The sequence below is a fragment of the Lissotriton vulgaris genome, chromosome 9, assembly GCF_964263255.1.
Source record: "Lissotriton vulgaris chromosome 9, aLisVul1.2, whole genome shotgun sequence".
Classification (NCBI taxonomy): domain Eukaryota; kingdom Metazoa; phylum Chordata; class Amphibia; order Caudata; family Salamandridae; genus Lissotriton; species Lissotriton vulgaris.
Genome location: NC_141697.1, coordinates 765,738,211 through 766,314,926, shown reverse-complemented (window position 1 = coordinate 766,314,926; position 576,716 = coordinate 765,738,211). Strand labels below are relative to the sequence as shown.

Sequence of the window (576,716 nt, the reverse complement as noted above, 5' to 3'; positions counted from 1 at the left end):
CAGCTGCCCGCACTCTCGTGGTGCAGCTGGGGAAGAAAGGAAAGCACTGGCACCAACCGTGTCTGGTGAGCCCCCTTCACTGGGACCCTTCTGGTGCCGCTCACGGCACTACCATGCTCCCCAAAAAGAAATCTGCACTGGCACCCACCATGCCTGGGGAGCACCGCTCACCAGGCTCCTCTTGGGACAATTGCTCGGGCCCCCTCTGGTGGTTTGTGTCCCGTGGCGGCCGTCTGGCCCACTCGCGGCCGGTCGGAGCTCCCAGCTCCCTCTGGCAACCTCCGGTGTGGCACCCGAAGTGCCCATCACAGGCCCCACTCACTGGGGTCTTCTTCACAAGGTTCCGTCTCCTTTAGGTTGGCGTGCGGGGCTCTCCTCGAGGCACGGGAGCCCCACCCACATTCAGGCAGAAGACGCCTGACGTCTGGATTTCGCTGCTCCTTCCTGCTTCCCGTCTGCAACCGCTGGGCTTCCTCTTTGAGGCCGAAGGAGGCCGAAATGGAGCCTGGGGAGCTCCATAGTTGCTGCAGGCCCTGCACACTGCCAGGCACGGGCTCCCTATTTCTGTTTTTGGAGCTACTATCGACCTGCACGAAAGTGCGGGGTGGGCTCCCGCCTTTAAATGTACAAATGCGGGGTAGGCTCCCGCTTCAAAGGAGCACAAAAATTCAGGGTAGGCACCCGCTTCGTAATGCAGGCACACGCATGCGGGGTAGGCTTCTGCTTCGCTCCTGGTCCACGAGGGAATCGAAAAAAATAACTTAGAGAGTAAGGGATTCTCCACTGGTGTGGAAGGGGGTACTCCTGGTCCCCTAGATCTAAATCTATATAAACAAAATGAGGAGTATCACCGATCGACCTTAAGAGGTCCTATTGGGAAAGGGGGGAAAGGGGAAAGCCCAAAAGAAAATTGTTCTTTTGTTAGAAGACCCCTCACTCACCAACCTGTTTGGTGACATGCTTCATCATCGGGGTCCCACCCGGACGGCCGAATGCCATCCGGGTGTGCTGCGACACCTGATTACAGTGGAGCGGGTAATTTGAGTGAATGCAGTGTGAAAAAGTGAGGTAAAAACTGCCCAAGTATAACTTCAAAGAAAAGCTTTATTCAGAAGCTACTTGACAGTATTAAAAACAGTATAGTGATACTTCCGTTGGTTAGGTTTACCGATAGTATCTATGTGAATGGTCTACATGTTTCAACCTGTAATGGAAAGTGCCAGGTTTTCGTCAGGACCAGGTGGTGGGAGACCTGGGCGGTATACACTCGCTAAGGTGTATCCAACCCTCGGTTCAAATTTCCTAACTGTGTACTTTCAGTTAGTTGTCCTTGATCCAAAATAATAGACAAGGAAAAAAAGGGAACTCGTATTTCGAGTGTATTCCGGCTTATGGGAGTCGGTGTCAGATAGCAGATCCTAGGCTTGATTGTTCCGCTCGATCCGCTGGGCTGTTCCGCCTATTTGCTGTCCACCGCTCTCCACGAGGGAATCCCAATGCCGGGGTTCCCTGGAAAATGCTCCCGCAGCACAGCACTGCCTGCCACATGAAACCTTGGGCATTCTTCGCACTGAGTGCGCTTCCCATGATGCTTAGGCCAAAATCATCAGGGGCACATCTGGGCACAAGCATGCCAGCATGTAGGGACCCCCAGGAAGCAGTAGCTGGGTCCCACGGTGATTCCTCCTGTTGCCCAGCAGTCCTTCGCCCCAGCACAGGTACCAGCAAGCAGCCTGACATGTGGTCACAGCTCTTATATTTATAATACATTTTTCCCTTTGTCCTGCCCTGGCAGAGGGCTTCGGGGAACCAGTGTGAACTGGTTCTGGGGGGTAGGGGAGTACTCTGTTTACAGTGCTCCTCTTCCCCTTTGTCAGGTGGGGGCTCGGTCATCAGACACACCACAGGGGGCTAGAGCCACCATTCACACAAGCATCTACAGACCTATTCAGGGTCAGGTGACTACTCCTCCCACTACTCCAAAATACAGATTTCCTATTCAGCCTAGCGCTGACTCACCCTGTCCTCCCTGGAGCCACACACACCTCACCAGCCTTTGTCACTCCCGAGCCATACATGAAATACACATCAGCAGGCAGATACATAGCACACATAAATGCCATCTTCTAAAAGTAGCATTTCTAAAATAGTGATAATAAATCTGTGCACACCATTGCGCAGCATTTATTATTACTATTCCAAATATACCAAACTTGCCACGTTGCTCATCTCGTATCAGGAATTACCAGTGAAACACTTATTGGGGAATCCCCAATGCATTCCTATGAGTGGGCAGTCTCACAGCAGTGAAAAACCAAAATGGCTGTTTGTCAGTACCAAGACATTTCACACACTTGAGGTACATGTCCTACCATTGATCTACAATGCACCCTGCCCATAGGGCTAGTTAGCGCCTACCTTAGGGGTGACTGACATGCAGTAAAAGGGGGGTCATAGACGTGGCACACACTTTAGGTGTCTCTGCAATGGCAGAGGCCTGAGACCAATTTTAAAGGCTACTTTGGTGGCTGGCGCAATCAGGGCTGCAAGCCCACCAGTAGCATTTAATTTACTGGCCCTGGGTATCTGAGATACCACATTACAAGGGACTGACAAATTAATTAAATATGCCAAACAGGTGTAGACCAATCATACCATGACTACCACAGAGAGCACTTGCACTTTACACTGGAAAGCAGTGCTAAAGTGCCTAGAGTACTGAAACCACCAACATGTTGTCAGAAAAAAGGCTAGGAGGATGGCAAAAACTTCAGGGATGGCCCTGCAAAAATGGCCAAGTCCAACAGTGCACTACTAAAGCTGGGGTACCAGGAGGAAGTAATAAAGGGGTAATGAAAGGGTAGTATCCAGAGGTCAGAAAAGGTGTCAGAGGTACAGAGGTGTAGGCATCCTGGTCCCACAGTGAGGGGTGGTCAAAAGCCACAGTTGTATGTTGGAACAACGAGTTCCACAACCACAACTTCCCTAACAACGAGGTTGCAACCACGATCTTGTCTAAACCACAACTTTTTTTCCAAGCATTCCTTTACCACGTTTTTCGTAGTAAAGGAATGCGTTTAAAAAAATTGCTTTACATCTAGTGCCCAGATCCCCCAACCCCTTAAAGACTAATTGCACCCACCCTAAATATAAACACGATTACCCACACACACCTGAGGCTAATCTGGTGCTAAATTCTACTTTCACCTCCTCGGATATCCCTCACTGCCCTTCCTTCCCTTCGGCGAGAGAGATCTGGGTACAGGACTTAGTTCTGAAGCCTCACTCACAGTTGTCTGGAACAAAGTAGATTTTGATGAACTTTGGCAATGAGAGAACAAAATAGTGATTAATCAAAGGAGCCCTGCTATAGTGCGTCTTTTTAACTTAGAACTCTGGATAACTGTGCTGTGCATTTCTTCGTGTTAATGGCACTCAGGAATATAAAGAGGCTAAGCGCTTTGCTCGGTTGCTCTGCCCTCCTACCAGGCACAGTGCGTTGCTGCTGAATTTCGAACAAAAACTAGCAGCTCAAAAAACAGTAACATGAAATTCTGCCATAATTTCTTTAGACGCATCCCGTTTCCGTGCACCAATAGAAAATTCCGCCTTCGCCTGCTCATTTGCCTTCGCCTGCTCATTTGTACATTCCCTGGGCTGTGCCCAGCTGATGAAAGGGACAATCTGTGAGGAGTGATAGGCGTGTTGGTGATGTCACGCTCCTAAGGAGAAACATGAAACCCGAACTTGCGCGCTGGTCAATTTCAATTCACATGATTGGAGAGTGTCTGCTCCCATGCTGCAAACCTGCGCTCGAGGAGGATGTGACACGTGCCTGCTTGGCCGATTAAACCAGGTGACCCTGCCAGCTCCGCAGGCATGGAGAGGGAGCCACACATGCGTAGAAGAGTGACGTGCCCTAGCAGCAGTCGTGGGGGGGGGGGGGGGGGGGGGTGGACAGGAATGGTGTTTCCAAGTTTGAAGAGTGCTCCATTGCAGTCAGGGAATCGTTGTTAAGAAGAGTCGTGGTTTAGGACTTTGTTGTTCAGGATTTGTCGTTGTTCGAACTTCATTGTTCAGGTAAGTCTTAATTACAACTTTGTTGTTTAGGATATTTCCCCAAAAGTCGCTGCTAAAGATTTCTGTCTAACCGTGACCAGGTGTTGTGCAGCCTGGCTCCCTCTGTAACTTTTTCCCTAGCATTTTCCTATCCTGCGATGACTGGAGCAAGCTTCCCTAAGGGTTTTTTGGCCTCATACCCCCAAAGGAGTGCCAGACATTTCTGGCCTAAGGATACTCCTAAAGGGTACACTACTGACATTCTGGGAAAACCTCCCTAACCATGCATATGCATGCACCAAACATGGCAAATCCTTACACCTGCAAAGCATCATATCACACTTCACAGCTTTGAGATGATGTAAGTGTTTTTATTTGCGGGAAATGGTCATCTGTGCTTCCTTCCCACCTATGGACTAGGGAGCTGCTGTTCTTCTCACACGTGTCCCTTCAAAGAGACAGGTGACACACTCACTCAATCACTCTGGAAACAAGTATTTTTTGACCTTCACCTTGCTGTTTTCCAAACATTCCACCTTCACCACAAATACAGGCAAGCCATTCCTCATTACTCATTTAGTAAGACAGAACCTGGGCATTTGAGGGTGTTCTAGGGCGTTTTACCAAAGGAAGGAAGGGGATGTTTAAAGCCACAGTGCCAGCCCAGTGCCATGATGTGCTTTGATGCTTCTTCCCTTCACCTGCTGCAGTTGGCATGACGCAGACCTGCTGAAGCAAAGGCCTGACTCTGCCCTTTTCTGCCTCATGAAGAAAACAACCTGTCTAGCTTCTTATTGCATCTAACAAAGGGAGTTTCACTTGCCTCAAACTTTACTCATCATTGCATTAGCCAGAGCTCATACTTGACCTTTATTCTTAACCAAGCTCACTGGCACCAAACCCCAGATTTGAGAAATTGTCTAACACCAAAATGATAAATCACCACCATCCAACCTATTTTACTATCAATGTAGCACATTCGTCGCATTCTTATGCTTAATTTTACCCCCAAGGCCACCTTTGTGCTCTACAATACACTGAATTTAAAGGACAAAGAATGAATACATTGATAAAGGAAGATAAGGCTTTGTCCCCATTGCACCTACTTGAGAAAAAGGGAGATTCATGGAAGGTCATAAGGGAAAAGATTTATAATTGTGGGGTACACATGACAAAAAGAGTGGCCAATTTTCTTCTCTGTTTTTCCAAGTGAAAATGTCCTTAGCAAATGAAAATAAAAGCACTGTTTGAAAATAAGATTTGTTGACAGGATAGGAACCTTTGGGCTGTGAAAGTTAGTGCCAACAGAGGTACAAGACATACCATTGTGCTATAGCTCCTTGGTAGTGCAAGCCAATGCAGTAGTATATATAAACAACATACAGGCACTGGTGGCAGTTGCACATGAAAAAGAAGACCATAGGAAAGGGAGGATTTGATAGGCTGCACACATGGAAACCAGTGTGGTACAATGGGTAAATTCCTGACTTCCATCCAGACAACGAGGATTCAAACCGTGGTTTCGGTGACTGATGGGGGCAGAGTGGAGGTAGAGTCAAAATATGCCTGCCTGTCCAATTGGTAAGTAAAACAAGGGGTGTGTGTGAGATTTAAAATGCACCATTTGGATAACGTGTAGTACAAAGAGCAGTGCAGAATGGTTATGTGTGATTTCATAGAAAAACAATTTAATGAAATACTGTTACTGCGAAACAAATTTCACCTAAACTTTTTAATGGAAATTTTCTGAATTCATTGCATTTACTATTTCATGGAAACAAATTCATAGAATTTCTTTTTGTTTGAAATTGTTTTGTGCATGCTTACTTTTTAAGGTTTAAATGTAATGGTTGCAAGCCTATACTTTCTGAAACATTTTTGCGGAGGTATTTATTACAGCTCTTTTCTTCAGGGGACCTCATTTCAGATTTATATCTTTTACATTGTCAAACAATTGCTTCAGATTATTTCAATTTGCAGACCCGTTATCCTCTAAACACAATCCTTCCTTATCCCTCACAACCTCTAAACACTATCCTTCCCTGCCCCTAAACACCCTGCACCGCGCCTAAACTTCACACATCCCTGAAAACTAAAAGCTCTTTCTACCTCTAAACTCCACCCATCACATAAACCTAAAAACCCATCACTACCACCCAATAAACATCAAAAGCTGTCCAGCTCTGCTCGGAGTCAGAAAACGTATAAAGACATGGATTTTTTCAAATTAACGTAACTTAAATCGCCCACAGCTGGTACTCAGGCACTTCCTCCGCTATGAGTGCCTAGACGCCCACGGGCATTCGTGCGCTATATAAATCTTTCTCACAATTCACAATTCACTACTCTTAAAGAACACCTATCCCTGATCCCGAAAATACGCCGATTCTTGAACCCTAAAATAAATCCCTTTCTAACCCTACACTCCAACCATCCCTGAATCCTAAAACCCCTCACTATCTTTAAACTCCAGACATGTTGTATCTTGGATATGGGCTTGAAAAAACACTCATTTTTTCATTGGTTCCTGTTGCTGTCCTTTAGAAATGCTGGCTTTTCATTGGTGAATCCTCTTAGTAGCCCCTCCTTTTGGAATTGTGAATCCTCCCATGAGGACCGGCGTCTCTTAAATGTTTTCTTTTTAACAAACTTTATTGCACACCCTTGAACGGTACACCGGCAATGTAACATATATCATGGCATGTACATTTTGTTTTTTGTTGAAACATTTCCATTACATTTATTCTCTCACAGAATGGTATACCATTGGTGTGGCTCACTGGTTAGAGGCGGCAGACCTGGAAGCAGAGAACGGCCCAGGGTTCAATTCCCGACGCGGCAGGGTTGTGGACCAGGGTCAACGGACTCGATAATTCTCGCCTCGGTGCCTAATCTAACCAGGGATCACACTCGGCAACTCTGGGCATTAAGCTTGCCTCATCTCTACAACGGCCCCCCACAGACGCAGGGGATGCCTGGTTTCACCTTGGAGATACCCGGAAGGGACCATCTCACAGGGAAAGCCAGGACGGGTTCCCCAGCGGTCTTCAGTGCCAGGACACCCCGAGATGGGGTAACAGTGCGCTTTACAAGTATCATCATTACATTACATTGAGTGCGATGCATGAATCCACAGGATATAGGTTGATCGTATGTCCGGTCAATATCACTTGACTGAATATCATGTAGGTATTGCCAATGACAGTTAGAAGTGATATGCAAATAAACTAGTACTATTCCCAGAACAACCCTGTGCGCACCCCCCCCCCTCCTGGTTCGCATCTCAATGTTGTGTCCTGTATTCCAGTCCTGTATCTCTATCTAGGATCTCCAGGTTCCTATTGTTGGTGCCGCAGTGTCTGGACGGCAGGAGAACCTCAAGCAGTTAATTAATTAGTTTGCGTTGCGTCTGACGAGGCCATTTGGGTGCACTATGGTGTTGGTGTGATCGGCCCGGTGTAAGATCTAAATGTCGAAACTCTTCGAGCATACGGTTCCAGTCTAATGAGATTGGGTGTTTTCTGAGTCCTCTCACCTCCTCACGTCTAATAGCCGCACTCTCAGCTCCACACCATCGCACCACCTCATCCTGCCATAATGTCAATGGAGGGCAGCGGGGATATTTCCATCTCATGCCAAGATGAGAGCTAAATTAAGAAAGCGCGACTGCACCTTAAGGGCGCTGGTTAATTTGCGCAGCCCTAGTAAACATTCAACAGTATTGTCATGAATCATTATTATTATTATTATTATTATTATTATTATGCTGTTTTATTAAGTGCTCAATTACTACCAGAGTATCCTGGCGCGAAGTATTGTCATGAATCATCAACTGTGTGACCTCCTCCAGTGCCCTTCGGATTTTCCCCCAGTAAATGCCAAGACGGGGGCAGACCCACAACATGTGGAGGAATCCTGCCTCCTCAGCCCCGCATTGAGGGCAACTATTCTGGGCCTCAGGGAACATACGCTGGATCCTCCTCGGGGTTAAGTATGATCTATGTAACACCATAGTTTGTATGAATTTCAGGCGGGCATTCCGGGACACCCTTTTGGGATGCTCCAAAATACTCGTCCATGCCTTATCCGTTATGGCCATGCCCGTGTCATCCACCCATTTAGCCCTGAAAGTAGTGAGTGTTATAGAGACCTGTGCACTAATGCCAACATACAGCCATTTCACTAAGTATCCTCCCCTGCCCATATAGTAAAGTAGGTGAACTAGTTCGTGTTGAGGCGGTTCAGTGCGCTGTGGTGCCCATGTCTCCTTGGTGTAATGTGCTACAGCAGCATATATTAAGTAATGACAATCTGTTGTACCTGTGGTCTGCACAAACATGTCATGGGTCATAAGGGTGCCGTCCCCAAAAAGCGATCCCACCTCTTCCACTCCCACCTCCTCCCTATCGCTCAGTCTAACCTGAGTCAGTCTCCCATCTGCTTGGCCCTCTTACATTCAGGTTATTTATAGTTAGAGAGATCTCTTTTTTTAGTTGGTCTGCCTCTTTGCTCGTTAACTGTTCTGTTTACTTGTGCAATGAAACTTCGGTTGCATCATTTGTTTTCTGTTGCTTTACCTCCCCCTGCCTCCTCCTCCCCCCCCCCAGGGTGCAAGTCGTAAAAAAAGAAGTGGGGGGATGCTGTCACCGGAAGTGACGTCACAACAGGAAGTGACGTCACGAACGGTGCCGAGCTCCTCGTCCCAGAGAGGCCAAAGGGTGAAGTCCAGCTGTTTGGCAGGGGGGACAGCGTCCCCTCGGTAAAATAAGTGGGGGGACACAATCCACCCGCGTGGTACCCCGACTCGAGCGCTGCCCCTCCCACAACACTGCTTCAGTTGCTTTGTGTATCTTAATCTCCCCCTGCGTTCCCCTCACCACAACACTGCTCACAAGCCCCACCACCCCTTCAAGGCCACTGCTGTTTTGCTTGTTTTTTGGGTTACTTTATGCATTATTTGCAAAGCAGTGCTCTTGTTTAATATTCCTTTGTGCCTTACATGAGCACCAGTGCTCCAGTTCCAAAGTGACAGCTCAGCGCACTAACATTTTCTAAAGAGGACATCTGGCGGCATTAGGTTTGCTCCTCGGCTCAATTGCTGAAAACCATGACTTCAACAAACATCTCTTACCCTCTCTTTCCTCTTCTTTACTTGATTTGTTCCCCATTGAAATGGAAACATAAAAGAAAGAAAAACCTTGACTGCAAATGTCATCTTTTTCTGACATTTATCTATTTCAAAGAGCAGTCTCAGAATGGAGAGAAAAAATGGTTAAAAATACGATAAGTGACTAGATTGGTTTTATTCACACCAAACACATTAGCACCACTTTAAAAAGTTTGCGAGTTAAGCGCTATTTTCATTTTCTCTTCTTTCTTTGAACAACAGTGTTTACTTCTGCTCTGCCGCTGCCCCTCCCCCTCTCTATTTCTTCCTCTTATTCCCTCTCTTTCTGTCTCTGTCTCACTCCTCCTCTCTTGCTAACAACTATGACTTCAACAATTGGCTTTTACTCTCTCTTTCCTCTCTTTTCCGTTATTTTTTCCCCTGTGAAATGGATCCAAAAAACAAAAACTAATTGGCAGCAAATGTCATCTTTTTAGACATTTTTCTATTCTTAAGTGCAGCCTTTGGATGGAGAGGAAAAAAAAGGTTCAAAATACAAAAAATAACAAATACACACTAAATAAGGCAAGACAGAGGGGTGCCAAAGTCGCCAGATTGGTTTTATTCACAACCACACACATTAAAACCACTTTACAGAGTTTGCCAGTGAAGCGCTACTTTTGTTTTCTTGTCTTTCTTTGAACAAAATAGTTTTTCTGGGTGGGGGAAGTTCACCATTCATGGAGTTACTACAATACCTTATTGATGCGTACAGTGGGAAACATTTAAGTTTGCTCCTTGTAACATCTATCAAAAACAGGGTTTTTAGAATGAGGGTGAAGGGCGCTCAGCTACTATCCACGCCTAGATCAGTCGAATTGTCACTAGTAGGTGTTGGTGCATATAAGCGAGGGGATAAGACCTATAACCCCTCAAGCGTTGGTTCAGAGAACATACGTGTATGACCATAGAAGCAGGATGCCTATTGCACACAACAAAAGAGTAATTTCTTCTCTTTAAGTAAGTCTATGTCTCAATGGACATTTGGACAACATTTGCTGCATCCAAATTTATAGTAAACTTGTCAATATGGGTAGTTTCTGTCGCAAGAGGGATAGAGAAGAAGGTAGAAATGGGCTCTATTTAAATGTTTTTCCATGGTTGGCATAGTTTAGGTACACGTGATGGAAGAGAGTGACTCTGTGTACCTTGAATCTGAAATTTTATTACATGGTGATCTGACCACAATTGAGTTCAAGATTTTGCACTTTCTCTGACAGCTGCACTTGTTTAATTGGATGTATTACGTTACAACGCATACTTTTACAACGCATACCTTTACAAAGCATTTTTTACAACGCAACATCCATTACAACGCATTCCATTACAACGCATGCCATTACAACGAAATTTTAAAAACTACCTTCACAACGCATTCCATTACATCGCATACTACCTTTACAACGCATACCATTAAAACACATAACATTACATTGCATGTAAGGTAAGTATTGGCTAGGGAATGGGTTAAAATTACTATTCTAACTCCATGGGGGTGCAATAGTAGGGTAAGTGTTGGATAGTGTAGGGGTAAAAATTACTATTCTAACTCCAGGGGGTGCAACAGTAGGGTAAGTGTTGGATAGTGTAGGGGTAAAAATTACTATTCTAACTCCAAGGGTGTGCAACAGTAGGGTAAGTGTTGGATAGTGTAGGGGTAAAAATTACTATTTTAACTCCAGGGGGTGCAATAGTAGGGTAAGTGTTGGATAGTGTAGGGGTAAAAAATACTATTCTAACTCCAGGGGGTGCAACAGTAGGGTAAGTGTTGGATAGTGTAGGGATAAAAATTACTATTCTAACTCCAGGGGGTGCAACAGTAGGGTAAGTGTTGGATAGTGTAAGGGTACTATGTGTTGTAATGCTATGCGTTGTAATGGTATGCGTTGTAATGACATGCGTTGTAGTGGTATGTGTTGTAGTGTCATGTGTTGTAATGGTTGCGTTGTAATGGCATGCCTTGTAATGGATGTTGAGTTGTAAAAGTTTTGTTGTAATGGTAGTGTGTTGTAAAAGTTGCGTTGTAAAGGTTGTATCCCGTTTAATTTGTTGTCCAAATGTCCACTGAGACATAGACTTACTTAAAAGAGAAGAAATTACTCTTTTGTTGTGTGCAATAGGCATCCTGCTTCTAAGTTTGCTCCTTGGCTCGTCTTTGGTCCAATCGCAATAAATCTAACTGACCGCATGGATTTATCTGCCTCACCACAGTGTAGGGCCCCCTTCTAAATATGATGAACCCAACCCTCCTCCCCTCACCACACACCACCCACTTCCCTACAGTGTTCACTCATGCTCTGCCTCCCCCTTTCTTCCCCTTCCTCTTATTCCCTCTTTCTGTCTCTGCGTTGCTCTTCTTCACTTGCTAAAAAACGCAACTTCAACAAACAGGTCTCACCCTCTCTTTCCTCTATTTGTTCCCCTGTGAAATGGATCCAAAAAACAGAAAGAAACACTTTGGCCGCAAATGTCTTCTTTTTCTGGCATTTTTCTATTCTAAAAAGAAGCCTTGGATAGAGAGGGAAAAAAGGTTCAACATATGAAACAAGAAAACGAAATATGGCAACACAGTTTGGTCACTAAATGGCCAGATGGGTTTTATTCACAACCACATACATTAGCGCCACTTTGAAGAGTTTGCCAGTGAAGGGCTACTTTTGCTTTCTCTTCTTTCTTCGAACAACATTGTTTTCCCTGGGTAGGGAAGAGCACCATTCCTGGAGGTACTTCAATACCTTGTTGATGCGTAAAGTGGAAAACATTTAATGTGATCCGTATCCAGGTTTTTCTTTATTTTAGTTTATAAAATGTGTACAGGGATGTGGGCTTTTTAAATCATACTGCTTACGTTTTGTAAGGATATAAGCAATGGACATTGAAACAGGTCCCTTCCGGCCCTGTCGTCATGTTCTTAACTTTCAGGCAAAAACACTCGATGATTTCTGAATAATAAGTATTTCACATGTTTTACTCAATCTTGCATTCCCTATGAGTGTTTGCTATTTCTCGGATGTCGTAACTTTTTTTTTCCAGCCAGCATATTACTCTTGTCTCCCCTCCCTCATAACTTATTTCAAATGTGCTGGTTCTCCTGTATCGCAAGGGCATACTAATGGCAATAGCGGGAACCATCCTGAATAACGACTCCGGAACAATGAGTTCCGGAGTCACGCAAGCCGAACAACGACTTGCCCGAACAACGACTCAGTCTTACCCACACATATGTGTGGTTAAGGCTGAGTCTGCCTAGTGTTCGGGCAGGGCGGAGTTCGGAGGAGCGTCGCAGAGGAACAGGTAAGAGGGGTTAATTTTCAGGGGGTGGGGAGGTTTAGGGTTAGATTTGAGGGGTTTGGGTTTAGTTTTTAGGGGTATGGGTGTTCATATTTATTTATAAGGTATGGGAATTAGTTTATAAGGTGTTGAGAACGATTTTAGGAGGTGGTGTTGATCGTGATTATTTTAAGGGAGCGGTAATTAGTTTTATGGGGGTAGAGTTTGTTTAATAAGAGGCGTGGGTGATCGTGTATGTTTTTAGGGTGCTGGATTTATAATTAGGGTGGGGGAATTAGGTATTCGGGTTTGTGGGTGATCGTGTTTAATTTTAGAGTGGGTGAATTTGTTTATAGAGGGCGGGCTTTGGGGTTAGTATGCAGGGGTTGGGGGTTAGTTTCTAGGGATGGGGTTAGTTTTTAGGGTGTGTAGATGAACGGGTTTGTTTTTAGGGTGTGTAGGTAATCGTGTTTAATTTTAGGGTGGGGGAATTAGTTTAGAGTGTAGGTGATTGTGTTTATTTTTAGGGTGAGGGAAATTCGTTTTTAAGGTTTGGGGGTTCGGGGTACTAGTTCGAAAGCATTTTTTTTTAAACACATTCCTTTACAACAAAAAATCGTGGTCAAGTAATTGGTGGTAAAAATAATTGTGGTGTAGATGAGGTTGATGTTGCAAGCTCGTTGTTAGGGAAGTCGTGGTTCGGGAAGTGGTAGTTCTAACATAAAACCATCAATAGCGCTATGCAAGTATCATCACTCCACTTCATACAAAAGTAAAAAGAAAATTATTTTCTATGCCAAGAGCTCTAATTTTCACAAATACGAAACCGATTGCATTTTGCATATGCTTGTTTATATGTCCATTCCACTTCAGACCAAAACACATGTGTAAAAGACATTGTCATGTACACCACCAATAGCTTTAACTCTCGCAAATGCAAGACCTATTGGTTTCTAAATGCTTCTTAGCTTTATATTTTGAATTTCGAGACATAAGCATCCCGGATGGTCCAATTTGGACCCCTCCCACCCCTTAATAGGGCCAGAGTGATGACATGTGTTTCTGCCTTGGCCCATTTTTGCAGATCACGTAGCCAATATCCAGAATTTGGGGATTTCCATGCCAAATCTAGGTGATGATTGAAAGGTACAAAAGCTAAATCCACAATCCTGCACAAATATTTAGCCGTCCATGCCTGGACATTTGGCCCAGCAAACATTTTTCTGGTGCAAGAGGTGTAGTACAATCCACTAGCTCCGAAACATTCTCAACTACCACTCCCCAAGTTCAGTAAATCACCGGGCAGTCCCACACCATGTGGTGGAAATCCTCCTTGGGATGACCACATCTGGGGCACTATAGAGCTGTGCTTGTGAACATGTGTTTTAATACCTGTCAACCCACAAGGTACCATTGTGCGACACACGATATTGACTCCCATCACACTGTCTCCCGGTGTGGAGCAAATATCATACGGTGGCAGGGAAAACAAGCTTCAAACCACATAAATAGTGTTCTTCCAGCTCGTTTTCCGAGGCTTTGAACTGCCTTCGTCCATAAAGGGGTGTGAAAACACCCAAGGACATCAGAACTAGCCTCAACAAGCTTTTGTTTTGTTTTTTGGGAGGAGTGGGCTTGGGTGTGGGGTGGGGTTTAAAAGTCCCTCATAAGTACTGCTCGGCGTGAGGCCCCACCCCCTTCAGGCCACGCCCCTTCCTCATCCGGTGAGATTATTCTTCAAGTTGGCAGGTATGTGTTTTATACATTTCAGAGTTAACAATGTCTGGTGTAGATAGCTGAATTGCATATAATCAAACCTAGGGTTCCTGGAGACCCTTATTACTTATTGTGCAATAATCTAACATTGTTTATTGGAAAAGTAAATTCCCAGATCCATTGCCTATTGATCTCTAATGCCAGGTCAATCATGTATTGTTGTGTATTAAGTACGTTTTGAAGAGCACTAATAGTCTTCCGGCTGCCACTGTATGCCAGGAACCCCTGCACTGGTGGCAACGTAATCGGTTCTGTTTTGCCCTTACCCCATTGTGAGTTTATGGCATGTTGCACTGCATTGTATGTTATGAACTGACCAACCGTAATCTGGATGTGTCAGATATATCTTGGAAGATTCGTATGGTTCCCTCTGAGTATAGGTCTCCAGTCTCCATCACCCCTGTTTCTGTCCAGGATTGAATATTGTGTCTCGGCCTAACATCTTTCATTTCAGCCAATGCCCATAGTGGAAGTAGCAGAGCATTGGGGTGGGAAATGTGGCATCCGACATGAGTGTATGCATTTGAACCAGCATTTTTTTGCCATATGCATGAGGTTAGTTTCCGTGGGTCAATGTCAAGCAAAGACAGACTCGGCTGTTCCTATGGGATAGAAGGTAGGAAAAGGTAAAAGTACGGTCACTAGCAGCGTGAAGGTAGTGCTCGGTGGAGGGCTACCCTGGGTATCCAATTGGTTGGTACTAATGGCCTCACACACCTTGCGAGTGTCATGCTTCATCATTGGCGTTTGCTCCTCGTTGGGCAGGCGGTGCAATGCCCAACGGGCTCACCTCGAAGAGGGGCTCTTTGGCGGAGATCTTTTTACCAACTGCCTAAGGGTGAAGTGCGGGTGAGGGGCCAGAAAGGAACGGATAGTGTAAATACGTGGGTTAAAATGTGGCACAAGGTACCGGAGATCAATTTATTCTGGTGGTCCCCTGCCACAAGTAAATACATAAGCATAATACAGGTCATATTTGGGGGGCCCCAAGTCCCCCTTCCATCAGTGGATGCCGTATTTTGCCTAAACAACACTACGTCCCCCATTCCCCCATATCAGTTTTGGTAAGAGGCTGTGCAACTCTTTAAAAAAGTCCTAGAAGGTAGCATTCAGAGTGCCAAAAAAGTATAGTAGGCCTGGCAGTATCTGCAATTTGGCTATCACCACACAGCCCAGTGGACACAGTGGCAGAGAAATCCAGAATGGGAGGTTAGTGCCACACTCAGAGACAGAGCGTGGTAAAAAAACAGCTGAGCCTCCTGCAACCAGACTGTAGATTCACACACATTGTTGTAGCATTCTGTTTCTCTCCTTTTAATTGTACCTAGACTGACAGGTCATGTCACACCAGTAGAATCTTACACTGTGAGGTCAACAAAGTCCCAATATGATGGTGGCCCGTTTGACTGGAGTGACAAAAGATTGATGCAGTCTGGAATGTTAGCTGCATTTGCTTGTGACAAGGCAAGTCCTTGGGCCCAGACCATGGACCATCCTGTCAAGGGCACAACATCTCCCCACGCCCAATGACTTTTGTAATTGTCCTGGAAGTAAGTTCACCTATTATTCACATCTACTGAAATGCTAATTAGTGGGTGGCAGAAGCTGGAGAGCAAAATGCAGATTTAGCTTGCAGGGACTTCAGTCAGGGAAAAGGTAACATCCTAAAAGTTACTTTTCTATAATATCTATAAGAATCAGACTTCCCCATTAAATTGGATTTTTAATAACAATTAAAAATAGTTGTTTAATTATTTTTATAGCTAGCCTCATTCCAGAGATATAGTATTAATATTTAGTATTGCATCCTGAAGCTTTCCTATGGAACAACCAACCATGATGCAGTGAAAACAGCTTTGATTGGCTAGTCACTGTAAGGCCATGTGGAACATTACATTTTTACATGTCTTTCTTTTAAATGCCATGCATACCACTATTATGGGCATTAAGGCCTACCTTAGGGGTAACTTTTTAGTATTTAAAAGAAAGGTGTTAGGTCATCAACAGGGTTCATTTGACAGGACGGGAAGAGTTAGCAGTTTAAAAACTGCTCTTTCAGGCTACAATGGTAGCCCTTGGGCCATTTTGTTGTGTCACTGCAGTGGGTAGCACAAAGTATGTTGCAGCCCACTGGTGACATTTAACTGGTGACACTTGGTACACTTTGTGCCATATACTAGGGAGGTATAAGTAAGTTAAATGTATATGCAAATTTTAGCATGTTTAAATTGGGAGCATAAGCATTTTACACTGGTTAGAAGGGGTAAAGTACACAGAGATGTATAGCCAGCAAACTATGGTGCAGCAAAAAGGCAAAAAATCAGGGTGTCCCAGCCGAAAGGGCAAATTTCCAACAAGGGTCAAACTCAAATTGCACCTCCGTTCCGGTCTACCATGAGCATTGACTGTCAATGGTGCTTTCTGCTTTTTGGAACTATTTCTACTTAAAACTTGAAAAGCTCATACCTTCTATTTCTCTTATTGAATGTTGGACATTTTTGTGTCATTTTTCAAATGAACTGTTTACTTTTTTTTTGACTGTTTTTGTACTATATAAATATTTTACACATTGCTCTAAGTCTGCCTGTTCGGTGTCTTAGCTACCAGGGGGTTGAGTTGAGGGTTCACCCTGACAAGGGTTGTGATTATTCCTTTAGGCGGGTTGTCACCCACTCCAAACAATCAATTTCCTACACTGTCCCTTTTCTTTTAGCTACAGGCACCCCATGGTGTACCTTAGCCATTTAGGAACAGATGTTTTCAGTGAAAAGTAGGGAAACTCTTCTTGTCAAATTAAAATGGGGATGTAAGAACCAATAAATCCCGTCTAATTTGACTACTAAATGACTGGAAGGATAAAATATCACAGGACCCCCATTATGGCAGAGCTCTTGGCTCCATGTGTGTTGACTCTCGGGAGATTCAGACTGTGTGATTGTATTGATACATCAACACTGGGGGATGTTTGAGGATCAAGCAATCTGAAATCCTTTGAGACGCTGATGAAGGAACATGGTCTTCACCAATCCCAATTTTTCTGTTACCTCCAGTAAAAACACACCTTGATGTTACATAAAGCAAAACTAACACCACTTGCTGAGTTTAGCCCATTGAAAGCAAAATTCACAATAGAACCAATCGGTAGTCAAGCAATATTTTGAGTGGACCATTTAGTGGTAGAAAATTCTCCAGAATACTTGAAACATTGAGAGCTCTCTGGACAAAAAGCTGGGAGATATGGAGGTGGATGTTTGGCTAAAGATGAAGGTGTCCTTTCGTGAATTGGTGATCTCATCATGCCTCTGCCTCATTCAGCGAAAGTAAATGCACAGGTACTATTACGCTCCAAGGGATTTGGTCAGGATAAGTAGATCCCACTCATCAAATTGCCATAGCATTAGAGCAGATGACTACAACTTTTTCCATGCTGTACAGAAATGCCCAAAGTGTTCTTGTTTCTGACAAGTGATAGGAAGCATTTTGTCACAGGTCTCGGGGCAACCAGTAGAACTTTCTCCAAAATTGGTCCTTTTGGGGATCATGGGAGAGGTGGATGGTACACAATACAAACTGAGGTTGTTGAGGATAGACTGCCTGGTTTCACAGAGGGACATTGGCTTGATGGGAGTGCTCCATCGGTGACAACACAATTGCATGAAATGGGTATAGTAAATCCAGGACACAAGATGTAGGTTCTTGGTAGGTTTATTCCAAAGGAACAGCTTAACAACCACAAGTAGGTGGAGAAGTCCTTACAGCATCCAGTCCACAGAAAACTGTCCTAGTTAAGTAAAAACATTCTACATGACACAGAATAATTCTAACTGACACCAGGTAATTCCAAATGACATCAAGTCATGGAATACCACACACCTCCCCCCCTTTAAAAAAAAAAAAATAAATAAATAAAAAAACCAAAATAAAACCCCAAGGAAAACAAGAAACTGAAATAAATACTAGTACATAGTTAAGTTCTAACATAATCCCTAAACTTTGAAGGAACACATTTTACACGCTTGCTACGTCTTAAAGAGATTTCTTCACATTCTACATTTGGGGATTGATTACCAATCACAACACAAGGGTCAGGTTGAACATCAGAGTGGGTCACAATATCAGAATTATTTACACATTTATTTTCCAAATTGTCATAAACTTCGTGTGTACCAGGAAATCCATTTGAATTATGGTCCGAAATGGACTTCTGTGAGGGTGTGATCTTTTGAGTAGAAGAAACAACAGAGGTCTTGCATAAGGAGATTCTTCTCAGATTCCATATTTTCCCTCCTTCCACTCTCACAGCTTTGCTAATAATCGCAATAACTTTGACTGGGTCAGACCATTTAGAAACTTTCTTGTGTAACAATCCACCCAATTTCACACAAACAAAATCACCAATTTTTATACTGCAAGAATTGTACTTCTTTTTGGCAGAATGTTGGAACATTCTTTCCTGGTATTTACCAATTTTATCTTTCAACTCTTTAAAATCTAACTCATAAGAGGAATTGCCTTTTAACCACCAGGGTAAAAGTCGAGAACCTGGTTTCCTACCACGTAACAATTCAAACGGAGACAAACCAGTCACCGAATTGGGAGACAAACGATAGGTCAACAAGGTCGCTTGAAGAGCTTTCTTCCACTTCAACCCACTTTTCACAGCCAACTGACAAGATTCCTTGATGACCCTGTTGAACCTCTCGACTTGACCATTGGCTTGTGGAAAATAATTCGAAGTTCTTTTATGTACAATACCACAATTGCTGAGGAACTCTTCAAATTCGTTACTAATAAATTGTGGGCCATTGTCCGAAATAAGCTCTTCCGGAAGACCTTCTCTTGCAAAAATTTCGTCAAGAAATTCAATGACATGCTCTGAAGAAGTTCTCTCAGCAATCTTCAGTTCAGGCCATTTAGAGAAATAGTCAATAAGGACCAAAGCAAATAGTTCTTTTCCAGACTGGTAACTGAAAGGTCCAATAATATCAATGGCTAATCTACGCCAAGGACCATTGGCATATTCAATGGGAGTAGTGTCAACAGACACACTCTTCACAGACTTATCACTTAGCGAACAAGGAGAACAATTCCTGACCCAACGGTCCACCATAGCATCGACGCCAGGCCACCAGTAATGTTCCCTAATTCTTTTTTTGGTAGTGGACATCCCCATGTGTCCTTCATGTGCCAATTTGCAAATTGTTTTCCTTAGCTTCAAAGGAGGAATGATTTTATCAGATCTAACAATAATGTCCTGAGACAACATTAGTTTGTCCCTAACTTTGTAGTATGATGACAAATCACCAGAAAGTTTCCTCTCCTCAGGCCAACCTTTAATCAAGAATTGCTTGATCTGGATCAAAACATCATCATTCCTCATAGCTTCTAACCAGTCTTTCTCAGAAAAGACCAAAGAACTCTCCTGACCTAATATCACATTAACATCTGCAAGTGAGTATGCAACATCGCAGTCGACACTTCTACCAACAGTTACACTTGCAGGGAAACGTGACATACAATCAGCATGAACATTCAAACGTCCTGGAACATACACAACCTCACAACGATATTCTTGTAATTTGGCCGCCAACCTCGCTAGACGGGCAGTAAGTACCCTTCCACCGCCAGCAGACAACACAGTGATCAATGGTTTATGATCAGTTCTCAAAGAGAAATTTGTTCCCCATAGAAATTGTCTAAAGTGCTGAGATGCCCAAGTACAAGCAAGTAATTCCCTCTCAATGGTTGAGTAATTTTTTTCAGCGTCACGTAAAGCTCTAGAGGCATACGACACAACAAACTCACCAGATTTGTCTTTTTGCATTAATACGGCACCTAAACCAACATTGCTAGCGTCAACATAGACGATGCACTCTTTACCTACTGAATATGGTTTCAAGAATGGAGCCTCAATCATTTTATGTTTCAGAGTTTCAAAAGACACTTGTTGTTCTTTGCCCCATTCGAATTTAGCATTTTTTTTAGTAAGATCCTTAAAGGATGTACAATGTCTGAATAGTTTTTTACATATTTACCATAAAATTCAGTTAAGCCTAAAAAAGAAAGCAATTGTCCTTTTGATATAGGTGCAGGCGCACTTACAATACTCTGAACATGGTTGATTTTAGGTTTAATACCGTTCTTTGAAATTTCGTGACCTAGATACTCAACTTTATCTTGTCTAAATTTGCACTTAGTAAATTTTAATGTAAGACCCTTGGATCTAACTTTCTCCAAGACAGAAACTAGATTTTCATCATGTTCAATGCTGTCTTTCCCAAAAATCAAAATGTCATCCTGGAACGCTATAGCCCCTTTACAATCAGTTAATAACTCTTTCATAAGACGCTGGAAAACGGAGGCTGCACTCGCTAAACCAAAAGGCATGCGCAGATATTGGAACATCCCTTCTGGAGTGACAAATGCAGTCAATTTCCTGGAGTCCTCATGTAACTCCACTTGGTGGTAGGCACTGGCCAAATCAATGGAAGAAAAAACAGTAGTGCCAGATAGTGCAGAAATAAGTTCATGTATGTTTGGTAAAGGATGTTTGTCTATCCATATCTCTTTGTTAAGGCTGCGAAGATCCGCACATAAGCGAAGTTCGCCTGAGCTTTTAAGAGAAATCACAATGGGCGAAACCCAAGGGGAGGATTCAATAGGTTCAATTATGTTCCTTTTGACTAAATCATCTAAGATTTCTTTCAATTTAGGTCTGTAGGCTAGAGGAACATTTCTTACTCTGTGTCTAACAGGCAAAGCGTTATCATTTAAGATAATTTTGTGTTTAAAGTCAGCATACTTTCCTAACTCATCGTTAAAAATTTCAGGAAACTTCTCAAGTACCATTTTAGTGAAACTACTGTTGGATACATCTAGAGTTAAGTTCACCATAGAATCAGTAATTGACTTCTGAAAACGAGGTTCATCAACATAAACTGGAGGATTAGCATTAGGATCTAATTTGATTCCCAAACCACGTTGATGAGGCCAACCAAGAATGGATACCCCTTTAGTAGATACATAAACTTTTCCCTCGATATCCCAATTCTTAAAGGATAGCTTAGCCCAAAAAAAATCTTCTAAAGCGATCTTTTGTCCTGTGTACCCACCAGGATAAATATCTGGACTTAATAATCCTCTTTGGTCCCACAATTGTTCAAAAACGTTCTTGCTAATAATGGTGTACCATGCACAAGAATCAACAAAGACTTCAACAGGTTTACCATCCATTAGAATTGTACAAGAAGGAAACTTTTATTGAACACATTCATCAACTGAAAGTATACAATTCAAACTATTGAGAACCTCTTCTTCCTCAGGAGAAATATAATTGATTTTTTGGCCAGACCTGCACACATTACCAAAATGCCCTTTTTTCTTGCACTTTATACAGATTTTGTCCCAAGCAGGACAACCTCTGTAATTTCCCACATAGTTGGGACTTCCACATCTATAGCAAAGTAAAGTACTTTTCTTAATAAAATTCCTATTACCATTGGGACTCTTAACATATTCCTTTTTGAAATTAGTTTTACTTGTGGAAACACTCGAAGTGGGTTGATTTTTAACAATGGCCACTTCTACCTCAGGGACATGTTTATTCTGAAGTTTTCCCCTAATTTCAGATACAAAAATTTCAGAATGTTCTATCCCTTTTGCTATATTTACTACTGCAGCTAATGTAGTTTCAGTACCCAACCAAAGTCTTTCTTGGATTTTTTTGCTTTTAGTTTTCATCATGATTTGATCCCTAAGGACTTGTTCATATGATATAGTCTCAAAAGCACAGGTGCAGGCAAGTGAACGTAATGCTGCAACGTAATCTTCAATTGTTTCGTCAGGTTTCTGCTCACGAGAATAAAATGTAAATCTTTCCATTACAGTGTTTATTCTTCTACCAAAACGAATCTTCATTTGTTTGGCAGCCTTATCAAAAACATCCATATCACCAGCATCTTCTAAAGGTGGTAAATTATCAAATTCTTTAATACCAGCACCCCAAGACAATGTCTCAAAAGAGCAAGTTTCCTTTTTGCAGAACAACCATCTTTTTCTAAGACCTCTACATATGCAATAAACATGGGGTACCAAAGATCCCATTCTATGGTAGGATCACCTGCAACTTGAAGAAAATGAGGAGGTGCAGCAATATTAGACATTCTGTAATAAAAGAGGTTAGTATTAAAACAATATAAATAAGTAAGTAAATATAAAATTAAATTGGTGTGCAAATCACCGTAGTATAGATTTGCTGAACTGAAGTGGTGTGCAAATCACCGTAGTATAGACTTGCTGAGATGAAGTTTCCCTTCTTTAACTTGTGGCAATGAAGTTTCCTCTCTTTAAATTGCCGTAGAAGTCTGCAGTGAAGCATATAAAATAAAAATAGTAAAATTGTAGGTTGTTATAAATAAATGTTTCCGTCATTGGTAAGACTCAGAGAAAACACGAAGATTGAGCTTCAAACTTTATTAAGATGGCCGCCTTGAACGTCTTATTGTGCGCGATGACGTGCGCAATGACGCAAGTATCCCAGAATGCAATGCTCCATGATCAGGCCGAATAGAAGTCGAACTGCGGGAGGCGGAAGGCTCGAGCAATGCCCCGTGAGCAGTTCAGGGAGAAACGAACTTCGGGAGGCTCGAGGTAAGCTCCTTTGAATGCAAACAAGTCAGGGAAAACTGCACACGATAAGCAAAACAAGTCCCGAATATGCAATTTGGGATCTACAATGCCTGATAAAAACACCGCTCGATGAGTGCGGTCGAAAGGTATGAATTTCGTGCAGGCGCAGGGTTTAAAATTAAAAGAGAACAAACTTACATTTGTCGAGAGAAATCAAACAGGTCCTTTTCGTAATGGTCAAAACTGCATTGTAGAGGAACTTCTCAGCGTTGAAGAAACAAGGTTTTCTTTTAATTAAAAGAAGAAAAAAAAATGAAGGTAATGTTTCATCCAACAGAAAAAGAAGTGAACGCTGTATCCTTCTGAAATTCCTATCCCCAATCGTCGCCAGTAATTATGTAGTAAATCCAGGACACAAGAAGTAGGTTCTTGGTAGGTTTATTCCAAAGGAACAGCTTAACAACCACAAGTAGGTGGAGAAGTCCTTACAGCATCCAGTCCACAGAAAACTGTCCTAGTTAAATAAAAACATTCTACATGACACAGAATAATTCTAAATGACACCAGGTAATTCCAAATGACATCAAGTCATGGAATACCACAATGGGCAGTTGTGCTTATGCTGAGAAATGAATTTACTTAGTGAGAGGGTGTTCAAATAGACATCAAAAATGGGGTGTCCTTGGCTGGAGCTTTTTGATCACGAATTTAAAACTTGACCTGCTCGACTTTCAACAACAATATCTCTATAAGGACGGGGGAGAACATGGTGGCCGGTGGTTAGCGGGTCGCGGAGGCTCCAGAAGGTCGGGCGGCTTTGCGGTGCTTAACGGTGGAATCAGATATTTAGTATTGAAACTGCTGGGGTTGGGCAATAAGAAGGATTCCTTGGAGCTGAGAGACAATTTTGGGGTTGGAAAGATAGTGATCATTGACTAAGGTGAGCAAGAGGTGTTTTCGAATACCAGGTCTCCCTAGTGAATTTAAGACATGGGATTTATATGATCTCTTTTTTTGTTTTTATATGACAGATAGATTTTTACACTGGGGACCTAGCGGTTTCAATACTAAATATCTGATTCTATGACAAATACTCTCTACTACGGACTCGAATTAGCAGGAGGTGAGATTAAGAGGTCTCTATTTCTGTTTGTTTTCTTTCATTATGGGGTCCTGTTAGCAATGTATACATATACACATTAGAAGGGAGACGCCATATTAGAATTGTGATGTTTCCAGGTATTCATGGATACAGGGATCAACACTGTGATGATATTTTAGGAATCATCCCTCTGTTCGAATATATGTTCCTGGCACTTTCTGTTTCTCCACACGATGTAATGAGCGTAGCTCAAATTGCGCAGGTTTATGACAAATGATGTTTCAGACTGTTCAGCAGGCAGAGTAGAGACTTTCCTTTTTTTCTGGTTGGAATTGATATCCTAGCTTTGGTGAATGTACCATCATTTAATTTGATTGTAATTATTTCTGAAGTGGATGTTCAGATTGTGATTATATGTTTTTTACTTTACAGCCCTGATGATGTCCCAGATGGGGACGAAACGCGTTGGCTGTTAATTGTATTATATTTGTGAGAAGTTGGCTGACATTGATGAATGATCTGAATAAAGAAAACGAACCACACATCATTTGACTGGAAGATTTCATTGGGACTAATTGTATGCATATAAGTTTGAAATATGAGCTAAATAATTTGTTATAAATACTATAACGCTCCTTCTGTATTTTGTGTATGTTTAGTGCTTAGGGGTTGGTGATGTTGAACCACTAAGAAGTTGAACGTGACCAGAGTAATATTCACAAGTTGTAGACTACGATTAGATAGCTTGCCAATGCACACAGCAGTGGACCCTCATCGTCAAGTCTAGATTATTTGTATACTATTGATGTGTGCGAATATTTCCTCTTTAGAGAAGGGCTCATCAAGTAACTCATGATGATGGTTTTCAAGCCATATTAGCTCGATGGTGTTGAAATATTGGTTAAAGGCTTCGTGCGAGGGGGTGGAGCCCGTAGTATATAGATGCATGTAGTACTCAATAAATCGCACCTGTATTTCCCATGGGGAAGTAGTTCGAGTGGGGACACCATCCTGAAGAGCCGTGATGAAGGATGCAGCACGAGGAGGATGGAGAAGGTTGGCGAGGGTTTTACCTGGTCGGTCGCCCTCGCCAAAACGGCGTGCCCGGGCCTCTCTGCCGGGGAATGAGAGCTCTCTGTTGGCCTCCTCAGCAAATTCCGAGTGTTTCTCGGGTGGGCGAGCAAGAGTGTCAGAGCTGGGGCAAAGAGCATGGGCAGAGTCCAGAGACTTAATTTCTGATTCTAACTTGTCAAGAGTGCTGCGTATGGAGCGTAAGACCCCGGACTGTTTAGAAATGCATTACCTGGGAATGACAACCTTAAATCCCTCCCAGAGTGTGGAGAGAGAGTCTACAGAGCCCACGTTCAGCTCAAAATAATTGGTGACTGCGGTCTGGACCTCATCACAGAAGACAGAATCTCGTAGCGCATTCGGGGGGAGCTGCCAGGAAAAGGCCTGCCGAGGGGAGTGAGGTAGTTGAAGATTAAGCTGTAATGGTGCTTGATCCGAGAGGGTACGGGCCATATGATCTACGGAGACAAGCCAGGAGAGGATATCAGGAGTGGTGATCCAAAAATCCAGACAGGACCAGCAGCCACGAGTTCCAGTGAGGCAAGTGCCCTCGCGGGCATCAGGACGCAAGTGGCTCCATGCATCGTAAAGGCATGGAGCGTGGGTGGGAGGCATAAGAGCTGGAACGGTCAAGAGTGCGGAGTGCGTCACATTCAAATCCCCCCCACCCCCTCAGAGGAGTGCGGCAGGGCCTAGGGACGAGATGAGGTGCCAGATGTGCGCAAAAAAATCTAGGTCATCAGTGTTAGGGCCGTATACTGCAGCAATCTTTAACGGTTGGACCTGCAGGGAGCCATGGAGAATAACGTAGCACCCCTCAGGTCAGTAAGTACCTGGATAGTTTGCCAAGGGAGTCCCCTGCAAATCAGAATGGACAACCTATAAGAATAGTTGGAGTAGAAAGAAGAGTGTGATTCTCCAGAGTGTCGGGAATGCAGTCTAGTAGCAGTTGTAGGTAGCAGGTGTTTTTTTTTGTAACAGACAGATGTCCACTTTATGCCGAAGAAGGTGGGCGTGGATGAGCCGGGCTTTATGGTGGTCATTTAGACCGCGGATATTCCAGGTCCAAAAATACAGTGTCTGTCAGGCTATGTTGGTTTGGGAAGAGAGGAGCGCAGTGCAGAGAATGCGGTCAGGAGCTTAGGATGGGGACGCATGGAGGTGCGATCCGACTGAAAGAAGTATGATCGGTGGAGCAATGTAGGGTGTGCAATGGGGCCAACAAGCACCAGCCTGGGTGGGTAGCTGGACATTAACGGGGGAGCAGTTGCCACAGGATGGATGGCAGCAAGTGGAGTTGTACCCAAGAGAGTGGCCTCAGAAAAGTGCGCCATGCAATGCACAGAGGCGGCGCGGTAAGCATGTGTGATGGTGATGTGATGCAAGCAAGATGTCAATAGAATATCCAAATATGTAAACAACATAGCCTCAGAAGGAGGCAGAACATCCCCAGGAACCCCCCACCTCCCACCCAAACAGAACCCCCACTCGCATTGACAAGCAACAACATAAGATCTGCAAATAAACAACAAAATGCATACAATCAAAGACAAAAGTGCCTCAAAAGGAGGACGAAAATACCCAATATCCACCCTCCTTCCGTCCACACCAACCCCCCAAACAGGTTGAGAAACCACCCACAGCCACCCTTGAAAACCACAACTTGGAAAGGGGGAATCAATAGCAAGAGTGGGAATCATTCAGCGGAAGCTTGGCGTCACTCAGCGTACACCCCTGCCGGAGAAGGCAGGGTGGCCAAGCCAGATGTAGAAGCAGACTTAAGGAGGCATCACAACATTAAAGAGGGACAGCTATGCCTGGCTCCCAGGTGTAGCAGAAGGCGGCGAACATTAAAAAAATTAAGGAAGCGTAAAGCGGAAGTGCCAGACAAGTGAACAAACAGTCATGGAGGGAGAGAAAGCAGCCAAGGGCAAGTAAGAAGATCGAGTCAGTCATTATCGCTGAGGTTAGCAGGGGGGACCGAAATGCCCGAGGGGGCCAATTGTCAAAAAATTGCAGGGAGTGGATCTCGGTTACCTTCGGTTACTTCTGAGTTTTGTACAGTGTGTCAATGTGATGTAAATGTTAATTCACAAGCACTTATCACTTCACGCACTTTCACCTTTTTGTGTGAGCACCAGGACTAGCTCCTAAAAAATGTGGAGGATACTCCGTTTATGATGTTAAAAAATGTGATGTCATTTGTACAACCTTGTGATCCTTCATACATTGTTTTATCCAGTCCTGCTGGGATTCACTTTCTGCTACTAACCTAGATGAAGGCTATACCTTAAATAATAGTAGCTCTGGCTACCCGAGAACCTAAGTGGCCTCCCCCAGGCCGCTGTTTTTTCAACTACATATATTACCCCTGGTCTCACTACTGGGGTACACTTGTTCACACTAATTAAAGTGGGCACCTTGTACCAGGCCACACGAACCTTTTGATGTATGAGGTCAAAGATAACCTTTAGAAAGCTATCCTAGTGGTAGCTGTGGAGAGCAGCCTTTAGGCTTAATCTTGAAGGAATGTAATCAGCTTGTTTTACCAGAGTATCATCTCCTGAGTGACTAAATGAGAACCACACAGTAGTTTTATAAAAATATGTATATTAATATAACACTCTCTACTAGTCTCTACACAAGATTAAGGCACAAATGACACAATACCAAATCAATAGAACATTCGTAAGTAGCTAAATACACAGCGGGCTCCAGGGGGAGACCCAAACATATACTAAAAAAATGGTATAACAATCACGACTTGACTAGACACAGCATCTGGAGTACATAGAATCGCTGGGATCCCCAGGAACCACCCAAGGCAGTGACACAGGGCGCCCACTGTGGATGGGTGCAGTGAGGAAACCCGACAGCGAGCTCTGTACAACTCAATGGGAAAGTCGCATTTGAAAAGTTACAGTTTAAGTACTGGTGAATCTCAAGACCCTTAGAAATCCCCGTCCGGAGGGACCGCGTCAACCAGACCGGAGGAGGCATCGCCATCGCCCACAGAAACACTATCCGCATCATGACCAACACGACAACACCCTCGCCACCACAGAGCACCTGCACTTCCAGATTCACACCAACCCCAAGACCACCCTCAGAGGAACCCTCATCTACAGACCCCCGGGACCACGCTCACACTTCAGCGAGGCCATCGCAGACTTCATCAGCCCATTCGCCCTCGCCTCCCACGACTACATCCTCCTAGGAGACCTCAATTTCCACCTGGAGAACGACCAGGACAACAACACCACCGCCCTACTAGACAACCTCGACAACCTCGGATTCAAGCAACTGGTCGACACCCCCACCCATTATGCCGGCCACACGCTCAACCCTGTCTTCTCCTCCAGCAACCACATCTCCTTCAGCCACACCACCGAGCTCCACTGGGCCGACCACAGCTGCGTTCACTTCAACTTCAGGAAAACAACGACCCACCACCGCCCTCAACAAACCCCCTGAAGATGCTGGAGCAAGATCACCACCGACCAGCTCACCACCTCCTTGCGCCTAAACCCTTCCACCAACACCACGGACCCCAACGAAGGAGCCCGCAACCTCACACAGTGGATCACCGACTGCGCCGACACCCTTGCTCCACTGAAAAACCCTCCCAGCAACCTCAACAGCAAGAAAGCCGCGTGGTTCACCAACGATCTCAAAGACTCCAAGAAATCCTGCCGTGACCTCGAGAAAGCCTGGCACCACAACCAGTCAACGGACAACATGACAGCCCTCAAGAATTGCACCCGCAAACACCACCAGCTGATCCGCACCACGAAAAGGTCATCCTTCAGAGAACGACTGGACAACAACACCCACAACAGCAAGAAACTCTTCAACGTTGTGAAAGAGCTCTCCAACCCCAACGCTAGCAACAACGATATCACGCCTTCTCAAGACCTCTGCAACTCTCTGGCCACCTTTTTTCACCGTAAGATCGTCGACATACACAACAGCTTCGGCGCTCAGAACACGTATCCCACCCCCGAACCTACAACCCCCACCACCAGGTGCGCCTGGACTCAGGTCAGCACAGAAGATACCACCCACACGAAGAACACCATCCACTCAGGCTCCCCAGCCAATCCCTGCCCACACCACATCTTCAACAAAGCCGACTCCATCATCGCACCCAAACTTCGGACATCATCAACAACTCCTTCATATCCGCCACCTTCCCGGAGAGCTGGAAGCACTCAGAGATCAGCGCCCTCCTGAAGAAACCTACCGCAGACCCCTCAGACCTCAATAACTTCTGCCCCCTCTCGCTCCTCCCCTTCCCTGCAAAAGTCATTGAGAAAACCATCAACAAACAGCTGACAGCCTTCCAGGAGACGAACGGCTCCCTCGACCCATCGCAGTCCGGATTCCGAGCTAACCACAGCACCGAGACTGCCCTCATCGCGGCCACCGACGACATCCGGACCCTGCTGGACAATGGAAAAGCTGCCTCCCTCATCCTGCTAGACCTTTCGGCTGCGTTCGACACAGTCTGCCACCGCACCCTGACAACCTCCTCTGCCACGCCGGGATCCAAGGAAAGGCCCTGGAATGGATCACCTCCTTCCTCTCCGACAGAACCCAAAGAGTCCATCTCCCGCCCTTCCTCGCAGAAGCCACCAAGATCATCTGCGGCGTACCTCAAGGCTCCTCGCTCAGCCCCACCCTCTTCAACATCTACATGAGCCCCCTCGCAGCCATTGCACGCAAGCACAACCTCAACATCATCTCCTACGCCGACGATACCCAACTGATCCTCTCCCTCACCAACGACACCAACTCCGCCAGAGCCAGCTTCCAGGACGGAATGAAAGACATCGCAAACTGGATGAAGCTCAGCCGCCTGAAACTGAACTCAGACAAGACGGAAGTCCTCATCCTCGGCCCATCCATCTCCGCCTGGGACGACTCCTGGTGGCCCCCTGCTCTGGGCCACCCAAGCCCACGGACCACGCACGCAACCTGGGCTACATCCTTGACTCCTCCCTCACGATGGCCAAGCAAGTTAACACCGTTACCTCCTCCTGCTTCAACACTCTCTGCATGCTCCGTAAGATTTTCCGCTGGATCCCCACTGGAACCAGGAAGGCCCTCGTCGCCAACCGTCTGGACTACGGGAACGCCCTCCACGCTGGGACCACCGCCAAACTACAGAAAAGACTCCAGCGCATCCAGAACGCCTCAGCACGATTCATCTTGGACATCGCCTGGCACAGCCACATCTCCGCCCACCTGAGGGACCTGCACTGACTCCCCGTAAGCAAAAGGATCACGTTCAGACTCCTCACCCACGCACACAAGGCTATCCACGACTTGGGCCCCGAATACCTCAACAACCGCCTCACGTTCTACACGCCAACCCGCCAGCTCCGCTCCGCTAGCCTCGCTCTCGCCACCATCCCACGGATCCGCAGAACCACCACCGGAGGAAGATCCTTCACCTACCTGGCGGCCAAGACGTGGAACACCCTCCCCACCCACCTACGACTCACCCAGGACCATCTTTCCTTCAGGAAGCAACTCAAGACCTGGCTTTTCGAGCAGTAGCAGCCTTGACCCCCCCCCCCCCACGCTGCGCCTTGAGACCCTAGCGGGTGATTAGGGCTCTTTACAAATACTCTTGATTGATTGATCCCTTAAGGGTAAGCCAAATAAACCACCTAAAACCCCACTTGGAGAAGTCTGAAGTCAACATACTCCTAGTGACAGATAATGGGGTGGAACAGGTGAGTGAACCTCTTCCTGACCTCTTGCCTGCACAGGAGCACTATGGGCCAGTAGGGGTGTTCTCTTTCCCCTATTCTGATCCCAGAGCAACAGAGTGACTGTCTCTAGTTGTTGGGGCAGTTCTCATTTCTATTTTCCCTCACCCCGGGGTTTACACATTTGTGTACCCAAGACATAGACACTGGAGACAGTCTGCCTGTCAAAAACAAAATTTACAGGCTGTTGGATAAAATGAGGGCCCGTATCAAGGAGGTAGTCTCCAACAAACCTGTGTTAGGGATGACTGAGGCCTCCAACATTCCCTCTTTCAGCCCATGGTGCTGGTCCCAAGGCTGCCCTTCAGAGCACTAATCCAGAACTCAGGGTCAGTGTGGACTATAGAGTATTCAATTCCATCACTAAGACTGGCATACACACTCCATACCCAAACCTGATGAGCTCATGGACAGGCTGGGCGCCACCAAGTTCCTCTGTAATTTTGATCTTACATCAGGGTACCGGCAGGTTGCTCTGACTGAGGGGGCAAAAGAGAAGTCTGCATTCTCGACCCCAGAGGGCCACTTCTAGTTCAGGGTGATGCCCTTTGGCTTAAAGAATTCCCCTGACACCTTCAGAGGATGGTAAACAAGGTCCAAGCTGAGAAGAAGGCAATCTTGGACACCTACCTAGACAACATAGCTTGTCTTCAGCTCCAGCTGGAAGGAACACCTGTACCACCTCCAGGAGGTGCTTCAGGCCCTGCAGTAGGCGGGTCTGACTATCAAGGCCAGTATGTGCCAGATAATGCAGAGTTTGGTGGTGTATCTGGGCCACATGGTGGGCTGGGGCAAGGTGCAGCCCCCTCCAGGCCAATATCAGGACTATCATGGCCTGGTAACCTCATAAAACACAGACTGAGGTGAGGGTCTTCCTGAGCCTCACATGATACTATTGGAGGTTTCTTAATGGAAATGGCGCCATTGTTGCCCCCTTAATACAGCGAGCGGACTTTTAATAAGCAGTCCAGAAAGGTGATCTGGACAGAGGCCAGCCAGGAAGCCTTTAACACCCTTAAGGAAGTCATGTGTACAGGTTCCTGACTTCTTTACAGAGTTTATGGTGCATACAGATGCTTAAGAGCAGGGCATAAAGGTTGTCGTAGCACAGTTAAATTAGTAGTACTGTTTTGTCTAAAACCTCCTAATTTAACTGCCTTTTGCTGGTTTTTGCTCTTTTTGTACCGGCCGGGACATTAAAATACCAGTGGTGCTAGTATAAAACCAGTCAAGTGGCAACCCTTCACACAATACGGGGCAATGGGTCACCTTCAGTCATCGGTTCTCTTACACTGTAAGTAAAGACATTTTGTTTGATCGCATGTACAAATCTGCCTAAAAAGACTTGGTAAAGTTGTGGACCAATACTTTGCCAAAGTATTTTTTCTTCCCATTCTTTACACATTTTAGTCATACTTTTGTGTTTAAACTATGTCTACTAGTTATAGTAATTTCAAGCCAATAGTGCCTTTTCTTCGGAAACTAGGAATTACATTTCCTTGTAATCTACATTAAAACTAAAAAGGGTTTTTATAACCTTCTGTTGTAGGAAGCACCCAGTTATATTAAAATGTTTTTTAATGGTTCATTTTTTTTGTACTGGCCAAGACATTAAAATATTGATGGTGCCAGTATTAAAATGATCTGCAATGGTTACTTATTTTTGTACATTTAAAAAAAAAATGTTGGCAGATTAATTTAGCGCAGACTTGACCCGAAGGTATTGGAGCGCTTTAAATGAGCACCAGTTACGTTACACAAGGACACATTCAGTTTTAGGTTGAGTCTAGAATAAGCGCACAAGTGCTGCTCTGGTGAAGATCCGCTGTAGTTCATTACGTGAGGGAAGCTCCGCCCATTCCCCCACCTATATTTTTCATTGGCTTGTGTATTTGTCCTTCCTAAATGCTGCATTCAGATTCGTTTATAGGCTTGTTAGTCCCTCCTTATTACGGCCATGTCGTCATTTGTATCCTCCCATGGCTACTGGCCCCTTTTCTTCGAGTGTTACACTGTACCTGTTATTTAGACTGTGAGCACTATTTTCTTCAAGGAGCTTCTCCTACTGCCTTCTTTACTCCCCCCTCCCTCTCGTTGTCCCTCCCCCCCCCCCGGCCCGCACTCCATGCCATATTATAGCCCATATGCTGTTCTAACGGGGCTTCAAAGCGCTGGTGAGTGAGCGGTATACTGCTCTGACGGTGCTTCAAGGTGCTGGTGAGGGAGCGGTATACTGCTCTGGCGGTGCTTCAAAGCGCTGGTGAGGGAGCGCTAAGCGTGGATGATGGGATTGGCATAGAAGTAAGCAGATGTGTGTAAATTCATGTTTAGCTTTTTATAGCCCCAAACAGGGCCGGCGCTAGGCATGGGCAGCATGGGCAGCCACCCAGGGCCTCGCGCTCACGTGAGAGGCAGGGGGCCCCCCTGCTCCACCAGGCCCCTTCCCCACACATTACAATACACATCGCGAGGTGGCATTCCTGGGGGTGCAGGGGTGGGGGGAGGGACAAACAGAGTGGGGAAGTCACAGCGGCAGGGCCATCAATTAGGGCTCAGAGTGTCAGGGGCGAGGCAACACCTCTCTTAAGTACCAGCCATTCCCTGTCTGCATTTTGTTGCTAGGTGACAGAAGGCCCCTTTGTTTCCAGGACCAGCCGGACACAGGTAAGGAGCAGTGGGTGAGGGGAGGAGGGAGCAGCCAGAGAAATTGGTGCTGGGGCAGAAAGGCCTTGTTACTGCTTCAGGCCCGGGGGAGGGGGCCCCCTTTCCCTGGGCCTCGAAGCACTAGAACAAGCTGCAAGGTCCAGGTGTGGGGCCCCCTTTCCCTGGGCCTCTAAGCACTATAGAAATCTGCAAGGTCAGGGTGTGGGGGCCCCCTTCCCAGCGCCTTGTAGCCACTACTCCCTCTTTCTTTTCCTTTCCTTTATTTGTTCCCCTGTGAAATGAATCCAAAAAAGAAAAACTTTTTTGCTGGAAAGGTCATCTTTTTTGTGACATTTCTCACTTCCAAAGTGCAGCCTTGGGAAAGAGAGAAATAAAAAATTCAAACGTAAAAAATAACTAAAGCAAGAGAGAGTGGGTCGAAAAGGGGCCAGATTGATTTTATTCACACCTAAATCACATTAGTGCCACTACAAAGAGTTTACCAGTGAAGCGCTACTTTTGTTTTCTTGTCTTTCTCTAAACAGCATTGTTTTCCCCAGGTGGGGAAGTGCACCATTTCTGGATGTACTGCAATACCTCCTTGATGGGCGGACTGGAAAATAAAGTGCATACCACTGCTCTGTATTCACAAATGTGGTCTTTTTAAACCATATTGCTTTTGTTTTGTAAGGATATATTCAATGGGCATTGAAGCAGGTCCGTTCCGGCCCTGTAGTCATGGCCTTAACTTTTCATGCAAAAGCACTCATTCATTTCTGAATAAGTGCTAAAGTGAGAGAGCGCAAAACTGAGAAAATGTATAAGTGCACCATATTTACTAGTTAGATGCATGAAATAGTTAAAAGCACGTAGAAGTGTTGAAAATACATAAGAATTACATATACTAATGAGTGTTTAATCAATGTAGAGTGCATATTATAGAGTGTGAAGCTAATGTAGTAATGTTTAGAAATGTTAGAGTGCTGTTAAGACTCCATGTTATGTGACTGCTGCAGAAGAAAATGTAATGCTGCTAAACGTAGAAATGCAGGCCTCATGGCAATGTATGAAGAACGAAAACATGCTTTTGCAGTTCACATTCAACGGATTATTACTCTCATTGCTATTTTAGAATATTATTGATCATGCGTTAGAAATCATGTTTGTAGAAGTGTTTTCATATAATCGGAGTGTATTAAATAGAATTGTTTTAGTTTTAAGAAATAAAGGTTCACAGAGTGCAGGCCTCTTGCAAAGTAATTTAGTAGGCCTGGAAAGATAAAGTTGCTTTTTTGATCTGCACGTGTTAGTTAGAATCGAGTCTCGTTAAAGCATAAATTGTCATTCTTGTTCAAAGTTTATGGCTTAACCCAGATAACTGGAGGGTGGAATTTGGGGCCCTTTTCATGGGTATCTGTTGCAGGTGTGAAGGGGTTCCAATCAAGAGAGTGATGAATAGAGCTCTGTCCGGGGAGACAGGCACAGGCCTGGAGGAGGTTCCAAGAATGTAATGGGGGGTACCGGCGAGCGGAGAAGAAGCCTGGGAAGCAAGGTGAACGCTAACAAGAGGCCCAGAGGAGTATCGGCATGGAAGAAACCAGAATCGAAACCACGTGAAGAGTGTACGTGAGGGGCGTCTCTGAGGGGCGTTTCGACAATGCTTATGATTTTGTATTAGGGACAGCACCCTGGGGTGGAGTTAGAGCAGATGGCCTGAGGACCCTTAGAGAGCGGATGGGTAGGCAGAGAGGGCACGACTTCAATGCACAGAATTACATCAGAGACTAAGGGAAAGTGAGTGAACTTCTTTGGAAGTCACCACTGCTGACACCTTTTTAGCTAAAGGGTTTTGTTAAGTAGGGATGTCACTTAGTCTAGAGTAGGGATACTCTAACCTGATTCTTTTCTTTCTGTAAATGACACTCAAATTACAACTTGTGTCTATTCTTGTGAACTTGCTGATCTTTGAGCTGGTCCTAGTAATATTCTTCTGTCGCTTAAGATCATTTAGAGAATTTATGTTCGTTTTGGTGCCAGTATACCTGATGAACCTTTTATTGAGATGTTTGTATATCCAGTTAACTTTGGCTTTATAATAAATCTTTAAAACTGATTTGTGGTAAGTGGTTCTTCAGAGTCGTGCCAATTATTGGTTTGATTAACCTGGTAGTAGATTGCTTTTTACTCTATGACAGGCAACAAAGATTCAGTCGACCTGATTGGGGATTTAGATCTAGAGTGATCAGATAAGAGATCAAAAATCCAGCCTTTCCAGTTAGTAGCAATATAGGATGGTTGCCTTCTTGAGGAAGGTGATCTAGACTAGGTTAAGATTACCCCCGAGGCCCCTAGAGATCGAGAGATGACCAGCAGAAGAATCACCTGCCGAAGAAGGTGCTGACGGTGCGAAAGAGAAAAGCAGCAGAGACGGTCGAGAGTGAGTATAAAGGGTCATGCGTTGTTAGATTGCGGTGCTTTGTGTTGTATTTGTGTTGTAATGTCATGCGGAGTTGAATGCCTGTAGTGTGACTGAGGCAGGGTTGTGAGCGCGCGCAACCTGGTGAAAATCTTAAGTTCAGAGAAGAGCTTAAGTGGTTCGGGTGTATCGGACATCCAGAGTAATTGTCTACCGTTGTGAAAGGGGGTCATGAGGTACCATTGATCGCTAGGAGGACCGTGATAGGGGGAATGCAAGAGTGAGTGTATGAGTAACGGACGCTGGTCGGAAGTTACTGTGTGTGAGTAACCTATCAGTTAAGACGATTGTCTGGACGTTTACGGGAAGACATTTCGTCAGTTGAGGTGACAATTACAGTTAGACTGTGGGCGTACAGTCAAGAAAAGTGATCGCTTGGTCGGAAGTAATCATTTTTCAGAGTATGAATGGGACACATGCATGACCGGGATACGAGCTGAGAAAGGAGGGGAACTGCTGCGAAGGGGAGACGAGTGACGTCAGAGAGAGCCGTGCTGTGATAGGCCGGTTGGTGTAAGACCGCGCTGGGATAGGCTGGTCGCCAAAGAGCCGCGCTGTGATAGGCCAGTTAGCAAAAACCGCGCTAGGATTGGTGGATTGTCATCAGGAAGTAAACAAACGCAGCGAAGTAGAAAATTGTAGATTTGATCATGAAGTGTTTTAGGCGCTTGAGAGCGATCTTTAAGAAAGAAAATAGAGAATCGGTGGACGGGGAAGAGGCCCCGCCGGAGGGTACACCAGCTCATTACATGGCTACGAATGTTGGGCTGCATACTATACTGTGGATTTCTGAGTGGAGTAAGATTACAGAGGGGAACGAGGAATTGACGTTTCCGAAATACGGAACGTTTAGATTAGACGCATTACACCAGTTAAAAGCAGTTATGACTGCAACGAGACCTCTGCCCAGACCAACACAGTTTGAAGCCCTTAATGCGTGGTTCAGGGCGGCGTACGACCGGAGCCTGACCAGGCGTCAAGAAAGAGTGAGATGATCGGTAAGAGCAGTGCAGGATGCCAAATGGGATGAGGAAGCTAAAAAGTGGAGAGTGCAGAGAATCGAAGTAGATAAACTATACCCAGTGATAGAAGTCACAGGAGAAAAGAAACCACCAGAGGAAGATGATGAGAGCGAGACAGAAGACAGTCTGATAAATAGGTTATTGATGGACAGACCACCTCTGTACAATAGAGACATGGAAGGTCCCGAGCTACAAAGGGGGGACGGGCTGGTACAGGAGAAAATAGACCACCTCCTATAGCAGATAGAGAATACGCCAAAGGTGAGGAGATATCTCAGCCTAGTCCAGTACAGAGGGTAGTCGGAAGGTTCGTGGTACAAAAGGTGCCAGAAATGGAGCATGCTAAGTCCTACCAATTGCCAGACGCTCTCCAAGTACCTGTTACTATAGGTCCTATAGTGTCGATTTAAGACCCAGAGAAAGCACGAGAAGAGGAACAGGCACGGTTGGACAGGGAGAGAACAGAAATGGAGAATAGGAACAACATGATTAATTCTCAAAGGCAGTTGTCAGGCCCAAGAGATTGGAGCACTCCATTAAATCAAACAGGGGATCCCATAATAGATCAGGGGGGTCAGAGAGGACCGATGGATCTAAGGGGACCACGGCCAAAGTCCTTTAAGGAATTGAGGGCTGACCTGAGAAGGTGGGATGCCAGCACGGGAACCCAGAGTAATAGGTCAGGAGCGGAAGCTGAATGGGGAAGTCGAGGTGACGGAACATTGTCTCACTGTGGGGCTAGCGAAAGCAGCCAGGAGTGCGACGGCAAAAGTCAAGAGAATAGAGGGGTTACGTATCATTCCCTTAATGGAGATGGACAGGACCAAGAGCATAGAAGTGCAGAATGTGGAAGGGTGTCTCGTCTCGTTCACAGCGAGGGAGACCGAAGGACACAAGAGTATCGTGATAGTTTTAAATGCACTCACCATGCACCTGGCGATAATAGACCACACTGGGATCGCGGGAACATGGGGAGTTGTGAAGGATCTTACCATGTGTTGAGCGATACTAGGCAGCAAGGGAATTGTGAAAGCAGGGAGGACGATGGTAGGTCCTATCATGCATGCAGGGAAAATGAGCAGAACAGACAAAGTGGGACTGTGGGAAATAGAGTATCATTTCATCACATGCCAAGAGGGGATGGAACTGCATGGGACCTCGAAAGATGGGAACATGGGAGGACTACCCATAATTCGCCTGAGCCCAGGCGAAGGGCTCGGAGCTGGGATGGGAGAGAGGTGAATGGACCCTCTAAGAATGACACACTAAGGGCTGAGATAAAGGCAAAAAGGTTAGACGTAACCAGTTTAAAATCAGATCTAGATGAAATAATAGATGGTACGCTACCTTTAGAGAGGATTGAAATGTACGAGCAAGATGAGGTACTGTTCATAGCAAAGGATTTCACTCGGAGAGCGAGAGCAGTACATGAGAAACTATCTGAATTAGCAGACAAGTACATGGTAGACTTTTCGAGAACAAAGGCATTACAGGGTAACCATAGGTTGCATTATTCAGACCAGGACCTCGAAGAGAGGAGAACAATCGGATTAAAAACACACATCAGAGAACTGATTACAGGGATAAGGACATGGAGGGATCTGGATAAGTGGGAAGAAAGGTGGTCCAAGAAAGGAACCGTTAGACGAAGCACAGTTGTGATGTCCCCAGAGGGAGGGCTACAGAGAATGGAAGCTTTCCCTTTGCGAGAAATAGCGAATGGGAGCTATGTGCATGTGCCATGGAGTAGGGGAGATTTAGCTGCATTTACCAACTCCTTTCCTAAATTGAGAGAGAACCCCGTGGAGTGGTATAAACAGGTAGAGAGGTTTGTGAAAATCTCTAAAGTACTGTGGATTGATTTGAACACCCTATTTGATATCGTAGTTCCAGGAGACTTATGGACTGCATGCAAGGTTAGTGTAGAATGGCCCACATCTGAGCCAGAGAGGGATGCTCTGACCAATGGACCGTCTGAAAAAGTCATGGAGAAGTACGAAAAGGTAATGACATGGCTGAAAGATAAGGTGCCACCGCAGGACATAGATTGGGTGAAGATAGACCGAACTAGACAGGAACCCAAGGAGACAGTCCATGAATATTATGAGAGATTGCTGAAAACATTCAAACAATACAGTGGATTAGATGTAATGGATCCCAAGGATATAGGACAGTTCGTGTCAAAGTTTGTGTTGGGATTGAGACCTGATATTTGCTTGATGATACAGCAACATTTAATTTGTTGCAAAATAAACCATTAGATGAAATTTTGAGATATGCAAGATACTGTAGTGATGAAATTGATTCCAAAGCAAAAAAACTTAAGGAGAAGCTGATGTTGGTTCAGATGCAGTCAGCTGGAAAGGGTGGACAACAACAACAGGGAACAGGGACCTTGGGAAGGAGGTCGAATAATCAGAATAGGGACAATAAGGAAAATCCTAGACCTAGAGTAGACCTGGCTACCTTGAAAAAGACGACAAAGTGTCACCAGTGTCACCAGGTGGGACATTGGAAACGCGAGTGTCCCTATAACCTTGAAAATGGAGAACTAGAAATAGAGGACGAGGAAACACAGAGTAGCATAGTAAAAGGGACAATAATACCCAAGGGAAAGGTGGTCAAAGGGGGGACCTCAGCTCCTCGAGCCCAGTTCCCTCAACCACCCAGAATAGCGACAGGGGGAAAGACCTATAGACAGATGCCACTTTTCGTAGGAGGAGAGGAGTGCTATTAAGTTGATCCGTTGACTGGACAGCGTGTGAGTAACATAGAGGACTGTACCCTCGGGGCAGTTCTAGAGGTGGACCAAAGGGGACCGTATGTAGAGGCTGAAGTAGCAGGGTGTCCTACGACCTTCTTGGTGGACACGGGAGCCACCCGATCCACTATAAGATCAGCAGCGGTTCCGGACCTGCCAATGTCAGGGGAAACCATTCAAGTGGTAGGAGTCGCAAACAGAAGAATAACTAGTCCTTTGACAGAACCAGTATTAGTGAAAATAGGGAAATACAGTAATGAGCACCAGTTTGTGGTCTGTGACTCCAGCCCTGTGTGTCTGTTGGGAAGAGACTTGTTGTGCAAACTGAATTGTACGATATATTGCACACCTCAGGGAGTGGAAGTACAGACTAACGATGATGATGCCGATTTTAAGGTTGCGAATTCAAGGGTGCGTGTGGAGTTGTATCCTACCTTGACAGTGGAAGAGCTTCCATGGGACCTAAGAGATACGGTGTCATCTGAAGTGTGGGATTTCACTGGGGAAGAGATAGGACTGATCAAAGGAGTGGAGCCAGTGAAAATCATGGTAAAACCAAATGTCGAATATCCAAGAACGCCACAATACAAACTGACCCCGGAGACGATTGCAGGGATAAAGCCTGTGATTGACTCCATGATTAAGCAGGGAATACTGAAAGAAATCGTGGGTAGTCCATGTAACTCCCCGATTATGGGTTTACAGAAACCTAGTGGGAAATTCAGAATAGTGCAGGACCTCCGAAAGATTAAGAACATAGTTGTTTCATGTTGTCCAGTGGTACCGAATCCATCAGTGATATTGTTTCAGATACCATTCCAAGCTGAGTGGTTCACAGTTATAGACCTTTGCCAGGCCTTCTTTTCAATCCCATTAGATGAAGAGAGCCAATTTCTTTTCGCTTTTAAGCTGGAAAATCGTGTATTAACATGGTGTCGTATCCCACAGGGGTAAACAGAAAGCCCATTGATTTTTAACCAGCTGCTGAAGAAGAATCTTGAAAGTCTAGTACTGCCACGGAACTCGGTTCTAGTCCAGTACATAGACGACCTGCTTGTTGCGCCAGAAACCGAGGAAGCTTGTAAGATAGACACCATCACCTTGTTGAATCACTTAGCTGAGAACGGACACAAGGTGTCACCGAGCAAGCTACAATACTGCTTGACGGAAGTACAGTACTTTGGTCACAGGATTGAAAAAGGAAAACGGAAAGTGTCGCCAGACAGGATAGAGGCGATCATGAAAATGAACTCGCCAACGACACAAAGAGAGGTCAGGATGTTTCTAGGAATGGTTGGGTATTGCCGACAGTGGATAGCTAACTTTTCACTGAAAGCAAAACCCTTACAAAAACTGACGCACAAGGAGGTGAGTGATCCGGTACCATGGGACAAGGATTGTTTGATGGCATTCCTGCAGCTGAGAGAGGACTTGTGTCGTGCTCCTGATCTGGGTATGCCGGATTATGAGAAACCATTCTTACTTTACTGCTGTGAAAGAGAAGGTTGTGCTTTATCGGTTTTGGCCCAAGTCCATCGAAGTGCCCGTAGACCAGTTGCATATTTCTCGGCTACTTTAGACCCAGTAGCCGCAGCGTTGCCCGGATGTCTCAAATCCATTGCTGCAACGGGTGTCAGCATTGAAAGGTGCGAAAGTATAGTCATGGGACACCAGTTAGTCGTGTATGTACCTCATTCTGTGGAACTGTTAATGACCAGGACCAAGACACAGCATCTGACAAATAACAGGCTCACGCGCTACGAGCAAGTCATTCTTGCCGCGGAGAACGTGACCCTTAAGAGATGCTCTGTTTTGAATCCTGCCACTTTGATGCCACTTCCAAATGATATAGAAGATGAAGAATGTGAAGATCACGATTGCCTTGATGTGACTGAACTATGTACCAAACCGAGACCAGATATTGTAGATGAGCCATTGACTGACCCTGATGAAATTTTCTTTGTTGACGGCTCATGTGTAAGAGACAATATCGGTCAGTTGAGAGCAGCTTATGCTGTTTGTACCATCACTGGAGTTGTGGAAGCCGCTTGCCTGGAAGGAGTACACTCCGCTCAGGTAGCTGAAATCATTGCATTGACCCGTGCCTGTATAGCAGGCAGCAGAATTCGAGTCACCATTTACACCGATAGCCAATACAGTTTCGGGGTAGTTCATGACTATGGGCAATTGTGGTCTCAAAGAGGTTACATGACTTCTTCAGGATCACCTATTCGAAATGGGGAATTTGTACGATTGTTGTTAGAAGCATTACAAGGTCCGGCAGCTATTGCCGTTGTTAAATGTTCAGCTCATACTAAAGGAACTGATTTTGTGTCTCAGGGAAACAGATACGCAGACGAAGTTGCACGCTATTGTGCAGAGCAAGGATACTCTTTTACAGAGGTAGAAGTAGGAGGGACACAGCAAAGGACAGAGTTGGCAATGATGTTGGAAACTGTAGACACCTGGGACAACTTAAAAGGCATACAAGAGAATGCAACCGATTTTGAGAAAAAGACATGGGAAACCGCTGGCTGTGTAAAAAAGTGAAATGGATTTTTGGGTTTCAGCAGATGGAAGGGCAGTGTTGCCAAATGAGTTAGTGAGTCCAATGGCGAGACAGATTCATGGCCCGGTACATCTAGGCAGAGATGCTATGCTTCGGGTATTCAGACAGACATGGTATAACCCCAAGTTTAGGGTAGCCGCAGAAGCAGTGTGTCAGCGATGTGTGACCTGCCAACATCTGAACGTAGGAAAAAGAACACCAGTCACGTTGAGTCATATAGGGAGGTCTGGGGGTCCGTTCAATCGGATGCAACTAGACTTCATTGAAATGCCAAGATGCAACCGCCTCCGATATGTTCTGGTGGTTGTCTGCATATTTTCCAGATGGGTCGAGGCTTACCCTACATGCAGGTGTGACACACTCACAGTAGCAAAGTTATTGCTTAGGGAGTTAATACCGCGCTTTGGGGTGCCGGCCTCTTTGGAATCAGATAGGGGAACACATTTCAACAGCGAAATTGTGAAGATGCTTTGCTCAGCATTGAATATCGATCAGAAACTGCACTGTAGCTACCGACCAGAAGCTTCAGGAATTGTGGAGCAGATCAATGGGACGATAAAGTCCTGAATTGCTAAAGTGTGCTCATCGACATCTCTGAGTTGGCCCGATGCACTGCCACTAGTACTTATGAGCATACGTAGCACACCAGACAGGAGGACCGGTCTCTCTCCTCATGAAGTGTTAATGGGGAGGGCTATGAGACTGCCATCAGTTCCAACAGCAGCTTTGTTGAATATCACAGATGATCTGATCCTGGATTATTGCAAGGGACTTTCTGACGCCATTCATTCTGTGTCTCTTCAGGTGCAGGCTGCTGAAATCCCATCATCTCAAGACCTGTGCCACGACCTGTGCCCTGGGGATTGGGTCGTGGTGAAGAAACACGTCAGAAAGGATTGCTTAGACGTGCGCTGGCGAGGGCCCTACCAAATCATCTTAACATCGAATACTGCTGTTAAAGTCGGAGGGCTGCCCAATTGGATACACGACTCCCATACGCGGAGAGTTCCAGCACCCCTGGAAGAAACAGCTCCTCTCTCGGATGAAAACCTAGCTGTGAACGAAGAATCCACAGAGGGGATCAGCCAAGCTGTGGGGGTGTCGGAGGAAGCTGGGAGCGTGTCGGATCAAGTGGAAGAAGGGCAAGACAACAGTGAAACTGACGTTGCCACAGAAGGAGAAAGTAGCTGTGAGTACGAAACAGATCTTGATCAAGCTGCAAGTGATCTGGAGTCGGGTGTGAGGACAAGAGGAAAGAGAGCAAGACGAGGAGAGACCAGGTGGCCTGAAAGAAGAAGGAGGCCGAGTCTAAAGTCAACTCCAGAGAGAACCCTTGCTCCCATATCCGAAGACTCAGACCTGGACGAAGGTGCACAGAGCTCAGAAGCGGAAGGTCCAAGGAGATCAAGGAGAGTGCGTGTACCCTGCAGAAGATACGCCACTCCTGAGTGGACCTACCTAGCAGCAGATGTCGTGTGCACAGAAATCCGGGAGGGTGAGGGAGGTGACAGTGATCAGCACTGACCTCATCATCAAAGTGGAAGTAGCGTTGTTGGTGCCCGGAGTTGAAGCTGAAGGGTTACTGACACTTACCATCCCCAATCCTCCTTACCTGAGCCGAATTAGAGAATTAGTTTTGAACAGAGTAGAATTTCCAACTTTTGGTACATCAGTATCAGCACTCGAGGAGACCATTCTTCGGCTAGAAATACTGGAATACGCTATTAGAGCCGCTGGAACCCGCACCATTGTAGACACTTAAAGACTTTGTAAATAAACAAGATTGAGAAGATGACCTAGCGCCAAGTGGAAGAAGAGAAAATTTAGGGACCTTTCCATTTAGTTGACGGAGAAGGGCTAGGGTTGTCTGTTGTTACGGTTCAAAAGACTGATTTCAAAAAGAGATTGCCAGCTTCCCGAGGTGTAGTTCAAGAAGGACTGATTGAAAAAAAAGTGACTGTAGAAGAAAATAAAGGGAAAGAACTTTGCTTTGAAAAAGAGACTAAAAGCTACACTGTCTGAGGAACATGGAGGCCGGTAATTCGAACCGCAAAGCAAAATGCATAATAGGTACACTTTTAGCAGGAGTTATATTTCTTATAGCTTTAGTAGTCACTGTATCATATATAGTGGGACATGAGAACGAGACGAAAGCTATAGGAGCAAAGGTTGTGGTAACATCAAAACCTACTACTGCTAGTAAAAAGGAGGACAATGCAATACAGGAGAAGGCTTTACTAGCAGCAGAAGCTCGTAGGTTACATGTAGACGAGTCACAGGGCAACTTTAAATCAAACGCTTATGCCAAACTACTGTATGAATACATTGACGCTATGGAGGCGAAGGATTGCTACGTGTGTATGCAATTGCCAGCCTCTGTAGACGAAGGTATTAGGTATCATCACCTTCCATTGACATATGGGATTACATGTAGTTTGTTGCTTAGTATATTTTATGGACGAGATAGTTACGTGAAACTACCAGACAATTGGTACGGTTCATGTTATTTGGCAATTGTCTTCCCCAAAATTTACCATGCCAAGGATTTAGAGATCATTGAGGGAAAAACTCAAGTCAGAGGGAAAAGGGATGTAGGCGATGCTGAGATAGTTGGAGATGTATTCGGCGCTATGTTCCTTCTTCTAGGATTGATACTAAATGATATTGATCTACTGGGAGGGTTTAAGGTATTCCAGAATTGGCCAGGCGCGCAACCAAGTAACCGCAAAGTATTGTACTGCTATGGGGTATCAGAATCCAGGCAAAAGGGCGGGCGGTAAATTCTGGAATACCTTAAACCCTCCCAGTAGATCAATAGCATATTGATTTCCAGTAAAGGCTGCCCCCGCCACTTTATTCTCCAAATAAATCTCACCTTTCCACCAAGCACATCGACTTAGAATCAACCAACAATATCTCTACACCGACATGGATAGAGATAAAATAGCGGCAGATTTGTTTGAAAATCTAGCCAAAGGTATGCCTGCTCACACTGCCACGGCGAATGCTGGTCCCCCCCGAGTGGAGGGCCTTAAGGATAAATTCAAGAAATTAGAAAGACTCAAGAAACAAGAGAACTCACGCTGGTGGGACTCCACGACTCTTAAACAATATATGCGTCTAAAACAAATACCGAGAGGCTTGCGCTCCAATACCTTCCCGACATACGATGATCTCGATCTAGACCTAGTAAAAAAATGGGAAGATTCTGTAACTAACAACTCTTTTGCCCTTATGGACATTCTGATAGAAAGTGCGGATCGCAAATCCAGTAAACTACTGGGGGAAATTGCGACACTAGAACAAGAAATAAAAGATCTTAACCTACCTGAACCCACTGTAAAAAATTACACCATTCTAGATGAGGTATTATTTAAACATCAGGAAGAGATAAAAAACAGGAAGGCTAGGCAAATTAAAAGAGATGACGCAGATTACCGTAATGGTCGAATTTTTACTTATGATCGCAAATACGACTCTCTAATTCGTCCTAATAACCCCAAAAAAGGTGGCAACATCTCATCTGCCCCTAGCTCTGTCTCATCCAGTAATGCATCCCTAAATTCTGCAGGTGTAAGCGAACCTGAACGAGAAAGGGGGGACTTGCAAGACACCAACAGTACCCCTTTTTTAGTGGAGCTAGAACGTATGCGCAAAGGGAACAAGACCCAACCCCAAAGGGATACAACATATCAAAGACCCATAGAGGCAGCAGGGGTGGCAAACGAAGATTACCGAAAAAAACTAAGGTCAGGAACAGCAAGGAAATAGGGAACGAACACAATGAAGTCCAAGTAGTTAACCTTTCCTCTTTTCCACTAACTCCCGATATGACCAACCTTCTTTCTAAAGGCCTTAATTTCAACCCCTACTCAACAGGAGACACATGCCAAACGAAAATAGACCTCTTTAAATTTGTACGGAGCCTCAAACTAAAAAAGTATTTTGCTGGAAAAACTACCAACACCAAAAATGTTAAAAACATTCCTGATGTTCTAACTGATAATGTGACAACAATAAAAGATATACAAGCCATTCACCTATTGTTATCCATTACTGAATGCGAAGACAGCCCCCTAAAGATGGGACAACTTTTAGAAGAACTGAACATAGACACAGATCTGGGGGTTGTTAGTGGTCTTAAAAGCAAATCCACTTGGGCACCGACACTACCAGGTGGTAACAACATTGACACTTTCTACAAACGAGTTCTTGATGACATCAACAGAATCAACACAAAAAACTCAATGAAACGTTTACTTTTAAAGACAATCTTACCAAAGGAGAGCGTCTTGCCCTCGTCACACTCACACAGACTTCCACCATTGTGATCCGCGAGGCGGACAAAGGAGGTAACATTGTGATCATGAATGCAGACGACTATAACAACGAAGTACTAAATCAATTAGCAGACACCTCTTGTTATGAACCGATCACACTTAACCCCATGGGTACTTTAACAACGACCATCAACAACCACCTACACAAATGGAAAGAAGATGGCCTCCTAAATGAAGATGAATACCTGTACCTTAAAGTACTCAAACCGACATACCCATGGCTATACACCCTTCCCAAAATCCACAAGGATCTCCCCTTCCCACCAGGCAGACCCATTGTCTCTGGTATAGGGGGTCCCACTGAGAGACTGGCAGAATATGTGGATGTATTTCTAGGCCCACTGGTCAAAAACCTACCCTCTTTCATACAGGACTCCAAACATATATTGAGTGTACTAAACGACCTGGAATGGCAACCGAACACTACCATAGTGACAATGGATGTGGTCGCCCTCTACACGAGCATCAATCCTGTCCTAGGTATAGAGGCAGTTACACAGGTTCTATCCAACAGACCGGCATCCCTGTGGGCCCATACCCAAATGTTAATATCTATGATGACCCTAATTCTTAACAATAACTTCTTTATTTTTCAAAAAAACTGGTATCGACAAAAACGCGGAGTAGCCATGGGCTCCAAGTTTTCGCCATCTTTCGCCAATCTGTTCATGGGTGCTTTCGAAACTGACCACATCTGGGGCACCAAAGGCATTAAATATACCGACTCCATACTGTTTTGGGGACGTTATATTGACGACTGCATCTTACTCTGGACGGGTTCAGATGAACTACTCCAAAGCTTCTTTGATCACCTTAACCACAACAACTGGGAACTGAACTTCACCATGAAGTCCAGCAAAACTAAAATGGAGTTTCTGGACTTGGAATTCTACGTCCTCGATAACAAACTACACAGTAGACTATACAGGAAGCCCACGTCGTGTAATGCTATTCTTCGAGCTGACAGTTATCATCCGCCACACCAGATTAGATCCATACCCTTTGGTGAATTTCTCAGAGCCAGGAGGAACTGCAGCAAGGAGAGTGACCTGGTAGATACCCTACAGGACATGGAACTGAGATTCGAAAGACGTGGATATCCTCAAACCATCCTGTCCACAGCCAAAAAGAGACTAACCAAAATTACAAGACCAGAGACACTAAAATGTAACAATTCTAACAAGGCGAAAGACTCTACAGTGAGGATGATTACTGAATTCAACAGTCTACACAAATCAATCCGCACTAGTATGACTAAACATTGGAGTCTGCTAAAAAATGATCCAGTACTAAAGGATATGATTCCTCCAACTCCTCAAATAACTTTCCGTAGAGGAAGAACTTTGAGGAATAGACTCAGCCCCACTGTTCCACGAACAGACATGACCCCGGACTGGCTGACACAACACAGTAAGGGGTTTTTCAAATGCGGCTTTTGTGTAATGTGTAAATGGGCTAAACACAAGACAACGAAATTCAATGGACCAAGTGGAGACACATATGATATCAGAGTAAACATCAACTGCACTACGAAATATGTAATATACATAATTGAATGTCAATGTGGGAAACAGTATGTGGGCAGTACAATAAGGTGCCTAAAGGACAGAATCTCTGAACACATGAGAGCAATACAAAAACAAGACCCTAAATATCCTGTTGCCCTACATATAGCCAAATGCCAACCTACCATTGAAGACTTCCGTATCTGTTTCTATGGCATTGAAACAGTACCCATCCACATAAGGGGTGGAAACCGGGAGCTGGCTCTAAGACACAAAGAAGCAACTTGGATTATGCGTCTTCGCAGTATAGAATTCGGTCTAAACTACGACCCTGAGATGCAATATTTCTTGGGTAACTAAACTGAGCATCACACTGTGACAAGATATCATATACACTTACAATGCTCCACACCCATCTCCACATTTCAGCAAGAGCAATAACAAATTCACAAATGCATACCTTCACCAACAGGCTTTAAACCTATACGCAAAGAGTATCACAATGCCATTTGAGAGTATGCCAATACAACAGAATTAATATGTTGACCACAAAAAAATGCAAACGTCTGTCTTTTTATTGTTTTTTTTATTGTTTCTTTGAACTGTGTGTCTATTTAATTGTATATTTCCACTTAATATTTTTGTTTACAATCATGTACTTTATTGTTATGTCGTCTGCCGATTTGACACACCAGATAAAATCAAGAGATACTCATTCATGGGACCAAGAATCAACGTAATTAACTTCTGTCTCACCGCCCCTTTCTGATTCTTGGTAGTCCTTATTAAGTGCAAACTTTTTCGGAACACCGACTTTTTGATAAATTAGTATTTCTTTTAAAACTCCACCACCAGTCTTCCCCTTACTCCACACAACGGAGTTTCATAGTATTTCTTCTAAATGTAGCCAAGCTTTAACTAGAAGTAAAATACACCGCCGGTCTAGTTCTTTAAGAGCGCAAAAACGGAACTACACCATAAAAGACGTCCCAACTTCCTGTCAGGTGACCGTCTTTGAAAAACGGCGCCGGGAACTACAGGAGGGGGAACACATCCAGTCAGGTAAATGATCTCGCGTTTCGAACCGATCAATTCTCTTTTCCGACAAGTACCAGAATAGAAAGGAGGAGGAATCCACTATACCCCTTTGTTTTTCTTTACTCCCTTCACAGGTGCATCCGCCTGTCTACCTTAATTTGAGCGCTACTGCTTCAATATCTTCTCCTCCCGGTTATGGTCTCCTTACCACTACATTAAGGTATGAGTATTGATCCATGGGTTTCTTTTAAAGAAACCACCCCCCGCCCCTGTTTTGGTGCGATATACATAACCGTCTCTGTTGTTTACCATATATGACACGCATTATATGTATACCCATAGGAACCATCATACTACGCGAGTAAAGTCCATCACCCATATTTCGCCCTTTCGGGCGTTGGCCACAACACCATTTCCGGTTCTTTCTTTCAAGAGGGTGAGTCCTGTAGTTCTGTTTCATTCATTGCCTGGTTAAATAACTCGGACTTGTCTCTACCCCCACAGTACAACCTGCATTCACAATGATACGGGTTATATTTACCGCTATAGCACGTAATACGTGTTTTGACACACACGAGATACTCTACAGTTGGTGTTCCGATCTGATGCACAGGTGTCGACTTACAGCACCTTTTTACAGATATCCTCCTTTTCCGTGTTGCACACACAGTGACCAGTGGCGTGCGGAATAATTATCGTCTCTACAGCAATTGTTGATACTACCCCTTGGCTCTACAACAATTCACTAATTGGAGCATGTTTTTGTCTTAAACATTACATGACGAGCGTTGGGGTTCTATTTAATTATTATTTTTTTGTCTAGAGAAAATTTAATATAACAAGTCGCTTCTATACCGGAAAGAATAATTTGAAACACATTAAATTCTCTAAATAGTACAATCTATCCAATAAATTAACACCCCCTTTCTTCTTTTATTAACCAGTGCTATCCACTTCTGCCTTGTTTACTGTAATTAGTTCCAAATCACTTTTACACTGCAAAATTTATCGTTATATTCAACAAAGCATATGTAATGTGTTGGACAGCATGGTTCATATGGACGTACCAAACAGTCACTACGAGTCACAATGGGGTGTGTACCCGATAACAAACACAGACACTTATGTTCAACTTCGCCACTTTTCATATCTTCTCGCACTGGTCAGTGTGTTTTTATATAAGAATTAATAATGCTCTAGATTGCTTAAGTGTGGTCTATATCCACGCAATCTGTAGACTCACTACAAAAACATTTTCACCTTTCACTCTCACCAAAGTCACCTGTATAACAAAATCCATGTCACTTTTTTGACACAATGTCACTCCATGGCATGCCAAGTTTTTCACCAAGGGTTCACCAACCACTTTTCACTTAATTCGTGTAGAACAGCGTTTTTTGTATCTATATCCAGCCCTGAAGATTCGCAGTCTGTTTCCCTGCGATGAAACACGTGTTGGCCAGTACAAGAGGAACAATAAACCGGTGTTTTATACCAAGAACTTTACTTCATTGAAATTCCTTTCTCAGCACTTTGCAATCTATTGACTTTGAAAACTTTCGATGTGCACATTTTACTTATGCTACTGAAACTCGAAGTCACCCAGACATTATTGTTGTTTATCCAGTGCAGGGGTTTTGTTGTTTTTGTTGATACTAAATGATGTCAAGATCAGGAGACTAGCAACAGTTGTAGATAGATTATCTGCCAGTACTGCTAGATCATTGATGCTGCTGGAGGGAGAGATGCAATCGATAAGGGCAATGGTTCTTCAAAACCGACTTGCTCTAGACGTTCTGTTAGCCAAAGAGGGCGGAGTCTGTAAGGCTTTGAAGGTCCAGGAATGCTGCACTTACATTCCAGACAATTCAAAACCTCTTGAGAAGTACATACGAAATATAACTGAGATACACCAAGAAATCGAGGACCTGTCAAAAGTAAATGTGTGGGAAAAAGTGGGTCACGGAATGGGTAAAGTTGGAGGTTGGTTCGCCAACCTAGGGAAGAGCTTTGTATGGTACATTGTAAAACCTATCATCATAATAGTGATCTGTGTGATCATATTGTGGGGACTAGTGAAGTTGTACAAATGGTACAGAGCAAATAGATTGCAAAGATCCATGAGAGAACAAGAGCAGAGACTAGCTGCGATGCAGGACAACCAGTACAGGAGTCTGAGGGCTCTAGAAATGATAAAGCGAGGGAGCCTTGCAACGAGCTCTGTATGACACAATTTACTGATGGTGTTGTAATAGTGATGACCCCTGAAGGTCATCAAAGGGGGGAACTGAGAGAGCGCAAAACTGAGAAAATGTATAAGTGCACCATATTTACTAGTTAGATGCATGAAATAGTTAAAAGCACGTAGAAGTGTTGAAAATACATAAGAATTACATATACTAATGAGTGTTTAATCAATGTAGAGTGCATATTATAGAGTGTGAAGCTAATGTAGTAATGTTTAGAAATGTTAGAGTGCTGTTAAGACTCCATGTTATGTGACTGCTGCAGAAGAAAATGTAATGCTGCTAAACGTAGAAATGCAGGCCTCATGGCAATGTATGAAGAACGAAAACATGCTTTTGCAGTTCACATTCAACGGATTATTACTCTCATTGCTATTTTAGAATATTATTGATCATGCGTTAGAAATCATGTTTGTAGAAGTGTTTTCATATAATCGGAGTGTATTAAATAGAATTGTTTTAGTTTTAAGAAATAAAGGTTCACAGAGTGCAGGCCTCTTGCAAAGTAATTTAGTAGGCCTGGAAAGATAAAGTTGCTTCTTTGATCTGCACGTGTTAGTTAGAATCGAGTCTCGTTAAAGCATAAATTGTCATTCTTGTTCAAAGTTTATGGCTTAACCCAGATAACTGGAGGGTGGAATTTGGGGCCCTATTCATGGGTATCTGTTGCAGGTGTGAGGGGGTTCCAATCAAGAGAGTGATGAATAGAGCTCTGTCCGGGGAGACAGGCACAGGCCTGGAGGAGGTTCCAAGAATGTAATGGGGGGTACCGGCGAGCGGAGAAGAAGCCTGGGAAGCAAGGTCAACGCTAACAAGAGGCCCAGAGGAGTATCGGCATGGAAGAAACCAGAATCGAAAACACGTGAAGAGTGTACGTGAGGGGCGTCTCTGAGGGGCGTTTCGACAATGCTTGTGATTTTGTATTAGGGACAGCACCCTGGGGTGGAGTTAGAGCAGATGGCCTGAGGACCCTTAGAGAGCGGATGGGTAGGCAGAGAGGGCACGACTTCAATGCACAGAATTACATCAGAGACTAAGGGAAAGTGAGTGAACTTCTTTGGAAGTCACCACTGCTGACACCTTTTTAGCTAAAGGGTTTTGTTAAGTAGGGATGTCACTTAGTCTAGAGTAGGGATAGTCTAACCTGATTCTTTTCTTTCTGTAAATGACACTCAAATTACAACTTGTGTCTATTCTTGTGAACTTGCTGATCTTTGAGCTGGTCCTAGTAATATTCTTCTGTCGCTTAAGATCATTTAGAGAATTTATGTTCGTTTTGGTGCCAGTATACCTGATGAACCTTTTATTGAGATGTTTGTATATCCAGTTAACTTTGGCTTTATAATAAATCTTTAAAACTGATTTGTGGTAAGTGGTTCTTCAGAGTCGTGCCAATTATTGGTTTGATTAACCTGGTAGTAGATTGCTTTTTACTCTATGACAGGCAACAAAGCTTCAGTCGACCTGATTGGGGATTTAGATCTAGAGTGATCAGATAAGAGATCAAAAATCCAGCCTTTCCAAAAGCGTCAAGGTAACCATGTTGTTCCTGCTTATATTTCACATGCTTTAATTAATCTTACATTCCTTATGAGTGTTTGCTTTTTCCAGAATGTTGTCACTTTTTTTTTTGGGCAGCATATTGCTCTTGTCTAGTGGGTAATTTGAAATGAGTCGCCTCTAGGTGTTAGTAGCGGGGCACAATTGGGTTGTAGTTGAAGGTAGTGCGAGTTTCTCTCAGTGGGGTAGTATGGTGTTCAGTTGAGAGAGGATGTGGCACTATGGTCAGAGCTGCCGAATTTGGAACTGGGGAGACAGGTTCAGCCTTCATGACCAGTCCACCAGACCAATCTCCCTGAGGGCGCACATTTCCATGCTAGACCTTGCAAGGACCCACACGACCGTAGAAGCCCTGGTGTCTTAGCACCAGCAGGTGAACCCTAGCAGTGGCAAGTGTTAACATTGAAGGCCTGTCCACCACAATCCCTATTGAAGCCCACCGCAAGTCTTTTGGGGAGGCCAACGAAGCAGCACACCCTAGAGCAACAGTGACTCTGTCATTGAGGTCACAGGACCCTTGAGCAGAGAGGCTCTAGGGCGGTGCAAACGGTGAGATCGCATTGAGCGCTGACTTTGGGTCATGTTTGCGAATATATTATCTTTCTAAAAGCACTTGCAAAACTCCTTCCTGGTCTCCAGGAATTTTCGGCAACAACAAAAATGTCATGAAACTCCGGTGATCAATAATATACATCTTTGTGAGACCTGCACCTAGCTTTTCCATCTAATGAGACAAATGTAATCCATTTAACAGTTTTAATATATATGGACTTATTTCATTTGTATATTTATCTTTTTGTCCATGTTACTGATATCCATGTTAGGTCTCTTCAGGGATGCCAAATAAGATCAATAGTCCAGCGATGTCACTTTCTATGATGTCACTTCTTGTGATGTTACCAAGGGCGGCTCCTTCACTAGGGCAGAGGAGCGACGCCCCACTACTTTCTTGCAAAAGCAGAAACGCAAAATGCTAAAATGTCCATTTTATGTTTCTGCTTCTAGCACTGCGAGAAAGCAGAAGTGTTTCGTTGGGGGCGGGCGGGTCTGTTTTAGGGCAGGAGAGGATTGCCTTGCCAACTGCTAAGGGCGCTGACTGTTCGGCCAATCCAGTCATGCGCACTCTGGCCTTCCTCTATGTAGGCTGCAATGCAGCCTACATGGGGAAAATGGCCTCCCCATAGGCGCCTGGCTGGTCGGCCTCCTGATCAATCACAACGCTGCCATTGCAGCACTATGATTGGCTTAGGGGAGGGGAGGGAGGCTGCCTGCTTCTTGTTCTCCACCCCCCCCCCCTTCCGAACTCCCGCGAGATCCTCCACCCGCGAGTCATGCCGGCTGCGACTGGAAGATATATGCAAATTAGAGGGGCCTCACATCTTCTCTTTCGCCCGGGGCCCCAGGAGTTCTAGGACCGGCCCTGGCTCCAAATATACTCTTGGGCCGCTTCACTGTACCAACGAGTACTAGTTAAAAGGCTATATGATGTGGCATATGTGTTGACGGTGTTACCCGAAGACTTCTTCGTAGCACTAAGGGGTAAATGGAGAAGACATATAGAAGACTGTGGTTTGGCATGTAGAATGGTGGCTGGCTGGCTGGCTTGGAGTTGGAAGTGATGGCAGGTAGGGTGCTGGTGTGAGGTGGACTCTGGGTTAAACAAACCCACTTTCACCAATCCAGTCGGTATACAAGATTAAACTTTTTAATGTTTATTTTTTTACGTGTTAACAAGTTCCTGGTGTATTGAAAAAGTTGTTTTGGTTCTGCTACCGAGTGTGCACTTTTGTCAAAAGGAGTACTATTTTAAATGCACATGTTCCTTGATAATATATGTCAAGTCTTAACGACTTAGTTTTCTGCTCAAGTTATTTGCCCGTGGTTATTTTCTTTTGGTGAGCCGTTTGATCTTAATGGTCTTTTTACTACTGCGTCGAAGGGCTGTGAAACAGTGATACCTGAAAAGAGTTTGGTGCTTAACACTAAACTTTCTTGAACAGAAGCATCATGCACTTGTCAATGCTTAGGAACACAGTGAGCATTATCTGTGTTGTAAGGATACTCTTGATCATTGACTACCTGTATATTTCTTGGCTTTGCCCAAGCCAGTTCGATGCTTGTTTTTCTATTTTTGCTTATGGGTATTGAATAGAACATAATAGATACCAAAGTTTAGTCTGTGCTGTATAATGTTTGTACTGGTTAGGAACATACAGTATACATAACTGGATACGGACAAACAAGATCATTCTAATGAGTTATCTTATTTTTACCAATTTTGTTTTTGACACGTTTGCTTGGAGGAGACTGTCTCCTCTAAGATATAGCCCTTTAAACATCTGATTTCTAACTGAGTGTTCTATTCTGCATTGTTGTTGGGGTAAATGTTAGTTTGAAAAAGGTCTCAACTGTACCCAGTGTATAATTGTTTGCAAAAATTCCCGATAATGGGCCTGAGCTCTGCTAAGAGCTGGGAAAACCTGCTGCCAATGTTGAGTGATCCAGAATAATTCATAGTCTTGAATTGCTACCAACCAGTTTGTGAACAGATTTAATAAGTATCCCAGTACAGAGTCTATTTTTGTCTGGTTTCTATGCCATAGTTTTTCCAACCTTTGTGCTCAATGAAACCTTTTTCAGTAGCTTTAGCGTCTCTGGCATAAACACTTACATTTTATTATTCCCATTTGTACAGTTCGGTGATAGCATAATGTCCTCTTGGAATATAGTGGTGTGCTCTCCAAAGAGGTTTGATAATCTAAACTACTCTTTGTTGGTAAAATTGAAAAGATTCGCACAGTCAGGGTCCTGTCAGCACACAGTCAGCTGTCATTGTCTCCAAACATCCATTCTCTGAAGAGAGGAATGCCCATTTGAACTCTTTAGAGTTGGTCAAATTCATCTCTACTGAAACATCCTAAATTAAAGTTATCTAAACTTGAATCTCACGGAACCTGATCCCTACTACTCAAACAAGCTCTCATTATTCATTGTTTAGTCAGTTTGTCTGTCTGTGAGGCCAGTGACATGATATTTATATAGGTTTAGAAATATCTGTCCACAAAAGCCTTACCACTGAGTTCGTCAATGTTCCACCAATTGACATTCCTCCTGTAATTTCAGAAAATGACTACATCGATTTTCACCAATTTTAAAACTTTTAGGATTTTCAGTTGATGCTTTCAGCAGTTCATTAGGTGGGGGTTAAGGCAATGCAGTGGGGGGCAGAAACAGCACTCCTGGAGTTTTGGAGTCTACTTTCTCTATTGGCAACAGCAATACAGCTTTCTTACTAGTGGTATTAAACTTTTCAAAGGCTTTTGACACAGTGGACCACCACACATTTCTACAGCATCTGTCCACAATGGTAAAACCTCTGAATGGTACAAGATGCTTACAGTGTCTCTTGATCATCTGACCCCAGCAGATCAAATTAGGAACTTTCACATTTAGCCCTATTGGGCTAGATTTTGGAGTCCCAGGGATTGTTTCTGGCTTCAGCCTTTTTCTGTCTATGCTGTTACTCCCTTCTCAATCTTTTCCAAGGGATACAGGTGTCAATCCAATCCCAAACCCCATCCCCATCCAGTTTATATAAAATTTGCCTCCGACTGTACGCAAATGGATAACTGGAACATTGACTAGTAGACTTTAGCCATGGGTGACTTGTAATTATAGCCAAGTTAACAGCTTGACACTCCCAAAAAGAGGGACCCCGGTGGAAGCCAGAAGCACCCTCAGACTCCCCTGAACTAGTGGCTCTAGTCGCCTGTAAACTGCTGGATCCAAAGAATTGCTGGCCATCGGGCCCCCTGTGGCAGGGCTCAAAAAATCATTACATTTTTCCTAGACCTGCAGGTCTTGCAACCTAAAAAGTGTACTCCACCTAACTGAAATGCACTTGACCTCAGTTACTGGAAGCGGAGCAAATGTGACAAGTTAACAAGATTTAAAGGCATTTTATTGCTCATTCACTTTGTGAGAAATAAAGATGCATTTAAATCTTGCTATCTTGTCACATTTCCTCTCCTTTCAGAGACAGAGGTCAAAAGTCAGTTTGTCTTCCTACTCGCCAGAAAGGGTGAGTAGGACCTACAAATAGCTCGCCTTAATTGAATCTGGCTCGCAAATGCGAGCGGGCGAGTGGATTTTTCAAGCCCTGTGTGGGATTGGCCAAATCCATGTCTTTCAGTGCTTTGTGGGAGTTGTAGTCATCCTGGTCCCGTAGTTTCAGGTTGCTACCTCACTCCCCTGGACCAGTGACGTTCCAGTACCTTCTTGCTGTGTTTACTGCTGCCAAAGGCTTTTGGTCACCAATCCGGTAACCGACCCCACACTCAACAGGGAACCTCATGCCACCATCAACCAACATCAGCTGCTGTGTATCTGTTGTGTGGTTTTGCATCCTGTTTTTTGCAGCACAGTGTAATCGGTAAAATCAGCACAACCGTGGCTCCCGTTCAGCGCCAAGGACCGCCAGGACAACTCTGCTCCCAGACTGCACGGGCTAGATAAAATTGATCTGACTGTCATGACCGATTCCTGGGGACCTCATGACCATAACCCTGTAAGGGTTCCTCGTAATTCGACCTGTAAGTGACCGAGTGTCAATAGTGGTTTATGCCATTGACTACAATATTATCTTTTTTATGTATTTTACTTCACTGATTTAATATTGCTACATAACTCTATAACTCTGGTTATATGTATGCTTCTCTGTTGATTTTGGTGTCTAAATAAAGATAAAAATACATTCAATTTTTATAATTTGGTGTTGGATTTCTCGAGCCGTTTCAATTACTTGTTGTCCATGTTGGTACCTCTGACCTACTTAAGGCCTGTTCCTCTCGTAAAGCCTGACTGCTTTGTCCCTCTACCAGGAAGGAGCTAGAATTTATTAGTGTGAATCCAAGGACCATCTTTGGGGCATTTTGATATTACGTGGTAAAGCTACCCAGCTACACCACATACTATTCCACATTCCTACAATTAGAATTCAGATTTTTGATATACATCAAAATCTTTTGCATCAAAATGTCAATTGAAACATGCTGTTTTAATTTATATAGTGCATTTTTATCCCGATGTTAAGAATTGTGTTATGTGTAAATAATTCTGGTGTACCCTAAAGGCTATCCTACCCTCAATAGCAAATAAGTGAAAGGGTAGATAATCCTTGTACCCGGGATCAAACAAGAGCAAAAACTTCCCCCTGTAAGGTACCTTATTGGTTTCAAAAGGACAGCAGGACTGTACCCACTCTCTTGACTGCGGAAATGCAAGATAGGAGACTTATTCAAATGGCAACAATATGACTCGGGGGTCCCTGAAATTGCTGGTTACCTGCTGCTGCTGGGCGGACTACGGGTCCCAGACCTCCCGGAACGGCCGCGCTCGGCCGCAACATCATCAGAGAGCGCATGGGGCGCTACAAATTGCCCTGCAGACTACCGCCTCGTGGGTCCCTGAAATTGCTGGTTACCTGCTGCTGCTAGGCGGACTACGGGTCCCAGACCTCCCGGAACGGCCGCGCTCGGCCGCAACATCATCAGAGAGCGCCAGGGGCGCTACAAATCGCCCTGCAGACTACCACCTCGTGGGTCCCTGAAATTGCTGGTTACCTGCTGCTGCTTGGCGGACTACGGGCCTCAGACCTCCCGGAACCGCGGCGCTCGGCCGCAACGTCATCAGAGAGCGCCAGGGGTGCTACAAATCGCCCTGTAGACTACCGCCACACGGGACGTGCACGCGTACCTGGACGAAGCCCGGACCAAGGGCGGGCCCATCTGCGCCCGTCCGCGCCAGACCGAGGCAGGGCTGAGCCACCTTATTGACCCCTTGCTATACAGGACATCCAGGTGACTTTGTTTATGGAATAGGTTTATACGTTTGAAGTTCCCCGAATGAGGCTCCAGATTTTTTTGGGTGTTACATTGCTGTTTGTATAAATATTATTGACACTTATGCCTCTGAGTAGTAATTATTCTAGTTATTAGACAGGGTGTTAGGTGGCTTTAATCAGGCCTCATTCTGGTAATATTTTGCGGAAATGTCAAAACGTAAATTAGAGAAGACACCAAAAAATAAGGTTAGTCATGGTCCTACCATCGATGAGTATTTGGTCAAGGCAGTGAGTGCAATTAATGTTGAAATCACTAGGGCAGAACGTCGTCTTTCTCTTGGGGCAGGCCATGGGCTTGAGAATACCCCGGCCCTGCAGGCAGATGTTATCCTGGTAAACTCACAACAACCTACCTCTACTTTACTGGGTAACCAAGAGACCTCCACTCATTCACAGGACGTACCTCTGTTAGGTGAACAACCCCAATCACCAAATCTTAGTGAGCCCCCAACACCGAAAAGAAGAAGAAACTGCAGGAAAGACCAGACTAAATCAGGGAACATAGGTAAATCTAGCAAAGGGCCCTTGACCCGCAATCAAAATAAGGCCCCTGAGAAAACTTGTGCCCCTAATGTTATGCCAGATGAATTAGTTAATTTTATTATTTTAACAATAACCCAAAAAATTGAATCTATGCTTAAACCTCAGGTTGATAAGCTAGATACTTTAAGTGCAGAGGTTATGAAGTTGGGTACCATTTTGAAAACTGCGAATGGCCCAACCAGGAATAATGGAACCGACCCCCAAGTAACTCAAATACAAATGTCGGATTTAGCCCCCAAACCAACCAGTGCCATGGCTAAACCAAATTTTTTAACTAGAGATGTCGAGGTAGTTGGGCATAGTAATCCTACTCCCTTAGCCCCTAGGGATAGGGATAACCTGATCGCCAGAGTGGGTTTACTGATAGACCCACAGAGTCATTCCTTACGACCTACCAGAGGGGGTTCGGCCGTAAACAAAAATCCACCCCAAGACCTGAGTAAATCTAAGGGTCTGATAGAGCAGGTAGAGATTAACTTACCGCCCGACTGCAGCCCATATGTGGCAGTTATGGTCAATGTACCCTCGCTCGGGGCGGAGCAAAATGAAAGCCATAGTACTCTGAAGAACAAGGTGATACATTGGTTACACCAACACTGTGATTTCCCTGTGGGCCACGCAGATCAAATTCTATTGACAAGAAGGGTGAAGTGGATAGGCCCCTCTAGAAAAACCCTGCAAGGGGACTGTATAATAATTAATTTTAAGAACCCATCCTGGGCACAAATGTCCCTTGAGAGAGATGCGTGCAGTTCTTATGTAGAACGATCAGCTTCGCTCTACCCCCTTGGTTATTTTTACAGACATCTAAGCAACTCTTTTTTAGGGGGCAGGAACCCTCAATTAAGTAGACCTATTCTACCAACTAACCCAGAAATTCATCCTGCCCTCCCAATATCTAACAGATTCCATGCCCTAAGTACTTTAGATTGTAACGACTGACTGGATTCAGCATGTCGAGAAGGGGGGGGAGCAGACCATAGGCCCTCTGATATGTCAGTCAGTCAGTCAAAAGTCTTTTTTTCGATTAATTAAAATCATAAAAGCAGCATCAAACATACATACATACAAGTTGCAAAAGAACATTTTAAAATGTAATGTACAAATTGATAGGTGTGCAAAGTTTTAACAGTTGTTCCTACATATATGCAATATTTACAGTTCATGATTTGTGCATATAACAAACTTTATAGCGCCACTAAAGAAGCTCCAGTTTAAAAAGATACTATATACAAATAAATAATTGTGCAAAGTTTTACAAATGTTCATATATATACACAATATTTACAATTCATGATTTGTGCAAATGTTAAACTCTGTAACACCTCTATAAAAAAACGACAATTTAAAACAGAAGTGCAACTATTGTATTATTATAATTTATAACTGAGTTCCCCCTTCTCCTCCTACTGTGCCTTGGAGCAAACAGGTGTTCACGCTTTTTCTATTAATCCTCACTGCTGCCACCAAGAAACTTGCTACACTAAAAATGGTGTGCACGCTACTCAGAAGTTGCAAGTGTAAGAGAGCTGGTCTTACTTGCAAAAAGCAAGCTTCTCGTAGTATGGGGAATAGAAATTTTTTACGAGCCATAGAAAACTTTTCGCAAAACATGATTAAATGAAGTGTATCTTGTGTGGAAAAGTTGTCACAGGAGCATGGTGCAGAATCTTCAGGTTTAGCCCAGTGCGGAAAAGAACCTAAGGTGAGGTGTATTAAATTAAACCTAAATCTTGTCAACAGAAAAAGGTGGAAAGGTTTCGTGACAATCTTTAAATGGGGTTCTATTGAGGGGGACGACTGTAAAAGATAAATACTTCTTGCACCCCTTTTTTTAAGCTCCTCTTCCTCCCTCTCTGCCTCCAACAAGGTTCTAAAATTGTGTTTGATCCAAACCACATCCTCTTTCTTAATTCCCTTTGGGGCTGTATATAATTCAGGTCGACCCAGTCTGACACACGCCGCTCTAACCTAAGCCAGCCATGGGATTCCCTCTGCCTTCTCCAAGGCTAAGCAATCTTTGAGGATAAGATGGTTAAGGGTGATTTCTTCATTAAGCCACGTATTTGCCCAGCAATTCAGGGGGGCTACTTTAGGATCTAAAAAATCTATTTTCCACAAGTTGGATTTTGCTGACAGAGGCGTATCCCCATATAGAAGCCCCATAAGATGCAATTGCACAGCATTTAGACCTATATATTTTTAGCATGGCCTCAATGGGTCTAGCTCCCAACCTTTTGGCAAAACTAAGAAGAGCTGATGTAGATCTTATGACAGCATTACTCTTCTGTTTCTGCTGGGGGAACCAATTACCCTTTTCATCAAATAAGACGCCTAGGTAGTTAAACACCGATACCCTGGAGAGATGTTTACCCAGGCATCTAAATGTGGTGACCTTGCTGATCTTCCTACGACTCCCCGCGATCATTACATGGGATTTGCTACTGTTAACTTTTAGGTCTAATGACTCCATAAAGGTGCCGAAGTTATCCAGCAGCCTCTGTAGGCCCACCCCTGTCCGGGCAATCAGCACAGCATCATCCGCGTACAGGAGAACCGGGATACCCGATCCCCCCGCATGCGGAATGTCCGCCCTGACCCCAGACAGGGATTTTTCCAATCCATTAATGTAGATTGTGAATAAAAGGGGTGCCAGAATACAGCCTTGTCTGACACCCCGCCTAGAGTTAAAATGGCTTGTGCACCTGCCCTCCTGCGTAACCCTAACTGCTGCTGTTAGATTCTGGTGGAGATCACTAAGGAAGTAAACCAAAGGTGCCTCTATCCCCATATCCAGCAGTATGTTCCATAGTTTGGAGCGGTTCACCAGATCGAATGCTGAAGATAAGTCCATGAACCCGAGGTATAAATAACCCTCTTTAGCTGTAGTATATTTATTAATCAGCAGATGTAAGTTCAGACATTGGTCCATGGTGCTTCTATGTTGCCTAAATCCATACTGGAGATTCGAGAGCACCCCCCTGTCAGACATGCAATCTCCCAATTTCTGCAAAATGACTCTGCCCATGATCTTAACGGCAGAGTCCAATAGGGAGATTGGTCTGTAACAGGCGGGGTCCCCTCTCCTCCCTTTTTTAAATATGGGTACAATTATTGAAGAGGCCCAAGAGAGGGGGAACCCACTAAAGATGCTGCATTAAATACATTAGTTAAAATCTTTGCCCAAAAAGTGGGGTACAATATATAAAGATCGGCGGGAACCCCGTCGGGGCCTGGTGCCTTATGTTTCGTTGTTTCTCGAATGGCCTTTTCTACATCCGCTACTTCAAATTTAACAGGTTGTATGGGGCGACCCAAAGTGAAGCCACCAGAAATTAACTCTTGGTGGTCCTTATCACTGTAGATACTCATAAAATGTTTGAGCCACGCATCATACGGGATTACACATTCTGTGTCTAAGTTGTCCTTTTCCGAGAAAAAGGACTGATTTATGGTAGCCCAGAACTTTCTGCTGTCCTTTAGCACATCAATTGACTGCAGGTTATCCCATGCCTCCTCTTTAATTTTGTTTTTACGTGTAGTGTTACACGTTTATATTCCTTACGAAAGAAGGAGACTAGGGCCCTGTCACTTGGAGTACACTTAAGGGCCTTTAGGAGAGCCCCATGTGCTTTAGAACACGTGAAGTCAAACCATCTGAATGCCTTCTTAGTGTTAGGCCTGCTCTCCTTATGTAAGTTTTTAGCTATTTGGTTACAAATTTTTGAGAAAGAAGTTATAATTTCTGTACCCGCAGCCTTCTCATCCAAACATGTACCAAAGTTAGACTCTACCTGTTTAGCTACATTTTCAAAGAAAGCCTCTGGAACTACAGCTTCCCACTTTATGCGTCTTCCTTGGTCTTTTGAAGACAAAGACCGTGGTGCAACCCTGCCTGGGTCAGTAGTGGCAGCCTTACACCTCAATTCAACTTCCAGTGCAAGCGGATTATGGTCGCTAAAAGTTGATATCATGACTTTATACGCCCGAGTTTTAGTCAAGACACATGGAGATACAAAGATGTAGTCAATCACAGACTCCGCACCTCGACCTATAAAGGTGGGAACTGCCTCTCCACCATCTTCCTTATCCGGTTCGGTTAAGTTTAGATTAGATAATAATTCCTCTAAGACGTCCCCCTGTTTAGTGTGTTCAAAATGGGGTAATCTCCCATTCATGGGTCCCACTCTATCTTCCCCATAGCAGTCCCACTGACAAGGGTGTAAATTAAAATCCCCCATAAATATTATCTCAAAATCAAAGGGGTTATTTAACTTATAGACTGACAGGCAGTGATCTAGCGCACTAAAGTGATCCTCTTGCGGGGAGTTTCCTATTGAATTATATAGATTAATTAGAAGGTAATGTTGATCAGAAATCCGCCATTCTATTATAAGGAAATTGTCTGACCCTCCCTTGAGGTTTTTAAAAGTACCTATTAGGTCTAGAGAAATAAGAAAAAGTAAACCCCCCTTAGGTCTCCCTGCGGAGACCCGCACCGCGGGGATGGAAAAGCTGCGGTAACCATCTAAGATGAAACTGGACTCTGCATCCCAGGTTTCCTGGAAAGCCAGGATATCGAACTGTTTTAAAAACTGTAGCCAAATGGCATCAGAACTTTTTGATCTAGTCCTCGCCACGTTTCAGCTTATCATTTTACATGTGGGCACCTGATTATGTGTTATTTGAGTTGCGTCACTTATCCCAATTCCAGGACCCATGAGTTCACCTCCCAGTCAATCATTAGAATCCATCTGTGAGAGAAGTGAGAAGCGATTATGCAGCTCTTTGTCATCCCTATGCGAAAGATGTACCAGGGAGTCTGATTGTGTAGATGTTACTGTGGGTCTAGATAGGGCAACAGTCTCCCCTCCCCTTGGAAGCCCTTGTGTGTAACTCCTCTGCGCACTCATCCTTGCCTGGTAAGATGTTGAAGATTTGTGAGTGGGGAGAGAGGTATAACGTGTGTAGTGCTTTTTTGGTTGTTGATGGTGATTGTGGACACCGACCGGGGGATAGAAAAACCCCAGGTCTAATCCCCTTATTATCGATATTCGAGCCGTCCCAAAATAACCTTTCAGCACTATGCCTGTTGCTAAAATTAACCACTACACAGTCTCCAGGGATTTTCTTAGGGCAATGCCCCACCCAGTGGGCCCTCCTTACCATGGTGAGAGCGCAAACAGCCTCCTCGCCACCTGTGCTAAACTGATGGGTGGGGCTTATGTACTGCAGCAGCAGGTATGGGGGGTGATAGCTCAGGAGAAACTACCTGAAGAGTTGGGGAATTTGTATGGGTAGGGACCGCTCCCTGGGTAGTGATCACGACATTTGGCTCCAAAGGTATCACCCAGCTGTTAACCGTCATGGACTCTTGTGAGGGATTGATTAATTCAATAGCGTTGAGACCCAGCTCTTTTTCAGCATTAGCAATCTCTTTGGACAAAACCCCCACGGCCGAGGTTAAGTAAGATATAATCGATTCCGACTTTCTAGGATGTTTAGCTTTAGTCCCCACATCCTCGTTGGCACATACCTTTTTTCGTTTGCCCATTGTAGATTTTTAGGAAATAGATGTTAGGGGGGTCACCCAACCCGACCTCCTTCGACCCCTGACGGCCACAGATGGCCCGCCCTCTGCCCGGGCTCAGCCCGGCGCTGCCCGCGCGTGTCCCGCGGGGCAGGAGAAGTTCCGCGATGTTATGGTGCCAGCCGGCGCAGCAGGAGCGTCACGGGAGCGCCGTGGGACCGGGGCTGCTGGGGGATGTAGTCCCTGGACCTGGATTGCCTCGATGTGCTGGCCGTTTCCCTCACGGCGGTTTCCCCTCGGGCACTGGCCGTTTCCCTCGCGGCAGGATGGCAGGCTGTGTTGGTGACAGGCAAGGTGTTGCGAGCTTTGGCGTCCCCTCCGCCCCGCTCGAAGCTCCGCGATGTTATGGCGCCAGCCGGCGCAGCAAGAGCGTCACAGGAGCGCCGTGGGACTGGGGCTGCTGGGGGATGTAGTCCCTGGCCCTAGATTGCCTCGATGTGCTGGCCGTTTCCCTCACGGCGGTTTCCCCTCGGGCACTGGCCGTTTCCATCATGGCTGGATGGCAGGCTGTGTTGGTGACAGAAAAGGTGTTGCGAGCTTCGGCGTCCCCTCTGCCCCGCTCGAAGCTCCGCGATGTTATGGTGCCAGCCGGCGCAGCAGGAGCGTCACGGGAGCGCCGTGGGACCGGGGCTGCTGGGGGATGTAGTCCTTGGCCCTGGATTGCCTCGATGTGCTGGCCGTTTCCCTCACAGCGGTTTCCCCTTGGGCACTGGCCGTTTCCCTCAACGCAGGATAGCAGGCTGTGTTGGTGACAGGAAAGGTGTTGCGAGCTTTGGCGTCCCCTCTGCCCCGCTCGAAGCTCCGCGATGTTATGGCGCCAGCCGGCGCAGCAGGAGCGTCACGGGAGCGCCGTGGGACCGGGGCTGCTGGGGGATGTAGTCCCTGGCCCTGGATTGCCTCGATGTGCTGGCCGTTTCCCTCACAGCGGTGTCCCCTCGGGCACTGGCCGTTTCCCTCACGGCAGGATGGCAGGCTGTGTTGGTGACAGGCAAGGTGTTGCGAGCTTTGGCGTCCCCTCCGCCCCGCTCGAAGCTCCGCGATGTTATGGCGCCAGCCGGCGCAGCAGGAGCGTCACCGGAGCGCCGTGGGACCGGGGCTGCTGGGGGATGTAGTCCCTGGCCCTGGATTGCCTTGATGTGCTGGCCGTTTCCCTCACGGCGGTTTCCCCTCGGGCACTGGCCGTTTCCTTCGCGGCAGGATGGCAGGCTGTGTTGGTGACAGGCAAGGTGTTGCGAGCTTTGGCGTCTCCTCCGCCCCGCTCGAAGCTCCGCGATGTTATGGCGCCAGCCGGCGCAGCAGGAGCGTCACGGGAGCGCCGTGGGACCGGGGCTGCTGGGGGATGTAGTCCCTGGCCCTGGATTGCCTCGATGTGCTGGCCGTTTCCCTCACGGCGGTTTCCCCTCGGGCACTGGCCATTTCCCTCGCGGCAGGATGGCAGGCTGTGTTGGTGACAGGCAAGGTGTTGCCAGCTTTGGCGTCTCCTCCGCCCCGCTCGAAGCTCCGCGATGTTATGGCGCCAGCCGGCGCAGCAGGAGCGTCACGGGAGCGCCGTGGGACCGGGGCTGCTGGGGGATGTAGTCCCTGGCCCTGGATTGCCTCGATGTGCTGGCCGTTTCCCTCACGGCGGTTTCCCCTCGGGCACTGGCCGTTTCCCTCATGGCAGGATGGCAGGCCGTGTCGGTGACAGGCAAGGTGTTGCGAGCTTTGGCGTCCCCTCTGCCCCGCTCGAAGCTCCGCGATGTTATGGTGCCAGCCGGCGCAGCAGGAGCGTCACTGGAGCGCCATGGGACCGGGGCTGCTGGGGGATGTAGTACCTGGCCCTGGATTGCCTCCATGTGCTGGCCGTTTCCCTCACAGCGGTTTCCCCTCGGGCACTGGCCGTTTCCCTCACGACAGGATGGCAGGCTGTGTTGGTGACAGGCAAGGTGTTGCAAGCTTTGGCGTCCCCTCCGCCCCGCTCGAAGCTCCGCGATGTTATGGCGCCAGCCGGCGCAGCAGGAGCGTCACGGGAGCGCCGTGGGACCGGGGCTGCTGGGGGATGTAGTCCCTGGCCCTGGATTTCCTCGATGTGCTGGCTGTTTCCCTCACGGCGGTTTCCCCTCGGGCACTGGCCGTTTCCCTCACGGCAGGATGGCAGGCTGTGTTGGTGACAGGCAAGGTGTTGCGAGCTTTGGCGTCCCTTCCGCCCCACTCGAAGCTCCGCGATGTTATGGCGCCAGCCGGCGCAGCAGGAGCGTCACGGGAGCGCCGTGGGACCAGAGCTGCTGGGGGAAGTAGTCCCTGGCCCTGGATTGCCTCGATGTGCTGGCCGTTTCCCTCATGGCGGTTTCCCCTCGGGCACTGGCCGTTTCCCTCACGGCAGGATGGCAGGCTGTGTTGGTGACAGGCAAGGTGTTGCGAGCTTTGGCGTCCCCTCTGCCCCGCTCGAAGCTCCGCGATGTTATGGCGCCAGCCGGCGCAGCAGGAGCGTCACGGGAGCGCCGTGGAACCTGGGCTGCTGGGGGATGTAGTCCCTGGCCCTGGATTGCCTCGATGTGCTGGCCGTTTCCCTCACAGCGGTTTCCCCTTGGGCACTGGCCGTTTCCCTCACGGCAGGATGGCAGGCTGTGTTGGTGACAGGCAAGGTGTTGCGAGCTTTGGCGTCCCTTCCGCCCCACTCGAAGCTCCGCGATGTTATGGCGCCAGCCGGCGCAGCAGGAGCGTCACGGGAGCGCCGTGGGACCGGGGCTGCTGGGGGATGTAGTCCCTGGCCCTGGATTGCCTCGATGTGCTGGCCGTTTCCCTCATGGCTGTTTCCCCTCGGGCACTGGCCGTTTCCCTCACGGCAGGATGGCAGGCTGTGTTGATGACAGGCAAGCTGTTGCGAGCTTTGGCGTCCCCTCTGCCCGGCTCCAAGCTCCGCGATGTTATGCCGCCAGCCGGCGCAGCAGGAGCGTCAAGGGAGTGCGTGGGACCGGGGCTGCTGGGGGATGTAGTCCCTGGCCCTGGATTGCCTCGATGTGCTGGCCGTTTCCCTCACGGCGGTTTCCCCTCGGGCACTGGCCATTTCCCTCGCGGCAGGATGGCAGGCTGTGTTGGTGACAGGCAAGGTGTTGCGAGCTTTGGCGTCCCCTCCGCCCCGCTCGAAGCTCCGCGATGTTATGGCGCCAGCCGGCGCAGCAGGAGCGTCACGGGAGCGCCGTGGGACCGGGGCTGCTGGGGGATGTAGTCCCTGGCCCTGGATTGCCTCGATGTGCTGGCCGTTTCCCTCACGGCGGTTTCCCCTCGGGCACTGGCCGTTTCCCTCACGGCAGGATGGCAGGCTGTGTTGGTGACAGGAAAGGTGTTGTGAGCTTTGGTGTCCCCTCTGCCCCGCTCGAAGCTCCGCGATGTTATGACGCCAGCCGGCGCAGCAGGAGCGTCACGGGAGCGCCGTGGGACCGGGGCTGCTGGGGGATGTAGTCCCTGGCCCTGGATTGCCTCGATGTGCTGGCCGTTTCCCTCACAGCGGTTTCCCCTCGGGCACTGGCCGTTTCCCTCACGGCAGGATGGCAGGCTGTGTTGGTGACAGGAAAGGTGTTGCGAGCTTTGGCGTCCCCTCTGCCCCGCTCGAAGCTCCGCGATGTTATGGCGCCAGCCGGCGCAGCAGGAGCGTCACAGGAGCGCCGTGGGACCGGGGCTGCTGGGGGATGTAGTCCCTGGCCCTGGATTGCCTCGATGTGCTGGCCGTTTCCCTCACAGCGGTGTCCCCTCGGGCACTGGCCGTTTCCCTCACGGCAGGATGGCAGGCTGTGTTGGTGACAGGCAAGGTGTTGCGAGCTTTGGCGTCCCCTCCGCCCCGCTCGAAGCTCCGCGATGTTATGGCGCCAGCCAGCGCAGCAGGAGCGTCACGGGAGCGCCGTGGGACCGGGGCTGCTGGGGGATGTAGTCCCCGGCCCTGGATTGCCTCGATGTGCTGGCCGTTTCCCTCACGGCGGTTTCCCCTCGGGCACTGGCCAGTTCCTTCGCGGCAGGATGGCAGGCTGTGTTGGTGACAGGCGAGGTGTTGCGAGCTTTGGCGTCTCCTCCGCCCCGCTCGAAGCTCAGCGATGTTATGGCGCCAGCCGGCGCAGCAGGAGCGTCACGGGAGCGCCGTGGGACCGGGGCTGCTGGGGGATGTAGTCCCTGGCCCTGGATTGCCTCGATGTGCTGGCCGTTTCCCTCATGGCGGTTTCCCCTCGGGCACTGGCCGTTTCCCTCACGGCAGGATGGCAGGCCGTGTCGGTGACAGGCAAGGTGTTGCGAGCTTTGGCTTCCCCTCTGCCCCGCTCGAAGCTCCGCGATGTTATGGCGCCAGCCGGCGCAGCAGGAGCGTCACGGGAGCGCCATGGGACCGGGGCTGCTGGGGGATGTCGTTCCTGGCCCTGGATTGCCTCCATGTGCTGGCCGTTTCCCTCACAGCGGTTTCCCCTCGGGCACTTGCCGTTTCCCTCACGGCAGGATGGCAGGCTGTGTTGGTGACAGGCAAGGTGTTGCAAGCTTTGGCGTCCCCTCCGCCCCGCTCGAAGCTCCGCGATGTTATGGCGCCAGCCGGCGCAGCAGGAGCGTCACGGGAGCGCCGTGGGACCGGGGCTGCTGGGGGATGTAGTCCCTGGCCCTGGATTGCCTCGATGTGCTGGCCGTTTCCCTCACGGCGGTTTACCCTCGGGCACTGGCCGTTTCCCTCACGGCAGGATGGCAGGCTGTGTTGGTGACAGGCAAGGTTTTGCGAGCTTTGGCGTCCCCTCCGCCCCGCTCGAAGCACCGCGATGTTATGGCGCCAGCCGGCGCAGCAGGAGCGTTACGGGAGCGTCACGGGAGCGCCGTGGGACCGGGGCTGCTGGGGGATGTAGTCCCTGGCCCTGGATTGCCTCGATGTGCGGGCCGTTTTCCTCACGGCGATTTCCCCTCGGGCACTGGCGGTTTCCCTCACGCCAGGATGGCAGGCTGTGTTGGTGACAGGCAAGGTGTTGCGAGCTTTGGCGTCCCTTCCGCCCCACTCGAAGCTCCGCGATGTTATGGTGCCAGCCGGCGCAGCAGGAGCGTCACGGGAGCGCCGTGGGACCAGGGCTGCTGGGGGAAGTAGTCCCTGGCCCTGGATTGCCTCGATGTGCTGGCCGTTTCCCTCATGGCGGTTTCCCCTCGGGCACTGGCCGTTTCCCTCACGGCAGGATGGCAGGCTGTGTTGGTGACAGGCAAGGTGTTGCGAGCTTTGGCGTCCCCTCTGCCACGCTCGAAGCTCCGCGATGTTATGGCGCCAGCCGGCGCAGCAGGAGCGTCGTGGAACCGGGGCTGCTGGGGGATGTAGTCCCTGGCCCTGGATTGCCTCGATGTGCTGGCCGTTTCCCTCACGGCGGTTTCCCCTTCGGCACTGGCCGTTTCCCTCACGGCAGGATGGCAGGCTGTTTTGGTGACAGGCAAGGTGTTGCGAGCTTTGGCGTCCCCTCCGCCCCGCTCAAAGCTCCGCGATGTTATGGCGCCAGCCGGCGCAGCAGGAGCGTCACGGGAGCGCCGTGGGACCGGGGCTGCTGGGGGATGTAGTCCCTGGCCCTGGATTGCCTCGATGTGCTGGCCGTTTTCCTCACGGCGGTTTCCCCTCGGGCACTGGCGGTTTCCCTCACGGCAGGATGGCAGGCTGTGTTGGTGACAGGCAAGGTGTTGCGAGCTTTGGCATCCCTTCCGCCCCACTCAAAGCTCTGCGATGTTATGGCGCCAGCCGGCGCAGCAGGAGCGTCACGGGAGCGCCGTGGGACCGGGGCTGCTGGGGGATGTAGTCCCTGGCCCTGGATTGCCTCGATGTGCTGGCCGTTTCCCTCACGGCGGTTTCCCCTCGGGCACTGGCCATTTCCCTCACGGCAGGATGGCAGGCTGTGTTGGTGACAGGCAAGGTGTTGCGAGCTTTGGCGTCGCCTCTGCCCCGCTCGAAGCTCCGCGATGTTATGGCGCCAGCCGGCACAGCAGGAGCGTCACGGGAGCGCCGTGGGACCGGGGCTGCTGGGGGATGTAGTCCCTGGTTCTGGATTACCTCGATGTGCTGGCCATTTCCCTCATGGCGGTTTCCCCTCGGGCACTGGCCGTTTCCCTCATGGCAGGATGGCAGGCTGTGTTGGTGCAAGCTTTGGCGTCCCCTCCGCCCCGCTCGAAGCTCCGCGATGTTATGGCGCCCTCTGATATGATTATTCCATCCAGGCAGCGGTATCCGAAAGTCCCCGATGTGCCCACAACAATATCTAGTAGGTCATCAAACATTAATGTAATGCAGGGAAATAAAGGAGAGATAATTATGGTAAGAAATGGGGCTAAGGAGGAAGGGAGTAATGGGCCGGGTTTAGTAGTACACCGTCCCTCCAGTGCACCATCATAAGATTATAGGGAGGTAGTTAGCAAAGGTATTACTAGTGATTTGCTGAGCACAGAAATTAACCCCACCCAAGACCATCAAGGGGGAGGCTATTCAATTGTTACATGTAACATCGCTGGTTTAGCGAATAAGACCAACTTGCTCGGATGGAAGGAATTTATTGGTTCACACGATATAGTGTGTCTACAAGAAACATGGAGTACTGTAGATGTCTATTTTGAGGGGTATACTGCTTATAATTTGCCAGCGATACCGTCCTCATCTGGTAGAGCTAAAGGGGGCCAGCTAATTCTATTGAAAAATAATCTCCCAGTGAAAATCAAGAAAAGTACTAACATAGGGCATCTTGCACAGTTACTTTGGTTACACCATAGGGTTGGCCGGGATGTATTACTGATTAACTTTTATAATAATATATTTAACTCCACCCGCCATAGCATTGTTATAGAATTAAGACAGGAATTAGGAAAAATGGTAGATATGGATTTATCTAACCTGAACATTGTTTGGCTGGGTGATTTTAACCTGTCTATTTGTCCATTGTCAATGACAAAAGTATGTGGGCTTCAAACTGATGATGGCAATGATTATTTACATTTCCCCCATATCACTTATGGCAACACCCTAAATGCAATTATGATAGAATTCGATCTGGATATCCTGCAATGTTCGAAAGATGAGAATGGGAAGGTGATCCTGACTTTTACAAGAAGGTCATCTGAGAGCAGTATAGACCATGTTATCGTCTCAGCTAATACTGTGAACCTATGTACCACCCCACAGATTGTTGAATTGTCCATGAGTGATCATAATCCGATCATAACGGGATTGTATTTATGGGGGAATAAGACTGCAGAATTGCGTATTGTTGTAAATAATATTGACCCGATACGTCCCAATGGTACTAGAATTAAATGGAAGGGAGCCAACTCAGCTGAATTATCCAAAAAAATTGTCCAGGCCTGTGGTAATGAAATAACAGATAATTTAATGGTAAGGACTGAACCAACTGAGATCATAGCCAACTTTACCACGATAAATGAACGTATATCTAAACTCTTTACTATGGCCACATCTAAGAAATTAAAACAGGTAAGGGGTTGGTTTGATCATTCCTGTACGGTCTCCCTGATTAATTTTAAATTAGCACTATCGAATAAACCAAGGGATAGTACAGTAGTTCATGGCCTTAGAATTGAATATAACTCCAACTTAAAATGACGAAAGATGGAATTACAACAGGAGGCGTGGGATAATCTCGCTCTTGCTGCGGCAACCTCTAATAACAAATTGTTCTGGGACACGTTGAACAGCAAATTACTTAAAAACGAAACAGCCCCAGAACTCATGGCCCATGTGAGCTGCGTAGAATGGGTGGATCATTTCTCTAGCATTTTTAACCCAAGTGAAATCCCACAGTTAGAATTACCTACCCTAAACAATTGGCCTATTATCCAGTTAGATATTACCCTGGATGAAGTATTGACTGGTATAAGTAACAGCAAGGGGGGGAAGCACCAGGTGCAGATGGTGTACCTACAGACGTATATAAATCTATACCAGAATTATGGGGGCCGATACTTACTAGGGTTTTTAACGCTGCAGTAACTGAGGGCTGTCCTGCTTCATGGGGGGAATCGGTCATTATCCCTATTTATAACAAGCATTTGCAATGCAATAGGTCTCGCATTAGGAAAGTGTGAGCTATTGGTATTGTAAATGACAATTTTTTAAAATGTGTTGTCTTTGAAAATATATAAATTAATAGCATTGTTATTCACAAAGCCAATAGCTTACACTTTCCTAATGCGAATCCTATTGGCTATGGCAATGCTTGTTGGTAGCAAGCAAGGAGAGTGCTGTTGTGGTGCTGAGTGATGAGGTGGTTGAGCTGAGTGATGTGGTGGTGTCCCAGAGTGATGTGGTGGTGTCCCAGAGTGATGTGGTGGTGTCCCCGAGTGATGTGGTGGCGTCCCCGAGTGATGTGGTGGCGTCCCCGAGTGATGTGGTGGTGTCCCCGAGTGATGTGGTGGTGTCCCCGAGTGATGTGGTTGTGTCCCTGAGTGGTGCCCCCGAGTGATGTGGTGGTGTCCCAGAGTGATGTGGTGGTGTCCCAGAGTGATGGGGTGGTGTCCCCGAGTGATGTGGTGGTGTCCCCGAGTGATGTGGTGGTGTTCCCGAGTGATGTGGTGGTGTTCCCGAGTGATGTGGTGGTGTTCCCGAGTGATGTGGTGGTGTCCCCGAGTGATGTGGTGGTGTCCCCGAGTGATGTGGTGGTGTCCCCGAGTGGTGCCCCCGAGTGGTGCCCCCGAGTGATGTGCTGGTGTCCCTGAGTGGTGCCCCCGAGTGATGTGGTGGTGTCTCCAAGTGATGTGGTGGTGTCCCTGAGTGATGCCCCCGAGTGATGTGGTGGTGTCCCCAAGTGATGTGGTGTGTCCCTGAGTTATGTGGTGATGTCCCTGAGTGATGTGGTGATGTCCCTGAGTGATGTGGTGATGTCCCTGAGGGGTGTGGTGTGTGAGGGTGAGGGTGAGGGTGAGTGAGGGTGAGAGGGTGAGGGGTGTGAGGTTGTGATGGTGTGTGAGGGTGGGTAAGGGTGTGATGGTGAGTGAGGGTGTGAGGGGGTGTGAGGGTGATGGTGGTGATGGTGTGTGAGGGTGAGTGAGGGTGTGTTGGGGGTGAGGGGGTGAGTGAGGGTGAGAGATTGAGGGGGGTGAGTGAGTGAGGGTGGGTGGGTGACGGGGTGAGTGAGAGGGTTGTGAGGGGGGAGGGTGAGTGAGGGTGTGTGAGGGTGGGTGAGTGTGTAAGGGAATGTAAGGGTGAGAGGGTGTGTGAGGGTGAGGAGGTGTGAGGGTCCAAAGTAAATGGTGGCAGGGCAGACATCATAAGAGAGAGAAGAGACTGAGGGGAGATGGAGGGGTGAGGAGAGAGGAGAGTGAAGAGAGAAGGGAGTGAGGAGAGAGGGGGAAGAGAGGGAGGGTAAAGCGGGATTGGAAAGTGGGGAGAGTGGGGAGAGTGAGGAGAGGGGAGATGGAGGAGAGGGGAGATGGAGGAGAGGGGAGATGGAGGAGAGGGGAGATGGAGGAGAGGGGAGATGGAGGAGAGGGGAGATGGAGGAGAGGGGAGATGGAGGAGAGAGGAGATGGAGGAGAGAGGAGATGGAGGAGAGGGGAGATGGAGGAGAGAGGAGATGGAGGAGAGGGGAGATGGAGGAGAGGGGAGATGGAGGAGAGGGGAGATGGAGGGGAGAAAGGGAAGAGCGAGGAGGGAGGGGGAGTGAGGAAAGAGGGGAGAGTGAGGAGAAAGGGGAGAGTGAGGAGAGAGGGGAGAGTGAGGAGAGAGGGGAAGGGGAGAGTGAGGAGAGAGGGGAGAGTAAGGAGAGAGTGAAGAGGGGAGGGGAGAGAGGGAGTAAAGACAACACAGACAACCAGATGGGCGGGAGTAAAGACAACATGGAAAATGCGAGGGGTAGAGGGGTAAAAACACAAACAGGAGGGTGCAGGAAGAAATTGAACGGGGACAATGGGAGGAGGGGGTCTGGAAAGGCAACACAAACTACCAAGGGGAGAGGGCCGTAGCAAAGTGAACACGGATAACGGGAAGGAGCAAAGAAAACGGGGACAGATAGCGCAACTGGAAAGTTACAATGCAAGCTGAGGCATGATGCAATTTAGCTGTGACCTGGAAGCATGTTAAAGGTCCAGCCAGGTGGCTCTTGTGTCACACTTGGCATGGAACCATTGCCAGCTGTTGAGGGGTGCATTCCTGCTCAGGCCGAGACCTAAAAATCCCCTTGAGGGTGAGAACAGAAATGGAGATCTCGACCCTCTTAAAGCACTAGGTGCAGGTAGTAAAAAGTGCAAGCAGCAGCTCTAAAATAAAAGAGCGGCAGTGAAAGCACAGCGAGGCCAAATAAGGGAGGGGCGGGGCTGCTTCATGCATCAGGGAGGAGATGATGGGGGGGGGGGCTATTCTTTCACTGAGCACAACTGTGCCTTGGCAGAGGTTTAAATGACGCTACTCGGGAGTAAACACAAACAAGAAATGCCAGTAACAGACGGAAAAACAGCGATGTAACTGTAAGCATCAGTGCGTTCAAAAGCAGAAAGATAAAAGCGCAGTTACAAATGGTCATATACGTATCTTCAAATACACACGCATACCTACACAATATTTTGTTCTGTCCAAAAAACAACATAAACGTGATATTGCAGAGGTGCTACTTTTATCAGACGCACTCGTATTACACAAAAATAGCGCTACGAGGTAACTTCGAGCGCTGTGAGGTAACCAGATGGGCGGGAGTAAAGACAACATGGAAAATGCGAGGGGTAGAGGGGTACTGGGGTAAAAACACAAACAGGAGGGTGCGTTAAGAAATTGAACGGGGACAACGGGCGGTGGGGGTATGGAAAGGCAACACAAACTACCAAGGGGAGAGCAGGGGCGGCTCTAGGTTCATGGTGGCCCTGGGCAGAGAGCGTAGGTAGGGGGCCCCAGAAGAGGGGGTCCGGGTGGGGCGGAGCGCGGAGGCCATTGAAGAAGGGGGGGCCATGGTGTTTGGAAGTTGTATAGAGCCAGAGGCCACCAAATCCCTGCCAGGGGCCCCCACACAAATATGTATCCATCCTCATAGGATTATTATATTAAGGATATATATTGATGTGGTGGCCCCTGGGATTTGGTGGCCCTGTGCAGGTGCACAGCTTGCACATGCCTAAGGCCGGCCCTGGGGAGAGGGCCGGAGCAAAGTGAACACGGATAACGGGAAGGAGCAAAGAAAACGGGGACAGATAGCGCAACTGGAAAGTTACAATGCAAGCTGAGGCATGATGCAATTTAGCTGTGACCTGGAAGCATGTTAAAGGTCCAGCCAGGTGGCTCTTGTGTCACACTTGGCATGGAACCATTGCCAGCTGTTGAGGGGTGCATTCCTGCTCAGGCCGAGACCTAAAAATCCCCTTGAGGGTGAGAACAGAAATGGAGAACCCGACCCTCTTAAAGCACTAGGTGCAGGTAGTAAAAAGTGCAAGCAGCAGCTCTAAAATAAAAGAGCGGAAGTGAAAGCACAGCGACTCAGCGAGGCCAAATAAGGGAGGGGCAGGGCTGCTTCATGGATAAGGGAGGAGATGGGGGGGTGTATTCTTTCACTGAGCACAACTGTGCCTTGGCTGAGGTTTAAATGACGCTACTCGGGAGTAAACACAAACAAGAAATGCCAGTAACAGACGGAAAATGTATGCAGCCACTGCCTAACTACCGCTTGCACTAACCTAACTACCGCTTGCACTAACAATTAAAACTAGGGAAAACTGTAACGAAAGGAACAACATTTTTGTTTGAGCAATGTTCGGGAATGCCTCAATTTAAGGAAAGGTGTCCCCAAACAATCAAGCGTAATGCACATGTCACGTTACACGTTTGCTCTTTATCACAATAGTCTAAGCAAAATCCCAGAGCCATGATGGCGCCACTACTACAATGGCGTAGGTAGAATTGCGCTGTCGAAATGGTTATCGCACGTTTGAAAGAAACAAAGTAAAAAAAACAACAGCCATTTGAAATCGAAGTTCCGTTTCTTTATCATACGGAAGGAGTCAACAACCCACAAGGTGGCAGCAGAGGCTTTTAACACACCGATGTGCTCAAAATTGCTAAGGAACGCGTCTCACTGTGATGAAAAATGGCGAGTTCATGTGAAAAAATGTGGTGTAAGGACGAGTGTGGAAATACAATGTGCAAACATGCCAGGTTCGTCCTAAAGGAAACAATGAGGTAGTGAATGAAAATAAACATCTAAAACGTGTTTTTGCTCAATATATGATCGCAAACGTGGCACATGCGAGTCTGAGCAATGTTCCACAGTGCGAGGTGCCAAGAGTGACTTAGTACCGATTCAGGTAATATATCGAAGATGTATAAAGGCAGTACTGGACCCACAGAGTGAGAAACACCAGGAGTTGAATCATGCTATCGGCGCTTACCTCAAAGTACAGTTGTTAAAGTGTACAGAAGTACGAAGTTGTGACCAGCTCTTTGTTGGTACCATTGGCGTGTTCTCGGTGGAAACGGAAGACGCGCAGCAATTAGTAAAAGAAAAGTCATGAAAGTAACAAGCTCTCGGCATTGCAGTTCAGTTCCGAAAACTAGGCCTGACACGCAAAAGGGATTTCCGGCCGGGAGAAAGGAGAGGCGTGACACGCACTGAAGGGGCGGAGAAACGGAGCGGGCTGCGGAGTCTGGTCTGACACGGAGGGACAGGACGAGAGGGGGGGCACTTTGACGGTGCCAGCCCCCCCCGTGATGGAAGCCCTGCTTGTGCCCGGTGAGCGGGGTTGGAAGTGTGTGTGTGCGGGTTTGTAAGACGGGGAAGGGGGGAGTTGGGTGCGCCGCTTGTATGTGCCTGCGTGTGTTGTGCCTGTCTGTGTGTGTGGGTGGGTGGGGTGAGGGGGCGGCAGCGTGTGTATGTGTGCGCGTGCATGCAGAGGGGTGGGGGATGGCTGTATCTGTGCCGTTAATGCGTGCGAGGGAAGCGAGTTAGTCTGCGCAAGCGCAGCTTAGAAAGCTCGCTCCCGAGGTGAAATCTGACAGAGTGAAAGCGCGCGTCTGATTGCTGTCCAGTCTCCTAAATACGGGCAGCATAAGTTGTCGAGCTGATGCATTCATGCTTCGCATGAATGCCACATCAGCTCGACCTAAAAAGGGAGAAAAAGCAGAAGCAAAAAATTACCGACCCATCTCCTTACTCGACTCCTCGGTTAAAATAATGAGTAGAGTCCAATTGATAGGACTGGAGGAGTGGGAATCGGATAATAAAATTTTGGCTCAATCCCAATATGGTTTTAGAAAAGGCTTAGGTACATTAGAACAGAGTATTAATCTGGTGCTTTTAATAGGGAAATATACAAAAGCCAAATAGGGCCAGCTTTTTTAATGTTTTGTAGATTTAAGCAGCGCATGTGATTTGGTGAATCATGGTGTTTTATGGCCTGTTTTACATAACATTGGTGCACCCAAACCAATTATTTATTTTTTAGCTAGGCTGTACGAAAATCTAACAAGTAAAGTTCGGTACAGCCACTTGGGAGAATGTACCCCCAATTTTAAAGTAAAACGTGGTATCCGCCAAGGTTGTGTGTTGGCCCCATTGCTTTTTACTTTATTTATTAACAAAGTGGATACTGCTCTTAAAATGATCCAGGAGGATTCCCCTTTAGTGGAAAACAAGGAGACACCAGTTCTGCTCTATGCAGACGATGCTGTGTTGTTATCGAGAACACCGGTGGGCCTCCAGAAGTTAATTGATGAGTTCGCCACCTTCATTAACAAGAGGATATTGTTGATAAATAAAAATAAAACATTCACAATGGTGTGCGGCCCAAAATATAAAAGCCTGAAACCATTCTCAATTGAAGGTAACAAAATATTAAACGTGGAGACCTTTTGTTATCTAGGTATCTCCCTCTCGTCAGATGGGGAATGGAACTATGAGGTCGATTATGATTGCGGTGATTCCGCATCCTCCGGGCCGGTGGAAGCCACCGCCGGCCCGGAGTATGCGGATTCACCGCTGCAGGCCTTCAAAACACCCACCGCCAGATTATGATGGCGGTGGGATCAGCTGCGGACGGCAGGTCCTTCCGCCGCTGACCCGCGGGGTGTTGGCCGCAATTTGGTGGCGGTGTCTGCAAGACACCGCCAGCCAAATTACGATGGGTTTTTAAACATGCTTTTCCGCGGCGGATTTTCCGCCGTGGAAAAGAATTTGGACATTAACTTCTGGGGGGCCCTTGCGGGCCCCCTGGGTGTCGGGGTTGGGGGGTGCACATGGGGGGGTACCTATGGTACCGCCCTGCATTTGCATGTACAAAGCGGCAGGCACCGCGCGGTGCCTGTCGCTTTGTGCATGCAAATGCAAAGCATGCATATTTAACCTTGCGGCGGGGGCTAAATATACAGGATGTGACCGCCAGGGTGGCGGTCACATCCTAATTCCAATGGAGAGAACGCCGCTGCCCCTGCGGACGGTCCCTCCACCTCGGGGTGGCGGACGGACGCAAGTCCATCCGCCATCCTAATCGACGTCTATGTGAGGTCACAGGTTCACGTTAAACTTAGAAAGAGCATATACAGTGTTTTTAAATTTGCCATTAATTTAGGGGACCGGTGGATTAGAGATATGATTGACATTTATAAAGCCAGATGCACTTTGGTCGCACTTTATGGGGCGGGGCTTTGGGGCCACCAACCTAGTGGAAATCTACTATCAGATGAGAATACTTTTTTAAAGAAGCTTTTATGCCTCCCAGCTTCAGCATCTACGGAACCTATACATAGTGAAGTTGGCCGTAATTATTTGATGGATCTAATTGCCATGAGACCATTGCAGTTATGGAGATCAACATGGTCTAAGGAAGAGACTATTTTTACAAAGGCCATTAAAAATGACTGCTTGAGGTTGGATAACGGAACAAGGATACCCTGGCTTAGCTATTTAATTAAATCCTATGGTGACATATTTGATAGATCGATTTTGGGAAACCTTAATGATTTACCATCACTGTCTAAACAGGTACTGAAAGGAACCTTCTTGGCCCATAGGACTGAAAAAATGAAGGAAATAGTTAGGAAACAGAAGACATACCAGTTTTACCATATGTACACTGATACGCTGGGTTTCCAAGGGTATCTTTCATTTGTTACTAGATCCTCCCACCGCTTTGTTTTAACTAGAATGAGGCTAGGCTTAGTGCACCATCTGGTCGCGTTTCCTATTATGAAAAAGCATTTGTCTTCCCCATGCCCCTGTTATGGGACCACAAAGCAGAGCACCATGCACTTTCTACTTTTATGTGATTTGTTTTTGCCTTTTAGAATTATGTTTCTTAAACCACTTTAAAAAAAATACTAGCAGCCTGCCCCGGCGTTGCCCAGGGCAGAAGGGGGCTGGGGGCAGCATTTTGGGCTTTTGTGCAGTCCCGGCCGGGCCCCCGCCCGCCCCGACATTGCCTATACCGGCCCCCGCCCGCCCCGACATTGCCTATACCACCCCCCGCCCGCCTGCCTCCCGCCTCTGCCTTACCTCAGCCGCGCTCCAGACTTCACCTCTGAGGTTCGGTAAGAATCGGAACGACGTTTTGGGCTTGTTCGTAGATGGATGAGTTTGGTATCTACGAACCGTAAATGGCGAGATTAGTAGATGTACGTGTTTTCGCTACACTACCTGGAAGGGTTCGTCTTATTTACGGGTTTTCCATCTGAACCTTCGGGTTCCATTTTAGATATGGCATCCATTTTGTTTCTTGCCCTCACGTAGCCGGCGAACGGACAATGTCCGCCTGATGACCCTGGGATTCCCAAGCTCTTGCAAAGGATGCATATTCCTTTGAGTGTGCCTTTATGACTAGGGGAATGACACGGTAGAAGCAGATGGCTCCGCTCGAGGCTCATCTTGCCGTGCCGGTCTATTGTTTCAGCCTTGCATATGTTAGGCTTGAATCTCTTGATCCTGTGATCACGCTTCCGATATTGCCCCCACACTCTTTTCAATCTGTTGTCTGTCTTTGTCTTCCTGCACCTGTTTCTGTCTGTTTACGACTAGAATGGAATGTGCCTAATGGTGGGATATTGTGCTTTTACAGTTGGGAACCGACATGTTACCGTAATTATGTTCCGGGCTTCTGAAAACATGAATGCGATCCTTTTGAAGTTTACGAGTTGTAACCTTTTGTTCGTTATGTTGTGCTATGGCGAAAATGTGTATAAAAGGAGCGATCCACTTTTGCAATTCGAAGCAGACTCTCTGAACCTACACTATGTTGTACTTCTAGTGATTTCTGTGTCCCTGCAGTAAATAAACGCTGATCTTTGATGCCGAAGGAAGTGTCCCGTGTCTCTGTAATTTGTACGCCGGAACAGGTATCCCACGAAGGTTTCAGGTGTTGTCCCCTGGCACCGCTGGGCCTTTAAATCAGCCCAGTTCTTCAGTTGGCGCCCAATGTGGGGCGACATCATGTGGTACCGGTCCAAAGCCTGACGATCGTGAGGAACTTCGTGTGAAATCTCCGAGGGAAGGTGCACCCCGCTTCATCGATCCTGTTGTCGAAATAAGTGGTCCGAAGATTTTTCCCGCGAAGATTCCCGCTTCCAGATGGCTGCGACGGACTGATGCCCTGACTGTCGACCTGTTTTGGCGCCTGGCGTAGTCCTTTGTACGGCGAGACAATAGACGGGCCTTCCTGGTGACGCCATTGTTCTTTCAGTTAAGTATTTGTGGGTCGCTCCCAGTTCTGAGGTTAGCTCTTTGGTTCCTTTTTTTGGGAACATTTGTTTCAAATTTGAAAACTTGGCATTTGCTTGACATTTGCTTCGTACTTTGAAAGTTGGTTGTTGTTGTTCAAATTTGGTTGATTGCATGGTTCCATTGCATTTTTTTTTTGATTCTTAGTTGTTGGGTTTTTCTTTGACAATTGCAATTGCCAAAAACCGAGGGTCTCGTATTTTTGCGAGGATATTGTAATTCGATAACCCTTGAAGTTTGAAACTCGGTTAGTGTGCATGATGCCTGGCCGTAGTATTTCGTTTGGTTTCCTTAGATGTTGCAGTACGGATTCCCGGTTGGAGGACTCGTGTCCGATACCTCCAGTTGGAACTCCGATTTATGAGCTCTATAGTCGACATGGAGTAGGCCCCATTGTATATAATGAATTTTGGATCCGTTATACGAGAAAAGATGGTGTCCTTAGTTGGCCACCCCATGGTAGCTTTGAAACTGAGATCTTAGATAATCTCGAAGCAAAATTGTTTAAAAAGAAAGCTAGGCCAGCAATGTTTGATTCCTTTCGGTTATGGCGCAAAGAGGCCAGACAGAAAGAAATCAAGCTGATTAAGAAAAATAAGAGAGAGGGTATCATTTCGATAATGCAAGGTGCAGAACAGCATCTGCGAGACGAGGCAGAGAAAAAGAGGGAAGTTTCTATCAGACAGCATAGCATGGCGGTGGATAAATGTTATCCGGTTTTACCGTCGAGTTCTGAAAAGAAGGGAGAAGAATCGAAAGAGGATCCTTTGTTATCTTATTTACTAAAGTCACCACCCCCTTATGTACAGGGTGCTATAGCCCCTATAGTTCCTCCTGTTCTTCCGCCTGTTGTTCCGGCAGCTGCTGGTCAGCCTGTAGTTGGTCCTGTTCCTCCGAATCCCCTTGTTCCTCAAGTGGGCCCTGCTCCTTTACCACCTCTTCTTCCTACTGCTCCTTTGCCCGTAACTTCTCAGTCTATTGTTACTACTACTCCTGTTATCTTGGCTACTCCCACTGCTCCTACGTTTAGTCCTAATATTGTTGCTCCTGTTCTTCTCTCCTCTTCTCCTTCTGTTTGTAAACGTATACCTAATTCTGTTGCTAATCTCTATTCTCCACTTTTCGGATCGTTATTCGAATCTGATGTCTCTGACATCTCTCAGAGACGAAGTCAAATGCCTGGTGTAAGGGAGAGTGAGACGTTAGTAACTATGGTGCGTAGGTGGATTAGACACCCTGCTAAGTACACTTCACGCATAGTTTTCGATACGTTCTCTCAGTTTAATGAGCCCACACAGAGATTCGTGTTTGAAGAGATGTGCAAATTATTGAGAGAAGAGTGGGATAATGATGAGTTAGATATCGTACCGCCCGATATGACTGAACTTCAGAGTCAGTTTTCGAACGGTATGATTGTAGGAGGTGATGTACGGCGTGCATTAGAGCGATTGTTGGCCTTTAGGTCTACAGTGCCTTCACGAGTGTCGTTTGATGACGACTCCGATGATCCGAAAACGAAATCTGGTCAGTATCCCATGCAAGAGGTTCCCCCAGTATGGATGCCAGGTGATGCTGCTGCCAATCCTGCAAATTTGCCACACTTCCAGAGAGTTTGGATACACCTCCCATGGAAGCGATCAGAAGTCTTGCAGGTGAAACAATCCTTGCCTGACCCACGGAAGAATCAGGCGGGTTATTACAAGGAGTCATCCCAATTAGTGGATGCTTCTATTATGAACCTTGCTGATATTGATATGTTGTTTGGTAATGTAGTACCGCAACCGATCTGGGCAAAGATTCGTAACGAGAATCATGCAGTTGAGTTAGGTGGCGATTGGGCTGCAATTGTAGCGGCCGATGGACAGCAAGTTGGTGGGGCCAAGCCTGAACAGTTAATTACGGATCTGCCCCAAAGAATCATTACGCTCATGCCAGCGATGAGGGTGAACTGGGATAAATTGCCTGCTTGTAAACAAAAGAAAGATGAGAGTGTCTCCGATTTCTTTACTAGGTTTGAGGAGGCATTTATTGATCATAGTGGTCAGGACATGAGCACTGAGGGAGGTCAGCGATTGTTTGTCGATAAGTTTGTGTTCAATCTGTTGCCTGAATTATGCAATAAATTGAAAAATTCTGAAACTGCTTGGGCTGTTTCAACCACAGCTCAAATATTAGCAACGGCTCAATATTATGAGAATAGGGAAAAAGAGGAGAATGATCGTGCAGAAAAGAAAACGAAGGAGCTAAAAACTAAGGTCTTGCTGCAGCAAGCGTATCCTCTGCGTTCGAATCAGAATGATTCGCAACAGCAGCATGTGCAGTATCGACCACAGGGACAGTCTTCTAGGATGCAGTCGCGCTCTGAATACTCTGCATCCAGATCTATGATTGGGAATAATCAGTGTGCATATTGTAAGGGTGAAGGCCATTATAAATTTCATTGCCCTGTTTTACGTGACCGAACGAATGGTGTTTCGGGTCGAGGAGGTCGTGGTGGTTATCAGCAGGTCTCTCGGGGTAGAGGTCGTGGCACCTCTCAAAATCGAAATGAGCGTTCTGCTCCTCAATCGAACGCGAACAATTGTTTTGATCAGCGAAATACATCGTCTGATAGATCTGCACAGTATCATGTGGATGACTATTATGTTGAGCATCAGATTGGTGCAGACAATGATTATTAGGACAGCCATAGACAAAGAGAGGGAGTAGTATCAGTTCCGGTTGATCAGAGAGGGCCTTACGTTGCAGTTGCCACATCGGGCGTAGTTGAGCCTTTTCTGTTGGACACTGGTGCAGCAAAAAGTTCCATCATGCATTCGAAACTCCCTGGCACACCTTTGTCTGGCTTAACAAACGTTTCTGTTGGATTCTCTGGCGCTCCGGTTAGCAATCCAGTTTCTAGCCCTTTGTCCCTTACGATTGGGACACGTGAGCTTGTGAGCTTGTGGGACACCCCCGCGCCGCACGGCCACCAGCTGCTGCGTGTGCCCCATTGCCTGCCCTCTGCCTCGCTGCCTGCCTCGTTGCCGGCTGCCGGCTGACTCGGCTGTTGTTTTTTTTGCCTTGTTTTGACTTTCATTTGTGCCTGTATTCTATTTCTGTGCCCGTGTTAGCGTCTTATTCTCCTTTTGCATTGTTATTGTTTTTTGTTGTCGTATCAGCGTTTTCCTTCCTGTTTGCCCGCCTACCTCGCCGCCCTCCGTCTTCCCTCCCCGCTCCCCGCTTCCCGCCACCACCGCAGACCCCGCCCCTTTTTTCCTTCTGTTCCCTCCCCGCTCCCGCCTCCCAGCTGCCCCGCCCACCCGCGCACTTGGCCTTATATGGCGACCGTGCGACGCAGGTGAGTGTGACCCACTTGTGGGACACCCCCGCGCCGCACGGCCACCAGCTGCTGCGTGTGCCCCATTGCCTGCCCTCTGCCTCACTGCCTGCCTCGTTGCCGGCTGCCGGCTGACTCCGCTGTTGTTGTTTTTGCCTTGTTTTGACTTTCATTTGTGCCTGTATTCTATTTCTGTGCCCGTGTTAGCGTCTTATTCTCCTTTTGCATTGTTATTGTTTTTTGTTGCCGTATCAGCGTTTTCCTTCCTGTTTGCCCGCCTACCTCGCCGCCCTCCGTCTTCCCTCCCCGCTCCCCGCATCCAGCCACCACCGCAGACCCCGCCCCTTTTTTCCTTCTGTTCCCTCCCCGCTCCCGCCTCCCAGCTGCCCCGCCCACCCGCGCACTTCGCCTTATATGGCGACCGTGCGAACGCGCAGCGGTCACGCGCAGCGGGCGCGCCGATTGTGCGCCGAAGGCGCGCCAAAGGTAAGCCCGTCTGCGCCCGTCCGCGACCGGATCGCGACCAGCGCCAGGACCCCTGGCTCACGAAGACCCCGACCTACCCGCCTGACGTACTCCGCCGCCACCCTCATCGCACTCAACACCGGCCGACTCCCAGAATGCCACCAAGCCACACCACAACGCACCCACGGACCCTTCAGCTGCCACGCCTGCAAATTCACCTGCATCCGGACCTGCCTCGCACCAGCACCCGCCAAGTCGAACACCACCAGCACCCACCTCAAGTGCATCCTGCTCAACACCCGCTCCGTCCACAGACACGCCATCGAACTCTGGAACCTCCTAGACGCCACAGCCCCAGACGTTGCCTTCCTCACAGAGACCTGGATGAACGCCTCTTCAGCTCCCGACATCGCCATCGCTATCCCAGAGGGCTACAAGATCGTCCGGAGGGACCGCAACGCCAACCAGATGGGAGGAGGCATCGCCATCATCCACAGGAACACCATCAGTCTCACGACCAGCACCGACAACACCCTGACCACCGCCGAACACCTGCATTTCCAGATCCACACCGACCCGAACACCACCCTCAGAGGCACCCTGATCTACCGACCCCCGGGACCACGCACACAATTCAGCGAGGACATCGCCGACTTCGTCAGCCCGCATGCCCTCCCCTCCGCCGACTACATCCTCCTGGGGGACCTCAACTTCCACCTGGAGAACAACAACGACCGCAACACCAGCACCCTGCTCGACAACCTCGCCAATCTTGGACTCAAGCAGCTGGTGTCCACCCCCACCCACCTCGCCGGACACACACTCGACGCAGTCTTCTCATCCTGCAAAGACATCGTCTTCAACCACGCCACCGGACTCCACTGGACGGACCACAGCTGCGTCCACTTCACCTTCAAGAGAACGACGACCCACCACCACCAGCAACAGGCCGCCCGCAGAAGCTGGAACATGATCACAGCAGACCAGCTCGCCACCTCCCTGAGCCAGCACCCTCCTGCCAGCTCAGCGAACCCCAGCCAGGCCGCCGACAACCTCACAAAGTGGATCAGCAACTGCGCGGACGAACTCGCCCCACTGAGGACCCCGCCCAGCAGACCCGGCAGCAAGAAAGCCCCGTGGTTCACCGACGAACTCAAGAGCTCCAAGAAGAACTGTCGAGCCCTCGAGAAAGTCTGGAGAAGGGAACCTACACCGGACAACAGGACCACCTTCAAGCTGGCCACCCGGAAGCACCACCAGCTAATCCGCGCCGCCAAGAAAACTGCATTCAAGGACCGGCTGGACAACAACGCACACAACTGCAAGGAACTCTTCAACATCGTGAAAGAGCTATCCAACCCCAGCGCAGGAAACAACGACATCACCCCATCGCAAGACCTCTGCAACTCCCTCGCTTCATACTTCCACAACAAGATCGCGGACATACACAACAGCTTCAACAACCAACCAACGCACACCAAGACCGAACAACCACCCCCCACCACCACCCTCCACGCCTGGACCCCGATCAGCACCGAAGACACCATCCGCACGATGAACTCCATCCACTCCGGATCACCGACCGACCCCTGCCCTCACCACGTCTTCAACAAGGCTGACGCTGTCATCGCACCCCACCTGCGAGACATCATCAGCACATCCTTCGACACCGCCACCTTCCCTGAGAGCTGGAAGCACGCCGAACTCAGCGCTCTACTCAAGAAACCCACAGCGGACCCCACCGAACTCAAGAATTACCGCCCCATCTCGCTCCTCCCGTTTCCAGCCAAAGTCATCGAGAAGACCGTCAACAAGCAGATGGCCGCCTTCCTCGAGTCGAATGGATCCCTCGACCCCTCACAGTCCGGCTTCCGAGCCAATCACAGCACCGAGACTGCCCTCATCGCCGCCACCGATGACATCCGAGCCCTGATGGACAACGGAGAAACAGCGGCCCTCATCCTCCTAGACCTCTCCGCGGCATTCGACACTGTCTGCCACCGCACCCTAGTACAGCGCCTCAGCAACGTCGGAATCCAGGACAAGGCACTGGAATGGGTCATCTCCTTCCTCGACGGAAGAACACAGAGAGTCCGCCTACCACCGTACAAGTCAGAAGCCACCGAAGTCATCTGCGGCGTCCCTCAAGGATCCTCTCTGAGCCCCACCCTCTTCAACGTCTACATGAGCCCCCTCGCGGCCATCGCACGCCAACGCAACCTCAACATAATCTCCTACGCCGACGACACCCAGCTGATCCTCTCCCTGACCAACGACCCCGCCACCGCCAGAGCCAACCTGCACGAAGGGATGAAAGAGGTAGCTGAGTGGATGACGACCAGCCGCCTGAAACTGAACTCGGACAAGACGGAGGTCCTCATCCTGGGCCCCTCACCCTCCGCCTGGGACAACTCCTGGTGGCCTCTCGCCCTGGGCACCGCACCCAGACCGACGGACCATGCACGCAACCTGGGCTTCATCCTGGACTCCTCCCTCTCCATGACCAGGCAAGTCAACAACGTTTCCTCGGCGTGCTTCAACATCCTATGCATGCTACGGAAGATCTTCTGGTGGATCCCCACCGAGACCAGGAAGACCGTCACCCAGGCCCTCGTCACTAGCCGACTGGACTACGGCAACGCCCTCTACGCCGGTACCACCGCCAAGCTCCAGAAGAGACTCCAGCGGATCCAGAACGCCTCAGCCAGACTCATCCTCGACATCCCACGAACCAGCCACATCTCCGGACACCTGAGAGACCTTCACTGGCTCCCCGTCAACAAAAGAATCACCTTCCGCCTCCTCACCCACGCACACAAAGCCCTACACGACCAAGGCCCGAGCTACCTCAACAGCCGAATCAACTTCTACGCTCCCAAACGCCACCTCCGATCAGCCAACCACGCCCTCGCCGCCGCCCCCCGCATCCGAAGAGCGACTACAGGAGGAAGGTCCTTCTCCTACCTGGCCGCCAAGACCTGGAACTCCCTCCCGACCGACCTGCGCCTGACCCAAGACCACCTCTCCTTCAGGAAGAAGCTGAAGACCTGGCTGTTCGAGCAGTAGCGGCACCCCCCCCCCACTCCCCCAGCGCCTTGAGACCCTACGGGTATGTAGTGCGCTTTATAAATGTCATTGATTGATTGATTGATTGAGCTAGAGGCTCCTTTGATTTTAACTACTGGTTGTGGTGAGAATCTCTTGGGTCTGGATTTGTTAAAGCGGTTATATGCGACTCTGTATTGCTCTCCTTCGGGAGTGGAGCTTACATTAGGCCAGAGAGTGATCTCTCCTATGTACTTGTCAACTGATAAGCTCCCACCGGAATTGAGTTCCCTTCCTGAGTCTTTATGGGCAACAGGTCCCAATGATGTGGGCCTACTGGATGTTAGACGGACCGGGAGGGTCGGCCGAGGACAAGGGGAGAGGTCTCCGGGGAGAGCCGTCTCCAGCGATCGTACAGACAAGTAACTTCCCCCCCACAGACGGACACCACACCAGGATAAGGTTCAACGATACTTTATCAGCAATTCTTTAGTTACGGTAGAATTATACAAGGAGGTCTGGACTCAGGGGTCCCCTCGATTCTGGTCTCTGGATTGGGAAAAGGGTAGCGGGACAGTCTTGTTACCAGTAGATGAAAATAGCTCTCAATCCTCGAGCTCGGCGTTCTAGATGATCGGGCCGCGGCGGAGCCAGCAGGTCCCGAGATGGATGAAGGAAGCGACGGTCCGCGGCGGAGCCAGCAGGTCCCGATGAAGATGGTGGTTACAAACGGTCCGCGGCCACGCCAGCAGGTCCCGACGACGATGATGATTACGAAGGTCTTGGCAGCGCCAACAGGCAGGACGATGGTTCGCAAGGCAGGGCTACGGCAGCGCCAGTAGTCCGTCAAGGATGAGTTCTTCACTGCGTCTCTCGACTCCAGGATACAACTCCCTTCCTGCTCTGGAGCTGCCCCAGTTATAGGGCTGATCCTCTTTGATGTCCGGACCCTCGCTCTTGGAGGTTGGGGGGTCCGGGATGAAGGGGTCCAGACACCCAGCAGGGGGGTGGAGCCAGCGCCCGGGAGATGGTGGGCGAGCGACACCTGGCGAGGGAGAGCCATCGACACCTCTTTCTCCCATTGACCCGCCAAGTAGTCCGCTCACCTCCTGGGTGGATGATGGTGCCGGGATGTCTGAGGCCTGGCCAGGCCCAGGGTTGGGGTCGATCGGGGGCCACGCGGCCTCGTGGCGGAGTGTCCAAGATGGCGCCCAGGCTGGGCGCGCGGGCCAGTGAGGGATCGGGCCCACGAGGTCGATATGTTCAGAGGCAAGGGTCCCGGAGGGGACGGAAAGCGTGAAGTGGTGGTGTGTGACACTTGAGGGGGGACATCTAGCCGCACGCAGCACATCAGCGCAGGGGCATCGGCTCTTGGCGCTGCATCACGCCGTGAGGGAAACGGCAGGAGCTTCGCACACCGGGAGACTCCCTCCCGCCTACAATCCCCAGCAGCCCCACCAACCTTGGGGGCGGCGCACCTGAGACGCCTCAGCAGAGCGCCCGGAGGCGCTACAAAAACACACAGCGCCCGTGAGCCCAGGGGGACATCTAGCCGCACGCAGCACATCAGCGCAGGGGCATCGGCTCTTGGCGCTGCATCACGCCGTGAGGGAAACGGCAGGAGCTTCGCACACCGGGAGACTCCCTCCCGCCTACAATCCCCAGCAGCCCCACCAACCTTGGGGGCGGCGCACCTGAGACGCCTCAGCAGAGCGCCCGGAGGCGCTACAAAAACACACAGCGCCCGTGAGCCCAGGGGGACATCTAGCCGCACGCAGCACATCAGCGCAGGGGCATCGGCTCTTGGCGCTGCATCACGCCGTGAGGGAAACGGCAGGAGCTTCGCACACCGGGAGACTCCCTCCCGCCTACAATCCCCAGCAGCCCCACCAACCTTGGGGGCGGCGCACCTGAGACGCCTCAGCAGAGCGCCCGGAGGCGCTACAAAAACACACAGCGCCCGTGAGCCCAGGGGGACATCTAGCCGCACGCAGCACATCAGCGCAGGGGCATCGGCTCTTGGCGCTGCATCACGCCGTGAGGGAAACGGCAGGAGCTTCGCACACCGGGAGACTCCCTCCCGCCTACAATCCCCAGCAGCCCCACCAACCTTGGGGGCGGCGCACCTGAGACGCCTCAGCAGAGCGCCCGGAGGCGCTACAAAAACACACAGCGCCCGTGAGCCCAGGGGGACATCTAGCCGCACGCAGCACATCAGCGCAGGGGCATCGGCTCTTGGCGCTGCATCACGCCGTGAGGGAAACGGCAGGAGCTTCGCACACCGGGAGACTCCCTCCCGCCTACAATCCCCAGCAGCCCCACCAACCTTGGGGGCGGCGCACCTGAGACGCCTCAGCAGAGCGCCCGGAGGCGCTACAAAAACACACAGCGCCCGTGAGCCCAGGGGGACATCTAGCCGCACGCAGCACATCAGCGCAGGGGCATCGGCTCTTGGCGCTGCATCACGCCGTGAGGGAAACGGCAGGAGCTTCGCACACCGGGAGACTCCCTCCCGCCTACAATCCCCAGCAGCCCCACCAACCTTGGGGGCGGCGCACCTGAGACGCCTCAGCAGAGCGCCTGGAGGCGCTACAAAAACACACAGCGCCCTCTCGCCCCGCGAGTCGCGCGCGGGAGAAGCCCGGGACAAGGGCGGGGCCGTCTGTGGCCGTCTAGGGACGAAGAGGGACGGGTCGGGTACCCCCCTAAAGCCTCCAACTGCAACATGGGTAAGCGCAAACTCCAAACATCACGCACTGGTGGGGCTGGCAAATCGAAGGTTCCCCGCAAGGCGCTGGGTTCATCTAGCATCTTGTCCTATCTTACGTCTGCTGTGGGGAAATTGAACCAGGAGATTGCGGCAACAGAACGTGAACTGGGGTTAGATACACCTTTATTGGTCAACCCGGTGCCCCCACTGTCGGGGAGACAAGCTATAAGTATAGAGCCCACTGTCCAGATTATTACCACCAAGGATCTGACTTTACTACCCCAACGTTCTGCAATGGCCCCTGATGATCTCAACACGGTGGGCACTGTTGATCTTCCAAGTTGTGCACAAGATGCTGCTACCACAGTTACTAAGCGTACTAAAAAGCGCGTAAAGAGAGCAAAAAGGTTTTTTACGCAGTCGGCTCCCACATTGCGCTATGCGCCTAGGAGACTTGAAAAAGGTATTAGAGACTTGATTGAAAAAGTGTTTACAGACAAAATCGAAAGTACCCTTGTACAGATTGCCAATGACATTGTAGAGACTTTGAAAGATTGTGTCTCGAAAATAGTGGGGAAATGTGATAGGTTAAGCACGTTGATATGTCATAAAGTACCTGATTGTGCAACATCGCCTCTCCCGGCCACGCTTGCCCCTATTGTTCAATATGACCCATCTATGGAAGGGATTGAGTCTGTTACCCTGCCTGTCCCAATTCCCCCCCCAATTCCCCCTGAGCCAATAAATCTAAAAACTACCATCAATTTGGCCGGGCATACTAACCCTTCGTTGTTGACCGTTGTGGGGGACAAGGTCAACACTGTAGTTGGGCAAGCCAATGTACATTCAAGTGAACAATTGCAGGGAGTAAGGAGATTGCGGGGGAAGCCCCGTACCAATCTACCACCTGAGGCAACCCCTTTTGTTGCCGTCCTTGTAAATATTCCACACTTGAACCCAGGGGAGGTGGAGTCTCAGTATACCCTATTAGCAAATATCAAAGCATGGTGTGATGAAAACTGTTCAGGGCCAAGGGATATATCCACCCACATCACTATGGGGAGACGAGTTGACTGGTTAGGGTACACGCCAAAAAATCTTCCTGGTGATTGTATTATTGTTAATTTTAACAGACCCCATGAGGCTGCCCGTTTATTCTGGGATGCAACGGATATAAAGGGTGGAAGGATACGAGCTGTTCCACTCGGTTATTTTTATCCACGGCCTATCATCCCCAACTTACCACCAGGCATTGAAAAGCAGCAAGGGACCATCAGAGGGGGTACTGTGCTGTCAGCCTGGGCATTGCAAACACCAAATTTTACTGCTAGTCATACTGTACCCACCAGATCCACCCATGGGGCTACTTTGGAATTAACAAATAGATTCACTGCTCTGTCTCACTTAGAGGCAAATGATTGACTCCCGGGTGATGCTGTCGATTTAGAACAGATTAATTGTATTACCACCATTGCTAGGGAAAATAGGGAGACTGTTAAAATGGCAAGCTGGAATATTGCAGGTCTCCGCTCTAAAAGAGACGATGCAATATGGCTGGAACAACTAAAGGGTTATGAGGTAGTAGCGCTTCAAGAAACCTGGGATAGGGAATGTAACTTCTGGCTGGACGGGTATTCTTCTTATTTTAAGGCTGCCCAGGGTTCCAGTTCAGGGAGAGATCGAGGCGGGCTTATGTTTCTGATCTCTGTTAAACACAGGGGAGTCGCGCAAATTGTAAGCACAACATCTCATAACATTTTGGCCTGCGAAATAACCTTACCTAATAAAGTTAAATTCCTTTACGTTAACTTTTATAATGCCCCTCATGGTACGCATTGTAATGTAAATATCTGCGATTTAGCAAATTTTTTAACCACTTATAAGGAGAGTCAAACTACTTTCGTCCATTTGATTTTGTTTGGAGATTTTAACATACATTTGTGTCAGCTAAACTGTCAATATAGGGTGTATGCAGATATGGATTGTCTCCCTCACTCTCACTTTGAACACTCTATAAAGGGGGCTGCACTAGAAGAATTGTTGGCAGATGTTGATCTATCTGAACCAGAGTTCATTGAAATCAATGACCGGGTAGCCACATTTAGTGCAAGGGACGCAAATACTATCATAGACTTTATATTTATATCAACAGGTTTGCTACAGAATGTAATTTTTTATAATGCTGTGCAAACAACTTTTAGTGACCATAACCTAGTGGTTATGGAATTATGTAATAAAAACCTAGCAATACTATCTGCAAATACCAGGACTGCTCCACGTATGGAGTTAGTTGCCAAAGACCAGGGGAGACGGGTTAAGTGGAGTAAAATTATCCCAGAAGAATTTTTCTCCAAACTCACCGAGGAGGTGGGAGATGAAATTAACATCTGTATGGACCCGCTTAGGTGCGGGGGCGATATCATTACTTCCTTTGAAACTATCTGCCAGCAAGTAGCGTCGGATTTAACGTCTAAGACGAAACCCAAGGAGCAAAAGCTGTATGGGTGGTTCGACAAAAAATGCTCAAAGGCTCATAAAGATCTACTGGCAGAATTAAAAAGGTCTCCCCGGGATAAACAAGCAGTGGCCAGACTACGGAAAAATTATAAATTCACAGTAGAATCCCGTAAGAAGGAGATCAAGGAAAATGCTAGGGTCTCGCTCTATGATAAGGCCACATTAAGGGATAGTACCAAATTTTGGGAAATTGTAAATACACCATTGTTTAGTGATAAGGATAACTCCCCGTTGGAATTGAACATATCTGAAAAGGAATGGCTGAACCATTTTGAAAAGATATATGGTAGCAACCTTCAGATAGAATCATTTGTACCAGTAGTAAGTGAACAATTAGTGTTACCTTTGAGATTCACCATTAAAGAAGTCCAAAAGGCTATAGAGGACACAACTGCTCATAAGGCCCCGGGCCCTGACGGGGTACCAGCAGACATGTACAAATCTAACTCCACTACATGGTCAATTGTCCTCGCAAATATCTTTAATATAGCGAGTATGGATAAAAGTAGATTGCCTAAAACCTGGTCTCGGTCTATAATAGTCCCAATTTTTAAGAAGGGCCAGAGAGGGGACGCAAGATGTTATAGGCCGATATCATTGTTGGACTCGTCCTTTAAAATACTAGGGAAGGTGATCCTAGCCAAGATCTCTACATGGGCAACCAACAATGACATTTTGTGCGATGCACAGTATGGTTTTAGATCTGGCAGAGGCACTGAAGATCAGTGCCTCAATTTACATCTTATAGTCAGCAAGTACACTGTGGCCCAAAAGGGATCAATCTATTTGGCATTTATGGACTTGTCCACAGCTTTTGACCTAGTCAATAGGTCAAGGCTGTGGACCATGCTGCTGGAAATGGGGTTAGACCAGGCATTGGTGTACTTCCTGGCTGACTTGCATAGAGATCTGACAGCGGCCATACGCATGTCGCAGGACGGGAAGTGTACGGCTGATTTTAAGTCCGGAAGGGGAGTACGCCAGGGCTGTATTTTGGCCCCAATGTTATTTTCATTATATATTAACTCTTTGGGTGCTAATCTGACTGCAACGTCTGTAGATGTTCCATGCATGGGGGGTACCCCATTGCCAGTCCTACTGTATGCTGACGATACAGTACTACTGGCGAGGACACCCATAGGCTTACAACGTCTTTTAAATTCCTTTGGGAATTTTATGCGAAATCTAGACCTTGTGATTAATGTAGAAAAATCGCATGTGATGTTCGTTGGGAAAGGTAGAAATAAGATCAAGACCCTCTCTTGCAATGACGCAGTAATATCAAAAGTAAAAATCTTTACATACCTGGGGGTAGTGTTTGATGATCTGGGTAGCTGGGTCCCCCAAGTTACCAATAAAAGAATGGCAGTTAAAAGATCATCGGCCGCTATCCTAGGCTTTGCGAAAAGATTGGGTGGGAAACCCCCAGAGGCAATCCTGGCGATATATAAAGCCAAAACAATAGCCATAGCCAGGTATGGGGCAGCAATCTGGGGCTACAAAGATTTAACTGTGTTACAGAGAGAGGAAAACAAATTTTTACGATCCCTTCTGGGCCTTCCCCAATCCACACCATCCTTTGCGGTTCACTCTGAGCTGGGAATGGGATATATCGCGGACATCCTAAATATGGCACCGCTTTTATTATGGATTAGAACTTGGCTTAACGCCAAACTTACACTGAATCATAAGATTCTTACTGATTGTCTGGGGCGGGACAAAGGGGCTGATATTAAATGGCTGGCCTACATTAAAAAATCTTCAGCAACTTTAGGTCGACCGGAACTATATTTAGACCCGAAAAACTTGAAAAAAGAAGACATCAACTGGGTAAAACTGAACTTTATTAAGATCAGAGAAATGGAGAGAGAATCGACTGAAATCTCTAAACCCACAGTAAGGTCACATTTTATGCTGATTACTTCAATATCAGTGCAACCATATCTGACCATTGTCACACGCCCATATCATCGCTGGTTACTGACCAAATTTAGATTTAATCAGGCACATTTTTTGCTGGGTATTTACGAGAAATGGTGTGCCCCAATGGATAATGTGCCATGTGAATGTGACAATTTCTCTGACCAGGATTTGATACATTTCGTATTCTTTTGCCCCTTCTTTTCGGAAGGAAGGGCAAAATATATTAAGCCCCTTCTAAGAGAAATGGGCTTTTTACAGTTAAAACCTGCATTGCTGTTTCTTCAATTAATGGAAAATCATCGGGTCATGTTCTGTGTAGCGAATTTTTTGATTGCATCAATTCGCGCTAGACGGAAGAGACTTCAGACGAGTATAGCTGAATGTGTGCCATATGCCTGATAGTATTATTAAATTTCCAGGTTCTGCCTAATTTTATATACGCTCTATAATGAATTGTGAAACATTGTTGATATTTGGTGTAAATCATGTGTGTTACACAACCCCTATGTATTGCTAATGAATTTTAAATGTACAGTTCTTAACAGCTCTGTATGATGTTTTTATGTATTTGCATAGTATACTTTTATGATTTTTATTTAATCGAATAAAGTATGTTTTGACTTGACTTGACACTTGAGGGACCGGGCTCGGGCCTGGTCGGGCAGAGGGGGAGCGGCCCTTCACGTGGCCTGTCCAACATGCGTCCCCCCCAGCTGAAGGCGGGGAGAGTCACCCATCCTCTTGGGGACTCTCCTCGTCGAGGCGGAAAAACCGGGACAGGCCATCTGCGTTGGCGTGGTCTGGCCCAGGCCGGTGTTCAACAGTGAAGTCCATCCCTTGTAGGGAGATGGACCAACGTAGTAGCTTTGGGTTTTCCCCCCGCATCTGCATCAGCCACTGCAGGGGTCGATGGTCGGTCTGCACCCGGAAGTGTGTGCCAAAGAGGTAGGGCCGGAGCTTTTTGAGGGCCCATACCACGGCGAAGGCCTCTCTCTCGATGGTGCTCCAGCGTTGTTCTCGAGGTAGGAGTCGCCTGCTGATGAAGGCCACTGGCTGGTCAAGGCCTTCGGTGTTCAATTGAGACAGGACCGCCCCAATGCCGTGGTCGGAGGCGTCCGTCTGTACGACGAATTCCCGGCTGTAGTCGGGGGCCTGGAGCACAGGGGCGGAGCACATGGCGGCCTTCAGTTGTTCGAAGGCTGTTTGACAATCTGGGGTCCAGTTGACCTTCTGGGGTTGATTTTTGGACGTGAGCTCCGTGAGGGGCCCCACTATGGTACCATAGTCTTTCACGAACCGTCTGTAATAGCCCGTGAGTCCCAAAAAGGCGCGGACCTCGGTCTGGGTGATGGGGGGCTGCCAGGACTGGATGGCGGCAATCTTAAGCTGCAGGGGGGCCACCAGGCCGCTTCCCACCTGGTGTCCGAGGTAGGTTACGGACCCCTGACCGATTTGGCATTTGCCGGCCTTGATCGTGAGGCCAGCTTGCTGAAGGGCCTGTAGCACCGCTCGGAGGTGGTGGAGGTGGTCGGACCAGTGGTGGCTGTACACAGCGATGTCGTCTAGGTAGGCGGCGCTGAATCCTTCGAGCCCGGCCAAGACCTGGTTGACTAGCCGCTGAAATGTTGCGGGGGCATTCTTCATGCCGAAGGGCATGACCTTGAAATGATAATGGCCATCAGGAGTGGAAAATGCAGAGCGTTCTTGGGCCCGGGGTGTGAGGCCGATCTGCCAGTAGCCCGCCGTCAGGTCGAAAATGCTGAGGTAGCGGGCAGCTCCCATGCGGTCGATTAGTTCATCTGCCCGGGGGATGGGGTGTGCGTCCGTCCTGGTGACCGCATTCAAGCCCCGGTAGTCGACGCAGAACCGGAGTTCCGGTGTGGTGCCGGGAGCGGCTGCTTTGGGGACCAGTACTACTGGGCTGGCCCAGGGGCTGTCTGAGGGCTCAATGACCCCGAGGGTGAGCATTTTGGTTACTTCTCCCTGGATGCAAGCCCGTACCCGATCTGGTACGCGGTAGGCCCGGTGGCGGATAGGGGGGCTGTCCCCCGTGTCCACATCGTGCACACACCAGGAAGTGACACCTGGGGTGAGGGAAAACAGGTCGGCGAACTGCAACAGAAGGTCCCGACATTCCTGGCGTTGGTCCAGGGTGAGGGCTCCCGAGAGTCGGACCCCATCCACGGAGCCATCTTTCTCCCCAGTCCGTAGGAGGTCAGGAAGGGGTTCGGAGTCTTCTTCGGCTCCATTGTCTGTGGCCATCAGGAGGCTGAGTTCTGAACGCACAAAGTGGGGTTTCAGCCTATTAGCGTGGAGGACTCGGAGGGGGTTCCGTGAAGATTCCATGTCGATGAGATAGGTGACAGGACCCTTACGTTCGACTACTTTGAAGGGCCCCGTCCACTTGTCTTGCAGGGCGCAGGGCTCGGTGGGGGACATGACCCATACCTGTTGTCCGGGTTCAAATTCGATGGAGGAGGCATTCTGGTCATACCACTTTTTCATGTCCTCTTGACTGGCCTCCAGGTTTGCTTTTGCCAGTTCTCTGAACCGTCGGGTCTGGTTGCGGAGGGTCAGGAGGTATTTGAAGACATCCGGGGGGTTCTTTAGAGGGGGCATTTCCCAGCCTTCCTTGACTAGACTGAGAGGCCCCCGTACGGGGTGTCCATACAACAACTCAAACGGGCTGAAGCCGAGGGACTTCTGGGGGACCTCTCGATATGCGAAGAGGAGGCACGGCAGCAGCACATCCCACTGGCGACGGAGGGGCTCTTCCAACCCCCCAATCATCCCTTTGAGCGTGCGGTTGAACCGCTCAACGAGTCCGTTTCCTTGAGGGTGATAGGGGGTCGTGAATCGGTAGGTGACCCCATACTGTTGCCAGAGGGACTTCATATATTTGGAAATAAAGTTTGTGCCCCTGTCGCTGACGACTTCTCTGGGGAAGCCCACACGGGAGAAGATCCCCATCAGGGCCCGACCGACCACCGGGGCTGTCACAGTTCGCAGGGGAATAGCCTCGGGGTAGCGGGTGGCGTGGTCCACTAGTACCAGGATGAACCGATGTCCTTGTTTTGTACGGGGGTCCAGGGGCCCCACAATGTCTATCCCGACCCTCTCGAACGGGGTGGTGACCACGGGAAATGGTTGCAGGGGGGCCTTTAGTTTGCGGCCGCTCTTTCCACTGGCTTGGCACGTGGGGCAAGATCGGCAATGCTGGAGAACATCATTCCTCATTTTGGGCCAGAAGAAGTGGGTTACTAGGCGGCTGTAGGTTTTATCCTGACCCAGGTGTCCCGCCAGGGGGACATCGTGGGCTAGGTTTAGCAAGAAGTCTCTAAAACGGAGGGGCACCACTAGCACTCGGCTGGCCCCCAACTCCGCGATCCTTTGTTCACTGTATAGCAGATCATTGTCCCAGTAGACCCAATGTGTTCCGGAGGTATCCCCTGCGCTCTGGGCGAGGGCTTGTTGGCGGAGTCCCTCGAGGGAGGGACAGGTCTTTTGCTCTTGGCGAAACTGTTCCTGTGTGGGTCCCCCCTCTTGATGCCACTGGTCGAGGCCAGCGAGGTCCGGAGGTTGAGCTGGTTCTGGGGGGACGGCACGGTCGGTGTCTTCGACTGGGGTGACCGGGGGAGGAGGTGCCGGCCATTCGGGTTCCTCTTGTCGGGGATTGGCACGGGCGGCCATGGACCGGGTGGTGACGCACGCCCAGTCCGGGACGCCCAACATCCCCAGGTGTTCTCTTCGTTCTACGGCTGCCCAGGGCGAGCTTTCAAGGTCATTTCCCAGGAGACAGTCTACGGGAGCATCATCTCGGACCGTTACTTTCAACATGCCGGAGACCCCTCCCCATTCGAAAGGGACGCAGGCCATCCGACACAGACTTTCTGAGTTATCGGCTGAACGGACAGGGCAGAGAATGTTTGGTATGAACTGTTCTGGGGTCACCAGGTGACAGCGGACGGCTGTTACACTGGCCCCGGTGTCACGGAGGGCTTCGGCCCGGCGTCCATTGATGCTCACCCATTGGCTGTACTTCCGGGTGTTAGCGGGTAGGGGGACCCGCGGGACCATGTCTTTCCCCCCTAAGCATGCTAAAGTCATGGCGGCTGGCTCCCATTCTTGATGCTCTTGTTCGTATTCTTCCTGCTCCTCGGAGATCTGTTCTTCCCCTAGGGCAGCAGCGGCCACTTGGCGGGGTCTTGGGCTCTGGTACTGCGGGCAATTTGGGTCGTTTGCATAGTGGCCGACTCGTTGGCATCGGTGACACGTGACATTGGCTCTGTATCCCGGTCACGCCGGGGTGCTGCCCCGGTTGGCCGGGGGGGTGGAGCTGGTAGCGGGGGCGACCGGAGCGTTGTCTCTTCCTCGCCCTTGGCCCCCTCCTCCTCCTCTGGGACGGTGCTGACCGTTGTTGTTCCGGTTCTGTTCATAGGATCCATTTCGGCCCACTCTGGTGATTTCCCACCGGTCAGCCTCGGCTGCGAGCTGCCGTGGATCAGTCAATTTGCTGTCGAGGAGGTGCTGCCGGAGCTCAATGAAGCAATTGTTTGATAGATGCTCCCACACCATGAGGTTGAAGAGTTGTTCGTACGTGGTGACATTGCTTCCTTTGATCCAGCCCTCGAAGGCTCGGCTAAAATAGTTCACGTAGTCCACCCAAGTTGTACCCGGGATGCGGGTGCAGTCTCGGAACCTCTGACGGTACATCTCGGGTGTGAGCCCATAGCGGGTGAGGAGGGCAGCTTTCATGTGGTCATAGGAGGTCATCTGATGGTCCGGGAGCTGTAGCAGGGCATCGCGGCCCTCATTGAGGAATCTCCCCCAGAGACCGGCTCCCCAATCGTTTCGATCGATCCGGTGGGCGGTCATAGCGATTTCGTAGGCCTTGAACCATTGCTGGATGTCGTCCTCTCGGAAGTATTCTCGGACGACATCCTTGGGGATGTGTACCTTTTTCTCTGTTGCCCCTGGGTCGCGGGGTTGCTCGGGCACCCCTAATTCTCTGTTCTGCTTGCGTAAGTCTATCTCCGCTAGTTTGCGCTCATGTTCGTACGCCAGCCTCTTTTCCTCGAGCTCCCTTTGTCTCTGTTTTTCCTCTCTTTCTTCTCGGAGACGCAGGTGCTCTAAGCTTATTTTTTGTTCGGCCAGTTTAAGTTCAACCTCCATTTTGAGCCGGGCCATTTCTAGTTCGTGTAGTCGTGTTTTCTCTCGTTCCTGGATCTCGTCTTGTGAGAGACCCGTTCTCTGCTCCTCGGGTGCCGTGGTGTTTTTTTCTACTGCTGCGATATTTTGGTCGGTGGTTTCCACGGCCCCGGTTTCTGCCCAGGACTCTAAGGCCTGCTTAAAATCGTCTTTGGTACTTAGACCGGTGGTAGCGATACCTAGTTCGATGCAGAATTGTTTTAGTTCACGATGGCTGTACTCGTTCAATTTCTCCATTTGAAATTTCTCGGTGGATCCGCTTTCTTTAGTTGTCATCGTGATTTCATCGTGGGGTGAGCTACTCTCTGTACGATTATGCGGTGATTCGGATCGCGCCGCTGCCACCAATGTTAGACGGACCGGGAGGGTCGGCCGAGGACAAGGGGAGAGGTCTCCGGGGAGAGCCGTCTCCAGCGATCGTACAGACAAGTAACTTCCCCCCCACAGACGGACACCACACCAGGATAAGGTTCAACGATACTTTATCAGCAATTCTTTAGTTACGGTAGAATTATACAAGGAGGTCTGGACTCAGGGGTCCCCTCGATTCTGGTCTCTGGATTGGGAAAAGGGTAGCAGGACAGTCTTGTTACCAGTAGATGAAAATAGCTCTCAATCCTCGAGCTCGGCGTTCTAGATGATCGGGCCGCGGCGGAGCCAGCAGGTCCCGAGATGGATGAAGGAAGCGACGGTCCGCGGCGGAGCCAGCAGGTCCCGATGAAGATGGTGGTTACAAACGGTCCGCGGCCACGCCAGCAGGTCCCGACGACGATGATGATTACGAAGGTCTTGGCAGCGCCAACAGGCAGGACGATGGTTCGCAAGGCAGGGCTACGGCAGCGCCAGTAGTCCGTCAAGGATGAGTTCTTCACTGCGTCTCTCGACTCCAGGATACAACTCCCTTCCTGCTCTGGAGCTGCCCCAGTTATAGGGCTGATCCTCTTTGATGTCCGGACCCTCGCTCTTGGAGGTTGGGGGGTCCGGGATGAAGGGGTCCAGACACCCAGCAGGGGGGTGGAGCCAGCGCCCGGGGAGATGGTGGGCGAGCGACACCTGGCGAGGGAGAGCCATCGACACCTCTTTCTCCCATTGACCCGCCAAGTAGTCCGCTCACCTCCTGGGTGGATGATGGTGCCGGGATGTCTGAGGCCTGGCCAGGCCCAGGGTTGGGGTCGATCGGGGGCCACGCGGCCTCGTGGCGGAGTGTCCAAGATGGCGCCCAGGCTGGGCGCGCGGGCCAGTGAGGGATCGGGCCCACGAGGTCGATATGTTCAGAGGCAAGGGTCCCGGAGGGGACGGAAAGCGTGAAGTGGTGGTGTGTGACACTTGAGGGACCGGGCTCGGGCCTGGTCGGGCAGAGGGGGAGCGGCCCTTCACGTGGCCTGTCCAACACTGGACATACCACCTTATGTAGTCCAATTAAAATCAAATGTGAGATTACCACGTATCCCCCAGTATCGTATCTCTCTCGATGGCGAGCGAGCGCTATTAGCGATCATTTATGACTTGATCGAAAAGGATGTTATTGAAGAAACTCGGGGAAATGTGTGTAATAGTCCGGTGCTACCAATTTTGAAACAAACTGACCCATCCAAGCCTCCTGTGTACCGTTTTGTGATTGATTTGAGAGAAGTGAATAAAATTGTGATTCCACAGTTTCAAGTGGTGCCTGACATTACGGCTTTGCTGACCCTGATTCCAGCCTCTGCCTCCTGGTTTTTGGTGATAGATCTAAAGAATGCTTTCTTTAGTATTCCGTTTGCTGAGGAAAGCAGAGATCTATTCGGCTTCTCATTAGGTGGTCACAGTTTTAGGTTTAAACGCGCACCACAGGGCTACTGCGAGAGTCCATCGATCTACAGTCAGGCCCTTAAGAGTCAACTTGATGCATTTGTGTTACCCGCTGGTGCGGCCTTGATTCAGTATGTCGATGATCTGTTAGTGGCTGCCGACACTGAGCAAATTTGTAAAACTGCCACGGTATCGTTGTTAAAGCATTTATGTGACTTACATCACAAGGTGTCACCTTCTAAGCTACAGTATTGTTGTCAAGAAGTAACCTATTTAGGTCACTTATTGTCAAAGGAGGGGAGAAGGTTGACCCCAGAAAGAATTGCAGCGATTGCTCGAATGACTGTGCCAACAACTCAGAGAGACGTACGTGCCTTTCTAGGTATCACGTCATACTGCAGACAATGGATTCCAAACTTCTCATTGTTAACGAAGCCATTTTTAGCCCTCACGTGCAAGGATGTTCCGACTCCTTTGCCATGGACTGAAGATTGTCAGAAAAGTTTTTCTGAATTGCGTGATGCGTTGTGTTCGGCTCCTGTGTTAGGTACTCCTGATTACAGTAAACCGTTTACACTATACGTTCACGAGAGAGAAGGTTGTGCGTTAAGTGTATTGACGCAACAATTTGGCGGTAAACAGCGTCCATGCGCATATTTTTCTTCGACTTTAGACCCCGTAGCTAGAGCATTGCCGAGTTGTCTAAGGGCGACAGCGGCAGCTGCGGTGTCCATTTCGACAGTCCGCAGGTCTGGTCATGGATAATATGCTTACAGTGATGGTTCCGCATGCAGTTGACACTCTCTTGAATCGAACGAAGACTCAACACTTGACGAGTGCAAGGTTGTCCGGCTATGAGTTGACACTTTTGGCAAGTCATATACAGATAAAACGTTGTAATATGTTGAATCCAGCGACATTGTTGCCGATTCATATGGAATTAGGTGATGTAGCACCACATGATTGTTACTTAAGAACTGAAGAAGAGACGAAGGGTCGTATTGACCTGAAAAACACTCCATTGGTAGATCCCGATGGTACTTTGTATGTTGATGGTTCATGCTTCAAGTTGCCGAATGGTGATGTGACGACTGCGTATGCTGTAGTGACGTTGAGTACGGTTGTGGAAACTGCGAGATTGAGTCAGAAATCGGCACAAGCGGCAGAGTTGATTGCTTTAACGAGAGCGTGTGTTTTGTCTAAAGGAAAGCGAGTGAATGTGTTTACCGACAGTCAATATGCGTTTGGCGTAGCGCATAGTTTTGGTCGATTGTGGAGAGAGAGAGGATTTATGACGTCTCATGGTATGAAGATTCAACACGGACAGCTTGTGAATGATCTTTTGGATGCACTTACATTGCCTAAGCAAGTGGCAATCATTAAATGCAGTGCACAACAGAAGGTTGTAGATGATGTTGGTCGTGGTAACGCGTTTGCAGATGAGATTGCTAAGGAAACGGCCAAGAATCTGACAAATCGAATGTATGTTACGAGTTCATTGAGATGGCCGGAGGAAACTGGTATGTGTGAGGACACCGTTGAGAGTGTGAAGGCGATTCAGAATGAGGCCACCGAAACTGGAAAGGCTAAGTGGAAAGAAAGCATGGGGAAGTTAGACATGAATGGATGTTGGGTTGATTTGTCAGAGTATCAGAGATGAATGTTACCGGATGCGTATGTGCTTGCCGTTGTTACTATGGCCCATGGCATGTCACATATTAGCGCGAAAGGTGTATGTAAATTGTTGTCTCCTGTATGGAAGAATGATGGGATTGCTAAGTGTGCTGAGAGAGTGGTCAAGAACTGTATGGTATGTTTGATGCATATTCCTGGCAAGGGCACCCCCACTCCATCTGGTCATTTTGCTCCTCCTACATGCCCCTTTGAAGTTATCCAATTGGACTTCATCCATATGGAGAGATGCAATAATTTGAAATATGTATTGGTTGTGGTTTGTGCGTTCTCCAGATGGATTGAGGCCTACCCTCTTAAGGATAATACTGCCCTGTCCACAGCAAAAGTTCTACTCAAAGAATATTTCCCAAGATATGGAATGCCACGGATCGTATGGTCGGATAATGGTAGTGAGTTTGTGGGAAGTGTGATGAAGAGTGTGTGTGCGGGTTTGGGTATTCGCCAAAAATTTCATAGCGCTAACCATCCTCAATCTGCAGGTTTGGTGGAAGGGTACAATGGTACTCTGAAACTGAAACTTGCCAAAATCCAAGCAACGACTTGGTTATCATGGCCTGATGCATTGCCTCTAGCTCTCCTGTCGACCAGGGCGACTGTGCACTCTCGAGTAGGGCTTAGCCCATATGAGATTGTGTTTGGCCGTCTTGCGAACATTTGGGGAGTTCCAAGGCCTAAGGAATTTAGCAGAATTGAACATCCATTGTTGATTGACTATCTTTACGATCCGACTGCTAAATTGAGTTTGATTCATCAACAGGTTTTTGAAGCTTTACCGGCACAAACAGAAGGACCTGGACATCGACTCCAACCTGGAGAGTGGGTGCTGGTCCGCAATTTTGGGAGAAAACGAAATCTTGAGCCAAGGTTCGTGGGACCCTACCAAGTCTTGTTGGCAACGAGGACTGCAGTTCAGTTGGACGGCAGGAAGCATTGGGTGCATGCCACCCACACGAAGAGAGTACTGCTTCCATTGCCAGCAAATAATTGGATAAGGAAAGGATTTGCCCCGACTGAAACCGACGTCATCCCAAAGTATGTGCCATTTAGTGATGCTCAACCTGTAGAGATCGATCCAGCTCAGCCAGATACGTCTGTTGAATCATCTGGAACTGTACCTTTGTCCTCAGCATTGGAGAATTCAAGTGCTGAACAGTCACCTGAACAATCGAACTCTGTTTTGCCACCTGAACCATTGTTTGAAGAACAAACTCGACCTGGAAAATGTTGATATTTCCTTTGATCGCGTGATTAAGGACAAATAAAAAATTCCTTTTCATTTTTGAATCTACATTACCCCCTTTCTGTTGCTATGAACATTGTAAATATTTGCATTTTTCCTGATCTTGAGTTCTTTCATTTTGTTTGACATATCACGTGTGTTCCTTTTCTGTGCAGCTAGGAGACTTATATGAAATTGAATGCTTAATTGATTAAACCTACCATCTGGGTTGGCCGTAGGGCCGTACGGGTACCTACTTGTGTTTGGCAGGTTTCTGACACTAGGTCGGTTACTTTTGTCGGTTTCTGGGAACTCCTGGGAATTGACAATTGCTACTCAGAATCAGGTGCGTCAAGAACGTTACGGACGGTCTTTAGAGGATGGAGTTCTCTAAGCTGTCAGAAACAGAGATGAGGTCGGCGCAAAGATCTAAGTTGCATAAGATTTTACAAACAAAGTGTTTTTTGTTTCAGATTTTCATGTTGTTCCTAACTGTGTCTATGTTATTGGTGGGTGGAGTGTATTTTGGGATTCAGTCACTGTTGCCTTCCACTTCACCTACTCCTCCTTCTCATGATCTGAATTCTGTTTTTGTTCCCACTATCCCTCCACATTCTTTTCATCCTCTGCCCCAACATGAACAGGTCAGACGCGCGGAATTCATGAACAATTCCTTTGTCCAACTTTTGCATCAGCATCAGTTGGTGATGAACACTACCAACTGTTGGGTGTGTGGGTTAATGCCACATACCATGGATAAGGGTATTCCGTATTTAGTTTTTCCCTATAGCTCCCGGGGTCAGCTCGGGCATTCCAAACCATGTTCCGTAGTGCACTAGATTCCTTCCCCCGTCGAGAGCCACGTTCCACAGACCCTGGTTCTGGCCCGTACCACAAGTCTTTGGCGATAGCGATTGCTGATCTGGATAGAGATATTTTTGATGCATCGCTTATTCCAGAGGAAGAGGTGTGAGCTTACAAGGATCTGATTGAGGCTGAGTACAGTACTTCAGTGGGTGATAGACAGCTTAAGAGCTCTTCTCCAATCTGGATCGTACCCCACCTTGGTCATTTTTGTCTGCAAGGTCTTGGTCGAAATCCGAGAGCTCAGCTTGGGAAGAGTGCTTGAACTGAGACTTACGTTTTACCGATGCTCTCTTCCCCTGTATTTCTGACTGCCAAGGGTACCTATTTTGTGTGCTATGATCGCGCTTATACGTGGTTGCCCCGTGACTTCTCGGGCACCTGTTATATCGCGAATCTCTTGCCACTGACTTTCACAGTTGCCTCAGACTATCACAAGACAAGAGTTGTGAGAGGCGTTATTAGCAAAGAGGACACTGCCGGTCAAGAAGCAGGAAACTTCTTTAAGGGTTTCCTACCGTTTTGGGGACCTATGGTCAATAGTAGGAACCTGAGACAGTTGACTCGTGTGGTAGAATCAACTGCTAATATAACTGCAAGTGCTCTTGGTAACCTGACAGCAGAGCTTCAAGCGGATAGACTGATGACATTACAGAACCGTATGGTTCTAGATGTTATTCTCGCAGATAGAGGTGGTGTGTGTAAGGTGATCCATTCGAGCTGTTGTATTTTCATACCTGATAATGCTCCAACTGTTTATCAAGCCATCTCGAAGTTGCATAAAATCTCTGAGTCCGTACACGTGGACGAAGGTGATTGGACGCTTCTAGGATGTTTTGGGGTCTGATGTCGACTTGGGGTTGGAAGATTCTGATGATTGTAGGGGTTGTTGTGACGTTTCTGTTCACGTGTTGTCTTTGTGTACAGTGTGGTCCTGCCTTATGTAACCTTTGTGCTACAACGTGTATAAGAAGGCCATCTGTTACCAGAGAGACATTGATGGATAGAATAATGTTCCAGCAACATCTAAACGATCTGATGAATATCGATATTGATTCTGATATCGACTAGTGCTTGCCTACATGAGGGCAAAAGGAGCGTCTGAGGTTCGGTAAGAATCGGAACGACGTTTTGGGCTTGTTCGTAGATGGATGAGTTTGGTATCTACGAACCGTAAATGACGAGATTAGTAGATGTACGTGTTTTCGCTACACTACCTGGAAGGGTTCGTCTTATTTACGGGTTTTCCATCTGAACCTTCGGGTTCCATTTTAGATATGGCATCCATTTTGTTTCTTGCCCTCACGTAGCCGGCGAACGGACAATGTCCGCCTGATGACCCTGGGATTCCCAAGCTCTTGCAAAGGATGCATATTCCTTTGAGTGTGCCTTTATGACTAGGGGAATGACACTGTAAAAGCAGATGGCTCCGCTCGAGGCTCATCTTGCCGTGCCGGTCTATTGTTTCAGCCTTGCATATGCTAGGCTTGAATCTCTTGATCCTGTGATCACGCTTCCGATATTGCCCCCACACTCTTTTCAATCTGTTGTCTGTCTTTGTCTTCCTGCACCTGTTTCTGTCCCTTCTCTTAGGTCGTTTACGACTAGAATGGAATGTGCCTAATGGTGGGATATTGTGCTTTTACAGTTGGGAACCGACATGTTACTGTAATTATGTTCCGGGCTTCTGAAAACATGAATGCGATCCTTTTGAAGTTTACTGTGGGAATCGAGTTGTAACCTTTTGTTTGATATGTTGTGCTATGGCGAAAATGTGTATAAAAGGAGCGATCCACTTTTGCAATTCGAAGCAGACTCTCTGAACGTACACTATGTGGTACTTCTAGCGATTTCTGTGTCCCTGCAGTAAATAAACGCTGATCTTTGACGCCGAAGGAAGTGTCCCGTGTCTCTGTAATTTGTACGCCGGAACAGGTATCCCACGAAGGTTTCAGGTGTTGTCCCCTGGCACCGCTGGGCCTTAAATTAGCCCAGTCCTTCACCGCTACTCCCGGGCCCCCGCCCGCCCCGACATTGCCCGGACCGCCTCCCGCCTTGCCTTACCTGAGCCGCCGCGCCACTCCTCGCCGCTCGTCGCCGCTCGTCACCGCTCCTCCCTGCATCGCCTGTCGTCATCACGCAGGTGTAGGTCGCGGTCAGCGCTACGTCGCGGCCAGCGCTAGTTTTAGGGGACTACTTTGTTTGTAAATTTAAATTTTTTAATTTACTTTTATTTTAATTTTAAGTTGCCTATGTCCATCTACACACCCTGAGGATTCCAACAATGTATTGGGTGTGTGGATTGGTGCTGTGGTTCCCGAGTTTACCTTGCCAAAAGGTTTCTGTTCTCTCTTTATACTAGTAGTATAGATGAGGCCAAGACCATAAAAGCTGCTATGTCCCTATTACTGGCTCTGGAAAAACCTGGGACCTATTTCTTTACTGCTACATTTATCCTCAGTTCAATTAAGGCCAGGAAGAGTATGGTGTTCTGATGTATTTTAATCTTCTATAATGTTAGACGTGGATAGGACGTTCTAAGCACTTTGCACTTGATATTGCTTGTATTACTTAGTTTTTATTACTGTAACCATATTGCACTAAAACTGGTCGTTTATTTCATTGGGATTGCGCCAGTTTTGCATTCGTTTTTAAGTGCTAATAGTGTAAATTTGTAATGGGTTTACTCCCCTCATAACGATAATGTTTATTGTCCCTAATAGCTGCTAAGTGTTAATTGTTTACATCAGGCCATATGTCAAACTTATGCACTTTTTTTGTCTGTTTTAATAATTGTACCTAGTAAGAGGGATACGGACCCTTAATTAACTGTTTTTAGCTTGTTAAGTATAATGTGTGTGCTTTTATGGTTGTATGTTTCAACCGAATAAAGCTAATTTTGCATTGAATTGACTCAGGGGTGATAAAAGCAATGTGGGATTTCAAAGAATGCTTCAATTCAAAGAACTCCAAGGCTTTTCACATCTGTCAATATGTTTAACAGTCAGACAGGATCACATATATACGCAGCATGTCAGTTTAATATTGATATATTGTAGGGCTCATGGCCAGGTTGTAGTTAGATAAGTGGGTCTAGACTTGAGGGGCTTCAAGTTAAGTGTATTTTCTGAAGAGATTTTTTTAATTGCCAAAGTACAAAGCTGATAGTAAGACCAAACAAGCATTTGCAATGCAATAGGTCTCGCATTTACGCGTAAATGAGCTATTAGCATAGTAGAAGACAATGCCTTTTATTTATGTTTTGGTTATAACGTAAATAAAAGGCATTGTCATTTACAATGTCAATAGCCTTTGCTTAAACTCGCGTAAATGCGAGACTTATTGCATTGCAAATGCTTGTTTTTAGGTTTCGCCTAGCGGAAGCTGCGCTCTGCGCAGCTTTTCCGCGCAGGCGAAATCCTGTTGAGTTCCATAGTGTGGCTTTCGTTCGGCCCGCGTCCTTGATTGGCTGGCTCCGTAAACGGAGCCTTGCCATTGGACGAGGGGCCTGTCCGTCAATGCCGGACCAGACACGGGGGCGTTCCCGACATTCTTTGGCTTTTGCCGACGTCACGGGACGCCGGGAACGCCCCCGTGTCTGGTCCGGCATTGCCGGCACCCGCCTTCCTGCTCCGGCCGTCGTCAGCGTCTCTCCTCCCCCTTTCCCGCCCCCTCCCGCTTGCTTCCTGATGCCTGCCTTCCTGCTCCGGCCTCTCCTCCCCCTTTCCCGCCCACTCCCGTTTCCCAGTGCCCGTCTTCTGCTCCGGGGCTCGGGGAGGCTCTTTCAATCCTGAAAATCTCTCCTCCCCCTTTCCCGCCCCCTCCCGCTTGCTTCCTGATGCCCGGCCTCTCCTCCCCCTTTCCCGCCCACTCCCGTTTCCCAGTGCCCGTCTTCTGCTCCGGGGCTCGGGGAGGCTCTTTCAATCCTGAAAATATCTCTCCTCCCCCTTTCCCGCCGTAGGAGGTACGAGAGCGGCGCAGACTGCCGGACGGTGGCTGCAGGCCCTTGGCAGCGGGAGGAGCCGGCGGACACCCCAGCCCCGGGGGACGTGCGGAGAGCCTGAGGCGTCAAGGACCTGCCTGCTGCCGTAAGTAACCGAGGATGCTCGGTGGCTCGTGCGCTGCCGTGGGGGGCCGGGGCAGGCAGCATGTCACAGCGTGGGGCGGTCACTTCAGGCGCATAGCTAGGGGAGGTACCCAAATAAATTATGAAGGCAACGGGCCAGTGCCGTCCGGGCCGCCGTTTGAAGAACAAGCGCTGCGCACGCAGCAGCACCGCACGTGACTTCCTTACTGCAGCGTCAGTGGGTGTTTGCATTGCCTTGCTCTCTCCGTGCCTGAAATTAGTTGTGTGAGGCCGGGCGCAATAAGCGCGCCTCTGCTCACACGCACGCAGGAAATATTTTCAAAAATGTGTCTCAGTGGCTGCTACTGGACTCACCCGACCCAACGAGTGCCAGTTATCAGTTTCCTAAAGATTAATGTGTGTTGGAGTGGAGCGCGGTGCTATTCGCACTGCCGGCTTGTATGGTGCGTGCTGCAAGCCTCTCCAAGGTGCTGCGGCGTCTGGACCGGAGTTGGATCTGTTGCTGTTCAGTCCGGGAGAGAAATTAAGAGGAGCTTGCAGCGCGCCTAATGAGTCCGGACCATAACTGCCGGAGTCGAGTTTGGGGCCTGCTGCCTCCTAAAAGCTTGTCTGCGGTACCGTGGCGTTCACTCTTGAGGCCTGAGTCTAGACACAGGTAACATACATCCTAATTATATTTAACGTTAAAGCATGAGCCATACGTGCCGAGTGCCTGTTAACTCTGCGTGAACATTTTGACATCAGCCCTTCTAAACAAGGCCTCGGGCTCTATACAACCTTTCTGAGTAGGGCTCGCACCTTGGTACGTCCACAGGGCGTGAGCCAAACCTCACTGGTGGTGCACTGTGTGCACGCCGGCATAGGCAGGGGAGGCAGCGTAATTTCAGCAATCAGGGGGTTTCCTGCAGCCCCCACCCCCAGAAAGTAATTTCTGTCTCCTGGGCGAGCCTTCCGTAATGAGTCCTAAGAAAACAGCTGCTCAACTCTTGTCAACTCGTGCTGCCATTAAGATTTTACATTAAGATTTTACTAAAATCCTGGAAACTCGGGCCCCCTGTGTGGTGCCTGGGAAGTGTGCAACAACCAGGCAAGTGCAGCCTATGAGTCATGGACACCCAGCAGAAGCACTATAACACGTGAGCATTCGTGCCAGCATTTCATTACAAAAAATTTTAAGACCAGCATAATGCAATAATACTATTTGACCCTCTAAATGCCAAATGAGCTGTAAGCCTCGTCAGTATACAAAAGACAGGGATAAATGAACCATGATGGACTTGTATCATTAATGCTGATAGGGACAACAACATCCATGTTGAGGCTCTACTTCCACTTGCTGGAATAACACGTGGGCAAGTTGTTTGGTTTTGAAAGTAAACGCAAAGTACCAAACCAGAGACTGCGAGGCAAAAGACCATGCAGAATATTGTACCTCTACCTTTAAAAAAAATGTTTCATGCTGCCTGGTGAAGAGATACAGTGGAAGATATGGAAGAATGTATTTGTGCACTATGCGCCTGTGTGTGGTACTGCTCTTTCTGTTGAACAGAAGAATGCCCTTCTTTTACATTGGCTAGGCCCAGAAGGGCAAGAGATCTTTTAATACTTGCCTACCCTGACAGCGGATCAAGCAGGGGAGTTGAATGATTTGGAGATATGTTTTAAAAAACATGATCTGCATTCTTTGCCCAAGACTTCAACGTTTCTCGAAAGATATTATTTTGGCGGGAGCATGCAGAGAAAAAGGGGAGAATGTTAAAGAGTAGATAACTGTTTTGAGAAAACTTGCTTCTATGTGTAATTTGGAGTGGAATTGAGATGAGCATTTGTGAGAGCTGTGTGGGCTGTGAGAGCTGTGTGGGCTGTGAGAGCTGTGTGGGCTGTGTGGGCTGTGTGGGCTGTGTGGGCTGTGAGGGATGTGAGGGATGTGAGAGCTGTGTGGGATGTGAGAGCTGTGTGGGATGTGAGAGCTGTGTGGGATGTGAGAGCTGTGTGGGATGTGAGAGCTGTGTGGGATGTGAGAGCTGTGTGGGCTGTGAGAGCTGTGTGGGCTGTGAGAGCTGTGTGGGCTGTGAGAGCTGTGTGGGCTGTGAGAGCTGTGTGGGCTGTGAGAGCTGTGTGGGCTGTGAGAGCTGTGTGGGCTGTGAGAGCTGTGTGGGCTGTGAGAGCTGTGTGGGCTGTGAGAGCTGTGTGGGCTGTGAGAGCTGTGTGGGCTGTGAGAGCTGTGTGGGCTGTGAGGGCTGTGAGAGCTGTGTGGGCTGTGAGAGCTGTGTGGGCTGTGAGAGCTGTGTGGGCTGTGAGAGCTGTGTGGGCTGTGAGAGCTGTGTGGGCTGTGAGAGCTGTGTGGGCTGTGAGAGCTGTGTGGGCTGTGAGAGCTGTGTGGGCTGTGTGGGCTGTGTGGGCTGTGAGAGCTGTGTGGGCTGTGAGAGCTGTGTGGGCTGTGAGAGCTGTGTGGGCTGTGAGAGCTGTGTGGGCTGTGAGGGCTGTGAGGGCTGTGAGAGCTGTGTGGGCTGAGAGCTGTGTGGGCTGTGAGAGCTGTTGGCAATGTAAATAACAATGCCATTTATTTATGAGTTAAAAAAAAAAAAGAAATGTCATGAGCAATGCCAATAACTCTAACTTTTCCAAAGGCGAAACCATTGCATTGTAAATGCTTGTTTTGCTAGGCACGGGGAGATTATGTGATTTGCCCAGAATCACACAAGATGATAAATCGACCCCAAGGCTCAAGCCTTGGTTTCCCAGTCACAAGGTCGGTTGTCTAGCCGTGACACCATATCTTCTCCACCATTTCTGTTGCAGTCAAAAGGCTGCTGCTTGTAGGCGGCAGTTTTGTTTTATTGGTGACACAGACTTGTAATAAAAAATAATGAAAACAATTAATTACCGCACTAGTCTGTTGGCTTTTCCAATTTTTGACTGTTTACATATTGTAAATATGTCTATTGAGTACCCAAATGCATTAAACCGAAGAAAACCAACAAGAAAGTTTGAAGCTTCGCCTTGTTCCAATTAGTAACTGCTTGCAAAAAACAAAAAATACACAGTGAAGCGCCATGCAGTATTGTCCGTTTAATAACATTTGTAGTCTTTCTTCTTTGGCACCACGGTTTTAGCGACTTCATAGAGAGAGCGTCTTTCTTCCTTTTCTTTCGCCCGGATGTAGTGGTCACTTCCGTAATGTCCGTTTTCTATTTCGTGTTTAGCGCATGCGTTCTTGTAGTCAACTTGATGTGGTGGCCTACTGGTTTGGATTATTGAAGCACGATTTGTAAACTGGGTTGCTGCCGACTCAATAAACCATGTCGTCGGACGGGCACCCAGGGAATGATCCGAAGGGCGCAGGGTCTTCCGTGGAAATGCAGCTAGCAGGATATGGCAACTGGAGTGGGGCAGAGCTGCAGACTAAGCTGGCGGAGCTAGGAGCCCCAAGCCACGGTGAGGAGGGAGCTGAAATAAGGTGGGAGGGTGCAGGTAGGGGATGTAAAGGTTGTGTGCATGAGGTGGTTAATGACAAGGGCATGCTAGGCTCGTGTGTGGGATTCATTGAAATTGAACATTGGAGTTTATGTCTCTGGGAGGAATGTCTGCCAGTCCTGTGACATACATGCTAATGGACCCGATTCAGGCGGGAGAATACCGATTTTTCAAGCTAAAAATGCCTTTATGTTAGCTGTCTCCCGCCTAAAATTGCATTTTCTACAATAGAAGTCAATGGGGAATTTTCATTCTCCCGATTTTTTACTTTAAATCTCCCACGTCCCTGACGTAAAATGTTGGCATGTATGCCTGTGATTAAAATTAGTGTTACTTAAGTGCTGCAGTCTGTAGGATTACGTTACAGAACTTTAGATCTTCAATGAAAGGTGGAATTTAGATGGACTTATTTCTGCTGTCTTAATAAGACAGTGCGGCCTGAAAAGTAAGAGCCTGTTACTCGTCACGGAGCAAACGAAATGGCCTATATGTCTACACCAGCAGAGCCTCTCACCTGTCAACCTGGCATAGGTATCATGAATACCAACCACCCTCTGTTCTGTCGGTCTCCTGGAAAAAGGGAACGTGGTATGAGAACATCAGACACAACTAGTGGAGTCTGCAAAGCGAGGGGAAGAACTGAATCACAACGTCCAGACAACCCACTACAAACCCAACATTCACAGGAGTTGGGTAGGAAACCCCTGTCCCTCTTTTACAGAACACCTCTGTAAGAATTTCTACCGCTTCTGAATTATGTACAAACCCCCCTCGTGTAGAATCTTTGAATGAATCACAGTTGTTTGACCCAGTTACATCTTTGCACCCCATTTGTAAACCTGTCTCAGCTAGACTGTTTTCATTTGTGGTCCTTTTGCAGTAACTCGAGTTGGGTATGCTTCTGGTACAACATAAATGATATCTAAAAGCTCTCCGTTACTTCTTGTGATAGAGCGCGCAGGTCACCCGGCTAGGATAATTTTACTAAATACTCACCTGGGCCCATAATTTTCATTTAAACCACGCAACATCACCATTTACCTTGGGTAACACACGCTCTACTATCAGTATATCTTTAGATTCTCTATACTACACTGATTCTCATATCTACAACCTAGCAAAGTAGATAGTAGGAACCTAATCAACTAGGATCAGGGAGTCTAGTCGAAATATTAGGTAGTCAAGAACATTTATAAACATTTGAGAAATATGAAATACCCACAGACTCTGGGTAAGTTCAAAACTTTATGTAAACATTTTCATCATCATATGTCATGAGCAGAAAATTAAATGTGATAAGGCTATCGATAACTAGCATCAAAAACAGTATATAGCTATGAATAAGACAGAGTATGCTTAGCATATAGAACTTTAAACTGAAGGATAGGTAAGAGCAAGGAACATGCTAAATTTAGATAACAACCTTTCGCATCCTGATTAAAGGAGGGTAAAGAAAGGGAACAGGCTATATTCAAAAAGTAAACTTTATTGAAATTCGAGATTTAATTTAGCTCAAATACTAAAGGGTAGGTAAGATTGGAACATACTATTCTATTCAGCTTATCTCCTAGAGGGAGGGTAAGATAAGGAACATATACTTAAGATAGAAACGACTTAGCATTTACTTAAGGTAGGTCAAATAGTGGAACATGCTAATAGACAAATAATGCATGGAAATCTCATTTATAAAGGGAGAGGGGTGGAAAATAGGAACATATGCAATTATGCTTTGCAATATTCGAGAATTAGAAATGCAAATATAGATGGGCAAATCACCCACACAGACTTTTATATTTACCTAGGATAGAGTGAAGACCAACCCTGGCCACGGGTCAGTTTGGAAAGACGGGAAAGAAACCCTCAAGGACTTAGGTGCCAGTAGGCGAGCAGGTCCAGCTCATGGACAGTCAGGACAGGATAACCCCAGAATTTGGATCAGGACCGGTTCACCAAAGGGTACGACCAACACCCGCAGCTTCGGTTGCAACGACTGTGCTACTCCCTCTCTGCAAGGAATCTGCCAATAACCCCGATTGGGGTCTCGTACCGCCCAGAAAAGTGCTTCGCCAGCACTTCTAAGTCTGCATAAACCCCGAATGGGTTTCTCGAACCTCCCAACAGAGTGCTTTGCAGCTCTCTGAGTTCAGTCACCTATTGAGTGCGTTGGGTCAGTGACAGGTCAGCTATTCGGACAAGTCGGACAATTTCTCTAGCGAAACCTACGCTAGTTATACTGTTTTTCGGGTGAGTGTACCATCCCTCAATGTTGCAAGTGTAAGGATCCCCAATTTTGATTGGACAAAGGAGGAGGTTAGGTCATCACGCTACCTACATTTTAGACTTTCCCAGGCTTCTTATTTACATCTTGTTCACGCCCATTGAATTTGGGTTCTCATGATGTCTTCATTTCGTATAATAATAAATGTTCTATTTACAAATACATTGTATTCGTTTTGAGTTCTTAAGTTTAGGTTCTCAGGAGCATCTTCACAGTCAATCTGCTCCTTGGTAACTTTTCAAAGGTCATCTGCTCTGGAGACTCGCGGATCTCGCGCAGACGCAGTATTGTTCAAAATGGGACACAGCATAATTCAACTGCCCAAAGTTTCGAAGTGTACATAAAATGAAAAATAAACAGTTTTAAAACATAGAAAAAATTATTTCACTGTATACCATGAACTACTATACTATTCCCATTACTTTATAATAACTAAAGCATTAAGTTTTAAGCAGAACAAACAGTTTAGCAAAAGCAGCAATGCAAGCTTTGAGCATGTGAGAACACAGAGCAGCCATATTACCTGTATTGCGCATGAGCAAACACTTTCCCACCAGAACTGCGAGTACGTCACGTCACATGGGTATGACCGACGCATGCGCAGTCTAAATTCCCTCGTAGCAGCAACCATTTTGAGATGCAAGCGTATTACGATTAATAAACACATAGGCAAGCGTCTCTGGGACAACCCGTATATTGGAAAATGTGCAAAATTAGTAAGACAAACGTGTTGGTTTATTTTATTAACATTATTTGAGGTACATGATACAAGCAAGTCGCTTAACGTTCAAATCCTTGCTCCATCACTTGGTCTGTCTTATTAAGTACATGGAAAAATCTTGTCCTTTGTAACTCGATGAGAAGAGTTGTGTTTGCTTTAGATCCACTAAGTAGGGCTTGGATCTTTCAGGGTCACTGAGGATAAGCCCTCTGCAGCTCCCACAGGGCTTCCCATGAAAATCAGATCCGCACCCTGATAAAACTGCCTTCTTAGCCTGTTAAAGATTGTTGGTTGGAGTAATACTTTTAGTTGACAATGCAGCGTAGTGTTTACATTTAAAGGTGTCTTTAGCACTTTCCAAAGTATGTATTTTGCATGGTATGCAGCATTTAGAATTGTACCGTATGTTCAACTGAGAGCCGATGGAGGACATTTAGTCCTGATGAAGTGTGTCTTTGCCTTAAAAATGGGACAACGTGGTGTGTCTGTGTTTGAACTGTATTCAGGTTTGACGTTTTTTGGTGTGCACATATAATGGATGCTGGCAACACTCCCTCTTGTTATAATTAAGTGTCTTTTTTTATATGTTAAGTACAAACAGAAACAATTTCCATAAAATGCACATGGTTGTCTAGCATCCAAGTCCTCCACTCTGTTGCTGCCCACTATCTTATGTTCTTACAATGTAGTAAACTATTAGATTTTTCTGGTAGATTGTGCCAAACTCCTAAACAGATCTACTAACCAAAATTGGGCTTTAATCGTACACTATTGGTTGCTTACTCTTGAGTGTATGTCTTCCTCTTATTTCGATGCCAGCAGTTCTATGCTGCATACACAAAAGCTGAGAGAGTGAACAAACTAGATTGAAATCGGTTTCTACAGGATAATGTTTCAGACTTTGTAGCGTTTCCTAACTCTACAACACCCTCCCACACACACATAAAAACAAGCATTTGCAATGCAATAGGTCTCGCATTTACTTGAGTTTGAGCTATTGGCATTGTAAAGAAACCGGTCCTAGGGTGCTTGTTCAGGGAGGACCTGGCCTGGCAGTTCAGACTGGACTGTTACCAAGGGGAGCAGGGTCAAGACTGATTTCCATATGGCTGGGTCCAACCTGGAATGGCATGGGGAGCAAAGAAACAACGGATATAGGCCCAGATCTCTGCCCTGGAGGTGCGTGTTTGACATTGTTCAGCATTCTGTCCATCAGTTGTTCTTTTTGCACATGTACAAACTGAAACATGCCACTAGACCTGTGCCCTGCAGGTCAAGTACCCCATGTGCAACTGTCATATGACATCAGATACGTGCCCTTCCACATGACACCAGACCTATGCCCTGCAGGAGATGTGCCTTTCTACAACTGCAACATAGCACCAGGTATGTAACCTACAGGGGATGGGGCATGTTGTAAAATTGCCTAGCAAGAGACCTGGGCTGTGCAGGAGACGTGTCCCTGTAGAACTACAACATGACATCAGACCTGTGCCCCTGTAAAACTGCCACGTGCCATCAGACCCGTGGAATACCAGAGACGGGCCCCGTCATGGAACCGCTGCCAGTTGTGCCTGGTGGCCCTTTGAAGCCTTTGCCCAGCATGTGCGCCAGACTTAGCACTTTATAACATAATGTTAGTAGCTCTGTATCTCCCCCCCCCCCCCCCCCCCTACATGAGCGCAAGGCCCCTTACCATCCAGATAAAAGTATAAGGGGAGTGGGCTTAGAAATGGCGTGCCAGTGTGCCCGGGGCACCATACAGCGAACCAACCACTCTCTGTAATTACAGCGGATTATGGCCGGTGCACACCGGTCCGTTAGGACAGTTCAGACCTGTCGCAGCTCAGGGGCAAGAGAGGGAGTGCCATTTCCTGCCCTCTACATGGTTGGAGCGTGCCGCCTGGCATTGGGTAATGTCAGTGGTATGTTTAGCGCTATAAAAACAGTAAATGTATTCATACATGAACAGATGTTATCAACAAAAATACCTGGAGTTGGTTTCGGGGGGGGGGTGGGGGCATGAGGAGACCATAGGTTTAAAGGTAACACTTTTTTACTGCCCCCACCACTTACACAAGCAGGAACAGGGAGCACCTGTCTGTTCGCTCTCTGCGCGCAGCTCTATAGCTGGGCCTTTACCTCATATACATCGGCCATCAATGCAGGGCAGGTTGTGCTTCATGGCAGGCGCGAGGATAGGGGGCAGGGTCGGTCTCTAATGCGGCTGTAGACCCGGCCGCATCCAGCGCTGCTGCCGTCCACAGTGCAGCCACCTCCAGGGAGCAGTGGCCAGGTCATGGGGTAGGCTCAGAGTCCGGCGGCTCTGCCCGTCACTGCCTCCTTCTGGCGAAGCGGCATCACGGGCCAGCGGGAGGACGGAATCTCCGCTCCGGGAGGCAGACATCCACTGGGAAGTGGGATCCACCCGGGAAGGAGGGATCTCGTTGGAGAGATCCTCCAAGAAAGGGCACAGCTCAAATATCGAGCAGGGAGCGAGTCTCTTACCGGAGGGACGTGTATTCCTCCGGGAAGAGAGATCTATCCGGGGAAGGGTGATCTAGCAGCGAAAAATGGATCAGCACGGCATCTGTGGAGATTGATCTACCGGGGAAGGAGGGGTATAAGGAGAGAGAAATGTATTGGGTGCATAACCTCTTGGGGGCAGGAATCACTAAGTCCAACAGCGAGGGAGGGAACTCTATGTAGGGAACGGAAGAGCGAGGGGCGGCATCACGTCCTGTGCGGGATACCTCCCTGCAGATCCCGGAGAGACCAGCCAGTCCGGGAGGAGGAGCCGATCCTCCGAGATCAGCAAATCCAGGCTCACATCCTTTCCCGCATAGCCTGGAAAGAGTACAGCCGGTCCAACCAGGGGAGAGTAGCAGATCCTGGGAAGAGAACACCCGATCACAGAGATCGGCTCTGACGCGGCGGGGATTCGTCAGCAGATCCAGACAGATAATTCTAGCAGAGGAAGGGGCACTATGTCCGGCCCGCGAGCGGTGATCTGCTCCCGGCAGAGACCAAAACATCTAGGCTGCGATCGCCTCTGCGGAGTTGATCCCGTGAGATCAGCTGATGTAGGCGGAGTCCTTTTTACAGACAGTGGAAGGTGTGGGCAGCTTTTCGTTGAGAGATTCAAATGACCCAGATAACAGCAGGTCTCGCCGGGTGGAGAGGGCTCGGATCTTGCGGAGGAGGGAGCGCTGCTCCCGGGAGGGCGATCCCAGCACAGCCTGGCTGCTACTGACCAGGGACCCCTAGCGGCACCAGCCGGGTCTACAGACTCCAGCGCCCTTAACTGCAGCAGCCCGCCCCCTGCCCGGCCCCATCCCGGTTCCGGGATCACATCTGTGGAGGGGAGATGGCAAGCACCAGCCCCCTGCCCGGGAAAAAATCTTTACAGAGGATAACAAAACAAGACGTCAGCGGTTCTTTCATGTAGTTGCTTCCCTGTGAAATGGATCCAAAAAGAGAACAATCCCACCAGTGGTGTGCGCGCCACACCGAGACATGTGCTTTCAATTACCGTGACCGTGTCTGGGCATGATAATTGAAACCACATGACGGCCGGTGCTCGTAACAGACACCAATAGGCCATGGGCGGAGCAATGCGCCCGCCTTTGGCAAATTGCGTGCTGTCTTTTATAAAAAGACGCACACAAAGGCCAATAGCGGGCCACAAAAGGAAAAGCACACGCACAAGTGTGTGCGATTCCTTGGTCAGCTTGTAATACCCCTTTTTTAGCTACTAAATGCCTCGTGCTGCGCGAGCATGGCTGCTCACTGCACCGCTAGGCGTGAGACCTAAAAAACATAACTCCATGCTCTAGTTCTCTATCTAAAATGATGTGAAATGAATAGGTCCATTTTGAGTTGTCTCCCACATGCTACACAGCTGTGCCCCCCCCCCTGCCTGGAGTGCCCATCGAAATGTACAGCTGGTATCCAGGTGTCAGCTAGTCTAGCTTATGCACACATGCTGTAATTGTGCTGGGTAAGTCAGTTCTAGGGCCTGTCCTGTGATCTGGGGGGTGAGGGGTGTTTGGTGCTTTAGGAGTGCCCTCATAGAGAGCAGTGGATTACTGTTGCTATACTGGGTATATATAGCACTTGATGCTGTGTCTTTTGAAAGATCAATAGTGTTGGAAGACCTTTTTATGTGTGTCGCTGGGAGTGAGGCCATTTGCGTAAAAGTACGCGTATGCCCCGGCGATTGGCTGGCATCATATATATCAAGTGTGTGCACATGTGTAGTGCTTATAAACTATGTTTATGAATTGTATGTGTGTGAGCCTGAGTAATTAAGGCCACTGTGGTCAACCCTGGCATGGCATAATTTAAGGTGGAGATTGAGGACTGTCCTCCCACATAGTGGAAGTGTATTCACTGCATTCCTATAGCTGCTGGGGGAGGATATGTTGTCACTGAAGTGAGAAGTTTGCAAAGAGGGCTACCTTTAGAAAAAGATGGGAGTCCTTTTGTTTGCAAAGAGCTGTTGATTATTCTTCATGAGTACTGCCATTTGGTGGATGGCAGGGGAGAGAGGTGGAATTATAGTCTCTATTGTGAGAGGTGAGGAAGTTTGTCTGTCCCTGATTACACTTTCAGTTGGTCTCATGACAGCCAGATGCAGAACTCTCGTACCTCTTTGGGCCTCTTTTGTTGGTGCTCCAGTTTGGAGACAATTCAAGTGTTACCTGTTTTGAGAAGCACCACTTTGCCCAAATGATGTGTCTGTAGAGCAATCTGAGGTGAAAACTTAAATAGAGGACCACTCCTAACCAGTTTCACAGTTTGAGACAATGGATTAATATCAATGGTCTAGCAGTTGTAAATAACAATGGGACCCGAACCACCCCACTTTGTTTCAGTCCCAAGTCGTATATGATGAGGAGTGCTTTGCAGAGAACTTAAAGGATTACTGTGCAACCAGGGCTGGAGTCTGCCAGATAGCCAGTCTATCAGAGCTGAGCCAATATCCTCGGCAGTCTGCACTTTATGCTGGAGGACCTGTGGATCAGCCTTAAAGTATCTAGACGCCTGTCTGTCTGCTGGGAGAAGGAACATGTCTGCATTGCCTTGCAGGAGGAGAGAAGCTCAGCATTTCCCTTGCAGCTGTGGGACATCCTGAGAAAGCTGACAGAAAGAGCGTGACCTAGGAAGGACCCTTGTGTCAAGTGACTCCTTCCCACATCCAACAGCCTCATCCAGTTTCTAGCAACTCCTGTTCATCGTAGGCACAGTCAGGGCTTCCACTACGTAGTTGTCATAACCGCAGCCAGGGCTGCTTCTGCATGATCATCGTGGACTCAGATGGGGGTGGCAACTAATGTGAAAATTGTAATTTAGGGCATGGCCTCATTTGCCTCTGGTCAGTCAAGTTGGGACTGCACCTGTCGTGACTATTGTTGGCCCGATCTGGGGTCACCAGGTTCATCGGAGACGGTTGTGGCCAGGTTGCACCTATGCAAGCACTGAAGCCTCAAAGGATCGATTCTGTGTGGGTTTGTAGACTGAATCAGCTTGCACCCGGTACCTTAGTACAGCCCAGTGAGCTTGTTGCTCCCCGCAGTCCACACAGTAGATGTGTGGGAGGGCCACTTGCGTCTACAAGGGACATTCAAGGATTTGAACATGCCATCTCAGTATTGCAAAGGGTATGTTCAATCCTGAGTGCATATTTGACAGTGAACAGATAAGGGCTACCTGTTATTCATGCTATATACTGATTTCCCAGGTAGCTACACTGGGTGATGACTAGCAGTTAGGGGTCTATGTAGGAAAGGGTTTGGAGAGAGTGTACTAGGACAAATTGCGTCGAGGAACCCTAGCATGTAGAATACACATTTTATGGCTTAGCATTGTAGTGCAACTGTGTAATGAAAAAGTACTCTTTCTTTATGTTCTGGGCTAGACAGTGGAGTTAAAGTGTCTGTTGGTTGATAGTTGAGAGCTGAGCTGGAGCACCCCACACTACCTCGAAGACAAACCTGTGGGTGCTCCCTTTGCTACTCTTGAGCGTCAAGTACAGAAGGGTGTATTTGTCCCAGTTTGCCTGGTCATTGGGACAAACTCCAGGACACCAGTGGCAAACGACCACAACTCCCTCTGGTAGTACTGAGTAATCCCTTTTTGCCCTCAACCAGCCCTTTTGTCGCCCGAGTGCTGCACCCCTGTACAGGACCAGGTGGTCCTTAAGATAGAAAATACTTCTACCATGAACTCACAAGTAATCTTAGTCATTGCTACAGATTGCAGTTGAGGCCGCGTCATTCTTTTTTGTTTTTTCTCTAAGGCCTGCAATTATGAGCAATTTTGAGAGGAAAGAAAGAGGTGAGGGGGTCCTGAACGTTGTCGGGTCAATGTCATCTGCTTTTTCACCTGAATACTTGTCCAGCTAAATGTCAGCTAATATATGTATACATTTCAAAGGGGTGAGAGTGTCCGAAATAATTTCAGTTATTTAGAGACCACAGCGGATGTGATATTCCCACCAAAATAATAATGCTGGAGGATGTTAACTATATGTTATGGGCTCCAAGGGTGTGTCTGTGAAGGGTTCTGAGTTGGCCTGGTCGGAATTTTGATTATGCCGGAGCAACTTGACTAATTTCGATAGTTCTGTGTTACTCTTTGTTGCAGATTTGCTTGTATTTGTTTGAATACTCCTGTTCTCGTAAGTAGGAGTAAATTGGGGTGGTAGTCCTGCAGCGAGAGCCCATTTAGCGTGCACAGGTGGCCCCTCGTTATTCATGTTCTGTTGCATTTAGCTCTATTTATTAGCGCAAAATGCACCCTCACAGCCATTTTGGATGCGAGGGTGGATTTTTGCATAAAAGATAATGCTAAACATAGAATTCCTCTTCCCGCATAACTCTGGTATAATTATTTGGTAATTCCGTGTGATTACGCTACACCGAATTACGTGAGTTATGCCCAGCCCTAGTTCTATAACCAGAAACAATGGTTCCTGTGGAAAAAAATTGTAAACAATATTCAGATGCATAACGGCTATACATCGGTGTAGGGAGGATGTCAAAAAGAGAAGTGAGACCATATACAACGTAATACTGGTAAGTATAGAATATTTATGTACATAAATCTTCAGTTATATTCAAAAATAGGTGCAAGGTGTACCCAAGTGAACATGGAACTTTTTAAAGCAGTGTGTGACATTTTGTGGCATAGAAAAAAAGTTTCCGTAATGACAAAGTCGACCATTGAATTTAGTACAAAAATAAAAACAGCCTTCTAATGTGGTAATAGAGACTGGCGAATGGTTCGCTTTCAGTATTGTCAACGGCGTTTCAACCCCATTAGCAGTAGAGGGTCTCTTCAGGACCTATCAATGCTGGTGCTTGTGAGAAAAAATGAGTGAAATGACAAAAGGGAAAACCAAAGGAGGTAACGGCATGGGAAGGATACTCGCATGGGAACCCAGCCGGGAACCCACTGAGGGAGAGAGCAGTTTGATATATTGGTATGTGCGTTGACCAGCATCTCAATTCCATATAACACAGCATCCATGTGGTAATTATATAAACACGAAAGAACATGACAATGCGCACTGAGGTTACGTGTTTCGAATGTGCAATAAAGATGATTGCGATATAATACAGAGACGCGTCAGGAAGGAGAGCTGCCGGAGTCAGTCTCCTCTTGAAACTTTTTTTCTATGCCACAAAATGTCACACACTGCTTTATAAGTTCCATGTTCACTTGGGGACACCGTTCACCTATTTTTGAATAGAACTGTGAAGATTTGTGTATACAAAAATGTTATACTTACCAGTATTACGTTGTATATGGTCTCACTTCTCTTTTTGACATCCTACCCCTATTTATAGCCATTGTGCATCTTGATATTGTTTATTGTTTACAATTTTTTCCACAGGAACCATTGTTTCTTGTAATAAATTATGTACCCTTTTTCCTTGTGAGTAGGGTGTCCCATGTTTCCCTTTGCACCAACCCTAGTTCTAGGCACTAGTAGAGCTTACGTATTTTAAAATATTTTTTGTACACAATATTCAGTTGATTTTTAGGTCTTGTGCAAAGATAGCTTTAGTAATACATTCAAATACACATCTAGAAGGGCTTTTGGTTGGTTCTCTTCATTATAAGTTTTTCCAGTGATTATGAGATCGGTATGTCATTAACATTTTGCTTCTGTCCATCCCTGCATACAGCATTGGATAGCGGACAGGCTACATCATCATTTGATTGTTAAACTTTGGGTGCCTAAATATTTCCTCATAAAGTGTACATCCCACTAAAAAGAAGGGCAGTTTAATTCCAGGGCCTTTTGGCTAACGCATTACTTTGTCATTGTGTTTTTTAGGTCTTGCCTAGGCAGCGCGCATTCGCTGCTCTAGGAGGGCCTTTAGCCACCGTTCTTCACTTTTCAAGCACTCGTGCTTGTGGCGGCATCCACCTTGCGGAAGCGAGCAGCGGCGCGGCCACGTTAATTACAAACATATGGCCGCTGCTCGCTCCCACAAGGTGAATGCCTCCACAAGTGCGAGTGCTGGAAAATTGAAGACAGTGAAGACAGCTTGTTTACGCAGTATAGCACTTCCACCTGTCACTGCCTCTCTTCCGTCGCTGCTTTGTAAGGTTTATTAAACCAGCGCGACAGCTGCACTTGCTATGCCGAATTGTGAACAATGGCAGCTGTGCGCTTTTCTTTTCTTTAGTGCTTGTTTGATTCTAATATTCTACCTCTTTCTGCTCTCCCATGTGCCCCCTTCGAGATCCTCCTCTCCTTCTGCATTCTGCCACCACCCTCCTACTCAATAGTCGTCCACCACCACCACGACATCCACAACCACCACCACCACATCCACAACCACCACCACCACCTCATCCACCACATCCACAACCACCACCACCACGTCCACCACCACCTCTACGTCGTCCACCACCACCTCTACGTCGTCCACCACCACCTCTACGTCGTCCACCACCACCTCTACGTCGTCCACCACCACCTCTACGTCGTCCACCACCACCTCTACGTCCTCCACCACCACCACCACGTCGTCCACCTCATCCCCCACCACCACCATCATGTCTTCCACCACCATCATGTCGTCCACCACCACGTCGTCCACCACCACCACCACCACCACGTCGTCCACCACCACCACCTCGTCCACCACCACCACCTCGTCCACCACCACGTCGTCCACCTCCACCACCACCACGTCCTCCACCACCACGTCCTCCACCACCACCTGTGATGGGTAAAGTGTCACTGGTGGTCTTGGGTAATAGGAGTGTCAACCCCGGCTGTACATGGGACATTTAAGGATGCATTGGGGACAGGAATAGGGGCTAGAAATATTAAACGAACCATGATGGCAAGGGGAACATACCAAAGCACTGACTCGTGTAGTCTTAAATCTTCAAAACGAATACCAAATGGTTTGCAATTTTGACAAAATAGTGGGCAAATGGTGCATTTTCAAGCAAATTTGAGAAAGCAGGAAGGTTAATAAAGCAATTGTGAATCAGTTCTAATAAAGACAGTGACTGGCAAAACTGTGTGTAAGCAAGGTTAGGTTTGTGCCTGAAACAAAATATAATCATGCACACATTGACACATGCCCCAGTGATTTACTGCACAAAAAGGGGGGGTGCAGGCACTGCCAACCCTTTCAACCATGCGCAAAGTCTGCCTGCTGCCTTGCTGAATATGAGTTATACAAAAATCCGTTCTGGAAGGGGGAATTGTGAGTGGTAAAACAATCATGCAACTTACCAGTCGGTCTCTGTGCATTGAACTCAGGTGGGACTGCTTTCCTCAGCGCAGCGCGACAAAAGGCAACAGAAAATAAGACGAGTCATATGTTTTTCCATTCAGCACTTTGAGGTAAAATTAACTGCATCTAAGCGATAAGGACAAATACATATGTCATAGAAATTGTAAATATCAAAATGTATGGGTACTCAAAGTACAAAAGTGAATTTTAGCAACACACCAGTAAACTGATCGAAATGCTCAGTCAAGAGTGCTTTTGTCTTTGCTATGTGCCGTTAAGATTTTATTTCTCATTCCCTACCTTTGTGGGTTAATCAAGTATATTTGTTAAGGCATTTCGTACTTTATTGTTTAATTATCTCGCAGTCAGGTAGATTATGTAGATGCTTTTATAGGAATAAAAATAAATACCTTTATACGGTTAAAATGTGATGGGGTGACAGTCTCATGTTACAACTACAGCTGTTTTAATGAACTTGTGGTTAGGTTGTTTGTACTCCTTTATTGAGGTAGTGTAGTGCTTGGGGAAAGTAATGTCTTCTAATCTTGTTTAAAACATCTGTAGCAGGAGTAACATATTAGATTAAAAACACACCAACCTCTTGGCTGGCTCAGTTGCTTCAGACTAAAAACATAACGACTGCAATCTCGTATAAAAATTAACTAGCAGCCCGTCCCGACGTTGTCCGGGTATGAATTACTGCCGGCCAGTAGTATATTGTTTTGTAGGATTTCGTTTTGATAGCATTTCTGTTAGACCTGGCACCTTGGCGTGAGTTCCCCTTCCACTTTTTGCTGGTGTGCCTCCGATGTTTTGCTGGTTTTCCGCTACTCAGGGCACTGCGCCACGGCTAACCCGTGCCGCAGTGCAAGTGCTCCCGATTGTAAACTGTACATGTGATTGATGTCCATGATTGGTTCATTGGATTTACTGTTAGTCCCTAGTAGAGTGCACTAGGAGTGCCAGGGCTTGTGAATGCCAATACTGCTAGTGGGCCTGCAGCGCTGGTTGCGCCACCCACAGAAGCAGCCGTAAGATGTGTCTAGGAACTGCCATCGCAGGACCTGCGTGCAGTCGCGTACTGTCACGCTGGCTGGGCAAGTGCACCCACTTGCCAGCCCCTGAACCTTCCCTTAACTTCATATTAGTCACCCCTATGGTAGGCCTGAGGGCAGGGTGCATTGTAAGTGTAAGGTAGGACAAGCCCTGATGTGTGTGGCCTGTCCTAGTAGTGAATTACAACCAAATTCGTATTTCACTATTGTAAGGCTACCTGCTTCCCTTAGGCCAGAATGGGCTGCTGGAATTGTTACACTCTATAATCCCAGCAGGCTCAGGGAGCATGGTAGAGAGTCATGTTTAGTATGCCTGAACTCAGAATAATAAAATATATATATATATATATATATATATATATATATATATATATATATATATATATTTTTTTTAAACCTTTATTTGGAGACAAGCAAGGACAAAGGAAGTGCATACACAATACATACAGTCTCATATGGCCATCACAATGGTACGTCAGATTCGAAAAAATGTGATGAAACAAGTACAGGGGAACATATCAGTCAATACATATAACCACATCGAAGTGTACTATGCATACAAGAAAGCAATGATCCAGTTTGCCCAGACAAGCTAGTAATACAATACATAATGGTCATCCTCTATGAGCGCTCGGAGAATAGAACAAAGGAGAACCAGATAGAAGGGCCAGGAGGAAAATAAAAATAAAACATAGAACAGAAAAACCTGACATGGGTATGACCTCCACCCCCACCCATCCACTTGCCATAGGAGGAGGCACAGCTCCCAAAATCTCGCAGTAAGAGGAAGCAGCCCAGCCTCTCCCCCGACACTCGAGGATCAACAGGTGTAAAGTGAAAACCCAGCCCACCATGCTACCATCAGCCAACCCCAACGCGGTCCTCATGTTCAGAGTCAGAATCCTGCACAGCTCTAGTTAGGAGATACACCTGGAGCGGACTCCAAAAGTCCTTCGGTCTGCACCTGACAGGCATCAATTCAGAGTAGATATTGTATTGGTCCTGACAGTATATGAGGTCAGTCAACCAATCCCGGAATCGCGGTACCCTGCCACGACCCCAGCAACAAGCAACCCTTCGTTTAGCCAACAGCAAGGCCACGTCAACAAATCTACGGTGAGAGGCAGGCACGTCCTTAGAATAACCCAGCAACATCACCAAGGGGTCCAATGCCACCCCATCCTCCGCCATAATCTGCAGGGCTTCATGGACCGTAGTCCAATATTCCAGCACCCTCGCACAATTCCAAGCCAAGTGCAGAAAGTCAGCGCCTTCTGCACGACACCTAGCACATCTGTCATCCTCCGCCAAATGAAACCGAAGTTTCCTCGCCGGGGTGTAATAGTACCTCTGAACAAATTTGTAATGGATCATTTTAAGCCGACAACTGGAAGAGACATTGGCTGTGAGTCCACAGCAGTACCTCCATTGCTCGTCGGTAATAGGGGCTCCCAATTCAGCGACCCACTGCTCGCGCACCCGATTGGCCGGGACCGAACGCTGTCTGCGAATAGCACCGTATAATTTCGACACCAGATGTCGCCCATCTGATACCAACAGCACGTGGAGGGGGAGGGTAACCTCCGGCTCCGAAGGGAAATCTGGTAACAAGGCACGCATGCCCTGCCGCAAGCGGACAAAGTAGAACAGCTCTAAAGGGGAGCAGGCAGTCACTCCGAAGAAATGAGCCTGCGTACGGAAGGTACCGTCATGAAACAAGTCACCCCACGAAAGGATACCGAGCCGCCTACACATTCGTTGGAACCCCGTTTCTAGCAGCAGAGACAGATCAGGGTGATAAGACAGAGGCAGGGCCGGCGAATAAAGAAAGGAGACGCCCAGCACTTGAGCCACCCGTTTCCAAGCATCCACCATGCACGTCACCGTCGTGCGAGGCGTTTCCACATCCGACACCTTGCCCAGTACCATCCCCTCAAGCGGGAGTGGGTGGGCAACCCAATGTTCAGCAGCAATTTGGGGCATAAACGGTGTGGGGCGTATCCAGTGGTAAGCGTAATGCATCTGAGCGCTAAGATAATAAAGCTCAAAGTCAGGGACATCGAAACCGCCATCAGAGTAGGGTAATGTAAGGGTAGCCCAAGCCACCCGCGGCTGCTTGCCCCCCCAGAACAATCGTATGAGCTCAGAACGAAGTCTGCGAAAAAAGTAAGCACCAGGATGGTACGGAAGGTTTTGAAAAAGGTACAGAAAGCGAGGCAGAACTACCATCTTGATAAGTGACGCTCTGCCGGCCATGGAGAGAGGCAAGGACATCCATCTAGTGACATTATCTGCAAGTTTACCAATAGCCACTCCATAATTAAGCCGAACCGTCTCTTCTCTATCCAAGGACACGACAATGCCAAGGTATCGCAGCTCCGACTCACACCATTCCAGAGGGTAATCAAGGGGAAACCTAGCAACAGCAGCAGTGAGGGGGAAAAGTTGGGACTTCCGCCAGTTAATATGGACACCGGAGACACCCCCAAAAGCGACCAATTCCCGCAGGAGCGAATTAAGGTTGTTCACAGGGTCTTTAACATAAAGTGTAACATCGCCAGCGTATAAAGAAATACCGACCTGCCGCTGAAGACAATTAAAAGCGCTCTGCTGGTGAAGCTGACGAATCCTGCAGGCCAGCGGCTCAATGGCAATGGCAAACAAGAGGGGCGTGAGGGGGCATCCCTGTCGGGTCCCCCTTGTGAGAGGGAACGAGGGGGACAGCACTCCATTCACCACCACCTTCGCCATCGGATCAGTATATAAGAGCTTGACCCATGAGATGAAGATTCGGGGGAAGCCCATCCTACAAAGAACATCAATAAGATAGCCCCACTCAACCGAGTCAAACGCCTTAGTGGCATCCAGAAAGATAGCGGCAACCGGGACATCAGGAGCAATGGTCGACACAAGCGAAAACAAGGTGCGAAGATTGTGGGAGGTAGCACGGCCGGGCACAAACCCCGACTGATCAGGTAGTACAATAACGGGCATGAGCTCGGCAAGTCTCATTGCCAAGACCTTCGCAAGAATTTTGACATCGCAGTTGAGCAATGAAAGGGGCCTATAGGAGCCCACATCCTCCGGATCCTTCCCCGGCTTGAGCAGTGACATAATGGCGACCTCCCGCATGGAGCACGGCAGCCGCCCCTCCTCCAGGGACTCCTCAAACACCTCGCGGAGAACAGGGGCCATGGTGTCCACATAACACTTATAAAATTCAGCAGGAAGGCCATCCAGCCCGGCGGCCTTTCCATTATTCAACGACATGATGGCATTCCTGACCTCCTCCACCTCCAGGGGTCTACCTAAGAACGCTCGATGATCATCCGATAGCCAGCAGAGCGCCAGCTCATCAAGAAATCCACCAAACCGTGTCTCACCAGTCTGCTGTGTCGTGTACAGGTGTGCGTAATGGTCAACAAAAGTACGCTGAATCTCCGCAGTGTCCCGACAGCGAGTGCCATCCGGCGTCACCAGCTCCAACACGTCTGACCCATGCCTCGGATGCCTAGTAAGGGCAGCGAGGACCTTACCGGGCCGCTCCCCCTCACAGTATCGCCTCGCCGTCCAGTACTTTCCCCTATGTCTAGCCTCTCTAGCAGCCTCCTCTTCATATTCGGAGAGTTTAGTACGGAACCGGACCAGAAGATCGGGATCCGAGTCAACCAGCATCCTGCGTTCTAAGTCTCGCAAGTCAGCTTCCAAGCCCTCGAGGGTCCGAACGATGAGCTTGAGGATGCCACAACTTTTAGAAATAGTGACTCCCCGGATCGTAACCTTGAACGCCTCCCATATAACCTCGACGCTTTCAACAGAGCCCTTGTTTCTAGGAAAGAACGCCTCCACCTCCTCGCCAAGCTCCTCCTTGAACACCGGGTCAAGCAACGCAGTCGGAAAAAGGCGCCAAGGCGGGCGCGGCCTACGCAGCCCGGGTACGGATAGAACAGCCTTCACCGGATCAGAATACGTACGAGCTAGATGTGTAGCCTCACGCAGGCCAGCCACCAACCCTCTAGACAAAAACACATAGTCCAGTCTCGCCCATGAACGAGCATGTGTAGTGTAATGAGTACCCTCCTTAACGGCAGGGTGGGAGTACCTCCAGCTGTCGATCAACCCCGCCTCCTCCACAATCCCACGCAGTACTTCCCTAGCTTGCACATTGTACTGAGGGCTCCCTTCCGATCTATCCGACTGGGCATAAAGCGCAAGATTGAAATCCCCCCCCCCCCCACACAATGTAAGTGGCATCAACAGCAAGCACATGACCCCACAATGTAACGAAAAAGGTTGGCGTATCGACATTAGGAGCATAGCAATTAACAAACAGTACTGTGTTCTGCCCAAGCCGCCCCCACAATAGCACATAGCGCCCCTCAGAGTCCCCCATAGAACCCTGCTCTTGAAATGCCAGCGACTTTTTAACAAGAATGACAACCCCCGAGCATAAGAAGAATAGGAGGCAAACACCCTGGCCACAGCCCATCTCCCACCAAAGCTGGGGGAAGGGGCGGGTCGCAGATGCGTCTCCTGGAGGAGGGCAACATGAATAGCATGCCTGTCCAGATACTGGATCACACTACGACATTTCCTGGCATCATTAAGTCCCCGTACATTCCATGACACAATCGAAATCTGATCTAGAACAGCAGTCGACATTAGCCAGTTTCCGGGCCCCACAGGACCCAGTAAGCAAAAACGGACCATCCAACTCCCAGCAACAGCCAGCGACAGGACCAATCCCTAGGGAGCAGTCGTCCACCCGCATACACTTCACACACACCCAAGCCATCTCCAACCCCAACACCCAGAACCCCAACACCCCCCCCCCCCCCCCAACTGAAGCATCCATGCAACAAGCACTCAGCAACCACTACGCGCATCACGCAGCCAATCCAGCCCAAGCGGCCCGCGCTTAGCCCACGTGTTCCTCGTGCAAAGCATTCTCCGCCACGCGGCTGCCAAAGATGGCGGCCATCTCTGCCGGGCTCAAGGCGGACGGGGGCAAGGGCCCCAGGATCAACTCCGCCGAGATGATAAATGGGCCAGCCTAGGTAGCAGGCACGGAGCCGCGCCTGTGCAGACATCCAATAGCAGCAGTCCAACCACTGAACCCCGAAGCCCGGGCGAGCAAGTGCAGTCAGCCCCATCCCCACCCACCCACCTGATGCCACCCCAACTATCAGGCCATGCGTACCGTCACCCCCCCCCCCGTTCCCCAACACACAACCAGTCAACCAAGAAAGGACTAGATTCCAAATCAAAGATACAAGTGGGGCACACCCTTCGGGGAACCTTCTAGCGGTGCACGATACCACTCCCTCACACCACGCCAGTGTCCGAGCCATCGGGTCTCAAACGGCCCCAGGCGCAGCGCGGGGGGGTGGGTGCCCAGAGCGCGACACCATATAGCACCATCCTGCTGTTCCACACCGACCCCAAAAATCAATACGTACACTCTCGCCTCAGACATGACATGACCCACGCACCAACAAAAGATAAAAGCGGATACCATTTAGGCCACCAAAGCGGACAAGGAAGTCAGTTGAAGTCAGCGTACAAGACAGACGTCCAGAGTGTTCCATCACCAGTAAAACAGAAACAAAGACCAAAGTCACCCCAAACAGGCGACCTCCTCCTCAGCCGCCGAATGTTCATCCTCGGGGTCTCGATCGCCTCCCCGATCTGCAGCTGCTCGTTCGCGCTGGAGGCGCTTTGCAAAATCCTCAGCATGCTGTGGGTTGGTAAAAAAATGTTGCTTAGCCTGGTGCGTCACTCTAAGTTTGGCAGGGTAAAGCAAGGCATAGTCCACTTGTAGTTCCCGAAGTTTCTTCTTCACCCCCAGAAACTTACGACGCTGGTCCTGCACCATCGGCGTGAAGTCGGGGTACATGGTGAAAGACACCCCATCGAAGGAGAGGGCCCGATTAGTGCGGGCAGCTCGGAGGGCAGCGTCCCGGTCACGGTAGTTCAAAAGGCGCGCGATGATGGGGCGCGGTGCGGCCCCAGGGGCCGGCCGAGGTCCCAGTGACCGATGCGCTCTCTCAACGATGAACTGGGACGAGAATGCTTCCGCCCCCAATGGCGCCCACCAGTAGTCTCTCGACATAAAGTTCCATTTTGCCCACATTTGTGGACTCCGGCACACCTACAATGCGAACGTTATTGCGCCTACTCCTCGCCTCCAACTCCTCATTCTTAGCGGCAATAACACGTAATATATTGTCCATTCTCGCCAGTTGGGTGGTATGGGTGGCCGCCGTGTCGTCGTGGTCCGAAATGCGCTGTTCCGCCGTTGTCAGGCGCTCCTCATGCACGTCCAGCTTCTGGACGACCGCATCCATGCGCGACGATATCTTGTCCACCTTGTCCACTATCGTGGCAAACCCCTGCCTCATCTCCTGCATCATCTGGGTAAAGTCCGGAGGTGGTGGCTGCGGCACATTATCAGCGACAGGCGCGGGGGGAGACCTCGAAGTCCCAGCATCTTGGAGCAACCGCGTACCCCTCCTAGCTCCTCCAGAGTCAAAGGACAACTTGGATTGCTTAGCGTCCGGCTTCCCCATGATGGTGTGCTAGTAGCACAGCAGGGGACCGGGGCAAGTAAGAAGTAGGATGCAGGCCGGTCACAGGGCCCGGACAGCAGCCAAGATCGTGGGGGCACGAGCAGGCCAGCGCGCCCCGCCACTCCCAACGACGACAAAAAATGGCCGTCCCCGCACCCAGGCCCGAGAAGCTAACTCTCAGGTAGCCAGAAGGAGATCCGCTATGCCTCCGTGAGCAATGGTATCTGGGCAGGTAGATGTAGGAGCCAAGAGATCAGTCAGATAGCAAAGAAGTAGCAACCCGCCTGCCTAGCCAGCGAGCAGGCCCGGTGGAGAGGGGCAGAGCAGGGCCTACACCCCACGTGCAGAGCCACGGGCTGGCATGAATGATGACGCCGGGCCGAGGGCCACCAGACCTCCAGAGCGCAAGTCGGGGAAACTTGAAACCCTCGTAACTTCGGCCAGCAACCTCCGATCGGCACAGGAGTTGGACCGTGGGTGGTCAGTCGATATCCCAGTCGATCTATAGGGTCAGATCAGGGCGCATCGATGGTAATCAGGATCCCTAGACGGATAATAGCTCCGGGCAGCAGGAGCCTCACGACAGTGCGGCCATTCTGCAGTGCGCCCTCTAGCGCCCCCCGAATAATAAAATATTTCTTTTAGTAAAGTTTATTTTAATATCCTGTGTTTGCAAATGCTACTTTTAGAAAGATAGCATTTGCTTGCCTAACCATTTCAGCCCGCCTCTGCTGGTATGTGTATCTGACTGTCTGGGATGTGTGAGTGACAGGACTGGGGGATGACAGGTGGTGAATGCGAAGATTACACCTTAGTGGGAGGTAGGAGTGGCTCTTGACTCTGAATCTAGCAGTGCTCTGCCACCACAATGCTGACTCCACCCTCCTGGGGAGCGACTGATGACTCAGCCGACACCTGGCCCAGGAAGGGCGCTGCCCCATCAACAAGGTACTTCTGGCTGCCCCTGTCCACACAATGCTGGCTCCACCTCCTGTGGGGCGTCTGATGTGCCTGCCCCTCACACTGAAAGCAGAAGCCGGATTGCACCCAACAAAGTACTCAGAGACTGAAAGTGGCTATGCAAAGGCCCCCATGGCCTGCCAGAACAAAAGAAACTGGGTATAAAAGTAGGAGCCCTGCTCCTTGTAAATTAGATCCTGTTTGTGCTACAGAAGAAACTCTGCCCGAAGAGAAGGACCTGGAAGGACAAGGAGTGCTGTCTCTGGCCTGTGTCTGGTGCCTTGCTGCAGAAGGAGAGGAAAGAAAAGACTACAAGAAGACTTTTGCTTTGAGAAACTTTGTGCCAAACTTTGCTGAGAGATCTCCAAGGGCTTGCCTGTGAACTTGCCCCCTGACCGGCGCCCCAGGAACAGTGGGCGCTACCCCCTGACAGAGGAACCACTGCGAGACGCTGTCTCCCCTCTGCAAGCCTCTCCGGGAAAAGCGGAGCGCGCTGTGACCATCGCGCTCTGTAGCAACGCTCTGGGAGCTGCCCTCTCTCTAAACAAAGTGACTGCCGCCTGCCTGGCCCAGAAGCATCGTAAAGATCAGCCCAGCTGATCCGAGCCCAGTGACTGACCCCGAGCTGCAGCTCGCAACGTGAAGAGAAGGGGCGCCCGGTGCCTGCTTGCCCTTCGTGTCGTGTGCCCCTGAACGCGCCGCCGCTGTCCGAGAAACAGCTGTTGCGTGGGGTGCCTGAACGTCGCCTGGAGTAATAGAGGCCTGCGCCGAGGAGCGCTGTCCCCTAAGTGTGCCCTCCTGATCAGGAACCCCGAGGCGCTGGCCCCGTGCAACCCGGCCCGCACAGCAACGTCGACCCACGAGCCAGAGCCGAGCCGCCGCTCGCTCCAAGCCAGACGGAAGACAACGCGACGCGGACTGCCGCAGTGACCTGCGCCTCACCAAGTCTCCCCCAAGGTACTGTGTGCTTTGTCCTCCCGGTGCGAGCGTCCTGCGACCTGAGCTCGCACCGCGCTGCCTGTTCCTCAACGCGAGCCGCCTCTGAAACCGAGGCTCGCACTGCTCCTGGTCCTCGAGGCCCACGCGGGAAGCGTGAGCTTTGGCCGGCCGGGCCCGATCTCCTCTCTGAAGCGAGCGGAAACAGCGGAACGCGCATTGAGGCGCTACGAGACACTGAACCTTGTTGAACCTGGGCAGACGGCCCGAAAGATTGCTTAATTGCTAGAAAGAACTGTGGCAACTTGAAACTAAGTGAACTGGAACCGCTATTGAAAGTTTGACAACTGTATTTGCGAACCTGCTTGAAATTTATATAAAGATATATATTTTTACAAAATACAGTTTGGTGTCATTGTGCGGTGGGTTGGTTGTGATGGTGTAATATTGCAAATGTTTAACCCTATGTGCCCCAGAGATTAGCCTAAGACTGCTTAAGCCACACTACCTAGAGGGTAAGCAGAGGTTGTCTTGAAGGTAACCCTCAGCCCTGACGAGGAAGAGAGAGTCCCTGCTTGTCGCCAGTGCCGCACTGCGCCAACTAGAGACTCCCCCTTCCTACAATTTCTTATCTGTGACAGGCCTGTGAAACGCTCCGATTCACAGTGCACTGCTGATGCACTTAAGTGTGCGCGTTCAGTAGTGTGTGAACTCGAGTTTCCCTACTTTATTTTTCCTTGCAATATTATATAGCACGAACTCGACAACATGGCATTAGCACAATTTACATTACAGAAGAACACATTCATTTGTGGTAGGTACGGGGACACAACGCGATTTGCCTAGAATCACAGGATGTTGAGCTGATGCCGAGATTCGAAAGTAGCTTCCCAGCTCTAAAGTTCGCAATTCTAGAACTTGTGGCGGGAGGTGTGTCAAAGTGTATGTCGGTGCTGGCAATCAATGAGAGAGACCTGTGCATATGGGTGGTGAAAAAATATGAGTATGTGCTGGAGATGTGGGCCGCCGTGCCACCAATGTACTTACCGGGGGAGGGTAAACACCCATTATTCCGCAACTTTCTTTCCGCATACCATCACTCCGCATACTTTCATTACGAAAGTACCATGACTCCGCAATGCCATTATAACGCATGGCATTACATTTTATATCCTTTTACCACGCATACATTTACAACAAAATTCGTTGTAAATGCATGAATGGTAAAAGCATGTTTTTAAAAAAAAATGTTTGGATAAGGTAAGTATGGGTATAGGGGTATATGTTTTGGGGTACTGAGTTATATGTTTTGGGGTGTTTGGGTATTTTAATGGTTCAGATATAGTTTTGGGTTATGGGGTACAGGGGTAGTTTTAGGGTTTAGGGATAGGTATGGGTTTTGGGGTACAGGAGTATTTTTAGGTCTCGACCTCTGCCAATGCGCTTGCGCATTGCAGATGTCGAGACATATAGAGGCGGAACAGGAAAGCCGACCAAGAGGGCTTTGGCAGGCGGATTACGCTAAGTGCACGTGCCCGTGCATGCGCTTGCCGTTTGCTCCACGAGCCGCCTGCATCATCGCATCGGACCCACCACAGCAATGCTCTCGAGCTTCAGATTTCAAAGGCATGCTCTCCCCGGCCCCCCTCTGCGCAATGCCAGAGCTTCCCCCTCTTTAGGTTACTACGTTACTATTGGAGGAAAACAAAAATTTTACTTTACAGCACATTAAGAATTACTAATGTTTTGCTTTTTATGCAATTGTATATTGCGGAATGTAAACCCTTATGTATTGCAGCGTTGTTCATAGCCACTTGTGGGTGTTCTTTTTCGTGAGGCAGCGCTATACTTCAGACAGGCTCCCTGTACATGTTGAATTCGGCAACTTTTTCTTCATGCTACAACTTTGCCCCTATAAAATAAAATACTTTATTGTTGAAACTGTAAATCCTTAGCTTTTTACATTTATTTGTGCAATGCAACCATTCAACAAAGTCAATAGTTATGGCTGATTGTATGTGTCATTTGACTTTTCTTATAAATGCTTGTTTGTTTTTCCCCCAAAAAATCCTACACTTGCTGCTAATTAGGCACGTAACGCCGTTTGGCTGCAAAGGATTCAGCCCAGCCCCGCTTTCCACTCGCCCTAAACATTATTAGCACTACGCTTTACTTAACCAGCTTTAAGTGAGCTGGGTCCAAGCGGGTGCTGCAACAGGTGCTAATAATGCTTTCTGTTGTTTTGAACGTTACTGTAGGGAGAAAACAAAATCTTTACTGTACAGCAGAATACAATTTTAATGTATTTTGCATTTTATGCAAATATATGTAGCGGAATGTCAGTTCTAATGTTTTGCACCGTTGTACATTGTCACTCGTTGGTATTGCCGTCTTTTGAGCACGCTGTCTCAGAACTGTAATGTTTGCCTTGGCATTTTTTGGGTTATTAGAACACTGTAGCGGAGGACTTTTACCGCAAACACATTAATAATAAATATGAAAGTTATAACACTGTAAAAATGACTCCTGCTACAGTCTTGTAAATATACAAAATGCCGGGGCAGAAATGACAGTTTACAGCTACTGACCCTCACACCCCCTCACCCTCACACACCCTCATACCCCCTCACACACACCCTCACCCAACCTCTCACCCTCAGATCCCCTCACCCTCATATCCACTCACCCTCACATCCTCTCATTTTCTCATCCTCCCATCCCCTCACCCTCCCTCACACCCCTCACCCTCACACCACCTCACCCTCACACCACCTCACCCCCACAACCCCTCACCCTCACACACCCTCTCACCCTTTCCCACCCCCTCACTCTCACCCACCCCTCACTCTCACCCACCCCTCACTCTCACCTACCCCCTAACTCTCACCTACCCCCTCACTCTCACCCGTCCCCCTCACTCTCACCCACCCCCTCACTCTCACCCACCCCCTCACTCTCACCCACCCCCTCACTCTCACCCACCCCCTCATCCTCACACCCGCTAATACTCACACCCGCTCATCTTCACACCCCCTCATCCTCACCCTCACACCCCCTCATCCTCACCCACCCCCTCACACCCCCTCCCACCCCCACACCCCCTCTCACCCTTACCCACCCTCTCACCCTTACCCACCCTCTCACCATTACCCACCCCTTCACACACACCCTCACACACACCCTCACCCTCACACACACCCTCACCCACACCCTCACAAACACCGTCACCCTCACTCTCCCTCACTCACCCTCACCCACCCTCTCACCCTTACACACCCTTACCCACCCTCACACTCTCACTTACCCTCACACACACCCTCACCCCCTCACTCACCCTCATCCTCACACCCCCTCATCCTCACACCCCCTCATCCTCACCCTCACTTACCCTCTCACCCTCACTTACCCTCTCACCCTCACACACCCCTCACCCTCACATCCCATCCCCTCACCCACCCCACCCTCACACCCCCCACCCTCACACCACCTCACCCCCACCCTCACACCACCTCACCCCCACCTCACACCCCCTCACCCTCACACCCCCCACCCCTCACCCTCACACCCCCTCATCCTCACACACCCTCATCCCACCCTCACTCCCCCTCTCCTCACCGTCACACACCCTCATCCTCACCACTCTACCACTCTACCGCCCTCACTCTACCGCCCTCACTCTGCCACTCTACCGCCATCACTCTACCACTCTACCGCCCTCACTCTACCGCCCTCACTCTGCCACTCTACCGCCCTCACTCTGCCACTCTACCGCCCTCACTCTGCCACTCTACCGCCCTCACTCTGCCACTCTACCGCCCTCGCTCACTCTACCGCCCTCGCTCACTCTATCGCCCTCGCTCTCTCCATCGCCCTCGCTCTCTCCATCGCCCTCGCTCTCTCCATCGCCCTCGCTCTCTCCATCGCCCTCGCTCTCTCCATCGCCCTCGCTCTCTCCATCGCCCTCGCTCTCTCCATCGCCCTCGCTCTCTCCATCGCCCTCGCTCTCTCCATCGCCCTCCCTCTCTCATCGCCCTCCCTCTCTCATCGCCCTCCCTCTCTCCATCGCCCTCCCTCTCTCCATCGCCCTCCCTCTCTCCATCGCCCTCCCTCTCTCCATCGCCCTCCCTCTCTCCATCGCCCTCCCTCTCTCCATCGCCCTCCCTCTCTCCATCGCCCTCCCTCTCTCCATCGCCCTCCCTCTCTCCATCGCCCTCCCTCTCTCCATCGCCCTCCCTCTCTCCATCGCCCTCCCTCTCTCCATCGCCCTCCCTCTCTCCATCGCCCTCCCTCTCTCCATCGCCCTCCCTCTCTCCATCGCCCTCCCTCTCTCCATCGCCCTCCCTCTCTCCATCGCCCTCGCTCTCTCCATCGCCCTCGCTCTCTCCCTCTCTCCATCGCCCTCGCTCTCTCCCTCTCTCCATCGCCCTCGCTCTCTCCCTCTCTCCATCGCCCTCGCTCTCTCCCTCTCTCCATCGCCCTCGCTCTCTCCCTCTCTCCATCGCCCTCGCTCTCTCCCTCTCTCCATCGCCCTCGCTCTCTCCCTCTCTCCATCGCCCTCGCTCTCTCCCTCTCTCCATCGCCCTCGCTCTCTCCCTCTCTCCATCGCCCTCGCTCTCTCCCTCTCTCCATCGCCCTCGCTCTCTCCCTCTCTCCATCGCCCTCGCTCTCTCCCTCTCTCCATCGCCCTCGCTCTCTCCCTCTCTCCATCGCCCTCGCTCTCTCCCTCTCTCCATCGCCCTCGCTCTCTCCCTCTCTCCATCGCCCTCGCTCTCTCCCTCTCTCCATCGCCCTCCCTCTCTCCCTCTCTCCATCGCCCTCCCTCTCTCCCTCTCTCCATCGCCCTCCCTCTCTCCCTCTCTCCATCGCCCTCGCTCTCTCCCTCTCTCCATCGCCCTCGCTCTCTCCCTCTCTCCATCGCCCTCGCTCTCTCCCTCTCTCCATCGCCCTCGCTCTCTCTCTCGCTCTCTCCCTCTCTCCATCGCCCGCCCTCCCTCTCTCCCTCTCTCCATCGCCCTCGCTCTCTCCCTCTCTCCATCGCCCTCGCTCTCTCCCTCTCTCCATCGCCCTCGCTCTCTCCCTCTCTCCATCGCCCTCGCTCTCTCCATCGCCCTCGCTCTCTCCATCGCCCTCGCTCTCTCCATCGCCCTCGCTCTCTCCCTCTCTCCATCGCCCTCGCTCTCTCCCTCTCTCCATCGCCCTCGCTCTCTCCCTCTCTCCATCGCCCTCGCTCTCTCCCTCTCTCCATCGCCCTCGCTCTCTCCCTCTACCCATCGCCCTCGCTCTCTCCCTCTACCCATCGCCCTCGCTCTCTCCCTCTACCCATCGCCCTCGCTCTCTCCCTCTACCCATCGCCCTCGCTCTCTCCCTCTACCCATCGCCCTCGCTCTCTCCCTCTACCCATCGCCCTCGCTCTCTCCCTCTACCCATCGCCCTCGCTCTCTCCCTCTCTCCATCGCCCTCGCTCTCTCCCTCTCTCCATCGCCCTCGCTCTCTCCCTCTACCCATCGCCCTCGCTCTCTCCCTCTACCCATCGCCCTCGCTCTCTCCCTCTACCCATCGCCCTCGCTCTCTCCCTCTACCCATCGCCCTCGCTCTCTCCCTCTACCCATCGCCCTCTCTCTCTTCCACCCACCCCCTTCTCTAACTCCCTGTTCTCTTCTCTTCTCCTGTGCTAATCTGTTGTTCTCTTCCACCCCACCTCCTTCTTTAACTCCCTGTTCACTTCTTCTGTGCTGATCTGTTCCTCTCTTCCACCCACCCCCTTCTCTAACTCCCTGTTCTCTTTTGCTGTGCTGATCTGCTGCTCTTCCACCCCACCACCTTCTTTAACTCACTGTTCTCTTCTCCTGTGCTGATCTGCTGCTCGCTTCCACCCGCCTCCTTCTTTAACTCCCTGCGCTGTTCTCTAATGCTAATCTGCTGCTCTTTTCCACCCGCAATCTTCTCCAACTCCCTGTTCTCTTCTCCCTTGCTAATCTGCTGTTCCCTTCCACCACCTCCTTCTCTAACTCCCTGTTCTCTTCTCCTGTGCTGATCTGCTGCTCTCTTCCACATACATCCTTCTGTCCCCGCACACACACACATACATACATACAACCACGCACACACACATACAAAAACACAACCCCCCACACAAACACACCACTCAACCACACAAACACAACCACTCAACCACACAAACACAACCACTCAACCACACAAACACAACCACTCAACCACACACACTCAACCACTCAACCACACAAACACAACCACTCAACCACACACACTCAACCACACACACTCAGCCACACACACTCAGCCACACACACTCAGCCACACACACTCAGCCACACACACTCAGCCACACACACTCAGCCACACACACTCAGCCACACACACTCAGCCACACACACTCAGCCACACACACACTCAGCCACACACACACTCAGCCACACACACACTCAGCCACATACACACTCAGCCACATACACACTCAGCCACACACACACTCAGCCACACACACACTCAGCCACACACACTCAGCCACACACACACTCAGCCACACACACACTCAGCCACACACACACTCAGCCACACACACACTCAGCCACACACACACTCAGCCACACACACACTCAGCCACACACACACTCAGCCACACACACACTCAGCCACACACACACTCAGCCACACACACACTCAGCCACACACACACTCAGCCACACACACACTCAGCCACACACACACTCAGCCACACACACACTCAGCCACACACACACTCAACCACACACACTCAACCACACACACTCAACCACACACACTCAACCACACACACTCAACCACACACACTCAACCACACACACTCAACCACACACACTCAACCACACACACTCAACCACACACACTCAACCACACACACACTCAACCACACACACACTCAACCACACACACACACACACACATACATACAACACCCAACCACAAACACATACAGCCACACATACAGCCACACATACAGCCACACATACAGCCACACATACAGCCACACACAACCTCACACAACCTCACACAACCACACAACCAACACCACACCCAACCACACGTACAACCACACACAATCACACACACATACAACCACACACACATACAACCACGCACACACACATACAACCACATACATACAACCACACACACACAACCACACACACACATACACACCTACAACCACACACACAACCACACACACACACAACCACATACATACATCTATCGCCCTCACTCTATCTGCCTCACTCTATCTGCCTCACTCTATCTATCTATCGCCCTCACTCTATCTATCTATCGCCCTCACTCTATCTATCTATCGCCCTCACTCTATCTATCTATCGCCCTCACTCTATCTATCTATCGCCCTCACTCTATCTATCTATCGCCCTCACTCTATCTATCTATCGCCCTCACTCTATCTATCTATCGCCCTCACTCTATCTATCTATCGCCCTCACTCTATCTATCTATCGCCCTCACTCTATCTATCGCCCTCACTCTCTTTATGGCACCACCACAGCATCACTCAGGGGCACCACAGCATCACTATGCGCTACCACAGCATCACCGAACGCCACAGCATCACTCGTCGCCACCACAGTATCAATCTGTGCAACCATTCAAGAACAACTGGTTCAAATATGTTCTCTCAATGTTTCAAGCTTTATTACAAATGTCACAAAAAGATGTTAATATTTCACTTTTGTTCTTGGATTTTCGTCACAATAAAATACACTGACCATAATCTTCACAAAAGTTATTTACAAAAGTTTAAGCTATTGCCATTATAAATTACAATAACTTTTATTTAAGTATTCATTATTTAAAAAAAATTAAAATCTATTGGTATTTGTAATATCAATACATCTAAGTCACGTAAATACAAAACATGTTGCATTACAAATGCTATAGGTGTCACATTTGCAAAAGTTAAAAGTATTGGCATTGTAAATGACAAAGCTATTAATTTCGCTATTTTCAAAACCAACAACTAAATAAAAAATGTGTCATTTACAAGACCAATAGCTCAAACCTTCCTAATGCGACACTTATTGCATTGCAAATGCTTGTTCGGGTTCAGGGCTAGGTTTGGGTTTTGGGGTATAGGGGTATTTTTAGGGTTCAGGGCTAGGTTTTGGGTTTGGGGTACAGGGGTATTTTTAGGGTTCAGGGCTAGGTTTGGGTTTTGGAGTACAGGGGTATTTTTAGGGTTTAGGGATAGGTAGGGGTTTTGGGGTACAGGGTATATTTATAGGGTTAAGATGGGTTAGTGTTTAAGGGTGTTGGGGTATTTTAAGGAGTAAGGGTGGGTTATGATTATGGGGTGCAGGGGTATTTAAAGGGAGCAGGGTGGGATTAGCACACTATGAGACCTGGCATGAAGGGCGGAACTTACCACATGCCCCCAGCGTTTGTCACGCCCACAGCACAAAGCAGACACGCCCACAAGGGACTACTTTGCTGGCACAGTTCTTTTACCATTTAAATGTATATGGTGGGCGTCTGCATAGCCTATGTCCTTCTGCTGCAACTGCCCTTTCCAACGCTGTATTGGGTGTTGTGATTGGTGCTGTGGTTCCTGAGATTACCCGCCTCAAAGGTTTGGGCTCTCTTTATTATATTCGTATATAGATGACTTTCCAGGCTACCACAAGACATCAATCACAAGCCTGAAGCCTTCCTCAGTAGGGTGGGCTGCAGCCTGCTGGGAACTCCCCCCCGCATTGGCGACCTCTCACGCGTCATCCACAAGAGATTTATTTCACTTCATCGCTGGGGTTTCCGGAAAGACACCAGGCCTGGGCCTGAGGGGCAAACCTGCTACGACTTCTGTACACATTCGGGTAACGGGTGGGGGCACATATGTGCAAGGCCGGGCTGGAAAAACAGCGGCATAAACGTAATTCTGCATCTCTATTAATCATGCTAATTTGGCGAGTTAATACATCAGCATTTATTAACTGAGGTATCTCTGATTTAACTTGCTTAATTTAGATTTGTTGTGAATAGTGCGACCAGATGACTCTGTGCCGGCTTGTGAAGGCGGGGAGAATGTAAAACAGCACACAAAGAAAAGAATGAACACAATAAGAAATATTATAAAAAAAGTGGGGCACATAAAGGAGGTTTTAGATGAATGCACTATAAAATAAAAAAGCAACAGGGGCACCATACGGATAAACAGGTTTTTCCGGAATAAATAATTCTGAGAAGAAAAGAAAACTTGAAAGACCCAGCCATCGAGAACAGTCCGCTGCGCCCTGGGCAGGTGGCCCATTCAAGGAGAGCCACAGAGTAGTTTGAAGGGCTGGAGGAGGAGAAATCTGACTAGGCGGGGGTTCACTTCGCGTTGGGAGGAGAGATGGGAACAAAGGCGAGAAAGTGATGGAAAACGAAAGATAGATGAAGGATTTGCACAGAATCACACGACTGCAAATAATATTGTAACTAAACAGGAACGATCGCCTGGGGCCTAAACAGAGTTTTAGAATGTCGGAGATTTACCTGGGGAGCAGAGGCGGCTTCGTGGTCACGGTGTCGCAAAGGGAACAAGGCCGCAAGCTCGGCTCACGCTCGCCTAACGCTTCTCAACCACACATACTCAGCCACACACACACTCAGCCACACACACACACTCAGCCACACACACACTCAGCCACACACACACTCAGCCACACACACACTCAGCCACACACACACTCAGCCACACACACACACTCAGCCACACACACACACTCAGCCACACACACACACTCAGCCACACACACACTCAGCCACACACACACTCAGCCACACACACACACTCAACCACACACACTCAACCACATACATACAACACCCAACCACAGACAGCCACACATACAACCACACACAACCACAACCACACCCAACCAAACGTACAACCACACGTACAACCACACACAACCACACACAACCATGCACACACACATACAACCACATACATACAACCCCACACACAACACTTACAACCACACACACACACACATACAACCACACACACAACCACACACACACTCAACCATATACATCTATCTATCGCCCTCACTCTATCTATCTATCGCCCTCACCCTATCACCCTCACTCTATCTATCACCCTCACTCTATCTATCGCCCTCACTTTATCTATCTATCGCCCTCACTCTATCTATCGCCCTCACTCTATCTATCGTCCTCGCTCTATCTATCTCCCTCGCTCTCACTCTATCTATCTATCGCCCTCACTCTACCTATCGCCCTCACTCTATCTATCGTCCTCGCTCTATCTATCTATCGCCCTCACTCTATCTATCTATCGCCCTCACTCTATCTATCTATCGCCCTCACTCTATCTATCTATCTATCGCCCTCACTCTATCTATCTATCGCCCTCACTCTATCTATCTATCGCCCTCACTCTATCTATCTATCGCCCTCACTCTATCTATCTATCGCCCTCACTCTATCGCCCTCACTCTATCGCCCTCACTCTATCGCCCTCACTCTATCGCCCTCACTCTATCGCCCTCACTCTATCGCCCTCACTCTATCGCCCTCACTCTATCGCCCTCACTCTATCGCCCTCACTCTATCGCCCTCACTCTATCGCCCTCACTCTATCGCCCTCACTCTATCGCCCTCACTCTATCGCCCTCACTCTATCGCCCTCACTCTATCGCCCTCACTCTATCGCCCTCACTCTATCGCCCTCACTCTATCGCCCTCACTCTATCGCCCTCACTCTATCGCCCTCACTCTATCGCCCTTCTCTTTCCTACGCCGTACTGCGTCACTGAATGCAAGAGCATTCGCCCTAATCTGGCCGCAGACATAATCCTCACGCGACACACCCACAGATGGGAGGCGACACAGTACTCTGTCGCGACACGCACTTTGGAAAGCTCCGACTTATAAGGTCCCAAAGGCGAGCCCTATTGGCTATGCCAATGTTTGTTTGTTTTCTGTTGCTTAATGGGTTGAGCCCTTCATTCTATCTGGGTAGTGCCATGATAGTTTACTGCATGTGCCCTCGCCACTGTGGTGTCTAAAACAGATAGGGTGAAACAGTCATCAGCCTTGCCTTACATTTCACCAGTACAGTTGTCAGATTAGCTCTTTCAGGCCACCAAATTCTGTATATTTGAACAATATAAATCCTTGTGAACTTTCCTATTGCTGAAAGAAATGTTTTCAACAATAGCTCCATAATTTGTGCAAGTATATATTTAAGTGTGCATTTTGTACAGTGCTCTGTGGTACTTCTTGGCTATTAGAGAGCCGTGTGCACTTTTGAAATGAAATTCCAAGATTGTGGAGTAGCAGGGGTGCTGTCGCTTATTCACCACTCCTGTCAGGCCGTCATGAATTGCCTGTTGGATCTCTTCAGAAGTTCTGTGGCACAATAGGATTTTAATCAAAATCAAGCCCAGGCATTTTGAACTATTTGTCTCCTGTCACTTGAAACTGCTTTCTTGGTAAAATTGGTTCCTTGTTTTCTGTCTGTGAGCCACATTATTGAGTTTCTGACCCTTTGCTTTTCAGAACTCGACAGTCTTCCATTAGGACAAATATGATTTTTCTGCAGATCGATCACTACACCAGCATTGTGTGCTTACGTTTTTTAAAACCAGATTAGAAACCAAGAAGTTTGTTCTTATGACCACTTCTTAGTCCAAGATAGCTAGTAATGGTGCAAGCATTGCCAGATTGTCTGTGTACAATCCACCAAAGCCAATACACTTTTTCTTCTCCTGAAATGTGCCCATATGAGAAATATGTAGAGTAACAACAACATAGACTAGCCTGAACATCCTGTCAGCACTTCATTTTTTAGACTTTTTCACAAGGTAGTGCAAACTTTGACATTAATGTCTTTGATAATCTGTTAGCTTAATTGATCTGCAGCCTGATGCCTTGCCTTTTAGACCTGGCTTGTCTGAATTACCTCATGTCATACTTTTTTCAATACAGTACAATAAAATAATTCGAGAGAGTCTGCTTTGGGTCAGTTTACTTAAGCTGTTGGCTTCGTGTTTTTTGTTGTTCTTGCTACGTATAGATTAAAGTTTTAAAGAGACCTCTTGTCATTAATAATTAAGGCTCCCTGTCTTCCGTTTTAAATGATTTTTACAGATAAATACAGACAGAAAACCATTTATTTTCTTGTCTGTATTTATTTTTTAATATGGATAAAAACGGAAATTTGCTGATTTTGAGTAATTCTAAATACACTTTGCCATGACTGCCAGGCCAATACTGACTGGATTGATAGGTAACGGGTTTAAAAAAGAAAGGAATTTTGGTGAAGATGCTTACTAAACACAGCAGATATGCACAAAGTTGATCCTGAAATGTGCATATTTTCATATAAGTGCATTGAGTTATCTTCTGTGGGTGCACACAGCAATGAAACCTGGCAGGCATTCAAACATGAATGCATATTTATTGGTGAAATAAATGTGGAACTATACCAGTTTCAGCTTTACTTTTTTCACAAAACCCATAAAAAATATGGATAAATAAATATAAAGTTGACAAAAAATAAATATGGATAGTTACAGACGGAAATGACAAAAAATAAATACCATAAAACCGGGAGCCCTATTAATAATTTATAAAGTGCAATAGGAAGTATAATGAAGTTCAGCCTTTGGGCCTTATGTATTTTCTAAAGTTTTCCATTATGTGGATGGGTGGTGCTTCAGGCTCAGCTCATGCTAGAGCACCATCTTACATAAAACCAAGCACTCTGCCTCCAGGATTGTTAAGGCCTGCCATAGGAGTGACTTATAGGTGTATATGTGTCTAGATATAAGGTTAGATATTGGTATACTATATCTAAAGCAAAGGGTGATTACACCACCTTGCCCCAGCTGAGTGATCAGCCAGTTGTGTCAATTTGGGTGTCCAGCCAAGGGTGGCATAATACATGCTGCAGCCCCTGGTAGGTCTTGGATGCACCTATGCCCTGGGTACCTATAGTACACTGTACAGGGGCTCATAAGGTGACCCAGTATCCAATTGGAGATGTACCTAGGGTCCATGGAGTCCATTTTAAAGAGAGAGCTGATAGCCTGGGGCCCTGATAAGCAGGATCCCAGGCCAACTAAGTCGAAATCCAGCTAAACACTAGGCAAAAAATCTGGGGTAACCATAGTCAGGTATTCACCTTCCTACACATTTGACTTGAAGTTGAGGTTTAGTCTTGTATCTGTATCGGACCTCCCAGGGAAGGTCGTTTTTCAAAGAGATACTTGGGTGGTACTCTGGTGTAGTGCCTTTAAGATTAAATAGAGATTCTTATAGCTATATCTTACCTCAACTGGGTGATAGTTTAATGAGGAAAGGACTGGTAAGATAGTCGTATTTGCAGCAGTGTGATACAAACCTTGTTGCAGCATACATACCGCTTTTCGTGATTCAAAGCTTTTCTTTGAAAGTCTAATATGGAGATCATTTCCATACTAGAGGCCCTAAAGAATTGCACGCAGATTTTGTCATTTGGTGTTTGGAAAGGTTTCATTTACAAAGAAGTCCGAGTTGAAAGAAAGCTCAACTGTCAGATTCCAGAAGATGGAATTTAAGGTTGAGTTGTCACCTCACCCCCCTCCCCAATAACTCTGCGAGGTTCTCCTTTGCTCCTCAATTCCCAGTCATTGCATGCATCTTAGACTGCTTTTCAGCCTCCATCTACACTTGCTTTCCCATCCAAATGCTCCTCTTTCCTATCCCTACACACTGGAGGCAGCTCTGCATATGATTTACAAACATGCCTTGCACAAATACAGATAAAGCAACTATAAAACTGTTTAAGATACAGACAGGTACTTTGTATATACAAGTGACTAGTAATATAAAGAAAGTGATAAGTGAAGGTGGCGGAGTCCAAAATGGCGGAGTGAGGACTCTGCTTGCGGCGGATCAGGAGCTCTCTCCCTCTACTCAGCGGTATCGGCGATGCTAGCAGATTGCTAAAAAAAACCTCCTAAAAGCACAGAAATGGGGGCTAGACCGCGACTCTACCGATAATTTCACTGATAGCTTCACTCAGCGTGACCAAGCGGAGAAGAAAGCATACGAAGGCATAAGTGTCAAACTTGACCCGACTTTACCCGACTGAACATCATTGCTGCAAATGCTCAATTAAAACTACTCACCCGTGGTAGTTATCTAACGCTGTACAACGGATCTCCACGGATACCTGACCGGATACCTGACCAATGCTGTGGCGTTCGACAAGGATTTGACGAGCGGTGAAGGTCTGGCTCGAGGGACGGCTCACTCGCTCAGGGTTTGACGTGTTAGGTCTGGTCAGACCACGATCTGCAACAGTAACGCCGGACGGCATGACACCCAAACACCCTCCGCGTACTACGCGAAACACCAAGACTTCAGCCAGAGCTGCAGCGGCGGCAGCGGCTGCTGTACCCGTTTCTGCACCGTCAGCAGCAGTCTCAACGTCAGCGCCTGCCCCAGCTCCATCGGTCACAGAGACTCCAGCAGTTAAGGCGCCGGGGGAGCTGAGAAACCGGCAATAAACGCAGAAGTAGAAGCAGAAGCGGCATCAGTCCAAGGAGGAATGGACAATCCCAATAAGATTGTTACTTTGAAGGGGAGCGACAGGAAGGTGGCAGGTAAGACAATACTGCGCCCTCCTATGCTGAACTGTGGGACAATTCCCAAAAAAACGGCGCTAAAGGGCGCAGACATTATTGAAAGTGCTAAAGCTTGGACAGCCTCAGGGGAAGATGGAACATCAGTTAATAATCATGGTGATGATCCTGCTCAATTAGCTAACTCCCCTACCCTGATTGAAGGCAGTGAGACTGAGGAGATAATAGAATTGGAAAGCCCTGAGATAACAGTAGGGGTAGAGGCGGCGAATGGGGTGGCAAATGAGAGATCCCAATCACTTAACATTGCTAAATAGTTATCAGTTGCTACTTCCGACTGTACCCCCAAAACCGCAGCTATCTTTTTAAGGATGGAAGCTTCAATGGACAATGGCAAAAGTGCATTGGAAGAAACTAATAGTCTTACCATGAGACCAGCGGGTAATCGTGGTTCAGAACAAACTTTGGACCCTAATGAGGAACATCTCTCTTCTGAGGACTGTGATTATGACACAGAGGAGGAACTGGATAAATCTACAGATAAGACCTTGAACAAGTTACCTCCACGGAAACGCAGAGGTAAAGCCAAGACAATTCACAAGAAGAGAGGTAGAGCTATATCCAATCTGGCTAATGGAGCAATCCCCTTAATCACAAAAAAACGATTGTTGATAAAAGTCCGCTAAGAAAGTGGATTGAGGCTAAGGGGTTAGTCAAGAATATGACTCTAAGGCTTTCTGGGGGCAGCCCTACAGACAATGAAATACAGCAAATTCCAGAAATAGGGACTTACCCGATGACGCAAATTCCCAACCTTATCCCTAATGAACAGGCTATAGGGGAAAAAGATCTTCTATTAATTGCCTCCTCGTCTGATCCACCAACATCAGCAGATATGGATACTGAACTAAATAAATCTAACGCTGAAAGTATGAAGACAAAATCAATGGAAGAGACCAAGCTGGGCAATGCTGACCACCCCCAACTAGACACTATTCTAAAACTTCTGGTAAATCAGAAGGCAGAATCGGAGGCACACTATCAGCAGTTAAAAAGTGACAATATAAGACTGCAAACCTCAATAACCGATATAGCCTCCATATTAAAGGGGGTTACACATGAAATAATAGAGCTCCAACAGCGTACAGTTTTGGTGGAAGAAAGAACACAACGGGTCGATGCCACTGTGGAGCGCCATGACACAGAACTAACTCAACTCCAGGGGAAGGTAGAGGACCTGGAAAATCGTCTAAGAAGATCCAACCTTAAAATCTATGGAATCCCGGAAGGGGCAGAGGGGTCCGACCCTAGGGCCTTTTTGGTGAGACTGATGCCCCGTGCATTTCCGGATCTCTCAGACTGGGACTGGGACTCCCAAGTGCAAAGAGCACATCGACTTCCACTCGGTCAAAAACGCCAGAATAGCAAATTTCCACGTCCGCTCTTGATTCATTTCGGCAACTTTTTGCTACGACAAGCGGTGTGGCAAAAAGCTAAACCTAACACTCCTATAACTATCGATAATTTTACTATTTTCTTTCGCTCAGATCTTAGTAAAGTTACGATGGATAAAAGATGGGAAATGCGCAAGTTAATTGATCCAATTAATAAATTGGGAGGTCTAGCATACTTGCAAGAACCTGCCCGACTTAAAGTGATTATGAAAGGGCGCACAAACTTCTTTAGTGAAGTACGGGAAGCACAGGCATTTCTAACTAGTGTCAATAAGAGCAAATAGTTAAAGAGCGAAAAAGAAAGAGAGGGGGCTTATATTTTTTTTTCTATGTATGATGGAAATACAGACGTAATAGTCATATATAGCTAGCGGCGAAAGGAGAAAAAGACTAAAAGTAAATGAAGAGGATATGTAATCCTCTCGATACAAGATAAATCAATACTATTAGTAGACACAAACGCACAAAGGGTGGAGGGGCCCTTGGTTCTTAGCCGCAAGCGCTGCCTTATCAACGGCAGCAGTAGGTAAGGGGGGAGGGGGAGGGAAGGCCTTCGCAGTTGGGGGAGGGAATGGGTGAGGTGGGTGGCAGGAGGGAGGGTTGGGAGAAAAGGGGGAATTATTTTTTTTCAACCTGTTAAAAAGACTCGATGAGAGATTTATGTTTGTTAAATACTTCTTTTTTTATCTGGGCATGTACAAAATTATGTCGATATTAGACATCACTCAACACACTAAAGATGCAGAATATTAGATGTTTGGCATGGATTGTCTCAGGGTTAAACAATAAGCGTAAGAGGCACCTAGTCGCTGGAGAACTAAGTTTATACAATCCTCACTTAGTATTTTTGACAGAAACTCATATTATAGACAGAGATAAGAAGCTGTTGAATCAACTGGGCTTCGAGCTGATTATTAGTTCGGCAGTTGCTTCTCCTAGAAGAGGGGTGGCTATATTAAAAAACAAAAGGTTCAAGACAGAAATAACTAAAACCCAAGCTGATAAATGGGGGAGGTGGGCAATCACTCAACTCTGCTATAACAATGTGAAGTTCGTAGCATGTGTTGTATATGGGCCTAATAAAGAAGATCCTAGAGTATTTGAACAACCAAGTATAGCTTTACTAGACTGGGAGGGAGAAGTTATAATTATGGGTGATTTTAATTGTATTATGAATTGTCAAACGGATACAACACGCCCAGGCAATTATAAGCGAATGCCCAAAACTAGAACATCTATCTCAGACCTATGTAAGTTACATAATGTTAGAGATGTTTGGAGCTCGCTATATCCAAATACTCCAGGCTATACATATTTCTCTGCTCCTCACAAGTTATGCTCACGTTTAGACAGGGCTTTTATATCTGACTCGTTGATGAGATCCACAACAATGGTCATATACCCACGCATAACATCTGATCACAACCCCATTATGATTGAATTTACCACCTCTCTGAATCGCAATCCTCCTAGAGCTTTTACATTTCCCAGGAACCTAATGTCAAATACGATTTTTATTTCACAACTGAAACAACATATTACAGAATTTCTGATCTTTAATAGAAACACTGCCTCATGCCCTATAGTATGGGATACATGTAAAGCCAGTATCAGAGGGTTTACACAAACTTTTGTCTTAAAACAGAATCAAGAAAGACACAAACATAATTTAACCCTGACTTCTGATATTGCCGCTGAGGAGACAAAACTTGTAAATGCTCTAAAAGATAATCTACACACTCTGGTTATTAGTACAAACCGTAGTCAGTTACAATGTAAAACCAAAGAAATTCTTTTTAAAAAAAAAAAGGAGTGCACAGATTCACAAATATAAATTTTCACAATATGAGGGTGGTGACAAAATTGGGAAAATTTTAGCATTTAAAGTCGCAGAAGATAGAGCAGAATCTACGATTTCACAAATTTTGGGGGTCGATAATAAGAGATACAATCAGACAAAGTATATTAAACAACAATTCGCCAAATATTATGAAATCTTGTATACACCGGAGAATACGCCTAGTGATAATATAATTGATAATTATCTAAAAGCAAACCCAACGAATAAAATAACAATCCATGAAGCAGAAGATCTGGCTTTAGAAATAACTAGTCAAGAACTTAAAGAAGCTATAAAATCACTGCCATTAGGAAAAGCCGCTGGGGAGGATACCATCCTTTTGGAAGTTTATAGAGCCTGCTTGGACGAGTTAACACCCTTTCTTCTAGAAGTAATCACTTATACTGGCAGAACAGGGTCCGCTCCCCACTCCTGGAACAAAGCGAAAATTGTTTTTTTTCACAAAAAGGGTAAACCTAAAGAGGAGATGGGTTCATATAGACCTATCTCCTTGATTAATGCCGATGCAAAGATTTTTGCGAGAAGACTTGCACCACTAATGCCCAAAATTGTAAGCACGCAACAACACGGGTTTGTAATGGGAGGGACACATCAGCCCATGTCAACACGGCAATAACAGCCTTTGACATAGCAGAGGTAGAGTCTACTCCCCTTGCTATGATAATGCTTGATGCCAAAAAGGCATTTGATCGGGTGGGGTGGGACTATCTATGGCACATAATGGGATCTATGGGGTTTGGTGGAAATTTTTTAAATGGGATTCGGGCACTATGACAACCCATCTGCATACACTAGTTATGGTGGTCTCACGTCAAATTATTTTTCAATCAGGAGGGGCACACGTCAAGGGTGTCCCCTATCACCTTTATTATTTGCCCTTTCACTGGAATCGTTTTTAAAAGCTCTGGATAATCAGCCAGGAATAATACCCTTTAAAACCAGTTGGCAAAGTTTAAAAATTACCGCATATGCGGATGACATCGCTATTTATTCGACCGAAGCAACTGACTCATTAAGAGCTATCAATTTAGAAGCATCCAAATTTGGCATTGTATCCGGCTACAAATTAAATGCTCATAAAACTCAAATAATAGCTAATTTTGTTCCCCCTCAACCAATGCCTGAAATCTGCAAGACTGCGACCTATCTTGGAGTAAAAATCACCTCAAACATTAAAGAACTCAATACTATCAATTATAATAATCTAATGAAAACTACCATCTCAAACTTAAAAAAATGGCATTGACTTCCATTAAATCTAATTGGAAGAATAAATTTGATAAAAATGAAAATTATGCCTAAATACTTATATTTATTTAGATCAATCCCTTTAGCACAGAATAGGCTTTTTTTAAACAATTAGATAGGGTCTTCTGTAACTTTATTTGGGGATATAAGAAGGCTAGGAGGTCGCTAAAGATGTTAAAAAATGAAATAGAATCTGGCGGTCTTAATTTTCCCGACATGAAATTATATTTTTGGGCCTCTTTTGTAAGACGTATAAGATCGTTACTAGTCACAGAGGACTTACTTTTCTATCATCACCTATTATTAAAGGGAGATTCCAAACAATTTTTACTTCGTATTACAGATCCCAACTACTATAAAAGAGTTAAATTTAAGACCGCACGGGATATAGTAAAAATATGGAAGGACATACTTATCTACTGTAAAACCACCATATTTCATTCCCAATTAACTTTATGGGACAACCCTGGACTCCCTAGCATTTTTAGCGATGGGGAATCTCGAAGGTGGCAACTGAAAGGAATCACGGTACTGGGTGACTTATATAATTCACAAGGCATAATGGATTTTCGCACCTTAAAACAGCTACATGGATTGTCCGATACGTACAAGTTTAAATACATGCAAATATACGACTTCCTTGTGCGGAAGAATAGAATACTTTGTCCAGCGGGGGTATTTGGGACATCTTAAATTCTAAGAAAGAGAAATCAATAATTAGCTCGGCATACAAATTCTTTATAGGTTTAAGAACTAACGATAACGAAATATTAGCTAATAAATGGAATTTAAAATTGGGAATTAATATATCAGGAAAACAATTAAGCAAATCTTACACTAATATTCATCATCATGTAAGATCGTCCAGCTTACGATTACAGCAATATAGAACTATATACATGTTATACTATACCCCAGAAAATTTTTCTAAATGGACCTCAAATAACATCATGGGAGAGAAAACCAAATGCCCGAAATGTGACGAATACGCGGCAGATCTCGTTCACATGCTGTTTTCATGTCCAAAACTTGGGAAATTTTGGGAAGAAGTGGGGAAAATTTTAGCTGTAAAAAATATTTTCAGTTCACCAATAACAGCCCCTATGGTAATATTAGGTCCACATCTGACAAATCAATCACACCTCGTACTGCTATCGATTCTATTTTCCTGTGCCAAATTAACTTTAGCTAGGGCCTGGATCAATCCTGACCCACCCAACGCTCTGGAATGGTGGTATTTGGTCAATGAAATCAAAACTATGGAATATACGTTAGCAGAACCTAGGGGTGTCAGATCGCTGCAGAAATATGAGAGAATTTGGGGGAACTTAGAAATGAATTGACATTTACATCTGACTCTTTTTTTTCTATTTTTTTCCTTTTATTTATTTCTTTTTTTTCTGATTTCTTTTTTTTAGCTCAGTAATGTTATTTTATAACGTGAAATACGATTATTTTATTGTTTCTGTTTGATTATGCATTTACTTGATGAGCTTGATGAACATACATAATATTTAAATGCTTTGTAATTGTGTACCAGGTGAAAATAAAATAAAAATATTTAAAAAAATAAAAATAAAAATACAAGTGACTAGTAATATGTGTAGCTAAAATAACTGGTTCCTTATTTCCCGAAGTTGCAGGCATAGGATAATCGGTGACTATCGCCAGCATTGGCAGTACTGTTTAGGACATAGAAATTAAGAAAAGTTATTAGAATTTCAAAAGTGCATATGCAGTTAACTACATATTGAAGCCACAATTCTCTTTAATCTGGCATGCTCGAAACAATATAGCTGTTGAATATTTTGCTAATGTTATTTTCCACTTTCTGCAAAGGAGTTGTTCAAGGGCATTTTGATTTATTCATATTTCTTTCATATTTCGCGATAGAAGAGTTGATGGTGGACAACTCTGAAACCTAGTGTCTACCTCAGGTGGCCTCTTTTAATAGGCTACGACAGAGCAGCCTGCACCTGGAAGGCACCAATTGCAGCTTTTGAAAACTTCGAGAGCATGCAAATGGGAATCCCACATTTGCTTGTTTACTCTTGTCCTTAGTAAGTGCAGGATATTAAAATGAAAATTAGCCTTACTTAGCGTGCAATGTGAACAAGCATTGCCTAAGCACCTAGGTTCTGCTTGCATTTTCGGGTATAAGCTATACCTATTAGGTCTGTCAGGGCTTGTTTAAGAAAGTAAGCTTTGCCAATTTTTGCGTCTTGTTTGCTCTTTCTTGGGCGATGTGTTCATCAAAACTGGTATTTGTTTGGATGGTTAGTTTGTCCCATTTCTGTACTATTTTTTCAGGCGGTCTTTTTGCTAGATTGAAAATGTGAAATGCCATTTAGTTTGTAATTAAAAGCAGTTGTATTCTTTAATTTGATTTACTTTGCCAACAAGACATTTAAATTATTAATTTATGGCTTTCTTGTTTAGGAAAGTGCATGTTGTTTGGATGCCTTGCACTCACTTGCACATTGAAGTACATTTATTTGACTTTGCTGTCATTATTACATGCTTTGATGTAAAGGCATCCACACACATTGGCTTTTTAAACAATTTTATTGGAAGTATTGAACCTTTGTTTGAAAAGTATCTACATTGAATTTAACCATCTTCCACTCAAGCATCATCTTATTACTGTGACTGCTTTGATTGTATAGCTTAACTCTTGCACAGTCTTTAGTAAAGGGGCCCTGTATAATTAAATAAGGGAAAAAACAATATTTATTTTGTGAAGTAAAAATAATCAGATGAACACAACTTAAATGTTGTGAGGTGAAAAATACCAACCCAGATGTTTTACAGTTGTGCATTCTTGACACATTGAGTATGTTGTATTTCAAAATCTATAAGCCGGTTTAAATGAGGAGAGGCAGATATTACCAGTATTGGCATTTTGCAGTCCTTTCCTTATTCAAGTATTCAGTTCTTCAAACAAACCAATTGATGACCAACATCTCTTACATGCAGAGTGTCTTCCCTGTCCTCTTGATCGTGCTATTCATCCTCCCCTACCACCATTTTGTCTAACCTGTAGTCCAACCACTTTTTCTTACCTAGCGTGGCCTGTACATGTCAAAGTATGAGTCGAAAAACACCTTCACAAAAAGGACTACAAACCTTTACATATAGTGCTAACTTAAGTGATTAGTAGAAACAATTTGCAGACAAAATGGTTAAAATACTGTCTTTTTCTATTGGTAGCTGTTTACCACTAATAATGTTACATTAATAGACGTTAGCCGATAAATCAAACATACTGTTATCTACACCTAGGCTTTTGAAGATGATGTTTTCTTACTTAATTCCAAGAGCAACTTTTGAAAAGTTTGAATACTCACTTTCAGGTGCCAGACGTTACAGAATCTCAATATATTACTTTCAATGGCATGTACCTAATCTTGTCTACATGCAGCAACTCTGGTTTTGATCAGATCATAGTTTAACAAAACACATCTTTTGTTTTGACATGAATGCTGAGCCCAATGATATTCCTCACGTGCTGCTGGTTCAAATACTGACCCCCCCCCCCCCCCAGGTCACAGAGGCAGATCTATGATGTAGCCTATTTATGTTTCATAGCTCTCTTTACCCAGTTATTCATACTACCCCTTGCTTACTTGACATTCCCCTTTTTTGTTGCAGGAACCAGAGACGAGCTGATTGAGAGGCTCCGAAGCTACACGTTGCAGGTATGTTTCATAACCCTGCAAACTTGAAATTCACCTTTTGAATGAGTTGGATGCATGTTGATGATTCTTGTGTCGATGTGTGGACATTCTCTGCGTCTCAATTATAACTAAAAGAAGTGTTTATGTCTGAAAGACATGCACCAGCCATGTTTATTACTTAAAAAAAACTTACTGCTTCTTTAACACTGTCTGTTGAATATCTAGAGAGCACTGTGGGTGGGAGAAACGCAGAGTATTCACTGTGACCAGAAAGAATTGTGCAGTATTATGAAGTAATAAATGCACTAGGGTTACCCAATGTTGCCCCAGGAAATTAGGTTAAATACAATAATATGTTCCAGAAGGAATTTATTTGTATATACTTACAATTATGTTGGTATAAGAATCTGACTGATGTTGAACTAAACAAAGAGAAATAATGAAGCGTACCATCCGCAAATCTAAAAAAAGACAACATTTTAATCCAAAATAATCACGCATTACATTAAATGCTCTATACATAGGTCTTCAACTGTTAACACATTTTTATCGTTTTTGGAAAGGATTAGTCATTTCAAACCTTTTGTTCACTGCAATAAATTATCGGACGACTAATTAATTGATCTGTCGGAGGATTGTGTAGTTTATCTCAGTTTATTCCTTTTTGGTCCGGACGATGGTCCTGTTGCATTAGGAGACTGAAACCTCAACATTGATCCTCTCTAACATCAATCAATCCACCTCCATTTACCTACCAATAAGGATTGAACTTTCTATGGAAGAATTGCTTGACATGTTAAGAGGATACACCGCTCCCCATTGGCGTTTAGTGATACGTAAATTGACTCACCTGTTCAATGTGGTCCTGTATGAGTTTGGAAAACATTGTACTATGGATCCTACTGGATCAATTGTTAGAGCAAACTGAGATGTGCCACTTAAGGGCAGATCTATATCCATGTCTTCAGTTTGTAGGCAAACGTGAAGTTCGTAACCAGGCTGTTGGAAGAAAGAAACTCAAAGGGGCCATGGAAGGCACCCTAAAGCCAGTAAACGTCGAAGAGCTAAAAGAGTAGCTGTCTTAGAAATCCGGAGTACCTGGCTAAGTTGATCATTCCACCGAGAATTAACCCCTTTCTTTTGGAAGAAATCCAAAGCGGGCACCTAGAACTGAGATCACACTGTTCTCTGTCAAGGTGAGATCCTTGAAGTTGACATAGAGAGCTCATTTGGCGCAGAACAAAGTGAAGCATTATACTCCCAGCACTTCTTGGACGATCAGATATTGGACCTTTCCAAAGCTTTAGATGTCAAAGCAATTTAAACTATCTTAAATGACTTTCAGGGTGTATTGCTTCATCTGTAGTCTCAAAGTACTCTCTGGTGTATTCACAATCAAAATCTAAGATTCCTACATTCGTTATTTGTAGGAAAGCTCCCCTTTTGGACATGGCCACCTCTGCTTTTTGCCTTGTATTCAATGCATTTTTGACAAAGTGCACTGGGTTCCTGCTTTCCAGGTCCCTTGTGCCAGTTCTTTCCCTAAAACTACAGTTGTTCCTCCAATTGGCATTACCTTTGGCGCCCCTGTAAGTCCCTAGTAAATGTTATCCGAGGTACTTTGGCATGGGTACTAAAGAGTCCCTGAGGGCTGCAGCATGTATTGTGCCACCCTAAGGGACTCCTCCCCTATCTCATGCAGACTGCCTTTGCAGGCTGCGTGTCTTGGTGCAAAGAAAAGTGAAAACACGACATAGCACTGGGTGCTATGCCTGTAGACACTGCCTGCAGTATAGGTAAGACACCGCTACATGAGGCCTTACAGCCCTTAGGCAGGGTGCATTATAATGCGCTTGAACATATCTGCGGGAGCAGATATGCCCCATGGATGTCTACGTTAATTATATGTGACCAGGGAAGCCATTTTAAGTGCATGTGCAGGACACTGGTAAAAAAACAAGTTCCTCAGCTCCGTGATGGCTTCACTGAAAGCAATGATGTTTGGAATCAAACATCTTGTATTAATAAACCCACATTGATTCCATTGATGGATTTATTAATACGTGCTCCCAGAGGGCACCTTAGAGGTGCCACCTGAAAACTTACCAACTACTGTTGTGCTGGCTGACTGGTTCTGACTAGCCTGCCACTACAGATGAGTTTCCAACTCCCATGGGCGAGAGCCCCCGCTCTGAGGAGGTTGGGAGCAAAGCCAGCCCCGGCATAGGGTGTTTGACACCCTCAAGTAGAATGACCCGTAAATTAGTTGTCAGTTGTGTTCACCCTCAGGCTAGTTTCACCACTTAGGCGGGCTACTTGATGTCGATACGAAAATTAAAAGTCTGCCATCTTAGTGATGGCAGAATTAGGGACTCTGGGGCAGGTTTATGCCCATTTCCCACTGGAAGTGGTCATATAGGGGGCATAGTGACCCATGGGGAGTAGCCCATTGGCTACTACCTTACACTCTCCTAATGCTCTATTTTTTAGGGAAGCCCCCGGCACCAGGAAATCCGATCCTGCCGACCTGAAAGAAGGACACTGTAGAGCCACACAAGCAAGCACAGAGGACCATTACTGACTTTGCGCTAACCCTGCCAGCCTGTCGACTAACCCCGACAGTTGCGCCAAAGACGAGTCGTCCTGCATATGCTGTCACAAAAAGCTTGGGAGAACTGCCAGCTTTTTACCCAAGACCCAGTAACACCTGTGGAGTAGTGGAGATGCTCTACTGTGTCCTGCAGGCCCCCTAGAAGAACTGCAAGGACTCCAGAATGTGCCTCCTAGCCCAAGTCGAAATGGGCCAATACTGCTAGCATGGTCCCCAGACCCTCCAGTGAGTTTGCCAACAGTGGACTCTCCGACTCAGCCTCTTTGTGCCGGCCCCCTCACCGCAAGTGTCTCTGCCCCTGAAAATCTGACGCCTAAGGGCACACTTGCTCCTGGCAGCCCCTGCCTTAGGAGAAGGGACCCAGAGGTGTCCTTGCGTACCTGAGCATCGTGGTCCCCCACCTCCTTGTTTGTTCAGCCAGGCTGGTCCCCCAGTTCCAGTTTACCGCCTCTTTGTGGTCTGACCAATCCCCATAGACTTACTCGGGGCACCGACAATGAAAATCACCTCTCTACCCACCCACCCCAGTGCTGCCCTAGGTGTCCTTTGGTGCTGCCTTGGACCCTATCCCTTACTCATTTTCAGTTCAGAAGATTGGTCCTGTAAGTCGCTGTAAAGTACTTGTATGCAGTACATGTATGCAGTACATGTTTTTCCTCTATAGGATAACATTACCTCTCTAGAAATTATACTATCTCCTCCAAAAACTGTAAATATTTAGAACTCGAAATGCAATTACCTGATTTTGATGATCTTGGTGCCTACAGTTATATAAAGATCTGTGTTATTTTTATAAATTGGTGTGGATTTCCTTATTGAATCATATGTATCATTTATTGGCTGTGTGCATGAAAGAGATGTAACACTCCTGTCTGATCAACCCAAGGCTACTCGACCACACTACCCCCTAAAAAAGCACTTTGGAATTGTTAGAGCAATCCCCTGTCCACTTATAAGGGATACCTGGACTCTTTGCATAGTATACCTCGTTTTGCTATAGTATATAAAGAGCCAGTTTCTTACATTATTATACTGTGTTCAGCAGCCTGAAATTCTTCTATAATTAGTGCTAAATATTGACTCATTTGAAACCGCTAACTCCCTATTTGTCTCTCTTTTAGGTCTCAATTAAAGCATTGCGTTAGCAATGCTTGTTTTGTCGAGATATCTAGTAAGCGATCCGAAAAGTCTGCCAAGGGCGGATTAGCCACAGTTAATGTGAGAAAGGCGCGTGCACAAACCAGCCACGTCATAAACCACCATTTGTCTGTGCCTCTTCACACTTCGATTCAGAAAAGGGGGTGGTGATGAACAGAGTGTCTGAATTAAGCAGACCACTCTTACCCAGTCCAAAGATCAGGGCTTGATCCATCACCGTTATTTATCTCACTGCACCATCCCAGCTCAGAACCTGGCTATATGCAAATCAGTCTGTCCCTGGCCCAGTGCATCATGGGAACAGGGCAGACTAAACTACCAAGCCAATTCTTCACCAGAAAGGAGACAAGCTACCGGGGACCGGTTTCTGGCTTTTCAGCCGTCTTCGGCCCGGCTTGCTTGAATCCTGATGGAGCAGTGAGAAAGGGACTCATGTCTGAGTATACCCTGCCACACCTATAGTGGCCAAAAACGATTCAGAAAAGGGGGTGGTGATGAACAGTGTGTCTGAATTAAGCAGACCACTCTTACCCAGTCCAAAGATCAGGGCTTGATCCATCACCGTTATTTATCTCACTGCACCATCCCAGCACAGAACCTGGCTATATGCAAATCAGTCTGTCCCTGGCCCAGTGCATCATGGGAACAGGGCAGACTAAACTACCAAGCCAATTCTTCACCAGAAAGGAGACAAGCTACGGGGACCGGTTTCTGGCATTTCAGCCGACGACGGCTGAAATGCCAGAAACCGGTCCCCGGAAGCATGTTTCCTTCCCAGTATAAGAATTGGCTTGGTAGTTTGGTTTGCCCTGTTCCCATCATGCACTGGGACAGGAACAGACTAATTTGCATGTAGCCAGGTTCTGAGCTGGGATGGTGCAGTGAGCTAAAATACGGTGATGGATCAAGCCCTGATCTTTGGACTGGGTAAGAGTGGTCTGCTTAATTCAGACACTCTGTTCATCACCACCCCCTTTTCTGAATCATTTTGTCCACCATAAGCGTGGAAGGGTATACTCAGATGTGAGTCCCTTGCTCATTGCACCATCAGGAATCAAGCATGCCGGGCCGACGACGGCTGAAATGCCAGAAACCGGTCCCCGGAAGCTTGTTTCCTTCCCAGTATAAGAATTGGCTTGGTAGTTTGGTTTGCCCTGTTCCCATCATGCACTGGGACAGGAACAGACTAATTTGCATGTAGCCAGGTTCTGAGCTGGGATGGTGCAGTGAGCTAAAAAACGGTGATGGTCAAGCCCTGATCTTTGGACTGGGTAAGAGTGGTCTGCTTAATTCAGACACTCTGTTCATCACCACCCCCTTTTCTGAATCATCTTCACACTTCGAGGGCTGCCACTCCCCCGCATCTGTCTTCAAAGGAATGCGCTCCGCACTCCTGCCTCCCCCACAGCAATGCCGAGAGCTTGCTTGTCTGCCCCCATACTCCCCATCTTCGTTTCTTTTTTCCCTTATTTTAACATTTAGCACTTGCCCCTGCTTCGTGTTCCTTGTTTTTCCCGTGGCAAGCACAAGCAGCCCCAACAGCGCGTTCGAATGCTCCACACTTGGCTCCCACCACACACCCGCATTGCACCACCCCCGCAGCTTCATGGGGGCTTTTGGGGTGTTACGGCACCGCAGGGCATCAAAGTCCATGGCCCACTATATCACCACTCTGCAGTTTGCAGCCGGGAATCGGCTCCACCTCCTCACCTCTCCGCACCGGATGTCTGCAGCTTAGCGCCAGCAGCCTTGCCTCTCGGGCCGTAGCTTAACTCCCAGCCATTGTAGATGGGGCCCCAGTCCTGCCACAATGATGTTCGCAGTGGTGCCTTCTCCTTCAGGCACAGCAGGGCACTCAGGAAGCACGGAAAGGGACTCTGCGGACACACAGCAGGGCTCATTGTAGAATAATCACCGGATAAACTGGGCAAAGAGCATAGCTCACTTAGAGCACTCCCGCCATGATGGCTGCTCAAGCCGCGACCCCCAACCTCCCTCATATTAAATTGTATTCATGTGTAGTGTTATTTAACCTACAGGATTTGGGGATTATGCACTATGGTTTTCCTTTATATGATGGTATTGTATTCATGTGTACTGTTCTTTGATACACAGGATTGGGTTATTATGTGCTACTGTTTTCCTATGTGATGTTTTTCCTTACAAGGTTTTTCCCCAAAATCTGATTTAACGCCCCGGCGGCCGGATGAGCTGAGGGCTCAGTCAGTTTTCAGGACTCTGTTGGTTTCGGGGATGTTGTTAATCTCCTGAGTTTTATTTTTGACATTTTGCTACGATGGAGGTGCTCCAATTCACGATTTCTTTTCATTAATTCATCCTGTACCACAAGAGAGAAAAATGTAAGCGAAGCACTATGTAATGTGAAGAAGGGGACAACTTAATCACAAATGTCACTCTGGAAGCCTTGCTTCGCACGTCCCCCATTACCACCTCTGGGGACACTGATTTACACATACCAGCTTTCCCACCTCAGGAAACAAGCTCAGCGCACATTCAACTCATAAAGCACTGTCTGACACGTACCCCTACCACCACCTCTGACTCTACCAATCTACCGCCATCACTCTACCGCCCTCACTCTACCAATCTACCGCCCTCAATCTACCACTCTACTGCCCTCACTCTACCTCCCTCACTCTACCACTCTACTGCCCTCACTCTACCGCCCTCACTCTACCACTCTACCGCCCTCACTCTACCACTCTCACTCTACCGCCCTCACTCTACCACTCTACCGCCCTCACTCTACCACTCTACCGCCCTCACTCTACCACTCTACCGCCCTCACTCTACCGCCCTCACTCTACCACCCTCACTCTACCACTCTCACTCTACCACCCTCACTCTACCACCCTCACTCTCCCTTCCTCACTCTCCCTCCCTCACTCTCCCTTCCTCACTCTCCCTCCCTCACTCTACCTCCCTCACTCTACCTCCCTCACTCTACCTCCCTCACTCTACCTCCCTCACTCTACCTCCCTCACTCTACCTCCCTCACTCTACCTCCCTCACTCTACCTCCCTCACTCTACCTCCCTCACTCTACCACCCTGACTCTACCACTCTACTGCCCTCACTCTACCGCCCTCACTCTACCACTCTACTGCCCTCACTCTACCGCCCTCACTCTACCACTCTACCGCCCTCACTCTACCGCCCTCACTCGACCTCTCTACCGCCCTCACTCGACCTCTCTACCGCCCTCACTCGACCTCTCTACCGCCCTCACTCGACCTCTCTACCGCCCTCACTCGACCTCTCTACCGCCCTCACTCTACCACTCTACCGCCCTCAATCTACCACTCTACCGCCCTCACTCTACCTCTCTACCGCCCTCACTCTACCACCCTCATTCTACCACTCTACCGCCCTCACTATACCGCCCTCACTCTACCGCTCTACCGCCCTCACTCTACCGCCCTTGCTCTACCACTCTACCGCCCTTGCTCTACCACTCTACCGACCTCACTCTACCACCCTCCCTCTACCGCCCTCACTCTACCACTCTACTGCCCTCACTCTACCACTCTACCGCCCTCACTGTACCGCCCTCACTGTACCACTCTACCGCCCTCACTCTACCGCCCTCACTCTACCGCCCTCACTCTACCGCCCTCACTCTACCGCCCTCACTCTACCACTCTACCACCCTCACTCTACCACTCTACCACCCTCACTCTACCACTCTACCACCCTCACTCTACCACTCTACTGCCCTCAGTCTTTGGAGTCGCATTGTATAGTGCCTCCTCCTTTAGTTGGTAATGTTCAGGGGCATCAGCTTCTTTGTTGGATTGTTGTCCGCCCCCCCCCCCCCCCACACAAACCAAAATCTAGTTAAAATTTGTACCGAGCTAGCTCAATGGTAGGCACCTAATTACACGTAACACCAGGCCTCCCCGACTCCCATTTCTGTTGTCCCCGACTCCCATTTCTGTTGTCAGAGAACAATCTTCATGAATCAGTGATCCTGCCTCATCATATTTGAAGAACTTTAACATCTGTTCTCACTTCGATGCCTTCTGTTGTGTCCACTGCCCCATCGCATGGCTCGTCTCCAGTGCCCTTTTCTACGAGAATGATAGGTCAGCAATGGAAAGGCTGCCCTTCCAATACTGCCCCCAGTGCCACTCGTAAGTTCACCAGGACCTACCACCATCAAGTCTGCAATCTCTCTCTCTCCAGGAGTACGATGAAACCCCATGCCAGGACTGCATCTCCTTATGGTCGAAGAAGAATGATTCAAGCGAATGTGGATCTTCAAATAATTCTGAGGATAGACTGAGATGACTCCCCAAACATCTGCAGGAAACATGACGTTAAATAGGAGGAATATGTCAGCCCTCCTGAGACCCAGCTGGTGCAATCCTCTAAATCTGAGGGGGAGCAGCTTCAAGATCCTGAGATGCAACAACCTGAAATACTTTGCCCTCGAGTGTGGTCTCTCACAGCTGCCTAGTGACCCTAGTGGACAGGCAGGGCACCGCCCCTCTGGGAGTCACACGTCAAGCTCAGAGATTCGGCAACAGCTTACCGGTCCATCACTGGCTTCTGGCCATAGTCTGCACCGACAGAAGCTTTCGGATCCAACACTGCTCCCGTTGGAGGCTGCAAGGGCCACGCATACGATGCGACCTTCCTCAGAGCTGACTGGTGTCTTGACTCCCACATTGAAGTGGACACTGCAACTGACCTCAGTGCCTATACCCGTGTCAACATCAAAGCTAACCGCTGCACTGAGGCACCAATGTCAAAGACACATAGATGCCTAAAGCGCTATCCACTACTTGCTCCGACAACTCTGAGCAGTCTGTTCTCCAGCGACTGCAGGAGAATTTGATGCCTGCCAAAAGTGGCTGTTCATCCATCCATACACCGGCAAAATTTCTCTCAAGCTGCTACCTGAGGCACAGGAGACAATGCCAAGTGAGAGGAAGTTGTCTTTTGAAGAGCAATGTGCCCTGGAGCCCACACTTACTCCATGAAGCAAAAGACATAGGTACTCGGGCACTTGCCACCGCCTCCTCATCTTCCCTCACTGCCACTATCATAAGTACCATCTTCTCAAGCTTCGCTGCGGGGGCACAACACTCCTCTTATTCTGAGGGTAGCCCAGTGTATCCAGAGGAACCCTACGATACTCTTATGATTCTGAACCCAGGGACAACTAGGATGTTGATTTTCCCCCCTCCCCCGCGCGATACAGACCCTGACCTCAACCCAGCGAAACCTTCCCCATGAGATGACACTACCATGTACCATACGGTTATCGAAAGGGTGGACACTTTTCATTAAGTGGATATCCTAGGAAGACAACATCTTCCCGGTTGAAATGTTTTCAAAGACTCCACGCACCAGTTCCTCCCAGTGCTGAAAGGTACGCTCACGATAGCACCCGAAACCTTTAGAGGGCTGGTCATGGCTTGAGTCATCACACAGAGTCAACAACAAGTCCAAACCCTCACCTAATGATCCACCTGCATTTGCAACCATGTTCCGCTGGACTCCCTCATGGTCCACATGGTGTGAAATGCACCAATGTACAAGGTACAGGTGACTCCCCACCTCCTGACAAGGACAGATAAAAGATCTCTGCATCAGGCAAGAGGGTGTCAGCACAAGTACCACACAATGGTGCTTTGCCAACTCTGTTGGTGTACTCTCCTGGTATGACCGGGCACACTGGGATGAAATGGAGGCACTCCTCCAGCACCACCCTGAGTAATATAGAAAACTAGGGCAAGAACTGGATACTGAAGCAATATCATTTCAAATACAACTATCCACTGTGCTCTTGAGGGGGCCGACACTGCTGTCAGGTGGGTTTATACTAGCATCTGGGTTAGTCATCACACCTGGCTTTGTGTCTCTGGCTTTAAGCCAGAAGTACAATAACATGTACTGAACCTGGCATTCAGGTAGACCATATGTTTGAAAAGCTTGAAAAAAGTACATGGATATGCCAAGGCTATGGGTGCAATTCAATCAGCCATTCCTCGGGGGTCCTTTTGCAGGTCACAGTACAGGGGAGATAGTAAGACCACTTCCCCAGACGCTGGCGTCCTACCTGAGGTAGCAACAACAACTCTGCAGCAGTCAAACAGAGTGGTGTTATAGAGGAGGTTCCAGAGACAACAACTCTAGAGGGAGGTCCAAAAAAGGGTCAGCTAAAGGAGGTAACTCCTCAAAGCAGGGACTCCCTTCCCCCTTTCCCCTCCCACTCGATCACACTACACCTATCTGAGGAAGCCTACAGGGGTTTCTAAAGTGTTGCGTAGATAGCACCTTCAAACAATGGGACGCTCTATCATACAACACGGTTACTGCCTGGAGCTCACTGCTACCCCACCAATCATCTCACCCCATACACACCCCCTCCCTGCAGAACACCAGCGCCTCCTTCAGGAAGAGGTACTGGATCTTATCCTCAGTGGGACAATAGAACTAGTACCGATGTAAAACCTTGACAGGGGTGTTCAATTCTGGTACTTTCTCATCCCCAATAATAACAGGTCTCTAAGGCCAATAATCGCCCTAAGGCCCCACAACAGGTAGGTCCTCTCAGAACATTTCCACATGGTCACTCTGGAGCATGGAAACTTCATGATGACTCTCGATCTTAAGGACGCCACCTTTTACATACCCATTCATCCTTTCCATCGTCACTACTTATGCCTCGAGGTAATTGGTCCACTTTACCAATTCAAAGTTTTGCCATTTGGGGTCACCATTTCCCCCAGAGTGTTCACAGAAAGCATCTCCATGGTAGCTGCCCATCTCAGAAGAATTGGCATTCACATATTTCCTTACTTAGGCGATTGGCTGATCAAGAGTGCAAGTGAACAGCAGTGCCTCACTCACACCCAGACCACCACAATCTGGCCTTCACCATAAATACCGTCCAGTCCAATCTTTAGCCCCTTAAGATTCAGCTCTTTCTGGGGGCCATGCACAGTATAGTCACAGGGCAAGGCTTACCCCAGTCAGGCAAGAATGCAAGCATTTGCGTAGTTGCTGCCTCTTTTCCAGCCAAATCGTCAGTTGACAGTCAGAACAGTTATGCACCTTCTTGGAATAATGGCCTCATGCAAATCTATAGCCCTAATCCACACCAGGCTTCAAATGCATTCACTCCAACAATGTCTGTCAAAATATTGGTCACAAGTGGAGGGTCGTTGGGAGGATCTAGTGTTGATACGGACTTGATGAAAAGCAGCGAGACTCCCAAGACTTTCGTTGCCGCTTGGTGCAAACCACCTCTAATTCACTCTAAGATTAGTGATCAAAATAACGAGGCAGGCGCTGGAAGTTGGAAGGCGAAGAACAAGTTTATTGCTCTAGAGGAGAGTACATCACTTTGGACACCGGGGCTATCGTCAGGAGGTGCTCTAACTGCATCTCTGTGGCATGGCCTTTTATACTATTTTCTGTCTGTTTATTACATGGTAAAACATTCCTGACATCACTTTATTGCATATTCAAAGGAGGTTATGAAAGGGGGCTTGTCTGTGCATGGAGGATGTAAGGACAAGTGGGTTTGGCGCGGGAAGTGACTCCGGGGCACTGTCATGCTGACATGGTTTTATGACCCCAGTATGTGTGCTCGGGCTTAATCCGAGCGCAGGGGATGATGGCGGGGTCAGGGTGACACACAGGTGACCAGCAGTGTATGAAATGGCCGTGATGTCCAAAATGGTTGCTGCTTACGCGCACGCAAAGGCCTATGTTACACAAGATGGCGCCGGCAATGTTCATATTTATCGTCTTATATTCAACATTCGCCCCTTTGAACATATAGGGGCCAGGTTGTCAGTTTGCGTCAATGTCCATAATGTCCTGTACCTCTCTGTCATACATTGCTTTCATGTTTTCGCATCGAGTGTCCAAAGTCTTCGAGCGTAGAGAATGCAAACAAAGAGAACACAGGGGCGGCATACAAAGTATCCCCAGACAACAGCTACATATTACTAAGATCGGAACCAAGAGGACCATCCATATCTTCCAACCCCATTCCTCTAATATGCCCCAAAACCAATTTCCCAGTGCACAAGTCTCTGGTTCTTGGTGGATCTCCGATGCCAGCATGTGCAGATGTTCAATTGCCTTGTAGACTGATGGCGAGCTGTCAGGGACGAAAGTGCAGCAGCTGGCACCGATGATGCGGCATGCTCCTCCACGGTCTGCTAGTACCACGTCTAGAACAAGACGGTTCTACAAAGCTACCAAGCGGACTGCCTGAAGTTCGGCTGTGTTGTTGGTGAGGATGCCAGCTCTGACGTTCAAGGCTGTTTCTACTGCTAGCGATAGGTGTCGGATGGCTCGGCTGTTTGCCATTGGGCCCCATAGCGGGACGAGTCCTTTTGCTGCATAAAGGAACTGTGATGCGGCGGAGTCTGCTTGTTCTGTGTCTTTGGACCGCCTTTCTCTGTGATGGATTGCAGATGCTGTGTAGGTTGGTGGCAGAACAAAGGCAATGTAGCAAGTGCCCCCCCCCCCCCTCAGCCTTTTGGGAGCCAGGTGTAGGCTTTGGTACCACAGATAAAGCACATCTTGGGTGATGCAACAAATGAAGGGGGGTCGGCAGTGTTCAGAGTCCTCGTTATCTGGCAAGAGCTGTGACCTACGATCTTAGTCCCGTGGCTTTTCTATGCAGACGAGGCCTGAGGCATTCACCACAGATAGGGCCACTGTTAGAGTTGTGGCAGTTCGTTACTTCAGATAGGAAAAGGTGGGTCTGGCTGGGTTGTGGTACACCTGCATTTCAATTCTTTCTTTGGCTGGGATGTTCATAGAAAAGGTTGCATTCGAAGTCAGAGGCCAGAAGGGAGCAGAGGTTCTCCCAGTCTTGTTCAACCAGAACTCATTGTAAAACTGTTTGATGGTCCCATCAAACGTGGCATTGTCTTTGTAGCTCTCTTGCAGGAGCATTAACCAGGCAAGGCAGGATCCATGAACAGAGAAGGGTGAAGGGATGTAAAGAATGGAATGTTCAGTGGCATGAGGTAGCAACCCACAGATCCAACAGTTGGTGGCATTTGCGGCAAGATTGTGTTGGTGCAACAATTGTACAAAAGAATTGTTCCAGAACTCTTTGCGCTGTTATCGGAGGCGCGGTGACCGTGACACCAGATAGTGTTCTTTCTTGGTGGTAGGTTGCATGGTGGGTGACATTGTCCTGTAAGCGGGAGCATTTTCTTCAAGGTACCAGATGGCAACAATCAGCAAGAGGCCAAGTCAAGTCAAGTCAAAATTTATATAGCGCACTACATACCCGGAGGGTCTCAAGGCGCTTGAGGAAGGGGGGGGGGAGTTTACTTATCGAATATCCAGGTTTTGAGCTGTTTTCTGAAGGCAAGGTGGTTTTGAGTGAGGCGGAGGTGGATGGGAAGGGAATTCCAGGTTTTGGCCGCTAAGTAGGAGAAGGATCTTCCCCCCCCCCCCCCAAGGTGGCTTTGAGGATGCGCAGGACGGCGGCGAGGGCTTGGTTGGACGAATGCAGCTGGCGGGTGGGGGTGTAAAAGGAAAGGCGCGTGTTGAGGCATTCCGGTCCTAGTTCGTAGAGTGCTTTGTGTGCGTGGGTGAGGAAGACGGAACGTTATCCTTTTGTTGACGGGAAGCCAGTGCAGGTCTTTCAGGTGACCGGAGATGTGGTCTTTGCGAGGGATGTCTAGTATGAGTCTGGCTGAAGCATTTTGGATGCGTTGGAGTTTTTTTGCAGTTTTGCGGTGATACCGGCGTAGAGGGTGTTTCCGTAGTCCAGACGGCTTCTAATCAGTGCGTGGGTGACCGCTTTTCTTGTTTCAGTGGGGATCCAGCCGAAAGTTTTTTTGAGCATACGTAGGATGTTGAAGCATGAAGATGAGACGGCGTTGACTTGTCTTGCCATCGAGAGTGAAGAGTCTAGGACAGAGGTATTCAAACTTTTCCAGGTTGAGCCCCCCCAGCTGAATTCCCCCAGATGTTGGGCGCCCCCACCACCCGACCGAAACCTCAGGAATCCGGCACACCACATGATCGACTGCAACGCGCACACCACGGGCCATATCCGGCAAACAATGCTCAACACAACAAGAGTGCCTAGCAAACTGCAGGCCTGTGAGTGGGTGTGGCGAAACGTCAGAGGCGTACCACACAGCTCAAAACACAATCCTCCAAGGCAAAGGAAGTCATCACAACCCTCCCCATCCATCATGTACACCTTGTCATCCACCAACTCCCCCACCATTCATTCCTTCCCTCCATCTGTGCCCCATCCACATCCAAACCCCTTCAACCACTTGCAAACTCATCCACCATCCATCCCTCCATCCACCAACTCACTCATCCGTCCCTCCATCCACCAACTCACCCATCCTTCCCTCCATCCACCCCTCACCCATCCATCCATCATCCATCCATCCCTTCACCCAATCCATCCCCTCACCAATCCATCCACTCTTCCACCCATCCATCCAACCACTCACCCCTTCACCCAAGCTTTCCTCCCACTCATCCATCCACTCCTCCATTCATTCATCCATCCACTCCTCCATTCATCCATTCATCCACTCCTCCATTCATCCATTCATCCACTCCTCCATTCATCCATCCACTCTTCCACCCATCCACGCACTCACTCATCCATCCAACCACCCACCCTCTCACCCATCCAGCCATCCCCCCACCCACTCATCCATCCACCCAGTCACTCATCCGTCCACCCACTCAACCCCCACTCATCCATCCACCCACCCATCCATCCCTCCCGCTCTCCACCCTCCCCCCACTCATGCATGCACTCTCTGACCCATCCATCTCCATGCTCCTCTCCTCACCCATCTATGCACACCTGCCCATCCACTCTGCCAATCATTCATCCATGTCCTCACTCATCCATCCATCCATCCTCCCCCTCTCTCTCCATTCCCCCCTCACCCAGCCACCCATCCCCCCACTCATCCATCCACTCATCCACTCATGAATCCATCCATTGACCTCTCACCCACCCCTTCACTCCTCCATCCATCCCCGTCCATCCACCCTCCTCAATCACCCATCCTTCCCCACATCCACCCCTTCACTCATCCATCCATTCACCCCTTCACCCATCAATACATCACTACATCCATCCATCACCTCTCATCCATCCACCCACCGACTCGTCCACCATCCACCCCTCCCCATCGATCCATCCACCATTTCACTGATCCATCCACCATTTCACTGATCCATCCATCCCTCCACCCATCCATCTACCCTTCCAACCATACACACATCCATCCACCCCTCCACTCATGCATGCATCCATCCTCTCTCCCACCATCCATCCACCCCTTCACCTATCCATCCATCCCCTCACTCATCCATCCACCCCCCACCCATACATCCACCATGTCACCCACACATCCCCCATTCCACCCATCACTCCACCCATACATCTATTCACCCACATGGCAACATAACGGACGTCTGGTGGCCGGCTCCACCCGACATCCTTCGCTCTCCCTCTAGCTGCCTCTGTCTCCCTCGCTCTCCTTGTGTCTCCCTCGCTATGCCTCCCTCACTCTCCCTCTGTCTCCCTCGCTCTCCCTCTGTCTCCCTCGCTCTCCCTCTGTCTCCCTCGCTCTCCCTCTGTCTCCCTCGCTCTCCCTCTGTCTCCCTCGCTCTCCCTCTGTCTCCCTCGCTCTCTCTCTCTCTCCCTCGCTCTCTCTCACTCTCTCCCTCGCTCTGCCTCCCTCGCTTTCCCTCTGTCTGCCTGTCTCCCTCCCTCGCTCTCCCTCTGTCTCCCTCGCTCTCCCTGTCTCCCTCGCTCTCCCTGTCTCCCTCGCTCTCCCTCTGTCTCCCTCGCTCTCTATCTCTGTCTCCCTCGCTTTCCCTCGCTCTCTCTCTCACTCTGCCTCCCTCGCTCTCCCTCTGTCTGCCTGTCTCCCTCCCTCGCTCTCTCTCTGTCTGCCTGTCTCCCTCCCTCGCTCTCCCTCTGTCTGCATGTCTCCCTCCCTCACTCTCCCTCGCTCTCCCTGTCTGCCTCAGTCTCCCCCGCTCTCCCTCGCGCTGCCTCCCTCGCTCTCGCTCTGTCAGCCTCTGTATCCCTCCCTCGCTCCCCCTCTGTCTGCCTGTCTCCCTCCCTCGCTCTCCCTCTGTCTGTCTGTCTCTGTCTCCTTCCTCCCTCCCTCTCCCTCTTCATCTCACCATGCCTGTGTGTGCCCGGGCTGACACAGCTTCTGGGCACACACACACACTCAGCCAGGCAGCCGCACCCGAGCACTTCACACCTCTTTAAGAGACCATTCGCATGCTCATGAGCTTTGTTCAGCTCTTAGGCCCCTGCAGCCCCACTCTGACGGAAATCGCCCGGCCTCACAGAGAGTCTCTGCATCGTGCTGCACAAAGGGAAGATCGGAGTGGAGCACGCGCCCCCCCCTGGGATGGTGCCGTGCCACCCCAGGGGGGGGCGCCCCACAGTTTGAAGAACCCTGGTCTAGGATGATGCCCAGGTTCCGTGCGTGATCCGTCGGTATGGGGGCTTTTCCTAGGGCCGTTGGCCACCAAGAGTCGTCCCAGGCGGAAGGGGATGCACCTAAGATGAGGACTTCCGTTTTGTCCGAGTTTAGTTTCAGACGGCTGTGCTTCATCCACTCGGCTACTTCTTTCATTCCTTCATGTAGGTTGGTTTTGGCGGTGATTGGGTCTTTGGTGAGTGAGAGGATCAGCTGGGTGTCATCAGCGTAGGAGATGATGTTGAGGTTGTGTTGACGTGCGATGGTTGCGAGGGGGCTCATGTAGACATTGAAGAGGGTGGGGCTGAGTGATGACCCTTGCGGGACGCCGCAGATGACTTCGGAGGCCTCTGATTTAAAAGGGGGGAGGCGGACTCTCTGAGTTCTTCCGGCGAGGAACGAGATGATCCAGTCCAATGCTTTTTCTTGAATTCCGATGTTTCTGAGGCGTTGTATCAGGGTGCTATGGCAGACTGTGTCGAAGGCTGCGGAGAGGTCAAGGCGGATGAGGGCTACTGTGTCTCCGTTGTCTAGTAGTGTGCGATTGTCGTCTGTTGCTGCGATAAGGGCGGTCTCGGTGCTGTGTTTGGCTCGGAAGCCAGACTGCGAGGAGTCAAGTGATTTGTTGGTTTCGAGGAAGGCGGCGAGTTGATTGTTGACGGCCTTCTCAATGACAGGCAGGTGAGAGATGCTGCCACAAGAGTTATCTTTGCACTGTGCAGTTTGGCAAGTTTGGAGTTGTCGAGGTGGTTCTTCGGTCGTCCGGGATCTTACATCACCTTCAAGAGACTCGACGAATGGCAGAACCACATACTTTCGTCTAGCGTATCTCTCAGTAGACTTGTAGTGTTAGCTACCGATCTGAGACTTTTGATTCAGTTAGTGGCCTGCTTGTCGGAGCACTCTCCTTTCGTCGATCTTACATTTTACCCCTCCTTGGAGGGTACCATGGGGTCAGGAAACTCTACCAATTCAAGTGTCTCTGTTTGTGGATAGCAACTCCAGGTGGGTCGGTCTTTGGTCAGGAGCTCTTCTTGGCTGTTCACTTCTCCGGGGGCCGTCAGTGTTGGAGGTCTCTTCTTACAATGGTGCGCATGCACCCAGTTCTACTTTCCTTCCACTCGAAGGGCAGTTCGGGTGCTAATCAGGACCTGCCAGGGGCCCGTCCACCTGGGTTCTAGACTCTTCCACCTCTGGAAATTTCGAGTCAGCACGAAGTCCCCAGGCTGGATATCATGTCCTGGGCCCCTGGACACGTCTGGAATGGCATGCAGCACCTGTTGGTGGATAAGAGTTAGTTCGTTTGTCAATTTGTACAAGTAATCAGACATTAGTATGTCCGGGACATCATGGATGGAAGTTGGCTTTGGTGCCGCCCAAATGTTCATAGGCCTGCCAAAGACCACTTCATAGGGGGTTAGTCTGTGTTTTGTTGGGGTAGTGCGCATTGATAGCAATGCCAGTGGGAGAGCGTCTGGCCATTTCAACCCAGTTGTGGCGACTATTTTTGCTAGCTTCAGTTTTAGTGTGGCGTTGTGTGTCTCTACCAGTCCCGCTGATTTGGGGTGGAAAACAGCGTGGAAACTTTGCTTTACCTCCAAACCCCTTCAATATGTTTTGTATAACTTCTGCTACGAAGTGGGGGCCATTGTCGCTCCATAAAATTCTACAAAGGCCATATCGGGGGAAGAATTCTTTTAGTAACACCTTCGCTGTGGCTAAGGCGGTGTTGTCACAGGTGGGGTAGGCCTCCACCCATTTACTAAAAGCGCACATGATCACCAGTACGTATTTAAGACCGCGGCACCTTTCTAGCTAGATGTAGTCCATTTGGAGGACTTCAAAGGGATGGTCGGGGACTCCAAACCCTCCCCGCGGTACTACGGTCCCTTTCCCTGGGTTGTGTTGCAGACATACTAGGCATTGTTGTACTAGGCATTTTGCTGATTCTGTTATCTTGCTGTTATGCCATACCCTGGTAATCATTTCGCCATGGGGGCAGATACTATGTGTGCGGGTAAATGTGCCATGGTCAATATAGGGATCAGATAGGCATTTGGCAGCAGCCATTTGTCCCCGTCTTTAGTTCTCCAGCATCCTTCCTCATCTTTCAGTCCCACCCGAGACCATTCAGGCAGTTCGTCCTGTGTGCCTGTTGTTTGTATGTCCCTTACAGTCGTTCTAGCATCAGTCCATTGTTCTGCTTGTGACCTGGTCTCGTACATCCTTGTTGTGGTCCTTTCCTGGGCAGTGGTTCGGGCAGTAATGTCAGCTAGTGCATTTCCCAGGCCAATGAGGCTGGTCACTTTCTTATGAGCCTGGCACTTAATTACTGCTAGCTGCTTGGGGAGGAGGACTGCTTCCGTTAATGCTGAGACTAGATCTCCATGTGGGATAGGTGTGCCGTGTGATGTCAGGAACCCTCTTTCCCTCCAAAGGAGCTCAAAATGATGAAGCACCCCAAAGGCATACTGGCTATCAGTGTGTATGTTGATTGTCGTGCCAGCCGCTAAAATACACACTGCTGTAAGGTCAATGAGCTCAGCTGCTGGGGCGGATCGCTGAGCAATGCGGGCTGTCTCTAGGATGGTTCGGGCTGTGGTTACGGCATATGCTGCTGAGGTGGTGCCATCGGGAAGTTTGAGGCACGAGCCGTCTACCCATAGTTCCCCGTCTGGTTCTGGGAAGGCAGTGTCTCGGAGACCTACTCTACTCTTTGTCTGTTCATCAGTGAGGGTTATGCAATCGTGTAGTGGAGTCACACCAGGGTCGGTCTCGGGTAGAGGTAACAATGTTGCAGGATTGAGAGTGGTGCATCGCTTCAGGGTGATGTGTGGTGCTAGGAAGGTTAACTCGTAGCCTGTCAGTCGTGCGCTAGTCAGGTGTTGGGTCTTGGTCTGGTTCAGTAGTGTGTCGACTGCATGGGGTACTAACACTGTGATGGGGTTGGAGAGCACTATTCCCTCACTCTGGCGTATGCATGCTGGCAGCGCTCTAGCTACTGGGTCGAGGGTGCTCGACAAAATCTATATGAGCGGGATCTTAGAGTGAATCCGAAGAGATAGCGACTGTCTTGGTGAATGGGTATGGAGAAAAAGGCATTCTTAATGTCGATAACGGTGAAAGTGGTAGCAGTTGAAGGAATCAGGGTTAGGATGGTGGTGATGTCAGAAACTACTGGATACTGTGGTACTACTATTTTGTTTACCTCCTGCAGGTCGATGATGAAGCGGTAGGCCTTTCCATCTCCCTCTCCCTGTCTCTTTATGATTGGTAGAATGGGGCTATTACAAACATTGCTTACTACCTCTTCCACCACTCCTGCCCCTACGAGTGACTGTATGATTTTGGTCAAGGCTTTCTCGCTCTCTGGCGATATCTTGTACTGGGGTATTTTCGGTAACGTTGCGTCTGGCTGTATAGTCACGTGCACTGGGTTGATCATCATTCGTCCTACATCAGAATCAGATCTAGACCACAAATGTGAGGGTAAAGTGTCTAGTAGGGACGTGTCTGCCTCGGAAATGGGGTACATGTGTTGGGATGGATTATCTCTTGAGTGTTGGTGATTGTCATATAAGATGACTCGTACTCCGTCCGGCGAACATCTGATAGTCGCACACAAGTGTTTCAGTAGATCAAGACCCATATTGGGGTCTGGGGTGTTGGAGGAGAGAAGGAACATCATGTCGATAGCATAGTTTTCAAGATTGAAGGTGATCGGTCGGGACAAAGAGTTGGTGGAGGGCGTACCGTCAAATCCTTTTGAGGTTATATATGAGCCAGACAAGGGTGCCTGTGGAATCAGTCGTTTGGATAGTGCACTACGTGTTGCTCCTGTGTCTACCGAAAATGGCGAGACTGTGCCCAGGACCTTTGCAGTGACATTAGGGCCATGCTGGTCCACATAGAGCTTGACTGGATCCCTCCCTTGCCCCTGGCTATCCTATGCAAAGTCATACATATTGTCATAATCTGTCTGTTGGCACTGGTTCTCTCTAGGGCGGTCAAATGCGTTCACTCTTCCTGGCCTTCCTTTGCTAGCTTCATTCGCATACCCTCTTCCATGCCCTCTTCCTCCCTGTTCATGTGGTATTTCTCTCATCCCTCTGCCTCTACCTGCTCCTAATAAGGCTGGGCACTGAGATTTCCAGTGTCCGTATTCCTTGCAGAATGCACATTGGTCTTGTCCTAAGTCCTGACGTCGTACATATGGTGTTACTGAGTCATTTCTAGAGGGCTGCACTCTAGGAACATTTTGTTGGTATCCTCCTTTATACGGTTCCCGTCCTATATTCACCCCTTGGAGTTGGGCTATCATTACTCTTTCCTTCAAATCTTTCCTTTTCTTTTCTGTGGCTCTGTCATTCTCGTTTTTCTGATGCTCATAATACTGGGCCATTTGGAGAATTGCCGCTGGCTTAGAGGCTGCCCAACTACTTTCGCTAGTCTGTAATTTCTGGGATATCTCCGGTAGTAATCCTTCGACGTAATTCTGCACGAATAAGTGGTGTCCCGTCGCAGTGGACATGCCCTGTCCACTGCAGTCGGAGAACACTGTTTCGAATCTCGAGAAATACTCGGAGACATCCTCCTGTGGTTTCTGGCGGCACGCTGTCACTATGGACCTGTCTATCTTTTTCTCTGGTATCAATGTTTTCACTTTCTGCACTATTTTATCGGGGAGGCCCAATATAGCTTTAACTGGTTTTTGGCCAGGATTCCGCTGCTTGTCTAATGTGTCGAGTTGTTCCCAGGTATGACCGAACAATTCTGTGTGGTTTATCTTTCTGATCTGCTTCCACACATCGGCTGGCAAACATAACCCGAAGAACAAGTCAATGTCGGCAAGTGTCATTATCGTCGACTCCAAAGCGGTACTTAGTTTGGTGTAAAAGGCAGTGGGATTCTTCCGTAAATCTGGAAGAGATTTACGGAATGTCAGGATGTCCTGCCTGTCCCATGGCAGATACACCCAATTATACACTACCCTTCCTTTAGCGTCCTTGTGATTTATGTCATCATGAGTCCCTTGTCCTCTAGGGGGGACCCAATATGGGGCAGCCTCTTTTATCGGCATCATGTTATCTAGCTTCTCTATTGGGGGAGTCGCTGGCTTCGATGCTCTGTCTGCATCTATCCGTCCTTGTTCTACGAGGTGGCGGAATACTTCTAACGTGGACAAGAAGAGTTCTTCTACCTCGCTGTAGTTCTCGTCTCCTATGTCGACTTTTCTATAAAGAGCCATTAGCCTCCCTGGTCCTACATCCTGATATTTCTCTTCATAGGCAGTAAGTGTGTAGTAGCAGAAGCGCACAATGAAGAACAGTCTGTGGCTTGTGTCATAAGAATTGCATATGTCAGTCACATACTCTTCTGTTTCTCTCCTATTCACAACGGTTTTGACTATCTTATCATTGTTTGTCCGCTCGTGTGTACTTAATCGCGGAGCCCGGGGTAACCCTTTTTCTATTGGTCCTATTATCACTAATGTGCTCGTTGATGAGGCACTTGGTGTAAGTGGCTCGATTGGAGTGGAAACGATTGTGGCGTCTCCGCTGGTACCTTGCTGTTCTTGTTGCTGTACTACGGAATGATTAGGGGCATAAGGAGGTGGCATGTAGTAATCGGGGGACCCTGTAAGAGGTCATGGATTAGTCTTTGTTTAGCCGTTAACTCTGGGTACAGAGTTGAAGGCGTTCTAACGGGGCACTGGCCCGATATTTTCGCTTCTTGTTCACTTTTATCGCTCTCTCTTTCTTTGATATCATCTTCTAACTTTTTATAGTTCTGGTTAGCAGACTTTTGTGTTTCCTTATCCTGCCTGGCTTCATCTCTTTTCTTTAGTTGCATTGATTCTTTTCGCCATAGGTGGAAGTTGTCGAGCATGGATGCGTAGTTTTCTTTTTAAAGAGAGCTATTTCTAGATTTCTATTTTAGCGAGATCAAAAGATCCCGTCAGTGGCCACTGATTTACCCGGTCCTTTCTAATATATTTGTGCCATAGTTTGCTATAAGCAACAATGGCTACTCCATATTTGACATACATGTCCTTGTTAGGGGTGCCCTCCGGCGGTGCTGGATGACTGACCTCTAACTAACGGTCCGGTCCAAAACAATCAAACAATTTTGAGAAGACAGGCATGATGTACAAGCGGTCAAAATAAATATCGCAATAGGTCGTGGACAAAGGTCTGCACTACCTGTCCTTCGCTGCCTGCAAAGAGGGAATATTCCTATTTCACGCTTGTTTGCAAGCAGGGAATACCTCAATTACTACCAATAACTTCAAAGAACGGAATACTAGTATTCGAGTGAACAATTTCAATACAATCAAACAATTATTCTCTGTCATGTATCACGACCTTACCCGGACCGTTACGGACAGTTTCTTTGTCTTCCCCTTCCAGCGCCCGTTTGTCCTCACTCCAAAGATGCAGCGTTCCCGCAAGGTCCCAGTCAGGACCGTAGGTCACTCGAGAGAGGTCCGTTCGGAAGTTCGGATGATCGGCCGCCAGACAAGGGTCTCTTACAGGCAGGTGCACTTTCCCGATCGTTGCAGACGTTCACTCCGTTGTTAGGACCTCTCTATCGGACCCACGTGTCGCTGATGGCCCCCACGTTGGTGCGCCAATTGATGAAAAGCAGCGAGACTCCCAAGACTTTCGTTGCCGCTTGGTGCAAACCACCTCTAATTCACTCTAAGAATAGTGATCAAAATAATGAGGCAGGCGCTGGAAGTTGGAAGGCGAAGAACAAGTTTATTGCTCTAGAGGAGAGTACATCACTTTGGACACCGGGGCTATCGTCAGGAGGTGCTCTAACTGAATCTCTGTGGCATGGCCTTTTATACTATTTTCTGTCTGTTTATTACATGGTAAAACATTCCTGACATCACTTTATTGCATATTCAAACATACTTGGAATCCTCGCCTTAAGCTAGTTCCCACACAGACCTTGCTGCAATCGCCCCCACCCAGATGTAACAGATGATCGCTATCTCTCAGCTGGACATTCCAACAGGATCTAAAAGTATGTGGTATCGGTCAGATCTAAGGGTTTGGGTTATTGATTAAGTCAGGCTCCTTTGTTGGTGAAACAAGCCCTGCCATGTGTAGGCAATAAACAATGTCCACAGGGGTCAGTTAGTGCCTGGGACCGGACTGAGTGGCCAGGTGCAGGGAAGGAGGTTATAAAAGGGGGCTTGCCTGTGCATGGAGGATGCAAGGACAAGTGGGTTTGGCGCGGGAAGTGACTCCGGGGCACTGTCATGCTGACATGGGTTTATGACCCAGTATGTGTGCTCGGGCTTAATCAGAGCGCGGGGGATGAAGGCGGGGTCAGGGTGACACACAGGTGACCAGCAGTGATGTTGCCGCTTACGCGCACGCAAAGGCCTATGTTACACAAGATGGCGCCGGCAATGTTCATATTTATCGTCCTATATTCAACAGACTAGCACCCATCGCAGTCTGCAGTTGTGGAACGGCGACAACCTGTTGTAGGACCAGCCTTTCATACACCTGGTTCCACAGATGACCATCACCACAGACTCCTCACTCGTAGGGTGAGGAGGGGCGTTATTCAGTTGCTGATTGTTCACCACAATAATTATGTCTCCATCAATCACCTCAAGGTCCTGGCCATCCAGCTAGCTTTCATTGCCTTTTATTATGATTTTAGGACACAATTGTCTTGATAATTACAGACAACCTGATTTATCCCAAAAGAAAGGCAGAACACATTCTCCACAGCTGTCCGCATTTGCACACTGCATTTGGTGTTGGGCGTTTCACCACTGGCTGCACCTACTGGCGGAGTATCTTCTTGGAGTGGACAACCTTTTTGCAGACCTACTCAGCAGGATGCATCAACAAGTGGGAATGCCACTCACAAATCCTACTTCCACCATTCTGGTTTCCCAGAGATTGACCTCTTTGCCATTGATCCAGGTTCCCACTGTCTACAGGCAATGCTGTATTCAGGGATTTTTTCGTATGCTTTCCCTCCTCTCCCACGTCCGTACATGGTTCAGAATCTTCAGCAAATGCTCCTCGCTCTTAATCTGCTGACGCTCACGTGAGCCAGGCGACCTCATGCTTACCAAGTGGCAAGAATTCTAACATGACACATGTTGCAGTACCAAAGTCACTAAAAGTTTCGCCTAGCCAACTCACAAGGAGATGTTTCACATCTACAGTAGTTATGCTGAACACGTGGTAGACAAGGGTATTTTCAGACTCTAGTTTTTTAGGTCTCGGCCTAGTGTACACTGCTCAGCAGTGTCGCGCAGCCGAGATTGAATGTTTTCCTAGAGTGGGTCTTGAACCCGCCCCTCTTCTGTATTGGATGGCTTCCTAAACGGAGGCCAGCCATTGGAGGAGAGGGGTGTCACTCCGTTGAAGCCCTGTCTTTTTGGGATAGAGGGGTGTGTTTTGGCTGTTCTTTCTCTCCCTGACGGCATCGGGAGAGAGCACGCACCTCATCAGGCTGCCTGCACGCTCAAGTCAGCTCTCTGATTGGTGTTCCTTATTAACCAATCAGAGGGCCTACTGGCGCGTGCAGGCAGTGTGAGTGGACTCTGCCTTGCTTTTCTTGTTACGTAAAGCAGACTCTGCCTCGCTTTTCTTGTTACTTAATGAGGAACTCGTGAACGGCGTGTTGATCGCTAGCATGTCTTCCTGTGACCAGTGCCGCTCCCTTCTCTCCATATGTCCTGTTTATTAACTTTCCTAACTTGGGCGTGGCTTGTGACTCCTCGGAACTGTGCCCTCTACGTATTCTCTGATTCCCGAGTGAATTGGATTCCAACTTCTGGAGTGTTTTTGGACAATGTGACTCAGGCGTGTCCCCCATTGGGGGAAGAGACGTGTATGTTATCGATCACATATACGATATGACATGTAGTCTCGTGCTTGGTTCTGGCCTTTTCCCCTTTTAAATCTCCCCTTCGTGCCGTCCGCATTTAAGCTCCTCCCCCTGTTGGGCGGCTCCAGATAATTTCGGACCCCGCGGGACCTTTAAAAAGCACCCGTTTTGTCTCGTGAGTTGTTGAGAAGCCGAATAGTTATTGTCTGGCCGCTGGCTCCGTTGTGCCTACCCAGGAAGATGCAGGTAAATGAAGCTGAATTGGGCTTCTGGCTGTGAGCGCTCCCGTATCGAATATAGGATTATGCGCAAATCTTTTTTCCTAAACCCCCCCCCCCCCCTCCCCCCTCCCAACTCCTCTTTTGTCTCCCCCCCACCCTGTTCCTGACCCTTCCGTCAATTCCTTCCTTTCCTATTGCCTTCCCCCCCCCCTCCCCCCTCCCCTACCTGCATCGCCTCTATAAATCAGCCCCAGGGCGTGGCCTGAGTGACAGTTCGTTTTATGCTTTATATGGGCGTGGCGGCCCGGCGCGATTAACAAACTGCTGAAGTGCAGCTATATGCATTCGCTTGCGCCTTTCGACCTTTCCTGTATAGGTACGCTAAATAACTTTAAACCCTCACTTTAGTGAGCCCTGGGTCGTTTGTGAAACCGGAGTTTTTTACTCACGGTAACCCCCGGTAAAAGGGCAAATACCCGCCCTTTGCCTGACCTTAGACATGCCCAGTGTGTCTGTCGTATAACCGGCATGGTGCTGACATCCGTGCCTTATTCCCGGTCGTATATTTCTTATTTACCCTTTACTTATAAATAGTTATTAAAATGGGGGCCGTTTTGTGTTATATTCCAGAATTGATTTCCTTCTCCTGGGATAGGGCTGAAAGCATACTCTTCTTCCGGACTCACGAGTTTACCATATCCTCCTCGAGATCGCCTATCTTTCCAGTGCCCCGTTACCAGCCCATCATCTAGGTATGTGCCTGTTCTCATTTACAATAGCCTGTCTGCTAAAAGATCATACGAGGAAATTAGGATACCCCTGTGTGTACCTGATGTGTTTATCCTTTCTCAGATCTGTACCCAGAAAGGTGTTGAGGCCTGTTTCCTAACCTTGTACTTAACCCATCTGGAAGAACGTCCCGAACAGAGAAAACCTCTAGAAAAAACACTTGAATAACACTGCCTACTACGATCTGGTGAGTCATTAGGGATATCCTCATAGGCTTGTAATGTCGGAAAATAAGGGAAATAATCTCTCTAGATATGTGCATTTTTGGTTCTTCCTCGCTTTCCCTATCTGACAGCCTTTTATAACCTTGGCCTTTCAGTTTATTTATTTTCCACTGACGTTGAGATTGACACCCGAGCACATTTTACACCTTCCTCTGTTCTGGATACTCAGGTAGGTAACCTGCTGCTTTTCTATTTCCTCCTTCCGTCCGCATTAGTGGTTGTTAGGCCCTGTTATAAGCACCCCCAGCCCTTTTGGTCAAAGTAGGGTCTAATTTAGACCTTTGGAATTTCAATTTGAAATGTCTGCGACTCCTAAATAGATTTGATACTACTTTTTGGGTTTTCTCTAAAATTGAAGTTATGAATAATTTGGCACCTTTTTGCTGCCCCCTCGTTGCTTGTTCTTGCTCTCCTGCCCCTGCCCCCTTGTTGCTTGTTGTGCCTCTGTGCCCTGCTTGTGATCCGGTCTTTGTGCCCCCCTCGTTGCTTGTGCTTGCTGCCCCCTCGTTGCTTGTGCTTGCTGCCCCCTCGTTGCTTGTGCTTGCTCTCCTGCCCCCTCGTTGCTTGTTGTGCCTCTGTGCCCTGCTTGTGATCCGGCTTTTGTGCCTCTGTGCCCTGCTTGTGAACCGGCTTTTGTGCCTCTGTGCGCCCCTGCCCCTCGTTGCTTGTGCTTGCTGCCCCCTCGTTGCTTGTTGTGCCTCTGTGCCCTGCTTGTCATCCGGATTTTGTGCCTCTGTGCCCTGCTTGTGATCCGGTTTTTGTGCCTCTGTGCGCCCCTGCCCCTCGTTGCTTGTGCTTGCTGCCCCCTCGTTGCTTGTTGTGCCTCTGTGCCCTGCTTGTCATCCGGATTTTGTGCCTCTGTGCCCTACTTGTGATCCGGTTTTTGTGCCTCTGTGCCCCCCTGCCCCCTCGTTGCTAGTGCTTGCTGCCCCCTCGTTGCTTGTGCCTACTCTCCTGCCCCCTCGTTGCTTGTTGTGCCTCTGTGCCCTGCTTGTGATCCGGTTGTTGTGCCTCTGTGCCCTGCTTGTGATCCGGTTGTTGTGCCTCTGTGCCCTGCTTGTGATCCGGTTGTTGTGCCTCTGTGCCCTGCTTGTGATCTGGTTTTTGTGCCTCTGTGCCCTGCTTTTGATCCAGTTTTTGTGCCTCTGTGCCCCCCTGCCCCCTCTTTGCTTGTTGCCCCCTCGTTGCTTGTGCTTGCTGCCCTCTCGTTTCTTGTGCTTGCTCTCCTGCCCCCTCGTTGCTTGTTGTGCCTCTGTGCCCTGCTTGTGATCTGGTTTTTGTGCCTCTGTGCCCTCCTTGTGATCTGGTTTTTGTGCCTCTGTGCCCTCCTTGTGATCCGGTTTTTGTGCCTCTCTGCCCCCTGCCCCCTCGTTGCTTGTGCTTGCTGCACCCTCGTTGCTTGTGCTTGTTCTCCTTCCCCCTCGTTGCTTGTTGTGCCTCTGTGCCCTGCTTGTGATCCGGGTTTTGTGCGTCTGTGCCCTGCTTGTGATCCAGTTTTCGTGCCTCTGTGCCCTGCTTGTGACTCTGTGCCCTGCTTGTGATCCGGTTTTTCGTGCCTCTGTTCCCTAGGGCGTTACTGGGCAGAGAGCTGTGTGTGTGGCTCTGTCTGTCTGTGGCTCTGTCTGTCTGTGTGTGTGTGGCTCTGTCTGTGTGTGTGTGTGGCTCTGTCTGTGTGTGTGTGTGGCTCTGTCTGTGTGTGTGTGGCTCGGTCTGTGTGTGTGTGGCTCTGTCTGTGTGTGTGTGGCTCTGTCTGTGTGGCTCTGTCTGTGTGTGTGTGTGTGTGTGTGTGTGGCTCTGTCTGTGTGTGTGTGGCTCTGTCTGTGTGTGTGTGGCTCTGTCTGTGTGTGTGTGGCTCTGTCTGTGTGTGTGTGTGGTTCTGTCTGTGTGTGTGTGGTTCTGTCTGTGGTCTGTGTGTGTGTGGCTCTGTCTGTGTGTGTGTGGTTCTGTCTGTGTGTGTGTGGTTCTGTCTGTGTGTGTGTGGCGCTGTCTGTGTGTGTGTGGCGCTGTCTGTGTGGCTCTGTCTGTGTGTGTGTGGCTCTGTCTGTGTGTGTGTGTGGCTCTGTCTGTGTGTGTGTGTGGCTCTGTCTGTGTGTGTGTGTGGCTCTGTCTGTGTGTGTGTGTGTGTGGCTCTGTGTGTGTGTGTGTGTGTGGCTCTGTGTGTGTGTGGCTCTGTCTGTGTGTGTGTGTGGCTCTGTGTGGCTCTGTCTGTGTGTGTGTGTGGCTCTGTCTGTGTGTGGCTCTGTGTGTGTGTGTGTGTGTGTGTGGCTCTGTCTGTGTGTGTGTGTGGCTCTGTCTGTGTGTGTGTGTGGCTCTGTCTGTGTGTGTGGCTCTGTCTGTGTGTGTGGCTCTGTCTGTGTGTGTGGCTCTGTCTGTGTGTGTGGCTCTGTCTGTGTGTGTGGCTCTGTCTGTGTGTGTGGCTCTGTCTGTGTGTGTGTGGCTCTGTCTGTGTGTGTGTGTGGCTCTGTCTGTGTGTGTGTGTGGCTCTGTCTGTGTGTGTGTGTGGCTCTGTCTGTGTGTGTGTGTGGCTCTGTCTGTGTGTGTGTGGCTCTGTCTGTGTGTGTGTGGCTCTGTCTCTGTGTGTGTGGCTCTGTCTGTGTGTGGCTCTGTCTGTGTGTGGCTCTGTCTGTGTGTGGCTCTGTCTGTGTGTGTGTGTGTGGCTCTGTCTGTGTGTGTGTGTGTGGCTCTGTCTGTGTGTGTGTGTGGCTCTGTCTGTGTGTGTGTGTGGCTCTGTCTGTGTGTGTGTGGCTCTGTCTCTGTGTGTGTGTGTGTGGCTCTGTCTCTGTGTGTGTGTGTGGCTCTGTCTCTGTGTGTGTGTGTGGCTCTGTCTGTGTGTGTGTGGCTCTGTCTGTGTGTGTGTGTGGCTCTGTGTGTGTGGCTCTGTCTGTGTGTGTGTGTGGCTCTGTCTGTGTGTGTGTGTGGCTCTGTCTGTGTGTGTGTGTGGCTCTGTCTGTGTGTGTGTGTGGCTCTGTCTGTGTGTGTGTGTGTGTGGCTCTGTCTGTCTGTGTGTGTGGCTCTGTCTGTGTGTGTGGCTCTGTCTGTGTGTGTGGCTCTGTCTGTGTGTGTGGCTCTGTGTCTGTGGCTCTGTGTGTGTGGCTCTGTGTGTGTGTGACTCTGTGTGTGGCTCTGTGTGTGTGTGTGGCTCTGTGTGTGTGTGGCTCTGTGTGTGTGTGGCTCTGTGTGTGTGTGGCTCTGTGTGTGTGTGGCTCTGTGTGTGTGTGTCTCTGTGTGTGTGGCTCTGTGTGACTGTGTGTGTGTGTGACTGTGTGTGTGTGTGTGTGCGTGTGGTTCTGTGTGGCTCTGTGTGGGTGCAAATGCAATAGGTCTTGCATTTGCAAGCGATTAAGCTATTGGCATTGTAAATAACAATGCCATTTATTTATGTTTTAAAAACAAAAATAATGTCATGAGCAATGCCAATAGCTCTAACTTTAACAAGGACGAGACCATTGCATTGTAAATACTTGTTTGTTATGTTCACAACCGCAATCAAGTTTTCCTGTAAAAATCTAAAAATGCAATAGAGTGTACTTCTTTTCACATCAGCATAAATATGCGACCAACAATCCTCACATTTCTTGACTCTTGGCATCATCACTTAAGCACAAATTCTATAAACGGTCGCCACATGGATAATATAGCATTCACGGCATCAAGGACTGAGAATCACCAGCTAAATGAAACAGTTGGGATTACTCTTTCATTGATGCCACACAAAGCACAAAATGATAAATATTTGGGTTTTAGTTCCCGCGCATAATGAAACAGTGCACCAGAAAGGACTATAAAGTCAATAGCATTTTTCATTAACTCTGAAGACTGTAAAGATGCTTTCGGCATGCCATCTTGCAAATGGCAAGGATTTTTTACAGGGAAGCACTTCAGCTCAGGTATTGATTTTGACAGGTCATCACATAACTTTTTCATATACACAGCTGAATTACTGCAAATACAAACAATATCACGCCAATCTTTGTTGAACTTGGTAAGGACGATTAGCAGCACTGCGTTCCATGTTTTACAAACATCTGCTGTCATGTTTTCCCAACAATCCCAGATGCTTGGTGACAGCACTCTTTTCACATATACCTGTCACTACACCTTGCATTGAATGTTTAAAGTCTAGGGTGTTTGGCAATTCACCTATTATCAATAATGACTTGCTTGAAAAGGGGCAGATGTATCAATGATCAATAATGACTCGCTAGAAAATGGAGCTGATGTAAGAATGTACCCATTCTTTGTCTATGGGTAAATGTGATGGTACATATTGGGAAATATTCATCGGAAACCAGCCATTTTACCTATCAATAAAAGAATCAAATGTATTTCCTGATTCTCTACAGTTTATAAAATAATTAAATAAGATCTAAAACATGCTTCTAAACCCTGCATCATTAGACCAAAGACCACAAAACTGAAAAAAACAAAAGAAGAAACAATATTCTAGTGACACCCCTAAACAGCAAAACTCGAGCAAAATGTTAGCTCAGTCTTTCTTACTGCTGCCTTATGTAACAAAGGTACATTGTATTGACCCCTTCAAGAAGAAATAAAAATGACTCTTTCACTCTTCTTCTTTGAAAGGCATTACATTTGTGGCTGTGAAGGTGTTTTGTTAGTGTTTATATGTTTACACTGGTGAGGGCTATTTTCCTTTCGGTGGCGTTTTATCAGCTATTATAGGTTTAAACCTAAAACCGCACAGCTAACTGTTCTGTACACCACTTCACTCTAGGCCACTTTACTCCACTCTACTCTAGCACCCAGCTCCACTCCACAATGCTCTACGCAACTCCCTCTAGGCCACTCCATTCCATTCCATTCTATGATACGCTACTCCATTGTATGCCACTCCACTCTGCTACACTAGGGCACTCCACCATAACACTGCCATTCCAATCGATGCCACTCGACTCTACAACACTACGCCACTCTACTCTGACAATATACTCTGCTCTACGCCATTCTACTCTACAACACTCTACTCAACTCAAATACTGTACTTCACTCCACTCTACACCCTTCCACTCTACAACATGTTACTCACTCTGTGACACTCCAACACGGTACACTACTCCATGACACTTCTCTCCACTCCACTTTGCTGTACACCACTCCATAACACTTCACTCTAATCTACTCCACTCTACCCCACTAACCTTTAGCCATGCTAAACAGCAACCACTGAACAACATTGCTAAAATATATTGGCAAATCCAATAGCTCTTGTGTAGGTGAGACCTAGTTGCTTTGCCAATACTTGTTTTTTCTCATGTGGTGAAAACTGATCAGTGAGAACATGCATGGATTCTGAGCCTCTATTTATCCTGTTTCAAAATCCTATTCAATAGACATGTAACTCAATTGTTTTTTTTTGTCGTTTTTTCTTTGCAGACTGGAATCATGTTGAACAGACCGGTGATGAGGGGTGATGATAATGACAAATCTCACCCCTCGCGACTCGGAATGGGCAATCCCCCACCAATGCCTGGACCACCAGGAAACCAGATGCCCCCACCACCACCACGCCCACCAGGAATGGGAAACCCACCACCACCTCCTGGGATGGGAAACCCCCCACTTCCACCTGGACAAGACAATTCCATGCCACCACGTCCCCCAGGATTGGGCAACCCACCGCAGATGCCTCCGCCACCTCGCCCACCAGGAATGGGCAATCCCCCTTTGCCACCAGGTCAAGGCACCCAGTTACCACCACCGCCTCCTCGTCCTGGAATGGGAAATCCACCACCACCACCTGGTCAGGGCAACCAGTTGCCCCCGCCACCTCGTCCTGGAATGGGCAATCCCCCGCCACCTCCAAGTCAGGCTAATCAACTGCCTCCTCGTCCTGGAATGGGAAATCCACCACCCCCACCTGGGCAGTCTGTTCAATTGCCTCCGCCGCCTCGTCCTGGAATGGGTAACCCTCCTCTGCCCCCTGGGCAAGGAAGTCAGCTACCCCCTCCACCACGCCCTCCTGGAATGGGGAATCCACCTCCACCTCCCGGACAAGGAAATCAGCTACCCCCTCCGCCCCGTCCTCCTGGAATGGGGAATCCACCCCCCCCTCCTCGTCCAGGAATGGGAAACCCCCCGCCGCCTCCTGGCCAAGGCAGCCAGATGCCTCCGCCTCCTCGAATGGGAAATCCACCACCACAGATGCCACCGCCACCACCTCGTCCAGGAATGGGTAATCCACCTCAGATGCCACCACCACCACGAATGGGCAATCCACCTCAGATGCCTCCACCACCTCCTCGTCCTGGAATGCCGACTCCACCGCAGCCTCCTGGGCCAGGCAACCAGATGCCCCCACGACTTGGAATGGGCAATCCTCCACAGCAGCCACCACGCCCTGGACAGGTAAAAGTGAAAACAAGTATATTACTTGGCCCCCTTATATAACTTATACCTTTAAGGCTGTGCATGTAACTTTAATCCAGATTTGAGTTAGCAATATAAAATAATAACACAATCCTTTTCCTACTGTCTGCTTGCAGCTCAAAGTTAAGCAGATTGGCATACGTTCATTCAGGCTGAAAGATAGTGTCTCAACACTGGTACGGTGTACAACTTCCATTTGCTGCTTTAAACTTTGTGACCAAACCAAGAATGGATTTATATTAGTGGTTACCAGCTTTGTTCAGTGAACTACCTGCTAAATCAATTTACTGAAATTTGGATATGCACACATGCTTATATTCTTTTTGTGCACTTGAATTGTGCTCCTAATATTTATCCTTTTGAAGCCCTTAATTGGGGTCATTGTGCCCATCATACTTTGCAGAACATGACCCTCTTTTTGTCTTTGCCATAGCATCCTCTTGCATTAATACCACTGCAAGAAAATACATGTATTTGTGCTTGTGTGCTTTCCACTTGAGGAAAACAGCACATTCCATAATATTTCTAAATTAGGCACCACTTCGCCCCTCCATTCTACTGTTGGAATCCCACATGTGTATCTCCACAATGACTTTAACTGCCTTTTGCTACTTTGCTTTTGATGATTAACATATCACTAAGATTGGACCACTGATCTTAAATTGCAGTGTCCCCTGCTGTCGATCCCTAGGCACTATTTTAGGGCCCCTATATTGTAGCCTGTGGCATCCTTTGTTTTTTTGTTCTGTGGTACCACATACATTTTTGCCAGTCAACCTTAGTCCGTACTAAATAAGATTCTATTCTGACTTTTTCTGGGAGGCGAACTAGTTCTTTTTAGGGTGCTAAACCCAGGAGAGTCTTCTGTTTAAGGCAAGTCAGTTTCAGTTTGTTTATTTATTTCGAAGGTTAAAAACCATCATGAAAATACATCACAGTAAAAAACATGATCACAAACTTTCTTAGCAACATATCATTAAAAAAGGAAGGAAAAGGGGCATCACTTTTTAGAGAGAAAGGTTTTTGCGAGTAGTAGGACCAAAGTGCAGATGAGGTACAAAAAGCCCCGCATCACATAATAGATAACTCCATTGCCTACCAGTTTCAACAGCCCATAGTGTTTCTCAGTTTAAAAGCAATTTTAAGAAAAGTTATAATAGCACATAGGGTTCGCATTTCAGTGGCTCTCTGTAGAAACAATAAAGCAGATTTGGCATGGGTGATTTTTGAGTCTTTTAAAACCCCTACTAGAAATCTTTGGCGAGGTGTTTTAAAAAAAGGACACAATAATACAAAATGAAGGGTGTCCTGCGGAGACCTATTGTCGCAGCCGCAGGCACCCTTCTGCTCAACTGTTGCAGCAAACCCTGATGGATGAGCTAAATTGTGGTGCAACAAGTTGAGCCTAAAAAGAGTCATTAAAAACCTCTCATGCTGACTATGCAATAAAAAGAGGTAAGGTTCCATGCCAATTTGATTCGAGACTAGCGAGTGAGCGACTACGGAGGATTTGATAGAGTCAAGCTCCCTCCTCCTGTCACCAAATTTGTCCAGCAATTGCCCTTGTACCGAGTGACTGGTATATATGTCCACCAGGGATGGGTCAAAAAATAATCTTTGTTCATCTATTTCCCCTAGGGTATCTTTAATATATTTCAGCCAGGGGATTTGGAGGCATTTTTCTTTCGTCAAACAATCCTGGATAATCTGTCTGGATAGTTCCGCGTTGGGGTTAAGCCAAATTTTGATCCAGGCCAGTATGGGTCTCAGTTTAATCAAGTCTGAAATATATGATATTCCCAGCTCATTGTGTGTTACTGCAGCGGAGGTACTCAGCGGAAGTTTTAGCAGTTTTTAAAAAAAATTCTCCTCCTCACTTTGGATTAATTGAGCATCTCTGAAACCCCAGACTTCTGATCCGTAAATTGTTTTTGAGGTACTGACTGATCTGTACAGAGTCAACACCTGCTCAGGGGACCACCTTCCCATTCGGCGAGCAAAGTTTGAAATGGCTCCATTTGCTGAGACAATTCTCCTCGCCCTCTCCTCTACCAACGGGGCCAACTTCAGTTTCTCATCGAATAGGAGACCCAGATATGGGAATGTTTTGACACTGTCCAGAACATGAGCCCCTAGTTTAAATACAAATTTCTTCTGAGGTTTTTTCCCCACTGTCATGATAAAGGATTTTGTCATATTTACAGATAGGTCCTATTTCCGCATAAAATCTGCGAAACCCTTGATTAGAAGTTGCAGTCCGACCGCCGTCCGGGCTAGGAGGACGGCGTCATCAGCATACAAAAGTACTGGCAGATGACGTGAGCCCACCTTTGGACAGTCAGTTCCTAGTGCTATTAGGTCTCACTTCAGGCCGTTTATGTAGAGGGAAAACAAAAAAGGTGCCAGGATACACCCCTGCCTTACCCCACCCGAGCACAGGAAGGGATCGGTACTCATCCTCCCCCCCCCCCCCGCGCTGTAGCGGACCTTGGCAGTGGTGTTCCAGTGGAGTTCCCTCAAGATGTTGATGAGATCCGGGTCGATTCCCAGGTTGAACATGATCGACCATAGTTTGGCTCTATTGACATTGTCAAACGCCGCTGCTAAGTCCATGAACCCCATATACATGGTACCTTCAGACGCTTTAGTGTACTTGGCAGTGAGCAGGTACAGGTTGAGGCACTGATCGGTGGTTGATCTCCCCGTTCTGAACCCATACTGGGTGTCCACCAGAATGTTATGGGTGTCAGTCCAGTCCAGTAGGCGGTTAAGGAGTGCCCTCCCCAGTACCTTGGCAGAGACATCGATGAGCGAGATTGGTCTATAACACTGCGGGCTGTCCCTACAGCCTTTCTTGTAAATTGGGACAATCACCGCAGTGGACCATGATCTCGGCAGACCCGTTTTGATAGCTGCATTCAGAACTCTCATTACCATTGGGGCCCAAAGGTCCGTGGTACTCAGAAAAAGATCCGGGGGGGTTCCATCTGGGCCCGGGGCTTTGTTTCGTGTTAACCCTAGTATTGCCTTTAGAACTTCATCCAAGGATAATTCGAGTTTTTCCGCCCTTGGCCCCCTCCATATTCCGTCACCAATGTCTACATCCTGCTGATTGTACAGCGATTTGAAATGGGCAATCCATTGTTCCGGCAGAATGTTTGAGCTAATGACTGGGGAGCTTGAATCGTGAAAACATGGTTTATTTATGATTTTCCATAACTGGGTATAGTCCTTGTTTTCGCCGGCCTCCCGTAAGTCTGCCCAGGTTTCTTTTTGAAGGGTGCTTTTCTGATCTTGATCTGGTTTTTATAGTTCTGTCTACAACGGGTGATTTCATTTTTGTCCCTTGGTATCATTTTCAGGCTCTGTTTTAAAGTCATTTTGAAGCAAAGTCAACTGGTGCAGAAATTTAAAGCAAGGGGAGAACTGCCCGAATGTCTGCAACATTTTGAGTGCAACTAGCATCTTGTCAATGAGCTTAGTATTAAATGCCATTAACCTGCACCACCTGAAGATGGAAAATGTCCTGACTGATATTTGTAAGGCAGGTTTGTGAGCACTTGAATTGGCAACCATTGATGCTCCAAAATAAGCTGCAGAAAAGAGGGCAAACTAGCTGCAAAACACATTCCACAATTGACCTGGGCTCCGATATGTACTAGGCTGGTCTGTAACTATGCACTAAGACAATTGCCACAGTGGTGGCAATTAAATAAAACTCACCTTACCATGCATGGGCTGTATCTTTGAGGGAATTTTGGTAGACATCCAGGAAGCATGGAGTAATTTAATGTAATCAGTGCAAGTACTAGCGCCCAACAGATGCACAAGCAAAGTTATTTTGATATGATATCTTAGTTCCCGAGCTCACTTCTACACATACCAGTCTCTGTTTGTAAATGTGGCTCTCTTCATTCCCTATAGCTGGTCGGTATAGGAGTAACAGCAGATTTTCTCTTCCATGTGTTTTCTAGTTTCCGGTTTGCTTTTGCCTAACTGTAAGTCCTGCGTTTCTTACCCTCTCTGTTCCCCATATTTAGTGTCTGCTATTATGTTCTCTTTTTTCAGATGCCAAGCATGCCTATGCCTCCTCCACCGATGAGCCGGCCCCCAATGCCTGCCCCTCCACCTCCACCGCTAGGTATGGCGATGAGTTTCCAAATGCGTCAGCCACCCCCGGGTATTGGCCCTCCGCCTCTCCGCATGCCATCTGTTGATCAAACTGGGATCTCCGAGGAGGACAGAATGAAGATGGCACAGCAACAGTCTGCAATGTTGATGCAGCAACAACAACAACAACAACAGCAGCAGCAGCAGCAGCAGCAACAACAACAACAGCAGCAGCAGCAGCAGCAGCAGCAACAGCAGCAGCAGCAGCAACAGGAGGAGCGAGCAAAGCAGGTGTGTGTACTTGTGGGAAATGAAAGTTTGGCAGAATAATGTTTGGGTCTGTGTTAAATGAGTTGTTTTGGTAGGCCAGTGGTCATGCGCCGCTATCCTGTGTGGGTACTGTTGCTTACTACAGGTGTCCCTCAGCCACTCTACTATTGCTCTTCATTTGAGTGACCAAGGTACTCCTTTTTGGAACTCCATTCCTATTATGGAAGTGAGGTCAAGAAGTCCAAGGTTAATTCAAGTGCTGGGGGGGGGGGGGCTCTGGGGAGTCTTTTAATTATAAACGCGGATACAATATGTCACAGTAGACCACACTCATTGACCTCAATTTCCAGTTAGTACTTCAGTTTAGAAGAAGAGACTTTATTTAACGAGCAAATAAGTTTTGTTAAAAAGGATGACTACTACAACTTAGCAGGTGTTGGCACATTCTGTGGTCAAGGCATGATCCTAAACGTTGTTTATAGCACCTTTAGCGGAGTAGTGAATTTCTGTCAAGTGTCTAGATGGCAAATACTCTCCTGTGGGTCTTTATAGGGATCGGTGTGAGACACTTTGGAAGTGCTTGGATCCTTGCATTTTACCAATGTAAAGCTACCTCAACTCAGTTGCTGGACGGCCCTTGGCTAATACCATGTCTGGATTATAAAGTTACCAAAACAATACTGCAGGGCTTGACTGGGCTGTGTCATCCCAATCTTGCAAAACCCCAACTCGCAACCCATCAACAGTGCTCCACCCAGTAAATTGCCTGTTGCTCCTTGAGGGTATCAGTTACTGACCTCTTGTTCAGTCACTGGTGTCTGGATAGGGACAGAATCCACAAAGTAATTTACTATTGTCCAGTTATCAGTTATGGGCAACTGAACCTATAATTATTGGATTACCTGTGTCTTTGAAGGTAATGGCTGTGGTCAGGAGGCATTGGTGCAACCTCATCTAAACATCTGTGTGTTTTAGGTCTAGTTATGAACCACTACTTCATCTAGTGAAGTCTCTGGACCCATAAAGGCTAGGACAACGGTTAAAACGGTTTAAAAATAGGCTTGTGAATCATGGTCCTTCTGAGGCAGGAAAAGGAAGATACTTGATGAGTCGTATATTGTGCTGGCTAATGCTTTTCACTATTTAAAGGTGAAGGAGCATCTTCATGACCCAGATGATGGTCTTAATTCCTGCTTCTTCCTATGCAGCTGGGCTTTGGCGATCTCATTGTTCCTGGGCAGACTTGGCCCTTCTAATTGAACTTTTGTTGGTCGCTCAGTGAAAATACCCTTGTGTAGATATTTCTGGACATCAGGTCACGCACTAGGCAGATACAGTTCAGTTTTTTACCCACATGTAAATCCTCCTCCTCTTTAAGGCCATATCAGCAAGGTGATTATACAGACTTTGCTGGCTTTGGTCCAGCCTGGATGGCAATCCAACAATGCATAGTTTTGGGCAGGGGACATGATTGGATGCTGCACGATTCAGTAAATCTCTCGACTGTACCTACACAGTGCCCACGGATCGAGTCACTGGGACGCCTTAGCTGGAGCATAGTCGCCATGTATACTTCTTTAAACCTCACCTGGCTGGCTTTATGCCTGTCTCCTGTTCACCTCTGCCTCAATGCCACCTTTACAACATGAGTCGCTTGCGGCCTACCTACTGAGCCTGGTCTTCAGCTTTTGCCAGGAGTGCTACCAAGCTTCCTCTGCGTTATTGAGCACTAGAACACAATAGATCTTTGGTGTTGAGAGGAGTCTCACTGGCCAGCTGTCTGACTGTCCCGCTTCTAATTACTGCTGGCTTACTCGGTGGCCCGCTGAGGGTTCCTATCATAGACTCGGAGCTGCACACTACCCAGCTACATCCATGGGACACCTGGAGCTCAGCCTGAGGAAGGCAGAAGCGGGTGGAAGTAGAAAATGAGTGGCATACATACACTGGCTTTAGACGAAAAGATGGACTGCCCACCCAAAACCTTGGGAACGTGGTTAAGCACTCTCACCTCCAGCTGACTGCCTACACCTTCAATGTCACTGGAGGCCCCTAATACTGACTTTTAACTTTCGGGTTTAGGGTGGGAGTTTGACTGTCTTTCGGCACTCAGACTTTCCTGACTTAGATTTATTTGCTTGCAGTCCCCTTTTTTAGACATCTTGGTGGGGCGTCATGTGCTGGGTCTGCTCTTTCCTTCCCCCAAATTCCACTCCATGTCTGTTTGGTAGGGGAGCAAGGTGGGCCTTTTCCAGTGCTCCCAGCCTCTGAGTGAGCTCACTGAAGCACTGACTTGCAGCACCAACATATTCATGCAGAGCTGCTCTGGTCATCTGCAGCCTACTCGGATTGCGGTGATCTCCCTACCCACTGTCACTGTTGTCTTACCTCTCGTACAATCAAACACAGGGGTGTATTATTTTTTTATTTTATTTAACATTTATACCCCGCGCTGTTACCCGAGGGTGTCCTGGCGCTAAATGAAAACTCCTAAAGATTCAGGCCAAAATAAGATTACTGTGTAAACAGCCAAGTTGTAATGCCTCTCCTGAAAGCCATCAAATCTGTCCTGTTCCTCAAGGCAAGGGGCAGGGCATGCCAGGCCTTCGCTGCCCCCAACACAGAGCTCCTGCAATCCCCCGATTTCCCCCCCCCCCACCCCCCTCCCCACGAGCTTTCTTTATGCAAGGGACTTTGACCAACCGCAGCCCAGATGACCGTAGTTGTCTGGGAGGGTTGTACCATTGGAAATACAGGCAGGCAGGCCCCAGACCTTGCAGGGCCTTAAAGACCAAACACAAGGCCTTAAAAGAGATCAGTTTCCGCACTGGCAACCAGTGTAATTTTGTGATTTTGGACGAGATGGAGTCGTACTTCGGTATGCCCGTCAGAAGTCTAGCTGCAGCATTTTGCAACACCTGCATTTTATTGAGAAGACCCTGTTGGGCATTCAAAAGCAGGCTGTTGCAGTAATCTAGACGAGGCAACACTAAAGCAGTAATAACTGTTTTTTTTACTGCTCTCAGGGAGGAAAGGGAGTATCTTCCGAATCATTTTAAGTATAAAATATACTGAAGAAGCTACGGTGTTGACCTGGGGCCTGAAGATAAGTTGATTGTCTATTATTGCATCTACCACCCCTTCCATCTGGCTCCATACAGGCAAGACTTTCCCTGCACTTACAACCTGCGTATGACATGGGGCAGAACCCATGCAACACTGCAAACCTAGTTGTAATCCTACAGGTCATCACATAAACCAGAACTGTACTGAAGAATAAAGACAACACTATTGCTTCAGAACTTGGCCTTGTTCGTGAACACAGAAACCTTGTTACAAGAACTACAATCCCAAAACAGATGACATTGAATGACAAGTGTCCAACCTCCAGGAGAGTATCTACCTTCTGGAAGGTGTGTGTAGGAGGGATGCTGCCACTGCAATAATATCTGTATTGTTGATCTCCTCGACGTTTCTGAGGGCTGACCCCTTCCATAGTTAAAAATTGTACATGTTTTTTGTAAATTGATAACCTTTGAGATTCACTTGATGGTTTGCTTTTCTTATCACAGATGTAAGAGCAAACCTGTAACAACTATAGCAAATTAAACATTGCTGGCCTGTTAAAAAATGATATTGCTATAAGTGAAACATATCAAGGAAAGGTCAGAGGTTGATGACGGAAGCAAATCTCACACCTCTGCTATTTATAAAATTGACTTGTGTTTGGAAATATGATAAAATCATGTTGCAGATGCCAAAACGTTAGGGTTCTTTTGGTGTATGAAGTCATTGTAATATGTTGGCTGTGAGGCCCTAAACAGTGTGTTCGAGGCATGTGTGCTCTAGATAAACATGCTTTGCATACTCCTGCCATCTAGTGTTGGGTTCAGATGTTTGCAAGTTGTTTTTTTCGGAAGAAGTCTTTTCCAGTCACAAGGTAAAACGACTCCTCCTTTCAGTGATAGTGCACATGAGCATCGACTCCATTGTTAGATTGTTTTCTTTCCCCCATCTGGTTCGGACGTGGTTTGCGTCGCTCTGGTTCGAGACCGTTCTTAAGGATCCCTCGGTGCACAACCCACTGTACCTACAATGGTATTGTTTCTTACGCATCCTTTTATTTCCGTGTGTTAAAGAAATAAGAAAACTCACATTTTCAATCGAAGACGTCGTTGGCGGCCTTCGGGCCTAGCCATTTCGGTCCACTTCCTCTCGTCACAATCCTACAGTATTCTGCCATTGCAACGGACTCCGTTTCAATTCGGTCCTCTGTGTCACTCCAATTATGTGCACATCGACCTGCATAAAGTCTGCAATTTGTGCCTCTCATCGGAGCACAAAGAAGAAGATTGCGATGCTTGCCAATAGTTACGATCAAAAAAGACTTTCCTGGACCGTCGAGCTCTATGTAGGCACATGCAGCGGCAGAACATCGACTACACACAGGATATCTTTGAGGAAGATACCGAACAGTAGGAAATAGAAGCGTCGGCAGCAGAAGAGGAGGAGACCTTCTCTATCCAGGAATCTGATTTGGAACCAGAGATTGAGTCCAAAGACATTCCTGCGGAACAGGATGCCATGAGTAACAAAGCCCCTTTGCCCACTGAAATAATTTCCACCAAACAAAAGGCTTCTGTGCCACCACTGCCTTTGGTACAGGGTCGACACCGAGAAACTGCTTCTAACGCCCCGCCTTCGGGCTCCGCACCGAAACAACATATCAAGCCTTTTGGCTCAGGCTTGAGTCGATATAAAACATCCTCGGAACCTAAACCTTCGGCTCGAACGGATACGAAAGACCGGTCCAGCTCGGCACCTAAATCGAAAGATACCCTTCAAAAATCCCGGAACCTATCCTGGAAATTTATGAAGGAAAAGCTGGACCCTAAACAAAAGCAAATGTACATTAATCCAGACACTGGACATGTTTTGGCCAAGGATGCAATACCTTCCAAAAGAATGTCCAATAAGATGCAAGCTACAAAATTCCCCCAACAAAGGACATAGGTCTTGTAGCTATCTACCTTATCCCTTAGTCCCCTCCACCACTTGCACTATTACCAGGCCCAGACCCATACTCCTTTAATATCGCGTCACAGGACTCTCCACATACACAACCTGATATAGATGAGGGGGGTGACAATAGTCCACCGCCAATAGATCCATGGAATGATTACAATATTGATCAACCTATGGATAGGGACCCTTATTTATACCCTGCGAAACCATCACCTCTTGATGACAACACAGCATACCAGGAGTTAATCTTAAGCAACATGCATGAAGTTACACTATACAAGGAATCCTCGGAATATGATTTTCTATTTGAAACATTAGGTTCTACACATAGGACAACTCAAAGTTTACCCATGATTTAAGGCATGCCAATTATTTTTTATAAAGACCCTGTATGTGCCCGTATATTAACACCTATGGTAGATAATAAATATAAGCCTCCATCATCTGATCCAATTTTTATTAAGGGGCAGTTGCTTTTAGATTCCCTAGTGGTATCCAATGCTCAAAAGAGAGTACATTCTCAAACTACAGCAGATTCACCTCTGCCAGACAAAAAGTCTAAGTTCATTGATGCATCAGGCAAAAGAAAAGCTGCACAATCCGCCAGCCATTGGCGCATTGGCAACACACAAGGGCTGTTGGGAGATATTACAGAGCCCACTGGGACGAAATGGAGGAGCTACTCCAACAAATACCTGAAAAGTATAAAAAGAGAGCACAGGAACTAGTGCAAGAGAGAAAATAATATCTATTTCCTCCATTAAATGTGCTCTAGACGCTGCTGACACTGCAGCAAGGGGAATTAACAACAGCATTCTCATTAGATGACATGCATAGCTCAGGATATCTGGGTTTAAACCAGAGGTTTAACAGTCTATTTTAAATGTTCCATTTGACAAAGAACACCCTTTTGGTCCTCAAGGGAATGTATCACTTGAGAAAATGAAAAAAGATACTGACGTGGCAAAATCAAAGGGAGCACTTCAGTCACCATCCAATAGAGGTTCTTTTCGCCACTCATTCTATAGAGGAGAATACAAAACTGTTCCCTCGCATTCAAATGTATCCTCAAACCTACAGCCCTCTTCATCCAGGGGTTTCTATATAGGAGGTTATAGAGGGAACAATTTCAAAGGCAGAGGAAAGGGCATACCAACACGCACATCTCCATCTCTATTGGAAGGTAGGATCCTTCTGCATTGTACGCCCACTTTTTGCCTAGTGTCGCTGTGTTTTTCAGACTAGTCTGACTGAGTTTCTGCCAATCAGGACCCCAGTCTCTGTGCTTCTTCCCTAAATTGTACATTGCGAGTACTTGGGTACCCTCCAGATTGGCTACTAGTGTACCCTGAGAAGTCCCTAGTATAGGGTGAGCGAGATTCAGGCGCTCTGCACTAATGAGCCCTCCACTGTTTTTCACCACAACAGAATATTTCTGAGAACCCGTTGTTCCTTCTTCCCGAAGCTGGTGTCAGGTTTTCATTTTAACCAAACCATCTCACTGCCTACCTTTTTTCCTTATCCCGCTACTCCAGCTTAGAGGTCCCTTCATTCTCTAGACCTAAAAAGGGTCTTAAAATTTTATTTAGACAAGCCTAAGGCTATTAGGAAATCTGATTATATGTTTGTAAACTATGATTCCATCAGAATAGGTTTTACAGCCTCTTAGCGATCCATCTCCAGATGGATAGTGTCATGTATCAAGCTGGATTACCAGTTATCCTCTTTTTGACTCCCAAGTCTCATTCCACTAGAGGGAAGGCAGCGATAGTGGCTTTTCTACATAATGTACCTATTGCTGAAATCTGCAAGGCAGCCAATTAGAAATCAGTGCATACGTTCAAGAGACACTATTGTCTTGACTCGGATACCAGAGCAGATACTCAAGTAGGCCAGGCCTCCTTGAGAAACTTATTTCAATACTGAAATCAGCTTCTATACTTTTGCCTGCAAGGGGAGGTTAGGCTTGCTATTCGATTCAGTGCTGGTGACTATTGATGAGGATCCCCTGGAAGAGAAGGATAAGTTACTTACCTGTAATCCCGGTTCTCTACCAGGGGCAACCCACCCACCTCCCCATGCAAATAAGGCATTTTTTTTTTTTTTAAATTGAGATGGTATAATAACAGGTCATAGGACCACTCGGCAGTATCAAAGCACAAACAAGGCATCTGCAGGTTTACATATTACATCGCAGCACATTAAAATATTAGACAGGAGAGCATCCATGTCATTAACATTTTCCTAGTTCAACTGAGGGGGAGGATACAAATATCGTCTCTGGATACATTCCACTTTGCCCATTTGGGATCCCACTTTGTCCAATAAACAAAGTTGTGGGGATAGTGTGATAGCTTTCCCACCCACTCTCACCAGCTCTGATACAATTTTCCCCCAGTACAGTTGTAGCTGCAAGCACTCCCAGATTATATTAAAGAAAGTACCTTCGGAAGTGCAACCCCTAAGGCAACTAGAGTCATTTTGACAGCCCATCCTAACCAGTGTGTGTGCGGCGAGATAACATATATGTAACATTTTGAGCTGTACCAGTCGTAGACGCATAGAGATGTCAACCACCCGGGGCTAGGAGATGGCTTCCTGACATTCATCGTCCTCTAGGTAACCAAGTTCTGTTTCCCACTGTTAGTGAAGTCGGGTTAACGGATCAGGCTGATTCTTCAGAAGTTTACGGTAGGTGAGTGAAATCGCTTTACTTGTCCGGGGGTCAGTCAAAAGTCTCTCCTCCAGTGGGGAGGCCTAAGGCAGAGTCTCCCCCTTAGGGAAGGGACCACAGAGGGGATTGCGTGTTGGATCTGAAGGTAACGGTAAATTTCGGACTCGGGCAGTTGACCTTCTTTTAGAAGATCTGTGAACGAGACCATAGCGTTGCGTTTCCATAGGTCCCCCGCCGAGGAAAGTCCTATGAGGTCCCATTTATCAAATCCCAGACACCTGCTCAGTACGCCAAGTTGTTCGGATTCTCACAGGGGGTGTGCAGCGTGATTTTATTGTGCCAGCCCATTTTCTTGGTTACAATATGCCAGGTTGTCACCATATGCGCGGTGGGGCCTGTGAGGTGCAATCTCTTGGGACTGGAATAGAGTGCGCGCTGGTGACCTCCCGTGGACAAAACCTATCTATCCGTGCGTAATGCCGGCTCCAGCAGAGGGGCAAAAACCCATTGGTTTACTACAGCAAGCTGAGAGGCCCAGTAATACTGTTGCAGGTCGGGCAACGCAATCCCCCCATCGTACAATCCTTTGGTGAGCTTGCATGTCGCTATACGTGGGCACTTCCCGTCCCATAGGAGGTTTCTAACCTCGCTCTTGACACGAACAAAGTAGGCATCAGCAACTCAGTGGGGAGTGTTATGCAGTATATACAATAAGCGAGGGAGAACTAGCATCCCCAATAAGGCATTTCTTAAGTCAAATATTTGTGCCCTGACCCTCTGGTCTCCACAAAGAACAATTGACCTGACCCTCTGGTCTCCACAAAGAACAACTGACCTTACTGTCAGCCCTGAGGCATGATGGAAAGCTGGGGGGTCATGGCTCTCATAAAGGCATGGTGCCAGTTTATGCTAACCATTCCTTTCATTTTCTATGTTATTTAATTTACAATGCAGCCTACGGGCTTACAATACCTGCTGTTTTGCAGATTAACTTTTTTCTGGTCATTAGAGTTCACGTGATTCTTGTCCTCCTGCTTGCCTTTTTTCTCTCCGATCTATAGTTGCAAAAGCAGAAGTTTCAGAACATTGATTGGCCTTTGATTTATGTTGGGAGACTGCTTTGGTTTGTGAAAAATTATATATGTATATACATATAGAGCTGTATACATATGTTTTTATATAGAATCATTTTATAGATTCCGGGGTCCCCGCATGTGGGCGGGAATCCTCAATGTTTAACTTAGATGAGGATACCCCTGAAAGAGAACCAGGATTACAGGTAAGTAACTTTTACTCCAGTATTGGATCTTTCATAGATTCACATGCCTGAATCTTTCCCCGTCGTCGAGACGGGAGTCTCCGGTATATAAAAAAGCAGTGCTTAGTAGTATAGCAAACTGAAAAGAGGCCTAGGCCCATTTCCCTTTTGCAACCCATAGCCTTTGTTATGTAAAAAAGGCCCAAACTTTTCCCTGAACCAATCAGAGCTCCTCACCCTCTAGAACACTCCTGAGAGAACCTTCTGCCCCTCAGATTTTTCTACCGCACGTTGTGCTAGGGAGTCTCCTTTGAGCTCTGCTCAAACTCTGTGTTTTTTAACTTCTTTAAAGAACTTTGTTCTTAGGAATTCTTCTGGATTCTGTTCTACTATGGATTATCTTCAAATACATTCTTTAAGGAATGTCTGGAAAGGAGAAGAAAGGATCATTTAGAGCCTGTACAACTTGTTCCAAGAGGTTGCACTACACCGATGAACCTCACACTGACTAAATTTGCTGTCTATACCCGCAGGCCACAGACCGCAAGATATATCGCATTTTTTCAAGTAAGTTCTGAGAGGTCGTGGAGGGCGCCTTTTAATAGGGTGTCAAACGCTAAGGCCAGAAAGGAGGTTTTCCCCAGTGACCGTGATGAGGCGGCGTCCTCAAAATGTAGGAGATCTCCTAAGAGATAAAAATCTCCTCAAACTCATTCCTCAGGGGAACGTCCTGAGAAGGCCCTCAAAAAGACCACTCATGGGTCTTATGGGCGCAGTCCTTCAAAATCTCCTCACTCTGTGGAAAAGGAGAAGAAAGGACATGCTTTTGGGGTAAGATCATGTTAAAAAGACGACTTCTGAGCCGTCAAAATCACTTCCTCTGGTCAAAGAACCCTTCATGAAGCAGTCTTTTATACCTCTGAGGTAAAGACTAAGGCAGCCTCTCCGTCAACGGCGGCATAGTCTATGACGGCGGTCGTCTACGACGGTGGTCGTCTACGATAGTCGTCGACGACAGTGGTCGTCTACGATGGCTGTCTACGATGGCCGTCGACGACGGTGGTCGTCTACGAGGGTCGTCGACGACAGTGGTCGTCTACGACGGTGTCATCTACAATGGCCGTCGACGACGGTGGTCGTCTACGATGGTCGTCGACGACGGTGGTCGTCTACGATGGTCGTCGGCGATGGTGGTCGTCGACGATGGCTGTCTATGATGGTCGTCTACGACGGCGGTCGTCTACGATGGCCGTCGACGACGGTGGTCGTCTACGATGGCCGTCGACGACGGTGGTCGTCTACGATGGCCGTCGACGACGGTGGTCGTCTACGAGGGTCGTCGACGACGGTGGTCGTCTACGAGGGTCGTCGACGACGGTGGTCGTCTACGATGGCTGTCTACGATGGCCGTCGACGACGGTGGTCGTCTACGATGGCTGTCTACGATGGCTGTCTACGATGGCCGTCGACGACGGTGGTCGTCTACGACGGGGGTCGTCTACGACGGTGGTCGTCTACGAGGGTCGTCGACGACGGTGGTCGTCTACGATGGCTGTCTACGATGGCCGTCGACGACGGTGGTCGTCTACGAGACAGCAGCGACGACGACTATGTCGAGGACGAGGTCACCAGCAACGGTGACTATGTCGTCGACGACGGATAGCTCTTTATACCTGGTGTCGACGATGACAATCTCCTCAACGGGCTCGTCGAGGAAAATTCCAAGATTAGAAATCATCAGCAACTGCTTCAAGAGCAGGATTCATAGGAAAAGAACCTTTTGGAATACGCTATTAGTCCCTCACAATTACATGTGAAGTATGAGAAGAAGGACTGTGAGGAGTGATATGGGGAGTACCACAGCAACAGCACTATCGCCATGAGTGCCAGGAAGGAATGGTTGGAATGCCATGCTTCATGATGATAGATCTGCAGTTTATGCTGGCAGACTATGGAAAGAGGTTTCCGCCGGCACCAGCTGCTCAGGAAATCCCATCCCTACAACTCCAGTTAGAAACAGGGCGCCACAACAAGAAGGTAGGCTGGCAACTCCTCGAATAATACACCACCAGAATCCGGTCACCACAGATGAGGATGACCAGGAAGAGGGAGAAATAACAGATCCCAACAAAAAATGGGATGATTGCTTGAATCCATCTCCCGCATCTCCCTCACCAGGACGGGTGGATTCTCCGCAGATTCCATAATATAATGGAAACAGCTGCGAGAGATTCTAGCTTCCTATGTCGACAATACGAACGGATTGCTTCTTATACGATTTCATGTAGCCATTCAAAACCATCCAAAATCTCATTTCGTGTATTAGCAAGTGGCGCAACAGGAATCTAAGAATCCCTCTGCACCTATATCAACACCTCCGAACAGGGAGGGGAGATGCTTGGACAACGCAAGACAGAGATTCTCATCCATGTCTGTTCTCTTAGTCAAAGCAGATAATGCCCTTGCTATTCTGGGCAGTTAATACAAGCATATATGGTGCAATATGGCGCCTAACCTGGATCTCTTCCTAGAGAACATTAGACATGAGGCGAGCGACGGTGCTAACGAGTCAGACGTGGTTAAGGTCGACTGCCTTAAGACCAGAAGTCCAAAATTAGGATCCTGAATCTCCTTTTCGATGGAGAAGGTTTATTGGGAAACAGGTGGATGAGGCATTTCAAGGTATCAAAGGGAATACCAATACCCTGGGTACACTATGATACCATTAGGTGCCTTTCCGAGGCGACTGGAAAGGAGGCCAATCATCCTACAAAGGGAGTTATCAACAAGGGAAGATAACCCCTGTTATTCCTCATCATCACAACCATATTGTCAACAATAGGAGTTACAACAAACAAGGAACTATACAAAGTCTGCTCCTAGAGGACTAGGAGTTCATCAGAAAAAAAAAGAAAAAAAAATTGGTTAAAGACAATGACAACCTCCAGGATCTGGCTGCATGTTGCTTTTCCTCTCCATGAGTTTCATGGGTGGGAGAGTTGCTTCCCATCTATATTGTGGACAGAAGATAGCAGACAGATGGGCTTCAATATACTAAAATTCACACACTCTTCAGTTTTCTTCAATTCCCTCCTTCCAACACTGCAGACAAGTCAAGAGACTAAAAACATCTAACTCAGATGCGCTTGGAGATTCGGACAATGCTCCGAAAGGGAGCAATAGAACCGGTGCCGATCTTCCAAAAACAAAAAGGTTTTTTACTACTGTGTTTCTTCCCAGTTCGGAAGAATGCCCTGCAATAGCGCCCTATTCTAGGCCCGAGAGTTCTGAATACTTACCATAAAAAGCAATTTTTTCTAAAGTCTGTCCCTAGACATTCGGCTACTCTTAAACCCAAGGGATCATATTACCACTCTAGGCTTACAGGATGCTTATTTTTCACATCCCCTTCATCCTTCCTTTAAACTGTATATTCGATTGGCAGTAGCCGGAGGACCATTAATCTTTATATAGTGTCTGACTCCAGCGACGTTTCTGGGGGCAATATTGGACACGGAATGCAACAAAGCGTTTCCCTCCGAGGAAAGACAACTGAGGATTGTGTCCCTCTTCCAAGAGTTGGTAAAAAGAAAGTCTCTTTCAGTCCGCAGGTACAAATCCTTGCTGGGCACGATGTCCTCTTGTATTCCCCTGGTACCTTGCTACAGGCTAAGGATGAGACTATGGCAGAAACAGATCGATCTTCAATGGCATCAGGAGGAGGGATCCTTCGACGATGCAATACGGGTGGCACTAGTGAGGATACAGGCAGCAAAGTGGTGGACACAAAAAGCTAATGTGTCTCAAGGACTGACGTTTCTGGCAAGAGCGGCTCCGCTAGTGGTAACGACGGATGCGTCGTTAGAAAGATGGGGAGTTTTCCTTCAGGACCTTCAAGTCAGCGGTCGTTGGAAGGCACAGGAGCTGCAGTTACACATAAATCTGCTGGAGCTCAGAATGATCCGCTTGGCATTACTGGCTTTTCTGGCAAGGATAAGAGGTTCGCCGGTGTTGGTAAGAACAGACAACACTACGGCAATACATTATGTGAACATGCAAGGGGGAACGAGATCTCTCTCCCGATCTCAGGAAGCCCAGGAGATATGGGAATGGGCTCTTCAGCAAGGAATATCATTGGCAGCAGACCACCTCCCGGGGGATCAAAACGTCAAGGTGGATACTCTCAGCAGGCTAACATTGTCCTGCCACGAATGGGAGCTAGACCAGGGGATCCTGGACAGCGTCTTTCGAAGATGGGGAACACCGATAGTAGACCTCTTCGCTACAAGGGAAAACAGAAAATGCCAGTACTTCGCAAGCTGGCTTCCCCAGAAGGGATCTTGAGGGAATGCCTTTTCCATGGCATGGTCCGGCATCTTGGCCTATGGTTTTCCTCCAATTCCTCTTCCCACCCACGTACTGGTGAAGATCAAGAAAGAGCCGTGCAGGCTGATCCTAGTAGCACCGTGGTGGCCCGGACAACACTGGTTCACGGAACTGCTGCTGTCAGAGGACCGTCAAATTCGGTTGCGCCTTATTCCATCGCTTCTAACAAGGTCCAAGGGGCAAGTGCTCCATCCGGACCCAAAATCTTTGCGATTAGCAGCCTTTCTCCTGAACACTATGAGTTTAGCCATCTGAACATATCACACAAATGTAGGGAGATCCTGTCCAAGGCCAGAGCGGAGAGTACGAACAAAACCTACAGGATGATATGAAAGAGGTTTTGTCAGTGGTGTAAAAGACATGATGTTCATAATCTTACTGCTGCACCTCATCAAATTATACCTTACATTCTGCTGTTAGCAAAGTCACGATTAGCACACGCCTCCATCAAGGGGCATTTGGCTGCGTTATCCCGCTACAGGAGGTCATCATCAGGCCCATCTTTATGGTCCTCAAGGACTATCAAACAATTTATGAAGGGGATATTTAGAGTCTTTCCTTCAGTAAAGCCTCCCCACCACCATTATGGAATCTGAGTGTTATACTTTCTCAATTGATGAAACCACCGTTTGAGCCGATACACAGGGCAGACCTGAAGTTCTTGTCCTGGAAAGTTGCTCTTATCAGTGCATTGACTTCAGCGAGAAGAGTAGGTGAACTACAAGCGCTCACGATTCAGGAGCCTTTCTTACAGTTTCAGGAGGATAGAATGATTCTCAGGACAAACCCGAAGTTCATTCCGAAGGTGCCAACTGATTTTCATTTGAACGAACCATTGGTGTTGAAACGTTTCTTTCCTCATCCATCGACAGTGGCAGAACGAGTATTGCACTCGCTGGACGTTTAGAGATGTATGAAATTTAACTTGAAAGAAACTAAGGCGTTCCGCAAGTCTTCCCAGTTATTCGTCGCCTTCAGCGCACCCAGGAAAGGTTTCCCTCTGTCAAAGAGGGGAATTGCCAGATGGATTTCCAGTGAGATTGTCTACTGTCATCACGATGCTGGAAAGCCTTTAAATGCACGAGTCCGTGCCCATTCCACGAGGGCGGTGGCCACATCCACTGCGCTGTTTGGAGGAGTGCCAATCCAGGATATCTGCCAAGCAGCAACCTGGGCATCTACGCACACCGTCACCAGGCGCTACTGCTTGGAGGCAGCCGCAGAATCGGATGCGGCAGTGGGAGAGGCGGTACTGCGGAATACCATCCAGTAACGGTGAGCCTTTCTTACATCCCTCCATCCATAATCTCTTGTTTACAAAGTCACATTTTATATAAGTATGTATATGTGTATATGAGATTATGCCTCATTTTCTAATGGTATTGCATGATTATGTAATGTATCAGGAAAATGTGCTTTGTTTTTTCACTGCTCGCTATTCTGATTCAGGCATGTGAATCTATGAAAGATCCAATACTGGAGTAAGATAACAAGTTACTTACCTGTAACTTTAGTTCTCCAGTATTGGTATCTTTCATAGATTCACATGCACCCACCCTCCTCCCCTGAGAGGCTCACCTCGGATTTAGCACAAGAAGTGTGTTATATGCACAAGTGCGCGAAAAATCTGAGGGGCAGAAGGTTCTCTCAGGAGTGTTCTAGAGGGTGAGGAGCTCTGATTGGTTCAGGGAAAAGTTTGGGCCTTTTTTACATAACAAAGGCTATGGGTTGCAAAAGGGAAATGGGCCTAGGCCTCTTTTCAGTTTGCTATACTACTAAGCACTGCTTTTTTATATACCGGAGACTCCCGTCTCGACGACGGGGAAAGATTCAGGCATGTGAATCTATGAAAGATACCAATACTGGAGAACTAAAGTTACAGGTAAGTAACTTGTTATCATCCTTACCCTTCAACCAGTGCTTCCTCTTTTACATCAAGGCGACTTTATCAACACTAGACTTAAAGGATGCATACTTTCATATTCCTATCCACCCAGCACATCACAAATATCTCAGATTTGTGATAGCAGGAAACCACTATCAATTCAAAGTAGTTCCATTCGGAGTGACTACTGCACCCAGAGTATTCACAAAATGTCTAGCAGTAGTAGCAGCTCATCTAAGAATACCACAAATTCATGTCTTCCCATATCTGGACGATTGGCTCATCAAAGCCAACACACAGAGAAAGTGTTTACAACACACCCAAGCAGCCATAAACCTTCTCCATCAATTGGGATTTACAGTCAATGCACAAAAGTTCCATCTTCACCCCTCACAACTGCAAACCTATCTGGGAGCAACGCTAAAAATTCACACAGCTTTTTCTTTCCCCAATGCAGCCAGGAATCAAAACTTTCAACCTTTTATTACAACAGTTTCAAACCAACCAGTACCTAACAGGGAAGACTTTCATGCAGCTGTTAGGAATGATGGCATCATACATTACAATAGTGCCTCATGCAAGATTACACATGCGTTCTCTACAGGAATGTTTAGCACGTCAGTGGAATCCATCACAGAGTCAATTAACAGATCTAGTGTTGGCAGACAGCCACACTCCTCTCTCTCTGCAGTAATGGAGCACACAAAACGAAAAGGGTGGCCATTCTTCGACCCTGTTCAACAAGTCTTACTAACAGCGGCCGCATCTCTTACAGGCTGGGATGCCCATCTGCAAAATCTTAACAATTCAAGGTTTGTGGGATACCAAACAGAGGCTCCACATAGGTTACTGAGAGCTTCTAGCAAATCAACTAGCACTAAAAGCCTTCCAGTCTTACCTGGAAGTGAAAGTTGTCTTAGTCCGTACAGACAATATGACCGCTATGTACTATGTACAAAAACAGGGGGGACACACTCTCTACAGTTGTCTCGCCTCTCTCAGACCATTTGGCATTGATTAATACCTCCAGAAAATTACTCTTCTAGCAAAACACCTTCCAGGAATGCACAACCAGTTTGCGGATCTCCTCCGCAGGATGAGACAACAAAATCACAAATGGGAACTACATCCCCATGTTCTCCTTCCGTACTTCCAAAAATGGGGATTTTCACAGATGTCTTCGCCAAAGCAGAGAACTCAAAATGACCAAACTTTGCCTCCTGATTCCCACACAATCTATTCACAGGCAATGTCCTATTGATGAACTGGTCAGGGATACTTGCTAACCTTTTTCGCATCTCCCTGTTGCTGGTTTGGAAACTCAGACAGACACCACTCACACTAATTCTAGTGGCGCCCATATGGGCTTTTCAGCCATGGTTCACCACACTACTAGAACTGTCAGTAGTGCCACACTAAAAACTGCACCTCACTTCCAACCTTCTCACTCAGAGCCGTGGAGAAATCAGACATCCAAACCCAAAGGAGCTCAACCTAGCGATATGGCACCTGAAGACCTAGAGTTTGGATATTTAAACCTACCACTAGATTGCATGACAATTCTGAAAGAAGCAAGAAAGCCTACCACTAGAGAATGCTATACAGTAAAGTGGCAATGGTTTCTACTATATAAAAAAAATAACAATTTATCCGTTTGATGCATCTATAAAAAATATTATTTGGTATCTTTTGCATCTACAGCGAGTTGGCTTACCTTTTACCATCTATTCGATTACATCTTGCAGTGGTAACTGCTTATCTACAAAACAGACAACATTTGTTCCAATTCAAACTTTCAATAATTTAAGCTTTTATGGAAGGCCTTAAAAGACTATTGCCACCCAGGGACCACCTGCACCTATCTGGAAACTTAGCCTTGTTCTCACAAGGCGTATGGGTCCACCAGTTGAACTATTACATAATTGTCCATTACAGTTTCTCTCATGGTAGGTTGCCTTTCTATTTGCCATCACTTCACTGAGAAGTGTTGGTGAGTTACCAACATTAACCTTAGAAGAACCCTTCTTTCAGCTTCATGAAGATAGTGTGGGTCTCAGCGCAAACCCTAACTTCCTTCCAAAAGTAGTTTCTGCTTTTCATATTAACCTATCAGTTGAGTTACCTGCATTCCTCCCTCATCCTGATCCAGTAAAAGAAAGGGCTCTTTATACTCTAGTTGTTAAAAGAGCATTGTTATACTAGATTGATAGGACAAAAGATTTCCACAAAAACATTTTTGTTGCATTCGCTCCACCTCGTAAAGGAAATCCCATCTATAAATCTGGTATTCCTAGGTGGAAAAAATCTACTTGTTACTGTAATGCACTTGACCTCTGTGAGCTAATGTGACAAGTTATCAGGGTTTAAAGGCATTTTTATTGCTCATTCACTTTTTGAGCAATAAAGATGCTTTTAAATCTTGCTATCTTGTCACATTTGCTCTGCTTTCAGAGACCGAGATCTAAAGTCAGTTTGACTTCCTACTCACCAGAATGGGCAAGTAGGACCTTTGAATAGCTTGCCCTAATTAAATCTGGCTAGCAAATGTGAGCTGGCGAGTGGATTTTTCAAGCCCTGAAATGTATTCAAACTTGCTATGCTAAATCTAAAAGAACTTTAACTATACCTTCTTGAGCAGACTACGCTAACAAAATAAGAGCATGTATGGCCTTTTTAGATAACATTCCCATAGCTGACTTATGTATGGCAGCTACATGGTCTACGCCACACACATTTACCAAACATTATTGTGTGGATGTCTTAGCACGTCAACCAGGACAATCAGTGCTAAAAACACTTTTTCAAACAACTGCAACACCCACTGGTTAGCCACCGCTTTTGGAGAATACTGCTATACAATATATGCAAAGCCTGTGTATCTACCGCACACGCCTCGAACAAACTGTTACTTACCCTGTAAGCATCTGTTCTTGGCATGCAGAGTTGTAGATTCACATGCACTCTCCCTCCTCCCTGGACACCTATGGTTGTTGCAGTTCTTATGATTTACATTACATTACATACACATTGACATCTCTGTACTATACTCACTTACTCCATTCTCAATCTCTTGCGGGAAAACAATGTAACAACAGGGTCGATGCCCATGCGCACTATCACCGAATGGAGGAGTCACCGTACCTTGTGACTGGAAAAGACTTCTTCGAAGAATAACAACTTGCAAACAGCCGGGTCCAACCCTAGATGGCTGGAGTATGCAAAGCATGTGAATCTACAGCTTTACATGCCAAGAACACATGCTTACAGATAAGTAACATAATCCTTATCTCATAATTTCCACTGTACTGTGGTAAGAGCATGGAATTTCACCATGTTGTTGTCGTAATAAATGTGTGAATGTCCATAAATGAATGCAGTTGCTCTAAATAATGTGGTATTGAGCTAAATTTATTTTCATTGCCATGACCTGTTGACAAATATGTTTAATTGTGTCTTCGCCATAAAACAAAGTTAATAAATTTCCTAGTTCAGTTGCATACTTCACCTTGTCCAACACCACTCTGCTAAGCCAGTTTTAACTCGCACTTCGATTACTTGGTACAGCGTGTGTTAATAATTGGGTGGAAGGTTTTTTGATATCACAATAAATTTCTTGAAGTGACATTGTTGATTGAGCATTGTAAAACGGTGGCTGTGTGGATGAATGATAGTTGGTGTATTGCTTTTTAATGGTGGAGTTGCAGGTACATGATCGTAGGTGTGAGAGGGTATGATGGTGTGTGTTTGAATGAATGAAGTTAGTTGTTATGGTGTATAATTGTATCTCTAGGTGTGGAAATGTGCCTTTTAATGAGCACACCGGTGCAGGAGTCACCCTTCTCTGTCCACTGGTCCGTAGACCAACAAAATAGAGATTGGACTGAAGCTGGAATTCAAATAACAAGTTTATTAATCACTCATTAGTGAGACCACGTCCACACAACACCCTCAAGTGTTCCAGGAGGTAGTACATTGAATACACAGACCATGATGCTTATGTACAGAGTTTGTTGCAGATTAAGCATGTAGTTACAAATAGAAGTTAGAAGCATACGCAGGAATACCTACCGACAAACATGGGCAGATGGGAGATCACTTAGCAAAGTAGGAGGGGGAACAGTACTGCTCACAGCATCACAAAATATCTGACAGTTACATCTTTAACCAGGTGCATTTCAGTAGCTACAGGCCTTATCACAGCATGCACATTGCTTTTAGCCGAGTCAGGAAGTCACCTAAAATAGATAGCACAGGCAGGAAAAGGTGAGCAGCAGAGGTCGGGAGAATTGCGAAGGAAAGTAAATGAACACCACCACCAAAATGGCTGCTGCTTATGCCAAATACAATATTACACGTTTTCCACATAGGGTTGAACTGTGTCATGTATAAGGAGCACTGGCAAAGACTACTGCATAATTTGGGGAGGCAGACTTAAATTGTGGACCCTGCCCACATACCAGAGGAGATGTCTGTGGTATTGAACTAGATGATGATAATGACCAATTCAATTTGTTATATATATATTCTGGATCAGGGCTTTGCTAATAATTTATGCCTATTCCCAATTCCTTTTAGTAGCACTTTTAATGGCCGTGGCCTGTCTTCAGTCATAGACCACATACTAGCATCAAATAGATACGCCAACAGAATACACTATTTTAAAGTACATCCCGTTGCTTTTAATTACCATTATCCTATTAGCGTTCTCTTAGCTCTTCCTGCCAAGGTGCTAACTAGTAAAACATTGGGTTCGAGGCATGTGGGCTGCTGAATTCATATCTGTGCATAGATCGCCGCCTAGTGTTGGGTCCGGATGATTGCACATTGTTGTCCTGGAAGAGTCTTCGAAGTATCATGAGATAGGTGGCTCCTCCCCTGGACTACAGTGCGCATGGGCATTGACTCCATCCTCAGATTGTTTTTTTCCGCCATTGGGTTCGGATGTCTTTAATTCCCTCTTGTCGGAATCGATAGAAAAACTTTCTTAAGACCTAAAGGTCTTTAGGATATACGTCGGTATTGTCTTGCGTTCGGCTTTACTTCTTCTAGCTCTGCTCCGAGCCGACTTATCGACCATCCATCATGGACCGAATTCCATTCAAGAGATGTCCGGTCTGTAACTCGAAGTACCCCCACATCGACGTCCATCCGGTGTGCAACAAGTGCCTGTCGCCGGGCCACGATGAGGCCAAGTGTATGGCCTGTTCACGCTTCACGTCCAAGAAGACACTCAGGCTCCGACGTGCTGCGCGCCTGGAGGCCCAGCAATCTGTTTCGGTGCCTGCGGACATTTTCGATGCTGGGGATGTCGAGGAAGAATATATCCAGGACTTTTCGGAATCAAACCCCGCGTCGGACGTCGAAGAAGACTACGACGCTGATGCTGAGGTGTTCGAAAGCGAGGAAGTCGTCGAGGAGGTAGGAGACGACGACGGTGCCCTCGGGGCCATGGAGGATAGCTCGGACGAGGAGCTCCCTCAGACTGACTCTGGGGCCGTGCCTATCTATAAGGCCCAGGTCGAGGGATCGCCTTCGGGCCTTACCCAAGACCTTGATATGGGTTCCACGGACCCGCCTTCGGGCCCGGCCACGGACATTGTTACAGAGCCGCACCCGGTCAAAACGAAACCGAAAGTGAAACCTACGGTCTCGCCGCCAGATACTGCACAGGTACAAGTATCGAAACCGAAAGTGCGCATCGCATTGGTTGGATCGAAAAGTTCTGAGGCCTCGGCGCCGAAGATGGCTGTCGAGCCCAAAGGCCAAGTCAAGGGGCCGAGACAAAGTCTGCCGCGCCAAAGACTAAGGTGAAGGTGGTCGATACTGGCGCGTCGGCGCCGAGGACGGTCGGCGCCGGCAGGGGCCTTGTCGACCCAAAAAAGGCTGTCGACGACCCGAAGAAAACTCTCGGCGACCCGAAGAAGCGGCACGATGACCCGAAGGTCCTCTCTACCCCGCGTCCTCACAACAAAGACAAGGGTGCTGCGACCCGAGAGTCGACTCCGAAGATGGCCTCAAAGGACTCGACTCAGAAAGTGGCCTCCAGGGACTCCGCTGAACCGGCGCGTCCATCCGCCGCATTCACCAAAAAGGTCACAGACTCCCTGCAACGCATTAGGGACGGCACCGCGGGGGTCGAGCCGACGGACACTCCGCCTGCGCAGCCTTTGGAAAAACCGGCTAAGGCGTCCACGCCGATCCTCTTTACCTTGCCGCCTAAGATGGCGCCGAAGGCGTTCGCTCCTAGGCCAGGAGCCAGCGTGCCCAAGAAGGTTTCCTCGGCGCCGAAGGCGTTGTCGGTCGTCCACGGCCCGCGGCCTCGACACCCTTCGGAGGATGAGCGTCAAGAACACTTCATCAACGCCGAAACGGGCAGGCTTTCCCTTCTGAAGCGGAAAATCACCCCAGAACCCCAGCTGGAGTCTTACAAGATCCCTCTAAAGAGGAAAATGGACTCTGCTTGCTCTCCTGCCTTGGTGGAACACCTTGCACCACAAACTCATGATGTGTCGCCCACTTACTCCGATGTGGACGCTGGGGAGTGTGATCAGGAGGATGAATACACTTATCCAGTCTATGCAGACCCTGAGGATACAAATGAGCCCTGGGCAGCTGGTGGTGACCCTGGGGATCCTCATTCAGGACAAGACCCTCAACTCTTTTCTGCTAAAACTTCACCTACTGAAGACTCTGCTGCTTTCAATGCCCTCATTGAACGGGCTGCTAACAATCACAATGTCCAGCTGCATGCTGAGCCTGTGGATGTCGATTTCCTCTTTGACACTTTTTCAGCATCGGAAAAGACTGTGAAAACTCTGCCTATGCTCAAAGGTGTTTTAAAGCATGCTGCTGAGGTCTTTAAGGAACCTACCAGGGCGAGGGTGATAAACCCTAGGATCGACAAAAAATACAAGGCGGCACCTACTGATCCTACCTACATTAAAGAACAGTTGCCTCTGGACTCCCTTGTCGTCTCGAATGCCCGGGAGAGGGCCAATTCTCAGACTACGGGTGATGCTCCTCCCCCAGACAAAGAATCCAAGGTCTTTGAGGCTTCGGGGAAGAGGGTAGCAGCACAGGCAGCCAACATATGGGGCATCTCTAACACACAAGCGCTCCTAGCGCGTTATGACAGGGCGCACTACAATACACTAGAGACCCTGTTGCAACACCTGCCTGATCAATACAAAGAAGGGGCTGAGATGCTAATTCAAGAGGGGAAGCTAATCTCCAACGCTTCCATTAAATGCGTTCTGGACGCAGCCGATACCGCTGCCAGAGCCATAAACACCAGTGTTATGCTTCGGAGACATGCCTGGCTGAGAATCTCTGGATTTAAGCCAGACATCCAAACCACTATCCTGAACCAAACGGTTAACCCAGATCACCTGTTTGGACCAGAGGTTGACACCACCCTAGAAAAAATGAAAAAGCGCACTGACACTGCAAAATCCATGGGTGCCTTGCAGTCCCAGCAGTTTCGGGGTGGGTCCTTTCGTCGCTCCAACACTAGAGGCGTCTCAAGGGGTCAGCTTTCCCAATCCACGCAATACTACAAGGGCAACACCCAGACTACTTATGCCAACAAGAGTCGAGGTGGATATCGCGGCAACAGCGCCAAGGGCAGAGGACGTGGCAACAACAGCTCCAGGTCCTCTACCACCAGCAAACAGTGACGCCTTGTCACTGCCCCCCGACCATACAACACCGGTCGTGGGGAGACTCCAGCAGTTCCTGCCCGTCTTGAAGTCCATCACCACGGACAGGTGGGTCAGAAAACCTATCCAATACGGTTATTGTCTGGAGTTAACGTCCACTCCACCCAACATGCCCCCAAGACACCGTCCTATGTCGGACGAGCACTTGCACTTATTGCAGCAGGAGGTCGCAGTCATGCTGCAAAAAGGGGCAATAGAGCTCGTGCCTATGCAAGAAAGAGGCACAGGGGTCTACTCCCTGTACTTCCTGATACCAAAGAAGGACGGGTCCCTCAGACCCATCCTGGACCTCAGGCCACTCAACTTCTACATCCTGTCGGAGCACTTCCATATGCTGACCCTGCAGCAAGTGCTCCCGTTGCTCAGGCAGGGGGATTTTCTCGCAACTTTAGACTTAAAGGATGCGTACTTTCACATTCCACTGCAGCCTTCACACAGGAAATACCTCCGGTTCACCATGCAAAACCAGCACTACCAATTCAAGGTTTTGCCTTTCGGTGTCACCACGGCACCCAGGGTGTTCGCGAAGTGCCTGGCGACAGTGGCGGAACATCTCAGGAGACAAAACATCCACTTCTACCCCTATTTGGACGACTGGCTCATCCAAGCGAAGTCAGCCCAGCAGTGTGCCGCCCACATGTCCTACACCATTCACCTCCTGCACAATCTGGGATTCTCACTGAATTACCCAAAATCCCACCTCCAGCCCGCCCACATACGGCAGTATCTGGGTGCGACTATAAACACTCTGGCGGCCACAGCACAGCCAAATTCAGTGAGGGTCAGCAACATTCAATCGCTGATACAGAAATTCAGACCTCAACACTCGCTTCCAGCAAGAGTGTTCATGCAGTTGATAGGCATGATGGCCTCCTGCATCTCCATAGTCCCGCACGCGAGGCTACATATGCGCCCGCTTCAGGAGTGCTTGGCACGTCAGTGGACTCAGGCTCACGGGCAGTTGAAAGACCTAGTGTTGGTAAGCGGTCGGGCATACAACTCTCTGCATTGGTGGAATCCACAAAACCTTTGCAAGGGCCGACCATTCCAGGAGCCTGTGCCACAGATTATCCTGACGACGGACGCTTCTCTCCAGGGTTGGGGAGCGCATGTACTCCATTACACTGTGCAGGGCCTATGGACGCAACAGCAGAGGAAGATGCACATCAACGTTCTAGAACTGATGGCGATCTTCATGTCACTAAAAGCCTTCAAAGTACATCTGTGCAACAAGGTCGTGTTGATCCGGACGGACAACATGACAGCAATGTACTACATTCAAAAACGGGGAGGGACACACTCTCCGCAGTTGTCTCATCTGGCTCAGAGCATGTGGAAGTGGGCCATTCAGAGGAACATCTTCCTCATGGCAGAGCACCTCCCGGGCAGGGACAATCAGATGGCGGAACTGCTCAGCAGGCACAGCCACCAAATGCACAAGTGGGAGATACATCCATCAGTTCTCCACCCGTACTTCCGAAGGTGGGGTCATCCAGAGATCGACCTCTTCGCCACAAAGGAGAACGCAAAATGCCAAAGCTTGTCCGCCAGGTTCCCACACCCACAGTCGCAGGGCAATGCAATATGGATGAACTGGTCAGGCAAAGTTGCGTACGCTTTTCCACCAGCACCTCTGATACCGCTGGTGGCACGCAAGCTCAGGCAGCACTCGATGACTCTCATCCTGGTTGCTCCAACGTGGGCTCGCCAACCATGGTACACCACGTTTCTGGAACTGTCCGTGGTACCGCATCAGAGGCTACGTCTCACACCCAGCCTTCTGACGCAGAGCCATGGCGACATTCAGCATCCAGATCTGCAACAGCTCAACCTGGCGATCTGGCTCCTGAAGTCCTAGAGTTTGGCTACCTGCACTTGCCTTCCGACTGTATGAACATCATTCGGGAGGCAAGGAAGCCCACCACCAGAGCATGCTATGCGGCGAAATGGAAGCGGTTTGTCATTTATTGTGCAGGCCACAATATTAACCTGCTAGATGCTTCTATTCAGAATATCATCTGTTACCTTTTCCATCTGTACAAATGTAATCTGGCCTATGCTTCCATTTGCATACGTCTATCTGCGATGGCCGCTTATCTCCAGAATAGGCAGCACCTATCCCTTTTCAGGGTACCTGCCATTAAGGCTTTTCTGGAAGGACTCAAACGGGTCATTCCTCCGCGGACTCCACCGGCTCCGGAGTGGAACCTCAATGTGGTCCTCACCCGGCTGATGGGTCCTCCCTTTGAGCCACTGCATTCCTGTGAAATTCAGTTCTTGACGTGGAAAGTGGCTTTCCTCATAGCGATTACATCTCTACGCAGAGTTAGTGAATTGCAAGCCCTAACTATCCAAGAGCCATTTATTCAAATTCATTCTAACAGGGTGGTGCTTCGCACTAACCCTAAGTTTCTACCCAAAGTTGTGTCTCAATTCCATATCAACCAAACTATTGAATTACCGGTTTTCTTCCAAAATCCTGAGTCATTGGCGGAGAGAATGCTCCACACCCTTGACGTCAAAAGGGCCCTAATGTATTACATCGATAGGACCAAGGATTTTAGGAAGACTAAGCAACTCTTTGTCGCCTTTGCTCCGCACCACAAAGGCAACCCTATTTCCAAGGCTGGTATTGCTAGGTGGATCGTTAAATGTATCCAAATCTGCTATCTGAAAGCTAAACGTACTCTCACCATTCCACCAAGGGCCCACTCCACCAGGAAGTTGGGGGCCTCTATGGCATTCCTTGGAAACATTCCTTTGGAAGACCTATGTAGAGCAGCCACATGGTCTACCACGCACACATTTACAAAGCATTATTGTGTTGATGTGCACTCCAAACAGCAGGCAGCTGTAGGGCAGTCTGTTCTCAAAACACTTTTTCAAACTGCTGCAGCTGGCACAGGCGGCCGCCGCTAATGGAGGGACTGCTATGTATTCTATGCACAGATATGAATTCAGCAGCCCACATGCCTCGAACCGAATATGCCACTTACCAGTATGCATCTGTTCTTGGCATGTAGGGCTGCTGACATTCATATCGCCCGGCCTCCTCCCCGGCGCCTGTAGCAGCTGCAGAATTCACATATACTTCTAGCATGGTCATCATTCACTGAGTTTCACTCCATCTTGGCCACAATGGCTAAAAACAATCTGAGGATGGAGTCAATGCCCATGCGCACTGTAGTTCAGGGGAGGAGCCACTTATCTCGTGATACTTCGAAGATTCTTCCAGGACAACAATGTGCAATCATCCGGACCCAACACTAGGCGGCGATCTATGCACAGATATGAATGTCAGCAGCCCTACATGCCAAGAACAGATGTATACTGGTAAGTAGCATATTCGCTACCCACCCAGCGGAAGATATTGTTATTAATAGACAAAATGGCTATACAGTCAAATGGGCAGGCGTCCACACATCACAATTATGTAAGCACCTCTTAACAATCTGTAAAGACGACTTCATGGTCTGCCTCGACGAAACTGCTAACAAGTCTGACGTTCTTAGCTCCGTCATAAACATTTCTCAGTCTATACAAAATAGATTACGGGTAAAAAGCAAAAAACGGGCAGATAAGAGGAGTGGCAGGTTTGCCTCCAAATGTCCAAAAGCTCACGCAGCCTTGATAACTGCCTTACATAAACCCCATAAAGACCGAGGAGTAATAAAAAGGGCTAGATTAGCGTACAAGATGTCCCTTAAGGAACGTTAGTCGGCCATAAAGCTAGAATTATGGCAAAATCTAAAACTAGCTTCAGATTTGAAAGGCATGAAAGGATTTTGGAAGGCCCCCTTTCTTGTCTTGGGTAATACGCCCAGCATTGAAATAACAATAGCGGGGGATAAATGGGTGACTCACTGCTCTGGTTTTTATAACAATCTGGTGGATCCCCAAAACGAAGAGGTCTTAATCGTAAACTCCTCAAATTATCTTCGGATTGAGATTGATTTTGATGCCAGGAGGTGATTTTAGCCATAAATGCGAGTACGGGCGGTAAAGCCGCGGGCCCAGATAGCATACCAGTGGATCTATTTAAATCAAGTACAGCGCTCTGGGGACCCCTGTTAGCTTTGGTCTTAAAGGCCTGCTGGACGGAGGCCTTACTCTTCCCTGTTTATAAGAAAGGCAATCGTGACGACCCGTCCTGTTATAGACCGATATCACTACTGGAATCTTTTGCAAAGGTGGCCGGGCGTGTTGTCTTAAGTCGCCTCCAGGTGGAGGAAAAGGGCATAATTTCAGAACTACAGTATGGTTTCCACCAAGGTCTGGGCACCGTCGAACAGAACCTGAATCTCCTGCTGGGAAAATATCTACAGGCCAACAGGTGGAGTTTATTTTTGTGTTATGTTGATTTGAGTTCAGCCTTTGATTGTGTCAACCACCAGAAGCTATGAAGTATTTTAGAGACCATGGGGTTGATTCACCCATCATAAATTTTTTAAAACAGTCCTACCTATATGCCAGGGCCCAGGTGCACTATGGAAGAGGCGGCAAACTCAGCCACAACTTCCCTGTAAAGAAGGGGGTGCGGCAGGGGTGTGCGTGCTAGCATCCTCCTGCTCACCCTTTATATTAACAGCCTGGGAGTAAAATGGAGTAGTGACTGTTAGGATCTACTTTGTATTGATAGACGAGCAATTGGAGCATTGTTATATGCGGACAATGCGGTCTTACTGGCTCCTACCCCCATAGGCCTACAAAAAGTTATCTCTAGCTTTTTTGCCTATATGTTAAATCTTGACCTCCATGTAAACATAAACAAAACATTTACAATGAAATGCTGTAAGCCTAGTTTCAAGTGTCGAGATTTCTTCATTAATAATTGGGAACTCTAATTCACTAATCACTTTTCATACTTGGGCATTGTATTTGAAAGAAGGGGTCTATGGGCTAAAGCTATAGAAATCTAGAAAATGATTATTTTGTAAAGCAACTGGTGCATTGATTCACTTTGCTAGAAAGCTAGGAAAGCACTCAATCGCTGATTTACTAACAATCTACGAATCTAAATGTATACCGATTGCTATGTATGGAGCGGGCATCTGATGTTTGCTAACGTTGAGTGCCTGCGGCTAGTAGAAAATAGGTTTTTAAGATCTCTCCGAGCGGTCCCAAACAGCACAGCCACATTCATATGCCACGCTGAGCTGGGTCTGTCTTATCTGTCCGATCAGATTAAAATGCAGCCTATCCTGCTGCAGCATAAGGTTTGGACCGGTACTTCTACTAGCTTGAACAGGGACTTGATCAACGATTGCCTGTCTCTTGATGGGGCAGACCATATTCCTTGGTTGACCTACATTAAAAATGTCCTACAGGATCTAGGACACCCCAAGTACTTTGCCAATCCTGACAGTTTGAATAATGTCACTGGGAACAAATTAACATCATTATGTTTAGTTCATTTGGAGTCTATTAATCTAGTTACTAATATTGTGAAATTGTCAGCAAGAGCACATCAACTACCCCTGACTCAATCAGGAACGCAACCGTACTTACTAGATATCATAGGCGCCTATGACAGGCTGTTACTGACCCGCTTACGTCTTGGAATTTTTCACATCAGGGTCACTTTTCTAAATCCTACGGTCTCGCTCCCTATGTTTATGTCCGTGCAACAATCTCTCTGCTCATCGACAATTCATGTTATGTTTTTTTTTTACAAATTCTATTCTACGCTTAGGACAAAATGGATTTTAACTATTTTAAAGTTGTACGGCCTGAGACAATGTCGACCTGCCTTTATGAAGTTGCAATATCTGAATGATGCAACCATGCCAAAAGCTGAAAGGAGTGGTTAGATACCGGACGTCAATGGATGGTCCTCCTCTCTTTTAAATTGTCTGAGCTCTTTTTATTCTTTTTACTCAAATTATCTTGATGTAATGTATGTTCTTTTAATATGTATTGTGCTTTTATGGTTTAATATTTTTTAAATCTAATAAAGTGTATTCTGATCTGAATACACAGACCATGGTGCTTATATACAGAGTTTGTTGCAGAGTAAGAATGTAGTTACAAATAGTAGGTACAAGAATGCACAGGAATAACTACCGACGAACATGGGCAGATGGAAGATCACTTAGTCAGCAAAGTGGGTGGGGGAACAGAACTGCTTACAGCAGCACAAAATATCTGACAGTTACATCTTTATCCAGGTGCATTTCAGCAACTACAGGCCTTTTCTCAGCATGTACATTGCTTTTAGCTGAGTCAGGAAGTCAACTAAAATAGATAGCACAAATAGGAAAGGACGGGAGAATTACGAAGGAAAGGAAATAAACACCACAACCAAAATGGCTGCTGCTTATGACAAATAAAATATTACACGTTTTCCAAAGATGGCCTTTTTGGCATAAGCTAAGACATTTTCTTATGCTTCTAAAGGGTTACGATAAATGTCATATATATCAATTAACATTATGTTACTGATTTCTTGATCTATTGCTAAACCGGCATTTACATTCTTAGCATTTTGTTTAGTCGGTATACACGAGGTGCAAGTAGAAACACAAAGGGAACAAAGCATCGGGCCGCATTGGATACATAGGCAGCAAGGGACAAGAATAGCAACAAATATACATAGAGCTGACAGTAATTTCCAGCCCCATACAGTAAACATATTCCATAGCCATCTAGTCAAAGTCCATGTCCCTGAATCCTGGCGGATTTCAGTGGCTATTTTGTGCATCTTGGAAATTGCATCAAAAACAGAAGGGGCGTGGGCAGGGATGTAAATGCAACAGCTACTCCTTATGATGCGACATGCTCCACCACGGTCAGTCAGGATGACCTCGAGGATCATTCTATTTTGGAGCATCACAATTCACGCAATTTGTGGTTCTTCTGTGATATTTCCGAGCGCCATTGCTGTCTGATTGGTTACAGCCTCTACAACACGTGTCCATTGTCGGATTTTCCTGCTGTTTAAGGCCGCTCCAACAAAGAAGAATAGTCCCAAGTTAGTCAATATACTGCTGCAGTGCTGTATCAGTTTGATCCACCTCATCTTTATTTATTGTCCTCTTGAATCGGCTCATAGAAATGTCATCATACAGTTTATAGTCTTTATGGTAGGATGCAGGTGCCAAAACACAGGTGGAAGCAAAAAGGACACGTAGCAGCTACCTGACCACCCAGTAAGTAGGTGATAATTACTTTACTTCCACAAATGAAAAAGGTATTATGTGAGGACAAAAAGCTGCTATTGTTCATTCCAGTAAAATTCAACACTAAAGTACAGTCACTTTTCCCACAGGTAAACTTCCAATACTGCTCACACAGAGATCCGCTAGAGCTCTAGTGACCGCAATAACAGGAGGCCCATTTTCCTTGGTTGTTCGAGTGTTAGGGAAAACATAGCGCGCTGAGGAATTTCCTCGACGATACTCCTCCATTTCCCATACAGTTCCATTAGCTTGAGGATCTCCTTCCTTATCAGGATAACAAACCCTATTTAATTGAACGTTTAGTCCTCCTATCAGCTTAAGTAATGTTAGCAACTTCAGAAGCCCACAACAATGCAAACCAGGCTCTGCAGGAGCCATTATGTGAAAATGGCACAGGAATAAAAGGCGTTCCTCCCTTTTTAGGTCTCGCCAGAGCAGCGAGACTTATTGTAAGGGGGCTTTTAAAAGCTCACCACACGCTCGTGCGTGTGTGGCCTATTGCTTGCGGTTACCCGCACGGGCGCCATATGTTTTGAATTATCGTGCCCAGACACCGGCACGATAATTCAAAACATATGGCCTGGTGCTCGCTCTCGCATAGGCTTGTTTTAATTAGCAACGGGGAGCGCACAGGCTGCCATTTGTTCCGGATCAGGTTTCAGCTTTCACGTCTTACAGCGCACGTGCGCACACCACTCGCATGCTTGTTTTTGTTGGTGACGTCTTTCTTTGTTACAGTCCCTATGAAGTGATCACACAGGCCCTCTTTACTGCTTGTTGGATTAACAATTCTGGTCCCCCTAATAAAGTGCAACAAGAGGCGTGGGCTGTAGGAGCTGTGAGCAGGATTATCTGTGAGCGCTGCCCATGGGCAGCGATGCAGTACTGCTTTGAGTGTGCTAGCACAAGTAATGGCTCTCCCACATCAGACGAGGCGGGTGTCTTAGGGCTGGAAACTGAGGCACCAGAGACTGAGATAAGATGTGCCTGATATGCAATTTAAAATGAGGACAGCACCACAGAATGGTCCACGGGTGAAAGTTCATGTGTGCACCCTTCAAGGGACAGGCGATTGTAACAGAAGACACTTTAGTCTGGACAACAGCTTACAGGCGTAGGCTGAGGGGCATGTAGAGCGCGTTGGGGTTGCCCGTACTGGGAAGCACCTTGTGCTGCAGTTGTTGATATATGTTGTTGCTTTACTGTTTGTGGGTGTCAGCGCCAGCATATAAATGAAAGCGACCACGTTCTGTTGTGCGTAGTTTTCCTTTACAGGAGGGTGGGGTGGGTAGGCAGAAGACTGTTGCACACACACGACGTACTCACATGTGCGGGGATTCGTTTCAGAGGATCTCTCCGGGTTGAGAAGAGCGCTTTCTTAACAAGCTCAAAGTAGGGCCAGATAAATGCATGCCTGTTTATTTCTATGGTAGCCAGGTAAACGTCTAGTAACCTGAACACTGGCTGTGTACTTGCTAGAAATGGAAAAATAGAAGTGCAGGTACTCTGAACCAGAGTACCTGCTTGTTTCTGAGAAGTGGCTGTACTCTCCAATTAAAAGTATTCCATTTATTTTGAGAAGTGCCGGGTACTCTACCCCTCAAAATAAAAAAGTGTCGGTACCCATTACCCGACTGTACCGGCCCATTTAAAGCACTGGCTGTATTCCATAATACAACAGCGGTGGGTAAGGAAGATGTAAAAGCGAATGCGCATATAAGCAGCGCATGGGGGTTGGGGGTGTCCCTAGATTCACATTCCGCTGGCGGTATGCATCTGGCGGAGTGAATGTGCGTCGGGAGAGCCGAGGGTGGTGCTGGTGCTGGAAGAGCTGCGAAGGCTATGTTAAAATAGGGTTTGCATTTGTGTCCTTTTTGGGGCATCCTGGGTGCAGTGACTGCTTCGGGCCCGCTCCTGGTATGAAAGGGGGGGGGGGAACGGGCTGGTTAGGGGTGCTGGATGCCAGTTCCTTGGGTTTTCGTGCGCTTGGTTGCTGCTGTGTATGACAAGGTTGGGGGGGGGGAAATTTGGTTGTGATGGAGGAAGCCCAGTGCTAATGTGGGACGACAATGGATACTTCCGGAAAAATGCATATTGCATCTGGTTTATAAGGTGCACATTTCGTTTGTAGGTTGACGTGATCGTTAATTGCTTTCATGCTGCTGTGGCGATCGATGGTTTAGGGTGAAGGGAAATGTAAACCAGGAAACGATTAAACTTCATAAGGTGCAAAAACTGGGATATTCGAGAAAATGTATTTGAGTGAAAAAATTGCACACACGTTATTTTCGAAAGCACTTGGTTGAAACCTGAGATCAGTGTATGCAGGATGCACAAATAATTGAATAAATACAATACTTAATCACCCAACCGAGTTTACCTACATCAGAAGTATGAATGATGAACGGGCCCCACTAAGTGCCTTCTCTGTTACCAGCAAGTGCCACATGAATCTGGACGGCAGGCTATTAACCCAATGAGCAGTGTTACTAGTAGCAGCCCTACAAGAAAACATTACTCTAATCACACTTAGTGAAATGATGCCAATAGATTCTGAGTTGGATGTTTTTAATGTGTTACACACAAAGTACAGTGAGAATTGGACAACTTCTGCCCCTCCCAGCACATTTGCACCCTCGCCCAAGGCCATGCGAGTCCCTGATGCAGACTTCAAATATCTTTTACTGTCATTGCTGCAAAGCCCTGACACAGCCACATATTTAAGAAGGTTGGGCTGGATGGGGCAGCTGCTGCAATGTTCCCTCCAGTAACGTTTTCAGTGTACACTCATTTTTAAGTGACAGTGCACGTAGAAAAGCTGAATCACCAGGGAGAAATAAAAAAATTATGTGAAAAGCTTGTGCTTCTAAGAGAGATGAAGGTCTGAGGCACAGATCCCATGTTGTCCGAGGTCAGTTACATCAAGTTTTGTTTTCCGCTTTGCGTTCTGGTGCTTGTGGTTTTTCCATTGTTATCCTTTTGTTTCATTTGGTTGCAGCATGAGCTTGGCTTGTTGCCCCTTGCCATTACATGGAGCAATAATAACATTTATTATTGCTGTGGGCTGCCAATTTTACAATGCAAAAGGCAAAAAAAAATTAGGTTTTCACACCTTGTGTGAGGCCATGAGAACTCTGTATATCTGGAATCTGCCATAGTAGGCATTTAAGAACTAAGTTATTTTTAACGTGGGATACAGCATGTATTCCTGAATCAGATTGCATGACCCAGTGTGTAGCAATTGTATAGCTCTTCAGTTCCTAGCGGCCTAGCACCCAGGCTAATGTACTGCATGCCTAATCACTTCTAGGGTACCAAGGCGAGACCTATTGGCTATGCCAATGCTTGTTCTGATGAGCTGGCATCATTCCACATATCCAGCCGTTGGTAAAATTTGTTGCATTGTGTGTATGGTGCAACAGTTGAATGAAAGTGTTATTGAGGTAGGACATTCTGTGCTTCTGCTCATGATAAGGAAGAGTGAAGTAATGGTGTTCAGTGGGGACAGGAGTAGCAGCAGTCAGTAGATTTCGGACTGGGGCTACCTCTTCTACAATCCATGTTATGGCAGCAACAATAACAGTCAAAGTGAATCCAGTTACAATCATTGTTCTTTTGCTACAAACTCTTGCAGCAGTTGGTTTCTTCTCCTTAGAAAAATTAATTTTGTTGATAAACAACAAAACAGATGGTGCCCTAAGGTCCTGTGCAGATGTTGATTTCTTCACTGAGGTTGAGACGAACAGTCACTAAAAGGCTGCCCCCCCTTTGTAGTCCGGCTTTAACCAACCAGGACAGTGGCTTAAACAGTCTTTTTCAGCAACAAACTTTCTTTCTTCCTTGGTCGCAGCTGATATCGGGATGTACCAGGAATCGTGTGGTCCGGGAAGACTTCCTCAGATCCTTCAGGTGACACAGCTTTTCCTTTCTCTGTGACCAGAATGTCGCTTTGATCTGCCAACGTAGCTGGGCTCACTAGGTCTTGCAACACCTTCCGGCAGTTTGTTGCATGGACCCAGTTCTTCCGGTTCGTCACTCGAACTGCAGTCCTGGTAGCCAGCAGCATTTGCTCAGGGCCTCACCATCTCAGTGCTAGGGAGCTGGCTCTCAGAAAGGACTATATAACCACAAAGTCACCAGGGTGCAAGCAGTGGACCTCACCTTGCCACCTGTCTGGAAGAGTCTCCCGAACCTGTTGATAAATAGAAGACTGTCAGTCAACTGAGACAAAAAATAATTAATCAATACATAAGGTACATCATGTATAGGGCGTGGCTTAGGAATCCCCCAAATATTCATTGGACTTCCAAAAACCACCTCATACGGTGTGAGGCCAGATCGTGTATGTGGTATCGATCTAATGGATAACAATGCTAAAGGCATTGCCATTTCAAAAATCTGGAAGCCTGTATTTTAGACAATTTCAATTTGAGGGTAGAGTTGTAACGTTCCGCTAGTCCTGCTGATTGTGGGTGAAAAGCAGCATGAAACTTTTGCTTAATTCCCAACCCTTTTTTTTAACAACAGAATGGAGGAGTGCCCCCTTAGGTTCTTCTGCAAAGCAAAATTCTGCAGTAGGAAACGGTGAGCCCAACCATTTAAAGGGTACGGATAGCCCTTTTAGAAGACCCCTCACTCACCAACCTAGTTGGTGACATGCTTCATCATCGGGGTCCCACCCCAAAGGCCGAGTGCCAACAGGATGTGCTTCAACACCTGATTACAGTGGAGCGGGATATTTCTTTTTTATATGTGCAGTGCTAAAAATACAGTGAGTGATATTAAAAAGGGGTCAACGCTACTCACTCGTGGACTTTATTCCTGAGTGGTTGAACTCCCTATAAAAACAAGTGATACACCTATGTCTAATTAAGTAGGCTTCGGTGTTTGGAGAAGTGTAGTGTGTTAAAATAGAGACGTGTGTTATGTGTTTAAAATGCAGGTCTACATGTTTCAACCATCTTGCAATTGTGGGTTTTCGTCAGGACCAAAATGACCTGGGTGGTGCACACACGCTAAGGCATGCCCTGCCCTTGATCAATGAATAATCCGGTACCACAAACTTGTGGACCAATTAAAATTGTAGAGTGATCTTCTCCCGTGTCTGGGATGAAAAAAACCTGTAAAGGGGAAAAGGGTTGGGATCACGAAGACATTTAGACAAACAATTGTTGTACATAAAACAGATGGAGCGTGCTGCGTCATGCTCACGATCACGAAGACATTTAGACAAACAATTGATGTACATAAAACAGAGCGTGCTGCGTCATGCTCATAGTGGCTGCACACGGATGACAGTGTCTAGATCAGCAGTGCTTGTTGAAAAAAACGGTGGATGTGTCATATCCAGACCTATAGGTGCTAATATTGATAAGTTGTTGTACTAGAGCCTTTCATAAAAACACCGGGGTCTCGCGTCATGGGTGGCGAAAGGAGTTCTAACAGCGGCAATTTGAGCGAACGAATGCCGTCTGAACGCTAGCTCTCTCCCGATTACCACTATGTCACCACAAACTTGCTACTGTGAAGAACGCCTCGAGGGTGGTAATAGAGTGGTCGGTCAAGGGGAATGCAATCCGAAAAGACGCTTACACAGAGCTCGGTAATTGCCTGCTCCATGGGCGTCTGATTTCCAAGAGCGGAAGGCTCACGTAACCTAGTGGGCGAAAATAATTAGAATCAAGAAATCCGAGCCGTCGCGTACATGTTTCTGCGTGGATCTGCTCAGGGGGCCCCTGTTGCCCAAAGACTTACTTGTGGCTTCTTCCCTGAGGTATAATAACCTACTTGGAACACATCTCGGAGCACCAGTGGTGGTAACCGACTCGCCGCGCGGTTGCTGCTAAATATACAAAATCTCTCTACTTCCTGGTGTGGGTGTGGCCAGGATCACATGTCGGCCCATCGGCCAATAGAGAGCGAGGTCATCAAAGGCTCAAACAAAAGTGTTGCCCTGGTTACCGGGGTTCTGTCAGCCTTCAATAAAGCATTCCAGTGAAAAAGTATCGCATGTTTGTCTGGTCAGAGCATGCAGATTGAAGTTAGCAGGAAAAAAGGAGCCAGTAGGCAACCTTAGTCCGCTACGTAACATTGGACGAGCGGTTGATCAAAAAAAGGAGGGGGGGGGGTGAAAGAACGGGCGGAGGGAGAAAAAGGAACAGGTTCATGATGATATCTTTCGTAGCGTATGCCTCCACCCATTTACTAAAGGCACAAACCACTACCAGAACATACTTTAGGTTGTTACAGCACCCAAACTGGATGTAGTCCATTTGCAGGACCTCAAAAGGTGCAGTAGGTATTGCAAACCCTCCTGTTGGAGTTTATGCTCCCTTTCCAGGATTATACTGGAGACAGATCAGACAAGACTGGGCTATTTTCTTAGTTGTACCGACAATCTCTGGATGATCCCAAACATGCTTAAGTTGCTTTGCTATTGAGGATGCTCCATCATGTGCCAGCCCATGTGCCATATGAATCATAGGGTGTAAATAGGCTGTGGGCAACTTCCATTTTGTCATTTCTTTATTCCTCCAACAGCCCTCATCATCCAATGGTCTCTCCTTGAACTATTGGTCTAATTCATCGACAGAGGCAGATTGTTGCATGTCCAGCACTTCTTGCCTAGCATCATGCCAGCGTTCAGCCTGTGCTTTAACTACATACATAGATGTGGTACTTCGCTGCTTTGCGGTCTCCAGAGCTGTGTAATCTACAAAGGCATTGCCTGCTCCTATTTTATCGGTCACTTTCATATGTGCGCTACATTTAACAATTGCCACTGTTTTAGGATAGGTGAAGGCAGTAAGGAGATTATGTACTAATTTCCCATGCACTATTTGTGTCCCATGTGAAGTGAGAAAGCCTCTTTCTTTCCAAAGCTGGCCGAAGCTAGGTACCATGCCAAAGGCGTATTGGCTATCAGTGTAAATGTTAACAAGCAAATCTGTATTAAGCTCACATGCTCTTGTCAGTGCTATCAACTCGGCTGCTTGAGCTGACTTCTGTGGGATACGAGCTGTCTCGACTACTGTCCGAAGAGTTGTAATTGCTTGAGCAGCAGATGTAGTACCATCAGGCAATTTCAGGCAAGATCCATCGACCCACAATTCTCCATCAACACTAGAAAGCGGTGTATCTTTTAGGTGAACACAACCCTTTGTTTGTTCTTCAGTAAGGGATATACAGTAATGTAACTCTTGTGACTGAGACTGAGTAGCTGGAAGTGGCAATAATGTAGCAGGATTCAGAGTCAAACATCTTTTTAACGTGATATGAGGGGCCAAAAGTGCCAATTTATATCCTGTCAAACGGGCGCTAGTCAGATTGTGTTTTAGTTTGATTTTGCAAGGCATCGACTTAATGAGGTACTAACACAAACCATCTATGTGACAAGACTATCTCTTCACTCTGACGTATATAATCACAGCAGCTGCTGCCACCGCTCGAAAACAACCAGGCAGCGTGCTTGGAACTGGATCAAGGACAGCTGAAAAATATGCACAAGGACGTTATTTATCACAACCTTCCCTCTCGTGTACATAGAGTGTAAAAGTCTTAGTGTAGTCTGGAGTTCCTACTACTGGCATAGAACAAAGAGATTGACGTAGCTGTTGATAGGCATTCTGGCATTCAGTAATTCATGGGAGGCATGGGAGTGTCTTTAGTCAAAAGGGCCAACAAGGGTTTAATAATGTACTAAAAGCTAGGGATCCACTGCCTACAGAAAGAAGTAGGTCCAATCAGTGCACAGACATCCTTTTGAGTAGGGGGCACAGGAGTGTCTAAAATGGTCTGAATGCAATCTGGTGTGAGTGCCCGTCCCTCCTTAGACAGGAGGTGACCTAAATAGGTAACCTGCTGTCTACAAAATTGCAACTTCTTCCGAGAGACTTTGTGATGATGAGAGGTAATAAATGATAATAAAGACAGTGTTCCTTCTTTACACTGTTTAGGAGTATCGGCAGCCAACAGGATGTCATCCACATATTGAACAAGCATTTGCAATGCAATAGGTCTCGCATTAAGAAAGTTTGAGCTATTGGTATTGTAAATGACACATTTTTTATTTATGTGTTGGTTTTGCAAATAGCGAAATGAATAGCTTTGTCATTTAGAATGCCAATAGTTTTAACTTTCGCAAATGTGACACCTATAGCATTTGTAATGCAATATGTGTTGTATTTACATGACTTAGATGTATTAATATTACAATTAACAATGGCTTTTATTTTTTTAAATAATTAATACTTAAATAAAAGTTATTGTAATTTATAATGGCAATAGCTTAAACTTTTGTGAATAACTTTTGGGAAGATTATGTTCAGTGTATTTTATTGTGATGAAAATCCAAGAACAGAAGTGAAATTTTAACATGTGTGATGCTGTGGCGTTAAGTGGGGCTGAGTGATGCTGTGGCCTTCAGTGGTGCTGAGTGATGCTGTGGAGTTCAGTGATGTTGAGTGGTGCTGTGGCATTGAGTGGTGCTGAGTGATGCTGTGGCATTGAGTGATGCTGTGGCATTGAGTGCTGCTGTGGCGTTGAGTGATGCTGTGGCGTTGAGTGATGCTGTGGCGTTGAGTGATGCTGTGGCGTTGAGTGATGCTGTGGCGTTGAGGGGTGCTGTGGCGTTGAGGGGTGCTGTGGCATTGAGGGGTGCTGTGGCATTCAGTGGTGCTGAGTGATGCTGTGGCATTGAGTGATGCTGTGGCGTTGAGGGTTGCTGTTGCATTGAGGGTTGCTGTTGCATTGAGGGGTGCTGTTGCATTGAGGGGTGCTGTTGCATTGAGGGGTACTGTTGCATTGAGGGGTGCTGTTGCATTGAGGGGTGCTGTTGCATTGAGGGGTGCTGTTGCATTGAGGGGTGCTGTTGCATTGAGGGGTGCTGTTGCATTGAGGGGTGCTGTTGCATTGAGGGGTGCTGTTGCATTGAGGGGTGCTGTGGCATTCAGTGGCGGTGTAGCATTCAGTGGCGTTGTGGCATTCAGTGGCGTTGTGGCATTCAGTGGTGCTGAGTGATGCTGTGGCGCTGAGTGATGCTGTGGCGCTGAGTGATGCTGTGGCGCTGAGCGATGCTGTGGCGCTGAGCGATGCTGTGGCGCTGAGCGATGCTGTGGCGCTGAGCGACGCTGTGGCGCTGAGCGACGCTGTGGCGCTGAGTGACGCTGTGGCGCTGAGTGACGCTGTGTCGCTGAGTGACGCTGTGTCGCTGAGTGACGCTGTGTCGCTGAGTGACGCTGTGTCGCTGAGTGACGCTGTGTCGCTGAGTGACGCTGTGTCGCTGAGTGACGCTGTGTCGCTGAGTGACGCTGTGTCGCTGAGTGATGCTGTGTCGCTGAGTGATGCTGTGTCGCTGAGTGATGCTGTGTCGCTGAGTGACGCTGTGTCGCTGAGTGACGCTGTGTCGCTGAGTGACGCTGTGTCGCTGAGTGACGCTGTGGCGCTGAGTGACGCTGTGGCGCTGAGTGACGCTGTGGCGCTGAGTGACGCTGTGGCGCTGAGTGACGCTGTGGCGCTGAGGGGCGCTGTGGCGCTGAGGGGTGCTGTGGCGCTCAGGGGTGCAATGCAGTAGGTCTCGCAATTATGCGGGTTTGAGCTATTGCATTGTAAATGACAATGCCTTTTATTTATGCTTTTGTTTGTAAAACATAAATAAAAGGCATTGGCATTTACAATGGCAATAGCTTAAACTTGTGTAAATGTGAGACCTAAGATCTGCAACAGCTAACAATTTTGTCATCCCTAAAATAAAACTTTCACGCATGGGTGGCAAATCCTTTGCCTTCCTTGGACCCTCACTGTGGAATGCCATGCCACAGGCTTTGCGCTCTGAGGTGAACTACATGAAATTCAGAAAAGCCTTGAAAACCTGGCTATTCAACATCTAAGTCAGTTGTCCTGTCAGCTATTACTGAATCACAGCGCCGGGAAACCCTTTGTTGGGTAGCTGTTGCGCTATATAAGCTAAATAAATAAATAAAAATAAATTGCATTGCAAATGCTTGTTTGAAGAAGGTTTTGCCTTGTGTGGCCGTATTGTAGGAGTGCTAACAGCTGTGGGGACTATGGGCAGTCACGGGAAGCACGAGGTGAGGAGAACCTGGCAGGGAAGGGTGGTTTAAATTTACAGATGTAGCAGTGCGGCGAGGTGCTCTTGGATGCCGCTCAAACACAAACAAATCTTTGTAAAAAGCTGGCTCCACTAAACAAGCAATGCGTGCAACTAAATAAATAATTAAAAGCGGTCACCATGCTAAATATAAAACGTGTCAAATAATCAAAAGAAGACTAGCTATGAATGGGGTTGGTATGATATTTATGTTATAAAAATCATGGTGACTCAGTTAAGTTTTGTCGATTGGGGGTGGCACCTGTTTGGTGTCTTTAGAAAGCCCTCACCCACCAACCTAGTTGGTGGCATGCTTCATCATCGGGCCCACCCAGTGACACCTAGCGTGTCCCGGGTGTGCTACGACGCCTGGTTACAGCGGAGCAGGTATGTCACTGTGTGTGCGGTGAAAGGTGGTGAGATAGTGAGTTTAAAACGGCTTGGTGGGGGTCCCAGTCCTCGAGAAACTTTATTAATTGGGCCTCCGTCAGCGGTTAAAAATAAGGCTGTTGGACGTTGGGGGCGAGTTACGACCTCCCACGTCCTTTAGAGTGTCAACATGTTTCAGCCAGTGCCTTATCAATATGCTGGCTTTCTTCAGGACTAAAATAAGGGTGTGAATTAAAATTTAGCGCCGGCCTTGGACCTGTTGTGCCTCCTTCGCAAAACCGGTTTTGCGAAGGAGGCACAACAGGTCCAAGGCCGGCGCTGACCAGAAATCCTGGTCAACCCCTTGCCACCTCAACAAACCTTGACGCGGAAACACCTTAAAACTAGCGTGATCTTGAGAAGGGAATCCCCCCCTCTCACAGTTAGATACACTTTAGGGCGTGTAGACACATAGTCCACACTACACACCCACTAGTTTTTAAATTTTAATTCACACCCTTATTTTAGTCCTGAAGAAAGCCAGCATATTGATAAGGCACTGGCTGAAACATGTTGACACTCTAAAGGACGTGGGAGGTCGTAACTCGCCCCCAACGTCCAACAGCCTTATTTTTAACCGCTGACGGAGGCCCAATTAATAAAGTTTCTCGAGGACTGGGACCCCCGCCAAGCCGTTTTAAACTCACTATCTCACCACCTTTCACCGCACACACAGTGACATACCTGCTCCGCTGTAACCAGGCGTCGTAGCACACCCGGGACACGCTAGGTGTTACTGGGTGGGCCCGATGATGAAGCATGCCACCAACTAGGTTGGTGGGTGAGGGCTTTCTAAAGACACCAAACAGGTGCCACCCCCAATCGACAAAACTTAACTGAGTCACCATGATTTTTATAATATAAATATCATACCAACCCCATTCATAGCTAGTCTCCTTTTGATTATTTGACATATAAACTGGGGATCTGGACTAGCTTTCTGGTCCTCTCTCTCCCTCTTGATACACGCAAATATAAAACATGCCCAACTAAATAAATAATTAAAAGCGGGCAGAAGTGAAAGGGGAGAAGAACCTGGAGGGAAGGGGGGGGGGGGGTTAGAATTTACAGATGCAGCAGTGCAGAGAGGGGATCTTGGCTGGCTCCAGAACAAAAGTGGAGTGAGAAACTGTGACGGAATGGGGCAGAGAGGAGGGATAGGAAAGGTTAGGGGGGCGGGGAAGCTGACGAGGAGGTGGGGGGAGGGGCAGCGAGGCACTTGGGAGAGCGATGTGCTTTGAGGCATGACGGCCTGAAGGAAGTCGATACATTGTGGAAAGAGGTTCAGGGGGAGAGTGTACAAGAGCTAACATCTGGCTCTGCCAGTGGAAAACTTCCTGCCGGCCTAATTCTAAATGAGGCGGGCAGAGGGTATGCCATCGCAATTGGAATGGAGTACCTCTGGAGCGCTCTGACACCTTCGGGTAATGTTCGCACTATATAAAATCGCATTAAATAAATACCCTGTTCGCAAGACTCTTAATCCAGCCCCAGCAGTGAAATTATGTAACTCGCAATTTGAGTCAAAAGGAAAAGCAAGCTGTAGAGTGAGAAATATTCATCTAACAGTTGTAGAGTTAATGTACGGGCACCGGGTGTACTGCGAGAGCACCCACACACGGCGCCATGCACGCCGGTGGAACTGTGTGCGCCGCCACCAACTCTGGATCACCAGGGCCGCCTCGTTCTTCTTGTGAGACTGGCAGTGAGGCTGCGGCGAGCTGGGAGAGACGTGGAGAGAGCACTGGGGTGAGGGTGAAGGGAGAGGAAGGCAAGAGAGAGGGGGACAGCGTGGAACAGAGAGAAGAGAACGGGGGAGACAAAGCGGAAAAAGAACGAGAAGGAAAAAAGAGTGATTTAGCAATAAAATGAAACAAACAAAAAACACAGGTAAGAGAAGCAAAAGGGAGAGACACCGCGAGAAACAAATGGCGAAAGGCAGATGAGAGTCCCAAGTTAGAGGGGAAAGTGTTGGTAGGAAGGGAAATATGGAAAACATGGAAAGGCAAAGATGGAGAAATGAAGGGCAGAAGTTACAGGGGCAGGAGAAAGAAAGGTAAAATATATAATGAGGTGATGCGATACAGGCAAGAGGTAACCGTAAGAGCGAAACAAGAGGTAACCATAAGAGCGAAACAAGTCGGATGGAGGTTGGGGGCGGTGGAGCAGGGGAGTGAGCCAGTGGGAGGGAACGAGCATATAGGGTGTGAGTGAGGCCAAGCGTGCGCTGGCGATATGTCGCGCTTCAAGAGCCTGGTGGTGTGCGAGGCTTACTTGCAAGTCGGATGGAGGGTGGGGGGGCAGGGGAGCGAGCGAGGGGGAGGGAACGACCATATGGGGTGTGAGTGAGGCCAAGCGCGCGCTGGGGAAGCGTCACGCTTCAATAGATCACATGCATTGGGAGGAATCCGCTTGTTCAAGAGTGTTGTTTCCCCTACAATATGTCAGAGCTATAAATAGCTCGACCTAATAAGAGCACTCCCTTTCGGCACAAGAAAAGAATCAAGCTGCCTTTCCAATGCCTGACTCAAAAAACTAGGACTCTCTGTAACAAGGGTTGTGGAGCTCTACAGAATCTGTATGATCTATTATTCAAAGTGAAGCTGAACAAATAACGGCTATCAGGATGAATAGGTATTGAAAAAAATGTATTTTTCAAATCAATGACACTAAATGTAGTGGCAGTAGGAGGAAACATAGTAAGAAATGGTGTGATGTCAGAGACTACCGGGTATTGTGGCACCACAATTTTGTTAAGCTCTCGTAAATCAATAATGAATCTGTACATTTTTGTATCAGTGTCTCTTTTCGAAATAGGAAGGATAGGGCTATTACAAATGTTATAAGGGACTTCTTCCACAACCCCCACCTTGCTCAAATCCTGAACAATGTGCGTGACTGCTTCTTCACCTTCCCAAGATATTTTATATTGGGGCAGTCGAGTCAATGACGCACCTTCCTTCACTTGAATATGTACTGGTGGGATAACCATTTATCCCACATCGGTATCTGATTTAGCCCACAAAGTACTAGGTAACGATGCCAGAGCAATATCTTCTTTAATGAGACAAGACCTCTCAACCATTGGATAGTTATCATTTAAGATAACACGCGCACCATCTGGGGAACAACGTATTGTAGCACGAAAATATTTGAGCATATCAATACCCACAATATTATCCAGCGTGTTAGGGGAAATCAAAAATTGACATTCTGCAGTGAATTTATCAAGACTAAATGCAAGTGGCTGTGACAGTGGGCTAAATGTAGGTGTCCCATCGAATCCTATCGATGTTATCATTGCGCCAGACAGGTGAGTCCTAGGAACCAATTTTTATAAACGGAGCACTATGAGCATCTCCTGTATCAACCAGAAACTAATCAGTAGAGCCCAAGTCATTTGAATCAACATAAGGACATTTCTGATCTACTGGAACCACAACCGGTTCCTTACCACATTTTAGGCATTCCTATGCATAATCAGAATCACCAAGACCATCAGCCGAATAATCTGACATTTGATATTGATTCCGTCTATCAAAAGTATTAGAATAAGTTGTCCTTGTTCAACTGCCTCAAACCTGGGATGATTTCCTATTCCTCCTGAATTCCCTGGGCGTCCTCTCATGCTTCCTCTACCCGTTGATACTGCTGACCTCGCAAAAGGGGGCACTCAGAACGCCAATGTCCAATCTCTTTAAAATAAGCACGCTCATCAGAAGACAAAGTTCCTCGAGGAAAGGAGGTACACCAGGGGTATATACTGCATGGCCGCCTCTACCACTACCTCTAAATGGTGGACCATATACTTGAGTCAACATAACTTTTGTCTTTAAATCCTTAACCTTCTTATCCTCTTTGCCTTTTGCTTCCAATTCCTGACGCTCATAATACTGGGCCATAGTCAAAAGGGATACTCTCGCTGACCTGGAGGTGACTAGCTATTTCTGGAAACATGTTGGCGACAAATTTGTCAACAAACAAAAGCTTACCCGTGTCATCGGTCAGTGACTACCCACTAAAATCATGGAATGTCTCTTCACATCGTGTAAAGAAATCAGAAACGCTTTCTGTTTACAAGACGTCAACGTTGTCCAATCTATTTTCTTAAGGGGTATGAGAGTTTTTAACTTCGTCACAATAGCTGAGGGAAGATCTGATATCATGTGTTGTGGTTTCTGAGCAGGTTCCCTAGCCGCATCTATTTCTTCTAAATGCACCCAAGTATCACCATATGCTACATTATCTTCTATTGCCCAAATTGTTCTCCACATATCAGGGGCCAAAATAAGTCCAAAAAACATATCAATATCTGGCAAGGTCATAGTGCAGGAGCTAATGGCTCCTTCCACTTCTTCATAGAAAACTGCTGGATTTTTCCATGGATCGGGCAAAGCCGCCTTAAGAACCATAATGTCTGCTCTACTCCAAGGAGTATAGACCCAATTGTAGCCGAAATATCCCTTTGCATCATCTGAATCTTTATCAGCACTTGTTCACGCACCCTTCGGTGGAACATACAAAGGCGCATATTTGCGCAATGGTTTCATAGTAACAACAGTATCTCTGGGGTCATTGGCTGTTCACAAAACTACTTCTTTTTGGGCTGGGGTCTGAACTGTTTGCGCAAGTTTAACTTTACTAACTGATTTTTGCTCCACTTTTAAATGTAGTGTAGCATCTCGTAATTTAACTACTCGCCTAATTAGATTAGTTATATTTGAAAAAAGGAACGTTCCATCACTTAATTGTTTCTAATCAGAATTGATATCAGTGGGCTCTAAGTTTTTAGAAACTTTTCTAAAACCAAGGATTCCCGCCCAGGTGAACTTCTCTGCAAAATATAACCGTTCTAAATCCTTCCACTGCTGAACCATTGCTACAAGGTGTAGAGCAGAAGTAGTCCCACAAGCTTCTTTGCGAGCGGTAGATCTAATAGCAGCCTTTTCATCAGTAGCCAAAGTAGAGCGAGTCTGCTGCTCCTCTTGCTTATCTATGTCTTTGTAATCTGAAGAAAAATGTTCTTCTTCAGAAAGATCATTCTCAGGAGCAGAGGGAAACTTATACAGGAGCGGGGGTCGATCTAACAAGATGGAATCATCCTGAGGTTTAATAAGTATGGGATAAATGGTGCGCCTAATAGAGTATTGGCCAGTTACCTCTAAACGACGCACCCTTTCCTCTTATTCATTTGTTGCCTTCTTCTCTTTATTTTTTAATTCCAATGCTTTTTGATATATTGTTTTACGCTGTTCTTTTTCTGCTTTAGCTTATTCTTTCCTCACTCTCTCTTGCACTTTTTTCTCCCACATTCGTACACAATCAAACATATCTTGTCGACTTTTTCTTTTAAACAAACACTGTTCCACACATTGAATCTTTTTAAAGTCAAATGACCCGTTTACTGGCCATTGGTGATCGGGATCCTTTTTCGTATATTTGTTCCGCAGTGTACTATACATTATGGAAGAAATACTGTATTTAATGTACACATTCCTATTAGGTTTCCCCTCTGGGGGAGCCAGCTTACTCTGTGTAAATCCATTTTTTAGGTCGAGCCTTTACCATTCCGCAGGAATGGGAAATGGGGAGAATTCAAGTCGGCTATTTTCTCTTCAAACCAAAGGGCTTTCAGCCCGCGGTTTTCATGCAGTGCCCGTCAACATGCACGCGCATCGCATGCAAGCCCAGCCCAGTCCTCCCTCATTCACGCCCACCCACCAGGCTCTCCCGCCCCCATCAGGCTTCTCTCCCAATCCGCATGCAAGCCCAGCCCAGTCCTCCCCTCATTCACGCCCACCCACCAGGCTCTCCCGCCCCCATCAGGCTTCTCTCCCAATCCGCATGCAAGCCCAGCCCAGTCCTCCCCTCATTCACGCCCACCCACCAGGCTCTCCCGCCCCCATCAGGCTTCTCTCCCAATCCGCCTGCCTCCCCTCGCGCATTCACGCCTCCCACCAGGCTTTCCCGCCCCCATCCGGCGTTTCATTTTTTTTTTGTTTGTTTCTGGTGCACGTCGCGTTTCTCCTGTCCGAGTGCTCGTTTTGGCTTCCCAGGTCCCAGTTTATTGATCGCCTGTTTTTCCGTTTATCCTGCCCCCTTATCAGTTATTGTGCAGTGCAGCGTCCTGGGAGCTTGTTTGTCTGATCCCCGCTGCGTGCGCGCTGCCCCCCCCCACCCCGGGGACCGGCTCGCCAATGGTTAAGGTCGGCCGTGGCTCCACGTCACGTGTATGAATCGCCATATATGTGCAACTATGCAATACCTTCTCCCATGCTATGCAGTGTGTTTGTCAAATTCACACTATACAATGATGGCAAACTATTTTTTGGGGGGGCGATTTTTACTGTACACAGAATAAAACCACCTTTCTTTTTTCCCTTGTGGGACTAAATCCTGGTGGATACATGTTCCGTTATGTGATATTTGCCATCCCCACCTCCCTCACGCCCTGATTTGCAATGCTGCCTCGTCTTGCAGCAGTTTCACTGCATGCAGTGTTCGCCCCGCTTCCACCGCCTGGCTGGCTACTCGCTGGCTCCCTCTCCCTCCATTCATGGTTTTTCATGCATGGCAAAAATCAATCGTGTTTATCAACATCGTGAAAGGCGTCTGCTTTCGTTTTGCACGCGCGCCCTTTTCTCGCGTGCACCTGGGTCAGAAAAGGACGGCATGCTTCTTCTGTCGATTGCTTTGGAGGGGTGGGCTGTGCGCTGCAGCCCCCCACCCCCTTGTTTTGCAGCGCACATGCCGCCATTTGCAGCAAACGGTTCGGGTTGGCCCGACAGATGGTCGTGTCCGTTGTGGTGGTGGTTCAGTCCCCATGTTCCGTTTTCTACTCCCATGTTGGGATCTATAGACGAGCATTTTCTGTACGCATCTGCAGAATACGCGACTGAGGTCCACGAAAATGCTAGGAAGTGCCACGCTGTATCTCAGCGCTCAGCGTTGGTATCTCCTTTTCAAAAGGAACAAGGCAACGCGGGCAGAATATTCAAGTAGAATTTCAGCCTCTCGTTAGTTGTGCTTTTATCGTTTGGCTCTCTGTGGCCGCTTCTTAGTCGTCTGGAGCAGAAATGCCAGTCTGTGTCCCAATTAGGTCCTGGGTTTAAATGGTATTGTATCATTGTGGTGTTTTTTTTAGAGGGGAGGCTCACCCTCACTCACCCTCACCCACTCACCCTCACTCACCCTCACTCACCCTCAACCCCTCACTCACCCTCACTCACCCTCACTCACCCTCACTCGCCCTCACTCACCCTCACTCACCCTACTCACCCTCACTCATCCTCACTCATCCTCACTCACCCTCAACCCCTCACCCGCCCTCAACCCCTCACCCTAACTCACACTCACTCCTCACTCACCCTCACTCACCCTCACTCATCCTCACCCACCCTCAACGCCTCACCCTCACCCACCCTCAACACCTCACCCAAACTCACACTCACCCTCACTCACCCTCACGCTCACTCACTCTCACTCACCCTCAACCCCTCAATCACCCTCAACACCTCACTCACCCTCAACACCTCACTCACCCTCAACACCTCACTCACCCTCAACTCCACAGTCACCCTCACACGCACTCACCCTCAACTCCTCACCCTCACACTCACACACTCACACCCCCTCACTCACACACACTCAATGACAATAACTCACACTCAGACTCACACACCCTCACGCTCACACACCCTCACCATCACCCCCCATCACCCTCACACCCCCTCACTCACACTCAATGACAATACCTCACACTCACCCTCACTCACCCTCAACGCCTCCACCTCAACTCCTCACCCGCACTCACCCTCAACACCTCAATCACCCTCAACACCTCACCCTCAACACCTCACCATCACTCACCCTCAACACCTCACTCACCCTCAACTCCTCACTCACCCTCACTCTCACTCATCCTTACTCACCCTCAACACCTCACCCTCATCTACGCAACGCCACTCATCTACTAAAAGACACTCAACTACGCAACGCCACTCAACTACGCAACGCCACTCAACTACGCAACGCCACTCAACTACGCAATGCCACTCAACTATGCAATGCCACTCAACTATGCAACGCCACTCAACTATGCAACGCCACTCAACTATGCAACGCCACTCAACTATGCAACGCCACTCAACTATGCAACGCCACTCAACTATGCAACGCCACTCAACTATGCAACGCCACTCAACTACGCAACGCCACTCAACTACGCAACGACACTCAACTACGCAACGACACTCAACTACGCAACGACACTCAACTACGCAACACCACTCACACATGCAACGCCACTAAACAACGCAACGACACTCAACTACGCAACGACACTCAACTACGCAACGACACTCAACTACGCAACGACACTCAACTACGCAACAACACTCAACTACGCAACGACACTCACACATGCAACGCCACTCACACATGCAACACCACTCACACATGCAACGCCACTAAACAACGCAACACCACTCAACTACGCAACGCCACTCAACTACGCACACATGCAACGCCACTGCCACATGCAACGCCACTCACACTGCCAACGCCACTCACACTGCCAACGCCACTCACACTGCCAACGCCACTCACACAGGCAACGCCACTCACACAGGCAACACAAATCACACAGCCAACGCCTCACACACACGCAACACCTCTCACACACGCAATGCCACTCACACACGCAATGCCACTCACACACGCAACGCCACTCACACACGCAACGCCACTCACACACGCAACGCCACTCACACACGCAACGCCACTCACACACGCAACGCCACTCACACACGCAACGCCACTCACACACGCAACGCCACTCACACACACAACGCCACTCACACACACAACGCCACTCACACACACAACGCCACTCACACACACAACGCCACTCACACACACAAGAACAACACTCACGTTGCCAATAGATCGCGCAGTACAACAGGTGGAACTATTACAATGGCAAATAACAATGCCTTTCACTGTTATCATTTAGAATACATAAAGGGCTTTGTCATTTACACAACCAATAGCTCAAACTTTCCTACTGCGAGACCTATTGGCAACGCCAGTGCTTGTTTACCTCCAAGACAGCAACACAGCCTACGGAGTGTGCTGGAAATAGGCATGCTACCAAGTTTTTGTAAAATATTACTTTTCCAAAATATTCAAAAGTAAAGAAAAATCTCCACATTACCTGCCTTTATCTTTTGCAAAAAATAAATCAAACAAACAAAACCAGAATCTTGGCCAAGCAAATCAAGAGTGCCGCTTCAGCGACCTTACCAAACAGAAGTCTCCAACTTTCGACTTCCAATCTCTTGGTCGACCTAATGGTCACTGCAAAAAATTATGCCAAAGGATACCACAGTCAGGACCGGCCCTACCTAGAGGGTCAAATCTAAAAAAAAATGGAAAAGTCACTTCCGTCTGCAAAGACAAGTGTCTCCTCATGCAGGACGTCTCCTCTGTAATATTCTACTCTTCGGTCAAGACCACTCCTTTGGACGGCCGCGTCTCCGATGAGGACCCACATGTCGGGCGCCAACTGCGGAAATTTACCTTTTGATGAGCACACCGGTGCAGGGATCACCCTTTCCTACCCACGGATCCGTAGACCACCAGCACTGATTACTCATGAGTGGGACCATGTCCATTCAACACCGTCAGGTGTTCTAGGAGGTAGTGCATTGAATACACAGCCCATGGTGCTTATATACAGAGTTTGTTGCAGAGTAAGCATGTAGTTACAAATAGAAGGTACAAGCATACATAGGAATAACTACAGACAAACACGGGCAGATGAGAGATCACTTAGTCAACAAAGTGGGAGGGGGAACCGAACTGCTCACATCAGCACAAAATATGACAGTTACATCTATACCCAGGTGCATTCCAGCAGCTATGGGCCCACGTACATTGCTTTTAGCTGAGTCAGGAAGTCAACTAAAATAGGTAGCACAGGCAGGAAAAGACAAGCAGCAAAGGACGGGAGAATTACAAAGGAAAGGAAATGAACACCGCAACCAAAATGGCTGCTGCTTAGGCCAAATAAAAAATTACGCGTTTTCCACATAGGGTTGAGCTTTGTCCGGTATTACTTGAGTAAGCTCGCGATGCGGTGTTTAGAATACCTTCATTTATTATATCTGTAAGTGTATAAAAGGATGTGGGATTGCATAACTGACTTTTGCCACACTGTATAGAATTGATAAATGGTGGCTTTGCTGGTATATGTCAGTAGTGTTGGCATATCATTGTTTACATGTAACACACACTGGTGAATGGCAGTTTTGTTATGGTTAGCTGATAGTTTTCATTGAAAAGGTGATTTTATATTTTCTTAATAACTTTTGTTGTGTTTGAATCTTTCCAACAAAAGTTAATTTGGCTTGCGTTCTTGCAGATATCCTTATTGGGGAGGGATATGCCATTTTAACAGTATAAAGAGCCAGCTTCCTACACAAATGCCTTTACAGCATGAGGTTTTGGAACCCTGACCTTCTCACTCTGGTTGGGAATCCCAAATGGATCCCTCCTCATCACTGATTAAATAATTTGTTTCCTTGATTCACGGCTCGGCTGTTCACAAACAAGGCCTTGCGTCAACCAATCCTGTGGTGAGTACTCTTGGATCCTTGCTCCCTCTCGGGTTTGTGGACCTGGAACCCGAGACAGGGCCAATCCGGGGTTCAAGAGTCTTGTCTATGATATCCCCATTAGGAGTTTACAAAAATATTTTGTATGAATTTTAAAAATAATTTTTAAAAAGGCCATGTGCGGTGGGTTGGAGCAGCGACTTGGCCATAGAACTCTGTGCCTCCCTTCAAATTTCCGCCCGACTCCAATCACTGGCGGTCTTGAGTACTGGGTCTGGCCACAGGCATTGCATTTGGGGTGCAAGTTATGTATAGAATGGCTGTTCTGCGATGTTAAAAAAATGGATTCCCTGTTAACTGTGGAAGGCATTGAAACCCCAATTCATAAACCTGTTGCAGATGGAAGTGGATACACAAGATATCTAGTAAATATTTGGAATGCACCTTGAAAGTTACCTTTAGTTACACAGAGGATCAGTCATCATCTTCCTTGCTTCAGGTTTCAATGCACAGCATTCTGAAATCAGTTTTTTCTTTTTTGGGCTGCATGAAGTGAATCTCACTGCTGAGGTTTCTTGGCTGGCAGGTCTCCTTGGGAATAGGGACTTTCATGCACTTTATGGTTTGTGGATAGTATCCTTCATTGAAGCGATTTTTCTCTACTTCTTTAAACTGCTGTCTTTGACCTATCTCTAAAATATTGTAACAGGAGCGGCAGCAGCAGGAGATGGCAAAAATGAACGCTGCGACATCCCGACCTTCAGATGTAGGATCCAGGCCCACGGTGTCCATGTCCTCACGAGGTAAGCTGGCTGCATGGTAGGGATTCTGCTCTGTCATGTAGGCCCCTGCCAGTTAATAAAAAATGTTCCTCGAAGAGAACAGGAAGAGGTTTGGAGTTGTTTTCTGTGGGGGCGGCACAAAATATGAGTGGTTCATAGGATATCCACTGCTTTGGTGAAGTGGGGTGTGCTAAATATTCAAACATGGCTTGGATTGGCTCATGTGGTCCTCGTGTGAATGACCAGGGCCAGGGGGTATGGTTTTCTTGTTGTCTACAGTTAATTTGAGAACCCCTAATTTGTGATGTTTTTTCCCTCATTCTTTTGTTTGCAGTTAGTGTTTCTTCTAGTGTTCCTTCGACTGGAACAACCATTACAACTTCAGTCAGCAGACCACGTGGTGCCCCACCTCCTCCGGGAGAAGATAGCCGTGAGGTAAGGACATAGTCTAACTTCCCTATAAGGCTAATTATACAGAGCCTTGCTATTTCATCTGGGGCGAGTAACCACTAAAAGAAACCAAGCTCAATCTGGTGGATTGGCGAAGCTCAGAAAGCTGCAGTACAGGTGAACGAAGAACCTCTAAATCCTAGTCATAAATGATATTGGATTGAAGTATTGCCATTTCTTGTGGAATCCTGAGGAATAAAATCTTAGGTCTTTCAAAGCTCCTCCGTATCCAACTTTTCCAGGAGTGAGCGCGCCCCTAGAGTGCTGCAATGTTTCCAGTTCAAACACAGCAACCCCCATGCACAAAGGTAAATTTGGTCATAAACTAATGTTGATGTTAAATCTATCTTTTTACGCCTGCCTGGAATTTGCTTAGGGATTCCTGGCAGACCTAAGCAGATACACTACTGCGGATTTTTCCTTCACAAGTCTGCAGAAATGATCAGTTCTAAATTCCACTCAAGGGATGGGCGGGCCGTGGACATATTAAGTCATGTTTTGCCCTGAAGTTTTGGAGCGTTCAAAAATATCTACATTTTTAGGCATTTCCACTCCTATCTGACCTATACTCACACTGAATATGGTCTGAGGTTTACCTCCCTTACATGATGGGAAGAGGAACTGTTTCCCCCCTCATTTGTAGGGCTGTAGAGAAAGTGCTTTCTTCACAGAGAAAAATGTTTTCTCCACAGAGAAGGGGGAAAAAAGTGCATTTGCGCAAGAGGCTGTGCAAATTTTCTGCTATGGCGAACTCTGCCACGAGGGTGGAATAGGAGCCTTCACAAAACGCCTCATGATTTTCCATGAAGTAAGCCTGGAAATCTGCTCCTGATGCAGTTTTCTAGTCTTCATTATGGGGATGTTTGTGAATAGAAAAAAACTACAGAAAAGTATGCTTTGTCAGAGGCACAGAGTGTGTGTGTGTATGTAATAGCACCCAGTTTGTCTTAAGGTGAAGCTTTAAAGTAGTGAATTACAATGTTAGTTTCAGTAAATAGCAACTACAGACGAAATCAGAGCAATTTCACATCAATCTGTGGTAGTGTCATAATGAACAATTCAGGTGTTTTTCTATTTCTTTCAGGGTTGTTCACCTTAGACAGAAATTCCTTTCTTCTAGCTGACTTAAGATGACAGTACCATCTCATTCCGTGTATGTTTTTTCTTAGTCTGAAGAAGCTGCATCTGGTCCCAAAATCCCCCAGGTCCTTGAAAAGATATTACAGCTGAAAGAGAGCCGACAGGAAGAAGATGAGTATGCTGCAGGTAAAGCTTTGTGTCTTCGGCTACCTAGTATAATTTTGTATATGGACAATAAGGAGCGTGAGACAAAAAAGTGTCTGAAATGATTCGTAAATGTTACTTTTGCTTTCACTTGGGGCATTTCTTGTTGTTCTTCTGTCTGCTCATGGAAGATAGAGTGAACTATTGTATTCTGTGTTCTCTGCCTTGTGGTTATGAATGGGTAGTGAGGTTTCTACTGGCGAGTGTTTTCACATTCTGATAATTAGTGTAGTATCAGTTCAGTTCATTAAACGTTATTTGATTTTTGATAAAAGTTTACTTCTCATCGAGCAGCAGCAATATATAAAAAAAGCAAACATCAGTAAAAATACATTGAATAAAAGTTTAGACAAAACTTACATCATTACATGAGAACAAATCATTCAAAATGAGATAAGTACTAACATTATCTTAGAAGAGCTAGTTCCTAAAATTCAGATACTTAATAGCTTACAGATCGAACACCAGGAGGAAAATGAGATACAAAAAAACATAATTTGGGTGTTGCTAGCAGCTATAAAAAAAGAAATGCAGGTCTAATTTTTCTGAACTGTTCAGCGATCAGAAGAGGCCTGATATTCTTCTGTCGAAGATTAGAACATTTCTGGCAAACAAGTAATACTTGAATGGTGTCACAAATCGAGATGTTGTCACCGTCGCAAACTGTCGAATTAGATGGTTAATACCAACACCCTTTGGAAGCCAGAGTTGGTGGAAAATGTCCAACTTGAACAGTGTCAGGAAACTATGTCTATCGGGCATGTTCAGAAGGGTTAGGGCTCTATCCCACTGACAGATTTGACCAGGACATACTTGCGCATGTTCTGCTTTGATAAAACATAATCTCCAATTCTGCAGTCACCTCTTGGGAGAAAGCCTGTTTGACCCATGCAAGATCACTTTATACTGTGTTCTTGGGTTTGGTAAATAGACCTTTGGATTTGGACTACATCATCTAAAAGCAAACAATCCAGAAGTATGAGCCTGTTGAAATGTAAATCCTCCTTGTGCTATACTAATCACCACATTAAAAGCGGACTAGCACGAACAAAATCTGGAAAAAAAATCATTTTAGTGAAATTTCCTTGACTAACAGCCAGTAAGTTTGTCTAAAACTTATTTTCTACCACCTGGACAGGGTCAATATTGACATACCCCCAGATTTCATTACCAAAGGTTGCCATTGGGACGCATTTAGCCATGTATACATCTAATAGACATTTGAGGAGCTTGTGCCTAATGCTTCTGGCAAAATCGTATAACCCCAAGATGGCTGTTTGTAGAGTCCCTCCATTTTTCTTAAGTAGATGTTTCCAACTGAGACCCGATTTGAGTAACAGACCGAGATGTGAGAAATGTTCCACTTTGGGTAAAACCTGACCCTGTGCTGATAAATTATAAGATTTGGTGTTCTTGGGACTTACCTAGAAATTGTGATTTCTCAAATTTGTGGCTCAGTCTAAGTTGTTCATAAAGTCGGTAAATGTGTCTAAAAGTCATTGGAGGCTCATAGCTGTACAAGCAATTAAAACTGCATCGTCTGCATATAAAAGTACTGAAATAGCTCTTTCATCAACTTTAGGGACATCGGAACCAGTTTCAATGAGCACCTAGCTAGCCGATTTATGACATTGATAAATAAAAAAGGGGCCAATCTGCAGCCCTGTTGGATGCCTTTTTAAGGTTCAAAGGAATGGGAGCATTCCATATCCTGTCCATATCAAACCACTCCTAGTGTAGTATCATCCCAATGTCTGAGCCAGGAAAGTGTTGCTGTTACTTTTGGTGGAGATTGTTAGGTATGCATTGTCTAAACCTAAGAAAAGGAACTTGAATAAGAGGCTTGTTATGAGACCCAACTGTGTTCAGTCATCATGCCAGCCTGCAGCCTCCAACATAACCTCGACTTGGATTAACGAAACCAGAAAATTGGAACCCCACTAGTGCCTTCACACCAGACAGCAGGACATGGCCTAAAAGCCTCTAGCAGAGTCTTACAGTATCTGCATCCTATAGAAATCTATGTGCAGAGGGTTATCCAGTGATACTACAACTCATGGAAGGTCGCAGTACTTTTTCACAGTGCTTTGTGTCATAATTGTATTGCCTTCTCACAGAAGATGTATTAATCTGATTTCTGAAAAAGAGCCATTTTGTGCGAAGTTTGTTGTGCTGGTATACGATATGTGTTGCATTTATAGTGAATAGTTTACTGTGGTAGCTTTCATGTAGTTGAAACTGTTGGGCAATGGTGCAGTGCAATATTTCTATTGTAGGATAATAGGTGGTCTTGCTTGAGGTCTGTTCAGCCTCACTTGTGATTTCCAATGTTTCTATGCATCACATCTATTTGGGCAGTGTATAGAGGGAATACTATATTGAGCCACATTTCAGGTATGTGTGACCAGCTAATGTCTCATGAGCCACATCTTTCAGCAGTGCTCTTTCAATTCTGTATGGTGTAGGACTGCTTCCCAGTTACATTGCTGAAACCTGCACTGTGCCTCTTGCATATGATTGCAGTTCAAGCCTCTTTGATTTCTGGAAGTGGGTCTACTTTTAAATGCAATCACATTCCAAGTCTTGTTCCATGCCAAGCCACGAAGCCCAGCTGCTGGCTTGGTTTCCTAGTAAACTTCATATGAACCATTCTGTTTATTATTTTTTATATACCATGTATTAACATCAAGATAGACTGTGACATGCTTGTTTACATTCTGATGAGAAGAAAGAAAATAAGAGGAGGGAGCTTCGATTACCACCATGATTAAGATCTAAATAATGTTTCTAAGGCACTGGCATTTCTGAAGAAAAGGTTTTTTCCCCATTGAGGGTGGCAAGTGGCACTGTGTCTGATTGACCATAGTATCATTTAAGGAACAAAAGACAAAGTATTACATATTTTAAATGACTGACCAGATAACTGTTGGTAATTTTCACACACCAGTTTCGGTGCTGCTGCTCTCTGGCAGTGGGGATGCAATCTCTGGGCACCCATCTATGTGCTGCTGCTGTGTAGATTCATGGTTAGTGCGTAGATGGTTTTCGGCATAAGTTTTGCTGCCTTAGTTTTTGTAGTGCAGGATGTACCTGATGTTGGAGAAGCCATGTCAAAGAGATTTTTAAAAGAGCGCAAAAGAAATACTGTGTGTTCGAGGCATATGGGCTGCAGATCACACACTAGTGCATAGATCGCCATCTGGAGGGGGGCCCGGATGATTTCACTTTGTTGTTGTCCTGGAAGAGTCTTTCTATGGTAGATGAAGACTCCTCTGGAGCATAGTGTGCATGGGCATCGACTCCATCTTCAGATTGTTTTGTTCCGCCATCGGGCTCGATGTGTTTGTCGCTCGGTCCCGTTACCGATCTCCTTTCGATGCCCATTCTTTCATTTCTACCGTCGGTATAGTCTTCGATCGCGCTTTCCTTCATACTCGCTTCGAAGAATCCTGCACTTCTCGATTCCGGCGATCGTCTGGGCCGTTAGGCCCAACTCCGCCATTGGGCCTCTGGCTCATGGAAAGAACACCCTTCAAGAAGTGCCCTCAGTGTGGACACAAATTTCCCCAAAATTGATCTACATGAGGTGTGCAATCTGTGCTTGTCCCCAGAGCACGAGAGCCAAGATTGCCAGGCCTGCACTTCGTTCCGATCCAAGAAAACTATCAAGGACCGTCGAGCTCGAAGAGTCATGGCGCGATCCTCTTCATCAACACCAGATCTCATCATAGACAAAACTCCAATCGGTCTAGATTCGGAAGAACAACAGCAGGAAGACGTCGTTGTTTCCGAAGCAGAGGATTTAGCTTCCGTAGCCGAAGAACAAGTAGACGATGACGATCTCATTCCAGCTGGTCAACAGGTCGCGAGTATAATCGTCGACCCTGCTCACACCCCCATACCGGGCCAGGCTTCGGTTCCACCTCCACCTTCAGGTCCAGGTGCACACCGATCACAAACTTTCGACTCCCCGACTTCGGGTTTGGCAATGAAAACTACCAAGAAGGCTCTAGACGACTCGGGCTTGAGTCAGCCTGTCGGTCCCGAGAAACAAAAAGTCCTTAAACTAAAACTAACTCCGGCACCAAAGCAAACCTCGGTACCCAAATCGGTCGAGCCGAAAAAAAGCTCTGCACGAAACCAATTTCCACACCGAAAACTATCGAACCGAAAACCACTCCGGTACCGAAACCGATCCAACCAAAGGCCACTTCGGCCCCTAAACATACTTCGGCACCTAAAGTCGCCAACCCGAAACACAGTTCGGAACCAATAACTCCAAATCCGAAAACATCCGATCCGAACAAAAAATATGAGCCGAAGAAATCTTATGAACACAAGTCTTCGGAACTGAAACCAAAATCTGCTCCAAAGACTGTAAAATATGCTGCTAAACCTTCTAAACATCTCGGCCCCAAACAAGACAAGTCTGTGCCGAAAAAGGATGCTTCTACAGAAGAGCTTTTCCATCCAGATCCAAAAAAAAAAGACTCTTCTTATTCATCCAAAGACTGGACATGTCATTACTGTGCCTGCTAAAAGAAAACAGGACCCTCCCCCCACACCTCAAGTACCTCTCAAAAAGCATGCACAAACTTCTCTATCAGGGTACCTTTACCACTTCCACAGGTACCAGACTTTCACATTTCCCCTGCACATTCACCATTCATCTCATACAGCCCTGCACCAGCAGATGATAATGAGGATGATTACTCAGGGGGGATAGAAGATGAGCAACCCCTAGATGACCCAGATAATATTCTTAGGCCATCAAATGATCAAAAGATTCAAAATGAATACGGTCCAGAACCTGCTTTAACTCTTGGTATGAAATTACTGAAAGACTTCAAGCCGGTCTCGACTATATTATTAGCCAACATAAAGGGAGAAGCAGCATCTGTGGCGATCCGCCAGAAGTTGAAGGAAACAGATATAACAGATCAGCCAATTGAGCTTGCCAAAATCATAGAAAAGTGCTATGAAGAATTAGGTAGAGACAGCTTGGGTGGGAAACCAGTAAAGCCCCAACTGCTCGAAAATCCTGAAAAATTATTTATTAAAAATAATTTAAACACTCCTAAAAAGAGCTGGGATGGAAATAAACAATCCACTCCCAAGGAAAAAGTTTTCCAGTCCAGAGGAAGGTCTCCTCGACGGAGGGAAAGAACTCCGACTCGAGAACACCAGTCTCCCCAGAGGGAGCCCTCTGAGAAAAGATACAACCTTAGAAATAGGGATAATTTGAAAAAACCTTATAGATATTAAAGTATTGATACACGTCCCTCTCAATCTTTTTCGCAGAAATCGGAAAGAGGACGGTCAGACCCAGGAGAGCACACCAAGTCCAAAGACAAGGAACCTGCTCAGAGTAAAAAATCTCAATTTCCAAAAAAGAAGGTAGCCAGTATTAGAGTAATCAACCATGCCGAGAATACTGAGGACACAGTTGAAAAACGGGGAGTGGGCACAGACAATGTTAGACAGTGCAGCAGAAATCAGTATAGCCCGCAAGATCTTGAGTCATCTGGAGACAGTGATAATTAAACAACAGGGGGTGGTGATGAACAGAGTTTCTGAATTAAGCAGAATACTCTCACCCAGTAAAGAGATCAGGGCTTGATCCAACACCGTTTTTTAGCTCACTGCACCATCCCAGCTCAGAACCTGGCTATATGCAAATTAGTCTGTCCCTGGCCCAGTGCATCATGGGAACAGGGCAGACCAAACTACCAAGCCAATTCTTTCACTGGGAAGGAAACAAGCTTCCGGGGACCGGTTTCTGGCATTACAGCCGTCTTCGGCCCGGCTTGCTTGAATCCTGATGGTGCAATGAGCAAGGGACTCACGTCTGAGTATACCCTTCCACGCTTATGGTGGACAAAATAATTAAACAGGGGGTGGTGATGGACAGAGTTTCTGAATTAAGCAGAATACTCTCACCCAGTCAAGAGATCAGGGCTTGATCCAACACCGTTTTTTAGCTCACTGCACCATCCCAGCTCAGAACCTGGCTATATGCAAATTAGTCTGTCCCTGGCCCAGTGCATCATGGGAACAGGGCAGACCAAACTACCAAGCCAATTCTTTCACTGGGAAGGAAACAAGCTTCCGGGGACCGGTTTCTGGCATTACAGCCGTCTTCGGCCCGGCTTGCTTGAATCCTGATGGTGCAATGAGCAAGGGACTCACGTCTGAGTATACCCTTCCACGCTTATGGTGGACAAAATAATTAAACAACAGGGGGTGGTGATGGACAGAGTTTCTGAATTAAGCAGAATACTCTCACCCAGTCAAGAGATCAGGGCTTGATCCAACACCGTTTTTTAGCTCACTGCACCATCCCAGCTCAGAACCTGGCTATATGCAAATTAGTCTGTCCCTGGCCCAGTGCATCATGGGAACAGGGCAGACCAAACTACCAAGCCAATTCTTTCACTGGGAAGGAAACAAGCTTCCGGGGACCGGTTTCTGGCATTACAGCCGTCTTCGGCCCGGCTTGCTTGAATCCTGATGGTGCAATGAGCAAGGGACTCACGTCTGAGTATACCCTTCCACGCTTATGGTGGACAAAATAATTAGAGGGGTCCGACTCCAGCCCTGGCGGAGTATGCACCAGCACTCGTACAGTTTTGCAGCGTGAATCTTTCTGGATTCACTATGCTGTGCATTATCCGCGGTCTAGTGGTTGGGTCCAGAATCGTAGACTTTTGTTTGTTTTTTTTTTTTTTTCCGTAGCCCAGGTGGGCGTCGACGTCCCACCTTTTGGGGCCTTCCTGTGACGTCCGCATGCTTCCTGCGGAAGCTCCCACCCTTGGGCGCCATCTTCAGATTCTTTTTTCCGCCGTTGGGTCTGGATTGTTCCCGAGAGGGCTCCAGAGATTAGGAGAGAAGAAGCAAGATTCGAGTTTTTAGAGAGAAAAACATTGGAGAAGACGAAGGAAGTCTACACCATCGAAAGGACGACGAAGAAAGAAAAGATTTCAACACAATTCGACGTCCAGAGGAGAATGCGCAATCAGGGGGCCCCCTGAACGCAAGATATGGACAACACACCATTCAAATTCTGCCGCAACTGCCATCATAAGTACGCGCAGAAGGACCAACACCCAGTCTGTAACCTCTGCCTGCCGGTCGGCCATGTAAGCAAGGACTGCAACGCCTGCTCCGCATTCACGCCGAAGACTCTTCGAGTGAGAGAGAGGCAAAGAATAGCAAACTACACCATGCAGGGCAAGGGCCAACCACCATCCCTTCGAGACCTGGGACTCTCGACCGACGAGGATTACGCCGCCGAAGAAGACATCGGCTACACGGTCGCAGAGACCGATAATAAGAAGACTACTGAAAAGGTAGGAGACTCGACGCCCCAAAAAGGCCCGAAAGACTCTAGACAGTCTTCCCAAGACTCTCGAAAAAACGAGGGCAAGACCCAGAAAGCGCTGACGCCGAGAACTTCGGCGTTCGCAGCAACATCCAGGCCCAGCGGATCCTCACAGAACGACTCCCTGGCGCCGAGGGACGGCGACCAACCAAAGTCGTCGAAAAGCGTCCAAGAAAAGGAGCGCTCTACTCCGAAAACATCTTCGAAGTCGAAGACGCAAGACCAGTCTCTACGCTGAAAACAGCCTCACCGCCGAAACCAGTCTCGACGCCGAAAACCATCTCGACGCCATCTAGCGCGCCAAAGAGAGCAGCACAACCACTCGACGCCGACCAGGCGGCGGAGTTGGAAAGAAAGAAGAGGAGACTCTAAGCAGAGATGGAGAACATCCTGCAACGAAAGAAAGATTTTGAAGAAAAAATTAAATCTTACACAATTCCTTTGAGGCCCAAGTCACAGGTAGTACATTTGGTTGAGGAAGAAGAGGAAGAATTCGAGGTAGAACCAGCGTCGGAGAGCTTAGAAGATCTGGCATATCAGGAAGATGATACCCCCTATTACGAAGAGGAGGGAGATGACGACCAGAGGGTGTACCAAGAATCAACATACTCAGATACACAGGAGGTAGAGTGGCAGGACATCGAAGCTGAGAGTCCAGAAGAGGGAGTGGACACATATCCAGCGAAGCCCTCGCCGCCGGACGGCATTGGACTGTACAATGAATGCATCAGGAACGCAACAACAGCGTTCAGAGTCAAGCTCGAGGAGGAGGTGCAGAAAGGGGATTTCCTAGTAGAAACACTACTCCCAATGCACACTAGGAGCCAGTACCTACCAAGGCTTGAAAGCATCAAAGGGCAAGGAAGAGAGGCATTCAAGGAGCCTGCTACTTGTAAACCCGTCACGCCAAGGACGGAGAAAAAATACAAGCACTCCTCAAAGGACCCACCCTACATACAGGGGACAGTCGCTGCTGACTCCATCATCACTGCAACAGCAAGAAGGGCCAATTTGCCAACTACTTCAGGTCCACCCCCTGACAAAGAGAGCAGAAGGATGGACCTAACAGGAAGAAAAATCGAAAGGAGTGCACTACGCACTGACGCATGGCTAATTCCAACGCACTGCTCAACATACACCATTACCAAATCATGGAGGAACTGGGGCAGTTGGTGAAACACCTCCCTCAGGAATACCAACAAAGGGCTTCACACCTGGTAGAGGAGGGGAAGAACTTGGCAAACTATTGCCTAAAAACAGCACTGGACGGGGCAGACACGGCCAGCAGGCTTATGATGCTGGGCATCACAGAAAGAAGACCAGCCTGGCTCAGAATATCAGGCTTTAAACCGGAGGTGCAACACAACAGCCTGAACACTCTGTTCAACGGTGAAACGTTGTTCGGAGCACCAGTGGACAACAAGTTCTCACAGCTCAAAAAGGATAATGACACCGCAAGATCCATGGGGGCCTTGCAATTCAGGGGAGCGAAGAGAGGGACCCCGTCACGGAGACCACACAGGAGAGGGGGAAACCAACCGGGAACGTCACATCAGTCCCTTCCAACATTCCCACCAAAGCGACACCCATACGCAACAAGGCCAGCAAAAACAGCAGTGGCAATACCAACATAGGGGCCAGTCCTTTCGCGGGAGGGCGAGTGGACGTGGAAACAACAGGAGGGGTGGACAGCAAACCACCTCCAAGTGACTCAGCCACATTGAGAGTGCACACCCTACAAAAAACTCCAAGGGTGGAGCACAAAAACAAAAAACAGGAGTGTCCGCACCGAAAGACCACGAGCACGTAACACCTGTGGGAGGAAGATTTAAAGGTTTTCTCTAGGAGTGGTGAAAGATTACAACAGACAAATGGATCATCAACACAATACAGTACGGGTACTGCATTGAGTTAGAAAAGACACCACCAAGCAGAAAACCAAAGAAAAGAGCACTAGCAAAGAAGGAACTAGAGCTTCTTCAGAGGGAGGCAGAGGAGCTCCTACTAAAGGAGGCTATCGAGCCTGTACCTCCCATGGAAAGGCACAAGGGGGTGTACTCTACGTACTTCCTAGTACCCAAGGTAGACGAAACAATGAGACCCATCCTGGACCTAAGGTTCCTCAACAAATTCATAAAGACACAAAAATTCAGAATGACATCCCTGCAAGAAGTACTTCCACAGATACAAACAGGGGACTTCATGGTCACCATAGACCTAAAAGATGCCTACCCGCACATCCCAATGAACAGACGGCACAAACATCTGCTACGTTTTGCAATCCACTCAGATCACTATCAATTCACAGCATTGGCCTTCGGACTAAAATCAGCACCGAGGGTATTCACAAAGTGTCTGGCAGCAGTCGCAGCGCACTTAAGGAGGGAAGGGATACACGTATACCCTTACCTAGACAACTGGCTAATAAAGGCAAAGTTATACAACACGTGCAAACAGCACGCTCAAATAGTGACAGACACACTGATGGCCCTGAGTTTCTCCATCCACTGGAAGAAATCCTCGATAAACCCAGAACAGGTCAAGATATTTCTGGGGGCAAAAATCAACACCGTGCAGGGGAAGGTGTTCCCCAGCGAGACGAGAACAATGGCGCTGTTGAAGGAGGCGCGCCTCTACCAGAAGGGACAAGTTCTGACAGTGAGGACGGTGAGCAAAATGATGGGCATGATGGCCTCATGCATCCACATAGTACCAAATGTACGACTACACATGAGACCACTCCAGGAGTGGCTGCAGGACCAATGGTCACAAGCGACAGGGTGTTGGGAGGACCTAGTGGTTGTAACGCACGCAGTGCACGAGGAGATATCATGGTGGAACAAAGGAAACATAACAAAGGGGAAGCTTCTAACACCACCAACACCAACAGTGACCATCACCACAGACGCATCCCAAAAGGGATGGGGAGCAAACATGGAAAAACTCTGAGTGAGGGGCCTGTGGACACAAGCGGATGCGGTCAAGCACATCAATTACCTAGAACTAAAGACCGTTCTCCTAGCTATGAAAGCCTTCCAGACGAAGTTTTACAATCAAACAGTGCTGATCCAGTCGGACAACACAACAGCGATGTTCTACTTAAACAAACAGGGAGGAACACAATCACCCCATCTGTCAGAGCTAGCGCAGGAAATTGGAAATGGGCAATACCACTGAAAATAGATCTACTGGCGATACATCTGCCAGGAAAAGACAACGTGGAAGCGGACTGGCTCAGCAGACAGACATCGGCCTCACACGAATGGGAGCTGAATGCACAAGAAACAAAGAAACTGTTCGACAAGTGGGGAACACAGTCAATAGACCTGTTTGCAACACACCAGAATGCAAAATGCCAACATTTCGCATCGAGACAACCAGGGGAAGGGTCCCTGGGGAATGCCCTATGGATAAGCTGGTCAAAGACATTTGCCTACGCTTTTCTGCCGATTCCCCTGATACACAAGGTACTCAGCAAGTGCAGGGCAAGCAACATGACCCTGATACTGGTCGCACCCCAGTGGGCCAAGCAGACATGGTACTCACAGATTATGGAAATGACACAGAGTGCACCACACAAATTTGGGAGAAGAAAAGACCTACTCTCCATGTAAAACGGAGAGGTGTTGCATCACGAGCCAGAAAGTCTCAGCCTACCAGCCTGGCTCCTGAGGACATAGTTTGCACACCTAAAGCTACCAGAGAGCACCCTGAGGGTACTTCGAGAGGCAAGAAGACCAAGCACACGTAAGTGCTATGTGGCCAAATGGAAGAGGTTCACATTATGGTGCAGAAAGGAGGGACTGCACAACAAAATAACAAGAGACTCTACAGTGCTTAAGTACCTCACGCACCTGCTCGAGACCAACCTGAGCTCATCATCGCTAAGGGTACACCTAGCAGCCATTGTCGCCTACACTAGAGGAGAAACAGGCAAAAGCTTCTTTACTTCTTTGATTGTAAAATGATTCTTGGAAGGTGCAAAAAGGATCGCACCACCTAAAAGGTTGCCAGCACCTGCATGGAACCTCAATATAGTGCTGACAGAACTCATGAGGGCACCTTTTGAACCAATGCATAAAGCCTCACTACAGATGCTAACGTTAAAAACAGCATTCCTAGTGGCAATTACCTCGCTGCGCAGAGTAAGCGAGCTGCAGGCATTAACGCTACAGGAACCCTACATACAAATTCACAACGATAGGGTGTTAATGTTAATGTTAAATGAATTTGTAACGCGCACGGCTGCCCCAGCCAAAGGGCGTCCGGCGCTTGCCGTAAGAGGTGTAACGGTGGTGAGAGTTGGTTCTGTCACAGTGAGGCAGTTGTACATTAACAGAAGAGATCGGTTTGATCGCTTTCCTAAAAGGTAGAAGGGTGGTGATGAGAACGGACTCACACTTTATGCCAAAGGTGGTGTCCAAGTTCCACATCAACCAGACAATTCAAATACCACGTTTTTTCCAGAAACCAACAACAAAAGCAGATAGGGCACTGCACACCCTGGACGCGAGACGGGCAGTCATGCATTACATAGAGAGAACTAAAGATCCCAGAAAAACAAAACAGTTTTTTGTATCTTTTGCTGAAAGTTTCATGGGCAAAGCTGTTACTAAAGGGACAATTGCACGATGGATCGCGCAAGCTATACAATTCTGCCACAAACAAGCTGAACAAGAACTAACAGAGGGGCCACGGGCCCATTCAACAAGGAAAAAGGGAGCTACTATAGCCTTTTTGGCAAACACTCCCATTCAGGACATATGCCTGGCGGCAACATGGGCTTCTGTGCACACGTTTACAAAACACTACTGTGTGGACATACAAATGAACAAGGAAGCACAAGTGGGACAGAAGGTGCTTCTGCACATATTCAAGAACCCATGCTCATCTTCCACCCGCCCGCCACAATAACAACAACCCGCTACAAAGTCTATGCACAGCATAGTGAATCCAGAAAGATTCACGCTGCAAAACGAATAGTTTCTTACCTGTCGGTGTAGTTTTGCAGCTTGAAGATCTTTCTGGATTCACTAGCGAACCCACCCACCTCCGCCAGAAAGATGAGGCTGGAGAAAGTAGGAGGTAAACAAAAAAAAATAAAAAATGGACTTTAAGGGAACTTTAAGGGAAAGAGCGGTAAAAGAAAAAGATATAAACATTGCCATACAATTCGGAAACAGAACACAAACGGGAAAAGAAAAAAGAATCCGAAGATGGTGCCCAAGGGTGGGAGCTTCCACAGGAAGCATGCCGACGTCACAGGAAGGACACCAAAAGGTGGGACGTTGACGCCCACCTGGGCTACGAAAAAAAAAAAAAAAAAAGACTACGATTCTGGACCCAACCACTAGACCGCGGAATGATGCACAGCATAGTGAATCCAGAAAGATCTTCAAACTGCAAAACTACACCGACGGGTAAGAAACTATTTGTTTCGTCCGTCCATTTAAATACCTCCTCTGGGGTATCAAAGAAGTGGGTGCGTGATTGGAACACCATTCGCAGGCGAGCCGGGAACAACCAGGCATAGTCTGGGAATACCAGGATGCGGTGATTGTCGTACAGCAGTGGTTCCTTGGCCTGAGTCTGCTGCAATATAGCGTCACGGTCGTGGTAGTTCAAGAGTTTTGCGATCACTGACCTTGGGCGGGCTCCCACCGGGGGCTTCTGAAAGAGTGCCCTGTGGGCCTGTTCCACAACGAAGCAGCGGGACATGGAGTCGGGGGAGCTATTTTCCAGCCATTGCGTGAGGAAGTGCTCCATATTGCCATTCTCGCAGCCCTCTGGAAAGCCAACAAAGCGCAGGTTGTTCTGCCTGGCTCGCCCCTCCGCATCCTCAACCCGAAGTGCAAGGCCCTTCTGAATGTTTTCCATATTCGCCACCTTCTGCTTCAGGGCTGTGACATCGTGCTCCACGCCTGAGATGCTGGTCTCCGTCTCGGTGATTCGGGCCACTGCAGTCCACAGATCCTGTCGCAGTAGCATGAGGTCCGAGCCCACCGCGCCAATCTTGGCATCCAGCATGTCCCTCAATTGAGTGATTGCTGCCATCAAAGCCGCGTTGTCCGGCCCAGCCTCCTGCTGGCCCCCGGCTGCGCCCGCTGCCGTTCCTGGGCGGTTACATTTATCAATATTCCCATGCTTGATGGTGCCGCTGCTGCCCTTACCTCTCGTCATGGCCACTTGTCACAGACGCTCCACAGACTCTAATCAGGCCGGACCAGCCGCCACCACGGGGCTGATTGAGCACTGACCAACTGGGAAAAGGCACCCCCGATCCGGGGCCCGGGCACCACCAACGCTGGGCCCCGCGTCCACCCTAGAGTCCGCCGAGCACAGTCACAGGTGCTGTCCCCCGGGCTCCCTCACGGCCCGACAGACCGTCGAATCAGGTGCTGCCAAGGGGAGGAACAGCAGTCGCCCCTCCCGCGGCCCGAACCTGCCGCTGATCTAACGCTGTATCCCAGGTAAAAACAAGCAGGGGGCTCCATCCTCGTTGTGCAGAGGGGCCCCTGCCGCCACAACCGGCGTTCGAACACAATGCCACAACCGGGTCTCCACTGCTCCCGGGGGTCCGCCGCTCGCACAGCACCCAAGAATTCAGATATGTGGCCGCGGGGCCCCGCACCAGCCCCTCTCAGCTTAACTCACCCTCACCAGGTTCGTGGCAACCGTAAGTGCATCACACAGTAGCCGCCGGGCCCAGTAGCCTCTGTCATCGTGCCACAGGATCTCTGGGGTATCCCAGACCCGGTCCTCAAGATCAGCCGCAGCCCGCTGTCCCGATACTTTGCTGGGGGGGTGGGGGGGGTGGAAGGAAGGCGTCTGCCACAGAAAATGGCCCCAGGCCCACTGCAGAGCACCCCCCCCCCGTGGGCTCACCGTCCATATCAATTGCAATGCCGATCCGTGGACACAGGCCCAGGCCGAAGGGGGTGGGGGTGGGGGTGGAATGCCGCAGAGGGCCACCTAATTGACTGTGCCCCAACCGGCCTCCGCGGTACAAAAGGGGGTGGTGATGGACGGAGCATCTAAACCAATCAAACACTCACACCCAGTCAACAGATCTGGGTTTAATCCACCACCGTTCTTTAGCCTACTCTGCCACCCCAGTTCAGACATGGCTATATGCAAATCAGTCTGACCCTGTGCCTCATGGGAACAGTCCAGCCCGAACTGCCAAGCCATGCCTTCCCTGGACCGGAAACAAGCTTCCTAGGACCGGTTTCTGGCATTACAGCCGTCTTCAGCCAGGCTTGCTTGAATCCAGTGGCAAACTCTCCTCACCGCGCCAGCACGGCCCGGACTACCTCTGTCTGTTCCAGTATTATCTTAAATAAATACACCATACATGGACATCTTTCTGTTCTCACACAACTCCATCATTTTCCCTAATGGCGAAAAACAATCTGAAGATGGGAGTCGATGCCCATGCGCACTATGCTCCAGAGCAGTCTTCATCTACCATACAACAACAACAAAGTGTAATCATCCAGGCCCACCACCAGATGGCGATCTATGCACTAGTGTGTGAATCTGCAGCCCTACATGCCAAGAACTGATGCATACTGGTAAGTAGCACTTTCCTTCCATTTTGAGTGCTAAGAGCCTCCACTATGAGGAGCGTATTGTCCGCTCTGGCAGCAATTCTAAAGTGATTTTAGGTCTCGCCTAGGCAGCGTGCCATGCGCTGCTCTAGGAGATGACCTTTAGAAATTGGTAAGCTCTTTTCAAGCACTCATGCTTATGCTGGCATCCACCTTGCAGGAGCGAGCAGCGGTGCACGCGGCCACGCTAATTGAAAACAGATGACCCGCACGCTGCTGCTCGCTCCTGCAAGGTGGATGCCAGCACAAACACGAGTGCTTGAAAAAAGCTGTTTGCATTTGCCTGCTCGCGTTCGCTTTAACTTTCACTTCCACAGTCAACTTTTTTTTATTTTTGCACCATGGAAAATCGCCAGCAATCAGTTTATATGCACTTTCTGCAAAATAGCATGTCACTGTGCACAATGCTATACTGCCCTCTCTTGACAGGATGAACTAAAAGCAGTTGAGACCTTTTATTTTCAGCACAAGAAATTAATAACAAATAAAGGCTGCAAAACTCTTTCATGTTCTGGAAATCTATACTTTATTTGTCAGGATTAGATATTTGCTTGCACTTGGTGAAAAAGGGAAAGGAACAGATTAACGCTTTGATGTTAATACGGGTTTGAATCCTAGTACAAATGTTATTATTTTCAACCAACTTCGACGTTACTTTGATCAAAGATTTCATGTCTGCGGGGATATTTCAAATGAGCCTTGGAATTCCTGTTGCTTGGGCACAGAAGAAAGCGAGGCACAGCAGTTTGACCTTGTGAGTTCATTGTTTGGTGAAACAGAGCTTTTGAACCACTCCCTCTTCCCAAAGCAGAGGAACCTTATAAGTGTTTAGCCATGCACAGTTGATGTTGTTGCACCAAGGATATTGTGCTGCATAACTTAATACTTATAAGGTCCCAAAAGTGTGACCTATTGGCCTTGCCAATGCTTGTTTTGAGTGTTAAGAGCTTTCTAACTCCAAAAGCCTTTGAGTGGTGTAAAAAATTGGCAGGTTTCTTCGCCGGTGAAGTCCAAACCACTCAGGCTAATCTTGGGGGTGGTGATAAACAGGATCTTGAGGTTGACTCTTCTCTTACTAGGAATTTGGCTTTTAAGTCATCTCCCGGAAAGACTCTTTAGCTGAATTTAAATCAGGCTTCCCTATCGATCCTTCAGTCCCTACCCCCCCAATAGACTGTTTAATTTATCTTTAGCTTCAGCCAAGGTGCCCATTGGCTGGAAACAGGCTATGATTATCCCATTTGCTTAAAAAATCTGCACCTGCAAATTATAGAACCATTTCCTTACTCCCAGCTTATGCTAAGGTCTTCGAGAAGCAGGTGACCGGCCGCTATGGTGATTTGTTGAGCTTAATGGGCTCCTCCACCCAGCTCATTCGGGCTTTAGGGCCCTGCACAGCACTGAAACTGCGCTGACTGAGGTATCTGAAGCCATCAGGGGCACATTGGATAATGGGTCAGGGCTGCTTAGGTTTTATTGGGTTTGTCAGAGGTGCTCGACACAATGCCACATGCCCTGCTATTAAATGGTCTACGAGAGATTGGGGAGGACGGCTTAGCCTGGAACTGAATTAAATCTTACCTGCAAGATACAATCCAACAAATTTGGATCCCTCCCTTCTCGGCTGCCCCTCAAAACTTGGATACTGGTGTTCCCCAGGGCTCGGTATTGAGCCCCTTGCTGTTTAATATTGATATGTCTCCGTTAATTCAGAGAGCAGACAAATTCAAGGCAAAAGTCATCTTGTATGCAGATAATAAGGGGAATGAAGCAAATTGAACACATGTGAAATCCTGCTTCACCACAGCTTGCCACTGGCTAGCTAAGATCCACTTGAAATGTAATGAGGACAAGACTGAGAATATTATCTTTGGGAATTTCCCTCCACAGTTCTGGCTCTCTTTGGCCAGACGATTCACAGTCTCCCACGGCTCAGGGTGGACCAGTAAAAAACTTGGGGATATGGTTTGAGATAAGTTGTCCTTTGGTCCTCAAATCAAAAGACTGACAGGAACATGCCTTGATATTCCGAAAGCTCTAAAGAAGTTCCTGAAACTTCTGTCTGTGCATGTTTGGAGAACAGTCATCCAAGCCATGGTTGCATCATGCATTGACTATGGCAATGTGTTATATGACGGCTTGCCTGGATATCTCTTCAACAGACTCCAGGTGATCCAGAATGTGGCAGCCCGGTTGCTACTCAACCTCCCAAAGAGGGCTAATGTCAAGCTACATCTCCGTGATCTCCACTGGTTGCCTGTAAAAAAAAAGAGTGAAGTTTAAGACCCTAGTGCTGTTAAATTCCGCCTTATATGGCAAAGGGCATTCCTATTTGAGATCTAGATTCAGGTTCTACACTCTGTCTAGGCAACTGTGATCCGTGAATAAGCTGCTGGCGGTAGATCACTGACCTGGCTGGGTGCGGTGGCCTGGAATCAGCTCCCGATTGACTTACGAGCTGTAAGTGATCCAGGTCTATTTGTAAGGAAGCTAAAACATGGATCTTTCAGTAAACTGTGCCTTCTCCTGCCTAACCGTTCAGTAGGGTATGCACCAGGACACTTCTTGGAGTAACTGTGTGCACTATAAGTGCTGTTAATATTAATAATTATAAAGTGGCTTGGGGAAGGGAGTTGTCCAGGTGAGTTGTGCTTGGTAAAACAAAAATGTGTATCATTACTGGAGCCATTCAAATCATTTCAGCAAGTTCCACATTTTGCCAAAGTTTTACTGTATGCCCATGAGGATTTGGCTGTGCCTGAGATAAAGTTGTCTTAGAAGGTTACATTTTACAATTATCAGAGTTGAAGAGAGGGGAACATATGTTAAAAAGTGAAGAAAAGGAGGAAGAATCTTGTCACACTGCAGGGTTGCCCCCAGGTATTTCAAATATTTTCTTCTTTCCTATACCTTACCAGACACCACAGTTGCTTGATTTTCTCCATAAAAGTATTAATTTGGTTAAGTGAAAGTTATATTTCCTACTTAGCAAAACAGAGGAGCCCTGAACATAATTTGGGCCTCCTTACTAAAGGAAAATACCCCCTTCTTTATAGGGCTCACCTGCTGATGCGCTTGCGCATAGCTGGCGAAGCTCTATAGTGGCTTATCCAGAGTTTAACCACTAGCGATTCCACTGGCGATTCCATGCAGTGCATGTGCTTTTTAACTCATTGCGCAAGCGTAATGAGTTAAAATGCGCGTGCACAGCATCAAATCGCCAGCTTGGTGCCGCCAGCCCAGCCATTCTCCTCCCCTAATTGCCCCCTGCTGCATCAAAGGCTTTTTCACGGCCGGCCGGCCGTGCTTTCAGTTTCACGGCCGCCAGGCCGTGTCTCCTTTCTACGCATTTCTCTGATGGCACTTCCTCAAACATAAAACATTTGTTAGAAGCTCTTCACTTCATACGTTCCCCAACCGTATGTACCTTATTACCAGTAGGCATGTGGTGACTTTAAAGTGCGTGAGCTTGCAGGAGAAATATGGTATTACCTCTCGTTACTATTGCAGGCAGGATAATGTGTCAACATACTTTATCAGCACTGCGCCCCTTTTACAAGCGCCGTGTTGGTTTCACATTCATTGCTGCGTATCCTATCTGGTCTCCCTTCCTCTCCCCCAATTAGTCATCAGGCTCCAGCACAGCCCTCCCTCTCCACCCGCCTGACTCCTCAGCTCTGCTGTGAGACAGTCGAGGCTGGAGCCCCAGGACGGTTCCCTTTCCTGAATGTCGCGCTGGTTTTGCTTTCGTTGTCTTGCCTTTACCCCCGCTCCTCCACCCAACTCTCTTCTCTCCCTCCCTTCTCTCCTCCCTCCCCCTCCTTTCACTCCTCCCTCCCCCTCCTTTCCAAACAGTGAGTGAACTCCACTGTTTTCGTCGGAGTAGACCAACGTGGACAGAAGCTTGTTTATCAGCACTGCGCCCCTTTTACAAGCGCCGCGTTGGTTTCACATTTATTGCTGCGTATCTTATCTGGTCTCCCTTCCTCTCCCCCAATTAGTCATCAGGCTCCAGCACAGCCCTCCCTCTCAACCCGCCTGACGACTCAGCTCTGCTGTGAGACAGTCGAGGCTGGAGCCCCAGGACGGTGCCCTTTCATGAATGTCGCGCTGGATTTGCTTTCGTTGTCTTGCCTTTACCCCCACTTCTCCACCCAACTCACTTCTCTCCCTCCCTTCTCTCCTCCCTCCCCCTCCTTTCACTCCTCCCTCCCCCTCCTTTCCAAATAGGGAGTGAACTCCACTGTTTTCGTCGGAGTAGACCAAAGTGGACACAAGCTTGTTTTAATAGGCATTGGGAGAAAGGGAGACTCGAAGTGGTCCGCATCAATACGGTAGGGACCAAAGATAATGACGGTGAATGCTGACCTTCGCTTCAGCATTATAATTTAGCTTCCCCCATCCTGCTTCGCATTACCGGCCCTCCCCACCCTCGGAGCACAAACGGAGCCTTTCTTAATCAAGTGTCAGCGCTTCCTTATTCGTCCTCCATTCCCTGGTCTGCCCGACCCTCCCTGACTCCCTACACCCCTCCTACACAGGTCCAGCGGGCACCTACAAGGTACGAGCTCCGCAGACTTCACAGACTTGCACGCAGAAGACAGTATTATACTGGCCTGGGTTCTCATCAAGTATTTTACCAGAAAAGTCCCAGCAATGGCTCCGTTTTCCACCCTACTAGTCTCCTCTGTGCACAACCCTCACTCACCCTCAAACACCCTCACTCACCCTCAAACACCCTCACTCACCCTCACACCCTCACTCACCCTCACACCCCCTCTCACCCTTACACCGCCTCTCACCCCCCTCACCCTCACACCCCCTCTCACCCACCCCCTCTCACCCTCACACACCCCCTCTCACCCTCACACACCCCCTCACCCTCACACACCCTTGCACCCCTGACCCTCTCCCACCCTCTCACCTTCACTTACCCCCACCCACCCTCTCACCCTCACTTACCCCCACCCACCCTCTCACCCCCACTTACCCCCTCACACCCGCTCTTACCCCCTCACACCCGCTCTTACCCCCTCACACCCGCTCTTACCCCCTCACACCCGCTCTTATCCCCTCACACCCGCTCTTACCCCCTCACACCCGCTCTTACCCCCTCACACCCGCTCTTACCCCCTCACACCCGCTCTTACCCCCTCACACCCGCTCTTACCCCCTCACACCCGCTCACCCTCACACCCGCTCACCCTCACACACCCTCACCCTCACACACCCTCACCCTCACACACCCTCACACTCGCACACCCTCACACACCCTCACACTCGCACACCCTCACACACCCTCACACTCACACACCCCCTCACCCTCACACACACCCTCACCCTCCCTCTCACCCCCTCACCCTCACCCTCCCTCTCACCCCCTCACCCTCACACACCCTCTCACTCCCTCACACACCCTCTCACCCCCTCACCCTCACACACCCTCTCACCCCCTCACCCACCCTCTCACCCCCTCACCCTCACACACCCTCTCACCCCTCACCCACCCTCACTCACCCTCACCCCCACTCACACACCCCACTCTCACACACCCTCACCCCCCCTCAACCTCACCCCCCTCATCCTCACATACCCTAACCCTCACACCCCACACCCCCTCACCCTCCCTAACCCTCCCTCACCCTTACCCTCACACCCCCCACATACACCCTCGCTCACCCTCTCACCCTCACACACTCACCCCCTCAGCACCACCACATTATCACTCAGCACCACCACATTATCACTCAGCACCACCACATTATCACTCAGCACCACCACATTATCATTCAGCACCACCACATTATCATTCAGCACCACTCAGCACCCTCGCACACCCCCTTACCCACCCTCGCACCTCTGACCCTCACCCACCCTTTCACCCTCACTTACCCCCACCCACCCTCTCACCCTCACTTACCCCCACCCACCCTCTCACCCTCACTTACCCTCACCTACCCTCTCACCCTCACTTACCCGCTCACCCTCACTTACCCGCTCACCCTCACTTACCCGCTCACCCTCACTCACCCGCTCACCCTCACTCACCCGCTCACCCTCACTCACCCGCTCACCCTCACTCACCCGCTCACCCGCTCACCCTCACTCACCCGCTCACCCTCACTCACCCGCTCACCCTCACTCGCCCGCTCACCCTCACTCACCCTCACTCACCCGCTCACCCTCACTCACCCGCTCACCCTCACTCACCCGCTCACCCTCACTTACCCGCTCACCCTCACTTACCCGCTCACCCTCACTTACCCGCTCACCCTCACTTACCCGCTCACCCTCACTTACCCGCTCACCCTCACTTACCCGCTCACCCTCACTTACCCGCTCACCCTCACTTACCCGCTCACCCTCACTTACCCGCTCATCCTCACTTACCCGCTCACCCTCACTTACCCGCTCACCCTCACTTACCCGCTCACCCTCACTTACCCGCTCACCCTCACTTACCCGCTCACCCTCACTTACCCGCTCACCCTCACTTACCCGCTCACCCTCACTTACCCGCTCACCCTCACTTACCCGCTCACCCTCACTTACCCGCTCACCCTCACTTACCCGCTCACCCTCACTTACCCGCTCACCCTCACTTACCCGCTCACCCTCACTTACCCGCTCACCCTCACTTACCCGCTCACCCTCACTTACCCGCTCACCCTCACTTACCCGCTCACCCTCAGACACCCGCTCACCCTCAGACACCCGCTCACCCTCAGACACCCGCTCACCCTCAGACACCCGCTCACCCTCAGACACCCGCTCACCCTCAGACACCCGCTCACCCTCAGACACCCGCTCACCCTCAGACACCCGCTCACCCTCAGACACCCGCTCACCCTCAGACACCCGCTCACCCTCAGACACCCGCTCACCCTCAGACACCCGCACCACCACACCATCACTCGGCGCAACCACACCATCACTCGGCGCAACCACACCATCACTCGGCGCAACCACACCATCACTCGGCGCAACCACACCATCACTCGGCGCAACCACACCATCACTCGGCGCAACCACACCATCACTCGGCGCAACCACACCATCACTCGGCGCAACCACACCATCACTCGGCGCAACCACACCATCACTCGGCGCAACCACACCATCACTCGGCGCAACCACACCATCACTCGGCGCAACCACACCATCACTCGGCGCAACCACACCATCACTCGGCGCAACCACACCATCACTCGGCGCAACCACACCATCACTCGGCGCAACCACACCATCACTCGGCGCAACCACACCATCACTCGGCGCAACCACACCATCACTCGGCGCAACCACACCATCACTCGGCGCAACCACACCATCACTCGGCGCAACCACACCATCACTCGGCGCAACCACACCATCACTCGGCGCAACCACACCATCACTCGGCGCAACCACACCATCACTCGGCGCAACCACACCATCACTCGGCGCAACCACACCATCACTCGGCGCAACCACAGCATCACTCGGCGCAACCACAGCATCACTCGGCGCAACCACAGCATCACTCGGCGCAACCACAGCATCACTCGGCGCAACCACAGCATCACTCGGCGCAACCACACCACCACTCGGCGCAACCACACCACCACTCGGCGCAACCACACCACCACTCGGCGCAACCACACCACCACTCGGCGCAACCACAGCATCACTCGGCGCAACCACAGCATCACTCGGCGCAACCACAGCATCACTCGGCGCAACCACAGCATCACTCGGCGCAACCACAGCATCACACGGCGCAACCACAGCATCACTCGGCGCAACCACAGCATCACTCGGCGCAACCACAGCATCACTCGGCGCAACCACAGCATCACTCGGCGCAACCACAGCATCACTCGGCGCAACCACAGCATCACTCGGCGCAACCACAGCATCACTCGGCGCAACCACAGCATCACTCGGCGCAACCACAGCATCACTCGGCGCAACCACAGCATCACTCGGCGCAACCACAGCATCACTCGGCGCAACCACAGCATCACTCGGCGCAACCACAGCATCACTCGGCGCAACCACAGCATCACTCGGCGCAACCACAGCATCACTCGGCGCAACCACAGCATCACTCGGCGCAACCACAGCATCACTCGGCGCAACCACAGCATCACTCGGCGCAACCACAGCATCACTCGGCGCAACCACAGCATCACTCGGCGCAACCACAGCATCACTCGGCGCAACCACAGCATCACTCGGCGCAACCACAGCATCACTCGGCGCAACCACAGCATCACTCGGCGCAACCACAGCATCACTCGGCGCAACCACAGCATCACTCGGCGCAACCACAGCATCACTCGGCGCAACCACAGCATCACTCGGCGCAACCACAGCATCACTCGGCGCAACCACAGCATCACTCGGCGCAACCACAGCATCACTCGGCGCAACCACAGCATCACTCGGCGCAACCACAGCATCACTCGGCGCAACCACAGCATCACTCGGCGCAACCACAGCATCACTCAGCACCACCACAGTATCACTGGTTCAAATCTGTTCTCTCAATGTTTCAAGCTTTATTACAAATCACAAAAAGATGTTAATATTTCACTTCTGTTCTTGGATTTTCGTCACAATAAAAAACACTGAACATAATCTTCACAAAAGTTATTTACAAAAGTTTAAGCTATTGCCATTACAAATTAAATACATTATTTAAGTATTAATTATTTTAAAAAAATTAAAAGCCATTGTTATTTGTAATATCAATACATCTAATTCACGTAAATACAAAACATGTTGCATTACAAATGCTATAGGTGTCACATTTGCAAAAGTTATAACTATTGGCATCGTAAATGACAAAGCTATTAATTTAGCTATTTTAAAAAATAACGCATAAAAAAAATCATTTATAATACCAATAGCTCAAACTTTCCTAATGCGAGCCCTATTGCATTTCTAATGCTTGTTGTTTTTTTCTGCTGTTAATATTACTAGTCTTTTGAGAATTAAATTATGGTTTAAAGTAAGTCTGCTTTACTCGTATCTGATACTAAATGTAGTAAGAAAGTGAGGACAATAAACTGTCTGCCTCTGATGTTTTCTTTCCTGCTTATTGACCACCTTGAATAGAACTATGGCACACATTAGAAGACTATAAGGTTTAATACCCTTACAGAAGCAGCAGAATTTACCAAGCAGGATTATTCAGTGTTTTTCTTTTAGTCAATTTTTTGGGTGACTCTGCAAGATCCAAAGAAAGTAAAAGGAGACGTGCCTTATCTTGTTTCACTAACCCAAATATTCCCTGGACCATTTGCAGAGCACAGTTTATTTGACAAAGATGACGAGTGTAGATACAAGAACCTTCACTAGCCAGAGATGTGTCTAATTTATAATCGAAATAGTCATGTACAGAAAATCAAACTAAGTCAAATGAGAGCATAATTGTTTTTCACAGGATGAAGCTCAAAGCTGTATGTTTTTGGAGAGAGGAGAACATGCATCATGAACATTTTTGGTCACTTTTATTTTTAAAACATTCTGGGATCGGATACCCTGTGAGTAGCGTGCCTTTGGGTTAATGAGGATGAATGTGGAGATTTTGCAAGCCCATTTTAAAATGCGGGAGATTAAAGGGTAGTGCTTAATATAGCATTGACATTTTTGCAAGTCTCTACTTTTAATTTATTAAACCTGTTGTATTTTGTGCAATTATTGCTGTGTGTTCTGCTTCTTCTCAAGTACTTTACTCATGTATTGTTGAAATGGTTTTGTGTGTGCAACATGTCAGTTAGGTTTAACAGCAATTTAGAATGGAAGCTGATTGCTATCCTTCAGCATTATAATTGGATTTGAACTCTACACTTTAATATTTTGCTGCTTACCGTGAACTTGTTTGCCTTGTCTACCAATACGTTTCTGTTGTTTGTGTGTGTCAGTAACCTTGGCCTTGACTTTCTTCCAGAGGCAGAAGAAAAAGAACCTGCAGAGACTCCAGCTACTCCAGTTTCTGATCCTGAAGATGATGGTTCAGTGATGACTAAAAAAGAGGTAATGGAGCAATGCTTACCCCCATTCTATTTCTGTACATGCCTAACACTCAGCTGTGAGAGGAGTGTTTCCAGTTTCAGCTCGCCCTTTCATTCTTCCCATAATAACTATGAACTTGTACAATTGTCCCTTCTATTAATAATATATAATACTGTATTTTGGCCATAGGCCATAAAAGGTTTCACAGTAAAGGAAAATAACAATATTTTCACATCCAGCTTTTCATCAACATGATTGGTTTCTGCTCATTACATAGAGCATAAATGACAATTCTTTGTTTTTCAATCCATAGTATTCGGACAAAAAAAGAAATTACAGTCCAAGAGTTTATCTTTTGGTCTTGTGTTGAAGAAAGGCTATACTTTGCAAAATACTTGTTTAGTTGTTTGCTTTAGTCAAAACCTGTAAAGTGCACATATATTTTTTTATAGATATATGAATCTATTGAAACTAATACAAAGATAATATATAGTATTTACATTAAAACAGACATCTTTCGCAATGGAGTGCTTAGTGAGAAAAATGTGTTATTTAGTGCAACGTCCGTTTCAACCCCATCTTGCTCAGTGCAAATCCTACGTTCTATTATTTACAGTACTGTGAAACTGAAAATTGATGTTTTCAGTAAAAAGGTTGGATGTAGTGGAAACCGTGTTTTTGTATAGCTTTTTTTTTGTTAAATACCCAGGTTTTAGGTCTCGCCTGAGCCAGCGCGCATGCCCTGCTCTGCGAGGCTTCTAGTGAGTACTTTGAACTTGGACCACACGCTTTTTTTGGGCTCACACGCTATTGGCCTTTGCGTGCGTCTTTCTAAGAAAGACAGCACGCAATTGGCCAAAGGAGGTTGCATCTCCCACCTTCCTCCCCTGGCCTAGGGAGCTCGGGAGCGAGAAGCAGCGTGGCCAGGTGCCAGCTGCATACCTTGCAATCCTTTAGCAGCCACGTGGCCGCGCTGGTTCTTCTCTCTCAATACAAATAGAAAGAAGACAGATTGCTAAGACTCGTGTCTTTGGTAACCACGCAATGGCCTCTCAGTGAGGAACCTTTCGCTTCCACACCCTGGAGATTATTCTTTAGTGCCAGCTCGCAGTATTCTCAAATATTACAGATTCACGCGGCCGGCTGAGTGCCAAGTGCCTTGTTGGTGCCATTAAACAAATACTGAGGGAGATGCCGGGACTGTTAATTTAAGACACCAACTGGACTGGCTGCGGCTTCGTGCCCCGTATGTCAGATTGGGGGTTCAATCAATCAATCATTTGTAAAGCGCACTACATACCCGCAAGGGTCTCAAGGCGCTAGGGGGGGGGGGGCGCTACTGATCGAACAGCCAGGTCTTGAGTATCCTCCTGAAGGTCAGAAGGTCTTCAGCCTGTCGTAGGCTCAGTGGGAGGGTGTTCCTTGTTTTGGTGGCGAGGTGGGAGAAGGATCTCCCACCGGTGGTGGTTCTTCGGATGAGCGGCACGGTGGCGAGTGAGAGGTCGGCGGAGCATAGCTGGCGGTTGGGGATGTAGAAGGAGAGCCGTCTGTTGAGGTAGGCTGGGCCGGTCTTGTGGGTGAGGAGCTTGAAGGATATCCTCTTGTTGACGGGGAGCCAGTGTAGGTTTCTCAGGTGGGGGGGTGATGTGGCCGTGGCGTGGTACGTTGAGGATCAGTTGTGCCGAGGCGTTCGAGGCATGTGGGCTGCTGAATTCATATCTGTGCATAGATCGCCGCCTAGTGTTGGGTCCAGATGATCGCACATTGTTGTCCTGGAAGAGTCTTCGAAGTATCACGAGATAGGTGGCTCCTCCCCTGGACTACAGTGCGCATGGGCATCGACTCCACCCCCAGATGGTTTTTTTCCGCCATTGGGTTCGGATGCATATTGGTTCACTCAAGTTCGGAATCGATAAAAAACTTTCTCTTTGGTCAAAAGGCCTTTAGTTTATCGTCGGTATTGTCTTGCGATCGGTGCCCAGTTCTGTTCCAGCTCAGTTCCCGAGCCGGACATCCAGAGGAGCCGCGTGGCTTTTCAGCACTGAAGGCCCGGTCGACGCCAGAGGCCTTATCGACGAACCATCATGGAACGGAGCCCGTTCAAAAGATGTCCTGTGTGCAACTCGAAATATCCTCACATCGACGTCCACCCGGTGTGCAACAAGTGCCTGTCGCCGGATCACGATGAAGCCAGTTGTATGGCTTGTTCCCGTTTCCGATCCAAAAAGACGATTCGGCTACGACGCGCAGCGCGCAAGGGAGCCCAGCAGACGGCACCTGACCCGGTGAACATCTTCAATGCTGAGGAAGATGAGGGAGCAGAGCGGGAGGTTCGAGAGAACCTGTCTGATCCCGCATCGGAGATAGACTCCAGCTACGACGCAGATATTGAGATGGTCGATACTGAAGACGTCGTCGAAGAGGTAGGAGACGACGATGGGGCCTTTGGGGCCATGGAAGATAGCTCAAGCGAGGAGCTAGGCCAACAACCTGATACTGGGGCCAAGACACTTCATAAGGCTCAGGTCGAGGGATCGCCACATGGCCTTACCCAAGATCTTCCACTGGGTTCTACAGCCCCGCCTTCGGGCCCGGCTTCGGACACTTCTAAGGAGCCGCCAGTTGGCAAATCGAAAACGAAAGAGAAAGCTTCGGTGTCTACGCAACCCAAAGCACTAGAGGCGAAATCGAAACCGAGTGCGTGTTGCTTTGGTCGGCTCGAAGTCCTCTGAACTATCGGCACCGACGAAGCATAAAGGTGTTATCGACCCGGCGCGGTCGCTAAAGGGCGTCGAGCCGAAGACTGGCACTCCGAAAGCACTGGTCAAGGACGTCGACCCGAAAAAATCGGTGCCAAAGACCGTCGACACCGACAAAGGACTCGGAGCTCAGAAGGTTCTCGATCTTGCGCGTCGACCAGACAAGGCTAAAAGTGGTACAACCCTAGAGTCCACGCCTGGCGGTGGCTCGAAGGACTCCGTCGAGCCAAAGCGACTGTCCGCCTCCTTCTCTAGGCAGGTGGCGGACTCGCTGAAGCGAATTAAGGAGAAGGCTTCGGGTGTCGGACCGAAGGATACCCCACCTCCAAAGCCTGCCAGTAAACCTCAAAAGATGTCGGCGCCCATCCAGTTCACGCTGCCGCCGAAAGTGGTACCGAAGGCCTTCGCCCCTAAGATGGCTGTCGAAGCGCCCAAGAAGGTGTCCACGGGGCCAAAGCCCACAACTGTGGTACCGGCCACAAAGCATCGACAACCCTCGCTTGAAGAGCAACAGGAACAATTCATCGATGCCGACACAGGCAGACTTTCTATTTATAAATGAAAGATCGCCCCGGAACAGCCTATGGAGTCATATAAAATCCCATTGAAAAAGAAAAAGGATTCTACTACAACACCCATTCTTGTAGAACCTATATCTCCACTTGACCAAGATGTCTCGCCCACTTACTCGGATGTGGAGACAGGGGAAGGTGACGTTGAGGAGTACAGCTATCCTCTGGACACTGATCCAGACGATCATAATGAACCCTGGGCGGACGCTGCTGACCCAGGCGATCCACACTCTGCCCCAGACACTCATGTGTATGCTGTAAAAACATCGCCTACTGAAGTCTCAGCGGCGTTTAATGCGCTTATTGAAAGGGCAGCCAAAAATCATGATGTCCAGCTCCATGCGGACCCTATTGAAGTGGATTTTCTGTTTGACACCTTTTCCACCTCAGAGAGGACTGTCAAGACCCTGCCTATGCTGAAGGGTGTCTTGAAACATGCTGGAGAGATATTTAAGGAGCCTACAAGGGCCAGGGTGATAAACCCCAGAATTGAAAAAAGTACAAACCGGCGCCTGGGGACCCTACCTACATCAAGGGACAGTTGCCGTTGGACACTCTGGTTGTTTCTAATGCCCGGAAGAGGGCTAACTCACAAACAACGGGTGATGCTCCTCCCCCTGATAAAGAATCTAAAGTGCTAGAAGCATCGGGGAAAAGGGTGGCAGCTCAAGCGGCCAATATCTGGCGCATTTCAAACACTCAGGCACTCTTAGCCAGTATGACAGGGCCCATTTCGATACACTTGAGACCCTGTTACAACACTTGCCAGATGAGTATAAGGAGGCAGCAGAGATGCTCTTACAGGAAGGGAAGCTCATATCAAATGCTTCTATCAAATGTGCACTGGACGCAGCAGACACCGCGGCCAGGGCCGTTAACACAAGTGTCATGTTGAGGCGACATGCCTGGCTCAGAATCTCCGGGTTCAAGCCAGAGATACAAACCACCATACTAAATCAGCCGGTAAACCCTGATCATTTATTCGGCCCAGAGGTGGACACCACCTTGGAAAAAATCAAGAAGGATACTGAGACTGCAAAGTCTATGGGGGCTCTCCAGTCGCAGCAGTTCAGGGGTGGTTCTTTTCGTCGCTCAAGCAATAGAGGTGTTTCCAGAGGCCAGCTGTCCCAGCAAACACAGTACAATAAAAGTGGCACGCAAACCACATACACCAAACAAAGTAGAGGTGGCTATCGTGGAAACAGCGCCAAGGGCAGAGGTCGTGGAAACAATAGCTCCAGGTCCTCCGCCACTAACAAACAGTGATGCCTTGTCACTGCCCCCCGACCATACAACACCGGTCGGGGGGAGACTCCAACAGTTCCTGCCGGTCTGGAAGTCCATCACCACAGACAGGTGGGTCACAAAGCTTATCCAGTACGGTTATTGTCTGGAGTTAACATCCACTCCACCCAACATACCCCCAAGACACCGTCCTATGTCCACAGAGCATTTGCACTTATTGCAGCATGAGGTACTCGTCATGCTGCAAATAGGAGCAATCGAGCTTGTGCCAGTGGAAGAAAGAGGCACAAGAGTGTACTCACTGTACTTCTTGATCCAAAAAAAGGACGGGTCCCTCAGACCCATACTGGACCTCAGACCCCTAAACCAGTACATTCTTTCAGAACACTTTCACATGCTAACATTGCAGCAGATTCTACCGTTGCTCAGTCAGGGAGATTTCCTCGCAACATTAGATCTGAAGGATGCATACTTTCATATTCCGCTACACCCGTCACACAGAAAATACCTCAGATTCACCATTCAGAATCAGCATTACCAATTCAAGGCCCTCCCTTTCGGAGTGATGACGGCACCCAGGGTGTTTACAAAGTGCCTGGCGACAGTGGCTGCACACCTACGGAGACAGAACATTAACGTCTATCCTTATCTGGACGACTGGCTTATCCAAGCAAAGTCAGCCCAGCAGTGTGCCACCCACATGTCCCACACCATTCACCTTCTTCACGATCTGGGATTCTCACTGAATTACCCAAAGTCCCACCTTCAGCCCGCCCACGTACGGCAGTATCTGGGCGCGACAATAGACACTCTGGCAGCCAAAGCACAGCCAAATTCAGTGAGGATCAACAGCATTCAATTGCTAATACAAAAATTCAGGCCGCAACACTCGCTTCCGGCACAAGTGTTCATGCAGTTGATAGGCATGATGGCCTCCTGCATCTTCATAGTCCCGCACACGAGACTACATATGCGTCCGCTTCAGGAGTGCTTAGCACGTCAGTGGAATCAGGCTCACGGACAGTTGAAAGACCTAGTGTTGGTAACCGGTCGTGCATACAACTCTCTGCATTGGTGGAATCCACAAAACCTTTGCAAGGGATGACCGTTCCAGGAGCCTGTGCCACAGATCATTCTGACAATGGACGCATCTCTCCAGGGTTGGGGAGCTCATGTACTCCACTACACAGTGCAGGGACTATGGACAACACAGCAAAAGAGGATGCACATCAACCTTCTAGAGCTGATGGCTATCTTCATGGCAATGAAAGCATTCAAGGTACATCTGTGCAACAAGGTCGTGTTGATCCGGACGGACAACATGACAGCCATGTACTACATTCAGAAACAGGGAGGAACACACTCTCCACAGTTGTCTCATCTGGCTCAGAGCATGTGGAAATGGGCCATTCAGAGTAACATCTTCCTCATGGCGGAACACCTCCCAGGCAAGGACAATCAGATGGCGGACCTGCTCAGCAGGTACAGCTACAAAATGCACGAGTGGGAGATACATCCATCAGTACTCCACCCGTACTTCCAGCGGTGGGGTCATCCAGACATAGACCTGTTCGCCACAAAGGAGAACGCCAAATGCCGAAGCTTTGCCGCCAGGTTCCCACACCCACAGTCGCAGGGCAATGTGATATGGATGAAGTGGTCAGGCAGATTTGCGTACGCTTTTCCCCCAGCACCTCTAATACCGCTGGTGGCACGCAAGCTGAAGCAACACTCGATGACGCTCGTCCTGGTTGCTCCAACGTGGGCACGCCAACCATGGTACACCACGTTTCTAGAACTATCCGTGGTACCGCATCAAAGGCTGCACCTCGCACCCAGGCTTTTGACGCAGAGCCATGGCGACATTCAGCACCCAGATCCGCAACAGCTCAACCTGGCGATCTGGCTCCTGAGGTCTTAGAATTTGGCTACCTCAATTTGCCTCCAGACTGTATGGATTTCATAAGGGAGGCAAGAAAGCCCACCACCAGAGCATGCTATGCGGCGAAATGGAAGCGGTTCGTAATTTATTGTGCTGACCACAACATCAACCCGCTAGACGCGTCTACTCACAACATCATTTGTTATCTGTTACATCTATACAAATGCAATCTGGCCTATGCTTCCATTCGTATACATTTGTCCGCAATAGCAGCTTATCTACAAAACAGGCAGCATCTCTCACTTTTCAGAGTGCCTGCCATTAAAGCTTTTCTGGAAGGACTCAAACGAGTCATTCCTCCCCGTACCCCGCCAGCTCCTGAATGGAACCTAAATGTGGTCCTCACCAGACTGATGGGTCCAACTTTTGAGCCTCTACATTCCTGCGAGATTCAGTTCTTGACGTGGAAAGTGGCTTTCCTGATAGCGATTACATCACTGAGACGCGTTAGTGAACTCCAGGCACTAACTATCCAAGAGCCATTCATACAAATTCACTCCAACAGGGTGGTGCTTCGCACTAACCCTAAAGTTCGAGGCATGTGGGCTGCTGAATTCATATCTGTGCATAGATCGCCGCCTAGTGTTAGGTCCGGATGATTGCACATTGTTGTCCTGGAAGAGTCTTCGAAGTATCACGAGATAGGTGGCTCCTCCCCTGGACTACAGTGCGCATGGGCATCGCCTCCATCCCCAGATTGTTTTTTTCCGCCATTGGGTTCGGATGTGTTTCGGTTCCCTCTGTCGGAATCGATAGTTGTTTAACTTTCCTAACTTGAGACCAAAAGGTCTTTAGGACTTGCGTCGGTATTGTCCATCGTTCGGGTTTGTTACTTCATCAGCTCCGAACTCTTGCTGCCCCTCCGCGTGCTGTCGGCGCGGACGGGCCTACACGACGCTCCAGACTACTACCATGGAACGAACTCCGTTTAAGAGGTGCCCGGTGTGCACCTCAAAGTATTCACACCTCGACGTGCACCCAGTGTGCAACAAATGTCTGTCGCCGGACCATGACGAGGCCAGGTGTATGGCCTGCTCAAAGTTCCGGTGCAAGAAGACTCTCAAGCTTCGTCGGGCCGCTAGACTCCAGGCCCACTTATCAGCGCCCCCGCCGGACAACATCTTCGAGGAAGACGTTGGTGACGACACCTTCTTACAAGTTTCGGACTCCAGCCCAGCGTCGGAAGATGAAAACTACGACGCGGGGGACGAGGAGTTTGATGAAGTCGTCGGAGAGGTAGGGGACGACGACGGGGCCATTGCCACCGTGGGCGATAGCTCAGAGGAGGAGCACCCTCAGACTGACTCCGGGGTCAATCCCCATGATACGGCCCAGGTCGAGGGATCGCCTTCGGGCCTTACCCAAGACCTTACTACTCGTCCCACGGCTCCGCCTACGGGCCCGGCCACGGACATTGGTGATGCGCCACTCCCGGTAAAGAAACTGAAAGTGAAACCACCGGGGTCCACACCAACGGTATCGAAACCGAAAGTGAAAGTCTCACTGTCGGGACTTGAGGCTCCAAAAAAGCCCAAAATGGCCGCCAACATCAAGAGCCACGCCAAGATGGCCGACCCGAAGACCCTGGTGTCGAAGGCGAAGACGACCGACGCGGCCGCGTCGGCGCCGAAGATGGTCGAGGTCGACGACCCGAAAAGACCCTCGAAGAAGCGTCAAGACGACCCCAAGGCTCTGGCTGCGCCGATTCCGGCCGTCAAGGGCAAGGGTGGTGACGTGTCGGCTCCGAAGACCGTGCCTTTACTCGCCGACCCGACTCCGGCCTCGAGGGAATCGCTCGAGCCGGTCCAGCCCTCACCGTCCTTAACCAAGAAGGTCACGGAGTCCCTTCAACGAATTCGGAAGGACGCAGCGGCCCCGGAACCAAAGAGTGTGGTGCCGAAGCCTGCACAGCAGACGGCCAAGGCGCAGACGCCAATCCGCTTCATGCTGCAGAAGACGCCGAAGGCATTCGCTCCAAGGCATGGGGACGGGGTGCCCTTGAAGCTGGTGTCGACGCCTAAAGCGTCATTGGTAGTGTCGAAGCTTAGGCTACAGCCACTCGCAGAAGAGGAGCGTCGAGAGGTTGTCATCGACGCCGACACAGGCAAACTCTCTCTCCTTAAGAGGAAAATCACCACGGAGCCGGTGTTGGAACATTTTCGTATTCCACTCAAAAGGAAGTTGGACTCTGCGGGTACTTCTGCCCCTATGGAGCCTGCATCTCCACAAAATCTAGAACTCTCACCGACTCATTCTAACACTGGGGAAGGTGACGGAGATGAGGAGGACGAGTACAATTATCCAGCGTACTCGGATCCGGAGGAGGTCAACGAACCTTGGTCTGCTGAAGGCGACCCTGTGGACCCTCAGTCGGGTCACGAACCGCAGCTTTTTGCAGCAAAAACTTCTCCAACAGAGGACTCTGCAGCCTTCAACGCTCTAATTGAGAGGGCTGCAGCAAATCATGATGTCGAACTCCATGCGGACCCTGTGGATGTCGATTTTCTGTTTGACACTTTCTCAGTGGCTGAAAAGTCGGTCAAAACATTGCCTATGCTCAAGGGAGTGCTGAAGCACGCGCCAGAGGTTTTCAAGGAGCCCATTCGGGCGCGAGTCATCAATCCTCGTATTGACAAGAAATACAAGGCAGCGCCCACTGATCCAACGTACATCAAGGGACACTTGCCACTGGATTCGTTGGTGGTATCCAACGCACGCAAGCGGGCGAACTCGCAGACCACGGGTGATGCTCCTCCCCCAGACAAAGAATCAAAGATCTTTGAAGCCTCAGGCAAACGTATTGCTGCGCAGGCAGCTAATATTTGGCGCATTTCAAACACGCAGGCCCTACTTGCACGCTACGATAGGGCGCACTATGACACCCTTGAAACACTTCTGCAACACTTACCTGATCAGTACAAAGAGGCAGCTGAAATGTTGATTCAGGAGGGGAAGCTCATCACCAATGCTTCCATTAAGTGTGCATTGGATGTGGCTGATACCGCCTCCAGGGCTGTAAACACTAGCGTGTTACTGCGTAGGCATGCCTGGCTTAGAATATCAGGCTTCAAACCAGACATACAGACAACCATCTTAAATCAAACAGTTAATCCAGACCACCTGTTTGGCCCTGAAGTGGACGCAACCCTTGAAAAAATGAAGAAAGATACGGACACTGCTAAGTCTATGGGGGCCCTCCAGTCACAGCAGTTTCGGGGTGGTTCTTTTCGCCGCTCCAATAACAGAGGCACCTCAAGGGGTCAGGCATCGCAATCCACGCAGTATTACAAAAGCAACACCCAGACCTCATACACCAACAAGGGTAGAGGTGGTTACAGGGGCAACAACGTCAAAGGCAGGGGACGTGGAAACAACAGCTCCAGGTCCTCCACCACCAACAAACAGTGACGCCTTGTCACTGCCCCCCGACCACACAACACCGGTCGGGGGGAGACTCCAGCAGTTCCTGCCCGCGTGGAAATCCATCACCACGGACAGGTGGGTCAAATCTCTTATTCAGTACGGTTACTGTCTGGAACTCACGTCCACACCACCAAACATACCTCCAAGAAGCCGTCCTATGTCCGGCGAGCACTTGCTCTTGTTGCAGCAGGAGGTCAAAGTCATGCTGCAAAAAGGAGCGATAGAGCTCGTGCCACTGCAAGAAAGGGGAACAGGAGTCTACTCTCTGTACTTTCTAATCCCCAAAAAGGACAGATCCCTCAGGCCCATCCTGGACCTCAGGCCCCTCAACCGGTACATTCTGTCGGAGCATTTCCATATGCTCACGTTGCAGCAGGTTCTCCCTCTGCTTCAGCAAGGGGACTTCCTGGCTACGCTAGATCTCAAGGATGCATACTTTCACATTCCCCTGCATCCTTCACACAGGAAGTACCTCAGGTTCACAATCCAAGACCAGCACTATCAGTTCAGAGTTCTGCCTTTCGGAGTCACCACAGCGCCAAGAGTTTTTACAAAGTGCCTGGCGACTGTGGCGGCGCATCTACGGCGCCAGAACGTCCACGTCTATCCGTATCTGGACGACTGGCTCATTCAGGCACGTTCGGAACAGCAGTGCGCAAACCACGTGTCCCGCACCATTCATCTCCTGCACGATCTGGGATTTTCACTGAATTACCCAAAATCACATCTCCAACCCGCCCATGTACGGCAGTATCTGGGCGCGACAATAGACACTCTGGCAGCCACTGCGCAGCCAAACTCAGTGAGAATCGCCAGTATCCAGACGCTGATCCAACGATTCAGACCACAGCACTCGCTTCCAGCGAGGGTGTTCATGCAGTTGATAGGCATGATGGCCTCCTGCATCTCCATCGTCCCGCACTCGAGGTTACATATGCGTCCGCTCCAGGAGTGCCTAGCACGTCAGTGGACTCAGGCTCATGGGCAACTAACAGACCTAGTGTTGGTGAGCGGTCGGGCGTACAACTCTCTGCATTGGTGGAATCCACAAAACCTTTGCAAGGGCCGACCGTTTCAAGAGCCAGTGCCACAGATTATCCTGACAATGGACGCCTCTCTCCAGGGTTGGGGAGCGCATGTACTCCACTACACAGTGCAGGGACTATGGACACCACAGCAGAAGAAGATGCACATCAATGTGTTGGAACTGATGTCAATCTTCATGGCCTTAAAGGCGTTCAAAGTACATCTGTGCAACAAGGTCGTGTTGATCCGGACGGACAACATGACGGCCATGTACTACATTCAGAAGCAGGGAGGAACACACTCTCCGCAGCTGTCTCATCTGGCTCAGAGCATGTGGAAGTGGGCCATTCAGAGGAACATCTTCCTCATGGCGGAGCACCTCCCAGGCAAGGACAATCAGATGGCGGACCTGCTCAGCAGGCACAGCCACCAAATGCACGAGTGGGAGATACATCCATCAGTACTCCAACCGTACTTCCAAAAGTGGGGTCATCCAGAGATAGACCTGTTCGCCACAAGGGAGAACGCAAAATGCCAAGGCTTCGCCGCCAGGTTCCCACACCCGCAATCGCAGGGCAATGCGATGTGGATGAACTGGTCAGGCAGATTTGCGTACGCTTTTCCCCCAGCACCTCTGATTCCGCTGGTGGCACGCAAGCTCAGGCAACACTCGATGACTCTCATCCTGGTTGCTCCAACGTGGGCTCGCCAACCATGGTACACCACGTTTCTGGAACTTTCCGTGGTACCGCATCAAAGGCTTCATCTCACTCCCAGCCTTCTGACGCAGAGCCATGGCGACATTCAGCACCCAGATCCGCAACAGCTCAACCTGGCGATCTGGCTCCTGAAGTCCTAGAGTTTGGCTACCTCAATCTTCCCCCCGATTGCATGGACATCATTCGGGAGGCAAGGAAGCCCACTACTAGAGCATGTTATGCGGCTAAATGGAAGCGGTTCGTCATTTATTGTGCAAACCACAACATTGACCCGCTGGATGCTTCCATTCAGAACATCATTTGTTACCTGTTCCATCTATACCAATGCAATTTAGCGTATTCTTCCATCCGCATTCACCTGTCTGCAATGGCTGCATACCTCCAGAATAGGCAGCACCTATCACTTTTCAAGGTTCCTGCTATCAAGGCTTTTCTGGAAGGGCTCAAAAGGGTCATTCCACCACGGACGCCACCAGCTCCAGAATGGAACCTCAATGTGGTTCTTACAAGGCTGATGGGTCCTCCTTTTGAGCCACTGCACTCTTGTGAGCTTCAGTTTCTAACTTGGAAGGTGGCTTTCTTAGTAGCAATTACATCGCTACGGAGGGTTAGTGAGTTGCAGGCACTCGCCATCCAAGAGCCTTTTTTCCAAGTGCATGCCAACAGGGTGGTGCTCCGCACTAACCCTACATTTTTGCCCAAGGTGGTATCTCAATTCCACTTAAACCAGACAATTGAGTTGCCAGTCACTCTTGACGTTAAAAGAGCCTTAATGTACTACGTTGACAGGACAAAGGATTTTCGAAAGACCAAGCAACTTTTCGTTGCATTTGCCTCACACCACAAGGGTAACGCTATTTCCAAAGCTGGTATTGCTAGGTGGATCGTGAAATGCATTCAGATCTGTTACGCTAAAGCTAAACGCACTCTCACAATTCCACCAAGAGCCCACTCCACCAGAAAGTTGGGGGCCTCTATGGCCTTCCTTGGGAACATTCCCTTGGAAGATATTTGTAGAGCAGCCACATGGTCTACCACACATACTTTTACTAAACATTACTGTGTAGACGTACACTCTAAACAGCAGGCAGCTGTTGGACAGGCTGTTCTCAAAACACTTTTTCAAACTGCTGCAGCTGGCACGGGCGGCCGCCAATGAGGGGAGCACTGCTATGTATTCTATGCACAGATATAAATTCAGCAGCCCACATGCCTCGAACTGCAAATGCTACTTACCAGTATGCATCTGTTCTTGGCATGTAGGGCTGCTGACATTCATATCGCCCGCCCTCCTCCCCGGCGCCTGTAGCAGCTGCAGTATTTCTTATATACGCGCATATCATGGTCATCACTCACATAGTTCACTCCATCTCTGCCAATGGCTAAAAACAATCTGGGGATGGAGGCGATCCCCATGCGCACTGTAGTCCAGGGGAGGAGCCACCTATCTCGTGATACTTCGAAGACTCTTCCAGGACAACAATGTGCAATCATCCGGACCCAACACTAGGCGGCGATCTATGCACAGATATGAATGTCAGCAGCCCTACATGCCAAGAACAGATGCATACTGGTAAGTAGCATTTGCACTACAATAGACACTTCCAAAGCTCTTGCATACCCCAATCTAGCCAGGATAGCCAGTATGCAAACCCTCATCGCAAAATTCCAACCCCAACACTCTCTACCAGCCCGAGTGTTTATGCAGCTTAGCACATCAGTGGAACCAGGCTCAAGGTCAGCTTTCAGATCTGGTGTTGGTGCACAGGTTCACAAATCGCTCTCTGTAGTGGTGGAACACACAAAACCTTTCCAAAGGGCGGCCGTTCCTAGACCAAGTTCCACAAATAGTGCTAATAGCAGACGCATCATTCAACGGCTAGGGAGCCCATCTCCTAAACCACACAATTCAAGGCAGCTGGACCACTCAACAAAAAGTGTTCCATATCAATCACCTAGAATTACTGGCAATTTTTCTAGCATTAGAATCATTCCAACTACATTTCATCAACAAAACTGTCATTGTCCGCACAGACAATATGACAGCAATGTGTTATATACAAAAACAAGGAGGGACACATTCTTTGCAACTCACTCTACTAGCACAAAGCATATGGAGATGGGCCATTTCACAAAACATATTTCTTTTGGCAGAACATCTTCCAGGAGTACACAATCAGATTGCGGATCTCCTAAGTCGTCAGATACAGCAGATACATGAATGGGAACTTCATCCTCCAGTTCTTCAACCATTTTCTAAGATTTGGGGCCACCCAGACATAGATCTGTTTGCCGCAAAATGCCCAACCTTCGCCACCAGGTTTCCACATCCGTTTTCCAAGGGCACTGCGATATGGATGAACTGGTCAGGCATATTTGCGTACGCTTTTCTGTCACTCCCACTCATTCCGCTAGTAGTACGCAAGCTCAAACAACAGTCTCTCAAAATGATCCTAGTTGCTCCAACGTGGGCCCGGCAACCAGGGTTCACAACACTTTTGGAACGCTCAATAGTTCCACACCAAAAACTACTGCTCTCCCCAAACCTGCTTACGCAGAACCATGGAGAGATACAGCATCCAGATCCAAACCAACTGAATCTAGCAATCTGGCTCCTGAAGTCCCAGAGTTCGGTTACCTCAACCTCTCACCAGACTGTATGAACATTATTGAAGAAGCCAGACGCCCTACTACTAGAGCTTGCTATGCAGCCAAATGGAAAAGATTTGTCATTTACTGCAATAACAACAACATTGACCCACTAGATGTTTCAGTTCAGAACATTATTGGTTACTTGCTGCATCTACAAAGATGTAATCTAGCATACACATCTATACGATTAGATCTTGCTGCCCTTGCCGCTTACCTGCGAAACAGACAACATTTGTCATTGTTTAGGGTACCTGCTATCAAACAGTTCATGGAAGGCCTTAAAAGATTAATTCTTTCCACAAGACCACCCTCTCCGGTGTGGAATTTAAACATTGTCCTTACTAGGCTCCTTGGTCCTCCATTTGAACCCCAACACAAATGCGAACTGCAATTCCTTACATGGAAAGTTGCTTTCCTTGTCACAATCACCTCTCTCAGGAGAGTAAGTGAGATCCAGGCTTTAACCATACAAGAACCATTCTTACAAATACTTCGTAACAAGGTGGTTCTCAGAACAAATCCAAAATTCCTTCCCAAAGTAATCTCTGCTTTTCAACTTAATCAATCTGTAGAGCTACCCATTTTCCCCAAACCCAGATTCCGTAGCAGAGAGAGCTCTTCACACACTTGATGTTGAAAGGGCTATACTTTATTACATCGACAGAACTAAACAGTTTAGAAAGACAAACCAACTGTTTGTAGCTTTCTCTCCACCTCCGAGGTGCTCCAGGCGAGGTCGCCTCTCCGCTTGAGCGTGCTTCAGGCTGAGTCGCCCCCACTTCCGCTGCTCCTGCCCGCTGATGCCAGTACTCTGCCCTGCTGACTGCTGCGCACTTCCTGCTACCTCCTCAGTTTTTCGCCGCGGTTTGCCTTCTGCTGCGTGCCTGGTTTCCCCTTTGTTTTTCGCCTGCTGTATTTTTCACTTGTTTCCCCTCGTATTTTACACTTGTTTCCCCTTGTATTTTTGACTTGTCTCCCCTCGTAATTTTCACTTGTTACCACTTGTATTTTCCACTTGTCTCCCCTCGTATTTTTCACTTGTTTCCACTTGTATTCTCCACTTGTTTCCCCCTTTGCCTTCTGTACCTCTCTGCCCCCCTTCTGCTGCCCTCCCCCACCTGTGTTCTCCCTCCAACCGCCGGACGACCCAGCCGCCGCTGAGCCACCCTCGGTCCTCCTTCCCGCCACTGCCCTCCGGCGTCTCCGCCCCCCTCCTGCCCATTGGCCGCCCCGCTCCCGTCACCCAGCTGACCCGCCCTCCCGGCTCCTCACTTATGACGCCCCCAGAGCGACCGCGCAGCGGGAGCGCCAACTGAGCGCCGAAGGTGCGCCAAAGGTAAGCCCGTCTGCGCCCGTCCGGGCCTGGCCCGCGCCCAGTGCCAGGACCCCTGGCCCCCGCAGACACCAGCCCTCCCTCCGGACCTACGACGCCACCCAACTCCACGCACTCAACGCCGGAAGAATCCCGGGCTGCTATCGAGCCACCCCGAGTCGCACCCACGGACCCTTCTGCTGCCACTCCTGCAAGTTCACCTGCAGCCGGACCTGCACCACACCAGCACCGACCAAGCCGAACTCCAGCAGCAACCACCTCAAGTGCATCCTGCTCAACACCTGCTCCGTCCACAGACACGCCGTCGAGCTCTAGAACCTGCTCGACACCACAGCCCCAGACGTCGCCTTCCTCACGGAAACCTGGATGAACGCCTCCTCAGCGCCCGACATCGCCATCGCCATCCCGGACGGCTACAAGATCATCCGGAGGGACCGCGTCAACCAGACAGGTGGAGGCATCGCCATCATCCACAGGAACTCAGTCCGCGTCACGACCAACATCGACGACACCCTCGCACCCGCCGAACACCTGCACTTCCAGATCCACATCAACCCCAAGACGACCCTCAGAGGCACCCTCATCTACAGACCCCCGGGACCACGCACACAATTCAGCGAAGACATCGCCAACTTCATCAGCCCACACGCCCTCCCCTCCGCCGACTACATCCTCCTCGGGGACCTCAACTTCCACCTGGAGAACAACTGCGACCGCCACACCACCACCCTGCTGGACAACCTCGCTAACCTCGGACTCAAGCAACTGGTGACCACCCCCACCCACTACGCCGGACACAGACTCGACCCCGTCTTCTCATCCAGCAAGGACATCACCTTCAGCCATGCCACCGGACTCCACTGGACCGACCACGGCTGCGTCCACTTCAGCTTCAGAAGGACCACGATCCACCACCACCAGCAACAGGTTGCACGCAGAAGCTGGAACAAGATCACAGCCGACCAGCTCGCGACTTCCCTGAGCAAGAACCCACCCACCAGCGCAATGAACCCCAGCCAAGCGGCCAACAACCTCACGAAGTGGATCAGCGACTGCGCAGACGACCTCGCCCCTCCGAAGACCCCGCCCAGCAGACCCGGCAGCAAGAAAGCCCCTTGGTTTACCGACGAACTCAAGAGCTCCAAGAAGAACTGCAGAGCCCTCGAGAAAGCCTGGCGCAGAGACACAACACCGGACAACATGACTGCCCTCAAGCTCGCCACCCGGAAACACCACCAACTGATCCACACCACCAAGAAAACAGCATTCAAGGATCGACTGGACAACAACGCACACAACAGCAAGGAACTCTTCAACATCGTCAAAGAGCTCTCCAACCCCAACGCAGGAAACGACTTCACCCCCTCGCAAGACCTCTGCAACTCCCTCGCCTCCTACTTCCACAACAAGATCGCGGATATACACAACAGCTTCAGCACACAACCGACGCACACCACGACCGAACCTCCGCCCCCCACCACCACCCTCCACGCCTGGACCCCGATCAGCACCGAAGACACCGTCCGCACGATGAACTCCATCCACTCCGGATCTCCGACCGACCCCTGCCCACACCACGTCTTCAACAAGGCAGACGCGGTCATCGCACCCCACCTACGGGACATCATCAACACCTCCTTCGACACCGCCACCTTCCCGGAGAGCTGGAAGCACGCCGAACTCAGCGCTCTACTAAAGAAGCCATCGGCCGACCCCACCGACCTCAAGAACTACCGCCCCATCTCGCTGCTCCCGTTTCCTGCAAAAGTCATCGAGAAGACCGTCAACAAACAGCTGGCCGCCTTCCTCGAGACGAACGGATCCCTCGACCTCTCGCAGTCTGGCTTCAGGGCCAACCACAGCACCGAGACCGCCCTGATCGCAGCAACCGATGACATCCGAGCCCTGCTCGACAACGGAGAAACAGCAGCCCTCATCCTCCTGGACCTCTCCGCGGCCTTCAACTCTGTCTGCCACCGTACCCTAGTACAGCGCCTCAGCAACGTCGGAATCCAGGAGAAGGCACTGGAGTGGATCATCTCCTTCCTCGCCGGAAGAACACAGAGAGTCCGCCTCACCCCGTTCAGATCAGAAGCCACCGAAGGCATCTGCGGCGTTCCTCAAGGATCCTCGCTCAGCCCAGCCCTCTTCAACGTCTACATGAGCCCCCTCGCTGCCATCGCACACCAGCACAACCTCGACATCATCTCCTACGCCGACGACACCCAGCTGATCCTCTCCCTCACCAACGACCCAGCCACCGCCAGAGCCAACCTACACGACGGGATGAAAGAGGTAGCCGATTGGATGAAGAACAGCCGCCTGAAACTGAACTCGGACAAAACGGAAGTCCTCATCCTGGGCTCCTCGCCCTCCGCCTGGGACGACTCCTGGTGGCCCCCCGCCCTGGGCACCGCACCCAAACCGACTGATCACGCACGCAACCTGGGCTTCATCCTGGACTCCTCCCTCTCCATGACCAGACAAGTCAACGCCGTCTCTTCGTCGTGCTTCAACATCCTGCGCATACTACGGAAGATCTTCCAGTGGATCCCCACCCAGACCATGAAGACGGTCACCCAGGCCCTTGTCACCAGCCGGCAGGACTACGGCAACTCCCTCTACGCCGGAACCACCGCCAAAACCCAGAAGAGACTCCAGCGGATCCAGAACGCCTCAGCACGACTCATCCTGGACATCCCCCGTCGCAACCACATCTCCGGACACCTGAGAGACCTGCACTGGCTCCCGGTCAACAAGAGAATCACCTTCCGTCTCCTCACCCACCCACACAAATCCCTACACAACCAAGGCCCAGGATACTTCAACAGCCGCCTTAACTTCTACGCTCCCAAACGCCAGCTTCGATCGACCGGCCTCGCCCTCGCCGCCGTCCCCCGCATCCGAAGAGCCACCGCAGGGGGAAGGTCCTTCTCCTACCTTGCCGCCAAGACTTGGAACTCCCTCCCGACCCACCTCCGCCTGACCCAGGACCACCTCGCCTTCAGGAAGCAGCTCAAGACCTGGCTGTTCGAGCAGTAGCGGTCCCCCCCCTCCCCTAGCGCCTTGAAACCCTCCGGGTGAGTAGTGCGCTTTACAAATGCTCTGATTGATTGATTGATTGACCTCATAAAGGAAACCCCATCTCCAAAAGCTAGAATTGCCAGGTGGATAGTCAATTGCATTCAAATATGCTACCAAATCTAAATCTGTTCCAGTGTTATCTTACTTAGATACACTCACATGGACATCTTTTCTCTTTCTACCAAACTCCATCATTTCCCATCATGGCGAAAAACAATCTAAGGATAGAGTCGATGCCCATGTGCACTATCGTCCTATAAATACTTCTTTCAAGACAACAACAAACTGCAATCATTCGAGCCTAACACCAGATGGCGATCTATGCAAAAGTATAATATTCTGCAGCTCTACATGCCAAGAACAGATGCATACTGGTAAGTAGCATTTTTCTTTAGTTATTTTATTTCTAGAACCAAGCAAGCCTGGCGCAGGTAAGCAATAAATACTTTACAGTAGTAAATGCTGATTGTAATACAGTTCAATTGTAAATGTTCTATGGTTTGTCTTACAGTATTTAAATGCAATCACTTGTAAATGCAGTACAGACTTATATGGGATTTTCAATAAAATAGCAGGTAAGTTACTTTTAGATTACTTTTCTTACTCAGTGCTGTATGCCGGCATGCAGCACTGGGACATTCCCTGTAAACAGGTGGGTAAAAGTTTTGTTAAATCGTACAATTTTGAAGAATTTCTTTAGGTTTCACAACATAAGTGTCAATGTTATCCTATGGAGAAAAATATGGTTATCTTTTTTTAGGTACGTATTCAGTAGTGGGAGTTGAGGTTCTGGGAGTAGACTCAGGGATCTCTCAGGATGAACTCTCGTTACACCCTAAGCTGCACTAGGGCAGCCAGTACAGAGTGTTGCGGCCCAATGTTATCCAATGGGGGATAGGGGGCCTCCGGTTGGTGGCTGCTGACGAGCAGGCCACTTAGTTGTGGGAGCCAAGCTCCTGGTGTTAGGCTCCGGGCAAAGGGGAATCCGGTTTAGCACCCAAAGTGCACCAGCATAGTGCCCTGTTTCAATGGGGCTTTTCGGTTTCGTTTTTTAGCTGCAGGTTCGGTCCAGGAAGACTTCCGAGAGGAACCAACAGCTGGCCATGTAAGTTGGAGGACTCGGGGACGTAGGTGCACCTCGGGTACTTTTCTCCAGGGTGGGCGGCTGGATGCAGGGGTGTCTTTTGAGGTCGGATTTCACCTTACCGGGCAACTTGCGGTTGAGGTGGGTCTCCATGCAGAGGCTGCAGGTGACGTCTGGGAGTCCTGGAGGGGTCAACCCATGGTGGACTCTGACTTTGGAGTGCTGGGGGACCTCGCTGGGACCGGTGGGCCTCTCAAACTCGGGCCCTAGGCTGTGGGTGTAGTGGTAGTTCCAGGCTTCGGGTTTCTTTGTCCTCAGCAGGCTCAGAGTCTGTTTTCTGAGTTTCTTTTGAACAGGGCTGCTGTTGCAGATGGGCCGGTACGGCAGGGACCAAGTCAGTTGTTCTCTGCAGTCTCCTCTGCTGGGCATCTTCTTGCGTCCTTTTTCTTCTTAGGTTCTGGGAATCTGCCTTCTTGATTCAGGGCTGTCCCTAAATACTGTATTTAGGGAGCGTTTTAGGGGTCAGTAGCCAATGGGCTACTGACCTTAGGGTGACTACACCCTTGGCGTGCTCACCCCACTAGGGGGAGTGAGCACAATCCCAAATCCTGATTGGGGAGTGCCTGCCATCTGCAAGATGGCAGGCACTGAAGAGAGGGCTTCACCTCGCCTCCCCACCTGAGGGGTGGAGTTGGCAGAGGTGGGCACACCTTCTGGCTGGCTAGTTTTTCCCGCCTGTCTTTCCACCGAAAAGGAGTGGAGACAGGAAGAAGTCTTGCTCCTGATAGCAGGAGAGGCTGGGGGTCGCATTACTAAGGCTGCCAGGCCTTTGAAGCTCCCCTGCCACAGATGGTTCTTCCTGGCCTGTGAACACCTCCGCCCAGGAAAGGCTTTGTTTCTGGGCTCAGGGAGCGAAGGCTCCCACTCTAGGGGTCTAGAAACATGTCTCGTGGTGGTAGGCTGGTGTGCACCAGTCAGGGAACCTACCAGAGGCTGGTCATTTTTGAGGGGGCATTTTTAAGATGCCCTCTCTGTGCATTTCGCATTAAATCCCACACTGGCATCCGTGTGGATTTAATGGGCTGAGAAGTTTGATACCAAACTTTAGTTTTCAGTGTAGCCCTTATGGTGCTGTGGAGTTCGTAATGCCAAGCTCCCAGCACCATATACTCCTAATGGCAGAACGGCACTTACACGGTCTAAGAATTGACTTAGACACCATAGGGGTACAGTGCTCATGCTCCTGTACCCTCACCATTGGCATAGGGCTCCCAGCTAGATGGCTAACTGATCCATGACAGGGCAGTGGGTTGTAGGCATGGCACACAGGGATGTGTGCCATGTCGACTCTTCACTTTGTTATGCACCAAAAGACCCAGCCTGCCAAGGCAGTGTGTGTAAAGGTACAGGGCCTCTAAGGGTGGTACAATAAGTGCTGAAGCCCTTAGAGGCCTTCCCATGTCACAGTACCATGACCTGTGGCCAGAGAGTGCCAATTGGGTTTACAAGGTACAGTTTTGGGCAAAGAACACAGGCCCTGGGAACTGATTGTCAGGGACCCAGGGCACATCAAGTCAAAGTGCATCAGTAGTCTGGCAAAAAGTGGGGAGGTTACTGCAACAGAACCACACTTTCCTACACCTTATTTTGTACATGTACCCAAGAAATACATTACTTATTTTAGTTCAAACAGAACACCAACTGTAGCGTGCCACCTAGCCCTCACTGTACATGCTATGACAAAACATTGAGGTTTAAAAAAAAAAGATTTAGTAGGAAGATTTTCTGCTTGTTCTGACATAGAACATAGGCCTGGCTCGCAATGAACCTGGGCTACAGATGAAATTGCAGACTGGTTTGAGCTTGACTGAATTGGATCTATTAACTATATGCTGTCAGAAGCTGCAGGGGCTGCATGGATGCCAGCCCCCCAAAAGGCTTTAAGAATTGGCCTAGTAATTACTTTGAGGTTGTTGTAGTACAATCCAGTGCTTGCCCCTGCTTAAAATTCTAATAACTGACATACACGCTTATTAGTTGGAGCTAATTATTATTGCTTTGCTCTTTCCGGCATCTATTAGTTTGTCACTTTCTTACGGCTAAAAAGTCGCAAATGCCGGATTTTTGCAATGCTAATTACCATATTATAAATATTCTAATAATCTAGTAAGCCATCATGCTGGTAATCTATCTACCAAGTCGCCCACAGATAAAGGTTTAGATACATTGTGAACCAACCTTCGATGGAGCATCACTGGCATTTGCCAGGGGTACAGGGAAATTTGCTAGGAAAATATTATATAGTATTGTACTGCAAGTTAATCTCTCATGTACTTTCCCACATTTAACGTGCCCTCAACAGAAAAACAGGAGACGCAGAAACCGCAAGAAGAAAAAGAAGGTTGCAGTCAAGAAAGAGCCTGCCAAAGCTAATGTCCCTACAAAGAAGGACACGTCACATGACATGGACACTGTTGTTGAGATTGAGTATGTAACAGAGGAGCCGGAAATCTATGATCCCAACTTCATCTTCTTCAAGCGTATCTTTGATGCTTTCAAGGTAAGATTGTGGTTTTTCAACAAACGTCATCTAGGTATGCCTACTGATAGTATTTTGTGTAGTATCAAATGCATAAAAAGGTTCTGATATAAAGAACACGTGTAGCTCAATGCTGTATTTGAAATATATCAAAAGGTTTTATTCTCTTCATCCAAGGGTTACAATTGTACTCACCCAGCAATCTCCTCCACTGACACATGATTATGATGTAGTAGCCGGACTATTGTTTATAGCCCATCTGAGCCCTCATGATCTAGGATTTTAAAAGCGATGCTATCAGTAACAATGAACCATCATTACCAATAACTGTGAAAAAAAACTAAAAGATGAGACTGCGGTGTTGGTCACATGAATGGAAGCTGCTAAAACTGGATTGCTTATCCTTTGAGCTTTCGCTGAAATGTTGTACAGTTCTTAAATGTCTACATTTAACTTCAAAATTGAACCTTCAGCTTTTAGACTCTTTCCCTGTAATGCTCATGTAGAGCTGTTGAAGTGAGGGAAAGACAGGTTGAGGCTTTCTCTGCAGCTTAGGTTTTCCCACTATGTCCATAAAATGGAGCCCAATCTGTTTAACAAGTTAAAGCTGAATCTTATATCCAAAAAAAGAATTAAAATGCAGACAAGACAAAAAACTATTTCTAGTAAAGTAAAATCATACCATAATCTTTGATTGACATTTTCATTTGGCATCACAAAGGTCTTTGTTTCCAGACCACTACCAGATAATTTATTTTGTTTTTATTTGAGTATTTTGTATTGGTTCACATCACCAGATCAATTTATGGTATTTAACAGCAGTTTCACAGAACTTTGTTTTATCTGTCATTTCACACATATCATTCTTCTGCCTATAGCTCACTGATGATGTAAAGAAGGAAAAGGAGAAGGAGCCAGAGGCCGACAAGGTGGAAGCAGTGGTCCCAAAGAAACGGTTCGAGGAGGAGCATAGGGACAGTGATAACTATGACAGTGATGATGACGATGTAAGTGGTGGACTCTGGCAGCTTGTTGAGGCATCTTTGCTGTCAGCTAATGCAAAATGAAGTATCTGCGCATATTCATGCCCCTCAGTGTCTTAACAGGCATTACTTCCAATTTTATATTTATCTTTCATTTTTAGATATCTCTCTGAACAATTCACCATGCCAAACCTTTTCTGTAATGCAAACAGAGATATAGTAGCATACGTGTCTTGTAGAATCATGTCTGCATTGAGATACTCTGTACTCCTAATTACTGTAACTGATATGCAGCTCATGTGACCGCTAGGACACACACAAGTTATACCTCTGACAAAACACATTTTTTCATCTTATGTTCTTCATGTAGTCCAAAGTTGCTGCCTTAGTGACAGCAAATTGCGGTGTTGACAGTTTTCACCATTCTGAGATTTGAAAACCTGGTCTGTTAAGACAAGACCATTGTTTACTAACTAGAGTAAATGATTAAAATACACATAGATGTACTTCTCTCAAAATTAGCACACACACTTCAAAATGTCATATTGACATGAAAGAGAAGAGATGGGACCGTGAAAAACACACCTCAACCCTGCTGTCATATTTCTGTGTAACCTACATTCCACTAATTATATACTATAACTACCCTGCAAGGGATCACCCCCAGAGTTCTAACCTTAGCATAATTACCAGAAGTCAAGCTAGACTTCTGAAACACCAAGTTTTTACTGTTCTTGAAATGAGACATGCTCTTCTGCTTTGAACTTTTTCAAAGTCAATATGGAACTATAGTAAACCTCATACAACTGTAGCTTCTAAAAATGGGTGTCTCCTACATTTCAAATTATGATTCTGTGAGAATGGAGCTCACTCCAACTCAGAGATCAGCTCACTTAAGGACAGTGAGATCTGATATCAGGCAATCGTTTCTCCTTTATTGTTTTTCAACTCAACAACAATACCAAGGAAACACATTTGATGCTTCACACAATCTTTTTTACCGTGCATATGTATTCCCAAACATTTGTGAGCTAACATTGGTCTTTTACTGTCTTTAGACCGTAGAGCAAGCTTGTTCAAATGTTGCAGCCAGTGTTGTGATAATGATGAGGATAGGAGCACAATCTTCCTGAATATAATCCGTCTACATTTATTCCATCCAAGTTTGCTTCCTAAAGTAGTCTTGGGCTATCATGTTAACTGGTCCATATTACTCCCAACCAAGCTTTTTTTTTAGATTTCCACTCCCAACGTACTCTCTTCATTTATTAAATAAGACTTCTAAATTGTTATCTAGACAAACCAAAATAAATTAAACAAGGGTTATGGGAGCAGACTGCTTAACCTCCCATCACAGTTCATCTCTTAGCATTATGGTAAATGCAGTTCACTTTAAACACTTACTTGAGTTTTTACTGGAGTGTTTCACCGTAGTTGGTGCTGGTTAGTTCTGCCACTCCACTTGTGTTTGAAAAGTCTCCCCTAATCCCTAGGTTTTCTTCTAGGGGTAGTGTGGTCAAGCAGCATTAGGCTTGTCAGAGAGGAGTGTTAGACAGTTGCAAATACACACAATAGTCAATAAATGATGCACACTATTCAATAAGGAGATCCAAGGCAATTTATAAAGATAACACGTATCTTAAGATCTATTCAGGGACCAGAATCAGTACGATCAGGTAAGTACATTTCAAGATAGAAATTTTTTCAGTTTTCAAAAGTGGGCAAAGTGCATTTTTCAGAGGCGGCAATGTTATCCTATGGAGAAGAAACAAATACTGCATATAAGTTGTTTACAGCGACTTGCTAGACCAATCTCCTTAACTTATGGTGAGTATTGGGCAAGGTACAAGACAGCACCAACAGGTCACCTCATGCAGCACTGAGGCGAACGAGTGCAGAGGAGCAATACAGTGTTGGGTGCTGCATTAAAGTCACTGGCGATCGGCCTGGTTAGAAAGAGGCTGCAGGTTTGTACTGAAAGGGCTAGTCTGTCTGAACCAGCTGGAGAGCTCCAGTCTCACGATGCCTGGGAGGATGGGGAAACTTTTGGTCTCTTCTTCTTGGTCTGGGGCAGCCAGGTACAGAGGTGTCCTTAGGCATCGGGTTTTCGTCACCTGATACACTCACGGTTGAGGGTGCCTGCACAAAGAGAGGAGGCAGGTGGAGTCGGGAAGTCCACAGGCCAAGTGCAGAGTGTGAGAAGTTGGCCTGATATGTGATGTCTACTATTCTAGTGGGCACCCTGTATCTGTCCAAACAACCCTTATGGTGCCCCTTATGGTCACCTTATGAGCCCCTGTACACTGTACAGGGGCTCATAAGGTGACCCAATGTCCAATTGGTAATGTACCTAAAGTACATGGTATTGGATTTAGAGAGAGCACAGCTGGGCTGTGGGTCTGATTAGCAGGCCCACAGCCACATTAAGTCGAAGACCAGTAAAGCAAAAAGTGGGGTGACCATAGGAAAGCAGACCCTACTCTCCTACCCCCCCCCCCCCACCCCCCCCCAAAACGCAGGGACATTAGACTAACCTTGACCAGTTGTGTTTGTGTCCTCATGTTCTAAGTGGAAATATCTGGAGACATCTGGAAACATCTGCATTACCATGGTCAGTCCCATGCCTATGTTCCACTGTAAAGTCCATCATCTGTAGGGAAATGGACCACCTGAGCAGTTTGGGATTTTCACCCTTCATCTGATTTAGCCACAAGAGGGGCTTATGGTCGGTCTGAATCTTGAAGTGAGTGCCAAACAAGTATGGCCTCAGCTTCTTCAGGTCCCAAACCACAGCAAAGGCCTCCCTCTCAATGGCTGACCAACATTTCTCTCTAGGGGACAGCCTTCTGCTAATAAAAGCAATGGGCTGGTCTTGGCCATCTACATTCAGTTGTGAAAGTACAGCTCCCACCCCCAACTCAGAAGCATCTGTCTGGACAATAAACTCTTTGGAGTAGTCGGGACTCTTCAGAATAGGTGCAGAGCACATGGCCTTCTTCGGGTCATCAAATGCCCTTTGACAGCTTACTGTCCACTGAACTTTCTTTGGCATCTTCTTTGAAGTCAAGTCATTAAGTGGTGTCACATTGGACCCATAATTCTTCACAAACTTTCTGTAGTAACCAGACAGGCCCAAGAAAGCTCTGACCTATGTCTGGGTGGTTGGAGGAGCCCAGTCCTTGATGGTCTGGATCTTACTCTCCATTGGTTGAACCTGACCCCCACCTACAAGGTGGCCCAGGTACACAACCTTACTCTGCCATATCTGGCACTTGGTGGCCTTGATAGTGAGGCCTGCCTTCTGCAGGGCCTCCAAAACTTTCTTCAGGTGGATCAGGTGATCCTCCCAGGTGGAGCTGAAGACAGCAATATCATCAAGATTAGCTGCACTAAAGTCATCAAAGCCAGAGAGAACTTGGTTCACCTACCTTTGGAAAGTGGCAGGTGCATTCTTCAAGCCAAAGGGATCACCACAAATTGGTAATGACCTCCTGAGGTTGAAAAAGCAGTTTTGGCTTTTGCATCATCAGCTAGCCTGATCTGCCAGTAGCCTGCTGTCGGGTCAAATGTGCTCAAAAACTTGGCAGAAGCCAATCTGTCTATGAGCTCATCTGTCCTGGGAATTGGATGGGCATCTGTCCTAGTGACCACATTGAGACCTCTATAGTCCACACGAAACCTCATCTCTCTCTTACCATCTTGGGTGTGAGGTTTTGGCACAAGGACTACAGGACTGGCCCACGGGCTCTCTGAGGGCTCAATAACTCCCAGTTCCAACATTGTCTGTACCTCAGTCTTTATGCAGTCTCTGACATGGTCAGGTTGCCTGTAGATTTTACTCTTCACAGGCAGACTGTCACCAGTGTCCACCTATTTCTCAACAATTGTGTGGGGTCCAGACCATTTGTCTTGGAGTGCTGCTGGGGCCACTGGCTCCAGCACCCACACCTTCTGTCCTGGCTGGTACACAGTCAGCACAGCCTTTTGGTCATGCCAAGCTTTTTGGAGTTCTTGGCTAGCCTCAAGGTTTTTAGAAGCCTTCTTCATATACTCAGCCATCCTGGAGCGGAGACCAAGTACATAGTCCACTATGACTTATTTAGGCTTTTTGAGAGGTAACTCCCATCCTTCCTTCACCAGACATAGGGATCCCCTTACAGAATGCCCAAACAGAAGTTCAAAAGGGCTGTAGCCAACCCCCTTTTGTGGGACCTCTCTGTAAGCAAATAGAAGGCAGGGTAGAAGGATGTCCCATCTTCGCCTAAGCTTTTCAGGTAAACCCTTGATCATACCCTTTAAGGTCTTGTTGAATCTTTCAACAAGTCCATTGCACTGTGGATTGTAGGGTGTAGTAAATTTGTAATTTACACCACACTCCTTCCACATTGCAGTCAAGTACCCAGACATAAAGTTTGCACCTCTATCTGAGACAACCTCATTCGGAAAGCCCACTCTTGAGAAAACTCCCAGGAGGGCTCTTGCCACAACAGGAGCTGTTGTGGTCCTTAGGGGAATAGCTTCTGGATACTGGTGGCATGATACACTACCACCAGTATAAATCTATGCCCAGAGGCTGTTTGGGGATCTATTGGTCCATTAATGTCAATCCCTACTCTTTCAAAGGGTACCCCCACCACAGGCAGTGGTATGAGGGGGGCCTTTGTTGTGCCACCTGATTTGCCACTGGCTTGGCAGGTCACACAGGAGCGACACAACTCCTTGGTATCTTCTGACATATGGGGCCAGTGAAAGTGAGGGACAAGCCTGTCCCAAGTCTTATTCTGGCCCAGGTGTCCTGCTCAGGGAATATCATGGGCTAAGGTAAGAAGGAAACCCCTAAATGCCACAGGTATGACCAACCTCCTGGAAGCACCAGGCTTGGGGTCTCTAGCCTCTGAATAAAGGAGTCCTTCATCCCAATAAACTGTGGGTACCTGTAGCATTCCCAGCAGCCTCAGAAGCAGCTTGCTGTCTGATGGGTTCAAGAGAGGAACAGTCTAACTGTGCCTGCCTCAAGTCTGCCCTTGAAGGTCCCCCTGTCCCAAGAAACTCAACCTGTTCAGGTTCAAGCTCTTCTAAGACAGTTCCTTCAGGGGTCTCAAAATCAGCTTCCTGAGAAGGCTGATCCTCACTTGCAGGCAGGGGAGGAAGGCACTGTCTTAACCCCACTGCTCTTTCTCTTGGGTGGCACTTGGTCCATAGTTTCAGGATCCAAGGCTGTTCAGTTTGGCACTTTTTGGCCTGTGACCTGGTCACAGCAAGGACATGTGCTGATATGCCTAACATATCTGCATGAGTCCTATACTCCACTTCTGATCATACTGAGGATTCAAGATCATTGGCCAACAGACATTCAACTGGGAGGTCTGCACTTACCACAACTATTTTGAGGCCAGTTACCCCTCCCCAGGAGAAATTAACAACTGCCAAACTATGTGTAGTAGTGACATTGCTAGCATTGGTCACCAGGTAATTATAACCCAGTACAATCTGTCCAGGGTCCACAAATTCAGGTGTCACCATAGTGATACTGGCACATGTGTCCCTGTATGCTTGAGCCACTTTGTCATTGATCAAAGGCGTTTGTCTGTATTTGCCCAAGGTACTGGGACTCACAGTAGAGGAAATAACCATGTCCCCATTACAGACCAGAATAGCCTGAGTTGGAATCCTGACTAGGCCAGAATCCATCTCGGTACTCAGGGTTAACCCTACTATAGCCTTGGGTTGAGTACTACCACTGCCAGCTGAACTAGGGGTGCAGATGCCTTAGGGGCAACAGCGGTAGGGGCTGTGCCTTTCTTGGTGCACTCACTGAACCAGTGAGCGGCAGATTTACAATACTTACACCAAGGTTTCTTTGGACCTTCTTTCTTCTTAGAATTTTGGGACCCCCCTTCATTAGCTTTTTGGGGGCCTGTTGAAGACTTCTGGTCTTTTGGTTTCTGATCCCCACCGTTTTGATCTGCCTTTTTCTGATCACCACCTGGGTTCTGGGTTCTCTGCTTAACCCTGGTTCTGACCCATCTGTCTGCCTTCTTTCCCAATTCTTTGGGAGAGGTCAGATCTGAGTCAACCAGGTGTTGGTGCAATAACTGGTTCTGACAATTGTTAAGTATTTGCTCTCTCATTATCAAATTATACAATCCTGTATAGTCCTTAACTTTACTTCCCAATAACCAGCCTTCCAGAGCCTTAGTGGCACAATCAACAAAATCAGTCCAGTCCTGAATCTGTGCCTTCTGGGTATCTCTGAACATCAACCTGTACTATTCAGTGGTTAGGCCAAACGCATCAATCAGAGCACTCTTCAGGACAGTGTAATTGTTAGCATCATCATCACTAACTGTGAGGAGCTTATCTCTACCTTTTTCTGAAAAGGAGAGCCACAAGATTGCTGCCCACTGACTTTGGGGTACCTGCTGTACTTTGCAGGCCCTCTCCAAAGCAGTTATCCATTTGTGGATGTCATCCCCAACTTTATAGGGGGGCACAATCTTACTCAGGTGTCTATTGTCATAGGACCTGTCTTTATCCTTAGGGATATTGCTGCCACCAGTGGAATCTAATCCACTTATCTTTTTCTCTCTTGCAAGAGCAAGCTTCTCCTTGGCCAATGCAACTTCAAGTTCTTGCCTCTCAATCCTCAGATTAGCCTCTCTCATTCTGGCCTGATGTTCTCTCTTCTGAGGGGAAGTCATTTTCCTCTGAGCAGAGGCATTAGAGCCATTAGAAGCATTAGAGTGGATGGAGTCTCCGGAGTGGGATCTATCCCTCCTATACCTCTGGTTAAGTCTACTGATAGGCCTGTATGGGGCTAGCCCATCTCCAGCCCCATGTAGGCTTAGGTTAACCTGGCTAAGTCTCCTAACTTGGACCTGGCTGTCTACCTCATCCCCAGAATCTTCCCTAACCTCATCCTCATCATCTTTTATGACTGGAGGGTCAGTGGCATCATCTGCCGAGGGTAGGACCTAATCTGCATTCCCTGTAGGGCCTGTACTAGAGGCCTTAAGAAACTCAGATTCTTCTAGGAGTTCTATCAGGTGCTGAAGGGTAGGGTTAGAACCCTGTTTCAACTTCCTTGTGGTACACAAGTGTCTCAGCTCTCTGAAGTTGAGTATATCCAATCTGGAGGGTGCCCTTGGAGGGTCACCTCCCTTAGGTAGAGACACACTAGGTTCACCTGTGGCAGACATAATCTAGTGAGGTGTGGTGTGTGCACCTACCTACACTAAGTATTTCCTACTAAACCTCTCTAGGAGTTGTAGTCACGGTGTGCTAGGCCCTTTGGTCTACAACAACTAAGTTCAGTAGAACTTAAGTATTTTAAGTCTTGTTATATGTACCTATAGGTACCTAATGTGATCTTTCAAAGGATATCTCAAAGATTACAATTGGTAAAACAACAGCAAGCTCTCATCCCAACCGCTGCACACCAATGTGAGAATTTGGCCTGATATGTGATGTCCTTTATTAGGGCTCGCCTGTTGTGCGCAGCACAGCTGGCAAGCTCTATAGGGGCTTATCCAGTCTTTATCCACACCACCACTGGCTGGCGATTCCTTGCAGTGCATGAAGCGCGTGCACAATGCCACCAGCCGCCTGCCTGCCTGCCTCGCATTCCCACATCAAAGGCAGCCCTCCCAGCGCATTTCTCACCCCCTAATTATTCACGGCCGGAGGCCGTATCTACTTTTAAAACGTGCACACCCCTCACCCCCCAGTCACTTCATCCGCGCCCACTTCACACGCGCTCTGCAGGTCATAAACAGGACCATCTGCTCCACTCCCAGCACTGCATGACCATCTTCAAAGCAAGCTTGTAACACGAGCTGCCCTCAGACGTTCCAAGACACACACTTTTAATGCTTCTGAGGTCGATAACATGAGCCCCGTTGCATTGACACACACTGCCCTCACACACACAAGTTACTGTCACACACACACCCTCAACCCCTCACCCTCACTCACCCTCACCCTCACTCACCCTCAACACCTCACCCTCACTCACCCTCAACCCCTCGCCCTCAACCCCTCACTCACCCTCACTCTCACTCATCCTCACTCACCCTCAACCCCTCACCCTCACTCACCCTCAACCCCTCACCCTCACTCACCCTCAACCCCTCACCCTCAACCCCTCACCCTCAACCCCTCACCCTCACTCACCCTCGACCCCTCCCCCTCGACCCCTCCCCCTCAACCCCTCACCCTCCCTCACTCACCCTCACTCACCCTCACCCTCACTCACCCTCACTCACCCTCACCCTCACTCACCCTCAACCCCTCACCCTCAACCCCTCACCCTCAACCCCTCACCCTCACCCTCACTCACCCTCACTCACCCTCACCCTCACTCACCCTCAACCCCTCACCCTCAACCCCTCAACCCCTCACCCCCTCAACCCCTCACCCTCAACCCCTCACCCTCACCCTCACTCACCCTCACCCACCCTCACCCTCACTCACCCTCAACCCCTCACCCTCACTCACCCTCAACCCCTCACCCTCAACCCCTCACCCTCACCCTCACCCTCACTCACCCTCAACCCCTCACCCTCACTCACCCTCAACCCCTCAACCCCTCACCCTCAACCCCTCACCCTCAACCCCTCACCCTCAACCCCTCACTCACCCTCACTCTCACTCACCCTCAACCCCTCACCCTCACTCACCCTCACTCACCCTCACTCACCCTCACCCCCTCACCCTCACTCACCCTCACTCACCCTCACTCACCCTCAACCCCTCACCCTCACTCACCCTCAACCCCTCACCCTCACTCACCCTCACTCACCCTCACCCTCACTCACCCTCAACCCCTCACCCTCACTCACCCTCAACCCCTCACCCTCACTCACCCTCAACCCCTCACCCACCCTCAACCCCTCACCTTCACTCACCCTCAACCCCTCACCCTCACTCACCCTCAACCCCTTACCCTCCCTCACCCTCAACCCCTCACCCTCACTCACCCTCAACCCCTCACCCTCAACCCCTCTCCCTCACTCACCATCAACCACTCACCCTCAACCCCTCACCCTCACTCACCCTCACCCACCCTCACTCACCCTCACTCACCCTCAACCCCCCCCCACTCACCCTCACTCACCCCCACTCACCCTCACTCACCCTCACCCTCACTCACCTTAAACCCCTCACCCTCACTCACCCTCACCCTCACTCACCTTAAACCCCTCACCCTCACTCACCCTCAACCCCTCACTCATCCTCACTCACCCTCAACCCCTCACCCTCACTCACCCTCACCCACCCTCAACCCCTCACCCTCACTCACCCTCAAACCCTCACCCTCACTCACCCTCACTCACCCTCAACTCCTCACCCTCACTCACCCTCACTCACCCTCACCCACCCTCAACACCTCATCCTCACTCACCCTCACCCTCACTCCCCCTCAACCACTCACACTCACTCACCCTCACTCACCCTCAACCCCTCACCCTCAATCCCTCACCCTCACCCTCACCCTCACTCACCCTCAACCCCTCACCCTCAACCCCTCACCCTCAACCCCTCACTCATCCTCACTCACCCTCAACCCCTCACCCTCACTCACCCTCAACCCCTCACCCCCTCACCCTCACCCTCACCCTCACCCTCACCCCCTCACCCTCAACCCCTCACCCTCACCCTCACTCACCCTCACTCACCCTCACCCTCACTCACCCTCAACCCCTCACCCTCAACCCCTCAACCCCTCACCCTCAACCCCTCACCCTCACCCTCACTCACCCTCACCCTCACTCACCCTCACCCTCACTCACCCTCAACCCCTCACTCACCCTCAACCCCTCACCCTCAACCCCTCACCCTCACCCTCACCCTCACTCACCCTCAACCCCTCACCCTCACTCACCCTCAACCCCTCACCCTCACTCACCCTCAACCCCTCACCCTCAACCCCTCACCCTCAACCCCTTACCCTCAACCCCTCACTCACCCTCACTCTCACTCACCCTCAACCTCAACCCCTCACCCTCACTCACCCTCACTCACCCTCACTCACCCTCACCCCCTCACCCTCACTCACCCTCACTCACCCTCACCCTCACTCACCCTCACTCACCCTCAACCCCTCACCCTCACTCACCCTCAACCCCTCACCCTCACTCACCCTCACTCACCCTCACCCTCACTCACCCTCAACCCCTCACCCTCACTCACCCTCAACCCCTCACCCTCACTCACCCTCAACCCCTCACCCACCCTCAACCCCTCACCCTCACTCACCCTCAACCCCTCACCCTCACTCACCCTCAACCCCTTACCCTCCCTCACCCTCAACCCCTCACCCTCACTCACCCTCAACCCCTCACCCTCAACCCCTCTCCCTCACTCACCATCAACCACTCACCCTCAACCCCTCACCCTCACTCACCCTCACCCACCCACCCTCACTCACCCTCAACCCCCCCCCCCCCTCACTCACCCTCACTCACCCTCACCCTCACTCACCTTAAACCCCTCACCCTCACTCACCCTCACTCACCCTCACCCACCTTAAACCCCTCACCCTCACTCACCCTCAACCCCTCACTCATCCTCACTCACCCTCAACCCCTCACCCTCACTCACCCTCAACCCCTCACCCTCACTCACCCTCACCCACCCTCAACCCCTCACCCTCACTCACCCTCAAACCCTCACCCTCACTCACCCTCACTCACCCTCAACTCCTCACCCTCACTCACCCTCACTCACCCTCACCCACCCTCAACACCTCATCCTCACTCACCCTCACCCTCACTCCCCCTCAACCACTCACACTCACTCACCCTCACTCACCCTCAACCCCTCACCCTCAATCCCTCACCCTCCCTCACCCTCCCTCACCCTCAACCCCTCACCCTCAACCCCTCACTCATCCTCACTCAACCTCAACCCCTCACCCTCACTCACCCTCAACCCCTCACCCCCTCACCCCCTCACCCTCACCCCCTCACCCTCACCCCCTCACCCTCAACCCCTCACCCTCACCCTCACTCACCCTCACTCACCCTCACCCTCACTCACCCTCAACCCCTCACCCTCAACCCCTCAACCCCTCACCCTCAACCCCTCACCCTCACTCACCCTCACCCTCACTCACCCTCACCCTCACTCACCCTCAACCCCTCACCCTCACTCACCCTCAACCCCTCCCCCTCACCCTCACCCTCACCCTCACCCTCACCCTCACTCACCTTCAACCCCTCACCCTCACTCACCCTCAACCCCTCAACCCCTCACCCTCAACCCCTCAACCCCTCACCCTCAACCCCTCACCCTCAACCCCTCACCCTCAACCCCTCACTCACCCTCACTCTCACTCACCCTCAACCCCTCACCCTCACTCACCCTCACTCACCCTCACCCCCTCACCCTCACTCACCCTTACTCACCCTCACCCTCACTCACCCTCAACCCCTCACCCTCACTCACCCTCAACCCCTCACCCTCACTCACCCTCACTCACCCTCACCCTCACTCACCCTCAACCCCTCACCCTCACTCACCCTCAACCCCTCACCCTCACTCACCCTCAACCCCTCACCCACCCTCAACCCCTCACCCTCACTCACCCTCAACCCCTCACCCTCACTCACCCTCAACCCCTTACCCTCCCTCACCCTCAACCCCTCACCCTCACTCACCCTCAACCCCTCACCCTCAACCCCTCTCCCTCACTCACCATCAACCACTCACCCTCAACCCCTCACCCTCACTCACCCTCACCCACCCTCACTCACCCTCACTCACCCTCAACCCCCCCCCCCTCACTCACCCTCACTCACCCTCACCCTCACTCACCTTAAACCCCTCACCCTCACTCACCCTCACCCTCACTCACCTTAAACCCCTCACCCTCACTCACCCTCAACCCCTCACTCATCCTCACTCACCCTCAACCCCTCACCCTCACTCACCCTCACCCACCCTCAACCCCTCACCCTCACTCACCCTCAAACCCTCACCCTCACTCACCCTCACTCACCCTCAACTCCTCACCCTCACTCACCCTCACTCACCCTCACCCACCCTCAACACCTCATCCTCACTCACCCTCACCCTCACTCCCCCTCAACCACTCACACTCACTCACCCTCACTCACCCTCAACCCCTCACCCTCAATCCCTCACCCTCACCCTCACTCACCCTCACTCACCCTCAACCCCTCACCCTCAACCCCTCACTCATCCTCACTCACCCTCAACCCCTCACCCTCACTCACCCTCAACCCCTCACCCCCTCACCCTCACCCCCTCACCCTCACCCCCTCACCCTCTACCCTCACTCACCCTCACCCCCTCACCCTCCACCCTCACTCACCCTCAACCCCTCACCCTCACTCTCCCTCACCCTCACTCATCCTCAACACCTCACTCACCCTCAACACCTCACCCTCAACCTCAACCCCTCACCCTCACTCACCCTCACTCACCCTCACTCACCCTCACCCTCCCTCACCCTCACTCACCCTCAACCCCTCACCCTCACTCACCCTCAACCCCTCACCCTCACTCACCCTCACTCACCCTCACTCACCCTCAACCCCTCACCCTCACTCACCCTCAACCCCTCACCCTCACTCACCCTCACTCACCCTCAACCCCTCACCCTCACTCACCCTCACTCACCCTCAACCCCTCACCCTCACTCACCCTCACCCTCCCTCAACCACTCACCCTCAACCACTCACCCTCAACCACTCACCCTCAACCACTCACCCTCAACCACTCACCCTCAACCACTCACCCTCAACCACTCACCCTCAACCACTCACCCTCAACCACTCACCCTCACTCACCCTCACCCACCCTTACCCACCCTCACTCACCCTCACCCTCACCCTCACTCACCCTCACTCACCCTCAACCCCTCACCCTCACTCACACTCAACCCCTCACCCTCACTCACCCTCACTCACCCTCAACCCCTCACCCTCACTCACCCTCAACCCTCACACAGTGCAATAGGTCTCAGACCATTTCAGTTACAGCTTTAAGAAATGTTTATGGCTTTTTTTATTTGTAATTCTTTAGCATTGGCTACAGGAAACAAAAATGCTAAACATTTACAAAAAAAACCCATAAACAATTCTAAAAGCACTAACTCTAATGGTGCGAGACCTATTGCATTTCCAATGCTTGTTCTAGTGGGCACCCTGTATCAGTCCAAACAACCCTTATGGTGATGGTTGTAAAGTCAACCTTCTAGACCAGCTATCCTAGTGGTAGCATGGACAAAGCAGTTTTAGGCTAAACTCAAGAGGGCATGTGAAGCCAGCTGTTTTTCCATATGTAACCCCTATAATACCAAATGAAAGGACACCACACAGGTTATATATAAAATATATATGTATTTATTTCTAACACAACCCCTCTGAACTCTTTATGAGGTCAGAGGCACAACCACATAACAAGATACTTAATTATCATACAATAAGTTGCACAATATACAGTAGCACCCTAGGGGCATGTCAAACCATATACTAAAATAGTGGTATAAGAACCACGTCGCGAACAAAGGAAAGGCCTAGGGCCTAGGGAATCGCTGGGGCTACACTGTACTACCAAAGGATAGGAAGTAGGAGCCCCACGGGAGGGGTGTGCAGTGTCATTTACACACACACGCGAGTTACCATAGAGTTAGAATGGGAACAAAAGAAATGAAAACTAGTTCTTTTAGGACACTTCCGGATGGACTAGGAGAAAGCCACTGAAAACTATGACACTAGGATAGTTAATACCCACAGGAGCACCGGAGTACCCGCATTACCTAACCCACAGGAAGCGGGTGCATAAGTGTCAAAGTGTGTCGGATTTTGTCGCTGAATCCTATGGAGCCTTGAAGAAAGATGCTGCAGGCGACTAGGAGAGAAGTGTCCGATTGGATCCAAGGGCGGATCGAGGATGAAGAGTACCTGAAAGCAGAGGGGACAGAATCTGGGTCACTAGCCAGTGACCAGGAAGGAACCAGGCAATGTCGTGGAGCAATCGGGTGATGTCGTGAAGCTTGTATCTGCAGCCACGTGGACCAGGAGGTGTCGACGACGACCTGTAGCTGTGCACGGACTGTCCCACGAAGTATCTCTCTGTCGGCGGTGTCTGCTTCCGGATTGGAGTCAACTAGCCTTGGCTAAGGCAGCCCACGCAGGAATCGAAGATGGCTTCTGGATCAGACCAGCAAGGTCTGATGGGCTTCTCCTTTTCAGGGAAGCAAGGGCCAGCCTGGAGCTACCAGGCCAGCGGTGGAAATTCAAAGATTCGTCGTCTCAGAGGCCCCTAGCCAACGGGCAAGTGACCGGACAGACGCGTCGAGCAGGAAAATGCAAAAGGGCCCCACGCGGCACTCGTGGAGTGTGGAGGGCTGGTCTTTGGTGCAGATGATGCTCGGGCTGGGCTTCTCAGTCCCCAATGCACAACTTCGAGAGTGCCTCAGAAGTTGCACAGAAAGCAATTCGCAGGCTTTCCAAGATCGGCGTTCCCACGTCTCTCTTCGCCTCCACGTGTCTCAGCTTTGCTGTGGATCGGGCTGAAGGAAGTCTGGAAGTCCGGGTCTTGTCAGGCTCTGTGCTCGGGCGCCGGCGGGAGCGTTGACAAAGCAAACCGTTGATCGCTTGATGGTGCCTGCTTGTGCAGGGTGGTCACTCCTTGACCACAAGGGAGATTCTTCAGTCTTCTATCTTCAAGTAGAACGTCGAAGGTCCAGAGTTTTGTTTCAAGTTTCAGTCAGGATAAATCTAAAGTCTCCTGACTCAGCTCCTGCCTATATACTAATCTAAGGGGCTGGATTACCTGCTAGGTCCCTCCTATGGGTGGGACCAGGGAAGGGGATGGGTACACCCATTTCCCTTTGTCCAGTTTCGCGCCAGAGCTGGGGCTGGAGTTCCCCAGCAACTGGGTTTGAACCGGGCTATGCATGGGACACTTTGTGTGCCCCAGGCAGTGTCTCATTTCATTCCGCCCTCCCGTCCCCAATATACTATGGCCTGTCTGGGTGGTGCTAGCACCTCCCAAGACAGGAAATCTATTGTCCAAGCCTCCCTTGCTGGAAGGACTCCCAGCAGCAGGAGGTCAGACTTGTGTCTGTGGCAGCAGCATCCATTTTGTGATGCTGAGGCTCTGGTTAACTTTAACTGGGATTAGTAGGAACAACATGTCTTCTCCCTCTAGAAGGGTGAAATGCTACCCCGAGCAGGATCTCTGGAAACTGCAGACGGGCCGGTAGGGCTGGGGCCAGGTAGGTTCTTCTCTGCAGTCTCCTCTGCTGGGCGTCTTCTTTCGTCCTACATAAGTTGTGGGAATCTGTCTTCTGGGTTCAGGGCTGCCAAATAAATACTGTATTTATGGGGCATTTTAGGGGTCTCTAGGTCCCTTAGGGTGACTACACCCTTGGTGTGCTCACCCCACATGGGAGAGTGGGCGCAATCCCTAATCCTGATGAACGAGGTTCTCGTCTCTGTGTGGGGGGGGGGTAGTCTGCACTAGACCAGTAAGCCAGCTCACTAGAGGGCTGGTTGTTTGCAGGGGGTACCTCTGAGGTAACCTCTGGATACATGTATTAATAAATCCACCATTGAAATTAGTGTGGGTTTATGTATATGAGGTGTTTGATGCCACCATATGTTTCAGTAGAGCCATTATGTAGCTGGTGTACGAATCTTGCTCTGTATATGGTATACTACTAGGTGGTTATACAGTGCCCAGTGTCTAAAGATTACCTAAAAGTGTACAGGGTTCAATATAAAACCCAAAGGGCTCTATTACTGCTAGTGTAAACGAGCAGCCTTAGGTCTGACTCAGAGTAGTGGAAGACATTTATTGCACACACATGACCAATAATGGACACACAACTCAAAAAGAAAATCCACACCAATTTTACAAAAATAAACTTTGTTTGAGTTTTATTTTAAGACCAAGATTTTCGCAGTAAGATAAGTACATTTTTTCAGATATCTCCTCACATAAAATATGATGCACCCTGCCTTAGGGCCCAAAGGCCTGCTGTAGGGGTGACTTACATATATTCAATGCAGTGACTTCAGCATCAGACACAGTGGTGTCATGTCATGTTTTCAATCAGGATTTGCACTTTGTCGCACAGCCTGCAATCGCAGTCTGTGTGTAATTTGTATGTGGGTCCTTTATGGTGGCATAATATATGCTGCAGCCCTTAGGGACCCTCTTGAACACCTATGCCCTAGGTACCTGTGTTATTGTTTACTAGGGACTTACAGGGGTGCTAAAGTCCTTAGTCAGTTGTAGAACAATTAGACTTCACCTTGTTTTAAGGAAGGAGTGCTGGCACTGAAGTCTGGTTAGCAGGCCTCTGTGCACGGTCAGAATTGAAAATCAGCCCCTAATTGCTAAAAAGGGGCAAAAAGTAGGGGACAACTCCAACAAAAGCCCACTTTCCTACAGTGGGGAAGCCCTGTCTAAAATGATCTCCTTCAAGACTCCTTTGCACACTGAAGTACTACCCTCCCAGTATACCGCACCCCTTGTTCACTACTCTTGTAGTGGCTATCTTGAAATTCGTATGGGCAGGGGAAAAAATGTGAATCGCATACCAAAAATGCGTTCTGTCATCATCAGAAGGCAGCTTAGTAGAGGAAAATTGTTTTTTGTTACTGTTGTCCTCTCACTTCTTGCCTGGAATTTGATGCAACTTTGACTGGAGTGCACTGGGTTTCTGCTAACCAGACACCTATGCCAGTGTTCTTTTCCCCAAAATAATGTAACTAGTCAGTTGATCCCTAGTTGGCCAGGCCTTTAGCATCTCTGTAAGTCTCTAGTAGGTGGTACCACTGGTGCTTAGGGCATAGGTCTTAAAAGGGTCCCCAAGAGCTACAGTGTAGGAAGCTGGCTCTTTATAGGATATATCAAAACAAGATATATTGAGTCAAGAGTCTAGGGGTTCCCTTGATAGTGCACAGAGGATTGCTATGGCAATTCCTAGGTGCTCTTGTAGGGGGTAGTGTGGTCGAGCAGCCCTGAGCTAGGCACAGAGGAGTGCAAGCCTGCACCTGGCTGCCCATGTGCTGCTAGTGGTGTATGTTTGGTGCTGCTTTGGGGTCCTGTGCTTGCTCTAACCCCTCTAAAGCTTGGCCCCTGCAACCAGTTTACTCCGAGCATCCCCTGGCCCCATTGAAACCCATTGGGCCCAGATCCGAATTTGACCTCTGCACCTGGCTGACCTGTACCGCTGGTGGTTCAGACTTGGTGTTTACCTAAACCTTCCCCGTTGCTGATCTTAACCCCTGTAGACAGGAAATGTAAGTTTGGTACTTTTTTTAATTTATTTTTTATCTATAAACTTTAGTGTAGCGCAAACTCGAACCTAAAAGGGTATAGGGGCGCTTTATAAATAGTTGAATAAGTAGTAAATAGATAACCAAAAAACATAAACACTGACACAGCAAATCAAGAGTGGGACAGTGAGTTATAAACCAGGACTCAGATGATGTATGCAAGCCCTGGTTGGTGTACCTCGTCATATCGGTATCCAGAGAATGAGTTAGTTGGTTCATGGTAGAGATTTGTCCATTAAATGCAGTTTGACTTCTTTTTTGAATTAAGTCATTGAAGGTATCAGTCTGATTTCAGGGGACAAGGAGTTCCAGATTCTAGGGGCCAATCCAGAGAAGGCTTGGTTGCAGGTTTTCTTTTTCCGAAATGTTTGAGGTTTCAACAGTAAGGTGCTGAGGTTTCAACAGTAAGGTGCTGGGGCTTCTAGATGATCTACCAACGCCGGACTGTTCCAGTTTGTCTGCTAGGTACATTGGTGTGTTGAAGTGTAGGGCTTTGTGGGTCATGCTAGCAATTTTCATCTGAGTACTTCCCTCATAAGGGATCCAGTTTAGTGCCTTCAGATCTGGAGTGATGCGATTGTACCTTTTCGATCCTGTGGTGAGCCTTGCAGCAGAGTTAAGGGATGGCCTTAGTGAAGCCAACTTGGATCTCGGCAGACCAAATAGAGTAGCACTCCCATCTAATCTGGGGATGACTAGAGTTTATACCGCTGATTTAAGGTCGTTGGAGTGGAAGAAGTGTTCTATTGTTCTTGGAATGCTCATTTGGATGTTTGTTCCTCTGGTGGCTGAGCTGATGTGTTCCTGCATGTTGAGATACTTGTCAAGTGTAATTCCTAGTGATCTTGTGGAAGCTATAATGTGTGAAAGTCAGTTGAAGGCTGTTGAATGTTTCATCCAATCTTTGATGTCGAGGGATCATTTTGGTGGTGCAATTAAGAGAATTATTTTTTTTCGAGATGAGTTTAAGGTGGTTTCTGGTTAGCCAGTTTTGGGGTTTTTGCAGTGTTGTGTTGAGTTGACGGATAGCCTCAGGGTAGGAGATTTTAAGGTATAGTTGGGTGTCATTTGCATACATATGGTATTGTTCGTTGGAAATTTTCAGACTTTCGGTTAGCGTCTCCATGAGCAGGTTAAAGAGAGTGAGGTGATACTTAAGGTACTTACCCGTAAAACTGCATTGTTTTGCGGAGATCTTTGTCTTTAAATAAAACTAAAACAAAGGTTATTTTTATAAAATTGCTGTCGATTTCCTTTTTGAGTCGATTGTCCGTTATTGGTCACTATGTGGGCAATACATGTCTTAGATTCCTCTGTGTTATGCCTAAGACTGCTCACCCACACTAGAACTAATAGACCACTTTGGATTTGGATTGAGCCCTGTACCCTTCTGGGTTATCTCTGGACTTTGTGCACGGCGTAACCACTTAGTGGTATACCATATACAGTGCCAGCTTCCTACATACGGCCAAAACATGCGCCCCAATAGAATGTTACTTACCTTGTAAGCATCTATTCCCAGGATGCTAATGGCGGAAGTGCAAACCTCTCTACTGAAAAACTCCGCCTTATCAGACCTTTACCTGCATGTGTTCATCTTTACTGCTCCTATCCTAAGCTCACCGATGAGTCCAAAAACAATCTAACAAAGGAGCCAATTGTGAGAAGTTAGCCTGGCAAATGATCTCCACTATTCTAGTGGGCACCTTGCACCAGTCTAAACAACCCTTATTGAAATGGTTGTAAAGTCAACCTTATAGACAAGCTATCCTAGTGGTAGCGTGGACCAGCAGTCTTAGACTAAAACCTCAGAGAGCTTGTGGAGCAAGCTGTTTTACCAATTGTAATCCCTTGAGTAACAAATAAAAGGACACTACACAAGGTATATATCAAATATATATGTATTTATTTCTAACACAACCCCTCTGAACTCTTTATGAGGTCAGAGATCGAAATACATCACAAGTTACTCATTAAGCATACTATAAGTTGCACAAATACAGTTCTGCCCTGGGGGCCTCATAAACCATATACTAAGTAAGTGGTATAAGAACCACTTCAGGAATAGGCCTAGGGAATCGCTGGGGCTACACTAGTCAACCAAAGGTTAGGAAGTAGGAGACCCACGGGAGACGCGTGCAGTGTCTAAACACAGTCGCGAGTTACTATTGACTTATAATGGAGAACGTAGAAGTTACAAAGTTCCGGATGGACTACGGTAAAACTCCTTTAAACTAGGACACTTCGAGAGTCAACACCCACGGGAGCACCGGAGTACTCAAGTTACCTCACCCAGGGAAGCCGGGTGCATAGGTGTCTTTTTCGTGTCGGGTTTTGTCGATGTTTTCCATGGAGATCTACAAAGAAGTGCTGCAGGTGACCAGAGGAAAAATTTCAGGGTGGATCCAAGGGTGGATCGGAGACTAGAAGAACCTGAAAGCAGAGGGGACAGAGTCTGGGTCACTAGCCAGTGACCAGGAAGGAACCAGGCGATGTCGAGGGATTTCAGGTGAAGATGCAAAGCTTATCTCTGCAGCCACGAGGACCAGGAGGCGTCGACGACGACCAGGAGCTGGATTCGAGCTGTCCCACAAAGGATCTAGTTGACTGCAGTGTCGGCGGTATCCAGATTGGACCCAACAAGCCTTGGCAACCGCAACCCACGCAGGAAGTGAAGATTGGCTTCAAGTCAGACTAGCAAGGTCTGGGGAGCTTCTCCTTTGCAGGGAAGCTGGAGCAAGCCTGGAGCAACCAGGCCAGCAGTGTAAATTCAAAGGTTCATCTTCAGAGGGCTTACTAGCCAACGGGCAAGCAACCGGGAAGACTCGTCAAGCTGAAATGCAGGAGCAGGCCCCACGCGGCACTCGTGGAGTGTGGAGGGCTGAGCTTTGGTGCAAATGGTGCTCGGGGCTTGGGCTTCTGAAACCTCAATGCACAACTTCAAGGGTGCCTCGGTCGTTGTGCTGTTAGCAAAATGCAGGGTGTCCGGTCCCACGTCTCTCGTGTCCGCCACAGTTCTCAGCTTTGATGTGGATCAGAGTCTGAGAAGTCTGGAAGTCCAGTTCCTGAGTAGCTGAGTCTTCGGGTTCCGGCAGGAGCGTCGACAAAGCAAACTGGCAAGTTACTGGTGGTGCCTGTTTGCACAGGGTGGTCACTCCTTGACCACAAGGGAGATGTCTTCAGTCTTCTAGTCGATATAGAACGTTGAAGGCCAAAGAGTTTGTGTCAAAGTTTCTTCCAGGATTAATCTAAAGTCTCTAGACACAGCTCCTATCTTTATACTGATTTTAGGGGCTGGATTACCTTCTAGGTCCCTCCTATGGGTGGACCCTGAGAAGGGGGTGGTTACACCAATTTCCCTTTTTCCATTTTCGCGCCAGAGTGGGGCTGGAGTGCCCCAGCAACTGGTTTGAACCGGGAGATGCATGGAGCACCTTGTGTGCCCCAGGCAGTGTCTGAAAAAGCATCTTTCCATTCAACCCACCCTGCCCCAATACACTACAGGCTGTCTGGAGGGGTGCTAGCACCTCCCCTGACAGGAAACCTATTGTCCAGGCCTCCCTTGCCGGAGTTTCGTGCAGCAGCAGGAGGTCAGACTCATGTCTGTGGCAGCAGCATCAATTTTGTGATGCTGATGCTCTATTTAACTTTAACCGGGTAAAGCAGTAACTACATGTCTTCTCCCTCTAGAAGGGTGGAATGCTACCCCCCGCCGCCAGAACTGGCGCGGGGGTAGAATTCCAAAGTGTTTGCCACCTTACACAACCTGTTTTGATAAAGCCAAACCAAAGTTAGCATTAACCACGAGGATTATAATGCACGTAAGAGTATATGATATGGCTATATCATAGAACAGCTATAAGGAGATGGTTCTGAAAGCTGCAGAGGGGCTCAGCTCATGCTAGGGCACCTTCTCACATAAAACCAAGCACTATGCCTCCAGGGTTGTTAATGCCTGCCATAGGAGAGACTTATAGGCTACTATGTGTCTATATATAAGGTAGATATAGATATATTATATCTAAGTAAGGGGTGATTACACCACCTTACCCAAGCTGAGTGATCAGCCTGTGGTGTCAGTTTAGATGGCCAGCCAGGGGTGGCATAATACATGCTGCAGCCCCTGGTAGGCCTTGGATGCACCTTTGCCCTGGGTACCTATGGTACACTATACAGGGGCTCACAAAGGTGACCTAGTATCCAATCTGGTATGTACCTAAAGTACATGGAGTCCATTTTATAGGGAGAGCAGATAGCCTGGGGCCTTGAATAGCAGGATCCCAGGCCAACTAAGTCGAAAACCAGCAAAACACTAGGCAAAAAGTTGGGGTAACCACATAATCAGATATCCACCTTTTTACACCAATGTTCAAAGCAGACTATAGGAGAAGTCACCAAACCTCTTGACTCAAAAGACTTCTTCGAAGAAAAACAAATTGCAAACGTCTGAGCCCTACTCTAGATGGCAGGATTATGCTAAGCATAAGAATCTGCGGTACTGCACACTACGAATAGTTGCTTACAGGGTAAGTCACCTATTCCATAAGGCTCATTATCAGTATCCCTTTCCCACTGTATTACAGTTCTCATAAGTATATTTAAGTATACACAGCTCAGTATTCTGCTCTCCATTTGGAAAATACCCCCCCTTACTCCCTCAAACCTCCCTTTTAGCCATGTGCTCAATAGAAAAATGTAGTGAGTGTTATAAGAGCTTTGTTTCTCAAGATACACTCACCTACATCCTGTAGTACTTTAAGAATTCCGCTTCCATGAATTGCAGTTCCTTCTAAACTCTATGTTCGAGGCATATGAGCTCCAGATCACACACTGTGCATAGATCGCCATCTGGTGTTGGGCCCGGATGTTTGCACTTTGTTGTTGTCCTGGAAAAGTCTTTGGAAGTCACTAGATAGGTGACTCCTTCTTTGGACCATAGTGCGCATGGGCATCAGCTCCATCTTCAGATTTTTTTTCCGCCATCTGGCTTGGATGTGTTTCTTCCGCTCCAGTTCGGAACCGTCACTGATTCTACTTTCGACGCGCAATCCTTCACCCGTTCGACGGTATTGTTCTCAATCACGATCCCCAGTTGCGCATCTCTCCAACTTTCAAGTCCTCAATTCCGGTCTTCGACGAGGGCCTACGGGCCTACTTGGGCCTTCGTATCTGGCTCATGGAAAGGACTCCATTCAAGAAGTGTCCTCAATGTAGGTCGAAGTTTCTCCACACCGATCTGCATGAGGTGTGTAACCTCTGTCTTTCACAGGAGCATGAAGCCAGGTACTGTGTAGCTTGTGCCTCTTTCAGCTCCAAGAAGACCATTCGAGATCGTCGAGCTCGTCGAAAAATAACTCGCTCCTTGACTTCCATCCCGACGACATCTTCCAGGAGGGTGTCTATGTACCGGAACAGGAGAGAGTCGAACAAATCCTCGGCAGCGAATCCGAAGCGGAAAAATTTGACGTCGAAGAAATCACTCCTGGGCAGCGGGTCGTAAGTAAAGACGTCTACCTCCTCCATGCACCATCAAAAAAGGTTTCAGTCACACCTTCACCTTAGGGCCAGGTGCACACCGAGAGACTCCTTCCCATGCTCCGCCCTCGGGCCCGGCAAAGAAGCCTAATAAGCCTTCATGCGACTCTGGCTCGAGTCAGTCTGCTGTCGGTACCGAAACAAAATGTTCGAGGCATATGGGCTGCAGATGGTACATTATGAATAGATCGCCATCTGGTGTTGGGCTCGGATGATTGCACTTTGTTTTTCTCTTGGAGAGTCTTTTGTATCTTGGTGACTCCTCCTTTGGTTGGTAGTGCGCATGGGCATCGGCTCCATCCTTAGATTGTTTTTTTCCGCCATCGGGTTCGGATGAGGATTGAGACGCTCCAGACCGACTTCCGAAAGAAGTAACTTATCGGCGCGTATTCCCGTTCCAATTCAACGGTATTGTTATCGTACGCGTGTCATTTCCATTCCGGCGCGTTTCGACTTCAACATCGAAGAAAAAACTTTGATCTACGTCGACGAACAGGAGGCCTTTCTCGACGCAGTCAAGCCCGGGGTCCATGGAAAGGACTCCATTCAAGAAATGTCCAACGTGTGGTGCTAAGTTCCCACACAAGGACCTACACGAGGTGTGCAACCTCTGCCTATCTCCTGAACACGAGTCCAGGGACTGCGAAGCCTGCGCAGCATTCTCCTCCAAGTCGACGATTAGAAATCGTCGAGCTCGAAGACACGAGGTTTCCAGAATGCAGTCGGAGGCGATCCCGGAGCTGTTCGGAGACGAGCAACTTGAGGAAGAAGAAGATCATGAGGATCAATCGGGGTCGGAAGGGGACGAGTCGGATGTCGAAGAACTCCACGTGCAACAAACCGTGAGTGACGACGTCCCCTTACCAAAAAACCGACCCCGTGTGGTAACGACCCCGCCTTCGAGCCCGGTCAAACCGCAGAAAAAAGTTTCCGACGCCCCGCCTTCGGGCCCGGCAACGAAACCGAAAATGAAACCGAAACACTCGACATCCCACCATGTCGGATCCGAGAAACGGTCGACATCGACTTCGACACCGAAGCTTCATGCAAGGGAAAGCTCGGCATCGAAACATTCCATGTCGAAACAGAAACATGATTCGACATCGAAGACTCACTCGACACCGAAGAAGTCGGAATCGAGTAAACACTCGGTGCCGAAAACACCGAACATTGACGACCGAAGACAAAAGCACCTTTCGGAACCAAAGCCTTCGGTGCCGATACAGGAGCAGCAGACAGATCCTAAACAAAAGATTTTGTTTATAGATCCACAAACTGGCAAAGTAGTGACGAAGAAGAGGAAGAATGAACAGATAGAAGACAAATCTCTTCCTTCAAAAAAGAGAACACTGGGGACAAATACAACTCCTCCTACTTCTCCTCGACCTAAAGTCACACCCTCTTCTCCTATTCCTCACACTATGCCAAATATTCCTGCACCTTCTACACCAAAACCATCTACACCTCAGTCTGATGTAGACAGTGAGTCAGGGGAGGGAGAACCTCAAGGGGATGATGAAACTATCCCAGATGAGGATGACCCATGGGAAAATTATAACGTAGAGTCAGATGATGACAACGACCCACAGTTATATCCCTCAAAGCCTTCACCACCTGATGATAACACAGGGTTTGTACAGCTCATTAATAGGGCAGCAAAATATCATAAAGTAGATATACATACAGAACCTCAAATAGAGGACTTCTTATTAGAGACGCTACCTAATGCACAAAGAACATCAGGTACTCTTCCTATGCTAAATGGTCTTCTCAGTCACACAGAAGAAATATTCAAAGACCCAGTGAGGGCTAGGGTGTTAAACCCAAGAATTGATAAAAAATATAAACCGGCTCCAAGGGATCCAATATTTATCAAAGGGCAGGTACCTCTGGACTCGCTTGTAGTTTCAAACGCTCGTAAAAGAGCAAACTCATTATCTACAGGAGAGGCTCCCCCACCTGATAAGGAGTCAAAATTAATAGATGCATCAGGCAAGAGAGTAGCATCACAAGCGGCAAATAGCTGGCGTATAGCCAATACACAGGCACTACTTGCACGTTATGACAGGGCACATTATGATGAATTAGAAAAACTCATCATACATCTCCCCAAGGAACATCAAAAAAGGGCAGATCAGTTGATACAGGAAGGAAAGATAATAACTAATACTTCCATTAAGTGCGCCCTAGACGCAGCAGACACTGCAGCAAGATCCATCAACACCAGTGTCATGTTAAGGAGACATGCATGGCTTAGAATCTCAGGGTTCAAACAGGAGGTACAAACATCTTTATTGAACCAACCCTTTGATCAGAAAACACTTTTTGGCTCAAGCACAGATGAGACCTTAGAAAAAATGAAAAAAGATACAGAAACGGCTAAGTCAATGGGAGCATTGCAACAGCCAACACAAAGAGGTTCCTTTCGTAGATCCACCTATAGAGGAGGCTCAAAAAATACAGGAACAAATCAGCAATCCACCTCTTTCACACCTACATCACCCAGAGGTAATTCAAGAGGTAGTTACAGGGGTAACAACAACAAGGGTAGAGGCCGCGGAAATAATAACAACCGCAACGCCTCAACCCCAAAACAGTGACTTCATAGAACTCCCCCAGACCACATAACACCGGTCGGGGGACGTCTATCACAGTTCCTACCTGTCTGGGAAAACATCACATCAGACAAGTGGGTGAGACAGATTATCCAACATGGTTATTGCCTAGAACTCACAGCTACCCCACCAAACATCCCCCCCAAACAGCGTCCAATGAGTCAAGATCATCTGACATTGTTAAAGGAAGAAGTACTAGCACTGCTACAAAAGCATGCAATAGAGAAGGTTCCAAAACATCAACAAGGGACAGGAGTATACTCTCTATACTTCCTAATCCCCAAAAAAGATGGGTCCCTAAGACCAATCTTAGACCTAAGACCTCTCAATGCATACATAAATTCGGAACATTTCCACATGGTCACGCTCCAGCAGGTACTTCCTTTACTGAAGAAAGGGGACTTTCTTTCTACACTGGATCTAAAAGACGCTTACTTTCATATCCCAATTCACAAAGCCCACAGAAAATACCTAAGGTTTGTAGTGGAAGGACAACATTACCAATTCAAAGTCCTTCCGTTCGGGGTCACAACGGCACCAAGAGTGTTCACAAAATGCCTAGCTGTGGTGGCAGCAAACCTAAGGAGTCAACAAATACATGTCTTCCCATACTTGGACGATTGGTTAATAAAGGCCAAGTCACAAGAGGAATGTCTTCACAACACACAGAAGACAATTCAATTGCTGCACCACCTAGGGTTTACGGTGAACTACAAAAAATCACACCTGCAACCAAACAAAATTCAGCAATACCTGGGGGCTACTATAGACACAGAAAGAGCAATAGCATACCCCAATCCGATCAGGATACAAACAATGGTCGGGTTAATACAAAGATTTCAACCACAACACTCACTACCAGCACGAGTGTTTATGCAACTGTTGGGCATGATGTCCTCCTGCATACTGCTAATACCACATGCCAGACTACAAATGCGTCCACTACAGGAGTGTCTAGCGACACAGTGGAATCAGGCTCAAGGTCAGATTACAGATCTGGTGTTGGTAAACGACCGTACGCATCGCTCTCTGAAGTGGTGGAACACAACAAACATTTCCAAGGGACGGTCGTTCCTAGAACCGATTCCACAAGTGATAATAACGGCGGACGCATCGCTCTCCGGATGGGGAGCGCATATGGACAAATACACAGTGCAGGGGAAGTGGAGTGTGCAGCAAAAGAAACTGCACATCAACTACCTGGAACTATTAGCGGTATTTCTAGCACTAAAAGCTTTCCAAATGCAAATAACAAACAAGGCAGTCCTGATCAGAACAGACAACATGACTGCAATGTATTATATTCAAAAACAGGGGGGGACACACTCTCTCCAACTATCCAAACTAGCACAGGACATTTGGAGATGGGCCATTCCTCAAAAGATCTATCTGTTAGCAGAACACCTACCAGGAATTCAAAATCAGATAGCAGACATCCTAAGCAGACAGTCAGAACAAGTACACGAATGGGAGCTGCACAACCAAATACTGCAGCCATTCTTCCAAAGATGGGGGCAACCAGAGATAGATCTGTTTGCCAATCATCAGAACGCAAAATGCCAAAACTTCGCATCCAGGTACCCACACCAACGGTCCCAGGGCAATGCACTATGGATAAATTGGTCCAACAGATTTGCTTACGCTTTCCCCCCTCTCCCACTAATCCCGTTAGTGGTTCGGAAGCTGCAGCAGCACTCAATGACAATGATACTAGTGGCACCCACATGGGCAAGACAGCCGTGGTTCACCACGCTACTACAACTCTCACAGGTGCCACTTCAAAAGCTAAGATTATTACCCATGCATCTTACACAGAACCATGGAGAAATAATGCACCCAGATCCCAAACAATTGAACCTAGCGATCTGGCTCCTGAGGTCATAGAGTTTGGATATTTAGATTTACCACCAGAATGCATGGAAATCATTAAACAAGCAAGACGTCCTACCACCAGAGCATGCTATGCAGCAAAGTGGAAGAGGTTTGCTATACACTGTAACAGTAAGCACATCAACCCTCTAGACGCATCCACTAAACAGATCATTTGCTATTTACTACACTTGCAGCAATGTTACTTAGCATACACCTCTATCAGAGTTCATCTCGCAGCTATAGCAGCGTACCTACAAAACAGGCAACATCTTTCCCTGTTTAAAGTACCAGCAATTAAAGCTTTCATGGAGGGACTCAAAAGAGTCATTCCACCAAGACGACCACCTTCCCCAGTCTGGAATCTCAACATAGTACTTACCAGACTAATGGGGCCACCATTTGAACCTATGCATAGGTGTGAAATACAATGGAAGGTGGCCTTCCTCATAGCTATCACGTCACTTAGGAGAGTAAGTGAGTTGCAGGCCTTTACAATTCAAGAACCATTCATGCAGTTACACCAAAATAAAGTGGTTCTTAGAACAAACCCAAAATTCCTACCAAAGGTAATTTCAGCATTCCACATCAATCAGTCAGTGGAATTACCGGTTTTCTTTCCAAAACCACAAACTGTAGCGGAAAGGGCCCTACATACATTAGATGTCAGAAGGGCAATATTGTACTATATAGAAAGAACACAAACTTTCAGAAAGACAAAACAGCTATTTGTTGCGTTTTCTCCTACACATAAGGGCAATCCCATCTCTAAAGCGGGCATTGCCAGATGGATTGTTAAATGTATTCAAATATGCTACTTAAAAGCAAAGAGAACATTAACTGTTCCTCCTAGAGCTCACTCTACACGTAAACTAGGAGCATCTATGGCATTTTTGGGAAACATTCCACTAGATGACATATGCAAAGCAGCTACCTGGGTTACGCCGCACACCTTCACAAAGCACTATTGTGTAGATGTGCACACAACACAACAAGCTAGAGTGGGACAAGCTGTATTAAAGACTTTATTTCAAACAGTTGCAACAGACACGGGCGACCACCGCTAGGGAGAGAACTGCTGTATAGTCTATTCATAATGTACCATCTGCAGCCCATATGCCTCGAACGGAATATGCTACTTACCAGTATGCATCGGTTCTTGGCATGGAGGGCTGCAGAGTGGTACATGCCCTCCCAGCCTCCCCGGAAACCTGTGTCTGTTCCAACATTATCTTAATTAGATACACTTACATGGGCATTCCTATCTGTATTCTATCATACTACTCCATCTAACCCTACTATGGCAAAACAATCTAAGGATGGAGCCGATGCCCATGCGCACTACCAACCAAAGGAGGAGTCACCAAGATACAAAAGACTCTCCAAGAGAAAAACAAAGTGCAATCATCCGAGCCCAACACCAGATGGCGATCTATTCATAATGTACCACTCTGCAGCCCTCTATGCCAAGAACAGATGCATACTGGTAAGTAACATATTCCTACCGGCACTGAAAAAGAAACCGCCCTCCTCCGTGCCGATCGCTGCTTCCACATCCAATCACTTGGCACCCAAACCTACAAGTGCCAACCCATCAACTCCGAAAAAACTATCTGAGCCGAGCAAAAGCTGCTCCCTAAGACTTCCGATTCCCATCCTTCGGAGCCGAAAAAACCCTCGGTACCGAAGGAACAACCAGCTCAACAAACAGCCATAGAGGCTGTAAAACTGCACAATTCCAAATTAAAACACCAAAAAACTGTTCTGGAATCGGTGCCCCATAAGTTTACTGAGCTGAAAAATGCGGTGCTGAAAGATCAGCTCACACCAGAAGAGCTCTTCACACCGGATCCTACACAAAAGACTATTGTAAAGGACCCTAAAACTGGTCAGCTCACCCTTAGCTCAAGAAAAAGGCGCTTGGATAAGCCTGCACCGGCTCCACCACCTAAAAAGAGAGACATTGCTACATCTCCCCTCAGGGTCCCTTCTCCACCACCTCCTCCACCTTTTCCTCCACCTTCTCCCACACCTCCCCCACCACATCATTCTCCTACACCATCTCCACCAGGGAATGATGATGACACATCTTATGAGGGAGAAGGGTGCACATGAGGAACCACAAAGGGATCATAGTCTGCCTTCTTCCCTGATCCCTGGGATGATTACAATACACCCAATGTCCCTAATGTTCCACAGGTGGACATATACCCCTCTAGGCCTTCCCCTCTAGAGGACACAACAGGTTTTAATCAGCTACTTCATAGAGCTGCCCAATACCACGGGGTTATCTTACACACAGACCCTGTAGAAGAGGACTTCCTCGTGGACACCTTTGACAATTCCAAAGGTCCACTTCTATTTACCAATGCTAAAAGGGGTCATCAAGCATGCACCTGAAGTGTTTAAAGAACCTGTGAGGGCTAGAGTTATGAACCCCAGGATCAATAAGAAGTATAAAGCTGGTCCTGGAGACCCAGCCTGTATAAAAGTCCCAGTACCTTTTAGACTCACTAGTAGTGTCTAATGCTAGGAAAAAGCCCAACTCCAAACATCAGGGGACGCTCCACTCCCTAATAAAGAGTCCAAACTTTTAGACGCCTCCGGAATGAGAACAGCGTCACAAGTCGCCTAATGTCACTGGAGCATTTATCACTGCTAAAACAGGAGGTCTGCTCCCTTCTGCAAAAGCATACAATAGAACTGGTACCCCAGCATCAGGAGTAAAGCACAGGGCTTTACTCCCTGTACTACCTCATTCCAAAAAAGGACGCCGCTCTAAGACCCATCCTATACCTCCAAATACTAAACCTGTACATACAGTCGGACCACTTTTACATGGTCATGCTTCAACAGGTTCTTCCTCTGCTTGCACAAGGCAACTTCCTTGCCACTCTAGATCTCAAGGACGCCTACTTCCATATCCCCATTCACATTTTTACAGAAATTATCTCAGGTTTGTAGTGGACGGTCAGCATTTCCAGTTCAAGGTACTCCCATTCTGAGTCACCGCATCACCCAGAGTCTGCACCAAGTGTCTAGCAGTAGTTGCAGCTCATCTAAGAAGGTAGCATATTCATGTCTACCCCTACCTAGACGACTGGCTCATAAAAGCCAAATCATACAGCCAGTGCGTACAACACACTCATGCTACAATCGAACTGCTTCACAACTTGGCGTTTACCATAAACTAACCTAAGTCTCACCTGCCACCGTCCCACATACAGCAATACCTAGGGGCAACAATAAATACCTCAAAGGCACTTGCTTATCCCAGTCCTGCCAGGAAATCAAGCATACAAAACCTCGTCACAAAATTTCAACTGCAAAACTCTCTCCCAGCTAGAGTGTTCATGCAACTAATAGGGATGATGGCCTCTTGCATATTCTTAGTCCCTCACGCAAGACTCCAGATGCGTCCCCTACAGGAATGTTTGGCACGTCAGTGGAACCAGGCTCAAGGTCCACCTGACAGATCTGGTGTTGGTGGACGGTCGCACGCATCACTCTCTGCATGTGGTGGAACACCAAAAACCTTTCCAAAGGGCAACCGTTCGTCGAGCCAGTTCCACAGATAGTACTAACAGCAGACGCATCGCTCTCCAGCTGGGGGGCTCATCTGTTACATCATACCATACAGGACACGTGGACACCCCAACAAAGGTTGCTCCACATATATCACCTAGAGCTGCTAGCCATCTTCCTAGCATTAAAGTCCTTCCAGAAACACATTCTGGGCAAAGCTGTCCTAATCCGCACAGACAATATGACAGCAATGTACTACATGCGACAACAAGGTGGGACACACTCTCTGCAACTCTCCCACTTAGCACAGAGCATATGGAGCTGGGTCATTCCTCAAAACATTTTTCTCCTAGCCCAACACGTTCCACAAGTCCAAAACAACATAGCAGATCTGATAAGTTGTCATACACAACAGACTCACGAGTGGGAACTGCAGCCGCAAGTTCTTCAACTATTTTTCAAGCTGTGGGGCACCCACAGATAGATCTCTTTGCAACCAATGAAAACACCAAATGCCCAAACTTCGCCGCCAGGTATCCATACCCATTGCCCAAAGGCAATGCGATATGGATGAATTAGTCAGGCAGATTTGCGTACGCTTTTGCGCCTCTCTCACTCATTCCACTAGTGGTGCTCAAACTGCAGCAACAGTCACTGACTCTCATCCTAGTTGCTCTAACATGGGCCAGACAACCATGGTACACCACATTACTGGAACGGTCTGTAGTCCTGCACCAAAAACTACACCTCTCCCCACTCCTCTTAACTCAGAGCCATTGAGAGATCCGACATCCAGATCCAGCGCAGCTCAACCTAGCGATCTGGCTCCTGAAGTCTTAGAGTTTGGTTACCTTAACCTTCCTCCTGATTGCATGAATATTATCAGAGAAGCTAGTCGCCCCACCACTAGAGCTTGTTATGCAGCCAAGTGGAAAAGATTTGTTATATACTGTAACCATAAAAATATCAATCCTTTAGATGTGTCAATTCAACACATCATAGGTTACCTGCTACATCTACAAATGTCTAATCTAGCATACACATCTATCAGGTTACACCTTGCTGCCATAGCAGCATACTTACAACACAGACAACATTTGTCACTATTCAGAGTACCTGCCATCAAAGCCTTTATAGAAGGACTCAAAAGAATAATTCCACCCAGAGTACCACCCTCACCTGTGTGGAATTTAAATATTGTCCTCACAAGACTCATGGGTCCTCCATTCGAACCCCATCACAAATGTGAATTGTGGTTTCTCACATGGAAAGTCGCTTTCCTAGTAGCCATTACCTCTCTTAGAAGAGTCAGTGAGCTTCAAGCACTTACTATTCAAGAACCATTTTTACAACTCCATTATAATAAAGTGGTTCTCAGAACAAACCCAAAATTCCTTCCAAAAGTCATTTCTCCTTTTCATCTCAACCAGTCTGTAGAGTTGCCAATATTTTTCTCGCAACCACAAACAGTCGCAGAAAGAGCTCTTCATACGCTAGACGTTAAAAGAGCACTCCTTTATTATATTGACAGAACAAACCCTTTTCGCAAAACTCAACAACTTTTTAGGTTTCGACTGGGGAACGGAGCGCAAGCTCCGCCCCCAGAGAAATCTCTAGTGTTCAGTAGGGACTCTTGGAATACGCCCTCTGTCCCATTGGCTAGCTCCATAAATGGAGGCTAGCCATTGGAACAGAGAGGCGTCCGTCATGGCCGGACCAGATTCGGGGGCGTTCCCGAGAATTTTTGGCTTTTGGCTACGTCATGCTACGTCCGCCAAAAGCCGGGAACGCCCCCGAATCTGGTCCGGTCGGGCCGTGCTTGCTGCTGTCCTGCCTTCCTCCGTGTCCCTCCTCCCGCCGTCCCCCCTCCCGCTCTCCCCCCTCCCGCTCTCCCCCCTCCCGCTCTCCGTGTGGTCCTGCCTTCCTCCGTGTCCGCCGTCCCCCCTCCCCACCTCCGTGTGCCCGTCTCCCCTCCCGCTTCGATTATTGGGACTCTCTGCAAAAATAATTTTTAGATTTTTATTTTGTTTCTCATTGAGTCGGAAGACGCTCTTTAAGAAGCCGCTTTAGATCCGATGTTTACAGCCCGGATATTAACACAACATAGTGTCTAAAGGTAAAACATGCGGATATTAACACAACGTAGTGTCTAAAGTTAATGATTGTAACTCACCTTTAAAGGACAACAATTGTGCTAAGAAATCTGATTTACAGCGACAGTAGACGCCCTGACTGGCGCGTTAAATAGGCGCCATGTTCACACTGGAACTACTTCTAAACCACGTTCACTTTCCTTTAGAAATGCATTTTTTCTTCACTTTCTTGCCAATCATAAGAATTTGTGTTTTTTCCCGCCTGATTTCCATTCTAGTTCCTACAGAAAACATGTTCAAGTTTGCAAGAAGCCTCTGCAATCCAGCGCAGTTTTACTGAGCACCAGAGGGTTCTCGGCGTCACAGGCCAGATGCGGTCTCACCACCCACCTTTGGGGAACGACCCTTCTTTACTATAACAATTCGATGGGTTAGTAACCTGTATACGAATGAGTTGAAGAAAAGTATCCAAGGAAAACCTGCACGAGGAAAACAAGTCTCAGGTGAATCTGGAAACTCCGCAAAATACTTTAAAGAAATGACGCTCGCCAGCCCCCCTAAACTACACAACCCCCGGCTGGGGTCCTGCTTCCTCCTCTCTCACTCTCCTTTTAATGCCCCCCCTCGGACGTGTGCAGTGTCAAACGTGGCCTGAGGAAGTAAAGCTGATAAATCCTATCTCTCGGTGCCTCTGTTTCCCTACAGGCACAACGTGGAAGCGCTTAGAATCAGGCGAACTCCGGACTCGCAGCGCTACACAAGGGAAAGGTTCCGAAGGATGCCTGGCCCCACACACAACGCCTCGGGCCACGCGTGTGACAAAGGACAGTGTTTGAGCCGTGTTACAGTAAGAGCACAGTGAAGGAACCCAGCGGGGCACCCCCTCTCCCCCCCACTGCACCCCTCCTTTACTAGAAACCGCATAAATGGAAATTAAAAATTCATTTCATGCATTTACTAATTTATTTTATGACAATGTCTGGAGTCGGACAGAATTACTGGCTGTAGTAAAATTACTTCATTATTTAGTTTCCGCATAAAAGGAAGAACCCACAGGGTTCTATTCAGCAAAGGAAGACAGTTTAAATAGCAAAAGAAAAAATGAAATACGCCCTGTTCCCATATCTCAACTCACGCTTGGCGTAGGTTTCCAATGGAGGCGCGTGTGAAGGGCACACTCACGCACACACACGTGCACATACATGCACACAAACACATACATACACAGGCAGCAACACACATAAACGTACTCAAACATTTGCACGTACACGCACACCAAGACGCCAGCCATACATACACATATAAACATGTATGCACACCAACATACACAAACACATATGCATACACGCCATCATGGATCTACCGGTATACACAAACACATATGTACACATCCGTGCAGACAATCCCACTAACACACACATACTTGCGCACCAACACACTCCTGCTAAGATAAAATGAAGACAAGAATGATTTATCCTTACCAAGTGACCAACTCGTTCATTCAAAGGAAAGAAACGTATACTCGCATCTAACCCTGACTGTCCACACATACACATATAAACATGTATGCACACCGACACACACATGCATACACAAATATTCATATATTGTGAAGAGAACTTCGGCAGAAGGTGTGGCGTACCGGGACACGGCCTGAGCAGAGGCTGAACATTGTGCTGGCCAGCCGAGGTTCCTGTGGCGAGGCCATGTGCGGAGCGGCGAATGCACGGCCAGGAGTGTCGCAGCCCCAGCACTGTGGGCCGTCATAAGTGGAGCTGGGCCCAGCAGCGGCCAATGAAAGCTACTTGATCGTCGGCAGACCCTTCTTTAAGGCACCGGCTCCGTCCGCGGCACATACAGCATCTGCCACAGCCCTCCGCCCCTTGAAGCTTGTGGCGGAGGCCCATTCTCCACTACTCGGGGCGGTAGTCTGGCCGTGGTGCGGCAGGCTCACAGTGCCAGCCCGTCTGCAGAGGCTGTGCCCGGGGCCTCCCCCTCCAGATCTGTGGTGTTGCTTGGGACCGGATTTTACCATTGGAGTGAAACGGACCCTTAACCTCCTATGGCCCACTTCGCCTACATCCTTGGACCACCGCTCCAACCCTGGAGTGCCCAAGTGGGTGCCTGATGCCTCCTTGATGTGACGAGCTGAGGAACTACTATGGCACCAAGTGGGGGGAAGGGAGAGACTGTCAAGCCATGCAGTCTTAGGTCTTGTTTCCTCGCATGGTTACTCCTGATTTTTACATCCTTCCCTAAACTACTCCCTCCTCCACCATCCTGCTTCCACCATTCTGACCAGATGTGAAAGAAAGGCTACTCACAGAACACATTTTGTCTGTCTAGTGGTATATAAACATTTTGCGGGGCGGGGGGGGGCTGGCTTCGAGCCGCCTGGTCCTAGACTGGAGGATGTGGCAGGATCCCTCCCGATCCTGTGTCACAGAGGGCTCCCAGCCTCCGCCATGTCACCTGCTGCGCCCCGCCTCACTTTCACCCGCCTCCCCCCTCCCCTCCCCCTTCGCTCACTCTCGCCATGCCTGGCACAAGTAACTAACTGCCTCCGTGCTATCCCCCCACCAAACCCCACTTCACGGATTTCACATGTCAGTTTGCACTCAAAGCTCTCGAAACTGCCTTTCAGATATGAATCCCTGCCCCCCCCCCCCCCCAAAAAAAAAACAAGTCACCGCCTTTCACATGTGACCGTGACTCCCTGCCTTCCACTTTTCTCCAAAACTCTCGACACTGCCCCTCATATGTGCACACCCCCCCCCTTCCTCTCCACATACAAACCCCTGAAACTCCTGTCAGTGCCTGGCACGTGTGCCCCCTTTCCCTCCACCCTATCCTCCGTTCATTGCCTTCCGTTGTGATTCCCTCCACTCACCTATAAAGCGCGTGACTCCCTTCCCTGCCCCCCCCCCCTCGCCTCAAACCTATCGCCACACCTGGCATATGTGACTCCTTTCCCTCTACTTCCCTCAAACCTATCACCACACCTGGCATATGTGACTCCCGCCCTCGTCTCGCCTCAAACCTATCATATGTGTCTCCCTTCACTCACCCAAAATCTCCAAAATTGTCTGTTGTGAATTTTATGATGGACGTTCTGTATGCGAACAAAGACCCGGAATGAGGGAGAGTTCCTGATTATGAGTGTGTGTATATATATATTCATGTCAATAGTGATATTTTACTTTAAGTAGTATAGAATGTAAATCTTGACACGGTATGAGTCCACTTTATAGTATCCATGTTTAAAAGATGTTAAAGTTCACACTTTACTACAATTGTGGAAACTCTTAACAAAGGTGAGTAAATAAGTCCTTACATTAGACATCACATTTAAAAAAGAAATCCTGTTCAGGACCCTCGTTCACGGAGTTCTTATGGCCGACAATATCCCTCCGCAAATGATAACTGACCAACAGGTGCCGGCGGCAAGAACTTCCAAGTTCATTAAAGTTGAATGTAACTCCCACATTGAGTGCAAATAGTTGTTTTTACTATGAGTAGAGTGTGAATTCAGGTTTCTTTTGAGGTCTCGGTTTTCGAACCTATTGCTATCAGTGCACATAGAGAGGAATTGGGTCTGCTCTTTTAAAACATTTGCTTTCTTCAACCAGCCTCCTTCAGCCATTGGTTTGAGATTTTGTCAATCACGTCTTGGCTCAGCCAGTGAACAGTGGTGTAACTTAAATGAATGTGAAGCTGGGGGAGCCCCCTCCCAGAGTCTCCCATATTCCATAGATATTCATTGTCCTTGTGGACAATAGGGACCTTCTGGCGGGTTTGGGGGCCACTGAAGAGTTGAGGGGGAGGTGGAGGTGGGAGACCCCCCTGCACCGCAAGGGGCCTTCTTTAGGTCCCTGCCAGTAAAGTATTTGTTTCCCCCCCTTATGCTATTGGCTATTCGAGTATATGGGACTACTTTACAGCGATAACCCTTTCGGCCGTTCCTGCTGGCTCTACCCTGTCTGTCTCCCTTTAATGTGCTAAGTTTGCTTGCATTAACACATTAAACCCAGACCTGTTGGTTTTCCAGTGTTTGTTTGATTTTTGCTGTGCTGCTCTCCCCTCCCTCCCCCCAGCTTATCTAAATTACAGATGTAAGCAACTGTGGCACACTGGCATCTACATAGTCGCCAATGGTTAAAAAATGCCTTGTGACAGTCAAGCTTACGATAAGACACCTTGCCACCGGCGCCATCTTTAGCGTATTCACTTTACCTCCAGGAATGTCGCAGCTCTCCCATTGTGGATTCAGTCTCGCATAGGTGCGTCTTGTCAGTTGAACCATGTCCTGCATTTGCCTGAGTCTTGCAGTTTGCTCAAGTGTGTGAACTGATAGGTTTTAGGGCTTGTTGGGGCTGAGGTTTTTTAGCCTTGGGTTCGATGCAGATCTGTCTCACCTGTAAGGCCTTTGTGAGGTTGGCAGGATCAAGGAGGCGTCTTGGGAGCATATCTAGTGACCGCGTTTCAAAGGTACATGGTTCTCTTCAGGCATTCAGCGGTGAGGCAGAGGATATTTATTTGATTTTAGCCATCATGGGGGAATGAGTGTCGCTGTTGAGGGTATGTTTGAAACAAATTAAGAAGTTTTGTACGGCGGTCGTGCCAGCTCCTACCTCACTCGTAAAGCCTGGAATGTGCTTTTATGGATATGGCGCTATCCGAATAAAGTTTTTAAGTAGGTAAAGGCTGGAATGACCTGTCCATGTGCATCAGAGCCGTCTCCTCAGCTCTTGAATTCCACAAGAAACTGAAGCCCTGGCTTTTCACTTAGCCCCGCACCAGGACGCACTCCCACGTGTTGTGCGCTATACAAATACACATAACATATCATATAAACTGTTTCTGTTCTGGCCCGCCGCCCTCTTCACTCTCTCTAATAAACCCATTTCCACCTGCTGGAGTCGTTTGGCGAGGGGCGTCATTGAGTATTCTCCCGCTGAACTCTGCCATTTTTTGTGAAAAGAAGTAACAAAGAATTATAATGAATTGTCGTTGTCTTGTCCCATTGTTTTGTTGGTTTCACTTTTTCCTGTGAATGTTTCCGTCTTGGCCCTGGGGCATCTACAGCTCATTTCCTTGGCTAGCTGTCAGCGTAGTTATGTAATTTGGGCTCTTTGGAGCCAGCTTGGCTATTATTTAGATTTTCTAAAGTGAAAGGTTTTCATTTAATCCATAGACTGGCATAGAGAGTAGTTACATAACACATTGGCTGCAGTAGAAGGCATTCGTGCCATTCGTTGGCGTGAGTAGAGGGTATTCACATCATTAATATGCCGGGGTGTTTATGTAACGCACTGGCCGCCGTAGAAGGTATTCATGTAATACAATGACGGGAGTATAGGGCAAACACGCTGGCTGGAGTGAAAGGTATTTATGTAATACATTCATTGGCATTCACTAATTGTGTACAGGATAGTCACGTAACCCATTGGCTGGAGTAATCCATAGGTTGCAATAGAAGGTATTCATGTGATACATTAGTTAGAGTGTAGGGTAGTCACGTAATCCATCTGGACATTAATCAGTCTGCCCTTGACTGTGATATCTTGTTCCGGGCAGTCATGGATGGCTGTCCTGAGCAGTAGATGTGAGAGCTGTGAGAGCTGTGTGGGCTGTGAGAGCTGTGTGGGCTGTGAGCTGTGTGGGCTGTGAGAGCTGTGTGGGCTGTGTGGGCTGTGTGGGCTGTGTGGGCTGTGTGGGCTGTGTGGGCTGTGAGAGCTGTGTGGGCTGTGAGAGCTGTGTGGGCTGTGAGAGCTGTGTGGGCTGTGAGAGCTGTTGGCAATGTAAATAACAATGCCATTTATTTATAAGTAAAAAAAAAAAAAAGAAATGTCATGAGCAATGCCAATAGCTCTAACTTTTCCAAAGGCGAAACCATTGCATTGTAAATGCTTGTTGTATCCTTCTCACACCACATACAGGCAATCCTATATCAAAAACTGGAATTGCAAGGTGGATTGTCAAATGTATACAAATCAAAAAGCAAAACGTACAGTTCGAGGCATGTGGGCTGCTGAATTCATATCTGTGCATAGATCGCCGCCTAGTGTTTGGTCCGGATGATTGCATATTGTTGTCCTGGAAGAGTCTTTGAAGTATCACGAGATAGGTGGCTCCTCCCTTGGACTACAGTGCGCAAGGGCATCCTCAGATTGTTTTTTTCCGCCATTGGGTTCGGATGTACTTTCCAACACTCCAACACTCCAACTTCGGAATTATCGAACTCTTCTCTAAAGGCCAAAAGGCCTACCGATCCGTCGGTATTGTTCAGCGCTTGGTACTGATATACTTTCTAAACATCTATTGCACTTCGGTCGTCGAATCGGGCCGTGAGGCCTTCTCGACACCACGTGGACCAGCCGTCGATGGAACGAAGTCCATTCAAACACTGCCCGCAGTGCAACTCGAAGTTCCCGCACACAGATAAGCATCCCGTGTGCAACAAATGCCTATCTCCAGATCACAAAGAAGATAGTTGCCTGGCCTGTGCCCAGTTCCGGTTCAAAAAGACTATCCGGATTCTACGGGCGGCGAGGCAAGAAATGCAGCGGTCGGTACCAGAGTCCGATAATATCTTCGACGATAAGGAAGAACTAGCTAGCGCCGAAGAATCGGATCAAGATGAAGACCAGTACTCGGAGCACGACTCCGATGATTACCTTGAGGAGGCGGACCAAATCGTCGATCTCGAGGAATACGATCAAGACATCTTAGCTGTTGAAGACTACTCCGATGATGACGAGGCATCGCCAGCAGGCCTTAGCCAAGATCAACATTCTAGTTCTACAGCCCCGCCATACCGCAGAACATATTCACAGAGCTCTCTGAGACACGCCATACGGCACCGGTTCCATTGAAACCGAAACTAGTCGACAACACCGTCTTCGGACCAAAGGTCGTCGAAAGAGAAGTAATTAAACCAAAGGTCATCGAGCCGAAGGCCGTTGCTCCAACACGGCCTTCGAAGCCAAAGACCGTCGAGTCGACACCGAAGAATAAAGCTGTCGAGTTGAGCTCGAAGCCTAAAGCCATCGAGTCAACATCGCAGCCAAAAAACGTCGATTCGACGCCAAAGCAAAGGCACATCGAATCGAACCCAAACACAAAGCACGTCGAATCCGGCAAGGTAGCATCAAATGTCGACAAGGGGATAAAAACAATCGGTGAAAGTAAAAGGCCTACGCCCAAAACTAACGTCGAACCGAAAGTAAAATCAAGGGTGGAACAGAATAAATTGGTCGAGCCGAAGCACCTCGAGCCAAAAAAGGGCATCGAGCCAAAACCTCAAACACCCAAAACACCTAAAGACACTGTCGAACCGACCAAACCGCTCGGTCCGAAAAAGGTGGTGAAGCCAGCCAAAGACGTTCAACCGACAAAATCTGTCAACAAACATCAAAAACCTATCCAACCACAAAAAACGGTCGAACCCGCTAAACATATCGACCCGAAAACAAGCAAACCAAAGGCTACTGCAACAAGGCCAAAAACTGTGGAGGACGAGCTTATTCACCCAGACCCCGCCACAGAAGACCAGTCAAAACTGTATATTAACCCAAAAACTGGTAAAGTGACTGTTTACACAAAAAAGAAAAGGCCTCTGCCAATAGAAGACTTTCCTAGAATACCACTCAAAAAGAAGAGACTGTGCTACCTCTCCAATACTTTTTGAACCTATCAATCCAGCTATGCCTACAACCCCATATACCCCATCATCACCGGACTACAACCCAGATGAAGATCAGGATGCAGATGTGGGGTTTGGTTATCCACAAAACCCAACTGGAGACCCCAACCTACAGCCATGGGGTGCAGGAGGAGAACCAGACAATGAAGGGACTCTGCCCATTACAGAACCTGAAGTTTACCCAACTAAGCCATCACCCACAGAAGATACTGTGGCCTTTAATTCTTTACTTGATAGAGCAGCTACCTACCATAATGTAGATATGCACTCTGATGCTATTGAAGAAGACTTTCTCTTTGATACACTAACAACATCTGAGAGACATGTAAAAACACTCCCCATGTTGAAGGGCGTCTTTAAACACGCACATGATAATTTTAAGGACTTCTAGGGCACGGGTCATAAACCCTAGAATTGAAAAGAAATATAGGGCTGCACCTATAGATCCTACGTACATCAAGGGACAGCTACCCCTAGACACCCTAGTGGTATCCAACGCACGTAAAGGGGCTAATTCCCAAACTACCGGAGAGGCTGCTCCTCTGGACAAAGAGTCAAAAATCTTTGAGGCATCAGGCAAAAGAGTAGCAGCTCAAGCAGCGAACTCATGGAGAATTGCCAATACACAGGCCTTGCTGGCCAGATATGACAGGGCACACTACGACAGCTTAGAAGAAATTCTCCAACACTTACATGATCCTTACAAACAGCAGGCAGATGAAATTATACAGGAGGGGAAGCTCATCAACAATGCCTCAATTAAATGTGCCGGAGACGCGGCGGATACAGCGGCTAGATCTATCAATACAAGCGTGCTGCTAAGGCGACACGCATGGCTCCGCATATCAGGCTTTAAGAATGAAGTTCAATCCACAATTCTTAATCAGCCCATCAACCCAGACTTTTTATTTAGTCCAGCAGTTGACTCAATTCTGGACAAAATGAAAAAGGATGCGGAAACAGCAAATTCCATGGGAGCTCTCTAGTCCCAACAACACCGGGGCTCCTTTCGTCGCTCCAATTATAGAGGAGAAGCGCGAAGTAATACATCACAGCAATCCTCCAGCTACAAAAGTAACACGAACTCCACATACAGCAAAAACACAAACAGGGGTGGATACAGAGGCAATAACACCAAAGGAAGGGGTCGTGGAGGAAATGCAAATAGATCCTCCACTAACTCCATGATTTTAGTAGGATTGGACATAGAAAGTCTGTATACGAGCCTGCCACAAAAGAAAACCCTGGAAACTTTGGAGAATCTCTTATTCGAACAAGAGAGGGATTATAAGACACCACGACATTTCGTTTTAGAATGTTGCAATTTGGCATTGACAGAGAATTTCTTCGAGTATGAGAACACAATGTATAAGCAACGCCATGGTACTTCCATGGGAAGTACCTTTGCTCCCAGTGTGGCCGGACTCTATGTCAGCAACTTTGAAAAGCAAATCGTACATGCGCATGAAAACCCTTACCAACACCAGATTTATTTCTGGAGACGTTATATTGACGATATTCTTTTAATTTGGAAGGGTGACAATCAAAGCTTGATCAAATTCCATACATGGTTAAACATGCAAGACGAATGGCTAAAATGTACCTATGTTGCAGACAAGAAAAGTATAGACTTTCTAGACATTACAATATTGGTTGAGGATAACCATTTACACACTAAAACATTCTTCAAACCGACGGCAAAGAATAGTCTTCTGTCATTCAACAGTTATCATCCGCGCCCACTAAGGGAAAATCTGCCCTACAGTCAGTTTTTACGACTGCGGAGGATCTGCAGCAAAATAAGACTATCAAAGCCAAGCCACTGATCTGTGCACAAAACTTGCAGCACGTGATTATCCACAGAGAACCATCAGGAAATGCAAAAAAAGAGAGAGAAACCAGAACCGAGAGAATCTCCTCGAAGAGACAGTAAGATCTGAAGGAGAAAATCTCCTTACATGTGTCACCACATACAGCCCAGTGGCAAACCAAGTTAAGAAAATTATAAATAAACATTGGCGAATTCTGACCTCTGCGAAGATCACCTGGCCCAAACCCCGTTTCGCCAACAGATGAACAAGGAACCTGAGAGATCAACTGGTCCACACGAGACCCAAACCGCAGGCCCCTTTAAGTCAGACTACCCTTTGGGACTTACCACCAATAATGGGGCACTTCCCCTGCGGGACCTGTTCAGTATGTCCATTAACAAAACCAATTAAAGAATTGGAACTTTTGCCAAATTTCAAATGGACTATACGCAGCCATACGAACTGCAACACAAGTCATGTGATCTACATGATCACATGTCCTTGTAGCATGAACTACATAGGAATGACGTGCCGCAAAGGATCTGCGAGCATCGCAGCAACGTCAAATGTAGAAAAACGACAACGAAAATGGCCACACATTACTTGGAAAAAAACCACACAGTGGATGACATACAGTGGTTAATTCTTGAGACACTGCAGATTAAAGATCATAATGCAGAACGTATCCTTTTCAAAAAGGAACAGAGATGGGTGCATCGATTGGGCACAGATGTACAAGGACTGAATGATAACGTGCCTTGGGCCAGCATGAACCGATAGAGATCACCAATACCCATAACCAGAGCAAGTATGAATAACCAACATCGCACAAGCATACTAACAGTTTCCCTTTGAAAACATTTGTAGTAACATAAAAGATACCTCATACAGACGAGAAACAACATCACTGTAGTTCCACACAGAAGTAACATCACTTCCGCCAGACCAATCTCCAAGAATCATTATAAAATATGAAAGAAATGGTTTAGTTTATCCCCATAATCTCTCTTATAGTTACACGACCCCCAGCAAATTGAGTCGCACAAAATTCCAATAATTAAAACAGGGACAAGAAAAAACAAAGTCCCTAAACTCAACCGATAGCAAATACGGTATATACGTCAAGTGTAAAAATATACAATTTTTCTCCACGAACGAACAGAAAATAATGACTGCACTTAGAAATACAGACAATTATTTGCGTAAAATACCAGGATAATTACATAAGCTTTTCGATTACGATAGTCTTTCCTTTTTTCCAACATAAAATAACTACGTAAGTCTGTCTTCAACTCCTATCAATACCCTAGGAAGTAATAAAAGTATCGCTCTGCTTAGAGACCCTACCGGGTCCCATTCGGCAGAGTCAGCACAAGTAGCGCATGACGGACCTATAGGTAAAGACAAGCGGAAAGGACTCCCTTCTCGAGATAAGTACCACATTGGTTTTATTTTATTCTTTATCGACCTCCTCTTCTATTTGTAAATAGAGGCCGTCAAAGTGACTCCTTGGGCACCCGAGGAAACACGTATTGATACGTGAGGAGGTAGGTGTAATCTTATTGGCCGTTTGACAAACGAGCACAGCGTTTATTTTTAAACTTACTAAGCGGCGCGCTCCCATAAGCATGGCCATCGGTAATTTATAATATCTAAGCCCCATTCCACTTTCAGTCGAGGGTCCCCCCCCTTTTTTATAAACCGCGAGGGCACTTAAAAGAAAGTCATGTACAACGCGCTCTTATTGACATAAGATAGGCTCCTGATTATTTAACAGGTTTTAATTTTACCTGTAGTTGTGGGCTGGCCTCCAGATAGCGCCAATGCGCCAAACAGTAGGCGTTTGCCTTAGAACTTTAAAATGCTGTATAAACATGAGTCCAAATAACTACCGCATCAACTGTTTACCATTTTGCGCGCCACATTGCCGCATAAAGTATGATAATAGGTACTATTCTGCCAGGAGTCATGGGCTGGATGCCACATAGCGCTAGAAAGTATGCGTCTGTTATAAATGCAGAGTGAACACGAGTACAAATAATCTGTTACTTTGTTATTTGATTCCACACTGCAGCATAAGGGAAAATGGGTAAGGCGTGAACATCGAGATCTCAGAGAATCAATGTATGATATTTGAAAATTACAAATGGTCAACTAATATAGAAAATAAATAATCCACACATTTTAGTTGACATTTTAGTTGATGTTTGCTAGGTAAGAGTAAGTGGTTACCTGAAGTAGGAGTGGTGGCAAGCTAGTTTTGGCAAATTGTGTAATGTTTTTAGCCATTCACATATGGAATGTATTCACACAACGATAAGACGTCCCTTTGACCTTTCCCCAAGGTAACACCTCTGTTTTTTATAGGCATTAAAAGAGTGACTCCGAATAAGAAGGGATAAAGTTATCTTCTTCATACACGTACACCCTGGTCCTGAAGAAAGCCCATTGATCATTTGACGAAAGGGCTGAAACATGTCGACCTTTTTAATATCACGAAGACAGGTAGCGTAGAGAATCCTAATATTCTCAGTGCGCATACCAATAAGTTTTCCAACACTTCTAACCCGAATCCAGACTAATAAATACGTCTTCTGGATTTCGAGTTATTTTAAAATCACCACTCCCACTTATCAGTGGACACTACTGCACAACCTTGGATTAAAACCTCCTGGTGGAGGCTGCATATATAAAAAAAACCCTATGATTATGCAGATACCCGAGTGCCCTAGCGGAGAATCAAGATATACCGCTACCTCACGTTGAACAACTCGAGTGCATGAGGGTTCTTTTACCAAGGGATGCAACGAATACCAAATAATCCGGTTTCAGCAGGACAAGTGATCCACCCCCTTCTTGATAATCAACGTTAACCCAAGGAAATTGGATGGATCAAAGATTTTCCTTCTCCTTACATTGATCACAAACATTGTTTTAACCAGACTTTTGGGACCACCTTTTGAACCACTACACTCATGCGAACTACAATTTCTTACTTGGAAGGTGGCTTTCCTTATTGCCATTACTTCACTTCGAAGAGTTAGCGAGCTTCAAGCCCTAACTATTCAAGAACCATTCATTCAAGTACATGCAAATAGAGTAGTTCTCAGAACAAACCCTAAATTCATGCCAAAGGTGGGATCCCATTTTCATATAAATCAAACAATAGAATTGCCAGTGTTCTTTCAAAACGCACAAACAGTAGCTGAAAGGGCCTTGCATACTCTAGATGTCAAAAGAGCTCTGCTACACTATATAGATAGAACCAAGGCATTTCGAAAGACAAAACAGTTGTTTGGTGCTTTCTCACTGCAACACAAAGGCACCCTATTTCAAAATCAGGTATAGTCAGATGGATCGCTAAGTGCATCCAGATATGTTATTTAAAGGCAAAACGCACCTTAACAGTTCCCCCTAGGGCGCATTCCACGCGCAAGCTAGGGGCATCCATGGCTTTCCTGGGTAATATTCCTTTACACGAAATTTGTACAGCAGACACATGGACAACAACACATACATTTATAAAACACTATTGTGTAGATGTATATTCAAAACAGCAAGCTGCTGTAGAACAGGCTGTTCTCAAAAGTCTTTTTCAGACTGCTGCAGCTGACACAGGTAGCCACCGCTAAGGGAGATACTGCTATACATTCTATGCACAGATATGAATTCAGCAGCCCACATGCCTCGAACGGAATATGCTATTTACCAGTATGCATCTGTTCTTGGCATGTAGGGCTGCTGACATTCATATCGCCCACCCACCTCCCCGGTGCCTGTCGCAGCTGCAGCATTCACTCTTTGCATGGACATCTCTTACTGTACTATACTCCATCTCTGCCACAATGGCGAAAAACAATCTGAGGATTGAGAGGATGCCCCAGCGCACTGTAGTCCAAGGGAGAAGCCACCTATCTCCTGATACTTCGAAGACTCTTCCAGGACAACAATATGCAATCATCCGGACACAACACTAGGCGGCGATCTATGCACAGATATGAATGTCAGCAGCCCTACATGCCAAGAACAGATGCATACTGCTAAGTAGCATATTCCTTAACTATTCCCTCTAAAGCCCACTCTACTAGGAAAATAGGGGCTTCAATGGCTTTCTCAGGGAACATTCCCTCAGATGGCATCTGCAAAGCAACTACATGGTCTACACCGCACACATTCACAAAACTCTATTGTGTAGATGTTCAGGCAAAGCAACAAGCTAGTGTGGGCCAGGCTGTACTCAAAACACTGTTTCAAACAACTGAAACAGATAATGGTGGTTGCCGCTAGGGTGAAGTACTGCAATACAATCTATGCACAGTGTGTTATTTGCAGCTCATATGCCTCGAACGGAAAATACTACTTACCAGTATGTATCTGTTCTTGGCATGTAGAGCTGCAGATTCACACATGCCCACCTGCCTCCCCGGCTACCGTTATCTGTTCCAGTTTTATCTTCTTCAGATACAACATACATAGGCATCTTTTCTATTTCTCACAAAACTCTATCATTTCCCTCAATGGCGATGCCCATTGCGCACTATGGTCCAAAGGAGGAGTCGCCTATCTTGTGACTACCAAAGAATTTTCCAGGACAGCAACAAAGTGCAGACATAGATGGCGATCTATGCACAGTGCGTTCCCTAGCAGTGCATCCAGATGCTCTTGGCGATGCCTTGGCCAACATTCCTCAGTGGTTTCTCCCATGATCCCAAAAGAACTTTCCTAATCATTGTTCAACTAATTTCCCTATATTGGCAACCCTTTTTTTTCTTTACCTTCCCAAGTATTATCCATATAACTTTGTAATTTTGCAGAGTGAATCTTTCTGGATTCACTATGCTGTGCATTATTCCGCGGCCTTGTGGATGGGTCCGGATTCGTAGTCTTATCTTTGTTTTTTTTTTTCTTTTCGTAGCCCAGGTGGGCGTCGACGTCCCACCTTTGGTGTATTTCCGGTGACGTCGGCACGCTTCCTGCGGAAGCTCCCACTCCTGGGCGCCATCTTCAGATTCTTTTTTCCGCGGTTGGGTCTGGATCGTTCCCGAAAGAAAAGAGATTGAGAAGACTACAGGAGACTACATCATCGAAGAGGACGACGAAGGAGAAGAAGAACTTCAAGAACTTCGACGTCCATCGGAGAATGCAAGCTCAGGGGGCCCCCTGAACGCCTGAGATGGACAACACTCATTTCAAATTCTGCCGTAACTGCCACCACAAGTACGCGCAGAAGGACCAGCACCCAGTCTGCAACCTTTCCCTCCTGGTCGACCACGAGAGCGAGGACTGCAACGCCTGCTCCGCCTTCACGCCGGAGACTCTTCGAGTGAGAAAGAGGCAGAGGATAGCCAACCTCCACCATGCAGGGCAAGGGACAGCCACCGTCCCTTCGAGACCTGGGGCTATCATCGGAAGAGGAGGACAACGTCGCTGCCGAAGACGGCTACACGGTCGTAGAGACCGATATTACGAAGACTCCAAAGAAGGTAGGAGACTCTACAGCCCCTAAGGCACAGAGAGACCCAGAGTCTCGAAAAATTGAGGGCAAAACCTCGAAAGCGCCGACACCGAAAACTTTGGCGTCTGCGGCTACACCAAGGCACAGGGGATCCTCTAGAAGGACTCCCAGGCGCCGAAAGCTGGAGAACAGCAGAAGACGTCGAAAATGGCCCCCGAAAAGGAGCATTTGACGCCGAGGGAAAGGGACCCGAAGGGCGCTTCAGCATCGACGAAGGACCCGAGAGCCAGCTCGGCACCGAAACCTTCGACGACGAAAGTCGGCTCGGCGCCGAAAAGAGCAGCCGATCCATTTGGCGCAGACCACGTGGACGAAATGGAGAAAAAGAAAAGACGCCTCGAGGCCGAGATGGAAAACATCCTGCAGCGGAAAAAAAGATTTCGACACCAGGTTGAAGGAATACACAATCCCGACGAAACCTAGGGTACAGGTGGTCGAGGAAACGGAGGAGGAGGACTACGACGTCGAAGGACAGTCTGGGAGCGTCGAGACCTTCGACGACAAAGAAGACGAGGAGGCCTCCTACTACGAGGATGAAGGAGATGACGACCGCAGGACACTCCTCGGGTCTGTATCCTCGGAGACTCAGGAAGTAGACTGGCAGGACGTCGACACCAAAAGTCCAGAGGAAGCCGTCGACACGTATCCCTCGCCGCCAGATGACATCGGAGTCTACAACACAGTCATCAGGAATGCGGCTGCAGTTTTCAAGGTAAAACTCGACGAAGAAAAGCAGAAAGCAGTATTCCTTTTCGGGACACTGCTCCCTACACAAACAAGGAGCCAGTTCCTGCCCATGCTCGACAGTGTCATGGCACAGGGAAAAGAGGCTTTCAAGGAACCAGCTACATGCAAAGCGTTCACTCCCAGGACGGAGAAAAAGTATAAACATTCCTCCAAGGACCCACCCTACATTCAGGGATCGGTCTCAGCAGACTCCATCATCGCAGCCACAGCAAGAAAGAGGGCCAATGTGCCTACCACTTCTGGGCCACCTCCAGACAAAGAAAGCAAGAGGATGGACCTGGTGGGGAGAAGAATTTAACAGAATGCCGCAATGCACTGGCGCATGGCAAATTCCAATGCACTGCTCAACTGGCACCAATACCAGGTCCTGGAAGAGCTGGGCCAGTTAATAAAGAACATGCCACAGGAATTCAAGCAAAGAGCTGAAAACCTTGTTGAAGAGGGGAAGAATGTAGCCAATTCTTGCCTCAAGACTGCCCTGGACGGAGCAGACCCCTCCAGCAGGCTCATGATAATGGGCATCACGGAGAGAAGACAGGCCTGGCTCAGGATTTCGGGCTTCAAGCCAGAAGTACAGCACAGCATCCTCAACACACCGTTCAACACAAACGCTGTTCGGGGCCCCAGTTGACGAGAAACTCAGCCAACTGAAAAAGGATAACGAGACTGCAAGATCCATGGGGGCATTACAGTTCAGAGGTACTAAAAAGGGCACCCCGTCACGAAGACCTAACGGGAGGGGAGGAAACCAGCCAGGGACATCACACCAGGTGTTCCAGCAAGCCCACCAAGCAGACGCTCAGACACAGCAGGGGCAGCAAAAACAGTCCTGGCAGTACCAACCAAGAGGCCAGTCCTTTCGCGGGAGAGGGAATGTACGTGGGCAAAATAAGAGAGGGGGACAGCAGCCCGCCTCTAAGTTACTTAATAAAACTCAATGTGCCCACCCGAGCAAAAACGCCCAGGGTGGAGCAGAAACACATCGGACAGGAGTTACACGAACTAGAAACCTCCGTAGTTACACAAACTAGACACCTCCGTACATGTAAGACCAGTGGGAGGATGACTGAAACACTTCTTCAGGGAGTGGAAGAGTATAACATCAGGCAAATGGGTACTCCACATCTTACAGTACGGATACTGCATAGAGTTGAAGGGAAAGCCAATGGACAGGAAGCCAAAAAGAAGGCCACTAGCGAGGAAAGACCTAGAGCTCCTTCGCTAGGAAGAAAAGGAGCTCCTGCAAAAACAAGCCATAGAGCCAGTACCTTACAGGGAAAGGAGCAAGGGCGTATACTCGTCATACTTCCTGGTACCAAAGGTGGACGAAACTATGAGACCCATCTTGGACCTAAGATTCTTAAACAAGTTCGTAAGAACGCAGAGATTCAAGATGACCTCCCTACTAGAGGTACTTCCTCAATTGCAAGGCGGGGACTTCATGGTCACCATAGACCTAAAAGATGCCTACCTGCACATCCCAATGAACAGGGGCCACAAACACCTCCTCAGGTTAATCATCGGGAAGACCACTACCAGTTCACAACCCTGGCGTTCGGCCTCAAATCGGCACCAAGGGTTTTTACAAAATGCCTCGCAACAGTCGCAGCACACCTACGAAGGGAAGGGATACACGTGTACCCTTACCAGAACGACTGGCTGATCAAAGCAAGCTCATACAAAACGTGCAAACAGCACGCACAAAGAGTGACCAGCACACTGATGAACCTAGGATTCTCCATCCATTGGGGAAAATCCTCTCTGGTACCAGAACAAATACAAATCTTCCTGGGAGCACAGATCGACACCTTACAGAGCAAGGTGTTCCCCAGTGAGAAGAGAAGGATAGCGCTCGTGAGGGAGACGCAGCTCTACCAGAAGGGGCAAGCTGGGACAGTGAGGACAGCGAGCAAAATCATGGGCATGATGGCATCATGCATACACCTAGTGCCAAACGTACGGCTCCACATGAGACCTTTACAGGAATGGCTACAGGAGCAATGGTCACAAGCTACAGGTCGTTGGGAGGATCCAGTGGTTGTAACGCACGCAGTGCAGAAAGAGATGGCATGGTGGAACATGGGGAACATAACAAAGGGGAAGCCTCTGACGCAACCAACTCCAACAGTGACCATTACCACAGACGCGTCCCAGAGGGGATGGGGCGCTCACATGGAGAAACTCAAAGTAAGAGGCCTGTGGACACCAGCAGATGCGTTCAGACACATCAATTACCTGGAGTTGAAGACAGTTTTCCTAGCCATAAAGACCTTCCAAACAAAACTGTACAACCAGAGAGTGTTGATCCAGACAGACAACACAACAGCGATGTTTTACATCAACAAGCAGGGGGGGGGACACAATCAGCTCCACGTTCGAAACTAGCGCAGGAAATATGGAGATGGGCCATCCCACGCAAAATAGACCTGCTAGCCATACATCTACCAGGAAAGGACAATGTAGAAGCAGACTGGCTCAGCAGACAGACATCAGCATCACACGAGTGGGAACTCAATGCACAAGAGACGAGAAGGCTTTTCGACAGGTGGGGGACACCGTCGGTAGACCTATTTGCAACACGTCAGAGTGCAAAATGCCAACACTTCGCATCCAGACAGCCCGGGGAGGACTCCCTGGGGAATGCCCTATGGATAGACTGGTCCATGACATTTGCCTACGCTTTTACCCCGATACCGATGATACACAAGGTACTCAGCAAGTGCAGAGCGAGCAACATTACCCTGATACTGGTGGCACCACAGTGGGCCAGGCAGACATGGTACTCTCAGATCATGGAGATGACAGAGTGCACCCCACAGATTCAGGAGAAGAAATGACCTACTCTCCATGCAAAACGGAGAAGTGCTGCACCCAGAGCCAGAGAGCCTGAGCCTCGTAGCCTGGCTCTTGAGGACATAGAGTTTGCACATTTGAAACTGCCAGAAAGCACCCTCAGGGTACTTCGGGAGGCACGAAGACCCAGCACACGTGCTACGTAGCGAAATGGAAGAGATTTACACTGTGGTGCAGGAGGGGAAAGTTACACAATAAGATGAAAAAGGACTCAAAAGTGCTAAACTACCTCACGCACCTGCTCGACAAAAATCTGAGCTCATCCTCACTGAGGGTTCACTTGGCAGCGATAGTCGCTTACACGAGAGGAGAAACGTGCAAGAGTTTCTTCACATCACAGGTCGTTAAGAGATTCCTGGAGGGAGCAAAGAGGATGGCACCGCCAAAGAGGGTGCCACCACCTGCAGGGAACCTTAACCGTGTCCTAACGGAACTCATGAAGGGACCTTTCGAACCGATTCACAAGGCCTCCCTAGAAGTGCTGACCATGAAAACAGCTTTCCTGGTAGCAATCACTTCATTGCGCAGTGTGAGCGAACTGCAGGCACTAACACTACAGGAACCCTACATACAGATACACAGCGATAGGGTGGTGATGAGAACGGACCCACTCTTCATGCCAAAAGTGGTGTCTAGGTTCCATTTGAATCAAACTATACAGATACCGAGTTTCTTCCAAAAACCGGCAACAAGAGCTGAAAGGGCATTGCACACTCTGGACGCCAGACGTGCAGTCATGCACTACATCGAAAGAACGAAGGGACACAGGAAAACAAAGCAGTTCTTTTTGTCCTTCGCTAACAGTTTCATGGGGAAACCAGTAACGAAAGGAACAATTGCGCGATGGATCACCCAAACAATACAGTTCTGCCACAAGCAGGCAGGGCAGGAACTAACAGAGGGGACACGTGCCCACTCTACCAGGAAAAAAGGAGCTACAATAGCTTTCCTAGCTTACACACCAATTCAGGACATATGCCTGGCGGCAACATGGGCTTCTGTGCACACGTTCACGAAGCACTACTGTGTGGATATACAGATGAACAAGGAAGCACAAGTCGGACAAAGGGTGCTTCAACACATATTCAATAACCAACGCTCATCTTCCACCCAGCCGCCACAAACATGAGAAACCGCTACAAAGTCTATGCACAGCATAGTGAATCCAGAAAGATTCAAGCTGCAAAACGAATAGTTTCTTACCTGTCGGTGTAATTTTGCAGCTTGATGATCTTTCTGGATTCACTAGCGAACCCACCCACCTCCGCCAGAAAGATGAGGCTGGAGAGATAAGGTGGTTGAAACAAAGACAATACTTGGAAAAGAAGCCTTAAATGTTAAAGCGGTGAAAAAACTTTAGTTGAACATTGCCATAACTTCGGTAACCAGACGAACACGAGAAAAAAGAATCCGAAGATGGCGCCCAGGAGTGGGAGCTTCCACAGGAAGCGTGCCGATGTCACCGGAAATACACCAAAGGTGGGACGTCGACGCCCACCTGGGCTACGAAAAAAACACACAAAAAAACAAAGAAAAGACTACGAATCCGGACCCAACCACAAGACCTCGGAATAATGCACAGCATAGTGAATACAGAAAGATCATCAAGCTGCAAAACTACACCGACAGGTAAGAAACTATTTGTTTCTTTATTTTGGCATGAATTACTTTATCCGCTGTTTAAGGTTTCTAATGCCTCTGTCGTAGTGCAAACCTCTAAAGTTCTTTGCAGCATGGTTGCCATTGTACACATTAAAAAAAATAATAGATGTTATGACATTTCAGAATGAATGACTGAAAATAATTAATAAAACTCTGCCATGCCTTACAGTCCTAAAAACATGAAACAGTACAACCAGGTAAAACTATTCCCATCCCCATTATACCATCCTACATTCAAAGCAGAGTACACGTGTCCCACCTGTACTGAACCTTAAGACCAAATCTTAGATTTCCATGCAATTAAATATTTAAAAAGTAATATATTTCTAGAGTAGAACTGCCATATGTTCACAGTGTTCCTAAATGGTGAACATAGCAATGAAGAATTCAGAAATATTACCATCTTGTGCTCTTCTAGCTCCTGCTTTCACAACACACCAAATAAATATAATTTTTTTATGTTTTGGGGCACGAAAGAAGAAATTGTTTGGCGGGCAGGGGTTAAGGTTTGCATACGGATTCATTTGTTTATGTGGTATTTTTTATAATGGATTTTGTGATATGCCTTCTCGGAAAGCTTGTGGTATAACGGCATTAATTGGTATGAAGTGTACACTTTTCCCTGCTAAAATGCTTTCAATAGGGACTAATTGTGATTAAACTATTGGACTTCTGTTGTCTTCAATATGTGCTTTGGTCTCCTTTCTTGTCCATAGTACAAGAAGCCAGACATTCCCAAACTTTCCAAGAAAAAGATGCGTCGAATGAACCGTTTCACAGTGGCTGAGCTGAAGCAGGTGAGTAGTGGTACAAGAGACTGGGAATAGGTCTACTGGGAAGTTTTATAGCTTTAGTAGTAGTAGTACAGTAGTGTTTTCAAAACCTTTTCCACTGGTCATGTATCTTGTTGCCATTGCACAAAACAAATGGCCTGAACCTTTTTTCCAGTCATCTCCTATATTCCTTAAATATAGGCGAGCAGCACAGTTCACTTATCTGGACAGGACTGTGGATGTAGATTGGTATCAAGTTATGCAAGTCTTGGGGTTCTAAATAAAACCTCTGTAATGCAGTTTCTGTAACCCTGATGATTTATTTCTACATGCTTTAGGCTTAGTTACTCCTTAAGCCACACTGCTAATACAAACTCTGGTCGTGGTATGTGGGTGTTCGAGGCATGTGGGCTGCTGAATTCATATCTTGTGCTTAGATCGCCGCCTAGTGTTGGGTCCGGATGATTGCACCTTGTTGTCCTGGAAGAGTCTTCGAAGTATCACGAGATAGGTGACTCCTCCCCTGGACCACAGTGCGCATGGGCATCTTCTCCATCCTCAGATTGTTTTTTTCCGCCATTGGGTTCGGATGTATTCCTCTACTCCAACTTCGGAACCAAAACTAAACTACTTTAAAAGGCCAAAAGGCCTTCGACTTCGACAGTATTGTTCTCGTTCGGTACTTCTTGACCAAACTTTCCATCTTGATCCGGTCGTCGACGCGGGCCGTTGGGCCTTTCGACGCCAAGTGGGCCTGCTGTCGATGGAAAGGAGCCCGTTCAAAAGGTGCCCACAATGCCACTCCAAATTCCTGCATACTGACAAACATACAGTATGCAACAAGTGCTTATCATCGGAGCACAACAAAGAAAATTACCCAGCGTGTGCCCAATTCCGTTCGAAGAAGACCATCCGGATTTGACGGGCTGCTAGGCAAGAGATGCAGCGGCCGGCACCGGAGAACATCTTCAATGATGAACACGACCTCCCAGAAGCGGCGGATTCAGATCTAGAAATGGTCACCGTTGAGGACCAGTCGGACTCTGATGACCAGATCCTGCCAGGGCAAACAGTGAGTACACAGCCCCCAACACCACTTATCCCGAAACCGAAGGCTCAGGTTGAAATATCGCCTAAAGGCCTTAGCCGAGATCGACAAGCTCCTTCAGAAGCCCCGCCTTCCAGCTCGGCTCCGAAGCCCTAAACAAAGCCTTCCGATAGCCCAGGACCAAGTGACATTCTCCCCAAGAAGGTTGTTGAACCCAAGTGGGTTGTCGAACCGAAGGTCGTCGAACCGAAGTAGGCCGTCGGGCCAAAGGTCGTCGAACCGAAAAAGGTCGTCGAGCCAAAGGTCGTCGAGCCGAAGAAGGTGGTCAAACCAAAGAAGGTCACCCAACCCAAAAAGGTTTTCGAGTCAAAAGCTATTGAGCAGAAGAAGAGCCTCGAACCAAAGCGGGTCATCGATCCAAAAAGAACACCCGACCCAAAAAAGTCTGTTGATCCTAAAAAGAGTGGATCAATAAAAGCAGGATCACAACACAAAGCTGGTCGTACCGGAAAAAGTCATCGGGTCGACCAAAAACGTTGAGCCTAAAAAAGCAGTGGAGCATAAAAAACGTATCGAACCAAAAGCTCCGGTCGATCCGAAACAGGTCGTCGACCCAAACAAAGCCGCCGAACCGAAAAAGACTGCTAAACCAACAAAAGACGTCAAACCAAAAAAGGTTACCGACCCCAAAGCGACAGTCGAGCCGAAAAAGACTCCACAACCAAAGGCCCTCGAGCCAAAAGGTCACAAACAAGTCAGTAAGCCAAAAACATCGGCACCAAAGCCACGGACAGTGGAAGAAGAACTCTTCCATCCTGATCCAGAATCAGAGGAACAATCTAAACTGAATATAAACCCTGAAAGTGGCAAAGTTACAGTTTATTACCATAAAATGAGACCATTGGACACGGACACTCCTTCCCCTGTTCCTCCGAAGAAAAACGACTTCAGGACATCTCCCTCTAGGCCTTTTACTCCTCCTCCTCCTTTCTATCCTAATATGCCTTTTGAGCCCTACTCTCCTACACATTCAGACTATAATGATGAGCATAACAGGGGGGAAGATCCTCATGATGATTTTAATGAACCAGAGGATCCACATGCACAGGATGACACATGGGAGGATCAGAATGGTCCATATAACACACCAACCCATCCCTGACACCTCCCCATACCCTACAAAGCTGTTGCCTACCGACGACACCATTGTTTTTAACCAACTGCTAGATAGGGCAGCAAAATACCACAAGGTCGACATGCACACTGTTTGACACTTTTCCTACCTCTGAGAAAAATGTCAGGACACTTCCTATGCTGCAAGGGGTACTAAAACACGCGCCAGACATATTTAAAGATGCAGCCGGGGCACGGGTACTCAATCCCAGGATTGAAAAGAAATATAAGGCGGCCCCTACAGACCCTACTTACATTAAATGCCAGTTGCCTTTAGACTCACTGGTAGTAGCAAACGCTCGCAGACCATCTAACACCAGTCGGAGGCAGAGTCAAACAATTCCTACCAGTCTGGAACGTAATTACCACAAACAGGTGGGTGAGACAAATTATCCAGTATGGTTATTGCCTGGAACTCACTTCTACTCCACCCAACATACCACCCAAACACCGTCCTATGTCCAAAGAACACATCACCCTGTTACAACAAGAGGTGACATCCATGCTAGAAAAGGGGGCCATAGAGCCAGTCCCTTTTCAACACCAAGGGACAGGAGTATACTCACTATACTTCATTATTCCCAAAAAGGACCGGTCCCTCAGACCAGTATTGGACCTCAGACCTCTGAACCAATACATACTCTCAGAGCACTTCCATATGATCACTCTACAACAAGTACTCCCGTTACTCCAGCAAGGCGACTTCCTAGCAACATTAGACCTCAAGGACGCATATTTTCACATACTTATACATCCAGCTCACAGGAAATACCTCAGATTCACAATAGAAGGTCAACATTATCAGTTCAAGGTTCTCCCCTTCAGGGTAACCACAGCCCCAAAAGTGTTCACAAAATGTTTAGCGGTAGTAGCTGCACACCTCAGAAAGCAACACATCCACGTGTTTCCATACCTGGACGATTGGCTCATGAAAGCAAACTTGTACGCGCAGTGTGCAAGCCATACGTCTCAGACACTGCAGCTGCTACACAGCCTGGGTTTTTCCATAAACTACCCAAAATCACATCTACAGCCCTCCCACATACAGCAATATCTGGGGGCTACAATAGATACCTCCGTAGCAAAGGCATATCCAAAGCCAGCCAGGATAGCCAACATGCAGACTGTCATGCAAAAATTTCAGCCACAACACTCCTTGCCAGCTCGAGTGTTCATGCAGCTCATAGGCATGATGGCCTCCTGCATATTCATTGTCCCTCATGCCCGACTTCAAATGCTCCCACTGCAAGAATGCCTAGCACAGCAGTGGAACCAAGCTCCGGGACAACTAAAGGACCTAGTGTTGGTAGACAGTCGCGCTTACAACTCTCTGCAGTGGTGGAACCCACAAAACCTTTCCAAGGGGCGACTGTTCCAAGAGCCAGTTCCACAAGTAGTACTAACAGCGGACGCATCACTGATAGGTTGGGGAGCCCACTTACTTCAATACACAGTCCAAGGGCTCTAGACAATCAAACAAAAGAAACTGCATATCAACCAACTAGAGTTGCTAGCAATATTTCTAGCACTGAAAGCATTCCAGAAATACTTGTACAACAAGGCTGTGTTAATCCGGACGGACAACATGACAGCCATGTACTAAATCCAGAAACAAGGAGGGACACTCTCCACAGCTGTCCAACTTAGCGAAGAGCATATGGAGGTGGACAATTCCTAGAAACATTTTTCTCCTAGCAGAACACCTGCCAGGGAAAGACAATCAAGTAGCCGATCTATTAAGCAGACACAGCAAACAGCTACACGAATGGAAGATTCACCCTTAAGTTCTCCAACCATTCTTCCAAAAATGGGGGCATCCATAGATAGATCTGTTTGCCACAAACGAAAACTCAAAATGCCAGTACTTTGCCGCCAGGTTCCCACATCCGTTGTCACAGGGCAATGCGATATGGATGAACTGGTCAGGCAGATTTGCGTACGCTTTTCCACCAGCTACACTGATTCCGCAGGTGGCATGCAAACTACGTCAGCAGTCACTCACAATGATCCTGGTTGCTCCCACATGGGCAAGACAGCCATGGTGCACACCGTTCCTGGAATTTCATTAGTTCCCCACCAAAGGCTGCGCCTCTCGCCCCATCTTTTAACTCAGAACCATGGAGAAATCAGGCACCCAGATCCCGATCAGATGAAACTAGCGATCTGGTTCCTGAGGTCTTAGAGTTCGGATACCTTAACTTACCTCCTGATTGCATGAACATCATCAAGGCAGCAAGACGGCTAACTACCAGAGCCTGCTATGCAGCTATATGGAAAAGATTTCTAATGTATTGCAACAATAACCAAATCAATCCATTAGATGCTTCCATCCAAAACATTATCTGTTACCTCTTGCATCTTCAAAGATGCAATCTAGCATACTCTTCTATAAGGCTACATCTTGCTGCTATAGCAGCATATCTCCAGAACAGGCAACACCTTTCCCTGTTTAAGGTACCACCAATCAAGGCTTTTATGGAAGGTCTTAAAAGGATAATCCCTCCAAAGCACCCACCTTCACCAGTCTGGAACTTAAATGTGGTACTTACCAGACTTATGGGACCTCCTTTCGAACCACTCCACTCATGTGAATTGCAATTTCTAACATGGAAGGTGGCATTCTTGATTGCCATTACCTCCCTCAGGCGAGTGAGTGAGCTTCACGCACTAACTATTCAAGAACCCTTCATGCAAATACATGCAAATAAGGTAGTACTTAGGACCAACCCTAAGTTAATGCCAAAAGTCATATCCACTTTCCATATCAATCAATCAATAGAATTGCCAGTTTTCTTCCAAAAACCACAGTCAGTAGCTGAAAGAGCCCTACACACACTAGATGTAAGGAAAACTCTGCTATATTATGTTGACAAGACTAAATCATTAAGGAAAACAAAGCAACTGTTTGTTGCTTTTTCACCACAACATAAAGGTAATCCCATCTCAAAATCAGGAATAGCCAGATGGATAGTTAAATGCATTCAAATATGCTATCAAAAAGCTAAACGCACTCTAACAGTTACCCCCAAAAGCACACTCTACACGTAAAATGGGGGCATCCATGGCTTTCCTAGGGAATATTCCCCTAGAAGACATATGTATGACAGTTCCATGGTCTACTATACACACTTTCACTAAACACTATTGTGTAGATGTGCAATCAAAGCAGCAAGCTGCTGTAGGTCAGGCTGTCCTTAAAACTCTTCTTTAGACTGCTGCAGCTGGTACAGGTGACCACCGCTAGATGAAATACTGCTATACAGTCTATGCACAAGATATGAATTCAGCAGCCCACATGCCTTGAACGGAATATGCTACTTACCAGTATGCATTTGTTCTTGGCATGTAGGGCTGCTGACATTCATATTGCCCACCCTCCTCCCCGGTGCCTGTTGCAGCTGCAGGATTCTCTTTTGCATGGCCATCTCTTATTTTACTATACTCCATCTTTGCCACAATGGCGAAAAACAATCTGAGGATGGAGAAGATGCCCATGCGCACTGTAGTCCAGAGGAGGAGTCACTTATCTCGTGATACTTCGAAGACTCTTCCAGGACAACAAGGTGCAATCATCTGGACCCAACACTAGGCGGCGATCTATGCACAAGATATGAATGTCAGCAGCCCTACATGCCAAGAACAGATGCATACTGGTAAGTAGCATATTCCTTATTCTACAGTTGCAATATTGCTGGGAGGGTCATAAAAAGAGCTAACCTTCAGGCTTCACTAGTGTTAACCCCTTCGGTGCTCATGACGGAACCGTTCCATCATGAGTCCATAGGTTCTTTAGAACCTTCAGCACCGCAGCGCAATTCGCGCTGCACTGAAGAGGTTAAAATCCACTTGCACAGAAGAGCTATCTCTAATTTTACACCAACCTGCAGGCCGATGTCTTGACAGCAGAGCTGTGTCCTTTTATACATCGACCTTACAGATTTTTAACTGATGCAATCTTACATAGTGATGATGTCCTGCGAGTTTTTTTGTTTTTTTGGTTCTTGGCATTAGAAAAATGAAATGTACACATTAATGTAAGCAACAGAAGGTATCTTTAGTTTCATTCTTGAACTAGTGCATCTGTTTATTTCCATTCAGCTGTTTCTGAATGTGCTTTGCTTCTGTTTATTTCTTCCCAGTTGGTGGCCCGGCCAGATGTGGTGGAGATGCATGATGTGACGGCGCAAGACCCCAAGCTGCTAGTTCATCTGAAAGCAGCTCGGAATTCAGTCCCTGTGCCCCGACACTGGTGCTTCAAGCGCAAGTATCTTCAGGGCAAGAGGGGTATTGAGAAGCCACCCTTTGAGCTGCCAGAGTTCATTCGACGTACTGGAATCCAGGAAATGAGGGAAGCACTGCAGGAAAAGGTACACTCAAAATAGACAACAGTTTAATGAAAGATAAAAGAGAGTATTGGAAAAGTACTGCCTGTGAAATGAATTATAGGGCATTAGATACCTGTTTTATGAGAATGTTACCCGGAGGAGATTAGGAAAGGGCTGCAAGCCACACTGCTTTCTGCAGGGTATCTAGCCATGGCATATTACCACCAATAAAATGTACAGGACACTCACACCAAAGGGAAATGTACAAAAACCTTCCCTCCCGTCATCTGAGGCCCTCCCTCAAAGCAATTGAAGAGCACAGCACCCGTTGGCCACAACCTTCCAGTACAAGCCCCATCCCAAGCTGAAAGAGCCATAGATGAGGTGTGTATTAAAGAACAGGTCTACCAAGAGGAATGAGAATCCCTGTGGAATAGTCGCAAAAAAATGCTCACAAACCTTAGTAATGAGGTAGAGAAAATTCTTGGATTTCAATCCAAAATGTACGAAGCGGAGCATGGGGTGACATGGAACTCTCACAAGTGGAGGGTGTAGTCAGGCAATTGGAGTAAATATTACAATTGAAAAAGACAGTGTGAAAACTTTCAAATTGTGGAGACGTGCATCAATCCCCATAGATCAGGAAATGCAACTTATTGAGAACTTACGAAAATCAGAACTTGAGGAAACTAATATTATAGCTTTGCCAGATATGGAATGGGAATGTTAGCTTTAGGAGTCAGTTAAGAACTTACTCCATCAGGAATAACTAGATGGAGTACCTAAGACTGAAAAAAGTAACAAGATTGCCCAGTGGGTGCACAGTGAATGGAGGTACAATTGTGGCTGTAATTCAGGAACTAGGTGGATTTTTAATGTCAACTGCAAGGAATCTATATGTTTGGTGTGTAACATTGCCAAGAAGCTCCAAGTACCTTTAGATTTTCTATGTAGAACATAGTTCTGCAAATACTGTTCTGCATACCGTTTTTCATTTCTAAAAGTAAAATGCAGATTTAACATTAAAGTTCCTTGGTTCTGTCTACGGTGTTACTCTGTAGTCAGAGTTTCTAAGCTATTCCAGCCCCTGGAGTATGCATTAACTTTTCTCTTCAAGAATTCTACTTTAATCTTCTCTACAATGTCTACTACATAGAGATCTCTCTTCGGACACTGCGAGTCTTGTGGAAAATTGCGACTTCACTCTGAGAACCCACACAAAAAGTGTATCCAATGCCTACATCCTGACCATCAGGTGAGAGATTGTGAAATATGCAGGACTTTTCCTCAAAAGACCTTAAGGGACAGAAAGCATGACTACTTCTGTGGCTACAGAAGCTCAAGATGAAGGATGACCCATTATCTGATGTGGAGATTGATTCCTCTCTCAAAACTGTTGCCTCTAAGAAAAAGGCTAGTGAGGCGGAGATGACCTCTCCTAAGGCTAAGGTGCTGAAGAAACACCACTTTTCTAAGTGTGAAGACCAGCCTTCCTCATCTAAAGGGACTCCCGCTCTCCCTAAGGTTCACTCGTCACCTTCTACGCCTCCAAGATCTAAGTCTCAGGCGTCAAAATCTCTGTCTGATAGGACTTTACCACAGCAAACTGGGACACCTCGTCGACGAAGTCCTCCGTTGTCAAAACTACGACTGCTACCTTCTCTTCGCCTAAACCTGCTATGGTGATGTCCACGTCTTCTCCGTCGACTCTGGTCTCAGTTTCTCTCTCTTTGTCGAAGATGAAAAAGAAGAAACTTTCGTCGATGGGTGCTTCTAAGTCTTCGGGATCCTCCAAAGATCTATTGGTTCAGTCGACGCCTGCTTTGTCGACGGTTGCTTCGTCGACGACAGTGAAACTTCTGCAAATGGAGGAACAAGTATGTCTTCCATCGACTGCTGCAGATTCATCAGCGGAATCTCTCGTATCACCTCCAGGTTTAATGCCTCTAGTGCCTTTGAAGCCTTAAGCAGCTCTCTTGCCGCCTTCAGAACCAAGGAAGGTTTCTTTACTTCAACGCAAACATTCTTTAATGGACCTATTGCAATACAAGCTTCTCCTAATCTTCCAGTGCAACTGTTTGATTATGGGGCGGATGAGGAGGATTCAGAAAAGGATGATGGGTTTTGAGCTGCTCATAGTCCTTCAGAGCTCCTCATTAAGTGCCAGGACATAGATGATGAACAAGAGTATGACTATTATCATAGCCAAATATTCATTTACAGTCTGAAAATCTGCCCGCACAGATGTTTTTGTCACTCATTTCCAACTTACAACTTATGCTGGATGACTACTACCGCCGTTTTCCTCCTTCGGAGCCATCTTCTTCCATCCCTCGGACGCCTATTCCTCCGCCTTCATCAATCATTGGGCCACCCCCTCCTGCTTCTCCGGTGGCATCGACGGCTCAAAATATAGAGGACACACAAATAACTGATGAGGACAGAGAAGGTGAGTTAGATGATAGATCCTTACTTACTGAGTGGGACAATTATCAAATCCAGACTCTGTTGCTTACCACTCCTACTCCTGTTGACTCTCCACTTGTGGATATAGGTGGATTTTATGTCCTCCTGTACAGAGCTTCCAAGAGATTTCATCTCCCTATGGTCTCAAAGGATGATTTTTGTTTTTTTATACGATTTTAAAAGTCAGCCACAGAAATAGGTTCGGGCTATTCCTATAATTGATTTTATCTGGCAGGAGGGTTTGAAAGTCATGAAGACCCCTGCTTCCATTCCTGCAGCTCTGCCGTGCTTGGATAAAAAGTACAAGGCACCAGACAATTCCCCAACCTGTTTAATTGGTCAACCAAAGCCGGATTCAGTCATTTCTCAGGCGGCTCAATGTCGTGCCTTGAATCCTTTCCTCTCCTTTGATGGCTCCTCCTGATCGAGAGGGCAGATGCGTTGATGCCATTGGGAATTTTGTGTTCGAGGCATGTGGGCTGCTGAATTCATATCTGTGCATAGACCGCCACCTAGTGTTGGGTCCGGATGATTGCACATTGTTGTCCTGGAAGAGTCTTCGAAGTATCACGAGATAGGTGGCTCCTCCCCTGGACTACAGTGCGCATGGGCATCGCCTCCATCCCCAGATTGTTTTTTTCCGCCATTGGGTTCGGATGTGTTTCGGTTCCCTCTGTCGGAACCGATAGTTGTTCAACTTCTACTCGAGACCAAAAGGTCTTTAGGCTGGGCGTCGGTATAGTTGCGTACGGGTTTCTTTCTGACTCTCAGCTCCTATCTCTTGCTGCCCTTCCACGTGCCTTCGGCGCGGACGGGCCTACACTACAACTTTTGCTATGGAGCGGACTCCATTCAAAAAGTGTCCGCTGTGTCATTCCAAATATTCGCACCTCGACGTGCACCCTGTGTGCAATACCTGCTTGTCGCCGGATCACCGCGAAGACACCTGCATGGCGTGTTCGAAGTTCCGAAGCAAGAAGACTTTAAAGATTCGCCGGGCCAATCGGCTCCAGGCTCAATTGTCGGCTTCGGCACCCCCACCAGATGACATTTTCCAGGAATCTGTCGAGGGAGAAGACGACGTGCGGGAGTCGGACTCTGGCCCCGCGTCCGAAGAGGAAAACTACGACGCGGGTGACGCGGACCTTGACGAAGTCTCCGACGAGGTAGGGGACGACGATCAGGCGTGTGCCACGATGGGAGATAGCTCAGAGGACGAGCATCCCCAGTCGGACTCAGGGGCTATTCCCCTTCATACGGCCCAGGTCGAGGGATCGCCTTCGGGCCTTACCCAAGATCTGCCTATCAGTCCTACGTCCCCGCCTCCGGGCCCGGTCACGGACATTTCTAAGCCATCTCTTCTGTTGAAGAAAACAAAAGTGAAACCAACTGGTCACGCACCCTCGGATGCGAAACTGAAACTAAAAGTTGCGTTGGTGAAGAAGGTTCTGGAGGCGTCAACTTCCAAGAAATCCAAAATGGCCGACTCCAAGAGCCACGCCAAGATGGCCGACCCGAAGCCCTCGGGGTCGACGCCAAAGGCGAAGGTCTCCGACGCGACCGCGTCGGCACCGAAAGGGGTCGGAGACCCGAAGACTGTTTCGAAGAAGCGTCAGGGTGACGACGCGCCTAGGCATGGGGCGTCGGCCCCGAAGAAGAAGCCTACCGGCGATCAGGCTCTCGAAGACGAGGGGTCGCTCGAGCAGGTGAAACCCTCGGCAACCCTTACAAAGAAAGTGGAGGAATCCTTACAGCGGATCCGAAAGACCACGGTGGTTCCCACTCAGGACACTGTAGTGCCTACGCTCACGCCTAAGCCTACTAAAGAGAAAACGCCTATTCGTTTCGTCCTTCCACCCAAGTCGGCGCCGAAGGCCTTCGCGCCGAAACAGGGCGGACATTCAGGGGAGGTGTTAACGCCGAAAGCTGCCTTGGTGGTATCGAAGCTTCGGCTCCAGCCGCTTGCGGTAGAAGAGCGTCGTGAGGTCATTATCGACGCCAACACTGGGAAACTGTCGCTCCTCAAACGAAAGATCACGTCGGAGCCGGCGTTGGAACCTTTTAAAATCCCGCTCAAGAATAAACGGTACTCTGCGGACTCTTCGGCTCTGGTGGAACCTGTGTCCCCACAGGCCTTGGAACACTCGCCGTCGCATTCCCCCGCGGCCGATGCGGACGAGGAAGATGCCGAGTACACCTATCCTGCGTACTCGGATCCGGAGGAGGAGCATGTGCCCAGATGACCCGCAGTCGGGTCAGGACACTCAACTTTTCACCGCCAAGACGTCCCCGACAGAGGACTCGGCGGCCTTCAATGCTTTAATTGAGAGAGCCGCGGCGAACCACGACGTCGAACTGCACTCAGACCCCGTGGATGCGGACTTCTTATTCGACACCTTCTCGGTAGCCGAAAAACAAGTCAAAACGCTACCGATGCTTAAGGGGGTGCTTAAGCATGCACCGGAGGTTTCAGAGAGCCCACCCGGGCGCGGGTGGTCAACCCTCGCATCGACAGGAAATATAAGGCGGCACCCACGGATCCCACCTATATCAAGGGACACTTTCCATTGGACTCCCTGGTTGTTTCCAACGCTCGGAAAAGGGCGAATTCTCAAACTACTGGTGACGCTCCTCCCCCAGACAAAGAGTCCAAGATCTTTGAGGCCTCGGGCAAACGTATTGCTGCACAGGCAGCTAACATCTGGAGAATATCTAACACCCAAGCCCTGCTTGCACGTTATGATAGGGCCCACTATGACACATTAGAGGCCATTCTGCAACACTTGCCTGACCAATACAAGGAGGCAGGAGAGATGCTCATTCAGGAGGGTAAACTCATTTCAAATGCATCCATCAAATGTGCTCTAGACGTGGCGGATACAGCCTCTAGAGCCATCAATACAAGTGTGTTACTTAGACGTCATGCCTGGCTTCGTATTTCGGGGTTCAAGCCCGACATCCAAACCACTATTTTAGGGCAAACAGTTAACCCTGACCATCTGTTTGGACCTGAGGTGGATGCCTCTCTAGAAAAAATGAAAAAGGATACCGAAACTGCAAAGTCGATGGGGGCTTTACAAAGTCAGCAGTTTCGGGGTGGTTCCTTTCGCCGTTCAAATTCAAAAGGCACCTCCCGGGGACAGGCATCCCAGTCCGCACAATACTACAAGGGTAACACCCAGCCCTCGTATAACAACAAGGGTAGAGGCGGTTACAGAGGCAATAATACCAAAGGCAGGGGACGTGGAAACAATGGCTCCAGGTCCACCACCACCAACAAGCAGTGACGTCTTGTCACTGCCCCCCAACCATGCAACACCGGTTGGGGGGAGACTTCAGCAGTTCCTGCCGGCGTGGAAGAACATCACCACGGACAGGTGGGTGAGGTCCCTTATCCAGTACGGGTACTGTCTAGAGCTTACTTCCATTCCACCAGACATACCCCCAAGAAGCCGTCCTATGTCAGGCGAGCATTTGACCTTATTGCAGCAGGAAGTTCTAGTTATGCTGCAAAAAGGGGCAATAGAGCTCGTTCCATTGCGAGAGCGGGGAACAGGGGTTTACTCCCTCTATTTCCTGATTCCCAAGAAGGACGGATCCCTCAGGCCTATCCTGGACCTCAGGCCCCTAAACTGGTACATACTCTCGGAGCACTTCCATATGCTCACGTTGCAGCAAGTGCTTCCCCTGCTTCAGCAGGGGGATTTTCTGGCTACACTGGATCTGAAAGATGCCTATTTTCATATCCCCCTACATCCTTCCCACAGGAGGTATCTCAGATTCACGCTCTTAGACCAGCATTACCAGTTCAAGGTCCTGCCGTTCGGGGTCACCACGGCACCAAGGGTATTTACGAAGTGCCTAGCGACTGTGGCGGCGCATCTCCGTCGCCAAAACGTCCACGTCTATCCTTACCTAGACGACTGGCTCATTCAGGCAAGGACGGAACAACAGTGCGCAGACCATGTGTCACGCACCATTCATCTCCTGCACGATCTGGGCTTCTCACTGAACTACCCCAAGTCCCATCTCCAGCCCGCCCACGTGCGACAGTATCTGGGCGCGACGATCAACACTCTGGCGGCCACTGCGCAGCCAAATTCAGTGAGAATCGCCAGTATCCAGGCGCTGATCCAACGGTTCAGACCCCAACACTCGCTTCCAGCGAAGGTGTTCATGCAGTTGATAGGCATGATGGCCTCCTGCATCTCCATTGTCCCGCACGCGAGACTACATATGCGTCCGCTTCAGGAGTGCTTAGCACGTCAGTGGACTCAGGCTCATGGGCAACTGACAGACCTAGTGTTGGTGAGCGGTCGGGCATACAACTCTCTGCATTGGTGGAATCCACAAAACCTTTGCAAAGGCCGACCATTCCAAGAGCCTGTCCCACAGATTATCCTGACGACGGACGCCTCTCTCCAGGGATGGGGAGCGCATGTACTCCATTACACTGTGCAGGGACTATGGACACTACAGCAGAGGAAGATGCACATCAATGTGTTGGAACTGATGGCAATCTTCATGGCCTTAAAGGCGTTCAAAGTACATCTGTGCAACAAGGTCGTGTTGATCCGGACGGACAACATGACGGCCATGTACTACATCCAGAAACAGGGAGGCACACACTCTCCACAGCTGTCTCATCTGGCTCAGAGCATGTGGAAGTGGGCCATTCAGAGGAACATCTTCCTCATGGCAGAGCACCTCCCGGGCAAGGACAATCAGATGGCAGACCTCCTCAGCAGGCACAGCCATCAGATGCACGAGTGGGAGATACATCCATCGGTACTCCAACCGTACTTCCAAATGTGGGGTCATCCAGAGATAGACCTGTTCGCCACAAAGGAGAACGCAAAATGCCAAAGCTTCGCCGCCAGGTTCCCACACCCCCAATCACAGGGCAATGCGATGTGGATGAACTGGTCAGGCAGATTTGCGTACGCTTTTCCCCCAGCACCTCTGATACCGCTGGTGGCACGCAAGCTCAGGCAACACTCGATGACGCTCATCCTGGTTGCTCCAACGTGGGCTCGCCAACCATGGTACACCACGTTTCTGGAACTCTCCGTGGTACCGCATCAAAGGCTTCATCTCACTCCCAGCCTTCTGACGCAGAGCCATGGCGACATTCAGCACCCAGATCCGCAACAGCTCAACCTGGCGATCTGGCTCCTGAAGTCCTAGAGTTTGGCTACCTCAATCTTCCTCCCGATTGCATGGACATCATTCGGGAGGCAAGGAAGCCCACTACTAGAGCTTGTTATGCGGCTAAATGGAAGAGGTTTGTCATCTACTGTGTGAACCACGACATTGACCCGCTAGATGCTTCCATTCAAAACATCATCTGTTACCTTTTTCACCTGTATCGATGTAATCTAGCGTACTCTTCCATCCGCATTCACCTGTCTGCTATGGCAGCATACCTCCAGAATAGGCAGCACCTGTCACTCTTTAAGGTCCCTGCTATCAAGGCCTTTCTGGAAGGACTCAAAAGGGTCATTCCACCAAGGACTCCACCAGCTCCGGAATGGAACCTCAACGTGGTTCTTACAAGGCTGATGGGTCCTCCTTTTGAGCCACTGCACTCTTGTGAGCTTCAGTTTCTGACTTGGAAGGTGGCTTTCTTAGTAGCAATTACATCGCTACGGAGGGTTAGTGAGTTGCAGGCACTCACCATCCAAGAACCATTTTTCCAAGTACATGCTAACAGGGTGGTGCTCCGCACTAACCCTAAATTCTTACCCAAAGTGGTCTCACAATTCCACATAAACCAAACAATTGAATTGCCGGTGTTTTTCCAAAACCCAGAGACGCTGGCGGAGCGCATGCTCCACACCCTTGATGTGAAAAGGGCCTTGATGTACTATGTGGACAGGACTAAAGATTTCCGCAAAACCAAACAGCTTTTTGTTGCTTTTGCCACACAACACAAGGGAAACGCTATCTCCAAAGCGGGGATTGCTAGATGGATAGTAAAGTGCATTCAGATCTGCTACGCTAAAGCTAAGCGCACTCTCACTATCCCACCGAGGGCCCACTCCACTAGGAAGTTAGGGGCCTCTATGGCTTTCCTAGGTAACATTCCCTTAGAAGATATCTGTAGAGCAGCCACATGGTCTACCACACATACTTTCACTAAGCACTACTGTGTAGACGTGCATTCCAAACAGCAGGCAGCTGTTGGTCAGGCTGTTCTAAAAACGCTTTTTCAGACTGCTGCAGCTGGCACGGGCGGCCGCCGTTAATGGAGGGACTGCTATGTATTCTATGCACAGATATGAATTCAGCAGCCCACATGCCTCGAACTGCAAATGCTACTTACCAGTATGCATCTGTTCTTGGCATGTAGGGCTGCTGACATTCATATCGCCCACCCTCCTCCCCGGCGCCTGTAGCAGCTGCAGTATTTATTCATACAAACACATATGCTCATAGCATGGTCATCACTCACATTCTTCACTCCATCTCTGCCAATGGCTAAAAACAATCTGGGGATGGAGGCGATGCCCATGAGCACTGTAGTCCAGGGGAGGAGCCACCTATCTCGTGATACTTCGAAGACTCTTCCAGGACAACAATGTGCAATCATCCGGACCCAACACTAGGTGGCGGTCTATGCACAGATATGAATGTCAGCAGCCCTACATGCCAAGAACAGATGCATACTGGTAAGTAGCATTTGCATTCCACCATGAAAGCAACTACTGTCCGGGCGGCTAATTCCCTTGCCATTCTAGGTCGCTATGAAAGGCAAATGTGGTCGGACATTTCTCCTTTTATCAACATGTTGGCTGAAGACTCTTAAAACCAAAGCTTTAAAGATTCTCCAGGAGGGTGAGAGGATCTCTGGCGAGATAATTGATTGTACAGTGGACGTCTCTTCCATGGTTTTTCGCCAACTGGCAGGAGCAGCAGTCCTCCGAAGGCAGGGCTGGTCAAGAGTTACTTCCTTTCTCCAAGAAGTGCAAACAAAGATTATCAATATGCCTTTTGACGGCGAATCACTTTTTGGGCAGCACATGGAGGACACCCTCCAAGCAATTAAAAAAGATACTGACGCCGCACGTGCTCTTCACACTTTACAATTTAAGAAACAGCCTTTTTGTGGCGCGAGGGGTCGTGGTTCCTCCTTTTCCTTTCGAGGGGGCTACAATCAGAACAGACTGTACCAATCTTATCAGGGACAACAACGTTAGCCTTCCTCATAGCAACAGCAGAGGTATCGTCAACCACCAGCTGCCTCTTATAAACAGTACAGAGGAAAATCTTTCTACAGAGGCAGAGATTCCTCAAAAAGCAGTGACAGCCGCTACCTGCCGACCACTCTTCTCAGCAACTCAGCCAAAGTTGGAGGGCAAATCTCCCATTTCTTCTCAAATTGGTCTGCCATCACTACAGATCGATGGGTTTTGGACATAGTGTCCAGAGGACACACCCTAGAATTTCTAAAATTTCTCAGAATTCTCCTCCCAGAGGTCCTCCTCCTGCTCACCTGAAAGAACTCGAATGCCAAATCAATCAAGCTACAAAAAGGAGCGATTGAAGTGGTTCCAAACTTACAATGGGGTGCAGGTTTCCATTCAAGATTCTTCCCCATCAAGAAAAAATTGGGGGATTGCCGCCCCATCATGGACCTTTATTCCTCAACAAATTCCTCATAAAGCAATCATTTCGGATGTTGTCTCTCCAAGAAGTATTTCAATTTCTAACTCAAGGAGATTACATGACAACACTGGATCTTCATATGATATTTTCATGTCCCGCCCTACCCAGACACAGAGAATTCCTGTGCTTAAGAGTGGCTGGCAGAGACTTCCAATTCAAAGTCCTTTCCTTTGGCCTCAGCTCTGCACCCGAGTATTCACCAAGGTTTTGGCACCGGTGGCGGTACACCTTTGTCAAGCGGGCGTCCAAATATTTGCCTACCTCGACGTCTGCCTTATAAAGTTGCAGTCGTTTCCAGTTGCAATGAGACACACTTAGAAATGCTGGTCTCTGTTTCAGTCACTGGGCCTGTCCATAAATCTGGAAAAGTCACACTTCACCCCCTCTCATGTTCAGACTTTCTTGGAAGCCATGATAAATACTCAGACGGCAAAGGTGTATGTTCGAGGCATGTGGGCTGCTGAATTTATATCTGTGCATAGATCGCCGCCTAGTGTTGGATGATTGCACATTGTTGTCCTGGAAGAGTCTTCGAAGTATCACGAGATAGATAGCTCCTCCTCTGGACTACAGTGCGCATGGGCATCCTCTCCATCCTCAGATTGTTTTTTTCTGCCATTGGGTTCGGATGTACTTTTGTTACTCTGAGTTCGGAAATATATATTTGTAACTTTCGAAAGGCCAAAAGGCCTTCGGGGCGTCGGTATTGTATCTTCGATCGGTACCTACAACTTATTCCTGTTCTTTCTACTCAGGACGTCGAATCGGGCCGCGTGGCCTTCTCGACACCAGGGCCAATCGTCGATGGAACGAAGTCCTTTCAAGCGATGCCCCAATTGTAACTCTAAATACCCACACATTGATAAATACCCAGTCTGTAATAAGTGTTTATCCTGAACACAACGAAGCCGACTGCTTAGCCTGTGCTCAATTTAGTTAAAAAAAGGCTCTTCGGGTTCGACATGCGGCGCGACTGACGATGCAGAAGTCAGCTCCCGAGACAGAGAATATCTTTGAAGACGACGAAGAGGTCGTCGACCCTGAGGACTCGGATCAACAGTCAGAGCAGGGGTCTGACCACGATTCCAACTACAGCGTCGATGACTAGGAAGACTAGGAATACATCATCGAGGTAGGGGACGACGAACCAGGCATAGGGGCCGTCGAGGACACTGGTCCGACCGTACGTACGGAGCCCAATATATTCGCAGGTTCAGATCCATAGGCTCAGGTCGAGGCATCGCCAGAAGGCCTTAGCCAAGATCAGCACGACGATTCAATAGCCCCGCAGTTAAGCTCGGCTACGAATATATTACAAGAGCCATCGGTACGACATTTCCAAAATCTGGAGAAATCAAAACCGAAAGTGATCGCTACCAAACAGAAACCAAAACTGATCGACATTCCATTCTTCGGTCCGAAAATTACGGATCCGTCGAAGCCGACCAAGCAAAAACAAGTCGTCGACCCATCGAGGCGCTTGCAAAGGTTGTCGAGGCCACTACTCCCACGTTCGCGATTAAGCGGAAGGTAGTTGACCCGACGACATCGACGTCGACGCCTGGCAACACTAAACAAAATATATGAAATTGGTACCTTGGTTCTCGGTATATATTCTGAATTGGAATAAGGAATAAAGAAAAAGTATTCCCTATTTAGTATTTATATTACTATGGTCACACTTTATCTATTTCTACCTTTTACAATCTCCTGTCTCATCATGAACCATAACTACGCCTTGGAATATTACTGAATGATTCTTTATTTCATCAAATAAAAAGATTTTTGAATATTTTTTGTTTTCAATTTAAACACATTTGTATATACAAGTAATTTTTACATATATACAATAACAGCCCTTCATTTCCAAACTAGGATGTCACCATGAAAAAATAAACCAGACATTCCTATCGAGATCAAACAGACTAGTGTGAGGAAAACAAGATGGTACAAATTATTTAAACCAAATGTTTTTTTCAATCCCTCAGCAAATTATTTAAATTAATCAAAAGTGTTTTTTATATATCTGTTGTCTCTTTACAGTCGTTTTTGACTGTAAAGAGACAACAGATACATAAAAAACACTTTTGATTAATTTAAATAATTTGCTGAGGGATTGAAAAAAACATTTGGTTTAAATAATTTGTACCATCTTGTTTTCCTCACACTAGTCTGTTTGATCTCGATAGGAATGTCTGGTTTATTTTTTCATGGTGACATCCTAGTTTGGAAATGAAGGGCTGTTATTGTATATATGTAAAAATTACTTGTATATACAAATGTGTTTAAATTGAAAACAAAAAATATTCAAAAATCTTTTTATTTGATGAAATAAAGAATCATTAAGTAATATTCCAAGGCGTAGTTATGGTTCATGATGAGACAGGAGATTGTAAAAGGTAGAAATAGATAAAGTGTGACCATAGTAATATAAATACTAAATAGGGAATACTTTTTCTTTATTCCTTATTCCAATTCAGAATATATACCGAGAACCAAGGTACCAATTTCATATATTTAGTCTTCTTTACCCAGGTACCGTTTGGTCTAATGGGTTTCCCCTGCAATTCATAGTGGCAACACTAAACAAGCATTTACAATGCAATGGTTTTGCCTTTGTTAAAGTTAGAGCTATTGGCATTGCTCTTGACATTATTTTTATTTATGTATTTTTTAACAAATAAATGGCATTGTCATTTACAATGCCAATAGCTTAATCTCTGACTTACTGTGCATCTCGAACGTTGAGGGCACAGTGACCTCTGACCCACTGTAGGTATGGCAGCGACTTTAGTCACGGTGTGCACGTGCCATCTTAAAAAGTCACTCGAGGACGTAGCTGGCGGAGGGACGAATTGAAACGTGTCTGTATGACAACCCTCTTGCACACGTATGACACCGCTACCTGCACCAAGCCTATGGGTATCGGCATTTTTACTCGCGCCGTTTCCGCATGTCATTTTTCCCCCTCATAAAGTCTTCCGGAGAAAAAACAGGAGTACAAAAATTAATTGGCTTGAAAACGCTTCATTTATTGTCTTTGCCTTCAAGAATATACACTCATCTACAAGATGAGACAGAGAGAATAGGAAACAGGGTGTTAAGGAAAAAAACAAAACGTCTAGCAGTTTAATTTTCCACTTAATATGTAGTGCCGAACAGCAGTGCCTAGAAGTATGTGCCATCTGGGGGAGCAGTGTGAGAGGCCATTTACCCTACGCTTTCCTCTTCTCCCAGGCATCTTGGCTGGCTCTTCCCTATTGAGTGCAGCGGAAGCAGTTCATTGGATGAATGGCGGAGGACTGACAAAGGACACCGAGCAACCCCCATCTCCCCTCTCCCTCCCCCACAGGCACATAGACCAGCTCCGCGACTCCTCCCACAGACTATATGCCACAGTCGACTGGTCCAATAACACGTTATTTAGAGCAAGTGCACTAAAGATGCATTTCCACGTATTCGTTACTACAATACAAAGCTCAAATTCCATGGTATTCCCCACAGTACAGCGAAAATGAATGAGAAAAATGCTCCCAGTAGTCACAAAGCCGTAAACGAAAACACTTGCACCCTGGTGTGATTAAATACAATTTATAAAACAAATGCACATAAAAATACAAAGTCACAAACCTTATCAGGAGAGAGTTATGTACTGTTTTTTTTACCAATGCTGAAGGAGGGGAGGGATGTGACATCACAACCAACTTGAGGCTCAGTGGCGTAACATTAGGACCTGCTGCCCCGGGGTGAGGTGGGGTCCTTGAGCCCAAGGGGCCCTCTCCGGTATTATGCATGGCCCGGACCCGAGAGCTCCTGACTGGGTCTGGAGTGGGGGGTCCTTCATGTGCTTTAAAGGGAGCCCCTTCAAGATTCGTTACGTCACTGCTGAGGCTTAGCATCTCAAGAATCATGGATGAGTCTTCCCACACTCAACAATGATAATGAATGTCATATTACACGCTGCACCCTAGATAGATAGACACACTCACACACACGCACACATTCACACACTGAGTGCAATATACTATTAATTACATCAGCATTTAATGTATAGATGTACCTTGTTTCCACTCACTGGAAAGTGTTTGATTTTGCTAATTTTGGTTAAAGCAAGTGCGACTCCAAGTAAATGAAAGAGTTGCTCTGTTGAAAAACATCTTGTAATACAACCGCTTCTTAATTGGAGACCCCCAGAACCAAACACTCGGGACGAATACCAAATGACGCCGCTCCCCCCGCCCCCATCACTGAGGCACTGCTGACAGTGAGTGCGCTGGTTCACATGCACGCTGCTATCTCCGCACCACCCCCTTACCACTCCAAAAGAAAGATGCCAAGTCCGCATAAGTGGGCTTGACTTCTTCCATCAAAAGCAAAAAGAAGTCTAGGCTCAACAGTCACACTGCCAGAGGAAGAGAAAGTACCGGCAGCCTTGGAAAAACAAGTCACTGCGACAAACCACTGCTGTCATCCGGTTAAACAATTCAGAACGCAACACCAACCACTAAAGTAACTGCAATAGCTCCCTGAAATCACTGTCCTGGTTGAAAACGGAAAACAATATGACTGTGAAAGAAGGAGCTTAAGAACAAGCAAGCACTGCTCTCGTCATCAGTGCTGACACTCGGAGGAAAACATAAGAAACAGCAAACAAGCTGCCAGCAGCACAGACAGCGGTGGGAACGCGGAGCTCTGCGGGGTTTTTAAATCCCAGCAGCAGAGCAACCAGCCAGCCGGAGAGAGCACGGGCAGCAGCCAGCACAGGGCATGTGAAGAGGCCCCGAACCAGGGACTGTCTGGGGGGACGCGCCCTGAATTCCCGAAAATTCCTCCTAGTGACACAATGAAAACCCAGTGTCCCTCCCCGCCGCACCCCCTGACTGGCCCGTGTGCCCCGACTAATGACAACGTCCCAGAGATCAGACAAAGAACAACCTCCCCTCCAAACACAGCCAGCGCAGTGCCCATCCTTTTTTGGGATGCTTGCACTACTTCTATTTACAAAACGCCACATCTTCATCTCTTGAAAAAGCAGCTGCCGCTAACGGGACTGCTCCTCATACCCAGGATGGCACTGACCTCGCGGAGCACAGAAGTATCTCCCCGTCCACCCTTGGCTGGGAGTCAGCAGCAGCCTTGGTCTTTCCCCGGGGCTCCTCCTTCGCTCGGGAGCCTCGGGACAGACGCAGGCTGCTTCCTGCTCTCCACTCCTCCTCCGGATGACGTGGCGGAGGCTCGGCCGGCTGGGCCAATCCCAGCGCGGCCCTGGCTGGAGGGAACGCGGAGATCTGCGGGGTTTTTAAATCCCAGCAGCAGAGCAACCAGCCAGCCGGAGAGAGCACGGGCAGCAGCCAGCACAGGGCATGTGAAGAGGCCCCGAACCAGGGACTGTCTGGGGGGACGTGCCCTGAATTCCCGAAAATTCCTCCTAGTGACACAATGAAAACCCAGCGTCCCTCCCCGCCGCACCCCCTGACTGGCCTGTGTGCCCCGACTAATGACAACGTCCCAGAGATCAGACAAAGAACAACCTCCCCTCCAAACACAGCCAGCGCAGTGCCCATCCTTTTTTGGGCTGCTTGCACTACTTGTATTTACAAAACGCCACATCTTCATCTCTTGAAAAGGCAGCTGCCGCTAACGGGACTGCCCCTCGTACCCAGGGTGGCACTGACCTCGCGGAGCACAGAAGTATCTCCCCGTCCACCCTTGGCTGGGAGTCAGCAGCAGCCTTGGTCTTTCCCCGGGGCTCCTCCTTCGCTCGGGAGCCTCGGGACAGGCGCAGGCTGCTTCCTGCTCTCCACTCCTTCTCCGGATGACATGGCGGAGGCTCGGCCGGCTGGGCCAATCCTAGCGCAGCCCTGGCTGGAGGCACACGGCTGCTTCCTTCGGGCCGGATCTCGCTGCGCGCAGCATCTCCGGTCTCCCTTACAACACGGGAGACCGGCAAGGCAGGAAATGGCTTCCCCAAGGAAGGGGGAAGCGGAAACCACGTCCTCCCGGCCCCGCCCACAACCAGGCGGCGGGCCGGACATCTTCTTCCGGTGTTTCCAATGCCGGCCCAGATTCGGGGGCGTTCCCGAGAACTGGCTTTCGGCTGACGTCGCCAAAAGCCAAAAATTCTCGGGAACGCCCCCGAATCTGGTCCTGCATTGACGGACAAACGTGTCTTCCAATGGCTAGCCTCCATTTATGGAGCTAGCCAATGAAAGACGGGGGCGGATTCCCAGCCCCCATACTATACTCATTAGGTTTTTCCTAGCACATGCGTACTTCGTACGCATTGGCTAGGCAAAACCTAAAAAGGACTCTAACGGACAACGGTTATCGTTCCGAAGTTACGCGTCGAACAACCGAAGCAAGTGCACACAAAGACACTTAAGCCAAAATAGAGTCTCGAGTCGAAGAACTCGGTCGAACCAAGGGACCAAAGCATCGCTATGAAGCAACATGCTCCAAAGTGGCCACCGGGCCACAGAATGGTTATCGAACAACCAAAACCTCTCGGACCGATAAAATTCGGACTCCCTCTGCATATCAAGCCAAGGGCGGTTGAAAAAGATAGCGGATTCGAACCGACCCAGCCAAAGAGGCCGAGATTGGGGGAAAGAGCTACAGTAGCAGAGGAACAGGATCCCTCAGCTGAAGAGCAGTCTAAACTGTATGTTGACCCCGACACTGGGAAGGTAACCCTGTCGAAAAGGAAGATCAGGCCTGAAACTAACGTTGAGTCCTACAAAATACCTCTAAAGAGGAAAAGAGACACTTCAACATCTCCAGTGCTCTTTGAAACTATCACACCATATGTGCAGGAAACATATATGTACTCGCCCACACGCACAGATGACTATGGGGAGTATGAGGACAAAGACCAATACAATTATCCAACGGATACTGACCAGGACACACAAACTCAGCCATGGACTGACCCTGTGGATCCTGGAGATTCTCAAACAATTCCTGATAACACTGCATACCCTGTAAAAACATCGCCTACAGAGGATACAGCTGCCTTTAACGCACTGATGGAAAGGGCAGCATATAATCACCATGTGGAGATGCACGCAGATCCCATTTATGAAGACTTCCTCTTTGACACTTTTAGCACCTCTGGAAAAAACGTCAAAACATTGCCAATGCTGAAAGGGGTGCTTAAACATGCAGTGGACATATTTAAAGACACCACCAGGGCACGGGTCATTAACCCTAGGATAGAGAGAAAATGTAGACCAGCCCCGGATGACCCTACATACATTAAGGGACAACTGCCTTTGGACTCTCTAGTTGTCTCCAATGCACGTAAACATGCTAATTCTCAAACATCTGGCGAAGCTCCACCTCCAGACAAAGAGTCCAAAATTCTGGAGGCATCAGGAAAAAGGGTGGCTGCTCAAGCAGCTAACATCTGGAGAATTGCAAACATGCAAGCCCTGTTAGCTAGGTATGACAGGGCGCACTACGACACACTGGAACAAATCTTTCAATACCTACCTGACCTTTATAAGGAACAGGCAGAATTCCTGATACAGGAGGGCAAGCTCGTATCTAATGCATCCATAAAATGTGCCTTAGATGCAGCAGACACAGCAGCCAGGGCTATCAACACCAGCGTTATGCTTAGACGACATGCGTGGCTACGCATCTCCGGGTTTAAAAATGAAGTTCAAACCACTTTACTTAATCAACCCGTTAACCCTGACTATTTATTTGGTCTTGATGTGGACACCATACTGGACAAAATGAAAAAGGACACAGACAGCCAAGTCTATGGGTGCCCTGCAGTCACAGCAATATAGAGGCGGTTCCTTTCGTCGCTCCGGCAACAGAGGAGTTCTTAGAGGAGCCTCAACACAGCAAACCTCTTATAATAAAAGCAACACGCAAAACACCTACAACAAGAACAGTAGAGGTGGAAACCGTGGCAATAGCACCAAGGGTAGAGGACGAGGAAATAACAGCTCCAGGTCCTCCACCAACACCAAACAGTGACTTCTTGTCACTGCCCCCAGACCATGTAACACCGGTCGGGGGAAGACTACAGCAGTTCCTGCCAGTCTGGGAAACTATAACTACAGACAGGTGGGTGAGGCAAATTATACAGTACGGATATTGCCTAGAGTTAATGTCCACACCGCCCAACATACCCCCAAGACAACGTCCTATGTCCGCAGAACACCTACACTTATTGCATGCTACAACAAGCATTGGAAATGCAATAGGTCTCTCATTAGGAAAGTTTGAGCGATTGGTATTGTAAATGACACTTTTATTTATGTGTTGGTTTTGAAAATAGCAAAATTAATAGCTTTGTCAGTTACAATGTCAATAGTTTTAACTTTCGCAAATGTGACACCTATAGCATTTGTAATGCAATGTGTGTTGTATTTACGTGACTTAGATGTATTGATATTACAAATAACAATGGCTTTTAATTTTGTAAATAATTAATACTTAAATAAAAGTGATTGTAATTTATAATGTCAATAGCTTAAACGTTTGTAAATATCTTTTGTGAAGATTATGTTCAGTGTATTTTATTGTGACGAAAATCCAAGAACATTGCATTTGCACCTACACACACACACAGAGCTACACACACACACACACACACACACACACACACACACACACATATAGATGTGGTGGTGGTGGATTTGGGGGATATGGTGGTGGTGGATGTGGTGGTGGATGCGGTGGTGGTGGATGTGGTGGTGGATGCGGTGGTGGTGGATGTGGTGGTGGTGGATGTGGTGGTGGAGGATGTGGTGGTGGTGGATGTGGTGGTGGTGGATGCGGTGGTTTTGGATGCGGTGGTGGTGGTGGTGGAGGTGGATGGATGCGGTGGTGGTGGATGTGTTGGTGGATGTGGTGGTGGTGGATGTGTTGGTGGATGTGGTGGTGGTGGATGTGGTGGTGGTGGATGTGGTGGTGGTGGATGTGGTGGTGGTGGATGTGGTGGTGGTGGATGTGGTGGTGGTGGTGGATGCGGTGGATGTGTTGGATGTGGTGGTGGTGGATGTGTTGGATGTGGTGGTGGTGGATGTGTTGGATGTGGTGGTGGTGGATGTGTTGGATGTGGTGGTGGTGGATGTGTTGGATGTGGTGGTGGTGGATGTGTTGGATGTGGTGGTGGTGGATGTGTTAGATGTGGTGGTGGTGGATGTGGTGATAGTGGTGGTGGTGGATGCGGTGGTGGTGGATGCGGTGGATGTGGTGGTGGATGTGGCGGTGGATGTCATGGTGGATGTGGTGGTGATGGTGGATGTGGTGGTGATAATGGATGTGGTGGTGGATGCGGTGGGGGTGGATGCAGTGGTGGTGGTGGATGGGGTGGTGGATGTAGTGGTGGTGGGTGTGGTGGATGTGGTGGTGGTGGTGGGTGTGGTTAAAGTGTTGGTGGATGTGGTGGTGGATGTGGTGGTGTATGTTGTGTTGGTGGATGCGGTGGTGGATGTGGTGGTGGTGGATGCGGTGGTGGTGGAAGTGTTAGATGTGGTGGTGGTGGATGTGGTGAAAGTGGTGGTGGATGTGGTGTTGGATGTAGCGATAGATGTCATGGTGGATGTGGAGGTGATGGTGGATGTGGTGGTGATGGTGGATGTGGTGGTGCATGCGGTGGATGTGGTGGTGGTGGATGCAGTGGTGGTGGTGGAGGATGGGGTGGTGGATGTAGTGGATGTGGTGGTGGTGGGTGTGGTTAAAGTGTTGGTGGATGTGGTGGTGGTGTATGTGGTGGTGGTGGATGCGGTGGTGGATGTGGTGTTGGTGGATGCGGTGGTGGAAGTGGTGGTGGATGTGTTGGATGTGGTGGTGGATGTAGTGGTGTATGTGGTGGTGGTGGATGTGGTGGTGGTGGATGTGGTGGTGGTGGATGTGGTGGTGGTGGTGGATGTGGTGTTGGATGCGGTGGTGGATGCGGTGGTGGATGCGGTGGTGGATGCGGTGGTGGATGCGGTGGTGGATGCGGTGGTGGATGCGGTGGTGGATGCGGTGGTGGATGCAGTGGTGGATGCAGTGGTGGATGCGGTGGTGGATGCGGTGGTGGATGCGGTGGTGGTGGATGTGGATGTGGTGGTGGATGCAGTGGATGTGGATGTGGATGTGGATGTGGATGTGGATGTGGTGGATGTGGATGTGGCGGTGGATGTCATGGTGGATGTGGAGGTGATGGTGGAGGATGTGGTGGTGATGGTGGATGTGGTGGTGGATGCTGTGGATGTGGTGGTGGTGAATGCGGTGGTGGTGGTGGATGCAGTGGTGGTGGTGGATGGGGTGGTGGATGTAGTGGTGGTGGGTGTGGTGGTGGATGTGGTGGTGGATGTGGCGGTGGATGTCATGGTGGATGTGGAGGTGATGGTGGATGCGGTGGATGTGGTGGTGGTGGATGGGGTGGTAGTGGATGGGGTGGTGGATGTAGTGGTGGTGGATGTGGCGGTGGATGTCATGGTGGATGTGGAGGTGATGGTGGATGTGGTGGTGGATGCGGTGGTGGTGGTGGTGGATGCGGTGGTGGTGGATGCGGTGGTGGTGGTGGATGTAGTGGTGGTGGGTGTGCTGGATGTGGTGGTGGTGGTGGGTGTGGTGGATGTGGTGGTGGTGGGTGTGGTGGATATGGTGGTGGTGGTGGGTGTGGTTAAAGTGTTGGTGGATGTGGTGGTGGATGCGGTGGTGGATGTGGTGGTGGTGGTGGATGTGGTGTTGGTGGATGCGGTGGTGGTGGTGGATGGGGTGGTGGATGGGGTGGTGGGTGTGGTGGATGTGGTAGTGGTGGGTGTGGTGGATGTGGTGATGGATGTGGATGTGGTGGTGGCGGTGGATGTGGTGAAAGTGGTGGTGGATGTGGTGTTGGATGTGGCGGTGGATGTCATGGTGGATGTGGAGGTGATGGTGGATGTGGAGGTGATGGTGGATGTGGAGGTGATGGTGGATGTGGTGGTGCATGCGGTGGATGTGGTGGTGGATGCAGTGGTGGATGCAGTGGTGGATGGGGTGGTGGATGTAGTGGTGGTGGGTGTGGTGGATGTGGTGGTGGTGGGTGTGGTGGTGGTGGATGTGGTGTTGGTGTATGTGGTGGTGGATGTGTTGGATGTGGTGGTGGATGTGTTGGATGTGGTGGTGTATGTGGTGGTGGTGGGTGTGGTGGTGTATGTGGTAATGGTGGTGGGTGTGGTGGTGGATGTGGTAATGGTGGTGGGTGTGGTGGTGGATGTGGTGGTGGTGGTGGATGTGGTGGTGGTGGTGGATGTGGTGTTGGTGGATGCGGTGGTGGTGGTGGATGCGGTGGTGGATGCGGTGGTGGTGGTGGATGCGGTGGTGGTGGATGCGGTGGTGGTGGTGGATGTGGTGTTGATGGATGCGGTGGTGGATGGGGTGGTGGTGTTGATGGATGCGGTGGTGGATGGGGTGGTGGTGAATGGGGTGGTAGATGTAGTGGTGGTGGGTGTGGTGGATGTGGTGGTGGTGGTGGATGTGGTGGTGGTGGTGGGTGTGGTGGATGTGGTGGTGGATGTGATGGTGGATGTGGTGGTGGATGTGGCGTGGTGGATGTGGCGGTGGTGGATGTGGCGGTGGTGGATGTGGTGGTGGTGGATGTGGTGGTGGTGGATGTGGATGTGGTGGTGGATGTGGATGTGTTGGATGTGGTGGTGGTGGATGTGGTGGTGGTGGATGTGGTGGTGGATGTGGTGGTGGTGGATGTGGTGGTGGATGTGGTGTGGTGGTGGTGGATGTGGATGTGGTGGTGGATGTCATGGTGGATGTGATGGTGGAGGATGTGGTGGTGATGGTGGAGGATGTGGTGGTGGTGGTGGAGGATGTGGTGGTGGTGGTGGTGGTGGTGGATGCTGTGGATGTGGTGGTGGATGGGGTGGTGGTGGATGGGGTGGTGGATGTAGTGGTGGTGGTGGGTGAGGTGGATGTGGTGGTGGATGCGGTGGATGTGGTGGTGGTGGTGGTGGTGGATGCAGTGGTGGTGGTGGATGGGGTGGTGGATGTAGTGGTGGTGGGTGTGGTGGATGTAGTGGTGGTGGGTGTGGTGGATGTGGTGGTGGTGGGTGTGGTTAAAGTGTTGGTGGATGTGGTGGTGGTGGATGTGGTGGTGGTGGTGGATGTGGTGGTGGTGGATGTGGTGGTGGTGGTGGATGTGGTGTTGGTGGATGTGGTGGTGGTGGTGGATGGGGTGGTGGATGTGGTGTTGGTGGATGTGGTGGTGGATGTGGTGGTGGTGGATGTGGTGGTGGAGGATGTGGCGGTGGATATGGCGGTGGATGTGGCGGTGGATGTGGTGGTGGTGGATGCGATGGTGTATGTGGTGATGGTGGTGGATGTGGTGTTGATGGATGCAGTGGTGGTGGTGGTGGATGGGGTGGTGGTGGATGGGGTGGTGGATGGGGTGGTGGTGGTGGATGGGGTGGTGGTGGTGGATGGGGTGGTGGTGGATGTAGTGGTGGTGGATGTAGTGGTGGTGGATGTAGTGGTGGTGGGTGTGGTGGATGTGGTGGTGGTGGGTGTGGTGGTGGTGGGTGTGGTGGTGGTGGGTGTGGTGGATGTGGCTGTGGATGTGGCAGTGGATGTGGCGGTGGATGTGGCGGTGGATGTGGTGGTGGTGGATGTGGTGGTGTATGTGGTGGTGGTGGATGCGATGGTGGATGTGGTGGTGGTGGATGTGGTGTTAATGGATGTGGTGGTGGTGGATGGGGTGGTGGATGTAGTGGTGGTGGGTGAGGTGGTGGTGGTGGGTGTGGTGGATGTGGTGGTGGATGTGGTGGTGGATGTGGTGGTGGTGGATGCGGTGGATGTGGTGGTGTGGATGCGGTGGTGGTGGTGCTGGATGCGGGGGTGGTGGTGGTGGATGGTGTGGTGGATGGTGTGGTGGATGTAGTGGTGGTGGGTGTGGTGGATGTAGTGGTGGTGGGTGTGGTGGATGTGGTGGTGGTGGGTGTGGTTAAAGTGTTGTGGATGTGGTGGTGGTGGATGTGGTGGTGGATGTGGTGGTGGTGGATGTGGTGGTGGTGGTGGATGTGGTGTTGGTGGATGCGGTGGTGGTGGTGGATGGGGTGGTGGATGTAGTGGTGGTGGATGTAGTGGTGGTGGGTGTGGTGGATGTGGTGGGTGTGGTGGATGTGGTGGTGGAGGATGTGGCGGTGGATGTGGCGGTGGCGGTGGATGTGGCGGTGGATGTGGCGGTGGTGGATGCGATGGTGTATGTGGTGATGGTGGTGGATGTGGTGATGGATGCAGTGGTGGTGGTGGATGGGGTGGTGGATGGGGTGGTGGTGGATGGGGTGGTGGTGGATGTAGTGGTGGTGGATGTAGTGGTGGTGGGTGTGGTGGATGTGGTGGTGGTTGGTGTGGTGGATGTGGATGTGGCGGTGGATGTGGCGGTGGATGTGGTGGTGTATGTGGTGGTGGTGGATGCGATGGTGGATGTGGTGGTGGTGGATGTGGTGTTAATGGATGTGGTGGTGGTGGTGGATGGGGTTGTGGATGTAGTAGGGGTGGTGGGTGAGGTGGATGTGGTGGTGGTGGATGTGGTGGTGGATGTGAAGGTGGATGTGAAGGTGGATGTGGAGTTGGATGTGGAGTTGGATGTGGAGTTGGATGTGGCGGTGGATGTGGCGGTGGATGTGGCGGTGGATGTGGCGGTGGATGTGGCGGTGGATGTGGCGGTGGATGTGGCGGTGGATGTGGCGGTGGATGTGGCGGTGGATGTGATGTTGATGGATGCGGTGGTGGTGGTGGATGGGGTGGTGGATGTAGTGGTGATGTGGTGGTGGATGTGGCGGTGGATGTGGCGGTGGATGTGGCGGTGGATGTGGCGGTGGATGTGATGTTGATGGATGCGGTGGTGGTGGTGGATGGGGTGGTGGATGTAGTGGTGATGTGGTGGTGGATGTGGCGGTGGATGTGGCGGTGGATGTGGCGGTGGATGTGGCGGTGGATGTGGATGTGGAGGTGATGGTGGATGGATGGATGCAAATGTGAATGGGTGGGTGAATGGATGCATGGATACGTTTATAGTTGATAGGTGTATACTTGGATGAATATATGGTTGGATGGGCCTGCCTGCATGCGAGGGTGGATGGGTAGGAGTGGCAGCACACGGAGATGGATGAAAGTGTGAATGGGTGGATTTATAGAAACTGGATAATTTCAGATACAATTCATAAAAAGAGGCGCTTTGCAGGCAGAGAAGGTAGCATTTTCAATTGCCTCAGAAGACATGGTTGATAAGTAGGTCCATCGCACTAGTGTTAAGATAATTTTGAGGCTTAATATTTTTTATTAGATCGGTTGGGAAATTCATCCATCTATAATACCATGGAACGGTGTAATCATTCTAAAATCTACAGTTTTTTTTTAAGTAAAAAGAAAGCCGGGTGGCAGAAAAAAATGACGTTTTGTAGCCCAGAGTCTGTCTGTAAAGGTGTTAATTGTATAGCAGAAACGCCCGACTACAGTTGCGAATTGCATTAGAAACCTGGTATGAAAAAGCCATCGGAGCAGTTCTCAAACGACCCTCCCATAAAAAAATATATATACTTTTGAATTAATTGGTAAACACAACAAGCGTACACATGGCGGAAACAAAGTTATTGAGGTAAAGCTTTGTAAATAAAGGGTGCAGTCTGTAACACTTACCTCGAAAGAAACAAGATGGAGGGCATTGCTGTGGGGAGGGGGGAGGAGGGAGGAGAAATGCGACACGGCCGCAGCAGGGGGCGGAGCAGGGAGAGCGGCCTTTGAAGTGCACTCCACACGGCCGGCCGGCCGTGAAAGTGAAAGCACGCCTGGCCGGCCTTGAAAGCCTTTGATGATGTGCAAAATTCCACATGCGAGAGTACTTACAGTAATCAGGTAATGCATTAGCGAGGTGCTGCTCAGCTGTCAGGCCGCAGGAATGCTAGCACGTGGCAAGAAAAACAAAGAAGCGTAAAAAACATAAAAATCACGAGCCGGGGGCATCAGTATGAAATTACAGTTGCCACTCCTGTATGGAGATTGGTTGGTAGCTCATTAAACAAATAAACTTTTATTCAGAGAGTGTCACAGCCCCACCCTCCCCAAATGGGTTTAGGGATTTGAGTGTTTTCCGCGCCTAGAACATGCACCGAAAAAAAACAGGCACTAGGATCTGTCCCTGGCATCCATTACACCTAGCTGCGACGAACCTGGTGGTACTTGCAGATCAAGTGTAGAAAGTCTTGGATGCCAGCTGGAAAAGCATGTTTTCTTTCCAAAATAATAATGGACGGCAGAATGGGGAAAAGAGGAAGTGCGGGCCCCTGTGAGGGAGGAGGAGACGGTATAGATGGAGAAGATAGGCCCAAAGGAAGGAGGGGTGTGGAGTGACGAGTGAGTGCATTAAGGAACTGCACCATTCAGTTAGTCTTAACTTTATTCGATCAACAAGGATCATAAAGTACAAACAAGTACATATAAAACGTATAAAACATCATGGTACATCTAAAAAGAATCTACTCCATACATCCTGGGCAAGAGGACACGGGACACAGCAGTTAAATGAGCAATAAATGTTTCACACCTGTAAGCTTTCCGTCTGAACATTGCAAACAAGCAAAACAAGTCAAATAAGGAGACACGGCCGGCCGAGCGGCCGTGAAACTGAAAGCTCGGCCGGCCAGCCGTGAAAGCCTTTGATCCGGCAGGGGGTGGAGCGGCACCAAGCTGGGCAACAGATGGCTGGCGATTTGATGCTGTGCACGCGCATTTTAGGTCAATGCGCTTGCGCATTGACCTAAAAGCGCACGGGCACAGCACCAAATCGCCAGTTGTTTAAAGTCTGTATAAGTGCCTATAGTCTCGCTCTGCTCAATACGCATGCGTATTTGAGGCGAGACCTAAAAAGGGGCCATAGAACTAGTACCCTTAGAACACCAGGGTACAGGGGTGTACTCTCTGTACTTTCTGATCCCCAAAAAGGACGGGTCTCTCAGACCAATTTTATACCTCAGGCCCCTAAACCAATACATCTTATCACAGCATTTCCACATGATTACTCTACAGCAGGTGTTGCCACTGTTGCGCCAAGGAGACTTCCTCACAACATTAGACCTCAAAGACGCATATTTCCATATACCTATACACCCAGCACACAGGAAATATCTCGGGTTCACAATTCTAAACCAGCACTACCAATTCAAGGTCCTCCCATTTGGGGTAACAACAGCCCCAAGGGTGTTCACCAAGTGCCTGGCAACAGTAGCTGCACACCTCAGAAGACAGCATATACATGTCTATCCATATCTGGACGACTGGCTAATACAAGTCTTGGAGGGAGATTTATTACAGGGCAGGGTGGGTCAGGGGCTGGGGTGCAACGGCTCAGAAGCCTGCGCTGGGAAGACTGTGAGAGAGAATTAGGGACAATGGGACACCTTAATTTGTACCCAGTTGTGCAGGAACCCTTGCTCTAAAAATAGAGAAAAACAGATATATGAGCCGTGGAAACTGAGGCTGAAAGTGTAACAGTTTTATTGAAGATGCAACTTCTAGAAATAAGCAATCATAGCATGAATAAAATTCACATAAGTACTTGGCCAGCGCTCCGCATTCACTGAAAGGCGCGTAGGCCAGTTTGATTATACTAAATACAGTTTTTAGCTTATATTTGAGAGAGAGAGTCTATACTTTGTAGACACTTGTAAGCTTTGAGGCAGATTGCATATAAACGGTTATGCACATTTCATTGAGAATACTCTCATTCGCTTGTAAGTGAGAAATCCTGAAATTACAATAGAATTCAAAAGCAAACACTATTGGGAACACTCACAACATTATATAAGTGAGATATCCTAGAATCATAATATGAAATGCATAAAAATGTGATTAAAGTTTGGAAACAAGTTACTAAGAACATATGCAGATATAAAATGTCTTATTGAAAAGCAGCTAAAATACAATGCAGGTAAAATATATGTATATACAAAGTATGAACAAATGATCAAGGGCCCTTGGAGACAACTCTCTGCCTGAATACCTACAAACAGACGAGGAGTTGCTCAAAGATATTCTTGCGGGTCTCCTTTTTATACTGTCCAAATGGTGAGAATATAATCACGTCATCTCACGCTACCACGCATCACATACCCTTCCATCGTCACTTACGACCTGCCCTGTACCTTTCCCACCCGTACGCTCAAATGTAGGGCCATTCCTGTAACTGTGCCACGCACATCAGTCTAGACTAAAGGTCGCGCCTTGTTGACTGGAAGGTTGTCATAAATTGTGCATGGACGGCAGAAAAGTGTTATTATTGCGCAAAAGGATTTTATTTATGCGTCTATGTGCCAGTCTGTGATTCTTGTAGCCACATTTACCACACAAGACTATCGTAGCTGTGGCTGGCACTTCCCCTTTCCTCATTCAAAGCCTTAGGTGGTGCCCCGGGGTGTGTTGAAATAATAGAGGGGAACTTGGACTTTAGCGTTCATGCACTTAGCACACAGTAGGGTGGGGGCCTAAATAGGAATGTGGAGTCTCGCAGAAATGGAGCTGGGTGAAGCCTGGGTCAGACCTGCTCTCAGCTTAAACGGAGAGAAAATGGCAGCTCTCTGGCCAATGTAACTAAGGCCTATAATTTTCAAAGCAGCAGGGCCTACACAGGGGTTCATGCTGGCTAAGTATTGAGAATGTCCCAGGATATCTACATAGTAAAATCTTTCCCTCCCTCACAAGCACAGTCAGCCCAGCAGTGTGCCAGCCACATGTCACGCACTATTCACCTCCTGCACTATCTAGGTTTCTCGCTGAACTACAACAAATCCCATCTCCAGCCTGCCCATGTCCAGCAGTATCTGGGAGCAACAATAGACACTCTGGCAGCAAAAGCACAACCTGGTCCTGCCAGAGTAAACAGCATCCAAACGCTCATCCAGAAGTTCAGGCCGCAACACTCGCTCCCAGCCCGAGTGTTTATGCAACTGATTGGCATGATGGCCTCGTGCATCTTCATAGTCCCTCATGCAAGACTTCACATGCATCCGCTGCAAGAGTGCCTAGCACGGCAGTGGAACCAGGCTCAGGGACAATTAAACGACCTAGTGTTGGTGACCAGTCGTGCATACAACTCTCTGCATTGGTGGAAACCACAAAACCTTTGCAAGGGACGACTGTTCCAGGAGCCTATACCACAAATTGTGCTAACAACGGACGCATTCCTGATAGGGTGGGGAGCCCATGTTCTCCACCAAACAGTACAGTGCCTATGGACCTCGCAGCAGAAAAAAATGCACATCAACCTGCTAGAGCTGATGGCAGTTTTCATGGCAATGAAAGCTTTCAAAGTACATCTCTGCAACAAGACCGTGTCACAGAACTAGTACCCTTAGAACACCAGGGTACAGGGGTGTACTCCCTGTACTTTCCGATCCCCAAAAAGGACGGGTCTCTCAGACCAATTTTATACCTCAGGCCCCTAAACCAATACATCTTATCACAGCATTTCCACATGATTACTCTACAGCAGGTGTTGCCACTGTTGCGCCAAGGAGACTTCCTCGCAACATTAGACCTCAAAGACGCATATTTCCATATACCTATACAACCAGCACACAGGAAATATCTCGGGTTCACAATTCTAAACCAGCACTACCAATTCAAGGTCCTCCCATTTGGGGTAACAACAGCCCCAAGGGTGTTCACCAAGTGCCTGGCAACAGTAGCTGCACACCTCAGAAGACAGCATATACATGTCTATCCATATCTGGACGACTGGCTAATACAAGTCTTGGAGGGAGATTTATTACAGGGCAGGAGGGGTCAGGGGCTGGGGTGCAACGGCTCAGAAGCCTGCGCTGGGAAGACTGTGAGAGAGAATTAGGGACAATGGGACACCTTAATTTGTACCCAGTTGTGCAGGAACCCTTGCTCTAAAAATAGAGAAAAACAGATATATGAGCCGTGGAAACTGAGGCTGAAAGTGTAACAGTTTTATTGAAGATGCAACTTCTAGAAATAAGCAATCATAGCATGAATAAAATTCACATAAGTACTTGGCCAGCGCTCCGCATTCACTGAAAGTCGCGTAGGCCAGTTTGATTATACTAAATACAGTTTTTAGCTTATATTTGAGAGAGAGAGTCTATACTTTGTAGACACTTGTAAGCTTTGAGGCAGATTGCATATAAACGGTTATGCACATTTCATTGAGAATACTCTCATTCGCTTGTAAGTGAGAAATCCTGAAATTACAATAGAATTCAAAAGCAAACACTATTGGGAACACTCACAACATTATATAAGTGATCAAATTGTGTTCAAAAGTGTTTTTTATATATCTGTTGTCTCTTTACAGTCGTTTTTGACTGTAAAGAGACAACAGATACATAAAAAACACTTTTGATTAATTTAAATAATTTGCTGAGGGATTGAAAAAAACATTTGGTTTAAATAATTTGTACCATCTTGTTTTCCTCACACTAGTCTGTTTGATCTCGATAGGAATGTCTGGTTTATTTTTTCATGGTGACATCCTAGTTTGGAAATGAAGGGCTGTTATTGTATATATGTAAAAATTACTTGTATATACAAATGTGTTTAAATTGAAAACAAAAAATATTCAAAAATCTTTTTATTTGATGAAATAAAGAATCATTAAGTAATATTCCAAGGCGTAGTTATGGTTCATGATGAGACAGGAGATTGTAAAAGGTAGAAATAGATAAAGTGTGACCATAGTAATATAAATACTAAATAGGGAATACTTTTTCTTTATTCCTTATTCCAATTCAGAATATATACCGAGAACCAAGGTACCAATTTCATATATTTAGTCTTCTTTACCCAGGTACCGTTTGGTCTAATGGGTTTCCCCTGCAATTCATAGTGGCAACACTAAACAAGCATTTACAATGCAATGGTTTTGCCTTTGTTAAAGTTAGAGCTATTGGCATTGCTCTTGACATTATTTTTATTTATGTATTTTTTAACAAATAAATGGCATTGTCATTTACAATGCCAATAGCTTAATCTCTGACTTACTGTGCATCTCGAACGTTGAGGGCACAGTGACCTCTGACCCACTGTAGGTATGGCAGCGACTTTAGTCACGGTGTGCACGTGCCATCTTAAAAAGTCACTCGAGGACGTAGCTGGCGGAGGGACGAATTGAAACGTGTCTGTATGACAACCCTCTTGCACACGTATGACACCGCTACCTGCACCAAGCCTATGGGTATCGGCATTTTTACTCGCGCCGTTTCCGCATGTCATTTTTCCCCCTCATAAAGTCTTCCGGAGAAAAAACAGGAGTACAAAAATTAATTGGCTTGAAAACGCTTCATTTATTGTCTTTGCCTTCAAGAATATACACTCATCTACAAGATGAGACAGAGAGAATAGGAAACAGGGTGTTAAGGAAAAAAACAAAACGTCTAGCAGTTTAATTTTCCACTTAATATGTAGTGCCGAACAGCAGTGCCTAGAAGTATGTGCCATCTGGGGGAGCAGTGTGAGAGGCCATTTACCCTACGCTTTCCTCTTCTCCCAGGCATCTTGGCTGGCTCTTCCCTATTGAGTGCAGCGGAAGCAGTTCATTGGATGAATGGCGGAGGACTGACAAAGGACACCGAGCAACCCCCATCTCCCCTCTCCCTCCCCCACAGGCACATAGACCAGCTCCGCGACTCCTCCCACAGACTATATGCCACAGTCGACTGGTCCAATAACACGTTATTTAGAGCAAGTGCACTAAAGATGCATTTCCACGTATTCGTTACTACAATACAAAGCTCAAATTCCATGGTATTCCCCACAGTACAGCGAAAATGAATGAGAAAAATGCTCCCAGTAGTCACAAAGCCGTAAACGAAAACACTTGCACCCTGGTGTGATTAAATACAATTTATAAAACAAATGCACATAAAAATACAAAGTCACAAACCTTATCAGGAGAGAGTTATGTACTGTTTTTTTTACCAATGCTGAAGGAGGGGAGGGATGTGACATCACAACCAACTTGAGGCTCAGTGGCGTAACATTAGGACCTGCTGCCCCGGGGTGAGGTGGGGTCCTTGAGCCCAAGGGGCCCTCTCCGGTATTATGCATGGCCCGGACCCGAGAGCTCCTGACTGGGTCTGGAGTGGGGGGTCCTTCATGTGCTTTAAAGGGAGCCCCTTCAAGATTCGTTACGTCACTGCTGAGGCTTAGCATCTCAAGAATCATGGATGAGTCTTCCCACACTCAACAATGATAATGAATGTCATATTACACGCTGCACCCTAGATAGATAGACACACTCACACACATGCACACATTCACACACTGAGTGCAATATACTATTAATTACATCAGCATTTAATGTATAGATGTACCTTGTTTCCACTCACTGGAAAGTGTTTGATTTTGCTAATTTTGGTTAAAGCAAGTGCGACTCCAAGTAAATGAAAGAGTTGCTCTGTTGAAAAACATCTTGTAATACAACCGCTTCTTAATTGGAGACCCCCAGAACCAAACACTCGGGACGAATACCAAATGACGCCGCTCCCCCCGCCCCCATCACTGAGGCACTGCTGACAGTGAGTGCGCTGGTTCACATGCACGCTGCTATCTCCGCACCACCCCCTTACCACTCCAAAAGAAAGATGCCAAGTCCGCATAAGTGGGCTTGACTTCTTCCATCAAAAGCAAAAAGAAGTCTAGGCTCAACAGTCACACTGCCAGAGGAAGAGAAAGTACCGGCAGCCTTGGAAAAACAAGTCACTGCGACAAACCACTGCTGTCATCCGGTTAAACAATTCAGAACGCAACACCAACCACTAAAGTAACTGCAATAGCTCCCTGAAATCACTGTCCTGGTTGAAAACGGAAAACAATATGACTGTGAAAGAAGGAGCTTAAGAACAAGCAAGCACTGCTCTCGTCATCAGTGCTGACACTCGGAGGAAAACATAAGAAACAGCAAACAAGCTGCCAGCAGCACAGACAGCGGTGGGAACGCGGAGCTCTGCGGGGTTTTTAAATCCCAGCAGCAGAGCAACCAGCCAGCCGGAGAGAGCACGGGCAGCAGCCAGCACAGGGCATGTGAAGAGGCCCCGAACCAGGGACTGTCTGGGGGGACGCGCCCTGAATTCCCGAAAATTCCTCCTAGTGACACAATGAAAACCCAGTGTCCCTCCCCGCCGCACCCCCTGACTGGCCCGTGTGCCCCGACTAATGACAACGTCCCAGAGATCAGACAAAGAACAACCTCCCCTCCAAACACAGCCAGCGCAGTGCCCATCCTTTTTTGGGATGCTTGCACTACTTCTATTTACAAAACGCCACATCTTCATCTCTTGAAAAAGCAGCTGCCGCTAACGGGACTGCTCCTCATACCCAGGATGGCACTGACCTCGCGGAGCACAGAAGTATCTCCCCGTCCACCCTTGGCTGGGAGTCAGCAGCAGCCTTGGTCTTTCCCCGGGGCTCCTCCTTCGCTCGGGAGCCTCGGGACAGACGCAGGCTGCTTCCTGCTCTCCACTCCTCCTCCGGATGACGTGGCGGAGGCTCGGCCGGCTGGGCCAATCCCAGCGCGGCCCTGGCTGGAGGGAACGCGGAGATCTGCGGGGTTTTTAAATCCCAGCAGCAGAGCAACCAGCCAGCCGGAGAGAGCACGGGCAGCAGCCAGCACAGGGCATGTGAAGAGGCCCCGAACCAGGGACTGTCTGGGGGGACGTGCCCTGAATTCCCGAAAATTCCTCCTAGTGACACAATGAAAACCCAGCGTCCCTCCCCGCCGCACCCCCTGACTGGCCTGTGTGCCCCGACTAATGACAACGTCCCAGAGATCAGACAAAGAACAACCTCCCCTCCAAACACAGCCAGCGCAGTGCCCATCCTTTTTTGGGCTGCTTGCACTACTTGTATTTACAAAACGCCACATCTTCATCTCTTGAAAAGGCAGCTGCCGCTAACGGGACTGCCCCTCGTACCCAGGGTGGCACTGACCTCGCGGAGCACAGAAGTATCTCCCCGTCCACCCTTGGCTGGGAGTCAGCAGCAGCCTTGGTCTTTCCCCGGGGCTCCTCCTTCGCTCGGGAGCCTCGGGACAGGCGCAGGCTGCTTCCTGCTCTCCACTCCTTCTCCGGATGACATGGCGGAGGCTCGGCCGGCTGGGCCAATCCTAGCGCAGCCCTGGCTGGAGGCACACGGCTGCTTCCTTCGGGCCGGATCTCGCTGCGCGCAGCATCTCCGGTCTCCCTTACAACACGGGAGACCGGCAAGGCAGGAAATGGCTTCCCCAAGGAAGGGGGAAGCGGAAACCACGTCCTCCCGGCCCCGCCCACAACCAGGCGGCGGGCCGGACATCTTCTTCCGGTGTTTCCAATGCCGGCCCAGATTCGGGGGCGTTCCCGAGAACTGGCTTTCGGCTGACGTCGCCAAAAGCCAAAAATTCTCGGGAACGCCCCCGAATCTGGTCCTGCATTGACGGACAAACGTGTCTTCCAATGGCTAGCCTCCATTTATGGAGCTAGCCAATGAAAGACGGGGGCGGATTCCCAGCCCCCATACTATACTCATTAGGTTTTTCCTAGCACATGCGTACTTCGTACGCATTGGCTAGGCAAAACCTAAAAAGGACTCTAACGGACAACGGTTATCGTTCCGAAGTTACGCGTCGAACAACCGAAGCAAGTGCACACAAAGACACTTAAGCCAAAATAGAGTCTCGAGTCGAAGAACTCGGTCGAACCAAGGGACCAAAGCATCGCTATGAAGCAACATGCTCCAAAGTGGCCACCGGGCCACAGAATGGTTATCGAACAACCAAAACCTCTCGGACCGATAAAATTCGGACTCCCTCTGCATATCAAGCCAAGGGCGGTTGAAAAAGATAGCGGATTCGAACCGACCCAGCCAAAGAGGCCGAGATTGGGGGAAAGAGCTACAGTAGCAGAGGAACAGGATCCCTCAGCTGAAGAGCAGTCTAAACTGTATGTTGACCCCGACACTGGGAAGGTAACCCTGTCGAAAAGGAAGATCAGGCCTGAAACTAACGTTGAGTCCTACAAAATACCTCTAAAGAGGAAAAGAGACACTTCAACATCTCCAGTGCTCTTTGAAACTATCACACCATATGTGCAGGAAACATATATGTACTCGCCCACACGCACAGATGACTATGGGGAGTATGAGGACAAAGACCAATACAATTATCCAACGGATACTGACCAGGACACACAAACTCAGCCATGGACTGACCCTGTGGATCCTGGAGATTCTCAAACAATTCCTGATAACACTGCATACCCTGTAAAAACATCGCCTACAGAGGATACAGCTGCCTTTAACGCACTGATGGAAAGGGCAGCATATAATCACCATGTGGAGATGCACGCAGATCCCATTTATGAAGACTTCCTCTTTGACACTTTTAGCACCTCTGGAAAAAACGTCAAAACATTGCCAATGCTGAAAGGGGTGCTTAAACATGCAGTGGACATATTTAAAGACACCACCAGGGCACGGGTCATTAACCCTAGGATAGAGAGAAAATGTAGACCAGCCCCGGATGACCCTACATACATTAAGGGACAACTGCCTTTGGACTCTCTAGTTGTCTCCAATGCACGTAAACATGCTAATTCTCAAACATCTGGCGAAGCTCCACCTCCAGACAAAGAGTCCAAAATTCTGGAGGCATCAGGAAAAAGGGTGGCTGCTCAAGCAGCTAACATCTGGAGAATTGCAAACATGCAAGCCCTGTTAGCTAGGTATGACAGGGCGCACTACGACACACTGGAACAAATCTTTCAATACCTACCTGACCTTTATAAGGAACAGGCAGAATTCCTGATACAGGAGGGCAAGCTCGTATCTAATGCATCCATAAAATGTGCCTTAGATGCAGCAGACACAGCAGCCAGGGCTATCAACACCAGCGTTATGCTTAGACGACATGCGTGGCTACGCATCTCCGGGTTTAAAAATGAAGTTCAAACCACTTTACTTAATCAACCCGTTAACCCTGACTATTTATTTGGTCTTGATGTGGACACCATACTGGACAAAATGAAAAAGGACACAGACAGCCAAGTCTATGGGTGCCCTGCAGTCACAGCAATATAGAGGCGGTTCCTTTCGTCGCTCCGGCAACAGAGGAGTTCTTAGAGGAGCCTCAACACAGCAAACCTCTTATAATAAAAGCAACACGCAAAACACCTACAACAAGAACAGTAGAGGTGGAAACCGTGGCAATAGCACCAAGGGTAGAGGACGAGGAAATAACAGCTCCAGGTCCTCCACCAACACCAAACAGTGACTTCTTGTCACTGCCCCCAGACCATGTAACACCGGTCGGGGGAAGACTACAGCAGTTCCTGCCAGTCTGGGAAACTATAACTACAGACAGGTGGGTGAGGCAAATTATACAGTACGGATATTGCCTAGAGTTAATGTCCACACCGCCCAACATACCCCCAAGACAACGTCCTATGTCCGCAGAACACCTACACTTATTGCATGCTACAACAAGCATTGGAAATGCAATAGGTCTCTCATTAGGAAAGTTTGAGCGATTGGTATTGTAAATGACACTTTTATTTATGTGTTGGTTTTGAAAATAGCAAAATTAATAGCTTTGTCAGTTACAATGTCAATAGTTTTAACTTTCGCAAATGTGACACCTATAGCATTTGTAATGCAATGTGTGTTGTATTTACGTGACTTAGATGTATTGATATTACAAATAACAATGGCTTTTAATTTTGTAAATAATTAATACTTAAATAAAAGTGATTGTAATTTATAATGTCAATAGCTTAAACGTTTGTAAATATCTTTTGTGAAGATTATGTTCAGTGTATTTTATTGTGACGAAAATCCAAGAACATTGCATTTGCACCTACACACACACACAGAGCTACACACACACACACACACACACACACACACACACACACACACACACACATATAGATGTGGTGGTGGTGGATTTGGGGGATATGGTGGTGGTGGATGTGGTGGTGGATGCGGTGGTGGTGGATGTGGTGGTGGATGCGGTGGTGGTGGATGTGGTGGTGGTGGATGTGGTGGTGGAGGATGTGGTGGTGGTGGATGTGGTGGTGGTGGATGCGGTGGTTTTGGATGCGGTGGTGGTGGTGGTGGAGGTGGATGGATGCGGTGGTGGTGGATGTGTTGGTGGATGTGGTGGTGGTGGATGTGTTGGTGGATGTGGTGGTGGTGGATGTGGTGGTGGTGGATGTGGTGGTGGTGGATGTGGTGGTGGTGGATGTGGTGGTGGTGGATGTGGTGGTGGTGGATGTGGTGGTGGTGGATGTGGTGGTGGTGGTGGATGCGGTGGATGTGTTGGATGTGGTGGTGGTGGATGTGTTGGATGTGGTGGTGGTGGATGTGTTGGATGTGGTGGTGGTGGATGTGTTGGATGTGGTGGTGGTGGATGTGTTGGATGTGGTGGTGGTGGATGTGTTGGATGTGGTGGTGGTGGATGTGTTGGATGTGGTGGTGGTGGATGTGTTAGATGTGGTGGTGGTGGATGTGGTGATAGTGGTGGTGGTGGATGCGGTGGTGGTGGATGCGGTGGATGTGGTGGTGGATGTGGCGGTGGATGTCATGGTGGATGTGGTGGTGATGGTGGATGTGGTGGTGATGGTGGATGTGGTGGTGGATGCGGTGGGGGTGGATGCAGTGGTGGTGGTGGATGGGGTGGTGGATGTAGTGGTGGTGGGTGTGGTGGATGTGGTGGTGGTGGTGGGTGTGGTTAAAGTGTTGGTGGATGTGGTGGTGGATGTGGTGGTGTATGTTGTGTTGGTGGATGCGGTGGTGGATGTGGTGGTGGTGGATGCGGTGGTGGTGGAAGTGTTAGATGTGGTGGTGGTGGATGTGGTGAAAGTGGTGGTGGATGTGGTGTTGGATGTAGCGATAGATGTCATGGTGGATGTGGAGGTGATGGTGGATGTGGTGGTGATGGTGGATGTGGTGGTGCATGCGGTGGATGTGGTGGTGGTGGATGCAGTGGTGGTGGTGGAGGATGGGGTGGTGGATGTAGTGGATGTGGTGGTGGTGGGTGTGGTTAAAGTGTTGGTGGATGTGGTGGTGGTGTATGTGGTGGTGGTGGATGCGGTGGTGGATGTGGTGTTGGTGGATGCGGTGGTGGAAGTGGTGGTGGATGTGTTGGATGTGGTGGTGGATGTAGTGGTGTATGTGGTGGTGGTGGATGTGGTGGTGGTGGATGTGGTGGTGGTGGATGTGGTGGTGGTGGTGGATGTGGTGTTGGATGCGGTGGTGGATGCGGTGGTGGATGCGGTGGTGGATGCGGTGGTGGATGCGGTGGTGGATGCGGTGGTGGATGCGGTGGTGGATGCGGTGGTGGATGCAGTGGTGGATGCAGTGGTGGATGCGGTGGTGGATGCGGTGGTGGATGCGGTGGTGGTGGATGTGGATGTGGTGGTGGATGCAGTGGATGTGGATGTGGATGTGGATGTGGATGTGGATGTGGTGGATGTGGATGTGGCGGTGGATGTCATGGTGGATGTGGAGGTGATGGTGGAGGATGTGGTGGTGATGGTGGATGTGGTGGTGGATGCTGTGGATGTGGTGGTGGTGAATGCGGTGGTGGTGGTGGATGCAGTGGTGGTGGTGGATGGGGTGGTGGATGTAGTGGTGGTGGGTGTGGTGGTGGATGTGGTGGTGGATGTGGCGGTGGATGTCATGGTGGATGTGGAGGTGATGGTGGATGCGGTGGATGTGGTGGTGGTGGATGGGGTGGTAGTGGATGGGGTGGTGGATGTAGTGGTGGTGGATGTGGCGGTGGATGTCATGGTGGATGTGGAGGTGATGGTGGATGTGGTGGTGGATGCGGTGGTGGTGGTGGTGGATGCGGTGGTGGTGGATGCGGTGGTGGTGGTGGATGTAGTGGTGGTGGGTGTGCTGGATGTGGTGGTGGTGGTGGGTGTGGTGGATGTGGTGGTGGTGGGTGTGGTGGATATGGTGGTGGTGGTGGGTGTGGTTAAAGTGTTGGTGGATGTGGTGGTGGATGCGGTGGTGGATGTGGTGGTGGTGGTGGATGTGGTGTTGGTGGATGCGGTGGTGGTGGTGGATGGGGTGGTGGATGGGGTGGTGGGTGTGGTGGATGTGGTAGTGGTGGGTGTGGTGGATGTGGTGATGGATGTGGATGTGGTGGTGGCGGTGGATGTGGTGAAAGTGGTGGTGGATGTGGTGTTGGATGTGGCGGTGGATGTCATGGTGGATGTGGAGGTGATGGTGGATGTGGAGGTGATGGTGGATGTGGAGGTGATGGTGGATGTGGTGGTGCATGCGGTGGATGTGGTGGTGGATGCAGTGGTGGATGCAGTGGTGGATGGGGTGGTGGATGTAGTGGTGGTGGGTGTGGTGGATGTGGTGGTGGTGGGTGTGGTGGTGGTGGATGTGGTGTTGGTGTATGTGGTGGTGGATGTGTTGGATGTGGTGGTGGATGTGTTGGATGTGGTGGTGTATGTGGTGGTGGTGGGTGTGGTGGTGTATGTGGTAATGGTGGTGGGTGTGGTGGTGGATGTGGTAATGGTGGTGGGTGTGGTGGTGGATGTGGTGGTGGTGGTGGATGTGGTGGTGGTGGTGGATGTGGTGTTGGTGGATGCGGTGGTGGTGGTGGATGCGGTGGTGGATGCGGTGGTGGTGGTGGATGCGGTGGTGGTGGATGCGGTGGTGGTGGTGGATGTGGTGTTGATGGATGCGGTGGTGGATGGGGTGGTGGTGTTGATGGATGCGGTGGTGGATGGGGTGGTGGTGAATGGGGTGGTAGATGTAGTGGTGGTGGGTGTGGTGGATGTGGTGGTGGTGGTGGATGTGGTGGTGGTGGTGGGTGTGGTGGATGTGGTGGTGGATGTGATGGTGGATGTGGTGGTGGATGTGGCGTGGTGGATGTGGCGGTGGTGGATGTGGCGGTGGTGGATGTGGTGGTGGTGGATGTGGTGGTGGTGGATGTGGATGTGGTGGTGGATGTGGATGTGTTGGATGTGGTGGTGGTGGATGTGGTGGTGGTGGATGTGGTGGTGGATGTGGTGGTGGTGGATGTGGTGGTGGATGTGGTGTGGTGGTGGTGGATGTGGATGTGGTGGTGGATGTCATGGTGGATGTGATGGTGGAGGATGTGGTGGTGATGGTGGAGGATGTGGTGGTGGTGGTGGAGGATGTGGTGGTGGTGGTGGTGGTGGTGGTGGATGCTGTGGATGTGGTGGTGGATGGGGTGGTGGTGGATGGGGTGGTGGATGTAGTGGTGGTGGTGGGTGAGGTGGATGTGGTGGTGGATGCGGTGGATGTGGTGGTGGTGGTGGTGGTGGATGCAGTGGTGGTGGTGGATGGGGTGGTGGATGTAGTGGTGGTGGGTGTGGTGGATGTAGTGGTGGTGGGTGTGGTGGATGTGGTGGTGGTGGGTGTGGTTAAAGTGTTGGTGGATGTGGTGGTGGTGGATGTGGTGGTGGTGGTGGATGTGGTGGTGGTGGATGTGGTGGTGGTGGTGGATGTGGTGTTGGTGGATGTGGTGGTGGTGGTGGATGGGGTGTTGGTGGATGTGGTGGTGGATGTGGTGGTGGTGGATGTGGTGGTGGAGGATGTGGCGGTGGATATGGCGGTGGATGTGGCGGTGGATGTGGTGGTGGTGGATGCGATGGTGTATGTGGTGATGGTGGTGGATGTGGTGTTGATGGATGCAGTGGTGGTGGTGGTGGATGGGGTGGTGGTGGATGGGGTGGTGGATGGGGTGGTGGTGGTGGATGGGGTGGTGGTGGTGGATGGGGTGGTGGTGGATGTAGTGGTGGTGGATGTAGTGGTGGTGGATGTAGTGGTGGTGGGTGTGGTGGATGTGGTGGTGGTGGGTGTGGTGGTGGTGGGTGTGGTGGTGGTGGGTGTGGTGGATGTGGCTGTGGATGTGGCAGTGGATGTGGCGGTGGATGTGGCGGTGGATGTGGTGGTGGTGGATGTGGTGGTGTATGTGGTGGTGGTGGATGCGATGGTGGATGTGGTGGTGGTGGATGTGGTGTTAATGGATGTGGTGGTGGTGGATGGGGTGGTGGATGTAGTGGTGGTGGGTGAGGTGGTGGTGGTGGGTGTGGTGGATGTGGTGGTGGATGTGGTGGTGGATGTGGTGGTGGTGGATGCGGTGGATGTGGTGGTGTGGATGCGGTGGTGGTGGTGCTGGATGCGGGGGTGGTGGTGGTGGATGGTGTGGTGGATGGTGTGGTGGATGTAGTGGTGGTGGGTGTGGTGGATGTAGTGGTGGTGGGTGTGGTGGATGTGGTGGTGGTGGGTGTGGTTAAAGTGTTGTGGATGTGGTGGTGGTGGATGTGGTGGTGGATGTGGTGGTGGTGGATGTGGTGGTGGTGGTGGATGTGGTGTTGGTGGATGCGGTGGTGGTGGTGGATGGGGTGGTGGATGTAGTGGTGGTGGATGTAGTGGTGGTGGGTGTGGTGGATGTGGTGGGTGTGGTGGATGTGGTGGTGGAGGATGTGGCGGTGGATGTGGCGGTGGCGGTGGATGTGGCGGTGGATGTGGCGGTGGTGGATGCGATGGTGTATGTGGTGATGGTGGTGGATGTGGTGATGGATGCAGTGGTGGTGGTGGATGGGGTGGTGGATGGGGTGGTGGTGGATGGGGTGGTGGTGGATGTAGTGGTGGTGGATGTAGTGGTGGTGGGTGTGGTGGATGTGGTGGTGGTTGGTGTGGTGGATGTGGATGTGGCGGTGGATGTGGCGGTGGATGTGGTGGTGTATGTGGTGGTGGTGGATGCGATGGTGGATGTGGTGGTGGTGGATGTGGTGTTAATGGATGTGGTGGTGGTGGTGGATGGGGTTGTGGATGTAGTAGGGGTGGTGGGTGAGGTGGATGTGGTGGTGGTGGATGTGGTGGTGGATGTGAAGGTGGATGTGAAGGTGGATGTGGAGGTGGATGTGGAGTTGGATGTGGAGTTGGATGTGGCGGTGGATGTGGCGGTGGATGTGGCGGTGGATGTGGCGGTGGATGTGGCGGTGGATGTGGCGGTGGATGTGGCGGTGGATGTGATGTTGATGGATGCGGTGGTGGTGGTGGATGGGGTGGTGGATGTAGTGGTGATGTGGTGGTGGATGTGGCGGTGGATGTGGCGGTGGATGTGGCGGTGGATGTGGCGGTGGATGTGATGTTGATGGATGCGGTGGTGGTGGTGGATGGGGTGGTGGATGTAGTGGTGATGTGGTGGTGGATGTGGCGGTGGATGTGGCGGTGGATGTGGCGGTGGATGTGGCGGTGGATGTGGATGTGGAGGTGATGGTGGATGGATGGATGCAAATGTGAATGGGTGGGTGAATGGATGCATGGATACGTTTATAGTTGATAGGTGTATACTTGGATGAATATATGGTTGGATGGGCCTGCCTGCATGCGAGGGTGGATGGGTAGGAGTGGCAGCACACGGAGATGGATGAAAGTGTGAATGGGTGGATTTATAGAAACTGGATAATTTCAGATACAATTCATAAAAAGAGGCGCTTTGCAGGCAGAGAAGGTAGCATTTTCAATTGCCTCAGAAGACATGGTTGATAAGTAGGTCCATCGCACTAGTGTTAAGATAATTTTGAGGCTTAATATTTTTTATTAGATCGGTTGGGAAATTCATCCATCTATAATACCATGGAACGGTGTAATCATTCTAAAATCTACAGTTTTTTTTTAAGTAAAAAGAAAGCCGGGTGGCAGAAAAAAATGACGTTTTGTAGCCCAGAGTCTGTCTGTAAAGGTGTTAATTGTATAGCAGAAACGCCCGACTACAGTTGCGAATTGCATTAGAAACCTGGTATGAAAAAGCCATCGGAGCAGTTCTCAAACGACCCTCCCATAAAAAAATATATATACTTTTGAATTAATTGGTAAACACAACAAGCGTACACATGGCGGAAACAAAGTTATTGAGGTAAAGCTTTGTAAATAAAGGGTGCAGTCTGTAACACTTACCTCGAAAGAAACAAGATGGAGGGCATTGCTGTGGGGAGGGGGGAGGAGGGAGGAGAAATGCGACACGGCCGCAGCAGGGGGCGGAGCAGGGAGAGCGGCCTTTGAAGTGCACTCCACACGGCCGGCCGGCCGTGAAAGTGAAAGCACGCCTGGCCGGCCTTGAAAGCCTTTGATGATGTGCAAAATTCCACATGCGAGAGTACTTACAGTAATCAGGTAATGCATTAGCGAGGTGCTGCTCAGCTGTCAGGCCGCAGGAATGCTAGCACGTGGCAAGAAAAACAAAGAAGCGTAAAAAACATAAAAATCACGAGCCGGGGGCATCAGTATGAAATTACAGTTGCCACTCCTGTATGGAGATTGGTTGGTAGCTCATTAAACAAATAAACTTTTATTCAGAGAGTGTCACAGCCCCACCCTCCCCAAATGGGTTTAGGGATTTGAGTGTTTTCCGCGCCTAGAACATGCACCGAAAAAAAACAGGCACTAGGATCTGTCCCTGGCATCCATTACACCTAGCTGCGACGAACCTGGTGGTACTTGCAGATCAAGTGTAGAAAGTCTTGGATGCCAGCTGGAAAAGCATGTTTTCTTTCCAAAATAATAATGGACGGCAGAATGGGGAAAAGAGGAAGTGCGGGCCCCTGTGAGGGAGGAGGAGACGGTATAGATGGAGAAGATAGGCCCAAAGGAAGGAGGGGTGTGGAGTGACGAGTGAGTGCATTAAGGAACTGCACCATTCAGTTAGTCTTAACTTTATTCGATCAACAAGGATCATAAAGTACAAACAAGTACATATAAAACGTATAAAACATCATGGTACATCTAAAAAGAATCTACTCCATACATCCTGGGCAAGAGGACACGGGACACAGCAGTTAAATGAGCAATAAATGTTTCACACCTGTAAGCTTTCCGTCTGAACATTGCAAACAAGCAAAACAAGTCAAATAAGGAGACACGGCCGGCCGAGCGGCCGTGAAACTGAAAGCTCGGCCGGCCAGCCGTGAAAGCCTTTGATCCGGCAGGGGGTGGAGCGGCACCAAGCTGGGCAACAGATGGCTGGCGATTTGATGCTGTGCACGCGCATTTTAGGTCAATGCGCTTGCGCATTGACCTAAAAGCGCACGGGCACAGCACCAAATCGCCAGTTGTTTAAAGTCTGTATAAGTGCCTATAGTCTCGCTCTGCTCAATACGCATGCGTATTGAGAGGCGAGACCTAAAAAGGGGCCATAGAACTAGTACCCTTAGAACACCAGGGTACAGGGGTGTACTCTCTGTACTTTCTGATCCCCAAAAAGGACGGGTCTCTCAGACCAATTTTATACCTCAGGCCCCTAAACCAATACATCTTATCACAGCATTTCCACATGATTACTCTACAGCAGGTGTTGCCACTGTTGCGCCAAGGAGACTTCCTCACAACATTAGACCTCAAAGACGCATATTTCCATATACCTATACACCCAGCACACAGGAAATATCTCGGGTTCACAATTCTAAACCAGCACTACCAATTCAAGGTCCTCCCATTTGGGGTAACAACAGCCCCAAGGGTGTTCACCAAGTGCCTGGCAACAGTAGCTGCACACCTCAGAAGACAGCATATACATGTCTATCCATATCTGGACGACTGGCTAATACAAGTCTTGGAGGGAGATTTATTACAGGGCAGGGTGGGTCAGGGGCTGGGGTGCAACGGCTCAGAAGCCTGCGCTGGGAAGACTGTGAGAGAGAATTAGGGACAATGGGACACCTTAATTTGTACCCAGTTGTGCAGGAACCCTTGCTCTAAAAATAGAGAAAAACAGATATATGAGCCGTGGAAACTGAGGCTGAAAGTGTAACAGTTTTATTGAAGATGCAACTTCTAGAAATAAGCAATCATAGCATGAATAAAATTCACATAAGTACTTGGCCAGCGCTCCGCATTCACTGAAAGGCGCGTAGGCCAGTTTGATTATACTAAATACAGTTTTTAGCTTATATTTGAGAGAGAGAGTCTATACTTTGTAGACACTTGTAAGCTTTGAGGCAGATTGCATATAAACGGTTATGCACATTTCATTGAGAATACTCTCATTCGCTTGTAAGTGAGAAATCCTGAAATTACAATGAGAAATCCTGAAATTACAATAGAATTCAAAAGCAAACACTATTGGGAACACTCACAACATTATATAAGTGAGATATCCTAGAATCATAATATGAAATGCATAAAAATGTGATTAAAGTTTGGAAACAAGTTACTAAGAACATATGCAGATATAAAATGTCTTATTGAAAAGCAGCTAAAATACAATGCAGGTAAAATATATGTATATACAAAGTATGAACAAATGATCAAGGGCCCTTGGAGACAACTCTCTGCCTGAATACCTACAAACAGACGAGGAGTTGCTCAAAGATATTCTTGCGGGTCTCCTTTTTATACTGTCCAAATGGTGAGAATATAATCACGTCATCTCACGCTACCACGCATCACATACCCTTCCATCGTCACTTACGACCTGCCCTGTACCTTTCCCACCCGTACGCTCAAATGTAGGGCCATTCCTGTAACTGTGCCACGCACATCAGTCTAGACTAAAGGTCGCGCCTTGTTGACTGGAAGGTTGTCATAAATTGTGCATGGACGGCAGAAAAGTGTTATTATTGCGCAAAAGGATTTTATTTATGCGTCTATGTGCCAGTCTGTGATTCTTGTAGCCACATTTACCACACAAGACTATCGTAGCTGTGGCTGGCACTTCCCCTTTCCTCATTCAAAGCCTTAGGTGGTGCCCCGGGGTGTGTTGAAATAATAGAGGGGAACTTGGACTTTAGCGTTCATGCACTTAGCACACAGTAGGGTGGGGGCCTAAATAGGAATGTGGAGTCTCGCAGAAATGGAGCTGGGTGAAGCCTGGGTCAGACCTGCTCTCAGCTTAAACGGAGAGAAAATGGCAGCTCTCTGGCCAATGTAACTAAGGCCTATAATTTTCAAAGCAGCAGGGCCTACACAGGGGTTCATGCTGGCTAAGTATTGAGAATGTCCCAGGATATCTACATAGTAAAATCTTTCCCTCCCTCACAAGCACAGTCAGCCCAGCAGTGTGCCAGCCACATGTCACGCACTATTCACCTCCTGCACTATCTAGGTTTCTCGCTGAACTACAACAAATCCCATCTCCAGCCTGCCCATGTCCAGCAGTATCTGGGAGCAACAATAGACACTCTGGCAGCAAAAGCACAACCTGGTCCTGCCAGAGTAAACAGCATCCAAACGCTCATCCAGAAGTTCAGGCCGCAACACTCGCTCCCAGCCCGAGTGTTTATGCAACTGATTGGCATGATGGCCTCGTGCATCTTCATAGTCCCTCATGCAAGACTTCACATGCATCCGCTGCAAGAGTGCCTAGCACGGCAGTGGAACCAGGCTCAGGGACAATTAAACGACCTAGTGTTGGTGACCAGTCGTGCATACAACTCTCTGCATTGGTGGAAACCACAAAACCTTTGCAAGGGACGACTGTTCCAGGAGCCTATACCACAAATTGTGCTAACAACGGACGCATTCCTGATAGGGTGGGGAGCCCATGTTCTCCACCAAACAGTACAGTGCCTATGGACCTCGCAGCAGAAAAAAATGCACATCAACCTGCTAGAGCTGATGGCAGTTTTCATGGCAATGAAAGCTTTCAAAGTACATCTCTGCAACAAGACCGTGTCACAGAACTAGTACCCTTAGAACACCAGGGTACAGGGGTGTACTCCCTGTACTTTCCGATCCCCAAAAAGGACGGGTCTCTCAGACCAATTTTATACCTCAGGCCCCTAAACCAATACATCTTATCACAGCATTTCCACATGATTACTCTACAGCAGGTGTTGCCACTGTTGCGCCAAGGAGACTTCCTCGCAACATTAGACCTCAAAGACGCATATTTCCATATACCTATACAACCAGCACACAGGAAATATCTCGGGTTCACAATTCTAAACCAGCACTACCAATTCAAGGTCCTCCCATTTGGGGTAACAACAGCCCCAAGGGTGTTCACCAAGTGCCTGGCAACAGTAGCTGCACACCTCAGAAGACAGCATATACATGTCTATCCATATCTGGACGACTGGCTAATACAAGTCTTGGAGGGAGATTTATTACAGGGCAGGAGGGGTCAGGGGCTGGGGTGCAACGGCTCAGAAGCCTGCGCTGGGAAGACTGTGAGAGAGAATTAGGGACAATGGGACACCTTAATTTGTACCCAGTTGTGCAGGAACCCTTGCTCTAAAAATAGAGAAAAACAGATATATGAGCCGTGGAAACTGAGGCTGAAAGTGTAACAGTTTTATTGAAGATGCAACTTCTAGAAATAAGCAATCATAGCATGAATAAAATTCACATAAGTACTTGGCCAGCGCTCCGCATTCACTGAAAGTCGCGTAGGCCAGTTTGATTATACTAAATACAGTTTTTAGCTTATATTTGAGAGAGAGAGTCTATACTTTGTAGACACTTGTAAGCTTTGAGGCAGATTGCATATAAACGGTTATGCACATTTCATTGAGAATACTCTCATTCGCTTGTAAGTGAGAAATCCTGAAATTACAATAGAATTCAAAAGCAAACACTATTGGGAACACTCACAACATTATATAAGTGAGATATCCTAGAATCATAATATGAAATGCATAAAAATGTGATTAAAGTTTGGAAACAAGTTACTAAGAACATATGCAGATATAAAATGTCTTATTGAAAAGCAGCTAAAATACAATGCAGGTAAAATATATGTATATACAAAGTATGAACAAATGATCAAGGGCCCTTGGAGACAACTCTCTGCCTGAATACCTACAAACAGACGAGGAGTTGCCCAAAGATATTCTTGCGGGTCTCCTTTTTATACTGTCCAAATGGTGAGAATATAATCACGTCATCTCACGCTACCACGTATCACATACCCTTCCATCGTCACTTACGACCTGCCCTGTACCTTTCCCACCTGTACGCTCAAATGTAGGGCCATTCCTGTAACTGTGCCACGCACATCAGTCTAGACTAAAGGTCGCGCCTTGTTGACTGGAAGGTTGTCATAAATTGTGCATGGACGGCAGAAAAGTGTTATTATTGCGCAAAAGGATTTTATTTATGCGTCTATGTGCCAGTCTGTGATTCTTGTAGCCACATTTACCACACAAGACTATCGTAGCTGTGGCTGGCACTTCCCCTTTCCTCATTCAAAGCCTTAGGTGGTGCCCCGGGGTGTGTTGAAATAATAGAGGGGAACTTGGACTTTAGCGTTCATGAACTTAGCACACAGTAGGGTGGGGGCCTAAATAGGAATGTGGAGTCTCGCAGAAATGGAGCTGGGTGAAGCCTGGGTCAGGCCTGCTCTCTGCCTAAACGGAGAGAAAATGGCAGCTCTCTGGCCAATGTAACTAAGGCCTATAATTTTCAAAGCAGCAGGGCCTACACAGGGGTTCATGCTGGCTAAGTATTGAGAATGTCCCAGGATATCTACATAGTAAAATCTTTCCCTCCCTCACAAGCACAGTCAGCCCAGCAGTGTGCCAGCCACATGTCACGTACTATTCACCTCCTGCACTATCTAGGTTTCTCGCTGAACTACAACAAATCCCATCTCCAGCCTGCCCATGTCCAGCAGTATCTGGGAGCAACAATTGACACTCTGGCAGCAAAAGCACAACCTGGCCCTGCCAGAGTAAACAGCATCCAAACGCTCATCCAGAAGTTCAGGCCGCAACACTCACTCCCAGCCCGAGTGTTTATGCAACTGATTGGCATGATGGCCTTGTGCATCTTCATAGTCCCTCATGCAAGACTTCACATGCATCCGCTGCAAGAGTGCCTAGCACGGCAGTGGAACCAGGCTCAGGGACAATTAAACGACCTAGTGTTGGTGACCAGTCGTGCATACAACTCTCTGCATTGGTGGAAACCACAAAACCTTTACAAGGGACGACTGTTCCAGGAGCCTATACCACAAATTGTGCTAACAACGGACGCATTCCTGATAGGGTGGGGAGCCCATGTTCTCCACCAAACAGTACAGTGCCTATGGACCTCGCAGCAGAAAAAAATGCACATCAACCTTCTAGAGCTGATGGCAGTTTTCATGGCAATGAAAGCTTTCAAAGTACATCTCTGCAACAAGACCGTGTTGATCCGGACGGACAACATGACTGCGATGTACTACCTACAGAAACAGGGAGGAACACACTCTCCACAGCTGTCGCATCTGGCACAAAAAGTGTGGAAGTGGGCCATCCAAAGAAACATTTTTCTCCTGGCGGAACACCTCCCAGGCAAGGACAATCAGATAGCGGATCTGCTCAGCAGACACAGACAGCAAATGCACGAGTGGGAGATTCATCCCTCAGTGCTTCAACCATGCTTCCAACAGTGGGGACAGCCAGAAATAGACCTGTTCGCCACAAAAGAAAACTCAAAATGCCGGTCCTTCGCCGCAAGGTTCCCACACCCGCTGCCTCAGGGGAATGCGATATGGATGAACTGGTCAGGCAGATTTGCATACGCTTTTCCACCAGCCCCGTTGATACCGCTAGTGGCACGCAAGCTGCACCAGCATTCCATGACGCTAATCCTAGTTGCTTCAACATGGGCGAGGCAACCGTGGTACACCACGTTCCTAGAACTATCTATGGTGCCCCATCAAAGGCACCGTCTAACACCCAGCCTCTTAACGCAGAGCCATGGAGACATTCAGCACCCAGATCCACAGCAACTGAACCTTGCAATCTGGCTCCTGAGGTCTTAGAGTTCGGCTACCTCAACTTACCTCCTGACTGCATGAACATTATCAAGGAGGCAAGAAAGCCTACAACAAGAGCTTGCTATGCGTCAAAGTGGAAACGTTTTGTCATTTATTGTAACAAAAACGACATAAACCCACTGGACGCGTCCATTCAAAATATCATATGCTATCTTTTGCACTTACACCGCTGCAATCTAGCCTATACGTCCATACGGATACACCTAGCAGCCATCGCTGCTTACCTTCAGAACAGACAGCACCTTTCGCTGTTCAGAGTGCCTGCAATTAAGGCGTTCATGGAGGGCCTCAAACGAGTGATTCGACCAAGACACCCACCTTCCCTTGTCTGGAACCTAAACGTCGTTTTACCCAGACTGATGGGACCTCCTTTTGAGCCATTGCACTCCTGTGAGATACAATTCTTAACATGGAAGGTGGCTTTTCTGGTAGCCATTATTTCGCTTAGAAGCGTTAGTGAGCTCCAAGCCCTAACTATTCAAGAGCCATTCATTCAAATTCATGCAAATAGGGTCGTGCTTCGAACAAACCCTAAATTCATGCCCAAAGTGGTATCACAATTCCACATAAATCGAACAATAGAACTGCCAGTGTTCTTCCCAAATCCACAATCAGTACCTGAAAGAGCCCTGCACACACTGGATGTGAAAAGAGCTCTGCTATATTACATAGACAGGACGAAAGATTTTAGGAAGACAAAGCAGTTGTTCGTTGCCTTTTCACCACAGCACAAAGGTAACCCTATCTCAAAAATTGGCTTAGCTAGATGGATAGTTAAGTGCATCCAAATATGTTACATTAAAGCTAAACGTACTTTAACAGTGCCCCCAAGAGCGCATTCCACATGCAAAATGGGAGCATCTATGGCTTTTCTAGGGAACATTCCTCTAGAGGAAATATGTAGAGCAGCCACATGAAACACCATCCATACATTTACCAAACACTACTGCGTAGATGTACACTCCAAGCAGCTGTGGGACAGGCTGTTCTCAAAACTCTTTTTCAGACTGCTGCAGCTGGCACAGGTAGCCATCGCTAAGGGAGAGACTGCTATATATTCTATGCACAGATATGAATTCAGCAGCCCACATGCCTCGAACGGAATATGCTACTTACCTTTATGCATCTGTTCTTGGCATGTAGGGCTGCTGACATTCATATCGTCCACCCTCCTCCCCGGTGCCTGTCGCAGCTGTAGCATTCACTCTTACTCTTAATTTCTTGCATGGACATCTTACTGTATCACACTCCATCTCTGCCACAATGGCGAAAAACAATCTGAGGATGGAGAGGATGCCCATGCGCACTGTAGTCCAGAGGAAGAGCCACCTATCTCGTGATACTTCGAAGACTCTTCCAGGACAACAATGTGCAATCATCCGGACCCAACACTAGGCGGCGATCTATGCACAGATATGAATGTCAGCAGCCCTACATGCCAAGAACAGATGCATACTGGTAAGTAGCATATTCCTTATCAAACGAAAGGCAACAACGAATTTCCAAACTGGCATCGCTTCTACGTGCAAGAACGTCCGTTTCTGTTCAACCGTTCAAGCCCGTTTCGGGGAATGCTATCTTTCTGCACCCCTCTAGTTCCCAACTGCCATCTCAAAATGAGGCCCTTACAGGAGGAAATCGACAAACAATGGCAACAGGTCTCAGGAGGGTTTTTCAACAATGTAATCTTCATCACATCTCGGATGCGCAAAGCATTGCTATGGTGGACTCACAGGACACACATCTCAGTAGGCCTCTCCTTCGTAGCGGAGGATCCAAGTTTCATACTTATAACAGATGCTTCCCTCGAGGGATATGGGGGGGTTGCATCTTCAGGTTCTCACAGTCCAGGGAAAGGGATGCTCCGCAGCAAACTTGGCACATAAACCTTTTGTAACTACTGGCGATATTCCTGGCGCTAAAATCTTTTTGCACCCCTCTTCAAGGAGCTTCAGTGTTGATCAGTACGGACAACACGACCAGCATGCATTATATGAACAAACAAGGAGGCGCAAGGTCACTTGGCTGTCCCTACAAGCCCAGCAGATTTGGAACTGGGCGATTCAGCATCAAATAACAGCTGTTCATGTTCTGAGAGTGTCCAACATTCTAGCGGACTCCCTGAGCAGGTCAATCTCGTCCAGTCACGAGTGGGAACTTCATCAACCATCGCTGGACAACATCTTTCAACTGAGTGGACGGCCTAATCTGGATTTATTTGCAACCAGTCGGAACCGCAAACGCCCATTTTACGCAAGCTGGCTTCCCCAACCAGGGTCGTACGGGAATGCCTTTTTGATGAACTGGTCAAAAATGTATGCTTACGCTTTTCCACCGATTCCTCTAGTCCCAAAGGTGCTTCAGAAAATGCGGAGGGAGCCATGTCGCATTCTTCTCATAGCCCCCAGATGGCCTCGCCAGATTTGGTTTTCAGAGCTGCTCCTTCTGTCAGAGGGCTTTGTCCAATTCCGGAGCTTCTGGCGATAGACCAAGGACACGTCTGCCATCCGGATCCACAATCTCTTTAATTGGCGGCTTGGCGCCTGAACACTATGAGTTTGCCAACTTAGTGATTCCTTCGGACTGCAGGGAGGTCCTTGCTAACGTAAAACAAGATTAATGGAGGGTCTAAGGGGAACCGAAATTTAAAGACCAAGAGGACAGACTAAACCCCCTATTCGCAATATGGCTATACACACAACACTGTCAATGGTCTCTACAGCTAGTATGTGCGAAAAAAGAGATGAAGAGTCTGTGTCTACCTATGGAGTGTGTACAACAAAAAAGAAAATGAATCCCATCAGCCCACCCATATGGCAGAGCATCATCATCTAGGATGGAATCAAAGGTGATCCAGTTAAGGAGTGACACACCTGTTGGTATTGTGTGCTTCTCCAGACCAAGAGGACCAACAGTGATGAATCGTACCAAGAAACCAAAGTATGTAATGGTGTGGGTTATCAATTGCAGTGAAAAATCAAAGAATTATTTTCCCAAATATTTTTGGGAGAAAGCCTCACCTCACCTAGCCACTGCTCAGGGATGGAGGCCAGCTCGGTCCGTCGGTACCTCTGGGCTGATCCTAAGCCGAAGGGGAGGATGTGTGCTATCACTTGTATGTCTTAATAATTTTTTCCTTGTGATATAAACTTTATTTGCAGTAGTGTTTAAGAGGTCCTGATGAAAGCGTAGTAGGTTTAATTTCTCCTACATAAGCTGAAACATGTTAACCAAATTTCATCCTTAATAGGCAGTTATCATTTCAAACTGCCTCACACTTAGTTTTAATATTGACACCATGACTTCTCCCTAATAATATTTTCCCTATGTTATGGTAGCCAATTTTATATTTCACTATTTTTCTAATTAACACAATTTTTCACTGCAATTGATAACCCACACCATTACATACTACAACAATTCTTCAAGGGTTTATTTTGAATCTTCCCACCTATTCGACGTCCACCTCTGTCTTGGCATTTAAATGTTGTGTTGGCTCAACTCATGAAGTCCCCATTCGAGCCCATTCATAGGGCTGATCTCAAATGTGTCTCTTGGGAAATTTCATTGCTTCTGTCTCTTACTTCTGCTCGACGAGTCAACGACATACTGACTTTTACTATCAAACCACCTTTTCTTCAATTCACCAAGGACTCAGTGGCGCGCCGCACTAACCCGGCTTTTTCCCTAGATGTTAAAAGGTGTTTAAAGTTTTATTTGCAAAATACAGCCAGAGTTCGAAGAACTGATCAAGTATTTGTTGCTTATGGCATGATGCGTAAAGGACATCCTGTAACCAAACAGACTATTGCACAATGGATATCTAGTACAATTTCCTTTTGTCATCAACAAGGGGGAAAACACTTCAAACGACGGTCAAGGCACACTCTACCAGAGCAGTCTCCTCTTCGGCTGCACTTTTTGCCGGTGTGCCTCTTCACCAAATTTGTAGAGCTGCAACATGGTCCAGCCGACACACCTTTACCAAGCATTACTCTCTGGAAGCTGCAGACACAGCCGTGGGGCAAGCAGTGCTGCGTAATCTTTTTAAATAAGGTGAGCCTCTGTTTCTTCCTTCCTCCTTCACAGAATGTACATTATGATATATATATATATATATATATATATATATATATATATATATATATATATATTGATTGGACAGGCCTCATGAAGGGGGCCGCTCCCGCCCTGCATAGCAAAGACCGAACACCGGCCCTCCCGGTGTCACCCGAAGAACCACCCCGGCAACCCACAGAAGCCACCCGTCCCCAACGGAACGCCTCTTCCCGACCACCCCGACATCGGCCGGCCCGGGCCGCCATCAGCAGCATTGCCCCGGCCCAGCCGCCATCTTGGACACTGCACCACGAGGCCGCGTGGCCTCAGCCCGACCTCAACCCTGGGCCTGGCCAGGCCCCGACATCGAGGCACCACCATCCACCCAGGAGGTGAACGGACCACTTGGCAGGTTAATGGGAGAAAGGAGTGTCGATGGCTCTCCCCCGCCAGGTGCCGATCGCCCCCAGCCTCCCCGGGCGCTGGCTCCACCCCCCTGCTGGGTGTCTGGACTCCCTCATCCCGGACCTCCCGACCTCCAAGAGCGAGGGTCCGGACATCAAAGGAGGCCAGACCTATAACTGGGGCAGCTCTAGAGCAGGAAGGCAGTTGTATCCTGGAGTCGAGAGACACCGAGAAGAACTCATCCTTGACGGACTGCTGGCGCTGCCACAGCCCTGCCTTGTGAATCATCGTTCCTGCCTGCTGGCGCTGCCGCGGCCCTCTGCAACCTACATCGTCGTCGGGACCTGCTGGCGCTGCCGCGGCCCATCCTTGTGAACCATCGCTCCTGCCTGCTGGCGCTGCCGCGGCCCTCTGCAACCTACACCGTCATTGGGACCTGCTGGCGCTGCCGCGGCCCATCCTTGAGTGAACTATCATCCTAGCCTGCTGGCGCTGCCGCGGCCCGACCTTCCAGAACTTCGAGCTCGAGGATTGTGAGCTACCCATCTTGCCACCCCCCGTACCAGACCGGTACCAAGACTGTCCCGCTACCCTTTCCCATTCAGAGACTAGAATTGAGAGGACCCTCGTGTCCCGACCTCCCTGTACCGTTGATAACCTTGCTTCAAGAATCGTATATAAAGAGTGTTGTCCTCATCCTTGTGTGGTGTCCATCTGTGGGGGGGAAGTTACTTGTCTGTACGATCGCTGGAGACGGCCCTCACCTGAGCCCTCTCCCCCTGTCCTTGCCCGACCCTTCGGGTCCCCGTCTAACAATATATACTTTTTTTAGATACATATATTTTTATATGTATGTAATTGGGTATATATTTATATAGATTTGTTTATATATGTGTATATATCTCTCTCTCTCTCTCTCTCTCTCTCTCTCTCTCTCTCTCTCTCTCTATATATATATATATATATATATATATATATATATATATTACCTACTGGCGATATATAGTTAGGATTAATTCCCTATGGGATTTCTGAAAATTCTATGTCTAATAACTTTGGCGTTTGTGGACGGAATCGGCTGAAATTTTCAGGAAAATGGCACATTTTGTTTCTGAGCAGCCCCTGAAAATTTGGTGGGGTTTCGTCAAGGGGGGTCCGAGAAAAAAGGGGGGTCCCAAAACGCGTTTTTCCCATTCATTTTTCCATAGGGCCTTTGGCCTCACTTTTAGCTCGAACGGCTGAATGGATTTGCACGAAACTTGGCAAAATTGTAGGGACTGTTAGCCCGATGTGCCTTTGCTAGGTCTCAATATATGTGCTTCAGTGGATTTTGAGAAATTAACGTTTAAATCAAGATATATATCTGTAACAGCGCTCCGGGCAGCGATCCGGTCCGCTTACTTTTCGCTTATCGGAACTTTGCGCGCAGAAAGCTGATTGGCTCTCCGGTGTCTGTCAACATTCTAAACAGTCCGGAGCGGCCGCCATCTTGTCTCTCGGTAGGATCGAGAGAGAAGAAAAGGTGAAAAACTAAGGGGGAATTTAATGAAAGGGGGCAAGGTATCCCCCTCTTGACCCCCTAGGAATGTTGTTGGGGTTATTAAAGGGTCCCGTGGGGAAAATAAAAAAAAATGATTTTTCACGGTAGAAGCGCTTCACGGGCCGCGAACTGGGCCGCAAACTGGTAGCGAAACGGGAATTCGCCATTTTGTGCTTCGTTAATTAAAGTACTAGGTATAAGGGGGTGCGGGAGACGTATCCTAATCCCCTATGTTTCCTGAGGGTGTCTGAGGAGGCTGATATATGTTGATACATCTCTTCCAGCGGCTGCGCCATCTTGCCTTTTTGCTGGACACCACCTCGGTGCCATCCGGATCTCGGCGCGTTCGAGTCACTGTACCGCAACAGTGACCGCAACTCAGCTGGACACGCCGTCTTTCGGCGCAGCATTGTAGGATGGCCACACCAGTGCGGCAATTTGCTGGACACCACCTCGGTACCATCCGGATCTCGGCCCGTTGTGCTGCCTTCGGCCTATTCGCACATCGGTCCGCTACTGACGCCGCCTCACGTGCCAACGGATTTTCTACGCTTTTTGTAGCCCTATGCCGCATAACAGGTCATGTGACTTGTTTATAAAACTTTTCATTGGTTCATTTTACTTTTGGTTTCCTAAAGATGGAAGGCTTGGTCATATGACCTAAAAATAACACTTTTCATTGGTTTAGAACATTTTTTTTCCCCAAACGATGAAAGCCCCACCTTGTTTCTGGATCATTCAGACTGAAGCTGGCGTCAGCATGAGACCACTACCATCTCGTAGCTCCGTCGTGGCCATTCCACGAGCAATCATGGCAGCCGCTCCCCACCAGAAGCCTGCGGGAGTCGGAGGCCCCCAAGACTTTTGTAGAATCTTCACGGCTGAGGGGACGCTTTTCGAGAATGGGACCCAAGCCCTAGCAGGCAAGCGTCCGAGTTCCAAAGTGTCCCAGGGCCATTTCAGTGGACCAGGCCCAAAACCGAAGAGCCGGCCGCCATTTTGAGAGTCCTGTGGCAGCCGCCTATCGCTGCACCGCAAGAGCGGGCGCATCTCAACTACATGGTGAGCGAGACGCTGTAGTCGCAAGAGCGGGCGGTAAACAGCTGAATGGCGGAAGAGGCACAGTGTAGCAAAAGCGGGCGGAATGGCAACTAAAACGATAAAGGGGCGCCCCACTACAGCTTGTCTTCAGGTCAAACGGATTGTGGGACAAGGTCCAGAATTGAAGAGTCATCAAAAGGCAAAAAGTTCCGCCGGACCCCGGGAGCCGGCCGCCTATGTCGGGGGCGATCTCAGGCTACACCAGTGCTATAAGACTTGGGGAGGGTGTCGGAGCCAAGCGTCTTCTCCGAGTCCATGGCCATCACACCGCCCCTCAGGGGCCTCCGTCAAGCTGTTTAGGAAGGTAACATATCACATTGTTTTCTAATGCAGTCAGGTCCACAAACGACACTCACTTACTTTGAGAATAGTGAAGCTGCAGTAGGTGGAAATAAGCTTCAGACAGTGTTACAAGCACTGCTCAGAACTCTTAACTATGGCACCCAACATCCAGAACTTATGCTATTTGAGAATGGCAGTGACATCGAAGCATCTCAGGGACCAAAACCATTAACGTACTTTCACGTATGAAAATCTTACTTGGGGAGGGGGCAGGAGCGAAGCGCCCCCTCCCAGTCAGCGCCACCACACCGTATGTTGAAAATCTGAAGCCATCGTTCTACAAAGTCAACCAAACTTGGATTGAAAAATCTAGAAAAATGTACAAACTGAAAACCAGTTTTGGTCTGCATAGCATCAGTAGCAACGCTTGAGTCAGCTTTGTGTCAAGCCGCCATTTTGATTCAACAAAGCACAGGCATTGAAAAAGGCTGAAATTCAGAACTCTAAACTATGGCACCCAACATCCAGGAGCTTGCCATCCGGATCTTGGAGCCTTGTGCTGTTTTCGATCTATTCACACATCGGTCCACTACTGACATCATCTTATAAACCAACGTTATGTAAATAGTTTTTTAATAAAATGTTTTACCCTGTTTCTTTGCTGGTGTGTTGTCTATATTTTTAATATTTGCATAGGGTTTGTCGTTATTTTGTGCGGGATGGGTGATGGAGCCGAGCTGTCTTGCAGCCCTCATGGTGTGGAGCTCAGTTCATCTCACTATTTTCGTATTTCTCATGAAGGGTTGTTCCTAATATTTCTATTTTAGCGAGGTCAAAAAGAGATCCAATTAGTGGCCTACTGATTTTGCTCGATTACTTTTATTTTTTTACACGATTTTTCACTATCTGCAAAGACTAAACAGAGTATTGCGACTTTGTGCTTGTTTGTAAATAGAGAATGATCCAAAGAGAACCAATTCTAAAACAGTAAATGCTTGGACAACAATCAATCAAATGGAGAGACAAGGAGGCACGACGGATTACAACGGGGGTAAAGGCCTGCGTTAACTACCCTTCAGTATCTGCAAAGAGAGAGTACTACTAAGACAAAAGAGGGGAGGGGGGGGGGGTGCAGCGTTCAAAGCACATCAGTGTGCATAAATACGAAAATGTTTTTATCTATCACGTACTTGACATTTTAAAGCTTTTCATATTTGCTATTAAAAAACCAATGAAATTCACAGAAAAAACCATAGGTTATAGTGGATATATAGTTAGGAATTTGCATTTACAAAACCTTGAAAATTCAATGAAAAAACCATTGGTTTTAGGCCATATATAGTTAGGAATTAGCATTTACAAAACCTTATTTTACTCGCATAAAACCATTGAAATTCCATATATAGTTAGAAGCGCTAACTATATATCGCGCACCCGCAATCCACTGCTGATGATGTCACATATTACATCATTCATGACATGGTCAGTGACATCACTGATGACATCACTGATGACATCTCAAATGACATCACTGATGACATCACTGATGACAACTCAAATGACATCACTGATGACATCTCAAATGACATCACTGATGACAACTCAAATGACATCACTGATGACATCTCATTTGTCATCACTGATCACATCACTCATGTGATAATACAATGAACCTCTTCAGACTCTAATATAACCTTACATACACTCAGTATAAACAGACACTCACAGACTGTCACTCATCCATGGAGTTACTCACACACCTAGTCAGTCATGCAAAGAATCAATCACACCTCCATTTGCTCAACTATACAGTTATACACATCTTACTTATTCAAACATATAATAACACATATTTACTCTCTTATATAATCCCTGATACAAGCTCACAGTGATCGATACAGCCACTCACACATTCACTGGCTCTTATGTTCAGTTATTTATATATTTCAACTCTCACATGTATTGTGTTTTACATACGTACTTACTTGCACATGTAGCAATGAGAAATCCATTCACTCACCAACACACCCATGCACAGTCAACCGCCCATATAGCTGTTTCCACATGCACTCTTGAACTCATACTCCTAGTGAATCAACTGCTTACACATCTATGCACAGAGTCACGCACCTCCCAGCCACCCACACACACACTCAGCCTCCCATTCAAATACTTGGGCAACCAATCAATAACCCATATGGCCACTCTTATAGCTACTGATCAACACATGCAGCAGCTTACACAACAACAAACATACTGATGCACAAATTAAGACAGTTTAGTCACTAACCCATGCACTCAGTGAGACACATTTAATCACTCTTTCATACAGTCAGTGATGCACCTACTAAATTCTTCATCCAGACACTTATACATCCACTCATTCTTCAATATGTAAAACATATTTAAACTTTACAGACACATACAATCACTGGATGTTGTGATCAGTGATGTCATCAGTGATGTCATTTGAGATGTCATCAGTGATGTCATCAGTGATGTCACTGACCATGTCATGAATGATGTAATATGTGACATCATCAGCAGTGGATTGCGGGTGCGCGATATATAGTTAGCGCTTCTAACTATATATGGAATTTCAATGGTTTTATGCGAGTAAAATAAGGTTTTGTAAATGCTAATTCCTAACTATATATGGCCTAAAACCAATGGTTTTTTCATTGAATATATATATAGATATATATAGATATATAGATATATATATAACTGGCTATGTACAATTTTGGAATTACTGCTATCTACTCTGATTCAAGCATGTGAATCTATGAAAGACACCCCAATACTGGAGAAGAACATAAGTTACTTACCTGTAAACTGGTTCTCCAGTATTGGTGTCTTACATAGGTTCACATGCGACCCACCTACCTCCCTTTAGAGGCTCCCCTCGTTTACTTGACTATTTTATTTATTTATTAGTTGAATTTGTAAGGCCCAACAGCTACCAAAAAAGGATTTCCTGGTGCCGGAGTGAAAGTGAATGGACTGTTAGCAGCTTGGGGAGAATTATTGGTTAAACAACCAGGTCTTCAGGGTTTTACGGAAGCAAGTGTAGACTGCTTCTTTCCGGATAGCAGAGGGGAGGGAATTCTACAGAGAGGGGCCAAGGTAGGCAAACGATGTGCGTCCTATCCTGGATAATTTGAATCTGGGTACAGCGAAATTCTCGTGGGTTGATGAACAGAGGAGACAGGTAGAAAATCTGAGGGACACAGCCTCTGGGGAGAAGTTTCTAGAGGGTGCTGACGCCTGATTGGCCGGAGTTTGGACTATATCTAATGACTTGGACAACAAGTTCTTTCTATTGATTGCAATGTTACAATACTTCCTATGGCATTTTTTTTGTTTTGCTATTGCTATACTTTGTATTACCTACTGGTGGTCGCCAGTAGGTAGTTATAGTTAGGACCTAGTTTCCATAGGAAAAGTGTTTTTTGTTTTCCCAATAACTTTGGTGCCGGTTGACTAATCTTTGCGAAATTTTCAAAACTCCTTGGGTGTTCTGGCCAGCTCCTATCCTGAAAGTTTCGGGGTGAATCGATAGGGGGGGGGGTCCGCATGTTATTTTAGCACTGGGTGCGCAAATCGGGCTCCCGCGCTTCGTTGTATTGAAGCTTCCTGGTGGGCCAAGTCCGGGGGCAGTGAAAAAAAGTGGGGGGGGGGCAATCCCCCCCACACTGCCCTGGGGACCGCCACCTCCCCAGGGCAAGATTGAGTTGCGCCCCCCAGCAGCCCCGGTGACCACCACCTCCCGGGGCTTCTTTTTTAATCTGTGAGGGGGCCTCCAAGGCCCCCCCAATCCCCAGGGACCACTACCCCACGGGGCTTTTAAACATTTTTTTAACAACCTGTGTGGGGGGGCTTGAGCCCCCCACACGCCCCAGGGACCACCACCTCCCCGGGGATGTGCATTAGGTGGGAGGCAGGCCGCGTGGCCCCCCCTGTTGGAGCCCTTCATGGCCCTGGGGACCGCCCCCCCAACCCCGGGACACTGCTGTTTGCTATGACAGGGCGGAGCCGTGCAGTTCCCGCTCTGTCATAGCAAACTGTGGTTTGGGTTTTGAAAACGAGAGCAGGAAACCTGCTCTCGCTTTCAAAAATCAAACCGCATTCCTTTTCCACACGTTTAGGCTGCATGTCAGTTGGCCCTCAGGGACCCTCAGGACTCGAGGGGAATTAATCCCCCAATTTACAACACGCCAGACATAGCAAGTGTGCAAACGCACCCCCTGGCACATTGTAAATTGGGGGATTAAGTCCCCTTCAATCCTGAGGGTCCCTGGGGACAAACTAGCCCTCCAGGTACCTCCAGTATGCGCCAGGGAGCTGAGTTCCAGAGAGGGGTGCAGAGGCCACGCCCCTTTTTACACCTCTCTAGGTTGCACTCCAACCTATGGTTTCTGGGTGACCTCAGCATTTGGTTTGACAAACCAAATATGCCCTATTCCAAAACAATCATCGCTGGCCTAGAAGCACTGAACGTGCAAACCCGCACACGTCGCTGGACATATCCTAGATGTAATTTTTGTTAATACAGAACTAGTTACCTTTCAAACAATGACTCCAGTCACATGGTCAGACCACCACATTCTTGCCTTCCAACATGAAACAATACTAAGCAACACACTTGGAACACTTAGAAACGCAACTAACATCCAGCAGAGATCTAGAAACAATAAATTCTGTTAAAAAACGATACGAGTGGCTTCAGAAACTTTTGATATCCTGATACTGCTAAAAACCACACAACAGAACAAAAGAAAACCAGCACCTTGGAGAAATACATAAATTAAAGAGTTAACACAAATTAGAAAGCTGCAACATGGCTGGCTCAAAATAAATGCCAACCAAGACAAACTTTGCATGCAAAAAATTAACAGATTGTAAAGTCCGGCATCAAAAAAGCAAAGACAAATTTCTATTCCGATAGAATTTAAAAAGATAAATGTGAAAATAAAGAATCTTGTAAAATTCTCAATGAATTTCATAAACCAAATTGCCTAGAAGCAGCTCATCCCGTTAAGAGTTCACAGACAAACTGGCAAACGATTGCATCTAAAGCTCCTAGTTTACCTTAGGGTTTTTGTTGGCTTTTTCCATGTACTCTGCTATCCTGGGCCAAAGACCAAGCACATAGTCCATTATGTCCAGTTTGGGTTTTTTGAGAAGCTTCTCCTTGTCCTCCCTTAACTGACTTTTCGCAGGATGGGCAAACTAAAGTTCAAAGAGACTACTACCCACTCTCTTCTGTGGCACCTCTGTAAGCAAAAAGCAGGCATGGCAAAAGGACATCCCATCTCCTTCTGAGATGATCATGCCTTTTTATGGTCTTGTTGAATATCTCAACTAGATGATTGGTTTGTGGGTATTATGGGGTGGTAAACTTGTGTCACTCCTCTGGGCCTAGGAGCTCTCTTGTTAGGTCCAAGTTCCTAGGGCTCATTTTACTCAAGGGCTGACAGGTCTTGTCCCTGAGAAGAGGAAAACTGCGCTTGTCACCTCAGAAGTTGGTTTCCCACACGTTGTGCTTTTTCTCTTGGAGGGGTGTACCATTATTTCTGGCTCCAACTCCTTTTTCACTCTGGGCTTTGTACTGTGCTCGGGTTTTCACACACCCCAATTCAGGTATTCCCAGCATGGCTGAATGGGGTACTAGCTCTATCTCCGCCCATGCTGAGGTCTCAAAATCATTTCCTTGCAGACATTTGTAGGGAAGTGCCCCTTTTTAGGTCGAGCTATTTTTAGGTCGAGCTATTTATAGCTCTGAACTATTGCAGGGAAACAACCACTCTTAAACAAGCGGATTTCCCCCAATGCATGTTGTGTACTGAAGCGTGGCGTTTCGCCAGGCGCGCGCTTGGCCTCACTCACACAACATATGCTTTCACTCTCACTCGCTTGCTCCCCTGCCCCCCTTCCCCCCGACTTGAAAGGAAGTCTCGCACACCAACATTTTACTCTCACACCACCAGACATCAAAGACTGCTGCTCCCCCCCCCCCCCCCCCTCCCGCAATGCGGAAAACAACTTGCTGCTGAATGCCACACAAAGTTCGAGGGCATGTTTCATCACATGGCAATCATGCAGGCTCAGCAGCACACAAGTAACATCCCCCTCTTGTACTTCAAATCATGCCTCTAAATGACTGTAAAGCCTTGCATATTAGTGCACCACATTTCAATATTCCACTGTCTCATTCATGGCATTTTCTTTGATTCATTATTTGATTTACAGTGTTTTTTATAATTAAATAATTAGTACTAATGGGACTGAAACGTGCATCTTAAATAACAAATTAATTCTGTAATTCGTCTCATACAGCACTTGCTAGTGAAATATATTTGTATATTTAAGTTATCAGAAAATATAATTCAGATGAGTTACACATTTCTTATTACGTTTTTTTTCCGTTTATTGCCCTTAGCCAAGATAAACTGCGTATTTAAAAGGTTCAGGGATTCTTTTTCTTATCACCAATGTGCGAGTTGACAGCCAACAGAAAAGTTTCATTTCAAATGGCTCATGCAAGGTTTGGACTTCTTGAGTTGCACCTAATGGAAGTTTTGATCTCTGTAAAATGTCCAATACTCGGAGACAAGCAATGTCTAGTCTTTTTAGCCCACGTGTTATCTTTATTGACCTTTTTCCTTCCCACCAAAAGCTTTTAGTAGTCAGCCTTGAAAGATCTGCAACGAATGGTTCCTTGTTTTTTTAGGCATGTCTTTGTAAAAATAAAATAACAATTTAGCCTTGTGCCAATTTACCCAGGCCAGGCTGTTGCTATTTCTATGTGCGTTTTACTTCCCTATTCAGTAGAGTCTGCTGCGGCTCAGTGCATGCAGCTCTGCAATAAAAGTCAACATACAAGCTTTTGAAGTCAATGATATATTGCACCAATTTGGAGACAGGCAAAGGCAATAGGGCTCAGATCTCACAAAGGGGCGGGAAGCACATTCTAAAGGACTGCAGGCGCCGGTGAGAATGTTTTCTAAACCCTGACTTAAGGAGCGCCCCTTAGCACCTTTTCCTGAATGTGCCTTGCTTAGTGAGCGCATACCTCCGACTCAGCAATGGGCCAGCAACGCAGCCCGCGACCTGCTCTACCCTCCAACTCCTTAACGTGAATCACCGCTTCCTGTGACCGCGCTTCTCCAACAGCCACATTTATGAGAAATATTTCAGTAGCTACGTGTCCTAGAGTAGTTTTATTAGCTCTACTTACACTCTCTTTTACATACTCTTACACACTCTCACACACTCTCACACACTCTTACACACTCTTACACACTCTCTTACACTCTCTTACACACTCTCTCTTACACACTCTCTTACGCACTCTCTCTTACACACTCTCTTACACACTCTCTCTCTTACACACTCTCTCTTGCACACTCTCTCTTACACACTCTCTCTTGCACACTCTCTCTTACACACTCTCTCTTACACACTCTCTTACGCACTCTCTCTTACACACTCTCTTACACACTCTCTCTCTTACACACTCTCTCTTGCACACTCTCTCTTACACACTCTCTCTTACACACTCTCTTACACACTCTCTCTTACACACTCTATCTTACACACTCTCTCTTACACACTGTCTCTTACACACTCTCTCTCTTACACACTCTCTCTTACACACTATCTCTCTTACACACTCTCTCTTACACTCTCTCTTACACACTCTCTCTCTTACACACTCTCTCTCTTACACACTCTCTCTTACACACTCTCTCTCTTACACACTCTCTCTCTTACACACTCTCTCTTACACACTCTTACAGTAGCATTTACAATAGCAATAGCTCAAACTTTCCGAATGATGAACATATTGCATTGCATTTTAACTCCCTGTTAACTTCTGCTGATCTGATGCTCACTTTCACCACACCTCCTTCTCTAACTCCCTATTCTATTCTCTTCTCCTGTGCTGATCTGCTGCTCTCTTCCACCCCACCTCCTTCTTTAACTCCCTGTTCTCTTCTGCTGTGCTGATCTGTTCCTCTCTTCCAACAAACTCTTTCTCTAACTCCCTGTTCTCTTCTCCCGTGCAGAACTGCTGATCTCTTCCACCCTGCCTCCTTCTCTAACTCCATGTTCTCTTCTCATGTGCTAATCTGCTGTTCTCTTCCAACCCGCCTCTTTCTTTAACACTGTTTTGAGGTCTCGCCTGTCAATGCGCATGCGCATTGAGCTCGCGAGACTATAGGGTCTTAAACCGACTTTAACTAGACTGGCGATTTGATGCAGTGCATGTGCGCTTTTAGTTCAATGCGCAAGCGCAATGAGTTAAAATGCGCGTGCACAGCATCAAATCGCCAGCCATCTGTTGCCCAGCTTGGTGCCGCCAGCAGCTCTTCCCGCTCCACCCCCTGCTGCATCAAAGGCTTTCACGGCCGGCCGGCCGGCCGGCCGTGCTTTCAGTTTCACTGCCGGCCGTGAAACCCAGTTGAATTACCCATCACACATCCACAAACGAAAAACGTGTCTGCAGCCTTCCACAGAGCCAGTGAGCTGTGCATTAAGAATTACAGGGATGTATCTCTCGTTTGCCAAACCAACACCTGTGAGCTTGTTATTTCGATAGGAAAGGAATGCTGCAGACACCTTTGCTTCCTTAGCATTACTCTACGGACTCCCTCCATAGGGCAATTAAAATAAGTGAACCCCCTCCCCCAGACTAAAGTCCTTGTTAACCACCTGCTCCCAGTTCTCTAAAGTTAACTTAGTTTGTGATGTCTGCTCTTCCGAGTTCCAGTGAATTCATTTACACTTTCAGAAAATTCACTCACTCTTAAAAACATACACTACAGAATTTTTAAGCTGTGAGGAGGGGCAATTTGAAAATAAATCCGTGGAACTAACTTTCCCGATTGACTTACATTGAAGCAGACGTGATCGGAGGCGGAAGGCCCCTAAAATAAAGCCATTTGGGGCTTTACAAAATCAGGAATCTCGCGCCTGGATCGGGTCTATCGGCGTGAATGTTACAAAATTAGAGCCTGAAATGAGCCGATAACACACGAGCAGAACTAAAGGCACAAAATGTGAGACATAGGTATACACACACACAACATAGATTACATGACTTAAAAAGGCGAATACATTCATAGCCAAAATGTGAGAATCCCATTCATATGCATGTGCAAACTCCTGACTGATATTCCCCTCCATATGTGGTTGGTAGTGATGCTCACGGATGGTAGTGGCAATCTGGTCTGTCTCCTGGCCTTTGAGATAGGCACGTCTGGCCGACAGGCTTCTGAAACTCATGGAGGGTGACATTTGCACCCTGGTGCGGCGAGAATCCCTGCGCTGGGTGGACAGTAGGTCCTCGTCAGTCAGCAGCTTCATGACCTGCCTGGCCTTTTCTCAACATTAAAAGGTCTGCAGCTGTACTAATGTGAAGAGCTTTCACATTACATTGTTCTCAGTTCGGCGGTAAATGTTTCCATATTACACTATCGTTTTTTGGGGGGGGGATTTACTTTAAGCTAGTGCCTTTATGAATTACAATAACTTTCATTTAAGTATTAATAATTCGAAAAAAAATTAAAAGCCATTGTTATTTGTAAAATCAATTATTTCACCTCTGTTCTTGCATTTTCGTCACAATAAAATACACTGAACATATTCTTCACAAAAGTTATTTACAATAGTTTAAGCTATTGCTATTATAAATTACAAGAACTTTTATTTAAGTATTAATTACTTGAAAAAATTAAGCCATTTGTATTTGTATAGCAAACATTTGTACAAATGCTATAGGTGTCCTATTTGAAAAAGTTAAAAGTATTGTCATTGTAAATGACAAAGCTATTAATTTTGCTATTTTCAAGACCAACACATAAAAAAATATTTGTCATTTACAAAACCAGTAGCTCCAACTTTTCTAATGCGAGACCTATTGCATTTCCAATGCTTGTTTTCTCCTGTGCTGATCTGCTGTTCTTTCACCCGCCTCCTTCTCTAACTCCCTTTTCTCTACTCTCGTGCTGATCTGCTGTTCTCTTTCACCCGCCTCCTCTAACTCCCTTTTCTCCTCTCTTGTGCTGATCTGCTGTTCTCTTCCACCCCACCTCCTTCTTTAACTCCATGTTCTCTTCACCTGTGCTAATCTGCTGCTCTCAAACACCGCGCCTCCTTCTTTAACACTGTTCTTTTCTCCTGTGCTAATCTGCTGTTCTCTTCCAAACGCCTCCTTCTCTAACTGCCTTTTCTCTTCTCCGGTACTGATCTGCTGTTCTTTCACCTTGCCTCCTTTTCAAACTCCCTGTTCTCTTCTCCTCTACTGATCTGCTGTTTGTCTATACCTCCTCCTTCTGTAACTCCCTGTTCTCTTCACTTCTCCTGTGCTTATCTGCTGCTCTCTTCCACCCGCCTCCTTCTTTAACTCCCTGTTCCCTTTTGCTGTGCTGATTTGATGCTCTCTTCCACCCACCTCCTTCTCTAATTCCCTGTTCTCTTCTATTCTCCCGTACTAATCTACTGCTCTATTACACCGCCTCCTTCTCTAACTCCCTGTTCTCTTCTCTTCTACTGTGCCGATCTGCTGTTCTCTTCCACTGCCTCCTTCTTTGACTCCATGTTCTCTTCTCCCGTGCTGATCTGCTGCTCTCTTCCACCCCACCGCCTTCTTTAACTCCCTGTTCTCTTCTCCTGTGCTGATCTGATGTTCTCTTCCACCCACCGCCTTCTTTAACTCCCTGTTGTCTTCTCCTGTGCCAATCTGCTGTTCTCTTCCACCCACCGCCTTCTTTAACTCCATGTTCTCTTCTCCTGTGATAATCTTTAAGCTATCTTCCATCCGCCTACTTCTCTAACTCCCTGTTCTCTTCTCCTGTGCTGATCTGCTGCTCTCTTCCACCCCACCGCCTTCTTTAACTCCCTGTTCTCTTCTCCTGTGCTAATCTGCTGCTCTCTTCCACCCGCATCTTTCTCAAACTCCCCGTTGTCTTCTCCTGTGCCGATCTGTTGTTCTCTTCCACCCGCATCCTTCTTTAACTCCATGTTCTCTTCTCCTGTGATAATATTTAAGCTATCTTCCGTCCGCCTACTTCTCTAACTTCCTGTTCTCTTCTCCTGTGCTGATCTGCTGCTCTCTTCCTACCGCCTCATTCTCTAACTCCTTGTTGTCTTCTCCTGTGATAATCTTTTTGCTCTCTTCCATCCGCCTCCTTCTTTAACTGCCTTTTCTCTTCTCCTCTACTGATCTGCTGTTTTTCTATACCGCCTCCTTCTGTAACTCCCTGCACTCTTCTCCTGTGCTGATCTGCTATTCTATTCCATCCCACCTCCTTCTTTAACTCACTGTTCTCTTCTGCTGTGCTAATCTGCTGCTCTCTTCCACCTCACCACCTTCTCTAACTCCCTGTTCTCTTCACTTCTCCTATGCTGATCTGCTGCTCTCTTCCACCACACCTCCTTCATTAACTCACTGTTCTCTTCTGCTGATCTGCTGCTCTCTTCCACCTCACCTCCTTCTTTAACTCCCTGTTCTCTTTTGCTGTGCTGATCTGATGTTCTCTTCCACCCACCTCCTTCTCTAATTCCCTGTTCTCTTCTATTCTCCCGTACTAATCTACTGCTCTTTTACACCGCCTCCTTCTCTAACTCCCTGTTCTCTTCTCTTCTCCTGTGCCGATCTGCTGTTCTCTTCCACCCGCCTCCTTCTTTAACTCCCTGTTCTCTTCTCCTGTGCCGATCTGCTGCTCTCTTCCAATCCACCTCCTTCTTTAACTCCGTTTTCTTCTCCTGTGCTGATCTGCTGTTCTCTTCCACCGCCTCCTTCTTTAACTCCCTGTTCTCTTCTCCTGTGATGCTCTTTAAGCTATCTTCCATCCACCTACTTCTCTAACTCCCTGTTCTCTTCTCCTGTGCTAATCTGCTGTTCTCTTTCACCCCACCCCTTCTCTAACTCATTGTTCTCTTCTCCTGTGCTAATATGTTGTTCTCTTCCACCCGCTTCCTTCTTTAACTCCCAGTTTTCTTCTCCTGTGCTGATCTGCTGTTCTCTTCCACCACCTCCTTCTTTAACTCCCTGTTCTCTTCTCCTGTGCTGATCTGATGTTCTCTTCCACCCGCATCTTTCTCTAACTCCCTGTTGTCTTCTCCTGTGCCGATCTGCTGTTCTCTTCCATCGCATCCTTCTTTAACTCCATGTTCTCTTCTCCTGTGATACTCTTTAAGCTATCTTCCATCCACCTACTTCTCTAACTCCCTGTTCTCTTCTCCTGAGCTGATCTGCTGCTCTCAAACACCCGCCTCCTTCTTTAACTCCCTGTTCTGTTCTCCCATCCTGATCTGCTGCTCTTTTCCACCCGCCCCCTTCTCCAAAACCCTGTTCTCTTCTCCCGTGCTTATCTGCTGTTCCCTTCCACCGCCTACCTCTCTAGCTCCCTGTTCTCTTTTCCTGTTCTGATGTGCTGATCTCTTCAACACGCATCCTTGTTTACCTCCCTGTTCTCCTATAATATGCTGATCTTTTGTTCTCTTCCGCATACATCCTTCTGTATCCGCACACACACACATACATACAACCATGCACACACACACATACAACCACACACACACAACCACACACACACAACCACACACATCTATCGCCCTTACTCTATCTATCTGTCTATCGTCCTCTATCTATCGCCCTCACTCTATCTATCTATCGCCCTCACTCTATCTATCGACCTCACTCTATCTATCGCCCTCACTCTATCTATCTATCGCCCTCACTCTATCTATCTATCGCACAACCACAGCATCACTCGGGGGCACCACAGCATCACTCGGGGGCACCACAACATCACTCGGGGGCACCACATCACTATGCGGTACCACAGCATCACTTGTCGCCACCACAGTATAAGTAAGTACATTTTATTGTTTGATTTTTTTAAATCTTACAATATTACAAATGTGATATAAAATAGAAACAAATAAATTGCTATATTGATTTAAAAGCAATTAAAATGCCAAGGCACCGTAAAATTCATTTGGTTGCATAAAAAATTACTTTAAAAAAAAAATTATTGTTCTCTTAATTTCTTTTTCACTGTCAATAGAAATCTTACGACGGTAGCATTTAAACTTATATTATTTGAGTGTAGACACCGTATCGGGGCCTGCCTACATGTCCTTATTCCACGTACCCTAAGCAGTAATTTAATTAATGTTCTTCTCTGATTTAGGAGTTCTGGACAAATGCATAATAGGTGGAGAATATTCTCCTCACCTTTGTTACACCATCTACACGTTGTTTGTTCTTCAGTATTTTTCCACGGGGAAGATGGCAAAGTCCCGGTAGCATTCCAAATCCCGCTTTAAGAAGCACCTGTTTATTTTTCTCAGTCCAGGGTATTTCCAAGTATTGTTGTATTCCCTTTTTTTTTGTAGCCATTTATTACTGAGCAGGCGTGTTTTCTCTCTGAGGATGGCTTTGTCACTTACAATAGATAATTGGTTTGCAGTTTTATTAATTATTTTTTTGGACGATGCATTGGTTATATTGTTTTCCCAGATATAAGTAACTGCAAAGTCAACTATTGCTTCCTTGAGGTAGATCCATGCGGCTGAGTTTACGGTATTATTTATTTCCTTCCATAGTAGCTGTGATATCTCATTTTAATGGTCATTTTTTATACGCTTCCAGATCTTGATAAATTGCCCTTGCCTCGCATATTGTTGGCTGGTTAATCCAAACTCCAACCTAATTTGTGCGGATGACTCATTCCCAGGGAGTTGAAAAAGTACCCTATATGTTCTTGTTAGGGCCTTATTTATTGTTTCCGTATCCTTTCCCATTAGTGCTTCACTACCATACGTGATAGTTGGGAGGAGTCTTGCCCGTATAATGCTCAGGAGTGGACCATATGTGAGGTTACTGAATGACTTCTGTACAGTTCTAAATGCTGCAGTTAATGCATTAGCCTTTCGTTGTATATCCTTTTTATGAAACAGGTAATTACCCTTTTCATCAAATAACACACCCAAATATTTATATACCTCTACTTGTTCTAGTTGGGTCTTGTCCATGTACCATTTGGTTTTTTATCTTATCTTGTTTTTCTTAGTGACTACCATAATCTTTGTTTTCGCTTTGTTTATCACCATACCGTTTTCCTTTGCATACTTTTACGTTCGACTGATTAGGCATTGTAGTCCAACTCTAGTGTGGCTTAGAAGGATAACATCGTCTGCATACAATAAATTAGTAATGTGCTTATCACCTATTGTCGGAGGGTGGGCGTTTGTTTTATCAAGTATCCCAGTTAAATCAGCCAGAAACAAATTAAAAAGGAGAGGAGCTAAAACACATCCTTGTTTTAGTCCTTCAGTTGCTGGGATCTCCTTTGATAACGTTTGTCCATCCCCCATCCTCACCCTTACCCATGTGTTACTGTATAGGAGACGAATCCGCTTCAATAAAGCCACTGGTATATTCTTTTCCTGAAGTTTTTTCCGTAAAAATTTATTTGGACAGAGTCAAATGCAGATTAAAATCTACAAAACATAGGTAAAGGGACTGCTTAGCTCTAATTGATTTGCTCATAAGCAGGGTCAGAACCAATATATTTGTCGTTGTCCCCAGTCCTTGAATGAAACCCGTTTGGTTCATAGGCAGAATCTTGTTTTCCCGAACCCATTCACTGAGATTTATAAGCAAAATCCTGGCAAACAACTTGGCATCAGTGTCAATCAACGTGTAAATGCGTTTACAGCGCTGGATCGCGTTACACTGTTCGCGCTACAGACTCGAACACATTGACCCCTTGAAGAAGAGCTCTTTAGCTCGAAATGCATCGGGGATGTTCAGATTTATAAATCAAATATATTGAACTTTTCAACTTATGAATTTGATCATGAAATAACCGTCCATTCGACATCTTGTTTACTGGGAAAACTATGTCCTAATTCAAAAGGACAAATCGCATTTGTAAAACAAAGTGAATAAAACTTTGAATTTTTTCTTTGAACTTCATCGTGTAAATGGCTTTCATTAGCACATAGGAGTGCTCAGGTCTCTTCACCTTACGCCTGTAAGGTATTCCTCTTTTCACTCTTTGCTTTCTGCCACCTCTGAAGGTGCTCGAGTTGATCTCCTTCCCCTCCTCCACGATGGCCGCGACCTTGCCGAATTCACAATCCGCTCAGCCTTAGATACTGCGAATTCTTTAGGCCGAGCTATGGCGGGTTCTTTTGCCTTAAGGTGTCACGCTTGGTTGCAAGATAGCGTCTTCCCTGAAAATATCAAGGAGCGACTGGCTGACTTACCCTTTGATGGGGTTTTGCTGTTTGATGCTCATGTGGAATCAGCGGTTCACCGGCTCCTTGTGGGCTTTCGTCCTCCCACTTGGGTCTTCTTAGGCCTGTATTCCTTAACGGTTCTTTTTCATTTAGCATCCTTTAGATGTGCTCTGTGTTTAACATGAACAATGAGACTTACGTCTTCCTTTTCTGTTGTCAAGGGTAAATACCCTTCTATTGGCATCCCTTGGATGCGTTTTGCTTTGAGCTGACTGTTGGCCTGCTGTGGCAGTGTTCCACACATTGCTGTGTCCGGTCCTCCGACTGTGGTATTGAGCCAGTGGCTCAGCTGGGTAATGTCATACGGCTCGAAACTCATGTTCACGGGTTCGGTTTGTTACTGCGCTCTTTTTGCTTGGCTTATTGCCCGAAGAGGTGTTCCACGTTGTTTGGGGTGTGCATACTCCATGTTGGGGTACTTGTATGCTGTTATATAGCTCTGCTTATCAAACCTGGGCCTGGAGATCCTGTGGGCTCCATGTGTCGCTTGGTGGTCCGTTGTACCTTGTTCTAGGTTTTTCCCTGGTGTCATCTTCTATACCCCATGGTCATCCTGCCTGTTGCCTGTTCCATGATCTTTCTCTTCTAAAGCGGTTCCTACCTGCCCTTACTGTACTAGGTATGATCCGGTATGGACATGTTGTATGCTCCTGGCTAAGTTCTGTCTCTACATATTTATATGTTTATCTATACTACTATTATAAAGAGAGAACACAAACCTTTTGGCAAGGTAAACTCTGGAACCACAGCGCCTATCCACACACCCAATACATTGTTGTAATCCTCAGGGTGTGCAGATGGACATAGGCTATAGAAAATAAAAAAAAACGTACATTTAAAAATATAACTTAAAAAAAAAAAGTAGTGCCCTGACGGTAGCGCCGGCCGCGATGCTGCGCTGGCCGTGACGTAGCGCTGGCCGCAACATACGTGATGACGAGAAGGAGCGGCGGTGAAGTGAGGAGCGCGGGGAGGAGCGGAAGCTCAGGTGCGTCATGACGAGGAGGAGCGGCGGTGAAGTGAGGAGCGCGGGGAGGAGCGGCGGCTCAGGTAAGGCTCTGGGACACTGGAAATGTGGGGGCGGGAGGGAGACGGGGCGGGAAGTTGCCCCTGAACAAATGCGGCTAAGGTAAAGCTCAGGCTCTGGGGGCAGCATTTCAGGCTTGCTGCACTCCCACCCCGGCTCCCACCCGCCACGACATTGTCCGGGACACAGACAATGTCCGGGCGGGGGCCGGGGCGGGAGTGCCGGCAAGCCTGAAATGCTGCCCCCAGCCCCCTTCTGCCCCAGGCAACGCTGGGGCGGGCTGCTAGTAAGTATATATGCCGGTTGCCATGGTATTCCTCTTCCTACGTTGCCACCTCTTTTCGAGGCTGCGAGGTCTGGACCAATATCTCCATGTGTGAGGGGAGCTTTTCTGAGTTGTTTGCAAGTTGCCCATAGGTTCCTACTTGCTTCCACTTACTGGGGTGATTTCCCAATTTAACAACTGCTCCCTTTTTAGTGCTCGCCTACTGATGCGCTTGCGCATAGGTGGCGAGCTATATTGTGGCTTAAACAGAGCTTAACCATCTCAGCGATTTGTTGCAGTTCCCGAGAAAAAAAAGCTCAATGCGCAAGCGCATTGGCAAAAAGCACGTGCACATCAAAGCCACCAGCACATCACAGCCTCCTTCCCACAGGCATCTCAGCTTCCCCCAGCCGGAATTTCCCCTCCGCTAATTATTCACTGCACGGCCGGCGGCAACATCAAAGGCTGCTGTTACCGTGACTCGCATTTCTCCTCCTTCCTCCCCTTTCTCTGCCCAGGCCGGCCATACTTTCACTTTACACTGCCGCCAGGCCGTGTCTCCCGTTTATTTTAACATGGCAGCTTTTATGTTTGTATAGTCAGAAATGTTTTTGTCATTTATTTCCATCAAAACCTAAAGAAGAATACTGAACTTAAAAGTTGCCTTTAATTGGTGCATTAGCTAGTATCTAGTCTCTCTGAAATCATATAATTGCAGGAAAGACCTCTAATAACGAACTCAGTAGTCAGATACCAGGACACAGAGGCACCCCCACCATACAGCTCCACCGAGGAACCCACCATACAGCTCCACCGATGCACCCACCATACAGCTCCACCGATGCACCCACCACACAGCTCCACCGATGCACCCACCACACAGCTCCACCGAGGCACCCACCACCCAGCTCCACCGATGCACCCAGCACACAGCTCCAGCGATGCACACAGCTCCACTGATGCACCCACCACACAGCTCCACCGATGCACCCACCACACAGCTCCACCGATGCTCCAACTAAGCTCCACCAATGCACCCACCACACAGCTCCACCGATGCACCCACCACACAGCTCCACTGATGCACCCACCACACAGCTCTACCGATGCACCCACCACACAGCTCCACCAATGCACCTACCACACAGCTCCACCTATGCATCCACCACACAGCTCCACCGAGGCACCCACCACACAGCTCCACCGACACAGCTACACCGATGCACCCACCACCCAGCTCCACCAATGCACCCACCACACAGCTCCACCGACACAGCTCCACCGATGCACCCACCACACAGATCCACCGAGGCACCCACCACACAGGTCCACCGAGGCACCCACCACACAGCTCCACCGAGGCACCCACCACCCAGCTCCACCAATGCACCCAGCACACAGCTCCAGCGACACAGCTCCACCGATGCACACAGATCCACCGAGGCACCCACCACACAGCTCCACCGATGCACCCACCACACAGCTCCACCGAGGCACCCACCTTACAGCTCCACCGAGGCACCCACCACACAGCTCCACCGAGGCACCCACCACACAGCTCCACAGATGCACCCACCACACAGCTCCTCAGAGGCACCCACCACACAGCGCCACAGATGCACCCACCGCACAGCTCCACCTACACAGCTCCACCGATGCACCCACCACACAGCTCCACCGATGCACCCACCACCCAGCTCCACCGATGCACCCAGCACACAGCTCCACCGACACAGCTCCGTCGATGCACCCACCACACAGCTCCACCGAGGCACCCACCACACAGCTCCACCGAGGCACCCACCACACAGCTCCACCAAGGCACACAGCTCCACTGATGCACCCACCACACAGCTCCACTGAGGCACCCACCACCCAGCTCCACCGATGCACCCACCACCCAGCTCCACCGATGCACCCACCACCCAGCTCCACCGACACACCCACCACACAGCTCCACCGACGCACCCACCACACAGCTCCACTGAGGCACCCACCATACAGCTCCACCAAGGCACCCACCACACAACTCCACCGATGCACCCACCACACAGCTCCACCGAGGCATCCACCACACAGCTCCACAGATGCACCCACCACACAGCTCCACCTACACCGCTCCACCGATGCACCCACCACACAGCTCTACCGATGCAGCCACCACACAGCTCCACCTACACCGCTCCACCGATGCACCCACCACACAGCTCTACCGATGCAGCCACCACACAGCTCCACTGACACAGCTCCACCGATGCACCCACCACCCAGCTCCACCGATGCACCCACCACACAGCTCCACCTACACCGCTCCACCGATGCACCCACCACACAGCTCTACCGATGCAGCCACCACACAGCTCCACTGACACAGCTCCACCGATGCACCCACCACCCAGCTCCACCGATGCACCCAGCTCCACCGACATAGCTCCACCGATGCACCCACCACACAGCTCCACCAAGGCACCCACCACACAGCTCCACCGAGGCACCCACCACACAGCTCCACAGATGCACCCACCACTCCACCGATGCACCTACCACACAGCTCCACCGAGGCACCCATCACACAGCTCCACAGATGCACCCACCACACAGCTCCACCGAAGCACCCACCACACAGCTCCACAGATGCACCCACCACCCAGCTCCACCGATGCACCCACCACACAGCTCCGCCGATGCACCCACCACACAGCTCCGCCGAGGCACCCACCACACAGCTCCACCGATGCACCCCACCACACAGCTCCACCGGTGCTCCAACTAAGCTCCACCAATGCACTCACCACACAGCTCCACCAATGCACCCACTAAGCTCCACCGATGCACCCACCACACAGCTTCACCGATGCACCAACCACAGAGCTCCACCGAGCCACCCACCACACAGCTCCACCGATGCACCCACCACACAGCTCCACCGATGCACCCACCACACAGCTCCACCGATGCACCCACCACACAGCTCCACCGATGCACCCACCACACAGCTCCACCTACACAGCTACACCGATACACCCACCACACAGCTCCACCGAGGCACCCACCATACAGCTCCACCCACCGAGGCACCCACCACACAGCTCCACCGAGGCACCCACCACACAGCTCCACCGAGGCACCCACCACACAGCTCCACCGAGGCACCCACCACACAGCTCCACCGAGGCACCCACCACACAGCTCCACCGAAGCACCCACCACACAGCTCCACCGAAGCACCCACCACACAGCTCCACCGATGCACGTACCACACAGCTCCACAGATGCACCCATCACACAGCTCCGCCAAGGCACCCACCACACAGCTCCACCGATGCTCCAACTAAGCTCCACCGATGCAGCCACCACACAGCTCCACCGATGCAGCCACCACACAGCTCCACCGATGCACCCACCACCCAGCTCCACCGACACAGCTCCACTGATGCACCCCCACACAGCTCCACCGATGCTCCAACTAAGCTCCACCGATGCAGCCACCACACAGCTCCACCGATGCAGCCACCACACAGCTCCACCGATGCAGCCACCACACAGCTCCACCGATGCACCCACCACCCAGCTCCACCGACACAGCTCCACTGATGCACCCCCACACAGCTCCACCGATGCACCCACCACACAGCTCCACCTACACAGCTACACCGATGCACCCACCACACAGCTCCACCCACCGAGGCACCCACCACACAGCTCCACCGAGGCACCCACCACACAGCTCCACCGAGGCACCCACCACACAGCTCCACCGAGGCACCCACCACACAGCTCCACCGAGGCACCCACCACACAGCTCCACCGAAGCACCCACCACACAGCTCCGCCGATGCACCTACCACACAGCTCCACAGATCCACCCATCACACAGCTCCGCCGAGGCACCCACCACACAGCTCCACCGATGCTCCAACTAAGCTCCACCAATGCACCCACCACACAGCTCCACCGATGCAGCCACCACACAGCTCCACCGATGCACCCACCACCCAGCTCCACCGACACAGCTCCACTGATGCACCCCCCACACAGCTCCACCGATGCACCCACCACTCAGCTCCACCGAGGCACCCACCACACAGCTCCACCGAGGCACCCACCACACAGCTCCACCGAGGCACCCTCCACACAGCTCCACCGAGGCACCCACCACACAGCTCCGCCGAGGCACCCACCACACAGCTCCACCAATGCACCCACCACACAGCTCCACCGATGATCCAACTAAGCTCCACCAATGCACCCACCACACAGCTCCACTGATGCACACACCACTCAGCGCAACCACAGCATCACTCAGCGCAACACAGCATCACTCAGCATCACTCAGCGCAACCATAGCATCACTGGTTCAAATATGTTATTTCAATGTTTCAAGCTGTTTTCAAGCTTTCATGCTTTATTACAAATCACAAAAAGATGTTAATATTTCACTTCTGTTCTTGGATTTTCGTCACAATAAAAAACACTGAACATAATCTTCACAAAAGTTATTTACAAAAGTTTAAGCTATTGCCATTACAAATGAAATAAGTTAATTAAGTATTAATTATTTAAAAAAATTAAAAGCCATTGTTATTTGTAATATCAATACATCTAAGTCACGTAAATACAAAACATGTTGCATTACAAATGCTATAGGTGTTTGCGAAAGTTATAACTATTGGCATTGTAAATGACAAAGCTATTAATTTAGCTATTTTCAAAAATAACACATACATTTATAAAAAATCATTTATAAGACCAATAGCTCAAACTTTCCTAATGCGAGCCCTATTGCATTTCCAATGCTTGTTGGTGTTAGACACTGTACTTGTGTTTTCTGGAGTGTTTGGTTTCGGATTCGGAGACTCTTACCACGATTCTTTACTTTGGTGTTTTTGGCCACTTCCTTCGGGTATATGCCTCTTTCCAAATTATCACCGACTATAGTAGAAGCTAATCCTGCGGAACAGCTCTTCTAATGGCAGTGGTCCTTGGCTACTACCTGCAAGTCTATATTGTGGGTTGTTTCTCACTTTGGCTTCATATTGCCCGGTCGGACACTCTTATGCTTCTTGTGTATGCCACTTTAAGGTCTCTATGGCCGTTTGCCTGCTGCATGTTTCTACCTGCTTCAGTGGGTTTAAAATTGATGCTATTCGCCCCTGTTTCCTCTTTTTGGGGTGTTTCTTGTCCCGCCTGCTATTCGCAACGCATTATTCGGGTTCTAGATCTTGCCTATAGGCCCTTGGCACAGGCTCCTTTAGTCTTCCTTCTATAGGCTAGTCTGTTAGGCTCTTGTTGCATCTCTTCAGGTTCTTTTCGAGCTTGGGTCGGTGTAATCATTGTGCGCCATTAAGCAGAGCGTGGTCCTTCTTCATCTCTTTCTTTGTTCTGGTATATGGCTCATGCCGTCTACCTGTCATTTTTATACGGGTATGGTGTAGCGCCATTCTGGCATTTTTAGGATGTCTACCATCCCGTTATTTCTGCTCTTCCCAGCTGCTTGGGTTGCTGTCTGGCTGTTTCGCTACAGCCTCCCACTTTATCCGTCACTCTGTTGCCGCATCATATGCTTGGCACTTTGTTGTTCTGTCGCAGACCCCCCTCCCCTTTGGGTATGGCTGTTGTATCTATTCTAAGTTAAGGAATCTGCAGCTAGATGTCTCTATCGGATCAGATGTACGAGTTACTTACCTTGGGTAACAATGTATCTGGTAGAGACGTTGTCTAGCCTCAGATTTCTTAACGACCACCCAGCCTCTGCGTTTTGCGAGGACCTTGCCGAGTGGACTTCTGCACTGACCTCTTCAGTTGCCGTTGGGTTATCTCTCAAGGGAGTTCAGTTTGTTGCATGCCTCTGAGTGTACAGTTAACTTCTGCTGAGAGGCTTTTTTCCTGTAATACAGTGCCTTTTGATTCACAAGGAGATTAGTTTTTCTCTCCAGTTACCTTCCTTCCGTCTTCTCTATTGACTCTGGGTCCTGGTCTCCTCTTGGTCTCCTCTTGGTCATCCTCTTTGCAGGTCGGTTGTGCTCGGTTTCCAACCTCCGTTATTATAGGGAAAGGGCCTGTCTTTTCATACCTTCCTAGAGTGGACTGTTCTTTCTGTGCTCCGTTCTTACTAAACGGCACAGTTTTACATAGCAATATCAGTCTATTCCTGTCCGTTGAGATGTTCTTCCGTTGTTGCACTCGGGAAAGGGCTTCCGCTTAGCTTGCGGGGCTCTTTCTCACAGCTTTTCACTTATATGTAGGCAGTGTCTAATTCTGTCTTTTACGATGGTGTCTTCCACCACCATCCTTCTTTATTCACAGATTTTTCATACCTCGCACACTGTTTCCATACTTTCACAGTTTTTTGTTGGTGGCTCCGTGTTGTGCAGTTGAAAAGTTTCTCCGAAGAAAACTGACGTCAGCGCACCGGAAGGGACTTGTATGACCTCGCTGACGTCACGTACGTTGACTACGTCAGGGCGGGGTCGTGTTGCGCCGCCCCCCTGCATGCTGAGCTGCTGCTGTAGAAAAATTCCGGATCCAGTCTGACGCCTGGAGATTTTCTAAGTTAAGTAGTCTGCGGCTAGACAACGTCTCTACCAGATACATAGTTACCGAAGGTAAGTAACTCGTACATTACTGTCTGTGCAAGGGGACAGGGAACCCATTTTAAAACATGCTGGACAATGGTGTAAACAAGCTCTCCAGCTATGTGACCGCTTCACTGAAAATCGGGATATTTGGTATCATACATCTCATACTGCTAAACCCACACTGATGCCATTGTTGTATGTACCAATACATGCACCCAGAGGGCACCTTAGAAGTGCCCCGTGAAAACCTACCAGCCTCTTGTGTGCTAGTATTTCTAGTTCCTGCCAGCCTACCACCTGATCCGCTGTTTTGATCTCCTAAGGTGAGTCCCATGCTCTCCACACCACTGGAGTCAAGCTATCCTGGCTGAAGACGGCTGATAGCCAGAAACCGGTCCTAGGATGCTTGATTCCGGTCCAGGAAAGACATGGCTTGGCAGTTCGGGCTGGACTGTTCCCATGAGGCACAGGGTCAAGGCTGATTTGCATATGGCCATGTCTGAACTGGGGTGGTGTGGAGTGCAAAAAAACGATGGATTGAGGCCCAGATCTCTGTACTGGGGTGAATGTATGACATTGTTCTGCATTCTGTCAATCAAATGTTGTTTTTGCATCTGTCACCCCGAGTGGGATGGGTATGCTCAGACGTGTGTCCCATGCTCTCCACACCACTGGAGTCAAGCTATCCTGGCTGAAGACGGCTGATAGCCAGAAACCGGTCCTAGGATGCTTGATTCCGGTCCAGGAAAGACATGGCTTGGCAGTTCGGGCTGGACTGTTCCCATGAGGCACAGGGTCAGACTGATTTGCATATGGCAATGTCTGAACTGGGGTGGCGGAGTGAACTAAAGAATGGTGATGGATTAAACCCAGATCAGTTGACTTGGGGGTGAGTGTTTGATTTGCTCAAACGCTCTGTCCATCATCCACTTTTGTATCGCTCAGGAGACCCAGAGCAAAAGCCTGTCCGGGAAGAGGTTATAACACCCCTCCCACAGGATGACCTGCAGATTAGCCTCCTTGGGCTAGTGAGCATCAAAGAAACAGCTGCTGTTGTAATGTGATTCTAGCTTCCCTCAAAGGAAACTAAGCTGCCCCTCTTGTCCATAGCCCCTTTGGCTCCTGGACAGGCAGGGAAATTAGCTAGTCAGGTAGGCGTGCCACCTCCATGCTAGTACAACCCCTAAAGTGGGCTAGTGTGAGGTGAATACGATTTTTCAGAAGTAGCCATCTTTGTGGTGGCATACTTAAGAATTCTGGGACAGGGTTATGCCCACTTCCCAGGGTCAGTAGCCCATTGGCTACTATCCTACACTCCTCTAATGCCCCTAAAGTCAGTATTTAGGGGAGCCCCTGACACCAGAAAAGCAGATCCTAATGACCTACGAAGAAGGACCGAAGAGCCATAAAAGCAGAAGACTGACTAAAGGACCTGACTTGGCCCGAGACCTGCTGTCTTGTCTGCCATTCTCTATCGAAACTGCTCCAAAGACTACTCGTCCTGAAGCGGAGTAACTCGAGAACCTGGGAGGACTGCCTGCCTCCAATAAAGACCTAGACTTCCCGAAGAACTGCAGAACTGTTCCCTGTATCCTGCAGAAGCACCGAAAGAGGAGACTCTGAGGCCTCCAGAACAACCAAAACCAGACACCTGGAGCCACCACGGCACAATTCCCCTCTGGCCCGAATTGAAGTGGGCCACCGGTGTCAACAAGGTCCCCCATCCCTCCAGAGCTTGAATCCATCATGATTTCACCCCTTGTGAACTCCCTGACATCGCCTGCAAACTCTGAATGCAGGTCCCCTCGACTGCTCTGATAAGGAAATCCGATGCCTTAAGACATTTCTTCATCTGTATGCCGAGGAGAAGAGGACACAGTCGTCCCTACGTTCCCGAGCATCGAAGCCTTAAACCCCCCCTGTTGATGGTGTCCGTGATGTGCCACTAGTGCAGTGGAGAATAACAAGGAGAACCTGTAGCACTAAATGCATATATTGGCAGCTGATAAGGACCTCCAGTTCATTATTCTGCTCTATTCAATATGTTTTTTAACCTGAATTAAACTGTTCATTGGATTGATCACTGTGTTTAAATGTTCCAGTGCTTGGCGACTGAGTCTCAAACGGGTTCACCTGGAATTAGGGTGCTTCTTTTTCCACATACTTATGAATTTGCCTTGTAATCCATCATCTGCTGTATAATCTGCAGATTTAAGCAAAGAAAATAGTTTCTAGCTCAAAACAGATTAAAAGTTACTGAAAACGTGGGGATGTGGGTTCACACGCAGAGGAAGATCCTTTGCAAAATGTAACTTTTTTAGATGTTAAACTAGTACTGAGGTGAAGCCTTTTTCCATATTGTATTACTAATTGTAGAAATTGCTAAATAATTAAGTAATTTGATATTTTAAAAATTGCCGCATTATGCTGCATAATTTACATTTTCTTGCTGCATAATTTAGTCATTTCTGATGCATATTTTGTTACTCCCCTGCCGCATAATTCCAGTGGCCCTGGGTTCAAGGGATATTTCTTAGTAAGCATGTGTTTCCCAAATGATAGCATTCTGTCAGAGATAATTGACATAGATTAGTGCTGACCATATGCACTTTGGTGTTACCATACAGGTTGTGGTCTGTTGTGATAACTAATTTTAATTTGGGTTCATTTCCAGGAAGAACAGAAAACTATGAAATCGAAGATGAGGGAGAAGGTTCGGCCCAAAATGGGTAAAATTGATATAGACTACCAGAAATTGCATGACGCCTTTTTCAAGTGGCAGACCAAGCCAAAACTCACAATCCACGGGGATCTGTACTATGAGGTAACTCAAGACTTCTGGTATTGGAGGGGAGGAGTGGTGCTGTAGCCAGCAGTGGTTTCTCTATTAAGTCGTAATTAAAACTGCTGAGGCGGCAGTTGGTATTTGAAGATAATCAGTTGAGACTCCAATACAACATGCTTTAGTTAAGATTGGATACATTTCATGGTAAACTGACCAGAAATCAATGGGCCAATGGTTCAGCTATGAATTTGAAATACACTCTCTGAACTAATTTACTTGAGCATATGTAAGAGTCTTGTTGAATGTTCAAACCATGGAAAACCAACTTCTATATTGGATTGTCTTTTGATTAGTTTAATGTAGTTTTATTGTACTTTTTTTTTAATCCATTCTCTCAGGGCAAAGAGTTTGAAACACGGCTTAAGGAGAAGAAACCTGGAGACCTATCAGATGAACTGCGGATTGCACTGGGGATGCCTGTTGGCCTCGTAAGTTCATGTAATCAAAGTCTCAGGATTCCTAGTTTGTGAAGAAAGAACGTGGTCATAAGTTACAGGAAGGACTATGTAAATGCCCATTTATCTATTGAGTGTTTTATATCCGTGTTTAGCCAATTACTAAATACTCTGAAAGGTTTGAATGTATGTAAATTGAGGCCCACAGATCTGTTTGCTTCAAGATGTGACAGCGTGGTAACACAGGGGAAAACAAAATTAGAAAGCGTCTAATCACTTTTGAGGACAACAATTAAAACATTAGATAACCTCTCTCAAAAAAAATGTCAAGGGTGTTACATGGATTCTAAGAATGATGTCCGTTTATTCTATAAACTCCCCTCTTATTTAGCGATTTTCCTGGCACTTATATCTAGAAGAGATTTCAAGTTTTGCTCAATCTGCTCATGAAAGATAACTGTTGATAAATGGAACTTGCTGGGGTATCTCCCAATGTCTGTCTGAAAAGCATGTTCTCCAGTATTGGATCTTTCATAGATTCACATGCTTGAATTATTCCCCGTCTTCAAAGTGGTAGTCCTACGGTACCATAATACAGCTTTATGTATCACTACCATAGCCTATAATGGCAATGAAAAAGTCAGTTTAATATCCTATCTATGTCCTTTTAAAAAAATAAAAGGACCAAACGTGAACTATAATCAATCAGGTGACATCACCCTCTAGAACACTCCCAACAGAGGATGAGTCCCTCAAATTGTTGTGCCACACGTCGTGTGAAGGGAGTGTCCCTGAGCTCTGCTCAGTTTCTTCAGCTATTACTTCTTTTTGAAGCATAAAACAAGGTAATGGACTACAAAATATGTCCAACCTTTTCCTCAAAAACTCCTGTGGTATAAGAGATGAATCTAATATTGGGACTACAGAAACTTAAATCTGTCACTTCTGATGAGAACGGTGAGGATTTGTTCCTCATAGGAGAGGTCAAAGGCAGAAGTCGCGCCAAGATTCTCCAGAGGTCATGCTGAAAAGCCATAAAAAAATATTTACTATGAGTCTTGATAAGGCACCTCTCGCAGAGAAAGAGAGAGAGACAGAATTGGAAAAAACTTCCTCAGAGGCAGACCCTGCAACTCCCTCTTTAGCCCTGACACTATATTAGGGAAATACTCATAACATGACAACGAGGCGTCTATGCCAAAACTGCCATCAAAATCATTGTTAACAACCATGTTGACTATTACTGCCTCACCAATAATTGCCTTGTCTACGATGGCATCGTCTAAAACGGCCTCGTCTGCGGCCTCCTCATCTAGGACTGCATCTACGACGAAGGCCTAGTTGAAAACAAACATTGTCGACGTCAGCCTAGCCGTTTATGTCCACCTCGTCGACTACGATCTCTGACCATACAAAAAACAAAAGCACTGTAGTTGTCAACTAGAACAAAAGACCCATAATCCAGAATAACTTAATGTCACAAACCAAGGAGACTAATATGAGCATGCCTACAACAGTCAGCAATGTATAGAAATATGTGGAGTAATTTCACCATTGCATTCGGCTCCCAATTCAGAGCACGAGTCAGGTCTATGTAGCTCTAGTACTAGACCTCTAGGGCGCATGCTACAGGATTACTATTATCACTTTCCTGAGCCTACAAAGTCACATCATGCCCTATATGTCTGCATCCTCCAAAGCTCCTGCCACTAAAAGAGTGATCCCAGTGTCAAATATTACCTTTCTTCCTGGGACCGACCCGTTCACATCTGGTGATAATAGAGAGAACGCCCACAACCAGCTGGATTCCCCACCAGGCGAGTTTTTTATGGTTGCCAAACCCTTAATGGAGTACCCAAATGCGTCCAACTTCCTAAAGTAAATACACGTGGTTTATTCTCTTTCTGAGAAGCTGTGAGACCTATTCCAAATGTTGATATATCAGGAATTGCAATTATGGAAAACCCTGTCACCCATAACCCCGCCTAACTGGTGTAGGAAGCTAGCTCTGCTTATACTATACCAAAGTGAGGTATAGTGTGCACAGAGTCCCAGCGGAATCCCAAAGGTAGGCAGAGGTAAAGTTAGATAGTACCTCACTCTGTATTTGTGGTAGTGTGGTTGAGCAGTAAGGCAGTATCAGAGGACAGTGTTGAGAATTTGTTGTGCACACTCAGTCTGCAAATTACTTCACTCACTCAAAGACTGAACTTCAGACCATTTTGTTTTTGTATAAAAATGTTCTTTTAGTTATTTTATTTTCCAGAACCAAGCAAGCCTAGCACAGGTAAGCAATAAATACTCTACAGCAGTCATTCAATGTGTACGCCGCTTGAATTGTAATTGTATATACACTTTGTTTTGACTTACAGTATTATTGCAGAGAAATGCAATACTTAGTAAATACAGTGTATAGACTTGAATGGGCTTTTCAATAAAATACCAGGTGAGTTACTTTTTTGGATTACTTTTCTTACACAGAGTAGTATACCTGTATACTACCCTGGGACATTTCCTGTAAACTGGTAAGTAAAATCGTTTTTGTTAAATAGTACAATTTTGAAGAATTTCTTTAGGTTTTCAAACTCCACACTTGAAATTTTTTCCAAGAAAAACAGTAAATGTTATCCTAGGGAGGAAAATAGTTTTATCAGTTTTAAGGTAAGTATTTGGTAGTGGGAGTTGAGGTTCTGGGGGTAGACTCAGTGGTGGCCACGGTCAGGGATGAACTCTTGTTAAACCCTCAGCGGCACTAGGGTGGCCAGGAGCAGAGTGGTGAGGCCCAATGTTATCCAATGGGGGATAGGGGGCCTCCAGTTGGTGGATGCTTTCGAGCAGGTCACTTGGTTGTGGGTGCAAAGCTCCTGGACTTTAGCTCAGGGCAAATGGGGAAACAAAGTAGTACCAAAGGTGCACCCTCCGCTGCACTAGGGCGGCCGGGTGCAGGGTGTGGTTTCAATGTCAGGTGCCCTGTTTTTTAATGGGGAGCCTCCGATTGGCAAAGGAACTGCAAGCTTGGGAACAAAGGTCTTCTGGGTGCGATAGTCTTACCAGCTCCTGGTCGTGGTTGGGGGGACCTTCCAGTTTTAGGCAGCAGGAGTCAGCTGGAGGCTTGAGACAGATCATGGTTCACCGGATCTCGGGTTAGGATTGTCGGGGGGCCTCCTCGTGGTGTTTGCCCACTCAAGCTCGGGCCGTGGACGGTGGGTGCTGAGTGGTGCGGATTACCAGTGACAGTCCGGAGCCAGAGGTTGCAGATAAACAAATGCGGTGTTCACGGGAGACAGTCGTTTGGGTTGAAGGCAGGCGGGATTTCACAGGAACAGGTTTGAGGTAGAGACAGGCCGGTAGGGCTGGGGCCAAGTCAGTGGACGTCTTCCTCTTGTTAGCTTCAGCACAGCTGTACGGTCCTTCTTCTTTTCTTGTAGTTGTTTCTTGTCTGAGGAATCAAGGTTCAGCGTTGCCCCTAAATACTATATTTAGGGGTGTTACAGGTAGGTAAAAAGGTTGGGAACAATGGGTCCCTTCCCTGGGGACCCCTATTATGCAACCCTCCAGTGGGAGGGGGGCAGAAACTTTTCTCTGGTTGGCTGAGTCCCACCATCTGCAAGGTGGGGGGGGGAGGTGGGGGGGGGGGGGACTGAGAGTTGTGCTTCACCTTGCCTCCCCGACCTGAAGACTAGAGTTGGCAGAGATGGGCACACCTCTCTTCCTCACGTGTTTTTCCTGCTGGTTCTCCCACCCAAAGTGGGGAGTCAGAACCAGTGGGGACCAGTTGCTGAAAGCAGCAAGCGACCCGGGGAAGCTCACCAAGGCGGCAAGCCTTTAAAGCTTCCCCTTCGTGAACCCTGCCCATCCTGGGGGAGGAGGCTAGGCACCTCGTCCTAAGATGTGCATTGTTTCTGGTACCCAAGAGCAGCAGGCTTTCAACCCAGGGGTTCAGAAACATGTCTGGTGGTGGCAGCTGAAAGCAGCCACTCAGCCTGGACACTACTGGTAGGTTAGTTACTCCAGTATTGTAACTTTTATAGATTCCCATGCTTGAATCATTCCCCGTCGTCGAGATGGGAGTCCCCAGTATTCATAAAATAGCAATAGAAACCATTACAAAAAAAGAAACTAGGCCTAGGCCCAGTCTATTTTTGTAACATATCCACCTCTTTTTGTAAAAGAGACAAAATAAAATGATCAACCAATCAGATTAGCCTCACCCTCTGGAACCTTCCTGAGAGAACCTCAGACCCTCAGATTTTCTACCGCACGTTGTACAAGGGAGTCTCCACTGAACTCTGCTCAGTTTATTCCTACCAACCTTATTCCTACAGTTTTTTCACCTGTTTTTCTTCAACCACTGCTTAGACTACGTGCCAACATGTCTGACAAGGAGAAGAAAGCCCTCTATAAACCGTGTGCAACCTGCAATAAGAAGAGACATTATGTGGAGGACAAGCACAAGGATTGCATTAACTTTCTGTACCCAGACCATAAGGAAGCAGACTATAAGGTATGCCGTACCTTCCCAACAAAAACTTTCAGGGACCGTGAGGGGCGTCTCTTGATCTGGCTCCAGAAGCTTAAGTCAAGGAGGGAGCCAGTCTCCAGTGACCGTAATGAGGCCTCCTCCGCTTAATCTTCCAGGAGGTCTGTGAAAAAGGGTAGGTCTTCTCCTTCACCTTCTAAAGACCGTCCAAGTAAAGCCTTGAAAAGGACTTCTCATAGGTCTGACAGGAGCAGTCCTAGCAAATCTCCTCACCGAGGTGTAAAGGAAAGGGAAGGACTATCAGCAGGAGTGACATCATAGAGGAATTCAAGCTCAGTTCCTCCATCTTCTCCGGCAGGCCCTAAAGCCTTCAAAAAGCCTTCTTCTGTTCCTTCCGATGGCAAACCTGTGAAGAAAATTCATCCGTCTACGACGCTGTCAACAACTCCGTTGACAAAGACTTCAGAGGTACAGTCAAAATCCTCTTCTCCTTTGATTCTGACTCCGTAGACGGGGATTTCCTAGTCTCCTTCGCCTACGTTGCAAGGTTCTGTGTCAATGGCATCGACGCCGGTTGTGGGATCCGCAGTGGTGGCAACTCTGTCATTGACGCCATCGTTGATGACATCGGCAAGGATAATGACGACTGCTGTGGTGACAACGGTAACCACGTCTACTAAGACGATGGCGGCGGCAATGTTCTCCGCAATGATGACTAAGATCTCGATGATGGTACCGTCGATGGCGTTCCTGTCTTCGTCGATGACCCTCACATCATCGTCGACTACCCCGTCGATGAGGGGAAAAATTGCAATCACTATCAGGAAGCGCAACATTACCCCCGAGATGACTTCCCACAGGAGGGTGACACCTCTACCACCTGCACTCCTCCTTGAGGAGGAGGATGATGGGCCGTATGGGTATTCCAATAGCCCGTCTCAGTTGCACGTTAAGTGCCAGGACACGGACTCCGAGGGAGTATACGTAGAGGAGCAGAAGTATGATCCTCCCTTGGATTATCAAGAGGGCTACCAGCAGCAGGTGGTCTCTATGCCTTCCTCCGTACTAACAGACTTACTATTTATGCTTTCGGATTATAGATGGAGATTCCCAACACAATCTCGACTCCAGTTGGGGTACCAGTTACAGTTGTTCCACCTGCACTGCCTTCTACCCCTCAATTGCCACCGCCACCACCACTACCCGTGGCTCCAGATCCACCAATCGTCCCTCTCATCCTGGAGGATACCTCTGATGAGGACCTGGTGTAAGAAACTGGCTCTATATATACTGCACCAAAGTGAGGTACAGTGTGTATAAAGTCCAAGGGTCTCCAGAGGTTTGGCAGAGGCTAAAGTTAGATAGAACCTTACTCTCTAAAGTGGTAGCTTAGTCGAGCAGTAAGGCAGTATCAGAGGACAGTGTAAAGCATTTGATGTACACACTGAGTCAGCAAATGAATCCACACACTCAAGAACTGAACTCTAGGCCAATTGTTTTGTATAAAAAATGTATTGTTTTTTTTTTCTAGAACCAAGCAAGCCTGGTATAGGTAAGCACGAAAATACTTTTCAGTAGTAAATTACTTGTATGAACACAGTTTAAAATTGCAGTGTAACTTATACTGGTTTTGGTTACAGTTTTAAGTAAGCAGTTTGCAACACATTGCAGGTATAGTACATTCAATTGAATGGGCGTTTTAAGTAAAATGCAGTTAATAACCTTTCAAATTACTTTTGCAAACACAGGACTGGATCCTATATTCAGCCCTGGGACATTTCCTGAAAACAGGTGAGTAAATGTGTTTTGGTTAAAGGTACGATTTTAAAACATATTATTTCATTTCAAATGTTGACACTTAGAAACTTTTTCACATAGAATCACCAGTGTCATCCTATGGGAGGAAATTCCCTTAGCAGGTAAGGTAGGTTATCAATACTTTTTCTTACTCCGTGCTGGATACCTAGATTGAGCACTGGGACAGTTCCTGAAAACAGTTAAGAAAATGTGTTTGTTATTTGGCTGATTTTTAAGGAAGAGTTGTAGTTTTCAAAAGTCGACACTTAAAAACTTTTTGGGAGAAAAAGTGTCAATGTTATCCTATGAGGAAAAATTAGTTATCGGTTTCAAGGTATAGTAATCGGTCTTTTGAGTTAGGGTTCTCGGGTTAGACTCGGGTGTCTCCCAGGGTCAGTGATGCACTGTTGTTGCACCCTCAGCTGCACTCGGGCAGCCGGGTGCAGAGTGTTGAGACCCAATGTTATCTTATGGAGGATAGGGGGGCTCCGGTTAGTGGCGGCTGGCAAGCAGGCCACAGGGTTGTGGGAGCAAAGTTCCTAGGGTTAAGCTCAGGGCAAGTTGGGCACCAAGTTAGCACCAAAGGGGTACCCTCAGCGGCGCTAGGGCAGCCTGGTGCAGGGTGCTGTTTTGAGGTCTGGTGCCCTGTTGATTTCATAGGGATTCTCCGGGACAAAGAAACACTGCAGGCTCGGGGACGAGGAACTTCCAGAAGTGACCACAACTTTGAGGGGTAAGTTGGGATGTAGAGGGATGGTTAGGCACCGCTAGGGTTCGAACACAAGGCTGTGGGGCGTCTGGTGCCTTTGGACGTTGGATTTTCTTACCCGCTCTGGTCGTGGTATTGAGGGGGGGGGGGGGGGGGGGGGGGGGCGGGGGGGTCCTATGGACTGAGGCTGCAGGCGTCGTCTGGAGGCTTGAGGCAGGTCAGAGGTTGCCGGATCTTGGGTCAGGATTGCCTGGGGGACCTCCTCGTGGTGTTTGTTCACTCAAACACGGGCAGGGCTTGGCGGCTGCAGAGTGTGCTAGATTAGCAGTTTCTGTCTAGCACCAGAAGCTGCAGTTTAAACACGTCCGGTGTTCACCGGAGAAACAGCTTGGAAAGTGAATGCAGACAGGTCCTTTGGGGTTTTTGAGGTTGCTGGCCGCTGGACATGCCAGGGTTTCGCTAGAGCAGGTTCGAGTGGAGACAGGCCTGTAGGGCTGGGGCCAAGTCAGTGGGCGGCGTCCTCTTGTTAGTTCTGCACGGCTTCTCGTGCTTCTTCTTTTCTTGTGGTTGCTGGATCTGCGGAAGGAAGGTTCAGGGTGCCCCAAAATGCTACATTTAGGGGCGTTACAGGTAGGTAAAGGTCAGAGACCAATGGAACCCTTAGCTGGGGTGGGTACACCCCCTGTTCTGCCACTCTCCAGTGGGAGGGGGGCAGGAGCCGGTCCCTGGTTGGCTGGGTCCCCCCATCCTCAAGATGGTGGGGACTCGATGTTGTGCTTCACCTCGCCTCCCCCACCTTAGGGGTGGAGTTGACAGAGGTGGGCACACCTCTCTTCCTCACTTAGTTTTTCTCGCCCGGTATCCTGCCCAAAGTGGGGGGTAGAACCAGTGGGGACCAGTAGCTGAGTACAGCAAGTGGTCTGGAGAGGCTCAAAAAGGCGGTATACCTTTGAAGCTTCTCCTTCGTGAACCCTGCCCATCCTGGGGGAGGAGGCTTAGCAGGATGTGCATTGTTTCAGGCCCCCGAGAGCACCAAGCTCTCGACCCAGGAGTCCAGAAACATCTCTGGTGGTGGCAGCCTTGGTCGCAGAGACAACAAGAGGTTCAACGCAGACACTGACCGAAGGTTTCGGTCCACTCCTCTGCCGGACTACCCCATGAGGCTAATTTGGCAACAAGCCAACTAATGCTCTAAGAGGGAATCTCCCCTCACACATGTAAAGCACCTTAGCGAGTGCTACATATTTTCAAAATTACACAATCACTTAAAATTAAGTAATCTGCACCTACACACTTTGGTCCTGAGGAAAGCCTGTTTTAATCATAAAGACCTGGCTGAAACATGTGGACCACACCTGGATATAGGAGATCCTAATTAACACTCCTATAACATCCATCAGCCTTTTTTATTGCGAACAGTGACCCAGTTATTAAAATATAATTTACCCTCGGGTACTGGGATCCCTGTATAGCTTTTAAACTTTCACCTTCACGTCACTACACTGTCAGAAACATGCCTGCTCCGCTGTATTCAGGCGTCGAAGCACACCCGGGACACACACTGTGTCACTGGGTGGGCCCGATAATGAAGCATGCCACCAGCCAGGTTGGTGGGTGAGGGCTTCATGAACAAACAAAAGGGTTTGTACCCTGTCTTACAGTCTTGAGTCTATGCAAATTCACAAATAGGCTAGTCCTTATTGATTTCACATATAAACCCTTGGGATACGAACTAGCTACCTAGCCCTCTCTCTCTCTCTCTCCTTTGATAGTGATACACCCTTGGCAGCCACTCAGTCAGGTCACTAAGATGCCCTCTGTCGTGCATTTTACATTAAATTCCACACTGGCATCAATGTGGATTTAATGATACCAAACTTCTCAGTCTTCAGTGTAGCCATTATGGTGCTGTGGAGTTCGTAATGACAAACTCCTGGCACCATATACTCTTAATGGCAGCACTGCACTTACAGAGCCCAGGAAAGGACCTGGGTACTGAAGGGTTCAGGGCTCATGCACCTGTACCCTCACCACTAGCATAGGGCACCCAGCTAGATGGGTGACTGATGTATGCCAGGGCAATGTTTTGTGGGCATGGCACACAGGGATGTTGACTCTTTGTTTTGTTTTGTTCTGCACCAAGACACACAGCCTGCAAAGGCAGTGTGCATGTGTACGTCAGGGCACAGGGCCTCTAAGCGTGGCACAATAAGTGCTGCAGCCCTTAGAGGCCTTCTCTAGTCAGTGCCCTGGGTACCTATGGTACCATTTACCAGGGGCTAACAGGTGGCCAGAGATGCAGGCCCTGGGTACTGATTGGCAGGAGCCCAGGGCAAACTCAGTCAAAGCACATCAGCAATTCCGGAAAAAGTGGGGGCATACCATGCAAGAAAGAGGGCACTTTCTCACACCAGGGCAACAACACTCTTCCGGTTTCACACTCGTAGTGGAATGACAGCTTTGCCTTCACCAGCTCCTATGGATTCTCCCCCTGGAGACAAACAGGGTTTCCATAATATGATGGACAGGGCTGCTAAGAGGTTCGAACTGCCCATGCCCACTCGAACTGCCCATGCCCACGGTGCAGTCCAAATGTTTTTATATGACTTCAAAGAGCCTTAGAGAAAATCATTTCAGACCATTCCTATAGTTGGTCATGTCTGGGACGAGGGCCTAAAGGTCATGAGAAGTCCAGCCATGGTGCTTCCAGTACTGCCTCGCCTTGAAAAGAAATATAACACCCCTGAGGATAGTCCGGCTTGCCTGGTCAGTCAGCCTAAACTGGACTCTGTCATCTCCTATGCAGCCCAAAGAAAGTGCAAAAATTCTTCAGCTCCTCTCACAACACCTCCCGATATAGAGGGCAGGCGCCTGGATAACGCTGTCAAGAGGTTTTTCCTCCATGTCCAGTCTCATGGTTAGGGCGGCAAACGCCTTGGCAATACTTGGTCGCTACGAACGTCAGATATGGTGTGACCTTTCCCCCTATCTGGATCAATTGCTGGAAGATGCTAGAGTGGAGGCGAAAAAGATTCTTCAGGAGGGAGAGAGAACCTCTTCAGAGGTCATTCACTGTGCAATGGACATTGCAACGACTGAGTTCCGCTCCCTAGCGGGAGCTGCTGCCCTTCGCCACCAAGGTTGGCTTCGAGCTACCTGTTCATCCAGAGGTCCAAAACTAAATCTTTGATCTTCCCTTCGATGGAGAAGCGCTCTTTGGGAAGCACATTGATCATGCGCTCCAGGACATCAAAAAATACATGGAGACCGCAAAATCCTTAAGGACTCTGCAGTACAGCAAGGTTCCCTTTTGCGGGGCCAGAGGCAGAGGCCTTCCTACCTACAGAGGAGGATACCAGCAACAAAGGTATTCTTTATATGCATCAGCCTCTCAATCTTATCGCCGCAGTATAATGAGTGGCAGGGTCAATATTTTTTTTCTAGATCTAACACTGGAGGACGACATGTATACCAGGGGAAGAACTCCTCTAAGCGTCAATAGCGGCTTGCTGACTCGAACTACTGTTCCTTCTCCTCCTGTAACACCAGGGGGGGGCAGAATCTCACATTACTTCCACAACTGACAACAAATAACATTGGATTGTTGGGTTCTGAATATCATTCAATACGGCGATACTCTGGAGTTTTTCCGCGCACCGCCTCCAAAGCCCCCTCGCACCACTGAGTCAAAACCTCTTTGTCTTGTGCGTTTAGAAGTCCATCAAATGCTCCTGAAAGGGGCGATCTAGCCGGTTCCTCTCTCTCCACGGGGACAGGGTTTCTACTCCCAGTTCGGAAGACCTTGGAGAAGTGGCGCCCTATTCTAGATATGAGGGAGCTCAACACCTATCTCATCAAACAGTCGTTCCGAATGGTTTCCTTGCAGGATATCCTTGGACTCCTCAACTCAGGAGATTACATGGCCACATTGGATCTAGATGACGCATACTTTCATGTACCCATCCATCCATCCAGCCCACAGGAAGTTCCTTCGCTTCACAGTAGCCAAGAACCACTTTCAGTTCAAGGTCCTGACTTTTGGACTCGGATCTGCTCTGCTCTGCGGATCTTTACAAAAGTACTAGCTCCTATGGCAGCTTTTCAGCGAAAGCAACAGCATCAGGTTTTCCCTTACCTAGACGACTGTTTGCTAAAGGCTCCTTCCAAGCACGCGGCAGTGGAATCAGTTGCGGCGTGCGCACACCTTTTCGACAATCTGGGTCTTACTCTCAACACTGAAAAGACGACTCTGTGCCCATCCAGAGCAGCCCGGTTCCTGGGGGCCATTCTGGACACGTCCCTCAACAAAGCCTCTCCGTCCCTGGAGAGACCAGAAAAGCTGATGCTTATGGCCTGTCTACTTATAAGAAGGTAATTACTTTCAATTCGCCTCTACAAGTCCCTCCTTGGCTCCATTTCTTCTTGCATTCCTCTGATTCCTCACTGCAGGTTAAGGATGCGCCCTCTCCAGGAGGAGCTTGACTTGCAGTGTCGCCAAGTGTATGGGTCCTTCGAGGACAAGAACTTTATTACCGTGTCCATGAGGGACGCCGCATCATGGTGGACGAGCGAGGAAAACATTTCTCATGGCCTCTCTTTCAGGTTCACCCCAGCTGCTCAAATAATTACCACAGATTCCTCGCTGGAAGGCTGGGGACCGGTCTTGCAAGACCTTCACGTAAGTGGCCGTTGCCTACCCCAACATCATCTTATACATCTCAATCTGAGAATAGAGCAGTCTGCAGTCCTGGTACGAACAGACAATATGACGGCTATGCATTACATAAACAAAGAGGTCGGTACCAAGGCTCGTCTTTTGTCAAAGGAACCTCAGACAGTCTGGGAATGGGCGATCCAGCATGGAAATTGCTAAAAGTGAAGCATCTTCCAGGTGTTCTCAACGAGCGGGTAGACACGCTGAGCAGACTGAAATCAGTCAACCACGAATGGGAACTGGACCAGTCCACTCTGGGGAAGGTTTTTTGCCTATGGGGCAGGCCTTCCATAGACCGCTTTGCCATGCTTTAGAACAAAAAATGCTGATTCTACGATGCAAGCCGGCTTCACCATCCGGGATCATTGGGGAATGCTCTTTCGATGGCTTGGTCAGGCGCCTTTGTTTACACTTTTCCCCCCACTCCTCTGATCACTAGACTTCTCAGGAAGCTCAAGGCTGAGCCTTACAAGATGATTTTGATAGCTCCTGCATGGCCCTTACAATTTTGGTTCACAGAGCTACATCTCTTCTCCCTGGAGCGTCCATTTCCTTTTCAGCCGATTCCTTAGCTGCTAACAATGTCCCAGGGCCAAGTCTGGCACCCGAATCAGCAATCCCTGCAGTTATCAGCATGGCTCCTGAGCACCGAGAATTTCTCGGTTCGACCCTTTCCGCAGAATGTAGAGACATACTTTCTCAGGCACGGGCTCGAAGTACGAACAAAACCTACCTGCTAAAGTGGAAGCATTTTTGTCATTGGTGCCAGCAGGAGGGCATTCACCCTCTCTCTTCCGCACTGCGTGAAGTTCTTCCTTACATCTTTTCTTTAGCGAAAACAGTGCTGGCTCACTCCTCCATCAAAGTTCATCTCGCCGCCATCTCTCGCTTCAGACGAACATCTTCTGGTTCTTCCCTCTGGTTGGCAAGGATAATTAAACAGTTTCTCAAGGGCCTTTTTAGAGTTTTCCCTCCAGGCAAGCTCTTGCCGCCTCTTTGGCACCTTAATTTGGTTCTCGTCCAGCTCATGAAGCATCCCTTTGAGCCTATTCATAGGGTGGACTTGAAATTCCTCTCCTGGAAGGTGGTTCTTCTTCTAGCCTTAAGTTCAGCCAGGAGAGTAGGTGAGTTACAGGCACTAACTATTCAGGAACCTTTTCTCCAATTTAAAAACGAGACAGTGATAGTTTGTACCAATCCAAAGTTCATACCGAAAATACCTTGGGACTTTCATTTGAATGAACCGGTTATACTCAAAGCTTTTTTCCTCAACCTAATACTCCAGCGGAGAAAGCACTCCACTCACTGGACATTCAGCGGTGCTTGAAGTTTTATCTTCAACGTACTAAGGACTTCAGGAAGTCACCTCAGCTCTTTGTGGCTTTCAGCTCCCCTCTGAAGCATTTTCCCCTTTCCAAACAGGGGATTGCTAGTTGGATTACCAACCCTATCCAGTATGGTCACCGAGCAGCGGGCAAGCCCCTTGAAGGTCGGGTCCTTGATCACTCCACAAGGGTGATTTCTTCTTTTGCAGCCCTCTTTGCCGAAGTTGCTATCCGGGACATCTGCAGAGCAGCACCTGGAACAGTACTCATACATTTACAAGACATTACTGCCTGGATTCTTAAATGCGTAGTGACACAGCAGTGGGCCAGGCAATCCTGAGGAACCTCTTTCATTAAGTGGTGAGCTTTACCCTTTCAACCCTCCTTCTGTCTTTATGTTTAAGCCCTTTGCACATTTTTGAAGTTAATTTGCTTGTTTCTTCTTCTTTCCTTATGTTTACAAATGTGTTTATTTACCATTGGCGTTATGATATCGGTGAATTGGCTACTTCTCTTTTCTAGCTTACACCTATTGATGTCTCATGGCTTTCTGTTTTAATAATGAATAAACTGCTAGCTACTCTGATTCAAACATGGGAATCTACGAAAATTCCAATACTGAAGTAAGAAAATATGTTGCCTGTAACTTTGGGTCTTCAGTATTGGAACCTTTCATAGATTCCCATGCGACCCACCCTCCTCCCCTGGGAAAGCTCAACCTTCAGCATCTTCTGTTATATTGTTACACAATGGCTACGAAAATATGAGGGTCTGAGGTTCTCTCAGGAAGGTTCCAGAGGGTGAGGTGAATCTGATTGGTTGTTCATTTTATTTGGTCTCTTTTACAAAAAGAGGTGAATATGTTACAAAACTAGAATGGGCCTAGGCCTAGTTTCTTTTTTTGTTATGGTTTCTATTGTTATTTTATGTATACCGGGGACTCCCATCTCGACGACGGGGAATGATTCAAGCATCTGAATCTATGAAAGTTTCCAATACTGGAGAACCAAAGTTACAGGTAAGTAACTTGTTTTCTTTTCAGGGGCGCCTCTAAGATGCCCTCTGTGCATTTTTCGTTAAATCCCACACTTAGTGTGGGTTTAATATGCTGAAAAGATTGGTACCAAACTTCTCAGTTTTCAGTGTAGCCATTATAGTGCTGTGGAGTTCGTAACGACAAACTCCCAGCACCATATACTCTTAAAGGCAGCACTGCACTTACAATATCTAAGAAAGGACTTAGACACAGTAGGGGTACAGGCCTCATGCACCTGTACCCTCACCACTGGTATAGTGCACCCAGCTAGAGGAGTGACTGACCTATGCCAGGTAGTAGGTTGTAGGCATGGCACACAGGGATGTGTGCCATGTCGACTCTTCACTTTGTTGTGCACCACAACACGCAGCCTGCAAAGGCAATGTGTGAGTGTGAAGGTACAGGACCTCTAAGGGTGGCACAATAAGTGCTGCAGCCCTTAGAGGCCTTCTCTGGTCACAGTGCACTGGGTACCTTGTGGTGCCATTTACCAAGGGCTGACCTGTGGTCAGAGATGCCAATTGGGTTTAGGCTTCAATGCAGTTTTGCAGCGAGAATCTTTCTGGATTCACTATGCTGTGCATATTCCGCCATCTAGTGGTTGGAGTTCGGAAAGTGCTTTGTATTTTATTTTATTATTTTTTTTTTTTTGCTGTGGGAGGTTGCGAAACCTGATTCCCCCCTGGTGAGGCTACAATTCCCATTGTGTGTGTGCAGGCTCTCAGATTATTTTTTCCGCCATGGAGATCGGAGGTGCGCTGCAGCACAGCAGCAGAGATAGGACAGAAGAGAGAGGCCACCAGAACTCCGAGGAGAGAGGTGGCATTGAGGAATGTTGCAGAAGGGGGAAAAAAATTTCAGCAAAGCAGTGGGTTACCACTGCTCGCCCTTTTCCTCCTCCTGCACCAAAGCGAGCACATTGTTCTCTGGCAGAACAACCTACAGGTATTCGGGGGGAGTACTCTGCAGTGTAAGGATGCTTCATCCTCAAACAAGGTAAGAAGAGCTTGCTCTTTCATTTATTTCATGTGGCAGCAAGAGCATGGATGGAATGCTCCACGTGTTTTACAATGTTTAATGTAGGACCAAGAGCACAGGGTATGGCCCCATGTGCTACCGTAACATTGAAAAGGGCGCAGCACAGTCCATGGTTAAACCTACCAGGCTGGAAGGTTAAAAGCATGTCTACTCGAATGCGCTTACAGCAAGGGCGTCAAGGCGCTGTTTTTAGGCACTTTTAAATATGGTTTAAAAATGTCTTAAGTCTATTCACTTAGTCTTTACTATTATTGTGTAGTGAGGGACGTAGGTGCCTCTTCCTTACACCACGGTACTGCAGGGAAAAGGGACATTCAGGGATTCCTTATTCCTTCTAGTAGCTAATACAGCTAATATAGCTTAAGCAGAAAGCACACCACGTTTTTTAAAAACTTTACAAAGGTACGCTTTTGGGCATAAAAAGGAGATTCTAAGGATCTTTTATGAAATATGCGAACCTACGGTAGGTTCTACTTACAAAACCTTTTGTATTGCACAAAATGCAATTGTTACGCCTTTTGAAAAGGAGCTATGGCGGGAGTCAAAGCCTTTCCCTTCCTGGGGTTTTAAAAGCTGGCCACAAAACTTCTAACATGGCGCCAAATGCAGCCCACATTCCAAGGGGTTTCAAAGGGAACGAGAAGGCCATAAACCTGCAGACTGTAAGACGACCACATGGATCAGGGGCTTCTCTCCAGCATACGCATTCCTTAGCTGCCCTCTAAGCAAACCAGAAAGTCCGGTTTTAGGGGCCCAACAACTTCAAAGGAACAGATCTTTCATCAACAAATTTTTTTTTAAAAACAAGCACTGGCGTTGCCAATAGGTCTCGCAGTAGGAAAGTTGGAGCTATTACAATTGCAAATAACAATGCCTTTTATTTTTGTTTTCAGTTTAAAAACATAAAGGGCTTTGTCATTTACAAAACCAATAGCTCCAACTTTCCTACTGCGAGACCTATTGGCAACGCCAGTGCTTGTTTGTTTTGTGGCAAAGACAACTGTCTGAGGAAAGGCAGCATGCACAGGCTCCTCTCTGTACTTGGGGCGGGGGGGGAGTATGGCAGCAGAGGCTGATGCGGCAACAGCTAAACTCTATCCTTACAAATGATCAATTATTATGTTGCTACTTCAATCACAAAAACTACAATTCCCATAGTGCACCTGCGTCTTATATCTTAAAAAATATTTGGCAAAAATGGATGCTCCAAGTAACTTTCATTTAGATGCATCTAAAAACGGGACTAAATGGGGCAGCAAAAAGGAAAGCGGAAGGAGAAGAGACGAGTAATTGCGGGAAAGGGGAAGAGGTGGAATGAGTATGGAGGGAAAAGGGATAAGCAGAGATGGAAAAGAAAAAAACAATAGAATGACTAAGGAGAACCAGGAGGAATAGAAATGGAGGGTGGCACAGGTCTCTGGGAAACAACGCTTTCATTATCCGTGAGATATGAATTGTAAGGATTTTGCATGTTATTGGTTTTATTAGCAGCCGAGTGTCCTGGGAATTGGATTGTCTTAGGCGATGTCAATAAAGGGAATTGAATTAACCTTAAACTGAGAGACCTGGAAAAAGATACTGAGTCTATGGGGGCGAGGTGTGAGTAAGATTGAGGCACTGAGTGGTTGGAGAAACCAGGATAGAAGAGGGAAGGAGAGGCAGAAACTTAGAGGAGAGGATAAAAGGAGGAGAAGGGTGCACAAGAAAGGAGGAAGATGAGGGAAGTAGGCAGACAGAGGAGGAGGAGGAGGAGGAGGAGGGAGGGGCAGACGTGGAGAGCTGGTGAGCGGGGGTTGTTATACAAGCCGGAGAAGACGAGAGCAGTCAAAAAGTGAACACAGTGGGTGTAAAGAGAATAGATGCTAAAGGCCAGACTTGGGAGGGGAGATGGGGAGAGAAGTTTGATTGTGAAAACAGAGTAGGGCGAAGACAGGAAGTGGTGAGGTTAGTGAGGCAGTGAAAGGTAAGAGTAAAACAAGCAAACTTGTGAAAGCGATTAGTTGAGGCGAGCGCGACACGAGGAGAAACGATAGGGGGGGGCAGACGTGGAGAGCTGGTGAGCGGGGGTTGTTATACAAGCCGGAGAAGATGAGAGCAGTCAGAAAGTGAACACAGTGGGTGTAAAGAGAATAGATGCTAAAGGCCAGACTTGGGCGGGGAGGGGAGTGGGGGAGAGAAGTTTGATTGTGAAAACAGAGTAGGGCGAAGACAGGAAGTGGTGAGGTTAGTGAGGCAGTGAAAGGTAAAAGTAAAAAAAGCAAACTTGTGAAAGCGATCAGGAGTGACAGCAGAGAAGATGAGCGGCCAATGTACGTCGGTGAAATGACAAGATTGCCTTTTGGTGTTTATTAAAATGTCCCGCTGGAAGAGTCTTACGGTGGCGACGACGCAACAATTTATTGTGACTGGCAAAATTCTGTAACGCATCATCAATATACTATACAGCAGCACACGTCATCCGCACGATACGTGAGGCTGCATATTTTTGGATTATTTTGAACCCCCAAAAAAACTTCACAGACTTGAAGCACCGGGAAACTGAAAGTACGGCCGGCCGGCCATCCAAGAATAATTAGGGGAGGAGAAGCCGAGAAGCCGCAGAGCGCACGCTGGGCGAAGCCCCTTGATGTGCTGCGAAGATGAGCGACCGGGAAACTGAAAGTACGGCCGGCCGGCCAGCCATAAATAATTAAGGGACGAGAAGCCGCAGAGCGCACGCTGGGCGAAGCCCTTTGATGTGCTGTGAGGCCGTTAAAAAAATGCACTTAGAAGGGAGGCTGATGCGCGTGCTTGTTTGGTCACGTGATTCACGTGAACTTAATGAAAACCGCACGAACGAAACCCTTGGTTTCACGAGCGTTTTGAGGACATGAATTCTCGCTCCGCTCAATGCGCTTGCGCGCATTGATAGGTCGCGAGACCTAAAAAGGGAAACATGAAAGTTGCTGGTTAGGGTTCGCAATAGGCTAGGCTACATGATAGACTATCCTTATGCCTTATAACCAATAACAAAGATAGGTGCAACGTTTATTTTGCAGCCCCACATGAAGGGCTTTTAGTGCAGGTACTTTGTTGTTTTAAATGGCAACAGGGCAAAGTAAAAAGAAAAAAAAACGCACTATCATGGCAACTGCAGCAGTTGGCTCTGTCACTGGGTAGCATATTCCCATACCCATTTTTTAATCCATGGGCCAACGAATACACCGTTTTGTCTGAAAGCAAATAATATGCGCATAGACAAAGGGCCCAATAAGCCACAGCAATACTTGTACACAAATGCAGAAAACTATCTTTGCGGCACAACATGTGCAACATATAAGTACAATATTTAGGCACAGTTTTTAATTAAATCGCAAAATATGCAAAACACGGTATTACATATGCAAACAGTTCATTTATGTGTTTTTAAGATATACATATACGCCCCTTTTACCGGTAACACGCGCTGTATGGCGCCTTGGGGAAAAAGATGAAAAATAGGAACGCTGTTTTTCTATAGGGGGCACATACAATGTCTTTTAAAACACCGCCACACAAGACATTGGAAGCACATACCTACTTCCTCCTCTATTCACCACTACTGGATGGCACAACCCTGTTTCTAAAACAGGCATGTGTCACATAAACACTATGCACAATCTCTAAGCACAACATGCATAATTATAATGGGGAATTAAGTCTCACACAACAGGACTACAAACCCCAGAAAATAAGTATATAGTTTCAAGCGCTTGACAGCATTACCCCACCGCAACATGTACTTGCAACACAACATTAAGTGGGCTATATTTATACCAATGGTGAATCAGCTCCACTAAGGGGACTGATCGCCACGAGATGCTGGGGCATACCACAACCATCTCATACACATTATGGGTGGTTCACCGCGGCCGGTGTAAAATATACAACATACATAAGGCCGGAATCAGAAGGTGCTGCAGATATGACACTATGCATAGTCTAAACGTACTGTTACTTCTAAGGGGCATTTGAGTCTCACTCAGCAAGACTACAAACCCCAACATCCAGGTACATATCTACGCACTCTACACAGCATTTTTTTCACCAATGCAATATGTACTTGCAGCACAATATTGTTTTGCTCCGATGACCAACCCGATTCAGCTTCACTAATTGGGCTGATCACTATGAGAGGGGTGGGCTTACCACAACCACACTCACCTCACACACACTATGGGCGTGGCGAGCCCAAAAGGTGGAAGTCTTCTCCTACCACAAAGACTGCACTTCACACCATATGGGAGCTGGCAGCTCTTCAAGGGGAGTTAGCCACCGATTCCAATCAGAAAGCCAGCAACTGAGGTTCACTACGGCCTTTCTGAACACCATGAAGAAGCTGGGGGCTCTTCAATGGAGTTCACCGAGACTGCCAAAGGCATCCCATATGGCCAGCCAACTGCGGTTCGTCGCGACCATAAAATTCGCCAACTACAGTGGGGGGTGCACACCCTACCACCACGTGCTGCACATACTCACAGTAACACAAACACAATCAAAGCACTACCTCAAATATTGCATATGCCTACCATATAGCAAGTAGGTTGACTGGGATTATGTACGAACACATAACCCACATGTGGCCCACCGGAGGGAACCTCCTACTCATCACAAGGTATAAGGGCAAACGCAACACACACTTAACTAGGGCGTGTTCCCGTTACAACTACCATTACCCTCCATAAGGGCACAATGAACACAAGCAGGGTGCAGTTCTTCAGGCTTCCTGCCTACATGATAGAAACTACACATGGTATGCACACGGCACAGTGAAAGGTTACGGTGTTTCTCCCTTGCACGGAATCACAAGGCAGCTAAATACCAAATGACACCAGGCAATGCCCTAATAAACATTAGGAGACCATTTGCAGCAAGTTAGCCAGCAGGCCCACAGTGTGCAATACACTCTAAGGGCCGTCACCTTCCTTGAACTCAGTGGCCAAACTAAGTCCAGAACAACTTATCCTGTACAAGTCAATATTTGGATAGACCACATGGGTGGAGTATTCTTCGTAAAGAAAGGATAAGCGCACACATATGTGGGCTTCTGAATCAAAATATACATATTAGATATATGGCTGATGTAGCATCAGGTACACTTATATGTACAAGCCAAGGCAGATAATAGGGTAAGGCCTTTCTTTCATCTACCCTCCTTTCTCTACTAAGAACATTAACATGACGTATTAGCAGGTAATAGCGCCCAGGTTCTACAATACCATAACCACAGACAGGTGGTAACAAATTTCAACAGGGCATCAGCCTGCCCCTGCAGTGGTCTGGGCTACCAAGGTGAGCATCAGACAACAAATGCGTACTCCCGTAAATCAGCCAGGCACCCCAAAACAGTTAGGCCTTATCTACTTATGGTAGTAAAAACCGGCCCATTGCATAAAAAAATAAATAATTAAATAAAGGGAGCTAGCGGTTGGTAAGGACCATATTATAATTAGCATGCACAGAATATAACTAGGAAATCAGGTGTTAGCCTACACAGGGATGAATGGCCGTAGAACGTTTAACCATTTGAATAAAATATCCAATGGGGTTGTTCCTGGTCACATCTAAAATTTTTTAAACAAATACAAATTAATAGACATAGTAGTACGTATATTGGTACTTTCCTCAAAGGAAAGCCATATGGATACCTACTAGGTATACAGGTAGGCCAATAACTAGCAGGAGGGGCACAGCCCCACTCTACCAGGAAGAAGGGTGCAAGAATAGCCTCCCGGGCTAACACACCCTTTCAAGACATATGCCTGGCAGCAACATGGGCTTCGGTGCACACGTTCACGAAGCACTACTGTGTGGATATACAAATGAACAAGGAAGCACAAGTCGGACAGAAGGTGCTTCAACATATATTCAACAACCAACGCTCATCTTCCACCCAGCCGCCACAAACGTAACTAAACCGCTACGAAGTCTATGCATAGCATAGTGAATCCAGAAAGATTGACGCTGCAAAACTAATAGTTACTTACTTGTCGGTGTAGTTTTGCAGCTTAAAGATCTTTCTGGATTCACTAGCGAACCCACCCACCTCCGCCAGAAAGATGAGGCTGGAGAAGCAGGTGGTAATAGTAGGATATATAGAGATATAAATGTTTGCATACGTATGTAGACACATACTGGCAAAAAAAAAAGAAACAGGTGTGTACATGTCAATATATAAGTAATATTTATGTAGAAGTCACCTTTTTAAAAATCTACAAGTGTCCCTGCACTCTCAGCCCCTTGAGCAATATACATAGTAGACTTATTAAGCAATGAGAAAAAATCGCATGGCAGAAGGGGAAAAAATAATCTGAGAGCCTGCACACACACGATAGGGGTTGTAGCCTCACCAGGGGGGGATCAGTTTTCGCCACCTCCCACAGCAACAAAAAAAAAAATACAAAGCACTTTCCGAACTCCAACCACTAGATGGCGGAATATGCACAGCATAGTGAATCCAGAAAGATCTTCAAGCTGCAAAACTACACCGACAGGTAAGTAACTGTTCGTTTTAGGGAAAGAACATAGGCCCTGGGTACCTGATTAGCAGGAGCCGAAGGCACACTCAGTTAATCCACATCAGCAATTCAGCAAAAAGTGGGGGCAACCATGCAGAAAGAGGGCATTTTCTCACAACCAGCAAGAGACGTTCTCCATTATGCCCGCTGCTACTGGAATGGCTGCCAATTCACTGGCAATATGGGGCAGGTATTACTAGGAGATATAGTCAGACATTGCCACATAAATAGAATTTCTGCCGTAGGCCGAAAGGGCAGAAACAAAAAAGATTCTGCAAGTGTCGAAATGTCCTCACCAGTAAACACAGATTGCGCTATAGATATAGCTTCAATAGGTATCCCTCAACCGGCAGGGTCAGTGGTCCTTAGACGCCAGGGTGAGTTCAGGGCTACTACATTCAGAACCTGAGGTGCAAATATATATAATATTTTACCTTACAATGGCGATGCTCTGTTTGGCAAACATGTTGACGATACCTTGCAAGCATTCAAGACAGTCTGATACCGCAATATCTTTTGGCACATTCAATTTTGAAAGAAGCACCCTTCAGAGGTATCCGTGATACTAACCTGTATCAAGGTGGATACCAGAGGTATCAGACTTAGCAAGGCTATCAGTAGCAATAGCCCTCAGGCTAGCTTACCTACAGTGAGAATGTTCTGGTGCTGCTTACGCCATCCTGTGGGAGAAACAATTCCAAAATGATGTCCTCTATGACGAAAAATAGTTTTGGACAAATAAGTCCTGGATCTCAAAACATATGGTCAGATGTTAGAGTTCACCCAGATTCCGCCCACCACTTCACCAAAACGAGGGCGCCCCCCTGTAGGAAGCTGGCTCTGTACTATATACTATACCAAAATGAGGTATAGGGTGCACAGAGTCCAGTGGAACTCCAAAGGTAGGCAGAGGTAAAAGTAGATTACTCTCTATTTGTAGTAGCGTGGACGAGCAGTAAGGCTTTATCTGACGGTAGTATTAAGCATTTGTTGTACACAATCAGGCAGCAAATGATGTCACACATTTAAAGACTGAACTCAGACCAATTTGTTTGCATAACAATATTATTTAGTTATATTTATTTTATAGAGCCAAGCCGGATGCAGGGAAGTGAAATAAATGCTTTGCAAAATCTTATTCAATGTTTTACAATCAAGTGCAGGTTCAAATGCAGTTGATTGATCTAAAGGTAAGTCAATGTTTCAAAATTACGTTTGAGTTACTTTGCAGATTATTTTGTACGCTACTTTTTAGATTACTTTTTAAGTAACTTTTTCTACTCGGTGTGATATGCCTAGATATCACACTAGGACATTTCCTAGAGAAAGGGTAAGTAAATCAGTTTTTGTACATCATTTGTAGTTTTTTCAGTGTTTCATACAAACCAACTCCACACTTAAACCAATTTTCAAGAAAAGCAGTTGATGCAATCCTGTGGAAGTAAATCGAGTTATCGGTTTACAGGTAAGTACAAGTTTGTGGGAGTTGGTATTCTGAGGTTTGCACAAGGGTTCCCCCAGACTAGAGGATGCACTCTCAAAGCACCCTCAGTGGCACTAGGGCAGCCGAGTGATGAGGCCCAGCGTTATTAAATGGGGATAGGGGTCCTCCAGTTGGTGGCTGCTTACAAGCAAACCACAAGGTTGTGGGAGCAAAGGTCCTGGTCTGTCTCAGGGCTAAGGGGGGATCCAAGTTATCACACAAGGTGCAGCGGCGGGTGGGTGCAGGGTGCTGTTTTGGCATAGAGTGCCCTGTTGTTTTCAATAGGATTTGGCGGTTTTGGATTTTGGCTGCATGCTCGGTCCAGGAAGAATTCCGGCAGGAACCAACAGTGGGTTCTCTTCTCCAGGGCTGCCGGCTACAGTGTTGTCTTTTGACGTTGGATTTCACCTTACTCGGCCGATCGCAGTTGGGGTGGGGGGAGTCCATGCAGAGGCTGCAGGTGATGTTGGGGAGTCCTTGAGGGGTCAACCCACAGTGGACTCTGACTCTGGAGAGCTGGGGACTTCGCTGGGACCGGTGGGGTACCTGGATTCGGGCGTAGGCGTATGGTGCAGTGGTGGTTCCAGGCATCGGGGTTCTTTGTCCTCAGCAGGCTCGGAGTATGTATTGGGAGTTTCTTTTGAACAGAGCTGCTGTTCATAGGAGATCCGGTCTTTGTTGATGGCAGTCAGTCCACCTAGGGGTTCTGGAGGTCACTGGCTGCAGGACAAGGCAACTTTTGGCGCAGTATCTCTGGATACTGCAGACGTGCCGGTATAGCGTGGGCCAAGTCAGTTTTTCTCCTCTGTCTCCTCTGCTGGGCGTCTTCTTTTGTCCTTCTTCACGGGTTGTGAGAATCGCTCTTCTTGGTTCAGGGCTGCCCCTAAATACTGTATTTAGGGGGTGTTTTAGGGTTTTTGAGGTCAGTAACCAGTTGGCTACTGACCTTAGGGTGAATACACACTTGGTTTGCTCACCCCACGTGGGAGAGTGGGCACAATCCCTTATCCTGATTGGAGAGTGTGTGAAATCTACAAAATGGCAAGCACTGAAGAGTGGGCTTCACCTCGCCTCCCCCACTTGAGGGGTGGGGTTGGCAGAGGTGGGCACCACTTGTGGGCTGTTCTAATTTTTCCTGCCGGTCTTCCAGCCAAAAAAGAGTGGAGATTGGAAGGGGCCCTGTTCCTGATGGCAGGAGAGGCTGGAGGGTCGCATTAAAAAAGCAGAAAGGCCTTTGAAGCTCCCCTACCACAGATGGCTCTTCCTGGCAAATGGGAGATGTTAACACCTTCGCCTAGGAGAGGCTTTGTTTCTGGGCTCAGGGAGCGAGGGCTCCCACCCTAGGAGTCCAGAAACATATCTTGTGGTAGCAGGCTGGTGTTTACCAGTTGGGGAACAGACCATAAGCTGGCCGTTTTTCAGGTGGCTTCTCTAAAACAACCTCTGAGTGCATTTTTCATTAAATCCCACACTGGCATCAGTGTGGGTTAAATATGCTGAGAAGTTCCATACCGAACTTCCCAGTTTGAGTAAAGCCATTATAGTGCTGTGGAGTTCGTAATGACAAACTCCCAGCACCATATACTCTTAATTGCATTACTACACTTACAACGTTTAAGAATTGGTCTAGACACTGTTGGGGTACAGGGATCATGCACCTGTCCCCTCAATACTGGTATAGTGCACCCAGCTAGAGGGATGGCTGGCCTATACCTGGGCAGTGGGTTGTAGGCATGCCACACAGGGATGTGTGACATGTCGACTCTTCACTTTGTTCTGCACCAAAACACTCAGGGGAAGGAGGGGGAGGGAGAGCCTCTGTTCTGAAAAGTTATGATTTTTCAAAGGGAAACGTATTTTAATTTAAAAACGTACTTACCTTATGTGAAGATATTGGTCTTCAAAATAAAATTCATACAAAGTATATTTTCCTAACATTTGACTGGATCTCCTTCTCGAGTCGTGTGTCCTTTATTGGTCAATGTTGTTCAATAAATATTTTACACTTCTGTGTTAGGCCTAAGGCTGCTCACTCTCACTACCTCTAATAGAGCACGTTAGGTTTTATAGAAAGCCCTGTAATCTTTTGGGGATCCCCCCGGACTCTGTGCATGGTATAAGTGGTAATACCATATGTAGTGCCAGCCTCCTACACCATCCACATCAGTAATCTACAAGACTCTTCACCACAAGTGGGAGTCTAGGGCTCTCCTACCATTGGTTCTGGGCCCGTCTGAACCAGCAATGGACTTTTTTTTACACCAATCTCAGCCAAATCTGCATTATCGAGGCTGCAAACAAAATATAGACCCCCAGAGCAGGGCCCACTGTTTCTGTGCTCCAACCCTCCTCCACATTTTGTGGTAATCCTTGCGGCAAGAAAACCCCATTCCGCCACTCCTTTGTCTACTGTGCTACCAGACAAGGAGAGTAAAAAGTTGTATGCAGTGGCACCCATAGTTTGCCGTACAACTGCTACCACCATGAAGTCAGCAAGTGCATCGGCTCTCCTGGGCAAGTACTGCAGAGCCTTGTGGAGGTCTATGCAAAAATTTGCAGACGACCTCCCCAGAGATCTAATATGGGTAAACTATCTCAATTCCTGACAGTGGTAATCCATCACAAAAGACGCCTGGGTATTAAATATTGTTTGGAATGGGTATCGTTTCTGGTTCACAAGTCCTCCACTGAATATTCCTCCAAAGGCACCCAATCACGATCTACAGATGGTGTGCTTGGAATTAAACATCCTTCTGCAAAAGAATGCTGAGGAGGCTGTTCCTTTTGAACGTTTGGGAACAGGTATTTATTCCCGTTATTTTCTGGTGAAAAAGAAATGTCCCAGAAACGAGTTCAAACCCATTCTCGATTTGAAACTGGCCAACAAGTGGAATGGATAACAAAAATTCTGAATGCTAGCACTACATCCGATCTACCTTCAGTTACACCAGCGAGACTGGCTCTGTTCAAAGGCCTCCAAGATGCGTACTTTCTTATATCAATATCCAAGAAGCATCGCAAACTCTAGAGGTTCGTCATGGGTCACTGTTTTTTTCCAGTACAAAGTGCTTCTGTTTGATCTCAAATCAGCCACCATAACTTTCTCGAAGTGTATGGCGGTGTAGCTGCACACCTCAGGAAACTCAGTGTTCATGTACCCATATCTAGATGACTGGCTTATCAAGGCATCAACACTGCAAGAAGTCCAACTAAATTACCAGTTGACCAGCAGTCTTTCCCAACGATTAGTTCTGCATATCAATCAACCCAAATCAAACTCAGCTGCAGTCCAAACACTGCATTACTTAGGGGCCTCCATTGACACCATCAGAAGCAAGAGTGTGCCCTTCAGAGAGACTATTATCAATACATCTGAAGCGTCACTCTCATTAAAATTTCTCACCCCACATTGAGAACAGTGTCACCTCTTTTCAGCTTGATGGCTTTGTGTTTCTTTCCAACTCCGAATGCCTGTATCCATATGCGTCCTCTCTAGGAGTGTCTCGATTACAGGCAATTGGGAAGGCAAGATTGCACTTTTCCCCTAATGCGAAGCAGTCTCTGAACTGGTGGTGTTCTGTGAAGAATCTGCTTCATGGGATGCCATTTCATCAGGATATACCTTCCTAGGACATAGTAGCAGATATCTAGTTGTTAGGGTGGGGTGCACACATGAATAACATCCAAACCCAGATCGCATGGTCTCTGAGGGAAATGACCTATCACATCAATGCTCTCGCGCTATGAGCAGTTCACCTAGTGTTGAAGACTTTTCTCCCATACTTCAAAACTCAATCCTTGCTTGTTTAGACAGACAACACAACAACTATATACTTCCTCAACAAGCAGGGTGGAACGAGGTACGGACCTCTATCTCACGAGGCCTAGGCAATTTGGAAGTGGTTGATAGCCAGAGACTTCTGTATCACTGCAACTCACCTCCCAGGTGTTCAAAATGTTCAAGCAGACAACCTAAGCAGAGGCTTTCTAGAATCCGCAAATGTGTGCTTCACTACTATGTTGTGCAAAACATCTTCAGAATGTGGGGCGCTCTGCACATCAACTTATTTGCCACTGCGGAAACCAATAAATACCCAGGCTTTGTCTCAAGGTACTTCCAACCAGGGACACTGGGGTATGCCCTGTGGGTCGGCTGGTCTGGCAGATTCCTCTACGCCTTTCCTCCAATTCCCAGGTCCTGTCGATTCTCATCAAACTGTCTTACGTGACAACCTGAATGAACTTGATTGCTCTGGAGTGGCCACATAAATGGTGGTTTCCTGACCTTTTTCACATGTCAGAGCATCCACAATTCGAGCTGCCATGCAGCCCGGATCTTCTCATGAAATTTGGAGGCCAGATAGTTCACCCCCAATCTCTCCTCTTTGAGTTTGGCAGCATGGCTCCTGAGCTAGTTAAGTATGGGCATCTGAACCTACCACAAGAATGCATGAACATTCTCAAAGAGGCTAAACGACCTTCAACATGTTCAGCCTACTCATTCAAATGGAAGAGATTGTGCATTCTGCGTTCAAACAAGAACATGGATCCAACAACCTGCCAATAAGATGTCATTCTTCCATACTTACTTTGTTGGCTAAATCTGGCTTACAAATCTCTTCCATAAAAGTTCATTTGGTAGCTCTTACGGACTACAACAAATGTCCTTCAAAAACCTCTTTATTCAAAATTCCAGTTTAAAAAAATTATATATTTTTTTTAGAAAGGTTGAAAAAGGCTTTTCCTCCCATTTATTTATTTTATTTTTATTTTGAAAGTTTTATATAGCGCGAACAAGATCTTTGCAGATATCAGAGCGCTTTACAATGCAAGGAATAACAACAAGAGAGTGAGTGGCAGGTCATCAGGTAGAGTGAGATTATACGTGGGGGAGTAAAGTAGAACGGGTACATCAATAGTGCAAGTATTACAGATAAATGTGCGCATAGATAGTCAGGTGAACCAATAATACAAATAAAACACATAATCGTAGAGTACGAGCAACATAGTACAGATAAATGTGCGCATAGAAAGTCAGGTAAAGCAATAATACAAATAATAAACATAATCGTAGAGTTCGAGCAACATAATACAGATCGGTGAAGAGACTTTACAGCTCATAGGTCACGTGCATTTGGCCATGAGAATAGCTTTTACTTCTTTCTTAAAAATTGTGATGGAGGAGATGAGCCTGGTTTCAGGCGGGAGTGAGTTCCAGATCCTGGGTGCCATTCCTGAAAAGGAGCGTTTATAAGTTTTTACTTTCCGGAATCTTCGAGGTTTTAGCAGAAGGTTATTTTTGCCTCTAGTGTTTCTAGAGCCGCCAGAGATTGACAGCTTCTGAGTGAGGTATCCGGGAGAGCTCAGGTGTATAGCCTTGTGTGTCATGCAGGCGATTTTCAGATGTATTCTGCTACAAAAGGCAGCCAGTTCAGGGATTTCAGGTCAGGGGAGATATGTGAGTGTTTTTTTGACCCAGTGATGAGTCTCGCTGCAGCGTTTAGAGAAGCTCTTAGGGGTGCAGTAGTGGTTAACGGGAGACCGCAGAGGGCGGTGCTGCCGTATTCAATTCGCGGGATTACGAGCGCTTGTACTGCAGTTTGGAAGTCTTTGGCAGGTAGGAAGGGTTTAAGTTTCCTCAGGGTGTTGATTTGGTAGTTCGCGCCCTTGGTAGCCTTGCTGATATGATGCTGCATGTTGAGATTGGAGTCGAGGGTTATGCCTAGAGATTTTGCTGAATCCACTATGGTGGGTTGGACATTGAGTGCAGTTAGCTGTTTAAGCCAGGTTTGAGTGGTAGAGATCTTCGCGGGAGGTGAGATCAGAAGGAATTCTGTTTTCAGGGCATTGTTTGAGATGATTATCGGCAAGCCAAGATTGGGTGCTTCTGAGCGTTGAGTTCAGGAGTAAGATGTCATTGGGGGATTGTAGTTTGAGATATAGTTGGGTGTCATCTGCATACATGTGAAAAAGTACATTGGATGCTTGTAACAAGGTGGTGAGAGGTTCCATAACTAGGTTGAACAAGGTTGGTGATAGGGAGGATCCTTGGGGGACGCCTAACTAAACAGGTACTGGTGCGGACATCTGGTTGTTACTCTTGAATTTCTGCGTCCTGTTGTGTAAAAAGGAGGTGAACCACTTGAGAACAGTCCCAGATAGACCCATTCTTGTGTTCAAAAGATCGTGTAAGTTCTCATGTTTAACCGTGTCGAGTGCTGAGGAGAGATCAAGAAGGATGAGGAGGCAGGTATCATTTTGATCTAGGATTTGAAGGGCGTCGTCAATTATGTGAGTCATAGCAGTTTCAGTACTGTGTCCTGCTCGGAAGCCTGATTGATGAGGGTTGAGGAGATCAAACTGATCAATGTGTTTAGTCAGTTGTAGTTGTGCGCATTTTTCCAATAGTTTGGCGGGAGTGGGAATATTGGTAATGGGGCGGTAATTGTTTAGGTCGGATGGGTCGGCAGTAGGTTTCTTTAGTAAGGGTGTGACTTGACCAACTTTGAGGGAGTCAGGGATGATACCTTCTTGGAGCGAACTGTTGATCATTTTAGTCCAGAGTGGGAGGATCAGTGGGGTGAAATCTTTGACAGCGTTAGCAGGGAGGGGATCCGTGAGGTGATTGGATGGTTTCAAGGTGCTGAGCAGTTTGCCTATTTCTTCTTCGGAGTAGGTGTCAAAGGATGACCATGTTGCATTGTTTTTTGGTTCAGTGGGTGTTATGCATTTAGGTGTGGTGTAGAGGCTTACGTCAGTGCGGAGATCATTCTTTATGTTGTCAGTTTTTTGGGTAAAGAAAGCGGTGAAGTCATCACCGGAGGGTGCTTTGCACAAAGTACTGATAGGTTGTAGTTGATCCTTGGCTTGTGTTCTGATTAATTCAAACAGTTTTCTTGGACGGTTTTTTGCTTGGTCGAGCTGGAGGCTGAAGAAGTTTGCTTTTGACCGCTTTATTTTCCTGATGTAGGCGTTTCTCTTTTTCTTCAGGGTTTTCAGGTGCAGTGCAGAGGGAGCTGTTCTCCAGGTGCGCTCTGCCATATGCATGGCTCGTCTATCTTCATTGAGACTCCCGTCGTACCATGGATTGGAGATTTTAGCGGAGACTCTTTTTAGCTGCATGGGAGCAGCCTCATTAATTATTGAGGACATGGTATTGAGATAGTGGTCAGTCAAGGATTGGACATCTGTAGCGCCCGTAGGAGGGAGCAGGAGGTCGCGGCTGTTCGGGGGTAAGGAGTATGGGTTGAGTTTTTTCAGGTCTCTTTTCCAGACTTTAGGTCTGGAGGATTGAACCGCGTTGAGTTTGACTTTTTCATTGATGTGGAATGTGACAATATGGTGGTCTGACCAGTCACAGGGTTGGATAGACTCAAGTTGAATAGCGTCCTCTTTGGCGATGATGAGGTCGAGGATGGAACCTTTCTCGTGGGTTGGGCTGTTGCATAATTGTGTGAGGTCCAGGACGTTGAGAAAGCTTTTAAGACTATTTACCACCGCATCATCGTGATCGTTCCAGTGAAGGTTGAAGTCTCCAAGGTATATTTGGGTGAGCTGTCGTCTGGCGTTGGTTGAAATCATGTCCATGATTTGTTGGGCGAAGGTGAGCTTGTCTCTGGGTGGGTGGTAAATGCCGTGAAGAGAGCATATCGGTTTGCCCTCACTGATGATATCGAGGCAGATGTATTCGTAGGAAGTTGGGGAGGGTAGGAAAGGTGCGGGGGCTTTCAGAACAGAAAGGCTGTTCCTGTATATGCAAGCAATTCCACCACCTATCTTCCCAGACCTGTCAAGCCTGAGGATGTGATAGTTGGGGGGAACCAGAATGTTCATTATAGGTGTAGAAGATTCGGTTAGCCAGGTTTCAGTCAAAAAGATTAGGTCAAGGTCCAATTTTAGGATGAGATCAGCGATGGCGGGGGAGTGTCTAGCAGCCGATCTGCAGTTTAGGAGAGTGCATTTGAGACGGGGTGTGTCAGGGGAGGTAGAGGGTACTAGGGAGAGGGGGACTTTTCTAAGGTTATTCGGGACGGAGATTCTGTTGTTTAGTGTGGCGGGTCTACGGGGATTTGAGTGTATCGTGGGAATGGGCAGATGCGAGGCAGTTGTGTCGTTTAGGGGAGTTGGGTCGTAGGAGCGGAGGAGAGTGAGAGTGTCAAGATCCGAAAGAGGGTTGCATGTACGACGGGGGCGGTTGTTGCGATTGTGGGCAGGGATCGAGGTCCAGTGTGGGCGGCGGGTGCGGTTGTTGCGGTTGTGGGCACGGATCGCAGTCCTGTGTGAGGGATGTAGCTTGGGGGCGGCATAAGGACGGGTGGAGAGCAGGTTGAGAGGGGGGGTGGTAGTGGGCGAGGTGTTTCTAGGGGGTGTGATGAGTAGTTCTTTGATGGTGTGAATTTCTTCTTTGATGGTGTGAATGTCTTCTTTGAGTTGGAGGAGGGAGGACATCATCTTGTCAAGCGTGGGATGAGTGTTAGTGCTGGGGGTGGAAGTCATGGGTGAGTGGCTGACCAGGTAATTATCGCACGGGTGGGGGGATGGGTTGGAGTTCATGCCGGGCTCCGCAGAGTCGGCGTGCGGGTTAGTGTTAGGGAGGGGAGAGGGTATGGGGCGATGGGCGTGGTTGAAGTACGGAAGAGGTTGGTGGTGTAGAGGAGGGAATTGGTGGCAGGTGTAGAGAGCGGGAAGGAAGTGGAGTGTATGATGGTGGTGATGGGGGAGCCTGAAGGGTAGTGTGGACTGAGAATGGGGGGGAGATGGGGTTGGAAATGGTCCTGTCGTGGGGAGGGGGGGTTATAATAGTAGATGTGGTGCGCTCTGCGCGGGTAGTTAGCGGGTGGTAGTGGAGACTGAGAGAGGGGGGGGACAGAGGGTGGGACTTGTCGTTATGCGTGTCGTTCTGGAGCTGATCAAGGTAAATGGGGTTGTGGGTGGAAGTTGTGATGTCAGGGGAGGGAGGAATGGGAGTGGTATGTGTGGGGGTCCAAAAGTTGGTGCTAGAGGGACGGCTAGTGTGTGAGGGGGAGAGATTTGTGAGTGTGGTTGAGGAATGTGGGGTGGTAACAGCAGGTGGGTGATTGACTGGGGTGCTGGGGGTAGAGGTGAGGTGCGTGTCATTCTGATGCTGAGATAAGTTGTGGGTGGGGGCTGTGACGTCATGAATGATAGTGATGGAGGAGTTATGGGTAGAGGACCGAAGCTTGGAAAGGTGCTCCTTGAACTTGGGGAACAAGTTGTCAAGTAGTTCCAAGTTCTTGTCTGTGGATTGAATTAGGATAATCCCGTTATTGTAGATAGTAATGGTGATTCTGCCAGGCAAGAGTTGGGATGGCGAGATGGATAGAGTTCGGCCATGAGAGGTTTTTCTGGTGGTGGAGACGGTGAGCAGGGTGAGGAACACTTTTCTCCATTGAGCTCTGCGTGAGGTGTGGAAGATGATATCAATGTTCACGGCTCCATTGACCGGTGAGAAGTAGGTGTCGGCAAAGGGGGTTTCAGGGTGGGCCCTCAGGAGGTTGTGTTTAAAGCGTTTAGCGGCTTTTTTGGTGAGAGTGGTTGGGTAGTTGATTCTATATGTGTGCTTGCCGATGAGATCCATGTTGGGAAGGCTGTAAAGGTGGGTATGTGATGACGAACGCTAAGGCTACATATGTGCAAAAACAACTGTCAGCCGTAGGTTACATGGCACAGAAGTGTCACTAGTAAGTGGCCGAATAGTCAAAATAAAAGAGGTAGCAATCGGTGCAGACCAGGAATCAACGAGTGGGTGCAGCTTGCAAAAATGTACAAGATATGTGCGGTAGCAATGAGGTAAATGGACCCAAAGTGACATTAGTGAGTGGCCAGAAATAGCCAGAATGTAGAAAGTAGCATTGGTGCAATCCAGGAATAGAAAGTGAATGGGTGCAGTTTACGAGAATGAACAGGATATATGGGGTAACAATCAGTGCATAATAGGGATAAAAGTGAATTGGGTGCAGCTTACACAATATACAGTATACAAATAAGAATAAAATACTGAAGAAATACTGTAACTAATATAACATGCAAATATGAATAAAATATTAAAGATATAATAGAACCAATATAGGTGCAAACAAAAGGCTACTAACGACAAATATGACACTAGTAAGCAACCGGTAAAATATGAGGTAGCGATCGGTGCACTACCGGTGTGGAGAAAAGTGAATGGGTGCTGGGTACACAAGATGTATAAAATACAAGTAGAAATATAATACTGTAATAAAAGGCAGACACTTGATCACACGAAGTTTTAGATACAAAGCTGTGTAAAGTCTGTGGTAGGAGAGATTGGTCTAAGAAGGCCAGCTCTAAGGGTGTGTTCAGCTAGTGGGAATGACTAGTCCATGATGGCCGCCAAGGCGAGAGAGAGACCAGGCCAAGATGGCCGCCAAATGGGGAGATCGAGACGGTAGTCCTCTTTTAGTTGTTGTTGCTTTCAGAGCAGGGGAGGGCAGTTTCAGATTCTATTTGAGCAAGCCCAGGTCCTAGCTTGCTGGGAGGGAGTCTTATCTCACTTTTGCTGATCCCTGACCGCACTGGTATGAAGCCTCATGGTCATCTGTTGGGCAGAAGGGCGATTTATGGCTCCAGTTTATGGCCCTAGCCATATTGGCCAATGGTGAGTGAGGAGACCACAGAGCCCGCGAAAATGCAAAAAATGCAGTGCCTACAGTGCATTCCGGCGTTAAAGTGAGAAACCAGCATGAGTGATTAAAATGGTAGTTTTTCGTGCAGAATTCAGGGACAAATAGTGAAAAATCGGCATGAGTATATAATGCAGTAGCTTTGGCATATAGTTTTGTGTTCAGTTACCTTCCGCGGCGTCAGTGTGCAATAACGCTGCTCCAGTCAGGCACCTCCAGAGCAGAACGGCGCCGTGGCCGCCCAGATACTCAGACAGGGTAAACTGGAGACACTCTAGAGGCCGATGATTGCCTCGTTCTCAATGATCATCGGGGGGGGGGGGACCTCCAGCCGGAGCACCCTCTATCCCCGGGGGTGGGTCGGTCCGCCTCAAACTCCCGTCCGCTTGTCTCCCATTCCGGCGGTTTAAGTGGCACTGATTGTAGTGGGGGGCGATGATGAAGCCTCCGCTGCAGCAGGGCGCTACCCTCTCTGTGATCCACCGGGGTGCAGCGCTCCAGGCGTCCACCGCTTCGCTCTCGCTGATCCACTTGTAGGGGGGGGGGGGAGGAGGGAAAGCCTCCCGTCGGAACGTTGCCCAAGTACAAAAGTACACAAACGGGGCACACCGGAGCCACTCCCTGTGCCCACCACTCCGGGCTCGCTTATCCACCGGGAGGGGGGGGAGGTCTCCCACGGGAACGCTGCCCAAAGCACACCAGCCTATGCTGCCCAAAACACACCAACAGGGCACACCGAAATCCACTCCAGATGTCGACTGTTCTGTTCTAGCTGATCCACCGGGCGGGGGGGAGGGGGGGAGCCTCCCGCCGGACGCCCTCTGTCACTTGCACCGGATCGGTCAGCGCCAGCTCCTGACCGCTTGTCCCCCGCCCCGGCGGCTCCCGTGACAGGGTAACTGCAGGCGGTATCCACAGGCAAGCCAGGCGCCTCCGCACTCAAGAGGGCAGCGGAATGCAATCGTCCATCAGGAGCCTCCCCGGCGTTCCCAGCACGGTTCCAGGCTCGGGTTCAGGTCCGTTGCCAACGATGGTGTTCATCAGGCGGGTCTCAAATCGCTCAACTCGGCTCAACTCCCGCCGTCCTGGGCTCCGCCGAGGTTGCAGGAGTCTCGTCCGTCACTGCTGCAGGTAGGTGTTTTACAGCGATATTCCAGTTACTTTTAGATCCAGTTACTTGAATTCAGAAACAGGTGCTTGTTACGATCCAGTTACTTGTTTTTCTCGCCGAAGGTGGTGCGTGCTATCAGGGATAATTCCAGGAAAGGGATCCCAAGCACTAGGAGCTCCGGACCAGAGCTCCTACCAGGCGGTCATCCAACCTCTTCGTGGGACCTCAGTATAGTCCTCTCAAGCCTCATTTAGGCCCCTTTTGAGCCCATTCGCAAATAGTATTTGCAGCACCTCCTGTGGAAAACTGCTTTCCTCATAGCGATCATATCAGGGTTAGTGAAATCCAGGCATAGTGTTCTCACGAACCGTATACAGTTTCTCCTTCCAGTAAGGTAGCGAGGAGGACTCACCCAAAATTCCTACCTCAAGTCCTTTATGATTTTCGCGTCAATCGGACTATCTCCTTGCCTCCTTTCTTTCCGCAGCTTCCACTTTTGCTGAAAGGACTCTCCATTCTCTAGACGTTAAAAGTCCTAAAGTTTTATCCGGAAAAAACAAAAGATATCCGAAATTCTGACCAATTGTTTGTAAACTATGGGCCGTTCCGTACAGGTCTAGCCACGTCCAAACAGTATATATCCCGATGGATAGTCTCTTGCATTCTTTTATGCTAGGAGAAGGCAAATAAGATTTTGTCCCGTAGGCCTAAAGCACACTCCACTAGAAGGAAAGCAATTACTGCGGCTACTTGGAGGTATGTTCACACGTTTACCAAACATTATTGGTTGGATTCAGATGCTCAAGTAGGACAGGCTTCCCTGAGAAATGTATCTGATTTGGTCTATTGGACGTTCCTCTGTCTTTTCCACCGCTCTTGGTGATGATGGGCTTGCTATTCTATTTAGTCAATGGAGAGCCCCTAAGAGAGAAGGAAAGGCTTCTCACCTGCATTCTCTGTTCTTTTCAGGGAATGTCCTTTGAAGTCATAAGCAGCCCTCCCTTCTCCCCGGTGGAGATGAGTTGTTTATTGGACCTATCGGATACTGCCACATCTAGTTAAAAAGAACTGAAGCAATTGCCAACAATGGGCCCTTAAGGCACATATTGTGTCTTTATATTCACATAATGGCAGCTATGGGGTTACACTGTCCTTTTTTCCTTCATCTTTATTTATTTTAACCCCTTCCATGCTCATGACGAGCTCAGCTCGTCATGAGGCACAGTGGAGCTGTGCTTATGAAGAGCTGACCTTGTCATGAACAATGGGGTTCGACGAGGCTCAGCACAGGCTGGGAAAACCCTTAGCAGCCAAGGTGTTAATAGAGTTTGTGAAAGTGATATAATAATTTTTACTTTTGTAGATGACCTTAAATAAACATAAACATGGGTATACATAACCCTTTTTTAAATGCAATCTAAAGAAATGTGCCCTTATAGCCTTTCTTGTAGGCTGCATAATGTTAATGTCTTAAGTGTTTCTACATGCCTTCCCCAAAAAAGGTGAACATCTGCACTTAAGAAGATATATTGTGAGAAAGTGCTCCATGATTTTCTCACGTGGGCTGAGCTATTCAGTGCTTATGATTTAAATGGAGAATCCCTGAGAGAAAACTGGAGTTACAGGTAGGAAACCTTTCCTTTTATTATTCAATTAAAGAGTTGCCGCTCTGCTCAACCACCATCACAAAACTAAAGAATTATACCCACTGACTGCTTACATTCTCTCTTCAAGAGGGGAAAATATTTGAAGAGTTTCCTTAAAGGGGTTTTCATCTTGGTCGACCACCCTCAAATGCACACATTCTTTGTGTTCTTTGTCCTGCCCTAAGTTTCTTCCACACCCCCTCAGCTTTATTTCTTATTTTGTGTTGTAAGTGCCTCTTTTGATATGGTTAGCCCATTGCTTTCTGCCTGGGAAATTATGTGGTTTTGATTGTAAGTGCAAGGGTCCTTGCCATCCAGGACACCTGTGCTAGTGCTTTTTCCCTCACTCTGTACAACGACTGGCACAACTTCAGACTCCTGTAAGTCCCTAGTAAATGGTACCCTTTGTATCTAGGGCATAGGGACTGAAGAGGGTACCCTAGAAACCCCTCACCAAGGCCCTGGCCCTGTCACTGCCACTGCAGCTTGCATGCTTTGGTGCAGTGAAAAACAACAAAAAGTTGACATGGTACTATGCCTGTGTGCCATGTCTAACAGCAGTGCCTAAGGTTTGGGTAAGTTACATCTTTAGTAGACCTGACAGGCCATAAGGCAGGGTGCACTATAGCTCAAGTCTATTCCTTAATATTGTAAGTGCCAGGATAGCCATCGAAAGTACATAACCAGGAAACTTGACAACTAGAGTTTCCCCATCCCTTGATGGCTTCACTGACCTCAGGAGTGTTTGGTACCAAACAACTCCTCCTAAAAACCCACACTGATACCACTGTGGGATTTATTAAAAAACGTACTCAGATTTGTCCCCTGACAACCTACCTAACCTGGTGTAGTCTCTGACTGGCTTTAGGCAGGCTGCCACCACCAGACATGTTTCTGGACCTCTTGGTCGAGAGCACCTGCTCTCTGAGGCCAGAAAGGAAACCCATCCTGGGTGGAGGTGTCACCCCGCCCCCAGGATGAGCACCGTGCTCGAGAGGGAAGCTTCAAAAGCCCTTTACTGCCTTTGAAATGCAACCCCAGACACTGCTGCTAGCAGCAGATGGCAGCCCCCAGTTCAAACCCCCTCCACTTTTTACAGGAGAACAGGTGGGGAAAAAGTGAGAAAGGGAGGTGTGCCCCCCATTGCCAACTCTACCCATCTAGGTGTAGGCGTAGTGAAGCACCTATTTCAGTGCACACCATCTTGAAGATGGTGGGACATATCCAATCAGGCCTAGGGCTATGCCCCCTCCCACAGGAGGGTAGCATAATAATGGGTGTTGACACCCCAGGTAGGAATCCATTGCTCAATACCTGTTACTCCCCTATAATCTAGTATTTAGTTGGCTTCCCCAAATTCTGGAATCCGATTCCTGACGACCTACGTTGCCCGGACACTTAAGACCCCAACAGCAAGAAAGAAGAGGGACCAGTGACTGTCTATGCTCCAGCCCTTCCAGGCTGCCGGCTGTCTTTCGCTCTTGCTACAAAAGTTGACTCGTCCTGCAGGCCAGTGAATTCCAAAACCCTGGGAGGTCTGCCTTCAACAAAGACTAAATCTTATGTAGACAGCAAACTTGTTCAGAAGAAACCAACTTTAAAGAAGGACTATGCCATAAGGAACCGTGAATCCGCCTCTGGACCCACCTCTGCACCGAACTCCCACAGCCAAGTTGCCCACCTGTCCTGTGAAGGTTCCCCATTGATTCTGAACCAGAGTCCACCGTGGGTTGATAGCTGCTGGACTCTACCTCAACGCCTGCAACCTGAATCCGAAGACTCCCCATAACCACGACCTGCCAGTAAGCTGTTCCAGATGGCAAAGGACACCCCTGCACCAGAAGAGCCTGGGCCTTGGGGAGCATGACCAACTGTGTCCCTATGTCCCTATGTTTTCTATTATCTACGTACTTGGGCGGTTGTGGGTTTTCTTTGTGCAGTCTCCTGATCAGTACCTGCAGTCTCTTTCTAAAACCGATCTCTCCTATTGAATTGCATTGGGTGACTGACGCTGTGTTGACACTCTGCTTCCGGCTGCCCCTGTGCCACTCAGGGTGTAAGTTTAGTGCTCCCTTGTGGCCTCCCCTGTACTTACCTTTGCTGCAGGAGATTGGCTCTTGACACCTCTTTACTCACCTGTGAGCAGTGGATCTTCAATCACCCCTAGTCTCCATTTTTTAACATTGGGCGCCTGACCCTGAATTTGACCTCTGCACTCGACCGCCCCTGTGTCGCTGGTGGTGCACTCTTGGTACTAATTTGAACCTTGCCTGGTGTCGACCTAAAACCCCGAAAACTGGATTTGTAAGTCATGTACTTACCTTCAAAACTGTATTCTTGTTTTCCTCCCGTAGGTTATAATTGCTGAACTGCCTAGTGTTTTTAATAATCTTGGCCTTAACAGAAGCTTATTTTTCAAAAATGAGTGCGTTTCTCCTTTTTGAGTCATTTATTAGTCATTGTGTGCATAACAACTGTCTTTCACTCCTCCTTTAGGCCGAAGGCTGCTCAACCACACTACCACAAATAGAGCAGTTTGGGTTTACATACAGCCCTGTACACGTCTGGGGGGAATCACTGGACTCTTTACACCATATACCCACTTAATGGTATATCATATAAAGAGCCAGCTTCCTGCATCAGTAAAGTCCAAAAAATAAATCCCTTTTGCAAGTTAATAAATTAATCTCGATATGTTAAACCTTCTTGAAATGATAAAAAGAAAGCAATCAAATAGCATACATGGACTCCACCTGGAATGTCTTTTGATTAAGTACAAGCCGACACATTGACTCTAAATTTGTTTTACAAAACTGTTCATAAGTCAGTATATTACAAGTTGCTAGTGTTCCTTACAGAGACTCTCCTGTCATATTACTGAGGTACTGTTTTTTGTTTGTTTTTAGATGAAAAACTTGAACTGTATAAATGGGTCCAGTAGACCAATAGTGTTAATTTGTGGTACTCTCTGCCACTTTATGGTCAAGCAGCATGCACAGCTTGTATTATTTTTAGGCTATCCCTTGGATAGTTTGTCTTGTAAAGAAGAGAGCCTCGGTATCCAACGTGAATAAAATTAAAACAAACATATACATAGAAAACAGTAGTCTCTTTTTCTAAAATAAATGTTTGTCTTCTGTCTTTCTTTTCAGAACTCGCACAAGGTTCCTCCACCATGGCTGATTGCCATGCAGAGGTATGGCCCTCCTCCTTCATACCCCAACTTGAAGATTCCTGGGCTGAATAACCCCATTCCTGAGGTAAGAATTATGAATGGAAACCAGACTCCTCTACGTCTTTAGCCGTTATTATTCCTGACCAGGATAGAATTGCCTAGGTGTAGTGACTTATATTTTTGCAGCATGAATCTTTTCTGGATTCACATGCTGTGCATTATACCGCCATCTAGGGATTGGGTCTGGAATTGTATTATGTCTTCGCTTTTTTTTTCTGTTGGTTGGCATCGACATACCAACATTTGGTGTCTCTGTGTGATGCCGACATGCTACCTCCGGAAGGTCCCACCTTTAATCGCCATCTTCAGATTCTTTTTTTCTGCCGTTGGGTCTGGATTGTTACAGAAGGAGCTCCTGCAGATTGGAGAGAAGAATCTACGAAAATAACGAAAAGATTCTACAGAACAGTAGAAGAAATTCTTCTACGTACCGGTCTTCAAGTCTAGGAGCCTGGGCGCCGCGAAGAGGAAAATAAAAAACTTCGACATCATACGAAGAAAGCGCATGCAGGGGGCACCCTGTGCGCGGTAATGGACAAGACACTATTTGGATTCTGCGACAATTGTCACAAGTATTCACAGAAGGATCTGCATCTGGTCTGCAATTTTTGCCTGCCGCTGGACCACCGAAGCGACAACTGGAACGCATGCGCGGCTTTCACTCCAAAAACGTTGAGGGTAAGAGTGAAATAGAGAAGAGCAAATTACAACATGTAGGGTCAAAGCCCACCACCATCGCTTCGAGACCTGAGCCTTCCTATCGAAGAGGAGGACCGCTTTGCCGAGGGGCCTGAAGGGGAAGAGGACGCGTACGTCCGGGTCTTAAAGGTCAAAAAGAAAACACCAAAGGAGGTAAGGGAACCATCAACCTCGAAAAAAGTAGGCAACCCATGAAAGAGTGACTTATGTCCTCAAAATAAGCATTTGACGACTGTATGCGCGTCCAAGAACAAACAGTCCGCTGGTTCCTTAGGCAAGGACTCAGACAGCAAAATCCCTAGAAAAAACAAAGTCGTCAAATCAGTCTCGAAAAAGACTCTTACTTGAAAAAAGAGAGAGTAAAACGAGCTTCAACAGCTGCATCGTCAAGCTCGAAAAGAAAGGCGGAGAATCTCTATGCCGAAACATACGCATCTGCGTTAGAAAAGAAAAAGAAGAGGTTCAAAACCAAAATGGCGAGTTTCTTGCAACGCAAGTAAGATTTAGACGAGAAAATGAAGTAATTCAGAATTTCGGTGAAAAGTTCGACTGACTTCCAAAAAGGAGGTCATGGAACTACAGCCGCCAACAACTCCAGAACCAGTCGAAGAAGAAGAATACTTATTCAAAGCAGAAGGGGATGAAGAGGCTCAAACCTGTGAGGGTTCTGCTACCTCAGAGCCTCAAGACCTACATTGGCAAGATCTCGACGCCAAATCTCCAGAAGAAGTGGTGGATACATATCAATTGAGGCCTTCACCACCATTTGACTTTGGGATGTACAACCAAGTCATAAAGAAAGCAGCAGATACTTATGGAGTGCAATTGGAGGAGGAAAAGCCCCAATCATGTTTTCTTCAAGAAACCTTTCTGCCTACACAGACAAGTAGTGAATTCCTTCCCATGCTTCCCAATGTACTGGACCAGGGTAAGGATGCCTGTAAAGAACCTGCCACATACAAAGCAGTCAACCAAGAGGGGAGAAGTGCAAGCATTCCTCTAAGGATCCTGGGTGCATCAAGGAGTCAGTACCAGCTCACTCAATCATTGCTTCCACAGCTCGGAAGAGAGCTGATGTCCCCACAAATGTTGGTCCACCACCAGACAAGGAGAGCAAAAGAATGGATCTCATGGGAAGAAAGATGGAAAGAAGTGCAGCAATACAGTGGTGCATCGCAAATTCCAATGCATTGATCAACAGGTATGCACATCAACATTGGGAGGAGGTAGGAGAGCTACTAAAACACCTACCTGACCAGTTCCCGAGAAGAGCGAACACATGTTTAAAATTAGCCCTAGACGCTGCAGAAACATCTAGCAGACAGATGATGAACGGGGTCACTGAAAGAAGACACACCTGGCTGCAAATCTCAAGTTTCAAGATAGAGGTACAGAACAACTTACTAATCTCCCCATTTAATAGTGAACAGCTTTTCGGAAGTGTTGTGGGCGAAAAATGTAACCAATTAAAAAAGGACAACGAAACAGCAAGGTCTATAGGGGCACTACAATTCAGAGGAATGCGTAGAGGTACACCCTCAAGGAGACCAACCGGCAGGGAAAACCACCAACCTGCGACATCGCACCAAACCTTTCAACAAGGTTATCAAGGAGTAAGCCAGGGACAACAACAACAAAATTGGCAACACCAGCATGAAAGGCAATACTTTCGAGGGCGCCCTCAAGGGAGTGAGCAACCGCAAAGATGGCGACACAAACCACCTCTAAGTGACTTGACTCCAAAGGTTGCGCACCTTCAAAGAACAATGCAGAGGGTGCTACAAGCACAGAACAAGATCATAGTCCTGTAAGCAAACAATTCCTCCAACATTACACCAGAAGGAGGCAGGTTAACATACTTCCTCTAAGAGTAGAAGGAAATTACCTCAGACAAATGGATATTGAACATAATACAGTACGGTTACTGCATAGAGCTTGCAAAACAACTTCCAAACAATGGATCAATCAACAAGGTGCATACAGCAAAGGAACTATCAAAATTGCTCTAAGAAGCACAATGACTTCTAAACAAGGAGTCCCTTGAGAAAGTACCACCCAAGGAAAGAACCGAGGGCATTTACTCCACTTACTTCCTCATTCCAAATGTAGACTGAACTTTACGCCCAATACTAGACCGAAGGTTCCTCAGCAAATTCATAAAGACTAAAACATTCAAAATGACCACTTTACAAGAGGTAATACCTAAGATTCGAACAGGAGACTACATGGCAACTATAGACTTAAAGGATGCATAGTTGCATATTCCCATGAACAGAAAAGACAGAGGTCTATTAAGATTTGTGATCAACAGAACACACTACCAATTCAAGGTGCTAGCATTCGGACTGAAATCAGCACCAAGAGTCTTCACAAAATGCTTAGCTGCTGTAGTTGCCCACCTAAGAAGGAAAGGTATTCATGTTTACCCGTACCTGGACGACTGGTTAGTAAGAGCAAGCTCCTACAATCTCTGCAAACAACATATACAGCAAGTCATACAGACACCTGTCCAACCCGGTTTCTTTAATATACTGGGACAAATCGTCAACAGAACCAGAGCAAGTAAAGGTAGTCTTAGGGGCAGAAATCAACACAATACTAGGGAAGGTATTCCCATGCAGGAAAAGAACATTAGCAGTACTGAAGGAGACACATCTATACCACAAGGGGCACGCTCTCACAGTGAGGACTGTGGGGAAACTGCTAGGAATTATGGTTTCATGCATTTATCTAGTCCCAAAAATTTGACTATACATAAGACCATTCCAGGAATGGCTTCAAAAACAATGGTCACAAGCAACTGGGAGTTGGGAGGACCCAGTGGTTGTAACACAGGCAGTTCATCAAGAGATGGAATGGTAAAACAGAAAACACTTAGCACAGGGGAGACTTTCACACAACCAACTCCAACAGTGAACATCACGACAGATGCTTCCCAGGTAGGATAGGGAGCGCACATGAACAACCTCAAAGTATGAGGTTTGTGGTGGCAACAAAATGTGTTAAAGCACATCAATTTCCTGTAGTTAAAAACAGTGTTCCTAGCCTTAAAAGCCTTTCAGAAAGAACTGTACGGGAAGAAGGTATTAATACAAAGAGACAACACAATCACAATGTTTAACATAAACAAGGAGGGACCTAGTCTTTAACACTCTCAGCCCTAGCCCAACAACTATGGAGATCAGCAATCTCAAGGAGAATAGACATACTAGCAATACATCTTCCAGGAAAGGACAGTGTGGAAGCAGACAGGCTGTGCAGACTAGTGGGAATTGAATCAATCTGAGATAGAAAAGATATTCAACAAATGGGGAACCCCTCAAATTGACCTATTTGCAACTCCCCACAATGCGAAATGCCAACACTTCGCATCCAGGCAACCATGCAAACAGTCCCTAGGGAATGCGCTATGTATAGACTGGTCAGGGATTTTTGCTTACGCTTTTCCCCCAAAACCAACACTACACAGGGTGATCAACAAACGCAAGCTTAGCCACATGACATTAAGACTAATAGCACCTCAGTGAGCCAGACAGGCCTGGTACTCTCAGATAATGAAGATAACTCAAGGATCAATGCACAGGTTTCCAAAGAGAAAGGACCTTTTAACAATGTAACACGGAAAAGTACTACACCTAGAACCAGAGAGCCTACCCTCGCAGCATGGCTCCTGAGGACTTAAAATTCGCGCACCTCAAACTTCCAGAGAGCACAATGGCAGTGCTCCGAGAGGCTAAGAAACCTACAGTAAGAAAGTGTTACACAGCAAAATGGAAAAATATTCTCTCAATGGTTCCTTAAGGAAAAACTTTCAAAAAAGATCGCAAGGGAATCAACAGTTCTAAAATACTTAACATATTTACTGCAGAATAAACTAAGCTGCACATCTATAAGAGTACACTTGGCAGCAATTGTAGCGTACAGAAGAGGCAAAACATGGAAAAGCTTTTTCAGATCCCACGTAGTCAAAGGGTTTCTAGAAAGAGCAAAGAGAACAGCACCTCCAAAGAGAATGCCCGCATCTGCATGGAACCTCAATGTAGTGCTCACTCAGATGATAAGAGCACCGTTCAAACTATTCCACAAAGCAACCCTACAAATGCTCACATTAAAGACTGCATTTTTAGTTGCAATTACATCACTACGGAGAGTAAGTGAATTACAAGCACTAACGCTGCAAGAGACCTACTTCCAAATACATAATGACAGAATCGTCATGAGAACAGATCCACACTTTATGCCAAAGGTGGTATCAAGGTTCCACATAAACCAAACACTACTAATACAAGCTTCTTTCAAAAGCCAAAATCACAAGCGGAAAGGGCATTGCACACTCTTGATGCGAGAAGGGCAGTCTTGTATTACATGGAAAGAACCAAAGAATGCAGAAAAGCAAAACCATTCTTTATATCATTTACCAACAGTTTTCTTGGATGACCAGTGGCCAAAAATGCAATTGTAAGATGAATTGCACAAGCCATACAGTTATGCCACAAACCGGCACGTCAAACATTGCAAGGAGCCCCCACAGGCTCACTCAACAAGGAAGAAAGCAGCAACAGTTTCTTTTCTAGCAAATACGCCTATTCAAGACATTTGCCAAGCAGCAACATGGTCCTCAGTGCACACATTCACAATGCACTACTGCGTGGACATTCAAATTAATAAAGAAGCGCAAGTAGGACAAAAGGTCTTACAACAGATATTCACTAACCAGCGCTCATCTTCCACCCAACCACCATAAGACTAGCAAACCGCTACAAAGTGTATGCACAGCATGTGAATCCAGAAAAGATTCACGCTGCAAAACTTAGTTTCTTACCTATCGGTGTAGTTTTGCAGCATGAAGAATTTTCTGGATTCACTAGCGAACCCACCCTCCTCCTCCAGAAGGATGAGCCAGGCGGAACTTTATACCAATGATGACAACCAAAGGTGGGGAGCTTCCGGAGGAAACACGTCGATGTCACAGAGGGACACCAAATGGTGGTATGTCAACGCCCACCAACAGAAAAAAATAAAAGAGAAGAAATACTACAATTCCGGACCCAAACACTAGATGGCGGAATAATGCACAGCATTTGAATCCAGAAAATTCTTCAAGCTGTAAAACTACACCGACAGGTAAACTATACGATACCCGTATAGCTAAAGAAACTAGTGTTTGTTTGCAGGGTCTCCACTTCCCACTCTTCTAAATCTTGAAAACTTCAGGACTTCTTTGAATAAACTTGCCTCTTAAGTAAAGTACAGATGTACAGGATATCTTCCTTTTGGACCTACTGTGCTTTTGATAGGGCATAACTTTCCTGGACCACCTACAGGCGTGAAACTGAAGCAGCCCATGGCTGCACAGTTGGACAGGATAGTGGTGCCATTCTTGCAAAGCAGAACTGACAACTATTCTATATGGAAATGTATTGGTGATATTTGTACATTGTGTCTGTATTTCCTCTGTACATTTGTTTTGTGTTGATCAAGATTAAGCCCACCAGTAATTCTTGTCAGAATCAGAATATTGTAGCTCATGTTTTACCTTTAGCTAAGGTAACAAATTTGTTGGACAACATTTAACATCTGTTTCTTTGGACGATTTCTGCTTTTGCATTATTCTTGGTTTTTACTTTTGTCCCTCTAGGGGTGCTGTGTGTATGTTTTTGGGAATATTTCTCTTATTGGGGCTGTCGGAGAACTCCATGATTAAAACTCCTTTCCCTCTCCTTCGTAGGGTTGCTCATTTGGATACCATGCTGGAGGCTGGGGCAAGCCCCCTGTGGATGAGACGGGCAAACCTTTGTACGGAGATGTCTTTGGGACAAATGCTGCTGAGTTCCAGGTAAGGCAGACAGCTGCAGCCACCATTTGTTCAGTAGTACCCTAAATTCTGCTAAAATAGTTGAAAAGGGCTTAGTAGGATTGCAACAATGCAGCATTCGTAAAAGGGTGTTGGTATTTTTGACCTTTTAGGGTAAGTGGGCTTCATCTTGATGGTTGCCTGCAGTTTTTGTATCTGTCATTCTTATCTCGTGCCCCAGTTCTAATTGGTTAAGTGCCAGACCACAGCTGCTGCTGTAAAAATGGTGGTTCAATTTCCAGAGTTTCGGAAAGTGACTACTTGCACTGGACGAAAAGAAGTGTTTTTCACTCCATTGATGATAATCGAAAACAAAGTCTTTATCGAATTTAGAATGAGCGTGTTTGCCCAGCACCATGTATTTGCAGCTGTTTTTCTAATGTATTTGTCAAGGGCATTCTTTTATACTTTATTGCTTGTACCAGTTACTTGCATAGTTCTGAAGAAGCTTATGAACAGTACAAAATGCAGCATCATTCTTGTAGACACTGCATTTCCAGACTCAGAACAGCCATGTCTGCCTGCAAAAGAACACAAGCACTTACTCCAAATTCTCTACATTGCTGAACTTGAAAAAACGTTTCCTGACAAATGTTTAATATACACATGAAGCTTACTCTGGTCAGATATCCTTTTAAAGGAGCATCCTCATCCAGATTAGATCTTTACTAGGGGGTCATAGTTTGCCCAGACAAGATCGCGTTGATTGTGTTATCCTATACATACTATTCTCTTTCTTCCTGCGGTAATACTACATTTCACCTTTTGAAAGAAAACCGAGCGCTTATTGTACTTTTCTGTTAGGCTGCTATGTGTGGTGAAAAGGTTACAAGCCGATAAGCTTATGAGGCAGTGGAAGCCTTTGATTAGGTCAACTTGCTTTCTTTAAGGGTTAGAGCACATACAGAATGAGGCTGTTTAGCAGCCTCCCACTGCCCAAAGTCACAATATGAGAGCTATATATTGAGATGCTTTTATATAATTTTGGGAGGGTTTTTTTGGTCTCTCCCTGGATGTTCACTAAAGCATGTCTGTCCATGAATGATCACCGTCAAGAACTAAAATTACTGGACTGTAATTTAGGCCCTGATGTCTTCTTTAGCAGATGTAGGACAGTCCATCAGGGTGGCAGAGGACATTATGTCCACCATCTTGACAGATTAATGTCTGCTGAACTGACAGTGAACCACAACTTTGACAGTTATCTCTGTACCATGACAAGAAAGCTGTCATGGTGGTCCCTGAAAAGGGACCAGTAAGTGGGTTTTTACTGCTGTTCACCAAACTTTACTATAGTTTCTGTTTTCAAAAGTTTTATTTTGTTATTGAAATAAACTCTCACACCCATGGCTGGGGGAGGGGGGGCATTATTTGTTTTTTTTCTGTCCCTTACTACCAGAACATGTAGTGTAATGTCCTTCTTATGATGGTGTTTACTTCACCTGGCTATCGGAGAACGCCTGGCCTTCGGAGAACGTTTTATGTTGACATTGCCAACCAGGGCTCTTTTGACAAAAAAATATTGATTCCCCTGACTAAGCAGGGGAAGCTGGTGACTGGGGCATTGATTTGGCGGACCGGGTGCTCTATTAGTTTGTGACAGACTACTTTATCTGACAAAGTCTAAATAGGGCTGTTAGTCTACTCCAGGTTTAGAACATGAATTTCGAACATCTACGGTCATCTTGAGATAAATCTGAAAGTTATTTTTGAGATGGGGAATATTTCAAAATAAAAGCACAGCTATACCAATGAAAGACCAAAATGTAAGGAGTAGTGTAGCAGGTAACTAAAATATGATTTCGACAAGGAGTACTACTGTATTCTCAAGAGCTACAAGTCGGAGTAAGCTGCGCATCTCTAAAAAGAGGGATTGGCTTTAATGTGTACTCATGAACTAGTATGCAAATGCCTTAAAATCCTCTTGTGGACTAAAGTAGATCCATTATAATTATGAGCTCATTGGCTGTCTCGTAATGGTTATAACCGCCTCAAACTAGGTCCCCTTCTCCATTAGTAAATACCTTGTTGGTGGGAGGGGGGGTTGAAGCAGTACTAAGAATTTGAAGTCCCTTTCATTGATATGCTGATGTATTTTTAGACCAAAACAGAGGAAGAGGAGATTGATCGGACCCCGTGGGGAGAGTTAGAACCCTCTGATGAAGAGTCGTCGGAAGAAGAGGAGGAGGATGAGAGCGATGAGGACAAACCTGACGAAACTGGTTTCATCACACCAGCTGACAGGTGAGCACAGAGTTCTGGACTTAGATTTGGATACATCTTTGAGATTTGCATCTCAGTACACCGGAACACCAAGCCCTAGGAAGCACCTTAATTGTGACCGGTGGGTAGAATATCAAGGAGCATAGAGTGGGAAAGAAATCCCCATGTATAGTTTTCTAGATGGGTCCAGTAATTTACAGTTTGTATTGCACTGAAAAATGACTCTACCCACCCTACTCATATATACCAACATCCTGTTAACATGATTTTTAGTTTTATATTTTTTTCTTTTCTACAGTGGCCTCATTACACCAGGTGGTATCTCATCTGTTCCCGCTGGTATGGAGACTCCTGAACTCATCGAGCTGAGAAAGAAAAAGATTGAGGAGGCCATGGATGGGTAAGAAATGAGACTTCTTGATGGTATGACGGAAGGGAAGCTCCTCCACATCAACATGGTTCACTATCTTTTGCTGATTGCATTGACATTGGCAGGGCCCTTGTGTGAGTTTGTTTTTCTCCAAAGTCACAAAGCACAATAATATAACCTGGCAAGAGTGCAAGTTGCTCCATAGACTGGTTATTTTCAGATGGAAAACCATTAGCCATTCCTTCCCCTCGCTTAACACTTATTGCTAAAGCAATGCCATTTCAGTCATTGGGATCTGCTATCATCTTCTTAGTGTCTATACAGAGAGAATAAAAACATGCCGTTTTTGACATACATGCTAGTTCCTTTACAATTCAGCTCTGCTTCCTTCATTTCTGCCTCTTCCTGTAGTCTTTAACTTTGTACTGAGTGATCTGCTCAGTTGCCACTCTTTTGATCTTATATCTCTTGTGCATTTTTGTGGGTCAATGCAATGAAGCTACCTGTCTTTCCTGATAATACAGCCCTAAAACTGGTTTCTTTATAGCAGGAGGGGTGATGCTACCAAAATATTTGCACTGATAAGGACCTTTTGCCACTTTTCACTCATATTTCATCTTCTATTTTATTCCAGTACTGAGACCCCACAGCTATTTACAGTGCTACCAGAAAGGCGGCCTGCAGCCTTGGGGGCAGCCATGATGGGTTCTACGCACATATATGACATGGCTGCGGTAAGTGATTTAACTTTATACTGCTGTGAGGGTGGAGGGTAATTTCCTAGCTCTAAACAATTTTATCTTGATTGTTGTGCTGTCTTTCATCAAGGACAGCAGTGGTTCTACATGATCGTAATATTATTGTCAAATCTCTATGGTCTTCTAAGCTGTGTTAAGTTAGGATTTATAGGAAAGGTTTACACAGCACGGTTTTTAGTCCTTGATTGGCCCATATTACAAAGCCATGATCATCCAGCCATTTTATTTTTTTTTTTTTAACAATTTTTTTATTGTCAGGAATTCAAAAGAGATATTTATAATTTCACTTGTATGGCACAGTGCCTTATTAGTAGCATGTGTAGGTCGGAGAAACAAACAGAGCATAACATGTGTCCTTAACCATCCAGTTCTGCCACGGTCATTGCACTGAGTAAGGAGGAGTGACCAACATATTCAGATCGCATCAGAAGTTCGCTTCCCCTCCAGAGATCAGTTCCTGACATTACACTTCTAGTGTATTCATCCACAACTAACAACGTAAAGTTTTTTTTTTTTTTTTTTAGAAAAAACCAAAAACATGAAAACCCAACTATGGTCATCACTGAGGAAATGAGTGTGTTCATCTACAGACATTCATTTGCACGTACATTTGTTCAGCATTGTGCCCAAGGTAATGTTGCGTTTCCGCAGCCTCCCGGTTACCCCCATCATTCCTTTAGTAGACCCTTTTTTTCGGTTAATCCTCGTCCTCCTCCGAGTCTGAGTCTTCACCCTCCGGTAGTGGCTCACATGGTTCTCCCCTATACGTGTTCCATGGCGACCATACCTTATTCCACTTGCGGGGGCATGCCCGTAACACATACACTGCCCTTTCTTTTACCATTAGGAGGTCCATATTCCTTATCCACCCCGCCACCGTTGGCAGCTCCGGAGCACCCCACTTCTGCGCAATGTCTTGTTTGGCCACTGTTACCGCCAGCGTAACCCAGAGTTGTCCATACCTGTTTAGGTCTGTAGGGTCCCAAATGTTCAACAGGCATTTACGGGGTTCAGGCAGGACAGACACCTTGACGGCCTGGGAGACTGTGCGCATAATCTGTCTCCAGACTTCCCGGATCTGAGGACATTCCCATAATGTGTGGAGAAGAGTTCCCTCCTCCCCGCATCCCCTGAGGCAGTATGGGTGTGGTGCCCTCTGTATTCTGTGAAGCAGCGTACGGGTGTAATAGGTGCGATGTAGAATTTTGAGTTGCACTAGGCGGAATCTGGCCGAAATGCCTACCTCTCGCGGTGAAGCAAGTGCCCCATTCCATTCTGTATCATCCATCTCACCCAGTTCCCCCACCCACTTCTCTTTGAGTTTCTGTGTTGGGTCTGGCAGGTTATTAATCAGTTTCTTGTACGTGAGTGAGGTTGCCTTCTGTTCCATAAATTCGGTCAGCAACCTGTCTTCCAGTGGTGATGATTCCGGGAGTGTGGTGTCGGGAGGGATTGCTTGCAGTAGGGCGTGACGGATCTGCACATACCGGTATGTTTCTGAGGGGCCCAGGCCGTACAGTTGTTGTAGCTGGGGGAAAGGAATAACCGTGCCTTTGTCCCAAAGATCTCCAACCACCGAGATCCCTATGGTATCCCATCGTGTGAACCCCTTACATGTCCGCAAGTTTCCCAGTGATTTAGTGTCCCACAACGGAGTTAACCTAGTTATTTTTCCCTTCCATCCCATACGTGACTGTGCTGTGTGCCATAGCGTCGCCGTGTGAAGCGTTGGGCCCAGTAGGGTCTTCACTTGCGCGTGGTTGTATAGCGCTGAGAGCATGCCTTCATTCCCCAGTTGCGACCAGTCTGCCTTATACGCGGGGTCTTCCCGCGTGACGTGAATCCATTGATTAATTACCTTAAGCTGGGACGCCCAGTAATATAATTGGAGATTGGGCAGTGCGATTCCCCCCTCGTACCAGCTCTTCACCAGTTTGTCCTGCGCTATTCGCGCCGGGCCGTTGCTCCATAACAGATTGGATATCAATGCAGCGACCTGCCGGAAGTATCGCGGGTTCACTACATAAGGGGAGTTCTCAAGCACATACAGAAACCTTGGGAGGGCCATCATTTTATATAGTGCCGCTCGCCCTAGGAGGGTCAGCGGTAGCGTTGCCCAGTATTTGACGTCCGCACGCAAGCGCGTCAGAGGTGGAAGTAAGTTCTCGGTATAGAAGTTCGCAGCATCGGTAGTAATAAAGATACCCAGGTACTTAAATGAGGTGGTAGTTATCTTTAGAGGACATTCGGCGTGCAGCACTGGACCCGGGCCTTTGAGTACATAAAGTATGGATTTGGACCAGTTCAGGGTGTAACCGGATGCCTTGCCGTGTTCATCGCATAGAGCCAACAGGGCAGGGACCCCCTCGTTGGGATTGATCATATAGATCAGCATGTCATCTGCGTATAGGGAGATTTTGTCCTCCCACCCTTCTTCCCAAGTGATGCCTCGGAACAGTGGTGTCGCTCTGAGCATGATTGCCAGAGGCTCCAGCACTAGTGCAAATAGAAGGGGCGATAGCGGGCATCCCTGTCTAGTTCCCCTTCCCAGCGGAAAGGTGGGCGATATATGGCCATTCGCAACCACCTGCGCAACCGGCAATGTGTAGAGCAGCCGCACCCATGCAAGATATTTTGGTCCGAAACCCATTCGGGTCAAGACTGCAAACAGGTACTCCCACTCCACCAGGTCAAATGCCATTTTAGCGTCTAGGGAAAGGATCACAGCTTGGTCCGTAAGACGATGTGCCTGTGCCATCACCCCGTGCACCCTTCGTAGGTTTAACGCTGTGCTCCTGTGTGGCATGAAGCCCGATTGATCGGGGTGTACCAGGGTGCGCAGATGCGGAGTCAAACGACTGGCCAGGAGTTTCGCCAAGATCTTCGCTTCGGTATTGAGCAAAGAGATGGGCCGATACGAGGCGCAGTCAGTTGGTGGTTTGGCCGGTTTGGGAATGGCTACGATGGTGGCCGTTCGCTGGTCGAGTGGAAGCAGTGCCCTCTCTACACTCTCATTGTACATGTCCAAGAGAGGCTTGGCCAGTACCGAGTCTGTCGCTTTATACCATTCCACAGGTATTCCGTTAGGACCCAGTGCCTTACCGGACTGTAATGCCTGTATTGCTGTTTGGATCTCTCCTTCTGTTAGGTCTGTGTCTAGTTCCTGCTGCGTTTCAAGAGGGAGCACAGGGATAGCAATGTTACCGAGAGACGCCAGGGCCTCCTGCTCTGTGACTGGTCGTGTCGGCGTGTATATCCCTTGAAAGTGGCGCGCTAGGGTGTGCACTATTCGGTCCGGGTGTGTCTGCAGCTGGCCCTCAGTATCATATAGGCGTTGTATCCCCCTATTGCTGCCGCCCCGTTTGTCCAACCACGCCAGCATTTTCCCTGCCTTATCGCCTACATCATATATTCGGTATGCGGTGTTTGCCAGGTGTCCCTTAGTGACCGAGGTGAGGTGCGCCTGGTATTGCTGCTGTCGGAGTTGTAGCGCATGTGCGTTGTCAGGAGTGGGGTCTGCCATGTGAGCGGTGTTTGCCATGTGGAGTGCCAATTCTAAATTTGCAAGGTCGGCTCTGGATTCTCTTTTGTGCCCAGTAATCGCCGATATGGATGCCCCACGAAGGACCGTTTTGTACGCCTCCCAGAGTACCGAGGGTGAGGAGACCGTGCCCATGTTTTCGTGAAAGTAGTGTGTTGTAGCCAATTTAAGCTTTTTCCTTACACCAGGAATTCGCAGATAATTGGGGTATATCGGGTACAGTCTAGCGCGCTTTTGTTCTTTTGTAGTAAGGTGAAGGGATATTGGGGAGTGGTCCGAAATGCCTCTCGGTAGAATCTCCAGCTTGTCTATGGAACCCAGTCCCACCCCTAGAAAAAAGAAGAAATCAATGCGTGAAAGGCTGTTGTGGGGGGCGGAGTAGTGCGTGTATTGCTTTGCCGTGGGGTTTAATTGACGCCATACATCCACGAGGCCTATGGCAGTTAGGAATCCAGGAAGCGTGGTAGTCCCTCTCGGGCGATCCCGTGTGGGAAAGGTGTCTAATAAGGGGTCGGCTATGGCATTAAAGTCCCCTCCAATAATCATGTCACCCTCCGGGAGGTCAATAAGAAACTGCCCCAGTGCCGGTAGTGCTGTAGAGTGAAGCGCCGGGGGGATGTACACAGATACCACATTGAGGGTCCTCCCCTCCCACTGGCCAGAGAGTGCCGCAAAACGCCCCTGGTCGTCCGTCCTGCGGCTATTAACCAAAAAGGACGAGTTGTTCTTGAGGAGAATCCCTGTGCCTCTAGAGCCTGTAGTGAATTCAGCGTGCACTGCCATATTGTAGCCACGCCTATTTAGTGCTTTGCAGGTAGTCCCGGCCAAATGTGTTTCCTGAAGTAGCACCAGGTCAGCCTTATGGCGTTTGATGGTTTGCAGTACCAAACCTCGTTTAATTTTATCCCCCAACCCTCTGACGTTCCATGTGAGCAGGTTCAGTGGGGGAACCATTGTTATTAAAGGGGCGCCCTCAGTGGATGCTGCTTGTCCTTGTTGTGCCATTTGGATCTAATACCCATGTTAACAATATGCAGTAATGTGGTAGAGCCAGTATGATGAGCTGTGCGCCGGGGTACATGGCGCTGATGTTCAGTAATGCAACTATGCTTTGTGTACACACAGTGATGACCAGTAACCATAACCGTAACAGTAGAACTTTCCCCCCCCCCCCGCCCCCTCCCTGCTCCCCTGCTCCACGGACGAAGTCCCGCCCGCATCCCCAACTTGGCAGAGTGCGTAGTCCCCTCCCTGTGTAGTCTTACTTGCTTGTGGGGTTGGTGAGTCCCCTACAGGCACCGGCCAGTGCCCACCTTACTCAGGTCCATCAGCTCGAAGTCCCAAGGGCTTTGATCACGTCCTCTTACATATAGCTCAAGTAGTCAACCCCGGCTAGGCTGACCGGAATCAAATGGGTCCCTTTCAAGATAAGAATCCAATCCCGCGGCGGCGCCCTGCTCAGTTGCCGGGCTGTTTGCCTGGTGTTCCGTCGTCCTCTCGTTGCGGTGGTCCTGGCGGTCCCTGTGCGTGCGTTGGGGTTTGCCCGCCGGTCTCCAGCCGTCCAGCCACTCCCGTGCCACCTCAGGCGTGTCGAAAAACCACGTCTTCCCCTCGGCCACAATCCGTAATTTGGCGGGGAAAAGCATGGAATAGGGCAGGCCCCTGTCACGTAGCGTCTTTTTGACTTCAGTGAAAGATTTCCGGCGACTGGCCACCTCAGCCGTGTAATCTGGGAAGAAGGCCAAAGTTGCGTTTTGAACTTTCACTGGTGGTGTTACCCTTGCTGCTTGTAGAATGGCATCCCTGTCCCTAAAGTTGAATAGTCTAGCCAGTACTGGCCGCGGCGCGGCACCTGGTTTGGCCGCACCCCCAGGGACCCGGTGCGCCCTCTCGACAGAGAAGAAGTTGGACAGGCCTTTAGGCTGCAGCTTGGTCTTGATAAGATCCTCGACGTATAGGTCCATGGCGCCCTTTCCTTCCGATTCCGGAAGGCCTAGGATGCGGACGTTGTTTCTCCGAGAGCGCCCCTCCTGGTCATCCAGCTTCTCCTGTAGTTGTTTGGTGACCTTCTCCATTCGCTCCATCGCTACCTGTAGATCTGAGGTGTCTTCGACGAGCGATTTTGTGACCACCTCCACTTGGGACACCCTCTCTGACATCTTCTTAAAGTCTGCTCTCAACAGGTTCACTTCGGAGGAGATGGTGCCCACTGTCGCCTGGACCTCAGTGAGGGTTTTCATAATGTCTTCAAGTGTGACTTTCCCCGCTCCGTTCGCGTCTGTATTTGCCCCGGTGGAGTGACGCCCAGGTCCCTGGGTATAGGCAAATTTATCAAGCCGCGCTTGCGATGTCGTATTCCTCGTATTTTTGCCTGCCATCTTGTATTGCTGGGCGCTGTAGTGTCCGGTTTGTTCAGTGGTATCAGGACCTGTGCCCCACCGGCCTCGCTATCCTCTGGGTGGGCGCTGTCGCCGTAGAATGCAGGAGCTTGGACTGTAGTGCACTGTAGCTCCTTTATGCCCGGTTTAGGTCTATTCGGGGGTCAGTCTCAGTGACTCACCATGTGCGTGGTCCGTCCCCCCGTGTCTGTTACAGTATGCCTCAGCGTGGTGCTGTGTCGCGTCACCAGCGGTGTCTGGGTTGTGAGCACCTCGCTGGTGATTGTCGTTTTAGACTTTCCTCCCTCCAAATTGGCAGTATGGTCGGAGCGCCAGAGCCGGCAGACCAGATCTTCTCCTTCATGCACTTTCACTCTATGTGCTGTTATGGACACCTAACTCGCATTTGCTGCCAGGCGGAGAATACCATCCGTCCCCCACGCAGGCTCGGGCTGGGGTTCGAGTTACCGGGTAGCGAGCGAGCTGTGCGGGTTGTGGCGCCTTGCGCCCTAATTTGCATTGGGTGCGGGGCACCCGGCCGCCCGGGATGCCTTAAGATGGCGCCGCCTAAGGACAGGGACGCCCCAGCTCCGGAGGGCGCTCAGTCCGTGTTCAGCAGTACGCTCTTCCAGCCCCTGACGCGGCTGCCGCTTTCCTGTCCGCTGGCCGCCGCGTTGTACACAGTGCGTGCTGGTACCTTTCTTCTGTAGGTGAGACGGGGGCGCCGGTCAGATGCAACTTTCTCCAGCCGGGCAGGGTGGATTTCCGGCCGGGTCCGCCAAGCACTCCAGGCCGGTGCTGCTGGACAGGTGGAGGCCCCGCTATGCCGTCTCCAAACGGACCAGTTCTCGTAGTCGGATTTTCGCCGGGGTTGGCTCAGGGTGCGCCGCTTGCCTCTCCGAGCCGACTTCACTTCTTCGGGTGGGTGAACGTGCGGATGGTCATGCGGATAATTTCACGGGCCAGTCAGCCTTGTGGAGCTCCCGAATCAAGCTGCCGCCATGCTCGGCAGTTGGCCACGCCCCCCCAGCCATTTTATTTTTAGTAAAATTTGACACATTTTTCCATCATTAAAAGTGGACAGTTAGCACTTAGCTGCAATTGCCTTTCTCAATATTTGTTATTATCCAGTATTGGTGTCTTTCATAGATTCACATACCTGAATCATTCCCCGCCGTCGAGATGGGAGTCCCACAGTACCATAGGCAATCCGTTTTCAAATAATGCAATAGTCCATAATGGCCCTAAACCATGTTCAATATTGCCAATACATGTCCTTTTTTAAAAAAAAAAGGACTACATGTTGAATGCAGCCAATCAGCTGCTAGCTTCCCCTAGAACCTTTGCAGCAGAGGCGGTTTCCCTCAGATGTTCTCTGCACGTCATGTGTAAAGAGAGTCTTCCTGAACTCTACTCAGTTTTTCTTCTACCTTCTATGTTTTTCCTCTGGAAAATGTCTCCTCATTATGTCTGATAAGAAAGGATTCTTTCGAGCCTGCAAGACCTGTTGCAAGAAGAGAGTCCATGTTGATGATCCTCACAAGAACTGCATTTACTGCCTTCACGCAGCCCATGATCTAAAACAGCGCAAAATCTGTTTCTCTTCTAAAACTTAGAGAAAGAGAGGAGGCTGCTTTTGTGGTTGCAGTCCACGAAGCCCCATAACTCATCGAAGGAGGACAGTGATGGCTCGTCCAGTCCTCTCAAGAGAGTAAAATCTCAAGAGAAAGACTCTGGAGAGGGCAGGAAACACCTCAAACCCTCACTGGTAAGCAAGTGCTCAAAACAAGAGAAACACTCTAAGCTCTCCTCTGAGCCTTCGTCTTCTGTTTCCTCTACTCCACTGAGGAAAGAAAAGAAACAGTATAGAGCCTACTCATCGGATCCGGGGAAGAGCAGAACTGAAAAATCCTCATTGACGACACCACCGTCTGAGTCTCACTGGGTCGTCGCCCACAAGCTACACGATTACGTCGGGTACGATAACGACAACAGCCATCTCCTGGCCCATACTGTCGATGAGAATATTGTTGGCGCCGTCATCGCCGACGTCCGCCCCATCTGTACAGTCGGCGAGGGTTGTAGTAACGGAGCCGACGAAGATAGCGTCTACACCGTCTAAGTCACTACCGTCGCTGACCAGTCACTGTCAGACAGGTTTGTCAACGACGGTACCGTCAATGAGGCCATTGGCAGGTGCCAATCCATCAACGACAACACTATTGACAACGTCACCGTCGACAGCGATACCATCGACGACCGGGTTTCCAGCGTTGGTAACCAGGAGTGAGTGAGTGATATATCCTTTATTTCGATACATAAATATCTTAAATGCAGTACATACATTAAAAATACATTCTCAAGGCCAGAGATAAAATACATTGTAATTTAAAAAGGAATAAAACATCAGAGTTTGTCGACGATGATTAAGGTGAGGAAGAAATATTTCCGTCCTGAGATGTCCGCTTTGCCCTTCACACCTTTTGGATCTGCAGGAGACAGACGAAGATGATGAGGAAGGTGATGGAATATACGGAGTGGTGCACAGTCCTTCAGAGTGGCATGTTAAGTGCCAGGAAGATGACAAGGACTAGGAGTACCAGCAATACTACCAGAACTACCACAAGCCATATCTGGTACCGCCATGTCATTATCAACGCTACGAATATCACAAACCTCACCCTAGAGCAGAGGTCTTCAAACTTTTTGATGCCGAGACCCCCTTGTAAAACCTTTTTAGGCGTAAGGACCCCCTTCCGACAAAAGTTTCTAGAAACTGGTACTCCTAAACATCAACAACTATCGACAACCATAAATGCGCCTGTTAGACCTCATCACACCCACGAATGATGGATGGATATCCATCATTCGTCCACCCACACTTTCACACATCCATCCACCCTTTCATCCTTCCATCCATACATCCATCCACCTTTTCTTCCTTCCATCCATCTATCCTTCACCCGTTCACCCTTTCATCCTTCCATCCATACATCCATCCTTCATCCATCCATCCACCCTTTCTTCCTTCCATCCATCTATCCTTCACCCGTTCACCCTTTCATCCTTCAATCCATACATCAATCCTTATCCATCCACCCTTCCATCCTTCCATCCATACAGCCATCCTTCATCCACCCACCCTTTCATCTATCGATCCATCTATCCATCATTCATCCACCCACCTTTTCACACATCCATCCGTCCTTCATACATGCAACCTTTTATCCATCCATACATCCTTCCTTCATCCATCTACCCTTTCATCCTTCTATCCATACATGCATCCTTCATCCATCCACCCTTTCATCCATCCATCCACTCATCATTCATCCACCCACCTTTTCACACATCCATCCATCCTTCATCCGTCCACCCTTTCATCCTTCCACCCATACAGCCATCCACCCTTTCATCCATACATTCATCCTTCATCCATCCACCCTTTCATCCATCCATCCATCCATCATTCATTCACCCACCTTTTCTGTGCCTCTCTCATGGGGGGAGGAGGTGGGGCAGCATCTCTGTGTCTTCTTACTTCTTCCTCTCTCATGGGACGGCATCTCTGTGCCTCCCTGCTGGGGGCGGGGGTTGGGGGTGGCAGACAGGCTGCAACAACATCTCACCATGAAGAACAGACTTTCAGGCACATTTCTCCCCAACAGGCACCAGGTATGAGGGCTCGTGGGACTTGAACCAATGAGGACCTTTCACGTGCTTTACTGGCGGGACCCACAGCTCCAGGCAAGCAAAGCCCATTGAGCTCAAAGGATTACAGCCTCCTCCCCCAGCCACCTCTTCCCTTGTGTATGTAAGCCTGGCTGAAACAGCTTCACTGGACACACACAAAGCCACACCTGAGTACTTCACAGGTCTGTGAAAGACCTTTTACTTGTTAATGAGGCTTTGATGTTTTTCATCCCTCGGTGTGAATTAGGCCTCCGCCGTGAGCACCCTCAATCAGCCCGACGCCACTAAGGCAAACTGACAGAATCTGTTCTGCACCCCCTTCCCAGGACTCCACGACCCCCCTTCGGTCGTGCCCCACAGATTGAAGACCTCTGCCCTAGAGAGATGGCTCACTTTTCACAACTTTGACCCAAGACCTACAAGCTATGTTGGCAGACTACAAAGATTTCCATCACAAAATGTTCCAAGGAGCCGCTGGTGCAACCACAGGCCCTTGAGAAACCAAGTTTGCCAGCAACACCTACAGTGCCACGACCTTTTACACAAGAGAAGGATCCGGTCTACCCTTCCGCCTCGGATGAGGAGAGAGAAGGCAAAATTCCAGACCCAGTGCCTGCTGGCCCTTGAGAGAACTACATCATTCCAACTCCGTCACACCATCCAGCGGATTCTCCCGCCAGAAGACAAAGGGTGTTCCCACAACTTAATGGAGAAGGCTTTTAATAGATTCCATCTCCCCATGGAAGTTACACATATAGACTGCTTCCTGTATGTCTTTAAAAAGGAAGCCTGGGTGACCAAGATAATGGCGTGAACGGATGAGTCGCGCTCCGACCCTGCCCGGCCTTCAGCATTGAACTCTAACACCATCCGCTGCTGTGGCACTTCCTGGGAGGGGTCACCTTCGGCTAGAGTCCCGTGGGGTACCATGTGGAGAAGTGTGGCTCAGGGGTTAGAGGCGGCAGACCTGGAGCTTGAGTTCGGCCCTGGACCAGGGTTCAATTCCCCGCCTCAGCGGGTCTTGGGCTCAATAATCCCACGGACTCGATAATTCTCGCTCCGGTGCCTTCTCGACTCACGGGTTTACACTCTGCGACTCTGGGCAATAGCTTGCTTAATCTCCACATCGGCCCCTCGCGGTGGGATGCCTGGCTTTCACCTTGTGGATACCCTGCCAGGGTTATCTCACAGGGGAATACCAGGACGGGTTCCCTAAGCAAGCGCGGAGATGCCCCAGGGTAAGTCATGCGCTATATAAACTTCATACATTTACAAGCTTCATACATTTACATGAGGCTGACTGAGCGCAACCGATTGTCCCAGAGATGCAGGTGAGGCTCGAGAGACTGCATGTGTACGGGGCCGCTGGCAGCTCGCCTTGCTTGTTGGGCCGGGACGCGGGCGGTGGCAAGAAGTGAAGGAGCCCTTTGTGGTTGCGGTGCCCACCTGGCTGAGCAGTGTGGAATCCCCTGCATACCTGGAGAAGGGGAGTGAGAGGTCTACATGTCCTGGACATCATTTGTCCTCCGAAGCTGCAGGCGGAGTCTGCCCAGCTATAACTTGACTTGGAGCCATGTGCCTGGGGTGCGGACTTGGGCGTTGCTGCTAATGCTGGATGAGGAATGCAGGTGCCCCCGTTCTCCAACTTCCTCCCTTTTGCGGTCACCGCCGGACGGGTTGGACCAGAAGAGCTGCCTGCTTGTGGGGCCTATTGTTGAAAACAGCGATCGCCAGAGCAGCGGGCCCCAGCACTTTAAACTCGATCTGGTAGGACGCCCACGTTGAGGACTCGTGGCATGGCACCCCCTGTGACCCATCGCAGAGTGGGGGATTCTTGGCCCTCCTGTAAACACTTTGGCTGCATTCCCTCTGAAACTCTCCCTCCACAGGAGCCTGTGCGCAGGTGGGGACTGTGTGCCAGCGGCAGTGGGCCCCTACTGGATTGTGAGTTTCTCCCGGGGCCCCCCAGAGTGCGGGTCCTTGACGTTGGCAGGAGGGGCGCAAAAGCTCTGCATCACAAGGATCTGCCTAAGGGCCCTCTCAGCCAGGCTGAGTATGAAACCTTTGACAGCTGAGCCAGCGAGGTCAGCCGGCCGACTGTTCCTCTGGTACATACAACAGAGGAAGTATCGTCACACCCAGCTTTACAGACAGGCCGGTGGGCAACCATCAAACGGGCAAATTACCCAGCATTGGATCGGACACGTTGATCGGGGCTGGGTCCAGAAGCTGGCCCCAAATTGGTCAACATCTGATCTGTCACTAATCATTTGCGAGTGTTGGGCACCGCATACTCATGGGGACTTTCTTTTCCTGCTCATCTTTCACATGGAGGGTGAAACCTACCAGATGGGTTCTCTAGCAGATGCCTGTAAGTTTCTGGGGCTGGATCTTAAAGAACAAGATTCTCAACAGTCACCTAGAGGAGACATCCCATTCGGCAGAAAATCACCAAGGGGCGTGACACGAATCCCGACTTGAGCGTTACCTCCCTGACCTGGCTACAATTGCTATGGAGAGGTCGGCGGTACTGCGCTCCCTCTCCAGGGAAGGAAAAGAAGACAATGACTCCCCCTCCTAAGGTTCTGTGGAAGAGCTTTATTTGCAAGGATGGTCCTAGTGTGGTGGGTGCATTAGCGACAAGACTACTTCCTACCAGATGATTCACGTTGCCTTGGCAGACCCCTTCCCTTTTGAAATTCCCTTTACAATGGACTGCAAGGTACTTGCCTTTGTTATTAATTATACTTGCTCTTTATTGTTGTGGGGGTTAAGGGTTTGTTATTGTGGTACCCCTTCCGAAGCGGGTTACCAGGCATGCCACACACACACAAACAAACCATCTCTGAGTTTCCATTACAGATGTGCCCCTGCTGCCCTACCTCACATGTTCCATGGAGTAGATGCCCATCCCCTCACAGCTCTCTCCCCCCTCGTAGATCATGGAGACTAAGATAATTAGCCTCAATGTACAAGGCCTTAAAAGCCCCACTGAGAGGTCCTAGCTTCTCTCACTTCTAGAACTCTCCCGTGGGGACATATGCATGATGCAGGAGGCGCATCTACTTTCAAAAGATGCCCACAGGATGCACTCTAAATGATCAACCCAGCAATATTGGTCGTCGGGGAGGGGGAAAAAGGGGGTGCAGCTATTCTCTTTTCCAGACACTTCCCCAGCACAGTCTTGGGCCCTATTGCAGAGATTAAAGTAGCCTCAATGTACAAGGCCTTAAAAGCCCCACTGAGAGGTCCTAGCTTCTCTCACTTCTAGAACTCTCCCGTGGGGACATATGCATGATGCAGGAGACGCATCTACTTTCAAAAGATGCCCACAGGATGCACTCTAAATGATCAACCCAGCAATATTGGTCGTCGGGGAGGGGGAAAAACGGGGTGCAGCTATTCTCTTTTCCAGACACTTCCCCAGCACAGTCTTGGGCCCTATTGCAGAGATTAAAGGCCGCATAGTAGTGCTACGCATGCAACTGGGTACGTTCCATTTCACGGTGCCGATCTTCGCCATGAATGAGCGACAAGAACCCTTTCTCACGGACTTTGTTGCAAAGTGCTTAACTCCCCAGACGCAGCTGTGGTGGTGGGTGGAGTTCTTTTTTTAGTAAATCTGTTTATTAGTTTTCTGCTTACAGTACAAAAGTAATAGAAAGTACAAAAGAAACATACATTAAGACCAGTACAATCTGAGACTGATATCAATGATACATGCATGACCCCCAGAATTCCTGCGCTGACAGCGCTATAATGCTAACATATACAATGTAGTAGGTTGATACAGTACAATTCTTCCCGTAGCTCATATTCCCGCCTCGCTTTCCAGTGATTTCATATATTCTGTAAAATAAGTCCAGTAGTCTTTTGGCCTGGACCTCATTGGTAGTTCTTCCTCATACGTCAGAAGTTTATCTCTGCAGCTTGCCATATCTCGCAACCATTAAAGGGTTGTGGGCACCTTTTTGCTGTTCCAGCATTGTGCAATTGGTCTTTTTGCAAGTAGTAATGGTACAGCACTAAATTTGCGTTTAGTAGCCTTTACGTGTGGTTTGATTCCTAGTACACAGGACCGTATCTCGCATTCCAGCTCAACGCCAATCATGACAGACAGTTTAGCCGCAACTTCCCTCCAAAAATCGTGAATTTTCGGGCAGTACCAAGCTAGATGTGCAAAATCTGCTCCCTCCCCACCACATCTTTTGCATCTGTCTTCATCTTGCTACCCATATTTATACATTTTCGCAGGTGTATAGTATGCGTGATGGAGGAACTTGTAGTGAATGATACGCAGATTTCCGTTGGGTGTAAGTATCTGTACTAAGGCGCAAGTCTGTCACCATTCGCGCTCTGTCAAGGGGTCTGTTAGTGCCGTGTCCCATCGTGTCTTAGCCTTGTCTGTGGTGTATGGTATTTCTGCTTGTGCCGTAGCATACAGCCTCGACACTAAATGTGATAAATCTTGAGTTTTGATTGAGTTGCAGCGTATTTAGACAGTCTGGTTCATTGGGGAATGTAGGAAAAAGTTCCTTCAGGGCTCTCTTCAGTCTGTAATGAGTAAAGCAAACTAGTTGTGTTTTGTTTTGTACGTATTCAAGATCCTTAATGTCCCTAAATTTCCCTTCGGTGAATAGGTCCCCCATCTTTTCTATGCCTACGCTGCGCAGTAGCGACATTCCTACACTTTCGCTTGTGACCGACAGCGCCTGGTGGTTGTGTAGTGGCATTTCTGATGGGTATAGCGGGATTTTATTCGCTAACTGTCCTAGTTTACGCCATGCTTTCACTGTGGTGTCGATCGTATTTATGTCGCGCGCATGTAGGGGCTGTCGCACATGTGTTAAAATGGCTGATAATGGGATAGGTTTGGCGTCCCCTTCTTCTTCGGCAGCGTGGGTGAGATACGGTATCTTATGGTACCAGTAGGCTGCGTAGTACGCCTGAGCACACAGATAATACAATAGGAAGTCTGGCACTACGTAACCTCCTCTGTCATATGGGAGAGTTAGTGTTCTGAGGTCTATGCGAGCCTGTTTACCCGCCCATATGAGCTGCAACACCAGTGATTTTATGCGCCGGAACACCTCTCCGGGAGGAGGAATAGGTATGTTATTAAAGAGATAAAGGAATGTGGGTAAGATGTTCATTTTTACTATCGCGATGCGATCCGCCAATGATAATGGTAGGTGTGTCCATCGTTTCCCTTTGTCCTCTAATTTGGAGATTGTGCACCCATAATTTGAGCGGATTACTACCTCTGGATCCCTGTGGTACCAGACTCCTAGATAGCGTATGGCGTCCGTTTGCCACTTTAAGAGGAAGTCAGTCATGCGGGGTAGTCGTGTCAGTAAGAGGGATAATTGATGATTTGGACCAGTTAATGGTTAGGCCGGAGTGTCTCCCAAATTTAATATATTCTCTCAACAATGGGTTCAAATGCTCCGCAGGGTCCCTAACATACAATAACATATCATCTGCATATGAGGAGATAGGGAGAGGTCTAGATGGGAACTGCAAAGCGGATGATTTGTACTTCTGTCGGATCCGGCAAGCTAGCGGTTCCAAGGCAAGAGCAAATAGCAGGGGTGATAGTGGGCATCCCTGCCTGGTGCCACGCTCAATGTCGAAAGCTTCCGAAACGTACCCATTGACTCTAACCCTGGCACGCGGTTTTGTGTATATCAGGGATACCCATTGTACGAAGCGTTTGGGAAAGCCCATTCTATGTAGTATAGTGATTAGGTAGCGCCATTCTATAGAATCGAACGCTTTGGCGGCGTTCGGCATCACCGCCGCGGCCCTCGTAGCAGGTGTGAGATAGTGGGAGAGGGCAAATAGTGTCCTAGTGTTATGCGATGTGGATCCTGTCGGGATAAAGCCTGCTTGATCGGGGAGTACCAGATTCGTCATCAATGGGTTCAACCTGACCGCCAGTACTTTTGCTAAGATTTTTGAATCTGCATTGATAAGCGACAGCGGCCTGTATGAGTCGCATGCCTCCGGGTCCTTCGAGGGTTTTAAGAGGGTTATTATTACTGCTTCCCTGAGCATTGGGGGTAGTTCTGCCTGCTCAAAAGCTGCACCATACATTGCAACTCCTAGTACACAGGACCGTATCTCGCATTCCAGCTCAACGCCAATCATGACAGACAGTTTAGCCGCAACTTCCCTCCAAAAATCGTGAATTTTCGGACAGTACCAAGCTAGATGTGCAAAATCTGCTCCCTCCCCACCACATCTTTTGCATCTGTCTTCATCTTGCTATCCATATTTATACATTTTCGCAGGTGTATAGTATGCCTGATGGAGGAACTTGTAGTGAATGATACGCAAATTTCCGTTGGGTGTAAGTATCTGTACTAAGGCGCAAGTCTGTCACCATTCGCGCTCTGTCAAGGGGTCTGTTAGTGCCGTGTCCCATTGTGTCTTAGCCTTGTCTGTGGTGTATGGTATTTCTGCTTGTGCCGTAGCATACAGCCTCGACACTAAATGTGATAAATCTTGAGTTTTGATTGAGTTGCAGCGTATTTAGACAGTCTGGTTCATTGGGGAATGTAGGAAAAAGTTCCTTCAGGGCTCTCTTCAGTCTGTAATGAGTAAAGCAAACTAGTTGTGTTTTGTTTTGTACGTATTCAAGATCCTTAATGTCCCTAAATTTCCCTTCGGTGAATAGGTCCCCCATCTTTTCTATGCCTACGCTGCGCAGTAGCGACATTCCTACACTTTCGCTTGTGACCGACAGCGCCTGGTGGTTGTGTAGTGGCATTTCTGATGGGTATAGCGGGATTTTATTCGCTAACTGTCCTAGTTTACGCCATGCTTTCACTGTGGTGTCGATCGTATTTATGTCGCGCGCATGTAGGGGCTGTCGCACATGTGTTAAAATGGCTGATAATGGGATAGGTTTGGCATCCCCTTCTTCTTCGGCAGCGTGGGTGAGATACGGTATCTTATGGTACCAGTAGGCTGCGTAGTACGCCTGAGCACACAGATAATACAATAGGAAGTCTGGCACTACGTAACCTCCTCTGTCATATGGGAGAGTTAGTGTTCTGAGGTCTATGCGAGCCTGTTTACCCGCCCATATGAGCTGCAACACCAGTGATTTTATGCGCCGGAACACCTCTCCGGGAGGAGGAATAGGTATGTTATTAAAGAGATAAAGGAATGTGGGTAAGATGTTCATTTTTACTATCGCGATGCGATCCGCCAATGATAATGGTAGGTGTGTCCATCGTTTCCCTTTGTCCTCTAATTTGGAGATTGTGCACCCATAATTTGAGCGGATTACTACCTCTGGATCCCTGTGGTACCAGACTCCTAGATAGCGTATGGCGTCCGTTTGCCACTTTAAGAGGAAGTCAGTCATGCGGGGTAGTCGTGTCGGTAAGAGGGATAATTGATGATTTGGACCAGTTAATGGTTAGGCCGGAGTGTCTCCCAAATTTAATATATTCTCTCAACAATGGGTTCAAATGCTCCGCAGGGTCCCTAACATACAATAACATATCATCTGCATATGAGGAGATAGGGAGAGGTCTAGATGGGAACTGCAAAGCGGATGATTTGTACTTCTGTCGGATCCGGCAAGCTAGCGGTTCCAAGGCAAGAGCGAATAGCAGGGGTGATAGTGGGCATCCCTGCCTGGTGCCACGCTCCATGTCGAAAGCTTCCGAAACGTACCCATTGACTCTAACCCTGGCACGCGGTTTTGTGTATATCAGGGATACCCATTGTACGAAGCGTTTGGGAAAGCCCATTCTATGTAGTATAGTGATTAGGTAGCGCCATTCTATAGAATCGAACGCTTTGGCGGCGTTCGGCATCACCGCCGCGGCCCTCGTAGCAGGTGTGAGATAGTGGGAGAGGGCAAATAGTGTCCTACTGTTATGGGATGTGGATCCTGTCGGGATAAAGCCTGCTTGATCGGGGAGTACCAGATTCGTCATCAATGGGTTCAACCTGACCGCCAGTACTTTTGCTAAGATTTTTGAATCTGCATTGATAAGCGACAGCGGCCTGTATGAGTCGCATGCCTCCGGGTCCTTCGAGGGTTTTAAGAGGGTTATTATTACTGCTTCCCTGAGCATTGGGGGTAGTTCTGCCTGCTCAAAAGCTGCACCATACATTGCAACTAAATAAGGGGCTAGAATGTCTACGTATTGTTTATAAAATTCGTTGGTGAACCCGTCTGGGCCAGGTGCTTTTCCGTTTGGCAAGGTCTTTATCACATCAGTGACTTCCTCTACTGTTATAAGGGATGCTAGGTATTCCCTCTGTCCTTCCGACAACCATGCAATCGCCACGTCATCTAGATAGGCTAAAGTTTCTTCCTCTGATGCCGTCTTCTGTGATCTATATAAGGCGCTGTATGCGTCGGTGAAGCAGTTTAGAATGCCTGTCGCTTGTGTTGATTAATGTGCCATCAGTGGATTTGACACGCAAGATTGCTGTGTGACTCTTACCCTCACATATTTTAGCTGCAAGCACTCTGCCAGGTCTGCCACCCTCCCCGAAAGATCCGGCCACGTGTGTCTTGTTAAGGTATTTTATCTCATCTTTGACAAAGGTTTGATGTTCTGTGTGTACTTGTTGTAATTCACCCAGAAATTAAAGGTCGTGAGTGTTTACAAAGGCTGACTCCAGATCTTTCATGCGCTCTTCCCGTTTTTGTATTTGCTGTCTTATGTCTCTCAAGACGCCTACTGTGACGCTCATGCACACTCCCCGTATCGTGGCCTTGAACGCTTCCCACAGAGTGCACGAGTCATCCGTCTCCGGTGCATTGATCTGAAAATATTCCTTGATCGCTTTAAGAATGATGTCAGTATAGACTGTGTCTGTCAGTGCGCTCAAATTGAATCTCCAATGAAAAGGGGGTGGTGTGTAATTCGGAATTGTGAGCTTCAATAGAACCGGGTTGTGGTCTGATAGTGTCCTGGGAAGAACAGTTATATCCGATAGCCATAGTGCACTGTTATTTGTGCCCAACCAGTAATCAATACATGACCAGCTATTATGTAGGACGTTAACATGTGTTGCACCTGGTACATTTGGGTGCTGTGTCTCCACAGATCTGTCGGTGATAAATCATTCAATATATGTATAGGTTTTGTCCTAGCACGTTTGTGTGGTTCGGTGGAATTAGAGGATCGGTCTGTCCTATCCACCAGTGTTACGTTCCAGTCACCACCCCATATGATCTGCGTGTCTAGTAATGTGTGCATGTGTTCCCACATCCCCTGAAAAAATTCTGGGGCATCCACATTTGGTCCGGAAATATTAGCCAGTGTCACTCTTTGGCCACGCAGTATGCCTGTTACTATAACGTATCTTCCATTAGGATCTCTTATCACTTGTTGTGATGTAAAATTTGTGCCCTTTCGAATTAGCGTCATCACTCCTCTCGAGTAAGAGGAGTAAGTGGCTGCGTATGTTGATTCCGCCCAGCGTTTGCCTATAGTCTGATGTGTGCCAGGAGCAATATGTGTTTCTTGTAGAAATGCTATGTCTATGGCCCATCTGTTCAGATAGGCAAACACCTGTCTGATTTTATTAGGTTGTGTGAAGCCTCTAACATTCCAAGTGAGGATGTTTACATGAGGTCTACCGGTACTGCGTGTCATTTGCGTCATGGAAAAGGAGAGTATCCATAAATACTAGCGCGGTGCATTTCAAGAACAGAACTACAGGACTTGTGGTAGTACGTTGTTACATGTGATATCAGTACAATCTTTGTCGTAATTGGAGGTTGGATCACACATTTCAATTGACTTGGTCCATGAACTCTAACATCCCTGTGCCCCCACCCGTTCCCACCCACTCCAGCAACCCAATCTTGCTGAAGCCTATTACCCATCAGAACAACTCCTAATAACATAACTAGGTTGGGGATCACCCTTGTGGAGGTCCGCTTGGGGCACATCTCGCCATCCAACTTAAAGGATGTGGACAGCTCTAAATATCAGCATCATTGATCGTACATTGCAGGGATAACCAAAATGTCACATAATCTCTTAATATTCATATTTAACCACCTCTGAATCATGTACCCCAAAAATCTTTTAGCTTTAACAGACACCGCTGAGAATATAAGCAATACAAGCAAACCGAGTCGACCATGCTATGGAAGCAACCATAGACTGCAAGGTAAAAGCTTATTCATCGCAACTGAGGGCGCCCTGATGTGCTATGTCCTTTAGAACATGGCGAACATGTACTATTCCAGCAAACATAGTATCAGTCGTAATAGTGTAGATCATGTTGGGGACACATTGCGGTCACTGGCGTATATGGCATAGCCTACGGCTATGCAGCACAAGCATGTCAAATCCACTCATAAAGTTCGGGAGTGAGTCGCAGCTGCGTCATATCGCACTCATGTCCATAACTAGCATGCAAGTATGTGAAAAAAAGTTAGGGACGTTGTATTTAGATAAGAACGTTCCTCTGCCAGTATTACAGGGCGCAGATAGTCAGAATGGCGCCAAAACAGGAGGTTACTATGTCTCAACACCTTGTCCAAGCAATAAAGATAAGAAGACCTTACCGCCTTGTGAGCAATAACCTTGCCAGATCAGCAGCACATGTTCATTCAGAGTCTTGTTGTTCTCTCTGCGCGCCGTTTCTTTGTTCTGCTTCGCCACTTTTTTAACAAACTCTTGCGCAGTTTTCGGATTCAACAGTATGACCGCCTTTCCATTCCACATCACCCGCAGTCTGGCCGGGTACAACATGGAATAAGTTATGTGCAGATCACGAAGCTTCTGTAGTAGGGGATCTCTGTGTATAGTCATAATCTAGTGAATAGTCCCGCCCATGTGCGCGGACCCCGGAGCAATCAAAAATAATCTCTTAAACTGTCAAAACATGCAGACCTGCATAGACACTTAAGAGAGAATTTAAAGACAGATAATGCAGCCTATATCCACAGGCTACACTGTCCAATACTTCAACTAGAAATTCCACCAAAAACCACAGCAGCACAGCCTGTCCAGGGTTTTCCACAGAGAAAAACCTTGCTTTTAACAGCAAAACCCTCTGGAATGATAAAGAGGAAGGAGTGGACAGACAAGCCCCATAGGCTGCCATTATGTGGCTCAAAACAGGATACTGTGCCTTTAAGAGAACTTTCCAGAAGCCTCACAGTATCCCAGAATGCAGTGCAGGTCCCTTTCACCTTCAGTTATTTTTTCCGGCTCCTGCTAGCAGGACCCTGGAGCATTAGCTCTTCTTTTCTGAGCTTTTTCTATATTATTTTTGTGACATTTTTGGATTTTTGTCGCTTCACTCGACGTCTTTGGCCTTTATCTGCATTCTGCTGTGTTTTTTTGGCAGAATTTCTGCAGTCTTCTTGTCTTTGGACTATTTCTAGTCTGACATGTGCTTTGTCTGCAGCTGAACTGAAGGCCAAAGCTGAAGCTCACAGGGTTTGTACTCTGTGCTTGCTTGTGTCTTTGGACACCTGTCTTCTCTGTACCTTCTTTTCTAGGAGGCTTCGGCTTCCAGGTTTCAAACAGAGGAGTTTGAAGGCATCTTCAGCCTCTGGGTGAGGTGAGGGTAGGTCCTCTACCGAGTCCCATGCTGTAATCTCTGGGGTTATCCCCAGTAAGGACACGTCTGAGCTATGACGCAGTTCCAGTCTGCGTCGGGGCCGTCGTGGAGTGCCTGGACGTCATGGAGTGCCTGGACGTCGACGTCATGGAGTGCCTGGACGTCGACGTCATGGAGTGCCTGGACGTCGACGTCATGGAGTGCCTCGACGTCGACGTCATGGAGTGCGTCGACGTCATGGAGTGCCTCGACGTCGACGTCATGGAGTGCCTCGACGTCGACGTCATGGAGTGCCTCGACGTCGACGTCATGGAGTGCCTCGACGTCGACGTCATGGAGTGCCTCGACGTCATGGAGTGCCTCGACGTCATGGAGTGCCTCGACGTCATGGAGTGCCTCGACGTCATGGAGTGCCTCGACGTCATGGAGTGGCTCGACGTCATGGAGTGGCTCGACGTCATGAAGTGGCTCGACGTCATGAAGTGCCTCGACGTCATGAAGTGCCTCGACGTCATGAAGTGCCTCGACGTCATGAAGTGCCTCGACGTCGATGGCATGGAGTGTCTCTATGTCGACGTCATGGAGTGTCTCTATGTCGACGTCATGGAGTGTCTCTATGTCGACGTCATGGAGTGTCTCTATGTCATGGCGTACCTCGACGTCATGGAGCGGTGATGCTCGATGTCATGGAGCGGTGATGCTCGACGTCATGGAGCGGTGATGCTCGACGTCATGGAGCGGTGATGCTCGACGTCATGGAGCGGTGATGCTCGACGTCATGGAGCGGTGATGCTCGACGTCATGGAGCGGTGATGCTCGACGTCATGGAGCGGTGATGCTCGACGTCATGGAGCGGTGATGCTCGACGTCATGGAGCGGTGATGCTCGACGTCATGGAGCGGTGAGGCTCGACGTCATGGAGCAGTGATGCTCCTTTTGGGGCATTGGTCGTTTAAGCTCTGCTCTCTTCCGTTGGGTCCGGACGTCACCGTTAGGGATGGCTCGGCGTCTCCGTGTTGGACACCGTAGTGACACTTTGACGTCTGAGTGTTGGTTGTCGTAGAGACAGTCACTGTCTTAGTGATGGTGACGTCGTAGTGAGGTCGGCGTCATGGGTTACAGCCGCAGAGTACTGCCGGCTCTTGACGCCTGGGTCTTGTTCCAGGCCTCGCTCCTTGGTGAGCCTCCCGTCGTAGGAGGGGACTTTGTGTTCCCGGCACCTTCCACTCACGACGCAGAGCAGTTGATCAGCGTCGAGGAACCCTTCTGATAGGGAGTTTGTGGTTACTCACCACGTGTAAGCGAGGGACGTTTGTCCTTTTGCTTAGTTTTGAGTACTTGCATACCTGCACGTCTGCTAGGTCGCCTCCTGCTCAACCACTACTGGTGAGACCACCGGGGATGTTTCAGAATCCTCTCGGTTCCCTCTTCCGCCCACCACCCCAGGGGCCTTTTGCCCCTCAGTCTGCGAACCTCCGTGCCTTGATGCCAGGGATGCGTCTGCCATGAGTGCGGGGAGTTCCTCTCCGACTCTTTACTGGTTGGCGGGACTTACCTTTCGTCCACTACCGCCTGACAGGAGGTTCTGGCTCCGACCGTGCTCCTGACTTGGTCGCAGGGGTGGCGGCATGTAGACCTCGCGCTGTGGTCCGCTGTTGTTGGCCCGTTGTTGTGAGATCCCTCTGTGGGGGGATTTTTCTTCACCGATTTGTGGTTCCTCTGCCGAGAGACAGGAGGGAAGCCTTACAAAAGGTGGTCTAATGGGCCTGATAGTTTCGGATCTAGGCATCGGTGTCGGAGCGGAGTTTTTCTCTCCTGCCGACCCCCAGGTATTGTGGATTTGTCCTACGTTGCCATACTTTTATTCGCCTGACGTCTCTGCAGCCTGCGGCTCGGCAGTGTGCTTCTACTCTCCCGTTCTTTGGGCAACCCTTGGGCTGCCATGAGAGTAGTGAGTGGCTCGCATGAAGTCTGAATCGGAGACTTTTGGACGGCTGTAGGTTTTGGGGCATGGAGAACGGCCTGAGGCCTTCTGCCCTTTCTAGCGGCGTTTTTTCCTCCCAGGATTTGCCGGTGGTCCCGGGCCGCCGTTTAATGCTTTACAAGTATATTGTGCGCATACGCGGGAGGGCTTGTTGCTCCTCGGCGAACAAAGGCCGGCTGGGTCTAAGTCAGTCTTCGGTTCTTCGGCCCTCCTCCAGCACTTCCTCCGGTCGGCTCGCGGTTTCAGCTGCGCGAGCTCTAAGCAGAGGCCGTTATCCTGTTTAGGACAAGGGCGATAGAGGACGTACCTCTGTCTCAAAGGGGGAGAGGTCTGTACTCCCGGTTCCTTCTGGTTCGCAAGAAGGACAGGAACGAGTTCAGGCCCATTCTGGATTTGCGACAAGCAAACAAGTGGATTCGCAGTAGAGGAATTTCGCATGCTGTCGTTGCATCAGGTTTATACTCCGCTGCAACAGGGAGGTTGGCTTGGTGCCATAGATCTACAGGATGCGTACTCACATGTGCTCCTTGCACACAGGAAGTTCCTGCGAGTCCAAGTCGGCGCCCATCATTGTCAGTACACAGTACTGCCAGTCGGGCTGAAGTCTGCGCCCAGACCATTCTCGAAGTGCATGGCAGTGGTAGCTGCACGCCTGAGGAAAAACGAGGTGGCTTCTCTAACCGTGCCTGGACGTTTGGTTGATCAAGGCCTCCTCCTTCTCGGAAGCTCATCCGCACTTCCAGAGGACGTGCGTTCTGTTGTACGAGCTGGGGTTGCACATCTACATGTCCAAGTCGGTCCCCATTCCGGTCCAGTGCATACAGTACTTGGGAACCTCTGTCAATACGCTGTCAGCAAGCGTGTCTCCTTCGGAGGAGAGTTGATTATCTCCCCTTAGGAAGGCTCAGGCTCTTGTGACCGCCCAATCAACGACAGGGGAGACGGTGTCTTCTCTACTGGGGTCGATGGCCTCTTGTCTATTCCTCACGCCACACGCACGGCTGCTCATGAGACCTTTGCAGGAGTGCTTGGAGGATCAGTGGGATTAGAGGAAAGGATCTTTGGGCGACAAGATACGACTGTCTCTGCGTGCTCTTCAGTCTCTGAAGTGGTAGTGTTCAGCGGAGAATCTCCTAAGAGGGGTTCCCTTTCATAAGGACATTTCCACACAGACTGTCGTGACGGATGCGTCTCCCCACGGCTGGGGGGGGGGCGCTTTCCGGAGACTTGCAGATACACGGAACGTGGTCCCCGATGGAGTCCACGTATCACATCCTTTTCCGGGAACACAGAGCTGTTCAATTGGCACTGAAGGCGTTTCTTCCGTCCTTCCAGACCAACTCTATGCTTGTACAGATGGACAATACGAACACAATGTATTACCTCAACAAGCAGGGGGGTTCGAGATCGCGCACTCTGTCGCAGGAGGCGCGGGCGATCTGGCGCTGGTTTTTTATCCAGAGGACTGACTCTAACGGCTACCCATCTGCCAGGGGTGCAGAATGTTCAGGCAGGCGTGCTGAGCAGACTGATTCAGGAAAACCACGAATGGGTCATAAACGACGAAGTACTAGGAGAAGCCTTCGGCAAATAGCGAGACTTCGCCTCCAGGTACTGCCTGTGGGGAAGCTGGGGAATGCGTTCTGGATTACCTGGTCGAACAGCTTTCTGTACGCTTTTCCACCCTTTCCCTTGATTCCGGCGGTGTTCATCAAACTGTCCCAGTCCAGGGCGCGGATGATCCTGATTGCCCCGGAATGGCCCAGACAGTGGTGGTTCACGGACCTGCTTCACCGGTCTCTCCGTCCTCTCATACGGAGGCCTTGCAGGCCGGACCTTCTCACAAAGTTCAGGGGGCAAATGTTGCACCCCAACCTCTCGTCTTTGAGTTTGGCTGCATGGCTCCTGAGATAGTGTAATATGGCCATTTGGATCTACCAGAAGTCTGTATGGACATTCTGAAGGAGGCTAAGCATCCTTCCACTAGGACTTCTTCTGCTTATAAGTGGAAGAAGTTTTTTTTGCATCTGGTGCAAGTCCAAGGACCATGACCTGACGACGTGTAAGGAAGATGTCATCCTTCCGTATCTTCTACGCCTGGCGCAGTCGGGCCTTAATGTCCACTCCATTACGGTTCATCTTGCTGCGCTGATTGCCTACAGGAAATGCCCTTCAGTCTTCCGTCTTCCAGATCCCTGTGATCAAAGATTTTTGGAAGGCTGGAAGAAAGCATTCCCTCCTGTCTGGATTCCTTCGCCTTCATGGGAATTGAATGTGGTGCTGTCCAGATTGATGTAGGAGCCTTTTGAACCTATTCATAGGGCTTCGTTGCAGCATCTGTCCTGGAAGGCGGCGTTCCTCGTGGCCATCACATCGGCCCGCAGGGGGAGTGATATTCAGGCGTTGTGTTGCCAAGAACCTTATACTGTATTTCATGCTGCTAAGGTTGTTACGCATACTCACCCTAACTTTCTTCCAAAGGTTGTTTCTGGTTTTCATGTCAACCAGACGATAACTTTGCCTACGTTTGTTCAGAATCCTGCATCTCCAGCGGAAAGGTCCGTACATTTCCCTGGAGGTTAGGAGGGTGTTGGAATTTTATCTGGCTAAAACCAGAGATGTTCGTGGTTCAGATTAATTGTTTGTCAATTATGGTTCAGTCTGGACCGGTCTTGCTACCTCAAAACAGTCCATCTCTAGGTGGATTGTGTCCTGTATACAATTGTGTTACCAAAAGACTGATACGACCTTAGGAGGTAAACCTAAGGCTCATTCCACCAGGGGCAAAGCTGCCTCAACTGCTTTGCTACTTAATGTTCCGATTGCACAAATCTGCAAAGCCGCCACTTGGAAGTCGGTCCATACCTTGGCTAAGCATTACTGTCTGGACACTGATACCAGGGCAGATGCTCAGGTTGGGCAGGCTTCGCTGCGAAATTTGTTCGCACAATAGTGGTGTTATTTCTCGTTTCTCCACCGCCGCTTTGGTGTGGGGATGGGCTTGCCATTCTATTCACTAGATTATGATTATACACAGAGATCCCCTACTACAGAAGGAGTAGTTTCTGTCCTGTAACTCCAGTTCTGTAGTAGGGGTATCTCTGTTATAGTCATAAGCGCCCGCCCTCCTCCCCGGTGGAGAGAGATATTCATGTAAGGAATGCTACAGGTCTGGCGTGTTACGCCTTCAAAAAGAACTGAAGGTGAAAGGGACCTGCACTGCATTCTGGGATACTGTGAGGCTTCTGGAAAGTTCTCTTAAAGGCACAGTATCCTTTGTTGAGCCACATAATGGCAGCCTATAGGGCTTGTCTGTCCACTCCTTCCTCTCTATCATTCCAGAGGGGTTTGCTGTTAAAAGCAAGGTTTTTCTCTGTGGAAAACCCTGGACAGGCTGTGCTGCTGTGGTTTTTGGTGGAATTTCTAGTTGAAGTATTGGACAGTGTAGCCTGTGGATATAGGCTGCATTATCTGTCTTTAAATTCTCTCTTAAGTGTCTATGCAGGTCTGCATGTTTTGACAGTTTAAGAGATTATTTTTGATTGCTCCGGGGTCCGCGCACATGGGCGGAACTATTCACTAGATTATGACTATAACAGAGATACCCCTACTACAGAACTGGAGTTACAGGACAGAAACTACTCCTTCGCCTTCACAGCAGAGAATTCCTTCCGCGCTTGTTGGACGGCTACGGTGTGGTCCGGGTAGAACTCACGGTTGTTCCCTGGATGAGTGATCGTGCCTTTTTAGGTCTCGGCTAGCCGCGCGGAAGCGCGTCTCCGCCGAGATCTTTTGTTAGCGAGTGTGCTTCCCAGGAGACAGTTCCGGCCGTGCGCATCCTTGGAGCCGATTTGAAACGGGAACGCGCGCTGTGGCCAGGCGCTGTCTCCTGGGAAGCTGAAGCACCACACACGCATGCGCATACACACACACAAGCGCACATACACACACGCGCACACACACAAGTGCACCGAGGCCCCCCCTCCCTCCCCCGCCGTCACCGTCGCACACATACATACACACACGAGCATACACGCACACACACAAGTGCACCAAGCCCCCCCGGCCTTTTGGAGCTTACCTGGCCAATGTCGGGGACTCTGCTCTCAGCTCGTGGCGCCCAACCTCCTGCTGGCGCGGCCCCGGGGCTCTACACCGCTCACAGGAGCCCCGGGCCGCGAGACGCATCGACTCCGCCTGCCTCCTCTACCGGTCTGGACGTGGCCCCGCCCCCGTCACAGGCGACCGTGCCTGACTTCCGGGGCGGCCGCGGCGGGCTTCCGGGGGCATTTAGGATGCTGCTGCTTTAAATTTGCCCTGCACCAAGCTTGCTCAGGTTTTCAGACACCCGGACGTTCGATAGACTCGGCGGTGAGATTAATGCAACTTTCAATTTTATGTTCCTTGTTTACTCTTGTTTTTTAAGTTAACATACAATTAAAAAAAAAATCTTTCGTCATCAAGTGCTTCCTGAAAGTGCAGAAGACGGTAAGTGGATTTATTTACATTGCGTGTGTCCTCTTTTCCCGCCTCCACCCCAGGGGCAATCCCTTGTCTATCCTTCCACCCCCCTTGCAAAGCTAGCCCTGCTTCCCCTCGCTTAGTCTCACATGTTCCTTAAGTAACAGCACTGTACTCTCTATAGGTCTTTCTCCAGATGCATACATACACGCGCGTGACCTGCTCACTTCCTAAGAGGAGCAGGACAGCTCACCACCTCTTGCCACTCAATGAACCTTGAGCAGGTGGTGTTGCCTCGAATCCTAAATATAAGGAGAATATGTATAGACATGGCCTGCGCGCCTCCAACTTCATGCTAAATTGTACTTCATATCACTTTATGCTGCATAGAGGACCCATGAATGGCCCTGTATCAGTCCACATGTTTCATCATAGTGACGTGTAAACTCGACTGCAGGAGCGCGATACCTCAGCATGCGAGCCACATTTGCAAGGCAGTTATGTATAATGGCAACCTACCGCCGCATTCAAATTGCAAACACGCCTTACTCTAGGCCATGATATTACTGCTTTCACTCAAGTCAGTGAAACTGATTTTATAGACAATTGCAGCATGAAACGTAGCCCCAAGGAGATGACCAGGATTCAAATATGTAAGCTGCCAATCTCTGCATTAGGCGCCTTTACCCACCGAACTATCAACTGATTAATTCTAAGTATAATTTCCATCCAAAAAAACATGGCACTGTGGTCTCCTTTGCGGAGTTACACATCTCTGCATGTGCTGCGTTCACCCACTGAGCTATCTGCTGATTCATTGTAAGCACCCACTTCATCCAATCAAATACAGCAATGTGGCCGCCTCTGAGGAGGTGATCTTCAGGGGGGTTCTCGATATTCCCAAAGAACCTGGCCCACCCAGGTGCCCTTGAGGCATCTGCATCCGTGGACTAGTGACTCATTAGAAGATACCCATTGTTTCCTGCGCTCCAATCCAGGCTGTGACCTCTTGTAAACCACAGAGACCCCGACAGTGTTTGCTGCGTCCAGCTGTGATGTGGTTTGTGACTGGTGAAGGCATGTGTGCTCTTCTGCATACAGACAAGATGTGTTTGTCTTGGGCTGGGACATTTGGGGGCCATTCTCGCCTCATTCACCTGCACTCTTTCCACGTTTGGCGCCAATTTCCCTCCTCGGTCACCTGCCTTCATTCTAGTTTGGCGGCCCTTCACTCCTCATTCACCTGCCCCAGTCCACATTTGGCGCACATTCTTCCCAGCATGCATCTGTCCTCGTTCTACAGTACCAATAGGTGGCCAAGAAGCAGCAAGGGCTACCCTGAAAGTGTTGAGCAAAGCACTTAGAAACTAAAGTCATCGGTGACGCCTGCTGGCTTTTTAGCCTACAGCAACTTGCATTCCGGGATTTCCAGGCCGCTATTGAGAATGGGAAAATAAAACTACAAGCTGCAGAACTCAACCGGCGTCTGTTGACTAAAACGCCAAATATTTGGAAAACTCTCGCACACGCTACAGGGCACGTTGCACACTTTAAGAAATATATGTTAAGGCTCTCGGGGGCTCATATCTATAAGCCACCGGTTTGGCTTGGCTGGTAGGAAGATGGAAGTGCGGTCAGCCAGGGACACATGGTGCTGTTTTGCAGCCTCTCTTAACTGCTTTGCAACCTCTGCAACTTTTTCAGTACAGTTTTTTTTGTACTGCACTCCTTGCCTCTGGTCCTGTTCTACATTGGTGCCTCAAAAGAAAATAGAGCAAACTTACCTGTAGTGTTTGCATGTTTTAATAGCTGTGCATTGTGTATATTGTTCAAAAATATTATTTACTTGCTGCAGCCAAAATGTTTTAACATTAGCAAAGCCAAAAGATTTCACCGTTCATTTGTATTCCTCAACATTTTTACTTTGCCAATAGAAAAAATAATTGTTTGCCCATGTGGAACAGCCTCTGCAACAAACAAAAATAAAAAAAGCACAATGATAAATACGCAAGTATATATCATCACTCACGTGCATATAGGCGTCATTGTATTCTATTTGATTGTTTTTGCATTTATACAGCGCTTACTACCCCTGACGAGGGGTTGAAGCGCTTTTACAGCGAGTAGCACGCTACTGAGGAACCAATACGGCAGGCTCAGCGGGATGAAATATGTACTGAGTAGTGAGTGCAGAGTAGTGAGTGCAGAGTAGTGAGTGCAGAGTAGTGAGTGCAGAGTAGTGAGTGCAGAGTAGTGAGTGCAGAGTAGTGAGTGCAGAGTAGTGAGTGCAGAGTAGTGAGTGCAGAGTAGTGAGTGCAGAGTAGTGAGTGCAGAGTAGTGAGTGCAGAGTAGTGAGTGCAGAGTAGTGAGTGCAGAGTAGTGAGTGCAGAGTAGTGAGTGCAGAGTAGTGAGTGCAGAGTAGTGAGTGCAGAGTAGTGAGTGCAGAGTAGTGAGTGCAGAGTAGTGAGTGCAGAGTAGTGAGTGCAGAGTAGTGAGTGCAGAGTAGTGAGTGCAGAGTAGTGAGTGCAGAGTAGTGAGTGCAGAGTAGTGAGTGCAGAGTAGTGAGTGCAGAGTAGTGAGTGCAGAGTAGTGAGTGCAGAGTAGTGAGTGCAGAGTAGTGAGTGCAGAGAGAGTGTGCAGAGAGAGTGTGCAGAGTAGTGAGTGCAGAGTAGTGAGTGCAGAGTGAGTGTGCAGTGTAGTGAGTGCAGAGTGAGTGTGCAGAGCAGTGAGTGCAGAGTGAGTGTGCAGAGCATTGTGTGCTGTTGAGTGCAGAGTGCTGTGTATTGGCAATGTTAATGACAATGCCATTTATTTTTGATTTAAAGAAAAAAAAATGTCATGAGCAATGTCAATAGCTCTACCTTTAATGATGCCGAGACCATTGCATTGCAAATGCTTGTTCACTTGCTAGTCGCAGAAGAGTATCCCGATAATTCAATATTCTGGCGACTATGGGTCGCGGCGGGGCTCCTGTTGGTGGTCGGGGCGCAAGCGAGTGATGGGCTCTTTCCACGACGAATATAGGCGACAGTGCCACTGCTCCAAATATTTCTTTACACAATTGTTCCACATACAATTCCATACGACCAGTGTTCGTCGTTTCTGGCAAACCTGCGATGCGTACGTTGCGCCTGGAGCGCGCTTCTAACACCTCTGCTTTCGCTTTGATGACATCCAATACGCGTTCCATGCCAGCACATCTGTTCATAGTAGTATGGGACTCGTCCTCCACTGCAGAAATGCGCCCCTCAGCTGTTTGCAATCGTTCGCCATGTTTCTCCAACTTGGCCGCCATGTTATCCATGCGGCACGTCAGGTTGTCTAGCTTGCCATTGATGTCCTGCAAATTCTGAGTGCCAACTTTGTGCAGTCCTGTCCAATCGCGCTGACGGTATTCTGCCGTGGCTCACCCCAATGGTTATTCCTGAAGTGAGTCCTGTGCGTTGCAGCAATGCATATGTCTAGTGCTCTTTCCGTTGTTGCGAGGTGATGATCTGCTCCAAGTTATCCAGGATGCATTGACAGATTGAGAGTCCTAAAGACACCCTATGGTAGCAGTCTGAACTTCCGTGCAGTGAAGAAGAGCGGCAGATCAGTGGTCCGCTTTTCGCTTAGCGTGCGCCATTGAACGCTGTATGTTTTGTTCGCGCTTTCGCACCAGTGCTTCACGCTGCGTTACAGGTTTGGTGTCACCAGGATTCGCGCACTTCCGTAGTAGAAACCCTGCATTAGGCTCAGTGACAGGGGCGCTAGGAAATGGTGTTCCACACGCTAAATTCCGACTTTGGAACTAATGTCGGTGTTTATTGGCGATTCTTGCAGTTCCGACAATACGGGCGCCGCCATTTTGCCAGAGCATACCGGAGTGGTTCTAGGCATCTCGCTCCGCTCTGTCTTGCGTTAAAACTCTGCATTGGCGGGGGCGTGGCCAAGGAGGCGAACATGGCGGACGCAGCCTAAGAGAGCTCCGTCCCGCCGACGATTTATCTGACATTAATCCTACGTCTCCCCAACCCTGAGACGTCTCCACTGCGATATATCGGCGTCGGAAGTGGCGGGGAAGCCCCGACGGTGAATTGCGGAGCCTCGGACACCTGCCCAACAGCGTTCCGAGACCTGACGTAGAGAGGCCTACCAGACCTGTAGAAGCCGGGACCTCGAGTCCGGGTGCATCCGGGCAGAAGTGGGGCGTGGCCGGGACCAGCGGGGAGCAGTGGCCGGACCCCTCCGCCTGACACACAGAGGCCGCAGTGAGTAACTCGTGTCTAACAAAGGGCACGGAGCTCCCGACACTGCCGCTGCCGCACCCAGGACTCAGAGGCTGTGCAGACTGCGTGCCGGGGGAGTGCGGGAGGGGCCTCGATCGGCGGTCGTGTCGGACCGCAAGGGGGGGACTGTCGTGCTGTGGACACTGCAGAGCCGCTCTCCTGTGTGCCCCCCCCCGGCCCACCGGCAGGTCAAGGATGGCGGTGGCGATGCCCATTGCAAAGATGGCGGGCGTGATGTTCTGAGCCCAGCAGTGACCCTGCATTATATACGCGCCGCGCCATTGCGTGCCCCCTCTCGGCGGCTGAATCGGGCCGCGGGGGTTGTCACCGAGGACGGAGGGCAGTGATGCTGAAACCTAGGCCCTGAATGGCAACGAGCTGGTGGTGACGTCGAGTGCCTAGTGACTAAGCCGGACAATCCGGCGTAGACCCAGTGCCTGCCGGGCTCTTCGAGGGGGGCGACTGTGCCCCTGGAGTGGCTCCTGGACAGAGTTGTGACACAAGTGCCCCCAGCATTGGACATGGAGTAATCGCTCGTGGCAAGATTAAGGAGTCACTGTGCCACTGGGGCAGGGAGAAGTGACACCACGAGCGACGGCGCAGACTGCCCTGAGAGCAGAGAATATCCTCCCCAACGGCTCGGAAAGCGGGAAGGGCCCGTTCGCGGCACTTTGACCAGAAAGGTTGGGGCGACAGACCTGCAACCCCTGCTGTGCTTTGAGCCTTGGCACATATCTAGCGACAACCATGACGAGGTGCGGCAACAGTGGAGGGGCCTCGAAACAGGGCACGATCGATAAATTTACTGGGCCAACTGGAGGAGCCGGGGCATCCGGAGGCCCTCAAGTATCTGGCCCAAACAATGCAGCCCTCATGGCAGCGATAACGCAATCTAGAGACATGCTAGATGTGAAAATAGGGGCAGTAGGAGCTGATGTTACTTGACTGCGTCAAGACCTGCGTAATGCTGTAGCCCGCATCACTGAGGCTGAGACCAGAATTACAGGTGTGGAGGACGACGTGGCGACACTCAAGAAGAAGGTGGCCAACATGGAAGGGATTCAGAAGGGTCTTGCACTGCGGGCGGAGGATGCGGAAGGACGTGCTCGGCGGAACAACCTGCGGTTCGTGGGATTTCCGGAGGGCTGTGAGAAGGGCGACATGGAGGCCTTTCTGACCCAATGGTTGGAGGGGTGGCTCCCTCCGGAATCCCTTTCACGCTGTTTCATAATTGAACGTGCACACCGAGCACTGACCCAAAAGCCGCCGGCGGGAGCTCGCCCGCGGCCTGTGATAGCGAAGCTGCTCAATTATCACGACCGCTACACAATCCTGCGACAAGCGCGAGTGAAGGAGCCTCTGCTGTTCGAAAACCATAAAATCCTCATATTCCCGGACTACACCAGACTGGTTCAGCAGCAACGTCAGTCCTTCACCGCGGCTAAGGCACGGTTGAGGGGCCTCAATATCCAGTATGCCTTGCTTTACCCGGCCCGCCTAAGGGTGATCTTCCAGTCCCGGACTCAATTCTTTAACACTCCGGAAGAAGTTTTTGCCTGGACGGATGAAACGGTCCGCATCAGAGTAAATACCCCTCCGGGTCGAGACTCTGATTCATCATCCACGGCGGGGCCCCCGAGGACTCCCCGGCGATCGCGGAGCAGGAGTAACTGGAGGTCACGCACCAAGAAGAATCCTCCTTCTACTGATGGGGCGGCGGAGGCGACCGAAACTTCAGACATACAGAATCCGGACGCATGAGACCCAAAGACACTTGGCAGACTATAGACACGGGCCCTTGAGAGGGATCTGGGGCTGACATCCATCTTTTGGGCGATGAAAACCTTTTGCAAATCATTGACTATGACACTTATGTTATAAGTAACTGGGTAGCTATGAGACGTGGGTTGGGGAGACGGAGACGGGAGGTCGGTCGAAACCCCTCAATTTAGAGGAGTTGATTCAGTGGGGGGTGAGTTGGGGCTGTGTGGGTAGTTCATGGGGATCCATTGGGATAGTGGATCTCTAACCTCCCGTTGGGGGTCGGAGATCATCTATACCGCGACAGGTACTTCAATGTTACTGAGGTATGGGGTGGGGGGTAGGAGGGAAGTTGAAAGGGTGATTGGGAATAGGGTGGGGGTTGGAGGGTTTGTTGGGTGTCAGTTGAGGGGGGGCAGGGGAGGGTGGGATGCGTTAAACTGCACAGTGTTCTTTCAAGTCCAATTGAAGCGAGATGTGTGTGTGTGGCCCGAAAGCTCGGGTCGTTTTCTTTTCTGCTCACGAATGGCGGTTGACACTTCTGAATCAAGCCTACAGAGGGCATCGATACGTGTTGTGAGCTGGAATGTACGGGGAATGCTGGACAGGATAAAGAGAGGGGCCGTCCTGAGACAAGGGAAAAGAGACAGGGCTGATGTGTTGCTGTTGCAAGAGACTCACCTTATGGGTTCTAAGACCCTCAGTCTACAGCGCTGTGGATTTCAGCAAGTATTTCATGCAGGGTTTGTGAGGGGATCTCGAGGAGTAGCCATCTTGGTGCACCGTAGGTTGTCCTATACTCATGAGACTCAGTGGGTCAATGCACAGGGCAGATATGTGTTTGTGCAGGGCAAGATAGGCACAGAGCCGATAGTATTCGGGAGTGTTTACGCCCCACCTCCGCTGCAGGGTGCCCTTATAGAAAAATTGTTTAGTGTGTGGGCCGAGATACCAGATGTTATAGCGGTGGTATGTGGGGACTAGAATGATGTGATGAATGAACGGATGGATCAACACAGACTGGGGGATGGGGTGCTGTCGGATGCACCTACTAAACTGAATGGCATGGTGAGAGGGATGGGATGGGTGGATGCATGGTGACACCAACACACCCAACATCGTGAATACACATATGTCTCAGCAGTACATAAATCCTTATCCAGAATAGATTACTTATTTGTCCCCCATGCCTGTGTTGGGAGGGTGGATGCCACGACCATACTACCGCGTGGCCTATCGGACCACTCTCCGGTGGCGCTTGACCTACTCCTTGATAGGAGACGGCAGCCGTTCAGATGGCGCCTCTCCACGTGGCATCTACAACAAGAAGACTATCAGACCCACATGAGGGAGGCTATTGCTCACTACTGGAGTGATAATGACAATTCTGATACCGATGACATGACCCTCTGGGAGGCACTGAAGCCCACGCTTCGCGGGGTGGACATTACGTGGTGTGCGGCAGCCCGCAAGATACGCAGGGAAAATATAGTGAGGGCTACGGATTGAGTCAGTGACCAGGAAAGAAAATGTCATGCCAACGGGTGTGAAGAGGATGTGAGACAATTACTGCTGGCGCAGCAGTCGTATGCCTCCTTGCTGTCGAATGAGGCTCGACAGCTGTGGTTGGCGACTCAGAGTAGGATCTACCAGTGGGGCGACAAATCCAGCTCGATGCTATACAGACTCTGCCAAAGCACTTTTCACGCGCAGTCCCTGCCATGTCTTCGGGATGAGAGGGGAACGCCAATGACGGCCCCGACGGACCTAGCGGCCGGCTTTGCACGGTATTATGAGGCCCAATACGCCCCCGAGAGCTTCTCTCGGCGGACGACATTGACAAATTCCTAGCTGATCTCCCGCCACGATCAACCTCGGATGAAAGGCGGGCTCCCCTTGAACTTTCTTTGTCGGCGGAGGAGCTGGCTACAGCCCTCGGGGAATTGAACGTGGGCAAGGCCCCCGGACCCAATGGGTTCCCTTGCGAATTTTTAAAGAAATTCCACCTCCAATTAGGTGCATATTATGGCAGGGCGTTAGAGGCAGCTAGAGATTGTGGCCGACTCCCGAGAGACTGGCGACATGCTGAAATAGTAGTCTTCTGCAAGCCGGGGAGACCTCCTGACCGACCCGAGTCCTATAGGCCAATCTCCTTATTGAATACCGAAGCGCAAATATTGGCAAAGGCGCTGGCTAATCGCCTTCTCCCATACATCACTGATCTTGTCCAACCGGACCAGGCCGGATTTATGCCCCATAGGGCAACACGACATAATATTAGGCGCGCGCAGGTGGCGGTGGAGGCGGCCCGTGCAGCAGGGATTCCTGCGGCTCTTCTACTGGCCAACATAGATAGGGACTTTGACTCAGTAAGTTGGGTCTATCTCCGTGCACTCCTGTCCCGTCTGAATCTGGGACCCCGCTTTTTATCATACTTACAGCTATTGTACACGGATCTAACGGCGTCCATGAGAGTGGCTGGGGCAGTGTCCGATTCCTTCTCTATAGGGCGGGGCACCAGGCAAGGATGCCCCCTCTCGCCCTATTTATTTGCCCTGGCTATGGAACCATTGGCGGCATGGGTCCGAATCGACGCACAGATGCAGGGCATTGAGTGGAGAGCGGGACCCTCTGATAGAATTGCACTCTATGCGGACGATATCCTATTTTTTCTTACAGACCTGAACAGATCAGGGCCACAGGTCCTCGATATCATGCAAATTTTTGGGGAGGTGTCGGGCCTCCACTTAAACCTGCGTAAGTCGGTGCTGTGGGTTCTGGGGGAGCGTTGTGGCCTGGGATCCTGGGCGGCGACATTACAAGAAGCGACGGGAGGCTTTAAATATTTGGGAGGGTTCCTGACAGACTTGCATGGGGTCTCCTGGACGCGCAATGTTGTACCCGTATGGGAGCGTGTCCGCTCGGACATGGCTACGTGGTCCCGCATGCCCCTGAATGTTTACGGCCAATCGGCCATATTTAAAATGGTAGCCCTCCCACGCCTTTTATACCAATTACAAAATCATCCATACTTGATTCCACTGCAATGGTTCAGGCAATTGAATTCGGCACTCAGTCACTTTCTCTGGGCTGGGGGAGTGGCGAGAGTGGCGCTCCGCACATGCTTCCTTTCTACATATTGTGGCGGCCTAGCAACGTCAGACATCCTGTCCTATTATCAAGCTTCTCACCTATTAATACTAAACGAGTGGTGGTATGGAGATCGAGGTGATCCTGCCTACGCTCTAGAGAGGTACCTAATGGATCCTGACACGTTACATGTCCTACTCTATTCGGCAGTTAGGAGGAAGAAGCATCCAGTGGTCACCCAAATAGTGTTTCATATATGGCGCGGAGCACTCCGCCGCATGGGTTGGTGGAACAGGCTAACGAGGGAAACCCCATTGTGGCAGAATGGGCAACTACCGGCATTGATGTCCCTACAAGGGTTCCTTGGCTGGGACGCGATTGGCATCTCTGCCATAGGCCACGTCGTCAGGGGCACGACCCTTAAGTCGTTCCAGGAGATGCAGGACGAGTATGACATGCCTAGGACCCAGTTCTTTCGATATTTACAGTTCCGACATGCTATCACGCCCACCTTAAAAGGCCTTGACTCCTTGCCCGAGTTTAACCCTCTAGAGGCCAAGGTATTTATGGGGGAATTGGAAAGTAAAAAGATTTCATCTATTTACCAAACACTAGTTACACATTGTTCAACTTCCCTAGACACTCTGCAGGCCAAGTGGGAGAATGATTTGGGTGCATTTGAGTAGGAAGACTGAAGAGAGGCGCTTGAGTCTCCGAGAGGAGTGGCCATTGCAGTACGCCTGCGCTTCATTCAGTTCAAATATTTACATAGGGCCTACTATACCAGGGAACGACTGTGGAGGGCGGGCATGATAGCGTCCCAGGATTGTTTGAGATGTGGCAGAGAGAGGGGCACATTTCTACATACAATATGGTCGTGTGGTGGCCTACAGAGGTTTTGGTCGGGAGTGTGGGACTGCCTGGATGAGGTGTTAGGTTGGGAATTCCCCCGCACGCCACAGCTGGGTCTCCTTCATGTACTGGAACAGGTAGGGGGCAATATCTACAAAAGACACTTGCTGTTGTTGGGCCTCACTGTGGCCAAGAGGGACGTGGCCCGAGCCTGGAGAGACCCCAGGGCCCCCCTGTTGGGAGTGTGGAAAAGGGGGCTAGACTTTTATATGGGACTGGAGCGCCCGATCTTCGAAGCCAGGGGCTGCCCCCGGAAACATTATAAGATTTGGAAGAGGTGGGCAGATTATAGAGGACTGTGGCTGGAACCGCCGCCACGAGATGACCCTGAAGAACGAACTTTAGAAACTGAACCCGGGTGATGGGGTGTACACACTACATCTTACTTGATGTGCCTTTTACTTACGGACTACTTTGTCACTGTGCAGGGGGGGGGGGAGGGGGGCTTCGGGTGGAGGGAGAGGGGAGGGGGGAGATAGGGTAGCTATTTTCATTTAAATAGTTGTTTGAATTACCTACACTGTAATAATCACTTTAATGCTCAAAGCTTCTCCGGTTCTCGGGGTGCTGTGCTTGTCATGCAACTTTTCAACTACTCAATAAAATTTTGTTCTGAAGAAAATAAACTCTGCATTGGCGAGCGACGTGGTGCCGGGACCTCAGCTATGGGCGCGGGGCGAGCAGGTCAGCACATAACGATTATGCTAGCGCACCCACCGTCCGTTCCACGACATAGTAGGTGTCAGTGTTCCGTTAGGACGTCACCATCTAGAATGCTTGTTGGTTCCGGTAGAGGCACTTTGCTGCAATCTTGTGAAATCGGCAGTCCTGTCAGTGGAAAAGCGTTGCGTTGGTCCCGCGATACCTTCCCATTCGATTTGTTATGCTCCGATGCTCATTTAGAGGGTATTTAGTTGGTGTAATCCCTTTTTGCTTACGGCTGTCCGGCGGAGCTGCAATGCTAGCCAGACATTCCGCTGTGCGCCCCCTAGCGCCTCCTCCGTTCTGAACATAGTGATGGACCCAGACCAAGACCGGTCGAGGCACAGAACTGGTCACACAGGGGCACTCTCTCCAGAGAGCCTAGACTGGTTGTCAGACTGTGACTTGCATGATGTTTGGCGTGGTATGCACCTGTTACAATGCATTTTTTACAACGCACTACCACTACAACGCAGGCATTACAACGCATACCATTACAACGCATAGCGCTGGGGGGCGCTCTAGGATAAGAGGTAAGTTTAATTTACTATCCAACACCTTCCCTAGGGTCCACGGGGACTGGAGTTAGAATAGTAAATTATACTTACCACTATCCAGCACCCCAAAGCGCTATGCGTTGTAACGGTATGCGTTGTAAATACCGCGTTGTAATGGTATGCGGAGTAAAAGTATGCGTTGTAACGTCATACATCCGTTTGGCGTGCCCAGTACCCCAGAGAGAGGGACTAAACATTTTACTCTGCAGCCCACAAGATATATGCTTCTTTAGACCACTCTGTAGCTACCCCATCTGCATGGGATTGAGTGCTCGCTTCTACCATTAAACCCCACTTGCTGTCAGACCATGCTCCCATCACACTAACTCTACGCATGTCCTCCCTTCCCACACAGACATCCCCTGGCGCCTTCGTTAGACTCTGATACATTCTCCGGTTACCGTTGCAGCCATTAGAGACACTTTGCAAGTTTATCTTGAACTCAATGACACAGGCGCCACTGCGCTTTCCTTGGTCTGGGAGGCCTTAAAACTGGTTGCCCAAGGGGCACTCATTGTGAAGGCAGCAAATGAATATAAGACATGTAGGGATAAGAGGAAGGAACTGGAAACTTCAGTTCTAGAGCTGAAATCCATTCATAAGCGTACTGGTGCTCCCCAGATTTGGCGACTGCAGGAGAGAGAGCGTTTGCAGTTGAAGCACTTCGATCTGGACAGAGCTGAATGCGCCATGCTGCGACTCAAACATACATTTTATGTAGGTGGCACCAAAATTGGTCGTATGTTGGCACATCGGCTCCGTAGTAAGCAGTAGGCGCACTCAATTAAATCTGTCTAGAGAGATGCGGGCCAGAAGTGTTCGACGAAGATGGCATTGCGGCAACATTCCAGGCCTATTATGCAGACCTGTACTCACAGGACACTGCTGTTACCACAAGCCTCCCCCCAGGCATACCTAGGGCCGCGGGGGATCACTCCCCTTCCCCCAACAAAAATTGACGCACTAGATAAGCTCATTCGAGTGCAGGAGGTGATCTCTGCAATCGCCTGCTTAACGCCCTTGGAGTCGCCGAGTCCGGATGGATTCAGCACTGCTGTTTAGACGACCTTCTGCCTGGAACTCGCTCCGATCCTTACCCTCCTTTTTAATTCCTTCTCTGACACAGGCACACTGATGGAGTCCATGTTGCAAGCCTCGATAACGGTTATCCTTAAGCAAGGGAAAGACCCGAGGCCCTGTAGCTCATACCGACCTATCTTGCTTTAAAATGTCGAGGCAAAGCTCTTTACCAGTGTCCTAGCGCACCGCCTCAATCTCCTCATGCCTGGACTTGTAGATCCAGATGAGGACAGGTTTATCCCTTGCCGGCAATGTGGGGATATTGTTAAGCGCACCTGCCATCTTATAGTAAGTTCCAGTGATCATGCGAAGAAGCGCCCTACTGTTGGCGGTCGATTCAGAAAGGGCTTTTGACCGGGTGCACAGGCCATATCTGTTTGCGACTCTCAAACTCTTCGGGTTCAGCAAGCGTTTCGAGAGTTGGATCAAGAGCATATATATATAGCGCTTCCTGTACAAGAGTTCTAGTGAATGGCGTGCGGTCCGGTGAATTCCCTATTGAGCTGGGCACGAGGTAAGGTTGCCCCCTGTCCTCTCTCCTGTTTGCTCTTTATATGGAGCCCCTTGCTCAAAGGCTAAGGGATCATCTTAAGTCAGAGCTGACAGTCACTTAATTAGTCTGCATGCTGACGATGTCCTCTTTTTGCTCACACAACCTTTGGTCTCTCTCCCTACTATTGTCTTGGAACTACAAGAGTTCAGAGCAATCTCGGGCTTTCGGGCAAGCATCCAGTCCCACAGAGTGTCCATTGAGAGACCAGTTTGCATTTCAGTGGATCTCCGGTGCCCTACTTTGCTTGGAGTTGGTCTTAACCAATAGTCTCTCCTAAACTGCAGCTGCCAACTAATCTGCGCTTGCAGCCCAAATTCGCAGGGACTTAGCACGATGGCAGGCAGCTCCCACTATGTTGGCTTAGCAGGTTGGCAGCAGTAAAAATTAACATCCTCCCACGTGCCCATAACATCTTCCAGACGCTTCCCCTGGCCCCACCACCCACATAGTTAGCGCTCTCCAGAAGGAGGTTGAACACTTTCTATGGGGCAGGAAGAACCCCTGGTTGCAGAAGCAGTTTCTGCAATCAGCTGAAAGAAAGCGGGGACCTAGCGGTGCCCAACTTGCTATGCTTCTACCAGGTGGCGCAGCTGCAATACTTGGAGTGGAACAGCCTGCTGACTGATAAACATTGGTTCTTTATGGACCAAACGAGTGCAAATTCCCACATTTGGAGGGCGGTGTGGCTGTCCCAACCCCACAGGGCTTGGGGGCTCTATTTCGCCACAGTAACCAACCTGACACTCAATGTCTGGGACAAAGTGACTCTTGCAGTGGGTCTTACTTCATTCCCTTCACCCATGACACCCCTGTTCACAAATCCGGACTTCCCACTGGGCCTGACCCAAAACACTAACAAGCACTAGATCGCAGGGGGGATACAAATGCATGGAATGTCTTTGGCCAGGAAGACCTCATTATGTTTGACCTACTCAAAATAGGCTACTCCCTGTTAGAAACGAACCGGTTCACCCACACACAATTGATTCATTAGTTACTTCAACCCAATGTATGCCATAAATAAGGTGGGATGACCGTTGACATCCTCTGAGAAATTGCCGTTCCATAAGGCAGATGACAAGAAGCTAATCTCTGAGACTTATCTCCACCTGTCAGACACTGCAGAACCACAGAACCCCAGGCCAGATCCGCTAGGAAACCGAGCCAGGACGAACTTTGTCAGATAGAGTGGGAAGGTATCTTTTACAGAGTACACCACACAACGCACACTGCAGTGCATAGAGAAGCTGCCTACAAAGTAATTTCTTACTGGTATTCCTCCTCATGCATTCAGAGGTGGAACACACAATGCAATGGCCAATGCTGGCGATGTTGTGGTAGTCCTGGGACACTGCCCCACCTCCTCTGGCATTGCCCGAAGTTAACTAGATACAGGGAACAAGTTCTAGATGACAGAGACTCTGCCTTCAGAACTATGAACCCCCGATTCCCTGCGTACACAATATTAGGACTCCCAAATGCACTCACGTTCCCAATCCGCTCCACGAGGGGGAAACATGTAGCTCTTGCCCTGAATGCTGCAATTCGGGTTCTGGTACCCAATTGGGATACAGACAAAATACTGAACCATAAGCAAAGGCTTCTTCAACTTTGGCTACTACTTGGTATGGAGGGACAGTCGACAGACACAACGCGAATACTAAAATATGGGCCTCAATCATTACCGTCCTCTCCGCGGAATTTAGAGAGTTGACCTGCTCAACATATCTGCGCATGCTGAGATTAATACTGCATGCCCAAGAAGAAGATCGGGGTGTCTGAAAGTTGTCAAGCTGGCCGATAGGCTCAGATGGCAGACTGCAAGAGCACACACTTTTTACCTTTAGTAACGCGCTTAGAAGGGGTTGGGGGCAGGGAGTTATGGTAGGGCGTTTTTTTATGTTTAATGCGTAGCCTTATGTTTCTCTGTTTTTAGGGCTCGCCCCTTTCCTATTCCGCAGGAATAGGAAAAGAGCCCTAATGCAGCCAAACCATACTAAAGGCCAAGGGCTCTCCAGCGGATTTTGGGAAGTGCACGCCTCGTGCACGAGCTTGCCTGAGCGTTCTGCCTATCAGCCTGCCAGTTCTCCTCCCCTAATTATTAACTTCACTCACTCTGGCTCTTCAAAGGCTCTGCTCCCCGCCTGCACTTCACGGCTGCTTGTCTTCTGTCCCTTAATCACCCCGTGACTCCCCCCCCCTCACCTCTCCCACTCCACTGCTTCAGGCCCCCACCATTTGCTCAGGACATTGCTTGTTTAACCAGTCTGTCCCTAGGTGCCAACTTTGTGTAGTTTATCTTTAAAATGCTGAATTGCGTCATTCACACTTACTTTAACTATGTTTAATCCTTTACCCTACACCCTCCCTTTTCCAACTGCTCCTGCCCGCACCTTGTCTGTCCGCATCTGCCAACTTTGTTTACTTTTTCATAAAAGAGCAGAATTGCGGCACAAGCACTTTTACTTTCACCATGTTTAAAGCAAAGCGCGTTTTGCGGTCGCTTGTTGTTGTATGTGGGTGTGTAACGCAGCATACGGAATCGCGTGCGCTGTTTATGTGAAGTATTACATGGAGCAAAATTGAGTTGTGTTTCTTTACCATGGATTACATTTGCAACTAGTGTTCCTTGTCAAGCGTGCGCGTGTATGCACTTGACTGTGTGTTAATGCTCGAGTGTACTACTGAGCCCTATTTGTGCATACATGTTTGTGCAATTGCGTGTTTGTATGCCGCTTTTTAAAAAACATTTCTTTGTGTGTGTGTTTCTCTTGTAGCCGGCGTGCCTGTGACCTTCCATTATTTCTTCGATTAAGACACTTTATGTAAAACACCTAAATACACACGTACATGTTTTCAGGGAAACCATCATGCCTGACTTAGCATTTAAAGTCACTGGTGTGTGCTACACATACAGTTGATATAAGACGCAGACCTTTCGTACACCGACTTCCCCCCCCCCCCCCCCTCCTCCGCCGCAATTGAAATAAAGCTATCACCCAACCAGAGTCACAGCAGAACACAATACCCAGAACATATCGGTACAGAATGACCCGGGCATGTGCAAAGCAGGTGAGTAGATGCACATAATCGCCAGCCACACTACACACCACCATTTGTCTGTGCCTCGGCACCAGACTGACCCACCCCTAATCAGACTTCAAAGGAAGCCGCTCCCGCCCCCCTCTGCGCAATGCCAGAACATCCTTTTAGGGCTGCGACAACCCGCACCGCCCACCCCTCCCTCCCCCTCGCTCCTCTTCCTCGCACAACTCGTGTTTATTTATTTTTTTAAATTATTTCATATTGCCAATGCTTTTTTTTTTACACAATAGTGATCGAGCAGATGTAGTGCCTTTTTCCAATGCTTGTTTAATATTTACCATCGCAGCAGGGAACGGGGGCCTTTATGGCTCACTTGTTACACTGGTTTTATGGCTCACTTGCTACACTGGAGGCCTTACTGTGTACTTGACATGCTAATTGAGCACTACAATGAGAACTACAGTCATCCTACATTCTCCGAAGTGGCAATCCTGTGCAGGAATCTGCCGTCTACGGGGTAGTCCCCTCCCTCACCCCACACCGTCAACACAGCTATGAACCTTCAGAGGTGCGTGTGAAGAGAAGTCTGACTCAGTAAACAGTACACTGTGCATTTCCATCGAGAGTCAGTCAAACACTGGTCATTGCTATTTATATGATCTTTTCCGTAAGTTGCTCATTTCTTAGCGGCCGCTTCCAGAAACCGCGTGAGCTTTGCTCACCTTATCGAAATAAACTATAGCCATGCTCCTGTCGTAGAAGGATACCGAAGCAGCGGTTCAGGCTGCCACACATGAGAACTGTGCACATTAGAGGAATGCAGAGATTCCTGCAGCGCTTCTGCGACATTCTAGTTTTTGATGTTTCAAACGTGTGAATAGTACACAGACTGGACAATCCTTTACTTGGTTCCATCCTGGAGACCGATCCCTGGCACGGTGTGAGACCAGCAGGACGATGAATGCCACCCCAACGTGATTACTTCTACAGGCTTTCTGCTGAATGGGACTGTCGCCTTTCCAGACCTTCCCAGGCGCTTCAAATTCAAAGTGCCCACAGATGTGACGTGAGCAGTTTGGGCTAAATTTTGGTTAATATTCACTGAAACGTTAAAAAAATATAAAATATGCAGGGTTGTAAATCCAGGAGTATTAAACAGTCAACACGAACAAAATATAAAAGGGCTGTTTATTTATAACGAAATGTCATTTTGCGAGTGCCAAGAATTACCATTTTCTATTTGTAAATGGGCTATGTGTGTGTGGCGGGCTGACCTGTCTTAATCAGATTCTGGCAGCAAGCACCCAAGGCAAAAAGTAAGTGCAGTGCACTTTAAGTGAATTCTATTTTTATAAAGCGCGCCCAAAATGTTCTATATTTGTAATTTGTAATAAAAAATAAATTATATTCGTGCTGTACTTTCGCTGTCTCGAACCTCGACTTTTTTTTGCTATTTGTTGGGATTTACGTTTACAGTAGATTTTCAAAGACTAGTTAATTGACAATTTAGATGGGTATTAACAAAACTGCATTTCCGTATAGCCTTTGGGACCTGGGTGTTGTTTCACTACTCCATGATGCCCCTTCTGTATTGTAATTGAACTTTTGTAGCTCACCTTTTGTCGATGTTGGAAACATGAAAGGATGAATTGGCCTGTCTTGGTGCATCTGTGACCTGCAGATTATACACACACATACACGCTTCAGCAGCAGGGCACTCAATCGAGTTAATGAAAGAGCAAGGGTCTCAAAGATATAGAAACGTGTTTGGTGGGGGCGGATTATTTAAGGCTTGGTACATCACATGTCCTGTTATTGCCCATCTCTGCTCGTTTTAACGAGTCTCAGAAAGATGAAACGCTAGGTTGGCCCTTTTAGTATTTGAACCAGTGTCCCAAGGGTTAAACTCAGAAGTCTATAGTCTGCGCATTAACTCACTAAGCTATCTTAAAACCGTGGAACCTAAATGCTTTGGGGAAAGACGCTTCCCTGCTGGGTGAAGGTAGGGGATGCTAGGTGCTGACATCGGGTATATTTCTGCAATACATGTGAATGTAAAACGCGCCATGAAACAGCCTTCCAGGGTCACACACTCTGCACCCTCACACACTCTGCACCCTCACACACTCTGCACCCTCACACACTGTGCACCCTCACACACACTGCACCCACACACCGCACCCACACACACACCGCACCCACCCACCCACCCACACACACACCACACGCACACCGCACGCACACCGCACCCACACGCACACCGCACCCACACGCACACCGCACCCACACGCACACCGCACGCACACCGCACCCACACACACCGCACCCACACACACCGCACCCACACACACACCGCACCCACACACACACCGCACCCACACACACACCGCACACACCGCACCCCTCACACACACCGCACCCAGACACACACCGCACCCAGACACACACCGCACCCAGACACCACACCCACACACACCCTGCACCCTCACACACACCCCGCACCCTCACACACACCCCGCACCCTCACACACACCCCGCACCCTCACACACACCCTGCACCCTCACACACACCCTGCACCCTCACACACACCCTGCACCCTCACACACACCCTGCACCCTCACACACACCCTGCACCCTCACACACACCCTGCACCCTCACACACCCTGCACCCTCACACACCCTGCACCCTCACACACCCTGCACCCTCACACACCCTGCACCCTCACACACCCTGCACCCTCACACACCCTGCACCCTCACACACCCTGCACCCTCACACACCCTGCACCCTCACACACCCTGCACCCTCACACACCCTGCACCCTCACACACCCTGCACCCTCACACACCCTGCACCCTCACACACACTGCACCCTGACAGTCTGCACCCTGACACACTCTGCACCCTCACACACTCTGCACCCTCACACACTCTGCACCCTCACACACACACACTGCACCCTCACACACACACTGCACCCTCACACACACACTGCACCCTCACACACACACACTGCACCCTCACACACACACTGCACCCTCACACACACACTGCACCCTCACACACACACTGCACCCTCACACACACACTGCACCCTCACACACACACTGCACCCTCACACACACACTGCACCCTCACACACACTGCACCCACACTGCACCCACACCACACACACCCACACACACCGCACCCACACGCACACCGCACCCCGCGCACACACCGCACCCACACACACTGCACCCAGACACACACCGCACACAGACACACACCGCACACACACACACACTGCACCCACACACACACTGCACCCACACACACACTGCACCCACACACACACCGCACCCACACACACACCGCACCCAGACACCACACCCACACACACCCTGCACCCTCACACACACCTTGCACCCTCACACACACCCTGCACCCTCACACACCCTGCACCCTCACACACCCTGCACCCTCACACACACACTGCACCCTCACACACTCTGCACCCTCACACACACCGCACCCTCACACACACCCTGCACCCTCACACACCCTGCACCCTCACACACCCTGCACCCTCACACACCCTGCACCCTCACACACACACTGCACCCTCACACACACTGCACCCTCACACACACTGCACCCTCACACGCTCTGCACCCTCACGCGCTCTGCACCCTCACGCGCTCTGCACCCTCACGCGCTCTGCACCCTCACGCGCTCTGCACCCTCACGCGCTCTGCACCCTCACGCGCTCTGCACCCTCACGCGCTCTGCACCCTCACACGCTGCACCCTCACACGCTGCACCCTCACACGCTGCACCCTCACACGCTGCACCCTCACACGCTGCACCCTCACGCACACTGCACCCTCACGCACACTGCACCCTCACGCACACTGCACCCTCACGCACACTGCACCCTCACGCACACTGCACCCTCACGCACACTGCACCCTCACGCACACTGCACCCTCACGCACTCTGCACCCTCACGCACTCTGCACCCTCACGCACTCTGCACCCTCACACACTCTGCACCATCACACACTCTGCACCATCACACACTCTGCACCATCACACACTCACCTGCCACATAGTTATATGTAACATAATTACACTGCACTCAATGCAAAATACATTCCAAATACCACTCAGTGCCACATAATTACACACCACATAATTACACTCTACTGAATGCAACACACACTCCACACAATACCACTCAGTTCCAGATAATTATATGCTACATAATTACACTGCACTCAATGCAACATACACTCCAAACAATACCACTCAGTGCCACATAATTACACGCCACACAATTTCACTCTACTGAATACAACATACACTCCTCATAATACCACTCAGTGCCACATAATTACACGCAACAGAATTACACTCTACTCAATGCAACATAAATACACTTTAGCGATCTGTCTATCTATCGATCGCACTCACTCTATCTGTCTATCGCACTCACTCTAAATATCTGTCTATCTATCTATCGCCCTCCCTCTATCTATCGCCCTCCCTCTATCTATCGCCCTCACTCTATCTATCGCCCTCATTCTATCTGTCTATCGCACTCACTCTATCGCATCACCACAGCATTACTCAGCACCACCACAGCATCAATCAGGGGCACCACAACATCACTATGCGCTACCACAGCATCACTGAACGCCACAGCATCACTCGTCGCCACCACAACATCACTCAGCGCCACCACAGCATCAATATGTGCAACCATTCAACAACAACTGGTTCAAATATGTTCTCTCAATGTTTCAAGCTTTATTACAAATGTCACAATTTTTTTTAATATTTCACTTCTGTTCTTGGATTTTCGTCACAATAAAATACAATGAACATAATCTTCACAAAAGTTATTTACAAAAGCTATTGCCATTATAAATTACAATAACTTTTATTTAAGTATTAATTATTAAAAAAATTAAAAGCCATTTTTATTTGTAATATCAATACATCTAAGTCACGTGAATACAACACATATTGCATTACAAATGCTATAGGTGTCACATTTGCGAAAGTTAAAACTATTGGCATTGTAAATGACAAAGCTATTAATTTCGCTATTTTGAAAACCAACACTTAAATAAAAAATGTGTCATTTAAAATACCAATAGCTCAAACTTTCCGAATGCGAGACCTATTGCATTGCAAATGCTTGTTATTAATAGAAATTAGCTACATTGCAGCTTTCCCCCGCTCCCAGCAAGGCATTGAGGGAAACACATGCCCGAAACCGACCTATGGGGTCTATGTGACTACATTCCTAAGCGTGCACTGGTCATGTACAGTTACCCCAGTATTGGAACTTTCATAGATTCCCATGCTTTGTATCATTCCCCGTCGTCGGAATGGGAGTCTCGGTAACAAAAATACCATAGCTGTAGGTACAAAAGACAATGGAAAAAGGCCTAGGCCTCATTACCTTTTGTAGCATATCACTCTCTTTGTGTAAAAGAGACCAAACTTTTGGCCTCAGCCAATCAGAAGTGCCTCACCACTTAGAACCTTCCTGAAGGAACCTCAGAGCCTCAGATTTTCTACCGCACGTTGTGCTAGGGAGTCTCCATTGAGCTCTGCTCAACTTCTACAACTTCTACAGGATTTCATCAGGTTTTTTCTCAGTTTTTTCTTCAGGATCTTTTGGATTCTTCTCAGGATTGTTGCTGTTTGCCAGTATGTCGGAGATTGTGAAGAAAAAAGCGCTTTTCAAGCCTTGTTCCTCCTGTGGCAAGAAAAGGCTGTTTGTGGAGGACAAGCATGAGGACTGCATCTATTGCCTCTATCCTGACCATCTAGTGGATAAATGTGCAATCTGTCGCTCTTTTTCTGCCAAAACCCTCCGGGACCGTGAGGGTAGGCTCCTGACATGGCTGCAAAAGCTTAAATCAAGGAAGGATTCTGTCTCCAGCGACAGTGAAGATGCTGGATCGATGACATCTACTAGAAGGTCAGTGAAAAGGGGTAGGGGTTCCCCTTCTTCTTCTGTCAGTCGATCTTCTAAGGCCTCAAAAAAGACCCCTAGTGAGTCTGAGAGCCAAGGTCCCAGCAAATCTCCTCACGGAAGTGTAAAGGAGAGGGATGGACCTTCTACGCAGTCTGCTGGCGCGAAGACTTCCACAGCCTTCAAAACGCCTCAAAGCCAGTCTTCTGAGAGGACTTCTAGGTCCTCGACGACGAAGACGTCGATAGCGGGAGACCCGTCGACTAAGTCATCTAAGGCGCCATCGACTGGAGGCCCGTCGGCGACGAGACCGTCGTCGGCGGAGAAGGCGCCGTCGACGAAGGCACCGGCTACACAAGTGTCGACGAAGGAGCCGTCGACGAAGGAGCCGTCGACGAAGGAGCCGTCGACGAGAGGCCCGTCGACGCCCAAGATCCAGTCGACGACGAAGGCCCCGTCGACGAAGGCCCCGTCGACGAAGGCCCCGTCGACGAAGAACCCGTCGACGAAGAACCCGTCGACGATGGTACCAACGAAGGCGACGACGACAGTGTCGACGACGAGAGTCCCGTCGACGACAATGACGACGATGTCGTCGACGATGGTCTCGTCGACGAGAGCGTCGACGACCACTACGATGACCATGACGACGGCTGGTGTGTCCACAGTCTCGTCGACGACAACGTCCACGACGCCTATCTCGACGGCGTATGTACAACCGTCGACGACGGAACCCACGATCTTGGCCACGGAAAAGCGTATCACCATTTCTGTGACGCGGATTACACCGGAGATGACTTCTCCAAGGGCAGTGTCCCCTCTGCTTCCAACAATGCTCTTGCAAGAGGGTCAGTCAGAGGAAGATGACCAAGATGCATACAGTTATGCCAATAGTCCTTCGCAACTATTTGTCAAATGTCAGGACACCGACTCAGATGGCGAATACACCCACGAGGAGCATGATCATAGTCATGGTCACTATCAACAACGGCACTCGGACCAGGGAATGGTTTCAGTGCCAACATCTTTCCTACAGGATCTTCATAGAATGCTACAGGACTATAAGTCTAAGGCCAGTAGGCCTTTGCCAGCTACGTCAACACCTGCTACGCCTTCCACGACTCAGGCGTCAGTGGTGCCACCTACGCTCTCGGCTCCAGCCTCTCCGCAGCCTCAAACAACCGTCCCTCAGGATTCCTTTGGGGTACCAAGATCGCATGATGTTGATGACTCTTCGGATGAGGATCAACATTCGGATCACGTCTCTATTCCTGACACGGAATATGATGAGTACATTATTGACAATCCCGCATCGCCAAATCCAGAGCCAGCGGACTCCCCGCCGGCGGATATTGGAGGTTTCCATCAGCTAATGGAGAGGGCGGCGGCAAGATTTAAGTTGGCAATGCCTAAAGTCACCACGGATTGCTTCTTATATGACTTTAAGGAACCTTTCCAGAAAAATGCCAGATCTATTCCGATTGTGGATCATGTATGGAAAGAGGGCCTAAAGACCATGACACACCCGGCGACGGTGGTGCCGGTACTACCGCGTCTGGAAAAGAAATATAGAGCAACCGATGATGCCCCAGCGGCCTTGAAAGGTCATCCAAAACCGGACTCTGTAATCTCGCAGGCAGCGCAGAGGAAATCGCGCAACCCTTCGGCACCGCTGACAACTCCTCCGGACAAGGAAGGACGGAGGCTAGATAATGTTGGGAAAAGATTCTCAGCGATGGCGAGTTTGCTGGTGAGAGCGGCTAATGCCTTAGCCATCCTGGGAAGGTACGACCGTCAACTTTGGTGCGATGTCTCCCCGTACCTTGACCAGTTACCTCCTGAATCAATGTCGGAGGCAAAGAAAGTTCTGAAAGAGGGGGAAGCGACATCGATGGAAATAATCGATTGTGCAATGGATATTGCTACTACGGCATTTCGTTCACTAGCTGGAGCGGCAGTGCTCCGTCGCCAAGGGTGGCTTAAAGCTACTTGGTTCCGACCAGAGGTCCAGAACAAAGTGTTGGATCTTCCCTTTGATGGTGAGGCTCTATTCGGCAAACTTATTGACGACACCCTTCAAGATATTAAAAAAGACACAGAGACCGCTAGGTCTTTAGGAACACTTCAGTACAGGAAGTCCCCCTTCAAGGGAGCCAGAGGCAGGGGTGGTACGTATAGAGGATCCTTCCAACACCAACGGTATTCCAACACAGGATCCGGTTCCCAACAGCACCGCCAATCTTACCAACAGCGGCAAGGCCAGTCTACCAACTACTCCAGGCCTTACAGTAAAGGAAAGCAAGGTGCGCGAGGACGGGACTCGTCCAAGCGCCAATAGCGGCCTCCTGGCTCTTCCTACTGGACCCTCCTCCAGGAAATCAGCAGTTGGAGGCAGGGTCAACAAATTCCTTCACAACTGGTCCCTCATAACATCGGATCGTTGGGTGCTCAACATCATTCGGAAAGGGCATACCTTAGAGTTCACTCAAGTTCCGCCACCCAAGCCCCCGACAGCCACTCCTTCAAAACACCAGCGTCTCCTTCGGCTCGAGGTTCAACAAATGCTCCGAAAAGGGGCGATAGAGCCAGTTCCATCGAATCAGAGAAACCAGGGATTTTATTCCAGGTTCTTCCTGGTGAGGAAAACGCTCGACAAGTGGCGTCCCATTTTAGACCTCAGGGGGCTAAACACCTATCTCATCTCTCTATCCTTCAGGATGGTGTCCCTCCAGGACATCTTGAAACTAATCAACCCAGGAGATTACATGGCCACACTCGATCTCGAAGATGCCTATTTTCATGTTCCGATTCACCCAGCACACAGAAGGTTTCTGCGATTCACAGTAGCCAAGAGCCATTACCAATTCAGGGTTTTACCCTTTGGACTCCGTTCAGCCCCGAGGATATTCACGAAAGTGCTGGCTCCAGTAGCGGCTTTCCTACGGAGGCACAAGTTTCAAGTCTTCCCCTATCTGGACGACTGGCTGCTGAAGGCTCCGTCCAGAGAGGCAGCGCTACAGGCGGTTCAAGCGTGTACCAATTTATTCCGAAACCTGGGTCTCACTCTAAACGACGAGAAATCTTGCCAGATCCCGTCCAGAAGAGCCCGGTTTCTGGGAGCCATCTTGGACTCAAAGCTTTCACGAGCTTTTCCCACTCTGGAAAGGAGGCACAAGTTACAAACGATGGCCCAAGACTTGCAATCAAAAAAGTCTCTTTCAGTTCGCCGCTACAAGTCTCTGCTGGGAGTAATATCGTCGTGCATTCCACTGGTTCCCCATTGCAGACTAAGGATGCGTCCCTTGCAGGAACAACTGGACAATCAATGGCGGCAAGTCCACGGTTCCTTCGACGACACAGTGGCGATCACTCCGGAAATGAAGAATGCGGCCCTATGGTGGACAGACCTAGACAACTTGTCCCAAGGCCTATCCTTCGCAAGCGACCCGTCTCCACAAGTGATAACGACGGATGCGTCGTTGGAAGGCTGGGGAGCAGTGCTGCAGGCACTTCATGTCAGTGGGCATTGGTCGCCCCAGGAGAAAGACCTTCACATCAACCTGTTAGAACTCAGGGCGATACGTCTGGCTCTGCAATCGTTTCTTCCTCTCCTGGAGGGTTCACAAGTGCTTATCAGGACGGACAACACCACGGCCATGCACTATGTGAACAAGGAAGGAGGGACCAGATCACGCCCATTGTCACAAGAAGCCCAGCAGATTTGGGATTGGGCTATTCAACACAACATGTCTCTGATGGCGGAACACTTGCCGGGCGTCCTCAACGAAAACGCCGACAAACTGAGCAGGTCATCCTCGGTCACCCACAAATGGGAGTTGAATCAAGACATTTTGGAACAAATCTTCAGCCGGTGGGGAAAACCGGACATCGACCTGTTTGCCACCCCGACCAACAGCAAATGCCGGTCTTACGCAAGCAGGCTTCCCCATCCAAATTCTCTGGGAAATGCCCTTTTGATACCCTGGTCGAAGACATTTGTCTACGCTTTTCCTCCCATTCCTCTAATACCACGACTAATCAAGAAATTCAAGATGGAACCGTGCAGGATGATCCTGGTAGCCCCGGCTTGGCCGAGGCAGTTCTGGTTCACGGAGCTCCATCTGCTGTCGATCGCTCCTCCTGTACCTCTCCAAATTCTGCCGGATCTTCTCACGATGTCCGAAGGACAGATTCTACATCCAGACCCTCAGTCGTTACACCTGACTGCATGGCTCCTGAGCAGCGAGAATTTATGAACCTGCCATTGTCTAAGGAAGTTAGGGAGGTTTTGTCCCAAGCAAGGGCCCCTTCTACTAACAAAACTTACCGCCTTAAGTGGAAAAGATTCTGTTGTTGGTGTCGACAGCAACACATTGATCCATTCAATTCCAAACCTCATCAGGTCCTCCCATACCTACTGTCCTTGGCCAAGTCTGGTCTGGCCCACTCATCGATTAAAGTTCATTTGGCTGCTTTGTCACGATTCAGGAGGACGGAATCTGGACCTTCATTATGGTCTTCAAGGATAATCAAACAGTTTCTTAAGGGTCTGTTCAGGGTCTATCCACCGGTGAGACCACCTCCACCAACGTGGCATTTAAATCTGGTCCTTTCTCAACTCATGAAGGGCCCATTTGAACCAGTCCATCGTTCTGACATCAAATACCTTTCGTGGAAATTGGCTCTTCTCCTCGCTCTCACGTCGGCTCGGCGTGTAGGGGAATTACAGGCCTTGACCATTCAGGAACCTTTCCTTCAATTCAAAAGGAACACTGTCATCATGAGGACTAACCCTAGGTTCATGCCAAAGGTCCCCTCGGACTTCCATTTGAATGAACCGGTCATTCTGAAGACGTTTTTTCCTCAGCCTTCCACACCGGCGGAAAAAGCCTTGCATTCACTGGATGTACAGCGATGCTTGAAGTTTTACTTACAGCGTACTAAGGATTTTCGGAAATCTACCCAACTGTTTGTGGCCTTCGGGGGACCAAGTAAAGGCCTTCCACTCTCCAAACAGGGTGTTTCAAGGTGGATCACAAGTGCTATATTACATTGTCACAGGGCTGCTGGTAAGCCTCTGACTGGAAAGATACGAGCGCATTCCACAAGATCTGTGGCTTCCTCCACAGCACTCTTCGCAGGGGTGCAAATTAAGGACATCTGCAGAGCTGCGACCTGGAGCAGCGTTCACACTTTTACCAAGCACTACTGCTTGGAATCTCTGCAGCAGGAGGATGCAGCAGTTGGACAGGCTGTCCTGAGGAACCTCTTCCACTAATGGTGAGCTTTCCTGTCTTCCCACCTTCCATTTTTTTCACATTTTGTATCTAATGTTATGTTGTCTACTGCTATTATTTATGATGCAAAATGTGATTATCTTGCTACTGCTTGCTACTCTGATACAAAGCATGGGAATCTATGAAAGTTCCAATACTGGGGTAAGAAAACAAGTTACTTACCTGTAACTTTAGTTCCCCAGTATTGGTAACTTTCATAGATTCCCATGCGCCCACCCGCCTCCCCGGGGAAAGCTCAGCCTACAGCACAGATGGTGTCTCAGTACACAACGGCTACGAAAATCTGAGGCTCTGAGGTTCCTTCAGGAAGGTTCTAAGTGGTGAGGCACTTCTGATTGGCTGAGGCCAAAAGTTTGGTCTCTTTTACACAAAGAGAGTGATATGCTACAAAAGGTAATGAGGCCTAGGCCTTTTTCCATTGTCTTTTGTACCTACAGCTATGGTATTTTTGTTACCGAGACTCCCATTCCGACGACGGGGAATGATACAAAGCATGGGAATCTATGAAAGTTACCAATACTGGGGAACTAAAGTTACAGGTAAGTAACTTGTTTTCTTTTTTACTAATACGCGGCCTGCCCAGTTTGGGTTGTGGGCGACATAATGTGTAAACATCATCTTAATGACTTAAGTACACCGTATCTGCTGTAAGCTGGTCCCCGTTACCAGGGCTGGGCCCTTTTGGAGAACACATTTGTGACCCTGCCCAGCTGGGGTGTAATGTGACGATTCCTAGATCTTTACTCCCGCTGACATACCAGGACTAACCACGTCACCGGCCCGGCTTGGGTTGTAGGTGGCATGCTGTGTAATTGTTCTTATGGTATGAATGCTATTAAAAAAGAGATTTGATCCTAAAGACGAAGCCAGAAAATCAGTGCACACAATTCCAATAACAGAGTACATCTAGCAAGAGGGTATAAAGATAATGATGACCATGATTACCACCAGTGCTCTCTCGCCTAGAGGAAAAGTACAGAGCCCCAGAGAATTCACCTTTCTGTCTGACAGGCCACCCGAAGCCGGATTCTGTTCTCTCGCAGGCAGCACAAAGGAGATCTAAGAACAGAGCCACCCGGATCTCCACTCCTCCATACAAGGAAGGGCGCAAGCAGTATTATCCATCAAAAAGGACACAGATACAGCAAAATCCTTAGGTTCCCTCCAATACAGGAAAGTACCCTTCGGGCTGCAAAACGACTTGGTTTTAACACTTAAAGAGAAAACTTCCCAAGGGCACAACAATATCAGCCACAATATAGGCAATTCGAACAACCTGCTCCCTACCGGACACAGCTGGTTTCTCTTGCCAAGGGGGCCGACAGTGAACATCGACCCAAGGCAAGGATAATGGAGGAAAACAATGATTTCAGCAGGTTACCAGCTTCCCCCTCTTTTTCCCCTCCTGTGGGTGCAAAGATATCCAGTTTCTTCAGGCAATGGGAGAGTAGAACACCGGACCGGTATGTGCTGGATTTGATTGCCTTCGGTCACACACTGGAGTTCTTAAAAAAACCTCCAACTACCCCACCCAGGAGAGCACCTTCCCCAGGTCTTCACCTATGGCAGAAAGAAGCAAACTTTATGCTCGTAAAAAGAGTAATCGAGGAGTTTCCGGCTCTGCAAAGAGTGCAAGATTTCTACACCAGTCTCTTCTTGATTTGAAGAAGTCAGGATAGTGCAAACCAATTTTGGACTTAACAAAGTTAAACAAGTTTGTGAGGATGCAAACTTTCAGGATGGTAACTCTGGCCGAAATCTTACGTCTCAACAAAGGAGATTTCATGACCTCCCTCGATTTGGAAGACACATATTTCCACATCCTCATTCATCAGAAGCATCAAAAATTCCTCAGATTTACGATTGCTGGTACTCCCTACCAATTTAAAATTCTCCCTTTCGGCCTCAAGTCGGTACCCAGGATATTTACAAAGTGCTTAGCACCGTTGGCTGCAGCCCTAGTTCTCAAGGCCATCAAGTATTCCCCTACTTAGACAACTGGCTGTTAAAGGCATCTACGGTAAAGCAAGCAACCAGGACCACAAACGCTTGTTTGCGGCTTTTCAGCAAGCTGGGATTTACAGTCCACATCACAAAGTCCTCATTTATTCCCAATCAAATAGAACTATTCCTGGGGGCATGATTGGACAAAATCCAATGCAAAGCATTCTTGTTAGAAGAAGGTCAAACCCGTCTACTACATTTGACTATGGCCATCTCAAAAAAAGGTCTGTTTCTGTAAGTAAATGCAAGTTGCTGCTAGGGATTTGCTCATCGTCGATAGACCTGGTTCCCTTGGCCATACTCAAAATGCAACCCCTCCAAGAAGAATTGCAAAACCAACTGCTTCAAATGTCTGGATCTTTCAAAGACTTAATTCGGATTACTCCCGCCATGAAGATAGCCATGCAATGGTGGTACCACACCCCAAACCTTTCAAAAGGACTTACTTCCTTGTAAAACATACCAGACTACATCCTGACAACGGATGCCTCCATGGAAGGCTGGAGATGTCACCAGCAGGACCTTCAAATTCAGGGCAAATGATCCAATTCTCAGAAACAAAGTCATATCAACAGTCTGGAGTTGAATGCCATGTTCCTCTCTTTGCAGGCCTTCCAGCCGAGAATAGCAGGCGCTTCCATACTGATCCGTACAGACAACACAGACAGTACGTTCTACTTAAACAGGGAGGGATCAATTCTCCCACTCTCTCTAGAAGCGCAAGAAACTGTGGAGCTGGGCAACAGAGCACAGGATTTCTCTCAAGGCCTAGCATGTTCCAGGTATACACAACATGCTGGGAGATGCTCTCAGCAGAGTTACAGACAATTGCCACAAATGTGAACTCAACCAATTCCAACTGGATGGAGTATTTGCTTTATGGGGAAAGCCCCCTCTGGATGTGTTTTCCTGAACATCAACACCAAATTCCGATCCTATGCCAGCAGGTATCCCCTCCCAGGGTCTCCGGCAAAGCCCTTTCAATGCGATGGTCAGGTATATATGCTTATTCCTTCCCCGCCAATCCCATTGAATCCCAGGATACTGATCAAGATTAAGCTGGAAGGATGTCGCCCGAGTCTCATCCCGCCCAGGTGGCCCAGGCAACATTGGTTCCCTGAACTTCTTAACCTCACAGAAGCCAGACCCATATGTCTGCAGCTGTTTACTTCTCTCCTGACAACGGTAAAGTGCACTATCCAAATCCGGTGTTGCTGCTCTTACACGCCTGGCTCCTGAATTCTTGGAGTTTAGAGACATGAACATTTTGCAAGAGTGTAGAGATATCCTCTCAAAATGTAGAGCGGAAAGCAACAACAGGACATAAAAACTAAAATGGAAAAGGTTCTGTGTTGGGACCGGATGTTTGCACTTTGTTTTTCTTCAAAGAAGTCTTCCTAGTCACGAGGTAGTTGACTCCTCTTTTCAGTGATAGTGCGCATGGTCATCGACTCCATCTTCAGATTGTTTTTTTCCCCCATCGGGTTCGGATGTTACTCGCTGCGCTCCTGCTCGACGCCAATCCTTCAGTCTCCCTCGGTGCGTAGAACCCTCACCGGTATTTTTTCTAATGGCGTTTTCCATTCTTCGCGTATCGTGTTTATTGACAAAAACCCTATTTCGATCGGAGAGCTTGTGGTAGGCCGCTGGGCCAAGCCCCGGTTTGACTCAGTCTATGGAACAAACTCCCTTTAAATTCTGTTCTCGGTGCCATGCGAAATACGCACGCACCCACTTGCACGAAGTGTGCAATCTGTGTTTGTCACCAGAACACAGTGAACAGGACTGCGGCGCGTGCCGAGCTTCCCGCTCCAAAAAGACTCTTCGAGACCGTCGTGTTCAAAGACGCGACATGCAGAGCCAAAACATAGGCTCCATTCGGGACCTCTTTGGACCTGAATCTGATGGAGAAGCCGGCAACGCTATCGGAGCCTAGGAGGAACAGGAACAGATCTCCCTTTCCGACGATGGCTCCAATCAGGATGAAGACATCCCGCATGGACAACGTACTGTAAGTACAGTCCCTACCTTGCCCTGAATCCCAAGTCAACCGAAAAAGAAAGCTCAGGACCAACCCGCACCCTCGGGCTCCGGTCCGCTCGAGACCACGCTACTGACGCCCCGCCTTCTGGCTCAGTACCAAAAAGCTTTCTGGCTCCGAAAAGCCCCATGTCAAGTCAGGTAACGTCCCAAAGCCTTCGGGATCGAAGCCAAAGTTCAGTTCCGAAAATAACCACTCAACAACGAAAACCACCTCGGATCTGAAAACACCAACCTCGAAGCGTCAGCACCGAAAACGTCAGTGCAGAAACAGACTGATGCACCAAAGTACGTTTCGGTTATCCACTCCAAAAACCGAACCCAAAACAGAAAATATTGTACATACATCCTAAAACTGGGCACATTACCACTAAAGTGACTCTAAAGAGCAGGACTGATACTGAAGAGGAATGTCATATTCCATTGAAGAAGAGAAATATTGGAACAAACCCTTCTCCTCTTCCTCCTCCTCTTCCATCACCACCTTCGCCTAAGTCTCTACCTGTGCCACCTTCTCCTGATCACTCACCACCACATACACCTGACAATCAGGATGATGGGGATGGGTGATGGAGATGTGGATGATGATGATAATGGTAATTTGCTAAAACAGGGAGCAACCCCACTACCCAAGAGAAGGGGTACCACAGGTAAATATCACAGGATGATAATGGTCAGCCAGGACCTACACATAAGTGGGATTCATTACAACACTGACTTGCCCACAGACAATGATTCTGACCTATATCCTACCAGGCACTCTCCACCAGGCGACAGTGTAGGCTTTATTGAATTGCTTGGCAGGGCTGCCAATTACCATGGGGTCCAGCTCCATAAAGAATCCCTTGAAGAGTATTTCCTTTTTGAAACATTAAACAGCAAACAAAAGTCAACACCTATGTGACCCATGCTGAAAGGAATGACCAGGCATGTAGACAACATATTTAAGGATCCTGTCAGGGCACGTATCCTTACCCCTAGGGTGCATTAATAAAATATACGCCTGCACTGTCTGATCCAGTCTACATAAGGGCAGAATTACCCTTCGACTCGTTGGTAGTTTCCAATGCACACAAAAGGGCAAACTCACAAACTACTGGAGACGCTCCTCCCCCAGATAAGGAGTCAAAGCTTCTTGATGCTTCAGGGAAACAGGTAGCCTCCCAGGCAGCTAACTTCTGACGCATATCTAATACACAAGCGTTGCTAGCCAGATATGACCGTGCGCATTCAGATGAAATGGAACTCATCCAATTTCTACCCTAAGAACATAAATCTAAAGCGCAAGACCTAGTACGTGAAGGGCAATTCATTTCAAACAACCAAATGAGGTGCTCCTTAGATGCTGCTGACACATCTGCTACAGCGGTAAACACTAGTGTCCTTTTAAGAAGCCACACCTGGCTATGCATATCAGGGTTCAAACTGGAGGTTCAAACCTCCAAATTGAACACAACTTTTGATAAAGAACACCTTTTTGGGCCAGTGGTAGATTCTTCCCTCGAGAAGATGAAAAAAGATACTGAAGAGGCTAAATCTATGGGATCCCTTCAGTCTACACAATGCTGTGGTTTCTTTTGGTGCTCTTTCTACCGGGCAGGGTCCAAAAATACTTTATCCGAAACTGCATCCCCCTATAAGGGCAATAACCAACCCTCAGGCTCGAACAATTACTTCAGAGGAGGTTTAAGATTGAACAACTGCAAAGACAGTGGTAGAGGTTCTAACACACGTACCTCCTTCTCTAATACAAAGCAGTGACTTGCCCATAGTCCCGTCCTCCCCCCGACCACTTAACACCTGTCGGGGGAGACTGTCACAAATCCTACCAAAGTGGCAGTCAATAACAACAGACAAGTGGGTTCTACAAATTATCTATTCTGGTTACTTCCTGGAGTTTATCAACACTCCTCCAAACATTCCCACAAAGTCACACAAACTTTCACCGGATCACCTACACCTCCTCAAACAAGAGGTACAATGCCTACTACTAAAAGGAGCTAAAGAGCCCTTATCACCACAACATCAAGGGTCGAGCGTGTATTCCTTTTACTTCCTAATTCCCAAAAAGGACGGCTCTCTCAGACCAATATTAGATCTCTGAGAACTTAATGTTTACGTAGTCAGACCATTTCCACATGGTAACACTCCAACATGTACTACCTCTTTTGCAAAAGGGCGACTTTCTGCTTACTCTAGATTTGAAGGACGCCTACTTTCATATTCCAATCCACCCGGCTCACCGCAAATTTCTCAGGTTTGTGGTAGCAGGTCAACATTACCAATTCAAGGTACCCCCATTTGGAGTCACCACTGCCCCCAGAATCTTCACAAAGTGTCTGGCGGTAGTAGCTGCTCATCTGAGAAGACAAAGCATCCATGTCTTCTCATACCTGGACGATTGGCTCATCAAAGGATCAACAATGCCACAAGCATACTTCCGTAACCATTCAGTTACTTCACCAACTGGGGTTTACAGTCAGTGTTAAAATCAAATCTTCAGCCAGCCAAAACTCAGAACTACTAAATACTCAAAGGGCTCTGGAGTTTCCCAATACAGCCAGAATTCGAAACATTCAGGCATGAATTCTCTAGTTTCAAGCCAATCAGTCCCTTCCAGCTCGAATTTTTATGCAGCTGTTGGGAATGGTGTCTTGCATCATGATCATTCCACATGCCAGGCTGCACATTCGTCCACTTCAAGAATAATTAGCCAGTCAATGGAACCAGTCACACGGTCTATTAACCGATCTAGTGTTGGTAATCGGCTGTACTCATCGCTCTCTGCAGTGGTGGAGCACACAAAATTTGTCAAAAGGACGGCTGTTTATAGACCCGGTTCCACAGACCGTATGAAATGATGATGATGAAATGATTACGCAGGTCACTAGTTAAGCATTCTTTTGACATTCAGCAATCCCTAATTGACAGTAACTGGGACTTTTTGTTCCTAACGGAAACATGGCTAAATGAGGAAAGCAACCCTGCTATCACCTTGGCGATTCCGGAAGGTTTCAGCATCTTGTGTGCAAATCGACACAATGGAAAAAGAGGAGGAGGAGTGGCAATTGTCTATAAAGACAAGTGGACCATTAACTCTCCCATTTTAATCTCATCGATAACATTGAGGGGCTTCCTTTTTGTATCAACCTCTCTGCGTCTGTCTCTTTTGCAGGCCTGCTGCTCTACCGTCCGCCTAATTCCAGTCCCACTCATCTCCCGGCCCTACTTGATTACATTACACTAGCCACCACCCGTTATGCTAATTTTACTGTTCTGGGAGACTGCAATCTCCATGCAGATGATCTTTCTTGCTCTATGAGCTCGAATTTGCTATCAATACTTTCCGCCTGCAACTTGGTCCATCCCACCCACAGAGCAGGACACACTTTGGACCTAATTTTTTCCAATCTTTCGAGCTTGATAATTGATGATCCAATCCCTGTCACATGGTCAGATCATTTTTTAATACCATTCTCGGCCTCTATCTCTCGTTATGATCAACCCTCTTCCACCCCGAGGGATCTTGGGAGAAATTGGAGCAAAATAACATCTTTTACCCTTGAAGATCATCTTAAAGAGAGTTACCCTGACCTGGGCGAGGATTTGAATTCACGCATTGCTCATTTTAATGAATGGATTAGCAAGGCTATCAATTCTCTGGCACCCCTTAGGCCGATAAAAACTTTTAAATCCACCCCTGCGGCCCCATGGTTCTCAGATGAACTACGCAAATCTAAATCTGCCTGTAAAGTATTGGAGAGACGCTGGAGATTGGACTATTCTAATGATAGCAAAATTAATTATCGTAAAGCCCTAAAGGACTACCGGAAACAGATTATTAAACGAAAAAGAAATTTCCTAGCTGAAAAAATTGACAAAGCCAGCAATGCTCCCAAGGAAATCTTTTCAATTGTGAGGTCATTCACTAATCCTCAAGCTTTGATCCGTAAGCAGCCAGTCTCCCAGGAACTCTGTCTTAAACTATCAGAGTTCTTTGAGGACAAGATTGCACGGATTCAGGCCTCTTTTCCGTCCAAAGATAATACGGACCTTCTTGTGGCTCGTACAGTGCCATACCCTACTGGTCCTGCTCTCACTGAATTTGCTGAAATTTCTACTGAGCTCTCTCTTCAAAAGCTACTTAGATACAGATCAGGCTCCCCAGGGGACCCATGGCCTGCCAAATACTATAAAGTGTTAGCCTCTTTTTTAAATCCCTTTCTCAACTCTATGTGGAACTCCTCTTTTAGTTCAGGGATCTATCCAGAGGCATGGAAACACGCGTTCTTGATCCCTATCCTGAAAAAGGCCACTGCGAACCCCGAGGATACGGCCAATTACAGACCGATTTCTCTTCTTCCAGCCCCAGCTAAAATTCTTGAACGGCTTGCTTACCAGCAACTTGCCCGTTATATTGAGAGGAATGGCCTATATCATGACTCCCAACATGGCTTTCGCATGGGTTGCAGCACGGAATCGGCCCTCATTGAGATGGCCGACTCTGTGCGATGGACCTTAGACCAGGGATCGAGGGCGGTGTTGGTGCTGCTGGATTTATCAGCTGCATTCGACACCGCCTCTCACCCTTTACTGCTTAATAGATTGCAGGATATTGGTATTCAAGGCAAGGTCCTCGCTTGGATCAGCTCGTTTCTGTCCAACCGCACACAACAGGTACACACCCCGCCTTTCACTTCAACACCTAGACCATTGAGGTGGGGTGTCCCCCAGGGCTCCTCTCTTAGCCCACTTTTATTTAATGTGTATTTTTCACCGTTGGCAGAGCGTATCTCCCGCTCAGGAATAAAAACTACGTCCTATGCGGACGATATCCAGCTATTGTTTAGGTTTAAGGATCCATCTTCTAGCACTTTCGATCCTCTCAAAACTTGTCTGAGAGATATCGCCAGCTGGATGGACCATAACTCCTTAAGACTTAATGCTGGGAAAACAGAGGTGCTCTTTTTTAATCAGCCATCCCCTCTTAGCTCGAACCTGTGGTGGCCGGAAGATCTGAGCCCCGCCCGACCCCAAAGGACTCTGTGAGAAACTTAAGAGTCCTCTGGGATAACAAACTATCTTTTGATAGTCAGGTTCAAATTGTCTCAGCGGCTTGTTTCTCCAAGATAAGGATTTTAAAAAAAACTAATTAACTATCTACCTTGCGCCAACAGAAAAACCATTGTTCATGCCCTTATCATCTCCCATCTCGGTTATGCTAATGGCCTGTATCTGGGACTCAATAAAGATCTCGGTGTACCCTGTCTGTCTGTGTGTACTGGGCAAACACTACGCAACTTTGGAGGTGCCGGATCTGGGCAGCAGCGTCAGTAAAGACTCGGAAGGTAACTGCACAATAGCTACCACGCTAAATAATCATGCCGATTTCTCACTCTGCATACTGCACGCAAAACTACTTGAGCAGCGGCAGGGACGACTCGGAAGGTAACTGCACGCAAATCTTTCTCCTTAAATTACTCATGTCGGTTTCTCTCTTGCTGTCCGGAAAAATGCTACTTTAAACAAACATGCCGGCTTTTACCCTATGCCCGGAATTTCAAACTGATATCTGTGTGCTTTTTATTTTCCGCGGGCTTTGCGATGGTTACACTCTCCATTGTCTAATATGGCTGGGGCCATAAACTGGAGCAATAAATCGCCTCCCTGCCCACAAGATGACCATGAGGCTACATACCAACGAGGGCAGGGATCAGCAAGTCAGAGATAAGCCTCTCTCTCTCTCCTCACCATCTAGCAGCATAGAAGCTGAACTCTATCCTCCCCTTTAAGCAACACGGAAGATGGACTAACTCGACCTACCCAGAGTAGAAATGGAAACTGAACTCAACAATCACTACAATTTGGCTGCCATATTAGACTGGTCTCTCTCCTTGTCGGCCATCATGAGCTAGTCTTTTTCACGATTTGACCACACTCTAAAAACTGGCCTCTTTAGACTATTTTTCAACTAGCGAATGTCTGCCTTTTATCTCTATATGGCGTGCCTCTTCTACTAACGTTTTTCTTCCACCATTTTAGTGACCTCTCACTGTCCTTTTGACTTTCCTACTGTCTCTCTTATTGCCTCTGACCAGTATAGGCCTAGAGTATATCCATCTTTATCTCCTCCTCTTGTGATTCTATCTCTTGTACATTTGCAATTTTTTCTTTCTTTACTATTTGCACCTTTTGTAACGCGTGTAATCCTAAGTCAGCTGAAATTCCAGGAGCCTAGTCCCGACAGCTCGACGACTTTCGGAGGGCTGGATGAGGTCCCCCGCCACACGGCGGAGGAGGGCACTGGACATCGAATGCTCTCACTGTCCTTTTGACTTTCCTACTGTCTCTCTTATTGCCTCTGACCAGTATAGGCCTAGAGTATATCCATCTATATCTCCTTCTCTTGTGACTCTATCTCTTGTACATTTGCAATTTTTTTCTCTTCTATTTGCACCTTTTGTAACGCGTGTATCCCTAAGTCAGCTGAAATTCCAGGAGCCTAGTCCCGACAGCTCGATGACTTTCGGAGGGCTGGATGAGGTCCCCCGCTACACGGCGGAGGAGGGCACTGGACATCGAATGCTGGCTTATGTAAAGCGCTCTGATAACCTAAACGGTTCAAGATCTTGAAATGTGCAACGTAACTGATTCTATGTAAACTGTTGTGACAACATGTAACGGAACTGGTGCTATGTAAAGCGCTCTGATAACCTTATCGGTTCTAGTTCGCGCTATAGAAAACTCTAAAAAATAAAAAAAATAAAAAAATCTGTCAAACTTCAACGGGTCCAAAATGCTGCTGCACGTTTAATTGGTGGCCTTTCCCGCAGACAGCATATCTCCCCATACCTAAGGGAACTACATTGGCTCCCTATGGGTAAACGAATTGAGTTCAAGGCGATGATACTCGCCTTCCGATCCACCAAGGGCCTTGGTTCGGCTCACCTTCAATCTACCTTGCGACCCTACAGTAATCTTAGATCCCTTTGTTCCAATACCAAACTTTTGCTGGCCACCCCTAGATACAGAAAGGCCCGAGCGGGTGGAAAGACCTTTGAGCTCGGAGCTGCTCTAAGATGGAACAAATTGCCTCTGGATCTTCGTAGGAGCAATTCGGAACAAGAATTCCGTAGATCCCTGAAAACCTTTCTGTTTCGCCTGTAATTTTTGCCTTTGAGCCGGTTGTCATTCAGTCAGCGCCGGGACACCCCGTTGGGGTATCTGCGCGCTTTACAAAAGACACAATAATAATAATAATAATTACGCACTTGTATAGCGCACGACTACCCGTAGGCATCTCGGCGCTTGTACGAATACCGCCGAGGAACCCTTCCATGCCTTTCCCTGTGAAGAGCCCACTCCTGGGCACCCTCAAGGTGATGTCAGGTATCCTCAGCGTTGTTGGGGCCATTGTAGAGATTAAGGAAGCTATTGCCCAGAGGTGCAGAGTAGGACTCATGATCAGAATAGGCACCGAAGCGAGAATTATCAGGTCCGAGGAAATTGAGCCCGAGACCCGCCGAGGCGTGAATTGAACCCTGGTCCCAGCAAGACTACTGCATCAGGGTTTGCCGCTCTAACCATTGAGCCACACTTCTCTACTTATTAACAGTGGACGCGTCCCTAACTAGCTGGGGAGCTTATCTTCAACAACACACAGTGCAAGGTCTATCATTTAGAGCTGATGACAATCTTTCTAGCTCTTAAAGCCTTTCAGATCACCTGTCTGGCAAGGTTGTCTTGGTTCGAACCGACAACATGACAGCTATGTATTACATACAGAAACAGGGGGAGGACACACTCTCTCCAACTGTCCCACTTAGCCAAGACATCTGAAGGTGGGCTATTAACCACAATATCTATCTCCTAGCGTAACACCTCCCAGGAGACAACAACCAGATAGCGGACCTCCTCAACAGGCAGAGGTATCAAATACACGAATGGGAAATTCACCCTCCATACTTCCAAGCTTGGAGAGCCCCTCACATAGATCTGTTTGCAACACCCCAACATGCCAAAGCTTCGCCTCCAGGTATCCACACCTGTTATCCAAAGGCTCTATGGGTGAACAGGTCAGGGATATTTGCTTACGCTTTTCTGCCGCTACCACTCATTCCATCAGTGGTTCGGAAAGTCAGGCAAACATCTCACACTAATCCTAGTAGCTCTAACATGGGCACGTCAACCCTGGTTCACAACCCTGTTGGAACTCTCTCTGGTACTGCATCAAAAATTGCATTTAACTCCCAGTCTCCTCACACAGAGCCATGGAGAAATCAAACACGCAGACCCCAAACAATTAAACCTCGCAATCTGGCTCCTCAAGTCATAGAGTTTGGTTATCCGAACCTTCAACCAGACTGTATGAACATTATAAAGGAGGCAAGAAACCCTACCACAAGAGCCTGCTACACAGCCAAATGGAAGCGATTTGTTATCTATTGCAATGCTATAACAATAACCTTAATGCTTCCATACACAGCATTATCTGATACCTGTTACATTTGCAGCTGTCATCATTGGCCTATATATCCATCAGACTGCATCTCGCTACAATTGCAGCCTATCTTCAAAATAAGCAACATTTATCGCTCTTTTGAGTGCCTGTAATCAAAGCCTTTATGGAAGGACTAAAAAGAGTCATACCCCCAAGTCTTCCACCTTTCCTAGTGTGGAATCTTAATATAGTCCTCACCATTTGAACCCATGCACAAATGTGAACTACATTTCCTCACTTGGAAAACAGCTTTCCTCATTGCAATCACTTAATTGAGGATAGTGGGTGAACTTCATGCGCTAACTGTGAGAAGTTGGCCTGATATATGATGCTCACTAATTCTAGTGATCACCTTGTATCAGTCCAAACAACCCTTATGGTGATTTGTTGTAAGTCAACCTTTTAGACCAGCTATCCTAATGGTAGCATGGACAAAGCAGTCTTAGGCTAAACTCTTTTGGCATGTGAAGCCAGCTGTTTTACCACATATAACCCCTTGAATACCAAATGAAAGGACACCACACAGGTAGTTATGAAAATAAACAAGATATTTATTAACTAACAAACACCTCTGAACTCTTTATGATAACAGAGGGCTAAGCACATGACAAGACTCTTAAGAAAAATATGTTTAAGTTGCACAATTAGAATGTTGCCCTAGGGGCACAACAAACCATATACTAAGTAAGTGGAATGTGAAAGTCGATAGAAGGAATGGAGCTGTCCAGATGTTGTAGGATCGCTGGGACTACACTATCCTAACTCTAGGTAAGTAATAGGAGGCCCACGGAACGCGTGTGCAGAGTGTGAACTCACACGCGAGATGCGTAACGTCTATGGACAGTACAGTTCAAGTAAAAGGTGAGTACGGACAACCCTGACTAGTTAGGACTGAAACTACTGTGGAACTGGACACTAGGAGAGTCAATCTACCCTTGAGCACCGAAATGCTCTTGTTACCTCACCCACAGGCTGCGGGTGCATAGGTGCGAAGTAGTGTCGGGTTCCGGCGTTGACGTCTATGGAGCCTGAAAGAAAGGATGCTGCAGGCGACCAGGAGGAAGATGTCCGGTGTGATCCATGGGTGGATCAGTGAAGAGGAGAACCTGAAAGCAGAGGGGACAATGTTCAAAGTCACTAGCTAGTGACTGGAGTGGAACCAGATGTCGTCGTCGCGATCAGGTGAAGAGTGGACGCTTGTCTCTGCAGCCACGTGGACCAGGAGGTGTCTTCGACGACCAAGATGGAGGCACGAGCTGTCCCACGCAGGCCCTCGCTGTTGGCGGTGTCTGATCCGGATTTGGAGTCAACAGGCCTTGGCAAAGGCAACCCACGCGGTGAGTGGAAACGGCATCTGGAGTGGACCAGGAGGGTCCGGGGTGCTTCTCCTTTGCAGGGAAGCAAGGGCCAGTCTGGAGAAACCAGACCAGGAGATTGGATGTCAAGATTCGTCGTCTAGGAGGTCACTAGCCAGCCGGCAAGTGACCAGACAACGCGTCGAGCAGCAAACAGGCAGAAGGGCCTCACGCAGATCTCGTGGATGCTGGAGGGCTGGTCTTCGGTGCAGGAGCTGCTCGGGGTCGGGGCTTCTCAGTCCCCAAAGCACTTGGCCGAGGTTACCTCAGAAGTCGTGCTGGAGCGAAGTGCTGCTTCTTCCAAGATGGCCGGTCCCACGTGTCTCGTCGCACCCACGGATCTCAGCAGTGCTGCAGATGTAGGTAGAGGTCGGAGAGGTCTGGGAATCCGGGTCTCGTCGGGCTCTGAAGTCTAGAACCTCAAGGGAAGACGACAAAGGGAAGCCGCTGGACGCTGATGGTGCCTGCTTCTGCAGGGTGGACACTCTTTGCCCACAAGGGAGATTTCTTCAGTCTTCTTGGCAGAAAGTCGAAGTCCAGAGTTTCTTCTTGTAGAGTTTCAGTTCAGGATTAATCTAACTTGGAATGGGACCAGCTCCTACCTTTATCCTGCTAAAGGGGGCTGTACTACGACTAGGTCCCTTCTATGGGTGGGACCAGGAAGGGGGGTGGTTACACCCCCTCTCCTTTGTCCGGTCTTGCGCCAGAGCTGGGGCTGGAGACCCCCAGGAACTGGTTTGGACCGGTGTATGCACAGGGAAACCTTGTGTGCCCCAGGCATGTCTCATTCCTTTCAGCCCTGTCCTACCCAATACACAAAATCCTCTCTGGCGTGGTGCTAGCACCTCCCAAGGCAGGAAACCCTTTGTCTAAGCCTCCCTCGCTGGAAGGACTCCCAGCAGCAGGAGGTCAGACGTGTCTGTGGTGGCAGCATCCATTTTGTGATGCTGAGGCTCGGGTTAACTTTAACCGGGGTTCACAGTTAGGTACATGGCATGTCCCTCTAAAAGGGTGGAATGCTACCCCGTCGCCATATCTAAAGCAAAGGGTGATTACACCACCTTGCCCCAGCTGATTGATCAGCCAGTTGTGTTAGATTTGGAGGGCCAGATTCATGCTGCAGCCCCTGGTAGGCCTAGGGTTCACTTATGCCCTGGGTACCTATGGTACACTGTACAAGGACTTACAGGAGTGTCCCTAATACCAATTGGTAAATGCACCTAAGGTACATGGATGTCAATTTAGAGAAAGAATAGCTAGGCTGTGGGTCTGATTAGCAGGCCCACAGCCAGGGAAAGTCGTAAACCAGTGAAGCAAAAAGCAAACATTTGGGGTGACCATAGGATTGCAGACCCTACTCTCCTACACTAACCATAGAAGAACCTTTTTTCCACCCACACAAAGATAAAGTGGTTCTTCGTACCAATCCCAAATTTCTACCTAAGGTAGTATCTGCATTGCACATAATTCAGTCGGTTGAATTACCTGTTTTCTTCCCTCAACCCGACTCCGTTGCAGACCGAGCTCTACACACCTTAGATGTTAGAAGAGCACTGTTGTATTACACTGAAAGAACACCATCTTTTCGTAAGACCAAACAACTCTTTGTCGCTTTTGCACCACCTCACATAAGAAATCCTATATCCAAAACAGGTATTGCTAGGTGGCTCATTAAATGTATTCAGATTTGCTATGCAAAAGCCAAAAGGACTCTAATGGTACCCCTTAAAGCACATTCCACTCATAAGCTAGGGGCTACTATATCTTTCTTAGGGAACATCCCTATTACTGACATCTGCAAAGCTGCAACATGGTACACACCACCCACATTCATTCACCAAGCATTATTGTGTAGTTGTGTTAGCCTGACAACAAGCTAATGTGGGCCAAGCAGCACTTAAAATGCGGTTTCAGACAACTCCACCAGTTATGGGATAGCCACTGCTTATGGAGAGACTTCTATATACGCACACAACAAACAATGGGAGGAGGGTCTAAGGGCGAGTTTACCGACCAACCAGGTACATGCCCCAAAATACAATATTTTCACAACAAAAAGTGCCTGGGGGTCAAGAAATTAGTCAAACAGAGTGGATCACAACACCAATACTACACAAAAGACACCAGTGAGGACATCATCCGTGTTAGTGAATGCAGGCCAAGTAGAGGCTCAAGAGCATATGGAGAAATAGTTCCCATCAGAAGCCACACTGTACCGCCCTCTTTGTCATCATTCTATATAGTCTAAGCATAAGCATGTGATCTACAGCTCACGTGCCTCAAACGGAAAATGCTACTTACCCAGTATGCATCTGTTCTGGGCATGTAGAGCTGTAGAATCACATGCGCCCACCCACCTCCCCGGGTACCTGTAGCTGCAGTAGTTCTCTTGTTACTATTCATACATACACATGGACATCTCTAGTCTTTACCTCTACTTCATTCTCTCATCCTCTGCGGGTAAAAAATCTGCAGATGGAGTCCATGACCATGCACACTATCACTGAAAGGAGGAGTATCCTACTTCGTGACTAGGAAGACTTCTTCGAAGAAAAACATCTGGGCCCAACACTAGATGGCGAACTATGTATAACCATGAGATTCTACATGCCAAGAACAGATGCATACTGGCTAAGTAGCATTTCCCTTCTGGTGCCAACGAAATGGTCTGGATCTGTTTCAAGTATCCCCGCAACAGATTTTACCATCTCTTCTATCTTTAGAAAAATCAGGTTTAGTCTTCTCTTTGTTTGGTTGAATCCTGACTGTTACTATTCTGGGGATCGCCATTCTTTTCGAAGAGTTGTACTCCAGATTAATTGCCCGTGTCGTGTACCTTTGTGTATTATTACTGGGACCATACGAGTGATCAATGTGTATGTATGTGTATGTGTATATATATATATATATATATATATATATATATATATATATATGTGTGTATATATATATATGTTTTTTTTAAAGATATTTAATCATACCTCGCTTCTGCTATTTGTTCTCCACAAGACGCTATCACACTGGCCACCTCCCATTATCTCTGTGAGGTTGACCATATATGAGGTATATCTGCCTCATATATGGTCAACCGGGATTTTGCTGTTCTCACTTTACCTCAATGCCTAATCGCCAACTACCCAAGAGGCCTGACGAAGTTCCCTTTTGGCACAACTGGGAACGAAACGCGTTGGCTGTGTGCTGGTTTTTAAAGATGATCAGAATAAAAAGCACTTTTTTTTTACTTATTGTTTACGCATCTACTTTCCACAAGTGCACCTTCCATTCTTCTATGAAAATTGTGACCGGACTTGTAACTTTGGGTGACGGGTGCGGGAAGTGTTTTGCACCAACTTTTGATTGTTGATGGTACATGTGCTTTTGTTGAGCTGGACCCTGGTCTGTTGTTTGTTCTTCAATTGTTAATTTAGTCTTCTCTTTGGTTAAGCTGCAGCTGGCTTTCATCTCTCGCTATTGAAGAGCTTCCATTGCCACTTCTCTTTGTGCCTCAAACCTTATCAAACAGTTCATGAAGGATCTGCTCTGTACTTTCCCTCCAGTGCGAGTGCTTCCACCGGAATGGAACCTCAACGTGGTCATTGCATAACTCATGAAAAGACCATTCGAACCTATTCATAAAGAATTGAAATTTTTAACATGGAAAGTCGCTCTTCTGCTAGCCCTCACCTCAATCAGAAGGGTAAGCAAAATCCAGGTATTCACCATTAAGATACCCTTTTTAATATTTAAGGAGAACTATGTAATTCTAAGGACTAATCCCACACTTATCCCTAAAGTGCCTTCACAATTACACCTCGGTGAGCAGGATATACTCCGGTCCTTTTTTCCACAACCATCAACGCCTGTAGAGCAGGCGCTACATACGCTGGATGTCGAATGTTGCCTTAAGTTCTATCTTCAAAGAACGAAGGACATTCGAAAGACTGATTAATTATTTGTTGCTATGGCCAAGGCAGAGAAGGGAGTGGAATAACAAAATCCACTATCGCAAGATTATCAGCTGCGGTACAGTTGTTTCATGTCAAAGCCAAGAAACCTTTGGAAATTATAGCAAAGGCTCACTCTACCAGACCGGTTGCTACTTCAGCGGCCCTCTTAGCAGGGGTGAATTTGGAAAAGATCTGTCCTACTGCAATCTGGAGGACCACTCATACCTTCATGCAGCAGTACTGACTGGAATCCGCACACGATGCAGATGCAGCTGTAGGCCAGGCAGTGCTTCGCCATCTCTTTCATTAAGTTAAGCCTCTTTCTAGCCTTTGGGAATAGTCTTTAGCTCTTATGGTGGTTTCAAATACTAGAATGTATTGAAAATATAAAGCATATTTAAGTAAAGTGTACTATTGGTTACGCTATTACTTCTTTCTCATTTCCTCTTGCTAATATTGTGTATATGGAAATGCTACCACATAAGTGACGTTTTACCCTTCTTTTCGGAGTATATTCCATGCATCGATTCACATAACAGTATGCACACTTATAGCCCTTGTGGGTTTTCTTGTTAACTTAATATTTTTGGGTTCACTACTTGATAAGTCTCCTACCACCCGCAACAGACAAACTAAAACATTGGATGCAACTGCTTGCTATTCTGATTCAGGCACGTGAATCTATGAAAGATACCCCAATATTGGATGAGAAAATAAGTTACTTACCTGTAACTACGGTTATCCAGTATTGTTATCTTTCGTAGATTCAAATGCACCTCCCCTCCTCCCCGCTGAGGCTGTTTCCTTTATTCATTAAGATACTAACTTCTCACTTGTACTGCGAAAATCTGAGGGTAACTGCCTCTGCAGGGAAAGTTCTAGAGGGTGCTAGAAGCTGATTGGCTGCATTCAACATTTTGTCCTTTCTTTAAAAAGGACCTATGCTATATAGAACATGGCACAGGGCCATTATAGCCTATGGTATTATTTGAATACTGCTTAACTATGGTACAGTAGGACTCCCATCTCGACGACAGGGAATGATTTAGTGCTGTGAATCTATGAAAGATACCAATACTGGATAACCGTAGTTGCAGGTAAGTAACTTTTTTTCTTCCCCTACACATTTGAATGATAGAGTAGGCATATGATACACTGTCACATTATGTGAAGCAATCATGCCAGTCTAGCCACCTAAATTAACAAACTATCAAATGGCTTTTCTTCACTTTAAATGAGTCCCAGAATAGCAAGGAAGGAAGGTAATTTTTCAGCAGTTAAAATTGAGAGAAGTGTCATAAATCATACTGATGTAAATTAAGTGCCCTGACGATTTGGGGATTTTGCTTTGTGGGCCATTTGGTAACCAACTAACTGTGGGGTTGAACTTCCCTTTTAAAGAGCACATCAATAGAATGTGTTATAAGGGCTTACGGTGCAATGGAAATCATGGAAACCTCAATTTGCATCCACTGTTTCACAATGAGCCATACAGCTGACACAAATTTCCTCTCCCAACCACTGTGGCGGAGGTTTTTTGTTTTGTTGTTGTTGCGATTCTTTAGTTAAAGGTAGATTGGTGCTGCCATATAAGCTGTCATTTTCACTTGGTCACCTCCATTCTAAGTGCCTTCTCTATTTTGACATGCAGGCGATGGGCCGGAGAGGGCCTGCACCAGAGCTGCAGGGAGTAGAAGTAGCTCTTGCACCTGAGGAGTTGGAGCTAGATCCCATGGCCATGACCCAGAAGTATGAAGAGCATGTGCGAGAACAGCAGGCACAGGTGGAGAAGGAGGACTTCAGCGACATGGTGGCAGAGCATGCAGCGAAGCAGAAGGTGAGATTGTTGGGATAATCAAGCAGACAGATTATAACTAAGGCTCCCTCTTTTCTGTTTTTTACTCATTTTTACATATAAATAAAGATGGAAAATGATGATTTCTGTCAGTATTTTGCTTTAAAAGTGGATAAATCCAGAAGATTTTTCTCCTTGTGTGTGACTTTCCATGCATGAATTCCAGACCAACAACTGAGCACATAAAAAGCATGGGGAGTTAAAAAAAAAAAAAGTATGAGATTCCCTTAAACACAGGCATTAGTTAACATATATTTGTATATAGTGCTGTATTTGTGTGGGTGTAGGTTTTGTTATATTTTGCTGCATAATTCTGCTTAAATACAAAATAAATATGGATAAATACCAGTAAAATGGCCAAAAAATAAATAGGGATAGATACAGATAGAATGTCAGAAAACGAAATTCCATAAGACCGATAGCCCTAATTATAATTCTAATTATAATTGAGCAATGAAGTCAGCCTGAACAGGTAGTCAATAATGAGTGAAAATGAGAAGTGAAGGCATAGCCCTAAATTAGGATTGAGTGGTACATGCATCCAAGTAAGGAGAAGAAGGGGGATGATGGGTGGTGGTGATCATACACATTGAGGAGGATAACTGGTGAAGAGTGTGAGTACTGCCCAAGGGAGTAGGAGAAGCAACAATCTTTTTTTTTTTTTAAACCTTTATTTACAGTTACAATGTTACATTTGCGAGCCTACAACCACAAGGGCCGGCCGTCGCTAAAACAAAACAGTAGCATAATATTGCACAAGTACACAGCACTTCAGTCGACAACCCGGGGGTCCGGCGGCGATTTAGAATATATTTCTTGAGAGCATACGATAATGCACAGGATGGATTAAGGTTTTGATTTTTAAATATATATAAATAAACAATAAAAACAAACCAAAAAAACAGCGAGGCAAAAAAGGGGGGACTATATGGTAAGTGTCCTTCCCAAGAGGGGGAGAGCCGCATTAGAGAAATATACACAAATGGCAGTGAATGAAGCAATGGAAGAGGGGGGGGGGGGGAGGTGAGGGACCGAGAGTAAGCAATCACAGCATCAGCGAAACTCTACATGGTAGAAGGAATGTCAGGCTATGGGGACTGCAGCATTTCCAGGATATTTACAAGAGGAGGAGTACAGATCTCCCCGTGATAAAGGTTCCACTGGTTCCATATTCTCCCCCACTTCTTGGGCCTGCCACGTGCAACATACACAGTTTTGTCCCTAAACATGCACCAGTCCATGTTCTCTTTCCAAGCTGAGACCGTAGGTGTTCTTTGGGATCCCCACAGTTGCGCTATGTCCCTCTTAGCCACCATATTCCCAAGAGTAACCCATTGTGTCTGTGCCACATTATAGTCATTTGGTTCCCACACATTCAGTAAACAACGTCAGGCTTCAGGCAACAACGAGACTCCCGTAACTTCCTCCATGACAACATGCACACGGTTCCAAAATAACACCACCTCAGGGCACTCCCATAAATATATGGAGGAAGGTACCCATCATACCACACCCACGCTTACACAACCCATCCACAGAATAACCCATACGCAACAGCCGGGGGCCCGTTATGTAGATACGATGTAAGATCTTTAATTGCACCAGTCGGAGACGGGCCGGAATCGCGACCTCCTTGGGAGAGGATATCGCAGCCTGCCAATCTTCATCATCCAGCTCCAGTCCATCACAGGTCCAAGCCTCCCGCAGCTGTAGGGGAAGATCCGTTCGATCATTAACACCTTGGCTGCTGTGACTTTTCCCCTCATATGCTGACATTCTTTGAATACCATTGTTCATGACGAGCTCAGCTCGTCATAAGCACAGCTCCACTGTGCCTCATGACGAGCTGAGCTCGTCATGAGCATGGAAGGGGTTAATAAGTTTTTTATATATGAGGGAAATGGTGCTGTCCGGGACGTGTCCATCAAGCACCCTGTCTTCAAGAGGAGAAGATTCCGGGATCACGGTTCCGGCCGGGAAGACCGAACCAAGTGCGTGCCGGATCTGCATGTAACGGAAATGTTCCCTATTGTTTAGTGTATATTCCGCTTGCAGTTCCTCAAAGGTCTTTATCCTATCTTTGACCCAAAGATCCCCAACCTTACTGATGCCAATGAGGTCCCACTTCTCGAAACCCTTGGTAGTTCATAAACTGCCTAATTTTTCAGTGACGTAGAGCGGAGTCGCTCGAGTCAATTTATCCGACCATCCCATAGCTGCATTCGCACTACACCACACCCGCAACGCAACTCCGGTGGGCCCCGTTAATTTCCTGCCAGTCGATTTGGAGTATAGTGCCCTGTTGTAGTTCCCTCCCGGGAGCAGCCATTTATCCATTTTGAATGCTGGGTTTGACGCAGGGCCGAACATGGCATGGTTGATTGCACTCAGCTGGGAAGCCCAGTAATAGCTTTTGATGTCCGGTAACGCAATGCCCCTATCGTACCAGGGCAGCGTTAACTTCGCTAGGGCGATGCGGGGATGCCCGCCCAATATCAGCTGCCTCTGAAGGCACTCTATCTCACGAAAATAGCTGGCGGGTACGAGATCGAGCGTATTTTGAAGGGCGTATAGAAATCTGGGCAGGGACATCATCTTGAATAGGGCTGCCCTTCCGACAATGGCAATCCACACCAAGCCGCTACATCGGATTTAAGCCGGAGAAGCGGAGGGAGCAAGTTACGTTGATACGAACCGCAGGGTCAAGCGATACGTAGATCCCCAAGTACTTAAAGCCGGTTTGTGTTATCTGTATCGGGCAGATTCGCGGCAAGGGTGGTACCTCTCCAGTAAGCGAATAAACACTAGATTTAGCCCAATTAATCACTAGGTCAGAATTCTTCCCAAATGAGCTAAGGACATCAAACAGTACCCCCAGTGACTTCCGTGGGGAAGTAAGGTACAAGAGGATATCATCCGCATATAGAGATATGCGGTCTTCAAAGTCAGGGGTCCATCTAATACCTTTAAGCGATGGTTCCCACCGCAGCCAAGCAGCTAGGGGTTCCAAGGCGAGCGCAAAGAGCAGTGGAGATAAGGGGCACCCCTGCCGCGTGCCCCTCCCGAGAGTAAAGGATTCCGAGACCCTGCCGTTAACCACCACCTGAGCTAGCGGATTCTCATAAAGGAGTTTGACCCAACCGATGAACCCCAGACCAAAACCAAACTTCGTGAGAGCCGCCCATAGGTACGGCCATTCCACGGTATCGAAGGCCATCGTGGCATCCAAGGAGACCAAAATGGCCGGCTCGCGCAACGACTCCGCTCTCGCGAGGACGCCATGAAGACGACGCAGGTTCAGCGCGGTGTTGGGATGAGGAATGAATCCGAACTGATCCGGGTGTATCAAGTCCCCAACCACCTTAATTAGCCGATTTGCTAACAATTTTGCCAGGATCTTAGGCTCGGCATTCAAAAGTGATATCGGTTTGTAAGACGCACATAGGTCCCGGGGTTTCCCTTCTTTATGGATCACGACAATGGACGCCAGTCTCTGGTCTCGGGGAAGTGACCCGACATCTCGCGACTCCAGAAACATATCGCGAAGATACGGCGCCATATTGTCAGGACACAGCTTGTACAGTTCAATGGGGATGCCGTTAGGGCCTGTAGCTTTTCCCGAGCGGATGGAGCGAATAGCGAGCGCTATTTCATCGTTGGAAAATTCCGCCTCCATAAGCTCTCTGTCAGAATCAAACAAGCAAGGCAATGCGATATCTCTAAGCAATAAATGTGAGTCCTCCTCAGGTCTGTCTGAGACTGGCGCATACACCGTTTGGAAATGATGTGCGAAACCCTCCACTATCTCCACCGGATCAACCACACGCATTCCATCCGCTCTCTCAACAACAGGCACAAAGCGGTTCAGTCTTTCCTTTTTATCCAACCATGCAATCAGCTTCCCCGCCTTTTCTCCCACATCATACAGTCGCCCCTGTTGCTCACGACTCATGGCCTTGGCAGCATCAGTCACCAGGGCTCTATAGTCAAACTGTTTGAGGTTCAAGGCATGCAAACTATCCTGCGTGGCCCCGGACTCCAGCTCTGCCTCCAAGGCAGTGATATCAGTTTCCAATCGTACAACCTCCTCGTTCTTACTTTTCTTGGCACAGGCGATCAACAACAGAGTCTGACCCCGGATCACTGTCTTGAAGGCTTCCCACAGCGAAATGGAGGAGGATACCGACTCCACATTTTCAGCGAAATAATGATCGATGGACCTGACCACGCCCGCCCAGGTTTTAGGATTCCGGAGATGCCAGGGATTGATCGGGGCAACCCGACCCCCGGCTCCCAGCTGAATATTAATAAAAGCCATAGTGGGGAGTGGTCTGAAATACCTCTGGCCAAGTGTCTAACCTCTCTGACCGAAACGGCCTGTGCCGCCGGCATAAGGACATAATCAAGCCTCGCGAGGCTCCCATGTGCACCAGAATGAAAGGTGTATTGTGCCTGTCCGGGGTGAATCAGCCCCCAACAATCAACAAGACCCAGTGTCTCCAGGAAGTTACTCAGCCAAGATTGCGATCTCGCAAGATCTCTGGGGGGGGGCAACGATCCTCTCTACCACAGACAACGAAGTTGAAGTCTCCACCCACAACCAAAATCCCTTCGGGAAACCCCAACACCACGTTCCCTAAGTCAGCAAATGTCATAGTTTGGAAACCTGGTGGAACATACACGGAGAGTATGGAAATCTTCTTCCCCTCCCATCTACCAATAATGGCGGCATACCGTCCCCTATCATCTAGGATGGTATCATCAATTTCCAAGGGGGAGGGAGTTCCTAACAAGGACACCAGCCCACACAATCCGGAGGTGAACCCCGAGTGTGCGACTAGTCGATACCCTCGCCTATTCATTGCGTGGCATGTGTTCCCCACCAAATGCGTTTCCTGTAACATCACTACATCAGGGGAATGACATTTCAAGAACTGTAGTACTATCCCCCGTTTTATCCTGTCTCCCAAACCATTGACATTCCAACTTAGTACCCTCAAGGAATGAAAGCGGAACCTCCCCAACAGCGAAAAGGACACAAAAGTCAAAATGTGCAAAGATGCATTGCCTCTAAAACAATACAAAATAGAATAAAGTACCCCCCACCACCCCTAAGAAATCCCCGGAACACATCCCCCCACCCTGCACCCCTGCATTAGTCCAAAAAACCACCCCAACTTGCAGTGTGCCTGTCGCCCAAACCCGAAACTAATCTACAAAAAGAGAGAACAACACCCTGGGAGGAGGAAGAGTCCCATTTTCCCTGCCGCCTCTGGGTATATAATCATTACATTTACAAAAACCCCAAAATTTCAACAAACCACTGCTGCAAAGTCCATGTGCTGCACGCCCCGGTCCACACTCACTCCTCTTGTTCCATTGGGCCACCATCGCCCCTCCAGATTGTTCCGTGCGGTCTCGATACGTCAATAAAGTATCTAGCCAGTCACTAACTACCTCAGGACGATCAAAAAAGAGTACACGTTCGTTATGTTCAATGCGCAGTCGGGCAGGGAAGAGCATAGCGTATTTCAAGCCCATGTCTCTCAATCTCCGTTTCACCCCCATCAATCCCATCCTCTGCTTCTGTTCAGATTGGGTGAAGTCTGGGTAAAAACTGATAATCACATTCTCGAATTTCGTGGGGCCATTAGCTCTCGATGCCTGCAGGATAGCGTCGCTGTCCCTGAAATTAAAAATTCTGGCTATTATGGGCTGTGGTGGGGCACCTGGTTTGTGTTTCCCGCCCGGAACTCTGTGGGCACGCTCCACCGTGAAGAAGTTGCTGAGGCCCTTAGGGGCGAGATGATTTTTTATCAGGTCTTCCACAAGGAGATCCGTCGTCAATTCAGCAGACTTCTCCGGAACTCCGATGATGCGTACGTTGTTGCGCCTCATGCGACTTTCGAAGTCATCCAGCTGGCGGGCGAACTGGTCATTGGAAGTTCTTAAATTACGGACCTCGGTCTGGAGATCGGACATGTCGGTTGTAAGACTGGTGGTCTTGATTTCCAAAGTCTTGACCCGTTCATTGGTCTTCGCCAAGTCAGTCCTAATCAACTTGACATCAATAGCCACTGTATCAAGCTTTGAGGCCAATGTCTCATATTGCTGGCCCATGGATGTTTTCACGCTCGCAATGGCGCCCATTACGTCTTGCAAAGTCAACTCCTCCGTCGCTGGGGAGCCATCTCCAAAATCGTCCGAGGTTTTACCACTACCACTGGGGGATCCTTTAGGGCGAGTGTATCGATCCATGATATTGGATTGAGTGGCACCCCCTCGGTGGGTGGTCTTGGTCGTCCGTCTCTCGCTGTCAGGCTTGTTCGCCATGTTGAGCAGTTTGCCCCGAAGGGGCTTTTGGGACCTGGTATGAATGGCTCCTCGCGGATCAAGCTGAGAAAAGTCAGAAGACATTGCGCATTATACAAGTGTTCAATCCAAATAGACCATGGGCCAACAGGAGCAGAGGGCAGCCGGGTTTCAGTAATCCAGAACAGAAAACGAAACTGAAAGTACATCAGGGGCACCAGTCGTCTTCAACTAGCCGTTGTTGTTCAAATGCCTCCTGGGTATTCCGGGGACTCTAGTCCCGGGCTGCTCCTCGGTGTAGGCCTTCAACTATCGGAGTGGAGTAAGTCCGGTTCTCGGCATCCAAATCGATTTTTGAAAAGAGCTATCATATCAGCAGGGTTATGTCCGCAATAACCCGTTGTCTGTATCAGGATTTGTGACAGGATATATGCGGGAGGCGGCAAGGGTCTCGGGAGCCCTTTGCTCACGCGACCATCTTGGATGTGCGCTAAGCTCCTCCTCAGAAGCAACAATCTTGTGGGCATACAAGTCTGAAAAGGTGTCAGTTTGCAGCCATTGTGGGCAAAAAATTCAGGGTTCTGAAAAGAAATTTTATAAGTCGGTCAGTCTCAGAATGCACCCAACTGGAATGTAGGGGAGGGTGTGAGTTTATACAAATGAGTGAAAGAAAGTTTGTGAGAATTCATAAGCGTCAAGTTGAGGGAAGTGGAAACATGATCATTTGGTCAAGGAAGAAGATTGGGTAAAAAATTGCTGGTTGTAAATGGTGATGGCGAAAGCATCTATTGAGGCAGGAGTGTGCGCTTTAGAGGTGGACCGAACAGTTCACCATGGGTCTAAAAATGCAGCTTGATATAAAAATTAGTCTGATTACTCTGGAGTAGTCTCCGACCATGCTGAGAATACAAATACTAAAATCTGTTTGCAGATGTGCTTGCATGGCAGCACATGATTACATTGAGAAGCATATTGCTGCAAACTCTGCGCAAAGATGCGGTTTCCTTTTTTCTTGTGCCCTTTGACGCGGATTCGGAGTTCTCCATGTACCTTGATGACTCGTCTTACCACTGTCAAGCTACAAGTAATTAGTCTGTGGCGATATTTTTCAAATGATTCCTCATCCAGGTTTTAATCTGTTAGTCACTATGCTACATGATTATCGATCTGTCTTTGAGAAATTTAACAGGCATATGTCAGAGATCATGAGAATTACAATTTACTCCACTTTACTATAGTGTCCTTCGGAACATAACCACATTACCACTGAAAGTCCTATTTGGCTTCCATTTTATTGTCGTATAAATCTGCAAAAGCTTTAAGATACTACTTCCATAAGTCTAAGATATATACACAAGTGTAGATGATTATTTGTAACTAAATAAAACTATTGTTGTCAGTTAGCTTGTCTCCAGATTCTCAAGTCATGGGAAACAGCAGTTTCTCCTTGGAGACTCCATACCCATTCTTCCAAAGCAAAGGCAGCCTGTGTGACCTTTCATTATCGCTGTGTAGATATTTGTTGGACACCAATGTGAGTTGCCCCTCACTTTCTTGTTAATATTCTAGAATGTCTGTGGCTTTTAAGCAAGGTGTGTGTATATATACATACACACACACACACACACACACAGTATTTTTGTTTTTTGCTTCAAGCTTAGTTGAGTGCATGCTATTTCCATATCTCTATATTTTTAGGTGGACACATCAGATTCTCATCCTTTTAGAAAGTGAGGAGAGCAGGGCCACAGAAAAAGAGAACTTAAACTTTGTGGAAATGTCGGTAACCTTTGGCCATGCCACCCCCACTCCTCAACTCTCACCCACCCAATAACCTCTGTGTGACACAAGGATAGTGCCCAGGGTACTGTGAGCGATTATATTTTTTGACATTTTTCCAGGCCTGGTTGTCGCTACAAGCAATCCCCAAATAGTTGTGGAGGGCTAAGAGTACAGGAGTCACAACGCTGTTTCCTTGTTTAAGACTGAGAGAGCTATCCATCTTAAATAGTGCTATCCATGTGAATGGGACTCTGAGGTGTAGTCTGTGAGTGAATGATACTTGGCCATGTAGAAGGTTGCCTTCTGCCATGTTTGTGCTTAATTAATATTTTTTATGTTCCACAGCAAAAGAAGAGGAAGGCTCAGCCACAGGACACAAGAGGCGGAAAGAAATACAAAGATTTCAAGTTCTAATCTTCATATTTGGGCAGAGGAGAAGACCTCCAATCCAAAGTTCCCAGCAACTTCATGAGTTGTGTTTTTTACAGAAACTCCTATAAGTGCCGTCCACTAACTCTCGGATATCCGTGGTTTGTGTTGGCATACTCCTTTTAAAATATTTCCTTCTGAAAAATCCTACACTCACGAATTGGAAGACAGAAGAATCTCCTCAGTATTTGGAATTGCCACTGATGGCAAAAGACTGTTTGCCTTACTGATCCTCTTTGGGAAGGTCTTGGAGGTGGGTAGGGATGTTTTCCTTTTGTAAATAAATATAAAATCTACAATCCTGTTGTGGTGTTTCTCATAATGATGTTGATATTTGAATTGTCCCCGTATGCCAGTCACAATAAGTTGATTGCATTTGTCCTAAATCAGCATGACCAGAGTAATTGATTGCTGTGCCTCTCACAGGAAGAAAACCTTATGTAACATCTTTATGATCATGGTAGAGTGTGCTTTTTGTCAAACTTCTGTTTAAAATTCAATGGGTTATTCTCAGATATCCGCTTAGCTTTAATCCTTGGAATGTTTTTTGGCTAAGCTTTCTGTAGTGTTGTTCATTGTGCTCCGATTTAAGGATTTTTCCCTAATTCGATTGATACAATGGTTCATGTCTATTTGTGATGCCTTGCAGGAGGTTCGAGTTTTCCAAGATTGGAATTGCATAATGTGAGCGACAAAAGTGAGCACAGTGGTATTGCTGGAGTGCTTGTTTAGCTATCGAGGGTAACTTAGATGGTAACTAGATAAAGGGAGGCTGCATCAAATTGAAAGTGGTCTTAGGATCTCGTCCTTCTTGAGGTATATGTTGGGAAAGTGGTTCTCTGCAAGGTTTTGTAGACCTGTACCATCCTTTCCTGAGCACTTTTTCTTACCTCCCAGTGTTTTCCTTGGCATTACTCTACAGCCTCCAGACATTAAATGTGCACTGCCTTTCCATAAGAGACATTTGCTAACGTAGCCTAAAGAGAACTTTTAGTCGTAGCAGGGATGAATGTGGCCCCCTTTTTCCAGGATATTATATGACTGGCAGTCATGGCAATGGGTTTTAGTTCAAGATTGAAGCCGTTTTGTTCCTGCAACCCTAGTGTTGTGGAAGCCCGAAAGCCCACCCAATTATAAGTGCTGCCCATTCTTCCATAGCTGGATTCTCCTCCTCTATTCTTACATGTAATATGTGTGTGCAATGTTTGCAGCAAGTATCTATTGTATTTTTACATACTCCTCCAATCTACATTGGATCCAGAATAGTACATGTTGTTTTTCTAAGTATCTGTTTCATCTTCAGGCATGAGTCATACTTACATCATCCTCAAGACCACATTGCATTGGGGCACAAACTTCACCTTAAAGTACTTCTTTCGACCAAGTGAGCCATGTTTGACTGCCTGTTTTTTCCTGGATGACAAAGCAAATCTTTAATTATGCAGCCTGAAATCTCTACTAGATAAACATGCTAGTTTACAAACCGTTTTCCCCTATTCATGTTGGCTATCTACGTACACAGGGCCTGAATATGGCACCGGCCATAAGTCCACAATCCCCCGTATATCCACAATATTAACACCTTTTTTTCTGCTTTCGGGTGCTGAGAGAGCTCCTGGAGAAGGTGCTGAAAGTGTTTTGCAGATCTGGAATAAATTCCAAAGCAGTTGAAGCAACACTGAAGATGTCTTTATTCTGGATTTCCCAGATATTCTTGGGCGAGATCTTCATGCTGTTAAAGATGGGGTCCCAGGGCTTCCCAAACACTATTTTGTATTGGAAGTAATCTTCAAGTTCTGACCGAACTGCCGTCGGTTGACCTTTAACCATAAACATCCAGTATGAATGTTCTAGCTTCCGTGGGGACCATAGGTCTGAGTCTAGCCACACAAACACAATCCCTTAATGCTATAACAGTAGTGGAAGAGGGTAGAGACTGTTCCCATCCTACTGGATCTAAAGAAAAGCCACCACTTAAGAGTTGCAAAAATGAATTGGCTCCACTTCCAAGGATCGAGCGAATTAAAAAAAAAAAAAAAAATGAGCACCAAGCACCTTCGAAAAAAAAAACCCATGGAGACAAACAGATCTCCACCATCAACGAGGAGAGGGAGCATGTTATCAGAATGAAAAAGGCATTAAAGGAAGCCAAGGCATGTCACAGTGCTACTAAGGCTACCAAAGATACAAACACCACACAGAGTTTAAAAACACACCAA

At 48.1% G+C, this 576,716-nt stretch overlaps 1 protein-coding gene across 1 annotated transcript; it reads left to right on the top strand.

Moving 5' to 3' along the window:
* Positions 1–113,713: 113,713 nt before the first annotated feature.
* On the top strand, positions 113,714–574,796 carry SF3B2 (splicing factor 3b subunit 2). Its single transcript, XM_086938496.1, has 21 exons — positions 113,714–113,984; positions 159,166–159,212; positions 190,953–191,924; positions 196,014–196,346; positions 248,312–248,405; positions 248,719–248,819; positions 250,004–250,100; positions 275,047–275,132; positions 297,313–297,510; positions 298,368–298,496; positions 352,440–352,520; positions 358,857–359,084; positions 441,172–441,321; positions 441,681–441,770; positions 481,432–481,539; positions 487,942–488,049; positions 490,169–490,311; positions 490,589–490,690; positions 491,295–491,394; positions 565,771–565,956; positions 574,414–574,796. The coding sequence occupies exons 1-21, from the start codon at positions 113,849–113,851 to the stop codon at positions 574,480–574,482; spliced, it is 3,558 nt and encodes a 1,185-aa protein (XP_086794622.1). The 5' UTR covers positions 113,714–113,848; the 3' UTR covers positions 574,483–574,796.
* The last annotated feature ends 1,920 nt before the right edge of the window (positions 574,797–576,716 follow it).

Excerpts from the sequence above, each read along its gene's own strand:
- SF3B2 (XM_086938496.1), top strand. The coding sequence starts at position 113,849 with ATGTCGTCGGACGGGCACCCAGGGAATGATCCGAAGGGCGCAGGGTCT. Across the intron at positions 248,406-248,718 it reads GGTGTCCATGTCCTCACGAG|TTAGTGTTTCTTCTAGTGTT; the intron begins GTAAGCTGGCTG and ends TTTTGTTTGCAG. Across the intron at positions 248,820-250,003 it reads CGGGAGAAGATAGCCGTGAG|TCTGAAGAAGCTGCATCTGG; the intron begins GTAAGGACATAG and ends GTTTTTTCTTAG.